The sequence below is a fragment of the Crinia signifera genome, chromosome 19, assembly GCF_055691185.1.
Source record: "Crinia signifera chromosome 19, ASM5569118v1, whole genome shotgun sequence".
Taxonomy (NCBI): Eukaryota; Metazoa; Chordata; class Amphibia; order Anura; family Myobatrachidae; genus Crinia; species Crinia signifera.
The window spans coordinates 105,609,976-106,186,691 of NC_139226.1; the positions used below are offsets into that span (position 1 = coordinate 105,609,976).

Here is a 576,716-nt window from a genome sequence, read left to right on the forward strand (position 1 = left end):
ACTGAAACATACCACAGCGTCCCCTGGTGCCTCGCTGCACTCGCCATGCTTCAGGCACACTATTTTATTTTACCATCCACTACGGAGTAGTGGTAGAATAAAATAGTGTGCCCGAAGCATGGCGAGTGCAGCGAGGCACCAGGGGACGCTGTGGTATGTTTCAGTGTCCATGTTGACTGTGTCGACATTCGGGACAAAAACAAGTGAAAAAAACCCATGTCGACCTTTTGACTGTCGACCTTCCCCATGTTAACCTAATGCATGTCGACATAATGACCCTGTCGACTTAACCTATGTCGACCTTCCTGCATATCGACTTTCAGTCATGTCGACCTAGTGGTTTTGACCTAATGCTTGTCGACCTAGTTGCTGTCTACCCAATGATCCATACCTCAGCACAGGGCACTAATCAGCGTGTGCTAAGCTCAGTAGCGCACGCAGGGGGGGTTTCTGAGCACCCAGAAACCCCCCAAGGAGTCTAAGGGCCCTAGGCTGAAAAATGAGCTGAAAGCTTTCCATGGGTACAAGAAATTTTTAAATCTGCCCTTGGGAACCGGAGATATCTGGCTTCAAATCAGTGGTCCCCATCCAAGCCTGTTAATTGCTTTTCCCAGTCAGATATTTCAGGTTCTGTCTGACTTATGCTGGGTACACACCAGGACGACTAGGGCCCGATCCCCTCAATCTAGATCCAATTCCGACCAATTGGATGTAGATTGTGTGCTGATTGGGCCCTTTCCTGTCCTGGTGTGGACCGATACCGATCCGATGCGCGGTCCCGCGGGTCGGTCGGTCGTTATTGAGATCATACCTGCTGCAGGTAGGATCTCAATGGCGACCATACAGCCGGGTGCAGGTCGCCATTGGATCGGACCCGCTCGCGGTGCACATCGTGAGCGGGTCGTGCCCCCCTGCGTCACCGTGAGCGGGTCGGACGAGACACTGACGACCCGCTCACGATGTGCATCGTGAGCGGGTCGTCCTGGTGTGTACCCTACATTAGAGTTTTTCTGAGGGTATATTCCAAAAGCTGGGACTCTCCCCCTTTGATAGACGCTAGTAGCTTGTCTTTACTGTGCCCAGAACCAGAGATATCAGCCTTCCAGCAGCTGGTTACTGCTCCAGCTTCACACATCTGGCATGTAGTTTTATATTCTCGTTGGCGGATTGCTTTACCTCCTGAATTCCTATCCCCTAGTCCCCAATACCATTTGGTAGGTGGGATTCTCTAGTTTTTAATTCCATTAAAATCTAAGAAATCTATTTCCGGGAACTGGAGTTATCTGCAGTCAAGCAAGCTGTCCTCCCACCAGAAAATTATGAATAATAAGCCCACTCCACTATACACCCCTCCTCTGCATATTAAACATCCTCTACCACCCTGGAAGTTATGTATCAGGGCCCCTTCATTCAGCCCAATGCTCCCTTCTCCCACCCCATCTCCCAACATCTGTGCAGTAATGGGGTAATTAGTGGAAATTACTGATCCAGGCCCTACATGCTGAGCGGTTGATATAATACCCCCTACCACCCGCGGGACAGCAAAGCTTCTCCCACACCTACCGCTGGAGGATCGGTAGGGGCCCCAATACATTGTTATGCCCAGGGGCCTGCTGTTGACCCCCTGTATGTATATATATATATATATATATATATATTATTTTTGTATTATTATTATTATTTATATACATTTGGTCTATCTATAATACTTTAACTGGCCCGGCTTATACTGGGTCACCTAAGTGTCCATCTCCGCGCTTTGCTCCGCCCCACTGGAAACGCCCTTCTGAAAATCCTGCATTTGCCCCTGAAGCTAGGGAGAGAGGCTGTGGTTTGGCGGCAATATGTCATCTCTCTCCCCACTGGCTGACTCCCTGTGATTGGTGATTGGGCCCAGGTCTGCAGACAGCAGGGGTCACTAGCTTTAGGCCGCAGAATTTGAACTTTATTACAAGGATGTAAAATAACCAGTGGTGCAAGTAGAAAAAATGTCTCAGTGGTTCTGTGCTGCGGCAAAAATGGGCGTGGTCAGATGACACAAGGGGGAGTGGCTACATGACAAAACTTTAGAACACAATGACATTTCTGTTTGGGCTTGTGCATTGAATCCTGCACATTACTAATATGCCCCCACAGTGCTAGGTATGTCCCCAGTGCCAGACTTGCCCCCACAGTGCCACACATATGCCCCTACAGTGCTAGGTATGCCCCCAGTCCCAGATATGCCCCCACAGTGCCGCACATAAATGCCCGCACAGTGCCAGAATAAGCCAGCAGCAGTAGCACAACTCATCCTCTGTGTCTGCAGTGCTGGCTGTCTTCTTTTGTCCAGGTGTGGGTGTCCTCTCCCCCTCCAGTCCCCCACTGCCACCGCTTGCTTCTGTGCTTCCCTTTGGCGGGGAGGGGAGCGCATCCCGCATCTCTCCTTCCCCGGCTTCACTAGTGTGTCCCTGGCTGTGACTGTCTGCCAGCCAATCATATCTCGCAGGCTGGCTCCTGATTGACTGCCGGCCCGTGAGCTCTGATTGGCTGACGGGCAGCCCAGTCACAGTGACACAGGGAGGGGAAGGAGAGACACGCGATGCACTCCTCTCCAAATGGAATCAGCTGTGGCGGGGCGGCGGAGGCCACGCCCCCGCCACTTACATATGCGCGCATGCGCAGTAAGAAATTCGGGGGATATTTGTTATGGCGGTACGGGGTACCGGCACAATATGTTTTACCGGTACGCCATACCGCCATACTTGCACCAATGAAAATAACATAATTAATCAGAGTCTTTTTATAAAAGCAATAACATTATCTAGAGCCAGCTTTCCAGAATAACAGTTGGGTGCATCAAAGAAGCTCACGATTCCATGGAATCCATCTTTAACATGGTACCAAGTAACCGGGATTCCATTATCTTCCAGACGTTTCTTATAGAGTAATCCATCGTCACGCAGAACATCATACTCGCATGTTAAGATATACGCTTTTGGTAGAAGACGCATCACGGAGTCCTCAGCCAGAAGCGGAGAGCAGTGAGGTTCAAACACTGATTTGACTTTTTCATAAACATCACTTTTAAAGGCGGCCATCTTGTGGGGTTTGTAGCCTTTGGCCTTAAACTCCTCAGGAATGTTATCAATGCTCAGCCATTTGCTGAATTTGATTCTTATTTCAGGAGGAACATGACTGCCGTGCAGAATTTCTTTACTTAGGTCATCAGAGAAACAACCTAGATAGTGCAGTATGTAAAATGCAGTACGCTCTAGCAGTAATAGAGGGACCTTGCCATTTTGTTGGTATGAAGGCAAATTGAAGTTGACCATCTGGACTCCTGGGTATATCAGCACCTGGGCCAGAGGCTTTGGAAGATCTGTCCTGCTCACCAAGGCTTGGCAAACGGCAGCCGTCAGATTACCCCCGGCGCTATCTCCACATATTGTAATGGAGGATGAGTCCACTCCGTGTTCTTGTGCCGTCTTGAAAAAATGAGTTGTGGTGCTGAGGCAATCGTCAAATGGTGCCGGATACTTGTGTTCTGGTGCCAGGCGGTACCTAAAATACACATTTCCATAGTCATTATTTTTCTGTAGCCCTTTGCTAATGAGTTATTGCAGCTCAAATTATTTTGGTTTATAGTTTGATTTATCTATCTATCTATCTATCTATCTATCTATCTATCTGGCAACAGAGCAGCGGGCAGAGAGAGACACTTACCAGCATTTTACATTCTGCAAAGCGGTTTTCTTCAAAAGCCACTATATTTGGGTTCGCCATCTGCTAAGGCGAAGTTTGAGGCGGCGTTGATTATTATTGTATTCCATTTTACCCTAAGTGGGAGGAGCTTACGCACAGACCGTCAAGGTCATGGCTACTTTTATATAATATAGAAAAAAAGACCTGCCACTACTAAAGAAACCCCACTGAAGGGTTGACCGTTTCTTCAGGAATTAAAAACCTGAGGTTTTTTATATAGTGTGAAGACACTTCCTTATACCTAATCTTGCTGAGATTTTTAGAAAAACTTTTTTGCTATACCCCTGACGAATTCCTGTGCGATGAAACGCGTTGGGTTTTATGAATAAAGGATCACTTATCCTAAAAGGAGTCTCCTTATTTGAAAAAAATGGATGAGAGAACTATTTAATTTCTGATAAGAATATCAGTGAAACCCCCCTTCCTATCTTTGTACACCCCTGGTTCTCACTAACAGGAGAACCTTATCCGATGAGCTGCTGTTTCTTTAGGATCAGCGCACTATGGAGGTTAACCCATTGTGTATATATATATATATATATATATATATATATATATATATATATATATACAAACAATATCCTAATTACACGCTAATAACGCTAATAGTAAAAGTTAGTACAGATATACAACACTTAGGCACCAAATAGAAAGGTTGTAACTTCGTGACCCGTGTAGGTCTGTTTAGGAAAACACAGATAAAATATCACTTGAAGCAATTTATTAAAAAATCTGTAAAAGTATGTAGTAGTTTCACGTCAAATTCCAAATATTCTTCACATTCAAATGGACAGATTCACAGTTGTAGAGGTACCCAACGCGTTTCGTCTCACAAAGATTTCATCGGGGCAAAAACTTGGTTGAAAACATGATGAAATACAACTCATTTGTATGCAAGAGGACATGGCGCCCAGTACATGGTAAAATAATAATTTCCAAGGAGACTGCTTGTGAGAGTGCTCTGGCTTTACTGTGACTGGCAGTATTTCCCATTGGAAGTCCGACCTGCCAGTCACCCAAGGCAGTCCCATTGGGAAGTGTTACCTCCCTCTGGGATGCATCTATATGGGCTGCTGAGTGGCAGCTCATAAAAACTGTGTTCTACGCATGTGCAGTACGAGGACAATACTGCGCATGAGCCAGACCTGGGACCCTGAAAATGCCTCTGTGTGCTGCAAAAGCAGCCCATAGAAGCTGGGGGCCAGAGCCTGGAACAGTACCAAAGAAGCAAAGGCCAGAGGTCGGTAGCAGTAGCGGTGGGGACTGGGACCAGGAGAACGGCGGCAGTAACGGAAGTGGCCGCATCGTGGCTGTCCCCCTCCTCCGCAGAGGTAAGAGCTGCCGCTCTAAACAGCCCCATGCTTTTAATTAATTTAGTTGAAAACGAAATAGTTCTAAAAAATAAATCTTACATACCCAACTGAGATAACTACAGCTCCAGTCTCCGTTGCTATGTATCGGCAGTGGTTGTTATAAAGATCTAAAAAATAAATGAACACATTCAGCAAAACCCCAGAAATGGTGTTTGGTTTCAGCACATGTCAAAGCATTTAGAAAATGACTTGTGCAGGGAGTGCAATGGGTGTGGTTCACTGGCACTCTCTGCCACTGGGACATTTCTCTGAGCAGCTCTCTGTTCCACTCATATGTGGCATCTATACCTCTCTGGCTGCCACTGATGATGTCATCAGCAGGCATCAGGTGGCCCTTCCTGACCAATTAAAACTGTTCTCATGCGGTCAAAGACCAAATTCCTGGGATGCATCATTCAGACTTAACCCGGGTCGCCAACCCAGAAAGAAAGACCCAGTAGAAACGCAGGTCAATTGCAGGGTTTGGCAACGCGGGAACACGTTCAGGTTGGTGCAACACAACAAAATCCCGGGTTGATGCGCATTTATGTGCAATATACTGGGATTTTGGAGGATGCCTGAAAGGGGTATCAGGGGCAAATTTACTAAAGCTTCTAAAAATTAAAAGAGGTGATATTGCTCAAAGCAACCAATCAGAATCTTCATTTTCTAGGATGCAATAGAGAAATCATAGACAAAATCTGATTGGTTGCTATGGGCAACATCCCCTCTTTTAATTCTCAAAAGCGTTAACCCCTTGAGTGGTGGGTTTTGCTAGGGCAGGACAAACCTACCAGGGCAGGTTTGTCCTGCTTTAGAAAATCCCACCACACAGCGGTTGGCCAAACCCCCATCGCTCCCCCTCCTCCTGTTGCTCACCCTCATCCCTGCTCCGGCGATCATACACCGGAGCTCCCGGGCCCTGCCGCTGCCCCAGCCGCTGTTCACACAGGTGGCAGGCAAGGGATATTCGGGTTGGCACGGGAGGACTTGGGCGCCCGAGCTCCCGATTCGCGGCGTACATCCCGAGCCTGCCGCCTGCTCCCTGCAACTAATGGCAGAGGGGGCCGAGGCAGGGGAGCTCCAGCTTACAATCGCCAGAGCGGAGAGGTGAGGGGGAGCAACGGAAGAGGAGGTGGGGGGTGCCTGGACAAGTGATGCTCCAGTGGTGCACAGCTGCAAGCACCACTGGTGCACAACTTCAATATGGTGGTATGCCCGTAAATTTTCCGGGACAGCCCGCTGCGGCAGCGCAGCTGAGCCCAGAAAATTTATGAGCATACAACTCAAGTGGTTAATAATGTACCCCTTAGGGCGGATTTCAATTCAATATGGAGTTATTCAATTAATAAGCAATTTACTTTTACCCATGCAGTTACTATAGGTTAACACACGCTAAGCAATACATTTAGTAGGAAATACGAAATGCATGGGTCTCTCTGTGCGTTATTCCAAGCAGGTGCATTTCTACATGGACTTTTCCTCACAGCAGTTAATGAATACTAATTTAGCTGACATAACGGAAGCCTAGACAGTACACAACAATAAGTGAGAGACAATCATTGACTTCTTTACCAATGCTTCCAAATACGAATCCTCCTCCATGGAAGAACATAACTCCTTTCCTGTTACCAGCCGAGGGCGATCTGGGCCGGTAGACTCTCACAGGCACCCCATCAAATTGCAAGTTTTTTATGAAGAGTTCTGGATCCTCCTCAGTCCGACGCTTAGAAAATCTCATTAAGAATTGTGAAAAGCCAATCTCACTGCATATTCCCAGCTTCTGGCACGTCCTCCCCTATCGATTCGACAAACAAACAAAAAACAATTTGAATGAATCTTTCCGATCATCAAGAGCGACAAATATATAGCATAAAACTACATGAATATATTGATCGAGTTCACTGAGTTGCAACAGGGATGAACACCAAATTGTGTCCCCATACACAAAATACAACAAGATAAGTATTATTTTTGGTAAACATAATAGCAAAGGAGGTCATTCAGACCTGCTCGCTAGGCTGTGCATATGCGCTACCTAGCGAGCAGGTAAATGCCCCGCCGAACGCACTCTCCACCCGCAGTCCGATTCCCTGCACTACCATGAGAGTGGGTGTGTATGCTCGCTCACATGTGGCCGCACATAGGAAAATCATTGGATGGTCGCTCACCATTGGATAGTTTTTTCCTCCCTTCGTAAATAAAAGTCTATACTTACATTTATCCTGCACGGTGATGGCCGAAATGGGGGCGGGCTCTTATGACGTGTGACGTCAGCCTCCCTCCCTGAGCAGGCACATGGGCACACCCAGCGTTTCCCTGGGCGCGCCCACCTTTTTCGTGGGCATGCCTAAAAAATACGGGACGGACCACAGCGACCGTTTCCTGCCTGCCCATCATTTAGTGAACACCCCGGCGATTGTAAAACTCGCCAGAGGCGTTTGCTCCGGGGGGTTGTACATGTGCGAACAGGTATGAATCGGGCCCAAATTACAAAAAGATGAAATAGCAAAGCATATCACACACATAATATAAAACATGAAATAAAAGTTAGTCATTTGACCTTTTTTGCAATTTGTTATATTCTGGGCATAATTGTTGGGAAAGGATGAGGTTGGCAGAAAGCAGAAACATTGGGGGAAATTTACTAAAGGAAATTTGTAAAAAATAGGTGTATTTGTATCCAGAAATACACTCATTTTTGACATTTACTATCCCGAAAAAACGGCAATTTGTATTCGTATTGATAGCACATCAACACGAGTACGAATTGCCGTATTTTCGGGATAGTAAATGTCAAAAATGAGTGTATTTCTGGATAAAAATACACCTATTTTTTTACAAATTTCCTTTAGTAAATTTCCCCCAATAATTCTTTCAGTACTATTAAGGCCCCGCCCCCTATACACTAGTCTAACTTGTCCTAAGGACAAGTCGGACCAGTTTGCCCTTGGGAGCCCCCAGCAGCTCCCCGGGAGGCTTCCTTACGATTTGGCACCTGATGTACATTTATTACATGTAATATCCCCCGGAGAGCTGCAGCAGCAGTGGGGGGAGGGCAGCGGGGTCCGTGGAGCGGGCAGTGGGGTCTGGGCAGCGGCGGCAGTGAGCTTGTAACGCTATTTGCTGGGTGGCAAGGCGGGAAACGCTGCTGAATTTGAAAAGACTGGCTGGATGCTGATTGGCTGATTTCCCCCAGCACGGACCCCGCTGCCTGCCACCAGCCGCATGGAACCCGCTGCCCGTTGCACGGACCCGCTGTCCGCACCTGGACCCTGCTGCATGGACCAGGCTGCCAACTGCAGGACCCGCTGCACAGACCCCGTCGCTGCGCATAGGTGCACACACCTACAGATCAGACCAACACATCACATGTGCTAAAAAGTATCACTGATGGGTACGATCTGACAACTTGAACCTGCAGCAGGTTCAATCTGTAGGGTCCGACCCGATGCGCACAGATCGGGTGAGGTGTCAAACACATCCAATTTGGGCCGATTTCTCGGCCCGATCAGTTAGGACCGGGCGAAATTGGCCCAAATCGGACAAGTGTATGGGGACCCGACCTTCAGTCTTTCTCTGTGCTTTGAATAATCTTGTTCCAAGTTTGTCTCCACATATACTGTACAACTAACACAATGGGTCATATTCAATTACCTCTGATCAATGATATGGGGTAATTGTCTAACCACAAGGCTATTCTATAAACTACGGTAAGCTGGCGAATGACACTTCTTATCAGGGAACTCATTTCACTGGGGAAAACATACAGGTTTCATTTTTTATTTTTTTTCCGGTCATCCAGAAAAAACTGGTGAAACATCGGAAAAATACGCCTGATGATTTTTCGTCGGTAATTGAATATCGGCCAATGTAGTCTGTAACGCAATATCGATGAAAATATAATCAGCAGTGATTTGTCAGATTTTTGGCACGTGATTTAAGGCATTTAAGGATTTTTTTTGGTGTGTTATCCAATTAGCTGTGTTAAATTCCCACAGCTGATGGTTTCGGTAACACTATTCAAATAGACTTGATAATCCGGCACTAAGGGCTTTATTCTAGTTCACTCTTTCTGACAAATTTCTTCTTAGATGGACAAAACCACGTGCACTGCAGGTGGGGCAGATGTAACATGTGCAGAGAGAATTAGATTTGGGTGGGGTTTTACTTCAAAGTGAGATCTATATTGCAGTGTAAAAATAAAGCAGTCAGTATTTACCCTGCACAGAAACAAAATAACTCACCCAAATCCAATTCTCTCTGCACATGTTACATCTGCCCCCCCCCCCCTGCAGTGCACGTGGTTCTGTCCATCTAAGAAGGATTTTGTCAGAAAGAGTGAACTAGAATAAGGCCCTAATCTCAAAAGCATAATCCTCGATATGAAGCTCGCAGATCCGCGATAGAACATGTGTCCAGGAAGTTATCCTGGATCCCATGGCTATCGCCAAAAAATTTGAAACAGAGCCTGTAACATGACCGGTAGAAGCTGATTGGCTGGTGGTTTATCACTCTCCACTGTATCACTTTTCAAGTTTAGTACATCTGGCTGTTACAAACCAGAAAATCATTGGCATATATTCAATGCCGTGGGCGAGCGGTGACTGCGAGCAGGACTTTTTGCTCGCAGTCACCGCTCACCCTGTCAGTATTCAACTGCCCCCCCCCCCCTCATTCGCAAATTCCCCCTCGCTCCGTTTTTTGAGCGAGGGGGAATTTGCGAATGTGCCTCCAAAAGCTGCGAGAGCCGAGGCTAATTACAGCGAGTTTGCTGCACTAGCCGCGGCTCTCGCAGTTTAGGGGAATCCTCGCAGTTCTGTGACTGCGAGGATTCCCCCGGAACATTGCATAGTGCGAGCGGCCGGCGCGGGGGTTAAACTGCGAGGATCACTGGTTTTCTGTGATCCTCGCAGTTTAACCCCCTCGCCGGAAGCTCGCACCGGCATTGAATACTGCACACTGAGTTTGTCATATTGCTGTTTGTTAGAAACATATTATTTAATATTAGCAATAAAATAACACTAAATGACACCGCTACTTTATCTACCACTGGATCAGCAAACACACTCACCAGTATGGACAAAGCAGTTGTTACTGCATGAATTCTCCAAAGAAGTTTAGGATTCGCAATCCCAGGAGGAATCTCCACTTTTGAACATTCATAGTAAGTGACGGCAGCAAACAGTAACACACAACACAAGAGGAAGATGCCAATCACAGTCACCAGCAGGGCAAGTGCTTCACACATCTTTCAGCTGCTAAGATGGTTGCTGTTGTTGCTGAAGGAGTAGGGGAGGGGAATTGTTAAATCTTGTACTTCCTGGATCCTTCCTTTGTGATGCAACTTTATATAAGTTTTACAACTGTGAGAGAGATCTCAACACACACAAATGAATTAAATGTTTGCTGCCTTCCATCCGCTGCTGCAGCCCTGCCCTGATCATGTGCTGCAGGGAGGATAACTGACCACATAATATTTATTTATTTATTAACAGGTTCGGTACTCTTTACTTATCACGGCGCCCACGATTCTGATCGCGGTCATCGCGGGTAAAAAATCGCGGGCATCGCATGCACTAAAAAAACGGGTGCAATGCACACGACGCGATGCCCGCGATTTCCCATAGGGAACAATGTTAAATGTCTCAATTGACCCGTTTTTACTGTTCAATGCCTCAATGGTCCCGATTTTTCCATAGGAAACAATGTTAAATGGGCCACAGAGCCCAAATAGGCACCCTGAAGTGTGAAATGGCCCCCACAATTGTTAACGCCACCCCACGATCAACGTGAACCCGAAGCATGGCGAGCGGCGGCGGTACGCGTCCTCCGACCTTTTCATACCCCCACTATCCACGTCGGCGTGGAGTTGAGAATAGAATAGTGTGGCGAGCGCAGCGAGCCCCCGAGCCCGAAGCGTGGCGAGCGCAGCGAGCCCCGCGAGGGGACGCGGATACCTGTGAAGCCCGCGAAGGGACGCGTTTACCTGTGAAGGTATCCGCTGCGCTCGCCACACAATTCTATTCTCAACTCCACGCCGACGTGGATAGTGGGGGTATGAAAAGGTCGGAGGATGCGTACTGCTGCGCTCGCCACGCTTCGGGTTCACGTTGATCGCGGGGTGGCGTTAACAATTGTGGGGGCCATTTCACACTTCAGGGTGCCTATTTGGCCTCTGTGGGCCATTTAACATTGTTTCCTATGGAAAAATCGGGTCCATTGAGGCATTGAACAGGAAAATCGGGTCAATTGAGACATTTAACATTGTTCCCTATGGGAAATCGCGGGCATCGTGTCGGTCGCATCGCACCCATTTTTTTAGTGCATACGATGCCCGCGATGGGCGCCGTGATAAGTAAAGAGTACCACAGGTTCTTATATAGCGCAGCATATTCAGTTGCACTTTACAGTTGAAAACTGGTAGGAAAGGCCTGCTCGCAATCTTACAATCTATCATGTACTGTATGTAATAAATGTGGTCGATTGACCCCGCGGGGATTGGCAGCACTGGAAATCACCATAAGCCATAACATAAGCCCGCCCCCAGACTCCCATTGGCTAGTTTTATAGGAATCCGGGAACAGCCTTGGAATGGGTGTTTGCTGGGGGAAGGGAGAGTATCGGCAAGTATAATATGAAGCCGTAACTTGTGGTTTCAGCTGTCATTTTACAACAGAAAGCATCGGGGAGAGTGAGTGTTGGATTTTAGAGCTGCTATAGTTGGTTAGAAAGGATGAAAAAGGCAATCGATAGGTACTACACTAGCTGTCATTGTACTGTAGAAATTTTGCAGTTTATTTACAGATCACAGGACCTGATTCTGATTTGCAAAAAAAAAAAAGCAAGCATCGCGACACAACCAAGCTGCACTGCAGGTGGGGCAGATGTAACATGTGCAGAGAGATCTAAATGGGGGGGGGGGGGGTGTCCAAAACTAATTCTAAATTGCAGTGTAAAAATAACCCTGTCTTAACATTTGTGTGCTACATTCAAAAGCAGCCAGTATTTACCCTGCTGGAGCTCCATTCTGTCCTCTGCCGACCGCCACACACACCCCAGTCTCCTTCAAGCTGCTGACCTGCAGGTCCCCCACTGCCCGTCGTTATGTGGCATTGGGGCAGATGTATTAAGCCTTAACAAGAGATAAATGCAAGGGTGATAAAGGGGCAGATGTATTAAGCCTGGTGAAGAGATAAACTGGAGATAAAGTGGAAGGAGATAACGCACCAGCCAATCAGATACCAACTGTCATATTTCAAACACAGCTGATTGGCTGGTGCGTTAACTCTTCCAAGTTATCTCCACTTTATCTCCAGTTTATCTCTTCTCCAGGCTTAATACATCTGCCCCAAAGAGAGAAAAACATCCAGCCAATCAGCTCCTTACTGACTTTTTTCAAACACAGCCTGTAACATGACAGTTGGCAGGTGATTGGCTGGACGTTTATCTCTCTTGATCACCCTTGCATTTATCTCTTGTTAAGGCTTAATACATCTGCCCCATTGTATGTAATAGTCATTATGATGTGCGACATAATATGTAATGTGCATTAGGGTGTGCAGCATTATATGTAATGGGCGTTACGGGGCGTAACAAAATATAATGGGCATTACAGTGTCTGCCTTAATATGTACTGTGCATTACTGTGTTGTATAATATGTAATGGGCATTGTGGTGTGTTGTATAATATGTAATGGGCATTACAGTGTGGCGTATGATATGTAATGTGCATTACAGTGTGGTGTATGATATGTAATGGGCATTACAGTGTGGCGTATGATATGTAATGGGCATTACGGTGTGTTGTCTAATATGTAATGGGCATTGCGGTGTGTGACAAATGTAATGGCAGCCCTGGCTGCTATGACCTCAGACTCCCCTCTGAAGCTTCAGGCGAGACCGTGCAGTGGTCAGTAATACTGCAAAACACAGCACAAGGGGAGGCAGCTATTATATCTGTCTCACTGAGAGGTGTATGGCTTGATGCAGTGTCTGGTGACCTATCCACAAAGTTATCAAGCACGCAACCATGAGCAGCCACCATGAAGGAGAATCTGATGGCGATGAAGAAGGTTAAAATGCAGGGGAATTTGCAGGTTAGAGGCTGCTGGGGCTCTGCAAGGAGGCCACGGGTCTGGCCTACTACCTTCCTGTGGGCAAAACATTACCTGCCATGGGTAGGAAGCAGATAGTGCCCAGCGGGTAGTATGCTGAAAAATAGAGGTTTGATAGCTTTAGTTTGAAATTTCAATGTTTTGACCATGAGTAATAACGTAGAGGAAATAATTCCATATAAACCCCAAGTTATCCTAAAAAAAGGCGAGCTCTCTTAAGAATATTTCAGCTGTAGGTTTACCTCCTGTAGCATACCTCCCAACTGTCCCAATTTTTGTAGGACAGTCTTGATTTTTTGACTGTCCCACTCACAGGCAGTGGTGTCTTGCAGTGGATGGCAGTTGGGAGTCCCCCTTCTCTACTCTACTAGAGTCACAGTACTCTGCCAGGCTGCACCCCCTTTTCAGAAGATAAACCCCTCCCCCTTCGGGAGAGCATGTGCATGTGAGTCCCGATGCATTTTTTCACAAACTTGAGAGGTATGCTTTAGTGTATACCAGTAGGGCATGGCATGGCATGGATCAAAACCTCAAATTATTTTTTTCCATCAGTGTAAAATGTGCCAATATGCCAGCAAGGATAGGGTTAATTTAAGTAATTCTAAGGATATAAATTATTTTAACCCCTTCCCGACACAGCCTGTTTTTGCCTTCCTGACAGAGGCCTTTTTTTCAAATCTGACAGGTATCACTTAAGTGGGGATAACTTTTTTTTGCTTTTACTTATCCCAGTGATTTTGAAATTGTTTTCCCGTGACACATTGTACTTTAAATTAGTGGTAAATTTTGGTCGATACAATTTTTTTTTTTTTGTGAAAAATACCAAAATGTCGTAAAAAAATGGAACATTTTGCTATTTGCAAAATGTTACATTTTCTGCTTGTGAGACAAATAATCATACCACTCAAAATAGTTAATAACTAACAAAGACCATATCTATACTTTATTAAAAAATCATTATTTTAACCTCCTTTAATTTTTTTTGGACACTAGGGGGCAGCAGCGTCTAATTTTTACACTACACGCAGTTTAACGCTGGTTTTGGCTGTTCATGTTTGAACAGCCAATCACAGCGATCGCCCATGACGGGGGGCATAGCTGCCCCCCCTGGGCAATGAGGAAGGATGTCTGCAGTCAGGGACAGCAGACATCATCCCTCTGTCACCGCGTCTCTGGACGCGGTGGCACTTTAAAGTCATGACGTATATATACGTCATGTGTCGGGAAGTACATCCCGGCCATGACGTATATATACGTCAAATGTCGGGAAGGGGTTAAACTAAATAGTTTGATTAATTTCTGAACTTTGCTTTTATCTTAATCAAGAACTGCTGCCATTGGTGCTTAATTACACAAACAGTAACCCATCAACAACTCCTTAATAGCATCAGATAGTAAACAAATATCCCCCGCCTCACATCATCATGTTGCAATTCCACAGAAGCATCCTCAATTTCTATTACAGTATGTGCTAGAGTTAGTTATGCTCATGGTCTCCTTGTTTGGAACATAGGGGGAGGGGCCCTAAACTGCACACCCTGGACATATGAGGTGCTACCTGCTGAGACTTGTAGTGCAGCAAGCAGGAGGAGGAGTTTGCAGGTGCACACTAAATATATATGCTAGACCTTTTAATATCTTGCTATATTGCATTTGAGGTTATTAGCATAGTAATGGCCATTAGTATGGGCTTGTCCACCGCATCCAGGTTACCTCAATAGGACAAGTCCCTAACACTACTCTGGGACAGGTCCAGGGCACAGGGCCCCCCAGGCCAGCCCAGCAGAACCACCCCATGGCATCACATTAGTGTGAAATTAAAGTGATAGTAAAAGGGATAGGGGAAATTATATGTGATAGGACTTACCTAGGTAAGAAGTAATAATAAATGTGAAGGGTGCTACATATATATTAAACAAACTAAAAGGGGGATTGAAAGTATACGATATGATGCCATGGAGCAGCCCAGCAACAGCAGCCCAAAGAGCCCAGCGCCCCAAACACAGTCCCACAGACTAACACTCAGCATATATGTATAGTAGGACTTACCCTCATAGTGCCAAGCTGAGGTGTGCAGTCTTGAATGTTGGGACTCCAACCTAATTAAAATCAATCTGGGACAGGTGGGTGGGGTGCTAGTTAAGGAGGAAGGCGTCTCTAGTTCCTTCCAGTGTGTATGAATACACAATATATAGTACATAGGGGGAGGGGCCCTAAACTGCACACCCTGGACATATGAGGTGCTACCTGCTGAGACTTGTAGTGCAGCAAGCAGGAGGAGGAGTTTGCAGGTGCACACTAAATATAAATGCTAGACCTTTGAATATCATTGCTATATTGCATTTCTGAGGTTATTAGCATAGTAATGGCCATTAGTATGGGCTTGTCCACCGCATCCAGGTTACCTCAATAGGACAAGTCCCTAACACTACTCTGGGACAGGTCCAGGGCACAGGGCCCCCCAGGCCAGCCCAGCAGAACCACCCCATGGCATCACATTAGTGTGAAATTAAAGTGATAGTAAAGGGGATAGGGGAAATTATATGTGATAGGACTTACCTAGGTAAGAAGTAATAATAAATGTGAAGGGTGCTACATATATATTAAAAAGGGGTGATGGAAAGTGTACGATATGATGCCATGGAGCAGCCCAGCAACAGCAGCCCAAAGAGCCCAGCGCCCCAAACACAGTCCCACAGACCAACACTCAGCATATATGTACAGTAGGACTTACCCTCATAGTGCCAAGCTGAGGTGTGCAGTCTTGAATGTTGGGACTCCAACCTAATTAAAATCAATCTGGGACAGGTGGGTGGGGTGCTAGTTAAGGAGGAAGGCGTCTCCTTGTATGGAACAAGACACAACCAGCATGTAATCATACAGTAGCTTCGGGCAATGAAGTGCAAACTTAATTACGAGAACGTCAAATAGCATAGTTACTCAGAGACTTTTGATAAAAGTAATAACATTATCTAGAGCCAGCTTTCTGGAATAACCATTGGGTGCCTCAGAGCTGCTCAAGACTCCATGGAATCTTTAACCTGGTACCAAGTGACCGGGATTCCATTATCTTCCAGGTGTCTCTTATAAAGTAATCCATCTTCAAGCAGAACATCAAACTCGCATGTTAAAATGGACGTTTTTGGTAGAAGTGGCATCGCGGAGTCCTCAGCCAGAAGCGGAGAGAAATGAGATTCAAACACTGGTTTCATTTTCTCATAAATATCACTTTTAAAGGCGGCCATCTTGTGGGGTTTGTAGCCTTTGACCTTAAACTCCTCAGGAATGTTATCAATCCTCAGAAGTTTGTTGATTTTCATTCTTAGGTTGATACTGCCATAAGGTTGACATAAGCTCATGGTCAACATAGGCAAGGTCGACAGTCAAAAGGTCGACATTTTTTTATGATTTTCTTTAATAAAAAGGTGGTTTTTCGTACTTTACTATCAAGTAGGCATAGAGCGGCAGCAGCATGGCGAGAGAAGCTCGATATGCAAGGGGACGCAGTACATATATTGTGTCCATGTTGACGTACGATTACACAGACACCAAAAAAATCATGTAAAACTCATGTCGACCTTGCCTATTTCGAGTTGACCATAAGCTTGTGGCGACCTTTTGGCAGTGTCGACCCAAGGTATATTGACCCTTTTCCTTGTCCACCTAGTCACTGTCGACCATTAGTAGTCAACCTAATGACTGTCGACTAGACCTAGTCTATCATCTATACTGTAACCCATGAAAACACTGGCATAAGGTGAGTATGCAGGGCCGGTTAGGGTCGGGACTGGGAAGAGGGTGTAAGTAGGGGGGACTCAGGTTCACCTGCGGGGGCGGGGGATAGGATTGGTTAGGATTAGGTAGCGGGAAGGGAACTCAAACGACTTCCCAAAGAGTTTGTGCCAGGATAATTCATAAAATGACAAGTGCCATTCTCATTCTCTAGAGTCAATCATGGTGTAATGTGACTGTCTGGAAGGAGACACAGCCAGCATGTAATCGATTAACTGTGTAGAGGAACAATGCTCCTACGTCTGTAGCTTTAAGCTTTATTACAAGGATGTAAAATAACATCATTAATCAGAGTCTTTTTATAAAAGCAATAACATTATCTAGAGCCAGCTTTCCAGAATAACACTTGGGTGCATCAAAGAAGCTCACAGTTCCATGGAATCCATCTTTAACATGGTACCAAGTAACCGGGATTCCATTATCTTCCAGACGTCTCTTATAGAGTAATCCATCGTCACGCAGAACATCATACTCGCATGTTAAAATATATGCTTTTGGTAGAAGACGCATCACGGAGTCCTCAGCCAGAAGCGGAGAGCAGTGAGGTTCAAACACTGGTTTGACTTTTTCATAAACATCACTTTTAAAGGCGGCCATCTTGTGGGGTTTGTAGCCTTTGGCCTTAAACTCCTCAGGAATGTTATCAATGCTCAGCCATTTGCTGAATTTGATTCTTATTTCAGGAGGAACATGACTGCCGTGCAGAATTTCTTTACTTAGGTCATCAGAGAAACAACCTAGATAGTGCAGGATGTAAAATGCAGTACGCTCTAGCAGTAATAGAGGGACCTTGCTATTTTGTTGGTATGAAGGTAAATTGAAGTTGACCATCTGGACTACTGGGTATATCAGCACCTGGGCCAGAGGCTTTGGAAGATCTGTCCTGCTCACCAAGGCTTGGCAAACGGCAGCCGCCAGATTACCCCCGGCGCTATCTCCACATAGTATAATGGAGGATGAGTCCACTCCGTGTTCTTGTGATATCTTGAAAAAGTGAGTTGTGGCGCTAAGGCAATCGTCAAATGGTGCCGGATACTTGTGTTCTGGTGCCAAGCGGTACCTAAAATACACATTTCCATAGTCATTATTTTTCTGTAGCCCTTTGCTTGTGAGTTATTGAAGCCCAAACTGTTTGTATATATTTTTAGCTGTATAGATATAGATAGATAGAGTGAGTATACAGTATACAGTATATATATCAGCGGTTCACAAACTGTATGCCGTGGCACCCTGAGGTGCTTTAGGAGACTTGCAGGGGTGCCCTGGATTGGTGGTCCGTGACCAATTCAAAATAATTGATGGCCAATGTAATAGACAAATTGTGGACAAACAATGGTGAATCCTGCCCATTACCACATAGCTGGCCCTAATGATGACATGTAAACACTTTACTAAATTTTATATTTTTTTTCTGCTTATATTAATGATAAAGTTTTACCTAGGGGTGGTGCGAAAAAAAAAATCCTAATGCTCAGGGGCACCGCGATTCTAAAATGTCTGGGAACCACTGATTATATATATATATATATATATATATATATATATATATATATATAAAGAGCCAGAAATACTGGACGGCACTCGCAATTACAACTCAGGTAGTCAGTCAAATAAGAGTCTACACACGGAGGTGCAATCAAGTAATTGCGAGTGCTGTCCAGTATTTCTGGCTCTTTATGTTTCCCGTTGGGGAGGACAGGACACCGCAAAAGCTGCTACTTGTTTGTGCTGAGTGCCGGGCATCATTTGGATTATATATATATATATATATATATATATATATATATAGAAGGTGGAAGGAGCGGCACTCACAATCTTTCTCTCAATAAACAGCAAGGAGCCGCTGCGGTATTTGCATCGTTTCAAAACTTTATTGTTTTGTCATCAGGATCGACAACAATAAAGTTTTGAAACGTTGATGCAAATACTGCAGCGGCTCCTTGCTGTTTATTGAGAGAAAGATTGTGAGTGCCGCACCTTCCACCTTCTACGTTAAGCATATCCCATGCTGTGAAGGCACCGATCACAAAGGTACATCGTTATTGGGAGTGCCGGACCCATCCTCCCTAATATATATATATATATATATATATATATATATATATATATATATAATAAGGGTTATAGAAGCTATTAACTGTATTTGGTTATTTCATTTTGCACCCTAAATCATAGTGGTGACTACTTTTCTAGGTGGTTGAGAACCTCTAGCGCTCTCTACTCTTTCTCTTTTTATATATATATATATATATATATATATATATATATAAAAATATATATATATATATATATATATATATATATATATATATATGTACACACACACACACACACACAGGGATAAGCAAACAGTGTGTGTGTGTGTGTGTGTGTCACACACACACACACACACTGGTTGCGTATCCATTATCCAAATATTCATTATCCAAATTATTCCAAAAACCATACATTCTAGAAAGTGATTTTTTTTTCTTTCTAAAAACCTACTTGGGAAATCTGTAACAGCACTACTGAGGACCATAGGCGTGCGCACGGGGGGTGCCAGGGGTGCACAGGCACCTTCTAATGACCGCTGGCACCCCCCACACAATGGCACGCAATAAGTGGCTTCCAGCCCCGTAACAGCAGCACCTGGTTACTGGCCGGCGGCGGTCAGGACTTCTTCACCTTCCTGAAGCCGCAGGCAGCAGACCGGATGTTGTGACTGTCGCTGTGGACCTGACTTCATATGTCAGTCCCTGCCTCTATAGACGTCACTGCAGACAGCGTATCGCGGTGACACCAACCACAGCGGGCACACTTCCTCCCGCCCGCACTCCATCCCGCCTCCAGTGCTGAGCGAGGAAGCACACGCCACACTGCCATCGTCAGCACACCGGGCAGGAGCCAGCCTGAGCCACAACAAGTGCGCCTCCTAAGAGGAAGCAAGATACATAGATCATAGTCATGCTTTGCTTGGTGAGAATAAAAAAAATAAGTGAATAAATGTGATAAATGTGACATACTGATTTAACTGTGGTGGGAAGGAGCTGCTGCAGCAGTCACTGAGTGTGTGCTGCAGGCATCTATTAGGGAAGATCGGGCATTATGTGTAATGGTTATTACAGTGTAAGGCACTATGTGTAATGGATATTGCAGTGTAGATTTTTGCTGATTAGGCGGTGATGGGCACACCCATTAGGCGGTGATGGACACGCCCAGTAGGTGGTGATGGCCACGCCCCTAAAAAGGTGCACCCCCTAAGAAAATGGGCTGCGCACGCCAATGCTGAGGACATAATAGGTAATTGGCATTAAGGGCCTTATTCTAGTTCACTCTTTCTGACAAAATCCTTCTTAGATGGACAAAACCATGTGCACTGCAGGTGGGGCAGATGTTACTTGTGCAGAGAGAATTAGATTTGGGTGGGGTTTTACTTCAAAGTGAGATCTATATTGCAGTGTAAAAATAAAGCAGCCAGTATTTACCCTGCACAGAAACAAAATAACTCACCCAAATCTAATTCTCTCTGCACATTTTACATCTGTCCCCCTGCAGTGCACATGGTTTTGTCCATCTAAGAAGGATTTTGTCAGAAAGAGTGAACTAGAATAAGGCCCTAAATATCTACAAGAAAATGATTGCTTAGCATTCAAATTCAGAATCTGAGATAGTACACAAACTTTGTTTCATGTTTTGAAACCTTGTTTTATGCACAAATAAAATATATGTGTGTATTTCATGTGTTTGATGTGTTTATATCCACATCCATTATCCAAAATTATATATTTTTATATATTTTTATATATATAAAATTATATATGGTCAAATGGTGGGTGTGTTAGCGCTGAAGTGTCCGTATGTGCGAATGGATTCCAGTAATACACCTGCACACATGCAAGGTAGATGATTAGAGTCTATAGTCAGACTGCAGCTTCCTTCTCATAAAGGAGGAATCCCGGGTCCAAGGGATTAGGCAAATCTGAGAGGAACAAGAAGAAATGGGAAGGAGCGCTTCCTGGTGTATTAAACGAGATTTTTATTATACATAAAGGAGAAACAGCACTCCACGGTACTTCACAGTAATGCTTGTACCTGTAAAAACAACTCTGTGGACTGGTTACCACACGGCTTGATAAAACCAAATCAGGCAAATACAGCTCACTCGTAAGGTCAGCTCCGTGTCCAGGGCACCTCCGGTAGAACAAGCGCTGGGTTGTGCTGCAGAATCGGGATGATCCGGGGTCAGGAACAACCAACAGGTGAGCAAGGCTGGTGAGCATGGTAGGCCACGAACTGACGCGTTTCGTCACTGGGACTTCGCCCTCTGACGAAGTCCCAGTGATGAAACGCGTTAGAGCGTGGCCTACCAAATTCCAAATGGTAAATGCTTTAGCAATGAGAAGCACAGATAATTCCACCACTGGCATGAGTGCAGTGGTGGAACTTATTGGTGCAGTGGTGGAACTTATGGGTGGTGAGCCCAAGTGCAAAAATATAATTTGGGCCCCCCCGCCTTCACACCAAGTTCACAATATGCAACGTGGCAATGGGTGACAGGGAGAGGCAGGGGAAGGCACAGTGTAACAGAGAAAAACAATGGGTGACAGGGCCAGCAGTGGGCCCATTAGTCCTCAGGAGCCCCAGTGCACTGCACCTGCTACACCAACGGTCAATCCACCTCTGCATTGGTGACAGCCGGTGGTATGTTAAGGATGACTAGGAAAGAACAGTGATTTATGTTACGACAAGGGGCTTTTAAGTTACCATGGGTAGGTCAAAGTCTGTCTGAATGTTCCGATATTAACGAGGCAGTGGCAGATAACAATCAGAGACAGAGATGGATAAGACCTCCCATTAGAATGTTTGGTCCAGACATTGATTCAGCTCCTGAGGAAGGTGTGGACTTGCCACACCAAAACGCGTTAAGCCTTCACAAAGAGTTTGCATTCACCATCCTGTTGCGGACCAGCAAATCTAATAGGAGGTCTTATCTATCACCATTATCTGCCACTGCGAGGCTGCCTTTCTAATATCTGAACAGTCAGACGAACCCCAACCTACTCAGGGTAACTAAACAGCCCCTTGCTTTTAAGTAATTTAGTTGCAACAAAACTAAATAGTTGTGAAAAATAAATCTTACATACCCAACTGAGACAACTACAGCTCCAGTCTCCTTTGCTATGTATCGGCAGTGGTTGTTATAAAGATCTATAAAAATAAATGAACACATTCAGCAAATCCCCAGAAATGGTGTTTGGTTCCAGCACATGTCAATTTCGGTAGAGAAGTCATAGTTCAGAGTATTTATTTATTTATTTATTTCCAGTTTCTTATATAGCACAGCAGATTCCGTTACAGTTTATTATATAGTGCAGCAGATTCCGTTACAGTTTATTATATAGTGCAGCAGATTCCGTTACAGTTTATTATATAGCACAGCAGATTCCGTTACAGTTTATTATATAGTGCAGCAGATTCCGTTACAGTTTATTATATAGTGCAGCAGATTCCGTTACAGTTTATTATATAGTGCAGCAGATTCCGTTGCGCTTTACAATAGTAGACAGTGATAAAACAAACTGGGTAACAACAGACAGACTTGGAGGTAGGAGGGCCCTGCTGCAAGCTTACAATCTATAGGGATATAGGAGGGAAACACAGGGACAGGCACCAGTAATAGCATAGCAGTCCCACCAAGTTATAAGTCCAGAAGGGAATCTATATAATACATAAGAGTAACGCAAAGATGAGTGGTGGGCACACTAAGGGGCCCATTTACTAAGGATATACAATTCAATCTGGGCAGAATATTACAACCCAGGATCACATTGTAATATGCAATCCTATCAGTGCAGTGTATCTTCCTGCAGGTATAGGGAGAGGGGCTCCAAAAGAAGCCCATCCCTGTGATCTGCTCAGCCGAGTGGTGGGGAGTCTGTTGGATGTGTGCAGTACAGTACAGATGGTGTAATGGTTAGCATTACTGCCTCACAGCGCTGAGGTCATGGGTTCGATTCCCACCATGGCCCTAACTGTGCTGTATATATTTCCCGTACTTTCGTGGGTTTCCTCCGGGTACTCTGGTTTCCTTCCACAATCCAAAAATATACTGGTAGGCTAATTGGCTCCCGACAAATTAACCATAGAATGTCTGTGTGTGCGTGTACATGTGGTAGGGAACATAGATTGTAAGCTCCACTGGGGCAGGGACTGATGTGAATGTTTAAATATTCTCTGTAACGCGCTGCGGAATATGTGTGCGCTATATAAGAAACTTTTAATAAATAAATGTGTGGTTAGCGCATTGACTGCATTGCCCCGCCGTCGATGTGATAAATGTGATAGTCCATAGACTACAATGGGCTACAGGTTGAGTATCCCTTATCCAAAATGCTCGTGACCAGAAGTATTTTGGATAATGGATTATTCCACATTTCAGAATTTTTTTATATTTCAATGATGTATCTTGAGGTATCTTGCATTTTCGTTGTATAAACACATGAAATACTTAAAAATATATTTTATTTGTGCATGAAACAAGGTTTCAAAACATGAAACAAAGTTTGTGTACTATCTCATGCACTGACTTTGAATGCCAAGCAATCATTTTCTTGCACATATTTAGTGCCAGTTAAATATCATGTCCTCAGTAGTGCTGTTACAAATGTCCTCAGTAGTGCTGGTACAGATGTCCACAGTAGTGCCAGTTAAATATCATGTCCTCTAGTGCTGGTACAGATGTCCCCAGTAGTGCCAGTTACATATCATGTCCTCAGTAGTGCTGGTACAGATGTCCCCAATAGTGCCAGTTACATATCATGTCCCCAGTAGTGCTATTACATATCATGTCCCCAGTAGTGCTGTTATAGATGTCCCCTGTAGTGCTGTTAAAGATGTCCCCAGTAGTGCTTTTAGCAAGAATTTTTTTCCCTTCACTTTCTGGAATGTATGGTTTTCGAAATAACGGATATTTGGATAAGGGATACTCAACCTGTACCACCCTCTCAGAATGGCTGTAGCTGTGGGACCCAATGCGAAAAGCTCATTATTTGCCTATGACATTTTATTATCTTTCTCCTCTCATAATACCCCAAATATTTTAAAGACTTTGACATTTTATCCCTCTATATCAGGTTAGAAGATAAACTATGCTAAATCTTAAATTTTATCAATACACATTCCACCACAGACTCAGACTTTACTTGCTCATAAGTATAACTTTATATGGCTTAATAGGAAATTAAATATTTAGGTATATTTATTATAGGTAATTATGGGTCTCAGTACAAAGGAAAAAATCATGCTCTTTTTGCACCCATTATTAAACTCACCATCGGGTATCTTTCATGCATGGCACTTCAAAATCAATTAACATTTAAAGAACGGTCAAGGGCAATATAAACACACACACACATACCAAACAGCCGCTGGTGAACAACTCTCCAACTGGCAACCCACCCGTGCAGGTGGTGTAACCCATCTACCATACAGGATGATGGGTTTAATGACATATAACAATGTCGGGAGAGTGCACCCACTATCCACTTGAAACTAACATATAAACAAGGCGACCGTTCTTTACCACTGCCCAACATAGAACATAGGGATGGGAGGGAGGGAAAATGCACAACGAGGGCTGTTAGATCACTTCCTGCCTCCTTCTAACTGCCCACTCTTCCCCTCTTGCACCCCATTGGCCAATGCTCCATCATCAGATCTCACAATAAATAAACACTAGCTACTTAAAGTGACAGCATTTTCAGAACTCTTTAGTGGTTTATGTAACCTCTGTGCTTAGTCCAGTTTGTACAGGTGGTTGATAAATAAAACACGATAAAGTAATAAAATCATGCAAGGTGGAGGATTACCGGATTCTGGTGAAAACTAAAGTAGGCCCAAAAGTTGTTATTGTTGAAACAGGCTCCGGATCGAGCATCTTTGCACTTCTTACCTCCAGAATCCAGATATATACTTCTGTCACCGGCTGCCCATTATTAAATTCTCTTCCACAAGGCTGTGCGGCAGGAGCGCAGCAGCTGTGCTGTTTATGTGATATATATTTGGGTCAAAGGTGTCATCTATTAAAATGCATATTTAATAGATAGAATTTATGCTCTAGAGTCAATAATGGTGTAAGTGCATGTGTGGAAGGAGACACAACCAACCATTAAAGAAATATGAAAAGGAACCTAGCTCTTGGAATGTGCTATGGAATGAACACATAAGTAACAGAACGTAAAGTAGCATAATTACTCAGAGACTTTTTATATAAGCAATAACATTATCTAGAGCCAGCTTTGCAGAATAACAGTTGGGTATTTTAAAGAAGCTCAGGATTCCATGGAATCCATCTTTAACGTGGTACCAAGTGACCGAGATTCCATTATCTTCCAGGCGTCTCTTATAGAGTAATCCATCATCACGCAGAACATCAAACTCGCATGTTAAGATATACGCTTTTGGTAGAAGATGAATCACTGAGTCCTCAGCCAGCAGCGGGGAGATATGAGGTTCAAACACTCGTTTAACTTTTGCATAAACTTCACTTTTGAAGGCGGCCATTTTGTGGGGTTTGTAGCCTTTGGCCTTAAACTCCACAGGGATGTTATCAAGGCTCAGCCATTTGCTGAATTTCATTCTCATTTCAGGAGGAACATGACTGCCATGCAGAATTTCTTTACATAGATCTTTGGAAAAACAACCTACATAGATCAGTCTGTAGGATACAGCATTTGCGCGAGGTAATAGAGGCACCATGCTGTTTTGTTGGTATGAAGGCAAATTGTAGTCAACCATCTGGACTGCTGGGTATATGATCACCTGGGCCAAAGGCTGTGGGAGATCTGTCCTGCTCACCAAGGCTTGGCAAACAGCAGCCGTCAAATTACCCCCAGCGCTATCTCCACATATTATAATGGAGGAAGCGTCTACTCCGTGCTCCTGTGCAGTTTTCAAAAAGTGAGTTGTGGCGCTGAGGCAATCGTCAAATGCTGCCGGATACTTGTGTTTTGGTGCCAGGCGGTATCTAAAATAAACAATTCAATAGACATTTATTTTCTGTAGCTCAAATTTTGGTTTATATTGGCATTACTGGGAATACACATTATAGCTTTTTTTTAACTCTACTAAATGAAATTCATTGTTTTTTCATTTATTCTTTTAGGACCAGTAGGGCTTCATTTTATTATTGTAATTAATCAAATTAAGTTTTCAGTAATTATATTAGACATAAAGGGGCACATATAAATAATATGATTCAGTTGGTAACAAAAACTTTTAGGTACAATATAATCATAGTTTTGGGACCCCCATCCCTCCCAGTAACTATAGGCCAGCCCAAGATTGATTTATACCCCCTGTTTCTCTCCTGCCTTATCCTCTTGCGTGTCCAGCCATATCTCTCCCTTTTTCCCCCGTGTGTCTCTAACACCCTCCCTCCTGTGCCTCTTCACTACCTTACCTGCCCAGGGACATCTTAACATATGGACTAACTGGGCAGCTGCTCAGGGACGATGATTCAAGGGGCCTTCAAGCAGGGGCAGACTGGGCTGGGCTCATTTGTAAATTAAATTTGGGGCACTTTCGATAGTATGTGAACTCTAAGAGTCTGTAATTACATAGACAAGCAGGTTGGACACTTCATGCACATCGTTTGCTATTGCTGTACCACTGCCAGGACCTGCAGATCTACTTGTCTGTGGTCCCGGCGTTCCTCCTGCTGCCAATGAAAAATGCCCCTCACAAAATGGCCACCTCCTTACAGAGCAGACAGTTATTGAGGATGCTAGAGTTACGCCACTGGTCTCATCTCCATTAATTTAGCTGAAATAAAATTAAATATTTGTAAAAACAACGTTACATACCCAACAGAGACAACTACAGCTCCAGACTTCTTCGATATGTACTCGCAGAGACTGTTATGACTATCTATAAGAATAAATAAATACATTAAAAAAAAAAAAAACACCAGAAAGGGTTGGCAATACATGTCAGTGGAGGAGGCATACCGTAGTTTAACCTGTATTAGCACAAGTAATGCAAATATAAATAAAGATAGCAAAGAAAAGTAGTAGACACTAATGGGAGAAGGCATATTCATTTTCATTTCATTCTGTTTTAATGCACTAAGGAATTGATTTACTTACCTGCCAACATTACCAAATTATAGAGGTAAAAATGGGTCTACTCACTGAGGGGTCTAACCAGAACTTTGTGGGCCCCATAGCAAAATGTTGAAATTTTTCTACAGAGAGGTGAGGTACAGGGTGACGCACACACACACACACACACACAGGTTGAGTGGTGGTACAAGACGTCACAAACACACACAAGTATAGAAGGGTACAGGGTGTCACACACATAGTGGTACGGGGTCACACCTGGTGGGGAGGGGAGTACAGGGTGCCATACACACTGGTAGGAGGTACAAGGTGTCACACATAGATGTATAGGGTGCAGGGAACCAAACACAGGGGGGTACAGGGCTCCCCAGGTACTCACCACTCTAAGATTCTCCAATCCACCCTTGGGTGAGCTGCAGCCAGGGTGCCAGTAAGGGAGGCATGCTGGACCCAGAAACAAGCCACAGAGGAGGCCGGCAGCATGAGCACATGGAGCACAGCGGGTGCTGTGCTGTGCAGCTCCATGGAGCCACCTGGCCAGCTGTGAGGTCAAATGCACAGTGAAACTGTTGGAGAACTCCCCAGGAACTGCGCCAGTGACCCAGAGGTTGAGCCCCTCCCTTATGCCACTGTACATCTGCACAAGCCACACCCATTTTGGTAAAAATCACACCAGCTCTTTTCCATTTCTGAGAATCAGAACAGTTCCAAGAAATATTGTGGATGATCGGTATGTGGTGGTAAAAGGATTTCAATTGGTTATGTGAAATCCCGGATAGATTTTTCCTAGGTAAGTATGTAGATGGTTTCTTCTTCTTCAAAGATTACACGTTAGTTTTCAAAGACCGGTTTTCTTTTATTATTCGTTGAACAATGTATTAAACAGACAATATTACAGTGTAATTTTCCTCTCGCAGGAGTAATTACATGAAATACACTACCATTTCAATGCAAATTTTATTAAACTGGAACCTGTCTGTTCTCCACTTGAATTCCTCGGTTGTCAGCCTCTACAATAAACATAACATAGTATCCTACCTTTGATGCTAGAAATAACAAAGGTAAATGCAATCACACTCAGGTACCCTACACTGTAGGTGAAGTATGTAATAAAAACACAGACCAAGATATAGAACTTATTGCGCAATAAGGTATACTTCTATAAAGTTTAGAATTTTCTAACTGTAACTAAACCGTTATATAAAATGTTTCTAAGTTGAATTGTTCCTTTTTCTTATAGGTTGAGCTGCTAGGCACCGACTACAATAGACGTAGAGGTAAGTTGACTGTAATTTCCTGCTCTGACTCTTTCTACTTTAGTCGTTGTAACGCTGTATCTGCTACTCTGAAGATCCTGTTGGAGGCGTCCCCTGGCCCAACGAAAACCGGGTTTAGCCCCTGGTGCTTAACATATAATTTCCTTCCTGTATGCTACGAAGTGTTCCCTGGCTCTAGTAGATATGTTGTGCCTTCCTTGTGTCGGCTAGGGAAACTATAATGTCTTCTTAGGCGTCCCCTGGCTTCTTGCTAGCCGGGTTTAGCCCCTGGTGCTTAACATATAATTTCCTTCCTGTATGCTACGAAGTGTTCCCTGGCTCTAGTAGATATGTTGTGCCTTCCTTGTGTCGGCTAGGGAAACTATAATGTCTTCTTAGGCGTCCCCTGGCTTCTTGCTAGCCGGGTTTAGCCTCTTATGTATATATATGTAGAGGTGAGCAAATCACCAGATAAGTGTCTACTAGTACAAATTTCTCAAGCTTCACTTGTATTGGATGCTTTTCAAGACACAGTTACTATTCCTTAATCAGCAGCTGTATTGTGCAACAGTGTATGGGTGATGCGTTGTCACTGTGAGCTGAACTACTGTGTATCAGCAGCGATAGTCTGCACTGGAGATGTGCTGTCACTCTGAGCTGAATTACTGTGAACCAGTAGCGATAGTCTGCACTGGGGATGTGCTGTCACTCTGAGCTGAACTACTGTGAATCAGCAGCGATAGTCTGCACTGGAGATGTGCTGTCGCTCTGAGCTGAATTACTGTGAACCAGCAGCGATAGTCTGCACTGGAGATGTGCTGTCACTCTGAGCTGAATTACTGTGAACCAGTAGCGATAGTCTGCACTGGGGATGTGCTGTCACTCTGAGCTGAATTACTGTGAATCAGTAGCGATAGTCTGCACTGGAGATGTGCTGTCGCTCTGAGCTGAATTACTGTGAACCAGCAGCGATAGTCTGCACTGGAGATGTGCTGTCACTCTGAGCTGAATTACTGTGAACCAGTAGCGATAGTCTGCACTGGGGATGTGCTGTCACTCTGAGCTGAATTACTGTGAATCAGTAGCGATAGTCTGCACTGGGGATGTGCTGTCACTCTGACTTAGTTAAGCTGCTCTGTGCACTACATGTGTATTTTGCAGGGGCTGGCTGAGGGAGGTATTGCGTTACCAATGGGGCTGGCCGAGGGAGGTGTTGTGTTAAAAATGGGGCTGGAGTATGACACACTCACCGCACCCCTGACACATTGCAGTCTCGCCCCTTTGCTGGCTTACTTCTCTCTCTCTCCGCCCAGCGATGACGCTGCAGACTCCAGCCTCCAACTGATGGACGCCGCCTCCAGAATGACGCGTCGCCTCTTTCTGTCAGTCACCGCCGGAATGCTCTTCTCACACCGCGTCGCTGCCCAGCCTCCGATGTCTAGTGGGTGACGTACTCCGATCAGGCCGGCCTCCTGCTCTGGATGACGCCGCCTCCCGTATGACGCCGCCGGCTTCCGGAAACCTCCTTCTCAGCCGGGCAGAGATCTCCTCAGGTTCCCGCTGTCACCGCTCGTCACCGGGTAAGTATTATCTTTTTTTTACCTCACGCCAGCATCGCTGTCTGCTTCATCTATGCTGCGCAGCTCTGCTTTTACACCTTCCCTCAGGAACTCTCCGCGCCTTAACGGCTGTCCTCCCTTTTTATCACTTTTTGTCCTCGTGCTCAGCACCGTCCCGCTCTGCCCTCGAGCAGAAAAACTTTATTTAGCTGTCCATCAACATGTCCGTTGGTGCTCCCCTGACAGCGGGGATAATGGGACAGTCTTTGTATTAAAGTAGGCTGAGCCTCTGAGCAGAACTCGTCCACTTCCCTCTGAGAGGGGTCTCAGTCCATAATAGTAGTAATAAAAGTCTTTATCGCCTTCTGTGAAGGCACAGCATATATACTGCACAACCCTTAATGTCCCCTATGGGGATGGCATATAACACAAATAGATATGGCATATTCTACTAGGAAGGACTAGCATGGCATCATATGCATGTATAACATCGATATATATATAATCATCACATTTTTCCCCGGTAAAACATTGCATGTCCTCAGGCAATGGACTTTATACATTTTTAAACATCAATATACTACATATATACATTTCTAACATTGCAAATCATCACATGTTTTCGGAGTCAGAAAGTTTACATTTGTATCAGAAATCATGCTTTACTTTAACATTTAAGTTCAGTCTCTGAATCGGAGGGGTTTTACCCCCCGAGTACTTCTAATCGGCCTTCCTGATCTTTGCTCTGGTTCAACTTCCTCATGAAACAAAGCCGGTTCAGGCAGCGGAATGAGTTCTGAGGCTCTATCATCATTTGACTGGTGCGACGTTACCCTGCGAACTCCGCAAGGTGGCACAGAGCCGTTCATAAGAAGTAACAAGTCCATAGGATCACGCAAAAAGTCCTCCAAGTTCGGCTGAAGGTCCTCAGTTCCGTGTTGATCTGCTTCGGAGGAGTCTTGTTCTGTCTGAGCCTTATAGATTTTCAGGTTATTCCGATGGATCATCTTCACATCACCATTTTCCTCTCCCTCTTTTACGATTCCATACACTACAGTCTCTGTTGAAGGTAAAAGAACAACTTGGTATGGAGTACTCTCCCAGATAGGGTCCAATTTACTGTTTCGGTGTTGCTTTTTCTTCAGAACTCGGTCTCCGTCTTTTAGCGGTTCTGCTCTGGCATTCTGATTGTAGTCTCTTTCTTGGCGATAGTGAACTTCCCCCATTCTCCTGACGACAGCTTCAGCAGCAAGATCAATTCTTTGCTTGTGCTCCAACACCCAGTCAGTTTGGGCAGGATTCGAAAGTTCAGTAAGAGCATTGAGCTCCAAGTCCGCTGGTAGTTTGCCTTTTCGCCCAAAGAGCAAGTAATAAGGAGTATGTCCCGTTGAAGCATGCTCAAGATTATTGTACACAAAGGTAAGTTCGGGCAATAAGGTAGGCCAGGTTAACCGTTGAGCTGTGGACAAGCCCCGGATCATCCCCAGTAAAGTCTGGTTTGCTCTCTCGCAAAGCCCATTGCATTGTGGGTGATAGGGCGTAGTTCTGATCTTTCTACACCCATACGTCTTGCATAGTTCTTGGAATAATTGCGCCTCGAATGCTGAACCTTGATCCGTGAGAATCTGTTCTGGAAACCCGTAGGGTCTAACAAAGTTCTTCATAAAGGCCTCCGCCATGGCTTTTGCGGTCAGATCATGGACTGGCACGGTCACCATAAATTTTGTGTAGTGATCCATCATCATTAAGGCATACTGGTAACCGGCATCACTGGGCCCCAACTTGACGTGATCCAAGGTTACTATCTCAAGTGGGAAGGTACTTCGAATGGGCTGTAATGTAGCTTTCTGTCCGGGTTGCACATGGGCCTTAACTGCACAAGCAGGACATTTTTCGATCCACTTCTCAACATAGGTATGAAGCCCTACCCAGAAGAAATGTTTTCTAATGGCACTCTCGGTTTTCTTGACCCCGAAATGTCCAGTTTTGTCATGGTAAGCTTGTAACACTTCAGTCCGCTGTTCCGTGGGGACAAGTATCTGGTTAAGATGGTCATGGGTGCAGGGATCTATATTGCTTTTAACCATGACTCCATTGATGAAGCTTAGTCTGTCTCGGTACCTCAGCAATCGGACCAATTCATTCGGAAGTCTTTGCCGTTCTTCCCGGCTGGGGATTCTTTGTGAAATCAGGAAGTATTTTAACTGTTGGAGAATAGAACATTTACTTTGCAATTCCTTCCAATTTAAATCTTGATGACTGGATGCACCCCCTTGGACGGCTGACAGGATCACTTCTGCCCCACGGAGGACAACCGTTCGTTGTTTAATGGGCTGTGGGCCAAATAAGGGTATCTCGACATCTTCCCATGAATCTTCCTCTTCCGGTTCCACTTCCTGGGGCAATCTTGACAGGGCATCCGCATTTGAATTCTTCTTCCCGCTTCTGAATTTGATCTTATATTGGAAGTTGTCTAAGCGGGAGACCCACCTCTGTTCTAACGCTCCAAGTCGGGCAGTCTGTAGATGTGCCAGAGGATTGTGGTCAGTATAGATGGTGCATGGAGTGGCGGCTAAATAGTCTTTAAATTTTTCTGTCACCGCCCATATTAAAGCCAATAGTTCTAACTTGAACGCGCTGTAGTTTTGATCGTTTCTTTCGGATTTCTTCAGACTCCTGCTGGCGTAGGCTATTACTCTTTCTTTGCCGTTTTGGTCTTGCGCTAGGACAGCACCTAACCCTTGATTGCTGGCATCCGTATACACTTTAAAGGGTGAGTCATAATTTGGATATGCCAGTAAGGGGGCGTCGATGAGAGCCTACTTCAGCTGTTGAAAGGCATCTTCCTGTCGATCGTCCCATCTGACTCGGGTATTTCCTCGGATTTCCTTTCCCGGTATACCCCTTAACAGATCGTGAAGAGGGGCGGCGATTTTTGCAAATCCAGCCACGAATCTCCTGTAATATCCTACAAATCCCAGAAACCGTCGGACATCTTTAACAGTCACCGGGGTGGGCCAGTCTCGCACTGCTCTGATTTTTTCTGGGTCTGCTGTAATTCCTTCGGAACTCACAATGTGGCCTAGATACTGGACGCTGGCCTTAAGGAGATGGCATTTAGAAGGCTTAAGCTTAAACCCATATTTGGCCAGCCGTTGGAAAACTTCTTCTAAATGCTGAAGGTGTTCCTCGTAAGTATGGGAAAACACGATGATGTCGTCTAAATACAACAGTAAGATGTCAAAATTTCTGGATCCTAGACAGTATTCCATCACCCTTTGGAAAGTGGCTGGCGCATTCATGAGTCCGAAGGGCATTTGCAAAAATTCAAATAAACCCATGGGGGTTGTAAAAGCAGTCTTTTCAACATCTTCCTGGGCCACGGGCACCTGCCAGTAACCACTCGTCAGGTCTAAAGTTGAGAAGTACACAGCCGATTTTAGGGCAGCTAAGGATTCCTCTATTCGGGGAAGAGGATAGGCGTCTCGATGAGTCACTGCATTTAATTTTCGATAATCGACGCAAAAACGGAGTTCTCCATTCTTCTTCCGAACTAGGACTATCGGCGCAGCCCACGGGCTGTGACTGTCCCGAATCACCTTAGAAGCTTTCATGTCTTCTATCATCTGCTTCACTGGTTGATATAGAGCAAACGGTATCGGACGATGTCTTTCTTTTATCGGGGAAGCAGTGCCAGTAGGGATGTAATGTTGAACCCCTTCTACTCTACCAAAATCGGCAGCGTGTCTACTGAAAGCCTCCTCATTCTTCAGGACTAGCCGTAGTACTCCCGCTTTCTCTTCTTCTGGGGTATCAGGTTCTCCAATCTGTAAACTTCTCCACCATTCCTCTTGGCCATTGACTTTTGTTTCTTCCTGATCGGTGACAGTCTGTTGGACGGCAATGGTGCTTACATCTAGGATATCTTGGAAATTTGCTTCGTAAATCTGCGCAATGGTTTGAAAGCGGGCCACCTTGACGGGGTAATTGTGCGGATTCAGGAGTCGTACAGGAACTTTTCCTTGCACAACGGTGACCAGGGCCCGGGCTACAACGAATGGCTCAGTCCAAGTGTCCTTATTTCTCTCCACAACAGCATCGTAATCTCGTCCTCGTGGGCCAACTTTGGTCTTGCACCAAATCAGATGCTCTGAATTTGGGGGTAATATGATGTTTCGTCTCTCAGCACTGCGAACAGTTCCTATCTCCCCTCTCTTGTCAGCAAATCTCTGTTGACTCTGAAGGAATCGGATGGTCTGTTGTACCGATCGTCGTTCGGGGAGATTTCGAGTAGACAATTCTTGTTTTAAAGCATCAATCAATTCTTCTGGACAATTCTTTAGGACATTCATGCCAATAACGATGGGGGGTAGCCATTGATCTTTGACGGCTGTAATCAAGCATCCCTGATTGAGAAGTCTGGCTCGTCCTATTTCAATCTCAGCCTCCCAGTATCCACAACATTCGATACTTTGCCCATTGCTGGCCAATAGTGTCAGCCAAGGCGGTGGTGGAGTTATGATGTTGTCTTCTCGCCAGTGTTGAGTAAATTTATCCCATTGGATGGTGGTCACTTGTGACCCAGTATCTAACAACGCGTGTAAGTTGACTCCATTTATTTTAATCTCGATGATGGGACAACACCCCACGAATTTCGGTGTCCATTCTTGCGAGGTGGGACCTTCTATTGAGGAATCTCCCGACGGTTGGTCCCTGCCCTCGGGATTTCTTCGTTTAAAGGGGCGGAGCTACGGCAATTTCTCTCTATATGCCCACTTCTCTGGCAGCGCCGGCAAATAGGTCTTCCTTGCTCGTCGAATTGATCTGTAGGTAGTCGTCTAGAGCTCCACGAAGTTCCTCGCCCTGCAGTACCATAGGGTGGTTCTCTACCCATCCGCCATGATCTCGATGGTGCCTGTGTTTCTTTCAACGTTTTTAACTCTCGACACAGCTCAGTCATCCCTTGAGTTAATTCGGCAATTTGCCCTTTTATTTCCGTGATAGGGTCTTTAGAGGCGGTGGATTGGATTTGCTGAAGGGTGGTTTCAACAGGTACAATTACGTTTCCCTTTTTGGGTTTATCGCCTAGCACTTTTCTGATCAGTCACCGCCGGAATGCTCTTCTCACACCGCGTCGCTGCCCAGCCTCCGATGTCTAGTGGGTGACGTACTCCGATCAGGCCGGCCTCCTGCTCTGGATGACGCCGCCTCCCGTATGACGCCGCCGGCTTCCGGAAACCTCCTTCTCAGCCGGGCAGAGATCTCCTCAGGTTCCCGCTGTCACCGCTCGTCACCGGGTAAGTATTATCTTTTTTTTACCTCACGCCAGCATCGCTGTCTGCTTCATCTATGCTGCGCAGCTCTGCTTTTACACCTTCCCTCAGGAACTCTCCGCGCCTTAACGGCTGTCCTCCCTTTTTATCACTTTTTGTCCTCGTGCTCAGCACCGTCCCGCTCTGCCCTCGAGCAGAAAAACTTTATTTAGCTGTCCATCAACATGTCCGTTGGTGCTCCTCTGACAGTGGGGATAATGGGACAGTCTTTGTATTAAAGTAGGCTGAGCCTCTGAGCAGAACTCGTCCACTTCCCTCTGAGAGGGGTCTCAGTCCATAATAGTAGTAATAAAAGTCTTTATCGCCTTCTGTGAAGGCACAGCATATATACTGCACAACCCTTAATGTCCCCTATGGGGATGGCATATAACACAAATAGATATGGCATATTCTACTAGGAAGGACTAGCATGGCATCATATGCATGTATAACATCGATATATATATATAATCATCACAGTTACAAAATGTTTATTAATGTTTCCTATGTTATAACTGGCACACACATGTAAGTAGGCAATCATTTGACTTCCTGATACTTCCCAATACCATTAGGCTATGGCATATTATGCCAGGACTGGGGCAGGTAGGTGGGTGTCATTGTGAACTCTGGGGAACAAAATGTAGGCATAAAGGTGCCCATATACGTTACAATTATTGTATACAACATCGTATCTCATCACATTTCGGTTTTGCGATGAGATGAGATCCAGTACAAAAAAGTATATGCAGCACATATACTATTGTATACAATAATTGTAACGTGTATGGGCACCTTAAGTCTTATCATGTTGGTTGTGGCTGCAGAGATTAATTAGTTTCCAAAGCCAGTTTTCGGCACACAGCTTGTTTGTATGGCAGTCCTATCTCTGACTCTGATCCAATGCAGACGGGAGCGCGCATGGGATTGGATCAGATGTCAAACACGTCCGATTTGGCCCCTTTTGTATAACCTGGATTACATGCATATGGGCAGTATAAATAGCGAGTCCCCCATACACGTGTTTAGCAGCACTACAAGGGGAGCTGCATGTGTATTAGCCCAGGGCACCTGGAACCTTTAATCAGGCCCTGCTAGTGAACAGCACCCCGAACAGCCATATACAATGCTGTAATTACATTGCATTGCAAGGCAGGATGGCATGGCTACGGTGACACAGATCATGGTTTCAGCCACCTGGCCCGCCCACTGTACTCGGGAAGTGGGTGGCACTCGTGGATACGGTCACTGGGTCACCAAGCATTAGGTCAACACCACTAGGTCGACATGTATGAAGGTCGACATGGGGTTAGTCCAGTAGGGTCATAATGTCGACCTAGCATTAGGTCGACATGGGCAAGATCGAGAGTCAAGAGGTCGACATGGGGTTATTTACTGCTGTTGTGCTGACATGTGCCAACAGGCGGTATTTCATGCCTTACCATACACTAGGGCATGGTGGGAGAATAAAATAGGGTGCCGAGCGTAGCGAGGAACCATGCGAGGGGATGTGATGCTACGTTTCGGTGTCTATATCGACTGTGTCGACATTCGGGTAAAAAAAAATCGTGAAAACCCCTATGTCGACCTTTTGACTGTCGAATTTGCTGTGTCGACCTCATGACCCTGTCGACCTTCATGCATGTTGACCTAGTGGTGTCGACCTAATGCATGTAAACTAAACAGTTGTCTGTCCAATGATCTCATTACGGCACTTGGCAGACATGATGCAGACTGGGGGGGGCCAGCATTTTCCTGGGGGGCCGGCAGCTCACCCAAAATTTGGGAGCCTTGCAGCAATTCCGGTACAGTAGGCCCCAGGGTGAGTTTAGGCAAGCAGCTCTGCTGTGATGTATGTGACAGGATGGGACGACACACTTCCATGCGGCCTGAGGACCAATCAGTATGCTGATATTTATGCAGACATTTAGAATTATTGATAAACAACGGCAATTATTTAATAGATTAGCAAATATAACATATATAAAATGTCCCGCAATTGATGGATTGTAAAATATATTACAGTCCACAGTTCATGGGAATAATAATATAAGTAGGTCATTGGTAATTACCTCTCATCCGTTAGTGAATTGAAAGATCCCATAAGTGCGCTGTAGATAATATAGCCATCCATAAATTCCTATTAGTACCCTGCGTCCCATTGCCACTGTAGGAGAACCAGACGCGGCACAGATGTAGTGGGGAGGTTATGTTCCGGATGAATGTCCTGTCTCCAAGTTGAAAATAATGATAGTGGATAAAATAGCAGGAACGATGTTCAGCAGAAGCAGCGGTGGTTACGTCCTGAGAGTCCAATGTTATATCTGGATGCGGTGGGAAGTGGTAATAGTGTCATTCATTGCAGTCCTAAAGGTGTCCAGCGAGGTGTGAAACGGTTTCCGATGTCACGGTGTTGCAATAGGAGTATATTACTCATCAGTGGATGATATCATGGGAATAGTAAAACTCCCCAAATAGCTAGTGAACAAAAGCTCAGTCTTATCGTGGCCATAAACATGTGGGATTTGACCCTTTACACCCTATTTTGATGAAATTGTGTGAACAGTGTCAAATCAGGTGTGTTTTACCTCAGATTCCGAACCGATGCGGGGTTCCGTGCGCATTGGATCAGAGCGGAAGATCGCTATGGCTGCCACAAAGATTTGTCCTATCCTGTGGCAGTTAATGGTATTGCATAGGATACGTAGTATGCAAAATGATGTATTCATAGGCGTGTGCGCACGGGGATGCCAAGGCACCCCTAATGACCGGAAACACCCCCCACCGCCGCCACCTCCTCCTCCCCCTTCAGGCTGCATCCCACAGGCCGCCTTGCTGTCCACACAGTTTGTAAGGCAACGGCCCTTCCAAAAATGGCAGCCGCCTTGGAGGAGACAGACGCGAGACGTACTGCTGTACCTCTCGTGACTATCAGAGGAGATCAGTGCACCCAGCACTACCCAGAAGTGCGGATTCTGGCAACGAGCATGGACCCCCTCTTCACCATGACAATGAGCATGTAAGACCCCTTGACAATGAGCATGGAAGTCACCTTGGCCACGAGCACGGAAATGAGCATGTAACACCCCCTGGCAATATGTAATGTATGTAATCCCCCGTCAAGTGATTCCCAAACACTTAGGAGTTTATTTAATAAGATGGGAGTTCTATTGAAGATGGGATGTTGCCTAAAATAACCAATCAGATTCTACTTCTTATATATTTATCTCCTTCTCGAAGATAATAGATAGAATCTGATTTGTTGCCCATAGAAACATCTCAACTTCTATAGAACTCCCATTTTGGTAAGTAATCCCCTTACAGTCCAGCTTTTACAGATACCCATGGCCCAGCACAGGTTATTAATATTATTATTTATTTATATGGCGCCACAAGGGTTCCGCATCACCTTACAATATATCATACTTATATATATAGATATATATATATATATATATATATATCTATATAGATATATATATCTATATAGATATATATATATATATATATATATATATATATATATATATAGATAGATAGATACATAGATACATAGATAGAACAAATGGGGGTAGTCCTGTATTTGTGCTTAAAACTGTGGCAGCACTCTATAAAACCTCCCTGTTAGTAGAGGATGAAGTAGATAGAGATAAGATATAGCTTAGTATAGTCCACCACCTTATTAAACAATTTAAGGGTAGACAAAAACAATTAAAAATCATGTATAATGTATTAGTCAATCAGACAGGGATTCCATAATCCAATTCCCACCTCCCCTCCACATATGTTCTGGGGCAGCCAGGGAGACTTTAATCTCCCTGGCTGCCACCGTCCCCCGGCTCCCTGCCAGCTCCCTGTCGTCCGCTGCAGGGGTTAAGACTTGCCAAGAGTGGCGGCGAGTCTTAACCACATTGAATAGTGGGAGCAGGAGTGGCAGCGAGCCCTTCCAAACAGGGCGAGTGCATGGCGAGAGAAAAAATCTTTCGCCATGCACAGAGAATTTTTCTCATTGAATACTGCCCTAAGAGACTATTATCCAAGTGCTCTCACCAGAGACTTATCAGACTGTTCCTAAAGTTTACGCAATCCTAGGGAGGAATCACCAACCTTTGATGAGCACAGTTAGGACTGAGCATACAGACTATCCAACTTATGCTTATGACCAATTTACACAGCTACCATGCTATCCTAAAAGGATGTAAAGATCTCCCAGAGGAACCAACCAAAAATGACTGCACCGGTATCTATACCTTACCATTTAACATTCATTGGATCAGGGAAGTTTGCAATCCCCTGTTTTACCAACTGGTCCCCTGTTTCACCAACTGGCGGCATCAATAGGAGCGGATCACCCTCTCCCCCCCAAAAAAAACATAGATAAAAGTGGCCCCGTGGGCAGTGAGCATTGTTTTTCATTTCTATTTTTTATGAAATTGAATATGTATGTGTACCAATAAATGTCATTTTATTTTTAAATCCTCATTGGTTATAGTGCTACCTTTTTTCTGTATTTTTTTCTCTGTTGTTTTGGGACCCACTCAGTCCCATCGGTAGCAGCTTTACAAAACACCCCTTGTCAGCGCCCATATAGCTACCCAGTAGCTCCAGTCCCTTTGTTCTGATAGATCAGTCTGTAAAATGTGTTAAATGCCCCAGTATATTACTTAATTTTTTTCTAACAAGCACTTGGACAAAATTTAGATCTCTGACACAAAGAACAAGCAGAAGAGCTGACTATATAGACTCAGTGTAGAGGTGAGCCACCGCAGCTTAGTGGCAATGATTAACTTGTATATCCTGCACGACCAGAAGAACAGTGAGCTGTGAATACACCTGCATACTCAGATCCCAAAAGGGAGCTTCCAAGGTGAAATCAAGTGTACACATAATTTGTGTATTGTACTAGTGGTTCCTCCAGCTACAGCAGGAGGGGGACGGTCAGTACTGGCAATCAGTCAGTACTGGCAACGGTAACGCTTCCCTACCTTGCACAAATACAACACTGGACCAATTTGAACCAGTTTTCTAGCAAAATAAACCTGTGCAGTTTGCCTTATTAAGGGTTTTATTTAGTACACATATATATACAGGTCTGGATGGAGTTATTGTAAGCTCTCAAGAGCAGGGCCCTCTCTAGTGTTACCACCTCATCCCTTTAATTCCGGACACATATTAATTACACAGGTTCTTAAAATATACAGTATATTATATATATATATATATATATATATATATATATATATATATATATATATATACATACAGTACATACATACATACATACACACACACACACTTTTAAGCCCAATGGAAGCAAAAGTCTGCTACCATCTGTGTTTCCCTGTGTTTTTGAGACTAAACAGGCACTCATTAGACGGTTTCTTTGCAAATAAAAGTGTGTATTGAAATGGGGACGTTTCGGGGTATCAGCCCCTTCCTCAGCCCACTCTATCTATCTATCTATCTATCTATCTAGCTATCTATCTATAGATAGAGAGACCTACAGTCCGGGCCCCCAGCGGCACAGCTCGATGCTCTGCAGGCTGCACTGTGTATTGTGCATGCCTGGCCACCGGTGGGGGTGGCTGGGTGTGGGTGCGGGGGGTCTGTGGGCAGCTGCCTGGGCCCCTCCGGGGCCCGTGACAGCTGTACCCAGGGCACCCCCCTGTCGGTGGACCTGCCGATATACACACTCGTCGATGCTGGCAGGCAACGATAGACAAGCACAGGCGAAGGAGGGGGTCATTAACAAAGCACAGAAACATTGGCCATCAGGCAGAGCATACACACTAGTCGATATAATGAACAATATTGCTGAGAAGTGCCAAATTCAGCAATATCACTCATTACAGGGGGTATTTAATTTGTGACAATATTTTCAACAGTCAGAAATATTGGCGCAAAATTATGTAATCTTGGACATTTTCGGACATCTTTCTTCAATGCAGATTTGATTTTTTAAGAGGAACCTGCATTGTCGAAAACACCTGCTAGATTGTTGAATCTGCGTCCACGTGACCCCCTGTTTTCCAACTGTTAAAAACGTTTCTCAAGTCGAAAAACAAGTGGATCGTTGAAATACTCATTGATCCACGGGTTTTGATTTTTTTTGTCAAAAACAGATGTAGATTCGACAGACCAATAGCTTTGGTCAAATTGGCCAATGCACTGGGCTACAAGTTTATGTTACAGTGTTTCTGGAAAAAGAACCCAACTGGCCAAAGCGTTTTCTTTTTGCCGGGACAGGTCCTTTCCCCTTGATCTGCACCAGCAGGTATTTGCTATATATACATATGGCAAAATCAACAATGTGACAAACATAGATACTTTTCTGTATACTAATGCAATTTTAACCTAATGGAGCCTGTAGTCATGACAAAACAAAATACTCAGGCCCCTTTCAGACAAAATCAGGGGTGTGGATCGTATTGTCGACCCGACTTAGGTCGACAGCCATTAGGTCGACTGGCAACTAGGTCAACAGGGTTCTAGATCGACAGGTGTCTAGGTCAACATGGGACAAGGTCGACATGGGTTTAGGTCGACAAATGTGTTAGGTCGACAGGTCGCGAGGTCGACGTGGGTTTTTCCACTGTTTTTTTGACAGGAATGTCGACACAGTCGACATGGACACAGTTGGAAGTCAACCGCAGCCCCTCGCTGTGCTCAAAATGCTGCGCTGGGCACACTATTTTGTTCTCCCACCACGCCCTAGTGGATGGTAGGGCATGAAATACCGCCTGTCGGCACATCGGCTCAAAAAACAGTGAAAAAAATCTATGTCGACCTAACCCATGTCGACCTAATGCATTTGTCGACCTAAAACCATGTCGACCTTGTCCCATGTCGACCTAGACCCCTGTCGACCTTTTTGCATGTAGACCCAAGGTTGTCAACCTAATGACTAGTTAGCTGGTTATTATCCGACAACCAGCCAATCAGCGCCTACCATACCCTTCATTTAACAATGCAGTTTGGAGCAGATTGGGGGCGGGATGTATTAAAATACATCGCCGCCCTTCGCGCCCCCCCCCGCCGCGATGCCGCCGCATATGTACTAACATATGCGGCTGGCATCGCGATGCGGTGACGGAGCCCCCCCGCGATACCTGTACTGTGGTCTGCGGGGGGGCTCCGTCACCTCCCAGCCGGCTTCTGCAGTTTTCACGCCGGGGACAGCTAAGCAAGCTGTCCCCGGCGCTTCCTCCTCCCCCTGCAGCCGGAAGGACGTCCGGCTGCGTTGCTAGGGGGAGGAAGGGCTTACCTTCCGGGGTCCAGGAGGACCTGCAAGAAGGTAAGCCCAAGGGAGGGGGGAAAGGGGGGGTCGGCGAGGCGGCGGGTTGCGGCGACGCGGCGGGCGGCGAAAAGAAGCCCATAGGCTTCTATAGGGTATCGCCACCCAAAGGTGGCGATACCCTGCCCTGCGAAACGGCTGCGAACGGGTTTTAGTACATAGGAAAATGCGGTAAAACGGGGGTTTTACCGCATTTTCCCTTTAGTACATCTCGCCCTGGATGCAGTTTTTAACTCTCCATTTTATCACTTTTTGAAGCTTGATACATCTAGCCCATAAGCTGGTTTTTCTAGTTTTTAAGGCGGTGTCACCATTTTAAGGTTACGGTTTGCAGGCACACAATAATGAGGTCTTGCAAAGGTGGGGCCAGCCTATAAATGGACTGAGTGTGATTCACTGGCACCCTCGCTCTCTGCACTGTGTTCCTCTCTATTCTGTGGCGTCTATCCCTCTCTGGCTGCCACTGATTATGTCATCTTGGCCAATTAAAACTGTGAGACGCATCATTCAGACTTAAACCAGGTTGCCAACCTGGGAAGAAAGACCCAATATAAACCCAGGTCAATTGCAGGGTCAGAAACCCATGAACCTGTTCAGGCCTTTCAAACATAACAAAATCCCGGGTTGATGCGCATTTATTTGCAAAGACCTGGGATTTTTGGAAGATGGCTGAAAGGGATATCAATGGCAAAGTTACTAAAACTCCTAAAAATTAAAAGAGGTGATCTTGCACAAAGCAGTCAGAGTCTTCATTTTCTAGGATGCAATATATTAACAATAGACAAAATATAATTGGTTGCTATGGGCAACATCCTCCCTTTTCATTATTTAAAGCTTTAGTAATTTAACCCTTAGGGCGGATTTTATTTCAACAGAGAGATATTCAATTACCGTAATAAGCATTTTACCCATGCGGTAACGATAGGTTGACACACACTAACCGATAAATTTAGTATAAAATATGAAATGTATGGGTCTCTCTGTGTGTTATTCCAAGCAGGTGCATTTCTACATGGACTTTTCCTCACAGCAGTTAATGAATACTAATTTAGCTGACATAACAGAAGCCTAGACAGTACACAACAATAAGTGAGAGACAATCATTGACTTCTTTACCAATGCTTCCAAATACGAATCCTCCTCCATGGAAGAACATAACTCCTTTCCTGTTACCAGCCGAGGGTGATCTGGGCCGGTAGACTCTCACAGGCACCCCTGCAAATTGCAAGTCTTTTATGAAGAGCTCTGGATCCTCCTCAGTCCGACACTTAGAAAATCTCATTAAGAAATGTGAAAAGCCAATCTCACTGCATATTCCAAGCTTCTGACACGTCCTCCCCTATCGATTTGAGAAACAAAAAACTATTTTAATGTATCTTTTCAATCATCAAGAGTGACAAATATATACAGAAGAAAACGATATGAATATATTGATCGAGTTCACTGAGCCGCAACAGGATTGAACACCAAATTGTGTCACCATACACAAAATAATGCAAGATACGCAAAAATTTGGATATTGTCCCCTGTTGTGCTATGTAGAATACTGTTGGTCAATTTAAATGTTATAGTGGTATTCATGACAAAAATTGTCCTTTCTTAGGTAAGAGTATATAGGTTCTCCAAAGTTCTTATACAGGTGATGGAGTTGGTCACATGATATGGCCGAAAAGACAGAATAACACAATAAAGTGTAATAGGTTTGATTTGAAAATGCGAGTTCTGTTAACCTTTTGCAGTCCAAATTTTTTTTTTCAATTCAAATAGTCTGGTTTCTTTAATTGCTTAAATTCTTTTTATTATTTTTTTTTAAATGAAAAATTGTTTAACATTGAATGTTGAACAATGTTAATGTTTTTATTTTAAAGTGGCTCACCATTGGATCAGCTATTATCGCTAAGGCTGTTGAGCCTGACTAGACATTGGACTTGAAAGGGTTAAATGTGTTTGCGAGTTTCCTTTTTGGATCTCCTGGTGAAGGAAATCATCAGAGTGCTTACTTGGAGCTTACATTAAAAAGATACTGTATATGCCTATAAGGGTATCTTTGGCGCTGACCGGTGATGAACTAGATTTGTCCAGCATGCTGGATCTTAATCATCGGACGATAGTGATGTGCAGGGCCGCACATCATTATCACTATGGCCCCTACACACGGAGCGATGTAGGGGCATTTTCTAAGCGATCTAGTGAGATCATTTAGAAGATTTCCTGAAATCGCCCCATGTGTAGGCCCCATTACAGCTATTTTTAATGTACGTTTTGGATTTTATCTATATGTTAAAGCGTTTTTGGCTTTTTATCATCTTGTGGTTTTTCCTTACCATCAAGTACCTGTAAAGAAACCTTTACATAAGGATATGCGACCTGTACAAGGAAACCACCGTGTAAGCTATCAACTTAGCATGTGTTGAACAAATACGGGTGAATAAACGTAAAGATACCCTTATGGGCATATACGGTACCTTTTTAATGTAAGCTTCAAATAAGCATTTGATGATTTCCTTCACCAGGTGTTCCATAAAAAGTCTAGTCTACGGCCATAGGGGAAACCCTTAAAGACCTTTAGAGAACTCGCATATCAAGCATACTACGCTATATTGTGTTTTTCTGTCTTTTCGTCCATATCATGTGACCAACTACGAGGGAGAATACAGGAAAGAAACAAACTCCATCACCTGGATAAGAACTTTGGAAAAACGATATACTCTCACCTAAGAAAGGACTATTGGTGTCACATTGACCAACATTATTATATAGAGCGACAGGGGAGAATATCCTATTTTCTGGTAAACACATACCGTAGCATAGCAGTTTGTCTATAGCTAAATTTGTTATAATAATAAACATACAAAAGATGAAACAGCAAAGCATATCACATACATTATATAAAACATTGGATACATTTTACTTGCCTTTGTGATCAAAATGCAAGGTGGGAAAAGCTGAGGTAGGCAGAAAGCAGAAACATTCTTTCAGTCATATCAGCACTATGCCAAGCTTTGTCTCCCTGTATTGTTCCTTTGTACGGCGCTGCGAAACACTTATAAATAAAATAATAATAATAATAATTACCAGGCTTTATTGCCGGCACTGAGAAAATCGAGTTGATCGCGTCCATTGCATGCCATTATAATGGCATGCGATGCGATCGATGCGATCGACATGGTTTTATATAGGGAACAATGTGAAATGGGCCAATGTGCCCGTTTTTTTATTGTATATGCCCCCTCATGGGTATTAAGTATGGTAAATGGTCCCCCCATTGTTAACGCCAGCCCACTATTGACGCCAACCCGAAGCGTGGCGAGCGCGAGCCTGCGAGGGGCGGCGGTACGCGTCCTACGACCTTTTCATAACCCCACACTTCGGTGTGGAGTTGATTTAATAAATTGTGGCAAGCGCAGCGAGCCACCAAGCCCGGAGCGTGGCGAGCCCCGCGAGGGGACGCATAATATCTGTGAAGTTATGCACGTCCGCTCGCCACGCTTCAGGATCGGTGGCTCGCTGCGCTTGCCACACTTTATAAAGTCAACTCCACGCCGACGTGGATAGTGGGGTTATGAAAAGGTTGTAGGACGCGTACCGCCGCACTCACCACGCTTCGGGTTGGCGTTCATCGTGGGGTGGCGTTAACAATGGGGGACCATTTCAACCATGAGGGGGGGGGTATGCAATTAAAATTGGGGTTTCGGGGGCTTTTAACATTGGGCCCAATGGTAAAATGGTCTCAGGAACCATTTTACATTGAATCCAATGTAAAAATCGACGCAATTTTTTTGGTCCCGATGCTTGAGATAAAAATCGCTGGCGCCGTGCTAGGAAACAAGTACCCCTTATCCAAAAGGCTCAGCACCTCAAACATTTTGGATAAGGGATTTCTGCGGATAAAAAAATATATATATATATATATATATATTTTTTTTTTTTTTTGTTGTTTTGTTTTGTTTTGTTTTTTTTATCCGCAGAAATCCCTTATCCAAAATGTTTGAGGTGCTGAGCCTTTTGGATAAGGGATACTCAACCTGTATATAGTTTTAGAATACAATAACCCTAAATGACACCGCTACTTTATCTACCACTGGATCAGCAAACACACTCACCAGTATGGACAAAGCAGTTGTTACTGCATGAATTCTCCAAAGAAGTTTAGGATTCGCAATCCCAGGAGGAATGTCCGCTTTTGAACATTCATAGTAAGTGACGGCAGCAAACAGTAACACACAACACAAGAGGAAGATGCCAATCACAGTCACCAGCAGGGCAAGTGCTTCACACATCTTTCAGCTGCTAAAATGGTTGTTGTTGTTGCAGACGGTCAGGGAGTAAGGGAAGGGAACTGGTAAACCTTGTACTTCCTGGATTCTTGCTCTGCGATGCAACTGTAGATAAGTTTTACAGCTGAGTCAGAGATCTCAATACATTATTTCAGACATACCTCCCAACTGTTCCGCTAAACGCGGGAATGTTACGTTTTTTGGGGACGTTCCTGCATCCCTCCCGTGGCCGGCAGTGTCCCACTTTGGGGGGGGGGGGGGTGCAGAGTTGGGAGTACCCCCCAATCTGACAGAATAAACGCTGTGCAGTGTCTGAAAACGGGGCACTGCCCTAATTTGCATATGCAGCACCCTCATTTGCATACGCCACGCCCCCTTTTGGGTGAGTGTCCCTATTCTTCCTTTTAAAAAGTTGGGCAGTATGTTTTAGATAATGGGCTGCAATATGCGAAGCAAATAACTGGCAGAATTCTAAACCAACCTCTCATATCTCATGAGTTAATAATATAAAATCAATTAGCAAATTAATTAAATATTTGCTGCATTCCGCTGCAGTGCTGATCATGTGCTGCAGGGGGATAACTGAGCACATATTATTTATTAACAGGTTCTTACACTGTATAGTGCAGCCAGTGCCAGATTAAGCCTTTGGGGGCCCAGGGCACTTTAGACAGGGGGGCCCCCTTGCACTTGTCATTACCGGCCGCAAACTGCATGGGAGAATATTACACTGTCAAGACACAGAGTAAAGGCAGTATAAACTTGGTCAATGGGTAACTGCAAGGGGGAGATATATATAGATAGATATCTGGCTTCTTCATGATCTTTGTACAATTGCCACAAGTGCTACACCTTTGTTGGTTTGGATTCTGCTTTAGTGAAGGCACCGGTTTCTGCATTATTGTTATAGGGAGTGCCAAACCTCTGATTATATTTATATATATATATATATATATATATATATATAATCACATGAAAAGCCTGTGTTTGTCCCTCTGCACCTTACCCTGTAGGACTGTAGGAGACCTCACTGACCCAGTGCTGCCTCTATTTAAAAACCCTCCCATGACTAGGCTGCTGCTGTTGTCCTCCATGGGCCTGAGAAGCATGTAATGAGCTCCACCAATCAAAGATCAGCACACCTCTCAGCCTCTGTCCTCTTGTGCAAAGTGTCATGAAACTTAGTCAACTCCCAGTAATGCACTGCACACTTGTACAGTCAGTGTGCCTTGGCACCTCATCCTCAGCACCATTAATCATTGTCACATTGGCAGATAGGTAAAGTTGCAGCACTACCAAACTCCCATGCACAAAACCTTTAGCTAAAAAAAAGTTAAAATACTGTACATGCCAACCACAGGGGGCCCCTAGCTAGAGAGGGGCCCAGGGGTACTAATCCCTTTTACCCCTGCTTTAATCTGGCCCTGTATAGTGCAGCCAGTGAAAACTGTGATAAAACCAACTGAAAAGTTACGGAAATCAGAATGGTAGTAAAGCCCTACTTGCAAGCTTTCAATCTATCATGTATGAAATATTTGTGGCCGATTGACCCTGCGAGTATTGGCAGCACCAGGAATCAGCATAAACCACAATATAATCTTTCTAAGCCTGCCCCCAGATTCCCATTGCCTAGTTTTATAGGAATCCAAGAGTGGGTTTGGAATTAGTGTTTTATAGGAGATGGGAGAGTATCGGCAAGTATAATATGAAGCCATCACTTGTGGTTGTCTGGACGCCACCCCTCTATCACCATGCCGCCTCCCCATCTCTGCTCCCCGATGTCACTCAAACTGCTGTCGCAACTTCCCTGGATGTGATTGCACCTTGTGCCTTCCCAATGTGCATGCGCAAAACTTCAAAAATTGGCTGATAATGATTCACTTCTGCACCTGATCCTGAAACAGGCCCTATACTTGTACATATGGTTCAAGGTTTAAACTGTCACACAGCACATGCGTCCCACATAGTCTATGCACAGAGAGGAAGCAGAGAATGAGACGCACAGTCTCAGAAATATATTGTAGAGGAATTAGCTGACTGGGAGCTGGCTATTCAGATGTACCGAGATCTACCCTCTTATAGGCGTGTTCTGGGAGTGGTGCAGGAGAGTTACAGGCATAAAGTGAATGCAAATTCAGGGGTAGATATATGTAGCAGTGACAAGAGTAGTGAAGTGAGCCAGTTGTCCATGCCAAACAATCAGCTGCTACATAGAATTTTATAGAATACCAGAGTTGGACTGGCCCACAAGAGAAACCCCTGGGGGGGGCACTACTTGAGGGTCCACCCCCTCCTATGGATCAGGTCCCAGACTATGCAATATGATGTATGCACTATCAGCATTTACAATATAGTGCATGCCCATCCCACGCACTCTCACCCAAAGCATGAGCCCCTACCACCGCACAGTGGGCCCCTCATGCCCCAGTCTGGCACTGTAGAATGCACTTGATAAATTACTTCAAAGCTGATTGGTTGCCATGGGCAACTTCTCCTCGCTCTCACTTATTCATTTTTTTCATTGCTTAATGTATCTTCCCCTTCAGATGCTTAATCGCCGATTCAGAGATGAGTGCAATTGCCCACCCACCAGTAGCATCTGAGCTCCGGCGCTTGTGCAAGATGAGCATCGGTCGATCATGGAACTTCTGAGCAACCCTATGGTTGAGCAGCATGGCTGCCAGAAGTAAGAAACCAGAGCCATGTTTACTGTATAAGGGATCGCACCCTCAAGTTGTGCTACGTCCCCAAAATAGTAAGAAACCACTTGCGTTTGAGTCATGACCACCATCTTTCCACCCACTAACGCTCCATGACTGTCAATCACTTTGTGAATAAACCCTGACTGCAATGTCCATCAATCGCTATAAGGAGGTTTTCGCACCTCTGAGCATGTAGGAATTTTCAATGTTTGGACCATAAAGTAATAACCTAGAGGACATCATTCCAAATAAACCTCATGCTCTCTTAAGAATATTTTAGCTCCATATTTGCTATCTGTAGCATACCTCCCAGCTATACCAATGTTTGCAGGACACCCCCCCCCCCCCCCCCACCAACTATTCCAGGAACTCAAGTTTCTGTTACCTATATTTGTATAATTTATACTGCTTTTATGATCTGTGTTATTAGTGATCACTGTGTTATATTGATAAAAATCAAGCTTGCAACATTATAATAACTTTCCATTTTATTAAACAATACGTAGTAAGACATACTGTACTGTATATGTTACACTTTATTCAGTGAGACTCAACGCTGTTCATTTTTTCTACTCTTCACATTTTAGACGTTCTTACACACTCAGTACAGCAGCTAAGACAGTAAGACAGTGACCGGGATACGTCTCTCTCTCTTGGTTTTGAAAAACGCCCAAAGAGTTTTTGCCAGAATAGTACTGGAACTGACCATGTGCAATTCAAATTAATGAGTAGGGTAACCTCTGCTGGGAGTTAAATCTACATTGAGGACAACTTTAACTATTCTCTTGACTGTGTCTGTATCCCATCTCTAGAGACACTCATGTGCTAGACTAGAGTCACTCAAGCTTATATGGAACAAGACACAACCAGAATGTCAAAAAGAAATGTGAGAAGGAACATGGCTCCTCATACAGTAGCTTCAGGCAATGAAGTGCAACTTCATTACAAGAACGTCAAATAGCATATTTACTCAGAGACTTTTGATAAAAGTAATAACATTCTCTAGAGCCAGCTTTCCAGAATAACAGTTGGGTGCATCAGAGTTGCTCAGGATTCCATGGAATCCATCTTTAACATGGTACCAAGTGACCGGGATTCCATTATCTTCCAGGCGTTTCTTATAAAGTAATCCATCGTCAAGCAGAACGTCAAACTGGCATGTTAAAATGTACGTTTTTGGTAGAAGACGCATCACGGAGTCCTCAGCCAGAAGCGGAGAGAAATGAGATTCAAACACTGGTTTCATTTTCTCATACACATCACTTTTAAAGGCGGCCATCTTGTGGGGTTTGTAGCCTTTGGCCTTAAACTCCTCAGGAATGTTATCAATGCTCAGCCATTTGTTGATTTTTTCTCTTATTTCAGGAGGAACATGACTGCCCTTCACAATTTCTTTACCTAGGTCATCAGAGAAACAATCTAGATAGTGCATTGTGCAGAATATAGCAAACTCCCAGAGTAATGGAGGGACCTTGCCGTTTTGTTGGTATGAGGACAAATGGATGTCGACCATCTGGAGTACTGGGTATATCAGCACCTGGGCCAGAGGCTTTGGAAGATCTGTCCTGCTCACCAAGGCTTGGCAAACGGCAGCCGCCAGATTACCCCCGGCGCTATCTCCACATAGTATAATGGAGGATGAGTCCACTCCGTGCTCCTGTGCAGTCTTGAAAAAGTGAGTTGTGGCGCTGAGGCAATCGTCAAATGGTGCCGGATACTTGTGTTCTGGTGCCAGGCGGTACCTAAAATAAACAATTCCATAGTAATTATTTTCAGTAGCCCTTTTGCTGCATGAGTTTTCAATATACATTTTATATATATTTTTTGTACAGATGTGTAATGATATATATGTCTAGGGCAGTGGTTCCCAAACTTTTTTGAATCACGGCACCCTAGAGCATCAAAACATTTTCACGGGACCCTTAGGGCTATTTCACACGCTCCGGCTCCTGCCGGGCGGCGAAAACCTGTACCGCCAGGAAGCCGTGCAGCACACAGTAGATTATCATGGAGGGGATGGCCACAGCACGGCAGCCGTCCCTTCCAGTGGCGGGATCCGGCTGCAACCTTGCGGCCGGGCCGTGGCCGTCCCTTGTGAATGGACACAATAGTCTAGCAGGAGCCGGAGTGTGTGAAACCGGCCTAAGGCTGGATGTTTTGTTATGGATTAATTCCGAAAAACAATATTAAATTAAGTAATTTGTTTTTATTTCTCATCCTTAGGGTCAGTTTTGCTGTGAGGGACAGGACTTGCTACTGTTTGTCCAAGTATGTTATGATTGGCAGACACAAGCACTGGTTTTGACTGTTAAATTGATCATGAATAATTTGAATTTGTCCTGGACTACCAGCCCAGGGCAACCCTGCAAGTCTCCTGAGACACCCCAGGGAGCCACGGCACACAGTTTGGGAACCACTGGTCTAGGGTCTATATGCAAAGAAGTGGGTGGCATTTCTGCACGCACCTAGTGACATCATAATGCATTCAGTTGCATTGTGTCATATTTAGTGGCAGCATAATCACCAACACACCACGCAGTTGCGGGACGCCGCACTGTGTTGGATCTCATCCTCCGGCAGTTGTGGCAGCTGCTTTCTGAATCTACCATAGTACCATATCCCCCTTTTTAAGCATTATACACAAATTCCTGATGCCAGTTTAATTTAAATGATTGTATTATATTAGACACCATGAGCATCAGTGTATATTTTTATTTATGCTATTATGACATTTACTTGTACATAAGCAACCATTCTTGTGTTTATTTATAACTTTTTAATGATAAAAATAAAAAAAATCGATGAAATACATTTACAGGTAGACTTCCACATTACAAATTCATTGGTAATTTGATACACTCCCCTTTTACCATATAAATCAATAAACAGAGAGCGCAAGGTAGATATCCTTTTTATTAGTGGCAGCATAATGTCTGAGATGCCAGAGAGTGTAATATTACTCTTGTCCACCAGATGTCGCTTTTCCTACACTGCACTGATCATGCGTCCATGAGCCAATGTAGTTTAAATACTGTTCATTTTAATACTCTGCTTTTTTGTTTCCTTTTCCACTGTAGTGTGACAATTTACTGAATACTGTGTAAATATGCTACAGTATAATGTATTCCCTCTCTGAGGTTATTATAAATTCTGTATTTATTTTTTTATTTAAAATTTTCTGATATACACTGAAAAAGAATAATAATATTAATATACAGTTCAGTACTGCAAATCTAATTATTAAGGATTAAGTAAATTTATATCCACATACTGTCTTTATTTAATGTTTTACTTACAGTGAGGGTACAGATGACAGTGGCCCATTACTATCCAAGCAAACTGGCATTTTCATACCTCCCAACTTTGAGGAGGGCGGAGGAGGGACGTTGGTGTGCGTCGGAGGTGAGCTGCCTAGCGGGAATGCGGAGTGGACTATACTTGTAACGCTTCTGGAAGCCCACTGGTATCGTCTATTAAGGGGTGAAGGGGGGGGGCTCCCAATTGCCCCCCCCTTCCCGCTGCAGGACACTGCCAGCCTCAGGCGGAACATGGAGACGTCCCCAAAAAAATGGGATGTTCCCACGGAAAGCAGGACAGTTGGGAGGTATTCATTTTGGTTTTCTGAGTGCAAGGATGTGAGGCAGGCTCAAGGCCGCCACTAGAAATATTGGGGCCCGGGACTGACCTACAGTCCGGGACCGCAGCGGCAGAGCGCCATACCGCCGGCCGCACCCCCCCTCCACGCCTCCGCCTGCCAGCACCCCGCCTTCCCCTACCCAGTCCCCATTACTTACCATCATGTCGCGGCAATGTCCTCCGGCTCCTTCAATTTCCCCTGTCAGGTCCGGAACGCACACTGCACAGTGCAGCCTGCAGAGCGCCGAGCCCCTCTGTGTCCTAGGCTCGGCGCTCTGCAGGCTGCACTGTGTATTGTGCGTGCCTGGTGAGGGAGGCTGGGTGCGTGTGCGGGGCTGTGGGCAGCTGCCCAGGCCCCTCCAGAGCCCGGGACAGCTGTACCCAGGACACCCCCCTGTCGGCAGCCCTGGGCAGGCTAGCTAAGACTTGTAGTCCCACTATCAGGAACATAGCTATTTTTACATGCATTACTGCCTTGGGGTGTGTTGAACAGCCCCAGGCTTCAATCCAGTCCTAGGTTGACCTCTTTATTGTGGAGCCCCTGCCAATGCCATGGCATTACCACATGGCTGGTTGAGCCTAGTGTTGGTCACTGGATATATGGGGGAACCACATTTTTCCCTGAATTTCCAGCACCGGAATGAGCTCAGAGCTCTGGGGCTGGTTTGCTTTTGGGGAGAATGTCACATTTTGTAGTCTATTATCCTGGATGCACACTTATGCATGTGGCCCCTCCCCAGCGTGTTATTATCCTGCAAATGCATCTACATTATAGTATGACGGCTCCTCAAAGGGTGAAACTGCCTCTGAATATTGGCAGAGAAACCGGTAAGGGCTAATATCCTTCTTGTTACCTGCATCTTTAACCACTTCAGTGGTATGCCCAGAAATTTTCCAGGGCTCAGCTGCACTGCCACAGCATACCACCAATATGAAGGTGTGCACCAGTGGTGCCTGCAGCTGTGCACCACTGGCACGTCACCTCTCTAGGCACCCCCCCACACACACAGTGTGAGCACCCCCTCCCCTTCTGTCACCCCCCCTCGCCCCTCCACTCCAGCGATCGTATGCCAGAGCTCCCCTGCCGCTACCCCAGCCTCCATTAGTTGCAGTGAGCAGGCGGCAGGTTCGGGGATGTTGGGCGCGGCTTGGGAGCACTTGGGAGTTCGGGTGCCCAAGTCCTCCCCGAACATCCCTGAGCCTGCCACCTCACTGTCAGAGCCTGCACATCTCTATTGCAGAGGGGATGTTGCTATGGGCAACCAATCAGATATTGGGTCAGATGCACTAAGCTTCAAAAGTGCTAAAATGGAGAGTAATAAACAACCAACCAATCAGCTCCTTTCTGACATTTTTTAAAACACAGACTGTGACATGGCAGGTAGGAGCTGATTGGCTGGCTGTTTATCACTTTCCATTTTATCACTTTTGAAGCTTGCTACATCTGGCCCTCTGTCTATTATTTTCTAGAAGGTTCAAAATAAATAAGAAATCGATTCTGATTGGTTTCTATGGCATACTTGCCTACCCTCCCGGAATGGCTGGGAGGGTCCCGCAAATCGGGTCCCTCTCCCGGTCCCCGGGAAGGGGGGCAAGTCTCCCGCATTTCCCTACAGCCCCGGCTCCCCCTCTCCCCACGGTATAAAAACTATGACTTTCGCGGGTCCGCGGGGAGGGTGCGGGGCTAAATGACGCAATTCGCGGCATTTCGCAGTATTTTTAGCCCCTCCCCCCACCCACGGAACCGCAAATTGAGGCTTCAGCCCGTCATGGGGGCGGGGCTTGATGACATCACCCATGCCCCGCCCCCAAAACGAAGCCTCTACCCGCCCCCTTTCACTCCTCTCCGGGCTTCTCCCGGAAAGGAGTATGCCAAAGTCGGCAAGTATGTTCTATGGGCAATATCCCATCTTCAATAGAACTTCCATCTTAGTAAATTTACCCCTAAGGGCCTGACATGCACAAAGTACCAAACATTGGTACTTTGTGGCATACACAACAACTCCAATACATCTGAGTGAGGGCCTTTGGCCCTACACAAAAAATGTACCACATTGGCCTTTGACAGGACAAGCCACATTTGCTGCACAGGAAAAAAAACAAAAACCACTAAGGCCCTCATTCTGGTTTGCGAGCAGCCCCACGGATGGTGAAGCTCTGCGCATGCGCATATTCTCTTATGTAGGGGCACCTTTGAAGACTTGCATAGTCTCGTTGTCGCTCGCACAGAGAGGGGCAGGTTGGAAGCGGACAGGGCGAACTCAAAAGAATGCTGGATGCGACCAGGAAAATGGCGAATATTTCTATGTGAACGCGGGCGGGTACCTGCCTTCCGGGGGCGGGCGGCTGACTTACAGCTGCCCACCCATTTCTAGGAGCAGGACGCTGCAAATATAAGTCTGCAGAGACTGCCTTAGATTTGCGAGTACTAGAGAAATCATTTGAAGGTCAACAAATGATTTTGGGTCCACATGCTAGCCTGCGAATGGATGTTATGCGAGGGGCAGGCGGCGTTACAAGGCTTGCTAAGCAGCGAACTAAAGCTGCTTAGCGAGCCAACCAGAATGACCTCCTAGATCCCAAAAGAAAAAGAAGCACATCTGTAAACCCCACTGGAAACAAACCCTCCAGAGAGAATAAAAAAAAAAAACATATTAGCCCACACATGGAAATAAAAAACACATTGGCCCTCACAAGAACAAAATAAACCAAACTGACACGCACAAGAAAAAAAAAAAACACATTGGTCTATACTGTATTTAATAGATGTTGGTCTTTCAGGGCTAAAACACACATTTACTAGTATTTAAAAATGAATAAAAATAAATAATTTGTTAGTAAATATGTATTTTTGGCCCAGTTAGCCCAACATTGGTAAAAGATCAATTTTAATCGATCTTTCATTGAGTAAAATCAAATCAAAAGGAACCTTTAGTAAATGTACCCATGAAAGTCGTATCTTTGTTAATTAAGCTGGAAAAATACTAAATATTTGAGAAAAATGAATCTTACATACCCAACTGAGACAACGACCGCTCCAGCCTCCTTTGCTATGTATTGGCAGAGATGGTGATGGCTATCTACAATAATAAATGAACACATTCAGCAAAACACCAGAGTTCTCCAAGACAACTAGATAAGTAAATTTGGTAGAGGGGTCACATTTTGTATAAGAACAAGTTATGCAAAGATGAGTGGTGGGCACTAAGGGAGAGAACCACATTAGATTTCATATTGCTTGGATTTAATAATTCAACTAATGTTTCGGTACTTGTGAGTTATCTGGGCGCCCGATATTGAAATTGTATGCCAGTACTCTAAGCATGCGATTTGATGCGATTTGATGCGATTTCCCTTGAAATTCCCTTGAAGAGAAAATCACGTTGCATTGTATGCTATTGTATTGCATGTGATGCGATTTGATGCGATTTTAATATGTACAGGCACCCAGATGCCTGTTTCATATGTGAAATGGCCCCCCAGACCCCATTTTTAATTGTATACCCATCCTGATGGCTAAATGACCCCCATTGTTAAAGCCACCCCACTATCAACGCCAACCCGAGGCTTGGCGAGCGCAGCGAGCCCGCGAGGGGCGGCGGTACGCATCCTCCGACCTTTTCATACCCCCACTATCCACGTCGGCGTGGAGTTGATTTTATATAGTGTGGTGAGCGCAGCGAGCCACCGAGCCCGAAGCGTGGCGAGCGCAGCGAGCCCCGCGAGGGGGCATGGATACCTTCACAGCTATACGCGTCCCCTCGCGGGCTTCACAGGTATCCACGTCCGCTCGGTGGCTCGCCACACTATATAAAATCAACTCCACGCCGACGTGGATAGTGGGGGTATGAAAAGGTCGGAGGACGCGTACCGCCGCCCCTCGCGGGCTCGCTGCGCTTGCCACGCTTCGGGTTGGCGTTGATAGTGGGGTGGCGTTAACAATGGGGGGCATTTAGCCATCAGGGTGGGTATACAATTAAAAATGGGGTCTGGGGGGCCATTTCACATATGAAACAGGCATCTGGGTGCCTTCACATATTAAAATCGCGTCAAATCGCGTCAAATCGCATCGCATGCAATCTGATTGTATGCGATGCGATTTGATGCGATTTTTAGGTGCGATGAAGAAAATCGGGCGCCCAGATAAGTCACAAGTACCAATGTTTCTTATTTTTACTTTTGATGCACTAAGGAACTAATTTACATACCTGCAGAATGTTACCAAATTTAGTGGAATAAATGTGGCAGGTCGCCAAGTCTGCAAAATCCACACCCATATATGGCCAAGTCACACCCATTCTGGAAGAAGCCACACCTACTGTAGAGCAGTAAACATTTAACCACAAAATCTGCTGATTGGTAGGGTGATCGGATTAAAATTGCATTTTCTGATGGCTGCAATGGTAATCAGAGGCTGCATTCTTTTGCCCCGTACACACGGTGAGATATTGGCTAATGGCCAATTTTGACTAGATGCACAAGAGATTTTGGCTAGATGCACTGGAGATTTTAACTGAGCAATTTTGCCTAACTAATTATAGTCTATGATCTAGTCAAAATTGCTTTGCCTATTTATGCTAGGAGGTACTGACTAAGCATTTGTATCTAAAGGGGTGTACACACGTCAAAATCGCTTAGGTTTGCCTGAATCGTTCTGTGTGTACACATTGTGCGGACCTGCAGCATCGCTATCGCTTGGCCATATAGACAGCGCAAGGCAACAATATTTTTGCTACACTTGGTATTTGTCTGTGGTTGCTGGGCTGGCAGGATGTATTGAGTACTTTCTGATGGCTTAACTACATTGTGATACACACGGGGCTCAGCCGAAACCGCCTGGACCGGGACCTGTGTGCAGATGGCGTAAGCAGGAGAAGCACAGTGAGATTTTGGCTATCTAGTCAATGCAGTCCTAATCGCTACTGTGCGAATTCACAAAGCGGACGATTATAGTCTGCGCGTGCATATAGGACGCAATACGGGTGCACGCCACTGTCCACTGATGAAATACTACTACATTTTTTCTTTGCTAACCATTGATTGACAGGAAGCCAGCTTCTGGGGGTGTCAGGGAAAATGCAGACGTGCCAAAATAAATGCAGGTGCACCTAGGGAAAATACGGGCGCACCCATGCATATTTAGAGTGTGACATCAGTTCCAACCTCAAACAGGCTGATTTCATCCCAGCAGCCAAGTTAGTCTCTGGCTTCTTAATCAGTGGTGACCAGTGGCGTTTTTACTTATGGACTGCAGCCCCTCCCACCAGGTAAAATCCACCACTGTGTGAAGTCAGATGCAGTCTATGAGACTGTCAGTGAGTCCCATTGGGAGGTGTTCCCTCCCTCCAGGCTCCCTCTATGGGATGGCATCAGAATTTGCATCTGTGGACTGCTCCCGAAGCAGCCCAAAAAGGCTGGGGGCCAGCGAATGCACAGTACTGAAGAAGCTACTGTGCAAGCTCCGGTCCCGTGGCGGAGGTCTAGACTGGCATCAGCGGCGGGGAACAGCGGGTGGCAGCACTGCAGCAGTCCCCCTTCTCCACAGAGGTAAGAGCCGCCGCTGGTGGTGATCAGTGGAAAAATCATTAGATGGTGAGCATCTAATGCAGGCATCTCCAACGTTGGCCCTCCAGATGTTTTGAAACTACACATCCCAGCATGCTTTGCAATAGTTTTAGCATTCTCTAATAGCAAAACTGTGGCAAAGCATGCTGGGATGTGTAGTTTCAAAACATCTGGAGGGCCAACGTTGGACATGCCTGATCTAATGGGTTTGGACATGTTCTATTTCTACAGCGTGCACATTCATTTGCCTACCTGATCGCTGGCCACTGAAAATTAGCTGCCGTGCGATCAAGTCTGAATTGGGCCCATACTCTTGGAAAGATCCCAGAGGTGAGGTCCAAAGATCTCGTCAAGGGTGTGTGCAATTTGTGTATTACACTAGTTGTCTTATATAAATTTTGTACTAGTAACCAGTGCCAGCAATAACTGCTGTGCAAGTCCAATTCTGCTAAATGTCATTATATCCACCTTGCACAAACACAAAACTGGGCAAAGATCAGTCTGGCAGATCTCCTCCCCAAATAAAACCTGTGCAGGATGCCTTGTGACTAAGGGGTTCACATAATAGGGCATCTGGAGTTTAGGTCACCAGTAATTAAGCCGGTGATAGTCAATAGGCAGGACACTATTGGTCAACATGCATTAGTTTGACATGGCCAATAAGTTGACATGGCCAAAAGCCCAATATGATAATGGTCAGCACAGCCTATGGTTAACATGAGTTTTTGTGATCTTTATTTCTTGAAGATTTTTTTATACTTTACCATCCATGTAAACTACGATTGGGAACGGTAAAGTAGCAAGCCAAGCTTTCTTCCACATGGCAGGATGTACCAAGCAGCGGCGGTACATTCCACCGCTCATCGTTGCGATGCTCATTGTACTAACATATGCAATAGGCAATGCAAAACGCTGCTCTTCCAATAAGAGCGACCCATTGAGATCACCGCTGCTGTGACCTGGGAGTCACTCTCTGCTGGTGCTGGTGGCTCTGGGTCATTGTGAGAGGGATCGGTGTCAGGTCTCTCACACAGCAGTGCTGTGGAGAGAAGCCCATAGGCCATCTACAGCTTTTTTTAGCTTGGTTTGTCCCAACAGGTATTTGTTATATATAATTATGGCAAAAACCACAATGCATAAAAATGTAGATAATTTTCAATATTCTAACATAGTTTTTACTTGATAAAAACTTAAATCATGCCAATATTATTAGTGATTTGCTGCAACTTCATAAATGTCAATGCAACGGATATAAATGCTGCCCACGAAACAATAGGTGAGCCACAATCATTGACTTCTTTACCAATGCTTCCAAATATGAATCCTCCTCCATGGTAGAACATAACTCCTTTCCTCTCACCAGCCGAGGGTGATCTGGGCCGGTAGACTCTCACAGACACCCCATCAAATTGCAAGTTTTTCATGTAGAGCTCTGGATCCTCCTCAGCCTTAGAAAATCTCAATAACAAACGTAAAACGCCAATCTCACTGCATATTCCAAGCTTCTGACATGTCCTCCCCTATTTATTGAGAAAAAAAAAAACTTTTCAGTGAAATGCATAAACCATTTTTTTTATACTATTGCAAAATATAATAATAATAATAATAATAATAATAATAATGCAGTAAAAAGCTCAAACAGCAAAGCATATCCTAAGAAATAAAACAGAAGATTCATAATGTCATTTTTTAGGGGCATTTTTCCTTTTGTGCCTTTTTTTATATATGTTTTTTTTTGTTCTCTGCATGCTTTGTGATCAAAAGGCAAGATGGGATCGGGATTTTTAAACATGTTTAGTATCAAACAAGTGGCCATTTATTGGGGGGAAAAGTAAGGCAAATCGGGGCAGCCTTGGGTTATCTCAACCCTGCTACGTATGGGAGTGGCCTCGTAATGGGGGGAGGAAATTAGATTGATGCAGGGGACTTAGTTGATTAATGTACATTTGTGTGTGCCAAAGGGGTGTGGTCTCACTACAAGGGTCTCACAGCATAGTGAGTGAAATGGGCAGGTATAAAATAACAACAATAGGCAGTGGTGGTGATCCGTTCTAGGGTACTCCTGATTGCCAGGCATGACCACTATACTGTTGTCTGAATATCTTTTTGCGGATCCCTTCCGCTCGTATAGTCCTCTTCATGACCAGATACTATTTAACTGTACCACTGATGTCTATTTTTTTTTTAAACTCTTTATTTTTACAGTGGCAAACGGCACAGCAAGAAAAATCAAACAACAGCACAGTGCTAAACCCGCCATTCTAGTGAGATCAGATACTGTTATATTTTGCACTAATAAAGGTCAAACTGATGTGTCAACCACTGTCATTTTTTGTTTTTATACTGTGTTTACAAACAATTGGTGAATCAATATTAATGGAGCGTGTAAGAGGGGTAAAGAACAGAGGGGGGAAAGCAAGGAGAGGTAGCAAGATGGGGAAGGGGAGGGGGGGGGGGGGTTTCACTAACATGCCTATGTAACAGATTCCTTTTGTCGGGGGTCAATAACAGAGCGGCGGTCTAGAACCAGCGATCACACCCCACCTGGAATCTGCACCACTGATGTCTATTTTAGTCTTATAATAAGGATTGTCCACATAAAGATTTGTTCTTTGAATCTTTTATTGTATGTACTGTATGAGTGGTTATAGATTTATGCTTTAACTCATCTATAAAAATTATTATAATAAAAAAAAGAATAGGCAGTGGGTGATGGGGAGAGAAAGAGGGTGAAAAGAAGGGAGTGACATGCAGTGGGTGACAGGGAAAAGGTAACAGGGAGAAGCAGTGGCTAACAGGGAGAGGCAGAGGGTTACAGAGAGTGGGTGGAAGGGAGAGGTAAAAAGTGATAGTGGGTAACAGAGAAGCAGAGGGACTACAGTGGGGTAAAGGGAGAAGCAGTGGGTGAGGGGCAGAGGGTGAAGGATAGAGGCAGTGGAATTTTGAGGTATTTATACAAAGGAGTAAAGTGGGTAAATTGGGCTGAAAGGGTTTACTGGGACATGAAGGGAAAGTATGTGTGAGAAAGAGAGGGATGAGGATAGAGAGAAAGAGAGGGGGGGAGAGAAACTGTGTGAAAAGAAAGAGAAAAAGACGGGTTGGTGGCAAGGGGGAGAAAGAAAGGTGGGAAGTGAGAAAGGACAAAGAAAGTGTGTACTTGTGAGAAAGAGTGAGCGGGAGAGAGAGAGAAAGTGAGTAAAGCCCCGTTCACATGGGGCATTCTAGCCAGGATCACCGGGGATATGGTCAAGAGCGACCATATGTCCATGTATACGGGGCAACTGTTGCCGGGAGCGCACTCCGGCGACCAGCCCTGCAATGGTCCTGCGACCAACTGCTTCCCCCGGCAGTGTCTTGTTTTTATCAGTGACCATCACTGATGAAAACGGGACACTCAGCAATTTGGTCGCTGTGTGATATATCGCTCAGCGACCAATCTCTCTGTGTGTACGGAACTTAAAAGAGGGGGAGAGAGAAAGTGAGGGAGAGAGTGAGATAAAGAGGGATGGGTGTGGTATAGGGTTCCGACAGTCGGGATCCCTACAGTCATTAGCCCAACATCGGGATCCCGACTGCCCGGACTCAGACAGCATGGTGAGCGCAACAAAGCCCCTCGCTACACTCACCACCTATTCTATTCTCCCTCTATGGGGGTTGTGGACCCCCACGAGGGAAAATAGCGGGTGGCCGTCGGGCACCTGTCTGTCGGCGTTTTGACAGTCGGCATCCCCACGTCGGGTAAATGACTGTCGGCATCCCGACTGTTGGGACCACGTCCGGCACCCAAGAGAGACAGAAAGGTGGTTGGGTGTAGAGAGAGAGGGAATGGGGAGAGGAAGAGTGTCTGTGTGTGTGTGACATTTTTAAAACCCACCCTGTAACATAACAGTTAGGAGCTGATTGGCGAGAGAGAAAGAGACAGATTATTTATGTATTACCAGTTATTTATATCGCCCACATATTCCGCAGCACTTTACAGAGAATATTTATTTGAACATTCAGTCCCAGTGGATCTTACAATTTACAGTATATTCCCTACCACATGTGCATGCACACACAGGCCTTCTAGAGTTAATTTTGTTGGGAGCCAATCAGAGGTTAAAGGGGGGGGGGGAGAGAAATTGAGTTCCACCACCTCTAATGATGAGGTGGAAATAGTTCAATGTCCACATTGGCCCTGCACAGTAATTCTAACATTAGCATTATACTGTAGTTTGCAGGAGGAGTGCCAAAAACCCTACCACAGGCCCTGCCTAATGGGGGGAAGGGGGAGGGGTAATTAGGTGGCAGAGGGATCTGAGTTCCCCCACCTCTCCTGAACCACTTTAAGCACTGGAGCACTGGAGTACCTGGAGGAAACACACTTAAGTACAGGGAGAATATGCAAACTCCGCACAGTTAGGGCCATGGTGGAAATTGAACCATGACCTCAGTGCTGTCAGGCAGTAATGCTAAGCATAGCATACCGCCACCTGCCGCCCGGCCGAATCCCCTCGGTAGCATGCGAATGGATGTCACATCTAATTGTGCATCAAATGTTTGCCAGAGAAATATCAGATTATTACCTGGTAATATGTTTTCCTCTACTCCACCATGGCAGCCATTACAAATGGGTTCCTCCCCACTGGGTAGTGCTTCAGAAAGGGAAAAAAAGACACCAGCCATTATAAGAAGGCACCTCCTCCTGGCCTCAGTGTCTTTGCATTCTCCAGCTTTAAAACAAAAAACATCATTAATCCGCATAACACATGTTAACAGTCAAAACACATCGGGACGGGAATATATGCTGCCATGGTGGAGTAGAGGAAAACATATTACCAGGTAATAATCTGATATTTCCTCTACCTCCCCCAGGGCAGCCTTTACAAATGGGTAATACCCTAGCAGTTGATATATGGGAGGGCATACTCACGAAACCAGAGTTACTTCACTCCAGACTTCAAATTAAATAATAAGGTACTGCTTTAGCCTCTTTCCTTATATCACCGCACTAAGGACGCTCCTCCCGACCTTAGCATCTGATGACGACATCACATCCACACGATAGTGCCTCGTGAAGGTATGAATGGATGACCACCCGGCTGCTTTGCACAACTCCAATACTGAGGCAGATCCTTTCTCTGCCCAGGAAGATGCAAACGCCCTTGTGGAATGGGCCTTCAGACCCACTGGAGGCTCTCTTTGCCTAATCTGATATGCTCTGCAGATACAGGCCTTGATCCATCTAGCCAATGTGGCTTTTGATGCAGCTTGACCCTTGTTTACTCCTTCCGTTAAAACGAATAAATTCTTCGATTTCCGGATACTTTTCGTATTCTGTACGTAAATCTTCAGCGCTCTCACAACATCTAATCTGTGTAATCGCTCTTCTTTCACATTTGACGGATTGGCACAAAAAGAAGGTAGGATTATATCCTGGTTGATGTGAAAGTCTGATACAACTTTAGGTAAAGGGGGAAATTTACCAATATGAAAAACCTAGTTTTTCGTATTGGTTTTTTCCCTACGGTTGCATACGACTGTTTAAGTCGTATGCAAACTCGTGTTCCGGAGGGGGATTTACAAAGCAGTCAGATACGACTGCTTTGTAACCCTCCGATGGTGTAGCCATCCGTATTAGCAGCCGTATATACGGCTGCTAATACGAATTATTTCTAGCAGTCTGCACGGATCAGTCAGATCCGTGCAGGCTGCAGTGTGTAAAAAAAAATAGAAAAATAAATAAATAAAAAAAAAACGGCGTGGGTTCCCCCCCACAGCCGAAACCAGCACCAGGCTGAAGGAGCCGGGGCCGGTAATTAAAAATCAGGGAACCCGACAAATAGGGGTTCCCCGATTTTTAACAACCAGCCCCAGGCTCCAGGTCCGGGGCTGGTTCCCAAAATACGGGGGACAAAATGACTAGGGGTCCCCCGTATTTCAAGAACCAGTCCCAGGCACAACCAGCCGGCAGGGTAATGCCACAGCCGGGGGACACTTATTATATAAGGTCCCGCGGCCAAAACATTAACCCTACCGACCAGTCAGCCTGGCCAGGGGCCCTGGGGGAGTGGGGACCCCCCCAATGAAGGGGTCCCCCCCCTCCAGGACTTACCTGACCAGGCTGAAGCCTGGTACTGTCCCCGATGCCCCTGGGCGGTGGGCATCGGGCTGATTATGGTGTAAAAATAAGGTTAAACTATTGTTTTTTACTGTGGCACTACAAGTGCCAGCAAGCCTCCCCAGCAAGCTGGGACTTGGAGAACCACAAGTCCCAGCCTGCTGGGCATTAAAGGGCCCGCTGGCACTTGTAGTTCTACAGTTAAAAAAATAGTGCACAAAACACACTGACACACTTTTAAAATAAAACTTTATTACATACAAAGCCCACACATACTAATACTTACCTATCTTCTTTCCGTAGGTAGCCCTGATGTCCTGTGTCGGCGTCTTCTGGTCCTGTGTCGTCTTCTTCCTCCATGTCGACCGTCGCTGTCGCCGTCCGGATCCGACGAAATCCATTTGGGAAGCTGTGGAAGGAACCATACTCACCTGTCCCAGCGCGACGTAGTCCAGGTAAGTGTCTTGGCAAAAAAACAAAACGAACACCCGAATCCAGCCGGACAAGCAGGGAGCCGCACGGTGTTTACATCGTGCGGCTCCGCCTCCCGAATGCCGCTATTGGCCGCCTTGCGGCCTAGCGGCTCCTGATTGGCCGCTAGGCCGCAAGGCGGCCAATAGCGGCATTCGGGAGGCGGAGCCGCACGATGTAAACACTGTGCGGCTCCCTGCTTGTCCGGCTGGATTCGGGTGTTCGTTTTGTTTTTTTGCCAAGACACTTACCTGGACTACGTCGCGCTGGGACAGGTGAGTATGGTTTCCTTCCACAGCTTCCCAAATGGATTTCGTCGGATCCGGACGGCGACAGCGACGGTCGACATGGAGGAAGAAGACGACACAGGACCAGAAGACGCCGACACAGGACATCAGGGCTACCTACGGAAAGAAGATAGGTAAGTATTAGTATGTGTGGGCTTTGTATGTAATAAAGTTTTATTTTAAAAGTGTGTCAGTGTGTTTTGTGCACTATTTTTTTAACTGTAGAACTACAAGTGCAAGCGGGCCCTTTAATGCCCAGCAGGCTGGGACTTGTGGTTCTCCAAGTCCCAGCTTGCTGGGGAGGCTTGCTGGCACTTGTAGTGCCACAGTAAAAAACAATAGTTTAACCTTATTTTTACACCATAATCAGCCCGATGCCCACCGCCCAGGGGCATCGGGGACAGTACCAGGCTTCAGCCTGGTCAGGTAAGTCCTGGAGGGGGGGGACCCCTTCATTGGGGGGGTCCCCACTCCCCCAGGGCCCCTGGCCAGGCTGACTGGTCGGTAGGGTTAATGTTTTGGCCGCGGGACCTTATATAATAAGTGTCCCCCGGCTGTGGCATTACCCTGCCGGCTGGTTGTGCCTGGGACTGGTTCTTGAAATACGGGGGACCCCTAGTCATTTTGTCCCCCGTATTTTGGGAACCAGCCCCGGACCTGGAGCCTGGGGCTGGTTGTTAAAAATCGGGGAACCCCTATTTGTCGGGTTCCCTGATTTTTAATTACCGGCCCCGGCTCCTTCAGCCTGGTGCTGGTTTCGGCTGTGGGGGGGACCCCACGCCGTTTTTTTTTTAATTTATTTATTTTTCTATTTTTTTACACTGCAGCCTGCACGGATCTGACTGATCCGTGCAGGCTAAAACGCAAATAGAACAGGAAAATGGTGTTCTATTTTCCTGTCGTATTAGCGTGGGTGTTTTACACCACTAAGCAGCCGTATTATCAGTACGGCTGCTTAGTAAATCAGAAACAACCATTCTTTTGAATGGTGATTTCTGTCGTATCCTATCGATGGTGTAGGGCATTCGTATTTGTAACTACAAATACGAATGTTCCATCTTTAGGACTACGAATTGTTGTATTTTTGGGATTGTAAATCCCGAAAATACAAATTCGTAAAAAAAAGGTGTATTTCTCCCTACGAATACACCTTTTTTCTACGAATCCATTTTGGTAAATGTCCCCCAAAAATTCAGGGTTAGTTCGCAGCACTACCCTGTCTTCAAAAAAATTCAAAAAGGGCTCCTCCGCCCAAAGTGCCTGCAATTCTGACACCCTCCTTGCGGAGGTTATTGCCACTAAAAAACTGACTTTCCAGGAAAGTAACTTAAGTGTAGCCTCCTGTAGCGGCTCGAACGGTGCTTCCGTCAAAACTCCTTAAACTAAATTTAAGTCCCACGGTGCCACTGGCGACCTAAATCTTGGTTTTATCCTTTTCGCAGCCTGGATAAACCTGCGTATGTATCTGTTCTCTGCCAGATCCCAATCTAACATTGCTCCCAATGCTGATATTTGTACTTTCAAAGTACTTACTGCTAAGTCCAGTTGTAAACCTGCCTGTAGAAATCCAAGTACTGAAGCAACTTTACTCGGTATTTGTTGGTTTGAACTACACCAGGACAAGTATCTCTTCCACACTCGATAATATATTTTGGATGTTGAATGTTTCCTTGCTTTAAGCAGAGTGTTGATCACTGAATCACAGAAACCTTTAGATTTTAATGTAGCGGTTTCAGAAGCCAGGCCGTCAGTTTCCATGCTGGTGGCTGCGGTTGACGTACTTGGCCTTGGACTAGGAGATCGGGCCATTCGGGCAGGAACCATGGTCCGTCCACTGCCATTTGCATCACTGTAGCAAACCACGCCCTCCTTGGCCAATACGGAAGTATCGCTATCACTTCCGTCTCCTCTCTCTGTATCTTTCTCAGTAGGCGCGGAATAACTGGAATCGGCGGGAAGACATATGCTCTGGACATGTTCCACTCCGCTGTCAGGGCATCTACCTGCTCCGCTTGTGGATCTCTGAACCTTGAGAAGTACCTTGGGACTTTTTTGTTGCGACTTGTGGCCATAAGATCCACCTGTGGCCACCCCCATTTCTCTACTATCATGTTGAACAGGCTGTCGTTGAGCGCCCACTCGCCCGGTAGGCACTCTGTTCTGCTTAATGAGTCCGCAACCAGATTGTCTTTCCCTGCCAGGAAGACTGTCGAAATGCTGTGTACATGACACTCTGCCCATTCCAATAACTGGGATGTTATCTCCATGAGACGTCGACTTCTCGTCCCGCCTTGACGGTTTATGTACGAGACTACCGCCCGATTGTCCGATCTTATGTTTAGGTCTCTGGCTATCAGCAGATCCTGGAACTCCTGACATGCCATGACCACGCCTTCATTTCCCTGAGATTGGAATGTGCGGCTTGCCACCTTGGAGACCACCGTCCCTGTGCAATGGACTGACCGCATGTCGCTCCCCAGCCTCCTTGGCTGGCATCTGTTGTTACCGTGACCTGGTTGACTACTGCAAACGATTTTCCTGCTTCTAGTCGTTCCACGTCTGACCACCAGGCCAAATCTGACTTTGCGGCTCTTGTTAATATTATCTTCTGAGTAAGATCTTTGCTGTTCTTGTTCCATTGTGACAGGAAGCAACTTTGGAATTTCCTTGTGTGGAACCTTGCCCATGGTACTGTCTCTAATGCGGCTGCCATCAATCCCAGTATCTCCATGCAGTCTTGGGATGACACGACTGATCTCCTCATAATTAATCTTACTTGGTGTACCAATTTCTCTCTTCTGGTCTCCGTGAGAGACACTCTCATGTTTTGAGTATCTTTTGATACCCCCAAGTATGTAATCTTTTGAACTGGCATCAGTTGACTCTTCTTTACGTTGATCAGCCATCCATGATGTTCCAGACATTTGAGCACTAACTCTGTGTGTTCCCTTACCAGTTCTTCTGAATCTGCAACAATTAAAATATCGTCGAGATAGGGCCAGAGTTTTACTCCCTCCTGTCTCAGCTTTGCTATGATCACAATCAGCACCTTTGAGAAAGTTCGCGGGGAAGTCGACAGGCCGAAGGGAAGAGTCACGAATTGATAAGTGACCCCTTGCAGACGGAACCTTAGAAACTTGTGATGGTTTGCGTATATATGGGTATATGTAGATAGGCGTCTTTTAGATCTATGGACGTCATGCAATCCCCGCGTTTTAAGTCTGGGATTATCGATCTCACTGACTCCATCTTGAACGTTCAGCTTAACACAAACTTGTTCAAGCGCCTTAAGTCTAGGATGGTTCGAAAACCTCCTGACGCCTTTTTTTACCACGAAGAAGCGAGAAAACCATCCCTGCTTCTCTTGCTTCTTCGGAACTACTTCGACAACTCCTTGTCTTAGCATTTCTTCCAGACTTGAAAATAGCGCCTGTCTCTCCTCCATGTCGCTGGGTATTGGAGACTCCACAAAGAGATTTCCTGGAAGTCTCATAAATTCTATTCGATATCCGGACTGAATTATTTCCAGAACCCACCTGTCCGTGGTGGATTCTCGCCAAGCTTGGTAAAACTATTTGAGCCTGGCACCAACTCTCTGTATGACGGCGTCATTGTTGCTCCTTTCGGAAAGGAGCCTTCCCTTCTTTCCCTCTTTGGGCACGAAAGGATGCTCGAGACATCCAGTTTCCTCTCCTATAGGCCCTTCCTGGCCTATAAGCCCTGGAATCTCTATATTCCTGATGCTGAAATCTATTAAATTTCGCTGGAACATCCTTTTTGACAGCCTTATCCTGGGGCAACCAGACTGATTTACCCCCTGAGATTTTAGTAATTAGTTCATCAAGCTGTTTTCCAAACAGATACTCCCCTTGGAATGGTAGGGATAGCAATTTATTTTTCGACTGCACGTCAGCCGCCCATGGTTTCAACCAAAGGGCCCGACGTGTCGCCACTGCAGTGGCTCCTGCTCTAGCTGATAGGCGTATGGAGTCCATGGTTGCCTCACACATAAACTCTACAGCCAATTGAACATCTTGGACTGTTTTAATAAGATCGGACCTCTTAATTCCGTCCAAAATGTCCGCCTCTAATTGCTGGCACCAGCCTTGCATTACACGTGAGGTAACAGCCATAGCAGCCGCTGGCTTAAGGGATGCCCCTGCCGTAAGATACTGCTTTTTCAGACCCAGCTCAATCCTACGCTCCATGGGGTCTTTGAAGATATTTACATCTTCAAAGGGAAGTGTAGTCTTCTTTGACAGTCTAGAGATAGCTGCGTCAACCTTTGGTGCTTCTTCCCATGTCGACACCTGATCCTTGTCGAACGGGTACATTTTTGCTACTCTAGCGGAAACAGCCACCCTCTTATCCGGGTGTTTCCACTCCTCAGCAATGATAGCTTTCAGAGTCTGAGATAAGGGAAAACATTTCCCCTTCCTTTTCTTATCCTTGAACAATAGTTCTTGCAAGTTAAGGTCCTCTTGCTGATCCTCAATATTGAGGGCCCTATGGATAAGCTCTAGCAGGTTGTTAATCATATCTGGATTAAAGTCCTCCGACTTATCCTGAGGTATGTCTTGATCCTCATCTGGATCCTGACCCAGCACCTGAGCACAGGTAATGTCCTCCAAAGAGTCATTTGAGTCGTCACTTAGGACCACATGCTTCCTTTTTCCAGACATTTTACTCAGGTCTTTTTTTGTAACAAAAGTCCCTGCTAATGCTGTTTTCAGCATATCCACTAGGTTCGTCATTTGAGCCATGGGTAGAGGCTGAGGGGCCTTACACTCCTCACAAAGGCTGCCCACATGCTTTTCAGATAAAGCTTTATCGCATGAAATGCATTTAGGAGAGTGCACTCTCTTGTGCTTGGCTTTACTCTCCTTCTCTTTGCTGGCTTCAGACCTGCAACAGCCAAACACCATGTTTCATTAACCTTTCAATCCAATGCACCATCACCTGATCACCACAAGGAAAAATTCCCAAACCAAAAACCAAAACCAAAGTACCAATAACAAAAACCAAAACCAAAGTATCAATAACACAAACCCAAACCAAAACAAAATCACCCCAAAAAAAAATCACACTGTTTGTGGCTTACCCTGACTTTTTGGCTGCCTGCCGATTTTCCTCTTCCATATTATAGCCAGCGGTGCGCACTGACACTAAATTAGAAATAACAATTAAGTCCCCTGCACAGTCAGAGAAAGCCAGCAACCCACAAGAATGAATTGCTGTGCATACCTGCTCCAATAATGACAACACCTGAATGCAATAATAGTAACACCTGGATGACTCCTTGCAAACCAACTCCCTGCACAATAAGAACAACTTAATAAATCAAATTAATTATACAGTGTGGCATGGAACTCAAGGCTGGAACCATGCCACACATAACTTTTAACATATAAAAGCAGTAACAGCTAAAATGAATAAAGCAAGTCCAGGCTCACCAGCTGTATAACGCGTCTCTTTGCAGATACAGGTCTCCAAAACTGTAGCGTGCTCACACCGCCATAGCCCACGCTGCTGCTGCAGTGGAACACACATTCACCGGCTCACTTCCGCCCTTAAGAGGACGGAGAGTGCGTCACAAGCCGGCGCCGCGCACCGCCGCTGACGTCCGCCTGCTTTCATCTTGGATTCACCCAGGCCAGGCGTGCTGCGGCAGCGCTATCCCGCGCCGCCATTGCACCCACGCCTGTGGACACCGCCGCCAGTAGCTTCCCCCGTAGGGGTCCGCATGCGGCCAGGGAGCTTCTCATGCCTCCACAAAGGGCTCGGCCTGCCCTCCCTCACTGCTGGACCGCCGGAGCTGCCGCAGGGGGACACATAAGAGTAATACCCGTTTCCTCTACAGCCCCCAGGGTAAGCCACCTCTCACACACTACCCGAAAGGGAAAAAAAGACACTGAGGCCAGGAGAAGGTGCCTTCTTATAGGGGCTGGTGTCTTTTTTTCCCTTTCTGAAGCACTACCCAGTGGGGAGGAACCCATTTGTAATGGCTGCCATGGGGGAGGTAGAGGAAAGATATAATGCAAATCTGTCTCCACAAATAATTATCAGGATAAGGTCTGTAACATAGATTTATTAAGCTCGGTGAAGTGATATTGTGTCTGGTTTTTTTTTATCACCGGCCAATCAGCAAATAACTGTGAAGTTAAAGGCTTGGTTTGAAATATGACAGGTAGGAGTTGATTGGCCAGTGATAAAAACCAGACTCTTTATCACTTCACTGAGCTTAATAAATCGACCCCACAGTAGGGGAAATGTAAAGAACGGTTATTTTTCCAAATCGACAATCTTCTATGATTTTGACAGATGATTTAAGGCAGCAATTGCTTGTTTTACCTTTAAAGATATTGCCCCTTTGAAACGTAAAGCATAATATTGCAGAAAACCATCAAATCTAACAAACGTGCCACAGCGTGCTAGGAAAACCATATTTGTTTTTTGCTATACAATAAAATGAAATTACTCAACTCATTTATCAATGGTTTAGAACCGTACTCACCAAACTGAATAAAGCAGTTGATAGTAGTTGCATTCTCCAAAGATGTTTAGGTTTCGCAATCCCAGGAGGAATCTCTACTTTTAAACATTTATAGTAAGTGACGGCAGCAAACAGTAACACACAACACAAGAGGAAGATGCCAATCACAGTCACCAGCAGGCCAAGTGCTTCATACATCTTTCAGCTGCAAAGATCTTCGTTGTTCCTGGAGTGAACTGTTAAATCGTGTATAGTACTTCCGGTATTCCTGCCTGGTGATGCAACGGATTTGAAGCTGTGCCAGAAATCTTGCTGAATGCAACATGCAAAACAAAACACTGGGGTAAAACACTGAACCAACTTGTAATATTTGCTTTTGTAATTCATATTTCTGAAATAATCTTGCAAAAATGATTAAGGCAGAGACTTAATAAAGCACCAGTTTTTGTCAGGTTTGAAACCAACACATATCACTGTGCCATCGACTCTCCAAGCGACAGAACTGCCACAAGTACCTGCATGCGGGACATTAAAGGGCCCATAGGGACTTCAAACTAGACAGTAAAACCAATACTTATATAAACAAACACGCACAATGTAGAAAGTAAATGTTTATTTACATACATACATACATGCACACACATACATACATACATACATATACTCACCTATGTTCCCCCATAGATCTGAACTTTTCTCCAGTAGAAATCTATTAGGTAGATGTGAAAACAATAATACTCACCTTGTTCCAGTGTAGATCGCGTCCTCTTCAGTCGAAATAGGCATCCACAGAGTTAAAAAAAATGCAAGCCCGAACCCAAGGACAGAGGAGCAGCATGTGAGTACCAACCAGGTGGTACTTATCTCTCTCCATTTTATCGCTTGCCAATGCTAAGTACATAGACCACTTATCCCTACACACGTGTTGTACCAACAAGTCCCGGTAGACAGTTCTAATGAATTCCCCACTGTCTGAGCTTTCCTGTGAAACATTAAGGGGCATTTATAGGTAACTACATGATACTCCAATGCAGGCGCAGACCTGTGATTGCCCAAGTCAGCCGCAGGTATCTCACAAACTGCTACATCTACCTATAGTAAAAAAAAAACTATGTAATATTATTATAGTCATAGACAGAGCCGTCCCTAACCAATTTGATGCCCTAGGCAAGATTTTGGCTGGTGCCCCCTCCAAAAGGTGCAGCGGCGGGACATGAGGTGGCACTCCAAACTTAAAAAATACTGAAAGCCAAAATTTGGTAGACAACATTTCAGCACCTTTTATGCCATTTTTTTCAAGTCCTATTCTGACTAAAAAAAAAAAAACACCACGTTATGCAACACAATAGTAAACCCCCTTATACTCGCCCCTTACACATTATGCCTTATGGAATGAGCCAAAATTCACACATAATGCCACACAAATTAGGCAAAATCCAGAATGAGCCAAAATTCAGGGTCAAAGAGAGGGACAGAGGGGATGCAGAGGCAGTTATGGTGGGGCCTGGTGTGTCTCCAGGGGCGGCAGGGATGATAGCTGGATGTACCCCACATGGGACTTCAGTGGCAACAGCAAGGGGACCAGCGACAGCCAAACTCCACACAGTTAGGGCCATGTGGATGCCAATGCAGAGCACCGTATATATGTGTGTGTGTGTAATTTGATGCACTAGGCAAGAATTTGTAGCACTGCCACTAATTTTACCTATGACCCAGGACCCCTCTCTCAGCACAGCACAGCGCATTCACCCATCAGCACAGATCCAAGCAGCAGCAAGCAAAACCTATCACCCCTCACACATAGCAATTCTACAATACCCCTCATAAAGAACTAGGGGTGCCATCATAAATTTTGGGCCTGGGATTGACAAAAGCGGCAGGAGATGAGGAAGAGAGGGAGGGAGGAATAGGAGGAATCAGGACAGAGAGGAGAAATAGAGGGAGATTGCAGAGAGACTGAAGGAAAACCAATGGGGCAAATGGCAGAAAGTTAGAGCTGTATCTTATTCACACTATACATGGAGCAGAAGGCAGCAAGATATTTACCAAACTATACAGCTGCCTTGCTTCCTTTGGCTACCAGCGGTCTCTGTAGTAAAGGCCCCCATTCACTATAGCGATTTGGGCCGATTTCACCTGATCCCAATCGGATGCCTTTGATGTCCCCTTGGCCCTTGGGTACGATGCGTGGTCCTGTGCGCATCCAGAGCCGGCCCTAGGCATAAGCAACATAGGCAAATGCCTAGGGTGTTTGGTATGCCTAGGGGCAAGGGAAGTCAAAGTGGGGCGGAGCTAGAAATGGCCCATGAAAGGAGCGGGGCTATATATGCCCTGGGGAAGGGGCGGAGCTCTTGTCCAGCAGCAGCCACCCAGTGGGAGGAATGGTAAGCAATGTTGCTGCACAGTGACTGACAGCACATGCCACACTGACTGCACAGGAAGTGAGAGGCAGGAGGAGCGTTGAAGGCAGTGACAATTGTAAGGCAAGTTTTTGCCCAGAGATATCAGTCAGGCAACAAGGATGAGTTGAGGTCTGTGCAGAGTGAATTGAGGGTGAAGATTAGGGAGGGTAAATTGAGCTATAGAAGGAGGATGTAGGAGCAGCTCCAGCTTAAGAATGTTAGGGCAGTCTGGAGAGATCTAAAAACCATTTCCAGGTTCAAAGATGCGGTATCCCAGCCTAAGGAGGATTTTGAGTGGGTGAATTATTTGAACGTTTTCCTCAACAGATTTGATCAGGCTGTCACCTCACAACTGGTAAACTGTCACCCTCTATCACCAAAGTCTGGGCATAGTTCCAACTCCACCCTGTCCTTTACTACAAATCAGGTGAGGGGAGAATTAAGTAGGTGTAATGTAAGGAAGGCGGAGGGTCCAGATGGTATCAGTTCACGAGTCCTTAAGTCCTGTGCTGGTCAACTGTGTGGGATAGTAGAGGCCATCTTCAATCTAAGCTTGGAGCAAGGGAGGGTACCGATGCTGTGGAAAGCCTTGTGTGTGGTACCTGTGCCAAAGTCATCACATCCTAAGGACTTCAGTGACTACAGGCCGGTGGCGTTAACATCTCAGCTGATGAAGTCCCTGGAGAGACTGGTCCTTGGCTATCTTCGACCTCTAGTGAGATCTTCTATGGACCCATTGCAGTTTGCTTATCAGCCTGGAATTGGTGTGGATGATGCTGTCATACATCTGATGCAGAGGTCCCTGGGTGACATTCTATGCTCTGCGATTTTCTGTTTTTGGCGTTATTTAGACCACAAAATGGCGATATCGCATTTTTCTGCGAAATCGCCAATTTAACGTGATGCGTTAAGGGACAGAAATCGCATATTTTGTGCGTAAAGGTATGCGGAACAAAAGTGCGAGATTAATTCGCACTTTTATCGCATCCAGATGTTTTCCAATGCAAAACTATACAAACCGCTTATTTAATGCTATGCGCATTTGCAAATCGCACTTTTGCGGTGTCTATTTATCGCACTTTTTTCAGACCTGGTTCTGTTTGGCGCATTTGCACACACCTCATTTTGGTCAAGTGCGCACATGGTTAATTTCAACACAGGTGCCTTCATTATCAATCCCAAACCCCCCTACCTTAACCCCAACATTAATAAGGACACCTGTGAGGGTTTAATTCATGTAGATTTGTATGACTATTTTAAAATTGCTTATCTGTGATGTGTCCCAATTGGAGGGCAAACGCAGGAGGGAGGAAGGTGGGCAAAAGATGCTGGTTGCCCCCCCACTACTGGGTACCCCACGTATGTATGGTGCTCACCTGTACCTGGACTACCTGTCGGACCAACAGGTTGTGGGGATGGTTACGCTGAACCCCATTACCCTGTCGGAGTTATATGAGCAGGTGAGAGATGCTTGTGCCCATTTTGTGGGTGCCAACTATGTAGTGTCTGTCCAGCACTAATTAATGTGTGCCCTCTACTATTTGTCCACAGCCTCCACTCAGTCTGTGACCTCATGGGCCTTGGTGCTATCACAGGCCACTTTGTCTAAGAATTGTACTGTACTGTTACTTGCTATAAAGAAGTTGTTGCAGACATACATCAGCAGGCGTAGCTTTTCTGGTAAGCACATGTGGCCTGTACTCCAAAATGTACCAGTGTTGGAAGTGTACTCATTATCAAATTATTGACCAGTACCACCGCTTTCCACCCATATTTAACCTAACACCAGTCCACAACAGATGCACATGGTGGTGCTGACCTATCCCTTGCTGATATCTACCTTCTAAGTACTCTTGGTACATGTAACAATTAAGTTTTCTGTGAAACATGGCTCACTGGTGTTGTGGAACTACATGTTCCAGCATGCCCAGACACACTACAACCATTACAGTCCAAACCATGAGTGTCAGAGCCTGCTGGAAAATGTACATCCACAACCTTTGCCAGCCAAGGAGTTATACCACACTACTTTACTGCAATCCCATAGTCATATACCATTACAATATGTTATAAATCACACATTAATTTATATAGAGAAAAAGACACAAACACAATGGAATGCGGTTTGCAAATTTTACTTGTTTTGCTGTAAACCATTCTGCAATGTAACATGTGCAAAATACAAACTGTGGGGCCATGTAGACAGATATTTGGGCTTTTTTAATGTAGAAACACTGATGTAGCAGCTACCTTCGGCCAGCATCAGGCAGCCCTACACCACTTTTAGAGGCGGAACTAAGCCCACCACGGGTCCTCACACTACGACGGGGTGGGGAAGTGGGGGAGACACTTATTGGGGTGCTGGAGACACTGCTGAGGGTTGAGGTAGTGCCACCTCCCACATTGCCTTCCTGCTGCTGCTGTATTTGTGCCTGCATAGCTAGGAGGGCATTGGTCTGCGCTGTGCATGTGTGGGCTAGGGCTGTAAGAGTTTGGGCCAGGCTCCCAATATGGCTATTCTGCTCACGTATTGCAGAAGTTAGTTCTGCAAAACGGCTGTCAAGACTGTTGGCAATGCGCACTTGAGTGCCTACAGCTACCCTTACACTAAATGCCATTTTGCGCAACTGCAGGAAGGTGTCACGCATGTACCCCTGTATATTTCCGATTTGGAGGCTTTGGGAGGCCATGAATTCAAGCTGCTTCTCCTTGAAATTCACCAAGGAGTTAGCTACTTGGGAAGCAGTAGCTGGTGTATGGGGTTGCTGGGTGGTTGGGGGTGGGTTGGGAGGCACCCCACTTGGGGGAAGATCACTCTGGGATGAGCCCGGCATTTCTTCCTCTGCCGCAAAGGTGTCGACCGGATAAAGAATGATGTCCATTTCGTCTAGCACCAGTATTGAAGAATCTGTTTGGTTTGACCCTAGTTGTATAGCACCTGTGGATACAGATGAAGAGGTAAGTATTGATGCATATATAGGCCACACTGTCCTCTATACTGTTTTACATAGGCCTATAGATGGCTGACGCCCATACCTAGGGGTGTTATGCACTTACACATGTACCCCGATACTGCATGCAACAATGACATTATTAATATGTCACATGCCTAGCTCAGATTACACTCATTTCCGTTGCAATGTAGCAGCAGGAGCAGAATGTAGTGTGAGATATTGTTGATGTGACATGGGTGTGTGTACTGTATGTGTAATGGTGTGTTGTTTAGTCATTTACCTGCTTCCGCAGATTCTGCAGCAACTTCTCTTAGATGCTGCAGCACTTCGGGACGGACAATCTGTACAAGGAAAGATGGCCAGGCATTATGGACCTTGCAATGGATATGCATTTTCAGAAAACATGCAGTGAATTCACAATAATGGACAATACCCAATAGAAAAGGGCAGCATTATATCTGGACCACCCTTTGTTTAGTTTTCAGGCCAATCTTTCATTTCAGACTTAGTAGTAAACTAGTGTACACATGACAACTATAGGATATTCGGTGGTATGTAGGCATGCCAGCAAAACCTCCAGTACACCACAGGGTTTTTGTACACATAGATGGTAGTCTGCTGCAAAGAATGGTACACTCATAATCAATCAGATTAGTTGTGGAACTACAAGGGCCAGCATTATCAGCAATTTCAAAGCAGGAGCAGCCATTTTCTTGTGCATGACCTTGCTGGGCTATGTAGTTCCACAGCAGCACTTTACAAAGCATTACAATACAAGTGCACATTACACATATAATACATTGGCATGTATGTTACAGTTTGCATGGGGTCACACTTACCAGCTCGCGGTGGCGTTTGGGCCCTGTCGGTATCCGCCACATGCATCCCAGGCAGGACCTCAGGGGGGATGATGCGCTTCAGCTTCACCTCATACGCATTGTAGCTGACAGTGGTGGGGCTTCCTCCTCCAGTCCTGGTGGCCTCCTCCATCTCCAGGGCCATTTTATGCTTCAACTGGCGTTTGATATCGTTGAAGCGCTTCTTCACATTGCGCACCAGGCGCTTGTGATTACTCACAGCGTTCACCGCCTGGGTGATGTCCTTCCATATAGCGCGCTTGCGCTGGGCAGTGGTCTTGTAGTTGGTTTTGCCAAGCAGCCTCTCGTACACTGGCATGATAGCCCTCACAAGTGCCACATTTTCCTCATAGGAAAACCTGACCATGCGGCCACTTTTGGTGCGACCAGCTACCACCTCCTCCTCCTCCTCCTCATTTTCTGCACCAGCCATGTCACCCTCCTCCTCCTCCATGGCAGTGTCTTCCTCCTCCTCACCAGCATCTTCCTCCACCTCTGACATGTGGCCCTCCTGCAGCTGGTGTGGGGTATGGTCTAGGGCTTGGCTGCAGGATGGGGATGCCAGCGGATCCTCCACCTCCTCCTGATGGGGCTGGACGGCCAGGGTCTGAGCTGAGGCTGGCCTTGCTGTGGCCATGCTGCCTGCCACACTGCTGCCTCTCCCACTTGTCTGGCTGCTGCCAGTGCTCCCTCTGCCAGTGCTCCCTCTGCCAGTGCTCCCTCTGCCAGTGCTCCCTCTGCCACTGGTTCCTCTGCCACCAACTCCTCTTCCTGCACAAACGCTTCCACTGCTCCTCTCCATGCTCCTTACTTCCTATCAAAGAGTGAAATGGCGCCAATGGCCCTTTATATAGGGGGTGTGATGCATAATGGAGGGGACATAGGTGGGCCAATAGGTTTGGGGGTTCTTAGTCATGCGGAGACAGGTTTGTAAATCGCACTCCGGTTGGTCCAAAACTCGCACATGACCAGCGGAAGAAATGGCGCGTTTTTCGGACTAAAAATCGCACTTTTTTCATACTAAAAATCACACTTTTTTAAGACTAAAATTCGCCGCAAATCGCAACTCTTCGCACTTTTCAGCCTCAAATGCGCATCACATTAAATAATCGAATTTGGACTGAAAAGTGCGAGTTAGAAAAATGCGATTTGCGGCGATATAGTGTGCGAATTAAACATGCGCATTTAGCGCAGAGCATAGAATGTCACCCCCTACCTCATCTGGAGAGAGCTGGGGCCACCGTGAGAGTAAGGTTCTTTGACTTCTCCAGTGCTTTTAATACCATTCAGCCCATGCTCCTGGGGGAGAAACTGGTTGACTTGGGGTTGGATCATCATCTAATCACCTGGATCCTGGATTACCTTACTAACCATCCACAGTATGTGAGGACCAAGGAGTGCCAGTCCGATACTATTATCTGTAGTACAGGGGCTCCACAGGGAACAGTTTTGGCACCATCTCTCTTTACTCTCTATACTGCAGATTTCACATACAATAGATCAACCTGTCATCTACAGAAGTTCTCTGATGACTCTGCTATTGTGGGCCTTATTGTAGATGGGGACGATAAGGAGTACAGAGAACTTGTGCAGAACTTTGCTACTTGGTGTGTGGAGAACCATCTTCAACTTAACACGAGGAAAACTAGGGAGCTGGTAGTTGATTTCAGGAAATGTCAGCATACCCCCCCCAACTCTTGTGAGCATTCAGGGAATGGATATTGAGATCGTAAGAACTTACAAGTATCTGGGTTTTCACCTTAACAATAAACTGGACTGGTCTGATAATTCTGCTGCTCTTTACAGGAAGGGGAAGAGTAGACTTTATCTGCTGAGGAGACTGAGGTCCTTTGGAGTGCAGGGAGCGCTCCTGAAGACCTTCTTCAACTGTGTAGTGGCATCGGCCATATTCGACGGAGTGGTCTGCTGGGGCAGCAGTGTTTCAACAGCCGACAATAAGAGACTAAACAGACTGGTAAGGAAGGCCAGTTCTGTCCTAGGAATGCCTTTGGATTCTGTAGAGATTGTGGGTGAGAGGAGAATGATCAGCAAGATGACATCATTATTGGATAATGCTTCACACCCGCTCAAAAACGTTTTGAAGGATCTGTGTAGCACTTTCGCCCTCGATGCTCAACGGAGAGATATCGCAGATCGTTCCTTCCGGCTGCAATTAGAATGTACAACTGTCATGTTCTGAAGAAGAACTGATTCTTGAGTTATATTGTTTGGATCTTATCTTATTATGTGTGTTCTTATTATTATGCTATTACTCTTATCTGTACTTGAACCTTGCTGTAACGATTGGAAATTTCTCCATTGTGAGACGAATAAAGGAATTCTATTTATCTATTTATTGAAGAGCGTGAATGATGGGAAGTGTGTGGGGGGGGGGGGGGCAGCAGTGTACAGGGAAGTAACCCTCTACCCCTGACTGTGACTTCCTATGACAATTTCATCTTCCCTTTTCATCCCATTCCTGACCATAGTTCTCTCTGACTTCCATATCTTCCCTTTCCACCTAATCCCTGACCATCACTCCCTCTGACATGATCTTCCCTTCACTCCCTCTGACAACCTTGTCCTCCCTGTTCACCTGACCACTATGATAACTGTATCTTACCTAAACCCCCCTTCCTAATTATGACTCCCTCTGACAATCTTATATTGCCAATAAGCCCACCCATCCCTGATTATGCCTCCCTCCAACAACCTCATTTTTCCTATACACCCCATCCAGTTCCCTGACCATGGCTCCCTTTGACAATCTTATTTCGCTACTTCTTCATCTTTGCAGGCCACCGTTTACGCCAGTTAGGTTAACCGCTACGAGAATCACTTCGGGCTCGGTAACTTGCTCCGCTTTGCTCGCCACACCTTTACTAATGGTAATAGATGGTGGTGTGGACACAGGAGGATAGCATGGACCCCAAAAATAACCTTCGCAGCTCGCCATACACTACGTAAGTCTGGTAGCGTTAGTGGTGGCCGCAAAGATGAGGAAGTACCCTATAAACCAGGGCCTAAACTAGGCAGCAATTTGGTTCCATACTGTATGTTGTACTACATCATAACACTACATCCCCACTATACTACATCTGCACTACACTAAATGCCGCTATACACTACACTACATACCCTATATGCTATATTACATCACTACACCACATACCCTATACCAGGGCTGGGCAATTGCAGCCCTCCAGATGTTGATTAACTACACATCCCAGCATGCCTTGCATCAGTTTCAGCATGACCACATAGCAAAACTAATGCAAAGCATCCTGGGATGTGTAGTTCATCAACATCTGGAGGGCCGCAATTGCCCAGCCCTGCCCTATACGATGTATTGCAGCAGTGTATGGGCAGCTGATTCCCCCATGTGATGTATGACGTGTGATCTATCACATGCGCCCCCTGTTCCCTGCCACCAGGAGGAGGTGAGATGCACACTGTGCTGGCCCTAGGCTTGGGGCGCCCCTACGCATCCCAAGCACCCTAGACAAATGCCTAAATTGCCTATGCCTAGGGCCGGCTGTGGTCATAGAAACACAGTATACCTGGGATTCCTTAAACTCGTGTTACAATAGTCACACACTTCACATTCCTTACACTGAGGGTAAATTTGTACAAGAAGTTCTTTGTATAAGTCTCTGTAGAAAAGCTTAAGCCCTTTATAAGAAAAAAAAATTATATGTCGTTTTTTAAATCAATGCATCTCAATGTGCGCTTGTTTGGAGAGGCTCACACGGAGTATACGCAGAAGAAATGTGATTACTTTTGATTTTCGTACAAATTCCAGAATGAGACTGGAAAACTTAACAATGTATAGTCTGTTTCCAAAGCTGTATTAAAATCTTTCACAGGATTTACCATCTCAAACAGGAAACATCCTCAACGGCATTTTAGAAAAATCTGTTTGGTATTATGTTATTTAGATGTCTTAACCACAGACTGATTAATTAAAGGACAGCTAAACATTGCTTTATATACAATTTTAGATCTAATAGAAAATACAATTATACATGCAAGCTTTCAGTGACTTGTCAGAAGCAATATTACTGTGACAGCATTTGCTTTACACACACAAGACCACACGTATTCATTACCGAGAGTGGCGGACTCAGTAACAGGCACTGTAAGGTCCGCAGAAAGATAGGTATCAAGCATGTACTATGGATGCATCATGTGCCGTCTACTGTAGAAAAGTTCAGGTTCACCCTAAGGTACCCCGGGAGGGAGAGAGGGAAGGATTATGTACCAAGGAATAACCCAAAGGCCTGGCACACAGGCCTTTGGCTCACAAAGTTACAGCCAGGGCTATTTTTCTGCAGGCTCCAGCAGGAACTGAGGCCCTTATTCTAGTTCACTCTTTCTGACAAAATATTTCTTAGATGGACAAAACCATGTGCACTGCAGGTAAGGCAGGTGTAAACCCCCACCCAGATCTAATTATCTCTGCACAAGTAACACCTGCCTCACCTGCAGTGCACATGGTTTTGTCCATCTAAGAAATATTTTGTCAGAAAGAGTGAACTAGAATAAGTGCCTCAGTTCCTGCTGGAGCCTGCTGAAAAATAGCCCTGGTTACAGCCAATCAGCTCCCACATGGCAGTTAGGAGCTGATTGGCTGTAACTTTTTCTACGTCCACTTTATCTCTCTCTCAATGACATGGCCACCCAACGCCATATTTGTGGCACTATTTAAAGTAGTTAGGTTTCCACGCCAATTAATGAGGGCAACAATAATTGATAGTTATGCACGGTTACCAGCATGTAAAACATATGATATTGACATAAGCACATGGAAATATTGTCCACAGCAACACGCCAGCCAGGAGCTGTTCTCTGGTCACCAGCACAGCACTTGTTCTGTAGTTTCATACCGTCCATCTCCACAAGCAGCTGACAAACACCTACTGTGGCTGCTCATTTTATCAGAGCATGGTCTGTGCACAAGCGTCATCTAGCATCTCCAGTAATCTGGCCCTCATTGAGAGAGGCATATCCATAAACAGATCGGGCATTGACCTTACAGGGGAAGGTTCCCGGTTGGCGGCTGCACAGTCAAGGCCGCTTTGGTTTGCTGAAATATGGTCCAACAATACAGAGAGCTCATTGCACTCATTACAATGTGTTGTCCCCATTAATTCTATTATTCCATCTAGGCAGTACCAAAAGTCTACCATCTAGTGATGCTGTTATGGTCACATGGCACATTATACCTCTGGTGCTGCCCATGTCGGGCCACTTCTACAAAAAAATTGTCATGGACACCACTTCTACTAATCCGCCCATGGGCACATTGGACACTTGCCAAAAAGGAGCAGCGATCCCTATAAGGTATATGTATACTACAGTCTATGGCAGCAATTTTTAGCCACTGTGCTGCGGCACACTAGTGCGCCTTGAGCTGTTGTCACATGTGCCACCAGAGCTAGAGATGTCCACACAAGTTTACAGCCGCTACCACCACCACCGGTTTAACTGTTATTCACTGGTCTCTTGTTTTCATGTGAGGGCAAATGTATTTTACCTGTGGGGACCAGTGTGATTTATTTTTCATATGAGGGCCAATGTGTTTGTTTTTTTTTTCCTGTGGGGGACAATGAGTTTTTTCCCTGTCCGGGCATGATTGCGGGCCTTGCAATTTTAGAACATGGGGGTTTATTCTAGTTCATTCTTTCTGACAAAATCCTTCTTAGATGGACAAAACCATGTGCACTGCAGGGGGGCAGATGTAACATGTGCAGAGAGAATTAGATTTGGGTGAGTTATTTTGTTTCGGTGCAGGGAAAATACTGACTGCATGATTTTACACTGCAATAAAGATCTCACTTTGAAGAAAAACCCCACCCAAATCTAATTCTCTCTGCACAAGTTACATCTGCCCCACCCACAGTGCACATGGTTTTGTCCATCTAAGAAGGATTTTGTCAGAAAGAATGGACTAGAATAACCCCCATGGTTTGGTGTGCCTTGAGTTGTAAAAGCTTGGAAATGGATGGCAAAATATTGGGCAGACAAGCTTCCCGATTGAAGCCGTATGGATCCTTGCATTAGCCCTAAGGAAACCTGCATTAGCATAAGACAGTAAACTTGACTTCTGCAACACCACATACACACAGAGACACTTCTACAACTGACTCAGAATTAGCCCCAAATGATGCTGTATGTTTATTACTGGTTGGATACTGTGCCATCGGATGCAGAATGGCTGCAGATATTTGGGGACAGGGAGGGGGGGATAAGGCCCTCCATTTCTAAGTAAGCAGCAGTGATGCTCATTCCAACATCATCTAAAATTGCCCCCAATTGTGGGGTCAAGTTACCATTATCGCAACAATGAAATTCCAACACCAATATTCCATTTATCCATAAAAGTTAGGCTGGGCTGTTGAGCAATGCTCGGCTCCCTGGTGATTCTTGTTGGCAGCAGTAAGAGGATTCCTCCTAATGCAAACCAGCCAGTCTTGGGTCTTCTGCACATGTATGAACAGGCCAGCAGAGTGTTACTGAAATTCATTAAAAATAGAAAAAATATGATTGTTTGAATAGTTAAAAAAAAAAAACTTGTACCTCACCTCTACCCTTGCAACGGCAGTAGTGGTCAGGGGATGCAGTGGACATCCCAGAGGTCACTAGGCCTGCATTCAGTATCTGTATACTGACGCCGGCATCCCGACTGCCATCAGAAGACCAATGCCATAACTCCGAAGGGTTTAGGATCCCGGCACCGGAATACCGACAGCTGGGAATCCAATAGACAGGATCCAGATCAGTAAGTATGTGGGTGGGCTAGCATGGGGGGGGGGGGGGGGTGTAGACTTAGGGTTAGGCTGCAGGGGGGAGGTTAGGGTTAGGCTCCGGAGAAGGAGAGAAGGGGGTAAGGTTTAGGCACTATGAAAGGTGGGGTTAGGTATAAGCGGTGGGTTGGGAGGATAGGTTTAGGCACTAGTGGGGAGGGTTAGGGTCAGGCTGCTAGAAAGGAGGGTTGGGGGTTGGCAGGGGGGAGGGTAAGTGTACTTACCTGTCAGATTCCTTCCATAGGGATGCCGGCATCTGTATTCTGACCGCTGGCATCCTGACCACTGGTTATCCATATGTATCTCCTGGCCGGAGGACAACCGTCATCCTTGTACTTGGCTTCAATGACCGCCAGAGATACTGTAGGCATTTAAGAGCTTGTATGATGTATGACCCTTGTATCAGTGTAACCTTTCTACTGTAAAATGTGGAAGAAATCAGGGAAATGATTCAGAGAACTAAGAAAAAACAAAGCGCAGTGCAGACAGGAGTTCTCCTGAAACGTGCAAGTCCCTGGCGTGTAAGCCCCACATCTCTGCCAGTTGGGGGGATGGGGGCGGGGTACGACTGTTGAGTTGAAATGTATTTGTGGCTGGAAATATCCTTTAAGGGATTTTAAAAATCTGGTTTGACAATCGGCGTATACTTTTCAGTATAGATCTGCGCTCTGTCCCTCCTTGGCATACAGAAGACGTTAATGTCAAGACAAAATCCCACTTTGCCCTGGGCCAACCATAACCTTACCCCACCTCTGTTACTTGGCTCTCTAGCCTGCTGCAAGACGAGGATGTCATTCAATCTTCATCTGATTCATTGCAGTGCAGTCAGTAAAAGTCTGTGTAGAAGCCTGGCTGAACTCTCTCACACATGTGCTCAATATGTGCGGAATCCCATTTTGGAGATTAAAATACAGCTACATTGGCGCTGAAGAGTTAGCAGGCCTTCGCTGCACCAGACAAGAAGACGACTGTATAAATCCCTGGCTAGGTGCAATGATTTTTGATTTATGTTATATGTTTAAAGTATCTCTGGCTTCCCTCACTATTCACATATTGTTTTGTTTTATTTTTTCCCAGTGACTTCTGATCATCGCAGCTGTGCGTTTAAGTGAAATACAATCATCCCGATCAGATCCATTTTTTTTTGTTTTGTTTTTAAATTTGTCAGTTCATTTGAATTAGTCATTGGCAGTTGGGGGTAAGTTTACCAATATGTGAGTTTATAGAAATGGGTGAGGTTTCCCATAGCAACCAGATTGTATGTATCACTTATGCAGTACCTTGCTATTAGGCCATGCTAAAACTGTAGCAGGGCATGCTGGGATGTGTAGTTCAACAACAGCTGGAGGGCCAAAGGTTCCCCATCACTGTTCTAGAGGATTATAGCATACCCTCCAACTGTACCTTTTTGGCAGGTACAGTACAATTTTTTAAGATTTGTACCATTTTTTGGGTCTCCAAATGCCCATTGTAAGTATAGAAAATGGGATGTGGCAACGCCCCTTTACCCATAGCCATGCCCCCTTTCTGAATTTGAACCAGTTTTTGCTATTCAGATGTTGGAGGGTATGTAATATATAGAATCTGATTGGTTGCTATGGGCAACATCTTTCAATTTTTTTTAAATCATATTTTTATCCTATTTACAGATCACAGTCTGACACCATGAGGTAAATTTACTAAAACTTCTAAAAATGAAGGTGATGTAAGAGGTGATGTAGCCAATAGCAACTAGATTATAGGGGGTATTCAATCTGTGCCAATATTTCCCAACAGGGGAAATATTGGCACCCACCTACTCAATGCTGCCAATAACAACAGCATTGAAGGGTGTCATCTGTTTTGTTGAAAATGGCCACAGATTCACATCTGGTTTTTCAACCAAAAATGTCCATTTTGGAGACTGCAGACTTTCCGACACTCGGCATACGGAACCTTGAATTCTGGGTGTCAAGGTACTGTCGGACCAATAGAAAATGGCCCAGGATTCTAGCTGTCGGGACATTCCGACATTCAGAATCCAGGGTTGAATACCCCTAAAAAATGATAAACAAGGCAAGGGTTGTATGAAAACCTAGGCTAACCAGCCTTACCCCCGATCTCTCCTGGATATCTCAGGGGAGTGTTAACACCGGAATCTAAATTGCAGTGTACAAATAAAGCTGTTCAGAATTTGTGGGCTACATGCAAAAGCAGCCAGTATTTACACTGTATGCAGGAAAAAAAATAGATTGCATATTGTCACGAACCTGACCAAATTTGTTTTCTCTATTTCCAAGTGTTTCCAGGCTTGCCTATGTCCATGCTGCTTCAGCATTACACTCCTGGCTAATTACTCACCTGTGAGGATTCCTGTCTGCTGAAGTAATCACGGCCTACTTGTTTGCTCCAGTAGGTTACCTGCAAACTCTGACCTGCACACCTGATCTCTGGACCAAGGTGTACACAGGTACTTCCTGGTTCTGATTGCTGCTGCGGCTTGCAGCCAATCAGATCTAAGCAAGGGGAAAGACTCCCAGCATGCCAAATTGCCTTGAACAACTGTTCCGTTCATTGTGTGCTTGTCTCCAGTGTCAGAGTTCCTAGGTTCCAGGCTATCCTGTGCTTCAGCGTTATAACCACCTGTGACCTGCTGCTGCTGCTGCTCCACCCACCACCTGCCAGTTTGCCTCCTGCTTATGTCATCCCAGTGGTTGATTTGCATCCAGCCATCACCAGCAGAGGTCACTTCTGACTCCCAGACCAGCTACCTCTTACTGGCTCCCAGGCCAGCCTTCCATCATTGGCTCCAAGGCCAACTACTTGCTACTGTGATAAGTCAGTGAATAACACCATTTGTGTCCTGATAAACGACAACCATTACATGCTCCTAAGCCGTCAACACCTCTCTCCAGCTCCCAGGCCATTGACAAGCATCTCTGGCTCCCAGGCCGTCGACATCCTTCTCCAGCTCCCAGGCCATCGACAATCATCTCCGACAGCCAGGCCGTCAACATCGCTCTCTGGCTCCCAGCCTGTCGACATCCGTCGCCGACTTCCAGGCCGTCAATACTTACCTCCGGCTCCCGGTCGAAGAGTACACTATTGGTTTCCTGATCGACAGTACCCTCCTGGCTCCCAGGCCAGACAGAATCTCCATTGGCTCCTAGGCCAATGTACCATCCTGGCTCCGAGGCCAGGCAGACTCTCCAGTGGCTCCCAGGCCAACGTACCCTCCAGCTCCCAGGCCATTGACTACCCATCTCCGGCTCCCAGACCGTCCACAATCATCTCTGGCTCCCAGGTCATCTACTGTCATCATCAGCTTCCAGGCCGACGACTATTATCACCCTCAGTTCTCAGACTGATACCCACTAAACTTTGCATATACAGTAGTCTTGTCATTTATCAAGGTCTCCAGTATACAGTATACATTCTTTGGAGAGAAGGGGTTTGAGAGCCGCACAAGGTTCTCCCCGCCGAGTGTGAATTGGGTCAAAGGGGACCCCTTTCACCACTCTGGTGGGGTTCGGCCTGAGTTGCCTGTAACCAACTTTGTAGACGTACTGTCCCTTACGGGATGGGCGGTCTTTGTGTGTTGGTGGTGCTCCCCTGAGTCCAATATGTAATGCAAAATGGGGGAGAGGGGAAAGTGGACTCTTTTTGTGGGGCACTCTTGTTTCTGATAATGAATTAAAACTTAACTTTTAATATTGTTGCTTATGTCCGCCTTATATTAAGCAACAATATTAAAAGTTAAGTTTTAATTCATTATCAGAAACAAGAGTGCCCCACAAAAAGAGTCCACTTTCCCCTCTCCCCCATTTTACAGTATACATTCCCCAGTGTGTGCTCTCACCACCCAGCTAAGTCCAGAGGACCAGGGAAAGGGGCCGCGACCTGCTCGTCGGGTGCAGCTAAGTCCAAAGCTCCTTGCGGGGCTCCCTGGTAAAACCACCGGCAAGTTAGACTCCGTACCCCTGTTCCTGGTCTCCACCTGAACAATAAATATTTCAACGTATTCACTCTAGGTATCCATGCAACATTGCATGTGCTCAAACCACTTGGTGAACCAGTTGTACCAGTCCAAAGCAGGATTCAGTGGCGTAACTATAAATGTTGCTCCCCCCAGCCAAAAAGTTTGTGGCACCCCCCCCCCCCCCCCCCAAGCTCCTCTCAAGCGTGTTTCCTCGGTGTATGACTTGATGAGGTTGATTTGCATCCAGCCATCACCAGCAGAGGTCACTTCTGACTCCCAGACCAGCTACCTCTTACTGGCTCCCAGGCCAGCCTTCCACCATTGGCTCCAAGGCCAACTACTTGCTACTGTGATAAGTCAGTGAATAACACCATTTGTGTCCTGATAGTCGACAACCATTACATGCTCCTAAGCCGTCAACACCTTTCTCCAGCTCCCAGGCCATTGACAAGCATCTCTGGCTCCCAGGCCAGAGATGCTTTATGCTTTATTTTTTGAACAGTTATAAAACAGTTGAAAAACATTGAACAACATCAAACAAGGTAAATACAATACTTATTCCACACTTTCACAATCAATCTCCTCTTTACCTGGTCACCAACAGACAAACCATCACATCATGCTCACCACAATGCTACTTCTCATTTCATTACATGGCATACTTACCAAACTTCAACCATCCTATAATCTCCCTGACACTCACCACTCTGTACACATTGCCTCTTCTATTATTCACTCCCCTTCTAAACACTCATGAGCTCTTTAATTACTTCTCTATTTGTACTTTCACATCCACTTCCCATCACCAATACAAAAAACTGCAAACATCCACCTATCTCTATCTCTCCTTTCTAATCTTATTAGCTGGTGACATATCACCAAACCCAGGCCCCAACCACCTGACCCACCCAGATTTAATGGCTTCTAAGCCAAGAAATTCAGCTAACCTCATAAATATCACATGCCTCCCACCACACACCAAACAACTTACATGTACCCTATTGAATGCACGCTCTGTTTGCAATAAATTAACATCCATCCATGACCTCTTCATCTCCCACAACTTCAATCTGATGGCAATTACAGAAACCTGGCTCACACAATCCGACACGGTCTCGCCTGCAGCACTGTCACATGGTGGTTTCCACTTCACTCACACCTCTAGGCCTGGTAACTGTAAAGGAGGTGGAGTTGGTATATTACTGTCACAAGACTTCACATACTCAGTTCTCCCACCAGTTCCTTCACTCACATTTACATCATTTGAAGTACACTCCATTAGGGTTTTTTCCCCTTTCTCTCTGCGTGTTGCTGCTATCTATCGCCCACCTGGGCTTCCCAAATCTAAATTTCTGGAAGATTTCTCTGCCTGGCTCCCCCATTTCTTATCCTCTGACATCTCCACTATCATCCTGGGTGACTTCAACATTGCTGTCCACCATCTCTGCATGCCTCCAAACTCCTCTCTCTAACCTCCTCTCTTGGCTTCTCCCAGTGGTCCGACGCCGCTACTCATGAGGAAGGCCACTGCCTTGACCTCGTTTTCACCAGGCTGTGCTCAGTCTCTGATTTTACTAACACTCCCTTCCCTCTCTCTGATCACAATCTCATTACTCTCTCACTCTCCTCCATTACCTCAAGCTCACTGACACAGAAATCATGCAAGCCTACTCTAACCCGCAGAAATACTAATGCTATTAATTTTCCACAACTTTCCACCTCCCTGCAACAACAGCTCTCACTAATTTCTACATTTACCTCTCCTGACTCTGCTGTTTCCCACCTCTACCAGACTCTTGAAACAGCCCTTGATGAAGTGGCTCCAGCTACCCATTATACCCCACGTAGGCTTAGATGCCAACCGTGGCACTCCAACAAGACAACTACGAAATCAGTCACGTAAAGTTGAACGCCAATGGCGTAAATCTCGTAATATTACTGATTTCCTCACATATAAGACTAGCTACCACTCCTACTGCAATGCTTTGGACACGGCCAAACAAACATACTACCAATCTCTCATCTCTTCTCATGCCACCAACCCTAGGCGACTTTTTAACACATTTAAGTCTCTTCTGTACCCTCCCCCTCCTCCCCCACCGGCTACCATCAGTGCACAAGAACTTGCCTCCTACTTTAAGGACAAGATTGATAACATCCGAGATGAAATGGTATGCTCCACAATCTCTAACCCTCTTTCTGCTACACCTGAACCCTCTGGCCAGAGGCGTACCTAAATATTCGTAGGCCCCATAGCAAAGGTTTGTAAGGGCCCCCCATTTAGCAACTGATGGTGATAAATGTATGTAAAACACTATTACTTACACAGCAAAGATGGGCCCCCTTCAGCTCTGGGCCCCATAGCAGCTGCACCCCTTACACCTATGGTAGTTACGCCCTTGCCTCTGGCACTTTCTCTTCGTTTGAGCCCACAAATGAAAAGGAAGTATCCGCACTCTTCTTATCCTCCTACTCTACTACCTCTCCTCTTGATCCTATACCTGCACAAGTCATTAAAAATCTATCTCCTGTGCTTATTCCAACCTTAACTAAAATCTGCAATCTCTCTCTTGCTACTGGTACTTTTCCGTCTCTGCTCAAACATGCAGCGATTACTCCCATTCTGAAAAAACACAATTCTGACCCTAACTCTCTCTCTAACTATCGTCCTATCTCTCAGCTCCCATGCCTCTCCAAGCTACTCGAGAGACTTGTCTACTCTCGCCTAACAAACTTTCTTAACTCCAACACCCTATTAGACCCGCTTCAGTCAGGCTTTCGCTCTCAACACTCCACTGAGACAGCACTGACTAAAGTGGTGAATGATCTGGTAACAGCTAAGTCTAAAGGCCATTACTCACTGCTTATTCTTCTAGATCTTTCTGCTGCGTTTGACACTGTGGATCACACTCTTCTTTTACAAACACTACACTCCCTAGGTCTTAATGATACAGCCCTTTCCTGGTTCACATCTTACCTATCTGATCGCTCTTTCACTGTTCGCTTCTCTGACTCTACTTCCTCTTCACTACCTCTGTCAGTCGGAGTTCCGCAAGGCTCAGTCTTAGGTCCTCTGCTTTTCTCAATCTATACCTCCTCGCTTGGCAAACTAATCAGCTCCTTCGGATTTCAGTATCACTTATATGCGGATGATACTCAAATCTATCTATCAACCCCAGAGTTGTCACCAGTGGTTTTGGGCCGAGTCTCTGAATGTCTCTCTGCCATCTCACTTTGGATGTCTTCTCGCCAACTCAAACTCAATATTTCCAAAACTGAATTACTTATATTCCCGCCAACTAAGAACAGTTACCATCCTGATATCTCCATCACTGTTGACAACTCGACAATCTACCCTACCCCACAAGCTCGTTGCTTAGGGGTCACCCTCGACTCTGACCTGTCCTTTGTTCCCCACATTCAATCTGTCTCCAAATCATGTTACATGCATCTAAAAAAACATATCCAAAATACGACCGTATCTCACACAAGACACTACTAAATCTCTTATCCATGCACTCATTATATCCCGCATTGATTATTGCAATAGTCTCCTAACTGGACTTCCCAAGAACAGACTCTCACCACTGCAATCCATTTTAAATGCTGCTGCTAGGCTGATCTTCCTTGCAAGACGCTCATCGTCTGCTGATCCGCTCTGCCAGTCCCTCCATTGGTTGCCTGTATATTACCGTATTCAATATAAAACACTTCTACTTGCATATAAAGCTATTAAACATACTGCACCAGCATATATCTCTGCACTTATCACACAATATCTCCCATCTCGACCACTCCGCTCTGCACAAGATTTGCGTCTCTCATCTGAGCGTATCACTAGCTCCCATTCACTATTACAGGACTTTCATCGGGCTGCTCCCATCCTATGGAATGCCCTTCCATGCACAATTAGACTCTCCGCTAGCCTCCAAACTTTCAAGCGTTCCCTGAAAACTCACCTCTTCAGGCAAGCCTATCATATTTAAGTTCTACACGCATAACCCTCTGAGGCACTTATGTATTATATAGCTACCCTTCTGGACTTGTAACTTGGTGGGACTGCTATGCTATTACTGATGCCTGTCCTTGTGTTTCCCTCCTATATACCTAATAGATTGTAAGCTTGCAGCAGGGTCCTCTAACCACCAAGTCTGTCTGTTACCCAGTTTGTTTTATCACTGTCTACTATTGTAAAGCGCAACGGAATCTGCTGCGCTATATAAGAAACTGCAAATAAATAAATAAATAAATAATGAGGTCACACGCATTATGGAGAAGCTGAAGCAGAGAGACCAGTAGACACTGCTTCTTCCCTTGGCTCCGACGCATACCAGGCGGCCCAGCCTATACACAGTAGCTAATAGCTGGCTCTGTGTTCAGTCAATTGAATCAGTGGGGGATTTGTCGTTTTTGCACTTGATTTGTGGGACAATAAAGAAGTGACAGGAAGCCAGGTCTGAACTGTTCTATAAATGACTAAGCTCTTGGATGCATTCCTGGGCCAGAAAATCCACCACTTTTCTGAACTTGTAGGCAGGTACATTGCTCTGATGAAAAAGGCGAACGCAAGAGCTTGGACTGCGTCTAGAAATGGCTTCCAACACTTGTAGCAGGCATAAGTTGGCAATCCAGTCCTCAGTGACCATGTCAAAGCATAAAAATCTTGTTCAGATTAAGTTTTTGTGGAGTATCAAGCAGATGGACCCCAATGAAATGCCTGTCTCCTTCTCAAACTGGGCCACTGTTACCCTGGTATGCCCCTCTACCAGATTTCGATGGCCGTTTCTCCGACAACGGAATTTCGATTGTCAGGAGCTTGACAGGGGCCAAGTGCATTCAAGTCCCTTGCAAACCCTTGTGGTATCCGGCTGTTTTCTCGGAGTGTCAAAAAAACCGCCTGCTTGCCCAAGAGTTTTACGGAAGTGTGGGGTAGATTTATTATAGCGGCGCTAATTAGCGAGGCCAAGCAGGAGGGGAGAGCGACAAGATGTATTAACATCTTGCCCGCCGAAGTGAAGGAGCGCTTACTCCCCCCTCCGGCGATGCCTCCTCCAGCTGACAGCGCATCAGTTAACACTGACGTGCTGTCTGCTTCTCCCCGAGACACGCTGTCTGCTTCTCCGCGAGATCCCCAGCGCAGCTCAGAGCCAGCAGCAGGGACAGTGCTGTCCCTGCTGTGGGCATAGGGCATTGCTGCCTGCAGCTGTTGCAGTTGATAGCTGCAGGCGGTGGAATGGTCAGCGATGCTGACTATCCATAAATGAGGCAAGCGCGCAGTACGAAATATCGTAGCTGCGCTATGCCTCCTGCCCTGCACTGCCACGCCGCATAGCAGGTGTCCAGGGAAGCGCTATCCCCTGCCTTAACGCACGGATATAGCGCATATTCCCCTGATCAACACATCATAAATCTACCCCTGCGTGTGATGTCAGCGCCAGCCTTGATCATAGAGTTGTAGAAGGGTCAGACTTACTTATGTTTGCACAGACTGGAGAAATCAATCAATGGATGTGACAGGAGAGCGGATAGCGATATTTTTGCCATTTACTTGTAGATTTACAAGCGGTGGGTTTTCTTTCTGTCAGTGCGCCGGCTAACTACTCGCTGTCATCTGTAGATTTGCAGATGAACAATCAGATTTGAATCAGACCCTTAGTGCTTGAGCATATGATCCTTTTGTACATTGCCAAGATTATGTATGTTATCGCTCATAGCATCGGGGTAGAAGCTTTCTGAAATGATTGTATATTTACTTTTCTGAGCCACTTTTAATGCAACTAGATAGAGACATAAAGGATATTTACACTAAGGACAATACATAGGAGTATACATAAAGAAACTGGTTTAACCCAGACAGTTGTTAAATTGTCAAACTACTTTTTTCATTTTAGCTGCTGTACATGAGAAGATTACACTTACACATATGTTAATGCAGTGGCGTAAGTTCATCCTAATTGCCCAGAGTCAAGATAAATATTTGTGCCACCCCTCACACACACATAGACACACACACAGCGTCTTATATAAATATATGCATGCATGTGTGTATGTAGTATGTTATGTACAGTATATTATGTTTAAAATAAAGAAATTGTGACATCTATGGTCCTGCTAGGAGGGGAAGTCAGCTGCTGAAGCGATATCGATGGTGTTGAATTAACTGATTCAAACTTGCAGTAGAGGAGAAGTGCCCCCTTGAGAGCAAAAGCCCAGCTGCATTTAACTCCATTGCCTCTCAGAATTATGCCTCTGCGTCTGTGTAAGGGTTGCCTACTTTTAAAGTCTCCTCTCCGGGGGAGAAGCCCGAAGAGTAGACTGTCAGCAGCACTTCGGGGGGCGGGGCTTGATGTAGATGTCATTAAGCCCCCCCCCAGTACTGCAAATCCCGCAATCTGTGGGGCTTCGAGGAGGGGTTGGGGCTAAACGACAATTTTCATCTTTAGCCCCACCCCTTCACCCGAAATGAATGCTGCCTCGGGGAAGTTGCGAGGGGTGCCAGTATCCAGGAGGGTTGCCCACCTTTCCAGGGGGATCGGAGGGGGACACAATTTTCGGGAGCCTCCCCGCCATTACGGCAACCCTGTTCTGTGTCTATATGTAGTACATTGCTCTGCAAATTGCTGACAGACCACCTAACGGGGTGTATCAATGTTCCGCAAATAGCAGATGATTTATTTCATGAAAACAAGTTCCTGTTTATATTAAAATCAATAAATCTTTGACGAAATCAAGAATTGTCAAAAGATTTTTTTTTTATACCCCTTTCACACCAGAAATGCAGAGACAAACCCGGGAATTACATTCCCGGGACAAGCAGGGACATTCCCGGGTTGGGACCCATTCACACATGCTTTTGAAGCAGGGACAACCCGGGTTGGCACCTTTCATACTGAACCCGGGATGACCCTGCATTTCTATGAGAATAGCATTGAAAATGGCCTTTTTTAGGCTCACATTAGATTATTGATTATTAATAATTAAGACACACAACATTTGTAGTGTTTCAGCCTTTGTTTACTTGTACAAATTAAAAGGCATATGAAAGCATCTTCCCCTCTAATGATTAATTGCTCTCTCACCTCCTCATTTGTCCAAGACATGGCACACATTGCAGGCTTTCAGGGGTTAAAATGAACTTCTGGGGTCTGTGGTGCCACAGAACATTCACACTGTCTCCCTGCACACTGTATGCTGTCTCTGGGTGTGTCTGTGAGTGTGCACCACAACAGGAAGTTGCCCTGCTAGCAAATCAGCACTAGCAGAGGCAACACAGGAAGCAGGGACATGTCCCTGCACCTTTCACACCAGCCAGTAACCCTGGAAGGACCCGGGAGCAACCCTGCTACCTAGCAGGGTTGAATTGCCAGCAAATTAACCCGGGAATTTGTCCCTGGAACCTTTCACACCAGAGCTAGTCCCGGGTTATTCCCGGACTCAACCGGGAATTTAGGCTGGTGTGAAAGGGGTATTAGTCACAGGACAATTCAATAATTGCTTTCGACATCGTTGCAAAAAAAATGTCGCCATGAAAATCTGCTATCGCTATGGCCCCTACATAAGTAGCGATACTGGGGCATTTTCTAAGCGATCTAGACAAATTAAGTCAGATCACTTAGAAAATGAACATGTAGGTTGTTGGCTATATAGCCAAAATCGAGCTGCATGTTCAGCCGACGGGGGTTGTTAACAATGCCTTTCTGAGTGATATCTTTTAAAAAGTCGTCTTGTGTTTATGGGGCTTAAGTTGCTGTCTATAATATGGCCACATGGGGGCTCTGTAATACCAACCGACAAAAAGAGTTAGGAGTCATTTATTATGGAACATGTGTCGGGGTTGAATTATTTAACGTGAATCAAAGAGGAAGCCAGACTATGGAATTTGTTTTGTAATCATATGAGCCTTTGTTGACCTACAGCTCTCATTAATGAACACTGAAGTGTGAGCCGTAATGAAGGACTGTTAACGTTTAGCAATTCTCTTTTGAATTATTCAAATGAGAATGATAGGTTTGAATACAGGATTTAGCATGATAGAATACTGCAAGCCTGTATGTATGTATAAAGATGTATTATTATTCTGTTATTACTATTATTAGTAAAGGCATTCAGCTAATTTGTGAACTATTCTTATACAACAATAACACAGTCATTTTCAGCATCAGCAGAGTCATACATCAATGCAATGATCCCATTATTGCCTCTGTGTTTTATGCAGATCATATACATAGGAATAAGCAGGGCTGCCACTAGTAATGTTGGGGCCGGGACTGACCTTCAGTCCCTGGACCCCCAGCGGCACCCCTCCCTCCCAGCGGCACCCCTCCCTCCCCCCCCCCCCCAGCAGCACACACAACCCCACACACACACACACACACGTGCCGGCACCCTGCCTCCCCCCAAATTACTATTACTTACCAGCAGCGGCGCGGCATCTCTCTCCAGCAGCGGTGTGCGGCATCTCCCTCCTACACGGACGGTCGGGAGTGCACAGTGCAGCCTGCAGAGTGCCGCGCCCCTCTGTATCCTAGGTGGGGATGCATTGTGTGGGTGCGGGGGATGGGGGGGTGGTGCCGTGCCACTGTGGGCAGCTGCCCAGGCCCCTCCAGAGGCCAGGGCCCGGGACAGCTGTACCCACGGCACCCCCCTATCGGCGGCCCTGGGAATAAGGCAGAGGTTGCAAGTCATAACTGCTCGTTAGCCCATAACAACAGAATATGCTTATTTTGCTGGAATACAGCCTCCTTTCTGAGCTGTCAAAAACCATGTGCAATCTGCCTGCTTTTAATTAGACACGTAATCTGAATCATGGAAATGTGTCAGCAACTGAAGGAATGAGTAGGCAACTCTTCTCCTTAACCCTTTGAATGCAAACATCTCTGTGGGAGATTTTTGAAATATCTGCTAGAAATGCCAGCGTCCCTCACATTTGTTATATAAATTCAAATAAAAATGTGTAAAAAATAAACATTATATTTCTTATAAAAGGTAAACGTACTTGTTTCCTAGCACGGCCACCCCAATTTCCATCGGGGTGGTCGTGTCGGAAAAATTGCGTCGATCGCATTGCATGCGATTTGGTCGCATGTGATGCGATCGACGCGACCGACCCGATTTTTTAATTGAATCAAATGTGAATAGGGTCCCTGGGACCCGATTTTACATTGGATTCAATGTAAAATATTCCCTAGACCCCCAAATTTAACCCCGTGAACCCCACCCCACAATAGACGCCAACCCGAAGCGTGGCGAGCGGCGGCGGTGCGCGTCCTCCAACCTTTTCATTCCCCTACTATCCACGTCGGCGTGGAGTTGAGAATATATAGTGTGGCGAAGCGCGGCGAGCGTAGCGAGCCCAGCGAGGGGACGCGTATAACTTCACAGGTATACGCGTCCCCTCGCAGGGCTCGCTGCGCTCGCCACGCTTCGGGCTCGCTGCGCTCGCCACACTATATATTCTCAATTCCACGCCGACGTGGATAGTAGGGGAATGAAAAGGTCGGAGGACGCACACCGCCGCCCCTCGCGGGCTCGCTGCGCTCGCCACGCTTCGGGTTGGCGTCTATCGTGGGGTGACGACGGGGCCATATATAATGTGAAATGGGTCATATTGGCCCATTTCACATTTTTTCCTATGTGAGATGGACTTAATCAAGGCCATCTCATCTTGTGCCATTATAATGGCACAAGACCGACGTGATGCTCCCGATTTCAATGTTAAAAATATTTTAACATTGAAGCCTATGGCAAAATCGGGGGCATCGCGTCGGTCGCGTCGGGACCAATGTTAATGGTCCCGACCGACGCGATGCCCCCGATTTTGTCTTTGCCGGCAAAATGGACCTGATTTCAAAGGAAATCGGGTCCATCGCGGGGATCGTGTACCTTAACTTAAAGGTACACGATCCCAAAGATTGTGGCCGTGCTAGGAAACAAGTACCAAGGTAAACATTACAGGCCATTGTTATGAATACAAATGTTTGCTTGACAATTTTCACACCTATTTGGACTAATACACTTGGCACTCAAAGGGTTAAACGGAACTAACTGCAGGTCATTTCCTGCAACTGTTTAACTGAACTTGGCACCGAAAAGAAAGCAAGGGGTGAATTGTATTGACTGATTATATCATAGGAGTGTTCTAGACTTCTACAGTATTTCAAAATGTGCCTCAGTTTACGTTGCATAAAATTAACCAAGTGCCCACCGGAGGGCTCCACAAAGCTACAGAGAAACCCTCAGGCTTCCAGACGGCTAGTTTTAGGGATCATTCCAAAGTAACTATTGGCTTAATACGGCATGAAAACTGCATTACAGAAAGAGGGCCTCATTTGGATTTGGAAGTAAAGAAAAAAAGAAAGTAATACAGTAAAGTAATAAGCTCCATCTGCAGTTTATACATGCCTACTCTCCCACAAGTTGCAGGAGTCTCAAGATTTGTTGGCCAGTCTCCTGCACTCATGGAAGAGTGACCAGATCTCCTGCACCCTGTCCGCTTCCTATTTATTTATTTATTAAGTTATTAATATAGCGCACACGTATTCCGCAGTGTTCATTCAGATCAGCACCTGCCTCATTGGAGCTTACTATATATATATATATATATATATATATATATATATATATACACCACATGTATACACACACATTCATTCTTGTTCAGGGTTAATTTTGTGAGAACCAAATAACTTACCAATATATTTTTGGATTGTGGGAAGAAACCAGAGAACCCAGAAGAAACCCAATCAAGAATGGAGAATACATAAAAACTCCACGCAGTTAGGGCCCTAGTGGGAAATTAACACATGACCTCAGTGCTCTGAGGCGGTGATGCTAACCATGACACCATCCATGCTGCCCACCTTCCTAATGGAGCTAGCACGAATAGTATATCATATAGGAATTTGTGGTGCCATATAAAGGGGGAGCTAAATTATGCAAGCCCCCCCACAATGGCACTCAGCATCACCTCTTCGTATACAATAGCCTGCGTGTTTTCCGTTGCTATTCCAGTAATTGAGCCTTTACATTTAAAGCGGCAATCATTTAAAAGAAAAAGCCTACCTACTTTGGTCTTTTAAATCATTGTCTCTTAAAATTTCCAACGAACAACCAGACTCTGCTGGAAGCAAATTTGAAATAAACTAAAGTAACTGTGGACTTTAGACATTTGTCTCGTCAGACCACACAAAAATATCTGAAGTTTATTGTCGTAAAATGTGCTATTCCCCCCCCCCCCCCCCCCCCCCCAAAAAAAAGAACAAACATATATGGCTTGCACAAGAACTGTGACCTAACAAAATGCTAACCTTTGGCATATCGACAGACAAAAAACATTTTATATATATTGTGGCAGGGACAGCATCTTTACACATGAAAGTAATGTGGAAAATCCAGTCCAGGTTGTAGAACAGCAGCAGCAAGAAAACTGATGTGATCACGGTTGGGCTGATTAGCAGCACCTGTGGCTTCCTAATAAAAGTGTTTCCTGGGCAGAGGGTCATTGGTCTTGATGGTGGAATAGCTGCTCAAGTGATAGGCCGGGGTGTGGGCTACGGTAGGGACCACTGGAGCATTATGAAGAGTTTGAACTATTCTGTGATTACCTGTGTGCTGCTTGCTGTAATTATACTTACTGTGCCTGTGCTCTGTACCTGGTATGCTGTGACCTGCTCCAAAAATAAAGACCAAGACTTCATCTTGATCCAGTGTATGTGAGTCCATACATATACTAGTGACCCGGCCAGGCTTGGCACGGGAAGCACTAATTATCTATAGCCAGATTACTTCTGGTGGATGGATGGGGGGGGGTCATGTTACGAAGTTTTAGCAGATATGTATAGGTACAGTGCCGATGGTCAATCTGGTTCCGTTGCACAACTTTGGTGCGTTGGTAATAAGCATCACCGGTGATCCAACCTTCACTGTTGATATGTGCGGTGGCATTCCGGGTGGTTCCAATGAATTAAAAAATTCAAACGGGTAATTGACGGCTTGTTCTTCGTCCATTTCGATTTGTATTTGACTGTTTTGACGGGCAGTTTCAATTGAATTTGCTCATTGAGCTTGTTGACATCATCATTTTTTGGTGTCAAAATTGCACATTCGCACAGCCAATCCGGATTTTTGTAGTTGGTTGTTAGATTTGGGAATACATTGTCGACAATGGCTTGAATATTCAGTTGCATTTGACAAAAGTTCGGCGGGAACGAAATCTCATTAGTGGCGCGATCAATTAATTGCCAAACCCCCCCCCCCCACACACAAAAAATTTTGTTGATCCGATCGCTACCAAACTTCACAGGATCACCCGCTGGGCTAATCTGAAGATTGCCTGACAATTTCATCAAAATTGGTCTGGCCGTTTTGGAGTCCATAGGGAACATACACACATACACACATCGATTTATATACACACACACACACACATATATGTACGTGATCATGTAAAGTCATGTCTCATCCAGTCCTCTCCAACCTGTGGCTCTCCTGGGACAACCCCCTGACCTCTCAATGTGGACCTGATTAATTAGCAATACCCAGAGGAGGGCTCACTGTTGTTTTGTTTCCAATTTATCCCTGGGGTACAACTGTGATAAAACCACTACATTAAAGCAACACTTAAAGTTACATTTATCATTAGCAGCAGGAAGCGTTCCCCCTGCTGCAGAGAGATCACAATCCATTTTAATATGTATATTCCATTAGCTCTATTAACAAATACATTAGCACTATCAGGGTTCAAGAGTGCAACATTGATCAACAACCACAAAATCAGGACAAAAGCGCATTGTTCCTCCCTTTAAAGAACTACCATATAATGCATTAATACCGGTTTAGCTTTTAAACAAGGCAGAGCATTAAGGCAGCCTGGATACTCACATTGGTGTCTCTGTAGTAGAGTGTAGTCCGTGTAATGGAAACACTGATGTATACATTAAGGATTAAATGATACATCGTTTTGGCTGAACATGCTGTTTAGCAATGGAAAATTTGACACCTTTGTGCACAAGGCCACATAAACTGCCCAAAAACTAAATAATAAATGAGTTTATGAACGTAGCCACCCGCAAAATTAAATATGATTTAAAAGTCATAAGTTAAATCATTTGGACACAGACTCAAGCTGCATTCATCCTGGCTGATATATCGGCAGGTTAATTAAAGGGCCGATGGTTGGCAATTCTGTGATCACACAGGCAGTGATAGGTGACCAATTATTATATCTGTCATAAGCAGTGTCCCTATGTCTCACTTTACTCATTGAGGTCTTCAGATCTAGAAGTGGTTTAGTTTTCCATTGTAATATAAACACTTGACCCATTTTCTCAATTCAATCTGGCCTTCCGTCTACCGCTCAATAAACTGAATATCTGTTAGATTTTCCCATACAAAAGGGCAAATTCTGGAAACCCAGTACTAAGGCAAACTGGCTGGGCTAGTACCAACAGTAAAAGCTCCCATACACTTGTCCAATTTGTGCCCGATTTCACCGGATTCCAATGGATCGGGTCAAGAAATCAGGTGAAATCAGCCCAAATCAGATGTGTTTGACAGTTGATCTGCTGTCCCATGCGCATTGGATCAGAAGTCGGATGGGCAGACGATAAGATGGGTTGGAATCGGCCTCATCAGCAGTGGTACATAGCGGGTGCTTTTTTTTTTTTTGCATTTCAGCAGATGACCATTCATTTGAATGGGAGTTTTTAAATCTCCCTTCCTCCTGCAGCTACCAAAACTCCCATTCAAATGAATAGGTGGCCGCTGATTGGCTAAGAGAGCTTTCTCAGCCAATCAGCGGCCACCTATTCTTTTGAATGGGAGTTTGAAATCTCCTGGCTGCCTGCCGGATCAGCGAATGCCCATTTATTTGAACATTCAACTTCCCCGGCAGCTCTCTTGGGGGCACGTTTTACATGTGATAAATTGCATACAATTTATTGTATGTAAAAATGGCACATCCAGTGTCAAATCTAATGTGAGACCTCTTGGGAAGCTGCCAGGGAAGCTCAAGGGAAATCATGTCTGACTTTTATGGGGGGCCTTTACTCCTTAACCACAGTCCAACAATATATACTGTCAGAGTTATACTGCAACTATGGACAGACATCAGATGCCAATGATTGGCAACCATCGATGTTCCTTAAATTCAACACCTAAAAGTAGGTCCACAGAAGAGCACCATCAATGTTTTCCTTGCTATGGCTACATACAGTACTATAGCAAAGTATCCTTCATACAGATTCACAGAATGGATTGCAATTATGTATAGCGTTTGCTTCAGAACCTACACAATAGAGCGCTTATTGGCACAAATAACCAAAATCACAAACCATTAAAGCATGGTGGGGTCTATGTCCTAAGCCTTGGTGAGTGATAATGTGGAGAGAGATAAACTACCAACCAACTATTTTTCAATCTTAGCCTGTAACATGTCAGTTACGACTCGGAGTTGAGTGATTGGTAAGTTCCATCCACTTTCTCTCTTTCTAAAGACCAGATGTATCGGTACTTGTGTAGTTTCATGGTGGCAGCCTAAGCTACGTTTGAATCTACATTGTCAGTGTAGCCCAATGGCTGCCTTACTTGTGTAGTATTACGATGGCAGCCTAAGCTACGTTGTCAGCGTAGCCCAGTAAGCCCTGTGTAGTTAGCGTAGTCACCGTACTGTCCCCGAGAGTTGCAGCTCTGTCCCCGGAAAGCCTAGTGAGCGCCTCTCACACAGCGTCGGTAACCGCCTGATCCCCTGCGCTGGTGGACGCCGCCTGATCCCCTGCGCTGGTGGAGGGGATCATGCGGGCGCCGGCGGAGAGGTGCTCCATCTGTCTGAGATGCAGGAGTGGAGGCATGAACAAGTTGGGGGGATGCGTACCGAGTCCCCTCGCGTGGCTCGCCACTTTTCGGGCTGGCGTGGATAGTGGGGGGTTTTCAGGAACACTTTCACACCTGTCATGTCAGGCAGGTTAAAATGGTTAATGGTTCCCACCCGTTGTACTAAGCACTGAAGGACTACACTAACTGCGTAACGCTGACTGACTACACTAACGACTTAAGCAAGCGGCAGGAACCCTACGCTGATTCTTACAGGGACGCTGACTACGGGAACACTACGCTGATTCTGACAGGGACGCTGACTACGCTGGCCGTGGGAACACTACGCTGATTCTGACAGGGACACTACGCTAACTACGTAACCGCCCCGTGAAACTACACAAGTACCGATGTATCAAACTTCAAAAAGTGACGAACAATCAGCTCCTATCTGTCATTTTTCAAACCCAACTTGTAACATGGAATTTAAGAGCTGATTGGCTGGTTGTTGATCACTCTCCACTTTATCACTTTTTGAAGCTTGATACATCTGGCCCCTAGGCTTAATACATAGACCCCATTGTGGTGACACCACAATTTTTGCGTAAATGAAGTTTAATGAATTGTTATTGCACCAAACACTAGCAAATCCATTTACCAAAAGGGAACAGTTTTAATCCCTAAGTATTCCTGCACTTTGGGAACACAAGAGTCACAGTGAGGAATATTTGCTTATAATCAAGCTGTTTTAATTAGGTCAAGGTGTTTTAATGGAATACAAAGTAACGCCCTGAACCATCCATGGCAGGGTTGCTGTCAACAAAAGGCAATGCATTACAATACAGGCTGAGCATGCAGCCTGCAGTGCACAGCCGCCTTCTGTTTATATTAGGTCCCTGCTCCATAATTCCTGCAATGCTTAGTACTATCGGTGACAACATATTTAACCCTCTGCCTGCTGCATCATTGCTCATTAGAAGGGTCCTCACAGACATAAAGCCTTGCTGATGATTTGTTAGCACACCAGTACATTTACTGACCTTGCACTGACAATACTGGTTTAAGTTATTAAGTAGGTCTCTGTAGATATTGACCTAACCCTTTAATGCTGGATTATTCAGTGTGCCATGACCCAACTTGCAGCCACTTCTGATTCCTGAAACATTAAATAACTCCCTCTCAGTCACGTAACCCTTTCAGTTCTTACAAATGGACCCTTTTCAGGTTCCCAAATATCAGACTATTCGGGTCACCTGAAATCAAATCACTGGATGAAAAAAACTCTATACAGCTGCTATGTCCTTGTAGGCGGGCATGTATTCCGGCGCAGACGGTGTAATGGTTAGCACTACTGCCTCACAGCACTGAGATCATGGGTTCGATTCCCACCATGTCTCTAACTGTGCAGAGTTTGTATATTCTCCCCTTGCTTGCGTGGGTTTCCTGCGGGTACTCCGGTTTCCTCCCACAATCCAAAAATATACACTGGTAGGCTAATTGGCTCCCAGCAACAACAAAAAATCCCTAGAATGTCTGTGTGTGCGTGGACATGTGGTAGGGAATATAGATTGTAAGCTCCACTGGGGCAGGGACTGATGTGAGTGTTTGCATATTCTCTGTACAGCACTGCGGAATATGTGTGCGCTATATAAGAAACTGTCCATAACAACCAATCATATACTATTATCTTTTAGAAGATTCTAAATGAATATGTAGAAACTGATTGGTTGCTATGGGCAACATGCCATCTTCAACAGAACTCCCATGTAAGTAAATTTATCCCTCAAAACCGTTTAAAAAAAATAATAATAACCCTTTCAGAGTGCGAAGCAGTCACTTAATTATTTTTATATTAACCCTACTGTTGCCGGTCCACAAACTTCCCAGAGCTGATTTATTAAAACTTGGGAGACTTTTTAGCTATCAGCTGTTTGTCTCAGTGACCACATCAGTTCTATATTACCTGTCAGTGACACCAGCACATACATTACCGGGCTGGCAGGGGGAATGGACACATTGTATGGACACATCCTTACTATACAGGTCTGTGCTTTTACTAAGTGTATATCTATATACACACACACACACACACACTACTGGGTGCAGGGAGCTGTCTATACTATGACCCAGGTATACAAGATGCTATGGGCATAGCAGGTATGGCACTGGCCGTAGCAGGGGAGCATGCTCCAGCAGCCCTGAGGTGGGCTTGTGTAGAGAGAGGGCTGTAACTGCTGGGGTCTGCCGCCTGCATAGGTGCTGTGCAGGGCTGCTGAGTCCCGCCGTCCCCGGTAACAGCTGCTCCCCAGCAAGTCCCTGCATGCAGACAGCCCTGAGGGAGGGTGGAGGCAGTGAGGAAGGAGGGTGCATGTATGTGTGTGTATATATGTGTGTGCTGGGGGGGGGGAGGGGGCCGCTCCTGCACACAGTACTGAGACATCCCTTACACTTTATCCGTCACTCAGGCTTAATGGGGTATAAAAGTCCCCTGCACTGTGCCAGGGAGCGGAGAGGAGCAGCAAGCACTGTATAGGGTTTGGAAAGTACAGTACAGGAGCACTGAGCACCCAGGGAGAGTGCAGGAGCACCAGCACCCAGGGACAGTGCAGGAGCACCAGCACACAGGGACAGTGCAGAGACCTGTGTGCTCCATGTAGCTGCTCTGGGCAATGAGCAGTGGGCAGCAGCCGGGATCTCTTTTCTCAGTGCCCCACTCACACATCTGCTGCTGCTGCTGAGACTTGGGCAGGGGGTCCCGCCTGCCAGCCATCGCAGAGAGCCTGGGGGACAGGAGCGGATGGTGCAGCTCGGAGGGGGCATCCTGCACGGATAAGAGAGGGGTCAGCATGAGCTGGAGGTGCCTGGGCAGGCTGATGCTGCTCCCCCTGCACATGCTGTTCTGTGTGCTGAAGGCAGCCGTCTCCCTGGTATTGCCCACACGGCTGAGAGACCTGAAAGGGGACACTGTGCTCATCACCGGCGGGGGCAGGGGCATCGGGAGGCACCTGGCCAGGGAATTTGCCAAGCAAGGGGCGAAAAAGGTAAGAGCTGCCCACCTTTATCTACCATGCACCAACCCCGTGCCCACCACCTTTCCTCTGTACTATCTACCATGTACCAACCCCGTGCCCACCACCTTTCCTGTCTATTATCTACCATGCACCAACCCAATGCCCACCACCTTTCCTGTATATTATCTACCATGCACCAACCCCATGCCCACCACCTTTCCTGTATATTATCTACCATGCACCACCCTTATGCCCACCACCTTTACTGTATATTATCTACCATGCTCCAACCCCATGCCCACCACCTTTCCTCTGTACTATCTACCATGCACCAACCCCATGCCCACCACCTTTCCTCTGTACTATCTACCATGCTCCAACCCCGAGCCCACCACCTTTCCTGTATATTATCTACCATGCTCCAACCCCATGCCCACCACCATTCCTCTGTACTATCTACTATGCACCAACCCCATGCCCACCACCTTTCCTGTCTATTATCTACCATGCACCAACCCCATGCCCAGCACCTATCCTGTTTACTATCTACCATGCACCAACCCCATGCCCAGCACCTATCCTGTGTACTATCTACCATGTACCATGCCCAGCACCTTTCCTCTGTACTATCTACCATGCACCAACCCCATGCCCACCACCTTTCCGCTGTACTATCTACAATGCACCAACCCCATGCCCACCACCTTTCCTGTATATTATCTACCATGCTCCAACCCCATGCCCACCACCTTTCCTGTATATTATCTACCATGCTCCAACCCCATGCCCAGCACCTTTCCTGTCTATTATCTACCATGCACCAACCCTATGCCCAGCACCTTTCCTGTGTATTATCTTCCATCCACCAACCCCATCCGATGCCTGCTCCCTTGCCTGTAATCAGTGCCACCCTGACATCATCCACAGTGTTAACCCTAGAAATGCTTTGCAGAATGTTGGTGTCTGTATATCTATAGCACAGAGTTGTGCTGATATGGAAAGTGTGCCTATAACCCCTTGTCTGACAGCTAGGAGCACTGCTCATCCCCCTGCCTGGCAGCAAGTGGGTTAATCCTATGCCATGTGTTTTGTGTGTGTGCTATACTGGTAGTCTGACTGGAATCACTTGCAACTGGGTGGCATCAAAGCTTAGGGTGTCTGACAGCTCAGGGCATCTGGCATTGCCCCAGATGATTTAGGGTATGTTGTAAACTTGTCACTCTGCATTGGATGGCATAGCCGAGGGTGAGTCACCCGCAGCACTGTCACTGTTTCTGTCTGTTTGTTGTTGTGTCAGAGAGCTCAGAATACAAGGTCCACACTGAGGACAAGTCCTGCTCCCTATGTCCCAGTGTTTAGGTTGATAGCTGTAGATATCACTGTGTACAGAGCACTGAACCATACGCTGGTGGCAGTCAGGTGGCTCAACCTCATGATCCTCTCCAGAAATAGATCTAGGCGGGTCATAACAGCTTGGCAGAGAAAAAGAACCCAGTATTTAAACTGACAGCGCAGTTAAAGAGTCCACAGTAAATGCCTTCATTCATTCCTTGTGGTCACTTTAGTAAACATGTAATCTGGCCCAACAACTAACAATTTTCTTTCCAACCCTCCAACTAATTGGTAATGATGTATGGGCCAAATGGTAACCAACAATTTCCTCCCAAAAAACTGGAAAAATGGGCAGTCAGATAAATATTCAGTATAGGTGGAAGTGTATGAACGTGAATGTCTCGTTCCTAAAGATGGGCTAGTTCCAGCCGGTATGTGGCTGTTTGGTCAACAGTCATTCTGTTGTCCGCTATTGGTCGACACACAAAAAAGTTATACATGTATTTGGCTGACATGGTGAAAAGGTTGGCATGAGTTTTTTTTTTTTTCACTTTTTTTTCCCAAAGGACTGTGAAGCACGGCGAGTACGGATGGTGTAATGGTTATCATTACTGCCTCACAACGCTGAGGTCATGGGTTCGATTCCCACCATGGCTCTCACTGTGTGGAGTTTGTATATTCTCCCTGTACTCGCGTGGGTTTCCTCCGGGTACTCCGGTTTCCTCCCACAATCCAAAAATATACTGGTAGGCTAATTGGTGCCCAACAAATTAACCCTAGAATGTCTGTGTGTGTGCATGTGGTAGGGACCAACAGTCAGGAGGTGATTGGCTGGTGATTAAGTACCAGGCACTTTATCACTTCAGAGCACCACACATCTGGAAAAATATTAATTTTCAAATTTATTTTCCAAGATTTAATTCTTAAACATATACATAAAAACAAAACACATAACAATTCTTAGAAGAATTGGCTCCTAACAAATTAACCCTAGAATGTCTGTGTGCACACCTACGTGTGGTAGGGAACATAGATTGTAAGCTCATAGACACAAAAAACCTAAAAAAAATAAAATAATGTGAACCTTTTGCTCATGTCCACCTTTTTCTTTATATCACATTGCACATCCTTGGAGTTTTTCACATTTTATTGTATTCTATCTATATGATGAGCCTAGTTTCTCATGATTGTTAAACTCGTGAACTCATACTAGCTTTAGGCTTTAGGCTAAATGCCTCCCCCCCCCCCCTACTGAACAATATCTAGTGTGTGTTGCAACTTGATAACATATGTTGCAAAGTAGAGACCCAAGGCTTTCCCAGCACAATGGGAACCACTTACAGCTGTAGCAGACGTGCTATCAAGATTCAGGGAGGAGCGTATAGCACATATTAGGTGCACAATCAGTATCCCCATACAGTAATATGAAACAGAAGGTAGAGATGACCCCGAGTTTACAATTGTATAGGTATTGCAGTATGAGGTTGCTCCATCTGGTTGTCATCTTTCTCCTGAACTGTATACACAGCGACTCAAGTGGTCAGTGCTCTGTGTTTATATGAAGTCTGCTTTATGAGTTTCAGAAGCTACTGATGAGTAAATTCTTTGATTGTGGCCGGGAATGTAGCTATCCAAAACTGCTTTTGGTGTCTTGGCATAAACTCAGCTGTACGCTGTCCAATTGGGGAGCTTCCAACTGTCTGACGTTATGCAATTGGCTACAGTAGAAGTCGAAAATATTGCCCTTAATGTAGCATAAGTCAGTGTCGAAGTACCGGAGGTGAACTGTGTATTTTCTTCTGCTGAGCCTGGATAAGTTCCATCATATGGCATTATAGGACTTGTGGTTACACAACTGCTTCGGTGTGGGGAATTCACTTAGACGCCAGGGGAGTGACTTGTCGTAATGACAGCGGCGATGGTAGCTGGACTCCTCAATCTCATGTACTGATTTCACCCAGCAATAGTGAATTATTGTACGCAGACCTTGGAGGCTGTGAACGAAGAAGCCGTAAGTCTGGGGGTAGGGGGTAGCATAAGTGCAGCATATAGCTAAAGCTGGGTTCACACTATACAATGTATTGAGCAAGTATAGTGCACGGTCTACCCTCAAATCCACTCAGTTCCTCATTGGATGAATTGAGTGGTCGGATCCTCCAATTGGATGCTCTGCATGTCCAATTGGACAATTCCATTGGTGATGCACAATTATTACATATAGCAAAATATTTAATTCTCAGATATAAATAAACAATATTAGATTTTTCTTCTGTATAGATCGGGGATTACGGCCGCAGATAGAGTAGCAGCTAAACAGCTCATAACTGTCAATTTTCAAACACAGCCTGTAACATACAGGTTCGGTAGCTGTCTAGGGGCTCTAGAATATGAGACGCACCCCTGAGTAGAATCTGATTGGTTGCTATGGGCAACATCCCATCTTCAATAGATCTCTCATCTTAGTAAATTTACCCCTTTACTATCACACATTTAAGGATGACTGAGAGGCATCCTTGTCGAACCTCCTGAAAACTGAGCTTCTAGAACATCACTTTCACCTGAGTTTCTGGGAAGTCAGTATCTGTGTGTGAGTGGTGCTGGGAGCAAAAAGCTGAAGTTTTGCCTAGGGTGCTGAAATACCATGCATCGGCCCTAGTAACACGGCAGTTAGGAGCTGAATGGCTGATACTTTATCTCTCGCCAATGCTTATTAAATAGATCCCCTGATGTGGTTTGTATACATACTTATTGGGGGGTATTCAGGGAAATATCGGCACTTACCTATTCAATGCTGCCGTTAACGACAGCATTGAAAGGTGTCGGATCTGAGTTTTTAAAAAGTCGGATCTATTTTGTAGGAAACGTCCACGAATTGTCATATCCACGGCCGGCTTCCGACAATCCGTGGACATTTTTGCAGATCCACACGTTGAATTCTGGCTTTCAAGTTTCAGTTGGAAGAACTGAAAATTATTCCATAGCATTCCGACTGTCGGGACAGATTGAATACCCCTAAATCTCTTCCTATGTTATGTCAGATCACCAGTAAATCCAGGTTCTGTAGAGAATACTGAAAGCCATGGAACTGTGCTAGGCCTGCAGTCTGGATCAGGCTGCAGTAGACCTAATAGCATAGGGTCTTCTGATACTGTCTTTGGTGGATGTCACATTGGCATGAGTGTTACCAGAAAATGACACAATAGTGGCAGGAGGAAGCTAGCTAGTGTGTGATGTTCCTTTACAAATTGGTTCTATGTGGACAAATGTGTTACCCAAGTGTAGTCACTTATGAGTTACAATATACCACATATGTGTTATGCTGCGGCATCCATCCTTGCATACCTCTCTGTACCCAACAGGTGCCCTGTTCTTACATTATTGTTGGGCTAAGGCCAGCTAGTATTTTTCTCTTGGACACTAGGGCGATGCTCCATTCAAGTCGATGAATTTTAAACTTTTTATGGGCCGAGCGAGATATACAAACATTACAGTACCCACAAGCCGGGGACCCCTGGCATGCTGAACAGTCTAGTTTTAAGTGGCACAACAAGGGTACATAGGTCAGCACTGACCAATATGTAATTTCCATGAATTAGGCCTCTATAGGTTGTAATTTAAAGTACAATTTTTAATTTGATGATGATCATAATTTATAAGGCACCACAAGAGGTTCATAGCACCGTACATGGGCCCTTCAGGTTGACTCGGAAGGGTGCGAATTTGCACTGGGACCAAAGTTTTGCATATTGCAGAAATGAAGCAGCATTTCTGTGCATGTGTATACTCTGGGAGTGTGCAAAATCTAATCGCTGAGTGCACGCTCCTTGCCTTTCGAGCAGGGGGATGGAGAGGAGCGTGGGGTGCTGGCCTGGGCCATTAGCATATGTGAACGCCCATCATTTCTTGGACGTACCCATGAAAACGCTGGGTGTACACATGCTAATGCGTCCAGGACACGCGGGGGGGGGGGGGGGGGCAGCTGACATAACCGGATGTCAACTGCCCGCCCTATTCCCTGGAATTCTACATGCAAATGTACGAGTGATCTGGACCACCCTTACATATGCGTGCACCTTCATTTTATGGTCCGGAAGATGGGGGAGGGTCCCACTGGCATGCGAATAGATGTTTATGTGAAACACCATTCACATGCCAGGCGGTTGAACCCGGCCTGCGAAGGGAGGAGGGCGTACCACCTTTTGCAGGGCAGGTTCTGGTTGACAAGGGTGCGAATTTGCGTCTGAGTGAGCCAACCAGAATAAGGGCCATATGGTACACAGAATTACACCTATCCGTAACAGAAGAACTAAAACAGAGAACATTAGCAGCACAACTCTTAGTACACAATACAGCTGGGATGTAGGGAAGCAGAGGAGGTATCCACATGCTCCCGGGGACAGGTTGTCAGTGGTAGACATTAATGAACAAAAGTGAGAAGAGATGCGGGTATAGATGAATAAAAGGGTTGTGATTGAAATGCAAGAAGGCAGCTGTGAGAACAGGAGGGAAGAGGGCCCTGCTCCAAGGAGCTTACAGTCTAGGTAAAAAATGCAACAATGGTATAAAATGCGGCCTAACCTCCAAAATCGCTGGCACTGGGATGGTATTCAATGCTGGCCGGAATCTCTATACTTGGAAATATCCACCAGGACCTATACAATCCCACCCGTTTTCATCCAGGACTCGCCACTGTATATATTTGTCTATTTGAAAAACCAACTCTGCATATGCGGCAACAGCCACTAAATTTGCGATTTATCGCCCCATTTCCTCGACAAAAGACGTGGATTCGCCGATCCGTGTCTTTTCCGACTTTCGGACTGTTTTGAAAAGTTGAGTGAAAAAAGATAGATAGAATGCAAATTCTACACGAAAACTGATGACCTTTCTGAGGACTGAAAATATCTGCCAGGATTGTATACCCCTGCCCCCTCCAGGGCTCAGAAAACTTTTGTGCCGTCAAACCTCCAATGAGGCAGTGAGCACTTTTGTGCAATTGTGGACGCACCCGCGAGATCATTGAGTATATATCTGAATTGGCCCCTTGGTCTGTTTATTACCCAGTCTTGTTTTGTTCCCAATAGTTCTAAAGTGTTATGGAATAACCTGGCTCTGTAGAAGTCTCTGTCAAATACTAAATAAAAGCTTGTCCTGCAGTAAAGCCCGCACATTGTGTATGGAAATTATATTGTTTTACTAAAATTCCAACGCTAAAGATAAATTTGCTTCAAATGTTGGCTAGTATTTTGTTCTCTAGTAGATTAGCTGGGGAATGTTATGTGCAAAGGCCTGGATTCTATATCACAAGTAGCCAAATGCTCACCCAGGTACGTCCCTAGCATAAAGGGACATTGTTCACGTTGACCGCATGTGTGGAGTCAATTACGTGAAACTGATTTTTTACTTGTGATCTTGAGAATCCAGTGAGATTTCACCCTCACTAATGGATTGTAGAGCAGGCTTTAGTCCAGGTCACTTCACCAGGGCCTAGTGTTACTTCTGACTGTAGCTCTATGAATTGAGACGTGTGAAATCTAACCTGCCAAACTCGTAAATGTACTTTTCACAGTGAGTAGTGAACAGTCTGTCTTCACAGCTACAAATGTTAGTTTAAACTGGTGAACACACGGATGTCACTAAAACAAATCTAGTCTGTGAATTTAGTGCACCACTAAAAATAAATACCAATAATAAAAAATTCAGACTTTTTTTATTTTTTTTGTAGTTTATGCTTCTTTGTTTTATGGTGTTCTTTGGTATGGTGCTATTGCGTTGGCTGTCCTGCTTAACTTCCCCATACCACTCAAACGTTGCTGAATAAGGCATAAATACAAATTGCATAACACTCTCCCCTGCATTAACTTTCAACCTAATGCCATCTGGTGTACAATAATAATTTGCTTCTTCCAGTTATTTTCTGATTGCATTCATCTTGGCTTAACCATCTGGAGTTATACAGATTTTAACTTCACTTATTCAGCTAAGTTTACTGCAATTGGAAAATAAGTATTATTATATAATACTTATTCATAGGTTATATAATAAAAGCTTCAGCGTGAGTGGTCGGAAGAAGGAGGGGCAAAGTAAAGCGGTTAGGTAGATTGGCACTAGTGGTGACTGTCTTTTTATAGTACATTCTCTATTCCACAACAGAGCTCTACTTATACCAGGCACCTCCTGCTGCATTACTATATACAACCTCCTGCTGCTATTCTTACTACAACCAAACCTTAATCCAGCCATGTGTTAGGTGACAATGTAGTGTGCACCACCATGGCCACTTAATAATAATTTGCCCACTAGGTGGAAGTGTTCTGCAGAAAGCCATGGATAATAAATCATCAATATACCAGCACTCACTCATTTATTACTGTCAATAAAAAAAACAAAAGGGAAGAATTTGAGCGATGTACATAATGAGATCCTGACTGATAAATTGTTAAGCAATGTGCCTCATGCCACTATTACTTATCTTGTATGTTGTGCCCAAATGCAGTGAGTTTGGACTCATAAACCCATGTAAAGTAGTGGGCAGACTGCATTTGGGCAATGGGAGTTACGTCCCTGCTGTACTAAAATGCCTTAGTGGGTAAGGGATGTCCAGTTTAACTTGCTATATTTCCCCCCATTTTCCTATACCTAGTGACGCATTTGTGGATGAGTTATAACACTTCCATACCAAGCTTCTGACCAAGGCTATTTCCACATTTGACCATGTATATATCATGGGCAACTCAAATCTTGGTTTGGTGTGAAAGGGTCTACCAGGGTCATCACAAGAGTCAAATCCGGGGCTGACCAGTAGGCTGCAATGTGAAGGTGCAACCCAGGTTATATTCTATCCTTAACGATATTTTTGTGCATATCGTCTAGTAGTGTCTCCGCACTATACCTTAACGCTGCACGCTACCTCGGTCATTATTAACGTTGCTGTCCTCTGTAGGTGCAGCTCAATCCTTACTATAGTAAGTCGCTTCTCGGCCTTTTGGCTAAGATCAAGTGTAGTATCTGTTCTTATCAGTTGGGTCTGGACCGCCCCCTGGCAGAGAATAGAGAAAGCAGTACCGTAGCATCTTGTTACTGGGCCTGAGGGCAGCAAACAACCTCATGTCCTGGGCGAGTGCTAGGAATGGCTTTCTCGATGCCCTGCTAGGGAGGGAATACCATTCTTTACCTGGTAGGGAGGGGAGAAGCATCGGGCTTTGAGATGGGGCTCTTGTTCAGGGGTCTTTGCCTCTGTGGGAGAGTCACTCGAAAAGCCCGGTCTAGTATCCACTCCCAGGAAGAAGGGAAAAGCTGGGACCGAGTAGATTGCTCTCTGGTCCGGGGGTAACATGTCGCCCCCGGCCAGTGAGACAGCGAAAAGCCCAGCCCAGTACTCAATCCCTGGGAGAGGTGAAACGTCGGGACTGAGTAGGTGGTTTCTTCTTCCTCAGGTGGTCTATTTGGGCCTCTGCGGGGGAGACTCACCGAAAAAGCCCGGTGGAGTATCCATTCCCATGCCGGGGGTCGGAAAGGGCCCACTGGCTGAGCGGAGAAACACTTGGTCGGACGCTGACTGGCTGGCTGCTTGGAGTCCGAGGCTGCACTGTGCCCCCGGGGAAACTCGGGGGTGCCGAACATGCACGGGTGATCCCAAAATCACCATGCACTAGTATGGCACTAGCACTGCGCACTTCCCCTCTAGGTTAGCGCTTCACGTCCTTACCTCGTCCTTTTGGATGGGGTAGGACAATTTTTCACACCCCCACCCCGGCCTTCTGGCTGGGGTCCTCTTTATTATTTATTTCTCTTCTTCTTCACGTTCGTGCACTTTTCACGTTTTCTGTTTTCTGTAGTGTGTCACGTTTTTTTGGGTTGTGTGGTCGTCCCTTACGGGCCTTCCATTTCCCCAACGTGCCAAAGCTCTCGCCTTTTGGGGAGAGCTGCGGTCCCCCCGAGGACGACCCCGAGCCGCAAGGCAGAGGGAAGTCCACTGCGGGTCTCTCCAAAGCATGGGCTGCGGAGGACCCACCGTCCTAACCCTTTCGGGGGTTGAGGAATGAGGGTCTCTCTAAGCTTCGGCGAAGAGGACCCACCGTTCCCTATTTTCCCCTCGTCGGCCTTATGGCTGAGAGGGGTTAGGGGAAAAACGGGGCCCGTCTCCTTCGGGAGATAAGCCCACTCGATCGCACGGCCGCTTTTGCACGTGTTTAGGCACAGCACTGGTGGTAGGGAGCACACCTCGGGCTCCTGAGTTTCTTCAAACTCAATCCTTACTATATGGTCATTGAAAGCATGCACCTGGATATGGCCACTGAACGCTATTGTTAATGATATTGTTTGTGTATGCACTGTATCGTTTGTCCAGAAGTTCCAGGCAGCTCAATGGAAATCTTTACTGCACTGTCAGCTAATATGAACCCAGCTATAGTGAGCCAGACTATGTGTTGACTTGACAATATGGCTGTCTTCTCCAATAGATAAACCATGGTGCCCTGCAAGTGGGGTAGATGTATCAGGTGCAGAGAGAGTTAAGCTGACCAAACATCAGAACTACCTGAATACACCATTTTTTGGAGTTCCACACATTAGAGCGTCGCAGAGTCCAGGAACGAGGAGGGGGACCGAGCCGAGGAGGCTGCGCACAGGCCTCTTTCTCTCTTAAAGCGCCTCTGGGCTACAGCTCTGGGAAAATGGGGCAAGGCCTGAACCAGCTGTGTATGCAGAGCCGTGACCGCTGGGGACAGTAGAGAATCTGGGGGGTTGCAACACTGGCCTAAATTCACCTTTGCAGTACCAGGCCAATTTACTAATCTGTCTGGTCCACTTTACCATGGCTGAAAGTGCGATGGTTGTCACCCGGAGCAAGGCAGTAATTATGGGTTTCGTATCAGAACCTTGGGCATGTGACCCTCTAGTTGCAGCCCTGGCTTTAGAATAAACATTTTGGGAATGATGCTGAGTTTAAAAGTATACACCCATTGGCAGAGCGTATAGTGCTCATTTTTGCGTTGTGCATGCTCCGAACGTGAACGACGCAGAGTTGAATCCATTACTAGACATGGCTGAATCTCCCTTTCTTCTCCTCTCATAGTCAGCAGCAGATTGGTAGTCATCACAATTCCCTGATGTCTGAAGTTTGTTCCGCCTCTTAAGAAGTGCATGAAGGGGGTATCAGAAGTAAATAGCATTTGACAATGCATGCTATGTTTTACGCTAACTACCCTTCATTTCCTACCAGCCCCGTTTCTTTCCAGTGGTCATCAATAATTGTTACTGACAGAATGTTCAACAGATATGTCCCTTGAGGTCTTCAAGTTGTTTAACATTTTCTCAGCTTCCTTTATTGTCCTCCTCCTCCTCCTCCTCCTATTACAGACGTTGGAGAATTACAGATAATTGTTCTCAATTTAAGATAACGAGACTGAAAATGAATTCCTTCTGTCCGTCTTCATGTTCATTTTAAAGCCCTATGTGAAAAAAAGAGGAATATTCTCTAGATTTAAAGACTATCTCCTTAAAGACTACTCAGCGTTGCACACAATACTCTACCCCAGGACAGGAGCGTAGTGTCATTTATAAACGTATTGATTTTTTTCTCCCCCACTCGGAACATTGAGTTTGAATTATCAAGTGCTGAAGAGACGATTTGTCTATAAAAATACCATTAAGGATATTGGTCATGAAATTGCTTTCTAACTGCCAATGGAGGCAATTTGAACAAGATTGAACTCTACAGGGTAGCAATATCTCACATCCAGATGGATTTCCGACCTTAGTTTTTTTTTTTTCCAACTATTCTGTAATTTTCTATATCCAGTTTTCTTTCTACCATCTTTGCGCTCCGTGATTTATGCTTTGGCATTCTGTGGAAAGTATATAAATAATTTGGCGCATGTAATTGATCTTCCCTCTCGGGACTTTATTTTACATACTTCAGCAGTATTTTGTTTTATGTCTTAGGTTTTTTTTTATTTAATTACTGAAACTGAAAAGGACTTTCACTCCGTTGAGTTCTTTTCATTTTTAGACCCAAATCTTTCACTTGCTAATTTCATTCTTCCTCCTGAAGAGAACACAAACTTCCTACACAAGGAAATCAGTGGGTGGGTGACGGTCATTCAGTAGAGCAGAGAAAAGAGGCAGGAGAAATGGTCTCTCAGTGGTATGCAACAGAGACTTTCCATAGTCTATATGCAAATCGAAAAATTTTATTGGTCAGAAACTCTCAAGGCTGGTTTATTTAAGACCTCAATGAGCTTTCAGCAGCGGATAGAGTCCTTTGATTAGACTGTTTATAGAACAGATACAGTTGTCTCCATTGAAAGTACAATAAATACTTTTAAAAGCCATTGAAGAGACATGAAAGTTGATCTAGAAGTCTCTAGGTATGATATGTGGTGACCGTTTAGGCTGATTGAAGGTTCCACGGTCATTGTAAACTTTATTTGTCTGAGGACTTATCATCCAAGAAAAATGGCCAATCTGTGTCCAGAGTCATTTCACAGGACTTCAAAAGGTTATCGTGTTTTTGTTAGGTCGGTGTGACCCATAGATTACAGTCTTATCTTATGTGAAGGGTTGACTGGCTGTCTAATAATGAGGCCTTGAACTTTAGCAGCCTTTGATGCTGTGGGAGCTGTGTACTGAACCCAGCTCCTTGTCTCCTAGAGGCTGATTTTAACATTTTTATCGGGCTAAATTCCCTGATGGCACAATTTCTGTAGTTCCCCTGCCTGCTTCGGGTGGGCGTCTGACATCACATGATGTCAGCGCCCGCCTCCAATTCGGCAGCAAGTTCACCTAAAAGTTAGTCCTGGCTTACCTTTTAGAGCAAATATAGGAAAAATCATTCGCTGGTGAGATGCATGCGGATGTGTATGCGCTTGCATCGTACCAAAGTGATCCGGCCATCAGGAAGCAGGGGTGTGCTTTTGGTGGGGACGTGTTTACCTGCTCACTAGGCATCGAATATACGCTGCCTAGCAAGTGGGTCTGAATCGGGCCCTTTGTTAGGACCATGGGACCCCACTATTTCTTGGATTTTGCGTGGTCACAGCACCTACAGCCAGAAGCTCTGCCAGTTACCTGCAATGCTACTGAGATCAGACGCAGCAAGTTGCACTCAAATAAAGCAATGGTCCCGGTCCCAGGGTAACCTAGCTAAATGACCGGCATTCAGCCGGCAGGTGTCTGGGGGACTCATAAGGCTGCGAATTTGGAATAAGGGCCGTTGTATAGCGCCACGCCTCCGGTCTTCATCTTCATTCATTAACAGTATGGCAAGTGACCTGCCAGGTAGATGGATATACGTCCGAAACGGCCCACCCCAGAAGAACTTGTATTCTAGATGGGGGGGCGGGTTAGGGAATGACCATAGGGTGAAATGGGACAGTTTAGTCTGGATAATGGACCATGTGATGGGGCAGTTGGTGACGTAGTGGGGCATGGAACCCATGATGGTAGCAGGCTTTGCCTTGGAGGGACGTACCAGCGGTTGTTGGGACTTCTTCTTAATCATGGTCACCAGGCTGTAACCCTGTGACTTCTACAAATGAGGGAGTTCAGTCGTGCGCTTCTCATTTAATTTCTAGAGATTTCTTGCATATAATTTGCATTCTTAAATTCTATCTCTATGTAAGTAGATCTTAAAATAACCAGTATTGCGGTTTAGGTTTTTGGACCAGTGGAAGTTGAAAGCTGTTGAAAGCTTATAGCTGAAGGCCACAATTTGTACAGTACTCATTCCATTATTTGTATAATAGAATTTTGTACCACGGTTCCAGGAATAATTATACTATTTCTCCAGAGTCGGAAAGAAATGCTGAATTAGAGGCAATTTTGATTTCCCAAAAGGAAGATGAAAGGCCGTTTAGGCCTGGATTTCATTATTAAATGTCTCTGGCTTAATAATAACCGATTACATTTTTATGATAAAGGGATTTATGTGGCAGTTATGAAGACACAACTCCATGCTAAAATGTCTAAATGGTTTTCAAAGGTAGCCTATTCTGTCCTTAATGTTGGTTTCATATCACATCCCTTTTCCAGAGGCAACACTTCCTTCTAGACGACTGGAACTGGCTTCCCTGCTTAGTGCCAGAGGCATCTACTCTAGAAACCGTCTCAAGACTTGCCTGTAGCTGACGCATTTCACTATCCCCCTCCCCCCCTACCTTAGTTTCTACAGGAAAAAAATGCAACCCAAATGTGAAGCTCACTTTTCTGTACATACAGTGTTAATGTATACATTTACGGTGCAATTAGGGAATTAGTGTTTGTTTTTGTTTGTTATACTTGGATGTTTAATTACTTATTGATACCTTTTTTGTTACATAGTGTTAAAGTATCCTACTGTTTGTACCTTGAATGCATTAAGGATTTTTAAGGGGGGCAATTCATGTTTGAATGGAGGTGCGATTTTCTAGGCCACTCTACTGCTAGTGATAGCAAGTGAAGCTGCTGACCAGTAATGACCCGGAGCCATCTCAAATTCATTTAAATTAAGTACACATTCACAGTCTATATTCAAAGACGAAGATCATCGGGTCTAGGGTTGGTTGCGCAGACTGGACACTGCAGTAGCGGCCATGTTTTTCATGTACGAGCTTGCAGCTTATGGCAGATACACACCCATAAAACGGCCATGACGCCCCTACATTTTTCCAGGCACTCCTTGTTAAGTACCACTTCTTCATGAAATCCTCCTTGCAAGCATGATTGCAGCGGTGGCACCTTGGAGCAGCACATGCACAACCAGCTGATAATCTCCCCATTGCTTGAACATCGCCTATAGCGTACAAATCTTAATTAGGCCCATTGTCTGGTGGGAACGAACAACCGTGTACCTAAGAGGAGGCAAAGAGACATCGCTATATCCTAGTGGATTTTCAAGCTGTACCTTGGTTCCACCCACACACAAGTCTCTTCATCCACAGTGTGCAGGTAACGGGCGTATTCCATTTGCTTAATATTCCAGTGCATAATATACAACACTTCCTTCATGGCACCACCCGGCGTAACTTCTGAGAAGCTTAATGTCCTTCCACTGTAGTTTTTATGGCTTCCAAACAACATATCCTGTGTAAAATGGCCAGTGTGCGAGGAATAAGGAATGATGGGCGGAAGGGGGGGGGGGGGGTTGGATCAAAGGATTTCATAGGAACTGCTACTTTTTTGTTGTGCAGCTCAGTGACACTTTAGCCCCTGCGTGAGTCTGCATGTAGCCAGGAGCGAGAGTTGGCACCTTCTCAATTACAGACCGGGGTTCATCAGTGGGTCAGCCAGCTCTTAATGACCTCACTACACTTGTTTACCTCTCATGGAGGAAGTGCAGTCGTGATGGGATCTAGCAATGAGAATCCCTCTACCAGCAATGTAGACGGCAGACGTACAAGCACCTAAGGGGTTACATATCGCATTCAGAATGTTGGCGCCACTCCATAGCAACTTTATAATTGGCATGTGTGCCAGTGGCTGTCATTGTGTATTGCTATATCTTGCCGTTCTATGGAAATGGTGAAGCACCTTCACCCTCGCCATTCTGAGAGGGGTTTATTTACCTAGATGGGAGTTCTATTGGAGATGGGATGTTGCTTTGGGCAACCAATCAGAATCTATTTATCATCTCCTAGGAAATTCTAAATAAATAAGGAATAGAATCTGGCTGGTTGCCCATAGCAACATCCTATCTTCAAGAACGCCCATCTTAGTAAATAAAACCCAGAATGTCACTATTAAATATGTAAATACAGTATGCCGTCATTCTGAAGATGTACACCTAAGGGTAAATTTGCTAAAGCTTCTAAAAACGAAAAGAGGTGATGTTGCCCATAGCGACCAATCACATTCTGTCTCTTTACTAGGATGATCAGCTGCTATTGGCAACACCTTGTATACCAGTCCTCGCAGTTCTCTCTATTGTATAGAACACACATTTGGGTATGATATAACTATTTGATTGTCATAGTGTCGACATGGGAATATCGACATTCAGTATATTGCCTGATTCTGATGTTGTGTTGACATTGTTAGCATGTCGGCATGCCTGTTTTGTATTAATTCTGTTTCTCACCTTAAGCCTTCTGGCAAAGACGACATTATGACAAGGTTGACATTTACAATTCTGAAACTGTCATCCTTGTGCAGGTGTCAATATGGATGAAGTTGACATTTGACCATGTCCACATCAACCTTCTGCTGCTTCTTTGACCTCCTGTCGGCATTCTGACTGCTGACATCATGACTGCATAGAACACACATTAGTGTGACCAATAATGAATACACTATTTTACTGACCACAGCAGAATTCCCCAAAAGGTCGACATGAAATAGGTCACAGGGTTAAAATGTTTACATAAAAAAGTTAGACACATAAAAAAAATTTAGTTTTTCACATTTTTGGGGGGGGGGGGGGGGGGGATCCGTTTCTATTCAGTTTTGTATTTGTTTTATACGTGTCTGTGTCGACATGGGTATCCAATGATAGTGTAACACATACTCGCATGTTTTGCTTCGGACTTGATACCTCGCTACGCTCGCCATGCTCCGTGCTCCGCCCTTGGCACACTATTTTCTCCCTCTCTGCCGACATGGATGGTGAAGTAAGAACATGACGGTTTAAACTAATTCCTACCTTTTTCATGTCGACCTTTTGACCCCTGTCACTGTTTTGACCCCATCGAACTACTGCATGTCAACCTTTTGGCTTTCTATCTAGACAGTGTAGATCTATAAACTGGGACTAAGGGATAATAGAGCCCAGGATAAGTGCCTGGAGCAATTTATTTTATCCTGCAGCAAACTGGTGTACATGCGGTGCAAGACATGGGCAATTTTGGCTATGCCGATTTTGACTTCGCCCATGTCTGATTTTAACTAAGGGCCCATACGGGTGTGGTATAGGGGTCCGACAGTCATTATCCCGACTGCCCGGACTCAGACAGCATGGCAAGCGCAAAAAAGCCCCTTGTGGGCTCACAGCGCTCGCCATGCTGCGAGCCACCTATTCTATTCTCCCTCTAAGGGGGTCGTGGACCCCCACAAGGGAAAATAGCAGGTGGCCGTCTGGAACCCGGCTGTCCGGTGTTTTGACAGGTTTATCCCGATGTCGGGTGAATGCCTGTCGGGACCCCGTCCAGCACCCGGCCCATACACACTGGGTGATTTTGAACTGAACGCAGCTCAGTTTTACCTTTTGAGCTTCCCAGTGTGTTTGGCCGGCCCTGTGATGAACGGTGAGTGCTGATGCACGCGCCTGCAACAACACCTCTGCTCATCTGCTGGTATTACCAGCAGATGAGTGATGGGATGGACGGCTTTCCATAGCGAACTGCTATGGAAAGCCGTCCAACCCTGAAAAAAATCTCTCGGATGAGTGAAAATCGCTCAGTGTGTATCCACTGAGTGATTTTTCAGCCCAGCAATTTTTTCCACCATCGCTGTCCGTACACGCTGGGCAAAAACACGCCACGCGCACCCAGCACATGCACAGAAATGCATATGTGCAATGGGAAAATATCGGCCCCGCATGAACGGACCACAATAAGGTTCATGGTCCGATTCTAGCCAACTTGTTAGGCAATTCTGACTGCCTGGTCAAAATTGCCAAACGGACCGTGAGTACACAGCTTTTCTTTTTTTTATTATTATTTTACTTTAGCAGTGATTATTTATGGCACAGTACATCTTATAAAGAAAACATGAGAAAACCTATTTATGAATATCAGGTCATTGGGACGGGATTACCTATCTGCCAGACTCTAAAGATCTGTTTAACTTTTTACAATTATGTCACCTTTTTAGGATAACTTTCTGAGAGCCTTGATATTGTCAGCAGACTGCACTCTAGTTGACCCTTACCCGGTGCTAATAGGATTGCAAGAGTTGACTTCTACTTGACCCTTTTATTGTAAACGTCCCCCCCACGCCTTCCCTTGTTTTAATATTTTTACAAAAGAATGGGAATGCAATGCTTAATCTACAGTTGTGCATATGCAGGACTGTAACTGGCCCCTTTCACCTTCAAATACTATGATCAGTTAACAATGAGACTCTCTTTACTGAAAAACTAATTGCAAAGTGCTGGCAGATTAGGGGCTATTATCATTTAAATGTTGAACTTCTACAAACACCGTCTTGTGACCGTCATTGTGAAAAGATGGAGAATAACTGGTTTGACAATGCTAAAAAAAAACGCACTTCACTGGGCTTAGCTTTCTCTAATTGGAACACGTGTGGCTGCAAAAGTGGGCGCAGTCCGCCACATTGGAAGATAGTGGAGACATTTAGCGGTAGATTAACTTAAAGTTTATAAAAGGTTATACGTGCAGGTCAATTTTGGCTATGAAGCAAGCTGCATAAGGGGTTGCCCATGGGCGACATCACCAAATGATATCGGTAATGCTATTGCTCACTATATCATTCAACAACGATATCGTGGGAGGGTTCTGGTTTTTGGGGGAGGAGTCCCAATTTGCAGAATTTATTACTTACCGTTTCTTATATAGCGCACACATATTCCGCAGTGCTTTACAGAGAATGTTTGAACATTCACATCAGTCCCTGCCCCAGTGGAGCTTACAATCTATATTCCCTACCACATGTACACGCACACACAGACATTCTAGGTTTAATTTTGTTGGCATCCAATTAACCAACCAGTATATTTTTGGGATTGTGGGAGGAAACGGGAGTACCTGGAGGAAACCCACGCAAGTATGGGGTAGCACGGATGGTGTAATGGTTAGCATTACTGCCTCACAGCACTGAGGTCATGTGTTTAATTCCCACCATGGCTCTAACTGTGCGGAGTTTGTATATTCTCCCTGTACTTGCGTGGGTTTCCTCCGGGTACTCCGGTCGCTCCCACAATCCAAAAATATACTGGTAGGCTAATTGGTGCCCAACAAATTAACCCTAGAATGTCTGTGTGTGCATGTGGTAGGAACCAACCGTCAGGAGCTGATTGGCTGGTGATAAAGTACCAGGCACTTTATCACTTCAGAGCACCACACATCTGTAAAAATATAAATTTTCAAGTTTATTTTCCCAGATTTAATTCTTAAACATAAAATATATATACATAAAAACAAAACACATACAAATTCTTAGAAGAATTATTGGTGCGACATATCAGCTCCTCAATAGACAAATATACTAGCAATTAATATTGTTTAGCTAGACCAGGGGTCTTCAAACTATTTTGCTCTGGGACCCCATCAGACAATAACAATAATTACGGGACCCCAGCAAATTACTGCAGAAGGTCATCACATCACATGTGTAGTCAGCAGACAGCACATTCATGGCAGCATTGTGGAGGCACAACTTGATGGGAGGAGTCTGATATACCATAACCCATCACATCACATGTGTAGTCAGCAGACAGCACATTCATGGCAGCATTGTGGAGGCACAACTTGATGGGAGGAGTCTGATATACCATAACCCATCACATCACATGTGTAGTCAGCAGACAGCACATTCATGGCAGCATTGTGGAGGCACAACTTGATGGGAGGAGTCTGAAATAACTTAACAGATCTTTCAGACTCCTTGAATCACTGACTGAGATTAGAGAAGTCATCAGCCTGATGGTCAGCAACATAGAGTCGTGACCCCATGCTGAGAAGGTCGGGACCCACTTTGGGGTCAGGACCCACAGTTTGAGAACCGCTGAGCTAGACCAACTCCAGAGTGGTATCACACCTTCAAAATTAAATGTTTTTAGAGAAATCTCCAAATATATATATTCATATATATTCACTCATATGAGGCACACCGTTTAGAATATTTAATTGTATATTAATCTTTATTCTTTGAGAAATTTCCAGAATTGCCTCTGGGAGCAGCCTAGAAACTATTATAACCTACTATATCTTAGTTTACATATATATATATATAAATAGTGGAGCAATTACACAATCAATGTGCCTGATTGTTCTGTTGTTACTTTATCACTTCTCCTACTTTATCACTGCTTCATACATCTACCCCTGAGTTATTTAGGCTGCTTCAAGGGAATCAATATCTCTAAAATCTCGTTATAATTTTAACTGTCTGATTTAAGCGCCAGAATATATGTTGTTTATTTTGTTAATTTTAAAATGGTCCTTTCATCTTCATAAAACTAACACTTCCAATTTGTAGTTAACCCATATGCAGCCTGTTGATTCCTGATATAGATAGATGGTACCAGCTCTTACTAAATTGATAAGCTGAGTTGTTGTGATTCAGCCCACAAAAAGACTGCCACCACTTTTGAGTGGTCCACTTTAATATATACTAAATATTCCTATTTTTCTTGTGGCCACACTGTCCTGTTAATCCAAGCGTACAAATAGAAACTGAATTTGGTGCCAATAAAACCTTTCATGCCCAGCCATAAAAAGTAAATTTTCTAATGCCTGTTGAAACCAGCTAGTCACTGTCCTCTGTTACGTAACTCTACCAAATCCGTAATCCAATAAAACCTCAGTATTGTAGTTTCTGCTAATTAAAGGGGGAAGAATCCTGGAATAGCTTCAGGTGGCCTCTAACATCACCTCCGCCTATTAGACTTACATTGTCCATCCCAGGATAATGCTCAGACATTCCACCTGCATTTAGGCCAGCCAACCCCCTGGGGTCAGCGAGAGGTAACATCAGTGCAGGATGTCTTTCAGGACAGTCCTGACTCCACAGGGATTTGCTGCCTCCCTGGGCTGTTGCCCTAGTCAATTTTCTGGTCAGTAATTACTTGAAAGAAGAGTGTTTCTTGTTCAGTAGGGAGGTAATCAAAGACCACAGTGTCTGGGTCCTGTGCCGGAGAGAGGAAACTATCTAGCCATGAACTTCTTTACAAAGTCTGGAAAACTTTTTTTTTTTTTTAACTTATTGCTAATACAGTATGTTATTGAAACGTTCTATGTTCCATATACTGTCTGGATTGAACTTTGCAATTTTATTTCCCCCTGTTTTAAAAAAAGACACAAAAAACATAAATCATGTTCTCCCTGTCAACGGTAATGATTCTTTATAGCTTAGATTTTGTCTGGTCAGTAGATGACAGTGTATTCTGTAAATGTTTATGAGGTCATCCAATGTGTGATGTACACGAAAAACTCTTTGTTCCTTCCTTAATCCTGGAGCAGTACAGACGGTGAACTTTTGCCCCACGCGTTAGAGCACATCTGGTAGTTATAATGAAGACACGGTGACCTTCATGTTCTGCACACAAGAGACGGATATGATCAGACGTGGAAACGATCTTGTGATGGCGCTGATGAGAGCTTTGGCACGTGGATTTATTTCTAAGTCCTTTGTAGGAGGTGTGCCACGTGAAGAGTAGACAGAAGACCGTGGCGGGTCAATTTCGGCTTTTCTGGTCTTCCATATTGATAACGTTTAGGTTCCAGTTATGTGCATGATTATGCTGGGAACTTTCATGAGTGGAAAGTACACCTAATCTTACCATATGCTGTAAACGTCATTGAAATGAAGCTCAGGAGATTTCAGTTGTGCTGGAGTTATTATGGAAAAGATCCCTCAGGTTATTACTGTAGGCCTGGACCTGGCAGAAAGTTGTTGAGTTTTCCCATCAGGCGTCCTTAACTTTTATGGTGACCCAAAAGCATCTCACAATGTAGGCTTTCAGAAACAATGGCTTTAGTAGGAGGAGGCCTCTCGGAGCACTTCCGCTGCCTGTACTCCAGAAAGAGAACTGTACACTGAGCATAGATTAGGGGTTTTAGTGACTGCTTGGGTGTAGCTACACATCTCCAAAGCGTAATGAGCTGGGACCACCTGACAACCTTTGTTTCCTCATGACCACACACATTAAACGCCTCACCTCATCCATAGTATAACATTGAATGTGAAAGCCATTCTGCTATTAGTACAAGTTCAATACTCATGGGCATGCTATGCAGTGACGACGTTTCTTAATGATACCAGAATCTGCCCTACAGTTCCTAAGCAGGAATCGCTGGATCTTCTGTAGCTAGACAGTTCACGTTTTCCAGGTCTCCACACAGATTATCAAGTGAAATAATAAGCTCCACTTGTAAACAATTTAAAATGTGTTAGTGAATAATGAGTACACCTGTGCACCTGTCGGGTTACCTGGAAAACGTGAACTGTTGGGGGTACTTGAGGACCGAGGTTGAGAACCACTGTGCTACATGATAGACAGCACTTGTAATGCTTCTTAAAATTGCAGCTAATCAAACATTAGGATTTCACTAATAAACCACTAAACCATATTCAATTGTGTAAACCTTTATATATACACACAATGTTTTGGTTTATTCTCTTATGTTTTTCCATTTTAAGGTGCTTACACACACTTCAATATGCTACATGAAATCGGTGGTACGGGCGGAGCCCCTCTACTCTTTGCCCGGTAATTGCACGCGCATTACAGTCTCTCGGTGGCTGGGCAGTGGGACCCTGCCCGTCTGCACTTCGGGGAGACGGGCAGGGTTAGGGGGGTGGGGTTTCGGTGCGGCGGTGGGGACCGGCAGTGGCGAAGGCGTCAGATGGCGACAAAGAGCTCCACCGCCATGGGGCGCATGAGCGTCTCGTGCGTGCGCACCCCCTGGCAACGACTGGATTCTATCGCCAGCCCCTGCAAAGATGGAGCGTGCTCCATCTGTACTTATGGGGTTATTCAGACCCGATTCGAATCTTCGAATTCGCAGGCAGGGCGGTTATCCATAAACTGCACATGCGTATGGATTATAGTACGCATGCGCAAGGCTTTCTTGCGATAAAATCCTGCTAATTTTTTTTTTTTTTATTGCTGGCCAAACACCAGCTGATTGACAAAAAGCCAGGGAAAACACAGGTGTGCCCAGGTGTTTGAGGGGGAAGGCGTGTGGCAGCAGCTCCAGCCCCGACTGCTTCTATCACAGAGGCTGAACAAAGGGGCCTACACACAGGGAGATTTTCTGAGCGATACTAGATTGATCAGCACACAGCGCTGCACAGCAATGTGTCAGTGCTGAGCAATCTGTCAGGGCCAGTGTTCTCCGGTGAGAACACTAGCCCTGACTGGCGATCTCATTAGATGTATCCAGCATGCTGGATATTAATCATCGGGCGATATCGGCGTGCATCGCAATTGCTGTGGCCCCTACACACGGAGCTATGTAGGTGCATTTTCTAAGCGATCTGAAATGCCCTGAATTCATCCCATGTGTAGGCCCCATTACATGGAGAAGCTGATCTCCAGGCAACTATCTAGTTACTGGCATCACAATGGGGTTTAGTGGGGTCGTAATGTTTGTGTTTACTAATGTAGGGTCATTGGTTGCTTAAGGCCGTGTCATATAATCTGCAGATTTGTCAGCTGATAAGGCTGTAATGCAGTATTTCCGCAGTCTCTGTTATAGCATTGATGTTTTGTCATCTAATGTTAAAGGGAAAGAACACAGCTATGATCATGAATGAACATCCCGTTTTATCATATTGATGGAAAAAAATTGATTTTTTTTTTTTTTTTCATTTATTTTGAGAAGTAAAAGTCTTACAATGTAAAAATAAGATTGATCATCATCCAGAACAGTGCCACCTAGTGGGTGGATTAGTGGGTGGATTATCAAAAATGGAAACTAGCATTACTGATATTTAAATATAAAATGGCAAATACAATATAGGGAGTTGCCTTGCCATGAAACCCGTAACTACACGCAGCAAGTCTAGCACAGACTGAATTTTTTAGAATTGTAACCAGGATATGTAACAACCACCGCGATTCTTCCTTTGTTTAGAATTATATCGCTTATTATGATTTTTTTTTTTTTTATCTTGCAGATCATTTTATGGGGCCGGACGGAGAAATGCCTCAAGGAAACTGCAGAAGAACTCAGGCAGATGGGGAGTGAATGCCATTATTTTATTTGTGACGTTGGCAATCGAGAGGAAGTTTACCAACAAGCAAAATCCGTCCGGGAAAAGGTAAGACGTATGATGATATTTCCCGGAGACCATTGTTAAGTCGGTGTTAAACCATTCCACTGTCCTATAGTGGACTACATTATTATTATTATTATTATTAACAGTTTCTTTTATAGCACACATATTCTGTAGCGCATTACAGAGAATATTTAAACATTCACATCAGTCCCGGTCCCAGTGGAGCTTCCAATCTATATTCCCTACCACATGTACAGGCACACACAGACATTCTAGGGTTAATTTTTTTAAGGGCCAATTAGCCTACCAGTATATTTTTGGATTGTGGGAGGAAACCGGAGTACCCGGAGGAAACCCACGCAAGTACGAGGAGAATATATAAACTCTGCACGGTTAGGGCCATGGTGGGAATGGAACCCATGACCTCAGCGCTGTGAGGCAGTAATGCTATCCATTACACCATCAGTACAGCCCAAATCTCCCAGCATGGGGACAGTCCAGTGAGTTGAAGTGAACCATTGACCAATCACGGCTGACAGAATCCTCTCGGCATTCCAGGTGCTGAGGCTAATAGGGCGGGGCGATTTCAGAGGATTTCCTAAGCGATCTAACTAGATCTCTTTGAAAATGCCCCTACATCGTTCCGTGTGTAGAGTTCATAGTGATGCGTGGCTGGATAAATCTAGTTAGATCGCCAGTCAGGGCTAGTGTTCTCACCGGAGTCCACTGGCCCAGACAGATCGCTCAGCACACAGCACCGACACATCACTGAGCAGCGCTGTGTGCTGAGCGATCTAGCATTGCTCAGAATGCTCAGAACATCTCTCCATAAGTAAAAGCCTTCTCTGTTCCACCTTGGGAGGACCAATGTTGCACCACCAAAAAGCATAGCAATATATTTTTCTATGAAATAAATGAACGGCATCCCTATACTAAGCTGTGTTTCCCTGCTCTTTCTCTTGCAGGTGGGCGATGTCACCATTTTAGTAAATAATGCTGCAGTTGTTCACGGGAAGAGCTTAATGGACAGTGATGATGACGCTCTCCTGAAATCCCAGCACATAAACACGCTAGGACAGTTTTGGGTACGTTCCGCCTGTCATTGTCATGTGATAAAACCAACCATTGGGAAGCCTCTCTTCCTGGGCACATCACTCTTGCGGTCTTCAAGCAGATTTATTGGCATCTAACATTTCCTAGCTACAAATCCTGTGAGTTGCACTAGGGTAAAAAAAAAAAAGTCAAATAATTCCAGCTTTATCAATATAAGGAAACATGTACATATGTATCTGCAAATATTATTGGAAAGACTTCTATTTGGTATATGGGAATAGAGGCGGTTTGGGATTTCCTGCTCATCCGCCAGAATTCTTAAAGCAGCATTCCTTTAAAAGGCAAAGCCAGGTCAGTGTTGCTTTGTAAATGATTGCTGCTTTAAAAACATGGATGTCATTCACAATAAACCAATCAAACTGTGGCTATCATTTCTGTTGGTCATGGCTGTAATTTATATTTCCCATCATTGTGTAAGTTATCGGTAAATTCCATGAGCCCCTGGTACCGTGGTGGGATTGCAGCATCCTATCATCCTAACAGAGCCTAATTAGACTAGTCGGAGACTGTATAACTTCTACATTTTCATGTTTAAGTGTATAACATACAGCAACTGTAATCGAGCTAGCAATATTTACAGTCTGGTTAACACATATACTAATCTAACGTATGGAAATCTTTGTTTTGCGACAGACCACAAAAGCGTTTCTGCCACGCATGTTGGAACTACAGAACGGGCATATTGTCTGCATAAACTCTGTCCTGGCCTTGTCCGCTATCCCCGGTGCCATCGACTACTGCACTTCTAAAGCATCCTCTTTCGCTTTTATGGAAAGCTTGACGTTAGGACTCTTGGACTGTCCAGGAGTAAATGCCACCACAGTATTACCCTTCCATACCAGCACAGAGATGTTCCAAGGAATGAGAATAAGGTTTGTACTTGGCTCTGTGTATTTTTTTTATCTTTTATGGGTAAGAATTCTTGTATATAGAAGGCTATATGACCAAGGAACGGTTCCCTTATGATGGAGAAAAGAACATCCTTGTATAGCTCCTAAGGACAATACACACTGGGCGACTTTGAGCAGAAAGTCGCTCAAAACAGCCTGTTTGAGCGTCTTTCAGCTCCAAGCCGCCCAGTGTGTATGCCCCAGGGATGAGCGGTGAGCGCTGCTGCACGCTCCCGCAACATCGCCGGGAAAGCCGCTCATCTGCTGGTAATACCAGCAGTTGAGCAGTTTTGAGGATGGCTTTGCATAGCACTGTGAAATACCGAACCTCATTCACCGACGGTAAAAATACAGACACGTTCATAATACCAACATTCCGTATGTCAACATGGTCAAAATACCAATATTAAGATGTCAACAGGTCAAAAAAGTTTTTCATGATTTTTTTGTTAGAAACTGACTCATACACTACCCTATCAGTGGAGGGGTAATGTAATAGTGTGCAACGTGCCCGAAGCATGGCAAGCTCATTGTTACACTTATACGGTGTGGATGTCTACCTGTATCAACATAGACCCCCCCTTCAAAAAAAAATTCAAAAATCATTTCTAATTTTTGACCTTTCAACAGTTTAAATGTTGACATTTTGACCATTGGCCAATGGTGGTTGACTGTAGGTAAATCATACTGAACCCTAGAATACAACCATGAACACAACTGCTCACCAATATGGATTGCCCTCTACATTTGGCATTTATAGGTTTTCTAATGTGGTCGGCATAAGTGTAAGCATACAGCGGGACAATGCATTGTTTCTAAATACTGCATTTTATTATGTAGGTTTCCAAACCTTTTCCCCCCTTTAAAGCCCGAGACTGTGGCCAGAAGGACGGTGGAGGCTGTCCAAAAGAACCATGCTCTCTTACTGCTTCCTTGGACAATGCACATTCTCGTAATCTTGAAAAGGTAAACACATTGCTGATACTTCTCACACAGATCATTTCTATTGTAAATATTGTTAGACTTTAAGAGAAAGATGTCTGAACCTTTGATGCCAGAAGTATGTTCTCATGTTACCCACTACAGTGTTCCTCAAAAAAAGGACCCTCTTTCTCCTTCGCCCTAAAAATATAAAGCTGATTACACACTAGCAGATATATCGTCCATTCCAGCTAACTTCAGATCTATCGAAAGCACGTTGGGTGTGTGCCGCCGATATGTTTGAACGATGTTGCTCATTGCGTAGGCTGTGGCTGATGGCTGTTATGTCTGCAGATATATCGGTGCATCTATCTGTGTACTCATCTGTGCCTGCCTGAACTGAGAATGGCCACCCAGTCAGGCATGGCACATCGGCAGACAATTAGTAAGTAGGTACCCAGATGGAGGCCTTCACAAGGATCTTCTGGCTTACATACTTGGATGAGCCTCTTTTATTCCCTGGGCTCATCCAAAGTATTCCTGGGGGAAAGGAAAGTTGATTCACACACTAATGTGAATAAATAGTTATGTGCCCACAGTAACTGGTCAGCTAACCTATATTTTTTATAATTAAAAATTTGCTGAAATATTAGAAAGATGACGCATAGGGGCAGATTCAATTAGTCACGGACTTACCAACGCGTCTACAGCTCTGACTGGAGCCACTGAGGTATTGCCCCTTACCTCCTGCTAAGCCTGGTGGTCAGGGACGGCTCTATTATTAGGCAATACAACCGATTCGGATGGATCGGGCCGTGAAATAGGTCCAAATCGCCTGTGAACCCATCCCATCCAACACGATGTGCGGTAACCAGATGGGTTAATGTGCATTCGCACATGGAAAATGCTAAATTATTAAATAGCTGCAGGCATTAAACCCAGGAGTTGCAGCGGTGTGGTAAGTCACGTGGCTAATTAAATTTACCCACTTGAATCTAATCGCCATTAGCAACCTGATCACCTATTCTTTATTTTGGAACCGTTTTCAATGAAAGCCCTCCATCGGCCCCATCTACGATGGTGGTGCTCTTCCCTTTTTTGTGGTCTTTTTATTTTATTTTCTAACATCCTGTCTTGCTTTCTGTGTCTGAAAAGTCCCCTGTACTGTGCATCCTGTTTTTTTGCAACCAGTTGTCAGCAGCCGTAAAACAGTAGCACTTCCTTCCCCTTTGTATACATGAAACCACAGGTAGTTTCAGTTTCACATCCTTTCTCCTCCAGACCAAACACGTCTGTTTATTTAGTGTTTTCCCCTCCTTTTTCTCTCCAGCATTCTCCCTCAATCAGCACTTGAAGAAATCCACAGGTTTTCTGGATCGTATACTTGTATGAACACTTTCAAAGGGAGGACATAGACCCAATTGAAAAATAAATGGAACTTTCCATGAAGAGGGGATGGGACCCGCCTTCGCGTAACAAGGCTACGAGGCGTCATCTTCGTACATGGCAAAATGGTTCTTCCAGGTTGACGATTCTGCAGCACAGACTTTGTTATATTGCTGAACTGGAAAAAATCTAGAGGATGTGACCATTTTTTTTCAAGTTCTTTTTTTTTATTTTTCTAACTTTTTATTTTTAAGAGTTTTTTTATTGTTTAAATCAAGCGGTAGCATCAAGATTTAAACATTGTTTTAATAGACTTTGGAACAGACCATGCTACAGTCGCCTTGTGTGTGTAACCTGTTGCCATGTTTATTTCAGAAAATGAGCCAGTGTTGTGATTTGCTGCGGCTCTTGTTCGTCTTTCATTGTTGCCTATTTTTCTCTGTGATTTGTGTGTGTTTTTAGGTTTGTTTGCGTGTTTTTGTTTCTTTTCCCGATAAAGCAATCAGAATGGTAATTTACCTTTTTTAAAATCAAGTATGTTTTTGTCCCTAACCTTGAGGTTGATACTTAGGGAAAGTCGTTTCTAAGGGCTTGAAGAAGAAAATCAGGTTTTGTACAGTTTTTGTTTGTTTTTAAGTCATATTTAAAAAATATAGAAAAAAAAGTTTAGTTTGTTTGTTTGTTTGTTTTTTTGGTGCAGAAATCACAAATTTCAGTAACTATATAAAATGAACATTGTATAAAGGCCATTCATTTTCACCACAAAACAAATAACTGAGGTTTTAGTGACTTTTTTTTTTTAAATAATGCAATTAAAATATTTTAAAAATAATTTAAAAAAATATGGATGATGTGTGTTATTTTTTCTTTGTTCAGGTTGTATCATGTGTCACTTTATTTTGTGTCATAATATGGGGCCTTATTTTGGTTCATTCTTTCTGACAAAATCCTTCTTAGATGGGCAAAACCATGTGCACTGCAGGTGGGGCAGATGTAACATGTGCAGAGAGAATTAGATTTGGGTGGGGTTTTACTTCAAAGTGAGATCTATATTGCAGTGTAAAAATAAATCAGTCAGTATTTTCCCTGCACAGAAACAAAATTACTCACCCAAATCTAATTCTCTCTGCACATGTTACATCTGCCCCCCTGCAGTGCACATGGTTTTGTCCATCTAAGAAGGATTTTGTCAGAAAGAATGAACCAAAATAAGGCCCATGGTGTTCACTGTTTTGTTTACGGTTGACTGGTTTTAATACCTGAAGGGCTGAATTGTAAATCCGCTGTTTAAGGCAACTCTGCATAATGGAATTTTTCCTAAAAACGTACATTTTATTAGATTTTTTGGTACTTGTTTCCTAGTCGTGTCGGAAAAATCGGGTCGATCGCATCGCATGCAATTTGGTCGCATGCGATGCGACCGACCGATTTTAGACCCGATTTTTTCATTGAATGAAATGTAAATCGGGTCCCTGGGACCCGATTTTACATTGGATTCAATGTAAAATATTCCCAACCCCCCCAAATTTGACGGCGTACACCCCACCCCACGATAGACGCCAACCCGAAGCGTGGCGAGCGCAGCGAGCCCGCGAGGGGCGGCGGTGCGCGTCCTCCGACCTTTTCATTCCCCTACTATCCACGTCGGCGTGGAGCTGAGAATAGAATAGTGTGGCGAGCGCGAAGCGTGGCGAGCGCAGCGAGCCCCGCGAGGGGACGCGTATACCTGTGAAGTTATACGCGTCCCCTCGCGGGGCGCGCTGCGCTCGCCACGCTTCGGGCTCGGTGGCTCGCTGCGCTCGCCACACTATTCTATTCTCAACTCCACGCCGACGTGGATAGTAGGGGATTGAAAAGGTCGGAGGACGCGCACCGCCGCCCCTCGCGGGCTCGCTGCGCTCGCCACGCTTCGGGTTGGCGTCTATCGTGGGGTGACGACGGGGACATCTATAATGTGAAATGGGTCATATTGGCCCATTTCACATTTTTCACATTTTTTCAAGATTTCAATGTTAAAAAATATTTTAACATTGAAGCCTATGGAAAAATCGGGGGCATCGCGTCGGGACCAATGTTAATGGTCCCGACCGACGCGATGCCCCCGATATTTTACCTTTCCCGACACGATTTCAATGTTAAAATATTTTTTAACATTGAAGCCTATGGAAATATCGGGGGCATCGCGTCGGTCGCGTCGGGACCATTGTTAATGGTCCCGACCGACGCGATGCCCCCGATATTGTGTCCTAGCCGGCAAAATGGACCTGATTTCAAAGGAAATCGGGTCCATCTTATGGATCGTGTACCTTAACTTAAAGGTACACGATCCATAAGATTGTGGCCGTGCTAGGAAACAAGTACCGATTTTTTTTTTGTGTCCATTGTCAACAGCGCAAAGAAATCCTTGGTACATTTGTATACTCCTCACTTATTCATAATCTAACATTTTCGTGGATACCAGTAAACTAATGGTGGCTGCCGATTGGACTTCCGCAGGACCTAGGGCCCACCTGCAGCTGGTTTCTTCATTGCTGATGGTAATGTTAGGCCAGCGACTATAGTGGCACATTAACGAAAGCCAATGGATTATAATGACAGCAAGAGTGGCCCTTACTGCTGATCTGTAGTCCGTCAGCCTCAATCTTATCTGTTCTGAACACCAAGTGTCAGAGAAGCCTGTGCTGACTCCTGATTGGAGGAGATTATCACATGATCCTTTGCGCCTGTTACAGTGTACGCCCCTATGATTTACCCAGGTTCTGTGGCTAGCTAAATTCAAGCCTTCATTGTTTAAATCCGCCACACAACCTGTGTACATCATAAGTTTAAAGGGATAGTATGGTAAGCCTAAACTTAAAGTGCATACACACTGAGTATTTTTGCCCAGCGTGTATGTGCAGTGATGATGAGGAAATTCGCTGAGCTGAAAATCGCCCAGTGCACACACACACACACACCCACATTGAGCAATTTTTTTTTTGCCCGTTTTTGAGATTTTTCCAGGGGTAGACGACTTTCCATAACAGGACGCTATGGAAAGCCATCCACCCTATCACTGGTAATACCCTCATTCCGAAGTCTTTATCCCCTGATGCTTCATATGCCTCAGGTAGCTGTCAGAGCCACGATAACACATGGGATCGAGTACTTGGGGATCCCATGTGATACCGCGAGACTACTGGTCCATTATCAGATGATTAACATGTCCTCTGTTTGGATACCGCAATAATGACTAGGAACATGCTGTATTCAGCAGCATGATATCACCCGTGACATCACACACAGGATACAAATGACAGAGGATGTTGCTAGCATGCATCGTTAATGGTGCAGTACACATTGTACTTTGCTAACTTTTTTCTTTGGACTGGGGATGGTCACTCCATTACTGACTATTACTCATATTACAGAAATCCTCAGCATTTTAAACATCAGATATCCTCTGATTTGTAAAGTTTTTGCAACACAGGAGAAATAGTTGTAAAATAATCAATCTTAGGATTCCTATACATTTTCTCTGGTCAGAGTACTGTAGCAGTGTCTGGGCAGGTAAGCTAGTCATAGGTATGCACATGGGGGGTGTCCCTACAGGTCAGCCTGCAGCTCCCCCTGCACCCAGTCACAGCCTGGATCCCCCCTTCCCAAGAGCTGCCACCACCACTGATCACATTTACCGTCTTCCGTCTTGCTTGTTCCGCCGAGGCTACTGCAGATGAATGGAGGATATTAGAGTCCCTGCAGCTGCTGGCAAAAGGTAATACCCTTCCTGCCCCCTCTCCTTTTCTACCTAGTATAACAGGGGCAGACCCAGTTACAAGGGGGGGGGGGGCTGTCTAAAGGGACAGTGATCCTGGCCCCAAAGTTTATAGGGGCCCCAAGACTCCGATTCAGACAGGCAGCGGAGTCTGGCTTGGGCAATGCACAACTGGGTAATATTATTCCCATGAGGGTGTGTTGAAGGGTCTTGAGGAGCATGGGCTGAGCTGTGATTGGAGGAGCCCGTCACATGTTCCTCCAATGGAGATATGCAGCAGCATACTTGTGGGAGTGACACACACTGAGGCTGTGACTGATCTGCCGACTGCTGCCTATTGCTGTGGCTCCTGCTGTGAGTACATTGTGCCATTATGTGGGGGCACTAGCATGTAGCGTGATGCAGATTTCTACAGTGGGGTGCTGTACTGTTGCATAATGTGTGGGCATTGCAGTCTGGTATAATGTGTTTGTACTGCAGTGTGGTATAATGTGTAGGCAGCATGGTATTATTTATGTATAATATATTCACATCTTTCTTGGGTTCATTTTCAGCAGAGGGGATATGGGTGGAGGGGCTCCAGAGGTAAAAGTGTACTGGGCCCTAAGATTTCTGTTGTCAGCCATGAACGAGGGCTAAGCCTGGCATAAAATGTACATATACCAATTGTATAATCATACTGGACAAGCCCAGCAGGAGACGCTAGACACACCCAATAATCAGTTTTAGACACGCCCCTCCCGCAGTGCACACCCTTTTAGAATGTGTTGCACATGCCTATGATCCTAGTGCCCACCTCTTCGGCTTTACTGTAAAGTCACATGGGTGGTTCTGGGATCAGTGGAGCCAGATATCAGTCCTGCCACACTCATATCATTGGGTCACCCATCCCTCCCTAGCGGTTTTACAGTGGTCCAATACAGTACATGTTACTAGCAATATCTATACAGAAGGACAGATTAGCTATGGATGGATCGGACATACTAGTTATGAATATAGTTATCCAGTGAATATTCAATTAAAGGGAACAAATGCCTCCTGCCATTTTAATTTAACTATTTAATTGGAGCCTACAACCTCCTCTGCATATATTGGCAATTCCACATAGAGGGAAATGCTTTCCATCACATAAAGTGTTTGAGATCTTGTAGCTGAGGAATCCTCAGAAATAGCCTTTAAGCTTCACATAGACAGCATTCTGGTGTCCTGAGGGCTTGGAGTTTGCACTTTTGTCACCATTGTTGTAGTATAAATTTGCACTGTTACAGGGCAGGACGTTGATGCGGCTCAGTGATATAGGTCCTCAGTCTTGCCAATTTTTCTCAAATTAGTGTCTCGTCACCCTAGAGTAGCAAATCCATGAGTGTACACATACTTTATGCTGTTATTGTATTAGTAGTGCAAAAATGATGCAAATTCCATAAAAAGTGAGGATCCCTACCTTTTTGCTTTTTGGGAATTTTCTCCGATAATGCTGTGGTATGGTTTTCATTTTTGTTGCAAAGTTCACAGCCGTGGGGGGCTTAGCTTGCGTATTCACAGCATGGGTCCATGCATAATGAAAGCCTGATTCCACATGACCAGGTCATGGCTATTGAGCAATACAAGTTCCTAAACTGAGAATGTGTCCTATATGTAGGAGAATTCTGTTTGCACCAGATTACCCCCAATGACTACACAAAAGATGCAGCTGATTCCATTTATCACTTATGTAAATCTGTTTACTGAATATCAGACGCAGGACTTGGCCTTCACTGATGGGATTGTGATGTCCCCCTTTAATGTTATAATCCAGCCGTTCTCGGCCACATTTCCCAACAGGTCATGTTCTGAGGTTTTCTGTCATGGAAGCAGGTGGCATAATAACTGGTCCTGCAAAATAGATATACTCACCTGTGCATGAGTAACGCAATCCAGAAAACATGATCTTTTGGTGTGTATATATATATATATATATATATATATATATATATATATATATATATACACCCTGGGGAATATTGCACCGTTACCTGGTGTTGCAGATTGTACTGGTGGTGTTCAAACTTTCTGTAATTTGTTATGACCCCATACAGCTAATCCATGTTTCCTGGATTTCCTGACTGGAACCGCTGATCGATCAATGATTATTGGGGAATCACAGAAACTCTAAATTTAAAAAAATCACAGATTTACCAATCGCAACCATTTTCGGTCAGGTTATGATTGGTAAAGCTGTGATTTTTCTAAATTTACCAATCATAACCTGACCGAAAATGGTCGCGATTGGTAAAGCTGTGATTTTTCTAAATTTACCAATCGCGACCATGCCCTGCAGTTTCTAGATAAGTTTCTAGATAAAATCCCCTGGTCCTCACTATTCTATCCTCAAACCATGTGTCCTATTTCTCAGTGTTTTTATGGAATTTGCATCATTTCTGCACTACTAATACAATAACAGCATAAAGTATGTGTACACCACTCATGGATATGTTACACTACTAGGGTGACGAGACACTAATTTGAGAAAAAAGGGCAAGACTGAGTGCCTATCACTGAGCTGCATCAACGTCCTGCCCTGTAACAGTGCAAATTTATACTGCAACAATGGTGACAAAAGTGCAAACTTCAAGCCCTCAGGACACCAGAATACTGTCTATGTGCAGCTTATAGGCTATTTCACACACTACGGTTTTGACCGGACGGCAAAACACTGCACAAGCTTTGTCCAATGAAACAGGAGCGATGAACAAGAGTTTTTCCCCGATGTTTCACCAAAGCTCACAGCTTACCAAGCACCTGTGGTGCTGCCCTGCAAACCCCGCCCCCTCCCGCGCCTCCACCATTTCCCCTCCCAACCATGCGAGGGGATGTGTAGCGATGACACATCCCCTCGCATGCCGCTTCTGCAGAAGAGATCATTTGATGCGGCGACCATCGAAAATGATTTCTCCTGCATTCACAAATATGTCAGTCTCAGCTTATATCTGCGGCCACGGGATGAAGACAACGTGGGCAGCTGCATTGCCCGAATACTCTAAGGCTGGGTACACACCTGAATGACATAAGGGGGGATTTCACGTTTCCAGGCTAATTGGAATGACAATAACATGCAATTGTGTGCCAGCAGCCTCGCCAGCCATCAGACTGAGAGAGGTACATTTGGGTCGGGTGTGTTGAGACTGAAATCTAAATTGCAGTGTAAAAATAATGCAGCCAGTATTTACCCTGCACATAAACAAATTAACTCAAACAAATATAACTCTCTCTATACATGTTACATCTGCCCCACCTGCAGTGCACATGGTTTTGCCCATTATGAGAACAAATTTGTACTGCGATCAGATCTGAATAAGGGCCAAAGTCTCTCAACTCCAGGAACTCTTTGCTCTATGTGAGCCAACTACCAGTGAGATCTGCAAATAGTGAGTGTGAGACTGTGTACATTTGAGGGGAATGATATAAGGTCACAGAAGGTTTGAGAACAAATCTCAAAGAGTCTGGTTCGGGACAGTCCTTAGTCCATTGTTGTTGGGGTATCACTTGCTCCGGGGAAATGCGTTGAGCTCATTCCAATTGCTACCACCTTGTATCCATCCATCTAGTGTGACCAGTCCACTCTCCCACTGACGTTCTACGACTCCTGTTTTATCTGGACCTATAATTTCTGGGAAATCCTGCATTATTCCTATTTCCAGCAAAAGGAGAACAATACGCCGAATAGGGAGGCCTGAGCCCTTGCAATTATAGGGCAACCAAGGACAACTGGTGTCACCACTCTCTGGACATATCTATTTCCAAAGATACAAAGGATGGTAATATTTAACAACAATTTTTCAACCCAAATCCATAAGATGGAGATCTCAATTTAACAGTACATATATCCCTTTGATATTATATTATATTGATCAATTTTTTATTTTTTTTATATTTTATATTCATTTATTGTTATGTGATAGATGTATATCAATTGTGTTATTCATTATTAAATAATTATCTTTTGAGAACCGTCTTGTCTACATTATTGGAAACAGCTAGCGCTGGCACACTTTCTGTTCTCATTCCTCTATATTTTTGGGTCTGACAACCCAGTGCCAGCTGCTATTGATAGTGCACCACTCCATTTCTGTCTTTTTTATTGGAGTATCAGTACACCAAGGAGAGGCTGGTCGGTTGGTACAACTGACGCGTTTTGGCAAAGGTAAAAAAAGCCAGTTTAACTGGCAAAACGCATCAGGTGTGTGGTGCCAACCTACCAGCCTTTCCTTGGTGTACAGATACCCCAACAACACTGGACTAAGGATTGTCCCGAACCAAGTTCTTGAGTTGACCCACCAGATCCACCTCTCACTCTACACAGCAGCTCGTACATTCAAACCATTCCAGCACCTGTATCCCCTCAGGGGGGATTTTGGCTATTTTAGATAAATAACACTTTGAGCTGACACCCTTGGCAAGTATCGACAGAGGTTTGGCTTAGTTCTCCACCTTCTCTTCCCAAAGGTTGATTCCACCCTTTAACTCGCTCTTACCACCACCAGTACACTACTTCCTGAACTTTTCGCCAGGGTCCACGGGGCCAGACCAGTCATGTTGGTATGAGCCGCCTCTGTTGGGTCTGTGTTGCTGCAGCCTGACTACTGTGTGTTTAGTCTGTGCACTCACCTGTCACATAATTAGCCCATCAGCACACTGCCTGTGTGTCTGGTTGTCCAACTGCAGTGATTAGAGTCCTTTCTGGTTGTTCTCATTGGGAGTTGCTCCCTATATTACCCAGCCTGCCCTGGACTCAATGTTGGTTATAGAGCCTTGTTACCTGGTCCTGGTCCGTGCTGTTGTTCTGGTATCCTATGCTTCTGTGGGAGTTTTTGGCCACTCTGCCGGTACTGTTTCTTTGCATTCCTGACTCTCTACTAAAGCTAATACCCCTTTTACACCGCCGAAAAATCCGGGTCAGCGGCGGGTCAGACCCGGATCCGCGGCGGTGTAAATGGGGGGTATCCGTTTCCATTTACACGGGTCCTCTACCCAGGTCCTGACCTGGGTAGAACACGGATAGGACCCGTGTAAATGTCGGTGTAAATGGTCCCGCTGCGGGTGCAGGCACCCGCAGCGGGTCCACAGCGTGCAGCGCTGGGGAAGATGTTCCCAGCTGCTGCGGGAGGAGGGGGGTCCCTGCGGCTGCTGAGGAGAGGGGGGTACCTGTCAGCCTGCTGTGCTGGGGGTACGGGGGTGCTAGGGGTGCTGGGGGTACCTGTCCTGCCTGCGGTCGGATCTCAGCGGAGAAGATGATGTGCGCCGCTGCTGTATCACCCCCCCCCCCCGCATCCGGCAGCCGGTCCCTGCGGCGTATGGAGTGTCAGTATCGGCGGTCCCTCCAGCGCATAGGAACTAGTACTAGTTCCCATGCGCCAGAGGGACCCCCGCCACTGACACTCCATACGCCGCACGCCGCAGGGACCGTCTGCCGGGGAGGGGGGGGGGGTGGTACAGCAACGGCGCACATCATCTTCTCCGCTGAGATCCGACCGCAGACAGGACAGGTACCTTCAGCACCCCTTGCACCCCCCAGCACCCCGGTACCCCCAGGTACACCAAGCACAGCAGGCAGGACAGGTACCCTCCGGCACCCCCAGCACCTTAAAAAAACCACTTAACCTGGGTCAGCCCTGATATATATATATATATATATATATATATATATATATATATATATATATATATATATATATATATATATATATATATATATATATATATATTATATTTCTATATATATATATATATATATATATATATATATATACGTTTGTAGATCCGGCACTCCTGCTTCCTGGTGCAGGTGGCCTGGGTGCCTTGCTTTTTCACCTACTGGAGTGCCGTGCGGTGCATTACTCTGCGGAGGACCCACCACAAATCCCTATATATATATATATATATATTTCTATAAATATATATATAAAATATTATTTAAGGCAGGGCTGACCCAGGTTCAGTGTAAATGGTGCAGACCCAGGTCCGACCCAGGTCAAAGTGCTGTGTAAATGGGGTATAAAGCAGGGTCAGACCCTGGATACTCCAGCATTCAAAGACCAGGGTCCGACCAGGGTTTTTGGTGTAAAAGGGGTATAAGATTCCAGGAACTGTTATTGCAAAGGTTCTTCCTGCCTGTCCCTGCTCTATGATCTTGTGACTGGTATCCCGTGCTCTAGCTGTCTCCCGGTTACTTTAGCCGGTGCTTGGTCCTGTGTTACTAGCATTTAAATGAAGTTTATGGGAACTATTATTGTCGCTTTCATTATATATACCATCTGTGCCTTGTTGCACCTGCCTGAATATATATAGCGTTGTAATAATATATATTTGTTGCACCTGCCTGAATATATATAGCGTTGTAATAATATATATTCTTCAATCCATTGTAGCATTTAAAGTACCACTATTACAGGATCGGGGGTAGTAGTGTGTCTTTGTTGTTTGGGTGTTTGCTCTTTTATCCAGTCCAGCTTTTATTACCTTGCAGAGTCTCCAATAGCAGCCTTGTCCGCAGTAAGACCAGGCGGCATCCTGGTAATTGGTGGACCTAATCCAAAGAGGAAAGGCAGCTGTTATTGGAGAAGGGTTAGTTTTCAGGAGGCTAGCGGATCACTGTGCAAGTGTAATAGCGCCACCTAGTTCCACCCTGGTGGCAATAATAGCACATGTCTCCTTACGCCGTCTCTGGTTAAGCTGCAGCCACATCTGGTAACCCCAGCTCTACTTTGGCTGTGACTGCAGATCCATTCTGGGATACTGTGTGATGGCTGATAGTACACTGGCCCTTATTCAGGTCTGATCGCAGTACAAATTTGTTCTCAAAATGGACAAAACCATGTGCACTGCAGGTGGGTCAGATGTAACATGCACAGAGAGAGTTAGATTTGGGTGGGGTCTGTTGAAACTGAAATCTAAATTGCAGTGTAAAAATAATGCAGCAAGTATTTACCCTGAACAGAAACAAAATAACTCACACACATCAAACTCTCTCTGCACATGTTACATCTGCCCCACCTGCAGTGCACATGATTTTGTCCATTTTGAGAAGAAGTTTGCGATCACAACTGACTAAGGGCCACTATCCAGTTGGAGAAGCATGCCTGTGAATACTTAAATATTTAAAAACACTGCTCAACACACATCTCGGATGCATTGCTTGTGCTCCGTGGCCCCATGTGTTTGGGGCTTAAGACAGGCTTGGGGTAGCAGTTAGGGTTAGGCTGCAGGAGGGGATGGATAGGGTTAGACTAGGTGGGTGGGGGAGGTTAGGGTAAGGCTGCTGGAGGTAGCAGTTACGGTTAGGCTACAGAATGGTCTGCATCCTGATTTTCACTGCTGGGATTTTGTACCCAAGCCGTCCGCTGTGATTGGTGGTTTACTATACAATAATTATGTTTATTAGACCCATTTTATAGACGTTTAGTATTTATTTCTTTATTAACATTTCCGTATACAGGACCCAATTCAGGTTGTCTCAGTAAGCTGCAAACACCGCAGCTCATCGAGCACCTGAGACGCCACCCGTCCGAACACCTGCGATTTGCCTCGGTAACATGCGAGGGGGGGGGGGGTGTAACGAGAACACAGCCCCTTGCATGCCTCCGCCGCAGGATAAATCATTCGATGGTCGCAGTGAAAACTGACTTTTATTTGCGTGCGCCTGGACAAAGACGGTGCGGGCAATTGACGTCCTGTGACGCCCCGGCCTGCCTGCATTCGCATGGGGAGGCCCAGCTTTTTCCTGGGCACACTAACAGTTTTTGTGGGCACGCCCAGGAAACTTTAGGCGACCCTATGTGCCTGCCGTCCACTTCCGTCCCGCCCCTATGCTTGCGAATACCTTGGCGACTATACGAGTTGCCGAAGCCATTCGCAAAGGGGAGCTGGATATGCACATAATAGATGCACTCGCAGTCGCCAAAACATTGGGACGGTGCCGAACGTGCTATAATGTGACTCGACAAGAACCACCCCCACAGTGTCAGCATATTGCATTGTGATTCTTCAGTAGGTTATACCATTACCAGAGAGATGAAGGGATAAGAGATCATACACTTTGCGGGTCACCCTGTTGGAGCTCTGATATGTTGTTCCTGCTGGAGATTAAAGTGAGGAATGTCTGAGCCACTGTGATACAGAAAATAACTGTGCAAGCACAAGAGGAATATTATCACATGGAGGAACTTGGAGATTTCAAATATAAATAAATCTCTGGAGTAAAACAAGCTTGTTCTGTCCTTTATTTACCCTGGGTCAGATGGAGGGGGGATCTGTGGCTGACACGAGCCTGCTGGGGGGACAAGAGGACGGGGGTAATGGGGCTGGGTTCAGAGCAGGGTTAGCCAAATACTGGACAAATTAAGCAGGACAAACAGACAGCTCCCCTCTCAGTGAACTCTTCACCCAGCTAACCTGCACTTCACCCTGCACAGGTGGAGTGCAACTGATGCAGAGGCACCCCCCCCCCCCCCCCCTCCCCTCTCCCCCCGGGAGACTTGCACGGCCTCGTTAGCAATTCTCTTTCCCTGATTATTCCTGGAATCGGCTTAAAATATCTTCTGAACGCTGGAATTTTAATGCTACATTAAAATGCAAATGCCCCACCCAGAGACATTTTTCCTCTTATAGGGAGCTAGAGGCGGCTGTGTAAAACATTGAGAATAAAAGTGAGTGTGTTACACAGCATTATTGGCGTAGGGAAGAGGACGTGTTAAGGGCTTCATCGCAGGTTTGACTTTGAGCAGTTCAGTGGAACAATTCCCACTCTGTTAGTGAAACACGGAATTTGTAGTTTTCCCATGTCTATGTTTTCCTGATTTAGGCGGAACCATCTTACATTCTGGTATCCGTTGTTAATGTCAGTAGGTATGAGTAGAGCTGCCACCTGTATAGTATTACACAGGATGATCATGTAATTGACGGGAACATGCTGCTTCCTGCAGAGGTGGAAAAACCATTGGTGCAACAGGCGCAGTGCACCGAGTCCCCTGAGGACTAATTGCCCTACTGCTGCCCCTGACACCCTCTTCCTGTTACTCTTTTTCCCTGTCACACTCCGCCTCTCCCTGTCACCCACTGCTGTGTTGAATATTGTGAACTTGGGTTGGGGTGGAGGAGAGAGACCCAAATTATAATTTTGCACCTGGGCCGACCACACACAAGTTCCGCCACTGACCTCCTGTATTGATTCAATATTGGATGCAGTTTGTCCCGATTCTCAGTCTGGTATCGCTGTCTGTGCCCTACACTGCCTGCCTGGACTAACAGTGGCGCTTTGCCGGCGCCTGGTGATTGGTGTGTCTGTGTGTGAGGCTTCACTTCCAAGTCGCAGAGTGACAGCGCTTTGGGCCTGTACGATGCTCAGCCTCATGGTCTGCGTGCTGCTTCAGGTTGATAAAGTCATATTCTGTGCAGCCACCCATCAGCAACGTGCAGGCTGAGTGCTGGAGGCAGCCAATCGCTTATCCCGAAGAACCACCTTGTGGGAAGTGCAGTGCGGAGAGCCCTGCTTCACATGAGTCCTGCGCCTTGTGCCTTGGTTTTTCACCCTACTAATCTGAATTAAAGCAAAGACTCCTGGCTCCACAGTCATCAGTCCGTCCTCTGCATTCTCAGGCCGCAGTAGGTATAAATGTGTGAGACAGAGGGGGGGGCATGAGCTTGGATTGGCAGGCAACAGGAGTCTGGAAAGACAGGAGGTTGGAGTGACAGGGGCAGGAGTAAGGTTACCACCCATCCAGGATTACTCCGGACAATCCGGTAATTAAGCCCGGTGTCTGAAGTCCGGACGGGTGATGTTCCCGGACTATACAATGTCCGGGAGCAGGCAGTGACCCCCTGATTGCAGCCTATATATGCCAAATAATAAAGCACATCATTACTGGGAGTGTGGGAGGCGGCGCGGTCACGTGACGGCTGCACCAACCAATGGCGGGGAGGCAGACTGTTGCCTCACAGACTGCACGCAGTAGGAGTGCGGCAGCCTGCTGAACTGTCACAGGAGCAGAGGAGAGAGCATAATTACTTACCTGGGGGTCACGATCAGCAGGAGGCACTCCTCATTGGTGTCACTAGTGCACACTGAACCATCTCATGTAAGTGATGCCACTATTTCCTAATTCATTTAAGAATTTCTCATTGATGTCACTAGTGCCCACTGAATTACCTCGTCTAAGTAATGTCACTAGTGCCCACCTAATTGTATCATGAGTCAGTGACATCACTAGTGCTCACTGAATTTCCTCATGTATGAAGTTATGCCGCTGGTGCACACTGAATGGCCTCATCTCAGTGATGTCACTAGTGCCAATGTTGCCTTGTCTCTGTCTAGGACCCACTTTATTAAATCATGCCCCAGAGATTTCACTAGCGCCCACAGAATTTCCTCATGTCCCAATGATGTCGCTGGTACCAACTGAAAGGTTGCATGTCCCATGCACTGAAGTGTCTCATGTAATTGATGTAATTTGTCCAAACTGAATTGCCCCATGTCTAACTGACATTAGTGCCCACTGAATTGCCTAATGTCCCAGTGAAGACAATAGTGCCCAGTGATTTGCCTCATATCCCAGTGATGTTGCTGGTATCTGAATTGCTTCATGTCCCATCACTAATACAAACAGAATCTTTTGAGGTCTCAGTGATATCACTAGTGTCCTCCTGCTGGGCAACGATGAGCATTTGCACTCCCCCTTGGAACCAAGCATTTTCAACTCCCCTGGAAATGAACATGAAGGCCCTGGCATCAAGCATGAAGGCACAGGCAAGGCATTTATATGGCATAACACGTAATAGCCATTACGTTGTGTGGTATATGTAATGGGCATTACACTGTGTGGCATAATGTATAATGGGCAGTACGATGTTTGGGATAACGTAATGGGCATTACGGTGTTTGGTCTAACTTGTAATAAGCATTACAGTGTATGGTATAATGTGTATTGGGCATTATGGTGTTTGGTATAACGTGTAATGGGCATTACGGTGTTTGGCATAACGTGAAATGGGCATTATGGCATGTGGTATACTATGTAGTGGGTAAGTGACGTGTAATCGGCATTACATTGAAAAATTTTGGTGCGTGGTGGTGTGTGGCATAACATGTAATGGCCATTGCGGTTTATGGTGTAACATGTAATGGGCATCACGGTGTGGCATAACGTGTAATGGGCATTACAGTGTGTGATGTAACGTGTGATTGGCATTATGGTGTGCAAAATCAAGAATGGAATTGACGTAAAGGTTAAAAAAAACATGATAAGATGGGCCAAGGGGCGGGGCTGGGGGCGGATCAAGGGGGTGTGCTGTGGGTGTGTCAAGGGGTGGGCCACTGTCCGGGAATCTCTCAACACAAAGGTAGTAACCTTAGGCAGGAGGCTGGAGAGACCCAATGAGGAGGAGGCTGGGTTGTGCACAGGGGCCACGAGGTGGAGCAGACAGGAAGCTGAAGTGATGGGTCAGAATGCTTAGAGAGATACAGGGCAAGAGACTGGATAGTCAGAATGCTGGAGTGATGGGAAAGGAGGCTGGAGAGTGTGCACAATAGGTGACACAGAGCACAATGACATCCAGAGAGAACAAATATTACATAGCATAGGGGAGAATTCAGTGGGCACGTACCCCCAGATCAAACGCCTTTGGGCCCTTCGCAAAATGAGTGACAGGTAGGGGGCGGGCGCTGTTGTTCCCCCAACGTTTCATGGGTGTGCCCACAAAAATGGTGGACACGCTCATGGAAAAGCTGGGCGGAAACCAGGGAATGCAGGCGCGACCCTTCCTGCTTGGGGCGGGTGGAGGACGTAACATGACGTTAGCGCCTGCCCTGATTTAGTCGGAAGCCTCCATCAGAAAGGTAAGTATAGGCTGACTTTTCTTTACGATCAGAGGAGAAATCATTTGATGGTAAATAACCATCAAATGATTTCTCCCCTATACGGACGCATGCGTGCGGGTGTGTAAGCGCACACATCTGCTTGCATCGCAGTGAGGGGATTCAGGTTGCGGAGTGAGTGTGCTTTCAGCGGTGGGGCATTTACTTGCTCGCATGGCAGCGAATATACGTAGCCTAGCGAGCAGGTCTGAATTACCCCGAAGCCAGCCCAAATGATGCCTACACCATGAACCATATTCTGGTTGACTCGCAAGACTACGAATTTGCAGCCTTGCGAGTCCACCAAATGCCGCCCTGTGAATGCCCCCGCATGGGAACACCCACGTCTTTCGATGACCATCTCAGGTCACTTAGATATGTATGCACATTCGGGAGGAAGTGGGCGGGCAGCTGCCCACCTCCGGCACTCACATCACAAGGTAATTTCCATAGGAACGCTGGGTGCTTCCATGGGTGCAACTACCAGCTGCTGCCTCATGCCCCATGCCCGCTGACTTGGTGTGCGTGTACCTGGAGAACAGTCTGTCGGCCGTGGCTGGAGATACAGTACCTTCAATATCTATAAAATGTATTTTTATTACATTTTAATAAATTAGACTTAAATATTATTAAACAGTGTGAGTATTAATTTCTGGGGGATCCAGTAGGATACAGATTAGGGTTATTTAAAAATAAAATTCCATCCGCGGGGGGGCCCACAATTTTCTATTTTCTTTCAATATTGATTGCACTCTCCAGTGGGGCAGGGACTGATGGGAATGTTCAGATATTCTCTGTAAAACGCTACGGAATATGGCTCTGACAGGGACCGATGTAGAAGATCTGTGCATGCGCATGAGCATACTGTATATGAACATGTGCAGGTCTTCTCTGCGATTCCTATTCGCAGCCGTCCGCCCACATGGATGACTGCTGCGGGGAGATGTTGAGAACCAGCGCCCGCCAATCACAGTGGCTGTGGATGTGATGCGTCCACAGTGATTGGCCGGCGTGATGCGGGCCGTAGGGAGGGAGACTGGTCGCGTGGATCAGTGCATGGGCGGGAGCCGCGGAAGCATCCTACAACAGCCGCAGCAGCAGCCATCACGCTGTGCTGCCACAACTAAAACTTTAAGGTAAATGCTGCTCCTCTCACCCTCCCTTCCCCAGTGACTGACAGATCCAGGGGTTGTCATTTACCCCTGGATTCACACCCAAACAGGTTTATGTAATTATGTCTGATTATCATAATCAGACATAATCACATAAATCTGTTTGTGGGTGACACTGCCACTTTTTCCACTTTTTACGAGTAAATGACAACCCCTGGATTAATGTCAGTCCTGGTGTCTCTGGCCACATGTATATGCCGCTGCCCGGTGTATAATGCCCACGTGTATATGCCACTGCCCTGTGTATAATGCCCATGCGTAAATGCCGCTGCCCTGTGTATAATGCCCACACATATATGCCGCTGCCCTGTGTATAATGCCCATGCATATATGCCGCTGCCAGTGTGTATAGTGCCCGGGGGTAACATATAGCAATTTAGGGGGCGCCAAAATGAGATTATATCTTTCCCCCCCCAACCTAAAAACGTTCCAGCGCCCCTGATAGGGGAGCAGCCTGTGGTGTCCTGTTATTGGTTTTTTATTAATACATATTTTTAAACCGCAAAACCTAAATTTAACGATGCGCTGTTACTTATGGGCCAGTGCTCTGGACTTGTCCCCCAGGCTAAAAGTTGCCAGCCCCTGAGCAGGGGGTCGGGCATTCGGTCAAACGGCGGGCGGTGCTGCAAGGCTCACAAAGCAACGAAATCCTGCTGCACTGCGAGCCAACCAGAATGAGGGCCTATGTGTGCGCTATATAAATAACTGCCAATAAATAATAATAAATAATAACATTTTATAGAGTATAAATACATCTGTGACAATAGCAGAATGGGATTTTCTACATGGCCAGAAGTGAATTCTGTAAAATGTTATTTGAACACAAAACTATTCTCTGGCAGCTACAAACTAGAAGAAGCGTCCGGCATTGTATGAAAGGTCCGAATTATAACTTGGCAGAAATAAGGGAATCCATACTGGGATAGTCATTTTATAACAAAATTCTCTAAAATTAATTAGTTTCGGAATTTGTTCATAACTACAGTGACATTCTCTCTGACCTTCGATATCTATCTGAATGAAATGGATTTATTTTTTATTTAATAAATTAGGATTAATTATCATGAAACAGTGTGACTACTATTCCCGGGGGAACAAAGTGGGATTCAGATTAGGTTTATTTAAAAAATAAATAGAAAAGAAAGGCTGTCAGATCCTGAAATTCCAGGATAGGAACAATACTTCATTACACTTTGTGAGCAATAGAATTTGTTTTAAGCAATAGCAGCGTCTTATGGCGTCTATATATATATGATATACTGTATATATATCACTATGGGGCTGATTCGGAGCTGGAGCCTTTGCGTCACATTTTGCAGCTGTAATGCATTATCTAAATCAGCACAATTGCTGGTGTACAGTATGCAAATTAGCAACACTTGCTGGATGTGTGTAGGTGTGCGACTAGCACGTGAGCCAGGGTTGTGTTACACACATCACACACACACACGTTCTGTTATTATACAGAGTTTTATTGTACATTGGTTATAAATAGATTGATAGTGATACTGATATCTATCTAATAGATAGATAGATAGATAGATATGTACAATATTTACAATAATACAAATATACACGTATACATATATACAGAAATGTACAAAGCCGTCCTCCTCACACTACCGGCCTGCAGTAGTGGAGATGTGTAACACCCCAATAAGGGTTAATGTTTATACATAAACTAAAATGTTATATGGTTGTGATACAGTAAATGTAGCAGATATCAAAAGTAATATTAGTAGTTAATTATTTAGGAAAAGTATTAATGTGTTAATACCCCTTATTAATAGAATATTGTGGACTGAACACTGTTTACCCCTTTCCTAAACTGACAATGGACTTGTCCTCATAGCCCATTAGGGTGGACTATACCATATACCCTGCTTTAAAGGGGAGAACTGTGAGGAATATTCCAGAAAGGAAAATATACTCTGACAGTTGGCAGAGCCCCTGCTCATCAGGAAACCCCAGAGCAGGGAATATAGAGGTGCTCAGGGGAAAGAGCGGTAGGTGTGTTGTGGATAGGGGTTGAGGAAAGCTGAAGTGCAGCAGAAAAGACACTGTGTAGCAGTTGTGGAGAGAAAGTTAAGGCAGCAGTGCTGCGCAGCTGGAAAGTGTTTGATGCGTTGCTGTAATTAGGAGAATACTTACCAAAAGGGCTCCGGTGATTTCCCAAGGTCCCCTTGAGCAGCGGTGACAGAGGCTGTGACTGATCCAAGCTGTGATCGATAAAGAAGAGGGTGTGGTGAGTGATTGTCCAGCCCCAAGGCAGCACAGTACAGCCTCCTGCATATCCCACAGATCAGCCCAGAGATAGTCCAGCCGGAGACAGCCTACAGGATGGCCCACAGATAGCTGTAACGCCCCTGCAATAACCTCATAGCCAGCCTAACACCTCTCCCGGCTAAAGAAAGCATTGTGTGTAACATTCACCTCCTCCAGGCAGCAATAAGCAGTACCTACACTGGCATTTGGGGAGAGACTCTAGTAGTTAATACTGCACACAATACCCAAGTCGTCCTTAGCTACAAGTTAGGAGGAAGGGAGTAGTGGCTGCTGAATCAGCCCCAAAGCTACATATTACAGAAGTGGACTGACACTTATAGAGACACTTGTGGCAATTATACTGCTAAGGGAAAATTGCTTATATCATTCTACTCAGGATATTCCAAAAAGATTGCTAGCTTCTGTCATCTATTATCAGATTATTTGATGTTCAAGTTAAAAGTCAGCAGCATTATTACGCAAGACTTACCTTATGTATTCTCTTTACTTTGGATTACAAATACACAGAGAGTTGACCTTGCAGCGTGGGACCTATAAAAGAAAGAGTATTTGTTATAAATAAGCGCTTAAAGAACAGGTGACTGCAGTCATAATAGGGTTAACCCAAGACTATTGTAGACATAAACAATTATTGTGCAATGATAATCTAGTACTGGTAAAACGCTATAACCTGTTTTGATATTGCAAAGGTTTGTTATACATTGCAGGTGAATGGATAGTTGCTTATTTGCTTGTTGCAGAATAGTACAACTTATGCTCTAAGTAATATTGTTATACATCAATATCTCACCAATGTTACGTGGGAAGAATCTCTGATGTTTGTATTTATATATTGATATTTTGTGCATAATAGTATCCTTGATTTCCATCAGTTCCCTTAAGAAAAACGGAGTTCCAGCTTAATAAAAATACTGAGGGTATCACAGATGTGCAGCCAGATTACAATATAGGCTACAATACAGGACAGCATATAAAAGTCATTGTGGTCAATGTCCGGGGACTCCGACTCCCAGTCTTCATGCCGAGTGCCAGGCGCTACTCAGACAATGCAGGACAGCATATAAAAGTCATTGTGGTCAATGTCCGGGGACTCCGACTCCCAGTCTTCATGCCGAGTGCCAGGCGCTACTCCGACAATACGCAATAGCATATAAAAGTCATTGGGGTCAATGTCCAGGGACTCCCAGTCTTCATGCCGAGTGCCAGGCGCTACTCCGACAATACAGGACAGCATATAAAAGTCATTGAGGTCAATGTCCGGGGACTCCGACTCCCAGTCTTCATGCCGAGTGCCAGGCGCTACTCCGACAATGCAGGACAGCATATAAAAGTCATTGTGGTCAATGTCCGGGGACTCCGATTCCCAGTCTTCATGCCGAGTGCCAGGCGCTACTCCGACAATACAGGACAGCATATAAAAGTCATTGAGGTCAATGTCCGGGGACTCCGACTCCCAGTCTTCATGCCGAGTGCCAGGCGCTACTCAGACAATGCAGGAAAGCATATAAAAGTCATTGTGGTCAATGTCCGGGGACTCCGATTCCCAGTCTTCATGCCAAGTGCCAGGCGCTACTCCGACAATACGCAATAGCATATAAAAGTCATTGGGGTAAATGTCCGGGGACTCCGACTCCCAGTCTTCATGCCGAGTGCCAGGCGCTATTTAGACAATGCAGGACAGCATATAAAAGTCATTGTGGTCAATGTCCGGGGACTCCGATTCCCAGTCTTCATGCCAAGTGCCAGGCGCTACTCCGACAATACGCAATAGCATATAAAAGTCATTGGGGTAAATGTCCGGGGACTCCGACTCCCAGTCTTCATGCCGAGTGCCAGGCGCTACTCCGACAATACAGGACAGCATATAAAAGTCATTGAGGTCAATGTCCGGGGACTCCGACTCCCAATCTTCATGCCGAGTGCCAGGCGCTACTTTGACAATACAGGACAGCATAGAAAAGTCATTGGGGTCAATGTCCGGGGACTCCGATTCCCAGTCTTCATGCCGAGTGCCAGGCGCTACTCCGACAATACGCAATAGCATATAAAAGTCATTGGGGTCAATGTCCAGGGACTCCGACTCCCAGTCTTCATGCCGAGTGCCAGGCGCTACTCCGACAATACGCAATAGCATATAAAAGTCATTGGGGTCAATGTCCAGGGACTCCGACTCCCAGTCTTCATGCCGAGTGACAGGCGCTACTCCGACAAGACAGGACAGCATATAAAAGTCATTGAGGTCAATGTCCGGGGACTCCGACTCCCAGTCTTCATGCCGAGTGCCAGGCGCTACTCAGACAATGCAGGACAGCATACAAAAGTCATTGGGGTAAATGTCCAGGGACTCCGACTCCCAGTCTTCATGCCGAGTGACAGGCGCTACTCCGACAATACAGGACAGCATATAAAAGTCATTGAGGTCAATGTCCGGGGACTCCGACTCCCAGTCTTCATGCCGAGTGCCAGGCGCTACTCAGACAATGCACAATAGCATATAAAAGTCATTGGGGTAAATGTCCGGGGACTCCTACTCCCAGTCTTCATGCCGAGTGCCAGGCGCTACTTCGACAATACAGGACAGCATAGAAAAGTCATTGGGGTCAATATCAGCAGACTCTGACTTCATGACCAGTGCCATGCACTATTCCGCCACTCCTTGGGCCAATATAATCTCCTCCTCCTCCTCAGCCACAACCTCCTCAGCAGATGCCTCAGGCTCCTCCTCTTCATCAATGGGGGACAGAATAGGTGTAAACCCATAAGCCTTGAGCCTTTGGTTTCGTCTGCGGCTAAATGCCGGTCGGGACAAAAGGACCTCCAGAACAAATGCTGCCTGATCGTTGTCAAACTGATTCCGGGAACTCGCAGGTTAAGCGCTCTGCACGTCATGGTCACAACATTTGCCTAAGCAGCAGCCCATCTTCACAGAGAACGTCTTCCACCATCCAGTTCTCAGGAAGTATTGAGCCTCAAGCCAAACAGCTCAGATCATGTGACCAGTAATGCGCTGTGACATCATCCCTCTGTGACATCATCAGCATCTATTATATGCAGTGGATGGCTCCAGAGGTGATGGCTGCAGCACAGTCTAATGTCTAACTAGGGAAACCTCACCAACTACCACCAACCTTCCTTCCTACACTGACTCACTGGCAGTTGGTGTGGCTCCCCTCCATGTATCTTGGACTGTGCTGCAGCCCCTCCTCTGGGGCCACCCATGGTTATATGTGATCTGGGTTGATACCCAGAGATTGTAATAAAAATAACTGTCCCCCAATAGTTATCGCCCAGCAATGACCAGTGACAGGATCAGCACCATTACTCAGTGTTGTCTATAATCACTTATCAATCTGCCCCCTTGGAAAGAATAGTACGGACGGTGTAATGGTTAGCATTACTGCCTCACAGCACTGAGGTCATGGGTACGATTCCCAACATGGCCCCAACTGTGCCGAGTTTATTCTCCCTGTGGTTACATGGGTTTCCTCCGGGTACTCCAGTTTCCTCCCACAATCCAAAAATATACTGGTAGGCTAATTGGCTCCAAACAAATTAACCCTAGAATATCTGTGTGTGCGTGTACATGTGGTAGGGAATATAGATTGTAAGCTCCACTGGGGCAGGGACTGATGCGAATGTTCTAATATTCACTGTACAGTGCTGTAGAGTACAGTATGTGTGCCCTATATAAGAAACTGTTACTAAATAATAAATAAAAAAATAACTCACAAAGCCAAATCCCACCGTGATGCTGAATGTGTCCATGTGGGACGGTAAATATATAAAAGATATAACCATTTAATACAATTTGGATGATGTAGCAATAGCATTTATGGATGTATATAACGCCTAGTAAGAGTGGGAAGTTAGGCAGGGAAAGAAGATGGAATGGGGAATGAGTTATGGTTGCCCCATATTTACTAAGACGGATTAGGGGGAGTGATGCAGAGTGTTAAGCATACTCCGGTGTGTCCTTGTATCCCAGCCGGTCACGCCAAATTGTGCTAAAGGCTGAAGATGCCAGGTTGGAAGCGGATGTAACGTCTTCCATGATCACACAGAGGTCCGTCCTCTGGAAGCACTGTGAGATATGGTGTTTGGCACATGTCAGCGGATTCCCGCACCCGCTGCATTCAGGAGGTGTTGGAGTAAGGACTTGTTATAATGTCAGATGGGCGAATCCATTAAATTGAGAATTCAGGAGTAAACATAACTTTTTATTGAAACAATAATTATGACAAAATATCAGACAAAAACTGACAATGAGAAAAACATTGGGGATAAATAACAGCGTGATATTGCTTAGAAATGCACAAGTGTAATAGGAAAGGAGAATTACGCACAATGGAATCACTTGGTTATATACTCAGGACATGGGATCAGTATAGTTCCTGTTCCTCCATCTGCCACTAGAGCGGGTGCGGAGTATGGCAGATCCGGGTGGCCTGGTGCTCACATGCCAAGACTGAGATCACTGTGGGATACATGACGTACAAGCTATTCTCTGTGACCATTGTGTAGCTGTCGTGCTGTTACCAGCAGACCTTCCCTAGGAAAGGAGGTGCTAATGCAAAATGAGGCACAACCCTGTTTTGGGGTTTTACTGCATTTTCAAAAATACTAAGTCCTGGGCGCCGGGGCTCTAAAACGGAGGGTAATGGCAGCCTAATCTGGCAACACCTTATAGAAGAATATGGTCTTCTGTCCTAGCTGATTTGGGCATTTGCCTCCCCCCTCTCTATGTCCAGCATCTGTCCCCTCCATCCATGCCCAGCATCTGTCCTCCTCCTCTCTATGCCTAGCATCTGTCCTTATCCTCTTTATGCCCAGCATCTGCCCCCCTCTCTATGCCCAATATCTGTCTCTTTTCTCTTTGCCTAGCATCTGTCCCCCCATCTCTCTCTGCCCAGCATCTGTCCCCACCATCTAGCTCACTCTGCCCAGCATTTGTCCCCCTCTCTCTGTCCACCATCAGCCCCTCCTCTCTCTGCCCTACATCTGTCCTCCCCCTCTTTCTGCCCAGCATCTGTCCCCACCACCTAGCTCACTCTGCCCAGCATTTGTCCCCCTCTCTCTGTCCACCATCAGCCCCTCCTCTATCTGCCCTACATCTGTCCTTCCCCTCTCTCTGCCCAGCATCTGAGGAATAATAATAACTATATTCCTATTTACTGAAAAATAGATATATCATTATCCACATGGGTAAATTGAAATAAGCAACTCCCAGCTTAATTAGCCATATATCCAATAAACAACAGATATTCTAAATAATATTAGAGAGAGCTTTCAAATTTTAATGATAAACTAAAGTTATTTATATAAAAAAAGTATATACAATATCAACATATATTCATATAAAACCCAATTTGGTTAAAACCATACAGCAACCTGAGGAAACCGCTATATCCAAAAGCGGAGAAACGCGTTGAGAGGTGGTACAGACATACAGCAGCCTGGTTTTTGCAAGCATATCCCAATTGTATGATCTACCCTTTGCCAGGTGCCCTCCCTCCCAAGTCTCTGTATACCAACAGTGACTGTCCCCTGTGCCTCCGGATTCAGCGTGGCTGAGGGTCCATCATTCGGATCCTGCCCCCGCATTCAAACACCTGCTGTGAGTGACAGTCTTTTTGGTAGGATACTGGTGCCGATGAGAGCGATCCGTGACCGGTGGATGGAAGCTCTCCAAACAGTTAAAATTGGTTCATATGGGAAATGCAGCATTTTCGGAGCTTTGCCTGCAAACTTACTTGATGCATCCTACCCTTAGTCTTATTTACCTTTCCTGACAGAATGTCTGCAAGATATTGGCAACTCTACTAGGAAGTGGCACGTTTGCAATGAAGCGGACCATGTAGGGCCTTGATGACATAATATGCAAGGATTTATCACGTCATTGTGACTCCTCCCCCTAGTGAGTAGCGGCATTATATATCAGACAGCAGTGATCGCGGGAGAGAGTTGAGCTAATTGCATACCTCCCAACCGTTCCGATATTCGCGGGAACGTCCCGGTTTTCAGGGACGTTCCCGTGTCCCTCCCGCCACCGGCAGTGTCCCGTGGCGGGGGGGGGACAGTTGGTAGTCAGCCTGTTAGTTGCTGGCGAGCCGCGAGTGGAAAATAGACGCTGTGCACATGCGCACAGCATCTATCCCCCGCATCCAGAGGGGCTGGGGGCTTGGCTAGAGGCTCACAGAGCCTCAGAGCCATGCCCCCACAGTGTAAAATGGGTGTGTGGCCTTTGCGATACGACGCAATTATAGGCTGTGCCCCCTCCCACGGCAAGCCACGCCCCCTAATTTTGTGCACGCAACTGTCCCTCCTCAGTGAAACTACAAATTGGGAGGTATGCCATTGTACCAGCACTGTCTTACCAGACTGGTGGATAGGTAGAGTGAGTAGAGGTCTCAAGAAGGTGACTGCCATCACTGCACAGAAATAGTGGGAATAACAGTGGGACAGTGGGAAAAAGGAGACATGAATGCTGAGCTATGGGAATATCAGATTCAGCCAACCACAGCTGTCCTTCACCATGCCTCATTCTCCTTCCTCATCTGGTTCTGGAGAAGGCTGGTACTTGGTGCTTCATGGGCACTCTTGTGAGTATCTGCCAGCTCAGAGCAGCGGCATGCCCAGTAGCCATTATTTCAGACAAAGGGACCTGTAATACCTCGGTTCTGATCATCATCACCTATAATGTAAGTGTAAGGACCCTCAGTCCTACCCCTTTGCAATAAACAACATTGCTCATATCCCAAATTCAAAATGAATAATCCTATAGGGTGTTTTTAAATTCTTAAATATATATAAAAATCAACAGTTTGACTAGCAGAAAAGATTAAAACAAGTTCTTTAGTTACACCCAATACAGTAAATAATTCTGTATTACACTACTAATACAGGGTTGCCAACCCTCCCGGAATGGCCGGGAGGATCCCGAAAATCGGGTCCCCCTCCCGGCCCCCCGGAAAGGTGGGCCACCCTCCCAGGTTCCGGCAGACCCCCTTCCGCCCCTAACGTACCTGGTTGTAGAAGCTTGAAATTGCCGTGATTCGTGGCTTTTCGGTGGAAGGGGCAGGGCTAAATATGCTAATAATGCATATTTAGCCCCACCTCCTCACCGGAGACCCGCTTATTGCGGGATTTGAATTACTGGGGGCAGGGGCTGATGAGGTCTCCATCAGGCCCCACCCCCAGAAGTGATGCTGACAGTCTCCTCTTAGGGCTTCTCCCGGAGAGGAGACTGTGAAAGTCGGCAACCCTGTACTATAATATTTAAATTCAACATTATGCTAAATGCAGCATTGCATTTTTATTAAACACCCCAAACCATTTCCCAATATAAAAACCCCTTCACATATTTATATTTATATTCACTTACCTTAAACCAAAGGTTCACTATCCCGTAATTCTTTTAACACTGTTCGTTAAACTTATTTTTCTATTTTACCCACACACTGACACTCTAATACCCCTTTTCCACTGACAACCAAAATCCTGCACATGAACCCAGGATTTTTGTCAGTGGAACAACTCAACCTATGAACAGTGACCCGGGAATCCAACCCTGCCAGCGAGCAGGGTTTTTCCAGGAAGGTCCCGCATAAGCCTCCGTGTAAACAGGAAAGCCGAGCCAATGTGTCCCGGGATAAATCTAAGAGCTTATGCTAGGATATGATATAATCTCCAAGCACCGGAGCTACACCTGTGTGCAGTGATGTCATCGATCCGGCAATAAGACGGGTCCTGATGCCTTTCTAAAGGGGTCTCAGCTCTGTCACATCCAGGTTGCAGCCATCTTCAAATATATATACATACATACCACATAAAAAGCCTGTGTTTGTCCCTCTGCACCTTATTCTGTAGGACTGTAGGAGACCTCACAGTCCCAGTGCTGCCTCTGATTAAAAACCCTCCCATGACTAGGTTGCTGCTGCTAACCTACATGGGCCTGAGAAGCATGTAATGAGCTCCACCAAGCAGAGCTCAGCACAAATCTCTCGGCCTCTGCCCTCTTGTGAAAAGAGTCATGGGACTTAGTCAACTCCCAGTAATGCACTGCACATTTGTGCCTTGGCACCCCATGCTCAGCATGGGGTGCCAAGGCACATTGTCACATTGGCAGATAGGTGAAGCTGCAGCACTACCCCACTCCCATGCACAAAACCTTTAGCTAAAAAAAAAAAAATAAAGATTTTTTTTAAAGACATGCCAACCACAGGGGGCCCATAGCTAGAGGGGGGTCCAGGGGTACTGACCCCTTTTGCCCCTGCTTTAATCCGGCCCTGTGCACATGCGCGATAATGTACATGTGCAACCCCCACAGCGAATGCCTTCAGCGAGATTTTCACCTGCTGGAGCCATTTGCAAGATGGCAGCCAGGGAACAGTCGCTGGGGGCCGACCAGCATTTCATGGGCATGCCCATAGCAACGCCAGGTGTAATCCTGCGTTCCAATACCAGCTCGGGGTGGGCGGATGACGTTACATGATGTAAATGCGTCCATCATCACACCTGCCAGTTGTCCTGATTTGGGCAGTGCTGTCCCATAAGGGGAAAGCTAGGAGGTGTGCCACCTACTACCCATGCACCAGTGCTTGCGTGGGTTTCCTCTGGGTTCTCCGGGTTCCTCCCGCAATCCAAAATTACACCGATAGGTTAATTGGTTTCCAACAAAATTAGCCCTAGACTCGTTCTGTGTGTGCGTGTGTACATGTGGTAGGGAATATAGATTGTAAGCTTCACTGGGCAGGGACTGATGGGACTGTTCAAATATACTCTGTACAGTGCTGCGGAATATGGCCCTGATTCTAAACGGTTTGCCCCATTGCGAATTTGGAACAGGGGCCGATGTAGAAGATCTGTGCATGCGTATAAGCATATATTTGCAAGCGCAGGTTTTCTCTGTGAGCATACAGGAGGCTGGCAGGGGGCATTTTCACGCAAAAACACCGGGTGTGCCCAGAAAATCGCTGGGTGTCCCCATGCTAACGGGGGCGGCTACCTGGCTTCCCTGGGTGAGCAGCTGACATAACCACAAAGCAGTGAAATCATGCTGCACTGCGAGCCAACCAGAATGAGGGCCTATGTGTGCGCTATATGAATAACTGCCAATAATAATAATAATAAATAATAACATTTTATAGAGTATAAATACATCTGTGACAATAGCAGAATGGGATTTTCTACATGGCCAGAAGTGAAAGACTGAAGAAGCCAGCTTGTCTGGCTGAAAACAGCATAAACTCACCTGGCTATCGGCAGGAATCCTTAGCTCACACACTGGATCTGGGCCCGGGGGTTCGGCTTGTCTTGATTGACGGGTTGGCTGATTTGAATGACGGTCCAGGATAGGCTGTTTGAGGTTAGAGGTGGAGATTGATGGGGTGATGATCCTGCTTCCAGAAGATTCTGCCTCTTGCTTCAGGAAAAGTTTAGAATTCACTTAAGTCGTTCGCATTATCTGTTTAGTTGTTGTCGGCTTATTTTGTTTTGGCGGAAAGAACGGTAGTTTAAATTAGAGCCAGATTTTCATTTAGCTGGTGGTTGATGTCGAGATGTGGGCATCACCGATCCAGGTGGGCCCACATTTGGACCTTGACAATCATTACTTCGGATAGGGTAAATTGTTGCGGACATTTGTAGGTTAGGGCAGGTGGCCCAATTTTTTTCTGACTCGGGCAGAGTGGTGAGCTCTGCCTTAGTGATATGCGAGGTCAGGGGCAGAGGCAGAAGGTCAACCTGACCTTAAGGGCAAGTGGCCCCTTTGAAAAGTCCGCTTCGAAATTGTGCCGTTGTCATGGACGCTGGCAGGTGGCCGGTCCTAGGCAATTAAGGGCAGGAGGCCCTTAGATCCGGAGTTTGTTATTTTTATTACTTTGTTATTTTTCCAGCAATGTTATTTATCTTGCATGCCGTTCTTTGCCCGCCACCTTAGCTAGAGCAGGGACATAAATTTTAGTTAGATTCAAATAGGCCGCCCCTGCTCAAAATAAATAAGCCGTCCCCTTTCAGCCCAATTCAGTTGTACGCGTCTTTATTTCTTAGATAAGTGGTGTGAGTGTGGATGAATGCCTATGTCTGTGTGGAGTTTATTCTGTAAAAGGTTATTTGAACACAAAATTATTCTCTGGCAGCTACAAACTAGAAGAAGCGTCCGGCATTGTATGAAAGGTCCGAATTATAACTTGGCAGAAATAAGGGAATCCATACTGGGATAGTCCTTTTATAACAAAATTCTCTGAAATTAATTAGTTTCAGAATTTGTTAGTGACTTTCTCTCTGACCTTTGATATCTATCTGAATGAAATGGATTTCTATTTTGTTTTTAATAAATTAGGATTTATTATCATTAAACAGTGTGACTACTATTCCTGGGGGAACAAAGTGGGATTCAGATTAGGTTTATTTAAAAAAATAAGTAGAAAACAAAGGCTGTGTTTTTTTTTCCACAGAAATCATGTAAAACGGTTTGTATGATTTATGCACTATGCTAAATTCATACAGTTTGTTACTTGACTGTAGCAAATTTGTAGATTCTTGTCTCCACTGAATAGCACAATGGAGACAGCCCGGACTGACTACAACTGCCGGACCCGGGTCAGTTCTCTATATCTGGCGTCCCTAGTGGGTAGTAGAACGGAGGGCATGTAATTATGCGCATAATTAATTGTGTATGAAAGATGGCCACCAAAAATTAAACCTGTATTTTATTTTATTGGATTGTGATATATTATAATTTATATAAAAACATTTATTTTTTTATTAAAAAAGTATTTGATAAAATTGTGTCTAGCATTAATTCAGACATACATGCACCTTATTAATATAAGCGCAGATTATTAGGTAAAGTTTTTATATCTAAGGTGGAGACCTACTTACTGTAGGACTACCACCAAATTAGGTGTGATTACACAGTCACACCACTATTCTGAACAACATTATCTATACAAATTGTTTATATATTGATAGCTAACCAGAAGTAATTATATTGAGTGTCCATCAAGGGGGGTAACCTCAAAAAGTGTTAAATTCATACAGTACCTCCTAGGGATGCCAAACCCAGGGCATTTTTTAAATCCTGGGAATCGGGATTGAAAAATGCTCAATCCCGAGATTCCTGGGATTGGCATCCCTAAAAGAAAAATGGCCCATCCCCCACATTCATTTACATGTGGGGTAGGCGGCCTCATTGCGGCAGAGCTGCCAGGAGGAGGCAGGCGGTGGGTGTTACGGTCGGCAAGGGCCGTCATCAGGTGGCAGTCGGCGGGTGTTTTGGGCCGCCGGGAGTGCTGATCGGGAGGCAGAGGGTTCTGGCGGCGGAGATACGACTTGCGCAGCGTGACCTATGACCAAGTCACGCCATGGAGGCCGCACGCTGGGGTCGGGAATAGCCGGGCAGCATCTCAGTGAGTGCTCTGACGCTGCCAGACATTAGATTGCTCATGTGCAGTCAAATCCTCAAATCCTGGGATTGGATACTCCAATCCCAGGATTGAAACTAGCACTGTGACAGAAACAAGTGTGCATGTGCTGGACTCCGCTAAAATGGAGCTGCCTCCATTTTTGCAATGATTTTTCAACTGTGTATGTCCGCCATGCCACATCTCTGGTGATTACGCGAGGTGGGAAGGGCAGATCAATAAACAGGAGAATCTCATAGGTGTGCCACCTGCTACCCATGCACCAGTCAGAGGGAATTTGTAGCGTGGTAGTTAACAGGAAGCATAGGACTTAATTATACAATGCCACCCTCTGTTACTAGACTTCCGTCTATCACCTGCCCTCATCCAAGTTCATTGATAAGAAAGGTATTTCACCATAGGGTATGGAAATCAGTAACAGCATTTGTCCCTCCTAGAATGGGCAAGTTGAGAGGTATGACTTACTGAATGCCACAGACAGCCCAGGGCATGAACATACCTTCCACATGTAGCTGGCATGTGCCCATAGAGTCTGGATTTCTTGGATCTGAAGTGTAGGGAGCAATGCTACACCCCTACATATCTGGAAAGCAGGGACTCATTGGATTTGCAGTGATACATGGTATGGTCCAAGGCCAATCATATCACATTAATGGAAATGACAGCAGCCTCCACTCTTTCCATCTGCATCAGATCCAATTGGGCCTTGTCCCACAATATCGCATGCGATCCCAGCCTGCCGGGCTCAGACGCAATCCAGGAGACTGGCGGTGCTACTCACAGGCTCCGGTGCGATGCACACAGGACCAGGTATCTCATCGGACCTGCTGTCAATAACCTGCAATTTGGGCTCTTTTGATGCAATTGATCTGAGGAACGCTCTGCATATAATGTAAGGAAACTGTTTGGGATAAGGTGCACCCTTCTATAAATTATATAGATATTAGCAGCGGTTGGGAAGATGTGACCGGATCACAGAGCCTTTGCGTCACATTTTGCAGCTGTAACGCTTTATCTAAATCAACACAATTGCTGGCATATGCAAATTAGCAACACTTCCCGGATGTGTGTAGGTGTGCGACTAGCAGTTCTTGGTATATCTATTGGCCAAGAAATATTTGCCCACCAACCAGCTTCACGGTAACCTCATTTCTGGTGGGTCCCTAATACTAAGTTTGGATCTGGGGCGATCCAAACTTAGTATTAGGGACCCACCAGAAATGAGGTTACCGTGAAGCTGGTTGGTGGGCAAATAATTCTTGGCCAATAGATATACCAAGAACCTCTGTTATTGATTGATTGATTGATTGATTGATTAATAATATGGAGTGTGCATCTGCACCACGTGTTTTTCTTTGCAGAACTACAAGTCCCAGCATGATAGCACCTCATGTATATTGGGTGTGCATTCTAAGATCCCCCCCCCCCCATAGGGTAATTCCACCCTAAACTGACATAATCCCATATAAGAATATCGTCTTCTTTCCTAGCTGATCTGTCCTCATTCTCTCTATGCCCAGCATCTGTCCCCCCTCCACTCTATGGGCCTTATTCTGGTTCACTCCTTCTGGCAAATTCCTTCTTAGATGGACAAAACCATGTGCACTGCAGGTGGGATGGATGTAAAATGTGCAGAGAGAATTAGATTTGGGGGAGTTATTTTGTTTCTGTGTAGGGAAAATACTGACTGCTTTAATATAGATATCACTTTGAAGTAAAAACCCCACCCAAATCTAACTCTCTCTGCACAAGTAACATCTGCCCCACCTGCAGTGCACATGGTTTTGTCCATCTAAGAATAAATTTGCCAGAAGGACTGAACCAGAATAAGGCCCTTTGTCCAGCATCTCTCCTCTGTCTCTCTCTGCCCAGCATCTGTCCCCCTCTCTATGCCTAGCATCTGTCCCCCCTTCTCTCTATGCCCAGCATCTGTCCCCCCTTCTCTCTCTGCCTGGCATCTGTACTCCCCCTCTCTCTGCCCGGCATCTGTCCTCCCCTTCTCTCTGCCTAGCATACGTCCCCCCTCCTCTCTCTGCTCAGCATCTGTCCCCCCTTCTCTCTCTGCCCAACATCTGTCCTCCCCTTCTCTCTGCCTAGCATATGTCCCCCCTCCTCTCTCTGCTCAGCATCTGTCTTCCTCTCTCTGCACAGCACCTGCCCCCTCTCTCTGCCCAGCATTGACATCTGCCCAGTATCTGCCCCCCTCTCTCTGCTCAGCATCTATCCTCCTCTTCTCTCTACCCAGCATCTATATCACCCTATCTCCGCCCAGCATATGTCCTCCTCTTCTCTCTGTCCCAATAAGAGCTGCTCTTGGCAGTGCGGGCACTTCCAGTTTTATGACTCTGGAGTCCTATTGCTTTTGTCATATGATGTATGCACTGCATGGGAAACTGATAAGGATCTGAATGGATCCCTCTCTGAGCAAAATGCAAAAAGAAGCTCATAAGTTTCTCTCAGGAAATGCCATCCCCAGATTGCATACCTACTGGGTCAAGGTTGGTTCATGTGGGAAATGCAAAATTTTCAGAGGTTTGTCCGCAAACTTACTTTTGATGCATCCTACCCTTAGTCCTATTTACCTTCCCTATAAGAAAGTAGGATAGTAGAGGTGTATTATGGATTTGACTGTATAACTAAGCAGCTACAATTGCCTCTGAATTTTTATGTGTAGAGTCCAATAAAAGTGATGTTTTAAACAAATAATCTTTTCAAATAATTGATATACAAAAGAGTGCGCCCAAAAAGGCACATTTGTCTTTTAGTTTGCCCTTCGCAAACAAACCCCTTCCTATTCAGTCACAATACTGAATGTGTTGGGCGCACCACCAATCCAAGACTACAAAAACCGTGAGAGGTAGTCCAATATATTGGTTCCATAGATGGATTTTCTGTGAAATGTTCTAATTAATGAGTTAAGTCTGTGCGGATCCAAAAACCCTTGCTTGTATCCTATAAGAAAGTCTGTAAGATATTGGCAACTCTACTAGGAAGTGGCACGTTTGCAATGAAGTGGACCATCTAGGGCAGTGGTTCCCAACCCTGGTCCTCAAGTACCCCCAACAGTACACGTTTTCCAGGTCACTACACAGACTGACAAGTGACATAATTACCTCCACTTGTGGATCTTTTAAATTGTGCCTGAATAATCTGTGCACCTGCTGGGTGACCTGGAAAACACGTACTGTTGGGGGTACTTGAGGACTAGGGTTGGGAACCACTGATCTAGGGCCTTGATGACATAACATGCAACAATTTATCACGTCATTGTGACCCCACTCCCTACTGAGTAGCGGCATTATACTCTATATCAGATAGCAAGGAAGGGATTCACAGGTCCAGAACCCCCCTCACCTCTCACATTGACGTCACCTTCTGAGAAGCTTCGGCAAGTGTGCACATACTTCAACTTAATCAAACAAATAATAAAGGACAACAAAAAAAGTCTGAATTTTTTTTTATTGAATTATAGAATCCGAGTAGAAAGCAGAAGCAATGACCATATCCAGTTTTACATCTGTAACTTGGTAGAGGAGATAACATTTGCTACACCCAGGTTTGAGTTTCATTTGCTGTGATTTGATGTGGATAACCTCAGCGCAATTCTCTACGAGTCAAAGTAATCTTTGTTCTCCCATTTTGGCAATATAACCCTGTCCATAATCAGGAGGGAAAATAAAGCAGTGAATAACAAAAAATGCATTGTAGTTCACCACTAGCAGCAATATTAATCATAGTAATTAAATGAGACAATATGTTCTCTGAGTACTCTAGATACACAGACATCTGTTGTTGGTAAACATGTACAGGCACTTATAAATGCCAGCATATGTGCATGAGATGATGTGTCCTGCAACCCTACATATCACCAGGATACAGCCCCCTGGACCAGTGGTGGCTGCGATTATAACCAGGTGTTTGCTTAATCACTTGTGTAAAATACAGGTCTCTGGATAGAAGGTTGCAGGGAGAATCCAGGCCAACATGCAAAATGGCCACCCTAGGATGCAACATGGTGGCGGTTCTGGTGTCAGAATTTCCTGATTAGATGTCAGCCAGACTCACAGTTGAGGTGATATGGCATCAGCACTGTGCGGAGAAGCATTGGGACACATCTCCTTCTTCCTCACCACTGTGGTATAGAAGATCTACAGTCAATAGGGTCACACAAAGTGGTCAACATGCAGTAGGTTCACAAGTACAAAAGGTTAGAAGGCAGAAGGTTAGGTTGCCCGGACTATGGTCAATAAACAAATATTCGCCACAAGTTTTTTATCAATTTTTTGGGATGAAATCTTGTATGTTCTGTAATATATGACCACCGCCATTAAAAAGGAATACCCTTGCAGGCTGGCTCCATTCACCACACTTCAGGCCAAGTGGCTGGCTCCACTACCACTTTACTCACTTGAAAAAAAACCCACCAAAATCAGGACTGCTGGGATGCTATTGTCCCTCTTTTACTGTACCTAGTTGCATCAGGAGCTGGAGTAGATCCTGCCTTCCATAGGAAGGTATGTCATCAACCTTCTTTAAAGGACAAGTGGCTGTGTTGGCCAAATTAACCAATCATATTCTTTCTATACATTTTATAAACTGTAGCAGATATTTACCATTAATATTAATACTATGTTATTTGGGAAAAAATCCAGAAACTTGGAGCCAAAAACCACAGCCCCACATGAATTCAGGGCTAGTCTATGGACAGTTAATAGTCCTTCATCGACTGATCGCAATAAGCGAGTAAGGAATCAGAAGCTGCTGCAACTACCTCATACCTCGGTTATGTATGGCTATGTAGTGCAAATCTACTGCTGGGAGGCCCAGGTAGAGGGCATTGCAGTAGTCCAAGTGAGGTAATACAAATGCATGCATGAGTTTAGGCAAAGGGAATTAACTGCTTGATTCTGGCTATGTTCCTCACATACAACAATGAAGTACAGCAGTTATGGTCGATGGTCTGTTAGTCTACAACACCGAGATTCCATGTACAGTATGTTCAGTGTTTGAAATTCTGAACCCTCAAGTGTGAGTCCAGTTGGTGGCTATGTTATAGTCTTGTCCTTAGACGATGAGCGTCTATCATAATGTACTCTGTTTCACGATTCAGTAACAGCTTACTTCACTGTGGCTGGCAGTGACCAGGGTTGAACCTGCCTGGCCCCCCCACCTCTAGGGATCAGTATGTTACTTATACCAGGGGACTGTGGTGTACTTCAAGAGTGCATTATTCTTATGAATCAGGTACATTATCATGGTATGCACTCACTAATGGTAATCCAATCTGGTGATTTACCACTCCCCCTCTGGAGACTGGCCACACCTCTAAACATAGGCCCCTTTCAATGTCCTGGGCCCTTCTTGCAACAGTCTGACACTGGCAGTGACTTCCAATCGGAAGTCACAGACACTACATGCAGTTCAAGGGGGAGGTGTCTTCCACTTTTGGGACTGCCAGACCTGGCTGCGATTAGCAAAGAGCGTGCTTCTAAGGGCTGCATCCTGATGAAGGAGTTACATTCCCAAAAACATTGATGCACTTTATGAGACCAATATTCTTTTTAAGCATTGGAAGTCTGGGAGTGCCACCTTTTATTCTTCAGCAGATTATATACATGGATGGTGTAATGGTTAGCCTTACAGCACTGAGGTCATGGGTTCGATTCCCACCATGGCCCTAACTTTGCAGAGTTTGTATATTCTCCCTGTACTTGCGTGGGTTTCCTCCAGGTACTCCGGTTTCCTCCCAGAATCAAAAAATATACTGGGAAGGTTAATTGTCTCCCAACAAATCAGATGGACCATTGCACAAACTAATATAAAATAAGTTAGTTACATGAAGAGATTGCATCTGAGCAGTGATTGCTATCTAGTCCTGTACAAATCACTTTTACCCCTTTCACATCGCACTTTTAAAACGGTATATTGCCGTTTTTTTTCCATTTTAAAACGTTTAAGGCTGCAATATGAAAGTGCCAGAGTTGATTTACCGGTTAAAGTTAACCGGTATTTCAACACGGTTAAAAAGCAGAGTCCTACACGTTTTAAAGCCGTTTTTTTGGCAGTTTGAACAGCTCTTTTTCAATAGCTTGAAACGTGTCCCTTGGGGGTTAAACGGGTTGAATGTTTGAATGGTAGTAAATGGTTTTTAAAACGGTTTTCACCTGCAATGTGAAAGGTCTCAAGGCTCAGACCCGTTTTAAAGTCCCATTTAAGAATACCGTGTCATTACCCATTTCTGCAATGTGAAAGCAGTATTTGTCTAGTGGTGTCTAGGCCCCAGCATGCGCCCTGTTGCTATGTCACCCAGTATTTCTATAGCGGTAGTTATATCAATTTTTCTCTTTTTTTTATGTAGCCAAGAATGTAACTTAAATTCATTTTTGATACACTGTTTCTTACACATTTTGGGAAATGATATATTCTCTCCTTTACGTTTCTGAAAAAAAATATATTTATTTTTTCCATTTTCTACACAATAAATGAAATTAAAAAGTACCGGTATTTTATGTACTGGAGTTTATAACAGTCATTGTACTTCAATATTTATTATTATTGTTTATTAATAAGGATTCCGCTGCGCCTGACAATAGTTATATAGATTATTATCAGGACGCTTTTGTCACCTTTGTTGTATATTTTTGTAACTTTACTAAATGACACAACAACATCACAGTAATGTCAGCGACGGCGGCTGTGCGGGGCCCAAACACAGCAATACTTGAATTTCTCTGTCGGTGCCCCATCTAATGGCTGCATTTCCTCCCATAGCGGTTAGGAACAGCGTTAGCCTTTTATTATATAAGATATGATATATATTTATATTGTCTCAGCAAAAATTCCATTTACAGCTACAGTCTGACAACTGATGTTATTTAGAGGGTTAATAAAATGTTTCTTTAATTCAAATAAATCAAAAGTTTTTTTTTTAATTTAAAATATGTTAGAAAAATAAGAAATAAAGTGGACGTATATTATAAACACACAAAGACTTTGTCTACTGCCTTATAATTTAATGAACCTAAAGTGAGCATATATCATAAAATAAAAGGGTTCGGGGACTTAGAAGACTGCCATAAAATTCAATGAATCCAATTTGTTGTAATTTATTTGTTTTAATATCGCTTTCTAGCCAACCCACTTTTTGTAATAAATGTTCGATTCTCAAATTTATAGGTATGTTCGAGGCCATAAAACCTCAGCGCTCGGCGCTATTCCTGCAAATCATGGAAATGCCGCTACCCCTGCCACCGCCGCTGCAGGAACATTGCATTGCTTTCTACACCAACTGAAATTTATTGCCTCCTCTGTATAGAGTTGGCAATACTTCACCTATATATTCAGCAACAGGGTTGCTGCAATTAAAGGCCTGAAGTAACCTCCACTGTTATTTATTATCACTTTCCGCAGCCATGGAAAATGAACCTTAGAACGTTCTACCCTGATGGCAATAGTGAGATCCAGGATTCAGCAAATCTATTGTATTGTGATGACAGCAAGATTCTGTTACACCACACTTCAGCTGCCAGCTTGCTGCAGCCACTCAATTCATCATGGTGGGCTGTTGGATCACAAGCCAGTGAAATTTAGCCTGGCGTGTTATTTTAGTCTTAGAGGACTGTGAGATAAACGGGGCATGAACTGGCCCCCTGGCAGGGGGTCGACCCCTGGCGCCCTCATTAAAGTGTCAATCAAAAAGAGTAATGAAACAGGGGAAAGAATCCCAGCTCTGCGGACTTCCATTGTTTTCCAACTGTGAGACTTTCACAAGCCAAAATCTAAACAGTTTTTCTCAGGCTCGCAAAGGTTACATTCAATTCCTGCTAGCGGTTCTGTCATTAGGACATCCTACTGTTGCCCGGGTGATAAGGTCCAGGCGTCCAGTGCATCCACCAGTGGGTCTATGTTGGATGTGTCTAAAAAGGTCAAGGCAGGTCAGCGCCATCTTTATTTCAATAAAGATACAGTATACTAAATGTATTAAATACAGTAGGTTAATTCTGATCGTAATATTAGCCCATCTTCCTGTATTTTTATATTAGCCCATCTTCCTGTATTTTTAGTAGGCCCACAACACTCAGAATTCAGAATTAATACCTTCCTACCATCCCAATTTCAGTGGGAACGTCCTGATATGAGGGTACTGTCCTTCCTAGTCAGGACAGGTTGTTCCTGATATGACCGTAAGGTTGCCAGATGTGCCCCCTGTCTCTGCTTCTCTGTGTACGTGTTTGGTGCCCAGTATGTGGCGTTAGGGAAACACATAGGAGCAGGACACGGAGCCAATTCAGATACATTAGTTTGGGTCCCCGATGTTTTGGGTTTGCGCATGCGCAATTATGCTTGCCACGAAAAGACAGCAGAGGTGGCAGCAGGGGAACGTCCACCATTTTATGGGCCTCCCCACAAAAACGATTGGCATTCCCCTAAGAGCGCAGGCCCACCTCAAATTCAGCTGGTGGCGTTTACCTGTTTGCTTGGCTGCGAACACATGCAGGTCTGAATCAGGCCCACTGGAGGGTGCAATATGTCAAAAGTTCTGGGTTCCCCCTGTGAAATGTGACCAAGCCCCTGTAAAGCACGGTCACTTCCATCTTCTAGCTTAAGTAGCTCATGGGAGATTTACCAATTTGGGAGATTATTAGGATTTTCAAGGGAAATAGAATACCCTATATCGCTAAGCAGCACACATCGCAATGTCTGTATGGCCCTTTAGTTCATGTGACCGCCCCATCACCTACCGAGCCGGTGTTACCTAAACAAAACTTTATTTATATGGCGCCATAAGTAAAATAGGGTAAACAATTGTAAGGTGTAGCGGAATATGCTGCGCTATATTAGAAACTGTAACTAAATAAATAAAGGGTACAACATTATATTTAATATTAATACTAATAATAACAATCTACCATTTTTATAGAATTGTTATGTTATTACTGGGCTTGGGTATAAAATGTTGACACTCATAATGTCAGTATTGAAAATGTCAACATGTTAGAATGTCTACACTTGAGCCAGATCTGTGACAAACCTTCTCCTGGCGGCTCCATAGGCATCAACCCAATCCGGGCAGTCATTTGACTGTTCTTTCTGGGTCAGAGCTGTGGTCGTCCAGAGTTAAAGTAAGTATATTTAGCCTATCTCTAACCCTATTCCCTACCCTTAAACCTGTGCCTAATTCTTACCTCTTACCCTCACCGCTGACTAACCCTAATGTACACAGTCTGATAATTTTCGACATCACATCTGGCAACATTCTCAGAATGTGGACAAGTTGAATGCCAACATCTTAACAATGTTGACGACATAACTGTCAAAGTTTTGATGTCGAAATTATGACCGCGGACATTGCATATGTCAAAATGTTGACTGCTATTACTGTACACATATAAATTGGAAGCATCAACATTAATATTGGCCAGCCATTTGCCTGAAGATGGTAGAATACCCCAATTGCTCTAACTAAATGCTTAAGGCCTGAATACAATAAACACAAATAGAAATCTGGAGTATATCTGGAGTATATCAGGCTGCCCTGTTTCAGCCAAAGAACACCCATGCTACACTCCCTGCCTGTAAAATGGTGAATTTTCTTCAAGATTGGATTATTGAGTTTCATAGCACTACATGACCAAATCCAAAGGTACCTGAAGTAGCTTCCGAATCCATACTGCCCCACCCAATCACTGTGATCTGTAGAAGAAGGACCTACAATCTCCCTTAATTCATCTTGGGGTCGAGCTTTTAGCTATGCGGCTCCAACTTTGTGGTGCTCACTTCCCCACATAGTTTGAGAGCCCTCACTATAGGATCCTTCAAAAACAGACTCAAACCTTTCCTGTTTACTCAAGCGTTTCCGTAATTGTCCCGTTAGTATCTCCATGCTCTCTGTAGTCTATGAAAATGTTATATCAATAAAATTATGATTATGACCATAGCCAGCGTTGATAATTTAGCTGATTCTTCTGTAGTGTAGAAACTTCGAAATGTTTCTATGGGACCCACAAAGTTCTGAATATGATTCAGACTGCACACCTCATAGCAAGTGGCAACCCTAAGCACAGGCATCACTATCTGACATAAATCGCAATAAAGCCCCCCCCCCCCCCCCCACAACCCTTTCCTCCGCACGCTGTGGAAAAATCACAAGTTTTACAAATGATGCTGAGTCTGGATCTTGGTTCCACGCTAATAAATAAATTAATTATTTATCACTTCAAATAAAATAAAGATAAAAACTTCAAAATTCTCAGTTCGTTTTTTAATTTCAACAAATTAAAATAGTAACCGGTCTACGGACCTTTACAACAATGCACCAGTCTAAATTTCTGTTAGACACATAAAATACTTTAATTGGGTGCGTGCTAATCTAATAGCATTTATGGGTTATTTGGTTAGAAATATTTCCTTTAGCCGGGCAAAGCTCCCTTTTATTTCAACATGTTCCTCCAAGATTTCCTTGGTCTAGACGTGACTTGTAAATTTAAGAGTGTGAAGAATTTTAATACTACGTTAACAAAAATCTGTATTTCTTATGCCGGGTAAACCACATTCTTAGCGTTTACTGCACCTGAGAAATTCACCCGAAGGTTTAGAAAACACCAAATAATTAATTTATTTTAAATCTCGGCCGGCTGGAAATGTCTCGTTCACAGTTCTTAGTGTTGGCCACTTTACTCAGAACAGTGACGTATACAATAGTTCAAGGGCAAATGCACAGAGGAAGTTGCATTAAATATAAAGTAACAGAACAAATGAAAAGGTTTGTTCACAGGTCTTTATATTGTATTTATAGGGTGTAAAACAACATTACAGGTTATTATTAATGTTTTTTTCTATATATATTTGTCCATTGCGCTCAACAAAGGTGATTATCGGTAGAGTTTGCATACATACAGCCCATAGTACGCATGCACAAGGCCATCCTTTGATAAAATCCTGGTACTTTTCTGATCACTGGCCATTCCCAAGTTGATTGACATAAAGCTGGCATTTATGGGTGGTAACCGGCCGTTTCCTGTTTTCTAGCGGTCAGGGAAAACAGGCGTGTCCAGGAGAAGCCGTGTGACGCCAGCTCTGCCCCGATCCACCTGCTTCTATTGCAGTTGCCAAGTAAGCCCTGAGCTACGCATAGCCTACACACATAGGGGGTTATTCTAGTTCACTCGCAAAGGCACAATCACTCTCTAATGGAAAAAACCATATGCTCTGCAGGTGGGGCTGATGTAACATTTGCAGATAGAGTTAGATTTGGGTGGGGTTTGTACTTTAAACTGATATCTAATTTGCAGTGTAAAAAATAAAGCAGGCAGTATTTACCCTGCACAGAAACAATAAAACACCCAAATCTAATTCTCTCTGCACATGTTACATCAGCCCCACCTGCAGTGCATATGGTTTTGTCCATTAGAGAGTGATTGTGCCTTGCGAGTGAACTAGAATAACCCCCATAGTGAAAAAATCCTTTGATGGTGAGTGAATGGATTTGCAGCTAATCGCAGGGACGTGATATTTTTGAAAGCCGTTCTAAGCAATTTTCAGCCTTGTACAGGGTTGGGATTTAACTCTGGCTAGGTGGCGATTACCTGATCCCAGGGCTCTGCAAATTAGCAGCTTTGTGATCAGGTCTGAGTTAGGCAGGGGGGGGTTTACGTTGTTCGATACTGTGAACGACATTGGCCAGTGTGTATGGTCACTATCGTTCTTTCACAGCACCGCCAATATAGTAACAATATCGGAGGCCGCAGAGATTTTCTAGTGTGTACCCGGCACAATATTCTTAAATAACAGAAAAATAAGAGCAATAAATCACAAACGGACAGAATCAATCAGTTTCCAGTAAAAGGTTGGCTCCCTCGTTTGCATTTGAGTACTCATACCGGCTAGACCATTTGATTAGGGTAGAGTGTGGTAGACCCATAGTTTCCTTCTGAAAAGCATGTTGAATCTCCCTAATAATTTTGGTAAGAGATGGGGGGGGGGGGGGGGGGGGGTGTATCTTTCCAGTTTTGTGCTATTGCAGCTCCAGTGGCAATTAGTATGTGGCCTAATACATAGCAGCTAGTGTTGGATAAGTTATTCGGCTATATATGGAGCAATGTACAACTTTTACTGCTAAGGCAAAAACATTTTTCCAGAGCTGGTGGATCTTGGAACAGGACCAGAACACATGAAAGGTATCTCCTGGCAGGCCACAATTCCTCCAACATAGCTTGGATATTTGTAGGCCAAATATTGTGCAATTTAACGGTTGTGAAATAAAGACCATGTAACAGTTTGAAATGCATTTCCGTGTGATTAGTGCATTTAGACAATATGAGAGGAAGTGTAAATCGATTCCCATTGTTTCTGGGTAAATGAGCATTTTAGATCATATTCCCATTTCAATTGCGAGGGTGATTTACTATCCATTGGGTCCACTTGAGCTATAGTGTACCAGAATCTAATAGAGCCCTTACAATAACCAGAGGAGATCTTGGCCAAAACATTAGGGGGGGGGGAGGAGTATCGGTCCAGAGGACCGTATGGAGCTATTTATCCAATGCACTACATGAGTATATGAAAAGAGTTCTGAGGGGTGGAGGTTAAATTCAGATTGTAGTGAAGTGAATGAAGTGTTTGATGAGCCATCTACAACTTCAGTAATATAATCAATGCCATGGGATTGCCAGGGAGCCAAATGAAGTCTGGGATCATATTGGAAAGGGCCTGTAGGAAGAGTTTTTGAGTAGGCAGAGTAAGTAACTTAGATGAGAGTACAATTTCGTCCCAGGCTTTCAGCGAATCTGAGATGGTTTGAGTGGTATTGCGTGGAAGGGCGTTGGGTTGGGATCCATAATAGATCCGTTAAGGAGACACGGGGGTATAGTTGTCTCTCCAAGTCCACCCATTGGTTCATACCAGGAGGCAAGGACCAATCACTTATTTGGCAGCTAGGTAAGCAAGTTGCTATTTTTTCAAATCTGGAACTTCTAGACCACTGAATTTTTCGGAGCTTAGTCAACCGGGCATAGGCTATTCTTGGGGGGTTTCTTTTTCCACATATATTTTAGTATTATTGAGTGTATCCGGCTAATCATTTTCTGGGGGATAGAGAGCTTTGATAAATTGAGCTTAGTCACCACACAGCTAAACCATCCTTCACACCCTGCGCCCATTACACAGACTGTAGGCACCTGAGGACTAAATATATAAAATATTATTTTTCAATCTTTCACAGTCATTTGTGCAATAGAAATCTCTAGAGAGAAATTATTCAGAATAAAGGTCAGAAGATATACAAATAGAACATCATTGGTTAACCCACAGGTCACCCATTCAGCTGTTGTAGTGGAGGAGACTGTGAAATGAGCGGGCACACAGCCAAGGTAAAGAAATGATACCAGTAAATAGAACGGAATCCTCTCACTAACATCTATCAGAGGAAACAATGATCTTTGACACAGGTTTAAAGTGTATGTTAACTTAAGATAAGCCCTTTAGTAATAATAACATATAGGAGTCCATTGTGAATGTACTTATGTTATTTTTGAAAGTTGCCCGAAATATCTTATGAATTACATTTTAATTATTAACACAGCAGAAAATCAATCTGATCAGCTCCAGAAAGGCAGCATACAGTACGTCACTTTCCCGTAGGAAGAACTAGGAACATGCTTATTTTCTTGTGCGCCACCTAGGGGCTAAAAGTAAATCTGCTGCCATATATTTTTATACTTAACTTTGCTTTTTACAGTTGTGCTCATAAGCAGTGGCATAACTTTGTCCTAGTTCCCCGGAGGCAAGATAAATATTGGTGCCCCCCAAATAGCTCGATCAGTAAGCTGTCTGTCTTCAATAAGACAGGTCATGGGTTCTAATACAGGGTGTGACACTTGCAAAAATGATGTTAGGAGGTGGAGTCAGCCACAGAAGTGATATCGATGGCTTTCAATTAACTGATTCAAATTGGCTGGGGAGGAGAGGTGCCCCCTTGGGACCAGGAGCGCTGCGGCTGATGACTCCATTGTCTCCCAGAGTTACACCTCTGCTCATAAGTTTACATACCCTAGCAGAATTTGTGATTTTCTGCTCATTTTTGTCATGTTGGAACATCCAAGTACGTCCCATGTGCAGCTTCCGGGCTGAGTGCAGCTTCTGGGCTGAGTGCAGTTTCCTCCAGTATTTTCTGATAACACGCTGCATTCATCTTTCTATCAATTTTGACCAAGTTTCCAGTGCCTTTGTAGTTCACACATCCCCAAAACAGCTGCTATCCACCTCTGTGTTTCACAGTAGGGATGGTGTACCTTTTATCATAGGCCTTGTTGACTCCTCTCCAAATGTAACATTTATGGTTGTGACCAATTTTGGTCTCATCACTCCAAATGACTTTGTTCCAGAAGTTTTGAGGCTGGTCTCTGTGCTGTATGGAGTGTTGTAAGCGGGATGATTTGTGGCATTTGCGTAGTAATGGCTTTCTTCTGGCGACCCATGCTGCCCATTTTTCTTCAAATGCCTCCTTATTGTGCATCTTGAAACAAACACACCACTTTTTTTCAGAGAGTCTTGTATTTCAGCTGAAGTTATTTTCTTTGCATCCCGAACAATTTTCCTGGCAGTTGTGGCTGAACTTTTTGTTGGTCTACGTGAACGTGAATTGGTTTCCACAGAATCCCTCATTTTACACTTCTTAATTAGAGTTTGAACACTGCTGATTGGCCTTCTCAATTGCTTGGATATCTTTTTATATCCCTTTCCTGTTTATACAGATCAATTACCTTTTCCCACAGATCTTTTGACAATTCTTTTGCTTTCCCCATGACTCAGAATCCAGATACGTCAGTGCAGCACTGGATGAAAGATACAAGGGTCTTTCAGGAGACCAGAAACTCATTGACCTTTTATATACACACACTAATTACAAACAAACAGATCACAGGTGAGGATGGTTACCTTTAGTAGCCATTCAAACCTGTTTGTGTCAACTTGTGTGCATGTTATCAGGCCAAAATCTCCAGGGTATGTAAACATTTGATCAGGGTCATTTGGGTAGTTTCTGTTATCATTATGATTTAAAAAGAGTAAACACAGTTGTTTGATAATAAATGGCTTCACCCAACCACTCACCATGAGTGAAAGAAAAGTTTGTGAGTTATTATTCATATTCTCTGACAAATGGCCAGAAAATCAAAAATTCTGCTAGGGTATGTAAACTTATGAGCAGAACTGTATTCAATGTAAAGAATGTATAAAAATATATATTAGGAATTAGTATTTTAAAAAGTACTCAATCTGGTTATCAAGATTACAATAATGACCTAGGAGATCTGAACAACATAGTACATAATAATAGATATTTAGGAGAAAATTTGGTACTTCCTCATCTTTGCGGCCACCGCTTACGCTACAGAACTTATATAGCACCATTGTTCTCATGGGCTCATTTCGCTCGCTTCAGGCTTGGTGGCTCGCTCTGTTTGTCACAACTTTAGTAAAGGTAATAGATGGTGTTGTGGACACAGGAGGGTGGCGTGGACACAGGAGGGTGGAGTACTTTGTCGCAGAAAATCCTTACGTAGTGGTTAAATAGCGGCTAATATAACTGGCGTAGCAGTGGCTGCAAGCATGAGGAAGTACCAAAAATGTACTAAAATGGGAGTACTAATGAAGATGGGACATAGCCGATAGCAACCAATCATATTGTATCTATTATATTGTAGTAGGTGCTAAATAAATAAGAAGTAGAACCTGATGAATTGCTATCGGCAACATCCCATCTTAGCAAATTTACCACTTATACTATAAGGCCTTGATTCTTGGTGACACCGCCCGCCGAATCACCGCCCCCCGTCATCTATGTATCCCCTCACAACCAGGGGGAAGAAAATTGTATTCACTAGGAATAGTCAGGCGCCTTGCAATGGGCTGGGTCTCCGATTAGAGCAGCTGCTTAGTTGTGGGGGTAGTCACTCCCCACTCGAGAATACAAGGAAAAGGACGAGAAGACTCACACTAGGTGAGTCAAGCAGCGCTCAAGTCAATGAAAAAATACCAAAAGTTTAAAAAGGTATAACAATTTTTACTATTTCTTTAAAAACACATGTAAATACAATACATAAATAAAAACAATTTATAATGACATAATGAATGAAAGGGGGGAGAATAAAAGTAAACTGGAATGAATGTAAAAAATGCAAATGAATGTATATAAAAAAATGTCCCGCCTCAATGGACACAAGAGAATGTACTGTGTCGACACTTTTTGGAGAAATAACAGGTAAGTGCACGTTACCAACAGTGAGTAGTAGATCCTTTGGATGTGGATAATACTGGGGGTCCTCTCGATGTTTGCGGTAATATTGAATGCCGCTGGATTTAGCCGCTTGATGTAAACCAGACCTTTTATTGTTGGGGTGAGAGACTGATGTGAATGTCTCAATCACCGGAGGTTGTCTGGAGCGAATCCACCCAGATTGTATTTCCAACAGTGGGATAAAGAAGTGGCTTCCGTGCCTTGTAATAGTCCACGCTGGTGTAGATGGTGTTAACCAGTGGTTTACCATGCACGGTGTCCGCCAAATAACGACTATCCAATTAGGATGAGCAATGAGAGTAGTGTCCAGGTCTGACAGGGTGTCACAATTGTGTCCAGAGGTGGGGGGCAATCACCTAACGCGTTTCACTGCGTCCTGCAGCTTTATCAAAGGTGTGGGGGACTGTGAACCTAAACCAGGTATATATACCTTACTTAATGAGGAAATCATTTCACCTGTGAGGTTCAATTAACGATTCTAATTCGAATAATATGCAATACATGAGTATAATGATAGGGAGGCAGACATATATCATAGCAATAAAGATAAATAGTCAATATGAGACCAGAATTTAGCAATAAATACATATAAACATTTTTAATTTGATTTTCAGCTCCGATCACATGACCGGAGAAAAGGTCACGTGATCAGAATGGGATGTATAGATAAACACATCTTTATGTAGAATGAACCCAGACTTATCATTCTTCCTCACAATGGAGGTAACTGGATGGCGAATAGCGATCTGCTGGGGATTGATTTACCAAAAGTATAAGTATAAACAGCAGGCACTTACGTGAATGGAGCGCATATGCGTTCCAGACAGAGGCCAGGTCGAATCGCTTCCGTCTCCACCCCGGAAGTGAAAGCGGGACTTAGTACCAATAGTATTAGTTATTGGTTGGAACGCACGTGCGCTCCATAGTGAAGCCAAGAGGTGCTTCCACTTCCGTATCGGAAGTGAGGTCTATGCAAAGGGATGGGATACGATTAGCTGACCAATCATGGCAGTCGAAGGGCCAGACACATTAGCGCAATACATTGATACAGATAACACAGTCCTACCATTAGACTAATGTGTGTGCGGTCACGTGACCAATGGTTATGTAGGTATATGGAGCGCATTATGCGTTCCAAAAGGTCACGTGATCGCAATACTCTGTGATTGTTTCAGAAATTGATAAAAAGGGACCCATAGTAAAACATATATAGATAGAGAATCGGGTAAGTGAACATCAATTGGAATGTATATTTATAATATTAAAGGATGTTTGAGCCTTTTAGCTTCTTATTATTACTCAGAAAAACTTCAAAGGTAACAACATGAGTGATACGAGGTCTTAAAGAGACAGTATGTTATAATTTAAATAAGTTTATACAGAGATAAAAATAAAAAATATATATAAACATAAAAATAAATATAAATATAGAAAGTAGAAGAAGAGGGAGAACCCTTTATAAAGCAATAAATATACGTAACAGGGAGAAATGTATCCAGTGTTTTATCTTAGTGGGACAAGAAAGGGAACTTGTCACAATGCAACTAACAGTTTTTATTATTATTATTATTGTTATTCTTAGTATCAATTTAAATATAAGTGACATATATTGTTCAAATAATGTTCAAATAAATTATGAAAACCTAAACCAAATTGAATCAATAATTAAAAAAAAAAAAAAAAGAGAGGTTGGAGGAAAGAGGGGGGGGGGGGGGGGGGGGGAGGGGGGGGGAAGGGGGAAGAGAAAAGGGGAATCACAGGACAATGTTTAATTCCATTGCCTCGTTTAAACCCCTGGGAAAAAGGCAATCCATTTTAAAGGTCCAAAATATTTCTTGTTTACAGAGGGTACGGAACCTGTCACCACCCCTTTTGGTGGGTGGCACATGCTCTAATCCTGTTAATTTCAACTGTTTGGGGTTGTTGTCATGATGTTCGGCAAAATGCCTAGAAACACTGTGGAGTAAGGACCCTTTGATGATATTGCGGCGATGCTCAAGGAATCTGGTTCTTAAAGGCCGAGTGGTCCTACCCACATATTTTAAGTTACAGGTACAGGTGAGAAGATAAATAACGAAAGTAGTATTACAGTTGATGAATCCCTTTATTTTTATTTTTTCGGTGGGTGTATTAATTATGTTTAATTTGTTAGTAATAAAATCACAGGTAATGCATTGGTTGCCACCACATTTGTAACAACCCAACGGTTTTGTTGGAAGCCAGTCCAGTGGTGAGGTGGATATTTGAGATAATGTCTCTGGACATTTTAGACAACTTGGAGCTAATAGGTTTTTTAGTGATTTGTTTTTTTGTAAATAAAAGAGGGCTGGGGAGGAAGTATTTCTGATAATAAGGGGTCTTGTTTTAATATTGAATGATTTTTTCTTATAATTTTTTGTATATCTTGATAGTCTCTATTGAAGGTAGAGATAAAAGCAATCCGACTCTCTCTGGTTGAGGAGGGATCTGTGGGGCGTCTGCCACACAGTAGAGCATCCCTATCTCTCTCCCTACTCGATTTTTATGCATTCTGAACCAACTGATCGGGATATCCGCAGTGTTGGAATGCGGTGATGAGGTCTTGGGCTTGATTATCAAAGGTTTTTAAATCAGAGCAATTACGCCTGAGTCGTAACATCTGTCCCTTGGGGATATTTTTTACCCAGGGGGGATAGTGGGCACTCTTAAAATTCAAGTAGGAATTAGTATTTACTGATTTTTGATAATTACTAGTATGTATAGAGCCGTCAACACTCCTCAAAGTGAGATCAAGGAAATTAATAGTAAAAGGGTGATAATCGTGAGTAAAGGTTGAAAGAATTAGAATTTAGGTGGGCAACAAAAGAAGTGATAGACGTGATATCCCCATCCCAAATAAAAAATAAATCATCTATATAACGGCCATAGAGGACCAGGTTCGCCCCAAAGGAGGACCCCCAAATAAGTTGGTCCTCAACCTACCCCATATAGAGGTTGGCATAACTTGGAGCGAACCTGGTCCCCATGGCCGTCCCCATCACCTGTAAATAAAAAGTGTCCTGGAAAAGAAAATAATTGTGTTTAAGAATAAATGAAATGGAATTAGTGATAAAGTGCTGTAGTTCCACCGTCAGATCACCATCCTCTTTTAATCGTTTAGAGATGGTTTTAATACCTAGTTTGTGTGGTATATTTGAATAAAGACTCTCCACGTCGAGAGTAAGGAAGTGATAAGTCTCCTTCCAGACAACATTTTTTATTAAATTTAGAAAGTGGGTTGAGTCTCGGATGTGTGATCTGAGGGTGGTAACACGTGACTGTAAATGAGAATCAACAAATTGTGAAAGGTTGGAGGTAAGTGATTGGACACCAGAAATGATAGGACGACCAGGTGGGGAAGTGAGGTGTTTGTGGATTTTGGGAAGGTGATAGAAAATGGGAACCAAGGGGTGAGGGTTAAATAAAAAGAAATATTCATCTTTAGTGATGACACCGTCCAAAGTGGCTAGTTCAAGGAGTGCCTTCAGCTCTAGAATATATGATTGTGTCGGATTAGTAGTTAGTTTTGTGTAAAAGGACAAGTTGGACAATTTGCGGAGTGCCTCATCCACATAGCAAGCTCGATCCTGTATGACAATTCCTCCTCCCTTGTCGGCCTCTCTGAAGACAATGGAGGTGTCTCCAGTGAGGCCGACAAGGGCTCTCTTCTCCCATTTGGTTAGATTATCTCGGCATTTATATCTGGATTTCCGCCCATCGGAGGAGCAAAGATGTTTAAAATCATCGAGAGTGGTTTTATAAAAAGACTCGATGCTCGTTCCTTTGGCTTTTATCGGATAAAAGTCAGACATGTTTTTCAATTTAGACTTATCTATGTCGAAGATTTTTTTGGGGAGTCATTGCTCTCCGTCCACAGTTCTGCCAATATGTCCAAGGAAGTTTGATCACCACTATCCAATAGGATTGGGGATCCTGGATCATAATCTTTTTTAGATTTCTGGGAAAAGAAATATCTCTGCCTACATAAGGTACGGATATAGCGGTTGAGTTCAATGAATAGTGTGAAAATATTGGCATCTGTGGAAGGAGAGAATTTTAATCCTTTTTGTAATAGTTTTGACTCAACTTCACTGAGTTGTCTGGATGAAATATTAAATATATTGGTAATGGGTTTTTTGGATGCTAGTTTCTTGCGTTGGACCCTCTTTCCTCCTCTAACTCCTCTATGCTTGAGTGTCTTCTTTTCTTTGGTGTGCCCCCTCCTTGATGTCTTCCTATTTCCCTGTATTGGCGGGGGCCTAAAAAATGATCTGAATGGGGTGTTTTTTGAGATCTGTTTACAGAGTCTTTGGGCCTGGCTCCTGATAATTGGTTAGTATACTCATTACTAGGGATATACCCTTGATAAGTCTTTCTGTTGTATGTACTTCTATTATCAGAAGGAGTGTTTTGGGGTTTGTTGAAGTATTTGCCCCTGTGTTGGGGTGAATCATACACTTTGATATCACCCATTTTTTCAGATGTTCTTCTATTATCGTTATATCTATTTCTATTATTGGGGTAATTGTTAGTTCTTAATTGATTCGGATTTCTATGTTTGAGTCTGTAACTTCTGATGTTATTAGATTGATAATCCATTAGATCCCTCTGAAACTTTTTGCATTTATTATCAATAACCTCTTCTTCAAACTTAATTAATCTCTCTATGACTCTCGTATCTTTATCTTTAAATTCTCTCGTTTGATTAAACGGTTCTAATTTAATTTTGATGTTCTCTATTTCTGTCTCCAATTCTTTAACTTTTTTATTTCTATAGTCAATCACCAGATTCATTAACAAGAACGAACAATTGTCAAGAATGGTATCCCACTTGGTCTGAAAATCAGAGTTCTCTTGAAAAATGGAGGGTTTGTGTAGGCGTAGGCCTCGAGTTAGCATCTTTCTGTCAGCATATTTTTGCAAATTGGTGCTATCGAGCCATTGTTTAGTTTCGTCTCTCAACAAATCCTCCAATTTCTCAAAGAGAGTGATACACTCTTCATCATTTTTTCCAATCATGGACTCCTGGGGTTGATCCCATTTGGAGATATATGTCTGCCTCCTATTTTGTCTTTCATTGAAATTGGAGAAGCAGCTCATGCTGGCAGCCTGACGGACTCACAAAAAAGGGGGAAGAAAATTGTATTCACTAGGAATAGTCAGGCGCCTTGCAATGGGCTGGGTCTCCGATTAGAGCAGCTGCTTAGTTGTGGGGGTAGTCACTCCCCACTCGAGAATACAAGCAAAAGGACGAGAAGACTCACACTAGGTGAGTCAAGCAGCGCTCAAGTCAATGAAAAAATACCAAAAGACCAAAACAACCATGCGAGGAGATGTCTCACAAAGACACATTGATGGACCGGGATGATCGCTGCTCATCTTGAATGTCTGTCATGCTGTTATCAAAGGCAGGGCGCCAAACCGACAAGTTGGCAATGAATTTCAGCTGCTGATATGCAGAAAGCAGAGGACACTGTGTTTGAAGTCCCTGACCCACCAGAACCACATGAATTTTGATGGTGGCTCTGAGAGAGATGTTTTGATGGTTCTACATGAAGACATTTTATCCAACTTATGGCAACACCAATCCACAGAAATACATGGACAGTTCCAGCTCCTTATGATGCCCAATATATAATAGGATCTTACCCTGTGTTACTGAATATGGATAGAGTGAACATAAGATGTGTATTTTCCTTTGTTACTATGTTAGCCAAGTGAACACGCTGTTACATCTGTGTCTGGTTATTCTGCCCTAAACATCACATTTGCCTGAGCCTTTTCCAGGTCTGATACGTTAAAATGAATAATAATGAAGTGGAAAAATAATACAGAACTGGTCTTTTCAAAGTGAACCCATATGAAATACATTTGCAGCTCAGGGTTTCCTAGGTTTGGGAGAGAACAATTGGGAATCACTGAATAGCAATGCAGGGAAAGCACATATGGATGGATGGATGGAATTGCACTAGAAATAAAAAAAAATCTTAAAATCAAAAGTGTTTAAGTCATCAAGGCTTTGCGGAAGCGATTCCGTTAGTGTCTCAGGTCGTGGTGCGGCATTCCAGAGACACTCGGTTATGCCTCTTCCTGAAATAACCAGGTTATTTGCATAGGATAGTGCAAAACCCAGTCTTGCAGGGAGTGGATATGTTCCCAGCTGAAATATGATGGCTTGAGCAACATGGGAAGCAAGCGGGGTTGGACCAGGCTCACGGTGCAGTGTAAACAGGTAAATACAACACGGAACCTGAAATAGCCGGCACTGGGAAATGCTCTCCGCTCCAAGTCCGGCTGAGGACCTTCCTCTGTTGATGTCACCTGCCCAGCATTATGCAGGGTAGGGACGCCTTTCTAAAAGGTTCACAAGCCGGACACGAAATGCCGGGTGCAACCTGGCTATTTGGTGTAAAAGTGGTAATAGAGCCAATAGAGGTTCTCTGCAAAAGTGATCACGCAAAGCTGATGGCATGAACTTTTTCTATAGTGGTACAATTGACACCCTGGGTGAAATTTAATAGGATGAGAGATTCAGAAAGTGAGAGATTTGGTAAGAAATCTCCATTTTTTTTTAAAGCGGCAATCATTTACACGGCAAAACCAGTCTGATTTTGCAGTGTAAATGATTGCCGCTTTAAAAAACCTGGAGATTTCTTACCAAATATCTCACTTTCTGAATCTCTCATCGTATTACATTTCCCCCACAATCTTTGTTTTAAAGTCTGCATTATCATCACTATGGGGGCAAGACCAGTGCTCTGTGAGCTGCTGGCCATGCCCTTAGTCCCTCTATCTCCCACAACTCATCATGTCACCTCTGAGTGACAGGTTGCCTCCCAACAGCAGGACACTTCTGCCTGGAGGTTGAACAGTCGTCCCCCCCCCCCCCCAAAAAAAAAAACCAGACTGTCCCACAGACAGTAGGCAGGTACAGTAAGTTTTATTTTTTACATGTTCTTTGGCTCGCATGGACAGGAGCTGCAAACTTCTGGAACTTCCAGATGCAGGACAAAAGTAATTTATAAAGCAATATAAACAATGAAGCACAAATATTTAAGAATAAAAGTATTTATTTTGTAAGGATGGGATGAAGTGGAGAATTATATACACCCATGTCAGTGGTGCTGCGTGAGGTCATGACCCCCTGCAATTAACAAAAAACAACAACAACTGTACTGCACCAGCCACCACCTGTGCATTAAAACTACAGCCCAACACGGAGTAACCCTAAACTAGTTACAGGGTTCCATCTCAGAGATGGGAGTGGATGTGCATGGGACAACAATAGCACACACACCTCATAGATCTGGGCTGAGTAAAGTCTCTGTTGAAACAAACTCCCAACAAAGCTCATCTATGGTTAGTACAATCACTCGCGGGAGATACGACCATATGCAGGAAGGAACTATGCTTGGGACATCACAGCGAGAATACCATCCCTACAGGAGGCATAGGGGTGGCTGCTTACTGCTATTGTGATGCTTCAATGAAGTGGGGACCATAAAGTTCATGACAATAGAGGGGAAAATAGAGCGAAGATCAGGGACATGACAATGACCGCAACAGCCACATTGGGGTGGCTTAGAACCAAGAAGGTTAACTCCCTGGAATGGCCTTATGAGTCCAGATCTCATTCCCACTGAGCAGGTGTAGCAACGACCAGCAGCCAACCTGATGAAGGATAAGCAGTGTTGCATTTCCAGTTTCTGTATGCCCCAAACTGATAGAGGCTTTCCAAAATAGCTGCTGAGCTACAATTGGTGCCAAATTTCATTTTACCAAGGAATAACTCTGAGGGGTGCATTCATCAAAACACGGAGAGAGAGAAAGTGAAGAGAAACAAAGAACCAACCAATCACAGCCTGTAACACGAGTTAGAAGCAGATTGGTTAAATCTCTCTCCACATAATCTTTCTGCATGCCTTGAGAAACTAGTTCAATCACTTATTTTGTTTTTAATTAATGTTGACAAATGCTTAATTGATTTTGTTATGCTATAGCACTATATGTTTCATAGAGGGAATTCATTTAAATTAAATTCATCATGGTTTTCAGCTAATATGACACCGGACGCTGATTATTGTGGAATATACAGTATATGTCAGCCATTAAGTGCCCCCTGGTCCCGGATGACCTCCCAACAGTCGGGATACCAACGATCAGTAAACTAACATCAGAATCCCAACTGTTAAATGCCCAGTAGTGGGGATCCCAACTCACCAACATCAGAATCCCAACTGTTAAATGCCCAGTAGTGGGGATCCCGACTTACACGGGGTCTTCTCCCTCGTGGGAGTCCATGACCACCATAGAGTGAGATAGGAACCTGTGGCAAACGCAGTGAGCCACGGAGCCTGCAGCGCTGCGAGCCCGCAAGGGGCATTCAATGCGCTCACCCCCCCTGTCGGAGTACCAGCAGTCCGGATTCTGATATCGGTATAGGTCGTCCAATCCCGACTGTCGGGCCTAGGTTGGATAACAGATGATCTAGCTCTGCAACGTTACAGTAGCTCACACAACTTATTTTATATTATTGCCCAAAAGAACTTAAAGGTCCCATCATTGAGTTCTCACACTGACCTTCATGAGTACAGATAAAGAAAAATATGTTTTTCTTAAACCCTTTGCCAAAACCATCAGGAATTTGAAGCCTTTGCTGCATTCTGTGGACACTTGGTTTGAAGACGGCCAAAAAAATAAATAAGATTACATGTTTTATTCTTACCGCTGTCCTTTGACTGACCCGTACATTTTTCGAAGGGAAAGAAGCATACTTGCTCTGTGTTTACTTCATACTTTTTATGTGGTGTGTATTTTTTCAAAAGGAAACCAGTATACGAGCGCAGCAGGCTGTGGTTACAGCAGCATGGTAACAATTACATCTGCCAGGAAACAGATTCTAACTGAAAAGCGAAAAAGAAGGCACTTTTTTTTTTAGCTAATGTTATTCAGAGGCTGTTAGTCTTCAATTAATCCAGTGGTCGCCAACCCGTCATTCGCAAGGTAGCGGTAGCTCGCAGCAGCGAATCGGGTGGCTCGACCACTCGCCCGGCCGCCCCTCCATTATATGTCGCCGCTTCCCTCTGAGTGTGAGGGGAGGAGAGCGCATAGCTCATCTCTCCTACCCCTCACTCTGCATTCCTGTGACTGGGCTGCCCGTCCGCCAATCAGAGCTCATGGGCTGGCAGCCAATCAGGAGCCGGCCCGCGAGTTTTGATTAGAGGACGGCCCAGTCACAGGGAAGTGATTGGCCACATCACCCGCCAGCCCCTTACGTCTGTGGAGCGTTCCGCAGGCCCCCCCCCATGGAGCGACGTGGCCGCTGCATTACACAGCCCCCCTCTGGCTGTGCTCTCCTCCGCAAAACAGAGAGCAACAGCAGAGCACTGCAAGGGGACGCCGTATTGTCCTCTCCAGGCGGCGGCAGCAGCAGCAACAACGGTGAATGCTGCTGCTGGGCATACTGTGGGGGCATACCAGTTTCTGTCACTGTGGGGGCATACCAGTTTCTGTCACTGGAGGCATACCAGTTTCTGGCATTGTGCGGGCATACCCGGCACTGTAGGAGCATACGTGTATCTGCCACTATTGGGGGCAATTTGGGGCATATGTGTATCACACCCCCATTTTCTGGCATGTGGCTACACCCGTTTTTTGACGTGCACCTAAGGTGAGTGCACACAGCACCACCAGGGTAATTATTTAGAATGGTACCACAATCAGTCAGGCATTGTTTATCTGGCAGTACTGTGGGGCGTTCTGTTTATGGCATTACTGTGGTTATTGGGGGCATTGTGTAACTAGCACTGCTGGTGGCATGTGTATATATGGCACAGCATCTATTCAAATAGGCTGGGGGCATGGCCAGCAGCTCTCAGAGCGCTGGCCATGACCCCATAGCAGAAAAAATGGGGATGTGGCCTCGCAGGAGTGCCACGATAGTAAGTCATGCCCCCTAATATCGGGCGCATGCCGAGATGTCCCTTCTGCTCTGTCTCCAGTGGTGCGAGGTATGTATGCAGCATATTGGACATTGCAGTGTGTGGCATATTGTGTCTGGGGCATTGCGGTGTGCGGCATAATGTGTCAGGGGCATTACAGTGTGGCATAATGTGTAAAGGGCATTATTTGGATATTATGCATATTTATTTTTATTTTATTAGCTCTTCAGGCAGTTTATTTTGTCTCGAATAGCTCATACCCCCAAAAAGGTTGGAGACCACTGAATTAATCCAAACAGAGATCACTGCCTCTAGCACTAAAATGCATTATGCTGTAATGCAGAGGAAAGGCTCTCTTAGCTGTTGTGGAACTACAAATCCCAGTATGCAGTACTAGGCAGATGGGCAGAGGTTTTCTAACCCTGTTGCAGAAAAAAAAAGAACTTTGATAAAATATCAGTTAGCAGAGTTTCTATAATTACATTGGAATTGAGTGCTTATAGAAATGACAGTTGTCCAGTAAGTAACACAGTTTAATAAATACATACAATTTCCTAGTTTCTGGGTATGGAATGTTCTAATTGCTAATTGCCACCTTTCCCTTGATGTGTTATTGGAACATGGTGATTTTCATTGAGGCCATTGAATGGATTTCTTTACATACCTAGTCATTTAGAACCTGGGGTAGATTTACTAAGATGCGGTTTGTCATCTTTTACGAACTGACAATTTTGGGCAGAACTGAGGTCATGGGTTCGAATCCCACCATTTCCTGAGCTTGAGTGGGTTTCCTCTGGGTGCTCCTGTTTCCTCCGTCAATCCAAAAATATACTGGTAAGTTCATTGGCTCCCAAAAAGAAGTCTGTGTATGTATGTACAGTAGTACATGGGCAGACTATATGGACCAAGTGGTTCTAATTTGCTGTCAAATTCTGTTTCTATGCAGAGCAGGTTTGGCCTGTTTTATGCTGAAACATGGTAGTGTGTGAGAAAGCAACTCCTAATACTTTGGGGGGTATTCAATCCTGGGTCCCGACAGTCGGTACCCTGGCCCGATTTAGTTTTGATCGCCTGTTATTTGGCAGGCGGGATTCAATGTCCCACCTGCCAAACGGCGACTAAGGGGGCATGTCGCAGAAACGGACGTGATCTCTACAATCCACGGCAAAAGTTGGGTCCGTTCTGCCGAGAAGCCTCTTCAATGCGGTCAGGAATGACAGCATTGAATAGGCACCCGCCACTATTTCCCCCATCAGAAATAGCGATGGGGGATTGCATACAGCCCTTAAGTTCTTACCAATTATTATATCTGAGGTTAAACCTATAATCAAAATTAAATTAACCACAAAAGTAGACTTTTATAATTTAATTGAAAATAAAAAAACAAACAAACAAAATAATCATCATTAAGTATTATCAATAAGCAAATACTTAAAGTTGTGATCAAGTTAACTGGAAGCAATATATAAAGTGCATTTCTAGCATACATTTTAACATCAATTGCATACAAACATTAGAGTTTCTCAAAAAAGTTCTCCAAACACAACGGAAGACGCAATTTTGATAAATTAGTCAAGACAATACAACCCCATTAATCATTTAGGAATCAATAGCTAATGTGCATTTTAGCACGTATTGAGATGCAATTAGCACATTTAGGTTGCTTGTCAATGGAGAAACCTTTTTTAGGTTGTCCTTGACCAATGCAAGCAAAAAACAAAATCAAATCCCTTATACAGTAAATAAGCCCTCAGTATTAAAAAAATGATAACACTATATTTGCCTACTTTAGGATCTTTTCCCAGAGGTGAGCCAGGTATGATTCAAAGACGCGTTTCGTGTAATCATTCATCGCATACTCAGACACAATATGCATCAGTACATGTTGACCACTGCAGTAGGATGGTGGCCAAAGAATATGTGAACTGCATGTTTGTGCCATGTTAGGACAACCATATCGCATTAATGTCAGGCACCAGGGAAATGGTCCGACTCTCTCTGGAGCACAGAGATCATCATAGAGGTTTCAGAAAAGTCAACAAGCATGGTTAAATATCGTTCGCAGTGCACAGATGCATCTGCCTTTTCAAATGCCAGACCTACTATTAGTATGCAGGCGCTTGAGGTTCAGAAAGTACCGAGCACTAAGGCATGTCAGCAATACTTTCAATAATGGATTAAGAGTATTGGGTTTAATCACAAAATGGCTGCCTCCTGTAGGAACACAGGACACTAAAGGGTATATTTACTTATTTGTGAGTTTTCAGATGTTTCTCATAGCAACCAGATATTATCTTGTAGAAGGTGCTAGATAACATCTATAACAAGTTCTGAAAACCCACATTTTAGTAAATATACTCCTAAATATTGCGTTTTCGATTTGATTTCAATTAGATTTGGCTTATTCAACCTGTTCTGAAGTTTTTTCTACTTCTTTTTGGATTTTCACTATTTTCCATTCGATTTACTATTCGATGTGCACTATTCAATAAATGTGTTATTCTATTTCAATTTGATCTCATAGGTGTTCCTGATCCTTCAGGCAGGAGATTGAAATCGAATCGAATGCAGCAGTGAACACATTCGATTTGAAATATCTACATTAAGGGGTGTACACGCGCTTTTTTTTTGACAGGTTTTCAATACGATTTTCCTTATAGAATCGAAATCAAACAGTTTTTAAGACACTTTCGATCCGCATTCAATGAGCTCTCCCGTTTTCTCTATATCGAAAAGAAAAATAGATTATGCAGGCAAGGAAATATCTAATTCTATCCAGTAAATCGAATGGGCAGTACAGATTGTTGTAATGGTTAGCATTACTGACTCACAGCACTGAGGTCATGGGTTCGATTCCCACCATGGCTCTAACTGTGCGGAGTTTGTATATTCTCCCCTTGCTTACATTGGTTTTCTCCGGGTACTCTGGTTTCCTCCCACAATCCAAAAATATACTGGAAGGTTAATTGGCTCCCAACAAAATTAACCCTAGAATGTCTGTGTGTATGCATGTGGATGGTAATATAGATTGTAAGCTCCACTGGGGCAGGGACTGAATGTTCAACTATACTCTGTAAAGCACTGCGGAATATGTATGCGCTATATAAGAAACTGTTAATAAATAAATAAATAAATAAATAAATGTGTACACTGTGCCTTGAATGCAAATCGTAATCGATATTAAATGCAAAAGGGCACTTCCATTGTGAAATCCAATGGAAAGCAAAGGCCAAATTGAAAGGGGGTGGAATTGGGGAAATTGAAAGTAAATTGATGCGTGTGTACACACCTTTAAATTTGCACTACTTACTATTAGATTTCCACTTTTTTTTTCTATTCCATTTCCACTACATGGGAGCGTGCATTGGGATCAAATCTGCATCGAATGCTAAAAAAAGCATTTGATTTCTATTCGTCTTTGTTACTATAAGCCAAATCGAATAGAGATATAAGTGAATATCTCACCGTGTGTACCCCCCTTTTAGAGTATTTTCAGACATTTAACTAAAATATGAACATTGTTATTATGCTCTAATCTTGCACATTTTATTCCTCTATGAACATATTAACTGGGATAAGGGGCTAATTCAGGTTGGATTGCTTATGCAGAATTGTTCACAGGGAGGGCCGGGGGCGGAGTCCATTTCTGGAAACGGGAGCATGTCACCCCATTTTCTGGAAGCGTCCGGACCAAGGACTGTTCTGCAAATAGATTATCATTTGCGATCCAAGCTGAATAAGGCCAAATACAATAAAAAAATTCTAGAGCAACATAGAGTATTACATTTACAATAGTTTACTGAATCACTGAACTGCTTAGTAAGTACTGATGTCAAACCTCTCATCACAAAGTGCAAAATAGAGGTCCAGGATAATTTTGCTGTGATTTTACTTTTGCTTCCTGAGAAAACATTGTTTTTAGGAACACGTAACAACAAGACCCATCAGTAAAACATTTTATTTTTAAATACCGTATGTTGTACAGTTACAAAATCATTGGTTTTCAGACCCACAAAGCCAAGTGTTCAAGACTACACTTATAAAGCCAACTAATTATACAAGAATTAGGTATGTAACAGATTTTTAAAAAGTTTATTTTTAAAGTGTACTTGATGCGTTTTTTTTGTGGGCCGATCCATAATTCATGAAGACAGAAAGCCAATTCACCACAATATATTGCTTAGGCAGTTGTATCATCTGAGAAGAGCAGCTTAATTATTTTGGTATATCCTACGCCATAGACATTCAATATACCTGCACGCACGGGCGTTGCGCAATGTGCTGCAGAGACTTAGTGCAATTTCTCACAGCTTAAAGACTATGGTGTAAACAAACCTGACACGTTACACAAATAAGTTTTCATCGTCTCATATATTTACATTAAACAATATTTACATCATAGCAAAATAAAGGTCTTTCTTCAAAATCAGAACTATATATTAATAATTACATATTTCATATTAAATATTAGTAACCCATTATATAAATTATCCCCGATCTTAATGTACTTGAAAGGCAGTAGTGTTTTTTTAATACACCAATTAGTACTGTATTAATATGCATTATATAGATCTATTATATACAAACACGTACGTCAACCCAACATCATAATGTAGAGAAAAACGGCAGGGTGTTGCTTGGGGTCTCTTGTGCTTTTGATTTTAAGAGTTCAATTCTAAACTCTGTTGTTCCTCTGTTTGCTTCAACATCAGCTGTTGCTCGTAATAAAGACTCTTTGCGTAATTTATTTCTTGAGATATTTTTACAGCTAGGGCTTCGGACTTGACGTGCACCTTGAAAAAAAAAAAAAAAAAAAGAAGAGTCACAAAGGTAAAGTAAATTACCCTAGCTGTAGAGTATCTGAACCCAATTTAAGTTAACACCAATAGGGACACTGGAGACGGTTGAGGGGCCCATGTAGTGAAGGGGGCGGTCGCAAATCTGGGGAGCATGGAAGCGCCTCATCTGGAATAAAAGAAAAATATTTTGTGTGGCACTTCATTCGGCAAAGGGGGTCCTTTGTCCCACTTAGCAACTGGCACAGGCCCTTCTAAAATACCAGAACCCGGGTAATTAGTGCTTGCTCCTCCCGCCATCTTGTCACTTCTGAAACCAATAGCAGCAATCAACAGTAATTAGCTTCCACCTTAGTCTTCATAACATCACAAGTTACATTATACCAATGTCATGGGTGCTACAGCAGCGAATATATTTATGTGTACAGGTTGAGTATCCCCTATCCGTGCATCCCCTATCCGAATTATTCCAAAAACCATGGTTTTTGGAATCATTAAAAAAAATTTTTTAACCCCCCTAACCCTCTTTTCATACTTACCAAGTCCCAGGGCGTCCACAGCAGGCCTCCGGCATCTTCTCCAGGGTCTCCAGCGGTCCCAGGAATGCATTGGGCGAGTGCCGGTGACGTCACCGGTGCGCGCGCACACTCGCGCAATGCATTCCTGGGACCGCTGAAGACCAGGAGAAGATGCCGGAGGCCTGCTGTGGACGCCCGGGGACTGCGCGGACGCCGAGGGACCACCGGACACCATCAGGGGACAGGTAAGTATGGCTACAAAAATTTATTCCAAAAACCGGAAAATTCCCCTATCCGGAATGCTCGTGGTCCCGAGCATTTCGGATAGGGGATACTCATCCTTTACTACATTATAGAGGCTTGAAATCAGTGAATCGCATATCATGTACAATTATTTAGATTATTTCATTATAAATTTTCATTAATTTTATTTTTTAATTTTATAAATTTTTATTCTTAATTGATTTTTTGTTCTATTATTTTATTTTACTTTCATCCATTTTATTGTATAACCTACTTCCTTCACTTTTGACTCTACTACAATAACCATTACTCCATAGAGCAGCTTTCTCTACATACCGTAGCGCAGATGAAAGACATTCTTTACTCACAAACCTGCCCTGTCCGTAGGAGTCATATAGTTATAGGAAAATCATAAAACTAAGGCTGAACAGTGCCACCACCCCCAGATGTGTGCCCCAAATCTCAGTCTGAAGCCGGCTTGCTCGTTTAAGCCACTCTCCTGTCAGTACAATGTAGCGTGGTGGAGGACTCACTGAACAGTGACAGCTGTTTCCATTAAAGGCGACTTAAAAATAAGTAGGGGACTCCACAGGTAGAACGACTGGAAGACTATGGGACCTCAATCACTACGGTGAGACACCAGTTTGCTAATAAACTAAAAAAAAAAAATACAGGTTAAAATGGATTTGAGGACGTTGCAGACATCCATGGCCTCCTAACTAGTGTGGGGCCTTGGAGTGGCTTGGCTTGGAGGTTTCCCACACACTAGACTGGAACCCCCAGAATGTAAGGGACTTACCCCAAGATGAGGGTACCTGGACATGGTGGTTAAACCCACAATTGTTGGCAAGATTTAAAAAAAAACAAAAAAAACCCTGTTTATTATAATTAGTAATGATTAAATAGCGCACACCTGCTTTCATTTTCTTTGAGTATTGAATCTGACTACACAAGTAATAAATGGGATGGTTGAGGCATGGTGTAGGGTCATCCGGGTAAGGGCAAAATAAGCCAGGTTGGAGACAGTGAATGTCCATGGTCCACAAGGGACAGACGTCCTGATCTTCCTAAGAAACTTACAGTACACATTGTCTCTGACTTTAGTTCTGTGGTCAGTGCTGTGGTCAGTGCTATGTGAAATCTATAGAACATGCAAGCTTTCACAGAGGTGATAAAAGTTCTTACCATAGGCTTCTGGTGTGAAGGTCCTGGTATAGCTATTCCACTGCTGGAAGTTTCTGCTTTCTTTGTTAGCTGAACGTAGATTTTCCCATGATCCTTTGAGACCAGACAGTGGTATAAATCATCATATTTAATTTCGAGAAAGATGGCATCGCGGTCCACATACTCGCCCCATTTAAGAAAATAGACCGTTTTGGATGAGATTAACACGCAGTAACTGTCTATGTGCTCAACAGCTATAAAACTGTGAAAACAAAGACAAAGAAGAGAGTTTAATAATCAAACATAAATCATATGTGGCTCTAATCAATTTGCACTCAAGTGAAAAGGAAACATAGAAAAACTGCAGAAATTGTAAATCCGCTTAATGCCGTCCAAACTCTATTGTACATCTGCGGTTACCAAAGGCATGTCTGTATCAGTTCTATAGGAAAGTAACACACATACATACATACATATACATACATACATACATATATATATATATATATATACACACACACACATACATACATATATATATATACATACATACATACACACACACATCCATATATTCATACACACACACACAAACATATATACATACATACATACTGTATACACACGCACACACATACACACTCGCAAATATTCATGATACTACAAGCAAGTGGGACACATCCATGCCACAAGCATCTAAACACCCCTGAGGAGGTTCATTTGATAAAACGCGTTGGGTTAATTGCAGGGCTGTGGAGTCGGAGTCGAGGAGTCTGAGTCAATTTCGAGTACCTGGAGTCGGGGCCGGAGTCGGCAAACAATGCACCGACCCGACTATTATAATTAATGACTTCTCTACTGTAAGAATAAAGACCAATGCATGCAGTGCCTCATGTAACCGCAAAACGAACACGTTAAGTGACCGTGAAAAAGCATGCTTTTCATGTGCTTCACTATATGGCACGCAACGCACAATTCGGAGCACCAATACTTATAATGTATTCTCCCTTGTAGTTTACAACTTATTTCCAACGTTCAATAAGGTTTTCAATACCTCGTTGGTAGAAATCACCTGGTGTAGACTCGAAAAATTCATTCAACCAAGCTCTCCCACCATACGCACAACATCTTTTTACGCGGATGAAGATCTTGTTTCATGCGCAGGGTCGTTTGTTTACCTTGGCTAAGCCATTCCTTATGCTGGTTCATATTGATGTACAGGCACCATTTTTCGTCGCCAGTAACGATTCGGTAAAGACATCGTTCCTTGTGTCCATGAATTGAACAGTGACGAGCAAGCAAACCAGCGGAGATTGTGGCTTGTTGATTTTTGTTGTCGTCACAAAGCATGCAGAACTCATGCTCCACACTTCTGAACCTTTCCTATTGTTTTTGTTCCCAAAACAACCAAATAATGTGTTTTTTATCTTTGAACTGGTAAAGTTCCTGTTCCTGATGTTTATGCCTACTGCTACTATCCAGCCATTTAATTAATTAATACAATTTTTTATAAAACTTTGTTTTCATTGTGTTTGTCCTTTGCTTAAACCAGGCATGTCCAACTTTGGCCCTCCAGATGTTGTGAAACTACACATCCCAGCATGCTTTGCCACAGTTTGCTATTAGAGAATGCTAAAACTATTGCAAAGCATGCTGGGATGTGTAGTTTCAAAACATCAGGAGGGCCAACGTTGGACATGCCTGGCTTAAACTGTTCAATACAGTAGACTGTTTGCTTCCCAGCCTCTAGTTTCTGTAGTAATAATATGTATGTTGCCTTTCTATCCTTCAAGGAATGTATCAAATACATTCGCATATTAATACAGAGGAGTCAGAGTCGAAGTCGAGGAGTCGGCGTTAGAAGTACGAGGAGTCGGAGTCGGAACATTTATCTACCAACTCCACAGCCCTGGTTAATTGCAAGGCTGACAACCAGAAGGAACCATTGCGGTCAAGCGCTCAAACCTTAAGAGGGATAGGACAACAAGTGAACATCATCTATCCATATTGTGGCTGGGACTGCATGGAATGTGTGTTCAGGTCTTGTTGTAGGATCCAACAAGTTATGCTATTATCCCGCCCAAAAAAAGTACAAAAGTTGCACTATTTTAATATTGGTGCCCTCCAAAAAATGTGTAGTTGATAGTACCTTTGAATTTTGTAATATAAAAAAAATCACCCCTTGTGCCCAACCAGTATTTTGCAATACCGATAAGGGAAATATTGAACCAACACTACAAAAATTGGACTTCCCAGTGAATGGGTGCCTCTTAGACGGGAGGAGGACGAGGGAGATGGAGATGGAGATTGAGCGAATAGGGCGCAGGAGCACAGAGTGTCTAAGGCGCCGCCACAGACGCAGACCCCGCATGACCCCCAGGCGCTGAGCCACCATCCCGGCCAGCAAGAACCCCGGCCGCTACACCCATACCCCAGAATCTCGGCCCGTGCAGCAGAGGGACTCCTGGACTGTGGGCCCCAGCTGAAATGATCTTCAGTGGTGGACAAGCCCAGCTGCCCCAGATCCAGGGTGAACCCAGCAGCCCCCCCTTGAGATCTTCAGAATCGGCAAGGAGGAGATATGGCTTCAGTACTGGGGGGCAGCGGCTGTGGACCTTGACCCATAGAGGGGTACCCGTACACATCTGTTCACAGCCCTGCAATGGGATTTGTGCGGCAGGGAGGGGAGTGCATTTGCAGGGGTGGCGTTAACCTGATCGCTGGGCTGGGATCGCTGGGCTCCGAATACATGCAGCCTAGCGCGTTTCCCAAGAAAAGGGGGTCGTAATGCTGAGATTTTGTTGCCAACCCATTACTGCCTCATAGTGCCCCTATATTTATCCCCAGATCTGTACTTATGTAAGGTGGATCCTGCACAGATCCAAAACATTGAAGATGTACATAAACATTGGGTTTCTGTGCATTAAGCCTTTTCTCTGAAAGTAAAGCTGTTTATATCAAGTGCAAACGTTATACAGTACATGGCATTTCTGTGTTACATTACAATTACATTACAATTTGGCACACACCTATGTGCAGGGGCAAGTTGGACTAGTGTACGGTCTAGTCCAGTGGTAGCCAACCCTAGCCCTCGAGAGCTACCAACAGTTCACATTTTCCAGACAACCTAGCTGCTGCACAGCTGCACTCATTGATCACTGACACATTTTAAGAGATACACAGATGGAGCTAATTAGCTCACTTGTGATTCTGTGAGGAGACCTGTAAAACATGCACTGTTGGTAGCTCTCGAGGACTAGGGTTGGCTACCCCAGGTCTAGTGACTGTGTATGAGCCTGGGCAAAATTACAGGGCACTATTGCCCAGAACCATACTGATTGCGGGTCCTCGGTGCTGAGCCAATGTGGGGGGGGGGGGGGGTGTCTCGGACTGAGGGCAGGTTGCTTAGTAAAAGACTTACAATTCATCCTGGATGTTGTCTGTCAGTAGGAATAGTTGTTCTTGTCCCCCGGCCTGGGTATCAGAATATCTTGGAAGCAGTCCCTGGGGACTTGTACAACACCGCGGCTTTCTCACTCTCTGAACCTGCATTCTGTAAAATATAAAAAAGAGGAGAGTTTAGACTATTACAAAGTTCCCCAAACAAAACCGGACTTCGGCAAATGTACTTTCACAGCGAAATGCGCCAGTTTGTTGCAAAGCAACCAATTCCCTTATAAAATATTGGAACAAAACTACTTTACACTCACTTATAAGAGGCAATACATTTACAAGAATGAAACATCACATGCTATAACTATGGAACCATTTAAAACAAATAACTGTAGCTGCTCCAACTCTAGCTCTCACCTGGTGACATATTTGGTGACACTGAAGATTGAAAACAAGTGCTACAAAAATGGCCAAACACTGGTTTCAGGAAAATTCTTATAGCCTGCAAAACAGTGTACAGGTCACATGCATGAAGTGCCAAAACAAATGATCTGGAATTCTGTAACGCTAGCTAAACGTGAGGCACTTTAAAGTACAAGGGAACCTTTGGGCATTGACTTTTAAAATACAGGGTTCTAGTGAGAGAACCCTGGAGAACCCTGGAGAATGAGTTACTCAGAAAGGAAGATCTAGAGAGATGACTGCGGCAGGGCACGCTGTTGGATACACCCTGTATATTAGGCCTGATTCAGCATTTATTAATGATGTGTGAATTTGCAGATCAAGTGATTATCGATGGACTGAGCACGCATACGGATATGGTGCAAATGTGCGAGCCCAAACAGCGACGGAAATTGTGTATCAAATGTCATTGCAACCCCCTCGCAATTTGGCGGACAGAAAGCCGGAGTTTGGGGTTGGACACCTTCCGTTTTTAGGCAGCATCTGAAAAAATGTGCCTCATCCGCAACTTTGAAGAAATGGACTTTATGATGCTTTTTGGGCTTGATCTCATCACTGCGGCCATAAATGTACATTGAGACGCCAAGCCAGTTTCTTGCTCAGTGGAAAAGGCTTCCATGGGGTGTACATGACCTCTGACCCTAAGCACCATCTTCAGTCCAAAAGAGGAACAGTTCCAGTAATACAGTTGGGTACTGTATGTTACCGATTACACTGTCCAGGTCTGCAGGAATATTCAGATTCCTACATTTAATTTTTTTGGCCAGGGAGCAGAGCTATAAAACTAAATCCACCCAACACATATTCAATCTCCTCCATAAACGGCCTTTGATTTATGTTACAAATGCACAGCTACAAAGGAAAATGACTTTAATCCTGTGCAAATTGGGGCGACGAGGGTTGGGGTATTCTATTTCAGTGAAATGTACCTCTTTTGCCACGGTATTGATTTAAAAGCAAATGCTATAAAATCATCTTCCTGTATATGGAACGCAGTTCTCTGTGCTCCAGAAAAGTTTTAGTACTAAGTTAAAAGGAATGTACACGGAGGAAGTGGGGAAAAAGGGAACTCGGCCGCGAGAACAAAGATGCTTCTGTACCCAGGACTCCTGGTAGCATAACATTCAACTTGGTAATAGAGTTCGTCACTCAAGGTCTTCAAGTGTAATGAGTTTTTTTCACTTAGAGGCTTTCTCCAAGTGTTAGAACGGACAGGCAGGACTGTCACAATCTATCAGCGTTTCCCAAACCGGTCGGTCGGCCCTGGAAGGCGATCTGCATTCCACACTACCTGATATATATGTATATATCTATTTGTTAAAACTACAGTCTGTTCCGCTGTCTCGAGTTTCTTTCTGTAAATAAGAAACACTGATGAATGTGGAAAAAAAAAAAAAAAGCTGAAAATGTGAAAAGCAGAGCGGACCATAGTGTGGCCCACATCTGTGTTACATTAAACGTGCACTCAATAGATTTTCTGATTCTTTTTTAATGAGCACACAAAGCAATACAAGACAGAAATGCCCCAATGTCTGCTGGTCGCAGCAGGGGAGAGAGTGCGGCTCATTGAAGGCACAAAAGAGACCAGAGATGGTGTCAGAAAGTTCACGCGCGAGCACAGAGCCTTACTGTGAGGCGGCTTCGGGCAGAGACTGACTAGCACAAGTGTTCATACTCCACAGTGGCTCTTACAGAGTCTGGGCTTGGCGGGACCCAGATGAAATAATGACAAACGAACTTTGGGGTTTTAATAAATGGGATACAGTCGTTAGGTCAACACATCACATGTTGACATGCATTGGGCCACTGAAGATTGCCATGGTTTAGGTTGACACATGAAATAGGCCGACATGGCTAAGGTCGACATAAGCATTAGGTGGACAATGGATAGGTCGACATGTGTTTTTCACTTTTTTCTGTAGCCGACATGTGCCGGCAGGCAGTATTTCATGCCCTTCTACCATCTACAGGATAATAGTGTGCCGAGCGCCAGCATATCTGTGGCGCCACCGCAGGACATGTTAAGAGGTGGCTATGTAAGACGCTATATATAGTGTTCATTGTAGCACCATGCAGCTTACAAAACCCATGCAGTTTCTCTTCCCTGCACAAGGGGCGCCAGAGATCTGGACAAGGGGGCGCCAGAGAACTAGATGCTGGACTCCAGAGAAATGGACACAGGGGCGTCAGATAGGTATCCGGACTATTTGTCTACAACAAGAAGATAGACAGCCATTAGTTCGACAACTCAATAGGTCGACATGCTTTTAGGGCGACATACCATTAGGTCAACATACCATTAGGTCGACATGTCATTAGGTCGACACTGCCATTAGGTCGACAGTCAAAAGATCGACAGTCAAAATGTCGACATGGTTTTTTCCACTGTTTTTTGAGCCGACATGTGCTGACAGGCGGTATTTCATGCCCTACCATCCACTAGGGCGTGGAGTTAGATTATAATAGTGTGCCGAGCACAGCGAGGCACCGTGTCCGAAGCATCACGAGCGATGCGAGGGGCTGCGGTTCACTTCAAACTGTGTCCATGTCGACTGTGTCGACATTTGGGTACAAAAACTGTGAAAAAAAACCATGTCGACCTTTTGACTGTCGACCTAGACGCTGTCGACCTAATGGCAGTGTCGACCTAATGGCAGTGTCGACCTAATGGTAAGTCGACCTAAAAGCATGTCGACCTATTGAGTTGTCGAACTAATGGTGTCGACCTAATGGCTGTCTATCTTCTTGTTGTAGACAAATGGTCCCGCATCCGTCAGATAGGACGTTCCTCCCCCATAGTGGCTGCTGAGGTATATATCACAGCCACTGTAAGGCATTTTTGCTATTATTGGTTTGCACAGGGGCAGCAGAAACCTGGACACAGTGGAAGCAGAAATTATGTGGGCTAAACAGAAATTTGCCTCATCAAATAATTAACATATTCCAAAGGTGTTAATCCTGAAGTGGTGCTCCATCACAGTTTGCTTGTAAACCTGCCTTATCGGCTTTCAGTACCTAGTGTAAAAAAAAAGCATGGCCGTTACCAAATATCGCAGGATGGCGATTAGCTGCAAATCCCCTCACAAGCCGCTGGAATGATTTTCTCAGTGTGTGCAGTCTGTGTGTAACCCAGGACGTAACTCGTACGTTGCAATAGAAACAGGCTGACCTCACACACTATGCAAATGGTTAACAATGAAAAAAAGGCACTGGATAGCCTTGTGCATGCGCAGTCAATCATCGCCAGGCATGTGAATTCTCAGCCCAGTGATCAGGGCTTAATAACCCCCATAAGTCAGGATTCTACTGCATATACAGATGACAGAGGGAGCATGCACCGTTAACGGTATAGTGCATACACATTAGCCAATATGCAGAAATATATCATTAGCGATATTGTTATCGATAATTGGCTATTGTGTACGCAGATTAAATGCATGAACTGGTGTAATGCTGCCCATACACTTATGCAATCGGATTCGATGCGACATCGAAGTGCGATGTTGATTGCATTTTGTGGTGCAAAAAGTGCCCCCTTTCAGCACCCGATGTCGCATGCCATCTTGAGATGGGACATTGGGTGCTGGAAGAGGGCAGGCAGAGGGCGCCAGAGTACCGTAGCACTAGAAGTAGCGTAGCGGGCGGTGGGGGTCAGTGGTGGCAGCAGAATTGGTTAAAACACTGGGCAGCCCTCTGATTGCCCTCTGCCTGTCCTCTACCACACCACCAGCGGTCCCTCCAGCCCCCTCTGCCTGTCCTCTGCCACACCACCAGCGGTCCCTCCAGAACCCTCTGCCTGTCCTCTGCCTGTCTTCTACCACACCACCAGCGGTCCCTCCAGCCCCCTCTGCCTGTCTTCTACCACACCACCAGCGGTCCCTCCAGCCCCCTCTGCCTGTCCTCTGCCTGTCTTCTACCACACCACCAGTGGTCCCTCCAGCCTTCTCTGCCTGTCCTCTACCACACCACCAGCGGTCCCTCCAGCCCCCTCTGCCACACCACCAGTGGTCCCTCCAGCCCCCTCTGCCTGTCTTCTACCACACCACCAGCGGTCCCTCCAGCCCCCTCTGCCTGTCTTCTACCACACCACCAGCGGTCCCTCCAGCCCCCTCTGCCTGTCCTCTGCCTGTCTTCTACCACACCACCAGCGGTCCCTCCAGCCCCCTCTGCCTGTCCTCTGCCACACCACCAGCGGTCCCTCCAGCCCCCTCTGCCTGTCTTCTACCACACCACCAGCGGTCCCTCCAGCCCCCTCTCCCCAAACCCCACGCCGTCAAAAGCGTTCCCTCCACTCCCCACACGTGGATTGCATTCCAGTTAAAAACAAAATGGGATCGCTCCTGCAATTTGATAGATTTTATGTGCAGATCATAAGATCTATCAGCATGACATTCAACGGCACGTCCGTGCATCGCATGGAATGTTTCCATACAAATGCATACAATCATTCGATTTATCGGCCAGATGTGGTCAAAATCGAATGATTGCATGCAATATCTCACAAGTGTATGTGCAGCATTAGTCTATCTGCTACTCCACTCCAGGTCTGGCATCCAGCTGATGTCCTCCTTGTGAGTTTTATAGAAGAGCGCGTTCTCCGGAAGATGCAAGCGTCTGGAAACCACACTGCTACAAAACACATTACAATGTAAGATTTATATTGAGTGAAGACTCTTTACAAGACAAATTAGAGGACTGACTGGTCTAACACTATACGGACAGATGGTAGAATGTAAAACAAACGAAGGAACAAATAATATTTTCCAGTGCATGAGCGCCCTCTGTAGGCTTGATGCCATGGCCAAACACCCTCTTCTTTTCTGCCTAAATGCCAACCCTGATGACAGCTGTATTATTTCCAAATATATAAACTACTGTTCAAAAGTTTGGGGTTACTTAGAAATTCCCTTATTTCCAATAGAAAAGCGCTGTTTTTTCCCCCCAATGAAGACAACATAAAATTACTCAGAAATACAGTCTACGCATTGTTAAAGTGGTAAATGACTATACAAGCTGCAACTGTCTGGATTTTAAAGGAATATCTACATAAGTATACAGAGGCCCATTTTCAGCAACCATCCCTCCAGTGTTCTAATGGTAAATTGTGTTTGCTAATCGTGTTAGAAGACTAATGGATGATTAGAAAATCCTTGTGCAATTATGTTAGCACAGCTGAAAATGGGTTTGCTCATCAGAAAAGCTATAAAACTGGCCTTCCTTTGAGCTTGTTGAGTATCTGGAGCATCACATTTGTGGGTTTAATTATACTCTCTAAGGGCGAGATGTATTAAAATACATCACCGCCCTTCGCGCCCCCCCGCCGCGATGCCAGCGCATGCTATATAAGAAACTGTTAATAAATAAATATGTACTAACATATGCGGCTGGCATCGCGGTGCGGTGACTGAGCCCCCCCACGATACCTGTACTCTTGTGTGCGGGGGGTCTCCGTCACCTCCCTGCCCCTGCCGCCTGGCTCTCCCCTCATGCTGGGGACAGCTAAGCAGGCTGTCCCCAGCGCCTCCTCCTCCCCCCTGCAGCCGTAAGGATGTCCGGCTGCTTCACTAGGGGGAGGAGGGGTTTACCTTCCAGGGTCCAGGAGGACCCTTCAGGAAGGTAAGCCAGAGGGGGGGGGGGGGTCGGCAAGGCGGTGGGTTTGCGTCGGTGGCAGCGAAAAGCCCATAGGCTTCTATAGGGTATTGCCACCCAAAGGTGGCTATACCCTTCAATGCGGTATCATTTTCGATACATTGGAAAATGCGGTAAAACCGGGGTTTTACCGCATTTTCCGTTTGATACATCTCACCCCTAAATGGCTGGAAAAAAGAGAACTTTCATGTGAAACTTGACAATCTATTCTTGTTCTTCGAAATGAATGCTATTCCATGCAAGAAATTTATAAGAAACTGAACATTTCCTACAAAGTTGTGTACTACTCCCTTCAGAGAATAGGCTCTAACCAAAGGCGAAAGAGAAGTAGGAGGCCCCGATGCACAACTCAGCAAGAAGACAAGCACATTAGAGTCTCTAGTTTGAGAAATAGACACCTCACGGGTCCTCAACTGGCAGCTTCGATAAATGGTACCTGCAAATTGCCAGTGTCACTGTCTACAGTGAAAACTCTGGGATGCTGGCCTTCTAGGCAGAGTGGCAAAGAAAAAGCCATACCTGAGACTGGCCAATAAAAGGAAAAAATAATATGGGCATAAGAACACAGACATTGGACACACAAAGATTGGAAAAAAGGGTTACGGTCAGACGAACCGAAGTTTGAGGTGTTTGGATCACACAAAAGAACATTTGTGAGAACGGATTCAGTATTGAATCCCGGCGTCGGGATCCCGGCGTTCAGAATCCCGACGCCGGAATCCCGACAGCCGAAATGCCGACAAGGGGGGGGACGTGGATCGCCCCCCCTTGCGGGCTCGCTGCGCTCGCCACGCAGCGGGCCCGGTGCCTCGCTACACTCGGCACGCTAATTTATTCTCCCTCCAGGGGTGTCGTGGACACCCACGGCGGGAGAAAGTGTCGGCATTTCGGCGGTCGGGATTCTGAACGCCGGGATGGTAACTGCATCCCGTGAGAACAGAACAATATGTTGGAAGAGTGCCTGACACCATCTGTCAAGCATGGTGGAGGTAGTTCGATGGTCTGGGGCTGCTTTGGTGCTGGTCAAGTGGGAGATTTGTACAAGGTAAAAGGGGTGCGAATACCTAGAAAGTAGCATTATTGCAGAGCATAGCTGCCTAGAAAATATTCTGTGCCAGAATTAATAAGACATGAAAAGTGATAAAAGTGAATAGAAATAAACTCAGTAGCGCACACGGTGTGGTGGTGTTTGTGTGTGTGTGTGTGTGTGTGTGTGTGTGTGTGTGTGTGTGTGTGTGTGGGGGGGGGCGGGGAGATAGAATAGAGACTTGGCATGGTATCACAACCACTTCTCGCAGCAGAAGATTGCCACAATCTGCAGGTCACTGTGTAGGTTGCAGAGCCAATATGATATTTCCATTAGAATGTTGGCTCCTCCCCCTCACACACCATTTTTTCCACAAAAGGGGCAGGGCTAAGTAATATTTGCATACAATATATATGCCTCCCACACACACACACACACAAAAATAAATAATAATATGCGTTTGACCCTGAAAATACTAACCATCCAGCCCCATAAAGTCATTTTTAAAATACAGCCTGTAATATATCAGTTATGAGCCAATTGGCTGGTACTTTATCACTCTTCACTTAATCTCTCTCTCCAAGGCTTATTACATCTGGCGCTCTAGCTGGTCAATGAATCAAGCTGAACGCGGTGTAGTACTTGGAGAAAGAAGGAATAAATTAATGTCAAATATTCCCTTTTTATTTCTTTGACCTCATTATCATGTTACAGTAAAATGTAGCATGTGGGCCTGTCTAATTGACTCGCCTTTCATTGTTATTCAACCTTTAATGATTAAAAGCAAAAGTGTTGCTTTAAAGAAGGATAAAGTATGTGTCTGTGTGATATGCTTGACAAATTAATGGACGCTTATCTGGAAATTTCCATTTTAACAGCCTTTACAGTCAGCTTGTCACTAATCAGCCGCTCCGCAGAGACCAGAGATTGCAGCTTGGCATCTGCTGCAGTAGAGGAGAGCTCAGCACAAAGGGGTACATTTACTACAGCTTCTGAAAATAGAAAGAGGTGCTGTTGCTCGTAGCAACCAAATCGGATTCGTTGTCCATTTTCTTGGATGCAACAGAAAAATGATAAACAGAATCTGATTGGTTGCTTTGGGCAACATCACCACATCATTTGTAAAAGCTTTATCATTATTATTATAATAGTTTATTTATATGGTGCCACGAGGTTTACGCAGCACCTAACAATACATAAATGAGTGAAAAGACAAGTAAATAAGGCAATTTAGTTCAAGTACCTGATAAATAAATATAGTTGCATCAGGGGGGGAGGATTCTGAAGCAACAAATAGGGTGACAGATTTTTAAAATAACGGGTCCCGCTTCTCCCAAATAACGTGGAGAAGCGGGCACCCATTGCGGCCGAATGTATTACCCCACCCCCAGCCGATAAGTGGAGCCGTTGTGCGCAGCATTAATGGCTCTCCTTATCGGCGGCTCCAGCGTCCCTGTGCATGCGCGATCTCCCTTTTCCCCCGGCCTGCTCTAATGAGCATCTTGCTATTACCGCGAGATCTCCAGTGCAGCCCGGAGCCTCAGCATTGTCGGTGCGGGTTAGGACAGCACTTGCCCTGAGCTGGCGAAAGAGGCTGGGGCGATTTAACGCCTGGGCAGCTGTTAGAACATCGCCCCGGCTGCTAATTACTGGGGGAGATTGCAGGGGACAGCCCCCTGCCCCCTCAGTTAACTCGAATTGAGTACATTTCCGCACTTACTGCTGGTTAATACATCTGCCCCACTGTATCTTCCGTCATCCACATGAAGCGTCCTCATTGACAGCTACACATTTATAGGAAATATTCCAGGGGTCATGTTGTGGGTACAGTAACTGCAAAGGTCAGCAGCATTGTTCTTCACAAAGACTATTGTTCAGGCTGCATGGCTTGTTACTGTATTAAATGGGGATGACAGCACTCTTTCACCTTTATTTGGCCATCTAAAAAGGAATATACAGACAGGAAGGTGATGCTGTCGCCATTGGAGTCGTTACTTGCAGCTTATTCTCCTGAGAGCTGCTACCATGACAACACAGATGACCTTAATCAGGTCCATTCGCAAGCCCATATGCGTTCGCACAGGGGCAATGTTTTTTGAATGCCCATGCTGTTCGCTGGGTGCATGGACCCATCCTTGTGGTCGGAGGGCAGGGGCTTGGGGCAGCGGGCTGTGCCATTAGCATATGGGAATGCCCTGCGTTGGGTGTTTTCATGCTAATACAGCCATGACGGACATGTGGGGGCGCCCGCCCACTTCCTCTCCAAGCGTCCACGCGCAGAGCAACCTTACATATGAGTGCACCTTCCACATCTTTCGACGATCGGCAAAAGATATGGGAAGGTCCCAGTGGCATGCGAATGGGTGTTTATGTGAAACATCCATTCGTATTCTGTGCGATGGAACGCGCCTTGCAAATGGTGGGCCGGCATCCAGGTTAGGAATCAAGTAGATCACCCTCACGCATCGCAACTTCTCCATAATGAAATAGGCAGGATGAAGAGGAACCTGACCCCCATAGTGAGCAGCTGCATCTCCACTAATAGAGGTCTCCTGTATAGGAAAATCCCAAAGATGGCATCTATATTCAATATACAAATATTAATGTAAAACTAAAACCAATAAGTGAGAGGCTAGAACAGATAAGGTACTGAACACATGGAAGGCACAACACACAAGCTATCCAAACCCATAACCACGTCCAAAGAACGATGTTACGGATATTCAATTACTAATCCGATCCCCGACTATTCAATTGTGGATGTTCTTGCCACTATTGAAGGCATTTTTCGGCAATGGTTTTTCACGTCTATTTTTATTTTAGCAAAATAAACGGCGAAAACAACCTCTATTTTGCCAACAAAGTGCCTAAAAACACATGGATTGGCAGTAAATTGCTGATCCAGGTGTTTTTTGCCACTTACTAATTTTTTCCGTAGGAAAAAAAATCGTCCCTCCAATTGAATAGGGCCAATCCCCATTCTCCAGATAAAAAAAGGAGAAAAGTGAATACCCCTATTAGTGTTAACTGCTAAATCCATAAATCACAATTTTTTAAAACCCTAAAAAACTAAGGGTACTTGTGTAGTTTCACGGCGCCACCGTGCACACAGTCTGTGTTTGAAACTTGGCAGCTTGCCAGAATCTGTTTAACTTCGCGTGCCGCTCTAGATGTTCTCAGCGCAGCGCGTGCCTGCTTTACATATGTAATCTACGTTATCAGCGTAGTGCTGGGCTGCAGCAGCGCATGCTGCCCAGCGCTGACAGGTCACTGTGGTACCGTAGATTACATATGTAAAGCAGGCACGTGCTGCGTTGAGAACATCTAGAGCGGCACGCGCACAGTTAAACAGAGTCTGGCAAGCTGACAAGTTTCAAACACAGACTGTGCGCGCGGTGGCGCCGTGAAACTACACAAGTACCAAACTAAGAAACTGGCATAAACTTGGTAGACTATAAAAGTGGTTCCCAAACTGTGCGCCATGGCACCCTGGGGGGCTTGTAAGGGTGCCCTGGATGGGTGGTACTTCACAATTTCAAATTATTTATGGCCAATGTAATAGGCAAATTGTCCATTACTACATATCTGACCCGAAGGATGAGATATAAACACAATTAACTTAATATTTTTTTATGGCTCTCTCAATGAGAAACCTTTGACCTTGGATTGCTGTGAAAATAATTATTATACTCCTGGGCGCCGTGATTCCAAAAAGTTTGCGAACCACTAGGCTATAACATTTTAACATTAAGTTTAACACACTAGGGCAGTGATGGCTAACCTTGACACTCCAGCTGTTATTGAACTACACATCCCAGCATGCCCTTCATCAGTTTTAGCAGGACAAAAAGAAAAACTGAAGCACAGCATGCTGGGATGTGTAGTTCAACAACAGCTGGAGTGTCAAGGTTAGCCATCACTGCACTAGGGGATTGTTCAGAAAGGTCCTTCTGTGCGATATCTTTTACAATATCGACTAGTGTGTGCACTCAATATTGTTAATGATCGCTCTCCTACGCATCATTATTGACCCCCCCCCCCTCCTCTGAATATGTACAGATGAGTGACAACCTTTTTGAACGAGGCCATGCGCCCTTTCTTCCTCCCTCCCTGCCTGCGAATCAGCATCAGCGGGTATTGGCTAGTGTGTATGAGGCTTTATTGGCTATAAAATTATAGGGAGATGCAGGGCTGGTCTGTTGGCCTACAGCTTTGTAGCCTTGTGCAGAAATTGCAGCAAATTGTTACTGTCAGCTGATGATCATTAGCCAATGGTCGTCCCTAAAACGGCCAAGGATTGTCGAATTCACAGCCGGTTTTTGACAATGCACAGCCGTTTTCGTCGATCCACTGACTTTCCGACACTTGGAACATTGAATTCCGACTGTTGAGATATTGTTATGTCAGAGGAAAACTGCCTGGGATTCCAACTGTCGGGACGCTCCAGCAGTTCGAATCGCAGATTGAAAATATATATATATATATATATATATATATATATATATATATATATATATATAGTTCATTCTAGCATCTCCCAACTTTGAGAATCCATGCAGTACCTCTTCCCTTCCTGGGGTGTCGCTGGCTGCTGTGGTGTTTCTAGCACAGGTCTGTTTTGCATATCAGTGCTGATATACAGACCACACTGTGATAAAAACACTACAGCAGACAGCGACACCCCAGCCAGGGAAGAGGAACTGCATGGGTTTTCAAAGATGGCGAGTGATAGAATGAACACTAATATATATATGTGTGTATATAGAAAGCAGCTGACAAGCAAGCAGTGGCACTCGACAGGGTTTTTAACGGTGTCAAAAAGAGTGGTTTATTATTCCGATGTTTCGGGGCTCCAAACTGCCCCTTTTTCAAGGTGTACAAAATGTGTGATATATATATATATATATATATATATATATATATATATATATATATATATATATATATATATATATATATATATATGGGGAAGAAAAAGATGTATGGCGCCACTTGTGTCCTCAGACTGTCCCAATGTAATACAGTTTTTAATGTACACTGGTACCCCTTGTTAAAAAACAAAGGGAAGTCAGCTAGCCTCTAAAAAAGGACACCTTGGTAAGGGGTGTCACAATAGAAATTTACGAAAGGTAGGAATAGAGGAAACAGCGACAATAAATACCTATGTACTAGAAAGCTCTTTATAATAAAAAAGTTTTATTTGATACAAAAAGTGCACAATAGCACCAAAAAAGGGGGAAACAGGCAATAATACAAATACAAGTTCTATAGAAAAAACAGTAGAGAATTAGTAAAATGCGGCAATGTTGCTAAAAAGCCTACACTTGATGAGTGCTAAAAAATGGAGGAGGGGAATTTTTATGCTAAAAAAATTTTTTAAAATTTTTTTTTCCCATAAATAATATACACTTTAAAAAGTCTAAAAAGTGAATAACTTAACTTAGTGGAGGAGTCAGCAGGCACTGCCCAACGCGTTTCGTCTTAGAAGACTTCTTCAAGGGGTGAGGGGGAGATGTGTATGGGGCTCTATTTATACTAGTGTGCCTAGTGCACATGGTGATGAGGTCACATCCTGTAGGATGTGGCCTCCGTTTTCATGATTAAGTGTATCAAACGGAAATTTAACCTCTTAATATAGTTGCTAGGGAGATTATCTGCCCATTTGCTTATAATTACAAAAACCGCGGAATAAACATAAGAAATATAAAAGAAATAAGACATAGTGCTTAATTGGGGGATGCGTGTCCCCACTTCCGGTGGGCGGACGTCACTTCCGCCCCGTTTCCTGTGTGGGAATAGTTCATTTCACTGGGCGTCTTCCGCCCTTCTTCAGCGGATGTGCTGTTCTGCCACACTTCTGGTCTGGAGCGCTGTACACGGGTTGGCTGTGGCGGCTGTCATTCAGATTCGCAGTTGTGATGCACGCTGTTTCAGCTCTGACATAGTTTTTGTCTCTGTTCGGCGGCCATTTTTCCGGGGACTTTTAGGGTTTTTTTGCATTGAGAAGCAGCCATCTTAGTGGGTTCTTTATGCGGACATTTAAGTTCACTGAGTTTTGTTCATACTTTCGTTTTATATCGATTTCGTATGGTACATGAAAATATAAGATGTATAAAGTTAGTATTTGTACTTCGGACATTTGCACAAGTTAATTTCATATGACTTTGTAGCGATATTTATAACCATAATATATACCAATATTAATAGCGGTATATAGCAGCAGCATTGTACACAGAAATTTTTATACATAATTATAACAGTATTTGATGTAAATAAATAGATAAAAAATATATTTATATATATAGCAGCGAGTTAAAATGACAGAGTGTTTAATAAATTATAGTGAGTGATAGAGAGGAGATATTACATATAAATATATATATAATGGGAGGTGCTTATAAATGACTCTGGTGTGAGTGGACCAGGTGATTAAACTTAATTTTAAAGTTTGATAAGTGTCTATATATGACTTTTGTTTTGTAAGATATCTATCCGTGAGAGAGATCGGTGGTTTAGATAATGAGTGACAGGTATAAAGGTGAAATATATAAAGAGGTGAGCAAAAATGTGTGTGAACTGAGCCTTGGTACTTTCATTTTGTCCTTATCTCGAGGTTCCTTATTTCTTTCATTACAGTACCTATTCTTCTCAGGTAGTCTCCTGTCCTGATACTGGACAGGCCCAAACACTGCTTGGCTGCCAAGATCGAACGAGATTGGGCATTGCCAGTGTGGTATGACTGTAATCTCTTTTGATTCTGGAATCCTCTCGGACTTGGGTACCTATTTGCTCAGAGAGTGACCATGGTGTATAGAAGGATGATAAAGAGGAAAAAAGGGGGGGGGGATGGAGTGGGGTGTGGTGTGCGTGTGTGGAAGGGTTAAGGTTCAAGGGAAGGTTACAGAACCTTTACAGGAACGGGGCAATTTCGTATCCCTCATTTAGACCATTGGGGTGTAGTGTCTGGAGCTGAAATATCCAATACATCTCCCTTTGGGAAAGTTTCTTTGCCAGATCGCCTCCTCTTTCTCCCAGCTGGACATGCTCAATCGCTTTGAATGTCATATCTTCCGGGTTGGATTTGTGGGTTGCTAAAAAATGTCTGGGAACAGCATGGTTGTCAAGTTTGTTTTTGATGCTCCTTACGTGCTCTTGAATCCTGATTTTTAGGGGGCGTTTGGTTTTCCCTACGTATTTCTTTCCACACGTACATTCCAGTAGGTATATAACGGAGGTAGAGTTGCAATTCATAAAATCCTTAATCTGGAATTCATTCTTGTCCCCAATGTCTGTGAATTGTTTTCTGTTAGGATGGAGGTATTTGCAGATCACACATTTCCCGCATTTATAGGATCCTTTACATTTGGGTAATTTTGAGGAGGGCTTAGATGTTTTCAGCATACTGGGTGCTAGTAGGTCTTTTAGGTTTTTCGATTTCCTGTAGACAATGTCCGGTCTTGGGGGTAGGATTTCTTTAAGGATTGGGTCCATCAATAGGATCCCCCAATGGTTTTGTATAGATTTTCTGATTGTGTTTTCGTGTCGATTGTAAGTAGTAATGAATGCTACCGATTCTCTCTTGTCCTCTTCCTTGGTTTTGTATGTCAACAGTGACGTGCGGCTCGTGTTCCTTGTCTTTTCTGCTGCTTTTTCTATGAGGCCCGCTGGGTATTCTTTTTCCATGAAACGCTGACCATAAAGGGTAAGTTGTTCTTCCAGATCTTCCTGTTTACTGCAGTTGCGTTTAATTCTGTGGAATTGAGAATATGGGATGTTTTCTTTCCATCTCTTCAAATGATTACTTTTATGGTGTAAGTAACTATTTTTGTCTACACTTTTTACGAAGTTCTTGGTTATAACTTTGTTGTTCTCGTGCGTCAGGATCAGGTCCAGGAATTCTATGGATTCTTGCTGTATATTGGAAGTAAATTTCAAGTTCAAATCGTTGCTGTCCAGCTTTTTAAAAAATTCTTCGAATTGTGCGTTTGTTCCATCCCAAATAATTAGAATATCGTCTATATACCTTTTGTATAGTATTATAGCACTTTTAAAAGCTTGGTTATTGTAGATATAAAGGTTCTCCCAGTGTCCCATAAAAAGATTTGCGAAGCTGGGCGCAAATATAGTCCCCATTGCAGTTCCGCATTGTTGCAAATAAAATTGGTCTTGAAATTTAAAATAATTGTGGTGCAGAATAAAAAACATTACATCGCAGATAAAATTTGTGTGTTCTGGTAAAAGTGAGGCGTCTTCTTCCAAGTATTTTTTGCAGGCTTCCACTCCTTCGTGATGTTCAATACAAGTATACAGTGACTGGACATCTATAGTGACCCATTTGTAGGTCTCCTTCCATTCGAAGTCTTCTATAGTGTTCAGTACTGCTGTTGTGTCCTTTAGATACGAGGGTAGGCATTTCACATGTTTATTTAGAAAAATGTCCACATACTGGGACAAATTGGAGGTTAATGAGTCAATACCAGCCACAATGGGTCTTCCGGGTGGGTTGGTCATGCACTTGTGGACCTTTGGTAAAAAGTAAAAGATTGGGGTAATGGGGTCTGATCTTAATAAATATTGATATTCATCTTTTGTTAAAATGTTGGTCCTGAGTCCTTGTAGCAGAAGAGTGCGTAATTCTTCTATGTATGTGTCTTTTGGGTCGTTCATGAGTCTACTGTATGATTTCTCATCTGACAGGAGCCTCTCAGCCTCTTTTACATAGGCTTCTCTGTCCATTAAGACCATACCCCCCCCCTTTGTCAGCAGGTTTTAGTACTACTTCTTTGTCTTTCTGTAGTTTCTTTAGTGCTTCTCTTTCAGAATTCGTCAGGTTCTTTGTTTTTACTGGTGCTTGTTCTGTGTCACATAGGTCCTTTTTTACCAGATCATAGAAAATGTTGATGTTTGACCCCTTTGACTCGATTGGGTAATATTTCGATGTTGGTTTTAGACCTGATTTCGATCTATTTTCAAAGTTCGATGTTATAGCATCTTCTTTCCTCAGGAAATGCCTCTTTAGTGTTAGTTTTCGAATAAACTTGTTTAGGTCGATGTACGTCTCAAACCTGTTCATGTTACTAGTGGGTGCAAAAGAGAGTCCCTTCCCCAGGAGGGAGACCTCTGGGGCTGTGAGTTCATGTTTTGATAGGTTGAAAATGCCTTTGTTGGTTGCCATTTTTGCGATGTCCTGCTTCGTTATGCCGCTCTTTTTTTGGGATCTCTGCCTCCCGCTGCCTCGTTTTCCTCTTCGTCTGGCAGTCTTCTTTTTAAGGGGGAAGCTTGTTTTACGTTTTCCTCCAAGACCACTCTCCAATCTTCCTTCCTTCTTGTTCCCGTGCTCTGGGACAAAAAAGAAGAAGAAGAAGATGATGATGATGCGGCGTGTATTTCTTGTTCTCCATTTGATCTTAGCCTTTGCAGCGCTGTGAATCTGTTACTGGTCCTTATTGGTACATTATTGGGTGAGTCATAGCTTTTCCGTCTTATTGATGTTTTCTTTTGTACAGTTTGTTTCCATTTGTTTCTGTTGTCGTGAGGTGTTGCGTTTTCATGGTTGTTAAACCTACTCCAGTTCTTGACTTTGCCATGGTCATAGTCTGTCTTATCCCTCAGGAATTTTTTCTCTTTGCCTTTGATGACATCCTCCTCTATTCTCTCTAGTTTCTTGTTTAGGACTTTTTCATTTATTCTATAGTCCTCTGTGTCCTTGTATGTTTCCAACACTCCTTCCTGTGTTTTGATGCTGAGTTCCAATTCTGCCAAGGTTTTCTTCTTCTCTTCAATCAGTAACTGCATCAAACTCAAGGAACATGTATGAAGGGTGGCATCCCATTTCTCCATAAATGGGGAGTCTTGATTTCCAAAGGTGGGTTGTTTTTGGATCCTCAGACCTCTTGGGATCCTATTCACTGAAATATAATGTTGGAGTCCTTGTATATCCCACCAGGTTTTTACCTCCTTTGTGAGTGTTTTTTCTATAGCCCAGAATAAATCATCTAGGTCTTGTGATGGTCCGGTATCGTTTGTCTGTTTACTCTCATTGAAGATTGTTTTGCACAGCATGTCTCTTTTTGTGGTGCGTTCATTATTCCTAAACATATTTATGATGATTTATTCTGGGCTATAGAAAAAACACTCACAAAGGAGGTAAAAACCTGGTGGGATATACAAGGACTCCAACATTATATTTCAGTGAATAGGATCCCAAGAGGTCTGAGGATCCAAAAACAACCCACCTTTGGAAATCAAGACTCCCCATTTATGGAGAAATGGGATGCCACCCTTCATACATGTTCCTTGAGTTTGATGCAGTTACTGATTGAAGAGAAGAAGAAAACCTTGGCAGAATTGGAACTCAGCATCAAAACACAGGAAGGAGTGTTGGAAACATACAAGGACACAGAGGACTATAGAATAAATGAAAAAGTCCTAAACAAGAAACTAGAGAGAATAGAGGAGGATGTCATCAAAGGCAAAGAGAAAAAATTCCTGAGGGATAAGACAGACTATGACCATGGCAAAGTCAAGAACTGGAGTAGGTTTAACAACCATGAAAACGCAACACCTCACGACAACAGAAACAAATGGAAACAAACTGTACAAAAGAAAACATCAATAAGACGGAAAAGCTATGACTCACCCAATAATGTACCAATAAGGACCAGTAACAGATTCACAGCGCTGCAAAGGCTAAGATCAAATGGAGAACAAGAAATACACGCCGCATCATCATCATCTTCTTCTTCTTCTTTTTTGTCCCAGAGCACGGGAACAAGAAGGAAGGAAGATTGGAGAGTGGTCTTGGAGGAAAACGTAAAACAAGCTTCCCCCTTAAAAAGAAGACTGCCAGACGAAGAGGAAAACGAGGCAGCGGGAGGCAGAGATCCCAAAAAAAGAGCGGCATAACGAAGCAGGACATCGCAAAAATGGCAACCAACAAAGGCATTTTCAACCTATCAAAACATGAACTCACAGCCCCAGAGGTCTCCCTCCTGGGGAAGGGACTCTCTTTTGCACCCACTAGTAACATGAACAGGTTTGAGACGTACATCGACCTAAACAAGTTTATTCGAAAACTAACACTAAAGAGGCATTTCCTGAGGAAAGAAGATGCTATAACATCGAACTTTGAAAATAGATCGAAATCAGGTCTAAAACCAACATCGAAATATTACAAAATCGAGTCAAAGGGGTCAAACATCAACATTTTCTATGATCTGGTAAAAAAGAACCTATGTGACACAGAACAAGCACCAGTAAAAACAAAGAACCTGACGAATTCTGAAAGAGAAGCACTAAAGAAACTACAGAAAGACAAAGAAGTAGTACTAAAACCTGCTGACAAAGGGGGGGGGGGTATGGTCTTAATGGACAGAGAAGCCTATGTAAAAGTGGCTGAGAGGCTCCTGTCAGATGAGAAATCATACAGTAGACTCATGAACGACCCAAAAGACACATACATAGAAGAATTACGCACTCTTCTGCTACAAGGACTCAGGACCAACATTTTAACAAAAGATGAATATCAATATTTATTAAGATCAGACCCCATTACCCCAATCTTTTACTTTTTACCAAAGGTCCACAAGTGCATGACCAACCCACCCGGAAGACCCATTGTGGCTGGTATTGACTCATTAACCTCCAATTTGTCCCAGTATGTGGACATTTTTCTAAATAAACATGTGAAATGCCTACCCTCGTATCTAAAGGACACAACAGCAGTACTGAACACTATAGAAGACTTCGAATGGAAGGAGACCTACAAATGGGTCACTATAGATGTCCAGTCACTGTATACTTGTATTGAACATCACAAAGGAGTGGAAGCCTGCAAAAAATACTTGGAAGAAGACGCCTCACTTTTACCAGAACACACAAATTTTATCTGCGATGTAATGTTTTTTATTCTGCACCACAATTATTTTAAATTTCAAGACCAATTTTATTTGCAACAATGCGGAACTGCAATGGGGACTATATTTGCGCCCAGCTTCGCAAATCTTTTTATGGGACACTGGGAGAACCTTTATATCTACAATAACCAAGCTTTTAAAAGTGCTATAATACTATACAAAAGGTATATAGACGATATTCTAATTATTTGGGATGGAACAAACGCACAATTCGAAGAATTTTTTAAAAAGCTGGACAGCAACGATTTGAACTTGAAATTTACTTCCAATATACAGCAAGAATCCATAGAATTCCTGGACCTGATCCTGACGCACGAGAACAACAAAGTTATAACCAAGAACTTCGTAAAAAGTGTAGACAAAAATAGTTACTTACACCATAAAAGTAATCATTTGAAGAGATGGAAAGAAAACATCCCATATTCTCAATTCCACAGAATTAAACGCAACTGCAGTAAACAGGAAGATCTGGAAGAACAACTTACCCTTTATGGTCAGCGTTTCATGGAAAAAGAATACCCAGCGGGCCTCATAGAAAAAGCAGCAGAAAAGACAAGGAACACGAGCCGCACGTCACTGTTGACATACAAAACCAAGGAAGAGGACAAGAGAGAATCGGTAGCATTCATTACTACTTACAATCGACACGAAAACACAATCAGAAAATCCATACAAAACCATTGGGGGATCCTATTGATGGACCCAATCCTTAAAGAAATCCTACCCCCAAGACCGGACATTGTCTACAGGAAATCGAAAAACCTAAAAGACCTACTAGCACCCAGTATGCTGAAAACATCTAAGCCCTCCTCAAAATTACCCAAATGTAAAGGATCCTATAAATGCGGGAAATGTGTGATCTGCAAATACCTCCATCCTAACAGAAAACAATTCACAGACATTGGGGACAAGAATGAATTCCAGATTAAGGATTTTATGAATTGCAACTCTACCTCCGTTATATACCTACTGGAATGTACGTGTGGAAAGAAATACCTAGGGAAAACCAAACGCCCCCTAAAAATCAGGATTCAAGAGCACGTAAGGAGCATCAAAAACAAACTTGACAACCATGCTGTTCCCAGACATTTTTTAGCAACCCACAAATCCAACCCGGAAGATATGACATTCAAAGCGATTGAGCATGTCCAGCTGGGAGAAAGAGGAGGCGATCTGGCAAAGAAACTTTCCCAAAGGGAGATGTATTGGATATTTCAGCTCCAGACACTACACCCCAATGGTCTAAATGAGGGATACGAAATTGCCCCGTTCCTGTAAAGGTTCTGTAACCTTCCCTTGAACCTTAACCCTTCCACACACGCACACCACACCCCACTCCATCCCCCCCCCTTTTTTCCTCTTTATCATCCTTCTATACACCATGGTCACTCTCTGAGCAAATAGGTACCCAAGTCCGAGAGGATTCCAGAATCAAAAGAGATTACAGTCATACCACACTGGCAATGCCCAATCTCGTTCGATCTTGGCAGCCAAGCAGTGTTTGGGCCTGTCCAGTATCAGGACAGGAGACTACCTGAGAAGAATAGGTACTGTAATGAAAGAAATAAGGAACCTCGAGATAAGGACAAAATGAAAGTACCAAGGCTCAGTTCACACACATTTTTGCTCACCTCTTTATATATTTCACCTTTATACCTGTCACTCATTATCTAAACCACCGATCTCTCTCACGGATAGATATCTTACAAAACAAATAGTCATATATAGACACTTATCAAACTTTAAAATTAAGTTTAATCACCTGGTCCACTCACACCAGAGTCATTTATAAGCACCTCCCATTATATATATATTTATATGTAATATCTCCTCTCTATCACTCACTATAATTTATTAAACACTCTGTCATTTTAACTCGCTGCTATATATATAAATATATTTTTTATCTATTTATTTACATCAAATACTGTTATAATTATGTATAAAAATTTCTGTGTACAATGCTGCTGCTATATACCGCTATTAATATTGGTATATATTATGGTTATAAATATCGCTACAAAGTCATATGAAATTAACTTGTGCAAATGTCCGAAGTACAAATACTAACTTTATACATCTTATATTTTCATGTACCATACGAAATCGATATAAAACGAAAGTATGAACAAAACTCAGTGAACTTAAATGTCCGCATAAAGAACCCACTAAGATGGCTGCTTCTCAATGCAAAAAAACCCTAAAAGTCCCCGGAAAAATGGCCGCCGAACAGAGACAAAAACTATGTCAGAGCTGAAACAGCGTGCATCACAACTGCGAATCTGAATGACAGCCGCCACAGCCAATCCGTGTACAGCGCTCCAGACCAGAAGTGTGGCAGAACAGCACATCCGCTGAAGAAGGGCGGAAGACGCCCAGTGAAATGAACTATTCCCACACAGGAAACGGGGCGGAAGTGACGTCCGCCCACCGGAAGTGGGGACACGCATCCCCCAATTAAGCACTATGTCTTATTTCTTTTATATTTCTTATGTTTATTCCGCGGTTTTTGTAATTATAAGCAAATGGGCAGATAATCTCCCTAGCAACTATATTAAGAGGTTAAATTTCCGTTTGATACACTTAATCATGAAAACGGAGGCCACATCCTACAGGATGTGACCTCATCACCATGTGCACTAGGCACACTAGTATAAATAGAGCCCCATACACATCTCCCCCTCACCCCTTGAAGAAGTCTTCTAAGACGAAACGCGTTGGGCAGTGCCTGCTGACTCCTCCACTAAGTTAAGTTATTCACTTTTTAGACTTTTTAAAGTGTATATTATTTATGGGAAAAAAAATTTTTAAAAAATTTTTTTAGCATAAAAATTCCCCTCCTCCATTTTTTAGCACTCATCAAGTGTAGGCTTTTTAGCAACATTGCCGCATTTTACTAATTCTCTACTGTTTTTTCTATAGAACTTGTATTTGTATTATTGCCTGTTTCCCCCTTTTTTGGTGCTATTGTGCACTTTTTGTATCAAATAAAACTTTTTTATTATAAAGAGCTTTCTAGTACATAGGTATTTATTGTCGCTGTTTCCTCTATTCCTACCTTTCATATATATATATATATATATATATATATATATATATATATATATATATATATATATATATATATATATATATATATATATATATATAATAGATTAAATTATCTTGGTTATAATTTCCAGGATGATCAAACAGAATTCTTTTACATAAAAGGAAATAATATGGTGCATCGCAATAAAAGTGCTAAGTGTACAAGATACACAAAGACTTGCGGTTTCTTAACTTTTAATGGGTACTTGTTTCCTATCTGGGCGCCCAGGTTTTCTACGTACGGCACCGTAATGAAATCGGATCGCATCGCATCGTACACATACACGATATTGAACGATGCGATGCGATGCGATCCGATTCGATTTCCCATAGGAAACAATGTGAAATGGCTCAATTTAGCCAAATTCTCATAGGAACAATAGTAAATGGGCCAAAAACCCCCCTGAACATTGAAATGTCCCCCCAAAAGTAGTTTACGCCACCCCGCCATCAACGTGAACCCGAAGCGTGGCGAGCGCAGCGAGCCCGCGAGGGGCGGCGGTACGCGTCCTCCGACCTTTTCATGCCCTACTATCCACGTCGGCGTGGAGTGAGAATAGAATAGTGTGGCGAGCGCAGCGAGCCACCGAGCCCGAAGCGTGGCGAGCGCAGCGAGCCCCGCGAGGGGACGCGGATACCTTCACAGTTATACGCGTCCCCTCGCGGGCGACGCGGACACCTGGGAAGCCCGCGAAGGGACGCGTTTACCTGTGAAGGTATCCGCGTCCCCTCGCGGGGCTCGCTGCGCTCGCCACGCTTCGGGCTCGGTGGCTCGCTGCGCTCGCCACACTATTCTATTCTCACTCCACGCCGACGTGGATAGTAGGGCATGAAAAGGTCGGAGGACGCGTACCGCCGCCCCTCGCGGGCTCGCTGCGCTCGCCACGCTTCGGGTTCACGTTGATGGCGGGGTGGCGTCAACTACTTTTGGGGGGACATTTCAATGTTCAGGGGTGTTTTTGGCCCATTTACTATTGTTCCTATGATAATTTGGCTAAATTGAGCCATTTAACATTGTTTCCTATGGGAAATCGAATCGGATCGCATCGCATCGCATCGTTCAATATCGTGTATGTGTACGATGCGATGCGATCCGATTTCTCTACGGAGAATAGCATGGTGCGCAATTAACTTAGTGGGCGCCCAGATAGGAAACAAGTACCTTTTAATGAAATAAACAGTGAACATTAATCTTGTTTTGTAAAAAAAATAAATAAACCCTATATCATTTCTCCATGCATTTCCCATTAATTGGCCACAAAGAGCAGCACAATCTCCACCTTGTTTGTGGACAGTTGTCAGCAGCAGTCCTGGCTATTGCAGGCATAGTTACACAGTGTTTAGCATACATCTGCGCTCCCTCTCCGCAATACACAGTAAAGTGGTTGATTCACAACGAGCTCCCTAGAGCGTTGAATCTTGTTGCACTTTAATCCACTTGACATGTTTAGCTATTGTTTCTGGCAATTAAACCCTGTTATTCAACAAAGGCACATTTGACCTCTTATCCCTAAGCCTGTTGAGTCATTGAATTTCAGAGGGAGCAAAAGCAGCCTCTCTCAAATAAAAAGAGACTCATGTCTGTTTACAATATGTACATGTTTATTGCCGAGGGGAAATGACAAACTGAGATATTTAAAGCGGAATAGTAAGTAATGTAAAGTAATTTGTTTTTATGCTTTTTAAATCCATGCAAAAGTGCAAACCTTTTTTTTAAATTCTTTGTTATTTATTTATTTATTTTCAGTTTCTTATATAGCGCAGCAGATTCCGTTGAGCTTTACAATAGTAGACAGTGATAAAACAAACTGGGTAACAACAGACAGACTTGGAGGTTAGAGGGCCCTGCTGCAAGCTTACAATCTATAGGGATATAGGAGGGAAACACAAGGACAGGCACCAGTAATAGCATAGCAGTCCCACCAAGTTACAAGTCCAGAAGGGAAGCTATATAATACATAAGTGCCTCAGAGGGTTATGCGTGTGAAACTTAAATATGATAGGCTTGCCTGAAGAGGTGAGTTTTCAGGGAACGCTTGAAAGTTTGGAGGCTAGTGGAGTGTCTTATTGTGCGTGGAAGGGTATTCCATAGGATGGGAGCAGCCCGATGAAAGTCTTGTAATAGTGAATGGGGGCTAGTGATCCGTGCAGAAGAGAGACGTTAAACGTTATGCACTATATTTTGTTTCTCTTTTCTCCATATGTGTAATCTGCTTGACAATATTGGAGGAGGAAAATGACCAATACAATTGCTACTTTACTAACAGAGGCAATCCTTAAAGGACCCCTGCACCGTTGTTTCATTGGATGGATGGTGACTTTAATTTATTACACCTACACATAGGGTGTTAAGACATTCTCTAAAGGGGAACTCTAGAAGCGCTGAACTATCTTGTTTCTTTCACAAATAATGTAAAGTAATGAAATCCCAATTATCAGAGCTTATAGGCAGCGCAGTCTACGCAGCACTCGCGGTGGTGATAAGTGGCGCACGCCTCACAAGGTGGCACAAAAAGCCACATCAGAACTAATCACTATGAAATATAAACCTACAACCAGTGCCATAGCTATACTGGGGGCGGGCCTAGAGGAGAAGAGCGAAACGCGTCACACTACAATGCCTGAAGCAGAGCTGCCTGTCTGACCAGATAAGAGCAGGATTTTGGAAGGTTTATATATAGCGGGGAATCTGGGGGCTGATGAAAGTGCTATGGAAGTTGGGGGTTAAAGTATTTGACAGTGGGGGATCATGACACTGCCATAGGGGATGGGCAGAGACATGGAGGGGTTTAATTAGTAAGATGGGAGTTCTATTGAAGATGGGATGTTGCTATGGGCAACCAATCTGATTCTATTTATTATCTTCTAGAAGATGCTGAATAAATAAGAAGTAGATTCAGATGGGTTGCTATGGGCAACATCCAATCTTCAATCAAACTCCCAACCTTCTACATTACTGCCTTGTTCAGCCAAGTTGGCAATACCGTACATTAAATATACAGCTCAATTTCTAAGCAATCTGACTACATTGCTTAGAATGAAGCAGGGATCGCTCCATGTGTATGGCCCCCCCAACGACAGCGATGCACGGTCTCGCACATCGCTATTGCCGGACTAGATTTTTCAAGCATGCTTTTTTTGGTTCCAACCAGAAAGATCTGACAATTAAATCTTTAGGTGTATGGACAGCTTTAGTCATGATGAAGTGAACACGTTCTATGCAACCTGGCGATCCTTTTAGTTCATCATTTGCATTAAGCCAACGTAATTTCACAAGGGTACATACCTTTTCCTACACTTGTTACCAGTGCACTAAATGTTGCCCGTCTTCCCACCCACTTCCTTCTTTACCCTTTGCTTGGTCTATATGTTATGATTTATTGATAATCAAAGATACTTTACAAAGGTCAAAATTGTAGTTTGACAAACTTTTTTTATTTTTATTTTATAACACAGGTTGAGTATCCCTTTTCCAAATATCCGTTATCCAAATTATTCCGAAAACCATAGTCTCCAAAATGTACTTTTATTTTTTTTTGCTAAAAGCACTACTGTGTACATATGTAAGTGGCACTACTGGGGAAATAACATGTAACAGCACTACTGGGGACATCTGTAACAGCACTACTGGGGAAATAACATGTACAGATGGGGTAGGTCTCATCCTGGCAGGGGATGGCGCTGGCGTCGCCAGCCGCCAGCGCCATGGCGATGGCGAGAAGGGGACGCGCGCGCACGAGAGGCGCGCGCGTCCCCTTCCGACGGCGCTTCCATCCGTTCCCCCGGGTCCCCGCCGGCTTGCCGGTGGTAACCCGGGGTCCCCGCCGCCTGCCCGCACCCCCCCCCCTAACCCTGTCCGTCTCCCTGAGGCGGAGACGGACAGGGTTTCCGTCGCGCTAGCGACGGAGACTGAGACGCGCGTGCGCGTGAGACGCACGCGCATCTCAGTATACTCGCTGGCGAGGCTGCTGGCGGGTCGCCAGAGGGGACGTCCTGGCGACACTCCAGCAAGGATGGGAACTACCCCATCTGTAACAGCACTGGGGACATCTATAACAGCACTACTGGGGACATCTGCACCATCACTACTGAGGATATGATATGTAACTGGCACAAAATATGTGCAAGGACATGATTGTTTGCCATTCAAATTTAGTGCCTGAGCTAGTACACAAATTTTGTTTCATGTTTTAAAACCTTATTTAATGCGCAAATAAAATATATTTGTGTGTTTTGTATGTGTTGTGTTTATACAACATAAATGCAAGATACCGCATTCAAAAATAAAAATATTCCAAAATACGGAATAATCCGTTATCCAAAATTCTTCTGGGGTCGAGCATAAGGGATAATCAACCTGTATTATTTGGTTTTGTATTCAAGTTAATATTATACATGCATGCAAACATATGGGTATCTTTTAGATAGCAGCAGCAATACGGACAGGGGCGCATGTCATTTACTGTTTACCGACCCCGTCATACATGGGGGAGAAACAGTATTGTCCCCTTCCCCATATAACGCAGCATCATACATCTGCCCCATTGAGTTGAATGCAAACGACTGGGGGAGGTCATCATTTGTCATTTGTAGCATACTGTACACACCGGGCTATAGTTGCAAATATATCGCTCAGAAGGGCCAGGATGAGTGATATTATTTTTTTTTAAATCGCCCAGAGTGTGTACCTACCTAAGGAGCCGATTGGCTGGTACAGTACTTTTCCCTCTCCACGGCTTAGTACATCTGCCCAACAATATTAAAGATTTTTTTTAATGAAAGCAAAGCTTATGCGGATGCAGCCTATCAACCCTAGACAAGCTCAAGCGTTCCCCCAGCGCGCTCGTTCCACATCGGAGTCACACTGTGAGACTCATTTGCATGTACATAATGCATAGTTTTCTCCTTCGCGGACAGCTTGTTCTACCTTTCGCAAAGGAATAAGAATAATTATTGCGAGAAGTTTAAATAATTCTAAAAACATGTGTTTCTCAACGCTGGGTCCGTGAAAGCAACAGAATAGAGCAATAAGTTGTTTGGCTTTTCAACAAAACGTTTCTCAATACAACGGAGAGCTAGAGAAAAAAATAAGCACTTGAGACTTGGAAAATGAACACACATGCTTGTCACTGCGCTCAGGGTAATTGTTATTGAAAGATGCCTTTTATGAATAGCTGCAGTGTACATTACATGCTGTGTGAGAGGGTTAAATAGCACAGCCTCAACTCTTTATAAACTTTTGCCCTCTGGATGTGTACTTATTGGCTGCAGTACAAGTTTTGAGCTGTATTACACGCCTTAACGATATGGTTCAACTGCCGGTCAGGCTCAGGGGTTGGCAGCTGGCCAAACCGCAATCAATGTGACCCCCCCCCCCACACACACACACTCTCTTTTCAGATCATCCTCAAGCGAGCCTTCTGCCTTCCTATGTTGTGCCCCCCCAACACACAATTTTTTACATTGAAAAAAACATAATAATAATATAAAAAAAAATCACAAAGCAAATCACGAAAGCTGCAATTTTTGACTGCGGCCGGCCCACGCGGGCCTCCTTTTGTTTAGGAGGTAATGGAGCTCTGCTTCAGTGACTTGCAAGGTTGTTAGTTCAACTTTGCTGTATCTGCACATTTTCGGAAAACTAGAGTTCAATACTAGGGCAAAGGGACACTACAACGCCATCCCAGCAGGCTCTCGCCTAGCGGAAGAAACAAAATGGAACGTCATTACTTTGCATAATAGCTTACAGGTGAACGTATAGGAATGTGCAGTCAAATGTGTCTGCATTTGTGAGATTATCGGTCATTTTCAACTTCCTTTTATTTATAGCAATACCCCTTTTACATCGCAAAATGCATGGTTGTACCGGGACTTTGAAACGGTTCAGTACCGATGTGATCCTGAATTTTGCTCTTTCTGGCTCCTTTAACGACCTAGCAATTTTGCCAGTTCGCTGACATCATGCGGGGCGGGGACATCAAGCGTTATCTGGGGAGGAGGCAGCGCTGCTCCAAGCACTGCCTCCTCCATCAGTGTGAATGGGAACCGAGTCGCTCAACCCGATTTACCTATTCACACTGCACAGAAACCCAACAACAAATCGGTAAGAATCCGGCTTTTTTACCAGTTTGTGATGTCGGATTGATGCTGAATTGCTGGACCTGGTAAGCCCTTTCAGATTGCACCTTTTAGTGGGTTGAACCGACAACAAACCAGCATGAACCCGGTAATTAGGTGCGATCTGAAAGGGGTATTAGTGAGTTTAATAGGCAATATTGGGATTTTTTTGTTTTAGAACTAGCAACTGGATAGATATTCATTGGAATTGGCTTCTAAAAGTCCAGTCCGAGCCAGGTAGTCCAAGCCTCTCCACTTACATAGTTAATATAGGATACATAGGAATGACCGATGTAAGGAGGCTGTGATCAGAATACAGTCACCATCATCCTGAAGGAGGCAATGGGTACTTACCTCCCCCCAATGCCCTGCTAACCCTTCCTTCCAGAAGCCTGACCTTAACCCTCCCTGCCAGTGCCTAAACCTAACTGCCCAGCACCACAGCCTAACTCCAAGCCCCCCCCCCACAATAATGCCTAAAATGAATCCCCCTTCACCTAGCTAGCGCGCTGCCTGAACATTTACAGCTGAGCATCCCACCTCAACATACTCCACAGTGCTTTACTGCACCTACCGGCTGCCTCAGTAATCAGTGCTGGCAATGCCGGCTTGTATTACGTAAATCTTGTACATCCACAGGCACACACAGCATAAGAAAAGACAACGGACTACTCCACCTCGTGCTGATTATATTAATGGTGCGTGACAGTTTAGTTTAATGTGGACATGTTTTAATTGGACTGTTCTAGTTATTTCTTTTTTCAAAACAGGTTACAGTCCAATTGCTCGGAATCAAATCTTTCAATGTGTTCACTGTGAAGACTTCAAAGCGAAATGCGCACGGGGATGGCCTCCAGACATTCAGTAATATTTTGAAATAAAAAATGCTAATCTTCTGACATAAGCATATGTCCACCAGGTTATACAATTATACGATAATTACACGAGACACACGGAATTCATATAATTAGTTGAGGAACAGAAGGAGATTTAACTCCACAATGCCAGTAGCGAGCGAGTAGATGGGAATAACACAATGTGCCTGCCAAAGTCCTATCTGTTCTCTACAGCATCACCCTGTATATGAGGCCAATGTGCTGCAAATACTCGGGCAGAGCCCACCAGACACCCAAACAACTAGATGTTGTTACCAGTGGTTTTGGGCCGGGTCTCTGAATGTCTCTCTGCCATCTCATCTTGGATGTCTTCTCGCCAACTCAAACTCAATATTTCCAAAACGGAATTACTTATATTCCCGCCAACTAAGAACAGTTACCGTCCTGATATCTCCATCGCTGTTGACAACTCAACAATCTACCCTACCCCACACAAGCTCGTTGCTTAGGGGTCATCCTCGACTCTGAACTTTCCTTTCTTCCACACATTCAATCTGTCTCCAAATCACATTACATGCATCTAAAAAAAATATCCAAAATACGTCCCTATCTCACACAAGACACTACCAAATCTCTTATCCATGCACTCATTATATCCCGCATTGATTATTGCAATAGTCTCCGAACTGGTCTTCCCAAGAACAGACTCTCGCCACAGCAATCCATTTTAAATGCTGCTGCTAGGCTTAGGCTGATCTTCCTTGCAAGACGCTCATTGTCTGCTGATCCGCTCTACCAGTCCTTCCATTGGTTGCCTGTATTGTACCGTATTCAATATAAAACACTTCTACTCACATACAAAGCCATTAACCATACTGCACCAGCATATATCTCTCTACTTATCACAAAATATCTCCCATCTCGACCACTCCGCTCTGCACAAGATCTGTGTCTCTCTTCTGCACGGATCCCTAACTCCCATTCACTATTACAGGACTTTCATCAGTCTGCTCCCATCCTATGGAATGCCCTTCCACGCACAGTAAGACTCTCCACTAGCCTCCAAACTTTCAAGCGTTCCCTAAAAACTCCCCTCTTCAGGCAAGCCTATCATATTTAGATACCACACGCATAACCCTCTAAGGCACTTATGTATTATATAGCTTCCCTTCTGGACTTGTAACTTGGTGGGACTGCTATGCTATTACTGGTGCCTGTCCTTGTGTTTCCCTCCTATATCCCTATAGATTGTAAGCTTGCAGCAGGGCCCTCCTACCTCCAAGTCTGTCTGTTGTTACCCAGTTTGTTTTATCACTGCCTACTATTGTAAAGCGCAACAGAATCTTCTGCGCTATATAAGAAACTGGAAATAAATAATAACTAAATAAATAAATAGATGTGCTGTATGCACGACTTAGCTTCATGAGTGAGTTGGCAAGTTGGGTGGGGGCAGATATGTGGGAAGGGCAGCTGTAGTTTGCACAATCTCTGTCCTGGTATGATATGGATTGGCAGAAGTTTGAAAGGATGTTTTTACCTAAAGCAATGTGCAGGGGTAACTCATACTGCACCCCTCTGTTTTAGAAGGGTGAGTTACAATGAGGAATCTGCGATTGGATAACCCTCAGAAGCAGCACATAGTTCATTTTTTCAATTTAGATTTGAATCGTTAATGGAGGCCTACACAAGTAGCAATTTTGTAAGTGATCTGACTTCATTTGACTAGATAGCTTTGAAAATGACCATACATCGCTCTGTGTGTAGGGACCATGGCCCTGCGCACCGCTATCGTGGGGCGGTTTTTATTGTGCATGCATGATAAATCAAGATAGATTGCCAGTGTTCTCACCGGAGAACACTGGCCCTGACAGATCGCTGTGCAGTGCTGTGTGCTGAGCTATCTAGCATCGCTCAGATCACTCTGCAACATCGCCACGCGTGTAGGCCCCTTATGTCACAGCATGGACAATGAGGCCAGATCAGTCAATGCCAGGTAACAATAGAGGAAATTAAAGTCCCATGGGACCAGTAAGCAATCTGAGCCACAGAGAACTATTAAACTACAGGTCCAAGTATGGGTTCTGCATTCTGCAGGATGGATCTTCATATATTATATCCTGCATTGTCCTGCACATATAAATGACAGAATATCGCTAATGACCCTGAACGACTGAACGACTCACTCCCCTCTCTGAACGACTCGCTTCCCTTCATGTATTTGCGACAGAGATCAGTGATGGCTTACCTTGACACCCCAGCTGTCGTTGAACTACACATCCCAGAATGCCCTGCTACAGTTTTACTATTTGACCATGCCGAAACTGATGCAGGGCATGCTGGGATGTGTAGTTCAACAACAGCTGGAGTGTCAAGGTTAGCCATCACTGCCATAGATGATATTCACAAAAATATAGTTAACAATGGTTGTCATAGTGCATATACCGTCTAGTGCAGGGCTGGGCAACACCGGCCTTCCAGATGTTGATGAACTACACATCCCAGCATGCCTTGCCATCAGTTTCAGCATGGCCACATAGCAAAACTAATGCAAAGCATCCTGGGATGTGTAGTTCATTAACATCTGGAGGGCCGATGTTGCCCAGCCCTGGTCTAGTGTGTACACACCTTAAGAGAGAAAGTGGGTGTTAACATACACAAAACATACATGTATATGATGGCTCAAAGATACCAAAAGTACTGACCTTATGGGGTCTACACAGGTAGCGATTTAGGGGCATTTTCTAAGCGAGCGATCTCACTAGGTCACTTAGAAAAAGTCCCGACATCAGTACATGTGTAGGGGTCATAGCTGTTGCCTGGCGATTAAGAACCAGCATACTGGATAAATCACCAGTCAGGGCCAGTGTTCTCACCAAAGAACACTGGCTCTGACAGGTCGCTCAGAACACAGCGCCGACACATCACTGCGCAGCGCTGTTTGCTGAGCGATCTTGCTGAGCGTTCCAGAACACTGTGTGTAGGCCCCATAACTCATCTCTTATTTATCTACCAGAGGAAATAATGTAATCTGTATTTAGCTGCTATTCAATCTGATAAAGATTCCTATTAGCACATTGCTTACGTGGAAATCCACAGAAAGGAATGAGAGCTATGTGGCCTGTAATAAATATATAGTACAAACAGAAATAGGCCTGATTAGTTTAGCATCTTCCCGCTGTTATGTCCTCACTTTATTGCCAAACATAAAACAAAAAAATAGAAGAACATGTTTTCATTAGTGGAAGGTTACTGGGTTAAGGTGATATTTCCGCTGTGAGAGGGAAAACAAACAGCTTGGAATCAGTTTATTTGTAAAACACACACAAAAAAACATTGTACAATATCTCCGGGTATCGAAGGAGACGCCAATTGCAACACTGTGTGTTTATATTTAATACACATTCCTAGAGTGGCCTGACACCACACAATGCGTGGACGTACGAATCTGTGTCCCTCCTACCTACAGCAACGTACCTACTCTTCAAACAGTAGCCAACATGGCAACTTTAATTCTGTTCAGAGGTCTTGTGTGTCTCAGTGCAGGATGGAGATCTATACTTGCCCACTAGCAGGGACCAATGAATGGTAGAAACAGCCATACATTGAAATTATGAATAATAATGTATTGCTAAAATTAAATAATGATATAGCTAGATGTTAATTCACCACCAGTCTGCTACTTGAAATAGAGAAGTACTATAGTCAACATTTATCATGTTGACTTGAGAATATCAAAATGATCATGTCAACAAGCATCATGTTGACATTAATGAAATGTTAACAATATGCGAACATTATGACAGGGATGCCTACCCTCCCAGAATGGCCGGGAGGGTCCCGAAAATTGAGTCCCCCTCCCAACCCTCCCGCATAGCCCTCCATCTCCTGTGACCCACTTCGGCAGGGGTGTTCCATAGGTCAAATGCAATCACGTAATTTTTAGCACCCCCATCCCCCCCCAGTGCAATGCCTGAAATAACGGCATTGCATGGGGTGTGTGGCTAAAATGGCGCATAGCCGTGCCCCCTGCCTCACTCAGCAAGCACGCATTATGACTACATTTTCCATAACCAATGCTATCATTAATTATAATTCTTAAAATTACCAGAGCAAGTATAAATTTGGTGAAATTGCCCAATAAGCGGAAAAAAGCGTCAAGCTTATGATAGTGTTATAGCCCACCGAGATTTGGTGCTTATTGCAGCAGAGCCAACAATTTGCAAAACCATGGGACACGTGCTATCACAAGAGTAATGTAGGGTACACACCAGGACGACCCGCTCTCGATGCACATCGTGAGCGAGTCGTCAGTGTCTCGTCCGACCCGCTCACGGTGACGCGGGGGGGCACGACCCGCTCACGATGTGCACCGTGAGCGGGTCCGATCCGATGGCGACCCGCCCCCGGCTGTATGGTCGTCATTCAGATCCTACCTGCAGCAGGTAGGATCTCAATAACGACCGACCGGCAGGACCGCGCATCGGATCGGTATCGGTCCACCCCAGGACAGAAAAGGGCCCAATCACCACACAATCTACATCCAATTGGTCGGAATTGGATCTAGATTGAGGGGATCGGGCCCTAGTCGTCCTGGTGTGTACCCAGCATAAGACCCTGGGTGCCTCATCTTATGTGATACTCCTGATCTGCCAAACTAAGGCCATCTACGCTAAAAGTACTGTGTCAAAATGAGGAAACTTGATTGGTTTCAATTAGTGAAGCTCATTCTATGAACTACAAACCATTAGAATAACATTTTGTACATAGGAATACTATGCTATTTAACGAGACTGCACCCTGGTGTTTCTGTTCCATCCTTCAAACTGTGAAGTAAACTACCGCTGTACTGTACAATTGATTGGGGTTGGGGGCGCTACTATGATACAGTACATTGCAGGCTCCTCTCTTCCTCCGACTTGCCTTTTGAATCTAAAACGGTGTACACACGGTGCGATTTGGGCTATTGATTTGGACTATATAGTCAAAATCATTAGCAAGTTATTGCAAATTACACCATGTTTTTCGGCATCTGATCAAATCCCGATGCAAGGCCCCAATGCATCAGAATCGAAAGCAGAAATAGACTGTGCAGCACAGTGTATTTCTGCTATCTCGACCTGAGGGCCGTCCCTCCCTCCCTCCCGCCCTGCCAGACGATGCCGGCACCCTGCTGGATCGCACAAGTTTATACCCTAGCACAGTGGTTCCCAAACTGTGTGCCGTGGCTCGCTGGGGTGCCTCGGGACACTTGCAGGGGTGCCACGGGTTGATGGTCCAGGACCAATTCAAATGATATATGAGCAATTATTTATAGACTAGACAGTGCTGGTGGCTGCCAATCATAAAATATGTGTACAAACAGAAGCACATCCTGCCCTTTACCACATCCCTGAACTTAGGAATCTCATTCAGTATAAACACAATCTACTGAATTTTAAAAAATTATTTTTTGGCCTAGGGGGTGGAAATTTTTTTATACTCTAGGGTGCCGTGATTCAAAAAAGATTGGTAACCCCTGTCATAGTATTTATTTAAAATATATATATTATATATATATATATATATATATATATATATATATATATATATATATATATATAAAATAAATTTATAATAGCTACTATAAGTTAGTCACTATTTATTAAAAACGGTTTGTTGGCTACGTAGGCAGTTATCGAAAAACATTGGGGTGTATTCAAAGGCGTGAGCGAGCGGCGACAGCGAGCAGGGCTTCCTGCTCTCTGTCACCACTCACCCTGTCAGTATTCAACTCATCCCCCTCATATACGCCAATTCCCCCTCGCTCCGTTTTTTGAGCGAGGGGGAATTGGCGTATGCAGCTGCAGAAGCAGCGAGACTCGTTGCTAAATACAGTGGGTTTGCTGCATTAGCCGCGGGTCTCACTGTTTGCGGGAATCCTCGCCGTCCTGTGACGACGAGGATTCCCCCTGAACGTTGAATAGGGCGAGCGGATGGCGAGGGGGTTAAACAGCGAGGATCGCTTGTTTTCTGCGATCCTCGCTGTTTAACCCCCTCGCCGGACGCATTCAATACTACCCATTGTATCATATACAATCATAATGGGTAAAAGGCACAATCATTGTCATGGGGGGGGGGGCTGCCAATTCTGTCATTCCTTTTCCGCTCAGGGTATCGGCGACATGTGCGCATTCGTGGGTTTGCATGCGACAATGTTAGATTTAACAAGCTGCAATCAGACCTGGCAATACCGTTTGCAACACCATGCATGCTAATTAAGGACGAAACAGCAACCGTTCCGTTCTCTGCTCCAGTGTGTACCTGCATTCTAGGCTGACGGAAATTCCTTTCAATAGGAGATGCTAGCGATGTTCTAGGGCAGGCATGTCCAAAGTCAGGCTCGAGGGCCAAATGCGGCCCGTGATGTCATTTCAAGCCCCGTGATGTCATTTCAAGCGGCTCGCAGCCTCCCGCTCGAAGCAGGAGGCTGAACATCAGATGTGGGAAGCACAGCACAGGACACTAAAGGTGGGGACCTGGCGAGTGCGCCTTTACCTTGCTGTCTGCTGCAGTGAGGAGGTGCCGGCCGCCACAGTTAGATGTGTTTGGTGTCCTACCCCTGCTGCTGCATCGTATATCACCCTACTCCACAATCGCAGTGTTTGGGGAGGGGGCAGCAAGGGGGAAGCTTGCTCCCAGAACATGCAGAGCGGAGGAGGGCAGGAGTGGGAGCCCAAGCATCTCCTGTCCTTGCAGTGCCTGATTTGCCTCTCCTTCCTCTGGCTCACACAAGGGGCTGGGAAACATACAGAGAAGGGAGGGGGCAGAGTGGGGGATATACAGTGAAGGAGGGTCAGGCTGGGGGACATACAGTGAATGGAGGCAGTGATGGCCAGTCAGAGAATGGGGAGCAGGGGCAGGCTGGGGGCAGAGGTGTACACAGTGAATGGGAGTCATACAGTGAAGGAGGGTCAGGCTTGGGGATATACAATGAATGGAGGCACTGATGGACATTAAGAAAAGGGGACAGGCTGAGGAACAGAGTGAATGGGTGCAGAGTGGGGAACATATAGTGAATGGGGGACATACAGTGAAGGAGGGGCAGGCTGGGGGACATAGAGTGAATGGGGGCACGCTGGGGGAAATACAGTGAAGGGGCAGGCTGGGGGACATAGAGTGAATGGGGCAGAGTGGGGGACCATTCTGATGTGATTAATGATTCAAGGAATTTCAGGCTGAATGGTCGGCCCCCCACATTTTTACCTCACCAAATCTGGCACTCATCGCAAAAAGTTTGGACACCCCTGTTCTAGGGGGTTAAGCAATCCCTGCTGCTATTTCTGACTGGGGAAATAGCCTCGGGCGCCTATTCAATGCCGTCTTGGCCGACAGCATTGAAAAGGCAGATCGACAGAACGTGCCGGACTTTAAAAGCTGTCCGGCTCGTTTTGCCGTTAACGGCCGTGAATTGTCGCGATCATGGCTAAACTCGTCAAACAATGGCCGTTTATGCAGACACGCCCCCTTTTTGACGATCGCCAAGCAGGACATTGAATCCCCCCTGGCGATATGCTGTCGAGCAAAACGAAGACAGGCCAGGGTTATTGCTTTTGGGACGATTCAACAGTTGTGACCCGAGATTTCATTTCTCCATGAAAATGGCCACCGCTCCATTTCCTAGAGATATTCCTATTGCGCATGAATGAGACAACAGGAAAATGGCTGCCGCACCATTTTTTCCAAATGGTTTCTGCAGCGCTGCAGATGCATGACTCCGTATGGTAAGAACTAGAAAAAAAACAGTGCAAGGGTTGCAGTGTGGGATCCCCTTGGACCATGTGTGAACCACACACACTGAACCCATTATAAACACATCAGTGGGTCTGAAAAAAAGACTCCAGGGCAGTGCTGTGAAGTCAGCCATGATATCTAATCGAGGCATGGAACAGATGACACATCTGAAGAAATTGTAAGAATCCTGTGGTAGGAATAGGTATTTATCCTAAATATCAGTAAAATGTAGGGTTGACCATCGATGGCAAAAGTGCAACTGGCCATCGATAGTTTATTGATAGTCAATGGGTGACATCAATGTTTTTACATATCGATAGTCATCCATTTTCTTTGATTAGTTGGCCTGTGGGCCAATCAAAATACGAGGACGGGGCTTCACGGGTGTCAGGGATGGAGCACCGTGTGCAGGCCCCTTGGGGAAACAGCAAAAACTATTGGTTTAAGCTCAACATCGATGGTGGGAAACCACCTGGTTCTCCCCAGTCAATGGCAAAACTATTCGACATCGTCCTTAAACCATCAATGATTTCTAATCACCGATGGTGGATGGCCATCCCTAGTAAAATGGGGAATGCTACAAAGGAAGCAAGGAAGGTGAATCCATGGCGAACATTTAACCTGGTCAAAACGGGATGCAGTAATTTGGTCTACAGCATGATATGATGGTCGACAGTCATTAGGTTGACATGGGTCTAGGTCGTCATGGTTCTAGGTCAAAAGGTCATTAGTTTGACAGATTATTAGTTCTACAGTGTCTAGGTCGACAGTCAAAAGGGCGACATGGGGTTTTTCACTGTTTTTTTGAGCCGACATGAGCTGACATGCGGTATTTCATGCCCTACAATCCACTAGGGCGTGGTGGGAGAATAAAAGAGTGTGCCCGAAGCATTGCAAGCACAGCGAGCGATGCGAGGGGATGCGGTGCACTTTAAACGGTGTCCATGTCGACTGTGTTGACACTCAGGTAAAAAAAAAACAGTGAAAAACCCAGTGTCGACCTTTTGACTGTTGACCTAGACATTGTCGAACTAATGACCTTTCGACCTTTTCCCATGTCGACCTAATGGTGTCGACCTAATGACTGTCGACCATCATGCTTTAGACCAAATGATCCCAACCCGTCAAAACCCAGAGGAAGTGCAGACAGTGGTAGCTGGGCCGCAGGGTCAGAGATGAGGGTAAAGGTTCTAGTGGGTCTGTACTATTGTTTTTATTAATAACTAATGCTAAATACATGGTTATTACTGTTTATTTCACACTTGCAGTAAATGTTTTTATTTATTTATCCCCCTCCAGCACATACAGTATTATGACGTGCTAAAATAATTTAGGTGAGACACATTCCACAGGGCATCAGCAAACAAATCATACTATAATAAATCTCGTTAAACTGGAACAGCAGCGATAAAGAAGAACTAGAAATGGTGTTCAGGAATGTAGTAAACAAACCAATCTAAAGACTCAGACCTGATCGCACAGCTGCGCATACGCACATACGCACAGCATGCAGAGAGATATGGTTCCAACTAATCAGCTCCTGTCATTTTTACAACGGGATACGGTCATTAGGTCTACACCAACTAGGTCAACAAGCATTGGGTTGACACCACTAGGTCAACAGGCAGCAAGGTCGACATGGGTCTAGGTCGACATGGGTCTAGGATCGGCGGTCAAAAGGCCGACATGGGGTTTTCCACTGTTTTGACCCGAATGTCGACACAGTCGACATGGACACAGTTTGAAGTGCACCGCATCACTCGCTATGCTCAGCACACTATTTTATTCTCCCACCACGCCCTAGTGGATGGTAGAGCATGAAATACCGCCTGTCGGCACATGTTGGCTCAAAAAAACAGTGAAAAACCCCATGTCAACCTTTTGACTGTCGACCTAGCCCATGTCGACCTAATGCTTGTCGACCTTATGACCTGTCGACCTAGACACATGTCGACCTTGCTGCCTGTCGACCCAATGCATACCTCCCAACTTCTGACGTCCCCGAGGCGGGACGTAGCTGCTGCGCGCCGGGGGAGTGACCTAATTCCGGGGGCGTGGCCTATACGCGCAGCTCCCCACGCCCCCATTTTGCCACTATGGGGGCATGACCCAGAGGCTCTATGAGCCTCTAGCCATGCCCCCAGCCCCCTGGCTGCGGGAATAGATGCTGTGCGCATGCGCACAGCGTTTATTCCCCGCTGCTTAGCAGCCGACAGGGGGGACTCCCAACAGCCCCCCCTCACCGCGGGATACTGCCGGCCGCGGGAGGGACAGCGGGACAGGTCCTGATAATCGTGACTGTCCCGCTAAAATCGGGACTGTTGGGATGTATGCAATGCTTGTCAACCTAGTTGGTCTAGCCCTAATGACCGTATCCTGTTTGAAAAATATCAGGAGCTGATTAATTGGAACCATATCTCTGCATGCTTAATGTTAATAAGCATAAGTAGTGAACGTTTACATATAATTGGAAATACAGAGTAGAAAAGGAATACAGATATATACAGCTGATTATGTCATTTGAATAGGCAAATCAGTAATCACAAACTATAAAAACATCAATTCGGTATTTATAATTAGGAAATATGTTGTTTAACAAATTCTCTACAGAGAACCCTACATTATAGTACAAAGGTATTTACTCATTCCACGTTCTGTATTATTATTGAGATGATATGGCGCTGTTTTCTGTGTAGCGCTCAGTGTTAATGAGAGATCGGATGTGTCATTCTGTAACAAACTCCGTCCTGCCAGGCTTGTGCTGTGGAGAACGCTCGTGCAGGTATTTTGGCAAATGCAGATCCCGGGAAGGCTGCACCGCCATGTGGGGTTACTGGCTGAACTCTGCCTGAACCTGACCAGCATATCATTTACAGTACACACAATTGTGCTATGATCACCTGCTTCAGACTGAGGGTTCAAAGCAAGTTCGTGTCCCTGCGCACCTTCCCCCCCACAGACAGCACATTTCCTGAAAATATCAAGAACCAGCCCCAGAAAGGAAGCAGACAGGGGGGAAGGCAAGTATATGGACACACTAGAAAAGTTTTATTGTTCCTCAGTGAGAAAAACAAAATAGCAATCTAGCAAATATGATACCTTTTAATGGCTAACAAAAATAAATGTTGTTAAAATGCAAGCTTTCGAGACTTCTTAGGTCTCTTCCTCAGGCATGGTATAACAAGGTGTGTGAAGAACCACATATATATACACAGCAGAGTAGGAACAAGATGTGATAGATGGACATTCTTAAGATCAAAACAAAACAAAATAACAGAATGAGCTTGTAAATTGAGTCCTTAATTGGTTTGTAGATAAGTAGTGTGAAAGTTTTATTGTCTCTAAGTTGATGACAGACCAGAGTTAGAGCTCCGATGCCCTCACTCTCTCTGGGCCAGTCTCCTCAGATGTTGTAGTGGGCCATAAATCCCTCGGATAGATTCAGTCCTGTGTTAAGGGTGTCAAACGTTGTCATTAATTTGTATTCCCAGACCCTCCTGTCTCTTTGTGATTTGAAATTTCCTTTTAGTATAATCACTTTCATATGATCCTGATTGTGTCCTGGGCTGCAGAAATGTTTGGCCACAGGAAAGTGTGTCTTTTTTTCTTTTATTGTGTGGCGATGGGACCTCATCCTTGCCTTAAGTTTTTGTCCTGTTTCTCCAACATACAGACCCCCAATAGGACATTTGGTGCACAGAATCAGGTACACTACATTGGTAGTAGAACATGTGAATGTCCCTGGGATCTTATAGTCCTGTTGTGTGTTGGGGATCCGTACACTGTCTGTAGTGAGGATATGGGCACAGGTTTTGCAGCTCCTTACATTGCAGGGATAGGTTCCTCTTTGTGTAATGGATGGCAGTGAACTTCGGATTATAATATTTTTCAGGTTTGCAGGTTGTCGGTAACATAGTAGTGGAGGGTCTGGGAATATTGTTTTCAGGCGGTCATCTTTGTGTATGATGTGATGTAGTTTTTTTGCAGTTTTTCTTAGCACCTCAAGCTGTGGGTTGTAGGTGACTACCAGGGGTACACGGTTGTTTCTTTCTCTTTCTTTATATTGGAGAAGTTGATTTCTGGGTATCCTGATGGCTCTGATAATCTGATCGTTGATTGATGTGGGATGATATCCCTGATTTAAAAAGGTCCCTTTAAGTTGTTTTAAGTGGACATCTCTATCTGCTGGGCTGGAGCAGATGCGATGATATCTGATGGCCTGGCTGTAGACAATGGATTTTTTGATGTGTTTCGGGTGGAAGCTGTCCCATCTGAGGTATGAAGGCCGATCCATGGGTTTTCGGTATAGGGTTGTCTGTATTGCGTTGTTTTGAATTGTTATAGTGGTGTCAAGGAAGTTTATCTCGGTATATGAGTAATTCATTGTCAGGTTTATTGTTGGATGAAATCTGTTAAATTTTTCATGGAAATGTATGAGTTCTTGTTCAGAATCAGTCCAGATGATCAGGATATCATCGATGTAACGGAAGTAAGCCAAGGGTTTGATTGAGCAGGATGCCAAGAAGTCACTCTCGAGTTTTGCCATGAACAGATTGGCGTATTGCGGTGCCATTTTACTGCCCATGGCGGTCCCGGTGCGCTGTAGAAATATTTCTTTGCCAAAGGAAAAATAATTGTGTGTAAGGATGAATTTTGTAAGCTGTGTTGCAGGACCAGAAGCAATCCCATTGGACTCAAGATATATCTGGCATGCTGTCAGTCCATCTTCATGGGGGATATTGGAATATAGGGATTCCACATCCATGGTGGCAAGGATGGCTCCATTAGGGAGGGGACCTAGGGTTGATAATTTATTCAGTAGGTCCGTGGTATCTTGGAGAAAGCTGGTTGTATGTCTCACCAGTGGTTTCAGGACACCCTCTACCCATCCTGAGATTTTTTCAGTGAGGGTTCCCACGCATGAGATGATTGGCCTCCCAGGGTTGCCGGGCTTATGTATTTTGGGAAGCATGTAGAATATTCCAATTCTGGGACTGTCGGGTATCAAGTCCAAAAGTTCTGTAGACTCTGCTGACAGCCCCCTGACAAGCCTTCTCAACTCCCTTAAATATTTTTGAGTTGGATCTTTGTCTAGTTTGGTATAGTATTGGATATCCATCAGCTGTCTATTTGCTTCCTTAGTATAGTCCGATGTGTCCATGATGACTATGGCCCCACCTTTGTCTGCAGGCTTGATGGTGATTTTCTTGTTGTTTCTTAAGGTGTGAATAGCTCTTCTTTCTTGCACACTGATGTTAAAGTATTCCTTTTTATGTTTTTCCAATATTGTTGACTGGACCACATTTCTAAAAGAGTCAATATATAGGTCCAAAATGGTACTGCGGCCAGGTGGTGGTGTCCAGACAGAACTCTTCTTGTGGACTGGTCTAATTTGTGTTTGGCTATTTGTAGGTTCTGTCTCCTCTCTGTCATGGAAGAACTCCTTCAGTCTTAGTTTCCTAAAATATTCTTCCATGTCACTACATAGTTCTGTTTTGTCGAGAGGCTTGGTCGGACAGAATGTAAGTCCTCTAGATAGCACACTGACTTCTACTTTAGTGGGTTTGTGAGATGACAAATTAATCACACAGTTAAATTTACCTGTGTCTTGCTGGGAGTTCTGTTCTATCCCTCCAGACTTGGGGTGGACTTTCTGTGTGCTTGAATAAAGTCCTGCTTTTATGCGAAGTCTGTGAAGTTTCTTTTTCTTGTTATTGATTAGACACAGCTGTAGTGTTTTATAATATTGTTGTAGTATCTGTATTGAGTCCTTTGTGAGGGAGCGCTTTAAAATTTGTATTTCCATTTGGACATTTCTCTTGGTGCTGTAGAAGACATGAATAAGGTGGTTTCGCAGTCTCTCAGAAGTCCTGTAGCAGAGATGATGTGCATATTGAGTTTTGTAGGTGTGCAGAATGGGGTTCTTAAGGCAAAGTCCTTTGGGGATTAAGTGTTCCTTCTTGCATCTGGTTAGAAAAAATAAGTTGCTGTCCAGTTGAGCCAGTTTCTTCAATAAACCTTTTAGTTCCATGTGTGTGCGGTACATTCTGGTATCCTCCATTTAGTCAAAAGAAAAAAGTTTGGTACCGTGTTAGCCAGTTGATAAGAAAAGTTTTATTGTTCCTCAGTGAGAAAAACAAAATAGCAATCTAGCAAATATGATACCTTTTAATGGCTAACAAAAATAAATGTTGTTAAAATGCAAGCTTTCGAGACTTCTTAGGTCTCTTCCTCAGGCATGGTATAACAAGGTGTGTGAAGAACCACATATATATACACAGCAGAGTAGGAACAAGATGTGATAGATGGACATTCTTAAGATCAAAACAAAACAAAATAACAGAATGAGCTTGTAAATTGAGTCCTTAATTGGTTTGTAGATAAGTAGTGTGAAAGTTTTATTGTCTCTAAGTTGATGACAGACCAGAGTTAGAGCTCCGATGCCCTCACTCTCTCTGGGCCAGTCTCCTCAGATGTTGTAGTGGGCCATAAATCCCTCGGATAGATTCAGTCCTGTGTTAAGGGTGTCAAACGTTGTCATTAATTTGTATTCCCAGACCCTCCTGTCTCTTTGTGATTTGAAATTTCCTTTTAGTATAATCACTTTCATATGATCCTGATTGTGTCCTGGGCTGCAGAAATGTTTGGCCACAGGAAAGTGTGTCTTTTTTTCTTTTATTGTGTGGCGATGGGACCTCATCCTTGCCTTAAGTTTTTGTCCTGTTTCTCCAACATACAGACCCCCAATAGGACATTTGGTGCACAGAATCAGGTACACTACATTGGTAGTAGAACATGTGAATGTCCCTGGGATCTTATAGTCCTGTTGTGTGTTGGGGATCCGTACACTGTCTGTAGTGAGGATATGGGCACAGGTTTTGCAGCTCCTTACATTGCAGGGATAGGTTCCTCTTTGTGTAATGGATGGCAGTGAACTTCGGATTATAATATTTTTCAGGTTTGCAGGTTGTCGGTAACATAGTAGTGGAGGGTCTGGGAATATTGTTTTCAGGCGGTCATCTTTGTGTATGATGTGATGTAGTTTTTTTGCAGTTTTTCTTAGCAACTCAAGCTGTGGGTTGTAGGTGACTACCAGGGGTACACGGTTGTTTCTTTCTCTTTCTTTATATTGGAGAAGTTGATTTCTGGGTATCCTGATGGCTCTGATAATCTGATCGTTGATTGATGTGGGATGATATCCCTGATTTAAAAAGGTCCCTTTAAGTTGTTTTAAGTGGACATCTCTATCTGCTGGGCTGGAGCAGATGCGATGATATCTGATGGCCTGGCTGTAGACAATGGATTTTTTGATGTGTTTCGGGTGGAAGCTGTCCCATCTGAGGTATGAAGGCCGATCCATGGGTTTTCGGTATAGGGTTGTCTGTATTGCGTTGTTTTGAATTGTTATAGTGGTGTCAAGGAAGTTTATCTCGGTATATGAGTAATTCATTGTCAGGTTTATTGTTGGATGAAATCTGTTAAATTTTTCATGGAAATGTATGAGTTCTTGTTCAGAATCAGTCCAGATGATCAGGATATCATCGATGTAACGGAAGTAAGCCAAGGGTTTGATTGAGCAGGATGCCAAGAAGTCACTCTCGAGTTTTGCCATGAACAGATTGGCGTATTGCGGTGCCATTTTACTGCCCATGGCGGTCCCGGTGCGCTGTAGAAATATTTCTTTGCCAAAGGAAAAATAATTGTGTGTAAGGATGAATTTTGTAAGCTGTGTTGCAGGACCAGAAGCAATCCCATTGGACTCAAGATATATCTGGCATGCTGTCAGTCCATCTTCATGGGGGATATTGGAATATAGGGATTCCACATCCATGGTGGCAAGGATGGCTCCATTAGGGAGGGGACCTAGGGTTGATAATTTATTCAGTAGGTCCGTGGTATCTTGGAGAAAGCTGGTTGTATGTCTCACCAGTGGTTTCAGGACACCCTCTACCCATCCTGAGATTTTTTCAGTGAGGGTTCCCACGCATGAGATGATTGGCCTCCCAGGGTTGCCGGGCTTATGTATTTTGGGAAGCATGTAGAATATTCCAATTCTGGGACTGTCGGGTATCAAGTCCAAAAGTTCTGTAGACTCTGCTGACAGCCCCCTGACAAGCCTTCTCAACTCCCTTAAATATTTTTGAGTTGGATCTTTGTCTAGTTTGGTATAGTATTGGATATCCATCAGCTGTCTATTTGCTTCCTTAGTATAGTCCGATGTGTCCATGATGACTATGGCCCCACCTTTGTCTGCAGGCTTGATGGTGATTTTCTTGTTGTTTCTTAAGGTGTGAATAGCTCTTCTTTCTTGCACACTGATGTTAAAGTATTCCTTTTTATGTTTTTCCAATATTGTTGACTGGACCACATTTCTAAAAGAGTCAATATATAGGTCCAAAATGGTACTGCGGCCAGGTGGTGGTGTCCAGACAGAACTCTTCTTGTGGACTGGTCTAATTTGTGTTTGGCTATTTGTAGGTTCTGTCTCCTCTCTGTCATGGAAGAACTCCTTCAGTCTTAGTTTCCTAAAATATTCTTCCATGTCACTACATAGTTCTGTTTTGTCGAGAGGCTTGGTCGGACAGAATGTAAGTCCTCTAGATAGCACACTGACTTCTACTTTAGTGGGTTTGTGAGATGACAAATTAATCACACAGTTAAATTTACCTGTGTCTTGCTGGGAGTTCTGTTCTATCCCTCCAGACTTGGGGTGGACTTTCTGTGTGCTTGAATAAAGTCCTGCTTTTATGCGAAGTCTGTGAAGTTTCTTTTTCTTGTTATTGATTAGACACAGCTGTAGTGTTTTATAATATTGTTGTAGTATCTGTATTGAGTCCTTTGTGAGGGAGCGCTTTAAAATTTGTATTTCCATTTGGACATTTCTCTTGGTGCTGTAGAAGACATGAATAAGGTGGTTTCGCAGTCTCTCAGAAGTCCTGTAGCAGAGATGATGTGCATATTGAGTTTTGTAGGTGTGCAGAATGGGGTTCTTAAGGCAAAGTCCTTTGGGGATTAAGTGTTCCTTCTTGCATCTGGTTAGAAAAAATAAGTTGCTGTCCAGTTGAGCCAGTTTCTTCAATAAACCTTTTAGTTCCATGTGTGTGCGGTACATTCTGGTATCCTCCATTTAGTCAAAAGAAAAAAGTTTGGTACCGTGTTAGCCAGTTGATAAGAAAAGTTTTATTGTTCCTCAGTGAGAAAAACAAAATAGCAATCTAGCAAATATGATACCTTTTAATGGCTAACAAAAATAAATGTTGTTAAAATGCAAGCTTTCACATCTTGTTCCTACTCTGCTGTGTATATATATGTGGTTCTTCACACACCTTGTTATACCATGCCTGAGGAAGAGACCTAAGAAGTCTCGAAAGCTTGCATTTTAACAACATTTATTTTTGTTAGCCATTAAAAGGTATCATATTTGCTAGATTGCTATTTTGTTTTTCTCACTGAGGAACAATAAAACTTTTCTTATCAACTGGCTAACACGGTACCAAACTTTTTTCTTTTGACTAAATGGAGGATACCAGAATGTACCGCACACACATGGAACTAAAAGGTTTATTGAAGAAACTGGCTCAACTGGACAGCAACTTATTTTTTCTAACCAGATGCAAGAAGGAACACTTAATCCCCAAAGGACTTTGCCTTAAGAACCCCATTCTGCACACCTACAAAACTCAATATGCACATCATCTCTGCTACAGGACTTCTGAGAGACTGCGAAACCACCTTATTCATGTCTTCTACAGCACCAAGAGAAATGTCCAAATGGAAATACAAATTTTAAAGCGCTCCCTCACAAAGGACTCAATACAGATACTACAACAATATTATAAAACACTACAGCTGTGTCTAATCAATAACAAGAAAAAGAAACTTCACAGACTTCGCATAAAAGCAGGACTTTATTCAAGCACACAGAAAGTCCACCCCAAGTCTGGAGGGATAGAACAGAACTCCCAGCAAGACACAGGTAAATTTAACTGTGTGATTAATTTGTCATCTCACAAACCCACTAAAGTAGAAGTCAGTGTGCTATCTAGAGGACTTACATTCTGTCCGACCAAGCCTCTCGACAAAACAGAACTATGTAGTGACATGGAAGAATATTTTAGGAAACTAAGACTGAAGGAGTTCTTCCATGACAGAGAGGAGACAGAACCTACAAATAGCCAAACACAAATTAGACCAGTCCACAAGAAGAGTTCTGTCTGGACACCACCACCTGGCCGCAGTACCATTTTGGACCTATATATTGACTCTTTTAGAAATGTGGTCCAGTCAACAATATTGGAAAAACATAAAAAGGAATACTTTAACATCAGTGTGCAAGAAAGAAGAGCTATTCACACCTTAAGAAACAACAAGAAAATCACCATCAAGCCTGCAGACAAAGGTGGGGCCATAGTCATCATGGACACATCGGACTATACTAAGGAAGCAAATAGACAGCTGATGGATATCCAATACTATACCAAACTAGACAAAGATCCAACTCAAAAATATTTAAGGGAGTTGAGAAGGCTTGTCAGGGGGCTGTCAGCAGAGTCTACAGAACTTTTGGACTTGATACCCGACAGTCCCAGAATTGGAATATTCTACATGCTTCCCAAAATACATAAGCCCGGCAACCCTGGGAGGCCAATCATCTCATGCGTGGGAACCCTCACTGAAAAAATCTCAGGATGGGTAGAGGGTGTCCTGAAACCACTGGTGAGACATACAACCAGCTTTCTCCAAGATACCACGGACCTACTGAATAAATTATCAACCCTAGGTCCCCTCCCTAATGGAGCCATCCTTGCCACCATGGATGTGGAATCCCTATATTCCAATATCCCCCATGAAGATGGACTGACAGCATGCCAGATATATCTTGAGTCCAATGGGATTGCTTCTGGTCCTGCAACACAGCTTACAAAATTCATCCTTACACACAATTATTTTTCCTTTGGCAAAGAAATATTTCTACAGCGCACCGGGACCGCCATGGGCAGTAAAATGGCACCGCAATACGCCAATCTGTTCATGGCAAAACTCGAGAGTGACTTCTTGGCATCCTGCTCAATCAAACCCTTGGCTTACTTCCGTTACATCGATGATATCCTGATCATCTGGACTGATTCTGAACAAGAACTCATACATTTCCATGAAAAATTTAACAGATTTCATCCAACAATAAACCTGACAATGAATTACTCATATACCGAGATAAACTTCCTTGACACCACTATAACAATTCAAAACAACGCAATACAGACAACCCTATACCGAAAACCCATGGATCGGCCTTCATACCTCAGATGGGACAGCTTCCACCCGAAACACATCAAAAAATCCATTGTCTACAGCCAGGCCATCAGATATCATCGCATCTGCTCCAGCCCAGCAGATAGAGATGTCCACTTAAAACAACTTAAAGGGACCTTTTTAAATCAGGGATATCATCCCACATCAATCAACGATCAGATTATCAGAGCCATCAGGATACCCAGAAATCAACTTCTCCAATATAAAGAAAGAGAAAGAAACAACCGTGTACCCCTGGTAGTCACCTACAACCCACAGCTTGAGGTGCTAAGAAAAACTGCAAAAAAACTACATCACATCATACACAAAGATGACCGCCTGAAAACAATATTCCCAGACCCTCCACTACTATGTTACCGACAACCTGCAAACCTGAAAAATATTATAATCCGAAGTTCACTGCCATCCATTACACAAAGAGGAACCTATCCCTGCAATGTAAGGAGCTGCAAAACCTGTGCCCATATCCTCACTACAGACAGTGTACGGATCCCCAACACACAACAGGACTATAAGATCCCAGGGACATTCACATGTTCTACTACCAATGTAGTGTACCTGATTCTGTGCACCAAATGTCCTATTGGGGGTCTGTATGTTGGAGAAACAGGACAAAAACTTAAGGCAAGGATGAGGTCCCATCGCCACACAATAAAAGAAAAAAAGACACACTTTCCTGTGGCCAAACATTTCTGCAGCCCAGGACACAATCAGGATCATATGAAAGTGATTATACTAAAAGGAAATTTCAAATCACAAAGAGACAGGAGGGTCTGGGAATACAAATTAATGACAACGTTTGACACCCTTAACACAGGACTGAATCTATCCGAGGGATTTATGGCCCACTACAACATCTGAGGAGACTGGCCCAGAGAGAGTGAGGGCATCGGAGCTCTAACTCTGGTCTGTCATCAACTTAGAGACAATAAAACTTTCACACTACTTATCTACAAACCAATTAAGGACTCAATTTACAAGCTCATTCTGTTATTTTGTTTTGTTTTGATCTTAAGAATGTCCATCTATCACATCTTGTTCCTACTCTGCTGTGTATATATATGTGGTTCTTCACACACCTTGTTATACCATGCCTGAGGAAGAGACCTAAGAAGTCTCGAAAGCTTGCATTTTAACAACATTTATTTTTGTTAGCCATTAAAAGGTATCATATTTGCTAGATTGCTATTTTGTTTTTCTCACTGAGGAACAATAAAACTTTTCTTATCAACTGGCTAACACGGTACCAAACTTTTTTCTTTTGACTAAATGGAGGATACCAGAATGTACCGCACACACATGGAACTAAAAGGTTTATTGAAGAAACTGGCTCAACTGGACAGCAACTTATTTTTTCTAACCAGATGCAAGAAGGAACACTTAATCCCCAAAGGACTTTGCCTTAAGAACCCCATTCTGCACACCTACAAAACTCAATATGCACATCATCTCTGCTACAGGACTTCTGAGAGACTGCGAAACCACCTTATTCATGTCTTCTACAGCACCAAGAGAAATGTCCAAATGGAAATACAAATTTTAAAGCGCTCCCTCACAAAGGACTCAATACAGATACTACAACAATATTATAAAACACTACAGCTGTGTCTAATCAATAACAAGAAAAAGAAACTTCACAGACTTCGCATAAAAGCAGGACTTTATTCAAGCACACAGAAAGTCCACCCCAAGTCTGGAGGGATAGAACAGAACTCCCAGCAAGACACAGGTAAATTTAACTGTGTGATTAATTTGTCATCTCACAAACCCACTAAAGTAGAAGTCAGTGTGCTATCTAGAGGACTTACATTCTGTCCGACCAAGCCTCTCGACAAAACAGAACTATGTAGTGACATGGAAGAATATTTTAGGAAACTAAGACTGAAGGAGTTCTTCCATGACAGAGAGGAGACAGAACCTACAAATAGCCAAACACAAATTAGACCAGTCCACAAGAAGAGTTCTGTCTGGACACCACCACCTGGCCGCAGTACCATTTTGGACCTATATATTGACTCTTTTAGAAATGTGGTCCAGTCAACAATATTGGAAAAACATAAAAAGGAATACTTTAACATCAGTGTGCAAGAAAGAAGAGCTATTCACACCTTAAGAAACAACAAGAAAATCACCATCAAGCCTGCAGACAAAGGTGGGGCCATAGTCATCATGGACACATCGGACTATACTAAGGAAGCAAATAGACAGCTGATGGATATCCAATACTATACCAAACTAGACAAAGATCCAACTCAAAAATATTTAAGGGAGTTGAGAAGGCTTGTCAGGGGGCTGTCAGCAGAGTCTACAGAACTTTTGGACTTGATACCCGACAGTCCCAGAATTGGAATATTCTACATGCTTCCCAAAATACATAAGCCCGGCAACCCTGGGAGGCCAATCATCTCATGCGTGGGAACCCTCACTGAAAAAATCTCAGGATGGGTAGAGGGTGTCCTGAAACCACTGGTGAGACATACAACCAGCTTTCTCCAAGATACCACGGACCTACTGAATAAATTATCAACCCTAGGTCCCCTCCCTAATGGAGCCATCCTTGCCACCATGGATGTGGAATCCCTATATTCCAATATCCCCCATGAAGATGGACTGACAGCATGCCAGATATATCTTGAGTCCAATGGGATTGCTTCTGGTCCTGCAACACAGCTTACAAAATTCATCCTTACACACAATTATTTTTCCTTTGGCAAAGAAATATTTCTACAGCGCACCGGGACCGCCATGGGCAGTAAAATGGCACCGCAATACGCCAATCTGTTCATGGCAAAACTCGAGAGTGACTTCTTGGCATCCTGCTCAATCAAACCCTTGGCTTACTTCCGTTACATCGATGATATCCTGATCATCTGGACTGATTCTGAACAAGAACTCATACATTTCCATGAAAAATTTAACAGATTTCATCCAACAATAAACCTGACAATGAATTACTCATATACCGAGATAAACTTCCTTGACACCACTATAACAATTCAAAACAACGCAATACAGACAACCCTATACCGAAAACCCATGGATCGGCCTTCATACCTCAGATGGGACAGCTTCCACCCGAAACACATCAAAAAATCCATTGTCTACAGCCAGGCCATCAGATATCATCGCATCTGCTCCAGCCCAGCAGATAGAGATGTCCACTTAAAACAACTTAAAGGGACCTTTTTAAATCAGGGATATCATCCCACATCAATCAACGATCAGATTATCAGAGCCATCAGGATACCCAGAAATCAACTTCTCCAATATAAAGAAAGAGAAAGAAACAACCGTGTACCCCTGGTAGTCACCTACAACCCACAGCTTGAGGTGCTAAGAAAAACTGCAAAAAAACTACATCACATCATACACAAAGATGACCGCCTGAAAACAATATTCCCAGACCCTCCACTACTATGTTACCGACAACCTGCAAACCTGAAAAATATTATAATCCGAAGTTCACTGCCATCCATTACACAAAGAGGAACCTATCCCTGCAATGTAAGGAGCTGCAAAACCTGTGCCCATATCCTCACTACAGACAGTGTACGGATCCCCAACACACAACAGGACTATAAGATCCCAGGGACATTCACATGTTCTACTACCAATGTAGTGTACCTGATTCTGTGCACCAAATGTCCTATTGGGGGTCTGTATGTTGGAGAAACAGGACAAAAACTTAAGGCAAGGATGAGGTCCCATCGCCACACAATAAAAGAAAAAAAGACACACTTTCCTGTGGCCAAACATTTCTGCAGCCCAGGACACAATCAGGATCATATGAAAGTGATTATACTAAAAGGAAATTTCAAATCACAAAGAGACAGGAGGGTCTGGGAATACAAATTAATGACAACGTTTGACACCCTTAACACAGGACTGAATCTATCCGAGGGATTTATGGCCCACTACAACATCTGAGGAGACTGGCCCAGAGAGAGTGAGGGCATCGGAGCTCTAACTCTGGTCTGTCATCAACTTAGAGACAATAAAACTTTCACACTACTTATCTACAAACCAATTAAGGACTCAATTTACAAGCTCATTCTGTTATTTTGTTTTGTTTTGATCTTAAGAATGTCCATCTATCACATCTTGTTCCTACTCTGCTGTGTATATATATGTGGTTCTTCACACACCTTGTTATACCATGCCTGAGGAAGAGACCTAAGAAGTCTCGAAAGCTTGCATTTTAACAACATTTATTTTTGTTAGCCATTAAAAGGTATCATATTTGCTAGATTGCTATTTTGTTTTTCTCACTGAGGAACAATAAAACTTTTCTTATCAACTGGCTAACACGGTACCAAACTTTTTTCTTATGGACACACTAGAAAGGTATGTCCATTATCCTATGCAGTCTCAGAAGCAGATATTTAATACACACTGGTGCCATGTCCTTTAGAGTTATCTTTATTTTTGGCTATACTCCACAGTGCCTCGTTCTCAAGGAACCTCATTATCCCAGGAGGCGGCATTTTGTACAGCGTGTTAAGATCTCAGGGTGCAAGCCCGCAAGGGGCTTATTTGCGTTAACCCCCTGTCCCACCAGTCAGTCTATTATGGGAACATGCTTATTTTCACTTATTACATATAGGAGGCGTAGGGAGGGCGGAGCACGAGCTCCGGGCGCCGAGACATCAAAGGGCGCCGGAGCCATGCAGCCCCCTCCCTCCCCCGCCTGCTCCCTGCTCTGCCCGGCTTCGCTGAGCCCTGTCCACCGCTATTAACTCTGTCGCTGGACCGCTTGCCAATAGGCACTTAGGGTCCAGCAGCCAATCAGAAGCAGCATTGATGGCTGCTGAACTGCAAGCGCATTTTGGCTAGTGGTCCAGCGGCAGACTTAAGTGAAAATAGCTGCGGACAGGGCAGGTGGGCGGGGAAGGGGGGGGGGGGGGAGAGAGTCACCCTTGGCAACGAGCAATAGTAGTCCCCCTAGGCAAAGAGCAGTAATAGTACCCCTTGGCAACGAGCAATAATATTCCACCTTAGCAACAAGCAAGATTAGTCCCCCTTGGCAACAAGCAAGATTAGTCCCCCTTGGCAACAAGCAAGATTAGTCCCCCTTGGCAACAAGCAAGATTAGTCCCCCTTGGCAACAAGCAAGATTAGTCCCCCTTGGCACTGAGCAAGATTAGTCCCCCTTGGCAACTAGCAAGATTAGTCCCCCTTTGCAAAGAGCAAGATTATCCCCCCTTGGCAACGAGCAAGATTAGTCCCCCCTGGCAATGAGCAATAATAGTCCCCCTTGGCAATGAGCAATAATAGTCCCCCTTGGCAACGAGCAATAATAGTCCCCCCTTGGCAACGAGCAAGATTAGTCCCCCTTGGCAACAAGCAATATTAGTCTCCCTTGGCAACGAGCAATATCAGTCCCCCTTGGCAACAAGCTATTTCAGTGCCCCTTGGCAACGAGCTATTTCGGTCCCCCTTGGAAACTAGCTACTTCGGTCCCCCTTGGCAACAAGCTATTTCAGTCCCACTTAGCATCAAGCATGGAGCCCCCAGGGAGAACAGAAAGGAGAAAGAACCTTGATCACACACACAGCAGACAATGGAATGGCAGTCAAATAATGAACCCTGATAGATCTTCCAACAATGTTTCAGTTATTAATTAGGCTCGTTTTAGGGCAACAGGTTACCATATCCGACCAACTGCCCAATAGCGTTGAATGTTTGGCCATCCGCACCTCTGTACTATTCTATTTACAGTATTAACACAAATACAGGCCCTTATTCAGATCTGATTGCAGTACAAATTTGTTTGGAAAATGGGCAAAACCATGTGCACTGCAGTTGGGGCAGATGTAACATGTGCAGAGAGAGTTAAATTTGGGTGGGGTGTGTTGAAACTGAAATCTATATTGCAGTGTAAAAATAATGCAGCCAGTATTTAATGTACCCTGCACAGAAACAAAATAACTTACACAAATCTAACACTCTCTGCACGTTACATCTGCCCCACCTGCAGTGCACATGGTTTTGCCCATTTTCCAAACCAATTTGTACTGCGATCAGATCTGAATATAGGCCACATATTGTAGCATTTACCAAAAACATCAAGAGTTAACTACAGTATGTGTTTTATCATAATCTAAAATATCATCATTCTATCTTTAATACCCATTTCCTTTTAATTAGAATGTAATGCAGAGATGTTGTGTCTTGATTTGTTGAAATCTGTTACACAATTTTTGGTGGTTTGTTGAATGCAATAATGATTACAAAAGCAATTATCAATATATAGAAAATTAAATTCATAATAAAAAGTCCCATAATTAATAACCTTTTATCTATATCAAACATCTGTATAACGCTGACCATGAATGTTACAGATTAATTATAAAGTACTAGCTTTTAAAATCTGATTCTGAGGAAATTAAAACACATGGGAAATGAAAGATGAAATGTGTGTTCTGTAATTGAAATGATTTGTAAAGCCAAAATGTTTGTCCTAAAATGTGGAAAAATAGCTTTAGTGTAGATGCCACACAACATTTTATATCTTCCTTTACTTTAGTCTAAGACCCTTTAATATGATTCACCCCTTTGTAATGTTTAAATTGATTTCCGGTTAAATACAGATGCATGTGGGGAGTTTATAAATAAAAGTTCCCAACAAGAACTTAATCGGTTCCACTGAAGAGCAGTGAGAATAAGATTACTAAAAAAAGATGATGCAAGACATTGGGGAAGTCTAACAAAGAAATAAGGGACAGTATTGAGTGCATACAATACAAGGTGTGCCCAAATAAAAAAAGGAGACTATGGTTGTATGTAAAGAATATTTTAATCAAATAATATTTGATGCATCGATCCCAGTGCATAGGAAGGGAGTGGATGGCTTCAGTGTAGAAAATCCTGGTTTGCTGACAAATTCAACATTCCACGGTGTCCAGAACTTCCCTGTCACAGGTGAACCGTTAATAATAATAATAATGATATTTATATAGCACTTTTCTCCCAATAGGACTCAAAGTGCTTCACACATTGTCTTTACAGCTCGAAATACAAAACAAGCTTAACAGTAGATGTCAGTGAAATGCTTGAGTAAATAAATATGTCTTTAGTCTATTTTTAAAGGATTCTATAGTGGGCGCTTCTCGCACTGTGCGAGGAAGAGAGTTCCACAGAGTTGGAGCAGCAAAGTTGAAAGCTCGACCCCCAGATGAATTCAGGGAGATTCTGGGTACTGTTAGTAGCCCTTCTTCAGTGGATCGTAGTAATCAAGTAGGACAGTAAGGGATCAGCAGCTGTTGCAGGTACCTTGGGCCCTGGTCATGTAGGGCCTTGAAAGTGAGTAAGCCAATCTTGAAAACGATTCGCCATTTTACAGGTAGCCAGTGAAGGGCGTAGAGAATGGGAGTTATGTGGCAGGAGCGGGGCTGGTTAGTTAATAGTCTGGCGGCTGCATTTTGTACCAGCTGCAAGCAGTGCAATTCTTTTGCTGGAAGACCCAGGTAGAGAGCATTGCAGTAGTCTAGTCGTGATGATATAAATGCATGTATGACTTTAGGAAGGTCTTCTGAGGGAATTAAATGCTTGATTCTGGCTATGTTTCTCAGATGAAAGAATGAGGATTTGATTGTGGCTGACACCTGATGTTTAAGTGTCAGGCCATTATCCAGGACAACACCAAGATTCCGCACATGATCAGAGTTTTTTAGTGCTGTGCCCCCCAGCTTAAGACCTGTCAGTTGGCTATGCTGCCGTCTTGTCCTGTGATTTATCATCAGGACTTCTGTTTTATCTGGGTTCAGTCTCAGCCAACTGGCACTCATCCACTCCTGGAGCTCAGCTAGGCAGCCATTTAAGGTTGTTATTGTGTTAACGGTGCCTGGAGCAAAGGACAGGTACAGTTGGGTATCATCTGCATAGCAGTGGTAGACCAGGCCGTGACGTCTGATTATGTCACCAAGTGGAAGCATGTATACTGCAAAAAGCATGGGAGATAGTATAGAGCCCTGTGGGACACCACAAGACAACGGCACTGGTGGTGAAGAGTATACTCCCGATGCAACACTCTGTGACCTGCCAGCGAGAAATGATCTGAACCAGCTAAGGACTGTGCCACCCAGGCCACAGAAATTCTTCAGGCGCTCAATTAGAATCCCATGGTCAATGGTGTCAAATGCTGCAGAGAGGTCCAGAAGGATTAGGATTGAACAGTCTCCTCTATCCCTTGCATTTAGAAGATCATTGAGCACACATACCAGAGCTGTTTCTGTGCTATGTCTTCTCCTGAATCCTGACTGGAATGGATCATAAATGTCATGGGTTAACAGGTGGGTCTCTAGTTGAGTTGCAACCACTTTCTCAATAACCTTTCTTAGAAAAGGAAGATTTGATACTGGCCTGTAGTTGGTCATGCAGTCAGGGTCTAAATTAGATTTTTTAAGAAGTGGTCTGACTATTGCTTCCTTTAGTGGTTCGGGAAAAACGCCTGTCTGCAAAGAGCATTGAACTATTTTTGCAAATGCAGGGCCGATTATTTCCATACACCCTAAAAGAAGCTTGGATGGGGCAGGGTCCAGATCACAGGAGGAGGGACGCAACAGTCTGGAAATTCCAGCAATGTATTGTACATCCACTTGGTCAAAGATGTCCCATGAAGGCAAGTGTCTTAAACTGGTAGGCTTGGTCTGTTGGAACTCCTTTGGTGTCACTGTGGGGATTCCAGCCCGGATGATAGATACTTTATCTGCAAAGAATTTAGCAAACTCATTGCATCTTGACTGCGAGAGGGTTACATCAGGCTGCAGGCATGCTGGTTTGCAAAGCATCTCCACTGTACGGAAAAGCTGAGCGGGCCTATTTTTTGCTGTCATGATCTCATTTGAAAGGAACACTGTTTTCTTGCGGGTGATTGTTGATTGGTATATTCCAATGTGTTTGATTAGATTTAATTTATCCTCTGCCAGGTTTGTCTTCCTCCATCGTCTTTCAAGTATACGACCCCTTTTCTTGAGATCACGAATACTGTTGTCAAATCAGGGAGCTTGATGGTGTGGTTTGCAGGGTCGAATACGCAATGGGGCTATAGTATCCAGTGCCTCTGTCACAGCCCTGTTATAAAAATGGACTAGGGAACATGGATCTTTACAGGTCCCCATCACTGCTGAGAGGTTCAAGTTAGCTGCCATGGCCTGAGGAGTCATAGCCCTCCTTGGGCGATATTTGGTCAATTCCATGGGCACAGATCTATTTTGAGGGGTTGCGACTGAGAACCATATTGAGTGGTGGTCTGACCATGTGACTGGGTTTATCTTTAGGTCAGATACTTCTAGTCCAATCTGGAAGACAAGATCAAGAGTGTGGCCACTTTTATGTGTAGCAGAGGGGATGACTTGAGTGAGCCCGAGAGCATTCATTGTGCACATGAGATCTTGGCCAAGGCGTGAAAGCTCATCATCGACCCATGCATTGAAATCCCCGAGGATGAGCCATCTTTGGTGCTCCAGAACTAGCCCAGCAACAATATCTGCAAACTCTTGTAGAAATGTCTTTCCATCTCCAGGGGGGCGATAGATGAGAAGTACTCTGAAACCTAATTGTGCAGAACTCTGGGCAACAATGCACTCAAATGAGTGAGTCATTTCCATTGGGCAGACCCTAAGTTTTAGTTCTTTTTTAAAGCAGATGGCCACCCCGCCTCCCCTGCAGTCCAGTCTGGGGTTGTGAATAACAGAGTAGTTTGTTGGAACTGCAGCTTCCAGGATAGGTGCTGCATTTTCATCCAGCCAAGTCTCAGTAATACAGGCTATATCTGACGATTCGATAAGGTCAGCAATTGTAGCAGTCTTGTTTTTTATAGATCTGGCATTACAAAGGACGGACCTGATGGGACATACCCGAGGGCCTGCAATTTTCTTTAAGTAGTGTGTGTTGGCACCTTGGAAGTCATTCACAGAGTGAGAATTTACAGATCTGTACTTCAAAGCACAGGGTCGTCTGTTGGGTACTGCTTCTATTTGTCTCCTATTTGAAATTGGAGAGACTGATGACCGGTTACTTAGATGGTTACAGTTGATAGGAGGTTTATGGCTTCGATTCCCTCGGCTGCCACGGTGAGTTCTCTTAAAAATGCCCAGTGATTTAAGGATGGAAGCTTGTGCTGGATTAATAGGAACTTGACCGTTGACCTTTCATTGATTTTTTTTTAAGGGGCCAAAGCTATGGGAGTCACATGGGGAGATATCAGGGCTGTATGGAGGATGTTTCAGGACCTCCCATCAAAATTTTGCCAGCAGGTCAAGTATCTTATTGGCCATATATGGCCTAGCATTGTCCTGGAGCAACACAATCCAGCTGCCTCTCTGCTTGTTTTTGTTGGCCTGTTACACACCCTCAGCAACATCTTGCAGTACCATTCAGCATGAACTCTTCCTCCAGTCAATGAGTAGAGGTCGTTCTTTGTCGATAATGAAACCGATCATGACTTTCCCGGGCCATTACAAGTCCATGATGTTTTTGCATCCCGCCTCATACCGCTGACATCACTGGAATATGGTGCACTACGCGAGAAACTGCTGTCAGTACATGCCTTCATCCTGTGATAAATTTCTGAAGCATGCTTGCCTTCTGCACTGATCTGGAGGAATCCATTACGCATCTTTCCAGAAGAAACTGAGGCGAAGCCATTCATTAAACATGCGCAAATGGGGAAAAGTCCACATTAACCCACTGCGGATAGATACAACGCCACTACAGCAAAAGTCTACTTTTTATTTAGGCACACCTTATATATGTCTGCAAAACGGAGCATTTGGGTGAGGAACCACAAAAGGTCTATGCCATCTCTACAGAATTAAAACCTTCTACAGTAGAGGTGGGAAAAAGCCTCCATGAGGAAACCAGCCAAAAACTTCTGAAATCTTTGATTTTCTTTTGTTGACTTCCCATAAATTTACTCGGCAAGAACAAAGCACACTTAGAAATTGTGCGGGTAACCCACAACACAGTCCAGCGGAAAAATCTGCAATCTGAGGAGACCAAGGTTGGAACCATTGACTTTATTGAGAGGCAGTATGGTGGTAACCCTATCCATATGCAGCAACCACGGACCTGTATAGCAAGCATGTAGCATGGTGGAGGGAGCATAATCTTATTGGGATTAGTCTCTTCTTCAGAGACTGGTACATTTGTCAGAATAAAGGGCAAATTAGAACACGTGAGATAAAAACAAACCAGCTGCAGTTAGCAAGAGATCAATGATTCAGGAAAAATGTATATTCCAGCAAAACAATGATCCAAAACATGCAGCAAACAGCCAGATTGGAGTGGTTTAAATATGCTGAAGAATCCAAAGTCCACGCCTCAACAGTATATGGATTGATTTAAAAACTGTTGCTTGCCAGACCCCTTCCAATGTGATGGAGTGTGAGTACAAATGGTTAGACTTTTTATTAAGGATTTTTAAGCGATCTTTCAATAGCACAGAATAGAGCCCCATACACATTAGACTGTTCAACAGATAGCACAAATTTTGCCCCTTCTGAGCGATATCTTTTAAAGAAATCACTTGTTCGATATGCTTAATTATGTTAATGATGTGTGCTTCTGTGCATCCTAAATGCCCCTCCCCCATCCTCTGTGCAGCATGCCCAATGCTGAGTAGATCATTAACGAGACATGATGTCAGTGGGGGCCAGGTGACATCACTGAACGATATTGTTCAGTGTATACACTAAATATCATTTGCCCAGGAATTCAGGAAAACACTGCCGATATTGCCCATGAGCATAGAGGGGCTTAAGGGTTATTGTTTGTCTTTAAAGAAAGTCTATATAACATAATAAAATCAAATACAGATGGGGAGAGATATGAAAAGAAAAGGGGTTGGCTGATATCACAGGGTTTCAGTGAGATAAAAAAAAAAAAGTCCAACTTGCCCAAATATGGATAAAGCAATAGATGAGGTATCAACGCGTTTCGTCCCAAAAGGGAGCAGGAGAATACCCATAGGGACGAAACACATTGCGGCCTCCACCTCACCTATTGCTTTATCCATATTTGGACTGCTATAGAGCAAGTTGGACTTTTTGTGGTTTTTTTTCATCTCACTGAAAAACTTTTTTAAGCTTTGTACTCATTACCCTTTTTTATTATAGCCTATTTTTGTTACACCACAGCTCTATTTTATGTTTCTCTTTGTGTATCTTGTGTACTGTTTTTTTCCACATAAGTCACATGTGGAAGTACACTACTATATTGCTTACAGTATATATTACTATGCATCAGAATTCACAGCTATCTATGTGCAGCCAACCACCAGCATAAAACATCTGTGTCTTCTCCAAACCTCTGTCCTGAAAAGGAAAGAGCAGGGCCCTTCTACTTTTTTAGCGGTCTGTAAATAAATACCCAGTTTGCTGTATCACTGTCTCCAATTGTAAATTGCCACAGAATTTGATGCGCTATATAAGAAACTGTTAAGAAATAGAAAACCTAACCACATCAAGCACAGATACTATATATGCAAATAATATCTTTAGTGCACACGTCTGGAACCTTCACAATTCCTCGATAATGTACTTTCAAAAAGTGTTTGTCCCTGTAATTATATCTTACAAAAACCTCATTTTATACAGTAGTATATATTTTTTTATATAGAGGCACTTAAATACTTAATCAGAGTTAAACCTAAAATGTGTGTGCTGACCTAAGATTTAGATGAAACGCGTTGATGGAGTCATTTGGCATATATTAATTTAATTGTAATGCTATCTGAAGAGATGCCTCTATCAGAAGAGAAATAGTTTACAACAGGAAAAGTATTTGGATTATTAATAGAGATATAATTTTTCAGAGATTATCATCAGCATTACCTTTTCTTTCATCTGCAAATGCAATGTCCTCACTTTTTTTTTTTTTTTGTATGTGGCCTGCACATCTTTATTCGTTCTTCCAAATGCTTTTGGTTATGGATAATGTTATGATGTTGGTACTGAGTGATTTTCAGGAGTGTCTGTGTTTTGGAGTATGGAGTAATAAGTAAGTATTGTATGGGGGGGAATAATAAAAGTATTTGGGTTCTGTAGTTGTATGTGTGTTATACTGGAACTCTCTTTAATCCAGGGGCAGAATGTATTGAGCCTGTAGAAATGCTAAAGTAGAAGGTGACAACGCATCAGCCAATAAGCTCCTAACTGTCAAGTTACAGGCTTGGTTCGAAAAAAAATTACAGGAGCTGATTGGCTATTATCGCCTTCCACTTTATCACTTCTCCAGGCTTAATACATCTGCCCATTAGTCAGTGGTATAACAATAAATGATGAAAATTTCGGTTCCCCCCCCAGTTAAGACCCTGTGGCTGGGACAGATATAGGCAGGGGGAGGCGAGGTGGTACCCCGCACCTGGGCAGCCTGAAGTACCAACACCCGGGTGCTGTGGGTGTGGCGGGAACTGAGGGGTGTGGTGTCTGTAGTGTCCAGGAACTGAAGCGCAGAGAGCGGACACTGCGGATGGACAGTGGCGGCAGAGTTTGAAAATTCAAAAGATAGGCCGCTGCTGTCCGTCCACAGTGTCTGCTCTCAGCTCTTCAGTTCCCGGACACTGCAGTGCTGGCACTTCACGCTGCCCAGGTACGGGGTGCCACCTCCCCCACACTTAGTCAGCGCCTCCCCGATGTCGGCGGCGTTATACTTACGCCACTGCCCCTAGTGACATCACTGTCCCTGTTAATGGGTGTCTGGATACACAAACTGTCATTGCATACCAAGATGATTACCTCAACTGTAGTGTACTTGTACCAATGACAGAGTGGTGACAGAGAAAGTTGAACATATTGCTACTGTTTATTATGGCGCCACAAGGGTTCCTCAGTGCCTGACAATACATAAATGAGTGAAAAACAAGAAAAGAACGAATTACAGTACAATGCAATTTAGGACAAGTACACAGTAAATACAGACAGTTCCATCAGGGGACAGGACACTGATGCAATTATCAGGGTGGCAGAGATATATTCTAAAAAATGCACATGAGAAGAGAGGGTCCTGCTCGCGAGAGCTTACATTCTACATCCCTGTCCTGCCCGTTACTCCACAGAAGTGTTGCATAATGTGATTGGCTGTATATAAATAATTAACGGTAAGGATGATCACAAAGTAGAATATTTTGTAACTTCCACTATGAAGGTGCTCCATGGGCTGTAGAGCAACCCAGCCAAAGGCACGTTACTTGCCTCATTAACTGACCAGTAGCGTAATAATATACTAGAACAAAGACTACCAGTGTCAGGCATGTATGGAGAATACTGGGAACGCCGATATAATCTGGCTACTTTCCACTGGCCAGGGCACTGCTGACAGCAGTGTGTGCCATGACCCAGCGATACCCCTATGCAGAGGAATCCTAAAAAACGATGCTGTCCTCTACGGAATTCATCAATTATTTATGTGCTGTTGAAACCCTGTTTGTTTTATTCTTAGGGTTATGTTTTAAGAACATTCACATTTAAAACATGTGTTGCTTTTTAAAACATTGTCTCTGTCTCAAGAAAAATATCAGTGTTAAAGCAACAACCTTAAACTGTGATGAAATAGCTTGGGATGAGTTACACAGTACTGATGTGTTAAAATATCTAACGGCAACATTCATATCAGCATGTCTTTCAACTGCTCTTAATGAACAAGTCATAAGGCAGCAGCGGATGGCAGGGTAAAGGGTATTGACACATAGCTTACGGTTTGCATGTCTAAAATAAATCTCAATATGGTCGTTTTCATAACCATTCCTTAACAAATTACAGCCTCCCTAAAAACTGTCTTTGTGAGAACAAATGCAGGGGGAATTAACAACAGACTTACATCAAGGCACTTTCATATATTTTTTATGAAAGTTTTTCAGCCATCTACAGACAGTGGAGAAAAGTGCAATGGGCCCAATTCAGAATAAATCGTTCTTTACAAAATAAGCAATCCGGCCAAGTATCGAACAACAATTTGCGAAGGAATTTCCGGTCACATATCGCAGTAGTTTGATTGACAGGAAGCCAGCATTTTTGGGCGGAAACATGGAGTTTTCGGAGTGTTTTTGAAAAAAATGCAGGAATGTCCAGGCGTTTTTTTTGGGGTGGGCCTCTTTTGTCAGCGCTCATACCTCCAGCCCCTGTCATTTGAAGATTAGTGGAAGACCTTCAGTACTCACATTTACCCAGATAAAAAGTATCCTTTTTTTTATGGGAAGTCAACGGCTATTTGTCTGATTAGCAACCCAACCTGAATTAGGCCGGATAGGCTGACACACAACGTTTCGCCGGCCACGTATGAACTCTAGCCTTAGACCCAGAAATGTATAGCTACTGTATAATACAGCAAGAACATCCATTTTCTTAAACCATTTATACAGATGTGTCCTCATACATCTAGCCTTAATACGCCAGAGGGAGCGGATAGGTCCCGAGCAATGGGACTGCCATTGTCCATATCGCGGCTAAGACGCATTTGTGCCAAAGCTATCAGAGTGTGAAGAGGCTGTTTGGTGTGACTGCAGCAATGATGTAATATGACAAATCTGTAGCAACCGCCGCCTTGGCGTAATCGGCATCACACCATTTCCTTTGTACCGGTAATGATTCAGCCCTTAAATGTCTTGCAAAACCTTCACACTTGATCCACCGGATTACTCCACGTTCTCCACAAATAGCAAGCTTCAACTCAAAAAAAAAGCTAAATTATTTTTGCTAAACTTGCTAATGTCATTTAAAAATAACCTGCAAAAGGTGGCCCTAAACGCATTTTTCCATTTCTGTTCCCCTGATTGAAGGCATATACTATTTTGTCCACGGACCGGGTTGAAATACATTCAACAGGTTTTCTACGTTGAGTCCGATTTGCAGAAACTCTACCCTCTTCCCTGTTCCGATGGGGTTCTCGTACTGGAGGCTGAGGTGATGACATCAGAAGATGCTGGCTGTACATACCGTATTATTGTTCATAAATAAGTTTTCAAGACTATAAAAAAAAAAACCTGGTTGAATCATGTTCCCTTAAGACAGTTATTTTATCCAGATTTTTTTTTTTCCACAGGAAACCCGGCTATAATGAGAAATGTATTGTTCTGGGCTTTGGAGGGTTGGGGGATATTTAAGAGTTCAGCCAAACAGAAGGAAAAGTCCTTTCATTAAAAACAAGGCTTTTGAAGCCTAGAAAAAGGCAAAGCTGTAATTCTCGGCAAGACATATCAACATGGTCTGGAGAACTCAATTTACAGCTGCTGTAAAGCGGTTGCCAGCCACTTATATACCATAAATATGTCTTTGTACACAATGTAACAATGGAAGAACAAATTGTAACAGAGAATTGACGATGCTTTGTGGCCCTGAACCTAACTTTTTTGCAGTATAAGTGATTGGTTCTACAAAAGGTATTCCCAACTTAAGTAAAGCGCGAAGATACAAATATTGACTTGTTATCTTAAGTCCACAACTAGATGCAGAGTTAATAGCTCACTGACCTATCAGCGGCCTTGTTGTGACCACAAGTACAAAACCCACTTCGCAACCGTGCAAAACTATTCAGGTGTCAGGTCTGGTATATGACGGGATACTTCTCTCACTTCATGCAGGCTACTTCAATGCAGGTGAAATAAAAGACTACATATATCTACAAAGGCCGCATGTTTCCCAGCTTGCCGATTTCTTAGGAAGCGATTGGATTTGGCATGCTGCGGTCTCCTACCTTTTCAAATCAATACACAGTGGTGAAATTCATGATTCCAATTTGGAATACACATAGGCCGTAAATCAGGCATGTCCAAACTGTGGCCCTCCAGCTGTTGTGAAACTACACATCCCAGCGCGTCTTGCCATAATTTTAGTATTGCCTAATAGCAAAACTGTGGCAAGGCATGATGGGACTTGTAGTTTCATAACAGCTGGAGGGCCATAGTTTGGACATGCCTGCCGTAAATGAAAGGGCTTGTTCATCACCAGTCACCACGGCTCTAAATATTCTTCAGTGGTTTGCTAAAGCACAATTATTGGGCATTTTTTTTAGGGGGTTTATACAGGCTTTTTATGGTTTCTCCCATGCAACATTTTCATGGTTTTGTCTATCTGAAAATTGTGCCAATTGACTTAATTCATATTAATTAATAATTAAAATAATTTCCTGGGGATGTTTTCTTGAAGTTATGCATCATGCAAGCCTATTACACATGCTCTAGACAAGGCCGGTCTCTTCATCACCATGTGTACACGGAATTTTAAGTATTTAAACTGCAATAAAATAACCTAACAAATAACTTTATTCATTCTACACAAAATATGAATAAATGTGCTGTACCATTTGTTCCATTGAAACATAGGGGCATTGATCACATGGTCAACAGTTACCATGTTGCAAAAAAGTTGATTTTAGAAGGGTGACATAGTAAAACGGTCGATTGGACTGTGCCAAGAATGGTCAACTTTTGCCATGTGAAATTGTAGACAGTCTGAGGATAGTTAAGGTTAGGGCCCATAAAGGGTTACGCTGTGGTCAGAGGTTAGACACTATGGGGAGGGTTATGGGTAAGGATTAGGGTTAGGAATAGTGGGAAGATGCTTACAAAACCCGCTGGTCCCTCTGATGTCTGACCCAGAACTGAAACCGCTGGGAGAAGATGAGAGACCATTAAACCACCTTTGATGGCTAGTCAACAGTTAAAAATGTCGACATATCATCTGGGTACAAATGATCACAGTCAACAAATTATACCACAACCATTTCTAGTAGCAGAAGTTAAAAAAGTTTGTGACCCTCTTCATCTATGTGCTAATCTTCAACTCTCTTTCAATATACAATATACCAGTAGAAAGCACTTTTTTTTTTCTTAGACATGTTGTCAGATCCTTTTCTGTACATTCACCACAATTTTTGTTTTCTTTTTTGTTTTGTTATATTTTACTGCTGTGAGGTCTATGCTGCTGGCAATTGCACAACTGTAGAGAATGCACTACATCCAGACACATTTTCCACTGTAAACTTTGTACTCTGTTTGACTCCGCTGTGGAATTTGAAAAGTGGGCTCTCTCTTTCATTCCGCCTGTGTTGGGGACTTAAAATTCTATTTATGTTAAAAATCTTGTGTGACATTTTGTAGGCCCTGTGGGCACTTTATAAATCAAGCTGCTGGAAAACAAAAAAAGGCCTGGCAGAGATGTACTCCTGCGAGGAGAAAAATAAATAAAAATGACCGTGGCTTGACAAACAGCCGTCGGAGCCAGCAAAGAATCATTTTGGAGCAGTAGAAGAATTGGATTCCAAACCACACATAGCTGAGGAATGAAGAAATGCCTGAGGGGATTATTTTGCAGCACTGCCAAGTGAAGTGAACACACTTTGTTGTCCTCCATTTCCCACCTCCTTGCAAGATTCTCTCACTTTTTTTTTTTAACATCTCTTTCCTACTTAGTCAATGTATGTGTGGTAAATATAGTATGTAGCATTTATATATAAGTATTCATTGGAATGGACACAAGGAAACAAAGTGAGAAAGTCCGTAACGTGTACCACCGCCGTCACCTACTCACAATGGAGGACGCCATGTTGTAAACTGAACCAACGGCCAGGATTATGAAGTCCATCAGTTTACCAGTAAATTACTGGAGAGAAACATTCTAGCAAATATTAATTTATCTTTGTACATAAGAAAATGCATTTACCGTTGCAGAGGCAGCATGCTGTTTTGTGCAACAACTCATCCTCGTGAGTCTATGCAGCTACCTACATATTCTCAGAGTCTCAAACACTTCAGTGGTATACTCTATATATACTTTTGAATATTTTTACAATTTATGGTAGGAGAACCAGATAGTTTCCCTCCATCGATGGCATAGTACCACCCAATGGGAGAGAACCAGATGGTTTCCCTCCATCGATGGTACTACCACCCAATGGAAGAGAACCAGATGGGTTTCCCTCCATCCATGGCTTTGCCATCGAATGGAGGAGAAGCAGATGGTTTCCTACCATCGATGGCACAGTACCGCCCAATTGGAGAGAACCAGATGGATTCCCTCTAACGATTGGCACAGTACCACCCAATGGGGGAGAACCAGATGGTTTCCTTAATCTATTGCACAGTACTGCCCAATGTATTTTTTTTTGGGGGGGGGGGGGGGGGAGCTACAAAATGCTGACTTACAAGAGCATAGCTCCACCCCCACTCCCAATTCAGCTGTGAAGCCCCATGCCTAGGCTTTGATTGGCCAGCAGCCCATGACTAAAGAGTTGATGACAACTGATGGGTGAAACCATCAATGGTTCCCCTTGCAGATGGTTTTATACTGTCAAGGTTCACACACTGATGGCCATCCCTATTTGTGAAAATCTGCAGCTCTGCAGGGCCCACTAATAATTATTATGCTTTATTTATATGGCTCCACAAGAAGTCCGCAGCATCGTACAGAAACAGCAGGAATAAAACAAACAAAAAGTGACTTGCAGTACATGTCATGGTCATACATGGATTCTAGTTACTATACAGATGTGTCCACATACATCACTGCTGTAAAAAGACACCCAATGATCAGTGGCCTTGCAAGATGGGTGCGGGTGGTGGGGCCTGCACCGTGGTACCACTCTCGGGGCGGGTGTCACAAAAATGCTGGCTCTACTGCAGTGACAGGAGCCACGTGTGTGCAGTGTGATATGCTCAGGCAGGACACGGCTCCTGTCACAGAGCAATACAGGCAGCTCAGTCTCAGGGGGCAACCAGAATCTCTGGGGATGCTAGGTACGCCCCTTCAGTGACAGAACAGAGTTCTGCTTGGGGCAATTCCCCTTTAAATTAGGCCACACCACCTTTATGGCCCAGTGCGCCTGGGGGAACATTGCGCATCGGGTGTAACCTCACCAGGTGAAGCCGCTGCCAACGCTAGCAGAGTTGAATGGGACTTGGAGGTTCACTTGTACCAGACATCTCGCTCCGCTTGGCATATGGAGGCTAGATATGTATGAGGACCCATCTGTATGGAGATATTGTGCTTCAGTTCCTCCATGGTACACTCAGGGGGCAAACATTATTTGATAAATAGGTCAATATTGTGCCATGGTGGGATTCAGACAAGCCCTAGAACTTTTTCATGTGGAGGTCACAACCTACCACCAGGAGAACTGTGTGGTCGATGAACACCTTTCATTGCTAATACTGGTACTGACCTGTGGCCACTCAGCGTGGCGGTGTCTCTCACTGCTTGGGCTGTCTCCGATGCAAAATCCAGTGCACCTGCCACTGGTTTCGTTACAGTTCCAACCAGACCTTTACCCAAGCCGGAGATGAAGCCACTGAGTCCACCTTCATTTTTCACACCTTCCACCGTGGAGGTGATCACACTTGTCAGCCCACCAATAATTCCTGCAGAGGGGGGGGGGGACAGTTACAATTCACCTGTCACATTATGTGTTAAGCACTCAGCTGTACCTTATATGCTCAATACAAGACATTGAGTAGTGCTGTGATCATATAGTAACATTAAGAAGCCACACATCTCTGTACTGTATTACGTTTATGCCGTTCTAGGCTATGAACGGGTCCTATAAGCCAGAACTAAGGGGCTAATTCAGAGTTTCCACACTTCTGCACATGAGGAGCATGCAACTTAATGGTATATTCAAAGCTTTTTGCGAGCTGTGACAGTGAGCTGTGCCAACTACTCGCTGTCACAGCTCGCACGGTCAGTATCCAACGGACCCCCTGCAGACGCCGGTTCCACCTCGTGGTCTCCAAAACAGCGAGGCTTGTGGCTAAATGCAGCGGGCTCCCTGAATTAGCCAAGAACCTCACTGTTTGGGGGAATCCTTGCCGCCATCTGACAGCGAGGGTTCCCCTGGAACATTGAATACAGTGAGTGGACAGTGCAGGGATTAAAGGGTGAGGGTCGCTTGTTTTCGGTGATCCCCACCGTTTAACCCCCTCACCAGCCACACTGAACACTGCCCAAACTGTGGCCTCCTTGTGACATGCAGCTTAAGTTGCGACGGGGGCCGGTGATGTTACGACACATCATTGAAGTGTTGGCAAGCTGTGGGGTTCCTTGGTATTACTTGGTACCTAAGGCAGTGCAGCATTTCTGCTATCGCCAAGGTCTCTCTTTTTTATGTATAATAATACATTTGGGACGATTTCAGGGCATTTTCTGAGCGATCTCATTAGATCACTTAGAACTAGCCCCTAAATCGCTGAGCGTGTAGGGGCCATAGCAATACACGGCCCTATAGCACAGCTATGATGCTGGATAAATTTAGTTAATAACCGGGCAGGGCTATGTTCTCAGCGGAGAACAGTGGCCCTGACAGATCACTCAGCGATGACACATCACTGTGTGCTGATTGATCTTGCTGAGCGTTCCTAGTGATCTATCATCGCTCAGAACATCTCCCTGTGTGTAGGCCCCATAATGGTGCATTTGTTTAATCATTTTATTTACTCCTGAGCAGGTCCTTCAGCATCATACCGTGAGCGAGTCCGTGAATCCCAGCAACCAGATGCTCCCCGCTCGTAGCTGCATGATAACGAATGTACTCTCGCTCTGTCTGGTGTCTGTTGTCCATCGTCTTTCCTAATCCGTCAGAGAGGGTTCCGGCAAACTGCAACCAGAAAGGACAGTATTGTGTCTCAATGTGAATTCCAGACAGAACGTTTTGGGTCAACATTATTAACAGGATTACTTTTCAGAATGGCGATTACTATAGTATAATAAACGTACAATTTTCCAATGTAAATATGGCTGAACAGATATTACATAGTACATTAGTCTATAGTAAGGAACCGTGGTGAAAAAAAAAAAAAAAGATCTATTTAATCTAAAAGTTATCTGCCGCTCTACCTTTTGTAGCAGTTTCCCAACATCGCAGTCCAGGTTTTAAGGCTACCCATGCATGAGCACAGGTGACTACATTAGTATCTCAGAAAATTTGATTTAACCATCTGAACTCAAGCATGGATAGCCTTAAAACTTGGACTGTAATGCCAGTTTGAGAAACTTTTATAATGATCGCTAATGTCTTTATTTGATTTGCAGCCGCACAAAATAATCTGCCATTGCGCTTACGATCCGCACTCTGTATGATATGCGGCAGGAATGACCCATTGATAAACACTGAACGATATCATTTATGAGAATGTTCAGTGGCGTCACCAGGAGCTGTGCGGAACACGCAGTCTCTGATTGAATCATCAGATTGGACTGCATGGTTATCGATAACAAATCGCAAAAGCGCACATCATTAATGATATAGTGGGTACACGCACAATCATATCGTTATCATGCAGATCAGACTGTGTGTACCCAGCTTTAAAGTCACTTTACTTCTATTGTCACTGTGTTCATAACACATCCACAAGACAAATGGGAACGCTATGTAATGAGGTACTGCTCGCTTCAATAGAACATATGTCCTAAATCCAACATCACTCGGAGCAGGGCGAATTCCGCCCCGTTCCGATGTTTGGGGGTCTGCGCATGCGCGTATTTGCACATGTGCAAAACCTGGCAACGAACAGCTTAGGGGAGTTACATACTCGCCGGGCCGTTCGTTGGGGGGAGGGCTGTGTGTGTGTGGGGGGGGGGGGGGGCAGTGACTTCACTGGACCATGGGAACGCAGGCAGGCTAATGCCTGCTGGGGCGGACAGCTAACACCACATGACATCAGCGGCCCACCCCGTCTTCGTTGTTGCGCTCAAAGTCAGTTTCTTCTATTTGCGAAGGCAGGAGAAATCATTCTTTGGTCAGCGACCATAAAAAGCTATTTCTCCTGCTAGCGGAGGCATGCGAGGGGATGTGTTCTTGTACACATCCCCTCGCATGGTACAGTGGGGATTTGGCAGCGGGGGGATTCGGCCGGGCGGCGTCTCAGTAAGCTGCGATATTCGTAGCTTGCTGAGCCAACCGGAATCAGGACCATAGTCAAGAAAACCAACGTAATTTTCACTTCTGTTTTACATTGATTGGAAAGTTTGGTTTTGTTTTCTAGACATGGCCTCTATTTCAGGTGTTCACAATGTACAGTATGTGTGTCTAGGGAGCTTTCATTGGACAGATGGTGTAACTGGTAACCAAGCTGAATTTGAATATGATCACTCCTCCAATGTTCAAATTAATACTCACTTTCCAGGGCAAACTGAACCAAGGTTACTTCAATGATTATGAGCATAAATGCCTACTTCACCAGCATTTCAGCTCCCTATCTTCAGGGGGTGGTAAACTGAAATGCGCAAATGTGTGGCTAAAGCTGTACATAGTGGGTGAGATTGAATAGGATGAGAGATTCAGGAAGTGAGAGATTTGGTAAGAAATCCCCCCTTTTTTTTTAAAGCGGCAAGTTTAAATGTGTAAAGGATTGCCGCTTTAAAAAAAACTGGAGATTTCTTACCAAATCTCTCACTTTCTGATTCTCTCATCCTACTAAATTTCAACCAAAGAGTGTGATATGCGCAAAAAAAATAGATCAGTTGAATATCGCCCTATGATCACCCATCATTTTAAAAGGGAAATCGGGCCCGATATAAGGGAAATCATCCAAGGTGTGTAAAACAAAGAAAAGAAAATGCATAATTTATGTCACTTGACATGAGTCTAAAGGTGCCCATACACTTATCCTGAGGGATCGGGCCGAGAAATCGTCCCAAATCGGTCCCCCTTGGGTCTGATGTGCGGTCCCGTGCACATCGGACCTGAGCTGGAGGTCAGACCTGCTGCCCGACCGACCTTTGACTTAGCCCCACTCCTGGTGGCGAGGTCGCATGTGAAAAGACTGCATGCGATCCTGCCTTCCCGGGAGGCTCAATGGGGTTGCGCAGCCCATACCCTGCTGCGATACATCGCAGTAGTGTATGGGCACCTTAACTATAGAACAACCGAAACCGGAGAATAACACATTTATTATATTTGATACAGCATTGCTACCTTTTTTTAAATGTTACTTTAAATGAAGCTTTTGTTAGAACGTCTTATTGAATCAGATACACGGGGGAACATAGTGACCTTAGGTTAGTATTCACTAAAGTCCATTAGATCGAATTAATAAAAAGGAATGCCCGATTTTCCAGTAGAAAACCTGAGAATGACCCCGGAATGGTCAGTGGCTGCGTTCCAATAATCTCTTCTCAAGTGGCCACTAGAGAGTAGTGAACGCGGGCAGCAAACAGCAATCTCTTCCCGGAATACGGTTCATCTACAGTGCACATATCAGCCGAAGCCACTAGCCCTATCGTTATTTAATCCTAAAGCTTCAACAGGGCACTGCAAGAACCCGGATCCTGCTAATTGGGGAATGGCTGAGGACAAACATACTGCATCAGGACCTTTCACAAAAGCTTTATGTGATACAACACATTCAGATTAATAATATATAATATCTAAAGCAAAAGGGATTATTTTAATGGCTAAGTTTGAAGTACTTTGCATTGACATGACTTGCACGTGTGCACAGTATATGCTGAACACAATGTAGATTTTACATTCAATAGGCAACAAAATGACATTGCTAGTGTACACTAATCACTGGGGCTGGAACATCTGTGTGCAGCTAATCTAGGTTTAATAAAAATAAAAGGGTTCTTCTGATACAGTTGTCTATGGCTATTCCTTCCACCACGTTCTGGTATCTCATGCCCTACCACCCACTAGGGCATGGAGGGAGAATAGAATAGTGTGCCAAGCACAGTGAGGTTTGGCAGTGAGGTTTGGCCAGCGGATCCGGTACACTTTGACGCTGGTGTCCATGTTTACTAGGACATTCGGGTCCCTAAAAATGAGTGTGAAAACTCATGTCGACCTTCCCACTTTTGACATAATGCTTGTGTCTAACTTAGCCATGTCGACCCATTTAATTTATCGACCTAAGCCATGTCGACCTTCAGTGGGTGACTAAATGACCCATGCCAATTCCCTAATGACAAAAATTACAGGGACAGATGAGATGTACTAAATCTTAAGATGTGATAAAATGGAGAGTGATAAAGTAGCAGGCAATCAGTTCCTAACTACCATACTACAGGCTGTATTTGAAAAAGGACAGTTCGGGGCTGGGTTGTGGGTGCTTTATCTCTTTCCACTTTATCACTTCTCATCTTTAGTACATCTGGCCCACAATCAGTTGTCTCTCACACAATGGTGACTAAGATGCACTGACAGTACGCGGTGCTACCGGTGTTGAAGCGTCTCAGTCGTGCTGAGCATCTCGCTCCATATGGCCTATAGACATTAGGGGGGTATGCAATCTGAGATCACGGCTGTCAATCCCCGCTGACAGCCGTGATCCTGGCCCGTTTGTGGTCAGATCGACCACATAATGACAGATGGGATTCAATGTCCTGCCTGCCGATGGGCGCAAAGGGGGCGTGACCGTGGATTGTCGATCTGCGGCCCGGATAACGACAATCCACGGCTGTTATTGGCACAATGGGCCTGACAGCTTCTGAAGACAGGCCCGTTCTGCCGTGATCCCGCATCAATGCTGTCGTTAATGACAGCATTGAATAAGGAGCTGCCGCTATTTCCCCTGTCGGAAATAGCGGTGGCACATTGCATACCCCCCCCCCCCCCCCCTAGGTGTGTGAGGACAAAACTGTCATTTTATTTAACAAACAAAATATGCCCAATAAGGACTCCCTGGAAAATGCTTTCGACAATAGGCCAGGGCTGCTGGATAATATTACCATTATCTGCATTGCATCAATATCCTCCAGGATCCTGACATAACTCATAACCGTAGATATTTATAAAGCTTTTAGCGGTGAAGTTTCCTCTTTAAATCAGTGTGGATTATTTTGTAATGGAGTGCTCTGGTCTTCAAGTAATCAGCGGGGTTACAGGCAAAGAAAATGATGTATATGTTGCAGTGTCAGCAGCTGATATCAGATAAACATGACGACCCCTGTTTAACCTTCCTGGAAGCTCCTAAGAATATATGTATGTGTAGTGTACATATATTCTGAAAGCTATAAAACAAGCAGCACAAAAGATATAGGTTATGGAACGCAAAACATGACAAGCAGAAAAAAGGGTACTTATGTATTATCTGGGCTCCCATGTTAAATGCACCCCATTTTTTCATACCCCTACTATCCAACTACGCATGGAGTTGATTTTATATAGTGTGGCGAGCGCAGCGACCCACCGTGCCCGAAGCGTGCGAGCGCAGCGAGCCCCGCGATGGGACGCGGTCTCATAAGAAAAACGGGAGCCCAGATATTACATAAGTACCGAAAAAAGGTGTATACTGAACAACATACAATGTACATCTTCCAGCCAGTGAGAGAGAATTCACCAACGTGATCCAAATTGCAAGCGCTTATTTGGGTTTATACTATTGCATCTGAATGTCTTTCTGCAGCCATGCTTCTGGCACGGTGGCTCGCTACGCTAGGCACACTATTTTATTCTCCCACCACCCCCTAGAGCAGGCATGTCCAAACTGTGGCCCTCCAGATGTTGTGAAACTACACATCCCAGTCTTAGCATTCCCTCATAACAAAACTGTGGCAAGGCATGATGGGACTTGTAGTTTCACAACAGCTGGAGGGCCGTAGTTTGGACATGCCTGCCCTAGAAGATGGTAGGGCATGAAATACTGCCTGTCGACACAATAAAAAAAATAAAGGTACTTGTTTCCTAGCACGGCCACAACGATCATGATCATCGGGTGTAAAATCGTGGGCATCGCGGCCATCGCATGCACTAAAAAATCGGGTGCGATGGGCCAGACGCGATGCCCGCGATTTCCCCATAGAGAACAATGTTAAATGCCTCAATTTACCCGCGATGACCACGATTTCCCATAGGAAACAATGTGAAATGGCTCAATTTAACCAAATTATCATAGGAACAATGGTAAATGGGCCAAAAACACCCCTGAACATTGAAATGTCCCCCCAAAAGTAGTTCACGCCACCCCGCGATCAACGTGAACCCGAAGCGTGGCGAGCGCAGCGAGCACGCGAGGGGCGGCGGTACGCGTCCTCCGACCTTTTCATACCCCCACTATCCATGTCGGCGTGGAGTTGAGAATAGAATAGTGTGGCGAGCGCAGCGAGCCCGAAGTGTGGCGAGCCCCGTGAGGGGACGCGGATACCTGTGAAGCCCGCGAAGGGACGCGTTTACCTGTGAAGGTATCCGCGTCCCCTCGCGGGGCTCGCTGCGCTCTCCACACTATTCTATTCTCAACTCCACGCCGACGTGGATAGTGGGGGTATGAAAAAGTCGGAGGACACGTACCGCTGCGCTCGCCACGCTTCGGGTTCACGTTGATCGCGGGGTGGCGTTAAATACTTTTGGGGGGACATGTCAATGTTCAGGGGTGTTTTTTGGGGTTTCTGGCCCATTTACCATTGTTCCCTATGATGATTTGGGTAAATTGACCCATTTAACATTGTTTCCTATGGGAAATCGCGGTCATCGCGGGTAAATTGAGGCATTTAACATTGTTCCCTATGGGGAAATCGCGGCCATCGCGGGTGGACCATTTAAGCATTTTTTGCCGCATACGACCCGACCGACGCGATTTTCACTGTTTTCAATGGAAAAATCGGGGGCATCGCGTCGGTCGCGTCGCAGGCCACTAAAAATTACACCCGATGGCCGCGATTGTGGCCGTGCTAGGAAACAAGTACCAAAATAAAAAAACCATGCCGACCTAATGCTTGTATTGACCTAACCCATGTCGACCTTCAGTCATGTCGACCTAGTGGTATTGACCTAATGCTTGTCGACCTAGTTACTGGAGATCTAGTGACCATATCCCCTTACATTCTATATTCCCTACCACATGTACACACACACACACACACACACACACACACACACACACTGACTCTTGGGTTGATTTTTCTTGGAAGCCAATTAACCTACCAATATATTTTTGCCACCATGGCCCTAACTTCGCAGAGTTAGGGCCATGGAACCCATGACCTCAGCACTGTGAGGCAGTAATGCTAACCATTACATTCCCTGGCTGTTAGGAGGGAGGTGTGCTGACCCCATTAGCAACCTCCTTTTCCCCACAGCCCTAGCATCACAGAGTGAGTCCTGGCTTACTCAGCGTTGCGAGCAGGGGGAAATCATCACCAGGGGAAAAGAAAATAATTTGATGGTGAATGATTTTCTCCTTGCTGCGAATGCGTGCACAAGGGCAGAGGAGTGCAGGGTATGTGTGTGTTCGTCAGGGCGGCGTTTTCCCGCTCACTGGGCTCTGAACACTCGTAGCCCAGCAAGCAGGACTGAATCGGGCCCATTGTGTAGTGTGCACCCTGCTTTAGTCGCGGTTTCCTTGCATTGCTTATTTGTTTATGAAATCTGTAACTGGGCGCTATATAAATAAAGGATAAAATTAACAATCTCCGCTTCACCTGATCGTTGGAATACTAGGAAATGTTACCACTGGAACGGCGGTTTACAAAAAATTCCTGATCGTGGGATTTAAATAATATTTTTGAGAAAAGGAAACATTTTTTTGAAACTTCAATAAGCGTGAAGAAACATTCAAGAGGAACTCTAGTTGACCTCTGGTACAGTGCATCAGCCAAGGTGGAAGCAAACAATTAGGCTATAATATGATCTTATTTTTAATCAAAGCAATAATTGGCTGTAAAAGGATTAGGAAAGGGGCACAGAGGCAAAGTGTTCCCTCTCTAACAAAGTGTGTACACAGGTGTGATTAGCAAGCCTGGTGGAGTCAGGCACCCTGCGGGCTACTGCAGAATTCCTTCAAGCATCTTTCGCCACTTTCCGTTCACTCTTCAAATTGAGGGGAAAGCTGAACATCTGCTAGCTTACACCAAATCCTATTTAATGGCCAGATAAGGATTGCGTTTTCTTTGTAAACTCCGGTTTGAAATATCCATATTGTCTGGGTGAAAAGTTCACCTTCCCAAAGAAATTCACCGCTGACTTAAAGAAATGTATGAGAACACGAGCTCTTGGGTCGAAAGCCGTAGAAAATGTAAAGTATAGAGTGTCCGTTCCATCATCCGGAACATTTGGCTGGAAAATAAACTCACAAGAGGTTTATGTTTAAAGTTCAAGAAGATGCATACGTATTTATAAACCTTCTGCTTAGGACAAACGATCTGCAGAAGTTAACAGCCCGGTCATCGGTACGCATGAAGACAAATATATTTAATTACATTTAGAATATAAATTTTGAAGTGGAAGGGGGGGTGGGGAGCAGAAAAATTGAAGATGACATTCCATATGGATATGAGATCACAAATGTAAGGCAAATGCTAGGTACACACCTGGACAATTTCACTCCGATCCGGCAGACTTTATGATTCTCTCAGTGATGAACTGATCTTTAGGAACCTCTGACCTTGAGTGTATGCTCATTTAATTTATCGTTGTGATCAGAACGATTATATGCCTTACAGCTGATCACAACATTGACATTGATAAATTAACTAAAGATGTGCCAACATATATGTAGACTCAATGGGGTGTATTCAATGCTTTTTGCAAGCTGTGACAGCAAGCAGCGCTGACTGCTCGCTGTCACAGCTCACTTGTTTTCGGCGATCCCCGCCCTTTAACCCCCTTGCCAGCCGCATTCAATATGGCCCACTGTGCGTTAAATAACCCTCCTGGTCATGCACTTTGTAACACCACACGTCTTTTTTGGTGTGACTTTTCCAGCTAAAATATGTGTTAAGCGCAAAGGAAGCACAAGCAGCTTTTGCTGATTGAGATGCCTATGTTCTGTGTGTGACCATGGCTGTATCTGCATATAAAACGCTGTGCTACAGTGTTTTCCAGTAAAACCACTGCATTTTGTATAGTTTGGGGCAAAGAGGGAAGGGTGTGGGGGCATGATAATTTAAACTTTTAAATATATCAAGGGTTTTAACAAGGTGCAGGAGGGAGACATTCTTCAAATGAAGAGAAGTATTAGATCAGGAGGACATGCAATGAAATTGGAGGGAGGTTCAGGGGAAATCTAAGGAAAAATTACTACACAGAATGGGTAGTGGACAAGTGTAATATCCTCCCATCAGAGGTGGCAGAGGCTTAGACAGTAGAGCAATGTAAACATGCATGGGATAGACATAGGGATATCCTTCCCAAGAAGAGAGCAATTTTGAGGGAGATCCCAGGCATCATAAAGTGCGTCAGTGCAGGGCCATCTTATCATCAGCAGGGGCCCCTGGACAAAATAATTCACTGGGCCCCCCACCCCATGGCAGGGCATGCTGGAAGATGTAGTTCAACAGAAGCCTCTCAGCCATTCACATGCCATGTATCGCATTACTCCAATACAACAAAGGGATAGATCTTCTGACCTGTCTGTCTCTACAACCCCTCTCGCTGTGTCCAAATTACATCACGTCATGAGATACGAGCATGACGTTGGCAGCGTGGAAAAGCTGCAAAGATCACCGGCCCCTCTCACGGGGTAAAGTTGATAGCCATATTACCGCTATAGTGACACAGGGGACTTACAGTGACGCAGACACTACAGCCGCCTGCCTTCCCTGCTCTCCAGCGCACGCTCACAGCCTCATGTCCCAAGCTAGCCCTTGAAGGATGCAGGGGGCGGGTGTTGGAAGACGGGGGCTGTCAGTACACACAGAGTGGCGACACCGACAGCAGGCACAGCCACAGAGGCGGTTTGAAAATGGTGCGCAGGAAGGATGCCGGACCCAAGCCTGGAGACTGCTCCCAGCAGCCGCTGCCCGGATCCCCACTGCCCGCCACCACAGCAGCTCCCTGGGGCACGCCGTCTTTCCCATTGGGGTGGGCCCCTAGAAACCTTGGGCCCCTGGGAAACTGCCCATTAAGCCCAATGGGAAAGACGGCACTGCGTCAGTGTCATGCGGATTTGCCAGTTGGATCTGCTCTGCATTAACTGAATTTTCCTGAAAGTGCTTTACATTGAATTTGTAAAACAAAATTCTAAATAATCTTAACAGAAAAAAAGATAACAAAGCATACAGTATGAGTTGTGATTTTAAGAACATTAGTGAAATGATTGGGTGACCAGGAATATCTTGAGTCTGCCCTTTGAAGGATTCTACAGTGAAGACCTCTTGAAATGTGCAAAGAATAAGGTCAATAAAGTCAGAGCTGCAAAGGCAACAGTTCAAACCCCAGGTGAATTCAGGGAGGTTCTAGGTACTGCTAATAGTTCTTCATCTATAGATCACCTTAATTAAGCGGGGCAGTATGGAATCAGAAGCTTTGAAAGTCAGTAAGACAATCTTGTAATGGAATGCGGTCAGCCTTCCGGCTGTCAGAATACCGGCATTCAATATACCCATGCCGCCATCTTAACTGTCTTCAATAAGCGTCAGAAGAATGGCACAGGAATGTGGAATGGATGTGGATGCCGGAATACCAAAAGCCAGCATCCTAACCAGTGAGCATGCGGGGGGAGCTAGAATGTTCTCGGGAAAGGTGGGGGGAGGTGGGTAGGTTTAGGCAATAGTGTGGCGACTTAGGCTGGAGGGAAGAGTTAGGGTTAGGTGGCAGGGTTTAGGCACTAGCCGGGAGGGTTAAGGTCAGGCTGTGGGGAGGAAGGATTGGTTTAGGCTGCTGCATGTGAGGTTTCCCACGTCCGCTCGCCACGCTTTGGGCTCGGTGGCTCGCTGCACTCGCCACACTATCTATAATCAACTCCACGCCGACGTGGATAGTGGGGGTATGAAAAGGTTGGTAGGACGCGTGATGTGTGCGCTTGCCATGCTTCGGGCTGGCGTGGATAGTGGGGGTGTTTCAGGAACACATTCACACCTCCCATATCATGCACCAGAGACAGTAATGACGACATGTGTTAACTTGATTTTACTTAAGTTAAAGCGAATGATTCAAGAAAAAATGATTAAAGAACAATACAATCAATAACAAGAAGGTAAAATACACCAAAAAAAGATAAAAAGTAATTCCTCTGACAGTGTACTGTAAGAGACAGCAGCCGAAGTCGACGCTCCGTCCAAAGGCAATGTAGTTGCCTCTGTAGCGTCGCCTTTGTCTGCCTGGGGGAGCAGGGTCAGCGTGTGCAGAATGCGCTTGAAGGGGTCTTCTGCGCCCAGTGTCTTCCCCCAGATGAACTCCTGGAGATATGAGTCCAGTTGATGGCGTGCAGTACCCCTTTGGTGCTTATTGTGCCACTTGCAGGATCCCCATAGTCTTTCTATATTCTGGGTGTGAACCCCGCTCTCCGGATCCAGGAAGTGGTAGCGGTGGTTCACCCTGGCGTGATGATACCCAGCCTGCTCCAGCTGCTCTGTTTGGTAAGCCCTCCAGCAGTTGGAGTAAATAGTGGTCCCCGGGAGCACGTGCCTCTCGATGGCAGCCATTAGGGTACTGGCGTCACGCCTCTCGACTTCCGTCAAGAAACACTCTCCGGTCTGTCTGGAGATGCCCCCGAAGATCCACTGCTGGGGCAGCATGCGTCCAACATTGGCCTTGCGCTTCACAAAGAGGCTTTCATCAACCTCCACAATAGTGCCTGGGCCGCCAATTTGTGGCTGAGGCTGCGACAGGAGGTCGACAGTGCTGGCCTCCCGCATTAAACTATTATATTGCACAGTGGTGGCCTGGGAGACAGAGAGGTGTTGCTGAAAAAAATCGTACACTAGTCAGCTCCTCAGACCAGCAGAATATAAAGCGGATGAGGGTAACGAAAGTCAGATGACACCCTCTAAACCACTGTGCAGCCCTCAGACTCACCTTTTTTCCACAGGTGCGGATATGGCAGTGACACAGCCGCTCCCTAATACTGAGCCTCATCGGGTACCCATTGGGATAGGTCTGTGTCTCAGGCAAGAAATGTTGCCCCTGAAGGAATTCCACTGCCGCCTCCTCATTCTGGGGCAGAGTAAAAACTGTCAGCCTCTCTGCAGCCATGTCTCCGATACGTGTGCCTCTCAGAGAATACAACAGCTGACTGACTACGTTAACTGTGTACCGCTCAATCTACCAGCTGACTGACTACACAACAGCTGACTGACTACGCTAACAGCGTACCGCTCAATCTACCAGCTGACTGAATTAGACGCGAGAACAATACGCTGTTTCTGACAGGGACGCAACTTCTGACTACGGTGAACTAGACGCTCTTTATGACTACGCTAGAAATAGACGCTGTTTCTGTCTACAGTAGTCGCGGCTACTCACACTACACCGATTTGGACAGGGACGTTTACGCTGACTACGTACTGCCTACGCTTAATACACTACGCTACTTCTGACTGACTACGCTGGTCGCGCGGATCACACTACGCTGCCGCGGGAACACGAGCCCTATTCTGAAAGGGACGCTACGCTAAGTACACAACTGCCGCCGTGAAACTAAACAAGTACCGTATTTTCTTCTAAAAAAGAAAACATCTGCTGCATAATTATAATGCTATTAACAAGATCCCAGAATCTATGGAAGTCAATGAAAAAAAATTACGTCTTAAGACATGGAACATTGCGTGCCCTACTTACCAACTTCCAGTATCACACCAGAGCAAACATCTTACATTTACAAAAAAAAAAAAAAAGAAAAACAGAACAATGTTGTTTTGAGGTTAAGTGACTTTATCACTGATAATTAAACAGAACATTAATTAGCCAACGTCCCATTGTGTTGGGTTCGGTAACGCTGCCAGACAATGGCATGGTGGCTTGGGGTAATCTGCAAAGCCCCTTTGGATAGGCTGTCAGTGTGGATGCCTGATTAGCTGGTGATCCCCATAAGGAAACCCTGCTGCTTTTATCTATGCAGATGCCTGATGAGTTCAGTAGCTTCCCCCCCAATGGACCCCCTGTGAAGCTGTCCCAGCAGGTGCCTGCTGGCAATAGTTTTGTGTTACAGGGCTGAATAAGTGATCCCTGCAGGGGCTGCGGCTGTTTTCACATACACAGAAGGCAGTCAAAAGTCCAAAGCCTGAACTTGGAATGACCCCAACGAGAGAGTCACAGCGGGTTCATGCAGAGGGCAATGTGCTTTATTAAACACAACTAATACTCCAACAGATAACTTACAGGAGAGGAAAATATATTAACTCCTGCTTCTCTTAAGTCACCCTGAGCCGCAGGAATGTATCCCAGCTTCTTATCTCTCTCTCCTTCTGTATAAAGCAGAATATCGTCTTCCGGAGCCACAGGGTATATGCACACCAGCTAAGGGCATTGCTTAGGATGCTGCAATCTGCATTAATAACAGAAAAGCGCAGAAGTGTTCCCAAGTACACCCCCCAACATTTCCCTTCTAGATGCAGGTTTGTCCTCAATCTGATTTATGGGGAATCTACTGCCATGGATCCAGAGTTAAAGGGACATAAGACTTCCTGCAATTAACTCAAGTCAGTCATGGTGGCAGGGAGGAGGCCTGACTGGTAAAATGATGGGAGGTGCTGCTTCCAAACACTCATCAGGTGCTTTGTAGTAAACACTTATTAAATATCTCTATAAAGCCCTGTAAACAACATGATATTGGGCACTGATGGTGCCGCAAAATGGAAAATCTGCGGGTAAACACTGAACATGTGGGCACTGATTTATTTATTAACAGTTTATTATATAGCGCACACATATTCCGTAGCACTTTACAGAGAATATTTGAACATTCACATCAGTCCCTGTCCCTGTGGCGCTTACAATCTATATTCCCTACCACATATATATGCACACACACATACCTCCCAACTGTCACGATTCCGTCGGGACAGTCCCGATTTTCGGGTCCTGTCCCGACGTCCCACCCGCGGCAGGCATTGTCCCGCTGCGGGGGGGTGGCAGTTGGGAGACCCCCCAATGTAGTAGAATAGACGCTGTGCACATGCGCACAGCGTCTATTCTCGTATGAAAATGAGGGTGCGGCTAATTAGCATAAGCCGCGCCCTCATTTGCATACGCCACGCCCCCTTTTCGTATCCCTATTTCTTCCAATGAAAAGTTGGGAGGTATGCACACAGACATTCTAGGGTTAATTTGTTTGGAGCCAATTAGCCTACCAGTATATTTTTGGATTGTGGGAGGAAACCGGAGTACCCGGAGGAAATCCACGCAAATACGGGGAGGATATACAAACCCTGCACAGTTAGGGCCATGGTGGGTATCGAACCCATGAACTCAGCGCTGTGAGGCAGTAATGCTAACCATTACACCATACGTACTGTGCAATGATATAATCAGATTCGACTGCATGTTCAGACAATCAGGGTTATTGGATACTTAACTACCCCCTATACCCCGGAAGGGTGGGTAAGCATTTAGTGGGGCCCCCTGCACCCCCTCCCTCTGCCAGTTAAATACTGGCATTTGTGTCTCTTTTGGGAAGGGACAGGGCTAAAATGATGCAAATCGCATCATTGAGTACCAGCCCCTCCCCAAAGAGCCATGAATCACGGTATTTACAGGTATGGGACGGGGCTTAATGACGGAAAATTGCTTCTCCTGGAGAGGAGACAATTAAGGTAGGCAAGTATAGGTTATTGTTAATGATCCATGAGGGTGCAGAAAAATTATATAGTGTGTACCCAGCTGTAATATTAATTTCGGTACTTGTGTATTATCACGGCGCCCATGATCTTGATTGCGCAATGTTTTAATCGCATCGCATGCCATACACCCAATAGTATGCGATGCGCTTTTAGCCCATTTTGCGATAAAAAATTGTATAAGCACCCTAATGGGTGTTTTTAAGCACCCTAATGGGTGCTTACAATGTTAAATGCACCCCCACGCCAACCCCCACTATAAACGTGAACCCGAAGCGTGGCGAGCGCAGCGAGCCCGCGAGGGGCGGCGGTACGCGTCCTACGACCTTTTCATACCCTCACTATCCACGTCGGCGTGGAGTTGATTTTATAAAGTGTGGCGAGCGCAGTGAGGGGACGCGGACACCTGTGAAGCCCGCGAGGGGACGCGGATACCTGTGAAGCCCGCGAGGGGACGCGGATACCTGTGAAGGTATCCGCGTCCCCTCGCGGGGCTCGCTGCGCTCACCACGCTTCGGGCTCGGTGGCTCGCTGCGCTCGCCACACTTTATAAAATCAACTCCACGCCGACGTGGATAGTGGGGGTATGAAGAGGTTGTAGGACGCGTACCGCCGCCGCTCGCCACGCTTCGGGTTCACGTTTATAGTGGGGGGTGGCGTGGGGGTGCATTCAACATTGTAAGCACCCATTAGGGTGCATTTAACATTGTAAGCACCCATTAGGGTGCTTATACAACTTATAATCGCATCCCATCGCATTGTATGGCATTGTATGCCATATACAATGCCATACAATTTTTAAATTGTATGACATTGTACAATATCGCGCGATATCGCATCGCATACCAACGCATGCCTTATGGTATGCGATGGGCGCCGTGATAATTTATTTCCTCCCTGCTGGCTTTACAGGTGGGAGAACCATGTGCAGGGCATCTGTGTGGGCGCCTTCGGCGACTTGCATAGTCAATGTGGAGCTCACACGGGGGAGGGGAGCGGGATGGAGGAGGGCAGGCAGCGTTTCCTGGGAGTACCCAGGAAAACGCTCTCAATGAATCATTGCTGGACAAACATAAAATGATAACCTATGGATTGAGGTAGCGGCTGTAGCAAATTCAGCTCTCACAGAACAGCCATGATAATGTGTCATGAACCGTGAACAAGGGGCTTACTCCCTAATTAGCCACATTCACAAACGGGATTGGTTACCTTCTGCCAAGCGAAAAATGACATTTTATACATCTCTTTGAACATAATCGAGTGATACATTCCTGCAATGGGACTAATGCTAAATATCTGAACAGATGTTGATTTGCTCTGCATGAAACAGATCAGTTATCTCCTAATCTCCTTAGTCGCACTTCACGCTTTCTACTGTTCATACTGAACCATCTCTACAAGAACTGGACATTACAGGAAATCCTCAAATGAGGTCATAAAAGACGACAATTTACATTCTAATATACATCACAATAATTACATGAAAACTTCAAGGAAACTAACACCGCACAAATAACCTGGGTCGATCCTGAGTTGTTGCTGGGTCGACCAGTGTCGGTGTGCAGTGTGCAAGGGCCATTTGGAAAATCCAGGGTCCAGCAACCCGGCAATCCAACCCATAGTAAACATAAAAAGGTACTTGTGTATTTTGGCGGCGCCCGATTTCAGCATCGTACGATGAACGTATCCGTACCCGATGGCATGCGATGCAATACGATTTTGACCCCCTATGCGATGAAAAATCGTATAAGCACCCTAAAGGGTGCTTTTGAGCACCCTAACGGGTGCTTACAATGTTAAATGCACCCCCACGCCACCCCCCCCCCCACTATAAACGTGAACCCGAATCGTGGCGAGCGCAGCGAGCCCACGAGTGGCGGCGGTACGCGTCCTACGACCTTTTCATACCCCCACTATCCACGTCGGCGTGGAGTTGAGAATAGAAAGTGTGGCGAGCGCAGCAACATTGTAAGCCCCCGTTAGGGTGCTTATACAATTAAACATCGTATAGGGGGCTTATACAATTTTAAATTGCATCGCATCGCAGTGCATCGGGTGTATGCCATGCAATGCGATTATATGTCATGTGACCAAATATCGTGGGCGCCGTGCTTGTATACAAGTACCCAAATCCTAAATAAGTAAAACGCGTGGAGAAAACAAGAAAAGGTGACCATTATACTGCACCAACAAGCTGTTGAGATGCAATGAAAATACTTTATAAAATACATATATAAAACACCGCCAGAATGTCCTCGCTGGCGAGCGTTGGCTAAGAGGAACTCCATCAGACAGACACGCAAAGGTCTCACACGCACGAGCGTCCCGTCACTTGGCAGCTGGACGGCGGAAACCCTGGGGGGGGGGGGGGTGCAGGGAGGCGGTGGGGACCGGCGAATGGTGATGAAAGTCAGCGGACGGCAGAGGGGAGCACCATGGGAACGGGGTGCACGAGCGTGTGGTGCATGCGTGCCCCCTTCCGACAGATGATGGGGCCTGGAGGCTGGCAATTCAATAGCCAGCCCTTGCAAAATTGAGAGGGGCTCCCTCTGTAGATTTCATTTAAGGAGGAAGATGCATTAAGCCTTAAAGAGAAATGAAATGACAGTTACGAGCTGATTGGTTGGTGGTTTTATATCTCTCCACTTTATCACTCTCCAATGCTTAGTACATCTAGCGGTTTAAAAAAAAAAAAAAAAAGCATAATTCCAAATACCATCACTTTTGGCACTCTCTCCACCCACCCCCTCAGGGTGATCCAGGATTGGAGGTGCAAGTAGCAAGGGCAGATGGTAAGTTTATGTGACTCATCATCATGGTCCAGCTGCTCTAGGCAACAAGCATGTGGGAGGGGCTATACTCAATGCTACTCACTGCAAACAACTATTGAAGTAGGTAATATCAGGGAAGATGCAGGCGTATACATTACTTTCCAGTAGAACAAGCAAGTGTGCAATAAGAACAGGTGTAACTGTCAGGCCACATAGCTATAAACCGATTTGCTGCACACTCATCAGAGAACATTGCGCTTAGAACATCCCACCTATAGGACTACTAAATGGCAAATCTATCATAGCTGACCGGGTGTGAACATATAACGGTCCAGAGGAAAGTTTGGTTGGGGCAGTGACACTGCTATTCCCCTGATCGGTGATCATATCCACGGATCGGTGATCATAACCGTGGATATGGATGACTGGTGATCCATGTTGGACTTCCCTCACCCTGGCAGAATGAGGAATTGGGGTAATAAACCACAGACATACTGTAGTGTTGGCACCATTAGGCACATTCTGGTACATGTAGATGAAAAGTTACCCAGGTAATAATGTAAAAACGATATTAAAGAAACCTATAGAAATGCCTTTACTTTGTGACTTTTCAAGTAAGGCTTCTTTATTTAAGGTGGCTCTTAATAGAATTTACTGAATAAATTCATAAGACACAAAAAAAGCCCTCCACGAGAACAAAAACACAAAAAAGGTAATTACGGACAACCGATTCCCATCTGCTTCGTTCCGCCTTTAAAAACAATTTGACACATTTGGAAATGGTAAAATACAGAAGGTTTAATAACTGAACGATGACCCCATGAAGGAAAACAAAGGATTGTATCCCAGAAATGAGTCATCCCAAATTGCGTCCCAATTTTCTTTATTGATTAGAATCCAAGTGGAAAATAGAAAAAAAAACATAGAAAAAATAAAAGTTGAACAGTTGAATAAAAACCTGCCTGGGAGACAACGCACCTAAACCTGAGCGGGGTGAACTCTCGTTGACCCGCCGCTTTGTGCCAGTTGAAAATAGGTTGAGCCCCTTTCACTTAAAAGATGGCATTCTACCCGCTGCGTGCTCTAGAACACATGGAAAAGTCATTTACCGGCAGAAACAGCAGCACTATAAAACTGAAAGTCGTAAAAATGGCCAAACCAGATACTCATAAAGAGCTTATGCTTCCAACACATGCAGTCTTTTTAAAAGACCAGAGGTCTTAAAAGTTAAGAGAATAAAGAGGGAATAAGCGAAACCAGGGTAACCGTACTGAAATCTGCTTTTAATGCTAAAACCCCTTAAAATGAAGGACAATACCATTTACGGCACTTTGGCTTCTTCATCAATAGACGGAGCCTCGAGGTCTTAAAAATGACAGTGCTTTATTTATTAATGCTAGACAAGGCAATCTTATAAGCCTGACAACAGTGGCATTAAGGGCAATAATAAAATGTTGAAAATGGGTCAGGTCTTCTTATAAGCGCATAAAAGGAAAATAAACATCTTTTTAGGGTATTGAATGACATTGAGAATTCTGCAGCTAAACCGCTTTTGAGCTTTAAATGGAAAAACACAAGGAAAAATAAACTCCAAATATATACGACAGCCCTTTAGTGCCCCAAATTTCCAGGATTACTCCAAGGTCTAAAATGCCATACACACTACGCAATATTTTAAACGATATTGCTAATTTTGCCACTTCTGGGTGATATTGTTTATAACATCGCTCCATAAAGTCAAAGTTACCCACTCCCGTGGGTCATTAACAAAAGTCCTCCATGTACAGATGACGCAGCACATCGTTAAAGAGGGCCATGCTGATTGCAGCATGAAACACGCCCCCCCCCCCATTCATTCCACATGATTACAGAAGTCAGTCTTTCACTTAAGGTGCCTAGAAAGTCACCATAAAATATGCAAAAGGAGGCTTTTGCATATATTATTAATCAGGCCCTAAATCTGCAATGTATCCTACTGTTTGATGTTAATATTTAATTTTCTGAGGCATCGTAGCTAAAATTATCTCACCAAACGTACACTAATCAGCCATAATACTAAAACCACTGAGAGATAGTGATTATAAACAAAAATGATTATGGTTTGGTTCTACCCAAATTGTTTAATCGCTTTTGTTTCCAATTGTAAAGCACAACGGAATATGCTGCGCTCTTTAATAATAATTGTATTTATATAGCGCTTTTCTCCCATAGGACTCAAAGTCGCTTAAAATACATCAAAAACATGCTACATTGAACAAAGACAATGCATAAACTTGAAAAACAGAGAGAATTAAGGCTTAACGTAGAGAGCACATTAAGCATACTGCTGGGTTGGTGCAGGCAATTTGGGTAATAACTTCTATGGGTTATATAATCCAACCATAAAAGGTACCAGACGCGGCAGCCGTCTTGGGCGCACAACATAGGATTTCCTTGGGAGGAATATAAGAAACTGTAAATAAATAAATAAATAAATAAATAATGGCACCTGTCAACAGGTGATACACATTAGGCAGCTAGTTTTTAAGTTGAAGCAGGAAAAATCAGCAAGTGTAATGCTGGCCACACATCAGACCAACTTTCCTCCAACCGTCCAACTAGCTGCTTGGATGGAATAAAAATATGGTACTGGATGGGAGCAAATGTAATATTTAATTCAGAAATTTTCTCCCATCCAGTACCATATTTTTCTTCCATCCAAGCAGCTAGTTGGACAGTTGGAGGAAAGTTGGTCTGATGTGTGGCCATCATCAGGATCTGAGAGATGTTGACTATTTTGAGTGACAGTGGGTCAGAGTATGTTCAGAACGGCAGGTCTTGTGGGGTGTTCCCAGTATGCAGTTAGTACCTATCAAAAGTGCTCATGGGTCCCCAATACGATACGTGTGGAGAGCGGTGTGTGTGTGTGACAAACGCTGCCAGTCTGATGCTGGCCTACTTCTTACATCGCAGTAGTTGCCCCCGCATATTAGGACCTGCGCATGTACTGAACACCGGTACTTTGCGCACCAGGAAGCGTATCTAGCAGGATCGGAATGAGGGATATACGGTATCAATCAATTTACTCTAGGGAGTGATTTATCACAGCATTCAGGACTCAGCGGGAGCTTCCTTCAGACACTTCCGTGATGTATTTACTGCAATAAGCCACTAGCACCGCATTTACATATCATGCGCAGAGCACTGTGCATACAGATCAGGTAAGATAACGAACCTAAATCTTTCCTGTGTCTGCGGCAAGCTGTACTATCGGGTAGCCCGGTGAAGGAAATGAGGATTACCGCTAGGAGATCGTTCGTAGTTTAGGTTTCCTGCACTTGCCTTGCCAATGGAATGCATTTGAAACTTAAAAGGAAGAATTTACTTCAAGCAAAGGGATCACTAATCCCTATGCTACATATTAATTTCTATATACACAAGCGTATCAGGAAACAGTCTAGTTCAGGGGTATTACAACATGTGGTTCTCCACCTGTTAGACGTTCAAGCATACTGGAATGTGTAGTCCGGCAATGTTAGGAGGAAGGAATGCATATTGAACACACCTGGTCTAATTTGGTTGTACCTGAAAGTTGGCACAATGATTTTAATATTTGGTATATTCTATATAAATAAAAGGCTAATGCTGGCCATACATATGTGCGATCGGATTCGATGCAACATCGCACTGCGATGTCCATCGAATCCGATTGCATCTTGTGGTGCTAAAGTGTCCGATGTCGCATGCCATCTTGAGATGGCACATCGGGTGCTGGAAGAGGGCGGGCAGAGGGCGGCGTTATGTAGTTATGTAGTCGGGGGTCAGTCAGTGGTGGCGGCAGAATTTTTCAAACACTGGGCAGCCCTCTGATCCCTCCGGCCCCCTCTCCCCATCCCCACGTCAATGAAAAAGTTATCCCTCTACTTCCCACTTGCGGATCGCATTCGAGCATCGCATGTGGTTAAAAACCACATGCGATCGCTCCTGCGATTCGATAGATATTATGTGCAGCACATAAGATCTTGAGACCCGACATTCAACTGGCGTGCCCGCACGTCGCGTCGAATGTCCCCTTAAAAATGCATACAATCATTCGATTTCTCGGCCAGATGCGGTCGAAATCGAAGGATTGTATGCGATATCTCACATATTTATGGGCAGCATAAGGGGGGTATTCAATCTGGGATTCCAACTGTCGGAAGTCCGGGCCATTTTCATTTCTTTCAACTGTAACTCGACAGTCGGAATTCAATGTTCCGGCTGTTGAGCGTCGCATAATGTCCACGGATCGGTGAAAGAGGCAGCAGTTTGTTGAAAAATGGCCGTGACTTTGACAATCCAAGGCCATTTCTGACCAAACAGATCTGACTTAAAAAAAATAAAATAAAATTGTTAATGGCAGCAATGAATAGGTGAGTGGTAATATTTCCCGTCGGGAAATATTGTCACAGACTGAATCCCCCCCTAAAGCTGCACCTCACCTCAAGTGTTTCGCCAACCGCAGCCACTAGATGGAGCCCACCAAACCTAACATTACTGTTAGGCTTTATTTTGATAGGCTGTGAACTAGACACATAACAGATTATTATTACAATTTATAAATAAAGCGCTAATATATTCTGCAGCTCTTGTACAATCAGAGACCTCCTCAGTTTAGTTTACAATGTCGTTATTTAACACAGGCACAGTAACTTTTAGGGTTATTATTTTAAGTCAATTAACCCAACAGTATTTTATGTCTGGGAGAGCTCTAGCAGCACAATTGGATGGTACAGTACTTAGCAATACCGCTACTCAGAGCTGAGGACTTGAGTTCAACTCCTTGACCGGGGTCCTAACAGTGTGCAGATTGCATGTCCTCCCTGTTTTTGTATAGGTTTCCACCCACTCTGTATAAATATACCGGGAGGTTTACTGGTGTGTGTAAGGGAATTTAGCAGCAGATGTACGACGTCTTGGAGAGATAAAAAGTACCAGTCAATCAGCTCCTACTTGCAATGTAAAAGGCTGTGGGCCAGATTTATTAAGCTCGGTGAAGTGATAAAGTGTCTGGTTTTTATCACCATCCAATCAGCTCCTGACTGTGAAGTTACAGGCTTGGTTTGAAAAATGACAGGTAGGAGCTGATTGGCTGGTGATAAAAACCAGACACTTTATCACTTCACCGCGCTTAATTAATCTACCCCTGTGTTTGGAAAACAACAGGAGCTGATTGGTTCCACAATCCAAGGCTTAGTACATCTGCCACCAAAGGTGCTCATACACTAGTGCAATTTTGCCCGATTTTGACGCATCAACGCAATTACCAGCGGCGCCACTGGTCATTGCAGCAGCCAGGTAGGTAACAGCATGAGCAAAGACAACACAGTTACAGCAGAGACTTCAGTTATCACACAGGAGATATGGGGTTACATATGGCTGAGTGCACAGTTCCTAGGCAGCCATTTGTTGATATGTCACGGTAGTGTATGGCCACCTCAATATCTATTAGTTGATGTCGCATGTGATGTCCTTTGAACTCCCCAGGAGTCCTGCAATTACTGTAATATTTTGTACACGATTGCTTATTTTCACTTACAATATACTCACAATATATATATATATACTACCTTAATATTCCCTTTAAATTTAAATAATGGGCTGAACAATCAAGTGGAAATCACTCACTATGTGCCTCGTTTCTACAGCGATCACTATAAATCCTCAATGCAGCAGTGACAATCTGTGGCTACCACATACAACACACAGGACCGAATCGTAAGTAAATGACATATGATTAGACACGATTTTTCGTGATTTATCAGAACGATGCGCTGTAATTCTATCTTCCAGGTTCTGGTTTAGGATGCAGGCCCCTTATATACAGTGATGAAACAGAGTTAGTTCCGGCAGAGAGTGCCATCTTTCTTTGGTCACAACTGTTCTGTAGGGTTAAGAAGGAACCGTCCAGCCTCAGAGAGAGTGCTTTGCAGTCAGATAACAGAACCTGGTTCACGTCAAAGCCAGGAATGGGTCCCTGAGGTGTGTTTGAGAGAAAGAAGGGTGGGCTCTCACAGCCCAACATTCTCTCTCCCCAGTTGGGGTTTACAGATCTTCACAGCCACAGCTGGGAAGTGGGCTAATTGCAGTAGAAGAGATAAAACCTTACTATGTGTGCTGTTCAGGGTGCTGATGTCTGGTAGGGGCCAGTTAGTAGACCGAAGTATTGTAGCACCAGGTACTTGGACTGCCAGTACCTGGAGGCATTGAGTCATGCGAGTAAGAAGCGCTGCATGGATAAATATATTGCTTTGATTGTCTATATAAAGCCTTATTTACTTTAAAGTGGATTTGTAGCTTGTACGAGATTAAACACATGCACATATACTGAAAACTGCCTGCTGGATCCCATCTGAAAGGCGAACCTGGTACAATACTATACAGTGCTCACACTGCCGCAGCTATATGCGATTACTATGCTGTGACTCCAATTACACCATGTCCTCTTGGGGTGATTGTATTGCTGCTTACATTGCATGTACAGGTATATGTCATGGTGACCAACTGTGCCAAGTATTTAATTCAAATAAGTGTCCATCTGGCCCATAATGTGTAATACGACCTGGCAAAACCTCTATGCTTGCACTGTAACGGTTCTGCTGTCTATAGTCCACTAGATTGCAGCCTGGCTTCCGTCTTACTGTTGTTGCTTGTTCTATTATCTAGGTCTGTATTCCAGTGATCACTCTTGCTATCTCGCCATTGTCACAGCACCTACTTCCTTTTCCAATCCACAATAAATGACGACTGAGACCTCACACCTGCTTCCTGTGTGAGACTCCGTTCTGAGGTCCTTTATTATAGCACAGACATACAGAATAGGTTTAGTGAAACATGACAAATGCAGTTATTACAAGCATGTTATTCATCTCAGATAATCATGTGGCCATTGTCTACACACCTATATCTGCGGACTACACTAAGTTTTAGGAGGATCCATGGATTTAAAGCCACTACTGTAGGTCATGGTGATTGCACACAGTTAATTCTAAAGGCCGCACTCATAAGTTCTGCCTCTGCTGTGCAGACCGCCTAGGAAATAAAATGAGGGGAGAACCTGGGGATGTCCACACAGTAATCTTTTCTGCGCAAATGGTCTTTTAAGTCATCATGTGACCTATTCGTGAGAGGGGACTTATTAATATGATGTGCGACCTCTATATATATATATATATATATATATATATATATATATATATATATATATATATATATATATATATATATATATATATATATATATATATATATATATATATATATATATATATCTGTTTGCAACTGAGTATCTGAATTTGTGCACGATGCAGGGGATGCAGATTTTTTCCACACGAAGTTCCATTGTGTTTTGTAAGCACTAAGGCTTATTAGTGTTTAAGATTATTCAATGCCAGATTCTGACTGTCGAGAGGTCCCGACAGTCAGAATGACGGTTGTTTCCGATGGCTTCCAACAGTACATTGACAGTTGGTACATTGAATACCGACTCCCAAGTACCGGAAAGTCCATAAATTGTGGAAAACTGCGGTGGATTATCGGAAAATAGCCGTGAATTTGACAACCCACGTCCGTTTCCGATAAAACAGATCCTACTTTAAAGAAAGTCGGATCTGACAGCCTCCAATGCTGTTGGTAACAGGAGCAATGAATAGTTGGGAAACATCGGCACAGATTGAATACCCCCTTAGTCACCACAGATATACAGGTGTCGCACAAACCGTCGCTCAGGTGTCGCACGGCGTATTTAGGCTAGGTGTAGGAGTAGGGTGGCCAATCCCAGGATCGGCGGGATCCCGGTATTTGGCCCCAAAATTTCTGGGATTTCAATTTCAGGATTAGACTACACATGCTCAGTCTAATGCCAGTCAGCGTCAGACACTGCTCGGCTGTTCCTGACCCAAGCATACAGCCTGCGCAGCGTGATTTGGTCATAGGTAACATTGCACAGGCCGCACTTGAGGCGATCCCAGCGGCCGATTGCGCTCACAGCTCCCAGCGGCCGATTGCCTCCCGGACAAAAAAGGGTACAGTAATCCTTTTGGTGCACACCGGAGCAGCAATATATAACAGGGAATGAAGGTCACCAAACCTTGAGGATCAATGCAAGAATACACTTGAACTAACATCAGGTTGGGAACGCAGTGTGCGACAGGGAAACCTTATCTTTGTATTTCTCTGATTGCCTCCCGGCAACCACTCTCAGCACTCGTAACACCCGCCAACTTCCTCCTCCTCGTGGCTCCGACACAATGCTGCCGCCCGCCCAGCTGCCTAAACTAAGTAAATGTGGGGGGCGGGGCATTTTTTTCTTTTAGGGATGCCAATCCCGGGATTAAGCATTTTTTTCAATCCTGATTCCTGGAATTGAAAAAATGCCTCGGGATTGGCATCCTATATGTAGGAGGCCTTAACTGCACTTTAGTAGTTTACATGATAGCCGACTCATGTCTAAAGGTGTGTACACACTGGGTGATATTTTGAACAATATCAGTCATTTTAGTTATTCTGAGCGATATCATTTAAAATATCGGCCAATGTGTATACAACGAATGATGAACGATGTGGGCTCCCGCAGGTCGTTACGGAAGGTTTCTGTCCTCTGTACATGCAGCTCAATTTTAGCTATGCTATTTACAAAAACCTGCATATTACTAGAATATAGCTAGATCGTTTGTCGTTCATCTTTTGGCATATCGTACAATGTGTATGCACAACATCGTTTGTCTACAACACCAGAAAGTTTAAGGGATATCGTCCAACAATATCGTTCCCTGAACACATCGTCTAGTGTGTATGTGCCTTAACAGTTTAGCTCTCTGGCTTTTCATAGATAACCGTATTCCTTCTCCACTGTGGTTGAACACAGTGGAGTCAGATTTTTTGTGGGCCAGTAATACATTTGTGTGGAGCGGTTGTCTGGCTGGCTCCTACTATTGCCCAGGGGCATTTTAAGAGAAAAGAGGGCCCATGTGCAGCATCCGCTGCGGGCCTCCTCCTCTCTGGCAGCAAGTATTGTAGACTCAGGCATTATACCAGATTCTACTGAGCAGGGCTCCGGGAACATAGTGTTAGCGCCTTGTTCTTGAGGACATGTCCATCACTCGGAAATGGCTGCAGCGGCCATTTTCAAAGTGATTTGTGTCTGCAGTGCAGTGGACTCCGGAGGGGTAAGTATGATATATGGGTGCAGGGTGCATCGTGCTCCCATTATAGAAATGCCTAGGACACAGTCTCTGCTATAGGCCATACAGGAGGGCTGCACAGGAAATAACCTCCATCACCTGGGCACCTAACAAAGGTTATGTTAAGCAACTGATTGCATACAAAGGTCTGATTGGCGTTCGCACAGGGACCGATGTTTCTTTAGTGCGAATGTGCATTTCTGCGCATGTGCATATGCAGGGTGCGTGCACCCATGGTGAAAATTCTGTTTGCTGGGTGCAGGCACCCATCATAGTGGGCGGGGGGGGGGGCGGATAGGGGCGTGGGCCAGCCCCATTACCATATTGTAACGCCCAGCGTTTCATAAGCGTTCTCATGGTAACGAGGCCGTGAAGTGGGGTCAGCTGTCAGCTGCCCGCCTATTTCTGTCCCAGTGTGCAAGCATATGTAAGCGACTTCAAAGTCACCTTCCACATCTTTCAATGGCAGCCAACCATCAAAGTTAAGGGTGTTCTCCACAGCATGCAAATGGATTTGTATGTTAATCATCCATTCACAGCCTGTGCGTGGGGACAAACGCTGTGAGGGGGGGGCGAGGTTTGGTGGACTTGCAAGGTGGACTTGCGAATCAACCAGAATAACCCCCATACACTGCAATAAACACTAGACCGACCAACAAATACCATGTCACCAAGCAACTGTAAATGACCAGTTAATAATCCCATTCATTTGATGCTCCCTATCTGTTATATTACTGCAGTCACTGAAAGCAGCTGCGCCACAATCACCAGGATGTGGAGTCAGGTGTCCTCCATACAGACGTAACACATGAGCGGCAGAAGGAGATCTCACAGATTTCTGAGGACTGACAACGATGTGAGATTTGGCACACACAGTACCATCATACTTTGCTGTATAAGAACTCTATGCCCAAAAACATAGATCAGTAAAGCAGACACATGCTCTGGTGAGCCCCTCCATAAATACATCTCAGACGAGTACCTTTGCAGCAGAGTTGGATACGCCGTGTGTGACATTTCTGATTAAGCCGCCAACATTTCCATACTTTATAAGACCGGATACTCCTTCAGACACATCATTCAACAGGCCCATTGGATTGCCAAGGAAATCAACAGAGCCCAAAATTTTTGCTGCTTGGCTGAGCAACTCCTGTAACATGGAATAAAACAGGGAGGTTATTAAGGCCATTGTAACCCAGCAGCGCCATCATATGTTGCATTGTGTGAAAAGCACAGTTTTCACGTGCAGACTTCATCCGACATGGAAATTCCAGCAGTGAAACGATCTCTAGACATGCACAGCAGACAGCCTGGAGAGGTTCTCTTACTGCACAGTGTAGTGTGTTCTCTTACTGCACACTGTATTGTGGGCTTTACACTGCGCTACTTATGTTTTCCGTTAAATACAGCTGGTCGTATGATGGATTGCTGATTTATCTCTTATTATTGCTGGACTGGTGCTATCAGAACATTTAGGCAGGCAATGGGGAAAAGATTATATATTTATACACACACATATACACGTACACACATATTATGGGCCTGACTTATGGACGCAATGTTATATGATGTGGAGTGAATTTTTTTCCCACGGTGGTCACAGTGAATGCACAATGGTCTTGCTGCGGTGGTCGCAGTGAACGTGCAATAATTTGACTGCGGCAGTCGCAGTAAACGCATTAAATTTTCTTGCTGCAAAGGTCTAAGTGAATGCGGTGTTAATCTTGTTGGGGTGGATGCATTGAACGTGTGATGGTCTTGCTGCATTGGTCACAGGGAATGTTCAAGGATTTTGCTGCGCCAGTCACAGTGAATGCCGTGAGAGTCTTGTTGTGATGGTCGCAGTGAATACGCGATGGTCTTGATGCAGCTGGGGTTTGTGAGGGGCGGGTGGGCAGTGCTGTAAATGCCTGGAAATGTTTGGCAAGAGGCTTAGTTATGGATGGGGAGATCAGAAGTTCAGAAACTTCATGTCTAAACCTAAACTGTTGCTTGCATTATATAAAGCCCTGCACAACTCATACTAACCGCATTGACTAATACCCTTTTGCTTTATTGTGTGAGACTTATTAACTTCTAAGTGGGGGAAACCACTAAGGGCCGTAAGTTCCGGATATATATATCGGTTCAGTCCCGGTTCGACCCTGCGTGTTCATATCGCCTCTGCTAAACGTCAATAATGCTGGTTCGCTGACGTCATGTGGGGGCGCGTCATCGGGGGCGGAGGAGGAGGCAGCGAGCGATTAGCGCTGGCGCTGCTTCAGGCACTGCCTCCTCCGTAGTGAGAACGGTAAACGAGTCGCTCGACCCGTTTAACCCGTTTACACTGCACAGCAACGAACCGGTAAGAACTCTGCTTTCTACCCAGTTCAGATTGCAGTGTTGCTACCGGTAAGCTGCAACCGGTAACCCTTTTCACATCGCAATAATTACCGGGTTGAACCGTCAAGAAACCGGCTTGTACCAGGTAATTAGCTGCGATTTGAAAGGGGCAGCCTGGAACACCAGCTACTAGAACATGGGACTCACCTCCTGAAAATGTTTAAGGGCATCATTGATAATAAACTCCCGGGATTCGTAAGGGTGAACTCTTGTAAATGGATCCAGATCAATAACAGCATCTTCAAATTTGATTAGTGGAAATCCAAGGGTGCTCTTCAAAGCCTGAAAAACAACATAGGAATGAAATTTTCTGCTGGTTAACATTTCTATTCTTCATCATAGTCCTGGCAAAAGTACAGAAAAGTGTCCAAGAACAGTTTCCTGGCCAAAAATGATCATCAGTGCATCCAACAACTGCTCCTTCGTTGGGTCGATTATTAATTACTTGCTCACAATACCATAACAAGAAAAATGGCCTTAAGTATGTCCGATGGGCTAAGCTTGCACAGCCACAATAAATGAATTAAACATCCTCAACCTTATCACTGGATATCTAGTAACCGGGTTTTAAAGGATTGGTACTTGTAAAGTTTCACGGTGGCAGTTACGTACTTAGTGGCCTCGTGTTTCCGCGTCCAGTGTAGTTAGCATAGTCAGTCAGAAGTAGCGTAGCGTCCCTGGCTGCCTTACTTGCGTAGTTTCACGGCGGCAGCGTAAGCTAGGTTATCAGCGTAGGCTGCCGCCGTGAAACTACACAAGTAACTACCGTACTGTTGCCGGGAACTGCATCTCTGTCCCCGGCAAGCCTAGTCAGCACCTCTCTCACAAAGGTGATCACTTGTTTAGTTACGGTAGTTACTTGTTTAGTTTCACAGCGGCAGCCTACGCTGATAACCTAGCTTACGCTGCCGCCGTGAAACTACGCAAGTAAGGCAGCAGTTGGGCTGATCTTCGCGTAGCGCTGCTGCCGTGAAACTAAACAAGTACCAAAGGATTATTCCATGCACCCAATGCTCCTCCACCACCCCAAAGCTTATTGTAATCCAGCAACATTCTCATGGTTGAGAAAAATAACCAAGTAGCGCTGACAATTAGTGTAACGTTTTTAATTAAAAGCACATAAATGAAAATCAGCACATGGCACCCTTAGCACAATGCTATAGATTATATGGAAAACTAATTGGATCCGTTCCTATTGATACCACTAGTTGATAAACCACAATTGCAGTAGCCAGCTCCTGTCACTGAGCAGGAACTGGTATTTTGGTATCACCCCTTCGTGGGTGGCACCTGGGTGCAGCCCATACCGCCCTTGTTATGTCAATGGACCATTGACAACAGGATGCATTTTTAAAGAAAGGTGTGGTGGATCTCTGCAGGAGCTAGGAAAGTATTCACAACATTGGTCCTCAAGGCAGACTTATAGTTCAGGTTTTAGTGATTTCCATGCTTGAACACAGGTGACTTAATTAGCACATCAGATATTTTTATTTAATCATCTGGATATCACTAAAACCTGCAGTGTTATTGTGCCTCGTGGATCACGGGGGCGATTTCAGCACATATCGCTGGCAATATGATCGCTGAGCGACCATATTGCCAGGGATTTGTTTGTGCTGTCGGCGATAAATCGCCAGGTGCACGCTCCCGTGTGCAGCTCCTGATGGTCCTGCGATCAGCTGTTTCCCTGTCTCTTCCCCCAGCAGAGTCTCCTGTTCATCAGCGAGATGAACAGGAGACACTGAGCAATATATCTCCCCCGTGTGTACACAACTTAAGTCTTAGGGGGGTAGTCAATCTCCCACCGCTATTCCTGATGGGGGAAATAGCGGCGGGGTCCTATTCAATGCTGTCTTTCCCGACAGCATTGAACAGGGATCTCGGCAGAATTGGCATGACTTTAGAAGCAGTTGGGCCCGATCCACGGATCTCATGGCCATGCCCCCTTTTCAGTGTTTGGAAGGTAGGACATTGAATCACACCTGGCAATTCTTCGTCGAGCCAGCCGAGAATGGGACAGGGTCACGGCTGATGGGCCAGCCTGACAGTCGTGACGTGGGATTGAATATCCCCCTTAGACATCAGAAGACCCCCCAGGGTCAGAAACCAGAGGGTTCTCTGAACTTGGTATAAAATATAAATAGTGTTCCCGCTAGGCTGTTTTAGCCCGATTTTTAAAGGGCAAAATGCTCCACGCTAAAAAGCCTGCTTCCGACCCCTCCGGTGTGACCGGAGAAGCCCAGCGCCACTGTAGATAGCGATGCCCAGCACTTCAGCGGCAGTGTAGAGCCTTCGGGGTGGCAGGGCCCGCCCCCTTCAGTGATGCCGCCGGCCGGGCCCGCCCCTTTTCTTGACAGCGGCGGCAGGGCCCGGGCACACCCCTTTTGTGACATTGGCGGCCCGTGACCGCACAAAACAGTGACGTCGGCGGGCCCGGTCCACCCCCTTACGCTGCCAGCGTGCAGCGGCGCCCTGCCAGCCCTAGTTCCTAGAAGGACCACTAATAAATATAGTTCAGAGCAAGCGTTTCAAACTGCCATTTCTTTGGTGGGACCATAAAACTTCTAAAGAAGACAGCTCGCACTCCGTTGAATAAACTGAATTTTCTGGTGTTACCATAAACCCTCTTTTTACTTATTAATAAAAAACTATTGACATTTGCAGGTAAAAAAAATAAATAAAATCATATAAGGAATTAAAAGGGTGCAGAAAAGAGTTCAGCACCTGCAGTTTCTATAAAATAAAGAGATATCAATGAAACACGATCGTAAGCTAGAATGCAGGGCTGTGGAGTCGGAGTCGAGGAGGAAATTTCGAGCACCTGGAGTCGGAGTCTGCGTCGGCAAACAATGCACCGACTCCGAAAATTATAATTAATGACTTCTCTACTGTAAGAATAAAGACCAATGCATGCAGTGCCTCACGTAACTGCAAAATGAACACGTTAAGTGACCGTGAAAAAGCATGCAACGGACAATTCGGAGCACCAATACTTATAAATGTATTCTCCCTTGTAGTTTACAACTTATTTCCAATGTTCAATAAGGTTTTCAATACCTCGTTGGTAGAAATCACCTGGTGTAGACTCGAAAAATTCATTCAACCAAGCTCTCACACTATACGCACAACATCTTTTTTACGTGGATGAAGATATTGTTTCATGCGCGGGGTCGTTTGTTTACCTTGGCTAAACCATTCCTTACGCTGGTTCATATTGATGTACAGGCACCATTTTTCGTCGCCAGTAACGATTCGGTAAAGAAATCGTTCCTTGTGTCCATGAATTGAACAGTGACGAGCAAGCAAACCAGCAGAGATTGTGGCTCGTTGATTTTTGTTGTCGTCACAAAGCATGCGGAACTCATGCTCCACACTTCTGAACCTTTCCTATTGTTTTTGTTCCCAAAACAACCAAATAATGTGGTTTTTATCTTTGAACTGGTAAAGTTCCTGTTCCTGATGTTTATGCTTACTGCTACTATCCAGCCATTTAATTAATTAATAAAAAAATTAATAAAACTTTGTTTTCATTGTGTTTGTCCTTTGCTTAAACTGTTCAATACAGTAGACTGTTGGCTTCCCAGCCTCTAGTTTCTGTAGTAATTATATGTATGTTGCCTTTCTTTCCTTCAAGGAATGTATCAAATACATTCGCATATTAATACAGAGGAGTCGGAGTCGAGGAGTTGGCATCAGAAGTACGAGGAGTCGGAGTCGGGGTCGGAGTCGGAACATTTATCTACCGACTCCACAGCCCTGCTAGAATGTCAAGTTTATTCAAGTTTTTGAATATTTGTCGATTTGGAACCTTTCAAGCCATACGAGGCAGCGAGTTACAGAGAGTGGGAGCAGCGAAGCTACAAGCTTCACCTCTCAAATGAAGTATGGGGAGGTTCTGTTAACAGTGGTTCATCTGCAGATGGAAGTAGGCGAGTTGTGATGTAAGGAACCAGAAGCTGTATCATGTACATTTAACTTTTTTCTGTAGGACTTTGAAAGTCATTAAGATAAAACTTGGATTTGCCAACCTACAGGCAGTGGCGAGAACAGAGGACAGGTGTTGAGCTGTTTTAGTTGCTAGCGGTTTCTACAACACAAGACTACGCTTATAGACAACCGAAGAAGCTGGAGCAGGACACAATGAACGGGGCAGCTCTAGAAGGACAAAATCATGAAAGAATGAATGAACCAGACTTGTTGAAAAGGGGACTACGATGAAAGTTGCTGAGCTCTTCAGTCTGACTATTCTACTGCTAATGTCTGACTGTGGAGCCTGCATGGCTGCATATCGGACTTTATGCACCTGTTATCAATGGGTGAGGTTATAATGTCCAAGCACACTGAGATCCTCAGACTTGTAGACCATGTAGGTGTATGTGGTGGATGCCAAAGCCTTCCGTGCCTCATTTAAACTTGCAGTGAGAGAGACCTCTCTGTTCCATCCAGTGAATTCATCATAATATAATTATAGAGGCATGGCTTTTCCCCAAAAAACAGCGAAGAAATGTTACAACTGTTCATAACATTTTCTAGAAATACCGTATAGGTGTAAAATATGCAGATAACTCATTAGAAACAAAGGTTCCGGGAAAGTAGCAAAACAACTTCTCTTGTTTTGTGTATTTCTTCACCTTTAGAATTCTTGGCTTTACTCACAAATAGAACGGAACACGGCGAGCGTAGCAGCTACACTTGGAATTGCCACCTATAAGTAGGGACTTGGGGTTTAATGGAGTAGAAAACGATGAAAGTTAATGATGTGTGTGAAAACCCTCTTCTGGGTCAGTGGAGTTTCACTTTTGAAGAACTGATGCGTGACAAGACCTCAGAACAAAATGCTAACATCTGTACTTATTAATGCAATAAGATAAGATGACAGCGGTGAAATAAGGTCTGTGTGACTAAATCATTAAGAGAGAGGGCACGGGCACAAAGTACAATAGAAGAGCAGCATAAGGGTCTACAGGCCAAGCATTGTCCACCACTGAATAATGTATAAAGGTTTGTGCGGCTAGCTCTTTCCTCTGAGACCCCTCAGAAAGAAGGCTAAACATGCATCCCAGAATTCCAAACATTTTTTAAAAATATACCACACAGAGGGGGCAGCCATGTTGGAGGCTGAATATAAGACGGAGGCCATGTTGGAGGCTGAATATTCCTGCCAAAACAGGCAAATAAATGACAAGGAAGCAATGACATCATTGACGTATAAGGAACAACCCCAGAAAATATTTGGCCTCTATATGCGTAACGAGCACTTTGTAGATCACGGCGTTTCAAATCTTGTGAATTGCTGTGAATGTGACATTAATGAAGCTATTTTATAGCCAAAACATCTTACACAAACACAATACAATGCATAGCAACTAACTTAAGGATCATACACTCTAGACAAGGGGTGGTCAAACAGGTCCTTGAGCTCTACCAACAGTCCACGTTTTCCAAATCACCTAGCTGGTGCACAGCTGTTGTCATTACTAACTGCCACATTTTCAAACCTGCTGCATTCATTCCTCAAGATCTACAGTACCAACAGCTCATGTTTCTCACGCAACCTGTGAATGAGCCTGAGAAGCATGAACTGTTGGTACTGTAGATCTTGAGGACAGGTTTGGCCACCCATGTTCTAGACGATATATTAAACAATTTGCATGATAACGACCATTGTTAAAAATATTTTCATGCATTACATCAAGTGTGTATGCACTATAAGCTGCTGGGTGTCGTTAGTGATGTACTCCATTTTCTGTACATAGGGGAAAATATCACTAGTAAGAGCACTATGGAATGCAGCATGGACCATGTTACCCCCTCACACTCTCGCTGCCGTGTCATTACTGATATTGTGCTGGGTACACATGGACTGATGTGTACCCAGCTTTACATGCACTGGCAGATTTTACCTAAGGGCTGAAGAATTTCCAAGTAAGATTTGCCACCCCCATGGAGTCTATGCGCTGACAGTGGCTTCCCACTGGAAGAGCTACCCGTCAATCACACACATCATAGGCAGCCCTGGGAGGAGGTATTCTCTGCATTGGGACTGCCAGTCTGGGTTGCGATTAACAGAGGCTTCCAATATAAAACGGTGCACTGCCTTACAGTCAAGCCCTACCCGGCTTCTAAAGGCTGCAGCTGATGCAGTCCCAGGAAGATAATTCCTGTGTGCATGAGCCGGTCCCAGAGACTGCCATATTCATAGCACTGGGACTATAGGCTGAAATGTAGGCAGACCCCTCATATGACATGCAAGTCTAATCATATAACTTAGATTTTGTATAGTTGATACACCAGCACATTATATTTTTCAGGTCTTCCCTGCAGAATGGACACTTGTTCAGCAATCACAGCTATAGCAAAGGTTGGAATTACCATGATATGCACACCATGTGCTTCCAAAGAAAAACAAGGCATTGGCATGATGGCTAGTGACCCAGCAAATAAAGGGTACATACACTAGGCCAGACATAGGTCTGGGACTTTCTCTGGAAAGTCACAAGCAGAGTTCTCCCTTACCTTCAGCTCAGGGGGAAGCTTGTTAGAGGTAAACACGCTCAGCTTGATCTGTGGCACGCATATCTTAAGGTTTTCAAAATAATATCTCTTCGGCGTGTTGTTCTCCTCTCCGGATTTTTCATGGACATTTTCATCCCACTTTTCAACTTCTAAGAACAAAACATGGAAAAAGGATTAGAAGAAAATAAAAGGAAATCAGCATAGATTTACCAAAAGCTTCACGAAGTAGAAGCTATATTGATGACATCACAGCAGCCATATTTTGCCTATGTAACTGCAGAACACACTTGTGGCATTTCTTCTGTAATGGAAATCCAAACTTTTGGTACCATGGATTCCGGACCCTTGTGTGCACCAGAAAGGGACATGGCCTCACTAAATATGATGTGTTGCCTCTTGTGAGAAGATGTAGTCTCACAGAACAACTGTTTCTGCATTTTGGGGACTTCCCAGTGCTCCCTGAGCAGAATCTGAGTCCCCTCTCTGCACTGTTTGGATGCCGTGCACATGTATGGGGTTGCACAATATGTGGCAGCCCTTTTGGTTCAAGATGTAAGTTGCAAAACACAGGAACCAGCAAATATCCCATACAATCTCCCTTCCTCCTCAGTGTTGGGTAATGGGTATCAAAGAAGCTTACTAATACCCCTTTCAGACATAACGGCAAATTACCGGGTGAAGTAGTTCTTCCAGTTAATTTGTGTAGTGTAGTAGTAGTGCTTTTTAGTTTTACCAGGGTCGTAGACTTGGGATTTGTGATCCCGGTACACCAGGTATGGGGAACCTTCAGCCCTCCAGAATGCTTTGCTACAGTTTTAGCATGGCCAAATAGCAAAACTGCAGCAGTGCATGCTGGGATGTGTGTAGTTCAGCAAAGGGGGTCAGGCTGCACCCGCACTCAAAATGCTGGTTACTTGCCGGGTCTCATTTCTGAAAGGGGCATAAGTGAGCTTCGGCTTTTAGAAGCTACTGGTTCTGCCCAAAATGTAAGGGAATCATTAGTAAAACACAACACATCGCAGCTTGAGGCTTACGGAGCTAAATAGCCGTACACCCATCAGAGTGTCCCTGCTGACTGTAGACAAGTGTCAGATCTGGACCATGGAGCAATGGAAGTCTGCGGCCTGGTCTCATGTGGACATCTGGGTGATGTGACACCTTAAGTCCAGCCATTCATGCAGAGCTTACAAGTGGTTATGGGTTGATAGTAAAAAGGCCGATCACTATTGTTGACAGTCAAAAGGTCAACATGGTCAAGAGGGATTCTAAAAAATTGGTGTTTATGTCAACATGGATACCATACAAGTGTACAGCTGCGCACACCCTGGCACGGTGCCTCGCACCTCGCTGCGCTCAGCACACTACTGTATTCCCCCTCCACGTCCACCGGGATGGAAAAATATGAGCAAGTCTTTTTTTCGTTAAAGAAAAACCCATGAAAAACTCATTTCGACCATGGCGACCTCATGCATGTTAACCTTATTAATGTGTCCACCTTATGACAGCCAATAAATAGCGGTCGACATTTTTACTGTCAACCCTAATGACCACATCCCTAACAAGCATTCAGATATGTATATAGCGATTTATATGCAAACACGATTACACTATGGGCCTAATTCAGACCATATACTCGCAGCCTAGCGAACAGGTCAGTGCCGTCCGCTGCCCCAAGGAAGAGAGAACCAGAAAGTGAGAGATTTTGGGCCAGATGCACTAAGCTTCAAAAAGTGATAAAATGGAGAGTGATAAACAGCCAGAGAATCAGCTCCTACCTGTCATTTTTAAACACAGCCTGTAACATGACAGGTAGGAGCTGAATGGCTGGCTGTTTATCACTCTCCACTTTATCACTTTATGAAGCTCCATACATCTGGCCCTTCGCTAGAGCTCCCTTTAGTAACATATAATGCAGCCCCTCTGGAAGGCCAGCATACAGTGATCTACAGAGCCCTGGATACTGCAGGTAGCCGGCTGCACATCCCGAGTCACCCGGTCCCATTCCCATTGTGACAAACATATGCGAGCACGTATATTTACAGTAAGTCTCATGTGTAAATATTGCATGGAGCTGCTGAGAGGTGCTATTGGCAGGGCGCTGAGCGAGGCTTTGTCATGTGCTGGCTAATTAAACAACTAAGCTGTTTTTCTTATTCTGAGCAGCTTTCCTCCCAGCCTGCCCTGGGCATTCAATGACAGCATTATGCAATCTGTTCTGCACTCTCGCTATTCAAGTCCTGCCAGGACTCTGGCTTAGCGAAATGTCTGGGCTAAATAACAACTTGTAAGGGCTTCAGTAATGCTTCTATTCCATGATCCGCGGTCCCTTCAGCTTTCTGCTGCACTTTTCACCTTTTTCCATCTATTGTGCGGCGTTACCGTCCGGCGCAGCTCCACAAAGCATGAAACCGCTGCTGTGGCACACAGCTCTAAGTCATTACTGTAATACTCTGCAACCGATTCATGTGCTGTGCGGATGATAACAATTTCTAACAGCTTGGTCTTTTGTTTGGTATGTCGCTGCTAGGTAGACAAGCATTAGTTCGACCGCTGTTTGTCGACACATGAAAAAGGTTGACATGGTCAAAAGTTCGACACAAGCGATACAGATGGAGCCTTCTTCAACTAGCCATCTCTGGATAGCCATGGCTCACCAAGGCTTATTGTTCTCAGCTGTAATACAATACATAGAATAATACAGGAGGGGAATAGAATAGGATTATTGCTAGATACACAACAGAACGATCATGACCATGAGCAGATTGTACGATCTGTTGGAGCACACGATCTGCATACGATACAATCGCGATCTGTATCCAGTTGAATGGATCATTTACAGATCCTGACTGCAGCAGGTAGAATCTCTGGTACTTGTGTAGTTTCATGGCTCCCGATATACATTGGATGCGATATCGGCCGATATATCAGATGTGATGTCAGCCGATATATCGATGCGATCCAAAGCGATTTTTGACCTGTTCATAACCCCACTATCCACTACGCATGGAGTTGATTTTATATAGTGTGACGATCGGGTCTCCTGTATTTCATCAAGTTTCCAGAAAACCAGAGGACCAGGGTTGGATGAAACCAGAGGTCATGTGAGCGTACACACTCTACCAATGTCCGATTAACTGGCAGGTTGGAGATTGGATGAGAATTGGCCAAGTGTATGGACAAGCTTTAGAAGTGACCCGTAAATACATTGCATTGACACAAGCATGGGGTCACCATTAGTAAATACGGTTTGGCAGTTTCATGTGCAATAAGTCCAGCATTCCAGCAACCCCCATAGCCAAACATCAGCAGTAGAATGGGTCACACTGGAGCTCAGTGGCTTTCCTTGTGGCTTGGTCATATTATTGTATAAATGGGTATGACCACAACTTTAAATGAGCAGAACAATGGTCCAGGCAATAGAACATGTTAGAACTTTAATCAACCATAATGGGGGGGTTTCTGCCATATTCAGCGCTTCAGCGTTGAATGATCATTTACACTGCATGATAATTGTTCAGAACTGTAATGCATTCGCTGGATAGGAAAAATCATTATTCAGTGTATAGTCCGTCTGTGTCACCCCAGTCTGTCTGCCCCTCCCCCTGTATCACAAGCAGGGCCCTCTTACCTCATGTGCTTTTCCTGCTCTTACCTAAACTATCTTCTACCTTCAACAGGACCAACTCCCTCAGTTTTCTGCAACGCTGATACTTATTTCAGTATGGTCTGCTGATGCATGTTTATATACACTGTACTTGTCTTACACTGTCTTTAACTGTGAAGGCTATATGCATCAAGCTTCAAAAGGTGATAAAGTGGAGAGTGATAAACAACCAATCAGCTCCTAACTGTCATTTTTCAAAACCAGCCTGTAACATGGCAAGTGGGAGCTGATGTATTTATTTATGAACAGTTTCTTATATAGCGCACACATATTACGCGGCGCTTTACAGAGTATAGTTGAACATTCACATCAGTCCCTGCCCCAGTGGAGCTTACAATCTATATTCCCTACCACATGTACATGCACGCACAGACATTCTAGGGTTAATTTGTTGGGAGCCAATTAGCCTACCAGTATATTTTTGGATTGTGGTAGGAAACCGGAGTACCCGGAAGAAACCCACGCAAGTATGGAAAGAATATACAAACTCCTGACTGGTTGTTTATCGCTCTCCATTTTATCACTTTTTAAAGCTTGATACATCTGGCCCTAAGTCACTGTTTCCTTGCATTGCTTATTTGTAACTGGGCTTTGTGGATCCCTTGTGGCACTCTATAAATAAAGGACAACAGTGGTACTCCTGTGCGTGGTCATTTCCAGACTTTATAGAGAACTAGCTAGAGTTCTGCAGCAGATCTGTCATTATGGGGCCAATTCTGCCCTGATCACAGTGCTGCGAATTCTCAGCCCAGGGGGTTGCATATGCGCACAGTCCGCAGTGTGCCTGCACAAGCCATTTGTGCGACCACAGCCAGCAATGGCCTGTGATCGCAAGCTGTGCGCTGGCTGATTGACACCCAGGCAGCCTTTGTGGGCGGCAACCCAGCGCTATCTGGTAGTGCTGCAGAAAAATGGCGGGCCCGGGCGTTGGGGAGGTGTCATCAGAGACCCGATCTTCCCGTGGAAACTCCAAGTAAGTATTGACTTACATGGCATCTCACAGGGAGGGGGGATCCATACGATGTTGAGTGGATTTCCTCCACTCACCATCGCAAGGCTGCAAAGCCATTCGCAGCAGTTCACAGGGATGGCCCCTCTCTTGCCAACAGCATCCGATCATCTTCTCTCTATCACTAGAGCAGGTTCTAACAGAAGCTGGTTCTCTACCTCAAAAGATTTGATACATCTCCCCTCGTAAGAGAAAGGAAAAAAACAAACTAAAAAACAGGGTTAGGGTGCCTTTAAGCTCTTAACCCCTAAATGTCTTCCTGCTACACTCCAGCAACCTTCTGTTGCTGAAGGAGAAGTCACTGAGGCAGTAGCACATTCAGGTTCCAGCGCTATCACTGGCTAAACACTTGCAGTTACCAGCAATCTCGCTCTGCCACACAAAAGCCGCTCTTATGGTCCGGTGAATAATTGCAACAGTGAGGCAATTGTCTCATTAGATAGATCACCCTTCTCAACTGTCATGGCAAGGCTAATGACCATTTAAAGCCCAGCTTATCTGTAGTAATGATCAGAATCCACTATTTTCCTGGTACGTAATAAAGCAGTGCCTTCACAAAAACCTGGGGAACAGAATCACACTGGCTTTTTTCACAGCATTCATAGGATTTTCTTTTGATAAAGTCTATTATAGTGAAACACTCGCGTTTGATGTTGGAGATTTCTTTCGAACGTCATAGTATTTATATACAATGCCATCAATGGGACTGTATTTCCACTAATGATTAAAGTGCACCCATTTGCTAAACACAGCGGAGGAAGTGATTTGTGAGGGTTACCTGGTGACTCCTGAGAACGCAGCCTGTCCGATCGCTGGGAACCAGTGTCATTATTGGGACACTCGTGAGGCCCCATCTCAAGGAACATTCTAACAATGGCAGCCCACGCTAGGTAATGTATTCATAGCTTTAGCCAATCACAGAACAGTCACATAATACTAGTTGATATCTTCCTGGTAGTTAGGACGTAGTTTCTTTAAAAATAAAATATAAATTGTTTTACAATAAAATTGAATGGTGTCCAATACAGCCATAGCCATAGGTATGCTCAGATGCTCGATGATGTGATTGATGGCCTCTGTAAGCGGCAGATTAAAAATGGTTCATTTTGAGTGCCTTCTGTTCTAAATAATATATATACAGATGTGGCGCCGCTCAATCAGCCGGCAGCTGCCGATAGAATCGCTAGTCACCGGAAGGGGGGCGCGCGTACAAGACACTCGCGTGCCCCATTAAAACGGAGCTCTCTGCCGCCTCCCCGCACTCCACCCCTAACCCTTCCCCTCTCCCTGAAGCAGAGTTTCCGCTCCCCGCCTCCAGATGAATGGGACGCTCGCGTGTCCCAGTCAGATGAGCGTCTCCACCAGTGCTCGCCAGTGGGGGAATTCTGGAGCTGCATGAGAGGTGCTCCATCTGAATATACACATTTCTATCTGTATATCAAGAATACAGTTTTTCAATAAGCTTCACCCCTAGACCCACAGTTCCTAAACCAATTTTCCAGAAAAATAGTACTCTATGGGGGGTATTCAATCTTCGGGTCACGGCAGACGAGCTTGCTCGCCTGCCGTGACCCAGTCCCGTTCTCGGTCAGCTCGACCGAGAACATGCAGGCGGGATTCAATGTCCCGCCTGCAGCGGGACGAGAAGGGGGCGTGGCCGCGAGTTGCGGCCGGGAAGTGACGAGATGCAGCCGGCAGCTCGTCACTTCCCGGCTGTTCTCGGCAGAACGAGCCCGACAGCTAGAGATGTCGGGCTCGTTCTGCCAGGAAACCCTGTTCAATGCTGTCGGGGAAGCATCTCCCCCACGGGATATTGAATATCCCCCTATGTATTTTCTTTTTTATATACAGCTCAACCCTGACTCGGGAGTTAGTGAATCGATTTTTTGAGAAAAATATATATGTGTTGAGCCCCCCCTTTTTTGGTTTGTTTATTTAAGCATGTGGTCGCAGGCCACTGCACCCCCTACCTGGGAATGGCGAGTGCAGTTTGAACCCCATTTCTGGGAATGGCGAGTGCGGCGGTTTCCTCTATGAATGACACCCACTTATATTCGAATGAACCATTAGGAATGGCCAGCTTAACCATCAGTGGTCAATAATTTTGCCATGCGCGCGATGGCCACAGTGCCCGCTAAGCTGCCGTAAGATTGACAGGCTTCTTAGAAGTGGGGCAGCAATTTTCCAAAACGAGGGTGTGTCTGCCCTCGAGGCCGGGGCCTGCTTCATCCATTGGAGATTTCCTTGTCTCGTGAAGATGATACGATGCTGCATCTATGGACCCCGCAACAGATCCGAGGCGCCAAGAGCATATTTTGGCACAGCAGCTATGTCTAAAAATGCAGCATCTGTGTGAACTGCGTTTCCTTGCTGAATCAGGCCCATAATCAAATGGGTAGGGAAATTGTATGGGTGGCGGATTGTTAGGTCGACAGTCAATAAATCAACGCAGCAAAAAAGCCGACACGGTCAAAAGGTCGATACAAGCATAAGATCGACCAGTAAAAAGTCATTATGAGTTTTTTATTTTTGATGTATTATGTCGGCAGATTTCCACATGGACACCTTAGGAGTGTGCCGTGTCCCCGTGCATGTCTCGCTGCACTTGCAATGCTTCGGGCATGGTGCCTCGCTGCGCTCAGCACACTTACCGTATATATTCTTCCTCTATGCCCACTGGCATGGCAAAGTAAGATCAAGTCGGCTTTATAAAAAAAAAAATCATAACGTGTGTCGACTATCCTCCTGTTGACATGTTTCATGATGTGTCACCTATTGTGTGTTCGACCTATCACTGCATACTACCAAATTGTACGAAGCCGATCACACTGCTACCATGCCCAGCCAACTTGGGCGTCACTGAGATGGGCGAGGCTGGATGCACTACCGTACTGTACATGTCATTGCGGCATATCTCCTGCATCGTGCAGATAAGTGAGTGCTTTTTCCGGATATCACCAGAACACTCAGGGAGAGCAGTAACTATGTCCTAAGCATAAAAGGCCAGATGCACTAAGCTTCAAAAGCAATAAAATGGAGAGTGATAAACAACCAACCAATCAGCTCATGTCTGACATTTTTAAAACACAGTCTGTGACATGGCAGCTGGGAGCTGATTGGCTGTCTGTTGATTACTCTCCATTTTACCACTTTTGAAGCTTAGTGCATCTGGCCCAAAGTCGTAAAGAATCGTCTGTGCTGGAACACTGCAAGTGCAAGTTGTTCACAGTCAGGTTACATTTTTTGGTCGCAAAATGCATCGAAAATCCTTCTAAATTTTAAGTCCATAAACAGCACAACACAGTCAGACTCCGATCACCTAAAGTAAGCTGTTAAATGAAAGAAGGGTTTGTTTGTTTCTTGCCTAAAGCAGCAAAGAATGTCAACATAATGCACACTAAGCTTTCCTGCTTCATACTCTGTCTCAGCTAATACAGGGCCTTATTCTGGTTCATTCTTTCTGACAAAGTCCTTCTTAGAAGGACAAAACCATGTGCACTGCAGGGGGGCAGATGTAAAATGTGCAGAGAGAATTAGATTTGGGTGAGTTATTTTGTTTCTGTGCAGGGTAAATACTGGCTGCTTTATTTTCACACTGCAATATAGATCTCACTTTGAAGTAAAACCCCACCCAGATCTAATTCTCTCTGCACAAGTTACATCTGCCCCACCTGCAGTGCACATGGTTTTGTCCATCTAAGAAGGATATGGTCAGAAAGAGTGAACTAGAATAAGGCCCACAGTTACCAACATGAACTCCTTATATTATCAGTCTTGTGGTGTTTGCTGTGTGACTATTTATGCACATATTATTACACAACAGAAGAACAGGTGTTGAGCGCCCTCTTGTGGACTTTTGGGGTTCCTACCAAAAATTATGCAAACACTAGCAATGACTTGGTGCTTCGTTTAAGTATTACAGTGACCTACATAATATTTCTCCTGAGGAATAACAAAAAAAAAAAAACCTCATCAGGGCAGTGTTGTGCTCGACTGATGTACAGTGCACAGCCCCCAGTGATCACCTGTCCACCAAGAATCTGGGGACTGCTGATGGTGACGCCACAATGTGGCTGTGGGATTGGAAGTTTGACAGATGCGAGCCAGCCGTGGATGGCTGTCGCGTGTACTGATGGGAGCCAGCAGGAGTCAAAAAGCACAAAAGGTGAGAGAGATAGAGGATAGAAGATAGAAATTGGACAACTGCTTGTACACTGTAATGTCAAATTGCTCAGAATAAATGGCACCGTATCCTACCTGTTTCTGATGTTCCAAAACCAAAATAACTTAGCAGTTTAAGAAGTAGTTTCTCCTCAATCTGGATAGTGAATTTCTGTGCTGTGATTAGTAGGTGCTGTATAAGAGACAAACAACAAATCAGGTGTTTAGCTGTTAATTTCTCAGAATATACAGTAGGGGTCTATTTACTAAGCCTTGGATGGAGATAAAGTGACGCAGGACTGGATTAAGGGGTGGTGGTGGGGGGTTGAGGCGCCAGGAGGTCAGTACCCCTGGGCCAGCATGTAATAATTTTTTTTTTGCTTCACCTATCTGCCAATGTGACAATGATAAATGGTGCTGAGCATCGGAAGCCAAGGCACACTGACTGCACAAGTGTGCAGTGCATTGCTGGGAGTGGATCCATGAGACTTTGCACAAGAGGTCAGAGGCTGAGAAGCTTGTGCTGAGCTCTGATTGATGGAGCTCATCATATGCTTCTCAGGCCCATCGAGGACAGCAGCGGTAGCCTGGTCATGGGAGGATTTTTAATCAGAGGCAGCGCAGAGCCTGTGAGGTCTCCTACAGATTAATGTACAGAGGGATAAACACAGTATATATATATATATATATATATATATATATATATATATATATATATATATATATATATATATCCCCCACCCTGCAGTTACCCATTGACCAAGTTTATACTGTCTTTACTCTGTGTTTTGACAGTGTAATATTCGGTACTTGTGTAGTTTCACGGCGGCAGACTACGCTACGTTTTCAGCGTAGCCCAACAGCTGCCTAGTGTAGTCAGCGTAGTGTCCCCGCAGCAGCCCTGCGTAGTCAGCGTAGTGTCCCCGGGAGCTGCCGCTCTTTTCCCGGTGTCCCTGGCAAGCCTAGCGAGTGCCTCTCACACAGCGCTGGTGGACGCTGGCGGAGAGGCAATCATGCTGGCGCCGGTAGAGAGGCGCTCCATCTGTCTGAGATGCATGAGCGTCTCAGACGCTTGTGTGTTTCAGTAACTCTTGCGGCAGGGTACGGCAACCCTGCTTGGCCCGCTTCAGGGAGATGGACAGGGTTAGGTAGCACGTGTGTCTCCTGCACAAAGGAGGGGTGCGGTGTGCAAGTGCGTCTCATGCACAATAAAGGACGCCTTTGCCAGTGCTCCATGCCTCAAATGCCTCAATTTCAAACCCCCACTATCCACGCCAGCCCGAAGCATGGCGAGCGTAGCAATCCCTGCGAGGGGACGTGGTACGCGTCCTCCCGACCTGTTCATACCCCCACTATCCATGTCGGCGTGGAGTTGATTCTATAAAGTGTGGCGAGCCCCGCGAGGGGACGCCGATTATTTGACGTGTAATACTTGACATACCCCCACTATCCATGACGACGTGGATAGTGGAGGTATGAACAGGTCGGGAGGACGAGTACAGCGTCCGCTTGCCACACTTCGGGCAGACGTGGATAGTGGGGGTGTTCCAGGAACACATTCACACCTGTCATGTCAGGCAGGTTAAAATGGTCAATGGTTCCCACACAAAGTAATAAGAGCTGACTGACTACGCTAACTACGTAACGCTGACTGACTCCATGAACTACGTAAGCTTAGGCTAGCCGCAAACAGGCGGGAACACTACGCTGATTCTGACAGGGACGCTGACTACACTGGCCGCGGGGAACACTACGCTGACTACGTAACTGCCGCCGTGAAACTACACAAGTACCTAATATTCTCCCATGCAGTTTGCGGCCAGTAATGACAAGTGGGAGGGGGACCCCCTGTCTAAAGTATCCCGAGCCCCCGAAGGCTTAATGCGGCCCTGAAGTGATGGATATATAGTACAAGCCAATCAGCTCCTGTCATTTTGAAAACACTGTCTGTAACATGGCAGTTATCTGTTGATTGCTGGTAATTTATCTCCATTAAAGGCTTAGTAAATAGACTGCATAGAAACCAATGGAGCAACCATCAGCCACACTTTGAAGAACAAACCTTAAGATATACAATGACACAGATCTCATTACTGCTTATTACAGTATTTACCAGGAGCAGCAGACCCGAGTCACTGTGCATTGGTACAAATGTGTGCCTTCGTATCTCCCACAAATCACTCTTTAATTACATCCCATAAGTTAATATACAACACAGAGCATGTTCTGTTGTCTAGCAAATTACAGCAAATCTAAAGCTGGATACGAAGCAATAGGGATCTGTTCCCCGTCAGTCCAGATTGCCTGTACACACTGGAGCGGTGTTAATGAAGGACGAAATGAACACTGTTCCATCCATCATTAACATGCATGGCGCTGATAGCAATATCGAGCACATCAAACCTAGCAGTGTCGCAAGTGATGGCGGGAGCTCGCATGCAGCACATACACATGGGCAGTACGGATGGTGTAATGGTTAGCATTACTGCCTCACAGCGCTGAGGTCATAAGTTCAATTTCAACCATGGCTCTAACTGTGCGGAGTTTGTATATTCTCCCCGTATTTGCGTGGGTTTACTCCGGTTTCCTCCCACAATCCAAAAATATACTGGTAGGTTAATTGGCTCTCACAAAATTAACCCTAGAATGTCTGTGTGTGCGTGTATATGTGGTAGGGAATATAGATTGTAAGCTCCACTGGGGCAGGGACTGATGTGAGTGTTCTAATATTCTCTGTACAGCGCTGCGGAATATGTGTGCGCTATATAAATAACGATTAATAAATAACTAAATAATAAATACACATTTAGTAATATGGGCAATCAGCCAGCCCAATCCACCCGATTTAGAGCACATCTCTCAGTGTGTACCCAGCTTAATGGTGGGGGGCAAAGCTAGGGCACATCTCACTTTTATATTAGAATTGTTAATCCGCTTACAGATCCCCTCAATGAGAAGCAAACCTAAATCCAGATCTTCCCTCCCAGCCGCGCTGCACCTTATACTGTAGCTGCTGGGACGGTGCTCTAGTTTATTGCAAAGGTACAAGGAAAAAATAAAATCCCATCCTGCTTCTTCCCAATGTAACAAGAACATATACACTACAGTACATTGAATATAGACTAGATATTTACTCGTGAAAACAAGCATGGGGTAAATGAATGGGATTGGTATGCTTTCATGAATGCAACCTTTGTTGGATCCCATAAAACCTGCATTTATTCCCCCAGGCAGCAGCTCATATTTTCCATTTAAACAAAATAGTTACTTCAGCGCAGAAGGCCATAGGGAAATCTCTGCAGCACAGATTGCTCTATGGCCTATTTCAGGCCTGGCCAACCCGTGGCTCTCCAGATGTCAAAAACTAAAAATCCCATCATGCCTTGCCACAGTTTTGCTATAAGGGAGTGTTAAAACTGTGGCAAGGCATGCTGGGATTTGTAGTTTCACAACATCTGGAGAGCCACAGGTTGGCCTGTCCTGGCCTATTTCATCTATATATAATTTGTTTCTACTTCAGAGACATCAATGACCCGATTCAGAGATGAGAGCGCAAACCGTTCGATCATCGAACGACCTCGAATGGACTTCAGCTTCTTCTGGTGCCCTTCTTAACTCCTCCTCCACCAAACTGCCTGCCCCCTAATATAGCCAGCTCAATGGGGTGGGGTGATGAAACAGCGAGCCGCGATTGGCTACCCACAACCATTTTGAAAAAAATTCAAAATTGCCAGCTGCAAGGGGTCCCTTGAAGGGAGGAATGGAGAAGAAAGGAGAGGAGGAGAGAGGAGAGAGGAGGTGAGCATCACCAAATTTCAATGGAAACACAGTGCGGTACAGCAGCAGCCGCACTGTGTGAACACTTTCATTGAAATGGATGTGTTCACCTTGAAATGCGGTCGTCCCAATGTCCGGTGCCACTGTATATATATGCAGACTGCCACATAGGAGCTTCTGTGCAGGCTAAACGGGACCCACCAAAATGCAATTAACTATTACAAAATACATTGTGATCAGAACACATGATCAGACTCGACATTGAATACATGCAATTTACAATATATAGGCCGAACCAGCAGAAAACATAAAGATAGGATGTCAGAACATGTGAGAAATATCAAAAAGGGTCTACACTCCCATAGTGTCTCTGCTCACTTTAAAACCACTCATGGATGTGACCCTAAACATCTGTCTCTTTTCTGCGGTATTGAAATAGTAAAAAACATCTGGAGGAAAAATAACCTTGAAGAGTTACTAGAAAAAAAAGAAATGAGAACCATCTTTAATTTCGGTACTCTACAACCGGATGGATTGAACCTAGAGTTCGAACTGAAATGGTTCTTCTAAATTTCCCCTTTAAATATTTATAAGTTCAAGCCTAAACTATTTCAATATGGGTCACTGTAATATCCATTTTTTGTCATATATATATTTGTCTATTATTCATTCTATGTATATCCTTATAGCATAATTCTATCATGTAAAATTCAGTCAAATGTGTGTATTTCCTGCTATGTATATGTTTCTTTAGAAATTATGGTTGACATTCTATGCTATGCGGTAAAATCCGCATGTTTTTTATCGCACCAAATCGCACTTTTGAAAATCGCAAGATTGGCCCGTTTTTCGCATATTTAATGAGATGCGAAAAACGGCCCAAATAGTGTGAATAGGTGCGATTTCTTTAGTCCTGAAAATGTGCGGTCTGAAAATCGCACGTTTGCAGGAAATCGCAATTTAAAAAAAAAAAAAACAAACAGCGCGGGGTCCCCCGCCAGAGCATAACCAGCCCCGATGCTGGTGACATAAAATCAGGGTCCCCGACAAATAGGGGTCCCCTTGATTTAATGAAACCAGCACCAGGCTCAAGGTCCGGCGCTGGTTCCCGAAATACAGGGGACAAAATGACTAGGGGTCCCCCGTATTTTAAGAACCAGCACCAGACCCAACCAGCCAGCAGGGTAATGCCACAGCCGGGGGACACTTATTATATAAGGTCCCGCGGCCAAAGCATTATCCACCTGGCTGGTCAGCATGGGCAGGGGTCCTGGGGAAGTGGGGACCCCCCCAATGAAGGGGTCCCCCCCTCCAGGACTTACCAGACCATGCTGAAAGTCCGGGGCTGTCCCCGATGCCCCTGGGGGGTGGGCATCGGGCTGTAAAGTGCATAGTGTAAAAAAAAGATTAAAAACTATTGTTTTCTACTGTAGAACTATGAGTCCCAGCAAGCCTACCCCGCATGCTGGGACTTGGGAACCCCAAGTCCCAGCATGCGGGGCATTAAAGGGCCCACTGGCACTTGTAGTTCTACAGCACAAAAAATAGTTAAATAAAACACACTGACACCCTGAAAAATAAAAGTTTAATACACACATAACACACACACTGATACTTACCTACCTTGAGCCCGTAGGTAGGTCCCTGGATCCTGGGTCCGGGGCTCCTGGACAGAAGAGTCCGGTTCCGGGGCCTTGGTCCTGGTTCCGGGGCTGGTCCGGGGTCCTGGGCTCCAGGGCTGATGTCTCCGGGGTCCAGGACCCGAAGTAGTCCAAAAGGGGTTCCTAAGGAAGGAATTCCTATTCACCTGGTCCCCGGCGACGACCTGGGCATCCTCTCCGGCAGACGCGCTGCTCCCGGCTGGTACCCACTCACGGACTGGAGAGGCGTAGAGATGCTCATCTTCCGACTTTCTTGGCTCCTGATTGGCCGCTAGGTGGCCAATAGAATCATTCGGAGGAAAGGCGCGGAAGAACATCTCTGCGCCTCTCCAGTCCGTGAGCGGGTACCAGCCGGGAGCAGCGCGTCTGCCGGAGAGGATGCCGAGGTCGTCGCCGGGGACCAGGTGAGTAGGATTTCCTTCCTTAGGAACCCCTTTTGGACTACTTCGGGTCCTGGACCCCGGAGACATCAGCCCTGGAGCCCAGGACCCCGGACCAGACCCGGAACCAGGACCAAGGCCCCGGAACCGGACTCTTCTGTCCAGGAGCCCCGGACCCCGGACCCAGGGACCGACCTACGGGCTCAAGGTAGGTAAGTATCAGTGTGTGTGTTATGTGTGTATTAAACTTTTATTTTTCAGGGTGTCAGTGTGTTTTATTTAACTATTTTTTGTACTGTAGAACTACAAGTGCCAGTGGGCCCTTTAATGCCCCGCATGCTGGGACTTGTGGTTCTCCAAGTCCCAGCATGCGGGGTAGGCTTGCTGGGACTCATAGTTCTACAGTAGAAAACAATAGTTTTTTATCTTTTTTTTACACTTTGCATCAGCCCGATGCCCACCGCCCAGGGGCATCGGGGACAGCCCCGGACTTTCAGCATGGGCTGGTAAGTCCTGGAGGGGGGGACCCCTTCATTGGGGGGGTCCCCACTTCCCCAGGACCCCTGCCCATGCTGACCAGCCAGGGGGATAATGCTTTGGCCGCGGGACCTTATATAATAAGTGTCCCCCGGCTGTGGCATTACCCTGCTGGCTGGTTGGGTCTGGTGCTGGTTCTTAAAATACGGGGGCCCCCTATTCATTTTGTCCCCCGTATTTCGGTAACCAGCGCCGGACCTTGAGCCTGGTGCTGGTTTCATTAAATCAAGGGGACCCCTATTTGTCGGGGACCCTGATTTTATGTCACCAGCATGAGCCCAGGGCTGGTTATGCTCTGGCGGGGCACCCCGCGCTGGTTTTTATTTTATTTTAACTGTTTAAACTTTTTTTTACACCAGAACCCTGCACAGATCATTGCGATCTGTGCAGGGTTCTGGCTAATTCGCCCATCAGAACCTGGTCTGATTTTTGGGCGAATTATAGACACAGTTTATACAAATCGCATACCATTAAATATGCGATTTGTATACTTTTTTATGTGAAAACATCTGGATGCGATGTGCTGCGAAAAGCAGCCATCGCATTTCCAGTGTGTCCAACTTGTTGGCCAAAATCACACTTTTTTCACATTTTCGCACTTCATTAAATATGCGAAAATGGAAAAAAATGCGATTTCGGCCGTTTTTGCGAAATAAATCGCCAAAGTCAGATTATCTCACTCCATAGAATGTCACCCACTGCCTATATAGTTGGTAATTTTCAGCTCCCTGCAATACAATGATATGCTTATACACATTTGTTAAGGCACTTCCGGGGTATTTGGAACGCATTTGCGTTCCATTCAGCTACATCTGCTCACTAGGAACCTTCTGGGTGAGCACGTTTCCCCTTACGCCCTTACCAGTGTTGTGCGCTGAAGCCGGAAGTGAATTTAATACATTACAATAAAACGGACCAGTTACTTCCGGTCCAGCGTCAACACTGAACAGCGGAGGAGTCCGCTTAACATAGATCCCACTGCGGGTTCTACAGAGGCACTAACTAGCCTTTGCATTAAGGTATGAAACCAGCGTCTTTATGCTGGAATTGGCACATAACGCCAGATTACTTATTAAACACACTTCCGGCGGAAGTGATGTGCGTTCCACTTACGTGGAACGCACGCCAGTTATTAAACTATTTTCAGCTATTTTTAGGCATATTTAATGTATACATACCACTGGGATCACAAATCACCATATTCTCTACTGTATAAAATTTATTTCATGTGCATTAACTGCAATTATTAGCTAGATATGTATGTTAGTGTGAAATGCAACCACTCCCCCTAAAGGGTGGTCCCATACCCCTCAGGTATAAATATGAGTTCCAGGCAGACAGACATTGCACCTTGATAAAGACAGACACTGTTGAAACGCGTTGGTATTTTATGGCGTTGGAAAAGGCTGTTTGAGTTGTATTTGTTATCAAACAAGCCCTTCCTTTTATAATCACTTTTTTAAATAAACTTCACCAAGTTTTTAAATTTCTGCCTGGACGTCACTTCTTGGAAGAGAAACCATTACATGAGGATCCACCACGAGGCTAATGTAAGCATACAAGTGAGCATCTGAAAGATACCTTGATATGTTTTGTACCATCTTTATGAATGGAAGCATCATCCATTATTGCCAGCACAGGAGGTGAACCTTTAAAGAATAGTATCACTATCATATGGAGGAAGACCTCATTTTTTCATCCTTGGGAAGATAGTCCTTATAAGAACTGTTGAGAAACATATTACACTATATATGTCCTTGTTTATCTGTTTTTATGTATGAATTACTCATGAAAATCTGATGTGACATACTCCACATCTGGGCCGTACGGAGCATACAAGCACGTAACTATTTTCTTTTTCATATACATTTTGAGCGCCACAAGGATCACATCACATTTCTTGTTTTGTATCTATTGTGTAGAGGGACCGAACTATCCCTTATTGTTGTTTGTGATCTTTATTGCTGCTCTAGGCGCAGTTATTACAGTAGAATTTTTTTTCCTGTTTATCTCGACATTGAATAGGTTGAATGTCAATTTGACTTAATCTTGTTGGAAACAGACGATATTTACGCCTGGTGAAAATATCGTACGGGATTGAATACCACTCTAAGGGCCTTATTTTGGTTCATTCTTTCTGACAAAATCCTTCTTAGATGGGCAAAACCATGTGCACTGCAGGTGGGGGCAGGTGTTACTTGTGCAGAGAGAACTAGATTTGGGTGGGGTTTTACTTCAAAGTGAGATCTATATTGCAGTGTAAAAATAAAGCAGTCACTATTTTCCCTGCACAGAAACAAAATTACTCACCCAAATCTAATTCTCTCTGCACATGTTACATCTGCCCCCCCTGCAGTGCACATGGTTTTGTCCATCTAAGAAGGATTTTGTCAGAAAGAATGAACCAAAATAAGGCCCTAAATCTGTGCATTGCCTGGGTATAACCCATCATTGAAGAACAAGTGCAATAAGAAAAGAGTTCCATCTAACTGATCACTATGGGTTATAAAACCTTTTCCTTGTGCACCAAGAATCATAAATGCCATCAAATAGATTTGCAATCGTTAACACAAATCACAGCATTTTGTTAAAATAGAAAAAAAAAAAGGATTATACAATCAAACAAAATATAAAGCAAAACTAATTGTACTCTGCGGTTGTACCTTGTATAGGTCCGTGAGGGCGTTCTTGCTGGGAACCTTCATTGCATTGATTTGGATGGCTGGTCCGGGCTCAAACACTTCATTTTCAATGCTCTTTGGTGTTACAAAGAGCATAACAGACTGTGTGGTGCCAATTAACTGATTATCAACCTAAACAAAAAGCATGAAATCATCATTTCCACAAAATAAATACTAGGTACTCACAGTATAACCCCAAGTTCCATTTAATATGACATACACAAGTATGAGGTAACTCATTCTTGTAGCTCAATTGATCTGTAAAATATACAACTTCAGGGAATCAACTCATGAACATTCCTACTGCAAGTATGGCAGCGATACCGCCATGTCCTATACATTAGGTCGACCACTATAGATCAACAGGCTAAGATCGACATGGTCGGAAGGTCGACACTTAGCATTAGGCATTAGTCAAAAGGTTGACATGAGTTTTTCACATCTTTTTGTCCCGAATTTCGACGGACACAATGTCAGTGTGCCGCTGTGCTCACCATGCTTCGGGCACGGTACCATGCTGCTCTTGGCACACTATTATATTCTCACTAGCGGATGGTAGGGTATGAAATAGCGCCTGTTGGCACAAGTTGGCTTTTGACTGTTGACATTCCCATTGTCGACCTTCCGACCTTCTTTACCTTAGCCATGTTGCTCTATTTCACGTGTCAAACTAAACCCTGTCGACCGTATCCTCACAGAAGGTAACATTAAACAGCATTCTGTGATGGCCCTAAAGCAACCTGAAAAAGGGACACCAGAAATTCAGATGTTGGAACAAAAGCGCACAGAGCACAGATCCCAAACACCCTCTTCCCTCTCCTATAATGGAGTGAAGATGGCGGGGCGCGCGTGTGTCTTATATAAAATCCAGATCCCGTGAGAATCCGACAGCGCGATGATGAATTTTTGCCTCATTTTCGGTCCGGAATTGGGCGGGAACTCCCGAGTCAGCTCGGATCCGGACTCGGATCGCGATGTTCGGGTGGGTGCGGATCTCAAAGATCCGGACCCGCTCATCTATACTATATAGATTTGTAGGTTTTTCTTAAGTTGTTCATAGGTTTAAAAATATACAGACGTTATAGGGCCTGATTCAAAGATGTATGCAAAAAATATGCAAATGTCGCTGCCGCCTGAATTTGAACAGCTTGGGCGTAAAAAGGCGCTGGAGACATTTGCAAATGCGTATGGGATCGCAGTCACAACCCCAAACATGCTGCTGAACACCCACAACACGTCTGAGTTTTTGCGCCACCCCAGTTACCTTCCCCAAACTGTCACTAACTGTCCATCACTCACAAATTATTCGGTACTTGTTTCCTAGCACGGCCACAATCGCGGCCATCGGGGGTAAATTTTAGTGGCCTGCGACGCGATGCCCCCGATTTTTCCATTGAAAACAGTGAAAAATCGGGTCGGTCGCGTCGTGTGCACCTAAAAATGTTTAAATGGTCCACCCGCGATGGCCGCGATTTCCCCATAGGGAACAATGTTAAATGCTTCAATTTACCCGCGATGACCACGATTTCCCATAGGAAACAATGTTAAATGGATCAATTTACCCAAATCAGCATAGAGAACAATGGTAAATGGGCCAGAAACCCCCAAAAACACCCCTGAACATAAAAATGTCCCCCCAAAAGTATTTGACGCCACCCCGCCATCAACGTGAACCCGAAGCTTGGCGAGCGCAGCGAGCCCGCGAGGGGCGGCGGTACGCGTCCTCCGACCTTTTCATGCCCTACTATCCACTAGGGCGTGGAGTGAGAATAGAATAGTGTGGCGAGCGCAGCGAGCCACCGAGCCCGAAGCGTGGCGAGCGCAGCGAGCCCCGCGAGGGGACGCGGATACCTTCACAGGTAAACGCGTCCCTTCGCGGGCTTCCCAGGTGTCCGCGTCGCCATGGACACCTGGGAAGCCAACGAGGGGACGCGTATAACTGTGAAGGTATCCGCGTCCCCTCGCCACACTATTCTATTCTCACTCCACGCCCTAGTGGATAGTAGGGCATGAAAAGGTCGGAGGACGCGTACCCCCGATGACCGCGATTAAGATCGTTGTGGCCGTGCTAGGAAACAAGTACCAATTATTCTTCACTGTGGCCGCTGATGCAGGACCATCACGGTACATGTTAGGTTGACAGGCATAGGGTCCACCATGGCTTAGGTCGAAAACTGAAAAAGGTCCACAGGGTTGGAAGGTCGACACAAGCATTAGGTTGACAATGGCTAGGTCGACAGTTAAATGTTTTTTTTCCAATGTTGACACAGTTGACATGGAAACCGTCTAACAGTGTACCGCATACTCTTGCCTGGCTCACTGGTTATTCTCCCACCACACCGTAAGGATGCTAGGCCATGAAATACCGCCTGTTGGCACATGTCGGCAAAAATAAAAGTGAAAAAAAAATTACGTCGACCTTTTGACTGTTGATCTAACCATTGTTGACCTAATGCTGGTCAAGCTTCCAACCCGGTTGATCTTAGGCATGTCGACATATTTCATGTGTTGAACTAAGCCACGTTGACCTTCAGTGGTCAACCCAATACATGTCGATACATGACCGTATAACATAAAAACCAATGGTCTTCATTGGGGTATACTATTATAGGCTGTTTCTATCAGCTGAAAAATAAGGGCCAGATGCACTAAACTTCAAAAGTGATAAAATGGAGAGTGATAAACAACCAACCAATCAGCTCCGGCCTGACATTTTTGAAACACAGTCTGTGACATGACAGTTAGGAGCTGATTCACTTTTAAAGATTAGTGCATCTGGCCCTTTGTAAGTTTACCCCTTTATGTTATCTTACATAAGACAATTTATAATTAAATTATTAATAACCATTCCGTTAAACATACTAAAATCATAACAAATGGTACAAACACGTACAGGTATAAGCAAACACAGGTAAAGTAAAATAGTACCTGGACATTCTGCACATTGAGTTCTAGCACCTGATTGGCGGCTAGGTTAGTATAGTGCACATTAATTCCTGTGAAACTTGCAAACACCAGCTCTTCTGGGACTTTATTAATCAGGGAAATACCAATCCCTTCCTGTAGCTTTACTATTACCTGGAACAAAACAAAATCGTTGTCATTTCTATTCAACCTGTGAAGTCTGGAGTACAATCCTCCATTGTAGCCTAATACACACTTCTAACTCCTGCTCTTCATCTGGGCTCTTGAATTTCCTCATCTCCAGCTGTGCAACTTCATCCATTTCACTTGGAAGACGCTCACTTCTGCACTGCCTGAAGTCTGTTATCTGGAAAGCAGATGAATGGACAGGTGGCTTGTACTATATCACTTGGAAGGGTCATGCAAAAGCAACTACACACAGGGGCGCCGGCAGCGCCACCAGGGCCCCGGGAAAAAAGGAGGCGTGGCCAACGGGAGTTAAAAAAAAAAATAAAAAAAGACTTAGCAATGTGCGGGCCATCCGACAGGCAGGTGGGAGGAGGGAGAGAGAGGACAGGCGGAGCATCGTGTGTTGAGCTGGGGAGAGAGAGGCTGTGCTGCCGCGACAGACTGTCATCTCTCTCCCCACTGCCCGGCTCCCTGCAACGGAGTAGGGGGAACGGGACCCAGTCAAAATGTACCCTAAAAGGTGCTCCAATCATACAACTCTATTCTGCTTATGGAAAAAATGGCGCTGAATGGAGAATATGTCTGTACTTATCTTTGTATGGTGGTTCTTCTGGTTGATGGTATTTTTGCTTGAGAATTCGTCTCCGGAGCAATGGAAATATGAAAAGATAAGATTTGAAAAAATAGAGCGATATAATGATCTATCTTCTGACTGAAGGTTTAGTCAAGAGAACATCCAGTGTTAGCAAGGGGGCGTACCTTACTTACACTGGTATGCTGTATAATACACATATAATGGTATCTTTTTTAGATGATAGGTGCGTACCCGTACTCACGGCGTATTGGGCCACAGCTCGAAACGCGTTGGCAGGAGGAGGGTGCCTTTCTATCCGAAAAGTGTTTGAGGTGACGGTTGGAGAGTAGGTAAGATCCCACTATTTGACATCTGGGTGTATACCAGTACTACCCCGCGGATCAGGACCTTATCTCCCTCACGACACCATAGGAGTGAAAGACACATTTTTATAAAGGAAAGATTTTAACTGTAGTGTGTTTTTTATGTAAATAAATTCTTTTTATTACAAAAGAATTGCACACTTTCTTTTTAACGAGGATATCCAAAAAGAAACCTTTTGAGGAGTGGCAACACCCAATACGCCGTGAGTACGGGTACGCACCCATCATCTAAAAAAGATACCATTATATGTGTATTATACAGCATACCAGTGTAAGTAAGGTACGCCCCCTTGCTAACACTGGATGTTCTCTTGACTAAACCTTCAGTCAGAAGATAGATCATTATATCGCTCTATTTTTTCAAATCTTATCTTTTCATATTTCCATTGCTCCGGAGACGAATTCTCAAGCAAAAATACCATCAACCAGAAGAACCACCATACAAAGATAAGTACAGACATATTCTCCATTCAGCGCCATTTTTTCCAGAACCCCACCCCTTCTTTTTTCCCATATGTTCACTGGATCAATAGGGATTGATCCACGGGTTTTGGAAATACAGGCAGCAGAATTATAGGAGCGCCACACTTATTTCCATTTTTCCAGAAAAATCGTGTCCATTCTGCTTATACTTGGTCATCTGCCATAACATAAGCTGTTTAATACAGATGTGTCCTCATTCATCCTTGCTGCAGTCACATCAAACAGCCCCCCATGCTTCTTTTTTCGCCTTAGCGCATCTTAGTCCCAACACAATGCGACTTGGACGCACAAGGAGATAGCAGATTAATTTGATATAGGACACCTGTATATCTGTGTGCTGAGTCTCTGAATGAGTACTACAATGTAGCAGCCGCGGCTTTGTTCCAATGTAAGTTCTGGTCTGTTCCAAATACAGACATTGGGGGAGATGTACTAAGCCTTGTAGAGAGCTAAAGTGGAGATTTATAAAGTACCTGCTTCTTACTAATGTGCTGCCCTGGGCTGACTGGCTTTTCGGGGTTCTGCGTCCAGGACTCAGACTTAGTATTAGGGTTCCACCGGTGATGAGGTCACTCATACGCTGGTTGGTGGGATGATTTTTCTTAGCCAATAAATATCCCAAGAACCTCAATATTTCTCTATGTTATATAACTTTTTATTATCATTATTGTAGAGTGCGCTTCAGAACTATATTTTTCTTTCTTTGTAGGACTACAATTCCCAGCATGATCACACCTCTTACTACATGAATAATTAGGGTTGTATGCTTATGCTATGGATGGATTCAATGTTTTCCCACCACAGTTCCCCAAGTAAAGAGTCAGAAAGAAGATGAATGGTTTCCTACAACTGCTACGGGCCCCACAGCACTACAAGGGGCGACACTGACCTGCAAAACTCTGGTGGGCCCATCTGGGATAACTCTGACAGACAGGACACCCGACCCGGGCCTCATCTTCTGGTTTATAAACTGCTGCTCTTTGGGGACAGAGCACAGATGTTCCAAAGATGCGTCTGGTCCGAGCACCACTTCTGCACCATCGAACAAGCCTGAAACGCCATTTCTCGCCTGAAATCAGCACAGATGGCATCATGGATACAGAATATAACAGAACATAATAGCAAAACAAGACATGGGGGTGGATCAATAAGTACCTATGTTTGAAGAAAGGTGGCATTGCTGAGTAAAGTTGGTATTACGATCGTGTACTACCATCTTTCAACGCCATACAAAATTTCAGATTGATTCATAGGTTGTTTTTTTTTTTCTCACCACAACAATGCACCAACTCCCGGAATTGTTGTGGTCAAATTGCATGAATGCGCTATGATAGTTGCCGCATCCAACGTACTCGCCTGACTTGGCTCCCTGTAACTTCTTTCTGTACCCTAACCTGAAAACGTGGCTCGTGGGATTTTTTTCTAGCTCAAACGAGGAGGTCATCGTCAAGACAGAAGCCTATGTGAGTTTGACAAATCATATTTTTTAGAGGGTTTAAAGAAATAGCAGGGACATTGGGAAAAGTGTATTGCCGTGAATGGAGATTATGTTGAAAAAGAAATAAACATTTTTGTGAAAAATTTACGTCTTCATTCTTAACACAGGTACTTATTGATCCACCCTCCTATAAATACATTAAACAATAAATACGAAAAGGTAACAGTGCTGCATTAAGCCCTTATCTTATAAATGAATGACACAATTACAACAAATTTGCTGATGGGGGCAAACTACAAATGTGTCCTCAGACACTACTGTCGTAGACTCGCCAAATAGCCTTTCTCTGCATGTTTGCTTGAATAGGAGTCTTGGAGGCAATGTGATGGCACAACTGCACAGTGTACATCACCTGCACATCACTATATACAGATTGTTTACTATAGTAATTGTCAAATGTGCGCTCACCTGAACAACCAGTCCATGTAGGCTGCAGCTAAGCTTGCCATCCCGAAAGCACCATGTCTGAGTAGTGCTCCGCCTGCGGTCTGGCTTCCTCAGCATCAGCGGCTCATACCTGGTAAAACGATGAGCACACAGCAGATTATAACAAAAGACTGTATGGCATTGTTATTTTGTTATAGATTTATGGATCCTTGACATGATAGCAGATGACAGTGTGGATTACAAAAGGAGTATCAACTAGTATGAAACAAAAAGCACAGCTTTAATAATTACTGTATAAGCAGATTCAAATAACAATGACAAAGACGTGTATCATGCCAGACAGGTGATCAGACGTGCAAAGGCAGAAGCTGAGGAGAAAATGGAACCATTCAGTGAGTAAAGTGTTCAAAGCTTTAAATATAAAAGCGAAACAAGGAAATCAAATGGAGGAATAAGACTTAAGACAGAGGGAAAGATGTACTAAAGGCCCATACACACTAGACGATTTTCAGCTGAAAATTGCCTAGTGTGTATGGCCCACCGATGGCAGACCAGCGATGATACGCGCCCCCGCATCATCGATAGCATAGTCTCCCATCTGCTGGTTTTACCAGCATGCCAGCGATGGTGGATGATTTATCATTTATAGTCTGTGGGAGGAAAGCAAAATGGAGAACATGAAAGAAACTTTTAAATATATCAAGAGATTTAACAAGGTCCAGGAGGGAGACATTCTTCACAGGAAAATAAATATTATAACATGAGGACATAAACTGAAACCTAGAGTTAGTTTTGGGGAAAATTTACAGAAAAATGACTTCAAAGAAAGGGTAGTGGATAAGTGGAATAGCCTCCCATCAGCGGTGGCAGAGGCAAATACAATAGAGCAATTTAAACATGTATTGGATAGACATAAGAATATCCTTACAAAAGAAGGAACGATAAAATAGGGTTGAGGTAAGCTAAAGGACACAAAAGGGGCCGACTAGACGGGCCAAAATGTTCATATCTGCGGGCAAATTAGGTTTCTATAACAGTTTCTGTATAACAAATGTACAGTATAACCCTGTACAATATGGGGGAAGGAGAGAGGGTGTAACATTACAGAGATATTTATGTAAATGGTGAAAATTTTATTTTCAAATCAGAAAAAGCATCACACCACTGTACCGGTTATTGGTGACCGCTGCAAGTCCAGCAATATCCAGCACTAAGGAAGACTCAAGAGACCGTACGTTGGATGGCTTGTTTGGATTATGGGGAGCTGAGGAGCCCTCATGGCACAGCATACCAGTGCCTGTCATTCGCCAAAGCTGGGACCGCTTGCCTGGCTCCTGCCATTAAACAAATACACAGTGCAATTCAATGAAAACATATCTTCATACATACAAGAATCACAGTTTTTCTATTACAGGTCCATCACAGGAGGGACACTACCGCCACAGACCCTGTACAGGACAATGTCCTGGCTGAAAGTGCTCCACCACCCGCTACCTTTGTAACAGTTACTGCATCAAAGAGTGAAACAATGAGCATTCCTTAAAATATAGGTATACTGTATAGAATATACATTATCTATAGCAGTGGTTCTAAACCTCGGTCCACAGGACCCCCCCAACAGTTCACGTTTTCCAGGTCACCCGGCTGGTGCACAGGTGCACTCATTATTTACCGACATTTTAAACGATCCACAGGTGGGGCTAATTACTTCACTTGTGATTCTGTGTGGAGACCTGGAAAGCATGCACTGTGTGGGGTCATGAGGACCGAGGTTGAGAACCACTGATCTATAGTCTGTAATATGCAGGAAAAATAAACACAATTAACTAAATAGAAACACCAAGATTGCCAACTTCATCCTGAGGAAATAGTGCAATGGAAAATTGCATCCTCTATTACCAAATTTAGGTTCTAATGCATCTGTGGCTGCTCTATTGGTTGGCAGCGGCATCCAATCAGCTCCCAACTTTTCAAACCCATGAAAGGAGCTTATTGGCTGTAGCACAAGTTTTTTTTTAAACTGGTGCCCTGAAATCTCAAGCAAAAACACATATTTTGAAGTGTGCAATCCCTGCACAGATGTAATCCTAAAACAAAGTGATCTTACAGCATCTCAATGGTTAAAAACCTTGCTGTGCATAATGGGGGTATTTCAAGTGTGGTTCCTACTCCTGTTGCAATGATTTTCTGTATGTAATTGCATTTTTATGCTAATATGGCAAGCAGTTAACCCATGCGTTCGCATCATTTGCATATGGTGCTGCATGACTGCTGAAATATCGCTATAGACCCCTCTGTAGACTCCTTATAACAGTCCCCTGTAGTGCCATGCATTATAAGAGAAGCAGAGGTGACCGATCCACAACCACTCTGCAATACCGAAGTACATCACAGAGGGCAGGGAAATTGTGGTTTCGTCCAACATGTACTCTGTACTTGTCACGTTTTCAGGTCCCACGTGTATCCCTTTCCTGTAACTACAGTAATTCAGTGCAAGAAACGTTACCTTCTTCTTCAGAATGACTCTGTGGGTTTTGGGCTGCACATCTAAAACCAGCTCTCCGTACATAACATTCTTTGACTGAGTGACAGGTCGAACATTTCCTTCCTGCTGGCTGTAATGAGGAGACGGGGTATAGTCAGACTCATAATGAATATACAATCTATAACTATATATGGGTACGTTTTTGTCATTGTCTACATGATCAAGAACCGTGTATGCTGCCTACCCAAAATACAAGGAACTTAATAAGAATGTAGACAATCAACGCAATATCTCTAGTCCCTTATAGATGGATAGGTGGCTGACAAAACAATGAGATGCACAAGGCCACCCTTAGTAATACAGGGGGTGATTCTAGTTCTCTTGCTATATTAGGGAGTTCAGCTCCGCCCCGATGTTTTGAGTACTTGCGCATGGCCTATTACGCACATGTGCAGCCCCCTCTGCGAATGGCTTCAGAGACTTGAATAGTCGTAAGCTATTTGCAAACATCAGGGTGGGCTGGTGGCGGATGGCGGCGGGAATGGGTCTCGCACATGGGAAAGGCCAGTGTTTTTTGGCCGTTCCCATAGGTACGCGGGGCAGGCGGCCGCCCCGTCTTCGGCCAGGCACACAAAAAAGGCAAGAGAATTTATTTGATAGCCGGTGACCATGTGTTTTCGTTACACATCCCCTTGCATGGTACCGAGGTGAATCGGCAGGGCGGCGTCTCCGGTGCTTGGTTAACTGTGATTTTCGCAGCTTACCGAAAAACCAGTATCAGGCCCACAGTGCATTGTATGCTAAGGAATTAGTATGGCAAGCACTCTCAGTTCCCGTCCTCAAGTACTGCACCATTACCACGTCATGTTTTCTGTGGAAATAGGTGGGATTGCTACGAAGTAAAATACATTAACTCAGCTATGCACAACTAATGTAATCCGGAAAACATGGCCTGAAGATGTCATGTGGAAAACACCAAAAGAAAGATGTGATTACAGCATGCTGCTATTATATTTTAAGCCAAAGTTTATGGCCCCGCCCAGCCCATGATGGCGAGCTATATAGCGAGCAGCGCCGATAGCTTGCCATCAGAGTATTCAACTGACACCCCCCCCTTTAAGGAAATCCTAGCCGTCCTCTGATGGTGAGGATTTCCACAGAACGTTGAATACGGCGAGTGGCCGGCCACTCTCGCCATACAAACCCCCTTGCCTTGGAATACTGCTCTTTATATGATGATTTGCTATGACACGGTCTCTCTCTGTGGAGTTTGCATGTTCTCACTGAGTTAAGAAATATGGATAAAAAAAACTGAACTAGGATATGTGCAGCAGCCCTATAAAGCTTCTGTGTAATGGGCGGGGGACATGTAGGCACTATATAAATAACACTTAGATTAAGCCACGTAAAGCAGCTCCTCATACCCAGAGAAGGTATAGGTGGCGGCAATGTAGATGAAGTTTTCATAGTACAGTTGTTTGCTGTCCTGGAAGTCGTTCATATTACAGACGATCTCTGAAGAACCTGCCCCTTTGACCGTCAGTGTAATGTAGGACGGCAGAGTCGGCTCATCCCATGCGTAATCCAGAGAATCTGAGGCCCCCACTTCTGTCCGCAGTCGCGGCTCTGCCACTCCGTGCTGCATAAACACCACCGGAACCTGCGCAGACAGAGAGATATGCGGCTAATTGTCATTCTCATTACAAGCAGTGTTGTGGCAGATACAGCTAAACATGATACCCTTAGGTTGGCAGGCTATAGGTCGACACCTATAAAAACTCGACATTGCTTAGGTCGACATGGACTATAGGTCGACACAGTGGATTTTTTTTTTGGGGGGGTGGATGTCTATTACCCCTTTTACACCAAAAATCCCGCATCCGACCCGACATTTGGAAGAAGGATCCAAGCCGGGACAGATCCGGGATTTACACCGTTTACACTGTGGTGCTCACCTGCAGTGTAGACGGAGGCGGCGCTAGGAGATGACATCAAACTGCTGGGCTGCCCCCAGCCGTCGTCCGGGAGGTGAATGGATGCCGCACACAGGCATCCATTCACCTCCTCCGCTGCCACCGCTGCTGTCTACAGCAGACAGCAGCGGAGGCTGTGTGCTCCTCCGTCCAACCTGCGGACGTGGCGGTCCGCAGGATGCACATGCCCCATTGATGTACCCAGGTCCTAGCCATGTTCTACCCAGGTCAGGACCTGGGTAGAAGTCCAGTGTAAAGGGACATGGCGTGTCCCATTTACACTGCCGCTGACCCGGGTCTGACCCGCTGAAGACCTGGGGTTTTGCGGCGGTGTAAAAGGGGTATGAGTCAAACTTTTATAGGTGTTAACCTATGGCCTGTTGAGCTAAGGGTGTCGACCCAATGTATGTCGACCGAATTTGGGTTCTAGAGCTTGCTCAGTGAGAAAACATGGAAGATACACTTCCCACACAGGCACAAGTGTTCATCTATACAATAATTCTCTTTGGCCTGTCCCATCAACTGCATGCATGTTTATTGGGAGGTGGGGCATGTGCTGATCCTTAACAGTCTTGGAGCGGTAATGGGAGAGCAGCAACTGAAATCCAAGTATGTCATGGCGGTCTTTAGGGAATATCACAGAAGGCAAGTGGGGTAGATTGTCCCATGGCTTCTTCTTAAGTGTCTATAACACTACAACAGACAACTGAATAATTTTCATCATATTCAATTTTATTATACGTATTGTGATTTAAGAGTGCAGCACTTTCATATCAATATAAAGGGAATGGAATGATGGAGATAAAAGTGTATTTTGGAATTAGCAGCATTTGCTGGGATACAGATAGAGCTGGCCTTATCTACCCCGGCGCTCCCCAGATCCCTTGCGCTGGCAGCGCCGGCAATAGAGACTGGGACGCACGTGCGTCTCACGCACACGCACGTCCCAGAATCGCGGCGGCTGGGCAGCGTCTCCCAGCCCGTCTCCGCTTTGGGGAGATGCTGCCCAGTTCGGGAGGGGGGGGGGGGGTTGGGGCGGCGAGGGGGACCGGTGGAGATGGCGGGGGAGGCATCAGGGACCCCCGTCGAGCTCCGTTGCCACGGGGCACGCGGGTGTCTCGTGCTCGCGCGCCCCCCCCTGGCAGGAGCCGGCCGCTGTCGTGGTTGGCGGTAGGACAAGGCCGTCCACAGCAAGGACAAGGCCGGCTCCATCTGTATGTTCATAACAGGAGCGGTAAGTGATCACACGTCCCACAGAGTTCTCCACTCACCTTAGAGAAGTTATCCACTCGGAACGGCGGAGGCATCTGATCGGTGTCACTGAATGATATGCGGTATGTTGCACCTTGCAATGTTATTTCTACCCTCAAAAAGTAGCATTTCCCAAAAGTATCCCTATGTGAAAACAGAAATGTTAGGAGACACGATTTAAAACAAAAGAACCAATAAAATAATTAACTAATAAGTACATAAACAGCTAAAAATATACACTTATAAAATGATTATAGAGTTGAGTTCTACATTTGCACTCATGCCCTGTATCATATAAATATAAGGAAATGAATGACACAAAAAGGTAAAAGGCTGTTACCATGACAACTACAGTAAATAACCTTTGTCCTAGAAACTGGAAATACAGCTGTAATCACTGCACACACTAGGCGATATAATGAGCTATATCACTCATTTTGGCACTTCTGAGTGACATCATTTATTATAATTTCCCAGTGTGTATGCCTCCAATGACACAATGCGATTAACCACCCACCCCACCGTCTGTGCATGAAGAGGAGGGAACGGATCCAGCATTGCCCCTTCCCCCCTAAGGCACCATGCCCAGTCCCCACGGCCGCTGATATTGGTCGTTGCTGGGATTGCAAGGTGTGTACGCTCCTTTACTGATGAGAGCAAGCGATACACTTGGAATGTACAGTATGCAGTGTCCAATCATCCAAATTCCAAGAAACAGTCCCGGTTTTTAAATATTTGTCCCTATAAATGTCACTATTTCCCCCTTTGCTAGCCAGGAGACATCTTCACAGAAAGAAGAGAATAACCATTGCAAGGTATTGAAAACATTTTACATTTTAGCAAATTTTAAGGCTAGGCTTTTGATAAAAGATCCCTCACCAAATCAGAGGGTAGGGACCACAAAGGCCCTACTACCAGGATTTGTACTAGAAGTGGGTAATCTGAAGCTATCAGAGTCACCAATGTCCTCTCTCCTTCTGCCCTTCCTCCATAAGTTGGGAAGCTTAGTGATTACCAGGGAGAGCTTCAGTATCCAGAGTAAAGCTTCTTCATAACATCAGCAAGACATCTGAGCCATCGTCACATCAATAAGACATGCGTGCATATCTGAGCCATCGTCACATCAATAAGACATGCGTGCATATCTGAGCTATCGTCACATCAATAAGACACGCGTGCATAACTGAGCTATCGTCACATCAATAAGACATGCGTGTGGGCCACTGGGCAAAATACTGTATTGGGGAAAAGCCTTGAGTAAACCTTTCCAGCCATACACTAAGACAGGCATGTCCAAACTATGGCTCTCCAGCTGTTGTGAAACTAAAAGTCCCATCATGCCTTGTCACAGTTTTGTTATTAGGGAATGCTAAAACTATGTCAAGGCATGCTGGGATGTGTAGTTTCACAACAGCTGGAGGGCCACAGTTTGGACATGCCTGCTCTAAGATGAGTAAACACTTTTGGGTAGAGTCATCCCTGCTGAAATTGCTGAGCAATATTTCACACCTTGAAACATCCTCTACCCAAGTCCATGATCTTTGGAGATTTGCAACAGAAAGACATTCTACCACTGTACCACCTCCAAACTAAGTGATAGTAGGATTGTTTTTTTTTATTCCACCCACTAAAGGACAAGAAAAGGCATCTCGGGCAAGGACCAGCTGAAAACCTTCTCGAGGAGACCATGAATTACCATCTTTCAGAAGTTGCCTGAGAATCTTCTAACATTGGGCATATTTTTGCTTCTTTTCTGCCAGAAATACTATACGACTAGGACACTTCAGGACACTTGTATAACCATATACAACGTTTGTATTTACCTCATGTTAATATGAAAGGAGTTATTTTTATTGACTACAAAGCCACCAGACCAAATACAGTTGGAAACATCCATTAGACGCACACAGAGCAATTGGTCATAGTCATTTCTAGGCCAATGAAATACCACGCTGGAGCCAGTGAGTGTGGAGATATAGCCATCAGGATTGTTGGAGCCCTAAGAAAAACATAGGTTCATCAAACATATTCCAGGTCTACATGATCATCTAAAGAACTGAATGTGCTTACAGGATATGCACTTACCTGACCTCTAGCAAATTCTCTTTGTGCAAACGCAAGTTTGTGAGCGGATTTGTTGATCAATAGATATCGCGGAGCAAAAGTGACCATGCATGTATCTATATACCGCCCTCTGCCTTTCTTGACATCGATACCTAGGAAACAGGTGGTCGTAAGGAGGTGTAACGGTGGTTGGGACAGCACGTAATAATGCAGGACCGAGTGAGGGGGCAGAAGGGAAGGGAGTGGGTGGCAGGAGAAAAAAGATGGGAAAAGAAAGGATTGGAAAATAATCCAAACAATAAAGATAGTGAAATATGACAAAGTAAAAACGTTGAGAATAACAGAGTTTATAAAGATGTTTGATCATTATCCCGTATAGGAAAACAGGTTTTGATATGAATTGGTCCCAGCTATTGAGAATGCGATTCTATATTGTACTGATAATTTCAGTATTGATAACACCTGGTGAATCTATGGCTGCGCTCTTTCTTTCGGGAGTCTTGTATATTGAAGGTCAGCCAGTGTCTAATTAGGCTGAAGACTCATTAAATGATTAGAGTACTGTAGCAGCTAGTTCATAAAAAAAAGTACAGACATAGCCGTGCCACAGATCACAACATTAACCTCTTACAGTAAATGCCCCCTTACACTAGTGAGATTTGTCTTAATTTCGAAGGATCGGGACAATAAATCGGACCAAAGCTCATGTGTTCACATCACATCCAACCCAATGCGCAGTCCCATGCGCATCGGATCGGAGTCGGAAAGGTCGGACGTACTGCACATAAGGAAAGGAGGGGTAGTGACCATAGGCCACACAAAAGCACTGGTATAATTAGGACCGTTAATTCATATACATGGGTATCAGGTACTCAATAATAATAATTAATATTTAACTTTGGGTATAGCTGCAGCCCCCTACCAAAGGTATTGTAAACCTTTGTAAAACTGAACAACCTGGGAAGTGATAGAGAACTACCACAAGGTGGCGCTGCCTTACCACAAAGCACAATTTTAAAACATATTTCTTGTGTGATATCACTTGTTTTAATAAAAAAGCATATAATACATTTCATATACACTCAAATAGACAAACAAGACAAACAACATTAAACATATATTGCATGCAACTTATTTTGTGCAGAGCAATACATTTTAAATGAGGATTTAAGCTGTACTTTTAGGCATATTTTGAGGCATTTATAAAGCGGCAATAGTTACCACTCCCGTATCAAAAGATTTTTATCCTGTAGGATCCTTTTTTGGATCATGGAGATCCCAGTCCACTTTTCCTATATCCGAGCAGTCTTATGTTGTTGTTTATTGACCAGCTCCAGGTGACAAGTGTCCAGGGGATTAGGGCTCCTTTGAGAATGTAAATCAGGATAGCTCACCAAACTTCAGCGGTGAACAGGCGCTGTTAAATACAGCGTAACGGGATGTTGGTACCGGGCTGTAACAGGCTTCCAGGACGCGTTTCTCCGCCTTGTATGTACTCGGCGGCTTCCTCAGCTGAGGAGCCCTAATCCCCTGGACACTTGTCACCTGGAGCTGGTCAATAAACAACAACATAAGACTGCTCGGATATAGGAAAAGTGTACTGTGATCTCCATGATCCAAAAAAGGATCCTACAGGATAAAAATCTTTTGATACGGGAGTGGTAACTATTGCCGCTTTATAAATGCCTCAAAATATGCCTAAAAGTACAGCTTAAAGCCTCATTTAAAATGTATCGCTCTGCACAAAATAAGTTGCATGCAATATATGTTTAATGTTGTTTGTCTTGTTTGTCTATTTGAGTGTATATGAAATGTATAATATGCTTTTTTATTAAAACAAGTGATATCACACAAGAAATGTTTTAAAATTGTGCTTTGTGGTAAGGCAGCGCCACCTTGTGGTAGTTCTCTATCACTTCCCAGGTTGTACTGCACATAAGATTTGATAAATCTTATGTTCAGCCTGGAGCCGGCCGGGCGGATGCAGAGAGGCGGCAAGTGGGGGACGCAGAGAAGTGGCAGATGGGACGCCGGGCAGTGGGCGAATTTAAAAAATAAATAAAAAAACCCATACAAATGAATGGGAAGCCACTGATTGGCTAAGAGCTTTCTCAGCCAATCAGCAGCCTCCCATTTGGGCTCTCAGCTAATCACTGGCTGCCAAACCTCTTGGGATGCACTCCTTTAAGTCTGCAGCTTAGGTCTCTGCCTGCAGCATCCCGGGAGTTGCATATGATAAATCTCATGCAAAACATGGCAGATCAGGTGCCTAATCATATTCCAGCCCTCCAGGGGAGCTTCTGGGGTATTTTGACAACGAAGAGGAAAAGGCTGTATAGGGGAACGCACTGAAAGTTAAAACGTAACTTTTATTGATTATATATTAAGAATGCCTTATATCATAGTATGGAGCGGCATATAAACAGCAAAAAATATTGGAAAAAATAAAAATACATACAAGTTACACACAAGATAAGTGATAAGACAAAAAGATAAAGAAATAAGTGTTCTAAAATACACAGATGTTGGTTAGGGAGGAGAACTGCAATATAACGAAGATTGAGTCTCTATTAAGTTGTAGCTCCTAGTCTTGTGTGTCTAAATGTTCTGAGAGAGATACCACTGGGAGTATGATATTCAATTTTATGGATACAGGATAGTGTTTTTATTATTCTCAGTATTGGAAGTGATATATGGGTCTTGTGATTAGTACATTATAATCCGTGGTACCATACATCGTCCCGTTGCATTGGGTATTCCTCTCTCATTGGTTCCCCAATGCCAACTGATCGATGTTGGTGTAGACTAGATTCTGCACACACTGTATAATATTATGTGGAAATACCACTCACACTGTGGATATGGGGGGTCCTTTCTCACAAGTTCAGCCGTGGCACTTGGACCGGTGTTTGATGTATGTTTAATACAGTAAATATATTTCTGGGGAATATTCGCAATGGGTTTTCCACTCTCATTGGTTCCCTATTTGCGGTATGGTTTCCAGGTTATCTTCATATTCACATAATAGTGTCTTTTGATGGGTTATATATTTATTCCCATGTTCCAATAATACACCTGGTTATTGCCACAGTTGATGGTGAGGCACAGTTCTAAGATTGTTTCTACACAGTGTGTGATACTTCAAATGTAGGGCCTTGAAAAAGCTTAAACAGCGAAACGCTGCGTTGGTACAGTTAGGTTAGGGAGGACTCCTTGTAGCATAATATAATGCTGTGATTTGATTAACATAATGATTGTATAACAGGAGACTAAGAGAGAGAGGACTGGGAGATAGAAATGATAGTGGATTGGAAAGGCAATACAGTGTATTGTTGCAAGATTGACATAACTGCAATTTTGGTAACTGACCACAGGAGGGCAGTCAAAGCTCATAACTGTATTGCTCTTATATGATATTTGCAGCAATAAGAAACACTGGTGTTCTAATCCAATTTATTGGTATTATATAACCAATTACTGCTTATGGATACTGTTTGAATTGTTTGGAGTAACAATTATGTGGATTAATGAGAAGTGTAAATAAAATCCAAAGTAGTAAATACATCTAGTGTAAACCAATAAATCACACTATAAATAGGTAACCAGTGAGAGTGGAATACCTATTATGTGAATAAACAGACCGATCATATGAGGGCAGTTAAAGTTCTTAACTGACCATATATCACTATTGGTATACAAAAATAATAAATACAAAAGAATACCCTACATTTGAAGTATCACACACTGTGTAGAGACAATCTTAGAACTGTGCCTCACCATCAACTGTGGCAATAACCAGGTGTATTATTGGAACATGGGAATAAATATAAAACCCATCAAAAGACACTATTATGTGAATATGAAGATAACCTGGAAACCATACCGCAAATAGGGAACCAATGAGAGTGGAAAACCCATTGCGAGTATTCCCCAGAAATATATTTACTGTATTAAACATACATCAAACACCGGTTCAAGTGCCACGGCTGAACTTGTGAGAAAGGACCACCCATATCCACAGTGTGAGTGGTATTTCCACATAATATTATACAGTGTGTGCAGAATCTAGTCTACACCAACATCGATCAGTTGGCATTGGGGAACCAGTGAGAGAGGAATACCCAATGCAACGGGACGATGTATGGTACCACGGATTATAATGTACTAATCACAAGAGCCATATATCACTTCCAATACTGAGAATAATAAAAACACTATCCTGTATCCATAAAATTGAATATCATACTCCCAGTGGTATCTCTCTCAGAACATTTAGACACACAAGACTAGGAGCTACAACTTAATAGAGACTATATCTTCGTTATATTGCAGTTCTCCTCCCTAACCAACATCTGTGTATTTTAGAACACTTATTTCTTTATCTTTTTGTCTTATCACTTATCTTGTGTGTAACTTGTATGTATTTTTAATTTTTCCAATATTTTTTGCTGTTTATATGCCGCTCCATACTATGATATAAGGCATTCTTAATATATAATCAATAAAAGTTACGTTTTAACTTTCAGTGCGTTCCCCTATACAGCCTTTTCCTCTTCGTTGTCAAAATATTGTACTTCTGTTGGGAACAGCACCCCCCTCGGTATAGATATAAATTTGGGGGTCTCTTTTGCTATTTTTTCTCAATAAGGTTGTGCAGGTATATACTCAACCCTGTAAGGGGTTAATCCAAATTTGAGCTTCTGGGGTAATCAGGTCAGCCTTATGTATAGGGGCCTTAAAACCCCCCAACAATACTCTCAATCTCCATCCTCAGGAGGGTTTAAGTTGTGAAAACAGAATAGATTATGAATAAAATGTATAGTTAAGTGTCTGAGATAAGATGATTGATGGGTGCGGGACAAGAAGACAGTATGGAATAAAGACAGCAAGCTAGCATAGAGAGAAGTGACTAAACGGAATGCTACAGAGTAATCCCTCACTTACCGATATTATAGATGAGTCCTGGACGGTTCCCTTGCTGGATTACTTTCAGAGCTCGCACTCCACTGCCTCCGTCCAAGGAAAAGGCCTGGCACCAGCCTGGGATGCCATCTGGATGAATACCTTTCCCAATTCTCATTGTACAACTGTAGTTTAGAAAAATAAAAGACTGTCTCATATACAGGTATACTGTAGAAGATACAGCAAAAGTATATCCCTGCCATATTGTTACTATTGTACTATTGTAATCTACTGTAATATCCCACAGCTATTTACGCACTCTCCTTCCTCTGGTGGACAACCGTAAACAATTTAATGTTGTGCCTATTGTCCATTCTTTGTTCTTGAATGGAGTGATCAATTTCTAACTGCGCCCTAATCACCACTGGGTGGTTGGGATGAAGCTCATCTGTAGCCTGTGGTGTCTATGCAGTGTGATCAGTCATCTCGTGTTCCTTCTAACACCATGCCCGCCCTTTCAAAACCCGTGCACTTCCTCTTCCTTGCGTCGCTTTCTGCTGTGGTGTTCTAACACAGGCTGGTCTGTATCTCAATACAGACCAGACTGTACTAGAAGTACCCAAGCAGACAGCGACACCCTATTAGGAAAGAGGAACTGCAGTAGTTTTGACAGGGGCCAAACTAAACTGAACTGTAACCAATGACATTATCAAGAGACATAAGGTGCAAAGATTTAAAAACATATCTGTGATAAACATAGGCATCGCCTGAGACTAAAGGAGAGGCACTTTCACTTGACGGGACAAAAATAGATCAAAGTGACCCAAATGGGCACTGTAATATATTGTACGATCCACTTACAGGGTGGGCAGCTCCTTGTCGGCATAACAGAACAGGAGAGGACTGAGACTTCTTGCAAGTTCATGCTCTTCAAACTGAGCGGCGGCATCTGTTTTTGCATTGTCCTGACGAAAGATCAGAGGAAGACCTGGAAGGGAACAGCGACTTTAGGTGCCTCACAGTTGTCAACCAAATGAACGAATTATTATTATTGTTGAAGATTAATTTACAGCACACACATTGTAATATGCATGTTCTTTGTAATAGTTATGTTTTATATATATATCCAAAGGTCGACAGGAAAAAAATGTTGACATGAAAAAAGGTCGACATTACATTTTTACAAAATTTTGAACCGACATGTGCCGACAGGAGGTATTTCATACGCTACCATCCACTAAGGCTTGGAGGGACAATAAAATAGTGTTCAGAGTGCAGCGAGGCACCGAGCCTGAAGCATGGCGCGGTACACTTAGGGTGTAGGGTGCATGCCAACCTATGTCGACCTTTGGACCATGTCGACCATTAGTGGTCGACCATTTGACTGCAAGACTAGACATTGTAGATCTAAAATACCGTAACTGACTGGGGGCATGCCCCCACGGTGAAAAGGTCACTCCACGTTTTTACGCTACATTGGTACAGTAGGTACAACCAATAGACCTAGAATATGAAAAGTGTGACCTCTTTCTGACCGCAGAGAAATCCAAACATAGAGGTTTCTCTGCTGTTACGTAGCTGCAGTCCACTAACACAGTCTATTTATCAGAGCATTAGAGAATAACTGATTTATAGTACACCTACTACTAACCTGTTTTGTTAATCAGCCAATAAGGGGCAGAAATATATATTTTCAAGGAGCCCTCGGCCCGGCACATGATGCGAATGGTGAGGTTCAGCTGCCTCTTGTTTGCGTCATAGAGTCGCATCCGCACCATATAGTTCTGAGTTCCGGGTGGGATCAGCAGCTCTTTGCAGTGTTGAAAATTTTCAAGAGCGATTCCTGTTACAACAGAAAGCACGAAAACATGTTTAGGGCTAAAAGCAAGATAATAGTGCATAAAAAGTGGGAATTAGATGGTGAGGCAATAAGAACAGTGTGCTCTGATTTGATCAGTCACATGCCCTCAGCTGTGCTAGGCAGCAGGAAGTAACACACTGAAATCAACAGACAAGTAAAGGAGCTTACACACGGAACCATTCAGCAAACGATCCAATCTGGTTAACAATTTCCTCAAAACTCACGGACAAACAATTTGGTGTCAAAGGAGTGAGCGATTGTACAAGCGATTACACCTGAACGATCGATCTTTAACGATTGTGGGGGGGAGTGGGAGCCAGTCAATCAGCTTTACCAAATCGTTCATTGTGCATACACATGGAGCCCCTCTCAACTATCTTCCTTAGGTCGCGGCTAGCCATGGCTATCCTATTGTTCTCAGCAGCAATACAATACATAGAACAATACAGTAGGGGATTAGCAAAGTAATCCTATTACTCACTTTTTTTTTTTTTTTAATTGAGTGATTTTTATTGAAGTTTTAGATAGTACAAAACAAAAACTAAGGCAGCAAGACAGAGCATGTATAGTAGTACATATATGATATACTAGGTGAAGATGACACACAATAAATATATAACAGTATAATATAGTAGGTATCTCCTACATATATAAACGGAGTTTGTAACGTAAAACAATAGCCCGCATGCAGGATGGACAATGCAATATATAAACTCGAAGGCGCCATTCGAGTAAGCTATTGGCAGGGGTATTGTTCAAATGTTACAGTAGAGCATTTAAAGTATAGGTGCAGCCACTCCACTACATATACACACTCATAGAGGAGAAGAAAAAGGAAAACAAGAAAAAGAGGAAAGGGGGTAGTGAATTTGCAAGCAAATGAAAAGCTCGCCTTGCCACATACTACATCCTAAACATAGAATCAAATCTCCGTTACAACCCACTAAGCCCAAATTAAACCTCCCCATATCCCCCGACCCTGTATGACCTAACCCCAACTCTAGGTATACCTGGATCCCCACCAACTAGCTACGCTACCTAACACTAATCGTTACCCCACTAACTACAATATATTGTAGGGGGGGTAAATCAGTGGCCTTTAGCTAACACAAAGTTAAGCTAATCCTTGCCAAAAACTCTAATTTACCCCAACCACCTATCCACCCACCCAACTAACTAACTAATGCGGATTACAGATCGGAGAACTGACAGGGGCTATGTCAATGGCCCTAAAATGACCAGGATCATCCTGTCTAGCGTATATGGGGACATTATCACAGTGTTACAATAAAGATAACCGCAATATGGATTTGCCAGGTCAAATACACACTTCTGTGTTGAGCAAGAAACTATATTGACAGGAGAAATTGGACAGAGGCGCTGTAATCATTAATCAGGCCAAGTCTGCGTCTACTTTCAAAGCTCTAATCTGGCCAGTTTTCAGATCCCTGGGAAAGCATGGTTGGCCTAAAGGGGCCATCACCAAGGAGATCAGGAAAACAACTGTCATAGGCATATAAAAATACGCAAATACATGTTGTCAAATTCCAGTGTCGTATCGCAGGTACCATCAGCAAGAAAGGAGCCTGAGGGGAAGCGGTAACACAGTCAATGTTCAAAGGAGTATTATAGTACGCATTCTTCAATTTGGGCACTCCCACAGCGGTATACTCGTTCAGTTCAGGATCCGGTGTAGAAATAGACAGGGGCTTCATGGCAGGGGGTGTAGCATTAACATCCTCAGCAGGGGTATCACAACGTTCAGGATTAGCTGGAGAGTATGAGATACCTTCCCGAGTCTTATCCAGCTGAAGGAGGAGTCTGGCAGAGGAGGCATGTATTGCATTCAGGATAGCTTGTACAGAAGATTCCATAATCACGTGTAAAATACCCAGATAAACAAATTAGTGGTAATAGATTAACCACACAATATGATGGTGGTGGCTAGCACACCACCAACTATAATCGTGCACCACAAATGCAGCACACGTATAAAAGAGTATATGGAGTTAAAGTACCGTCACTTAACAGGCAGCTAAAGCCTGCATACAGGATGGGGTCGCTTTCCAGATGTTAGGCTGGAGTCTCGGTGTTGGAGGAGCAGCGACGGCAGAAGTGTCACAGTGCACTTGACGCTACCGGATCACAAAACAGCAGCAGGATGCGGTCCTCACCTCCTTCATACAGAGCTGATGCTCGGGAGAAGGCAGAGCAGGAGCTCAGTCACCAGGGTCTCCGGAGCTCGTCGTCCACGGAAGTCAGGAGCCGCACCAAGATGGCGCCGGCACCCGGCGTCCACGCAGGTATGTCGAGCGCAGGCCGCAGAAACGGATCTCCAGCGCGGCGAGAGGCGCAGTCACTGCAGAAGGCTCTCAGCAGCACGCCCATCTACAGGCGCAGTCGGCGGTCAGGGCCTCCCACGGAACAGCCGTAGGAGAGGAAGTCAAGATGGAGCCCGGCAGCCAAGGATGAAAGGGCCCAAGTAGCTAGTTCAAGTCTCTCAGGTCGCGCAGGAGGGCCACGGAGGGCACAGGGGAGGCAGGGCAGGCTCCGGAGGGTAAGTGTAAGGGAGTGGGATATCCACCGTCCATAATACAGGATATATCGCAGGATAATATTGGAGCCCACGCCAAACACGTCTGCTCCTGCACTCGATCAAACCACGCCCCAATCCTATTACTCACTTAATCCTATTAAAAGGCTAAATAAGGAGGGCTCCATCTGTACACATGAAATGATTTAAACGCATTGCAAAAGATTGGTCTGCATGCATGACAGATTATAGACCTCTCTTAACGAGCGGCGGGTACGCGCATCAGCATTGATACCGGAAAGCCCACAGTGTATGCCAAATCATTCCATGTGTACGCACCTTTAGAGACACATTTTTTTAAAGGCAATGTGGGAGTGCTGTGTGCTTGTCAGTCTGGGAGGGGGAGGAGCCTACAGAATGTAAGGTCTGTTACTTTGGTAAGCTGCAATGAGATGCATGTTTCGATCTTACAGCTTGTGGTTTCCTGATCAATACAACAAGAATGTATACTTGATAAAAGTTGGCATCAATAAAATATCACTCACGTAAATACAATGGGGTATGTTAAATGGTTTTCGCGAGCTGTGACTGCTTGCTGTCACAGCGGGTATGGATCATTGGATAGACAACTGTGGACCTAACCCATGTCGACCTTCAATCATGTCGACCTTAATGCTTGTCGACCTAGTGATCCTATCCTATTACAGCTTGCACAGTCAGTATTCAACTGACCCCCTGCACACACCATTTTCACATCTCTGGGTTATTGCAGCGCTGGGGAAACTGCGTGTGCGGCCACTAAAACAGCGAGACCAGTGGCTAAATATCACGGGATCCTGCATTAGCTGCGAGCCTCGCTGTTTGGGGGAATCCTTGCCATCCTCTGACAGCGAGGGTTCCCACGGAACATTGAATAGGGTGAGAGGCCGGCGCGGGGGTTAAAGGGCAAGGGTCGCTTGTTTTCAGCAATCCCCTCTGTTTAACCCCCTCGCCGGCCGCTGAGATCCCCGGGCAACGACCAAAATACCACTGAAGGTAAAATGAGTAAAAATGGATACCCCTACTATTTTCAAGCGAAAATAAAATAAAATATATATATATCCTTTGGCAACTTTCACTATTTAATACATACATACTAATATAAACTGCCACAGGAGTGTGCGGTCATACAAGAACTCACCAAGCTCAAAGTTCTGACTTGTATCAGCGGTGTGCAGAGCCAGTTCTTTGCCAGACTTCAAGGTTCCTTTAAGCAGTGACCCTTTGACATAAAAGTTGAGCTCACAGGGTAACAGGTTGCAGATGACCACGGTGGGCAAAAGGAAGACGGTGTGACCCGGCTGCCTGTAGATTTGTTTTGCACTGTCTGAAAAAATATGGGATGGCATGTAATCCGGATAGCTTTCTTTCTTCAGAGCCACACAGAACCTAAAGATTGTAAGTACAGAATAATAAAAATATTACACCGATTAACCAAGGACATAGAACATGGACAGGTTGAGTATCCCTTATCCAAATATCCGTTATCCAAAGTATTCCGAAAACCATAATCTGCAACTGGCACTACTGGGGAAATAACATGTAACTGGCACTACTGAGGACATGATATGTAACTGGCACTAAATATGTACAAGGACATGATTGCTTGGTATTCAAATTCAGTGTTTGAGATTGCACACGAACTTTGTTTCTGGTCCCGAGCATTTTGGATAAGGTATACTCAACCTGTACTACAAGAAATGAAAGATTTCAATATAAAACTATTATCACTACTTTGGTTTTGCCTTTTAAATCATTGCCAATTAAACATATGTGCACATTTCTGGACCTGTTCCCATGCATGCATTTTGCAGACTATTCCATAAGACCAAGCACTATCTAAAATAACCGTTACCCATAGGCGTGCGCAGACCATTTTGTTAGGGGGTGCACCATTGGAGGAGCATGTCCATCACCGCCTACTGGGCGTGTCCATCACCGCCTACTGGGCGTGTCTATCAATGCCTATTGGGCATCAATGCAAACTAAATAGAAGGTGACTTATTTATGTCAGGGGGGGAGGTGAGAGCAGGTGCGGTGCTGGGGGTAGTGGGGGGACAGGGGTGTGTGAGGTGACGGGGGTGAGAGCGGTTGTGGTGACAGGGCGAGAGGGGGTCAGTTGATGGCGAGCGAAAGGTGGTGAGGTTATGGCGGGTGAGAGGGGATGAGTTGATGTGGGGTGAGAGGGGGAAGAGGAGAGGCTAGAGAGGAGGCAGGACTCTTACTTTTACTAACATTTTCTCCCAGCATCCCTGCAAGTCTCCATATCCCTCTCCCCTCCGCCCACCGCTGTTCAGCAGAGCGTGTCCCCGGGGACACACTCATTTTGTAAAAGTGGGTCCCTGGTCTGTAACTTAAAGTAAAATAGGCGCTAAATCGCGCATGCGTGATCGTTGGGCTCCGGTGTATGCAGAGGACGGGCATTGTACTTGTCTGTAATGACACACACAGGCGGAACATGCTTCTCTCACCCCCACCCGATATTACTGTGTCCCCTACATGACATCTGCCACACCAGCCTGGCTGAGATGCACATTTATTTTAAAAGATGTGCATCTCAGCCAGGCTGGTGTGGCAGATGTCATGGCTTTGAAATTTGAACACTCCCACTCTTTGCACCCATGCCACACTGACCTTCTTTGTATGCTGCCTGCCCTGCATCACCTGCTCTAGCAGCCGGCCAGCCGCAGGCAGGGGACACAGATTCATCAGTGTTCTGCAGAGAGCGGCTGCTGATGCTGAGATCACGTTCCCCGGACCGCCCCCTCCGTACAGCAGCCATCCCCTACTGTGTGGATCACATCATCTCTCTAAGGCATACTTGCCTACTTTTGAAAACCATTTTCAGGGAGTTTTTAGCTGGTAGTAGAAAGTACTGCAGTGCTGAGAGGGCGTGACATGCTCCACCCTAAGGGTGTGTCTAACACCACCTATGGGCGTACCTATAGTTACTAAGGGGTGTGTCCTGCAGTGGCAGGTTAAAACTTTGGAACACTCTAGGCCTGATTCAGAGGTAGACGGTGCTCTAGCTCCTGGTGCTGGAATCACGGGATTCCTACTTTCTGTGCCACTACATGCTGAAAACCCACCCAGTGCCCTATAACGTCCACCTTTGGCAGGTGCAGTAGTGTCTCAGTGGCAACATGGGGTCAGGGGAGGAAAAGCATGTGTTTAATACCACCAGGAGAGAGGAGGGGGACAGTGAGACAGGGCTGGGGAGAGAACCAGACAGATGATTGGGAGAGAGAGAGGATGGTAAGACAGTGACAGAGTAGGGGAGAGACAGGAGAGAGAGAGATGCCTGACTCCAAGTAGGCAAACTTGTCTTACATACATATATGCATACATTTACCTTATATACATTCCTAACACTAACCCCACTCCCCCACATACACCCCTTAAATATCTTAAAATCATGAGGCACACAATATGAACCTACTTTTTGGGCTGACTGGGAATGGGAGGGTGGAGCCAGGTTTAGCATTTCTATTGCAGGCACATTCCCTCTCCTGTGAGGTCTGTCTGGGCTCTCTTCTTGAGACCTCTGTCTGCTGCACGGCCAGATCGATGAGAGGATGGTGGGGATAGCAGCCAACAGCTGCTTTAAGTTAACTGGCCTGTGGGGGCAGATGTCACCCTGCTCAGCCCACTACTGCTTGCCACAGGCACTGAAGAGCAGGTAGCCTCCGATAATCAATACACAGCAGAGAGTCAGGACGCTGGCAGGCATTGTTAGTGCAGCTGATAGCAGTGCACCCCGGCAGCAGACAGGCCCTGATTAATGCAGAATCGGATCGCGCTGGGGCTGGACGGCATCTAGTGACTTCACATGTGGTCACATGTACCGAGCAGGCCCCGCCCCTCGGCACTTCCGGAACTCGCGCATGCGCAATCGGTATTTTTGCGCCATTACGTTACTGATTACCTTCAAAAACCGGGAGGAATACCAAGGTTTGCGAGGCAGCGGGAGGGCCCGGTAAAACCCGGGAGACTCCCGCTGAATCCGGGAGGGTAGGCAAATCTGCTCTAAGGTAGTAGTGGGCAGTCGGCACAGTTGTGGCTTCCAGCTTCTCGGCTCTCAGGAGAAGCGGGAGCCGGCGGTGGACCTGACCGCGCACAGGAAGCACTAGCAGGCTGCAGGAGCCGAGACCCCCTGTCTCGGCTCTAGATAGCACTTCCTGTGCGCGGTCAGACTGGTGTCAGAGCAAGTGCTTTCAGCACTCCTGGCGCTATAAAAATAAATAAAATGCACTGCTTGACCGGTCATTAGGAGGTGCCTGTGCACCCCCGGCAACCCCTGTGCGCACGCCTATGCCGTTACCTTAAATGTATCAGGTTCTCCTTAACTATTCAACACAGGGAGTAAATGACATCAGTTTATTCGGATTTATTTATCCATTTAGTTTTCTTACCTGCACTTTGCCCAACATTTCTGCCTGGGCTTAACCTTCGCTACTTCTTCCTGTATTTGTTCCTTTTAAACTTATCACTTTTCCCGTTTTATTATCAGCATATTTCTTCGCTCTGCGCAATACCCCTCCTCACCCTTCCCCTCATCTCCCTCCCAGAATCAATCCATCCCCACACCAGCCACCCTACCTATCTTATCCATATCTCCCCATTTCTCTTTCTGCCTTACTCCGATGCCCACTGAAACTCAAAATCCATCTGTACCAAATTGCCCACTATCCATTATTTCCTCACCTCAAACTCTCCTGCCAGACTACTCCACTATAATGTTAGGACCATACTCCAAGTATTAGGACACTGCAACTACACTTTGGCATGTATTCAATGCTTTTTGCGAGTCAGGCTCACTGTTCGCTCCTGCATGTCACCGTGACCTCGCTGAAGCACTCACCACTTTTAATCATCTCCTCCTTTCTGTCTGTCTCCTTATTCAACGCTTCTGCAGCTCACCATCCCTTTTTGCGAACTCTGCCTAATTATGCGAGGGGAAAAGGGTGAGCTGTAGCAGTAGAGATCAGGTTTCTCCTGCTCTCCACGTGAGGTGTGCAGACTTGTGTTTGAGCAGTGTGTTCGGGGGATCTGTGGATTTTGGCTTCTGAACAGGTTTAAGGTTAGTGTTTTGTGCATTGTTTTTATTACAACACATGGCTGTGTGACAATTTTAATTGGGTTTGTGGCTGCAGACTGGTGCTGTGTATTTTGTCCTCATTTATTCTTATTATTGTGTTGTGCTTTGGCCTTTCAGTGCTCTGGGTTTTTATTTTATTTATTTAGTAATTGTTAGCATTTTTAAATGCCTTTTTGGGGGCTTTGGTTTAGTTTTTCTTTTTTAATACACCCCTAAATTGTGGTTTTATGTTAGGTGGGGTCTCCCTGAGCTTCCCTGCCTGCTGCATGCTGTTTTATGTTAGGGGGGTCTAACTAGGAGCATTACTGATTTCTTATTGGATACCATTAAAATAACTTATTAAATTCCAAATAAATTAATATAGAAGTACAGCATTATGGCACTTGCAATAAATACATTAGAGTACATTTTTTTTAATTTATAAGCCATAAAAAACAAAAAAAATAACAACTTTAACAAAGATAGTCCTACAGTTCACCTAAAAAAGATGCCGAGGGAAAAATGGTGAACTGCTGTAAAAAAAGAAACCAGCAGGACTCGCAATTTGTGCATTGAATACACTTTTGGAGAGAGACACTAAAATCCCCATTGAACAGAAATGGTGAGAAGTGAAGGGTGAACTGAGTTAGCTTCGCAAAATATTTTTGGAGAAGCAACAGAGCTGAATAGAGGGAAGCACAAAATAGGAGAGAAAAGTTCACCACTCTCCAAAAAACATGCACTCTCACTGTTTTTTACGGCGACATAGGAGCATTGAATACATGCCTTTGTGTCATCTCTTCTAGGTGTGACCTATTTTAACCATGGTAATCTTGCATAGCGGGCCCAAGATGGCTGCCTCGTACCTAAGAGGTTATTCTGGTTGCTGCATATGCTGGGTGCGAGCAGGCACAGTGAACTGCTAGGTCGCTGTCCCGTTCGCACCCAACAGTGTGGGCAAGGGGCAGTGGCGAAGGGCTGAGCCCATGGGAATGCCCAGCGTTTCATGGGTGTCCCCATGAAACCGCTGGGCATTCCCATGGAAATTAGGCAGTGACGCGGCTGCCGGATGCGGGCACCTGACATCACCAGATGTCAGATTCCCGCCCTCTTCCAGTACAGCAGAGAGTGTCTTAGTTTTACGTGTACCTTCCAAATTATTTGATTGTCGGCGACCATCGAATGATTTGACCCCAGGTTGCAGAGCGAGGGGGGAGGCAGGCATCTGAGCGAGTGGCGGTGTTTAATCCACACACACACACACACACACACACACACACACACACCACTGCTAAGAAGAGGACTCTTCACCATTAGAGCAGTAAAATTCTGGAACTCATTGCCGGTGGGGGTGGTTACAGCAACTACTGTTAATGAATTTAAATCTTTTTGGCCACTAAGGGAATCCTATAGATGTGACTTACTCGATTCAGTAGTTACAAGTCAGATAGGTTGAACTCGATGGACTAACGTCTTTTTGTCAGCCTCTATGTTACTATGTAAACTTGCAGCGTTGTGTGTGGATCAGGATAACTCCCTTATGTATTACCCAAAATGACTGCACCAACCCTGCATTATGCAAATTGTTCTCTCTAAGCTTTTTTTCTCTCTGTCTGTCGTTTTCTACTTGGTGTAATATTAAATACTCTGTACTATGTTATTTGTAGGTCTATACCTCCATGAACAGCTTCCTTACATAAAACTGAGAATTATATTTTACCTCAAAAATTAAAATTCCACTAACAGGCCAGAGGTACTGCGAAGTAAAACAACCACTCAGTTACAGAAGCTCTCCAACCGGCAGCCATGTTTTCACTAGTAACGTATGTTTCCTACAAGTCCTCACCTGAAATATCTGCTGTTCTCGGCATCCATGGAGTGGCACTCGCGTTTACTGCTGGAAACCTCTCCTGTCTTGGTGACGTTCGTCCAGTGGATGGGCGTTTTACAGAAGAACACACCCATCCCTCGGGGTCGAGCCTGCAGTCTCCAGGACGTGAGGTGCAAAGGAACCGCAAATGACTCTCCAGGCATAACGGCAGGGAGGATCACTGGCTCTGCCGATACATCACAACAACTCAGAACATGTACAGGTAATGGGGCATTCTGAAGGCTGGCAGATAAAGACCACTTATATGCTTGTGGCAATATAGGCACAATGCCAATCAAACTAAACCAAAGACAGACCAGGAGGCAGCCAGGAGCTCCCCCACCCCCAAAACACGGACATCCTATCAGCCCTGGGACCAGAGGCCACAGTATGAATAGCACGTAGTATAGAAACTATGAAATATCATAAGAGTCAGAAGGGTAGATGTATGAAGCAGTGATAAGGAGGAGAAGTGATAAAGTTACTGGTACTTTATCACCAGCCAATCAGCTCTTGACTGTTAAGTTACAGGCTGGGTTTTAAAAGGGACAGTCAGGAGCTGATTGGCCGGTGATAAAGTACCAGGCACTTTATCACTTCTCCTCTCTTATCACCGCTTCATACATCTACCCCATGATGAGAGACAGAACTCAGGCTCTAACAGAAAGTAAGACCAATCAGCCACATACAGTACATGTAATATAAGAGTAGGTCATAGACATGGCCAACTTACTGTCCGGGGCTGAAGGGCTGTCCAGGCGAAGCTCCATAGGGATTTCTAGCTTGTTTTTTACAATCAGAGAGGAACGGACAGTTATAACTTTGCGAGCACTGCCTTCCATGGTTACAGCGAACACTACTCGCACTGGAGGAAGGGCTGAAAACTGGTGATATGAACACAAAGTAGTTATATATCTCAAATCCCAGCAACACCTATAATATATACTAGTTATACGGATTCCGGACATCAACTCTCTTAATATTAACAGCTTTAAAGTGGCTTCACATTTAGTAGTGTAATTGGTGATATGGACACTATACCTCTCACCAGAGAAGAGGGTGATAAAATGATTATAAAGAAGACCATGTCGTGGGTCTTTGTTAATCTATGTGATCTACCCCGTGGCTTCTCAAACTTGGCCCTCACACCCCCAAACAGTTTGTGTTTTTCAGATCTCCTCATAGAATCACAAGTGAAACAAATATCTCCACCTGCGGAGGTTTTGAAATGTGTCAGTAACGCTGGTCACACATCCGGCCAACTTCCATCCAACTTGTTAGTTGGATGGAATAAAAATCTGGTACTGGGTGAGCAAATGTCACACACAATGTTTCCAGAAAAGTGGACAAAAACATTCAATGAAATTATTGAAATCTAACATATACAACTACATTACTTTGTCTGACCGACAAGTTTTGTCCGTTTCCAGATGTTTGGAGCAAATTACTGAATTCCAAATCACATTTGCTCCCATCCAGTACCAGATTTTTATTCCATCCAACCAACTAGTTGGATGGTTGGATGAAAGTTGGTCTGATGCGTGGCCAGCATAAGTAATGAAAACACCTCTGCACCAGCTGGGTGACCTGGAAAACATTAGTAGTAGTAGTAGGTTTATTTATAAGGCGCCGCAAAGTGTCCGCAGCGCCGTACATAGCAAAAAAAAACAAATGACAAGGTAACGTACAGGGTGTGTTGAAAAATACAGTATAAATAGGGGTATAGCTGGTAGAAATAAAATCAGCATCAGTTCAGAAGTAGGTGTCAAAATTGTCGAGGAGACTGAAGATGAAGTAGAGGAAGGGAAGAACAGGACAGGAGCACAGGTGAGGTAAAGAGGTAGGGTGAGTACGTGAGGCAGGAGGACCCTACTCATAAGAGTTAACATACTAAAAATAGGTGGGTGGACAAACGAAAAACAACAGGATAAGTAGGAACGGATGGGAACGGAGGCAGGATAGGAGGATCAAAAGAGGTTAGGAGGAGGGATAGGCTAGTCGAAAAAAGTGGGTTTTGAGGGAGCGCTTGAAGGAGGTAAGGGAATCAGAAAGCCTGATGGGTGGCGGGTTTTAGGTACTGAGGACTTTGTTGATGAACTACTGATCTACTGGTTTATAAATTTAATGTTAACACCTGGAGCCTGATTCACAGCTGATCGCTAAATATTCGGAGCCCAAAAGATCAGCAAGCCGCCACCTTGCCAAAGGGAAAACCCGCCCTTGTGCATGGCTGCAAATGCGATCGTGCAAAGAGGGGGAAATTAATTCAAAATAACCCACCATCGAATGAATCCCCCCCCCCCCCCCCCCCACCTCCTCCTCGCGTGTAGCAGCAGAGCAAGTCTAGACTGAGTTGGCGACTGTGAAGGTCGCGGGAAGATAGAGTCTGTTTCAGACGTCAGCGTCCCTCCCTACCAATGGCCGGGAAAGGTCTGTGTTTTCTGGGGTACTCCCAGAAAACGCTGGCGTTCCGCCGCCAAATGACCGGTCGAACAACTTGCAAATGGCCAGCAATGGCTACGAACCGTGCGCATGAGCGGGTGGGTCTGAATTGGGGCCCTGGTTTCTTTCCTCAACCAGTGACCACACACTCACTCCACCTCCTTTCAATGCAGCAACACATAACATGACAAGTCTCAGTACAGCAGGTAAGGGATATGAATGACGGAAGGGTCATTATCCCACGATGGATGTATCAGAATTGAGTGTATAAATCAGACCTCCTCTAATCTACATGATCCCTTCTAGAAATATCAGGAAATTAGGAAGCGGTCCACATACTTACATAGACATGTGGATGTATTATGTTAGTTCTACTAATGGGACTTCCGACCTGAAAAATAAAAGTCATTTGTCATATCAGATGGGCGTCATTTACAATCAGCATATTTGCCAGGCAAATAGCAGAATACTGAGAAATCCTACAACGGACAACAAAGCAGAAGTATATGATGTATGACATAGATAAATGAAATAAGAGCTTCAGAAATGGGATTTGCTAGAATTACACATTACAGCACACTGTAACAACATCATTAGGCCCAGAGGAGCACAAGAATCTGGTGCTTACAGAGGACGAAGAGGTGTTCTTGTCCGGAGCCGCATAACGAAAAAATATCCCAACCTTGTCCACAGACACGGGACTAATCTGCTCCCAGCCGCTGACGCGCACCTGCAGCTGGTGTATCCGCAGGTCATGAGTGTGTCTGCAAAGGTGAGACAGGACTGTCAGGCACAGGAATCAATAGAACATTACCATCTGAAGGTCTTTATTCCCAGAGATCGCTGCCTGTCCCTGAGCAAATAGACCCCATACAGGAACAACTGACAAAAGAGAACATGTGATGGTCACCATACAAATTGTATATAAAAAGGACAGTGACATTCTTACATAGTAAGACCATCAACAACATTGCTGTATTTCTGCAATGGCCATTTTTCTATATAAAATCGCAGGCATCATGGCCGCCTATAAATGTTACACAAAGACTAAAAAATTGCTTAGAGTAGTTCTGAATCCATTCTGTATACTGCACAGACTGTATGTCTTGTATTTCACACCAGGAAAAGGGGATTTTTGTAAGAACTTACCGTTCGAACCCCTTTCTCTGAGTCCAGTCCGGTGACACAGCTTCACATTGGGATGTAGAGGGGTCCGCCAGGAGCCAGGCACCTATGCTTCAATTCTTTGGAAGCAGGCTCCTCCCTTCTGCATCCCACAATGCTTCAGTTCAACTTCAAGAGCACACTAGGATACATAACTCAGAACAATGCCTGAACATCTTTTTTATATATATATATATATGCATATATCGTTTAAGGCAACATAACATTAACCATAACATGGCAACACATGAACGGTACACTTAACTGAGCGTAAGGGAGTGATCGCTGTGTCACCGGACTGGACTCAGAGAAAGGGGTTCGAACGGTAAGTTCTTGCAAAAATCCCCTTTTCTCTTTCGTCCAGTCCGGTGACACAGCTTCACATTGGGACGTTCACAAGCCGGTCCTTTGGGAGGGTACGCTCAGACCAGCAGTTCTCATCACTGCCCGTCCAAATGAAGCGTCCTCTGACGCGAACTCATGGAACCTGTAAAATTTGGTAAAGGTATGAACAGAGGACCAGGTGGCAGCCCTACACAACTGCTCCGCCGCAGCCCCATGGCGCACCGCCCAGGAAGAAGCAACGACCTGGTAGTGTGTGCATTAATTCGAGATGGAACAGGTCTACCCGCTTTACAGTAGGCAAAGGCAATAGTAGATCTCAACCAACGTGCGATGGTCTGCTTTGAAGCAGGCCACCCAATCTTATGCACATCATATAGCACCAAGAGTAAATCCGATTTGCGAATGTCCTTTACCCTCTCAATGTATATCCGCAAGGCGAGAACAACATCCAATCTCTTCATTTTGTCCCTATTTTTAACCCCTTCTGGGGGAACAAAAACTGGAAGTACAATATCCTGATTTAAATGAAAAGACGTCACTACCTTAGGTAGAAATTTTGGGACTGTGCGCAACACAGCCCTGTCATCATGAAAAATTAAAAACGGTGACTTACATGACAAAGCACCCAACTCTGACACACGTCTGGCCGATGCAATAGCCAATAAAAAAGTAAGTTTCCACGTCACATACTTCAATTCCGCAGATCTAAGCGGTTCAAAAGGAGGATTCTGTAGCATGGATAGAACCAAAGACAGATCCCAAGGTGCCACCGGCTGCTTATAAGGTGGTTTGAGTCTAGCAACTCCTTGCAAGAACGTCTGAACCTCCGGCAACAAAGCTACCCTTTTTTTAAAAAATATGGATAATGCCGACAGCTGTACCTTTAATGATTGCAGGCTAAGGCCTGATGAAAAACCATCCTGCAAAAAATTCAAAAGTCTAGATAATTTGAATCTGGACGTGTGCAGCTTCTGTCTCTCACACCATCTAATGTAAATCTTCCAGACCCTATGGTAGTTAGCCGCAGACACTGGCTTGCGGGCCCTCAACATGGTCTGTATAACTTCATCAGAAAACCCCTTTTTCTTCAATAAGGAGGTTTCATAAGCCACGCCGTCAAACTTAGACGAGCTGGGTCCTCGTGAAGGAACGGACCTTGCAACAACAGGTCCTGCCGTAGAGGCAGTTTCCAGGACTCCTTCGACAACCTCAGTACAGTGGAGTACCAAGACCTCCTGGGCCAGTCTGGAGCAATCAGAATTGCTCGTACCTGTTGGTCCTTTATCTTCCTCAAGACTCTCGGCAGCATGGGAAATGGTGGAAAGATGTACACCATCTGGAAATCCCAAGTAACTGTCATGGCGTCCACCGCCCAAGCAGTAGGATCCCTTACTCGGGAGCAAAACGTCTGAACCTGACGGTTCGATCTCGTTGCCATAAGGTCTATGTCTGGGAGACCCCAACGACTCACAATCTCCTGAAAGATTTCTTGATGAAGGGACCATTCTCCCTCCTGAAGGGATTCCCTGCTAAGGAAGTCCGCTTCCACATTCCTGACAAGTTCTGTGTAGGTGTCAACTGGGATTTTGGTAGATTTAAAATCCAGCCCTGACTTTTCAAAACTGTGTCGCCACTTCCCGGTGAACCTGTAACAATTCTGCCGACTCTGCTTTGAAAAGCAGATCGTCCCGATAAGGAATAACAATTATCCCCTTTAACCTGAGAGCTGCAGCCATGATGGACATCACCTTGGTAAATACTCTCGGAGCCGTTGCAAGTCCAAACGGAAGTGCTTGGAACTGCCAATGTCTTCCCCCGATTGCAAAGCGGAGTAAAGACTGGAAATCTGTGTGGATCGGGACATGGAGATATGCATCTCGAATATCCACTGACGCTTGATCCACCCACAGATGAGCATTTAAAGATTTCAAATTTAGAATGGGCCTGAAAGACCCGTCTGGTTTTGGAACTAAGAAAAGTATCGAATAGAAGCCTTTTCTCCTTTCCTCTCGAGGGACAGGTATAACTACCCCTTTCTCCTCTAGAGATAAAGCAGCACCCAGAAGTGAAGCTCTGAGAGATGCGGTTTTCGGTAAGGGAGTGGGGAGGAATCTGTGAGGGGATTGACCCCTGAGTTTTATTCGATATCCCTCTGAAACAATCGAGAGTACCCACGGATCCTCCGTGGTCACCCTCCAACTGTCCTGAAAGTGTAGGAGGCGACCCCCTACTCTGATTTCAGAACAGGGAGTCTCCGCCCCGTCATGCAGAGGGCTTATCTTCCCCCTTGGCGGTATGCTTCTTAGCAAAGGTGCCAATCTTGGACTTAGACGCTTTACCCCTGCTGTCTTGGAAACGTCCACGACCTGACTGACCTCTGCCAGTAGCTCCCCCTCTAAAGGAGGGACGAAAGGACTGCTTAAACACTCCAAACTTTGATCCAGTCGCCTTTGAGGTAGTGGGGAGAAAAGTGCTCTTACCCCCGGTAGCCTGTTTGATAATCTCATCCAGCTCTGAGCCAAACAAAAACTCTCCTTTCAAAGGAATAATTTCCAGAGACTTTTTAGACTCACTGTCAGCCTCCCAGGCTTTCAACCAGAGAGCTCTCCTAGCCGTAACAGACGTGACCGAAACTTTGGACGCCATCTTGGCACCCTCTTGGCTAGCCTCACATATGTACTCAGCAGCACATCGTAGCTTTCCTGAAAGAGAAAAAACCTCTGCATCATGTTGGAGAAGACTCCCCAAAGTCTCTGCCCACTTGATCATGGCCTTCGCCACCCAAGCCGAAGCAATGATAGGTCGCATGGTGAAACCAACACCTTCACAAACTGCCTTGAGACAGCCTTCAACCTTTTTGTCCACTGGATCTTTAAAGGCCGCCCCACCCTGCACTGGCAGAGCCGTGGCCTTAGATAACCTTGCCACCGAGGAATCCACTAATGGAACTTTCTCCCAATCTTAACATGGTCCTCAGGCATAGGATACATGTTAGCATACCTCTTTGCCATTACCAGCCTTTACTCCGGAGACTTGCCAGCCTCGTCTAATAAGGCAATCATGCCTTTATCAGAGGGAAAAGATACAGGATCTTTACGGCTCCTTTTAAACACACACTGTGCAGCAGCCTTTTCCTCCGCAGGCAAATCCAGAGTCTGTTTAACAGCCAAAATGAGGTCTTCAATACCAGAGGTAGAAGAATCTATATCCTCCCCCTGTGACCAACATAAATCATCTTCATCAACTCCATCATCTGTCTGCAATTAACGGAGGTGCCATAGAAGAACTCTGTCTAAACATGACATCATCAGATACTTTTGTGAACTGCTCTAAAAGAGAAGACATTTTATGCACACCCTGTGCCGTGTTCTGCATAGCTTGCAGCCATATAGGGTCTCCCTGTGAAAGGGTAAAGATCCCTGAGATGAAGGTATAGGACCCGGTGATCCCACCAAAGATCCCCTCTGCTTATTTACAGCCTCTGTCAAAGCCTTGACAGACTGTCCCAAAGCTACAGCCCACTCAGGCTCAGCTCCACCTGGGCTATGAGTCCGTGACTCAGAGGGTACAGCTTCACAGGAAGGGCACAATTCCCCCTGGTCCAACTGTTCACAAGATAAATTTACATTACATTTTTTGCAATGATAAAACATCTCCAGCGCTCCCCCCCAGCAACAGAACTGTACTCGTCCGCCATGTTAATATCAGAATATAACAATACTGTTTAACGTTCAGGCAAAGTCACAGAGTAATGCACACAGTGTACTTATCTGTATCTGTTGCCAGTATTCAGCGGGGGAAGCGTTTTCCAGAGAGACTTCTCAGCAGGTCTGTCTATTTCAGCTCCGCAGCACGCACGGGAAATGGCGCCAGGATCAAAGGGAGAAGCCAAGTCTCCCTTCAGTGAGGGTAACCGCCGTCTTTTGGCGCCAAACTCACACACAGGCGCTCCCACTGTGTCTCTCTACCTCCAGTAACTCCCCCTCTAGGGACCACTTGGAGTTGCCCAGAAACGCTGGGCGTCCTGTAAGAAGCTTCAACTCCCCTGGGGGATTTCAGCTTCTAAACTCTTAAAGATGGCGGCCGCCATCGCTGGGGGACCTGTCCCCAAGATCCCCTTCTATGCAAGGCGCTGGATGGGGTCCCCCGGAGCCCAGGACAGGTCTCCGCTTGAGCGGAGCTCAGCGCTGTGCAGAGCGCACATTCCTCAGTGAATGTCCCTCTCTGCACACAGAACACTGACAGGACGCGCTTTTGTCAGCGTCCTGTTGCGCTCTCAGCGTGTACTGACTTCAACAGAAGTCACACGCTGGCAAAACCTGCATCTAAGCTAACTGTTAATAAAAAAATAAAAGCCTTTCTGACTAAAAAGCCACTCAGCATTGCACCCACTCCTGTGGGCACCTAAACGAAACTGAAGCATGATGGGATGCAGAAGGGAGGAGCCTGCTTCCAAAGAATTGAAGCATAGGTGCCTGGCTCCTGGCGGACCCCTCTACATCCCAATGTGAAGCTGTGTCACCGGACTGGACGAAAGAGAAAACCTATTGTAATGGTCATGGGCTGATCTTACTATGTCACAGTATGAAACAGGGATAGGAAAGGCGGTAACCCTAGATCACTGTAAGATGTACAAGCAGGAGACAGTCGTACAGGAGACAGTTGTACAGGAGACAGTCGGACAGGAGACAGTCCTTGGCTTATCCTGATGTCTTACATTCAAAACCAAAGTGTATTGCATTATCTTATAAACAGTATTGTGCTTTTATACCAGCTATCCTCTCCCAGCAAATACACTGGTTGTTGTGACAATCAAACCACCATGAACTGGTTGCTTTTTATCAGATTAATTGACTAATAGGGAAAATCAGGTAGATCAACATTTATGGTCTATAAATAACTCAAGAAAACATGGGCTGAATCCTACAAGTCACTGGACCGGGCACCACCATGTACCAGTGATGGTCTTAGGTTATTATACGTAAACTAGGTTGTGTGAAGCAATGAACACAAACAAGATCAGCTATTACGGTTAACCTGTATCAACGAGAGTAATAGGGCGTATGCACGGTTACATTTTATCTTTTTTTATTCGATTTTGCTTATATAAGGATGGATATATATATAATGAAAATCGAACACATTACATTTCGATTCAAAATCGAATGTATACAAGGCGCCGTGCGATTCGATCCCAATTCTATTGGGATCGAATCGGGATTGAATGGAAAGTACATCATACCATCTGTACACCCCTTAAATTAAACAGAAAACCTTGTCCATTTGGTTGTTCGAAGAAGGTCACTGCTTCCAGTGAGCACCATTATTCATCTATTACATATTACCATATACAGTCATTTTCCCAGCAAGCATTGGAAGCAGCCATTGGGTAAAGAAAAAAGGGGTATCTTTATTTCTGATTACCGGTGTCTGAGTTTTTCTCTGGTTTCAAATTCAAATGGAATTTCTTCTCCTGGCAGCACTTCCCGCCACTGACTCACATTGTGCGCATCATCCAGGAAGTTTCGGTCACCGTCTGAGACCACCTCTGGGCTGCCACTATGGGACAATGCGGCACTGCAACACAATCCAGGCATGTTACTTGCACACCATAGTAAGAACAGACACTGAAACAGCAGATAGGTTTAAAAAGTCTAAAGTCACATTCAAAAAATATGCTGGAATTACAAAGGGACAGGTATGGCAGGGAATTGGTATAACAGTAAGATATTTTAAGCGAAGCATACATTCCATCTATTTAACAGAAATAAGCACAGCTTATTAAATCATGGTCAAGTTAGTTCCAATCAGTCTTTTGATAACCAATCAGCTGTGCAGGATTTAAAAAAGATTCCCATGGTGCTGGTGGTTCTTTGGCTCTTTGACTTATGTTGATTGGATGTTTGTGGGTTGTAATCAGTCCAATCCTGTCTTCTCCTGATACATGCCTGGATTCCTGCTCTGAGCTGCTTAGCGAAGTTCATCCGCTTGTATTATTTAGAAGTGTGTAACCTGATGATATTGATGATCTACAATGAAACCTGCCTAGATCCTGTGAAAGATCTGCTAAATATTTCGCTACAGTGACATTTAATTATAGTTAATTTAATGTGGAGTATTCTGAAGATCAGTAGCTTTGCTGATGTGCAAATGATGTGCAAATGACCTCTACCCGTTACTGTAGGTCAGAGAATCATATAACTAAAACAACATATACTGTAGTTAAAAAATAACTTTTCAGTTGAGAGACACAAAAGAACAGGACAAACATCTTAAAGGAAAGAACCTTGCAGAACAAGGTTCAGGTGCCCTGAAGATAAAAGCGAACAGAAAAAAACCTAACAAGGGGGGTACTTATGAAAAAAAAAGTGGACGAGAGAAAATAGCGCGTGGCCATCGGGAACCCGGCTGTCGGTGTTTTGACAGTCAAGATCCCGACATCAGGTAAATGCCTGTCGGGATCCCGACTGTCGGGACCCCGTCCGACACCCGATTTAAAATACAAAATAAGTAAATCTACCTGAAGTGGTTAAAGTCATGGGGCTGGGTTACATCCTTTAACATGGGTGTAAGAACTATACACTGAGTGCTGAAAGTCGCGGAACAGCAGTATGTGAAGGTAATGGTAAGTGGCACCACCAAACGGACAGCTTCAAAATGGCCAGACCTGCATCAGTTGTGATTGATGAACACCAGTAAAGTGGCTCATGGCATGGTGACGTGAATTATCAAAGCTCGCAAAAAAATGCCAACTACTACATGCAGAGGACTTAAAACTGAACTTTACCGAGTAGGAGTTGTAGTTAAGGTAGCAAACCACAGAGTGCAGCCTGTGTGGTTCCGCAGAGCAAATGGGACAAATGGCTGCCTGCGCTTTGGAGTCTTCATTTCGACTATAGGGAGGAAAGAGAAAGAATGAATTGCCACGTAAAACACTTCTGCCTAACACAAATACAACAGAGAGAGGAAAAATACGAACAAAAAATAACAAAACAAAAAAAATACATTTCTACATAAAAATAAACAAAAACAGAGAAAAGTTGGAGATATTGAACCAAACAATCCAGAAGGAGCAATAAAGGTTCTATCTTTAGTGTAGTTCATAGGGGACATATATAAAAGTCAAATTAAAAGTTAGCCAAGGTGGCTTTTTCCATGTACAGAAAGCAGGAACCTGTGCAGCCAAGCTAAATCCAACTCTCTATCGGGTCAGTAGTGTTACCAAATCTGGACTTTTTTGGGGTACACACTAATTCAATTTGGCCGACATGTCTCCACTTGGCAGATAACAGATTAGAAGAATTGCTTATACCAGGGATGGGGAACCTTCGGCCCTCCAGCTGTTGTTGAACTACAATTCCCAGCATGCCCTGCAACAGTTTTAGCATGGCCAAATAGCAAAACTGTAGCAGGGCATGCTGGTATGTGTAGATCAACAACAGCTGGAGGGCCGAAGGTTCCCCATCCCTGGCTTATACACTGATATTCACAAGTGTCCTCAATAAATTACCAAAGGAAAACAATTACATGAAATAATAACTGTAACCTGTATAATAGCTGCTCAGAACACGGACCATTGGAGACACAAAAGTAACAGAAAGCGTGGCCCTTTTTATATATACCCCCTTATGTTTTTAGTACTGTACCTCTAGCATAGACCTGGTGCTCTAGGTTAGTCAGACTGGCTGTGCTCCTAGTTCTAAGGTAGGATAGAGGAAGGCCTGACAGACAGGAAAGGAAAAAGTCAGCGAGTACATAACAGTGGGAGTTAGAAGCACATGTAGGAAGGAATTCTGCATTTACGTTGTAGGCGCAGCGGAACAAAGGAAAGCACAACAAAAGCAAGACATAGCTAGAAAGGATTAACCCATTCACATAAAGTCCATAAGCCAGCATGCAACCCACTTGGTCCAATATAGGGAGGGTCAACAGAGGAGCCCATCCATTCCTCAGCAGTCTCCACTGTAGCCTCCTTCTCCTGCTTACAGTAATCCGCCATCCAGGACTCCTTAGTGTTCACATATTGCTCTAGGAGATGCAGAGACAAAGAGTTGCTACAAAGTGCATACAAATATTTGACAGGGTAACTATATTTTGTAACAACTTCTTTTGTGTTCCCTAACTTGGCAATAAGTTAAAATCAGGGCTGAGACAGCCCTATCCTATAAACAGTGCCCTGTTCCTCAGAGCACCAAGGAAAAAACTGTTCTCTGAGGACAGGAAGCGGTATAGGGGGGAGGAGCCACAGGTTTCAGTTCCTGAAAGTTTGTCTCCTTCGTGCCCGGGTTCTCTAGCCGGTACTTGTGTATTATAGCGACGCCCCCGATGAACGTATCGCATCACATGCCATGTACCCGATGGCATGCGATGCGACGCGATTTTGACCCCCTATACGATAAAAAATCGTATAAGCACCCTAAAGGGGGCTTTTGAGCACCCTAATGGGTGCTTACAATGTTAAATGCACCCCCACGCCACCCCCCACTATAAACGTGAACCCGAAGCGTTGTGAGCGCAGCAAGCCCGCGAGGGGCGGCGGTACGCGTCCTATGACCTTTTCATCCCCCCACTATCCACGTCGGCGTGGAGTTGAGAATAGAATAGTGTGGCGAGCGCAGCGAGCCACCAAGCCCGAAGCGTGGCGAGCGCAGCGAGCCCCGCGCGGGGATGCGGATACCTTCACAGGTAAACGCGTCCCGGCGCGGGCTTCACAGGTATCCGCGTGCGCTCGCCACGCTTCGGGCTCGGTGGCTTGCTGCGCTCGCCACACTATTCTATTCTCAATTCCACGCCGACGTGGATAGTGGGGGTATGAAAAGGTCGTAGGACGCGTACCGCCGCCGCTCGCCACGCTTCGGGTTCACGTTTATAGTGGGGGGGGGGGGGGGGTGGCGTGGGGGTGCATTTAACATTGTAAGCACCCATTAGGGTGCTTAACATTGTATAAGCACCCATTAGGGTGCTTATACAATGTTAAATCGCATCGTATGGCATTGTATGCCATGTACAATGGCATACAATTTGAAAATGGTATGCCATCGTACACTATCGAACGATATCGCGTCGCATCGCATACAATCGTATGCGTTATGGTATGCGATGGGCGCCGCCAAAATACACAAGTACCCTCTAGCCCCTTAATATCCACATGTCAGACATTTAATACAATTAGTCAGCATAGAAATCCAAGTGCATAGCAATTAGATAGTAAAATATAGACATTTCTGTAATATTAGGCACCACCTGTGGTGATCTGGAAAACATGAACTGTTAAAAACAAAGAAGACCAGGTCTGGCCACAAAGGTCCTAGACAATACTGTTGATTATAACGTTTTATGTCTCGACTTATTTCCAGTAGGATGTGGAGGTATACTTTGACATTTATAATTAATATAGTAAGGCTCTATTCCCTTCATAACCATAAGAATGTCCTCCAAGAACTGACAGACATTGGACATGTGACCTAGGCATATCATAAGCGCATTTTATTCACCTATTAACATAGAGGTAATATTTATGTCCAATCGTTGTTTGGCCTTCAGATCAAGCTTTAGACGAGACGGGTGAAGGCGGCTGGCTTCCTGTTGCTGCCAGGATATTGAACAAGGCCATGGCTCAATAAATGGCTCCCATCCTTGAATAAAAAATAGTCCATATTAATAAATCAGACATGTGTGAGTTGTGAATCTTGTAAAAGGCGATTTTGAAGCCAAACTGCAACCAATCGAAGGACTGTTAAAATCACAAAAAGATACAATGTTTACGTAAACCCTATAGATCTATAAAGCCGCATAAATGGCAAGCCAAACCTAACTTTCTTCCATCTGAAAAGTATTGCCTTACAAGAAGATGGATTTACATGAATAGAGAAAGAGGGCATAACGACATGGTACTTTACAAGCAAAATTAACATAAGACTTAAACAATTGACAGCTGTCAATCAAATCTGTGTGAATTAATTGATCTGTTGCCTACGTCATCAAGACACATCTATTCCATCTGTACCTACAGAATGTAATCCAAAAGTAGCATAATACCTGAGAGCTCACGGTTGTAGTAGTCGCCAGAGAAGGTGAATTCGGCAGAGCCATCAGGATTGGACACCAAATGTTGGAAAAAATTGAGGCCTTAAATAAAATAACAAAAATGAAGTTAAGGGGAAATTCAGTAATTTACGATAGTGGTTAAGGATAAAGAAACCTACAACATCTGCCCGGGTGTGGTATATCACACTGACAGTCGGGATCCCGACTGCACGGACTCAGACAGCGGGGGGAGCGCAATGAAGCCCCTTGCAGGCACGCTGCGCTCGCCACGCTGCGGGCACAGTGGCTCGCTCTGCTCGCCACATATTCTATTCTCCCTCTATGGGGATCGTGGACCCCCACGAGGGAGAATAGCCGGTGACCATCGGGATCCCGAGTGTCAGGGTTTTTAACCCCTTCCCGACATTTGACGTACATTTACGTCATGGCCGGGAGGTACTTCCCGACACATGGCATAAATGTACGTCATGAGTTTAAACTGTCACTGCGTCTCGAGACGCAGTGACAGAGGGACGATGTCTGCTGTCCCTGACAGCAGACATGTCCCTGCATGCCCAGGGGGGGCTGCGATGCCGCCCCCCCGTCGGCGATCGCTGTGATTGGCTGTTCAGTGTGAACAGCCATTCACAGCGTTTTCCTGTGTTACCAGCGAATCGGACGCTCGGTAACACAGGTGTCAATCACCGCCGGGCGTCAGGGGGCATGAGGGGGTCATCGGTGACGATGACACCTCACCCCACCCTCACCCCACCTGCCCCCAAGGCTGTGATTGGTCCGTGGGACCCACGGACCAATCACAGCCAAGGCGCGACATTTAAACTGACGGTGACTGCGCTGCAGACGCCATTCCGGTCTGGAATAGCGTGCAGAACGGTCACCGTGCCTGCCTGCCGTGAATACCGACCTGATCCTTGCTAATACTTACCTGATCCTTGCAAATACCTTACCTGATCACCTTATCACTGCTTGTAGCGTGCTGGACGCTTCCTGGATCTGACTTCCTGAGACTTTCTGCTGCTGCTGCAGTGTGATAGATAGATAGAGAGATAGAGAGAGAGAGATAGAGAGAGATAGAGAGAGATAGAGAGAGATAGTGACAGAGAGAGCTATATTTTGTGTCTGCTACCCCCCCTTTTTGGGGGTGCAGGGGTTTTCTATATATAAATAACTGTCAGTGCTGCTGCTGCAGTGTCATACAGTGATAGATAGTGATAGATAGTGATAGATAGTGAGAGGTAGAGAGATAGAGAGATTTGTGTCTGCTACCCCCCCTTTTTGGGGGTGCAGGGGTTTTATTTTATATATATAACTGTCAGTGCTGCTGCTGCAGTGTCATAGAGTGATAGATAGTGAGAGATAGTGAGAGATAGAGAGAGATAGTGACAGAGAGTGATAGAGAGTGTATATTTTGTGTCTGCTACCCCCCCTTTTGTGCTGATCAGTATATCTGTGCTGATCAGCAACTTTTTGGGGGCGCAGAGGTTTTTTTTTTATATATATACCTGTCAGTTGCTGCCAGTTGCACTGTCAGTTGCACCAAAGGTTGTGCACCTGCTGTCCCTCACTGGTAATCAGTGTCGCATCACTGATCACCTTTTTTTTTTTTGTGAGTGCTGTGGGGTCTTTTTTTAATTTTTTTTTTACACACACTGATTTTGTGGGTGTCCTGTGGCCACTGTGCGCCGATCAGTGACGTACATCACTGATCAGCTTTTTCGGCACAGGGTTGATCTATTATTTTTTTTTTTTTGATCAGATTCCTGTTGCCTTTGAGCGCTGTTCAGTGACAGACGTTACTGACCAACATCTGTGCTCAATTTTTGGCGCAGGACCTTTTTTTTTTTTTTTTAACCCCTTCAATTTTTTTATTTTTAACCCCTTCATTTTTTTTTTTTTTTATTGGTATAAAGTATTTTTTTTTTCTGCACTACATACACACTACACACTACATACCCCCCGGGTTGAAATAAAGTTTGTACCCCCCCCTACACTATACACGTGTTGAAACATTTCACTACCAGTAACACAAAAATAAAAATGGCATCCCAAATGTCCTCCCAAATGTCCTCCCAAATGTCCTCCCAGTCATCCAGGAGAATGTATTCAGTGGAGGAGGCATATGCCATGCTTGCCTCTGACTCTGACACAGGCAGTGATGCAAGCGGGGAATTTGAAGGATTCGTCTTAAGCTCCTCTTCCTCCTCTGGTGATGAGGGACCCCCTCAAAGACGCCCCCGTAGATCAGCTGAGATTCCCCCCCCAATAATTGATCTAGTATGGACCCCACCACCAGACAATTTTGAGCCCCAGGTTCCTGAGTTTTTGGCCATGCCAGGAATCCAATTTGATTCCACAGGTCTCAGAGAAATTGACTTTTTCAAATTATTTTTCTCTGATGATTTTATAAATTTAATGGTGGACCAAACTAATTTATATGCCCAGCAGTTTATTGCTCAAAACCCCACGTCATCATTTGCTAGGTGGACCCCTGTAGATGCAGTAGAGATGATGACGTTTTGGGGTCTGGTGTTTCATATGGGCATAGTAAAAAAGCCAGAAATTAGGCAATATTGGAGTACAGATGTTCTGTACAGTACTCCATTTTACCGTATGGCCATGCCCCGGACTCGATTTGAGACAATTCTTAAATTTATACATTACACCGATAATGCACAGTGCCCACCCAGAGATGATCCCACCTTTGACCGGCTATTCAAAGTCAGGCCGGTCATTGATCATTTCAGTGCCAAATTTGAAGAGGTGTACATCCCTGAAAAATTTATTTGTATCGACGAGTCCCTTATACATTTTAAAGGAAGGGTTAAATTCCGCCAGTACCTTCCCAGTAAGAGGGCAAGGTATGGCATAAAAATGTATAAACTGTGTGAAAGCACCTCAGGGTACACCCACAGGTTTAGGGTTTATGAAGGGAAGGATTCAAGAATTCAACCGCCAGAATGCCCCCCCTCCCTCGTAGGTGTTAGTGGGAAAATTGTCTGGGATTTAGTGCACCCCTTCCTGGATAAAGGTTATCACCTCTATGTGGATAACTTTTACACTAGCATCCCCCTGTTTAAGGCCCTTGGTTCAAGAGGTACAGCAGCTTGCGGTACTGTGCGCAAGAACCAAAGAGGCCTCCCAAAAACGCACATTGCCCAAGTAATGAGAAGGGGTGAAAGCAGGGGAATATGCAACGAAAATATGTTGTTGGTCAAATATAAGGACAAGAGGGATGTCCTTATACTGACAACAATTCACGGAGACAGTACCACCTCCGTCCCTGTACGAGGTACCAGTACCCACACCTCAAAACCTAATTGTATCCTGGATTACAATAGGTACATGGGCGGAGTGGATCTTTCAGATCAGGTACTGAAGCCGTACAGTGCCCTGCGGAAAACAAAAATCTGGTACAAGAAGGTGGCCGTGTATATCATCCAGATGGCACTGTATAACGCTTACGTGCTATTCCGTTCTACCGGCCAGAGGGGGACATTTATGCACTTTCAAGAGGAAGTCATAAAGGGCCTAATATTTGGGAACCAGCAGGCAGAGGGCCCCAGTACTTCTAGTACTGGCCCCCGTATTGTACCAGGGCAGCATTTTCCTGATGAAATCCCCTCCACTGGAAAAAAGGGCAGGACACAAAAAAGGTGCAAAGTTTGCTATAAAAAGGGAATAAGAAAGCAAACTATTTTCCAGTGTGACACTTGCCCCGACAAACCCGGCCTATGTATAAAGGAGTGTTTTAAAATATACCACACATCTATGGAATATTAGGTTCATAATTTCACCGTGCTTCGGGGGTCTTGCTAATGCCACATAGCACCCACCATTCATTCCACCAGAATCTGAGCCGCAAAATCCAAAAATCACTCCTTCCCTTCTGAGTCCTGCCATGCACCCAACTGGTATTTTTTGGTCACATGTGAGGCATTGCCGTACTCGGGAGAAATTGGGGCACAGATTTTGGGGTGCTTTTTCTCCTTCATACCTTCTGAAAATGAAAAATTTTGAGCCAGAACTGCATTTTTGTGTAAAAAATGTAATTTTTCATTTTCACTGCCCACTTGTATCAAAATTGGTGAAACCCCTGGGGGTTTTAAATGTACACTATACCCCTAGATGAATTCCCCGAGGGGTGTAGTTTGCAAAATGGGGTCACTTGTGGGGGGGTTCCACTGTATTGGTGCTTGGGGGGTCTTGCTAATGCGACATAGCACCCACCAAAATTCCACCAGAATCTGAGCTGCAAAATCCAAAAATCACTCCTTCCCTTTTGAGTCCTGCCATGCACCCAACTGGTATTTTTTGGTCACATGTGAGGCATTGCCGTACTCGGGAGAAATTGGGGCACAGATTTTGGGGTGCTTTTTCTCCTTCATACCTTCTGAAAATGAAAAATTTTGAGCCAGAACTGCATTTTTGTGTAAAAAATGTAATTTTTCATGTTCACTGCCCACTTGTATCAAAATTGGTGAAACCCCTGGGGGTTTGAAATGTACACTATACCCCTAGATGAATTCCCTGAGGGGTGTAGTTTGCAAAATGGGGTCACTTGTGGGGGGGTTCCACTGTATTGGTGCTTGGGGGGTCTTGCTAATGCGACATAGCACCCACCAAAATTCCACCAGAATCTGAGCTGCAAAATCCAAAAATCACTCCTTCCCTTCTGAGTCCTGCCATGCACCCAAATGGTATTTTTTGGTCACATGTGAGGCATTGCCGTACTCGGGAGAAATTGGGGCACAGATTTTGGGGTGCTTTGTCTCCTTCATACCTTCTGAAAATGAAAAATTTTGAGCCAGAACTGCATTTTTGTGTAAAAAAATGTAATTTTTCATTTTCACTGCCCACTTGTATCAAAATTGGTGAAACCCCTGGGGGTTTGAAATGTACACTATACCCCTAGATGAATTCCCTGAGGGGTGTACTTTGCAAAATGGGGTGACTTGTGGGGGGGTTCCACTGTATTGGTGCAACATAGCACCCACCATTCATTCCACCAAAATCTGTGCTGCAAAATCCAAAAATCACTCCTTCCGTTCTGAGTCCTGCCATGCACCCAACTGGTATTTTTTATCACATGTGAGGCATTGCCGTACTCGGGAGAAATTGGGGCACAGATTTTGGGGTGCTTTTTCTCCTTCATACCTTCTGAAAATGAAAAATTTCGAGCCAGAACTGCATTTTTGTGTAAAAAAATGTAATTTTTCATTTTCACTGCCCACTTGTATCAAAATTGGTGAAACCCCTGGGGGTTTGAAATGTACACTATACCCCTAGATGAATTCCCTGAGGGGTGTAGTTTTCAAAATGGGGTGACTTGTGGGGGGGTTCCACTGTATTGGTGCTTGGGGGGTCTTGCTAATGCGACATAGCACCCACCAAAATTCCACCAGAATCTGAGCCGCAAAATCCAAAAATCACTCCTTCCGTTCTGAGTCCTGCCATGCACCCAACTGGTATTTTTTGGTCACATGTGAGGCATTTCCGTACTCGGGAGAAATTGGGGCACATATTTTGGGGTGCTTTTTCTCCTTCATACCTTCTGAAAATGAAAAATTTTGAGCCAGAACTGCATTTTTGTGTAAAAAAATGTAATTTTTCATTTTCACTGCCCACTTGTATCAAAATTGGTGAAACCCCTGGGGGTTTGAAATGTACACTATACCCCTAGATGAATTCCCTGAGGGGTGTACTTTGCAAAATGGGGTGACTTGTGGGGGGGTTCCACTGTATTGGTGCAACATAGCACCCACCATTCATTCCACCAGAATCTGTGCTGCAAAATCCAAAAATCACTCCTTCCCTTCTGAGTCCTGCCATGCACCCAACTGGTATTTTTTGGTCACATGTGAGGCATTGCCGTACTCGGGAGAAATTGGGGCACAGATTTTGGGGTGCTTTTTCTCCTTCATACCTTGTGAAAATGAAAAATTTTGAGCCAGAACTGCATTTTTGTGTAAAAAAATGTAATTTTTCATTTTCACTGCCCACTTGTATCAAAATTGGTGAAACCCCTGGGGGTTTGAAATGTACACTATACCCCTAGATGAATTCCCTGAGGGGTGTACTTTGCAAAATGGGGTCACTTGTGGGGGGGTTCCACTGTATTGGTGCTTTGGGGGTCTTGCTAATGCGACATAGCACCCACCAAAATTCCACCAGAATCTGAGCTGCAAAATCCAAAAATCACTCCTTCCCTTCTGAGTCCTGCCATGCACCCAACTGGTATTTTTTGGTCACATGTGAGGCATTGCCGTACTCGGGAGAAATTGGGGCACAGATTTTGGGGTGCTTTGTCTCCTTCATACCTTCTGAAAATGACAAATTTGGAGCCAGAACTGCATTTTTGTGTAAAAAAAATAATTTTTCATTTTCACTGCCCAGTTGTACCACAATTGGTGAAACCCCTGGGGGTTTGAAATGTACACTATACCCCTAGATGAATTCCCTGAGGGGTGTAGTTTGCAAAATGGGGTCACTTGTGGGGGGGTTCCTAACTTTTAGCATCTTATGGTGCCTAGAAACCTACATGGTGCCTAAAAAATAATCTCATAAAAAGGAGGCTCCAAGACTTCCGGTTCCGGGTCTGATGGGTGAGGACGCAGCGTGCTGAGCTCCCCAGCCGCCCCAGCCAGCCAGCCGCCCGCCAGCGCTCCACTCCACGCACGAAACCCGGGCACCTGCCGGCAGACGCTCCCAAGAACGCCCTGCACCTAATGAAGAGATTTCTCTCCCCCACGCCAGCTGGAAAGCCCAGACGCCAGCCTTCTCTCCCACCGCGAGTCCAGCCCAAGATGGCCGCCGGCTCACACACACAAGCGCAGCCAGCGCAGTCAGCGTTACAGCAACAACCCCAAATGCTGCCACAGCCACAGCGCAGTCAAGTAAGTGGGGAAGAGACATTTATACCTCAAACCCAGCCTGACTTGTTCACCTCCTCTCCTCCCTTACCCCAGGCTGCAGCTCTAACATATACAGACATGGTGCGGGCTATACAAGATACTATTAACCCCATCCTGGACGCCCACGCTGCTAAGCTGCAGCAGTCTGTCCAAGACATTAAATCACAGCTAAAGCAGATCACTAAAAAGGTCAACATAAACGAGGCACATTTGGGAGAAGCCTTCCAGGACATTCACACACTAAAGGCCACCACTGAGTCCCTACAGAAGTCTGCCTATACAGTACAAAACAAGCTCGACGATTTGGAAAATCGTTCGAGAAGGAACAATTTACGTATCATTGGCCTCCCTGAAACGATCAAAGGTCCAGAATTATACTCCTTTATCACACATACCCTGCCAGAATTGCTACAGGTGGTAGATTCATGCGCGGGCATGATAGTAGAAAGAGCCCATAGGCTGGGACCGATCAGGGAAGACCATTCCAACAGACCTCGGGCAGTAATATTTAAATGCCTCAATTACCAACACAAGGAGGCGCTGTGGTCAGCCTTTAAACAAAATAGGACCCTGCAATGGAATGGGAACAAGTTGCTTATCTTTCAAGATTTCTCGGCAGAGGTGACTCGAGCGAGAAAAGAGTTTTCCCCATTATGCACCAGATTGGTAAAAAATCAAACTAAATTTGCTCTGCTTTACCCCGCAAAACTGCGAATTTTTGCTGGCTCCTCCTACAAAGAATTTAGCACTGTGCATGATGCAGAGGACTTCCTAATGGAACAAGCACAGGCCTCCTTTTCCACAGCCCCCCCAGATGAATAGTTCAAAAAGCATATCCCAGATCTCTGACAGGACTTTGCTGAACTTGCACTATTACTGCTTAATTACAGCACTTGCCTTATTTCCCACGGAATATATTGGGTAGGGGGAGGTGAGACCGAGACTTTCACATTTGCTGGGGGAGTTCTCCCATACATCTTCGCCTGTATCAACAGGAATGGGTCCTCATGCTGCCTGACTTTATCCCAACCCTTCCCCCCCCCCACCCCCCACCCCGGATAGCAGAATTCAACGTACCCCATTGTGGGGAAACCGAGCCCTAAGAATTCCTCTCAGCTATGTCTCTTATGTGGCGAGAAAACCAGACCAAGTGAAGTAAATAACTGGGTTGGAAGAGTGTGACCCCCCCAGCGGGATATAATTGCTCCCAAGCTACTGGGACTTGACTGCCGTAAATGTATACCCCACTCTGGAATTTTTTGGATTCTATTTTGAAGAACTGAGACTGAGTCCGTACAGATTGTGGAAAAGAGTCTACAGCTATCCCTGTCTGAAGCGATAGGTTTGAATCCTCATACCGGATAACTCCTGACCCGATATCCTGCCCCCCCCTGAAACCCTGAAATTAAATACCCTGGGGTGGTCGCTGATGGCGGCCTTCCCATACAATTCAAAATCCAGAGGGGTAGCTATCCTAGTAAAGAAGCAGGCAATCACACAAATTCATTCTACGCTCACAGACCCTGATGGGAGATGGGTGCTAGTGGACGCCACCGTACAGTCAACAAGGTATACTTTTTGTAATGTCTACGCCCCCAATGTATTTTCTAAGCCCTTTTTCCGTAAACTAGTAACGATATTAACCCCCTATATTGATACTTCAATTGTGCTAGCTGGTGATTTTAATACTGTGATATCTAATGTGCTTGATAGAGAATCTTCAGCCCCATCCAGGAGACCCCCCTCGAAACGAGGACTACAATACCTAATGTCTAGCCTCCACCTGACTGATGTGTGGAGGGCTTGTAACCCAATGGATAGAGAATTTACCTGTTTATCTGCTGCACACAACATATTATCACGCATTGATTATGTCCTTCTGTCTACTAGAGCCTTCCCCTTGGTATGCGGCGCAGAAATTGAGACGATATCGGTCTCCGATCATGCGGCAAGCTGGATTGCCCTACACACTACCCTAGATAGAGGCCCATACATCAACTGGCGATTCCCCAGCCACTTGGCAAATTCCTCTAAATTTCAGGCCCTCCTGGAGTCCACATGGATGGATTATAAGCATAACAATCTTACAGCTGAGGCAGACTCTCCCCACCTGTTTTGGCAGGCATCCAAACCGGTCCTCAGTGGAGCCATTATATCGTATTATTCCCATCTCCGTAAGGACCGAGCTAAATTGTATCTTGAAGCCCAAACCACACTTTCAGATAAATACCAGACATACAAGTCTTCCCCCACCTCGATACACAGAGAAGCTTACAACCAAGCTAAAATTGTCTTTGATACCCTTCTGTCCAAAATAGAAACCAAGATGTCATTCCAATCCCAGAGTAAATACCACAGATTTGGAGGAAAATCCAATAGACTAATGACCAATCTGCTTAATGGCCAACACCCCCCGGCTATAGTTACCTCATTGGCGGACGACAATGGTACCCTCCAACACCGTGGCCAAGAGATAGCATCTACCTTTCATAAATTTTATACAAACCTATATACCTCAGTCCCACCAGACCAACAACGCAAAAACACATTCTGGTCCACACTCTCACTCCCAGCTCTAGACCCGGAACATACAGACTCATTACTAGCGGATATCACTGAAGAAGACGTAACTAGAGCCATTGGCCAACTCAAGCCAGGTAAAGCTCCAGGACCAGATGGACTGACCAGTGAATATTACAAGCTTTTAGCCCCAAAACTTGCCCCCCCCTTAGCCGCCTTATTTAATTCTCTACTAAAAGGTGCCCCTCCCCCCCCTTATTTTAATTCAGCCCTTCTAAAGGTTATCCCAAAACCTGGACGCGATCCCACTCAACCTGCCTCTTACCGTCCTATCTCCCTTTTGAATACTGATTATAAACTTTATACTAAGATTATTGCTGACAGGTTGAAATTATTCCTCCCATCCATAATCCACAAAGACCAGACGGGTTTTATCTGGGGCCGTCACTCAGTGTTAAATGTTAGGAAACTGCTCACTGTAATGCAGTGGACTCAGTCTACAAAATCTCCCGACCCTTGTGCCATTCTATCCTTAGATGCCGAAAAGGCCTTCGATATGATCTCATGGGACCACCTGTTTACAACCTTACAGAAATTCAACTTTCCAAGACCATTCATAGACGCCATTAGTAACCTATACGCAAACTCCAATACACAAATACTCACAAATAATTACCTATCCGCGCCCTTCCAGATCCAGCGTGGCACTCGTCAAGGCTGCCCCCTTTCCCCACTCCTTTTTGCCCTAGCCCTGGAACCCTTAGCAGTCCAACTTAGATCCTCCTCCTCATTCACGGGTATTAAAATACGTCATCTGGAAGTCAAACTAAGTATGTTTGCAGACGATATGCTTCTTTTTATTTCAAACCCGCCCAGATCTATACCTGCAGCAATGACAATTATAGAGCACTTTGGATCATTCTCAGGATTTAAAATAAACCAAGACAAATCACATCTCCTCCCTCTGGCGTGGCCTCCCCTATATGCCAAAACACACCCCAGCATGCAACAATTTACAATATGTACTACCCCAATGAAATACTTAGGAATCATGATTCCGCTACATCTAGACTCCTTATATGTTGCCAATTTTAAGACAATCTTACAAAATATTGAGAAACTATTAGACAGATGGATAACCCTTCCCCTTTCATTATATGGGAGGATAACGATTGTTAAAAGTGTCATTTTCCCAAAGATTTCATATATTTTCCAAATGATCCCCTTGGCCCTTTCCAAAAAAGACCTCGCACACTATAATAAAATGGTCACAAAGTTTATTTGGGCAGCGAAAAAACCCAGGATGCCTATGTCCAGACTAGTACTTCCAAAACAAGACGGAGGATTTGCACTCCCAAATGCCCAAGCTTTCTCTCAAGCAGCCCACTTTCGCTACACAACTGACTGGCTTCTTAATAAATCCATATACACAAATGATAACCTGGAAAAGGAACTTTTCCACCCATTCTCACCAGCCGCACTGCTCCATGTATCAAGTAAGGACATCCCCATTGACATCAAAAACAACCTATTATTCAAAGAAACGTATAAAATGTGGATATCAATCCATAAAGGTTTTGGCAGGAACCCAGCTTGCACCCCACATATTACCTTCTGGGGCAATCCCAATTTTGCACCAGGTCTGGAGAATCCGCTGTACTTGGAATGGCGCCAGAAGGGAATATCAGCCACATGCAACGTCTTCGACCCAGGAGGCACAATCTTATCGTTTGCAGATCTAGCAACTAAATTCCAACTCCCTAACACACAATTTTTTATGTACTTGCAGGCACGACATTATGCGCAATCTATTCCCAAGGCTTATGTGACACCTGTTCACCCTGACCCAGTGCTTTCGCTCATAGCCCAACATAATATTCTGGGATACAGGATTAGAAACTTATACCAAGAGCTAATAGTAATTCCGAAAGATAAACTACTCCAAAACCTGGAAAATAGATGGAAAATAGACATCCCTACCATTCCGCCCCTATCAACAATATTCAAAAAACTCCCCACCTCCCTTAAATACCTACAATCAGCCTCTCTCCAGGAGACACACCTCAAATTTCTTAACAGGGCCTATATCTCACAACAACAACGAAGTCACTTTATCCCGGGAGATCTAGGACTATGCCCAAAGTGCAAAATGAGGGGTGCAGACTATTTTCACAACTTCTGGGGATGTGGACATATAAAAATATTTTGGAGAAAACTAGTTACATTCTTAAACACAACTTTCACACTGCAGCTAACATACGACCCACTACCACTCCTCTTTCTCTACTTCAATAACTGGAACTTGGGGCCCAACAAAAAAAAGATTATCTCTCTTATTACCTTAATTCTGGTATTAGCCAAAAAACTAATTCTGACTCATTGGATAGTAAAAACTTCCCCCTCTTTAGCGGAGTTGAAAAACTCCATTCTCAAGACTCTATTCTTTGAGCGTCAAGCAACATTAACTGATATAGAAAAGGGAGTCAGGCGCTTCTATGCCAAATGGGAAACCTATATCCTTACCCTCAATACCGAGGTTCAGACGTCCATACAAAAAGTCTTTGAGAACACTACATGGTTTTTGTTACGACAGATCACTTAGAATATTGAATTATAGGCTATTATGGTAAATTTTTGTTGTCCTGTCGCCCCCTGTCTTGTTTGCCTACCCCTTCCCTTCCTTCCCACCCATATTAAACCCAGATAAGAATTGTATTGTAAGTTGTTTTAATACTATGAGGCTTGAACAAGTAGAAATTTATATTGCTGTATAAAAATTTGACTGACTTGCAGGTATCTCTGCGCTGGTCGTGGATACCTTCTCCTATTAAACCCTAAATGCTAAGTGGCTCGGGAGAATGATATAGAATTTACCCGCTTTGCCGCTAATTCCCAAAACCACACAACTCAATATTGAAATACTTTGAAATTAATGTGATAGTACAATGTAAAGACTAGAACTGAAAAGTAGGAAAAAAAAAAAAAAAAAAAAAAAACTGAAAGAAAACACCAAGTCAGCCAGATGTGATATTCAATGTTTCTTGCCTTTATTTGATTTGTTGTAACATACATTGTTTTGAAATACTTTCAAATAAAATGTGTTTAAAAAAAAAAAAAAAAAAAAGGAGGCTCCAAAATCAAGTAGGTGCTCCTTCTATTATGAAGCCTGTGGTTTGGTCACCGTGCACATTAGGGCCACATATAGGATATTTATGAAAACAAAAGAATTGGGGGAATCAATTTTTAGTCACATTTCTCTAGTAAAATGTACTGTGTTCCTTAGAAAAATGTATTAAAATTGCAAATCTGCAAAAAAAAAGAAATTTTGAAATTTCACCTACACTTTGTTTTAATTCCTGTGAAACACCTAAAGGGTTAACAAACTTCCAAAATGCTGTTTTGAATACTGTGAGGGGTGCAGTTTTTGAAATGGCATCATTTATGGGGGTGTCTCACATACAAGTCCCTCAAAGTCACATCAGAACTGAACTGGTCCCTAAAAAAATCAGTGTTTGAAATTTTCTTGAAAATTTGAGAATTTGCTATTCATATTGTAAGCCTCCTAGTGTCCCAAAAAATTAAAAGGAAGTTGAAATAATGATGTCAACATAAAGTAGACATATGGTCTATGTTAGTTATTCACTATTTTGAGTGGTAAGATTATTTGTCTCACAAGCAGAAAATTTAACATTTTGCAAATCGCTAAATTTTCAATTTTTTCACGATATTTTGGTATTTTTCACAAAAAAACACAGACTGTATCGACCCAAATTTACCACTAATTTGAAGTACAATGTGTCACGAAAAAACAATCTCAAAATCACTGGGATAAGTAAAAGCAAAAAAAAGTTATCCCCACTTAAGTGAGACATGTCAGATTTGAAAAAAAGGGCTCTGTCAGGAACGCAAAAACTGGCTCTGTCAGGAAGGGGTTAATAGTCGGGATTCGGACGTCTGTGTAATGACTTTCGGAATCCCGACTGTCAGCCATCCAGCACCCCATCTGCCCTGCTTTTAGTTTTACAAACACATTTTAACTTCCCTGTTTATGCTGATCCCATGTATTTAACTTCCACTTCTAAACTATTTTGCTTCTTGTTTCAGATATTTCATGCACATAACTTCATCAATAAACCACAATTTCCACGAGCAGACCTCGTTGAGATGTTGGCTCCGGACAGGGAGGTCTGGGGGCGGTAGCAGGAGGAATGCCTAGCTTTTTATGGGCGTCCCCATAAAGACACCGGGCATTTCCGTGGGAACGCAGACATGTCGATGCTTGCTCGGGGCGGGCGGCTGACATCACATGACGACAGCGTCTGCCCACTTTTCGGCGATCTGCAGCCGGAATGATAGTCAGTTCAGACAGACTTTTATTGCCGAAGGGGAGAGAACTAATTTGTTGGTGTGCGATTATCCTGTTCGGACGCATGCAAAGGAATTTATTACTTTTTCTCAGCAGCAGTAGGAATGTGCGCACACTATACATATTACTTGGAGCACAGAGAGCCTAGCTGCCAGGTCAAGAGGTTTATGTTTTAGCAGCCATCAAAGCTGTACAAAGGGCTACACATTTCTAGGTCTGCCATGGAAAACAAAGGGGTTCCAAAGAGCAGGCCTTCCAAATGTGAGGATCAATTTCAGTTCTCTCATCACATAAGTATAAAAAAAACTTTTTTTTGAACCATACATGGCTGACCATATTCCAAGACACGGTTTACAATAAACCTATTACAAATAATGTAAATCTTTTAAGAACAAACACAAACTAAAATCACACATTTATAGAGACACAATGTGCAGCAAATCTACTCACGTAAAAAGGTGACCTCTGCTAAGGGGACATCGCAGTCCATGCAGTCGTCAATGAAACAGATACAAACATTTTCCGCCTTCAGCTCCACTCCAGAGATCCAGCGCAAAGCCCCAGTGCTATTATTGTGCTTACTTGGCTTCAGGGGCTCGGCATTCTTAAATAACCACGTAGCCGCTTTGTTGAGTTGACCTTAGAAAAAGGAGGAAACTGTGAAATGTATGACAAATATACTGAATCCATACTTAATGTAGATTTAAAAAGGTAAATAATGGGATTTATGGTCTTACCCTGTTCAGTGTTCATTCTAGCACCCGCTATCTTTGAAAACCCATGCAGTTCCTCTTCCCTGCCTGGGGTGTCGCTGTCTGCTGTAGTGCTTCTAGCACAGTGTGGTCTGTACATCAGCACTGATATGCAAACCAGACCTCTGCTAGAAACACCACAGCAGACAGCGACACCCCAGGCATGAAACAGGAACTGCATGAGTTTTCAAAAATAGCGGGTGCTAGAATGAACACTACTTGTTAAATCCTTTTCTTCACATACATGGGGGCACAGGGAACACTGGGTATAGTTTGGTGAGGAGTGACTGGGCACCAAATAGTTACAACTTTTTTCCCAGCTTGTTTGGTCTTCCTCTCCAGCATATCCCACCCCTCAGCCAATGGCCAGAAGTTAAGAAGCAAGCCCATGGCAAAAGCAAGAAGATGGAAAACAGGCCCACAGGCACACAATCAAAAGCAAGTAACACAGAGTGGGAACATACAGTAGGAACTAGTGCCAGGTACTTGTGTCAGGGTGGGTGTCTTGTGTCCCCTACGAATGTGAAAAAAATGTATTTAACACAGTAAGACCATCATTTCCAATTTATTCCCCCATCCACTAGGGGGCACAGGGAACACTGGGATGTCCCAAAGCACTCTCTTCATGGGCAAGGATGTTCCTGAGCTGTGCTGAGAACAGTACACCGAAGGCTGCGAAAAGTATCAAATGCATAAAAATGTATATAAGTGTGAGCAGATGACCATAGAGCCACTTTGTAGAGTTGTTCCAGATACACCATGCTGAGCTGCCCAAGATGACCCCACTAAGCAAGGGGAATGAGCATACACCACTGCCATAGAGTAAGTAAAGCCAACTGACCAAAATCTGTTTTAGAACCTGGCCAACTGCACCTAGGAATCTCATAGAGGACAAAGCAAATCCAACATTCAAACATCTTAGGTCCTGTCTACAAAAGTGCAGAGTTTGATCGACATCCAAGTGGCTATCCCATCAAAGCAAGCTATTCCAGATTTGGAAAGAAGCACTGTCTCTGAGACAGAAGATCTGGCTGCAGGGGAAGGTGCAGGAAACCATCAATGGAAAGACCCATATCAGCCTAACAGGCCCATCGAGGCCAATCCAGGGCCACCAGGATTATTGTGCCTCCCTCCAGTTTGAACTTGCAAAGAACTTAGGGTTTATTTAGATGGGAGGAAATGTCCATGAGCTTCCCAAAGAGTCCACAAGGAGATCTCCTGGATCCCTGGTTCATGAGCAGTAACTTGGCAGCTGAAGTTATCATATAGATGTCCAGACGACCCCAGCACCTGACCAGCAACTGAAACAATGAACATCCTGATGATGGAATGGACACCCTAATGTCTGAGGAAGTCCCCTATCAGTTTTAGATGCCTAGAATAACCAACACCAACAGAGCTGGAAGATGGCACTCTGTCCAGCATAGGATGGAAGTGGCTTCTTTCATGGTGCCGTGGCGGAGTGCGCTGCCCTGGTGGCACAAGAGGTTGAGCCAAGGCAAAGGGCCCTTATTCAAGGATATTGAAAGTAAGCTGACCACCGACACTAAAATGTCCTCTAACAAGACACTGACCCCCCCCCACCCCCCCCCCCCCTCCCCCAGACTTGACTCTGAGCATCAAGATCAAGTCCTGGATCCAGACTGGTGTAGCCACCGCATGAGGGAGTGCTGAACAGCCGGGGATAGGAATGGACAGAGACCCTGCAAAGTGCCAGGAAGGAATGAATTTTGGATTAAAAGGCCTCGGATTTTGTCCTGTCCTTCCAGAGTGTCTCAGTGGAGGTTACCAACCAGGACGCCAGTGCTGCCAACTCCCCCGGTGCCGAGTGCTGGAGCATCTGTGTAGAAGTTCTATAGGATGCCCAAACAAACCACACGATGTACAAAATAAAAGAATAAAATACTAAAAGTAACTTTTAGGACTCAGAGCAACCCACCAAAATGGTGTCTGGTCCTGCAAACAGCAATTGCTGTCTCTGTTGAAGAGGGAGCCTGAGCATGCTGGGGGAAAAAAAATTGTAACTGTTGGTGCTCAGGCTTTCACTAGCCTAAACCCAGTGTTCTGTGCCCCCACATGGACATAAGAAGAAATACAAGTGCCTCAGCACCTTTCACTACAAAATATATAACAAACAACTCTGCAAAAGTAACAATAGAACGAATGTAATTTATGCATATTTGAAGGATATAATGAATTAACAAAACAGAAAACGATGCAAAAGCCGAGTGGTGGAATATAGGCAAATTTTCGGCGTGAGTTACCTTGACAAGCCAGAAGGGCTTTGCGACAGTCTTCTAAAGTAAATCCCAGCTCCTGTAATCGGGCAAGATTATTTTCTGGAAGATAATGAAAACACAATAAAATGCTGAAACCCTTCGACAGTCTGCAATGCTCAAGTGTTCAATGTGTATGCCTAAAATATAATCATGGTTCGCACAAGCCTTAACGATGGTGGGAATGGTGAAGAGATTTATATATCGGTGTGAACAAACTGCTCCTCCTTATCCGTGCACACATGCACCCAGCCTGATCTTTCATTCCTCTGCTCAGACTGGAAGAACGCCAGAATCTAGAATGTCTTACCCAGAATAGGATCCATCACATGCCTGTGTGCATCTTTTGCAGGTAAACTTTCAGTTTCCTTGAGGCTACCAAGAGCATTGCTAGAGGCCAGGTCAGCATTAGAGACCTCAGGCTGTGGTACACTGGGGCTGGTCTGCTCAGGAATGGATTTCGCAATAGCCAAGAACAACTGCACATCATTGTATGACAGTCTGATGTCCAGTGTCTGTAACTGGATCTAAGGACAAACAAAAGTAAATTTAAAGAGGACTCCATACACTAATAAGACCAAGAGCATCTGCTTAATGCAGGTAAACATGTGTATAGAATTTGACTGTAAGCTTCATTGGGGGCAGGGATTGATGCAAACAATTCAATATTCTCTATATGGTTCACTATATATACTTTATACTTTAGGGTTCGACAAATCCGGGGGGCCAGGTCACCATGGAAACCAGATTCTGCTTCCTGGAGACCAGATTTTGCGGGAGGGAGGAAGCAGATCCTGCTCGTGGCCAGGCAGAGTGGTGAGCTTGCAGTAAAGTCAACAGCGGGCAGAGCGGTGGAGAACCACTCGGCTGTATCAGCTGTATCCTTTCAAAACTCAAGCCGGCTCGCAGGCCAATCAGAGCTCGCGGTTCGGCAGCCAAGTTCAGGAGTGGCAGTAGCAACTCCCGATTGGCTGTTGGCCAGCGAGCTCCAATTGGCTCGCGAGCGGCCTCGAGTTTTGAAATAGACGCAGTCCTGCTCGGATGCTGTTACAACACATGGTAACGGTGGGGAAGGAGGGAAGAGGAGGAGGGGGTAATCCCCCATGGCAATGAGCATGTACCTTTGGCAAAGAGCATGCAACTCGCAGAAATGAGCAAGAAACCCATAGAAATGAGCAAGAAACCAGAGCATATAGGTAAGCGGTACTTATGTGTCTGGCTCCTAGTTTTTAAAAAAAAAATTGTCAAGCCATGTAGTCAAGATCACCAGAGAACACTAGATTAGCACAGATTGCCCATACACACTACACGTGTATAGGAGATATAGCTGCTGGGAAGCACAGGGGCGATTTCTCTAGCCTGCATCGCTCAGCATATCCAATGTGTGCGGGGCTTAACAGTCTCTCTTGATGGGGCGGCACTCAGAAAGCACAGATTTTCACTGCTAGTGGGAGAACACACTAAGGGGGGTATGCAATGTGCCGCCGCTATTTCTGACACGGGAAATAGTGGCGGCTTTCTTTTTAATGCTGTCATTAACGACCGCATTGATGCAGGATCACGGCAGAATGGAAAGGAACTGATAACCAAAGCAATCAGGAAGGGGCGCAGATTCTAGAGCTGCAGTACAAACAAAAGGGGGTGTCACTCCCCAACAATGAAATGCAAAAAGGAAACGGATAGACTGCGCTAGCTTTACAGATGGAATCACGGTAGAACGGGCCTGACTTCAGAAGCTGTCGGGCCTGTTCTGCCGATAACATCGGTGGATTGTCGTTATCCGGGCCGCAGATCGACAAGCCAAGGCTGTTTTCACGGCCACGCCCCCTTTGCACCCATCGTCAGGCGGGACATTCAATCCCGTCTGTCGTTATGCGGTCGATCTGACCGCAAACGGGCCAGGATCCCGGCTGTCAGTGGGGATCGACAGCCGTGATCCCAGATTGCATACCCCCCTAAGTGCTATGGTAAAAAAAATGAATACAGTACAGGGCTTGGTAAGGGAACAAGTGGAGGAGTTGCTCATAGAACCAGACAAATTATAGCTAGAATATCATTGGTCGCCATCAGCAACACCTCCACTTAAGCTCTTTAACAGGTTTGATAAATCTCCCAATATGTCAGGACCGGGTGGACTTTGGATTTCCAGGTGTGCCAGGACTTGGCAAAACCTGCAGTAGAAGAGCCTACGATGCACACAGACGTACAATAAACCTTCAATGCATTCAGAGTCTGGGAAATACAAATCTGCCAGCTAATGACCAACGTAATGAGAGCTAGAATAGTTCCCTAGGCACAAATATACATGAAAACAGCTTTTCCGGTTATACCTCAAGTATTGGTGGGAAATCCTCAGTGTTAAACGCATCCATAAGGCCGGAACTATTTTGGTAATTCGAGTTTCCAACAAGCTCCATCTGCACATGAACTGGGTCAATGATAGACAGAGCCGTGTCCTGTTCATTACCCAAGCGGCAGGAAAACACCTAAGTACCAATAGACAACATTGGGTCACATAATAAGGAGTCAGCTTCAGTAATAAGAGACATTTATCTATTCAAGACCTAGGACCAGATGCAATAACTTTTAAAAAGTGATAAAGTGGGGTTTGATAAACCACAAACCAATCCGCTTTTAACTGTCATTTTCAAAACCCAGCCTGTAACTTCACAGTTAGGAGCTGATTGGCTGGTAGTTCACTACTCTCCACTGTATCAATTGTTGAAGCTTAGTGCATCTGGTCCCTAATCTGATTTACACATTATATTTTTCCCATTCTGCAATGGCTTCAGCAGGAAATGATCATCATGGTGGTTACTGATTTCCTGCTGTTAATAAGCCTGCTCTGCTCTGTGCACATATCCACCTGAAATGACAAATAAAACTTCTTACCTCAATCCCAAACAAACTGCCCGAAAATGGCCGATCCACCAGTTTGGGCTTATAGGTGAGAACGGTTGTTCCTTTCAGAATTATGGCGTTTGTGTCAAGACAAGATGCGTCTTCCACCACCACAAACTCCGTTCCTGTAAATAATTTCACATAGTGTTTTTATTTCATTAAACAGACTCACGTCACATAAATGTACAGAGAACAAAACGCTTATAATGACACAATGCAGAGAGAATAGTCAGAGGAGTTTCCCCAAAAGACACTGCTGCATGAGGCTACATTGCACAGTGTCCCACTGCTGCAGGTAGCCTCACTGCCAAGCTACAGAGATCTGAGCCACATCTAATCAGCTGGAGTGCATTATCACCAGAGTCTGAGAGCATCATCATCTTCCTCTGATAATAACCTTGGGGAGTAAAATAAAATGTCTTCCAAATATATACACCAGAGGTAGAAAGGGACTGGAGACATCACTGATTTACATATATATATATATATACATATTCAAATCAATCTAACCCGAAGGTTCTTAATCTCAGTCCTCAGGACCGCACGCAGTTCATGTTTTCCGGGTCACCTGTGGATTTTAAAAATGTGACAGTTGGTCGTACACAGTGTAAAGGTCGCACTGGGGGACCTGGGATATCAAACATGTAAAATTACCGATTTCACCTGCAGCAATTGCAGAATCTGGACTTTTACATGCTTAATATGCATGATCCTCTGACAGATCGCTAATTATTGTATCTGTTAAGCGGAGCGGCGGTGCCAGTGTGTCCTGGGATTGGAGGAGCGTCACCACTGGTGTATGGGCCCCTAAACTACATGGAGGCCTGGTAAAAGTGATCTGCAAGGGGTCCTAAAAACTGAGTTTGAGAACCACTGATCTACCCAACAAAATGGCAGCATTTATTTATTTATTTTTACCCAGCACCTTGTTCTTGCTGAAAGTTCGGGTTGTAAACAGAGTAACATTTTCGATCTCATTACAAGACATGTATCACACTGGTTATAATCACTTTATTATAGTGTAGCAGTGTTTAACTCTTACTTAATACATGGCTTATTTCCATCTTCAGCCATTCATGCTTTAGTTTATATAAATGTCTATAATAAAAGGACATTAATATATATGCATGTCAGAACACACAAAACTGTATTAATACCACAGATTTCTCACCAGTCACATTAATCTTTAGTTCCAGCTTCTTTTCGGGAGTGATCTGTATAGAAGACCTCTTGGTCACTACACCAGATTTCACCGTTTTAGGCATCACAGGAGAGGAAGTGCTGCCTCTTTCTTCTTGGACACGGTGACCAGGGTGGAATTTTTTGGCTTCGCTGGGCGTTTGCAGAAACCTGTGCACTAGCACCCACCAGTCGAATATTAAAAAGACGCGCAGGTTGTTGAGAACAACGGTGAAGCAGGATGTGTCCTTTGTGGATCTGCGGAACACGACAAATCATTAGGGCTAACATTTAATAAAAAGGAGGTTAGGACATCTTGAGGAAGTCTTGAAGAGTGGGTTAGGATTGACCCCTTCAGTGGCACTCCGAGAATTTTCCAGGTTATGCTCCAGTGCGCAGACTGGCAAACCCGGAAAATTCCACTGCCTGCGCTCCCTCCTGTCTGGAAGCGCAGTTGAGCTGAGCGCTGATACTCCTGCTGCCCGGCCCTGCCTCCTTCCCCTGGCTGTGTGCGGCGTGACCTTGTAACATCATGCCGTACACAGCCGGGTTGCCAGGGGCAGGGCTGGGCAGCGGCTGATGGACTGTTCAGCTGCGCTGCCCAGACCCAGGGTTACAGCGGTGGGGTTTTTATGTGGAGCACTTCCCAGAAAAAACTCGCCCAGTGGGGAGGGCTCCCTAAAAAAAAAAAAAAACACCACTGAAGGGATTAAAGCAGACTTAGATTTGGGCAGGATGTTTAGCTTTAGGTAATATACACAAATTGTATAAAGTCAACTGAACAATAGGAGTTCTGGAATTGATGGTGAAAGCACAGAACTAAAAAGTACAAATATTTTGGTAGATAAGATGGCCAAGACTGAGCACGATATATGGATAGGTTGCTCAGGATTGGAAAGGTTCCGAGATTTGTGTAAATAATGACAGTGTACTGGCTCAGACGCTTACAGAATTCATATACAAGAACAAGTTGTACAGAACACCTACAGTATATTTGCTTGTACCTGAAGACGTAGGCAGAAAATGATAGTTGTATAGAACGTCTAGAGACACAGACTAATAATAGGTAAAACACCACCATAGGCGGCAAGTAGAAATCAGTTAGTGTAGGCCTGGCCAATCGGTGGCTCTTCAGCTGCATTGAAACTACAGGCCAGGCCCAAGTTAGAGGAAGGTAAGGGACAAAGCTGAAGAAACTTGTGTCTCCCCGTAGATTTGAGCCGGTTCTGAAATGCACTGCAAGACTACAATGGAATTTTAAATACAGGCAGACTTCACCAGTTCTAAAACATTCCAAAGACAATGGTAATATAGGATTCTTGTGTACAATGCAGATGACAATAAATATCATAGATACAGGATAATATTCACACCATCAAAATATAATACATATTCAAAAATGTCTAGAGTAAAACATAATGAAGATGATTGTTAGAGAATGTCTCTAGCGGATGTACGCAGTTACACTTACCGGTGATGTAACTCAATCTGTAAGGATCCGGGGTTGCTATTGCTCTTCGATGGTTGCAGGATGCAGTTGAAAACATTGGGTTTGTGGGCAACGGGTGGCTTTTGTCCAGCAAAACGAGTGTCAAAGGCCATTATAGAGTGGGAAACGAGGTTAACGGATGTAGTCTGGTTTGAGAAGCTCTCAAACAGCAGTTTAGACTTTTTAAAGTCAAACCTAAAGGTTATTAAAGAAAACCGTTCATTTGAAAAGAGCAACATAATTTGTCTATGAATAGAACACTGTAGGGCTTTTGCCTTGACTTCAAAATTTCTGTTATATATGAAAGAGTCCTAAGAACTATTTGGTACTTATGTAATATCTGGGCTCCCATTTTTCTTATGAGACCGCGTCCGCTCGCCACACTATATAAAATCAACCCCATGCGTAGTTGCTTAGTAGGGGTATGAAAAAATGGGGTGCATTTAACATGGGAGCCCAGATAATACATAAGTACCAACTATTTTAATGGCATAAACATAACAGCGGGGGTTATTCAGAGCTGACCGCTGCTGGGTGAATTCGCACAGCAATCTGTTATTGAATGGCTCCACATGCATACAAAAATCAGTGATTTTTTTAATTTTTATTAGCAATCCACTCACAACTTGAGTGACAGGAAGCCCACATTTGGGGGCTGGTAACCGGCTATTTTCTGGGCGTGTCCGAAAAACCGCTAGCGTGCACAGGCGTTTTCAGTGAGGGAGTGTGACATCTGGCCTCGATCAGCCCGTTTCTATTGCACAGTTGTGGAGAGGTCAAGGTTATACACACACTGGACAAAATCACTGCATGGTGAGTGAATTGCGTAAGGATTTGCAGCTGCGAGGCACTTTTTTCACAAGTCACGGGGTAGGGTTCCACTCTGTCTGGGCAACGACTATCTGATGGCAGGGCTCTGCAATTTTGCACAGCAGCGCTCTGATCTGGATAACCCACAGTATTTGAAGTAGTAAGCATGTTAAGTTATCCTATGATCAGCGGTAATTCGCAAAATGGCAAACATTTACATTTACAAATTTAGTTGCAAAGGGCTATCCAATTATAACCCATTTTTACCATGAGGTAAATTACCCCGAATCTCACAGAAACCCATTGGCACTGATCACAGCTTTTGAGAAGAAATATCGGAGATAAGTGATGGCATCCAGGGTTTGTTAATAAGCCATGGCTAAATATCATACTGTTCTGACTGGTACTTATTCCCTGTAGTAAGCAGAACGAATGTCATAGGGACGACAATCTATAATATAACTAATAACATAACTCATGTGATAATACCTCCTGTGAATCCGGGCCAATAAAAAAAAGAAAACCATCTAACGTCATCAAAAGAGAAAAAAAAAAATCTAACTTGCCTATTTGTGGATTATAATACAACTGCTGCACTGTTACAACGTTATGTCTCATATCCTATAACAAATCTGAACTCAATTCGGCATATTTTTCGGTGGACTGGATTCTTTATATTTGTAAACAAAATGTCTTACCGAGCCAATGAATGGTGTACTCCGTCTTTGCCTTTGTCTTCCAGAAGTTCCAAGCTGACATTGACCATGTCGATGAGGAAAGACACGCTTGTGTAGACCTCTCCACTTAGAACAGTCTGCAGATAAAAGGGAATACAAACAAGCTTATTTGTCACCTGGCTGGGAGGCCACTAGTATATCTCCATCTGTACAGACAGGTCTATCATCAAATATTCCGACAATAGTTGTCTTTGTCTTTTGTTGGCCGATGTTCAATGACACGTCCCATTGGATGCGCTGGACGTCCAGTGGGACGAATCTATGGCCAATAAGATGTAGATAGATACAGTGCATTCAGTGATTACTGATCAGCAAAGAAAGCCCTGTGCTTCTACTGCACGATAACGTATAATTTACCACACTTACAGAAGGTGGGTAAATCCTATTATTTACAAAGAATTTTTTATTATTTTTTCTTAATTTTAGTTAAAAATAGTGAAAAACCCATGTCGATCTTTTGACTGTCAATCTAGATATTGTCGACCTAATGCTTATGTGGACCTTCCAACCAAGTTCACCTTAAGCATGTCAACCTACAGTATTTCAGGTGTCCACCTAACCCTTGTCATTAAAATGAATGAATCGACCTTTTTTCTGTCTACCTAATGACCATACACTGCGAAAATACATAACTGCAAAAAACTGCAGACCTATGTATTTAAGTTGCACTTTTCATGGGAAAAAGGCCACTTTTCGTGTATCTGGTTTCACCTTGCCAAAATCCCCATAAGCTCTGGCATTGGGGCTATTGTACACCTACTGCATGCCTTTCCATATGCTGTATGGGGATGCGGTCAATATGCCGACGGTCGGAATCCCGGCGGTCGAAATACCGGCGCCTGAATCCTAACCGCCGCAATGCCGGCACTTTGTCCCTCTATGGGACCCATAGAGGGAGAATAAAATAGTGTGCCGACGCACAAATAGAGTGATGCTGGAATCCCGACCACCGCAATGCCCCCCCTTGTCGGCATTGCGGCATTTTTTCGACCGCCGGCATATCATACTGGACCCGCTGTATGCTATCACTGGGAAATGGCCTGTTCTAATGCTACACAGAATATTCCAAGAAGAAATACTTTGTTAAGCTCAAGTCCTAAGCATGCACTACTACAGTATTTCCTCAAGATTTCCATAAGACAAATATCAGAAGACAAAGTCGTTTCTTACATGAATCCGTGGATCTTGCAAGTCATACGGCCGCATAAAATCATCAATAGGTTCTCCCAGGTTATTCTCCAATAAACCCCGGATTAATTTATATTTACTCAAATCCAGTGAACAGTGAACAGAGGATAAATTGCCGTGAATGGACATATCAGGAACAAAGTGGTTTATTTCTCTGGTGGAAAAAAAACAACAAAGAAACTTTTTTAAGTTTTAAAAGATAGAAAAAAAATCCTGTATACAGTATACGTAAATATTTTATTTATGTTGGGAGGGAGGGCAGCTGACTTCATTAGTGGCCGCCTGATCACCACCGCCATCACAGCACAGAGTAAGTCCTGGCTTACTTGGGCGCTGCAAACAGGGGAAATCCATTCGATGGCAAATGGATTTCTTCCTGTGTGCATGGCTGCAAATGTATACGCAGGCGTGCACAGGGGCAGGAATTAGCGCGTGTGGGGTGGCGTTTACCTGATCGCTGGGATCTGAAGATTCGCAGCCCAGTGATCAGGTCTGAATAAGGACCTGAGTCATACAAGTCTACTTCCCTGGAATATCCAGGGGATCAGACATTATTGGAGAGTTCCACAGACTGTTGGAAGATGTGCCACAAGAGGTGGGGCCTAAAGATGAGAAGCACCTGGCCCACCCCACAAGAACTCTCCTAATTAGCAAGTATGGAGTAAGCACTACAGAATATTCAATGGAAATGTCCTGCTCACGTACTATCAAATACTGAGCAAATAAAATGCAAATTAATCCAATATGTTCTACTTACTTATCTAAATTCCTCTCTAGCTGCAGTTTGAGTCTACACTGTTCTGTTAGGAGACTCCCACCCATCTGTCTCACGCAGTACGAAGGGAAGGACAGGTCTGTTCGGGGATCATCGGTATCCCTGGGATGTCTCTCTGCAGCAAATATGTCCATGTCCTGCAGGTCCACCACAATGCAGTCCAATAGGCAGGTGTGCTCATCTACAGACAGAGAACAATGTGTTATTTAGCCGATTGGATGTCTGGTTGCGGAATGTGACTCCTGGAGAGACTGTTGCTTTATTCATTTTTATATGTTATGATATAAAACAAGACAAAACAAGTTACTGTAAGATAGAGAGCAGACAAAGAATCACCATAATATACAGTATTAATCACAAAGTTCTGCAGGTTGCTGGGCTCTCATATGTTGCATAGAGATATGTTATTACTTATAATATCCTTATAATCTGTTCAATATAATACAAAGACAATATCTACAGAAACCAACACATTAATGATATTCATTATAAAATTAAACCATTCAAATTATGAACTGGTGCCTATGGACTATGCATGATAATGTAGAACTTCCAATACAATATACTGCTTTGTGACACTCTGGGCCCGGTATAGACTCGATCGCCGGGCTGTGAATTTACAGCCCGAGTGATTATTGAACCGCTGCGCATATGCACGGATTGCAGCGCATGCATGACGTCTCCCTGCGATAAACTGACTGGCGTCTGGCGTTTGGGGGTGGCACCCGGCAGTTTTAATGGAGTGACAAGGGAAAACGCAGAACAGTGCCAGCCGATTGCAGGGAGGACCTATGACGTCGGTGCTGGCCCCGATCGGTCAGTTTATTCACAGCCGCCGAGTAAGTCCGCCGCTGCACACACTACAGAAATCATTCGATGGCGAGTGTGATGTAAATGGATATGCAGACATTTGCATTGGCTGTGATGCCATGGGCAGGATTTCAGGGGCAGCGGCTAAATGATCGCTAGATTTTGAAGATTAGCAGCCCAGCAATCAGGCCTGAATTACCCCCATGTACCTGTAACAAGGAGGTGATGTCGGATTTCACAACAAGCTAATGAAAGAAGTGTGACAGTGTAAAATAGAAGACTCATAAACATGACAATATGCACAAACTCCACAAAAAAAAGGTGCAAAAATGAATCAGAACCGATTGAATGACACCCGAGGTGGCCGAAGGTGCAGGGTCTTTAATGTTTTTTTTTTTTTTTTTTTTTTTTAAAGAGGCAATAATTTACAAGGAAAAACCATGCCTTGCAAATGGTCCCAGCACAGCGGGGAAACCGCAGCACCTCCGGCCAACTTTTGCGTCCTAACATACGGCCCATATTCTCTACTGCAAAATATATTTGTGGTTTCAGTTCTTACCGGGGCTCCCGGGACGGTCCGTTCCATTACAATCTTTTGTCTCTTTTCTAGACTTCATGCTTGATGCCATAACCAAACCTTCCAGGGAATCACAACCCACGTTTGTCTTGACGTCAGTCCTCCTAGAACTGACTTTGTGCTCTGGGGTAATGATGGGAGATGAAGACTGACCTAAACTCTGATAGAATGGGGAAAAACCAGCACAAGATCAGCTGCATATATATATAGCTAACAGCCACAAAGCACGTACAATTGTCTTATATCACTATAGCACGGAGAAAAATGTACAGCCTTTTATTTATTTTTTACAGACATTTTTTGCATAATAATATTTGTACAATATATATTTCTGTATTAAGATGTGAGTTTTCACAATATACTGTATTTGTATACCGCCACCCAGAACACCCATACAGATGGCAGTTATCGCTAACGCCCTCTTGCCGAGTCCCAGGCACGCCTTCAGGCTAATAAAATGCAAATATACAGAAATGTTTGCTACTCTACCCCACTCAGCTAAGCTTACTGACGCCAAGCATCTTGCACCACATGGCCTATTGTGCCTAGGTATATGGGGGCACATTTGTACAATGATTAACATCATTTAGCATTTTTACTGTGGCTTGATGACTGCTGCCCTTGTCTCCACACTTTCCATGCATTGTAGCAGCAGTTTAGGGACCAATGCCTTACTTTATACTTGTGGTCTAGCCAAATTACCATAGACACCTGATTCGTTCATCAATATACTCAACTGGTTTACGATAGAGATCAAGCAGCAACTACCGAAGTCCAGCTATAACTTATCAGAAGGACACGGTTACCCACAAATACCTCCTCCGGCCCCGGGAGCCAGGCTGGTGCTACTTCTATGGTCTACCAATGTGGGGATTGGATAAGCAGGTTCTGCTGTGATTATAGACCAGATGTACTAAGCTTCAAAAGAGTGATCAGAGAGATATAATCTACCAGCCAACCAGTCATTTTTCAAACACAGCCTGTAGCATGATAGTTAGGAGCTGATTGGCTGGTAGTTTATCACTCCATGGTTTTTTTTTTTTTTTACTTTTTGAAGCTTAGTACATCTGGCCCTATGTCTGAGTGGACAGAGATTCATCAGCCCCTGTGTTCGACTCACAGCAACATTTGTACCTTCTCTTCAACTCTGTCCACATTACATGAGTATTCACTACTGTTACAGAGCAGGTGGTGGCTCCCAAATAGCGGAGGGTAAGGGCAACATTGTATTTCTCAGTTAATAGGTCCTTAAAAGTCTATATACTTAAAAGAAATGTGCTTATCACTTGAAGAACATGCAATAAAATAAAAAAATCACCAACAACCCATGCAGTACACAGAATTAATAATAAGCAGAGAATACAGCACACTCCCAAAACCTGGCTGCGGCAACCCTGCCCAAAGGCAGCCGATCTGTTACTAGGTTGATATAAAAATATATTGGTTCTTCTTTCACATTGATCAGCAAAGAATGTTTGATTAACGGTCATAGCTCAGAGAGAGGGAGACTACCCCAGTAAGTCTCTACTAAATTCCTACTCTGGCAGAAAGCGATTAGGTTTAGCCGCTGCGCACATCGCTCATTTTGGTCCTTCCCTGAGACTTCATTATCACCTAGCAAGGCCGACGATTATCTGGTTTCCAGGACTTATTTTCTGAGACATCTCAGCCTAAGCGGTATTATTTACTAAGCAATGGCTGCAAAAATCATGTCAGATTCTATCACCCATATTTAAAAAGGGCAGTACTATAAAAATACAGACTCCATCTTATTTTGCATCAAATATTATTGACCTTTGAAATCTGGCAGACCAAATTTGCAAAACTCAGAATATACACTAAATATACCCATTCATCTCACAAACTAGGCTTAGACATGAACACAAACCACTATTGATGGCCAACAATGAAATCTCCGACACTGACCTCATGGTCTATGGTTCACCTCTTTCCTGTTATAACTGCCGACAGAGAAAGCCCATAAGAATGTGTCATGATATGCATTGTCACATTGAAGTTCTTCTGGGTGTACGCCAGATAGGTCTACACACAAGTCGACATACAAAATGTCAACATGAGGTTTTTTTTCATTCTTTACCATCAATAAGGACTCAGATTGGGAATGCTAAAGTGTACCAAGTGCACGAAACGATCCATGTGAGGATACGCGCTTTATTTATTGGGGTCCATCTTGAAAGGTGTCACAAAAAATTTAAAAAATCCCATGTTGACCTTTCCAGGTGTGGACTTTTCCACGCCTGGTCCTCTGCAGCTTCCCATTATGGAAACCTATTCCGGTCTGCGTACTGCTCACCCTGCCCAGGTGACAACGCTCACTCCTTTCAGTCCAGGCATTTCCGTTAAGATGACAAATTTACACGTGGTTGCAATTCTTGCTTTGTATTTTGCTTTTGGAAATTAAGTCATGTAATCTCATCTGCTGCATCAGGGACTGCAGCTAACACCACACAGAGGGGTAGATGTATGAAGCAGTGATAAGGGAGGAGCAGTGACCCATGGCAACCAATCAGCACTGAAGTTACATCTATAATTTGTATGGGTGCCGGACGACTCACCGACAGTCGGGATTCTGACAGTCGGGATTCCGACGTCGGAATCCCGACTGCTCCCTCGTGGGGGTCCACAACCCCCATAGAGGGAGAATAAAATAGGTGGCAAGCGCAGCTCACCACCGTGCCCGCAGCGTGGCGAGCCCAGTGAGCCCGCAAGAGGCTTCATTGCGCTCCCCCCGCTGTGCAGTCGGGATTCCGATGTTGGGGTAATGACTGTCGGAATCCCGACTGTCGGTGTGTTATACCACACACGTTTGTATAATATAAAATTATGCAGAGCAGCTGATTGGTTGCCATGGGCTCTTTCTCCTCCCCTATCACTGCTTCATACATCTACCCCAGAGTCCACATGCACCAAGGTACATAGACATACCAGGCCATCACACAGGAAATGGAGCTGCAAATACTTTCAGCCAGCACTTATGGAATTGTGTGGAATATGAATAGAACCTCATGCATATTTGTATGAGACTATACATCGTAATGATGCAAGGTACAACTGATATAATGTTGGAGAACAGAACATGTTGTCCAGTCATACAATGATTGAACAGGTTTGCTTTAGATAAAAGTGCAAATTAAACTACCGTATCACGAGGACAATCCAGCAGAATTCCATAAAGTTTAGACACTCAAACTACAGAACCCTTCCAAACAACGCTATACCTTTAATAACACCGGATCCTTGTAGGAAGACCCGCGTAAAATTAAGTCCTTTAGAACAAATACAAAATCAGATATATGAGCGATCGATCAGTCGGCAAAAGCCTTCAACATATGCATGTAACACGTAGAGCCGACATAGGTAGATTAACAGCTGGGATACTATTCTGTAGTGGCTTAAGGTGGACAATGGGGCATTCCACCTATATGTCACAGCTTCCACCATTGGATTGCATTTCAGCGTTTGTCCATGTCAGTAGCGAAAAACGTTTCTCATTGAAGTTGCTGGATCCAAAGATTTACCCCTAGTTCCTAAATCTTTCAGATCTGTAAAGACCCATACACCCATAAACACTGTAAAGTCGTCCACCCCTGGGGAAAGTCGTCTGGACCAGCGGAAATTGCTCAGTGTGTGTGCACAGAGCTATTTTCAGCCCAGCGATTTCCCCCATCTTCACTGTGCATACACGCTGGACAAACTGGCCCGGTGTGTATGGACCGTAACACTGCTACATATATGGCAATCTCACAAGTCCTGCTATTATAAGTATGGTCCCTGTCTTACCGATTTCCACATGCACTACAGATGTGATGATGAACCTGCTATTTGACCTCACTTCCTCTAAAATATATCAGCAAATCATATACAGGGATTAATTCAGAGTCGCACAAATTTGCAGATATTTGTGCAAATGGCGTTCTATTGAAGATGAGATGTCGCTATGGACAACCAATCAGATTCTATTCTCTTATAGAAGGTGCAAAATAAATAAATAAAACAGATAATCTGATTGGTTGCTCTGGGCAACGTCCAATCTTCATTAGAATGCCCATCTTAGTAAATAAAGTATGAAGTGTCTAAAAAGTCTCATAGAATGTGTATCCCATGGTGTTTTACACAATGGAGCAGCTACGATTGAGATAAATGGTCTCAGAAATGTACTGGGTGTTCCTGGGCAATCACCGGGAAATGGCTATAGCACGGGGAAGGTTTGTGTTATGGCATGTGCTGAGAGTATCATGGGTGAGTGGGTTGCAGACTGAGACAATTAATTGCTCCTGTCATTTTAACCCCTTCCCGACATTTGACGTACATTTACGTCATGGTCGGGATGTACTTCCCGACACATGGCATAAATGTACGTCATGCCTTTGAAGTGCCACCGCGTCTATAGACGCGGTGACAGAGGGACGATGTCTGATGCCCCCCGTCATGGGCGATCGCTGCGATTGGCTGTTCAAACGTGAACAGCCAAAAGCAGCGTTAAACTGTGTGATGTGTAAAATTTAGACTCTGCTGCCCCCTAGTGTCCAAAAAAATTAAAGGAGGTTGAAATAATGATTTAAAAATAAAGTTAAGATATGGTCTATGTTAGTTATTAACTATTTTGAGTGGTATGATTATTTGTCTCACAAGCAGAAAATTTTACATTTTGCAAATAGCAAAATGTACAATTTTTTTACGACATTTTGGTATTTTTCACAACAAAAAAAAAACTGTATCGACCAAAATTTACCACTAATTTAAAGTACAATGTGTCACGAGAAAACAATCTCAAAATCACTGGGATAAGTAAAAGCAAAAAAAAGTTATCCCCACTTAAGTGATACATGTCAGATTTGAAAAAAAGGGCTCGGTCAGGAAGGCAAAAACATGCTGCGTCGGTAAGGGGTTAACAACAGAGTAAGTACGAGTGCCCCTACACACCCATTTATGGGAACCAATTAAAGTCATGACATGCCTGCGATTCTCCGCTGTCTCTACTCCTGCCTCCATACAGTGAATGGCTGTCAGCCCTCTGATTTGTGGATACCTTCTGCCATCCGCCAATCAGCACGCAGTCAGCCATTCACTGTCTGGCTGCAGGTTGGAGGGCAGATCAGAATGCTGCCTGGCTGCTCTGACTGTTTGACCACCACTAGCCCATGCTTGAAAGCCTCTAGAATTGTCCGGCCCATAGCAGCTTCCCAGTGTGTCTATTAAGGTGCTCTTACACTGTGCGATGATTGCACCCGTTATGGGTTGGATCGCATCACAACACATGCGATTTGCGTGCGATGCGATCGGGGGCAGTACAAAAAGTATGTGCAGCACACACTTTTTGTACAGTGCGAGGAGATGCCCGCAGGAGCACGCATCGCGTCGCACAGAGCAAACGCACGTGTATGGGCACCTTAAGTTAAGATGCACCTGGCTCTGACTCATAGGAGGCCACACTCTGATGCAGACATCTATCCTTTGTGTGCTACATTACACATGCACTCTCTGTGATTCGGTAGTGCTGAGCATCTTTGCATGCAACTTTTTACATTATCCGCAAAACAGCCGCACAAGCAGCTACTGCTGATTAATGCTATATGCTGCATGCCTATATTCAGTGTGTGACTGCAGGTGGTTTCCGGGAAAACGCTGTAACATAGTATTTTGTATGCAGATACAGCCATTGCATTGGGACAATCCCCCTATCACCTGACAGTGGCGCTTGAGGATCAGGGATATTAAACAGGTTTAAAAATCCCGTTACCTGCGTCTCAGTGGTTATAGGGACTATGCTTATTTCTCTTATCTCGACAGATCGCCAATAATGATTGGCTGCCAAGCAGCACATCCAGTCAGTAAAGTGACCAATTCCCTTACAGTGCTGCAGTAAAGTGACTGACTTACCACAGGTTCAGCACTTTACCTCTTGCTGTGGATGTGTGATAGAGACTACAATTGACATACACAAAGAAGCAGCAAAGTAAACCAGAGAACAGAACATGGTATAACAGAACAAAACGTTTCACACCCTAAGGGGCGATCAATGTAGAGAAATCTGACCATTCTAATAATCTCTAGTAGGTCAGTGTCAGCAGCCACCATGGAGAAACTGCTCCTGTGCAGGTTGATGGTCATCCTTGCACACATCTATTATATCAGAAGAATGTTGGGAGTGTCACCTATGAATCGTGGCTATCACAGTGCACACAGCAACATTGAATCGGTGTCTGACTGCATAAGGTGGGCAGCACCGATGAAGTCATTTTATAACGCTACATTTACATACTGTAGCTTACAAACTTTAAAGTAAACACCGTGTGTAAGTACAGTTGTGACCTCACACATCGGAGTGCCTTTAAGTCACATGGTGAAACATAATTGGTGCCACATTGATGCTCCATCATGGGTAGCGCAGTGTACGTTTTCCTAAATACTGCATCTTAGTCGCATCACAGCTACATACTTTATAAAGCGGATGCTAAGTTACAACTTATGATGCAAAGGAATTGGTACAACCTCTGTACAAAGTCACAGATTAAGCATAATGGAATGTGGCAGGAGGAACTGCCACGTACGCTCGAATCCGAGATTAGAAACTTGGTCCCACACAGAAGTACAAGTACCACAAGCCCCAGTGGTCAGTCTAAGCTTGCAGTGAAGTTTTGTTGCTTCTTGTTGTTTTAGCTGTGTGAATAAAATGCAAATTTTGATAAAAAAAAAACAAACAAACAAAAAAGGTGCTTGCACAGCTAAGCCGCACGGACCATGGCGCTGGGTTGTTTGGTATGTCTGAACAAAGGTGAATGAGGTCAAATATGTATTTAAATGTCATAGTACCTTGTCTTTTAGGCAGAATGTTCCAGGTGCTCCTGAAAACAGAAAGCGGTTCTTGACTTTTAGTTTCCCAAGGTTGGCGACCAGTAAGTTGTTAGATCTGGAACTCTCTGGTATGAGGAGCACAGGGGCTCCAGCTTCGATGTCCAGCAGGATACGGGAGGCCCGCTGAGCCTGGTCTCTAACCTAAATAAAAAGAGAACAAATAGGAGTGAAGAACCATGGTTCTCTTTATTTAAGTCCTGCAACAAGATTCCGATTTCCGCCCACTTACAGCTTGTCCTTGAATGGCTGCCCTCTGCCGGCCAAGGACATCTTGTAGCTGAGTAAAGTGCTGGATGAAGGCCACCACCTCGGACTGGAAACGCTGAGTGTGGACATACTGCACAGAGGCCATCCTCAGGCTTAAACGCATGTCATAGTCTCTTATTAACTGGGGATCCGGAAGACCGTATCTGTGGAAGATTTAAAATGATATTAGTTTGAAGAACTGAAGATGACACATGATGAAGGAAACATCTGCTGATCCCCAGTTCATGAGTGGTATATAATCTGGGACATAATATATCCACAAATAACCTGTCTTATTTCAGTTCATAGCAGCAAACAATAAGAAATCCAAACAGATGAAAGGAAAAATGCCAAGCCTGATATAAAGATCCTACAAGAGATAACAAGAACAGAGAATTACATTTAAAAATACATTAATCTTACTTGATAACGTGGAATATCAGAGCTTCATCTCCGCTGGTGGTGAAGCGCTCGGTGTACAGCTCACCGTGTAGAGTCAGGTCGCTGAGTGACAGGCTGCCGATGCTCCCCTGTAACGCTAAATCCCCCTCTGCAGGGCGGTAAAGAGCAGAATCTGATTATTCACTGCATTACACCCCTACAATCACCCTTTTATCCATTCATGGAGACTTATTTAGCAATAACTGCAGCTTTGAGCTTGCAAATTCCTATAAAGGAAGAAAAGCTAATAGACTCAAATAAGGAATCCCGATAATGATCCTACAGCGGCAATGTATATTCCCATTGATACGTACCGTTGCCACTTTTCTTTTAATTAATTTGACATTTCTTTTCAAATAATAAATCACACATGTATATTAAACCATACCTCCCAACTTTGGCAGCTCACCAGGCGGGACGCTGCTGCTGCTGACAGCGTTTATTCCCCGCTGCTTAGCAGCTGACAGGGGGGACTCCCAACAGCCCCCCCACACCGCGGGACACTGCCACCCGCGGGTGGGACAGCGGGACAGGCCCTGACAATCGGGACTGTCCCGTTAAAATCGGGACTGTTGGGAGGTATGATTAAACCGTGCATTATTAATATGAGAGTGATGGAACTATATGAATGAATCAGGAACTAATGATGAAATAAAAACATTGGGTTCTATTGATAAAAAAAAAACCTCACACTGAAGAGAATACAATGTACAGTATAGTTCTGTTCCGGCAGCAGGAGCAGTTTTGGCGCCAATAGATACAGTCAGTAGGGGCTCCAGAGGAGGTGCTGCAGCACAGTCCAAAATATAAATGGGGGAACAACACCAGCTGTCAGTGAGTCAGTTTGCAATGGCAGTTGGTGTTTCTTCCCTGTTTGAATTTTGAATTGTTCCACAGCCCCCTCTCTGGAGTTACCAATGGATACAGTGAACCGGTAATCCATCTAAACACTGTGTATTAAGATTTATAGCATACAATTTGCACATCCCAATCGAAAGTTTAGAAACTATTCCCTAGCGCAAAATGAAACATTACATATAGGGGTTGATTCATAGGCCAAGAATAAATGCTGTGACTATACTCACCAATAATTTCAAGGTGGGAAGTCAGCTTGGACACCATCGCTTTGGCCAGCTCACTGGATGTATTTTTTAAGACCAAAGACAGAGAGTGAACCTTAATAGAAAAACAGATGGATTACGTCACTTCGGTCTTCTGTCTATCTAGGAATCTAATGGAGAACGGCTTTATGTAAGGAATTCTACAACTACTGCCAAAGAAACACTTGCCAAGTAATTACTAGTACAGCTGTATATCACACATTCATTTGGCGACAAGGAAACACCTTTGCCAAAAAGAGAGAGTGATGTGGATATAATATTGTCAATTGAGTATATCAAGAACCACTTTAAGATCATTATAAAGCACCACATTTTTTTTTTATCCCTATTGCATCATAAATGTAACTAGCATTAGTGCCATTTTCACATGTGTAACGCTAATTACAGGGTATATCAGTAAATGTAATGTTACTTATAGGATTTCTATATTTCAGTTAAATCCTTTTTTCTAAATCCGTTTGGCAGACACTACCGTGGGGTATACAAGGCACAGTGCTAAAATGGGTACGTGTGTACTAGCATGGCGCCCACGATATTTGGTCGCACACCATATAATCGCATGCCATACACCCGATGCACTGCGATACGATGCTATGCGATTTAAAATTGTATAAGCCCTCTATACAATATTTAATTGTATAAGCACCCTAATGGGGGCTTACAATGTTAAATGCACCCCTAAATGCACCCCCACACCACCCCCAGTAGGAACGTGAACCCGAAGCGTGGCGAGCGTAGCGAGCCCGCGTGGGTCAGCGGTACGCGTCCTCCGACCTTTTCATACCCCCACTATCCACGTCGGCGTGTAGTTGATTTTATATAGTGTGGCAAGCGCAGCGAGCCACCTAGCTCGAAGCGTGGCGAGCGCAGCGCGTCCCGCGAGAGGACGCGTATTACTTTACATGTATTCTGCGTCCTGGTGGGGGTATGAAAAGGTCGTAGGACGCGTACCGCCACCCCTCGAGGGCTCGCTGCGCTCGCCATGCTTCGGGTTCACGTTCATAGTGGGGGTGCATTTAACATTGTAAGCCCCCATTAGGGTGCTTATACAATATAAAATCGCATCGCATTGTATGGCATTGTATGCCATATACAATGCTATGCAATTTTAACATTGTATGACATTGGAGGACATCTCGTCCCATCGCATGCCTTATGGTCTGCGATGCGATGGGCGCCGTGATAGTACACAAGTACCCTAAAATGTATTCGTTAAGCATGCAGGAAAATGAGATTTTACTTAACATTCTCAAAACTGTATAGAAGGGGGGGGGGGGGGCTAAATTATGCAAATAGCGGCATTTTGCTAAGACAGGGGTGGGGCTTAACAACAACCGCTTACATAGGAGGCCATACTCGGATGGAGAACCTCAACCTATCAGGACTGGTGAAAGTTTTAATAGTGTGACTAACAACACCCCATTATTTTCATTATTCTTATTATCATCATTATTTGTATGGCGCCACAAAGGTTCCGCAGCACCTAACAATACATACATGAGTAAAAACAAGCAAACAATTAAATAACTAATTACAGTACAATGCAATTATAGATGTGAACATGGTAAATAAAAAGCAGTTGCATCAGGGCACAGGACACTGAAACAATGATCAGGGTGGCAGAGATATATACAGGATACTGAAACAAAACCTGCAATGCTCCCCTATACCCCAAAATGACCCCAAAAAAGAAAGTAAAAACAAGTTTGGCACCAGAACTTCCTCCTCTTTATTTCTCTTGTCATTTCCATACCTTGAGATCCATCTTTATGTTGGTATGTTCTTGGACGGAAGAGCTTGCATTGCTGTTTACCTCTGATCTCACCGCCTGCCGCGTGTCTGCCGGCTCTGGCTTCATAGCGTGATTGTCGGCTGTTGACCCAATTCCAAAAAAGTCTAAAATCACAACCCACGTCTGCAATGTGATTAATACATCAAGGCAGTTAAAATCCACATTCACACTCCGATTGACACAGTTGTACTTAGAAGAAAATTCTGGATGCTTTCTGTCCACCAAGAACACGCTTATGTGAACCAAGGAGTCATCAAAACTGTCTTTCCCACAAGAAGACTTTGATCTCTCGGAGGTAGGAGAGGGCGGTGGTGTTAATGGATACTCTGAGTCTAGATCTTCACTCTGCTTCTTACGAGAATTACATGTTGGTCTTTGGTACAACTGGAATACATTTGTGGCTTCTTCCATGTGGGAAGGAAGGGACCGTGGCATATCAGGATATTCCACATGAGACACTAAGGGACAAGACTGGGACAGATATTCCTTATGGGCCAAGCTTGTGGATTTTGGTGCTCCTCGTGATACCATCAAGTTCTTGTACTTTGAATCTGGATTTTTTTCAAGCAGGTCTTCCATGAGAAGGGAGCGTAACGCAATCTGTATAGCTAGAGTGTGTGGGTGATCTTTGCTGAACTCTATGTCAAAGTCTTGAAATTTTAAACTTACTAGGCCTTGAGCGCCGAGAGTGAGATCGCCACTCAACTGAATTTGTAATTCAGAGATGCAAAAATTAGCTTGAATTTGAGTAAACTGTTTTGACTCCGGAGTAGAAACAGACTTGTTTGATATGGACCGAAGGCTTGGGGTATTGAACAAGCGGTTCTCCTTCTGTTCGATCAAGATTTCAGCACCTTTGAAAACAGACTTGTCCGGCGTCACTGGACTGGAAGGGGTAGTGGGGCTTTGTGGCAATTTGTTCATATCTTCACTGTAAACCAGGTTATCAAGCGTCTGCAACACCTGCTCATAAACATGTTTTGCTAGGACCACCTAAATAAAAACACAAAGATCAAACACATGTTCAGAAACAACAATCTATAACGTACGTAGCAACAGACAATTCAACTGTATTTACAGCTTAAAAAAATTAAATGAAAAAAAATCCTGGGTTTTTACAGCTATACTAATAAACGTTAGTTACCTGAACGGGATTAACAAAATTTCCCTCGATCTTCAATATACTTCCCACCTCTATGGAATCCTCAAAGAATGGAAATGTCAATTCGCAGTCTCTCTCTAAAGCAAACTTCTCCATTTTAAATTGTATTGTAGTATTATGTAATATATGGAAAGCTGAAAATGAAGACACAGTATGAAACATTTGTAAGGAAACCAGTACAACATAACTATTAAACATGCTGCATACATTTTTAATATGTGCTTTTATGCTGAACTTTTACTGGTCAAGGAAAATAAGAGTTGCCAAGATCATGGCAGTACTGAGGTCTGGTTTGGGAACTGCTGCCTTAGAGGAATAATCCCCGCAGGATCTAGAGTAGTGGATGGAATCACCAGACTAGTGCCTCCTTAGTCCATTCCAATTTTCAGACAGGTTGTCCAGTCCAGCACAACCATGATACAAAGTGCTGAAAATTAGATATAAGCATAACCAGGTTCCCAGTAAGGTGGATAAAATTAGCACAAACATATTGAACATTTTAAATACCAAAGTCCTAATGGAGGCTCTATATGCTTCAGTGTACCTCAAATGGATGAATCATAAAATACGAATATTTATGAGACTACAGTAGCACAGATATTGTAAAGAGTTGCCAGAGAGCCCCCGCTCCATCCTTCCTACTTGTCAGAGCTGGCACAACCCCCCATTCATGCCCCAGCACCACTGCCGTGCCAACCTCATAACCCCCATTAGCCCTTCCAATAGGGGGAGGGAGCATAAATCAGAAAGAAGTGGAGATGGGGTGAGGGACAGAGATGAGAGATGAGGATGTCAGATGACAGTAGGGAAACAAAGATGAAAAATTAGGCTGAGAGACACGGAGGGGCACGAGGCGGCAGAGACACGGAGGGGCACGAGGCGGCAGAGACACGGAGGGGCACGAGGCGGCAGAGACACGGAGGGGCACGAGGCGGCAGAGACACGGAGGGGCACGAGGCGGCAGAGACACGCAGGGGCACGAGGCGGCAGAGACACGCAGGGGCACGAGGCGGCAGAGACACAGAGGGGCACGAGGCGGCAGAGACACAGAGGGGCACGAGGCGGCAGAGACACAGAGGGGCACGAGGCGGCAGAGACACAGAGGGGCACGAGGCGGCAGAGACACAGAGGGGCACGAGGCGGCAGAGACACGCAGGGGCACGAGGCGGCAGAGACACGGAGTGGCACGAGGCGGCAGAGACACGGAGGGGCACGAGGCGGCAGAGAAACGGAGGGGCACGAGGCGGCAGAGACACGGAGGGGCACGAGGCGGCAGAGACACGGAGGGGCACGAGGCGGCAGAGACACGGAGGGGCACGAGGCGGCAGAGACACGGAGGGGCACGAGGCGGCAGAGACACGGAGGGGCACGAGGCGGCAGAGACACGGAGGGGCACGAGGCGGCAGAGACACGGAGGGGCACGAGGCGGCAGAGACACGGAGTGGCACGAGGCGGCAGAGACACGGAGGGGCACGAGGCGGCAGAGACACGGAGGGGCACGAGGCGGCAGAGACACGGAGGGGCACGAGGCGGCAGAGACACGGAGGGGCACGAGGCGGCAGAGACACGGAGGGGCACGAGGCTATATCCAGCTACTCAAGACTTGGAATTAAGTAATAGATACATGCATTTCCATGCTTGTATGATGAGGAATAATGTTCCACTGACAGAATAAAACCATAAGAAATTATATGTAAAAAAAAATTACATGTCACCAAGCTTTACATGACATTAAAAGGTTGGCTGATTTTATATAAAAACCCAGTTCATAAGAAGCGAATACATAACTCCATGTGAATATGATACATATTTAAAACCTCACCTTGATTTTTTTGCAGTGATTCAAAGAAATCATTTCGGGTAAACTGCGTTTCTTCCTGGCTGCTCACACTTGCTGATCCCGATACCGGGTGCGATGATTCAGATTCTGAACATCGGAATTCCTTGTGTCCAGCAAGAACACTGCTGTTTAAGGAGTAGAGCTTGATGTCTTTAATTTCTACCTGTAAACGGTCACTTCTTGATTGGTCATCATCTGACACAAAGTTCTGAATAAATATTTGTCCTAAATGTCCAACTAGAAGTTCTGGGCTACCGGGACTGCGAGGTATTGACACAACTGGAGACTCTATGTTAATATTTAAAATAAGTTTAACAGTATCAATTTTAGAACTCAAAGGACGAACCCCATCATATTCATCTGCCTCATAATGCAGAGAGTCCCGGTGTTTTCGCGGAGGTTCAAATAAAGAAACTATTTCACTGTACTCAGCTGTTTTGGTGGCCAAAACATAAGACACCTTGGAGGCTGCGCTCTTCAGCATGTTCCGGAAATTGTCTTCTAGCTCATCCATTGATAAGGTCAACTCTTTCAGAAACTTGGCAGAATGGTTGTAATGCAAAGATGCCATTTTCAGATTGAGGGCAAATTCTTCTTTGGACTGCTCAATAAAGGTAAAGCTTAGAGCCTCCATTGGGATATAGTGGTTGTCTCTTGTGACGAAAATACTTTCAAAAGTTTCTGAGTCATTTCCTTGGCTTTCATAAGCGGCAATGTTGCCTATACTTATCACATATTTGTTTTTTGAGGACTCTTGCGCTAGGTCCATCAGCTGGAGGCAACCAAGAGAGCCGTTGACCGCAAACCTGCTTCCTAAAGACACATTCACCTTTGTTCCACCAATACTAGCTGTTGCAATTTTCCTTCCACAGCTTATTCCATCAGGCATGGCGATGGTCCTGAAGAGAAGAATGTTTAGTCTGTGGATGTCGATGGCTACTTGGAAGTTCTGCTCATACGTAGACTGGAAAAACTCCTGGTCACTGAAGCTGCTTTCATAGTCTGCTTTCAAAGGCTGAGGGCTGAGATCGTCATTGTCACGGGGGAAACACTTCTGAAGAAAAGTCAAAAGCTCTACCATTGTTTCTGGATTAAGAATGATGTCTAGATTATTGACCTGCACACTCATCACTTGCAATGAGCTGTCCAAATTCATCGAAGGGCATTCGGAACTCACAAACTGGTATTCAAGCTTTATGAGAGATTCCTGATCCTTTAAGGTGAGGTTTTCTGATGAATTGTATTTATTTTTTGCTAAGCAAGGATTTGACGGTGAAAGGTCTTTGGTGTCAGAGACCGGAGATTGTGCTCTGCTTTCACGTAGGCTTCCGGTTGGGGCATCTAAGCACAAGTTTTTGTGTGACGCCATTAGAAGGTCAAAGTCGGAGCCATAAGTTTGCATAGTGTCCACCATGAGAAGACCGTGGACCGTTAGGGAGACTTCTGCGTCATATGGTCTCTTTACAAAATGGGCATTAGTACCAAACACTTTGAGAAGTGAAATATAACGGCCGCAGCTTTCAACACCCAGCTGCATGTAGTTAATTTTAAACTCGCATAAGAGAAGCTTTGACTCCACAAGAACTTCTCGGGTGTGCTGCTCTAAAGTGATGATGCTCTGGGTAAGGTTCATAACAGAGTCCTGCATTCTTAAATGATTCTCGGTATCAATGAATATTTTTTCTTTCCGAAGAAGCATATTATCTGCCGCTCTGCTTTCAGAGTTGGTCAAGCTTGTGAAGCACTTTTTTAAAGCAAATATTTTATCCTCATTTATATGGATTTTTAAGTCTGGCAGAGTACCAGAAAGCACTGCACCAGGATACTGCGGGTCAGAGGTGTACATCAACCTACGCTCTAACTCTAAGTGGACATTGAACTTCTCCACGACATGAGTAGGCCCAACCTCATTGTCCTGAATGTGTTTCCAGTTGTCTTTTACATGTCCAACCATGATCTGCAAATCCTTAAAAGACAGCGAATATTTCTCATACATTTTATTGCTCAATAAATAAGCTTCCAGTTGTTCTTCGCTTAGCTCGCTCCCGCTGTAACTAGACACGTCCATCTCAGCCCCGGTGGCGACCTCCGGTGGAGGGCTACTGGTAGGAGTCGCTAGAGGGGTTTTGTACTCTTCATCACTTAGATCACTTTTTTCAGCCGATAACAGATCAAAAGCCTTACGTTTGCAATGATCTGATGGGAAGGGAGAAAAATGATGTTAATCTTTCATTCTGACCTATCAAGTGTGAATCAAGTATTATGCTTTAAATATATATTTATGGTCTAAAAGCTTTTTAACATTTCATCCTACTAATGTTGCCCATAGCAACCAAACCCATTCTATTTCTTATATATTTAGCACCTTCTATAAGATAATAGATAGAATCTGATTGGTTGCTATGGGCAACATCCCATTTTCAATAGAACTCCAATCTTCGTAAATGTACCCCATACTTTCTAAACATGAGCATCGATTCTGACACTTTTAACTACAAGCATTAAGCTATTTGATTTGATGATGAAAGTGCTCTACAAAATAATTCATACACAGTTTTTACTGACAATCATAGGGCATAATTCGATTAGCCGTGTTAAATTACGCATTATCAGGTACAATTGAATACCCTTCATTATCACTATTGGTCATGTGATGCATACATTTTCAACAGTACATGGGCAACTGCATTAAAAATACTGCCCATATGGATGACTGAATAATAGAGTTCAAAAAGTTCCTCTGCAGACTTTGGCCCTTATTCAGATCTGATCGCAGTACAAATTTGTTCTCAAAATGGGGAAAACCATGCTGCACTGCAGGTGGGGCAGATCCCCTCTACTCTTTTTTATAAACTTTAGTAAACTTATACCTAAGTGATGTCCCTCTATGGCCTCCCACATCTGCAGAGGAGATTTGCAGCCAGAGACAGAGCTCACTGCGGAGGGACTTTCTAAACTCCATGAAGTGACAGATTCACATTTTGAAAAATGGAAGTGTCTGACAAACAGGGTGTGGATTCTCATTGTGGAATGCCTGTCTAAAGGAACGTACACAATGTACACTTTTGCAAACAGACGATTTGGTCTATGCGATTTCCCTTGAACTCCCTGGAACCCAGAACCACCTATTTCACTATATTTCTGTGCAATTTTTACTCTGTAAGATTCTGACTATACTAGAAACTAGATTGTACACACATGGACAAAACTGACCTGCCTGCACAGTCTATTTTACTTGCAATACTGACCATGCAGGGGTGAGCATCGTCATCACAAGCTATATAGACACGTGCAAAATGATCTAACTATTCATCCGAGTTTGACTATATAGTCAAAATTGGAAGCCAAATTGCACCGTGTGTATGGCCCTTTAGGGTGGACGGTCAATAGAGAGGACACGGCTACATAAGGCAGGGCCAATATCATCCTGTGGGAAGGAGAATGGAGGCAAGGGGGAGGCTACACACAAGTAACAGAATGAGCCACACTATACAGTACTGGTGTCAGACTTCCTTTCTGCTAACTCAAGAAGATTCTGGGGTCACTAACACCCCTGTATGAAAAAAACATCCTGCACCCAAACTGTTACCTTGAGAATTGGTAAGTAAAATCCTCCCAAGATCCACGACTACTAGTACTGGATCCTTGCACAAAAAGTCATCAGGGAAAATGACCTGAGGAGCAGAGATATCAAGACGCAGCGTCCAGCGCCTACTGTTTTCCTGTGAAGGGACAAAAACAGATCTGGTCAATAACCTTACACACTTATTATACCATTCTTCTGGATACAGACAACTACACAAGAAGACTAGCCAAATTATACCGATGGTATATCAGGCGCAAATTATAAAAATTAAGTTAAATTAAATAGACAGTATATAATTTTAAATGTACCACAGCATTAATTGGTTACGGTGCTGCTCCCAACAATTAAACCAACATAACCAAAATTCAATTTAAAAGAGAGAGCGCACTTAATATATCAATATATTTAATTAATAAAAAGACACATTTTAAAACAATTCATTTGTGAATAGATATAACATGATAAATAAAATAAGAATCAACTTTAAATATCGCTCAAAATTTATCCAGAGGTCAAATGTCATCTATCTATAGCGCCAATGCTCTTACCCACTTAAGTCCTTGTATTGAAGGAGGAATGTGTATGTGGGGAGCCTCCACTGTGTAATTTATAACAATTGTGTCCAGAGATAAATTGTACCAATTTCTGCCTCAAATTGGTACAATATATTTTGAGCGATATTTAAAGTTGATTCTTATTTTATTTATCATGTTATATCTATTCACAAATGAATTGTTTTAAAATGTGTCTTTGGTACTTATGTAGTATCTGGGCTGCCGATTTTGAAATCGGGTCCATCGCATCGCATACGACCATATCGCATGCGATGCGATGGACCCGATTTTTCCATAGGATTCAATGTTAAAATGGACTGAGACGCTCGCCACAGGTTTATATCCAACTCCATGCCCACTTGGATAGTAGGGGTATGAAAAGGACCCCTTTTTCCCATTGAATTCCATGTTAAAATGGACTCAGTCCATTTTAACATTGAATCCTATGGAAAAATCGGGTCATCGCATCGCGTCGCATGCGATGCGATATCACATCGCACTGATTGTATGCCTTAAGTTAAGGCATACAATCAAAAAATCAGCAGCCCAGATAATAAAAAGACACGGTACTTATGTATTAATTAAATATATTGATATATTAAGTGCGCTCTCTCTTTTTAGTTGAACTACACAAGAAACATCTATGGACTTCTTTTGCCAATAAATACTGCTAAGCGGAAGTGCTGTTTTTTAAGAAGAATGGTTTTATATTATATATGCACATAAACACACAAAACAAACAACGGTATGGGGTCTTTCGGCAGACCGTGTCTAGGTTGACCACTATTGGTTGACAGCCAATTGGTTTACACATTAAAAAGGTTGACAGGCATTAGTCGACATGGAAAAAGTTCGTCAAAAGTTTTCATGATTATTTTTTTTAAATCGACTTTACATCCCAGTCGGCATAGAGGGAGAATATAACAGTGTCCATGTCGACAGACACAACAGAACTGTGAAAAACTAATTTTCATGTTGATCTATTGACAATGTCAATCTTTTTCATGTGTCGACCTTTTGACTGTTAACCAATAGTGGTCAACTTTTTGACCCAGACAGTCGACCCAATGACCCATAGCCCACATAATATAGGTGTATGTTTCTGCAATCAAACTTCTTGCTATTCACTAGAACGGATTCGGCATGAAAAGCCGGCGGTCGGGATCCCGGCGTTCAAAATCCCGAACGCCGAAATCCCGACAAGGGGGGACGTGGATCGCCCCCCCCCCCCCCCCCCCTTGCGGGCTCGCTGCACTCGCCACGCAGCGGGCCCGGTGCCTCGCTACGCTCGGCACACTAATTTATTCTCCCTCCGAGGGTGTCGTGGACACCCACGGGGGGAGAAAGTGTTGGGATTTCGGCGTTCGGGATTTTGAACGCCGGGATCCCGACCGCCGGGATTTAAACTGCATCCCCACTAGAACAAATAGTTTGTGTATATATACAAATAAGATCACATGTAAACAAACTTGTTTATTGAAAGTCCAAAATAATTAGCACTACCCCAAAATACAGGATAGTATAATACAGACTGTTGCGCAACAGTGGTGAAAAAAAAGTCCGTCCCCCATAAAAAACTGAGGGATAAACGTATGAAGCTTGGAAAAGTGGTATTTATCCCCATAAAGAACATTATGTGCAATGTGATAATGCTCCAGCCAATCGGCTTCTAAATGCCAATATACATATTGGAGCTGATTGGCTGGTGCATTATCACCTTTCACATAAAGTTCTGGGGATAGATACCACTTCTCCAAGTTCATACATGTACCCCTAATAACTTATGTTATAAAAACTGTGTTGTTAAAGAAAACAGCCTTGCACTATATAGGGGTGTTTTTTTCCTGATCTTTGGTCAACATCCAATTGATGAAGGAAATTGCCAAATTACATCGTAAAAGGAATATTCTTCCTGTTCAGACATATCAGTTTGTCTACATACAGTAGCAAAATAATAAAAAATAAACTAAAAGATAAACAAATGAGAGTTTATTAATTATTTGGTAGAAAGCAACTTGAATTATTATATGTTGAAAAGTGTAAATACAGATGGAGCGCCTCTCAGACAGCGCCGGGGTTTGCCAGAATCCTCCCGCAGACAATCTGGCGCTCCATCTGACTAGGACCGGGGGACACGAACTCTGCCCGTCTCCGCTTCAGGGAAATGGCCAGTGTTAGGGGGGTGCGGGAGGTGGGGGCGATTGACCGGGAGGCGTAGGGGACGCGCGAGCGTCTTGTGCGCGAGTGTCCCCTTCCGGCGGCTGACGATCTGACTGCCAGACTCCCGCTGGATAAGACCAGCTCCATTTATACTCCTTTAATAAATTTATGTTATTTCATAGTTAACACTAAATTTATTACATCAATATGAAATCTGTACTACATACAATAAGCTATTTTTTACTAACAGTTGACCATCACAAACATTGGGGCAGATTTATTAAGCCTGAAGTAGAGATAAACTGGAGATAAGGTAAAAGAAGAAAAAGCACTAGCCAATCAACTCCCAACTGTCATTTTCAAACACAGTTCATTGGCTGGCACTTTATCTCCTTTTGCCTTATCTCCAGTTTATCTCTTCTCCAAGCTTAATAAATCTGCCCCAGATTTTCTAGCATCTAAAAACCAAAAAATCTGTGTCACCAATTTGATACAGACACATTAAGATAAATAAAAAAAAACTTACAATAAATTCTCCAACCAATAACCGATCAATAGTCTGTCGAATTTCAGCTTTCGTTTGCATTTTTAGTTTATTGTATTGTCTTCTAGCAGCTTCTGCCACTCTTAGCTCAAGCTCTGACTGATATCCAAATCCTGAAATAACAAAAACCACAAAAATAATAGATCTGTACAAAAATAAAAAATCCAAAAACTTATACCGGTCTCATTGGTGAGGTGGAATTCATGTGAAAAAGATTAAAAACATGAACTACTCGGGGCACTTGGAAATAGAGATGAGCAGTTCGGAATTAATTGGTTCTTATCGCCAAAATTAGCGCAAGTCTGTCACATGTTTTGGATAGCCAATGAGATCCTGCTTTGAGATCCGAGTAAATCCACGTAAAACCAAACCTGCACATCTCTACTTGTAACCTAGGCTAGAACAATAATTAAAAAAATTAAAAAAAACACAGCAACAACTATGGACTCAAAAACCTTTAACCTAAAAAAACAGGTGTATATTTTAAAAAGGCAATCAATTTATATATTTCAAAGATTACAAATTAAATTTACTAATAGTACTAATAAATCTAGAACACAAATGTCATATGCAAAGAAAGGACACAGAACATCCACATTTACTTTCCTGTACACATAAAAAATACACCTTTTACATCTGAGATCTAAATGCAAGTCTGTCAGGAGCAACCTGGCATTTGCAATATGAAGCTCCCCTCAGCGACACGGCAATAACCTGGGCCGCTGATGGCACACAGGTGCGGGGGAGGAGTCACACAAGAGGTGTATCATCAGGGGGCGGGGAAGGAGCTGATGCTGCATCCTCCCTATAATGTAAACGGGAACTGGGTCGCTTGACCCTGGTTACCGTGCCCAGCAACCCGGGTAAAACCCTTCTTTTAACCCAGGTTGGCATGCTGGGTTACTGCATCCGGGTTTTCCCTTGTGGTGCTTTCACAACACACAGAGACACGGGTGGGCACAGCAACAACCCGGGTCAGACCTGGGTTATTTGTGCGGTGTGATAGGGGTATAAATATAACACATTCTGGGGGGGTATGCAATCCCAGATCACGGCTGTCGGGAGGGATCGACAGGCCCGTTTACGTTTTGCACGACAGCAAATTGGCAGGCAGGATTCAATGTCCCACCTGTCGATCGGTGAAAAGTGGGTGTGTCCGCATAAACGGCTGTGGACTGTCAATCTGCAGCCAGGATCACGTCAATCCACGTTCGTTATCTGTAGAACGGGCCTGACAGCTTCTAAAGTCGGGCCCTCTGCCGTGATCCCTCTTCAATGCTGTCGGTGAAGACAGCATTCAATAGGGATCCGCCGCTATTTCCCCCATCGGGAATAGTGGCGGAGCAGTGCATAACACCCATCCTGTTTAGTATTCCTTTGAAGTGAAATATAAAGCACAAGAGATGTAACGCCCTTTTAGTGCATATATAGCAGCTGATAAGTATAAACATGGCCTCAGCACAGTAACATCAATGCTATCTACTGTGCCACAGTGGCATCTTATAAACATCCTGTTCCTCTGTACAAATGAGACCCCCAAGGAGAAAGGAAAAGAGCACATCTGGGTGTGTTGGTCTGGGTACTCTCAGGGTTGCCGACCCTCCCGCATTTAGCGGTAGTATCCCGTTTTTTGTTCTTTCCTCCCGGTCTCCCGGGAATGTGTGGGATCCTCCCGTTTTTTTAGCCTGCCTGGTAAAAAAAAAAAAGTGACTTCACATGCGCAAGTCACGAAGTCCCGGGCAGACGTCTCGGCTGTCCAGCCGGGGATCTGTTGGCAGTGGCTATAGCGGCAGCGCAGCAGGGGGCAGCCATGGGAGCAGGAGCAGCAGAGGTAGCGGCACAAGCAGCAGAAGGCAGCGCCGCAGATAAGATGGTATGATAGCGGCTAGCTGCTTCCTGCTTCTCTCCCTCTGCTCCCCACTATTTTTTCTTTAATAGGGTTCCTTTAAAAAGTGCTACGGTACTAGATAAAAATGTAATTCCCATAGCTCCGCCCATGGCCACGTCCATTTTTTAAATGCCGCAAATGGGGTGGGGTCATGGGCGGAGCTATCCAAATTACATTTGAGAAGCTCCCACGCCCCCTAATTAGCTGCCTTCTCCCTGGTCTCCCGCAAAGTGAAGATGAAAAGTGGGTAAGTATGGTACTCCTACAGCCTCAAAGAAAGACATTTTACTGTAAGCATAAAAATGTTCTTTCCTTATTAAGGAGGACACCATTGATTTCACAAAGCCACTTTCAGCTCTATGGAGATCCAACAATGGCAATTCCATGCCATAGGGAGGGGGGAAGACATAGCACAGACCAAGGAGCGATGCAGTGGGAAGCCGGGGGAAACCAGAGGTGAGTATCCATGAGCTGGGCAGATGGGAGATCACTGTAGGCAGTAAGTGGTGAAGATAGGATGCTGCAGCCAGTGAGCCACAAGAAATGCGTCATACTGTAGCCCTGACACACCCCTAGTTCTGTCCCTAACTTGGTCAGACATGGATCCATAAATGAGACACAATGGAGATATAACCGACAACCACAACAGGTGTGAGAGAAAGGGTGGGTAGGGATATAACAAGACTTTGCACCTTACCTGAACTGTGAACTTTCCCTTTGTAAAAGAAGTCTGCCACCTTGGTAATTGCTTGCGGATTATAGATTATATTCAGTGGCCTTGTGCTCACTTCTAGTCGTCTCTCAAACACACTGTGAACTGGATTTCTCTCATATAACATTTTAAATACAGGGTCATCTCCTGCGGTAGCTGTAAGCATTGCATAACAAACAACAAAGAATGAATGAATGAATGTAATGTAATGTAATATGTAACACTGTAATCTGCAGGAAATCCCTGCTCCTCAGCACTATGGGCCAGGTTCAGCAAAGCAAAAAAGATTTAGTAAAGGAGGAGTCAATTTGAATAAAGATGAGAGTTCTATTGAAGAGGGGATGTTGCCCATAGCAACCAATCAGATTCTATCTATTATCGTCTTGAAGGTGCTAAGTAAATAAGAAGTGGAATCGGATTGCATAACATCACATTTTCAATAGAACTCCCATTTTTAGTAATACCCCTTTTACACCTACAAGCCGGGTCACACCCAGGATTTTGTACCCGGCTCCAAACCGGGTACATACCCCTTTCGCACAAGTGTCCCCATCCGGCATAATGTCGGGTGGCTGACATCACCGGATGCTATTGCATTGCAGTGAACAGGTCCCGGGTTACCCATTTACACAGTGTTCAACCCTGCTCGCTACCTGGTTTGAAATGCCGGGTCTCACTACCCAGGTCATTTCAAATGGGAGCGTTTTCACCTCCTGCAAACCCATGTTTTTGTGCGCTCCCATGCAAAAACCCAGGTTATTTAGGCTGGTGTAAAAGGGGCATAACTGTACCCCTTTGTGTCTGGAATAAACCATGTTGCCATGCAAAAGGAGCCTATACATTCATACTGTTTCTCTGCAGGATAAATGCTATAGCACTTAACACAAAATATATTAGCTTTATATTTACACTGCAATTTACATTTCCGTTTGAACACGCCCCACCCAAATCTAACTCTCTCTGCACGTTACATCTCCGTCACATGATGATGTGACCGATGCTTCTGTTGTGGCGTCATTGCAGGCAAGCACTGGCTCATGACATTTTCCTAACTTCTCAGATCCGCTGCCTAGATGCAGCAATGATCAGATTTGAGGCCACCACTGAATCAGACACACAGCCTAAATCAGAATGAAGTCTGAACTGAAACAGGAAACTTACATTCGCTGGGACTTAGCAGGTCTGGTGTCCCCGAGTGTACACTGGATGGTGGGGTTACACAGGCCACTTCCTTTTGCTGAAATAGAAGAACAAATTCTTTAATCACTCTGATGGCGGCAGTAATACACTACAGTTATGCGCATTGTATTTCCTGGGGGGGGGAATCAACATTTTCTTACTGCTAGAATATTTTTGTCAGACCTCTTTGTAAAACAACATATCTAAGAAATAATTGTGTCTTTTCACAGTGCAGTAGTGAGGATAAAATTAGCACCAGCATTAAATTAATCTAGCTTCAGACGTTAGGCGGATGTCATTGCTACAAATTGGGTTATAGAATCTATTTATGAGACACCTGACAAAACCAACAGATTATCTTTGGGCAGACACATCAGGGGGAAATGTAACCGGGTGCGAGAATCAGAAAGTGAAAGATTTTTGAGACCGTTCTCCTAGTTTTTTTTTTTAAAGCAGTAATCATGTACATGGCAAAATCAACCTGGTTTTGCAGTGTAAATGATTGCCATGGGAGAACGGTCTCTAAAGCCCTGCATACTCGTGCTGAGCAAGGCGCTTAAGTACACATCACGGCACACATGCGATGCACCCGCGATGTATGCTGAGCAATCTGTGCTGAGCATAGGCAAAACACTGCGATCTAAGCAGGATAGACAGAGCATATAGGGTGTACACATGGAGCGGTCCATGCTTCATTTCTAAGCGATCTAGTCAGATCCCTTAGAAATGGGGCTTAAATTACCCCATGTGTGTATGCCCCTTAAGTCTCTCACTTCCTGATCCTCACAATCCGGAATCTAATTTAAAAAAAAAAAGAAAAACATTTTTTTCAAAGCACTGTCTAGATTCAAAAGGGTAATACTAACACATACAAACAAAAGCAACCTTGTTTTGCATGTATTACTGTTGCCCTTTTAAATCCAGCCCACAAAAGCGGTGTCACTTATGGCCTCACCAATACTAACAATATATTCTAACTATTAGTCAATATCTTTGAGGAGAAATTCAATTGTCTGTGATGTTGGATAGAGCTAGGGTTAAGTCCCTGGAGATACTTCATTGTCCACATTGTGGCTGAGTCAGGACAAAGGGTTTACCATGGCTAATGTCAGGTTGTTGTCAAGGTAAACGGCATCTTATGTCTTAAGGGCCGGATTCGATGGCGCTCTCGCAAGTGGGTTTCAGCCACACATTTCATTGAATTCCCTCTTAAATGTACTGTAGGCCTTCCACGTTGTGCAGTACTGTTATGGACAAATGTAACCGCATATCGTACAAATGGTACTGATAGCATCCACGATATACCACCATGTTGCCTGAAGATATCACTCTATAACATTATATCTGCTGCAAAGAAACATGTTGCAGTTTGCCACATCAACCAATCAGGTCGATTAAATGAATGCAGAGGCTGAATGGAGTGATTGCTATTCACATCATCGATCCCTTTATTTTGTACCAGATTCACGCAAATATATAAAGTCAGTATAATATATTACATTGTCTCTATGGCAGATTATGATTACAATAAATCTAATCTCCAATTAAATTTACAAGAACAATATTCCATTTACTTATAACAAAGCACAAAAAAATAAAATAAAACCATCTATAAATCTGTAGAACTGTATCACAGCCGCATTCACCACCTATACACGGAGAACAGGAAGAACGAGAAGATACCAAATACATGTTTAATAGCTTCCTCCAGAAAGACAAACACCAAATTACCTACAGCATTAGGGTAGACCAAATCAGGAAAAATAGTCCCTTGTGTGGCCAGATCTCTGAGGAATAATCCGCCCAGTTGAACCAGCAGCAGAGAGGAATCAGTCCGAGGCAAAGACTCCACTCTCACCGTCATTCCTTAAATAATAGAACACAAAGCATCACAAAAACATATTCTCTTAATAGAGTACAAAAAAACTGTTAATCTTACAAAGCAGGTAAAAAGGCAATGGAACACAACCTAGTAATTAGATCACTACACGGCAGTACGGATGGTGTAATGGTTAGCATTACTGCCTCACAGCCCTGAGGTGATGGGTTCGATCCCCACCATGGCTCTAACTGTGCAGAGTTTGTATATTCTCCCCGTACTTGCGTGGGTTTCCTCCGGGTACTCTGGTTTCCTCCCACAATCTAAAAATATACTGGTAAGCTAATTGGTTCCCAACAAAATTAACCCTAGAATGTCTGTGTGCATGTACATGTGGTAGGGAATATAGATTGTAAGCTCCTCTGGGGCAGGGACTGATGTGAATGTTCAAATATTCTCTGTAAAGCGCAGCGGAATACGTGTGGCTATATAAGAAACTGTTAATAACTACTCTGTACTGTACATCAGAATTAACAGCCGTTTTAAAAACAGAACCATGCAGTAAGTTAGTACAGTGGCTGCTGTGTGCAGCCTCATTTTCCCTGAAGCTCGGTGGTTGGTCTCAAAATTAATACTTAAAACCCGGCTGTGATGCTTTTTTGAACCAAAATTATATAAATATCGGTACTTGTTTCCTAGCACGGCGCCACCGATTTTCATCTTATGGTATCGGGTCTATAAGATCGGGTCACATCGCATTGCATGTGACCAGATCGCATGCGATGCGATGCAATTAGACCCAATTTTTAATTACAGCCACCCTGATGGGTAATTAGTGTGTCAAATGCCCCCCCATTGTTAACGCCCCCCGAGAATGAACGGCAACCTGAAGCATGGCGAGCGCAGCAAGCCCGCGAGGGGCTGCGGTACGCGTCCTCCGACCTTTTCATACCCCACTAGTCACGTCAGCGTGGAGTTGATTTTATATAGTGTGGCGAGCGCACGCGGATTACTTCACATGTATTCCGCATCCCCTCGCGGGCCTCGCTGCGCTCGCCACGCTTCGGGCTCGGTGGCTCGCTGCTCTCGCCACACTATATAATATAAACTCCATGCCGAAGTGGATAGTGGGGGTATGAAAATGTCGGAGGACACCTACCGCCGCCGCTCGCCATGCTTTGGGTTGGCGTTCATACTGGGGTGGCGTTAACAATGGGGGGCATTTCACATAGTAATTACCCATCAGGGTGGGTGAACAATTAAAAATCGGGTCTGGGGGTGCATTTAACATAGGAATCAATGGGAAATCGGCTAAAATCGCATCGCATCGCATGCCATTGTAATGGAATGCGATGTGACGCAATGTAAAAATTGTACAATCATCTGTAAAAACCATAATATCGAGTCAGATCGGGTCCCATCGCATACCTTAAGTAATGGTATGCGATGGGACCCGACGGGCACCGTGCTAGGAAACAAGTACCTAAATATCTTTTAAAAAAATCATCATACATTGGGCCCAATTCAGGGGTGATTGCTGTTCAGTGAATTCACAAATGGAACGATTACCAAATCATTGTAAATGCATATCATACGCAAGCCCAAAAAGTGACAGAAAATGCTAATGAATTGTAAAAACAGGTTGACTGACAGGAAGTCGGTGTTTGTGGGTAGTAACCGGCCGCTTTCTGTAGGTGTGCCCAGAAGTTTTCAGGGAGGGTCTTTAACATCAGCATTTGAATAGACTGGAAAAATCATCCGAAAATCCCAAGGGGGTAATATAATAGAGGGGTAGATGTAAGAAGCACACATAAGGGAGATGAGGAGAAATGGCCCATGGCAACCTATCAACTGCTCTGTATAATTTTGATATTATGCAAATTATATATGTTTCTTAAATGCTGATTGGTTGCCATGGGCCACTTTTCTCCTTTGGCTCACTACTCCTCCCTTATCACTGCTTCATAAATCTACCCCATAGTGTGAGAACCTCAAAGTGCAGAAGTTTGACCGCATTATTACATCTGGCACTTCCTGGTCACACTCTATTACGTTATCCCCAAACTGTTAACATTTCATTATAAAATCCCCCATTAAAAAGAAAAGCACCTCTGCTAATGAATCCTGTACTCATTATAGGACCGTCGGCAAATAATATGTGAATATAGTACATACCGGAGAACTCCAGCTGCATGAAGGCAGTCTCCCTGGCCACAGTGCTGCTCTTCTCCTTGTGCAGAAGGGTAATTGTGCCGCCCTCCAGTCGGAAGTTGAGTTTTGCAAACACATGATCTCTTTTAGTAAATGTATTCAAGTTTGCAGTATCAGAGGTGGGATCAAAGAACTCATCAGTTGCTTTATAGCAAAAGAGAAATAATGGGATCATTTTTAATTTCATGATTAAAGTAACTGTTTTGCTTAAACTGAAACAAGAACCCCTGTGACTTTCTATAGATATCACACTTTATACAATAATAACTGCTTGAATAATTGCTAACTAATAAAAAACAAATGAAAAAAACAAGTAATTACCATATTTTCTCAGTGTCTAGTGTCTGCCCTAAAGCTGCCCATTGGGAGGATACGTGCACAGAGGTGCCCTGCATAACATATGCCCATGATTGGTGCATTGATTCAGACCAGCTTGCTAGGCAGCGCATAGTCGCTGCTTAGCGAGCCGGTAAACAACCCCCCCAGCGCAAATCCCCATGCTAGCATGTGGGTGGATGCGTTCGCTTTTCAAAACATGACATATAACATGACATGACATTTAAGAGCCGATTGGCTGGACGTTTATCACTCTTTGTTTCTCTTTTAAGGCTTAATACATCTTCCCCATTGTTTGTTAAATAAACTGTGTAAACGGCGTCATCATATTGTCAAGCTGATAAGGCCAACATGGACCAAAGCACTAGAACAATACAAAGCTTTGACCTAGGAAGCTACATTCTATTTCCATTTGTCTTTGAGCAGCATTTAACCATCCTTGAACCTAGAGAAAATGGTGCACACTCATTTTAGAACGGAAACTCACCCAAAATATCCTCTGGATTCCAAGTCTTCCCTTCTTGTCGCTGATCTTGAGTAAGCCTCTCCAGATCTTCACGTGCTTCCTGGGGGTTCCCATACCAACCTCCCCAGCCTGGAAACCAGGACTGAAGGTACTGCAGCATTCCAGTGCTCTGGCTGCCTGTGGGGCTTGGCACCGGGGATCCGCTAGCAGGGTCTGATATAGGTTCCCTAAGACTCTACAGAGAGACAATGAAGTTTATCAGTGACAATGTATTCATTTTGTCGAAGCCAGAGAGCCTTGACGTTCGTGGAAGTGAAAGGAAAAACCAACCTTATTGCTCTGTGCATTGGTGCCTAATCAAAATGAGACCTTATAATGCTTACGCTGCACATTACTATGTAATATCTATGCACACCAAGAGAACTGCCCCACAGTTACTTATATATGAGTTATTATATTAACCAAACATTAGCCAAACTCTGAGTTGAAAGCAGGTCCACCTGCGACCGCATTCGCTATGCGCACTGAATGCTACTGCACCTACATCTTAATCTGTACGCATCGCCCCACTGTTTCTGTGCATGCACCTCTTCTTCACAGCAACAGTGCAGCACCGCCCCCTCCCCCCCCCCCCCACCCGTAGTTTCGAACCTCTGCAAGGTCATGCTGCTTTTTCAATCGGTCATGCACTTGCTGCTGTAGAATTTTCAGTTCCTCGAAGGTCTGTTCTGCCTCAATTCGGTCCAGCTCAACCTAAAAGTAACAAAAAGAAAGGGGGGGGGGGGTGAACAATCGCACTGGCAGTATTTATAAGGTAACCCCTTGTTTTCAATCAGTATTCATAGACTTTATTATGTGGGGTGTGCTGTCACTTCGACAGTAATTTGAGCAAAAAAAAAGGGAAGAGAAGAAAGTCTGTTATGTGCATGACGCACTGTTAGGACAAGAAAAATTAATCAAATTTAACCTTTAATTGTTTATTTTAAGATTTGCGACATATAAAAACAATTACCAAAGAGGCAAAGAGGAAGAAACAAAGTGTTTTTAAAAGAGGGGATATAGATCCTCTCAAATTGAACCCCAATGTCCTGTTCCCAGTATAATTGCTAGATTAGGTGCGTGTTGCTGTAAATCTTACAGTGTGTACCCACACATAAAATGAACAGATCTGTTACAATTTTCACTTAAATAAGTTACTTTTGTTTAATATTAGTTTATAACACAGATTGCTCCCAAGAACTGTGCAGATTAATTAGGACAGCGAAGTAAATATGTCTGTTAGGTCCTTTTAAACACCAGAGAATGGGATGCCGCCTAGTATCTGCACAGATATTGCGCAGTGTGTAGCACAGTCTTAAATAATCACAGACTAGGGGGCCGGCTGGTAGTACACATGCCGGTACTTATGTAGTATCTGGGCGTCCGATTTAGAAATCGGATCGGATCGCATCGCATCATATCGCATCGCATGCGACCAAATCGTATGCGATGCGATGGTCAAGATTTTTCCAAAGGATTCAATGTTAAAATGGTCTGAGTCCATTTTAACATAGAATTCAATGGAAAAAAGGGGTCCTTTTCCTTTCCCCACTATCCAAGTGGGCATGGAGTTGGATATAAACCTGTGGCGAGCGTAGCGAGCCACCGAGCCCGAAGCGTGGCGAGCGTAGCGAGCCCCGCGAGGGGACACAGAATACTTTTTAAGAAATATGAGTTCGCTCGCCACGCTTCGGGCTAGGTGGCTCGCTGCGCTCGCCACGCTATATAAAATCAACTCTATGCCCACTTGGATAGTGGGGAAATGAACAGGACCTTCTTAACATTGAATCCTATGCAAAATCGCATCGAATCGCATCGCATCGCATCTGATTGTATGCCTTAAGGTAAGGCATACAATCACAAAATCGGCAGCCCAGATACTACATAAGTACCCACATGCCGTGTTTCACATCTAAAGTGTACCCGTTAGATCTGATATTGGGAACACAAATCGGCTGTTAGTGTTCTACGCCGTTTGTGTAGTTCCTCTCCACAGGGAAAGTGGCTTGTACGTATGCCACTGTTCCCGGCTGTGCTGGTAACGCGTCGGTGACTGCGGGGAGATCACAGTCAATGGTGGGGCTGTGATTTTCCAACTCGCAAACCCACGTCACGCTCCGTCACTGACACTGCGCCTAACAGAGGGACGCACCGGCCGGGTGCTGTATTTGCACTGGTGTGCTGTAATCACATCTGAGTCTTGGGAGACCGTGACCAGGTTCTGACCCCACGGTTCCTATCAGATGCACCCTCTGTGAATGGATACTCTAACGCCCTATACATCAATCAAAATACATTTCATGGGGGAAAGGGACATGGGGATATTTCACACACTAAGTGTGTCTGGTCAACGCGCGTGTCGCCACCAGCTTCATCCGGACCAACCAGGTGAGTGCCCGGAAGTCCCTTATATACCTACCCCCTCCTGCATGTTCATGAGTCAGGTGGGGGTGTGTCCTCAATTTTGCAGCCCTTAATTGGTCTTTAATTGGTCTCATGCATTGCTGCCAGCATTACTGCAGCCCTTAATTAGTCTTTAATTGGTCTCCTGCATTACTGCCTGTGTCAATATCATTAACTGGTATATCTTAACTACATAAATAATTTGACCTTAAACGAAAAAAGGCGATCATTGAGTATGAATATGTATCAAGATATTTGTGTTTCTAAAAAGAGCTAAATAGAAAGATATTGAGAACATATTAAAAACTGAGGAGAGAGAAAAAAGAAAAGAAAAAGGGGTTTTCCCTTTTATTCATGGTACATTCTTTCTATGTATTTCATTAGACCGTCTTATTTTGACGGGTCAGGCCGGGGTAATGGTCTCTGATATTTGCACGAAAAACAGACCATTTAATGATATCTAGCTAGGATATGTTATATCCATTGATTGTATGCTTGGGTAGATTCCATTATTCTGTTGTTGTTTGCGTGCAAACTGCATGCTGGATTACTATTTGGAACCAATGGTAAGGGAAGTGCTGAAGATATGGCAGGAATTGGGGACTGCAATCTTTTGTTTTTTTGTGTTTTTTGATACTGGCTCTTCCACGTTAGTAGTTTTTGTTTTTTAGTAGTTTTTAGTAGTTTGCTGTTGTGTCGACATTTGCATGAAAGTAAGTAGATACAGTACAGGAGAAAGTGGCTTATTGTGTTACTAGTAAGCACGCTCGAAGCAAATGCTTCGAAAGCTAGTATGCTACCTTGTGAATGCCTCTGTGTTTGTGCAAGAGAGAGCGAGCGCGAGCGAGAGAGAGAGAGAGCGAGAGAGCGAGAGAGCGAGAGAGAGAGAGAGCGAGAGAGAGAGAGAGCGAGAGAGAGAGTTTTACTCGCTGCCAAAAGATGGCAGTGTTTGGAAGACACCTAATCGGACACTAGACATGGCGAATGGCTACTCACAAGTAAAAATATAGACAACACATATTTACTGGATTACTAAATCAGTTATAAATGAGATAGCAGTGATGTATCGATACACATAAACTAATAGGGCCTACTCACATGCCGATATTGAGGCATTTTCTAAGCAACTTTGCTTATCAAAGTCACTTAGAAAATGCCCCTACATCATTAAAAAAAAGGGTACTCTTTACCTAGAAGGGCGCCCATCGTGGCCACTAAAAAAATCGGGTGCGATGCGACCGACGCGATGCCCGCGATTTCCCATAGGGAACAATGTTAAATGTCCCAATTGACCTGATTTTCCTGTTCAATGTCTCAATTGACCCGATTTTTCCATAGGAAACAATGTTAAATGGGCCACAGAGGCCAAATAGGCACCCTGAAGTGTGAAATGGCCCCCACAATTGTTAACGCCACCCCACAATCAACGTCAACCCGAAGCGAGGGGCGGCGGTACGCATCCTATGACCTTTTCATACCCCCACTATCCACGTCGGCGAAAGTGTGGCGAGCGCAGCGAGACACCATGCCCGAAGCGTGGTATACGCGTCCCCTCGCGGGCTTCACAGCTGTCCGCGTCCCCTCGCCACACTTTCTATTCTCAACTCTACGCCGACGTGGATAGTGGGGGTATGAAAAGGTCGTAGGATGCGTACCGCTGCGCTCGCCACGCTTCGGGTTCACGTTGATCGTGGGGTGGCGTTAACAATTGTGGGGGCCATTTCACACTTCAGGGTGCCTATTTGGCCTCTGTGGGCCATTTAACATTGTTTCCTATGGAAAAATCGGGTCAATTGAGACATTGAACAGGAAAATCGGGTCAATTGGGACATTTAACATTGTTCCTTATGGGAAATCGCGGGCATCGCGTCGGTCGCATCGCATGCGATTTTTTACTAACGATGCCCACGATCAAAATCGTGGGCGCCCTTCTAGGTAAAGAGTACCAAAAAAAGATATTTGTCATAGTTAAATATCTCAGAAAATAAAGAGTTTATTTTTAAAAACCCAAACTCCCAGCAGAACAATCTTTATTGTTTTGAGGCCTTTATCTAAACCAGTGGTCACCAACCGGTCGCTCGCGAGCTACTGGTAGCTTGCGGCAACAATCCAGGTGGCTCAACTACTCTGCGCCCGCTGATCCAACATTCTGCGCCCGCTGTTGCCACTGATCCAACACTCTGCACCCGCTGCTGAGAGGAGAGTAGGACAGCAGAGCGCAGCACCGCAAGCTTCCCCCACCCCTCTGGCCGCTCTCGGTGATTGGCTGCTGGGCCGCAAGCTTTGATTGGCTCACAAGTGGCGCCATATGTGAAATGGCCGGCAGAAGTTGCCGCTGCATGGTGCTCTCTCTCCCTCCTGTTCTCTAACACAGAACGGCTGTTCTACCGAACTAGCACCGAGAGTGCTGTGTGGGTGCCGCCTAACTGACAGATCACAAGATGCTCCTGCTGGATAAGTGCGGGGACGGGCCCGTGATGTCACTCTACCTGTCCCACGCATTATTCACCCCCTGCCCATTTTCAATAACAGTTATGTCATCCTGATATAAAGGTAAAAAAATAAGTCAGTGTTGCAATACAGGGTTCTACGCTTACGTCCTGGAGGGAGAGGTGAGCAGGTGTGCTCTGCTTCTGTGCTATGGCTTGTTCTGTTTGCATAACCAATTTACTTGAATGCTGAAAACATTTTTTCCCCAATTACCTCTCCAGTCTGCAATTGTTATGTAGATCTATTTTGGCATCTAAATCCCATTGGGGACGTCACGCTCCATTGACTTTGCTTTAGCGTTGTGCTTTCAGTGCGCTAGTCATAAAGTTCAGCCCAAGTGCAGTTATTGATATATAGGTGGGGAACATATTGTATATTCATTGTATTTAATATCGCTGGGAGACTGAACTATTCTTTGGTATATATGTCTGAAGCGAGTGTGGGTTTTTTTGTTTTGTGTTTTTATTTTATTTTTGTCTGCTGGGAACCAGCACAATTACATTTTTTGAAAATTTTTGGGATTCTTTCCTCAGTAGAGCACTTGTAAGACCTCTAAATTATCCTCTGGCGTGCGCCTCCTAACTGACTGATCACAAGATGCTTCTGCTGGATTGGGCGGGGCTGTGATGTCACTCTACCTGACCCATGCATTATTCTCCCCACCCCCTGCCCATACCCAGCCTCCCATCTCTTCTGGCCTATACCCAGCCTCAAATCTCCTGCTTATACCCAGCCTTCCATCTCCTCCTGCTCATACCCAGCCTCCCATATCCTCCTGCCCATGCCCAGCCTTCCATTTCCTGTCCATACCCAGCTGCCCATCTCCTCCTACCCTGCCCCTCCCAAACCCCCCTACCCATCTCATCCTGCACACACCCAGCTTCCCATCTCTTGCCCATACCCAGCCTCCCCTCTCCTCCTGCCCATACCCAGCCTCCCATCTCCTCCTACCTTGCCCCTTCCCAACCCAACTACCCATCTCATCCTGCACATACCCAGCCTTACTCACTCAAGTCACACCTAGCAGCGAGTAATTAGAAACCTTGCTGTAATGCCTAATATTTAATAGTCATTGGGGTATGTGGCATAATGTGTAATGTGCATTAGGGAGTGGCATAACGTGTAATGGACATTACAGTGTGTGGCATAATGTGTAATGAACATGAAGGTGTGTGGCATAACGTGTAAGGGGCATTTTTGAGTTATTAGGCAGATTTAAAAAAATATATATTTTAGTAGCTCTTCAGGCAGTTTATTTTGTCTCGAGTAGCTCACACTTCAAAAAAGACCACTGATCTAAACTGTTACATTGTATTTACATGTTCAAATACATTTCCTAATAAAAATCTTTTGCAACCAAGGACAAAGAGATCACTACCTCATCTTCGGCAGATAACAGAATCCCTTGTAGAAGGTGATAGCGTTTATCACAATAAAACACGGCATCTCGAGCTCGGTGCAGCAGAAACTCCAACGTTAAACGGCGCCTGTGCTCCCGGATCTCGCAGAGGTTTGCGTTTAGTGCGAAAAGCCACCATTCTCTGCAGCTGTTATAGGAGTGACAAAATAATAAAACACTTCCAGCATATCCGGTTCTCCAAAGTACAGAAATGCATTAACACGGTCAACATATAGCCGCTACTGTACTTCTTACTAATGGTACACCTTTTAACACTGATTTGGGGCAGTTGACTTGTGATGCCTTGGGGGTTCATGTGTTCTGGACTCGAACCTTAGGAATGTTAGGGACCCACCAAATAAATTCACCTGGTCGCGGTTGGCCTAAATTGTACTAAGCACCTCAATATTACTCTGTTATACTGCAGAGATTTTTATAATTATTCTCCTTAGCAGTGTTAAGTCCTAGAATGCTAAGATTTGTAGTTGACCAACAGAAGGAAGGATGGCCGCCTTGCTAACCTCACGCTATAGTCTGTCATTTACTTACTTATTTGATACTGGCACCTTTGGTTTCCACTTTCTGTACTTCATCTGTCTTTCTTTTCTGTCAAATTCATCAACAAATTCAACAATTTGCTGATATTGTGCCTAAAAAAAGTGAGATATATACAATAAGTCACCACAATAAAAAGGGCAGATATAGAAGAGAAGACACACAAGGCGATTGTCCAAATTGTTTAGAAATTAAGCACACATCGTCCCATGTGTATGCCGCATAGTGGTGGCGATGCGCGGTCCCGAAAGTCGCTCAGATCTTTAGCACATGCAGTCAAGATCTAGATAGACCGCCTGCATGTGCAAATAGAACAATGAGTTAGCACAGATCGCCCAAACACACATCGCTACATGTGTATGGGCGATCTAGCCACCGGGGAGATCTCCTGCCCTACATCGCTTAGTACATTAAGCAGAATCGCCTCATATATGGGGCTTTACCCTATCAAAATATAAAGCATTTCAGGTTCTTAGGAAGCAGATAGATTATTATTATTATAATTTTATTTATAAGGCGCCACAAGTGTTTCGCAGCGCCGTACAAAGGAACAATACAGGGAGACAAAGCTTGGCATAACATTGAATAAATAACAAAAATACAGTACAAATAAAGAGCGCCACAGATCAATACACATTACAGCTTAAATGTAAGTAGTGAGGACTCAATCAACATACAACCAGAGGCTTGAGGCCAATGATGGAGATGAGTATGCGGACAAAGATGGTCACTGAGTGTTGGAGTATAGGAGAGCTGTGAGTGACATATGAAGAGAAGTGGGCTTTGACAACAGGAGGGAAGAGGGCCCTGCTCAGAGGAGCTTACAATGTAGTAGGAAGGGGAGACAGACAGATTGGCCTTAAAGACACAAAAAAGGCAGCTATATATGTAGTATTAGGACTAATTAGTGGGCATTTTAAATACAGGTTACAAACTGTATTTTCATACTGGAAAAATCTCAATTTGAAAAGTTCTGTCCACATAAAAGCAAGTCTTCTTTTGAAGGTTATGGAAATTTACCAATGTACTCCATGCAACATACTTGTCAGTCACTGTGCTAAACCAGTGCATGCAATGGCCACATTTATGTTTAAAATAGGGTTGCAGTAGAATCAATGGCTATCTTGTCTTATACTGTACATGGACAATTTATAAATACCCCACATGATGCATCATCGCTCTTTGCCTCTAAACACTGAGGGGTAGATGTATGTAGCAGTGATAAGGGTGAAGAAGTGAGACAGAGGAGAAGTGGCCCATGACAACCAATCAGCTGCTCTGTATAATTCTGTATTATGCTAATTATATATGTTACTTTAGTGTTGATTGGTCGCCATGGACCACTTCTCCTCCCTTATCACTGCTTCATGCATCTACCCCTGTGATTGGAAATACACACCATGATATTCCAAAACCCCTTCATATTAGATGAAGGTAGATTTTTGTATAGGGACCCTGCCACAGCAATTCATGTCCTACTGCAACAATGTCTCCAATTGGCATATATGTACCTTTGAGAAAAGGTTTACCTGAGATAGTGTGAGTGGTATGGTCTTGAGACATATGTCGCACTCAATTCGTGGGCGATGCCGGGATCTAAGCGGCTCTTTGGAACAGTTCCTCTTCAGAAGCGCCGAAGTGCACACCGGCTCCAGGATGTACTGATGCTCTCGGCCCTCCATGCTTTTGTCCATTGCCTCCTAAGGTTTTAAAATATAAAGAAATCATTGTTATTAAAAAAAAAAAAAAAACTTGCTGATAAGTACTATTCTCTGAGGCCAAGGGAGGACATATGACTAGCAACGGTAGTACTCCTTGTAGGCAGGGCACTCTTATGCCGGGTACACCCTAGACAACAGGCAAAAATTAGGTCACATCGTCCCTTGAACTCTTGGTCAAATGATATGGGGCCCGATTCAGACCTGATCGCTGCTGTGTGAATTTGCAAAGCCCTGCGATCAGATAGTCAGAGTGAAATCCCACCCTGCGCAGGACTGCGAGTGACTTGTTCGATGATCGGGTTGCAAAAGCGCACAACAGCGATCGGCTCTGAATAACCCCTATTCACTCACACTGTGCGATCCTGCAGAATATATCTTCAGTGGCCACATCCAGTATAGCTATCCTCAACAAGATCCTCAGATTGAGCGGCATGAACGTGCAACAGAGGACGCCGCTAGTGACACGTTGGAGTGCGCCTCACTAGCGATACGGTGCGTATATACTGTATGGTCATAATCTGCAAATCCTTTTAAAATTATATCTAGTGTGTACCCGGTTTTAAAGAGAAAAGTTTGATGCTACTTCAGACCCTACCATCACAAGAGAGACCCAGGACAAAATAAATTAAAAATGAGTAGGAAAAACAAATGGACAATGAAAAAACATAAAAAAGTAATAACCAGGTTCACATAAAATGAAAGTAAAAGAAACCACTAACTAAAAGAGAGAACAATAACATCAAAAACAATAGGCAACAAAGTATACGGTCTCATCTGGGTGACACCGCCTTACTAATAGGAGGGTTAAGGAGACAAACATTTCAGTTGGGAAGTGGCACCTCCAACCGGACAATGAACTGAAGACTACCTCACAAAAATAGAGAGTAGAGACCAAGACGTGATTTTGGGAAGGTGCTCAACCAGACAGGGGAAAAGTTTGCAACCTATTCACAAAGCAGACCCAAGGACAGCAGGACCGGCTGGAGCTAGCCGTTCCTTTCTTCAAGCTCTTATGGGCATTATTAAAAAAAAAAAATTTGCAGGAAAAGACAAAGGCCTATTAAAGCAGATTATACAGGGCAAAATACTGTTGGGTAATGGCAGAGAGAGGGTAAAATCATGTTCCAATCAAAACATGTCAGACCATGTGGAGTTCCGCCCACTGTGAGGATTCAGAGCTTCTGTTGCTAAATCAGGACTGGAAAGTAGACATTCTGGGTTTCTATAGAAAGGCCATAAAGTCGCCTAATGAAAGGGTGGTGGTCTGTACAAATTCCATTCTGAAGAGTTAGGAATACCAGGGCCTTCAGCTACAAGCTAAAATAAATGTTTTATATTTCTTTGGTACCAATAATGAGGCTCGGAACAGACACAAAGAAGGGACCAGCAGCAGAAATCTTCTTCTTAGGTTGAACTGTATATACCTGCAGCTCCCCAGGGGGCAAGTCACCCAATAAAGTGCTGGTAACATCCCAGTAAATGCTGAAGTCTTCAACTTCCAGCTGTTTCTTTCTCATTAACTTCTCAACCTGCATAACGGAAACAAGCAAACATTTTAATATATAGTTCATGCAAAGCATTTTCTACACACACACACACACAACAAAAAATATTTAAAAATAATACAGAGTCAATAAAATGTTATATAAGGTCTCCAATATTGTGCTTAGAAAAAAAATGAACAAAGCAATTACACAAACAATAATTTAGGACAAAAAAAGGAATGAAATGCAATTTAAAAAATTTAAAAAAAATTCTACTCAGTGTTCCGGAAAACAAATGTTAGCGGTTTCAGAGGAGTTAATTATAATAGGCAAGATGTGTCACACGTCCAAGACGAGAAGAATGCATGCTAGTCTTCCCTTCTAGAAACAGACTGCACCACTGTCAAAAATACTGTTCCTCTTACCTACGCGTGGCTCCCACTTTCCTACTCGTGTGCTGCTCTGCTAAACCTACCACCATGCACTGTTAAGCATCAAGTAGTTTATAAAGGGTGAGCACTGACAGCAGACGTGACACCGAGGAGTCTCATCTCCTGTTCACTGCACTGTCAAACAGGAGAAAGCAGACTCTGTATTTCCCAATTATCATTGTTGGAATTTGGATAAATCTAGATCTCTTCCCTTCTGCGTACAAAGGGGGGCATGCAATGTGCCGCCGCTATTTCCGACGTGGGAAATAGCGGCAGCTCGCTATTCAATGCTGTCATTAACGGCAGCATTGATGCGGGATCACGGCAGAACGGGTACGACATCAGAAGCGGTCGTGCTCGTTCTGCCGATAACGGCCGTGGATTGTCGTTATCCGGGCCGCAGATCGACAATCCACGGCCGTTTTCGTGGCCACGCCCCCTTTGCGCCCATCGGCAGATGGGACATTGAATCCCGTCTGTCGTTATGCGGTCAACAGCTGAATAGAAGAGTATACTTGGATTGTTTCTCCACAACAGAGGGTACAGCAAAGGCTTTGATGCATGACCTATTGATTTGCTAGCTATTACAGAAATAGGATAAGCCGGTGTATTGAAGATGAAAAAAGATAAAATGCAAATATTCCTTCTTCCAGAATTACACATGGTCCCTTACCGGCTCACGGCTGGCATTCTGAACGGAAACATTTTTGATGCACACTCCAAACGCAAACGGTTGTAAAGGATTTGTAGTTCCATCTTCAAACCTCAAATGGACGTCCTGAATTTTCAGCTGACATCAAACAAAGCAAATAAATGAGAAATTGTAAAAATATATTTTTTTGTGAATGAAAGGTAGTATAACTGCACAAAGTAAGCAGTTTTTCTCTGACACCATAGAGAAACTCATTGCTGAGCCAGGAATTGAGATGAGAAACCAACCTAAAAGTCGCTGTAGCATCCACCCGGCAATAGATTTAATACAGCACACACACACACACACAGAGAAAGCGTTGACATGATTTTTTACAATGGATCATTTTGCAGAATGTGTCTACACATGAGCGACTCAGCACATCTGTACTGGCATCTGAAGGGTGTAACGCTGGGATATAATTCACATTTAGACTGAATACAGAAAGTGCCTGTTAACAGGGTTATGCCGAGACTTGTACAGATATTCCCCTTATATACCTAGCCCCATACACAGAGGACGGTAATCAATCTTGGACGCTATTTCCAACAGGAGAAATTACGCCCGCCGTCTATCGAAAGCGGCTGTTTCCGACAGCATTGAAGGCGGATTTCGACTAAACAGATCCGACCTTTAAAACCAGTCGGATTTGTTTCATCGGAAACGGCCGTGGATTGCTGAATTCACGTCCGTTTATCGACAATCCACCGCAGTTTTCAACATTAGACGGATGGAACATTGATACAATACAATAATCCCCTTAATGGATTTGGCTGCTATATAAGTAATATTTACAAAGATGTAAACCAATTGTTGACGTTCTTACTTCAATGTTGTCCACAATTCTGGTTAGGATAGACGCAGTCATAGAATACCAGTAGGATTCCCCCTTCTGCTGCTGTTCATTCTGCAGCAAGTAAAACAAGGAAAAAAAGCAAAGCAAAATAAAATGACCATACACAGGGCGGTGTAGACAACAGAGGTGTACAGACAACAGAGGTGACCGTTACACCAGCACTTCCAAGTTAGAGAAGCCGCAACGTGCCAAAGGTACATGGTCATCAGGTTGACCACTGAAGGTCAACATAACTCAACTCGACACATGAAATAGGTCAACATGGCTAAGGTGGACAGGGTTGGAGCATCAAGACAAGCATTAGGCCGACAGTCAAAAGGTCGTCATTAGTTTTTTTTACCTTTTTTGAGCCGACAGGCGGTATTTCGTGCCCTACCATCCAATAGGGTGTGGAGGGAGAATAGAATAGTGTGCCGAGCATAGGAAGGCATTGTACTTGAAGAATGGGGACAGCAGCGAGCCATGAGAGGGGACGCGGTACACTTTGACGGTGTGCCTATCAACTATGTCGACATTCGGGATAAAAAACTTTTTGACTGTTAACCTTTCCATTGCCGACCTAATGCTTGTGTCGATCTTAGCCACGTTGACCTTCAGTGGATGACCCAATGCATGTTGGCCTAATTAATATGGGTCGACTTAATTGACCCGTACCCTCACCATAGATGTCAGGTTTAGGTTACTATTGGCAAGAGCAGCATTTCTCCAACCAATAATGCTTTATTACTCTTCGCATCCGCACAGTACTGTAGACAAAGCCAGAGGATGGAGATATAGCCTTATACAGCTCTGGACAAGCTCGGAAGATCGGTTATAGGCCCAAGGGAATGGGATCATTGGTTGAGATACATTAGGTCTCCAAGTAATAGGTTGATCAATGAAGGTCGACAGGTTATTAGGTCAACATGAAGAAAGTCAACATGGGGTTTTTCACTGTTTTTGTCCCCAATGTCTAAATGGACACTAAAAAAGTGCACCGAGTCCCCTCGTATGGCTTGCTACGCTCGCCATGCTTCAGGCACACTATTTTATTCTCCCACCACCCACTAGTGGATGGTAGGGCATGTAATACCGCCTGTTGGCACACGCCGGCTCAAAAAAAGTGAAAAACCCCATGTCGACCTCTTGACTGTCGACGTTCTCCATGTCGACCCAATGCTTGTGTTGACCTAATGACCTGTTGACCTAACCCCTGTTGACCTTCAGTGGTGGATCTAGTGACCGTATCCAAGCCCAATACATCTGCAATGAATTAAGGCCCTGACAATGGGGAATTGGTGCTTGTTTCCTAGCACGGCGCCCACGATTTTGATCTTACTGCATCTTATACATCTCATCGCATACAATATAGTGGCATGCGATGCGATGCACCAGATGGGTGCTTACAATGTTAAATGCACCCTCATTGTCAACGCCACCCCCACTATCAACGCCAACCCGAAGTGTGGTGAGCGTAGCGAGCCCGCGAGGGACGGCAGTACGTGTCCCCGACCTTTTCATAACCCCACTATCCACGTCGGCATGGAGGTGATTTTAGATAGTGTGGCGAGCGCAGCGAGCCACAGAGCCCAAAGCGTGGCGAGCCCCTTGAGGGGACGTGGTTGACTTAACATGTATTCCGCGTCCCCTCGCCACGTTTCGCCGACGTGAATAGTGGGGGTATCAAAAGGTTGGAGGACGCGTACCGGCTGCGCTCGCCACGCTTAGGGTTGGCGTTGATAGTGGGGGTGGCGTGGACAATGGGGGTGCATTTAACATTGTAAGCACCCATCAGGGTTGTACAATTAAAAATCGCATTGCATGCCATTTGCTGGCATGCGATGCTGTGCGATATTTAATTGTACAATCCGGGTCATTTACCCGATTATCGCATCGCATCCCATCGCATACCTTATGTAATGGTATGCGATGGAAACAAGTACCGGGGAATTCCTGCCATTCCTCACAAAAAAAAAAAAAAAAACAATTACTGGGATTGGCAAATGGGTATATCCCCATTACATGATGGATTGGTGGTAACCGATGGCCACCAATCTGAGTTTCTGATTGGATCAGGGAATTGCAGCACAGATACCTGGCCTGCATGACGCAGACATAGTTAGATGATTTAGGGGACTTGCCTTCCAGTTTTCTTCCAGCGCCTTCAGCAGAGCTTTTTTGTGAGCTTTTTCCAACAACTTTTCCCTCAACTCATCAAAATCTTCTTGCTTATCAGGAGATCCAACCAAGTGAAGTTTGGAGATGGAAATAACCCAAGGGTCCAAATGCGGCCGGTAAAACGGGATCTGGATCCTTATTTTTCCTATGAAACCTAGAGGGGAAATAGAAGCACAGTGTGTAGAAGTGTAAGCACAAATATAGATGCAGCATTTCCGTAACTGAGGGCCTTATTCAGAGATTGATGGAAATTCAGATCATCTGCACCCTCCTCTTTAGCTATGTCCAAGGTCAGAATGACTAATGAGCTTGAAATGTTTTCCATTTATTAATACCTGCTTTCACTTCAAAAGGCAGCTCCAATTCTTTCAGAGCATCTTTCTTTAATGGCAGATTCTCCAACTCCACCGCACCTATAAACATTAATAGAACCATTATAGAACAAGTCTAAAAATAAGCCTCTTCTTGCATAACTACATCGCTATGCACTTTGGAAGGTTAAATAAATACACAAACAATTAAATACAATAAGATGTTCTCAATAGCATAACAAAATATATAATAATTATACAATGGAAACTTCTTACTATAAAATAGGTTTTACTACAATCTAAGAAATAACAGTAAAGATGTTAAAAAAAATACCAGACCTAACAGTCGTAGGCTGTTTACAGAAAAGACAAGAAAACACTGTGGGAGGAATTCAATGGTTTATTTTTTATTTTTTTGGTCACCCAGTGTCCGACATAGGTATTCAATTGTTGTGCAGATCGGGTGCGAGTGCCCTTATTTCTACTTGCACCTTCCTGAGATGGCAGACAGAAATAATGGGTGCAGCTTTTCACACATTTTTAGGTGATGAGCCCAATAGTTTAGACGTGTTTACATTACCTGTCTACACCTGTTGCATTTGGATGCAGCATGCTTGAAAAGTAATGGGTGCCAAGTTACTGATTGCCTAAATTATTGAATATATCACCCGATGGAAGATTGTGCACAAGAACAATTGAATTCCTCCCATTAATAAAAATGAGAATTTCCAGATTATGTAATGGATGCAATAATAAATGAAAGACTGGTACTTATATGTAAGTTGGGCGCCCACTAAGCTATTTGCTTAGTTTTCCGCGTCCGCTCGCCATGCTCCGGGCTCGGTGGCTCGCTACACTATATAAAATCAACTCCATGCCAACATGGATAGTGGGGTAAGAGCGTACTATAATAACTATAGTGGGCGCCCAACTAACATTTAAGTACTGAAAGACTAGACAGATATCTAATTTGTTCCAAAAATCTTTATTATACTACCAAAAAATCCAGCACATAAAGCACAATTTTTGTTTAACAAAAATTAACAAATTAAATGTAATCATTTTCAACCTAAACAGCCCTAAACCCTGTGTCTGTCATGTGTATGATAATTGCAATGAAAAAAAAAAACTCCCTTTATTCTACAGTATCTACAGTGTCCAGGCCTATCTGAGCTTCGAAAGGCTAGACCTGCAGTTGGAGTGGTTGCCTGGATGCTGCTTTCTCCATTGCAGTCCATACAAAGCACCTGGGAAAAGTCCATTAATTTCCATGCAAACACCACTACCTGTTTACAACAGCCATTATATCTGCATGTTGGCAGGTAGGTTCCTCAGCCAATGAAATTGAGTTGTGCACTACACGTAGGAAGCCCACAGAAACTGAGACCGCGCCACCGCCATTGGGTAGAATTTAAATGGTATAAAAGCAGCCATCTCCAGAAACACCCCCTAAAAGCAAACTTTGATTAAGGAAGGACCCAGCCAACTATATCCTTGAACCCTTTATGCATTAATCATGTGGACTAGACAGAAGATACTGTAGAGTGCAATAAAACATTTAAATCTCCCCATTGTGCACCAAAGACGTCAGCATGTTCACTTCCTTCACAAACTCGTTTTGGAGCTCAAGAGGCCACTGGAGAGCTGAAATCTTCTACAACCACAAGTGTGGTCTGTGACAGAAGGAGCCTTTTGACCGACTGAGTTGCTTTTGGGGAAAAAGCACCGTTCTGAACAAATATGTTTCCTTGGTTTTCAGAAATTTAACCGGAGATGGTACCTGGAAGACTAGGAATGAGGCAGCAGACAGGTGTCCTCCATCACCAAGGACAATGTTTTTGACCTGTGAGGTGGATGCCAGGTTTACCATGACCCAGTTTGAAAAGGATATAGGCATTTCATCGGGATCTAAGCAATTGATACACCACAAAAAGGTTGGCCTGGGCAAGGTTTCTGCACGCTTGGTGTCCCATCAGCTGAGCAGAAGGTGACTCAAATTACTTGGCCAGGTTTGACGGCAGCCACTCAACTGCAATCAGGGAAATGATCAGTGGCGATGAATCCTGGATCTTCAGTTTTTATCCTGGAACCAAACAACAGTTGACCCAGTGGACTTGTTTTTAGTCACCAGAAGCTGCAGTGGAGACCTTTATCCAACACACAGACACATACCTGCTGCCGATTGGTACAGCTGCTTAGTAAAGCATTCAGCCAACCATCCAATACTCCCTATCACTCAGGGCAGGACACAGTAAGCATGATGTTTAGACTAATAAGAGTTTATGAAAAAGGTTCCAAGATAACAAGACAAAAAGTCTGTGCAAAGGGCAGTATTCCAAAACATGTGCCGAGTACGCTCTCATAAAAGTTTAGGAAGCTTTACCAAAGGAACATAAAAACATAATATTAGAATGTCTGTGATAAGGTGCTCACACACTGTTAGATTTTATAAATCCAACCTGTTTCGCAATTTCCCTTGAAATCCAGAACACTTTTGGCCAAACGATATCATGCACTTACACGATTGAGTAACAATCAGAGAATTAAGATGGGTCATTTAACGAATGCAAGTCATATACACATCACTGCTACATCGTTCATTGTGACTACACACAGAATGATGTGTGCCAAATTGCTCGTGACAGGACTTTTATCGTCTTCCTGTATGTTGAAGGGTTCAGCGAGCCAGATGAACGACCAACGGGTATGTGCATCGGATCATTAGCATGCCCACACAAGGACATTTTGTAAACGATCGGTCATTTCAATTGGTCGAAAAATGGTCATATCATTTGAAACATCTTCGCTTTAGGCACACCAACATCTTCAGAATGAAAGCAGCAAGGGGGGGGGGGGGGGATGGATTAATGCAGTGTAACGCACATTATATCAGTACAATCTGAGCATAAGCATCACTGTCACAATGAGCATCCTTCTGGATTACCTTTCAGCAGCGCTACAGAGAGCTGGTCTGTGTTGAGGTTGTTGACATATTTTCCCAAGTATGTGTTGAGAACCCATGCGACCAAGCCCTCCAACATGGCTGCTGCTAAGTAGGTGAATGCGATTCAGGACTTCCCTTCACTCATGCACTTGCCTAAAGGAGAAGGAGAAGCAGGCGTCAAACACAAATATAGATGTCTATATCATATCAGATTCATCTGCTCTTCCGATGCAGCCTATGGTCACATTACATCATATAACCCCCAGAGTGACCGAGTTTTACACTCACCAGGGCGTTCGCACACCGATGGGTGGGCTGGGGGCGGATGCAGATAACAGCCCAGCCTTTTGGAAACGCTGGGTGTACCCTGCAAATGTAGTCGTGTCCATGACAGCTTGTGGCGGGCTGCCCATGTCACAAGGTATCAGCACCCGCCCCCCATTTCGGCCATCTCTGTCAAGGATAAAAGTATAGACTTACTTTTATCCACAAAGGGATTAATAATCATTTGTTGGTTCACCAACATCTATTGATTTTTCACGACCACCGAATCCGCTCGCGTGCAATTGTGTGGGGGGGGGGGGGGGGGGGCATGCGTTCGGTTGGCCGGTATTTACCCGCCCACTAGGCAGTAAATATACGCAGCCTAGCGAACAGTTGTGAATTAGGCCAGTTATTACTGGGTTGTTGCTTTCACGCTGCACCTGCGTCTGCCCTGCATGGCCCTCCATGGAGGTGGGCCTCTGCATACACAGCCAATCAGCAGCTTTAAAGTGTAAACTGAGTTGCATGCTGCAAATTATGAATAACTCTGGGCCTTATTTTGGTTCATTCTTTCTGACAAAATCCTTCTTAGATGGGCAAAACCATGTGCACTGCAGGTGGGGCAGGTGTTACTTGTGCAGAGAGAATTAGATTTGGGTGGGGTTTTACTTCAAAGTGAGATCTATATTGCACTGTAAAAATAAAGCAGTCAGTATTTTCCCTGCACAGAAACAAAATAACTCACCCAAATCTAATTCTCTCTGCACATGTTACATCTGCCCCCCTGCAGTGCACATGGTTTTGTCCATTTAAGAAGGATTTTGTCAGAAAGAATGAACCAAAATAAGGCCCTTTGTTCTTGACCAAACTAGGGTTGATCCTTTCACACAGTCAGGTCAGTGGTTCAGTGTGAAATGAGTATTATGTAGTGTTCATTTTTTGCACCTTACATCTTTCAAGACCTGTGCAGTTTCCTCTCCCATCTTTGCTATGGTGTTTCTATCACAGTGTGGTCTGTATATCAGCACTGCTAAGCAGATCCAACCTGTGCTAGAAGCACCACAGCAGAGAGGGAAACCCCAGGCAGGGAAGAGGAAATGCATGGGTTTTTAAAAATGCAACGTTCTAGGATGAACGCCCGTTATGTTGAGGCTTTGTAACTGCAACAAGATGTCCCTGAGTACCTGTGATTTAGTGAACAAGCACTAAACAATTTAAATGTAGTGCAGACTATGTGGTAAGTAAGGACATGCCAGTTTTGGGTCTTCTTATACTCCATCCAGAAGAAGTTTTCTTTCAGAAATACGAAAATCTCAGGATTATAAACAACCATGTGCAAAAACCCAGGATTTTCGTGTATGTGTGATACCCTTTTTCAATGTGTCTAACATCCCAGGTTTTTGCACGTACAAATGGATCAACCCGGGATTTAGGTTAGTGGAAAAGCAAACAACCCAGGACCCGAGTCTACGACTAGTGACCAGATATCAGGTGTTAGGTTTTTTTTTTTACCCGGCCAGGACATGGTGCTTTGAAAAACCTGTACTTACATCATACGGACACACACACTAAGGAGACAATGTTTACCGGTCATAACTACCAAAATACAATTTTTAATCAGGTAATAAAGGCATCAAGTCCATCTGATAGAGATATATATATAGGGCCCAAAGTGTAGGGAAATCTACATATGGCGGAATGTGTCATGCCATAGGAGGAATGAGGACACATCTATATCTGTCCATACAAGTATATCTGCTCCCAGAATGGTGCGTACCCACGGTAAGATATAGTGCAAAATCTAGCACACTATCTAGCTAGTTTCGAATAGCATGCTAGATAGTGCACTATATCTTACCGTGTGTACGCACTATCCGACGTACGATGCGCGCTCCCGCCGGTCGTCTGGGAGGGACCTGTTTGGGTGAGCATGCAACTCAATCTGGCTAGAAAGCATAAGATAGTATAGTGTAGTACAGCTGTGATGTCATATCGTATGTGATATCTTATGCACATTGTACGTTATTTTAAGCACAAATCTTATGCTTTTGACCACTGGGACTTTCCTGGGAAATCTTATACAATATCATATGGAACATAAATCGTACCGTGGGTACGCACCTTTAGTAGTGACAATGTTGAGTAGGGAAATTCACAGCAAACTGCTACTTTGTACAGAACAGAATGGCTGAGTCTTCCTTTAACCCTTTGAGTGCCAAGGGAATTTGACAAAATATGCCCTGAGGAAGAGGCTATTGCCTCAAAAGCGCTCGGCGCGAATACAGCTGCTTTTGAAAATTTTTATAAATTTATATATTTATATAGCTAGATAGATATTCCTTACGTCTATGAGGTGAAGTACCACCAGTGACCACTAGAGGCCGCTCAAAGGGCCAAATTACTCCTCTGTGTACTAACAGATGTCATTACAGAAAGCTGTAAAACTGTTCTGTTTCAAACTTGCTGTACATACAGATGGGGCCGGTTTTATCTTTGCTGGCGAACCGCCAGCAACACGGCGCTCCATCTGAATGAGACGCGCGTGCGTCCCCCAAGCACGCGCGTCTCAGTATCCGGGCGGCGAGGCGGACGCAATACTGTCCACCTCCCGCTCGATAGTGCTGTAGGGGACCCGAGGAGGCTGTGGGGGGGTGCGGTCGCCCGGTGTGGGCACCGGGCGACCGAGGGCAGCACCGTCAGAAGGGGACGCGCCCGCACCTCGTGCGGGCGCGTCCCCTTCCGGCATACAGATGGCAGCAGGGCAGGGGATGGCGACGCCATCGCCATCACCTGCAAAGATGAATCCCGCTACATCTGTATGTGGAGAGAGGGAGCTGTGAAGACAGATATTGGAGATAGGTTCAGAAAGGGATTGGGGGTGAGGTGGAAAGATTATGGGCTTAAAACAGTCGCAGCTCAAAATGAAAGTAAAAACTGTCAAAGCAGAAAGTGAAAGTACATTGCAGAAGCCATTATTTTGATGGGCTTTTAAGTGCAACAATGTTAACTCTTTGAGTGCCAACATTGCTGTGTGCGATCCTCACAAAAAAATGCCAGCATCGCTCATACCACTTTCTCACTGCCTAAACCGGTATTTTAAAATGGTATTTAAAACGGGTCTGAGCCTTCACTTTGCAGTAGATTACCGTTTTAAATACCGTTTAAGTACCATTCACATCAGTCAACCCGTTTAATCCCCTGAACACGTTTCAAGGCAGAATGCAGCGGCCAGCCTATTACAGGTCTGTAATCTGTTGTTTTTACTAAATACCGTTTCAGAGCCATTCTCATTGCATAAAAAATGGCTCTGAAACGTGTAGGACTCTGCTTTTTAAACGTTTTGAAATACCGGTTATCTTTAACCGGTAAATGAACTCTGGCGCTTTCTCACTGCAGCCTTAAACATTTTGAAATGGAAAAAAAAACTATTCTGATGTTCTTTTAGTATAAATAAATGCATATACAGTCAATAAACTGAAGCTTAGTTAAATACTGCACCCAAAAAAAAGGACAGTCGCTGTGAGTAGCGCTAGCAATTTTACCTGATATTTTGAAGATCTCTCACAGCAACATTGGCACTCAAAGGGTTAATAAAAAAAAGGTTTGCTTGAAATCTTCACCCCTATTTTGTCAAATTCCCTTGGCACTTAAAGGGTTAAAGGAAGACTCAGCCATTCTGTTCTGTACAAAGTAGCAGTTTGCGGTGAATTTCCCTACTCAACATTGTCACTACTAACAACCATTCTGGGAGCAGATATACTTGTATGGATAGATATAGATGTGCCCTCATTCATCCTATGGCATAACACATTCCGCCATATGTAGATTTCCCTACACTTTGGGCCTCATTCAGCATGGATCGCTTATAAGCTGCTCACAGAAGCTTAGCATATGTGATCCTTAGGAATTCAAATGCAGGAGGAGGTGAACACTGCAATGAGATCATTGGTCACAATGCCCTTCTGCGACAGTCAGCCCGAGTGGCAGGGTGGATAGCAAGGCTGGAGCAACACACCCCCATTTCTGGCAATGCCAGATACGCCATCACCACCCCGTCCCTCTGCGAACTGCCCAACAAGTTAGCAACTTGCTGCAGCCGTTCGCATTTGGGGTTTGCACATGCGCAGTAATGCGCAAACTCCGAACATCTGGGCAGGGGCCGAATTCAGATCACTGTGTGTGATCCAGAATAGGACCCATAATGTCAGAGTGATAGCAGCAATCCAATAAGAATCAGCCCAAATCTTTTAAGCTATTGCTGGGGATCCCGTCTGGTCGCGTGTCCACAAACAACCTACTGTAGGGTAACCAAAACAATACAAGGAGCACTCCTATTGGACCTTTAGATTTAGCCATTTTTGCACATACAAGCTAAATGAAATACCATGGTCAGTATCCAGGGTACCCCTGCATTGTACTTTTGTTGCATTAGTGATGCAAATAAGATACATATTCTGTGTCTCTAGCAATAAGCATGGTGCAGCTTAGTAACAAACTCTATGGTGTATATTGGTAGATAGTGGCGCTCAACTCTATGGTGTGCCATGGGGTGCGATTGGAGGATTGGTGTGCGGAGGTGATGTGGTTAGCATCCTGGGGGACAGGATGCCGGCAGTCACAACACTGACACTATGACTAACGCCAGAATGCCGACATTGCTGTAATCCCACCCGTAGCATCACCTGGGGGGAAAGGACTTTAATGTTAAACTGCAGATGGGGGTTAAAGTTAGGCTGCGGGGAGAGAGAGTTAGCCACTTAGAAGGGAATGGTAGGGTTAGGATGCAGGGGGGAGCTTTAGATAGAAATGCAAAAAAAAAAAACCCTCCACTGTGTTTGACATAACATTGCGTTTACCCAAGGGCTAGACGTCTCATGAGGTTACCTGAGGGGATAACTGTCTGAGGAGAAGTGGGTGACAGGTCGCAGACAGGGAGAATATGAAAACAATGTTGAGTATGAAGAGGGAAATTGGAAGCCAGAGTGAAGCTTCATCTGATAACACTGCTGCTGGCTGCTGCTATAATTATCTGCCTATGAGAGACACATCCGGTCCTGACACTGCAGTCTATAAACATTTACCTGAATATAAATAAATATTTTGAGAACTGTTGCCCCAGATCTTACATAAGGAAACCAGGGGAAAGGAAATTCGAGCGGAGCAATTGGGGCACACAGCACACATACACATAATGAAAGTAAAAGTACATTGCTGCCACTGGTAAGGCTGCTGCAATGTCATTGCAGGGTAACCACACTTACATAGTCAGCCCAGCAGTGACACCCCACGGGTGCCCACCACCAGCAGTTCTGACACCTGCACCCCAGCACTAGTTCATGATAACCTGACAGGTCAGGAAGGGTCCCTCCTACACCCACCAGTAGGCGTGCCCTAATACGCCCTCCTTCCCTCCTCCAATACACCTGTCAGTGGCCACTACTCACCCAGCAGGGGCTACTGTACACCTGCCGCCATGGCTACCAGGGCCGTGTAAGGCGTAGTATCCCGACCCAGCAACAAGAGATGCGCACTCACACCTCCATGTTGGTACTCCTCTGAAGCACAGCAGCAGCAGCCAGGCACTGCCGGGTATACTCCTCCTCCAGTGACTGGAAGGGTGCCCCATTTCCGCCTGCGCTGCGGGGCCGGCCCGGAAATGGGGAATGCGTGTCCTGTCAGCAGGCACTGCCAAGTGCACGGGCTGGAGATGTCAGCGCGCCCCCTGGCGGCATATGTGGGTGTACCGCTGTATCTGTAACTAGTCTAGGGTAGTCAGTCACAGTTACTTTAAAGAATCAAGAAAGAATAATTTGTCGCACTACTTCGTAGAAATGAAGTGACAGGAAAGTAATGTTATGTATTAGCAGCACATGGTTAGAGAATGGCAGCATTCTCCCAGCAATAAAAATAGCATTACTGGCATTTTATTGGTTTTCCCATATAGTAACAGTGGATTTAACAGTAACATCTAGTAACTTGGATTTTGTAAGGTAGACAATTATCGATTGACTGCACGTCCGTACGGATCATATCGCGCATGCGTGAGACCATTCAGCAATATCAGACTCTTTAAATCATAAATTATGAGGGAAGTCCAGAAACAGAGCATTGTGTCCCTCCTGTAGAGGGTCATGTTGGGAGGTATGACATCACGATGTGCAGCTGCACAACATGTTTTCTGAGCACAACTGTCACTCAGAAAGGGATGAAATGCTCATGTGCCTTTTAATCCCTAAATCCCGGGATTGGAGGGTGAGGGGAGCACTGCAGGGACCGGCACAGAGTGTGCATGCAGTGGGAGCAGAGGCCACAGGGGGAACGGGGTGAATGTATGTAGTGCATACTTGCCTACCTGACCATCTTCATGAGAGAGAAAATGCTCTCTTCCTGGACTTCCCTGGTAATGCAGGATTGCCATCACCTGTGGGGAGCTAGGTAATTGAAATGAAAAGAAAGGGGTTTCACCACAGGTGATGGCAATTCTACATTACCAGGGATGCCCAGGAGAAGAGGATTTTATCCCTCACGGAGAGGGTCAGGTAGGCAAGTATGATATAGTGACAGCATAAACTCACCATCGGTAACCTTTTTGCCACACACTTTAACCAAAGTTATGCCCCTTTCAGACCGCACTTTTAAAACGGTAAATTGCCGTTTTTTTACCGTTTTAAAACGGTAATGTGTGCGGTCTGAAAGGTCCAGTCCCACTTAACCGGTTAGAAAATGCCGTTTTTTCTAACCGGTTAAAATGCAGGGTCCTACCCGTTTCTGAACCGGTATTTTAGCGCAAAAATCGGCTCAGAAACGGTATTTAGGACCCAGCCAATGAGCTGGGTCCTAAATTCAGCACAGTGAATACTTAATGAGCGCTCATTAAGTATTCACAGCACTGGAGCCCCCCCCCCGCGCGTGTCGACACCCCCCGCGCGCGTGTCGACGCCCCCCCGCGTGTCGACCCCCCCGCGCGTGTCGGCACCCCCCCGTGTCGACTTACCCCGTGCCGGTATCTCCGTTGTGGTTCCCGTCACTGCAGCTCAGTATGCTCGGAAAGCACTTATGAAAAAAGTGTCTTTCAGAAAATGGCTGCCCCCCATACGGAAGACAGTTTTTTTAAACAGGGTTTCCTATGGGGCAGCCATTTTCTGGAAGACACTTTTTCCATAAGTGCTTTCCGAGCATACTGAGCTGCAGTCCACAACGGAGGTACCGGCACGGGGTAAGTCGACACGGGGGGGGGCGCCGACACGCGGGGTGGGGTGGGGGGGCGTCGACATGCGCGGGGGGGCGTCGACATGCGCGGGGGGCGTCGACATGCTCTCGGTCGACACGCGAGGGGGGGGGGGGAGCTGCACGGAGGGGAGGGCTGAAGGCTGCACTGGCTTTGACCCTGTATTTGGAAAGTTTCCAAAAACGGGTCTGCCAGTGTCAAAAAATCGGCACTTAAACGGTAATATACCGTTTAAGTGCTGCGGTGTGAAAGGGGTTTTATCTGGCAGACCCGTTTTTGGAAACGTTTCCAAATACAGGGTCAAAGCCAGTTATGCGGTCTGAAAGCAGCATTATTAACACTTACATATAAACTTATCACTAAAGTAACGAGACAGACACAAGTGCTGGCGTTTCAAATAGAATGTCAAATTTATTAATTGACAGCTATATCTGACTATAAACGGTGGCGGCCCTAAAGAACGGTCATAGAAAGGAGGGGGTTAAGATCACACACACCATTCAAACATCGTTGGTGTTCAACTCTCCCATCACACCCACCCGTGTGGATGGTGCAGCCCATCCCCTGTCCAGGGGCATGTGCTAACGACATATCAATGCCGGGAGAGCGCACCCCACTATCCTCATACGATTTTCATATATACAAGACTGTTCTTTACCGCCGCCTAGAAATAGAGAAATACGGATGGGACGGTGGGGAAAGCTGGATCAGAGAGGAAGGTCACCTTAACTTCCTACCTACTCTAGGCACAAGCAGCTCCACCCTTGATCCCTGATTGGCTAACCCATTCCTAGTCAGACCCTACAAATTGCTACTTTAAATGTCAGCAACTCAGGTCCTTTTGGTGGTTTATGCCACCTCATGCTTATACAGCCCTCGGTTTTCTGGAACAGTAGGGTAGGTGTGTGTGGATAGGGAGCAAAGTTATTGTTATGACTGTTTGCGGAGTCACAGAGGCAATAAAATGCAAATGCTAGTTTAAGCCTTCCCCTTATATTCTAGCATGTACTGACTATGCAACCCCTGAGATGCTCACTTTCCGTGCCCATGTACAGGGCAACTCTGCCAGTGGTCCTGAACCCTCTACCATTAATCATAGTTGCCTACCGTCCTGCATTCTGCCCACATTACACTGTTACATTTTGGGGGGGGGAAAGGAATGAGAGATAGATACATTTACATTGATTCATCAGCACCATTTCCCAGCACTTTACCAAGTATAGTAACTCTTACTAACTGCTTTGGGGCTCATCTACATTTAGATAGAAGTAATTTTAAAAGATTCTTCTCAGATCTATCAGTACACACCAACGCTTCTAGGTTCCACGTTCACAATCTCTTTATATATGGAACTAGTCACGCCCTTTGGGTGGAGCATGACACGCCCTCTCAATGGGGCGCTGTGCAAGTATGCCATTAATGTACCATCACATTTTGTATGTTTTATGAATTACTGTGCATTTAGCCAGACAACTGGTCTAACTTCTCTTTTGAGGAGATATTTTTAGTGCCTGCTTATTAGTAAATTGAGTATTGACAGTGCTATCTTTCAGCAGTACCCAGCATAGGGTTACTACCCGTCCAGGATTACTCCGGACAGTCCGGTAATTAATAGTGTCTACACACCGTACAATTTGCCTTCCGATGTTGACGATATAGTGGACATCGGATCGGAATCGGATGCAGATCGCAAGGGTTAACCTTGTCTGCCTTGACTATATAGTGCAGGTCTGCACTATATAGTCAGACTTGTATGCAAATCGGCTGTGCCTTGCGATCCGATCCCGATCTGATCGGATCGTGGATCGCATCTTAAGGCACAGCTGACCGTGTGTACACACCATAAGCCAGATGTCCGGACGGGTGGTGTTCCCGGACTATACATTGTCCCGGAACTGCGCCACCACTGGGTGAAAGGCTGCCATAGGAGAGCAGACGCGCTGGGACTAATAAGAGAGGAGAAGATGCCACAGCGCTTGACCTGCCTGTCAGACCTGGAATTTCAAACCTTGCGTCTGATTGGTTGCCCAGACCGCAAGCTCCGATTGTCTCATGAGATTTGAAATGTCAGGTCCCACTCTGTGGCTATCTCTCCTGGACATTGAAGTGACCCCCACCCGGCGCCGCTCAATGCTCCTGTATTTTTTTTTTAAGAGAGGCGACAGGGAATGGGCAGTGAGGAGCGGCTGGCAGACAGGGGAATCAGCGGCCGTTGATTCACTGAGAGAGCCATCTGTGATGGCTCTCAGCCAATCAGCGGTTCCCCCTGTGCCATGTCACTATGTTTTCAAAGCAAGCTCGCTGGCGCCGCTCCACAGACCCCTTTCACTAATGTGTGGTCGCTGACTTTTTCAGCAGAGCCGGATGGGGGACCCGACTCTGCATCCTGCCCACTAAAAGCTGCAAGGGCGCCATCCCCCACTGCCTGATGGATCAAATACAGCGCTCCTGGGCCCCACTGGCTCCTCGTCCGGAGACACGCACAGGCACCACACCACTGAGGTATTTATCTTGGGGGAGGAGGGATCTGAGGGATTGCATAATTCTGTATTCTGAACTGTATGTGTGTCAGCAGGGCCGGCGCTACCCACTCAGCAGCTCCTGCAAAGCAGGGAGGCGCCATGCTGAAAAGGCGCTGTCTCCCTCCCTGCTTTGCTAAAGCTGCCTCAGCCCTCACTGTCACTGCCTCCTGCACGCCGTGCGCAGCGCCTGTCTGACAGCGGGTGGCAGTATGGAGAGGCTGAGCAGCCTCTCCAGCGGGCGGCAGTATGGAGAGGCTGAGCAGCTCTCTGCACCGCTCACACACTGTCCTCCTCCTGCAAGCCACCCGCAGCCCCTGTCTGACAGCGGGCAGGTGGCAGTATAAAGAGCTGCTCCCTGCACCGCACACACACACTGTCCTCCTCCTGCAACCTGCCCCCTCTTCCTCACAGACACTTGCGCTGTCTGTGAATGCCTGGATGAATGTCACTTTCCGCATCTACCCCCTACCCATTGCTCCCTGCGCCTGTCAGCTGTCAAACAAATGATGAACAGGCAGCAGTGCCACCTCCCCTTCCTTCCGTCTTCTCAGTGTGCTGTGCCAGTGCCACTGCCAGTCCTCAACACTCCGCCCCTCTATCTCCTCTCATGTTCTTCCATCTCCTCCTTCTCTCCCCTCCTTTCCCACTCAGTCACAAGAGGGGTGTAATGGTGTCCTCAGCGTCCTGCCTATAAGATAGAAGAGGAGGAACTGCACAAGAGTTAAACAGCAAAATAACAGTGAGTCTTTTATTATACATGTTTATAACAAATTTTTTACTAATTGTAGATTTTTTTTATATTAATTTAGACACTTTCTAAATAATGGGTTGGGTTATGTGCCTAAAGGTGGCCATACACGCTGCAATAGCAGCGTGCGATGCGATGTGCGCACCTGCGAGCATCCCACAGTACAAAAAGTATGTGCTGCATACTTTTTTTAGTATTACAGTATTTACATTGTTTAGAATTTAACACTTGTCCACTAGTAGGCAACAGAACAAATAAGGCCCATACACACTGGGCAACTTTGAGCAGAAAGTCGCTCAAAACAGCAGGTTTGAGCGGCTTTCAGCTCAAAGCCGCCCAGTGTGTATGCCCAGTTAAACAGCAAAAAAACAGTGAGTCTTTTATTATACATGTTTATAACAAATTTTTTACTAATTGTAGATTTTTTTTATATTAATTTAGACACTTTCTAAATAATGGCCTGTTATGTGGGGGGTTATGTGCCTAAAGGTGGCCATACATACTGCAATAGCAGCATGCGATGCAATGTGCGCACCTGCGGGCATCCCACAGTACAAAAAGTATGTGCTGCGCATACTTTTTGTACTGCTTTCAGATCGCATCGCACACACATTGCATGCATGCCGTGCAATGCGATCTAGCCATTGATTCTCGCAGCGTGTATGGGCACCTTTAGTGCCTACAACATTTTGCGGACACAGCACTGAGATGGTGTATGCATACAGGTACATGCACCCGAGTTCCTCCATAGGATTGCATATTGCATACGCTCCCACAATCGGGCTGCAGCTTGTTGCAATGGCAATGTGAAAGGGCGCAAAATTTATGGTTTGCAGGAGGGCACCGGACACCCTAGCACCGGCCCTGTGTGTCAGCATGCCCCTGGTCCCTATACAATGTGTGTGTCAGTGTGCCCCTGGTCCCTATACAATGTGTGTTAGTGTGCCCCATGTCATTATACAATGTGTGTGTCAGTGTGCCTCTGGTCCCTATACAATGTGTGTGTCAGTGAGCCCCTGGTCCCTGCACAATGTGTATCAGTGTGCCCCTGGTCCCTATACCATGTGTGTGTGTGTGTATCTCAGGGTGCCCCTGGTCTCTATACAATGTGTGTGTGTCTGCGTGCCCCTGGTCATTATACAATGTGTGTGACTTGTTGGGGAATTTTTGTAAGCTTTCACCTGTCACCCTGTGTATGCCCCCGTCACCCTGTGTATGCATCTCTGTCACCCCGTGTGTGTGTGTGTGTACGTATGTATGTATGTATGTATGTATGTATGTATATATATATATATATATATATATATATATATATATATACACACACACACACACACACACCACTGTCCCTCTCACTTACTGTCCCTTCATACATATATTGTACATAGTGCATAATATGTAATGGGGCCCCTTGATCCGCGCCCCAATTGACCCGCGGAACAAGGGGCGGGTCAGTTGGTGGGCTGGAGGTGTGTCAAGGGGTGGGGCAATGTCTGGGAATCTCACAACACAAAGTTGGTAACCCTAACCCAGCAGGAACTCAGTTCCTGAACCTCTAATTAAATATGACATCATCAGGGGGTTCCTGAACCTGTTCTGGGACAAAATGTAGTCCTCTCTCTCCTTTCTCATCTCTCTTCTCTCTCTCCTCTCTTCTCCCTCTTCTCTCTCTCTCTCTCTCTCTCGTCATGAGACAATATCAATGGGGGAGTCCCCTGCAATTAATCTCATTGTATACCATTGAGTGTGTTCAAAGGAGTTATGTAGCTTCACTCTTACCTCGAGAGATAATGTTGTAATATAACTCTCCCATGTATTAAAGAATTTTGCTACTCCCTCAGTGGTGTAACTATAAAATCTGCTCCCCCAAGCCAAAAAAGTTTTCTGCGCGCGGTTCTCAAACTGTGGGTCCTGACCTTCACAGCATGGGGTCGCGAATCCATGTTGCTGACCATACGGCTGATGACTTTTCTAATTTCAGTCCGTGATACAAGGAGTCTAATAGATCTGTTGCATTGGGGCAGATGTATTATAGCGGCACTTATCGCGCCGCTATAATACTTCCTGCTTTGCCTCATTAGCGAGGCGAAGCAGGAAGGGACATCGACAAGATGTATTAACATCTTGTCTGCCGAATCGGGGGAGCGCTAACTCTCCCTCCGGCAATGTCCCCTCCCGCATCAGTTTACTTTTTTTATACTTCAAATCTTTATTTTCTTTTTCCATATACAAAAAACAATTGACATAGACATACCATACATGATTCAAAAGACAGTTGACATGGACATAACATACATAAATCAAAATTACATACAGAAGGTCATTCACAAATTACCTAATGCTGCTATTAAGTCGCTGCGTCCGTTAGATGCACAATTCATAGTATATCATCATTTTTAGCTTTCCAGGTTTAGGGGGGGGGAGTTGACTTTTTATACTTAGTGTTCATAGCGTTTTAACAGTATTATTTTTCTTTGCCACATAGTTCACAGCCATATTAATGAACCTGGGGATATTCAGTTATAGGATAACATTTACGAAAATTTTTGTGTACTTTGTGTAAACAGGAGGAGTAACAAAGTTAATTACCGTATTTTGTGTGTAAGTGGTTTACAATTGGACTACTATTTTGCCAACCAATTCATGAGACCATAATGAATGGGTTGTGTTGTTTAAACTAAATACCCTAATGGAGTATTTGTGATATATAGAGAGGTGATAAAAAAAAAAAGAAATCGGTACACATACGTAAAGGGGGCGTGGCCATGACTAGAGGAGGCGTGGTCACGCCCCCTTTACGAATGTATGCTTCCCATTTTTTCAGATATATATATTTAAAATTAACATTATGCAATATAACGATATCAGCAATGCTCAGCATACTGAGCAGCCTCGCCTCCGCTTAGCACCTCCCCGCTGCCCCATGTGCCGGCCATAACACAGCAGCATGATAATGGCACATGGCGCGAGCACACACACTAGTATTCATGCCTAGTATTCTCCCCCAGCCCCCGCACAGTCCTCTCCCCAGCCCGGCTGCCACCCTTCTCCTCATCCCGTGCTGCTGTCGCCAGTGACTGCGGTAACATTAGCAGCCGCCGAGCCAGATGATGCGCTCAGCGCTGACGGCGCCTCTTCCGCTGTCCATCTCAGCCATGTGAGTCCTATGATTGGCGGGGCATGGGTCACGTGTGGCGCCGGCGGCGGACAGCGGTCGGTGCAGCTGCCTGCTCCCCGCTTCGCTGTCCGGGCTTCCTCGCTCGACCTCCTTTCCCGCCACAGCATGGGAGACAAGGTGAGCCTGTGCCCGTGATCGCCAAAAACCGGTACATTCGGTAGACTTTGATTTAGCCGGTACAGACCGTAAAAAAACGGTACTGTACCGGCTAAATCGGTACAGTTGGAGGGTATGTTAATAGACGCACAACATCTATTCACCCAACTGCTGCACCCCCTTCTGCGGGACACTTACAGCTCTGTGCAGGACAGGCAAAATGTGTTTTGGCTAAATGATTAGAGGCTTGAGAAATAGGCCTTGAATAATTTAACAATTTGCAGTGTGATAGGAAATAGCTTTATGTACGTGGCTACCTCCTGACCCCTGGATCAGATGACGCCTTCTATGTAAAAATGTCAGTGATGTGCTTATTACATTATTCTATTAATTCTTCTCCTTACAGAAGGCCATCACCGACTGGCTGTAACAGTACAGTATTTATTATTCCCATGTGCTTTGTGTGAAGTGCATTGCACTAACACTAAGCGGCCACTAGGGTGCGCTGTCGCCAATGCATTACACCCTCACTGTAGAGGGGATAGATAAGTGCTGCCGGGTGAAAGGAATGCAAAGCAGAGACACTTCCTTCCTGGTAATGGCGGCGCCCTGTGTCCTGCAGGAGCCGGGGCTGTGAGTAGGGCAGGTTGCTATCCCGGTGTCCCTCTCTGACAATTTGTATATGATAACCCCTGATACAGCGCGGCTGGTGTGTGGTATATTGCGGAGCCTTTCAGTCGCTGTCTCTGTAAGGACATCCAGGACACTGCGCCATGGTTCATCTCAGTAAGTGTCAGGGGTCATCATTCAGCATGGGCTGCTAACCTTCCCAGCTGCTGCGGAGGAACCACACGTCTCGTTGTACTCTGCTAGGAGCTGGCGTCCATAATTCTGACTGCCAATGTAATAACATATATATATATATATATATATTATTAAACATTGTCTCTTACTGCCATGGTAGAGACTAGATCCCCTTCTGTCATGGGCTAGAGGCAGAGCTCCATATGTATTCCTCAGCAGATTGGATAACTACTGTACCCATACTGGGCTATTACTATAAACACCTGGAAAAATCACAGCCATTCTCTCCATGGCTGGTATTCTCAGCAAATGAGCAAGGAGGTGGAAGTCTTCCCTTTAGTGTACTGTGCTAACGCAGGACACATACTACCTGACCCTCTCCATGAGGGGAAATATGCTCTGTTCCTGGACTTCCCTGGTCATGTAGGGTTGCCATCACCTGTAGGGAACTAGGTAATTGATAAGAAAGGTGTTTCACCACAGGTGATGGCAATCATACATTACCAGGGAAGTCCAGGTACAAAGCATTTTCTCCCTCATGGAGAGGGTCAGGTAGGCAAGTTTGCCCTAACATGGGGCATTTAGAGGAATACAAGCCTTCTCAAGAGTGGAGAAGGTGCCCTCCGGGTACTCCAGTTTCCTTCCACAATCCAAAAATATACAGGTAGGTTAATTGGCTTTCAACAAAATTAACTATAGAATGTCTGTGTGTGCATGTACATGTGGTAGGGAATATAGATTGTAAACTCCACTGGGGCAGGGACTGATGTGAATGTTCAAATATTCTCTGTACAGCGCTGCGGAATATGTGTGCGCTATAAGAAACTGTTAACAAATAAATAATATTTAAAAATATATGGTGGAAGCTACCCATGACAAAGCTGGTTTTGTTTGATAAAGCTACAATGTCTAGGTTAGCACATGAAAAGGAGACCCTGAGCAATATATCTTCTCTCCCCCCCCCCCCCCCCCGTGTGTACGCACCTTAGGTGGCGCTGTACAACACATACTATTAACACAATATTGATAAAGATAAGCATAAAATTATACATAAAATCAAATAATATATTGTGCTATTATAGCTCCTGGGAATTATATATTATTTACATATTCTATATAGAGTGTGCTCTGTGTCTCCATACTATAGTGGATTAACGTAGATTAAGCTCTATCCACTATAGTATGGAGATGCAGAGCACCAATTTCTACAATGAATGAGTCTCCTACTGAACTCTCTATATAGAATATGTAAATCATTTATGGTAAATGTTTATGTATATACATTTTAACAAATTCTTCTTGTCACATTGAGGTACTTAGTTACGCTGCTGAAATAAAGTTTCTTAAAAAAAACAACCGGTCACCTGTTCCCCGATGATTAGGAGGATGTCCGAGCCTGAGATTTAGCACTGGGATTGGTCCATTTTCAACCACAATTAAAACACTGAAGTCCAAATGGAATCAGATGCAGAGGATTAGGTATTAAGTACCTGCCTTATGGATACTCAGTACTCCAGCCTTTTTGAAAAAGCCGCCCTGTGAGTGGTGAAATGCGTCAATCTACATGTGAGACCTTGGAGCCCACTGCCTGCCACCTGACAGTTCAATTGATCCAATCCAGCTGTGCTGGCAAGCTGCTCCTGCACTTGACGTAGCTTGCTCTCTGCCGCCGGCCGGTCTTCTCACCAACTTCTTAGCTGAGTAAGCCATTGCAGTAAACAACGGAACCTGCTCTCTGCCACCGCCGGCTTCTACCACCAGCTGCCGTGCTGAACAAGCCGCTACAGAACACAATGTAGCCAGCTCACAGCTATCTGCAGGCTTACTCGTCAGTTGCGGTTCACACAGGCTGTGGATACGACCACATTTAAAAAGCCTCCAGTATACTAAAGAGACACTGTTGCATATTGACAATTGTTTTATATATTTGAAGAAAAACTGGAATGAATATCTATCCATATAGGCCATATGTATCCTGTGAAAATGGTCTCTTGACACAACCAGTTAACATATAGTTAATACAGTGTGAATCTGTGGGAACTAATTGCCCCCCGCCCCTCCCTCCTGGTGAGCAATAATATCCTCTAACCCACAGGTCTTCAACCTGTGGCTCTCCAGATGTTGTGGAACTACATGTCCCAGCATGCCCTGACAGTTTTGGCAGTTTTTTATATAATTCCCGGGAGCTGTCATAGTACATTATCTTACCTCCCAACATGACCCTCTACAGGAGGGATGCAATGCTCTGCTCCTGGACTTCCCTCTTAATGCATGATTACCCTCATCTGTGTTGAACAGATTAATTGAGTAAAAAAAAAAAAAAATGGCAATCATACATTAAGAGGAAAGTCCAGGAGCAGAGCAATGTGTCCCTCCTGGAGAGGGTCATGTTGGGAGGTATGCAATATACTATTTGTGTGTTTTTATGTATAATTTTATGCTTCTCTTTATCTATAGTGTTTTTTTTATACTGTGTTAATAAATTCAACTACTTTTGAAATTTGTGTGTGTGTTGTCCAGCACCACAGAATATGTTTCTCTTTTTTTTTTTTTTTTCTGGAGGTTGGCATACTTCCACTATTGTGGCAGTTGATCGCACATCCAATTGTCCTAGCGCCCACAACATATGGGTATGGATCATTGGATAGACACCAACTAGGTCAGTGATGGCTAACCTTGACAGCTGTTGTTGAACTACACATCCCAGCATGCCCTGCTACAGTTTTACTGTTTGGCCATGCTTAAACTGATGCAGGGCATGCTGGTATGTGTAGTTCAACAACAGCTGGAGTGTCAAGGTTAGCCATTCCTGAACTAGGTCAACATGGGAAAGATCATCATGGGGTTTTAATTTTTTTTTTTTTTCTTTGACCCAAATGTCGACATGGACACAAACATGTTCTATCAATTGTGATTTTATGTTGTGTGCTACCGGCCGGTGGATTCATCTTTTTTTATATGAATAAATGTCTAAAAAGGACTGTATTTTATGTTTTGGTCCAAAAGCACTGTTTAAATCGCAAACCAGCTCAGATAATGAACTATCCTTAAAAATAGATGAACTCACGTGGCTAGATATGATTAAAGAAATCCACGAAACATGACCTATTGGTGGTACTTGTGGATGGAAGTTGTAAACCATTGGTTTGTAGGATGAATAGTTTTCTTGAATTCCGGCTAATTGATAGTAGCTGTATCCCATTCAGTCATTGACAGCGAAACTGAATCTCTCACAACTCACCAGTTTAATATTGCAGTAACTGGTTAGTTGTGACATCTCTTCCCTGCTGTGGACCTTATTATAACTCTGTATTAGAGATGACCAATATCCGGTAATGTTGTATGAAACGGTGATGTTCCATGCCTCAGGTACAGGCTTCTTCCGCTCTGGTTATGTATAATGTTATCTTATCGAGTAGTATAACGGTGTTTGTTCTGTTTTCCAGCATCCCAGCTCTTGAAGCGGTACCATGAAGGCTACGTAGTAATTAGGATGGCACTTGGAGGCTGCGCTAACAGGAAATTCTTTCGCATTGTTGCCGCTCATAACAAGCGCGCCCGAGATGGGAAGCACTTGGATAAACTCGGCACATATGACCCATTGCCTAATGTGTTCAATGAGAAACTCGTAAGCCTCAACATAGAGAGAATCAAATACTGGATTGCTTGCGGAGCGCATGTCACCAAACCAGCGGCAAAGTTGCTAGGTAATTTCAGCCCTAACTAATCAATATTCATTGTTGATCCAGCTTTTTTTACAATAATGGCCACAATTAACGCAATCTGGTCTACCTATAGAATTGAGAGAATTTATTTCCATCCTGCATGTTACTCTCCAAACAATCTGGCCCCCATGGACTAATTACTTCCACGCTGAGGCCCAGCTAACTATATCTTATTGCAGCAGTCAGAGGTTTTATATGCTATAATTTAGTAATGCTTGGAGTGAATCTAAAGCTGGCAAGTAAAAATACATTTCACTTCCTATAGGTGTTCTCAGTAACTACAAGGAAGCCATGCGTTACTTCTGATGCACAGATGTACTATTGCTTTAGTCACACTAAATGGTGCTTTTTCTGCACCAGATCCAGTGGGACTCGGCTTGCACCGAGCTTTTTTTGCATTCTTTTTTAAATGAAAAATATTCAAACTGGCTGCTTCATAAGACTACACTGATGAATTTGATGTGCGACTGAGTCTGAATCTGTATAGGAAATGCTATGCAGTAAAAGTTCGTAATTTTTATTTTAAGCAATTTTGCAGTGGGAAATTTTTTCAGGGTTTTCAAAACGGCAAAAACCATGTGGGTTTTGGCTACATGAGATTTTGGTGCAAAATCACCATCTTCTCTCTACAGTCTTGGGGTGTGCTGTGAGTTAAGACTTTTTCGCTCCAGTGGGGGGGGGGGTTTGGCTTTGTCCTGTCTGACCACCAGTGAGAGGAAAGAGGGAAAGGAAAGGGGTGTGGCCTCCCTTTAGTTCTACTGAGCTGTACTAGAAGGATGAGTGTAGCATTAAAAAAAGGAAAAAAAAGCACATTATTAAATGCGTTTTAAGATAGATGCTGCAATGGGGTTATTGTAGATGCCTTTATGATTGTGTTACTGATAATCACACGTATACATCTATGAATGGGGCAGACTAGATGGGCCAAATGGTTATTTTCTGCCACCAGTCTGTTTCTATGAGTAGAGATTGACTGTACAAAGTATATACTGTACATTTGCCCAATTGACAGCAAATTTTGGTCTGTGGCCACAAAAATATAGTAAATGGCACAATAGTGGAGTTGGATCAGAAGGATGATGGTGGTCGTCCCCTTGGGGTCATCCGCACCAAAGGCACCGCCTAGCTCCAGGCATACAGTACAGCTTCGGTGTCTCCAGTCAGCATTTCCACACCAGACGCATTGGGGGTTATTCTAATCCATTCTTTCTGACAAAATCCTTCTTAGATGGACAAAACCATGTGCACTGCGGGTGGGGCAGATGTAACTTGTGCAGAGAGAATTAGATTTGGGTGGGGTTTTTCTTCAAAGTGAGATCTATATTGAAGTGTAAAATCATGCAGTCAGTATTTTCCCTGCACAGAAACAAAATAACTCACCCAAATCTAATTCTCTCTGCACATGTTACATCTACCCCCCTGCAGTGCACATGGTTTTGTCCATCTAAGAAGGATTTTGTCAGAAAGAATGAACTAGAATAAACCCCCTTGTCACTGGCTACATGTGTCTGCTTATTGCAATAGACAACAAAGCCTGGAGCCAGAGTCACACTTTGTACCAGCAAGTGTCACGACCTTCCACCACTCTTCATTAGTAACACTCCTACCTGTCACTATAATTACTGTGTTGTGTAACTAAGTGTGCTGATAATGGTCGCCTTCCACCCATTTGTTTGCTGCATCCACATTGTTAATGAAGGAATTTGAAAGGTAATCTTTACATAACCTAGTGAATGTTCCACTGCACCCAAAACAGCCAATGGCAATGAGTCATGAGCGGTGTGCACGCAACACACGCAGGGGCAGATGTATTAAGCCTTAACAAGAGATAAATCCAAGGGTGATAAAGAGAGATAAACGTCTCTCTATGTTCTAATTAATTTTGTCCCTTCTTTCTAGGACTTGCTGGTTTTTTTCCTCTGCACCCAATGACCATTACAGAAGGGGAACGGCTAATAAAGGCCAAAGCAATGGAAGCGGAACAGCCTAAAGAAATCCTAAAGGAGGGGGAAGAAGTTGAGCGGGCCTAAGTCCTGCAGCCACTTAGCATTTTGTGCATAGCACAATGGACATTGGTATGTTCCGGGGATGTCCAGGAATCCTCAGAAATTTGTGCAGATCTATAGTCTTAAACCTTTGAGTGCCGACGTTGCTGTGAGTGATCAGCTGAAAATGCCAGCGGCGCTCGCAGCGACTGTTCTTTTAGTATAAATACAAGTACAGCCGAGTCCGTTCATTGGCGTTTAGTTAAATATTGAACCCGAGCGGCGCCGGCATCTTTAACAGATATTTTGAGGCTCTCTCACAGCAACGTTGGCAATCAAAGGGTTAATAAAAAAGGTTTCCTTGGCAAATTCGACACCTATTCTGACATTTTCTTGGCACTCAAAGGGTTTAAGAGTTTTATTATGTTCATTGTTTGTCTTTCTAAAAAATAAAAGTGATCGAAAAACTATATTTTATTTTTTAAATCTTTTTTGTTTATTTTGTCATCAAAATATTTTTTTTTTATTCTAAATGGACGATATTGTGCTGCTTGAAGAAACTTGTTTGGTTTCCGATATACAGGTAGATTGAGAACAATGATTACTGAATGCTGTGTTCTGAAGTAGTGAAAGAACAAGGCCACCCTAAGGTGGTCAAATGGGCACTGATATGGGTGTGTGGGCAAAAAAGCTGCTACTTAAGGGACTGAGTAGGTCCCTAAGTAGAAAAAGACAAAGGAAAATGAAGTAGCGCTTGCAAATGAGGAATTTTTGAATAAAAAAAAAAAAAGGTACTTATGTATTATCTGGGCTCCCATGTTAAATGCACCCCATTTTTTCATACCCCTACTATCCAACTACGCATGGAGTTGACTTTATATAGTGTGGCGAGCGCAGCGAGCCACCGTGCCCGAAGCGTGGCGAGCGGACGCGGTCTCATAAGAAAAATGGGAGCCCAGATATTACATAAGTACCAAAAAAAAATTACAATTTATTATACATAATCAATGCAATAAAAAACATGAAATATACGAATATATAAGCAATAAATGAAAAAAAGGGGTAACGTTTAAAAGAGAAATCTCTATCAGAGCCCTCTGGTTGCCACGGTTCTGAATGGTTTAAGGATCCGCTCCTATATAAACCGCCTGGATGATAGAACAATATGAAGGAAACTTTTCAAGTTGGTGAATTGAATGGTACTTTCCACTGGATTCAAACAATTGGAGGTAGGTATAGTTACCACTGCGGGTCACCATGGAGTCCTGTATCCATTTAAGATTGCCTTTGTAGCTGTTATCTCCTTGTGGTGATGAAGAAGAAACTCTCTCCGCTTAGGAATCACAATGTTGTGGAAAAGAGTCCTGGGGTTCCCAGAAAAAAAGTTCTCCAATATCAAAGATGGAATTGGGCGGCTTGTTGGATCCAAAACATGCACAATGCATAGGTGGCAGTTAGGGGCCTGAAGGATGGTTTTTTATTGCATTGATTATGTATAATAAATTGTGATTTTTTTTTATTTTTTTTTTATTCAAAAATTCCTCATTTGCAAGCGCTACTTCATTTTCCTGTGTCCTAAAGTATGTGCTTTCATTATGGGATGTTCAGGTTCCTTCATGGAAATTATTATTTCTTGGGAATACTCACCAACGATATTGTTACGTTGCATATCGTCTGCCGTTATCACATAGTGTGTGCCTCCCACTCCGCACCAGGCCCTGACGAATGCCACAATGGATTCATCCTGCTCAGGAGCTTAAGATTTTTTCTTTTCAGAAATGCACAGGTTAAAAATGAAAAATTCATACAGACTCTCAGCATTATACTGGTAGAAAATAAAACTTGATATTCACTAGCTTCACCACTAGATGGCAGCATTATGAAAGCATAGAAAAAGGAGTAGTATGTAAGTACCTTGGGCCTAATTCAGGACTTTATGCAACCCTGATTGTTTATGTAAATCTCTGATAGTGTGAGACATGCGCAGACGCTGTGCGTGGGCAGATCTCGTTCTGCGAGACCACACGAAGTGTGCCTAAGCTGCAGCATGATTGGCAAAGTGCAGACGTTTTGGGGTGCCAATGAGAAGCATTCTCGAAAATAGGGTGTGTTGGACCCGTTCTCGAGGCGTGCCAGCAGAGGGGAATACATCGGCCAGCCTGAGGGTTCCTTGGATGACTGATGCTCCCACTTCTTCAGATGCAGCAGCGGATTACAAAGGCTGGCAGTGGGCAGTTACAGTGTACAAAGATACATTCTCTCTGCATTACCGTCCAGTCTGAATCTATCTGTTATATCATACAGAAATGCATGTATCATTACCAGTGTTCTGCACCAGTTAGAAGTCTCATGTCACTTGTTTCTGCTGTTGTCATATTTTAGCACCTGTCCACACTGCAATCCCAAAATTACGCACTATGGGGAGGGTTAGGGTTACTTTTAGAATCAGTTAGATGTTTTAGATGAGATTATGGCAGTCGGAATGACGGCATCAGTAATTTTACCGCTGCTTCATATCTGCCGGTATCCCATAACCCCCTGCTCTGATTTAACTATCCTTTCTTATGCTGGCCGCACATCAGACCAACTTTCCTCCAACCATCCAACTAGTTGGTTGGTTGGTTGGACTGAAAATCTGGTACTGTATGGGTACAAAGGCCAAAGAGGAATTTGCTCACAAACTTAGGAGAATGGAAAAAAAAGTGAAATAGTTTAACTCCAACTACAGTACATTGTCTGAGTGACAGTTGTTGTCCATTTTCCGATTTGGGAAAAAAATGACTTAATTAAAAATTACATTTGCTCTTATACAGTACCAGGTTTTTATTCCATCCAACCAACTAGTTGGAGGAAAGTTGGTCTGATGTGTGGCCAGCATAAGTGTATGGCTCCATGCTTCTTTTAATTACCCTCCTCACAATCACATTTTAACACTGTGCCTGGTTTGGATTTGACGCCTCCTACCTGCTTCCCTGATTCATTGGTACATCTCAAGAGGTACCTTCAGATCACACTGTGTGATCATCGATCATCTGAGTAACCTCCATTGATCGGCCCTTAAATCAAACAGAATATATATTGGCCAGTGTGTACACACCTTTATTTGCTCTTCAAGATATTCTAGACCAGGGGTGCTCAAACTCGGTCCTCAGGACCCAACACAGTTCACGTTTTCCAGGTCACCCGACAGGTACACTCATTACTTACTGACATATTTTAAAAGATCCACAGGGGGAGCTAATTATTTCACTTGATTCTGTGAGGAGACCTGCAAAACATGAGGACCAACTTTGAGAACCTGTGTTCCAGACAAACCAGGAATAAAGAATATATAAGAAAAGCTTTTCTGAAACCATAAATATAGGAAGGTTACACAAAGGCAGGCCTAGCCAACCTGTGCCCCTCCAGCTGTTGTGAAACCACACATCTGACCTAGTATGCCTTGCCACGGGTTTAGCATTCCCGAATAGCAAACTGATGCAAGGCATGCTGGGACTCACAACAGCTGGAGAGCCACAGGTTACCCAGGTCTGCCCTAAGGCTTCATGTGCTAAGAAGCTGTATTTTGTGTTAGCTAACAACTCTTTTAGTACTAAAGTACATTTGTGACTATAACAGAAGGAATACAGGCAACAGCTTGATGAGATGGCTGCTTACAGCATCTAAATGACATATATCCCGTTCATGTGTTTGACTTAAATTGGGGCTCAACTTGATGAGTGACAATATGGTTATCTGTGTGCAAAGTGCTTTAACAGGAATATCGGGCCTGTCACATACAATGTCCATGATCCCGTAGTTGAACAACTGTACACAGAAAGCTTAGAAAACCCCTATGACACACAGGTGCTGTTACGATTGGCTCAGATGGTCTCAGAAATGGTGTTGCAAAAGTGATGAGTGTTCCTGGACAGTGACTAGGTGGTGATAGTGGGTGTTGCAGCAGGGTTACCACCTATAGAAACATACAATTTGACGGCAGATAAGAACCACTTGGCCCATCTAGTCTGCCCCTTTTTTTAAACATATTATGGGGGAAATTTACTAAAGGAAATGTGTAAAAAATAGGTGTAAAAATAGGTGTATTTGTATCCAGAAATACACTTATTTTTGACATTTTCTATCCCGAAAATACAGCAATTCGTATTGATGTGCTATCAATACGAATTGCCATATTTTCGGGATAGAAAATGTAAAAAATAAGTGTATTTCTGGGTACAAATACACCTATTTTTACACCTATTTTTTACACATTTCCTTTAGTAAATTTCCCCCATTACCTCAAACCATATTTGATCCTTATTTTTTTGTAAGAATATCAATATGCTTATCCCAAGCATGTTTAAATTGTACTACTGTATTTGCGTCTACCACCTCTGATGGTAGGCTATTCCACTTATCTACTACTCTTTCTGTGAAGTAATTCTTCCTCACATTTCCCCTGAATCTTCCTCCCTCTAGTTTCAGTGCATGTCCTCGTGTTCTGTTGCTCCTCTTCCTGTGAAGAATGTCTCCCACCTGTACCCTGTTAAAACCCTTGATATATTTGAAAGTTTCTATCATGTCCCCCCTTTCCCTTCTCTGCTCTAAAGTATACATATTAAGATATTTTAGTCTTTCCTGGTATGTTTTGTGATGTAGGCCATGCACCATTTTAGTTGCTCTTCTATGTACAGTCTCTAATGTAATTATATCCTTCTGGAGATATGGCCTCCAGAACTGAACACGATACTCTAGGTGAGGTCGTACCAATGACCTATACAGTGGCATTATTACTTTTTTCTTTCTACTGCTGAAACTTCTCACTATGCAACCAAACATCTGACGTGCCTTCTTCATTGCTTTGTTACATTGCCTACCTGCTTTTAAGTCCCCTGAAATAGTGACACCTAGATCCCTCTCTTCCTCAGTAGTTTCCATTATAGTGCCATTTATACTATATTTAGTCTTTGGATTTCTGAGACCCAAGTGCATGATTTTGTATTTTTTGGCATTAAACTGTAGTTGCCATTCTCTTGACCATTTCTCTAATCTACCTAGATCCTCAATCATTTGTTTTACCCCTCCTGGTGTGTCTACCCTGTTGCATACCTTTGTGTCATCTGCAAAAAGGCACATTTTACCCTCAATTCCATTTGCAATATCACCAATAAAGGTATTAAAAAGTACCGGTCCAAGTACAGATCCCTGGGGTACTCCACTTGTAACCTTTCCCTCCTTTGACTGTACTCCGTTTACTACAACTCTCTGTTTTCTGTCCTGCAACCACGCTCTTATCCATTCAACTATCTTAGAATCCAGTCCCAAGCTTTCAAGTTTATTTAACAGTCTGCGATGTGGGACAGTGTCAAAAGCTTTACTAAAGTCTAGATAAGCTACATCTACAGCCCCACCTTGATCTTTTACTTTAGTCACCCAGTCAAAAAAGTCAATAAGATTTGTTTGACATGATCTTCCCCCAGTAAACCCATGCTGTTTTGGATCCTGTAAATTGCTGGTTTTGAAACATTCTACAAGTCTTTGTTTTAAGAGTGTTTCCATCAATTTCCCTACTACTGATGTAAGGCTTACTGGTCGATCGTTGCTTACCTCTTCCTTGCTTCCACTGTTGTGCAGTGGGACTACATTCGCTGTTTTCCAGTCCTCTGGGATTACTCCAGTAGCTAGTGACTGGTTGAATAATTCTGTAATTGGTTTTACCAGCTCCCCTTTAAGCTCTTTTAGTATCCTTGGACGTATCCCATCTGGCCCCATTGATTTATCCACTTTCAGTTTTGAGAGTTCTGTGAGGACGTTCTCCTCTGTAAATGTACTTGTCTCTCCCTCAGTTTTCTGACTATACTTGCAACTTAACTGTGGCCCCTTCCTCTCTCTTTCAGCAGTGAATACTGAGCAGAAATAATTATTAATATTATCTGCTATTACATTGTCCCCCTCAAGAAAACTTCCACTCTCTGTCTTCAGTCTAATTATTCCACTTTTTATTTTTGTCCTTTCACTTATATACCTAAAAAAAGTTTTCCCCCCTTTACCCACTGACTGGGCCATTTTCTCTTCAGCCTGTGCTTTTGCACATCTGATTACCTTCTTAGCCTCCTTCTGTCTAACAAGATACACCTCTTTGTCCTCATTCTTCTGCGTCTGCTTAAATTTCTTAAAGGCCAACTTTTTTGCTTTCACAATACTTGCTACTTCTTTTGCAAACCACAATGGCTTTCTTTTTCTTGTGTTTTTCCTAACTCTTTTGACACAAAGTTCTGTTGCTTTTAGAATTGCACTTTTTAATTGTTCCCACTTATCCTGCACTCCTTCCAAGTTCTTCCACTCTGCCAAAGAATCCCTTACAGAGTTTCCCATCTCTACAAAATCTGCCTTCCTAAAATCTAACACCTTTGTTATTGTGTGCGATGACCTCATCCCTTTAATTCTGGACACATAGCTGGGGGAAACAATCTCTTGTTTTTCTTACACACATTAATAACACAGGTTCTGTGGCTGATTAAAACCAGGTGAAATGGAATCTTGAAGTCAGCCAGCCAGCCACAGAACCTGTGTAATTAATATGTGTCCAGAATTGCAGGTAAGCCAAGGAGAATGCGATCAGATGGAGAATCTGCCCCTGCCAAAAGGCTGGTCAAGGTTCTGATGGTGCAACCAATGGTGGTGTACAAGAACGCACCAGTCAGTATAACAGAGTGCACAGGTGCTACAAATGGGCGTCTTAGGGGCCCACTTATGAAGGATCGCATTAACGATGCGATCTGGGCGGAATATTACCGCCCAGGATCGCACTGCAAAATGCGATCCTATCACCTGAATGTATCACCCCCACAGGGACAGGGCTCATAAAAGAGCCAGTCCCTACGATGAGCTTAGTTGGAAGCCAGGGGGTCTGCACGTGTGCAGTTAGCGCTGACCCCTCCCGCTGACCGCACTGCCCCATAGGCTACAATGGCCTACCGCCATCTCAGAATGGCGGTAGCTCAGGGATGCGAAGCGCCGCTGCTTGCTGATACATTGGCCAGCTTTGCGTCCCCCATAGAAACCTATGGGGGAGGCAGCCAGCAGCGATGCAGGGGGGATCACAGCAGGGATCAGAGATTCCTGCTGCGGTCCCTCCGGAAACATTTGGGTGATACTTAATATTTGCTGCTAAAGTTTTCGGGGATTTATCCACAAATGTTGATTGATAAATGCGGCCCTTGAGCTGCACTTGATCTGCATTCAGCTGCACGAATGTACACAAGAGCTTGTAGCACCATCTGCAGGAACTCCCAGGCGCTATTGCGTGCAACTGTAAGGTTGTGATACTTTAGTAAAAAAAAATCTGTATAATGCAATGCTCTGCGTTATCTTACAGCTACATTGTTGCGTGTTTCCTTTGCTGTTGCTGTCTTTATGTCTCAAGAATTTGTGGTCAGTTTTTAGAATGCAAAGGCCCCATTTTGGGTAAAATGGGTCTCTCCCTGACAACAGGGGTTTTACTTGATAGCAAAGACACCAGCTTTAACCAATACAGGCGACAAGGAAGGTGGATCATCCTGTATAACAAGTATTATGGCTGTACTGTCCTATCCGACATACTGTATCACCTGCTGCCACTACAATTATATCATTAGTAGACATTGTGATATCTTCTGCTGCTTGTCTTTGTTCTAAAAATGTACGAGAGCCAGAGAGGTGAATGGATGTGATTATTGCACCATGTGCATTTTGTTCGCCCTATGTTCCCATTGGTAACTGCAAGTGACCCAAATCATTATCTTCCCATTGTTTGTTTGATACAAGAACCAATTGTTCTGTTTTGCAAAGGATCCCCTGCAGGCTGAAAGCGATGTAGCTTGACTACAGACTGTAATCAGAATAATTTTTATCTTACTAATTGTTTCTTGCCCTCAAAGTATCCCACACCCCACCCCAGAAAATTACTCACCCTGGTATATGCAACCTGTGGCCAAGTAATGTTATTTACACTTGATATAGTGTTGCAAAACAGAGAGCAAACAAATCATTTGTAATGTGGGTATTGGTACATGCACCTTGTCAGGGAGCATCCTGGGCTGAATGTTCCTACCAAGCATTAGCTCGCTATCTCTGGAGTATCGGCCGATCAGAGTATGCTGGGATCTTCCTTAAATCCCACAAAGTGAAGAGCGCTATTAAACTGGGGGCGATACTCTGAGTTTAGGCGTTCCTCTTTGTCTAGATACCCAAATGATTATTTAAAAGAGGAGAGATACTTCCCTTGATAATTTTTCAGTGTAGCAATGCTCCTCTTTCAAAAGACTTCTTCCTAATAGATGGTTCCCACATGGTACAATTCCTCAGGATAAAGGATGCCAATCCCGGGGCATTTCTTCAATCCCGGAATTCGGGATTGAAAGATGCCCAATCCCGGGATTGGCTTCCCTAATTAAAAAACACACCTTGGCCGCCCCGCATATTTACTTACTGATGTGTGGTGCGTCGGGAGCCGGGTGGGTGGGCGGGCGAGCAGGGGAGATGGAGCCAGGGTGGGAGGAGGAGCTGGGTTTGATGGGGAGCGGGCTGGTCCACCACTGGTCAGCCTGGTCCGCTGTTGGGCACCGGCTGTCTGGTCTGTTGCTGGGTGGGAGTTCGGGACGGGCGCCGGGGACAGCATGGAGGCAGCGTGACCTCTGACGTCGGCGCGCTGCGCAAAGCCTGGGACAGGAGAAGCCAGGCAGCTGCTGAGCACCCGCTAAGACGCTGCCCGGCATTAGAAATCCCGGCGTTTTGGGGGCCAAATCCTGGGATCCCGCCGATCCCGATCCTGGGATTGGCCACCCTACTCAGGATACTGAGGAAGAGATTGTTCTTGAAACATGTTGATCTACAGTAGCTTCAGTGTATCCATATTGACAGCAGACTCGGGGAGTGGATATGAGGCAAGTCTACACAGGACCGGATCCCGCTCTCTGATTGCGTGTTTAGAAACCTAATTTACCCAGGGATGGCCATCGATGGTTACCATCGATGGCATTTAAGACAGGAACCATCGATGGCTATAAACCATTCTATCACCGGCCATCGATGGTTCCCGCCATTGCTTACTCACGAATGCCGGGAGGTGCGAGCATGCGCAGTAGAACTTTACCAAGCTACCGTGCTAGATAAGGTTTTCTTCACATACGGTATGTGATTGTGTACCAATGCCCCTTCCAATTTCCCATCCAGTTACAGCCCTGGCACGTCCATCAATCATTCTGTGTCAGCAGCAATGTTATGCAGTGCAGGGCAGTCAGTGCAGGCACAGAACTGTCAAGTGGTGTCTTGTTTCCGGGGGAGTGGTGCACGCAGCCAGCCCAGTGTGCAGCGCATGCTCACACAGCAAGGCCACGCAGTCCAGTCCCAGTGCCGCATGACCACATCATCGCTGGCCTTACAGTCATCTCAGTGAGTGAGTCAGACAGTCTGAGGAGGACTGGAGATGACGGGTGGCAGTATAGCCGGGTAGCAGGCCAGCAGGGGGGGGGGGAAATTGGCATCGGATGCCATCCATCGATGGCATAAAACTATTCGACCCTAGCCTATCAATGCCCAAAACATCGAGCACTAGGTCCCGTCCATTGATATTTTGGGAACATCAATAGTCGATGGCCATCCCTATATTTACCATGAACCCACCACAGGGACTTAAGCTGTTTTTATATTTTAAATTTAATATTTTATAAATGTTACGGTACCCCAATAATTTTCATGAAGATAAAGATACCTTGATGGATGGTTTACTCCAATATCAGTTGTGAGTATGGGTATGCATTTTAAGAAGTCAAAGATACCTTTTATATGTCTATATTTGCCAATTGTCCTAAGAGTTTGGTACGCTATTGGTCCACTCACCATTTTTCCTGTCACAGATCCAGTCTGTTCTTCACATTTGTATATTTTTATTTTATATACAACGAATTTGTGAGTAATTGTACCATCTGGGAACCGTGTATTAGGAAATATTACCCAATAAATCTTTTGAAAGAGAATTGCTCGACTGAAAAATGATTGTGCAGTTTATATGTTCTCTCCATGTGTGCGTGGATTTCCTTAGAGTGCTCAAATGGACAAAACCATGTGCACTGCAGGTGGGGCAGATGTAACATGTGCAGAGAGTTAGATTTGGGGAAGTTATTTTGTTTCTGTGCAGGGTAAATACTGGCTGCTTTATTCTTACACTGCAATATAGATCTCCGTTTAAACTCCCCTCCCATCTGGCCCTTTAGCTGTTATGGTCCTAAGAAGGGGCTTTCTGTATTTATTAGTATGATCATTATGTATTCCCCTGAATTGGCAATGTGCTCTGTGAAATCAGAATCACTTTATTGCCAAGTATATGAATGTACAGCATACATAATACACAGGGAATTTGTTTATGATAACCACTACACCCACACAGTGTACATACATAACAGACCAATACAAAACAGGATCATTTCAAGGGGAGGGCATCAGGGTTGTATTTAGAGTCATGTGTTGAGCGCAATGGGGTGGAATCTCTGACCTTCGACATTTGAGTTTATTATGGAAGTTGCTTGGAGAAAAAAACTGTTTCTCTGTCTGGCCGTCCTCGCCAGTTGAGAGCTGTATCGCCTTCCAGCCTTCTGAACAAGTCATGAGCAGGGTGGGAGTGGTCACTGATAATTCTTTCAGCACGTTTTGTAACCATTAGATGAATGGAACCTCTGGCAAGACTGATAGAGCAGGGTTGCCGACCCTCCCGGAATTTCCGGGAGTCTCCCGAAAATCGGGTACCCCCTCCCGGCCCCCGGAAGGGTGGGCAACCCTCCCGGATTCAGGGGGGACCCCCGCTGACCCCCGGATCGCGGCATTAAAATGCCGCAATCCTCGGGTCTCAGAGGAGGGGGCGGAGCTAAAACGGCACAATCGCGTCATTTTAGCCCCGCCCCCTCCATGGAGATCCCTGAATTCGATGCTTTTAACAGTATGGGGGCGGGGCTTAGTGATGTCACTCGTAAGCCCCGCCCCCTGAGCGGCTGCTGAAACTCTCCTCTCCGGGCTTCTCCTGGAGAGGAGAATGTTAAAGTCGGCAACCCTGTGATAGAGGTGTTAGCAGAACAGGAAGTTCTGACCACGTATGATGGCGTCGGGCAGCTTGCCATAGTCATGGTAAAATGTTATTATAGTCAGAGACGGTGGTGTTTGCACAGGCGGAGGGAGATGTATCTTGTAGGTACAGCAACATCTATCATGCCACGCAGAGACAGCAACAAAGGCTCGTCCGCTTGATAGATAACATATATATATATATATATAACAACAAGAAAAGAAAAAAGAGTGGAGAGCGCCAGAGGTTTACCAACCACCTTAATGATATGCACAGTGCAAAAAACAAAGAATACAATATAAAATAATTTATATTAAAAATAGATGATCACATCAGGATTTCATCTCTAGAATGCAGTTTGCATTCTAGAGATGAAATCCTGATGTGATCATCTATTTTTAATAAAAATTATTTTATATTGTATTCTTTGTTTTTTGCACTGTGCATATCATTAAGGTGGTTGGTAAACCTCTGGCGCTCTCCACTCTTTTTTCTTTTCTTGTTGTTGCATTACATCTCCCACTAACAGGGGAGATCTGTGAAGTAGCTGCCATACCAAATTGGGCGCACCTTTGGGTCACTCTTTGCCCATATATATATATATATATATATATATATATATATATATATATGACAAGAATGTCCTCTGCTGATTCAACAACTGAAACATTATACAAACTGTATAGAAAGTTCTGGAACACGATGAAGGAGAGATGAAGGACTATTTCCTCTTGGAGGGATATAATGTCTCCAGCAATCAATGAGAGCTAATTATCTCTGCTATTTACATAGGGATTTAGAGTAAGTTGAGTAAGTTGAGCCAATGTTTGCAGTTACAGCATAAACCAAGCTGTGTTTTGTCTATGGAAGAATTATAGTTTCCTCCTAGAATAAATAGATCAATTGTAAACTGATGTAACAATGGAATAATCTGGAAGACGACCACATTTCTCTGGTATAGAAATTCATCCGAGCACAATTTGTTCCCAAACGTCCATCACTGCATGGACCTGTCTTCTGGGTCACCGACCTTAGGTCTGTCCATGGAAACTAATGACAAGAACCAATTTATACCTGGATGGAAAGGCGATAAGGAGGGGTATGGGTCATTGGGTTGACCAATGAAGATCAACATGGCCGTCAACAGTCAAAAGGTCAATAAAAATTTTTTGTCCTGAATGTCAACATAGTGTGCGTTTGGTTCACTACGCTATTCTTTCTCTATGCCTTAGTGGATGGTAGGGCATGAGTTACCACCTACGTGACAGTAAAGTATGAAATAGATCCAAAAACAAAGTAAAAAAACCTTAAGTCAACCTTTTCACTTATCGATCTTTTACTTGTGTCGACCATTTCTCAATGTCGACCTTGTGCAAGCCAATCTTTTGGTGTTGAAATATTGACTGACGACCAGGACATTGTCTGTCAACCAACTGGAAACCATACCTCCCAACTGTCCCGCTAAACGCGGGAACGTCACGATTTTTTGGGGATGTTCCCGCGTCCCTCCCGCGGCCGGCAGTGTCCCGCTGCGGGGGGGCAGTTGGGAGTCCCCCCCCCAATCTCACAGAATAGACGCTGTGCGAATGCGCACAGCGTCTATCTGTGGCCGAAAACGAGGGCAAGACCTAATTTGCATAAGCCACACCCTCATTTGCATACACCACGCCCCTTTTTGGGAGCTGTGGAAACTGTGAGTGGCAGTGGGATGTTTGCACTTAGACAAAGGAAGATGCTGCACAATTCCGTGTCATTAAAAGTCACATGTAGTAGGAGTCGCCTGTAGGAGATAGACACTTCCTGTTAGTGTTGGCGGGATCTGTGTATTGCAAGCCCTGGATCACCATCACAACCTTTTGTCACAATTTGCTCTATCAGGTACTGGCCAGCCTGCCTAAGCTGAATCTTACTCAGGCTGGCCGTAGGACACGCACACTTCCTGTAGACACCGGGCTACAGGAAGTCTGCATCATATGAAGCAGATCCTGTACCCATCATGCCTTCAAATTAATGAAGCCAATATCTTGTATAACCACGATGACTCCTGTGTTTTAGGCTCTAAGTCCATATTTTCATGGAATTGGGCAAAATAGTTTAGAACCCCCCCCCCCCCCAAAAAAAATGTTTATAAATAAAAAAAATTTAATAAATAAAAAACAAATATAAAAAGTTAGATGCAATGCAGATTTACGTAAATTTGATACAGTCGCACCAGGAGCTGCAATAATAGGACTAATGTAGTTTGCATTTATTTTGTATAACCACATGAAATGCACACAAATATATTTTATTTGTGCATGAAACAAGGTTCCAAACATGAAACAAAGTTTGTGTACAATCTCAGCTACTGAATTTAAATGCCAAACAATAATTTTCTTGCGGCACATTTTTAGTTACATATCTTGTCCCCAGTAGTCCCAGTTACAGATGTCCCCAGTAGTGCCAGTTACAGATCATCTCCCCTGTAGTCCCAGTTACAGATGTCCCCTGTAGTCCCAGTTACAGATGTCCCCAGTAGTGCCAGTTACATATCATTTCCCCAGTAGTGCCAGTTACATATCATGTCCCCAGTAGTGCCAGTTACATATCATGTCCCCAATAGTGCCAGTTACATATCATGTCCCCAATAGTGCCAGTTACATATCATGTCCCCAGTAGTGCCAGTTACATATCATGTCCCCAGGAGTGCCAGTTACATATCATGTCCACAGCAGTGCCAGTTACAGATGTCCCCAGTAGTGCCAATTACATATCATGTCCCCAATAGTGCCATTTACATACAGTATGTCCTCAGTAGTGCCAGTTACATATCATGTCCCCAGTAGTGCCAGTTACAGATGTCCCCAGTAATGCCAGTTACATATCATGTCCCCAGTAGTGCCAGTTACATATCATGTCCCCAGTAGTGCCAGTTACAGATGTGCCCAGTAGTGCCAGTTACATATCATGTGCCCAGTAGTGCCAGTTACATATCATGTCCCCAGTAGTGCAAGTTACATATCATGTCCCCAGTAGTGCCAGTTACATATCATGTCTCCAGTAGTGCCAGTTACAGATGTCCCCAGTAGTGCCAGTTACAGATGTCCCCAGTAGTGCCAGTTACATATCATGTCCCCAGTAGTGCCAGTTACATATCATGTCCCCAGTAGTGCCAGTTACATATCATGTCCCCAGTAGTGCCAGTTACATATCATGTCCCCAGTAGTGCCAGTTACATATCATGTCCCCAGTAGTGCCAGTTACAGATGTCCCCAGTAGTGCCAGTTACAGATGTCCCCAGTAGTGCCAGTTACATATCATGTCCCCAGTAGCGCCAGTTATATATTATGTCCCCAGTAGTGCCAGTTACATATCATGTCCCCAGTAGTGCCAGTTACATATCATGTCCCCAGTAGCGCCAGTTAAATATTATGTCCCCAGTAGTGCCAGTTACATATCATGTCCCCAGTAGTGCCTTTAGAAAAAAAAATTACAGTCTGGAAACTATGGATAAGGGATACTCAACCTGTATTGTAGTGGTCAGTTATCATGATACCTTCTAAGAACATAACATATCACCTGGCACAGAACTACTTAGTAAAATGGATGCTGAAATGGTTCCTGGAGAGTCATTGACTTCTGTTATGTGCTCATACACGTGCAGCAATATAAAATAAAACTGCTATGAAACGAAAACAAGCTGCCTTGTAAAGATACCATATTTTTACTGAGTTTCTGTGCTCAGGGCTAACCACCTGTTCTAAAGCAAACAGTACAGCAGTAGAGATGAACAGCCTCTACTGCTATACTGTTTCACTTGGTGGTCATCTTTAATTTCTGTTCCTTAAGTCTTCCTAATTATACTCCGAGTCCAACCACAGCGCAAACCAAAATGAAATGGTATCTGCTCATTGATGAAAGGTGTGGGTTACACATATAGCACAGAACGGTGAGGCAAAGTGGCACATGGTATTACCAGAACTCTGCGCTTACATCAACTGGTCTACACAATGCAATATTTGATTAAGTGCTACACCAATTAGGCTCATAATTAGTACACAGTAAAGAGCACACAGTCCATCTAAAATAATGGGCAAGTTGATGAATATCCTGATGCACATGTAACACAATTATACCTAGATTTATTTATGGGGGATGCCGCCGGCGGCGGTGCAGGGGGGGGGGGATCGCAGCAGGGATCGGAGATTCCTGCTGCTGTCCCCCTTTGGTACATTAAGGCAGCGGTTCTCAAACTGTGGGTCCTGACCCCAAAGTGGGTCCCGACCACCTCAGCATGGGGTCATGACTCTATGTTGCTGATCATCAGGCTAATGTGTCTGTGGAGGGGGAACAAGGTATAACGAATTAAGTAAATACCCACTGCTTCCCTCTTCCCCCCTGTTTCCTTTTTTCCACCCCCCCCCCCCCCATTACCCACTGTCACAAAAGCATTCACTTCACTGACCACACATGTGGCGGCCATTCAGTAGTAACTTGCTGGGGTCCTGTAATCATTTTTATTATCTGGCGGGGACCCTGAGCAAAATAGTTTGAGCACCCCTGCATTAGGGTATTAGGGTGACACTTAATATTTTTTAGCCGCAAATATTGTTTGATAAATGAGGCCTTAAGTCTTTTACACACCTGCCGCAATCTGTTCCCTGGCTGTCCTGGGATGAAGGCAGCATCCTGATTCTACACTTTGCCTACTACCCTACTATGCAGTCCTGATCCTAATGTAATCAGTAAGCAGGAACCTTCTACATGCCCATAGCCCAGATGTCCTGGGTGTGGATCATATTGTCTACAACAAGTAGGTCAACATGCATTGGGTTGACACTACTAGGCTTTAGGAATCCCCCCCCCCCCTCTCCCTTCCTACATTTGCCGGTAATGCAATACAATAAAATGCTGAAGTCTTGCCTGAGTCACATCTTTTACAAACAGTTTTGGTTTCCCCCGTTACTTCTGTCCTTTGTAAAGGTTCTGTTTGCTTATTCTTAGTTGTTATTTAGCTACTGAGTACAAGTAAGATACTAATACCTGCAGACTACTGTGAAATATGTATGTATTGTGAAAGTATAATGGTACCTGCCCTATATTGTTATACAGTGTTGCAATGTTAATCCTCTAGTTGATCGAAATGTGTTTTAGGAGTGTCTATGGCGAAACACTGAATCTTACAGAACTTTTTAAATTAAATTATATTCCATTATAGTAGCGTAAAACAATATTAATAACCAAATATGCCAAAAAATGGTCTTAATTTGACTTGACTTAAAAAGCTGCAGTTTAGCAGCGAAACGCGCCAGTGCAATGACCACAGGACTACAACTGCTACAATACACTGTTCTCTGGATCTGATTAAACCACCAATCTCCATCAGCATTTAAAGGCTCAGCGCTTCTACCTTAGTCCACTGAAGACTCCACCACCTTCGTCCAACCAGCCTACAATCCATCGATCTTGCTCCAGCGGTCTGCAATAGGTGACATGCCATTGTCTCCCCCACCGTACCATATCGCGGACCACTGGACAATTGCATGCTATCCATCTATCTGGAACTGTCTCTTGTGGTGAGAAACCATTGTGAACGTATTGAGCTCAATACCATATGCTGCCCTAAAATTAAGATCAATGGAGAAATTATCCTATTCTAATACTGGAGAAGGATTTTTACCCCATTGTACCTGTGGTTACAACCTGGCCAACTTCAAGGCCAACTTCAAGGCTTCTCTGATTCTGGCGGTCCCTACACTATATGATAACAGTACCCACTCTGGGCCATATAAGGCTCTATTTAAGGCTATTTAAGGCTATATGCCTTACAGTAGGCAATGTGGTATATACAAAAAAACAAGAAGGACTAGAGGTCACCCTAAAGGGGTGAAGTTCTAGAAGGGGGGCGCTTTGACACAAGTGGCTTCTAAGCAGCTGCTGAGAACAGGTTAGTTACTCCTGTGAGAATGTAGTGCAACAAGGAAAAAGAAAAAGGGTAGCAGCGCTGGGGAAATTAAAAACAGTAAATTGGATGATCTTTACATATGAAAATATTTTACTAGAAAGATGTGACACAACATACAGTTAAAACAGCACATCTGAGTGTGCATAAATATAAAACACAATTGCAAGGCGTAGGGAACCTCAATACCACAATAGGGGGATAATGTGAAGAGTCCGGTCCTAGTATGCCCAGAGTTGGGGAAATAATGGATAGTTACCACTCCAGTTAGAAATTGCGACGGATCAATTGGTAGGTGAAGAATGTCCAAATGTCCTTGTATCCTGGTGGTCGGCCCAAGTTGGCACAAATAACCGGTACCACTGGAGATGTTTGAAGGACAATTATTTGGTCACCTTTTCGTTTGAATGAATGAGGCAATGATCCTGGAGTGAGTAAACGTCTCGGTGGTGTAGTAGTTGAGAAGAAAGCTAAGTCTTCCACTGGGCTGGTTCGGACTCCAATTCACAAATCAAGGTGGTTAATGAGGTTAGGAGCACTTCCTGACGCGTTTCGCCGGTCCTGCCAGCTTTATCACAGGAATAGTGCTCATGGTATCAGAACTGGATATATATACCTTCCATAATGTGGTCACATGACCAATCAATTAGACCTAGATCATCCAATTATAAAATCAGTATATAATAACAGTGTATTGAGATAGGAGGCAGACCTTAAAAGCATACAGCAATTAACTGGTTAAGAAAAAAATAAAATATTGTTTATTATAGACATAGATAAATAACGCTGTGCATCAAAATAATGGGATTACACAACACCGCCGCTGGAGGTGTAGGTCACGTGACGCGCGATCCTGGCTACATGGGTAATGTAGTTTGTCAACAGGAATCGCGGTCACGGGGTCTGCCCTCACGCAAACTAGGAAGTTCCCTAGTCGCCTATCAGATTAGCTATGTGCTCGGCTGCAACACTAAGGCAGCTTTACTAACACCGTGCATTGAGATGCGGTCACGTGACACGCGACCCTGGCTACATGGGTAATGTAGTCTTCTAAACAGGAATCGCGGTCACGTGACCTGCTTTTATGTGAACCAGGAAACTCTCCATGCCGCTGCTACTAGTGATTGGCTGCGATTGCCCGCAAACCGGAAGTAATCCCATTATTTTGATGCACAGCGTTATTTATCTATGTCTATAATAAACAATATTTTATTTTTTTCTTAACCAGTTAATTGCTGTATGCTTTTAAGGTCTGCCTCCTATCTCAATACACTGTTATTATATACTGATTTTATAATTGGATGATCTAGGTCTAATTGATTGGTCATGTGACCACATTATGGAAGGTATATATATCCAGTTCTGATACCATGAGCACTATTTGATAAAGCTGGCAGGACCGGCGAAACGCGTCAGGAAGTGCTCCTAACCTCATTAACCACCTTGATTTGTGAATTGGAGTCCGAACCAGCCCAGTGGAAGACTTAGCTTTCTTCTCAACTACTACACCACCGAGACGTTTACTCACTCCAGGATCATTGCCTCATTCATTAAAACGAAAAGGTGACCAAATAACTGTCCTTCAAACATCTCCAGTGGTACCGGTTATTTGTGCCAACTTGGGCCGACCACCAGGATACAAGGACATTTGGACATTCTTCACCTACCAATTGATCCGTCGCAATTTCTAACTGGAGTGGTAACTATCCATTATTTCCCCAACTCTGGGCATACTAGGACCGGACTCTTCACATTATCCCCCTATTGTGGTATTGAGGTTCCCTACGCCTTGCAATTGTGTTTTATATTTATGCACACTCAGATGTGCTGTTTTAACTGTATGTTGTGTCACATCTTTCTAGTAAAATATTTTCATATGTAAAGATCATCCAATTTACTGTTTTTAATTTCCCCAGCGCTGCTACCCTTTTTCTTTTTCAATGTGGTATATACAGTTGTGGCTCCAGAGGTGGGGCTGCAGCATAGTTCAAAATTCAAATAGGGGAGGCACAGTAACTGCCATTCCAAACAGACTCACTGACAGTTGGTGCAGCTCCCCTTTTTGAACTTTGGACTGTCCTGCAGCCCCTCCCCTTGAGCTGCCAATAGGTATATATCATAGCGACTTTGTTGATCATGCGGGATACTGGCTGTGACATTTAATTCAGTAACATTTTTAGAAAGTGACAAAGACTAAGGGGGGCATTGAATCCGGGATTCTGACTGTCCGAACGTCCCAACAGTTGGAATCCTGGGCCATTTTCGTTTGATCCGACAGTAACTTGAAAGTTGAAAACAGCCGCGGATTTCGAAAAACAGCCATATATTCGATAATCTGCGTCTGTTTCCGACAAAACAGATCTAACTTTAAAAAAAGTCGGATCTGGCAGCAGCATTGAATAGGTGAGTGCCGCTATTTCACCTGTCGGGAAATATTAGCATTAGCACAGATTAAATACCCCCCTATTGTAGTATTGTAGTATAGTATTGTAGGCCATGCACCATTTTAGTTGTACAGTCTCTAATATATTTATATCCTTCTGGAGATATGGCCTCCAGAACTAAACAGAGTACTCTAGATGAGGTCATACAACGACCTATACAGTGGCATTATTACTTTGTTCTTTCTACTGCTGATACCTCTCCCTATGCAACCAAGCATCTGACTTGCCTTCTTCATTGCTTTGTTACATTGCCTCCCTGCCTTTAAGTCCCCTGAAATAGTGACACCTAGATCCCTCTCTTCCTCAGTAGTTTCCATTATAGTGCCATTTATACTATATTTAGGGGTGGGGGTATTCAATGTGTAGGTCACGGCAGTCGAGCTTGCTCGACCGCCGTGACCATGTCCCGTTCTCGGACAGCTTGACCGAGAACATGCAGGCGGGATTCAATGTCCCGCCTGCAGTTGTCTGAAAAGGGGGTGTGGCGCAGAGTTGCGGCCGGGAAGAGGCGAGCTGCAGCCGGCAGCTCGTCACTTCCCGGCCGTTCCTGGCAGAACGAGCCCGACAGCTTGTTTAGTCGGGCTCGTTCTGATGAGAAACCCTGCTCAATGCTGTCGGGGAAGACCGCATTGAATAGGGCCCTGCGGCTATCTCCCCCATGGGGAGATGGACGCCGGTGATTGAATATCCCCCTAATATTTCATTGTAAATCCTTGTCAAAATTAATACTAGATGTTCCACACCAAAATTCGGCTTAGGCAATCAGTTTAAAAAATTTTGCCCGTCTCAAGTGAATCAGTGAAACAGAACAGATAATTGTATAAGCAATGTATATAATTTGTTGCTATGCGCAGTACACATATAAACATTATGATTCATAACCCATTAAAAAGATTGCACATGGTAAAGAATGTAAAGTAAAGTAACTGGTATCTAGTAACATAGCGTTTAGAACTTTATGTGACTAAGCAATGGGGTAATATACCAGAGTCAACATACTGTACTCATGTAAAAATTCATATAAAATATAATACACACAATTTAATACAGGATATATACAGTATATTTCATGTGCGGTTTCTTTGTTCAGACAAATTTCTTATCTATTTTCTTGTTGATGTTAGCATGCAAGTTCTGGCCATGACAAGTGTCTTAAGAACTGGTTATGGGCAGCGGTTGAAGTGGGACTGGGCAAAAATTGAAGGATTTAGGGGAAAATTCAATTATTGGAGAAGAAACATCGATTTATCCTAATGTTTCTCCAGTATTGTTATTCGGGCTAGCCCATTATGTTGCCTGGAAGAAAAGAAAATAAGGTTCAAGCAAAAACGGGGCTGTTTTTGGGGACTTGTTTCTCCTGCTACAGGATTATCATGAATAATTGTATAGGCCACTAATTTGCATACCACCCATTGGGAGAAATTTACTAAGATGGGAGTTCTACTGTATTTTACATGGGATGTTGCTACGGGCAACCAATCAGAATCTACTTCTAGAAGACAATAGATAGTATCTGATTGGTTTGCCCGTAGCAACATCCCATGCGAGATAGAATTCCCTTCTTTGTAAATTTCCCCCATAATGTTTACAGCCAAAAAGGGAACATGTTCTTAAAACACACCCTTTTCATCAGTGTTGGGGCTCATACACCCAAATATTGCCTCAAATACATCCAGAGGCACAGTGCAATTAGTTTCTCATCCTAAATACTGTATTGTGACAACCCTGACCCAATACTAGCTACATCTATACAATATGTACGACACATGGCATTTGCAAACACACCAACGTCGGATTCTACCGTCTGATAGGAACGGGGCAGCTGCTACCCATGCCAGAGAGGAGAGAGCCAGCCCTGACCAGCCAGGTCCCGGCACCTGTGCAATGGCTCATTCACACAGGAGACAGGAGAACTGCAAAGCACTGGCTTCTATGGACTGCATCAGTTGCAGCCCTTAGAGGCTGGCTGAGGCCTACAGGCAGTGCAATCACTGCTAGAAAGTCCCTGCCAGTCACTGTGGGCCTAATTCAGACCTGATCGCAGGAAAAATTTGTTCTCAGAATGGGCAAAACCATGTAGCACTGCAGATGAGGCAGATAATGGGCCTTATTCTGGTTTTTTGCGGCCGGGCCGTACGTGTACGTTCCGGGATTTTTTATGATCTGCGCATGCGTACATTCGCTAATGCGCAGGCCCGAACACAACACAACGCTTACGGACGGGTCTCTACGTGCGAAAAAACCTGTACGCGAGTGTACGGGCATTGGGGGCGGCATAGGGGCGTGATGAGGGGAGCGGCCGAAATAATGAGGGAAAATGGGCGTAAATATGGGCGTACACGGGGGTGTGCACCAAAAATGAGCGGTGCTACTACCGCACGATCGCCTAAAGCACCGTTCATTTCGGACACAAAACAGGCGGCCGCCAACCGCCAGCTCAGACCACCCCTACAGATACCGCATGCCTGCGTGCGCCTGGGTTTGCTAATTTACGCTGATTACTACTCAACCACATACACCTGAATGTAATAAGCAATGCTGCAGTCTATTAAGTCCAAACCATGATTTTACTACCTGCAAGCCACACACAGCACTCAAACACATTGGAAGCTTATCTTTCTATACTTCTCTACATTTAAAGGTTTGTTTAATTTAAGGTAAGAATCTTTTTAAGACCTGCTTATATATGCTAAGGTAGGTATTTGTTAAACAGTTAGACACATTCACTACGTGCTTTCATAGACTTTACACAGTAGCACACTCAATCTACACAAGTCGACATGTGTCAACGTGTTCACTCTAATACAAACATAGGTTTTGTATTTATGATACAATAACATAAACCACATCTTACACCTACAAAGGATGTTTCAGCAATGTTTTAAGCCCATGCCCACTATTTTGCACATTAATTAATTCAATCAATTAATTAATTTTCATAATTATAGTTGAAAGGCAAGATTTGCAGGTCCATATATGTGAAGGGTATGCCAGCGTACACGGACGTACGCTCACTCTCACGAGCGGTGACATAAGCTGAGTTTTCTATTGAAAACAATAGGGACCCGTCCGTGCAAGCTGGCGTACGCTCAGATACCCGCAAGAAGTCGGTGGGAAGACGGACAAGAGACGTCCGTAAACGGTGGCGTACGCTCTGTTGTACGCCAGTTGTCAGAGTGTAAGGGCTGGGCCGTCCGTGTACGTTGGCGTACGCTCAATTGTACGCCACTCCCCTTTGACGTTGTTTCTGGCCGTACGTATGCGGCTGAGTTGTGGGTGGACTTAACCCCAATGGCCGCGTACGGAGAGCGTACGTTATTTTGGAACGTACGCACGTTTGGCCGCTACGATCAGAATAACCTCCAATATGTGCAGAGGGAGTTGTATACAGTATTACCATAAAAATCTTTTAAAGCAGATGCAGGCTTTTGAACATGCAGTGCTTTTAAGTGAACCCCCGTTACCCACAGACTGTACCTGGGGTCTTAAAGGTGGAAGAGAATAGTGGTGACAGTGTTGATGGATCCAAACCTTCAGAACTGCTGTAGGTCTGCATACAGTATTCAATTCAGCTGCTGAATGAATTGGTCCAAGTGGGTGTAGCACTTATTATATACCCTTATTTCTCAGCCAACACTGATATCACTTTATCAACTGTTAGTGCAGGTAGCAATCTTGTATCTGTGGGATTCCCTTGGAGAGACCCCTACCAAAATGGTACATACTGAGAGATGTCCAGAAAAATCCAAAACAGGCAACCCCTTACCCCTTTTATACCTCCACAATAAACTGTCATTGCAGCATGGACCCATGTCAGCTGTTGGTGTAAAGGGCACAAAACCCCCCAAAAAACGGGTCCATGTTCCTGTTCACGCCGGATTGGTTTGTAGCTGTCACATATAAACTTGAAGTAGTTAAATCCACCCTGGAGTAAACTTATTAATGTTTTATGGATACCAAGGCTGCTGAACTGGCCTGACACCTTCCTTTCTCAGGACAGATGCACACTGGGGATGTCACACTGCCAGGTCATAGTGATGCTACAGTGTTTTAAGTGGGGAGAGGGCCCTCTAAGCTCCTCCCACCCGCTCTGGCTGCAGACTGGATGGCCAGGTGCGGCCGCGTCATGCAAATGACACGGGCGGTGGTGCAGCGCACAGTGAAGCCCAGGACTGGGCTCAGAGTTATTGCAGAAAGTTCTCACTTTCTGCACAAAATCGTCCCACAAGGTCATCGGCCCTTCTTTCATTTGCCAGAAGTGCCAGATGGCCAGTGCGGCCCTGATTATCCATCTGTTCCATCGATAGCATCTGTTCCATCGACAGCAAGGACATTGATCCCTCTCTGCTTGTTACGCCACAATTTATGTCAGTATACATATCTGACCTTTACGGCTTTGCATTGTCAGCCTTTGATCTATATGAAGTGCTCTGTTACTGACTAAAAACAAATATACAGACATCTACTCTACATTAGACATGACCCATGTCTGTGGGTTGTATTGTTATATAAATGGAGGCTTTTGTCTAATACTGGGAAACTTACAACTCACTTGTATTGGAATACAACAGTTTTCTTTCACTGCTGTGTATTTGTGTTCTGCATTGTGTATGCATGACACTGATTTATATATCACTAGCGCAGATCTTTAGTATTACATAGGGCAATTATCTTTGTATTTACTCTATGGAACTGTAAAATGTGAAACATCCATCCCACTCAACCTCTCCCAAATTGCCCATTGAAGTTCTCACTAATAACCCGTTCTCAATGCAGGCAAATTCCGAGGTCTAGCATGTCGACCCGGAAATTTGCCTTGGTACTTGTTTCCTAGCACGGCGCCAACATGTGCCGACAGCCGGTATTTCATGCCCTACCATCCACTAGGACGTGGTGGGAGAATAAAATAGTGTGCCGAGCGCAGCGAGGCACCAGGCCCGAAGCATGGCGAGTGAATCGAGCCATCTGAGGGGATGCAGTGGTACCTTTTAGTGTTTATGTTGACTGTCGACATAAGGGTAAAAAGGGTAAAAAAAAAAAGTGCCGCGTTCTGTACATCTAAATGTTTTTAAGCATTATCAGAACTCTTATCTTGTTATAAACATAGCGTTTTTGCTCCCAGTCCCTATATGTATTCAAATAAGCTTAAAATATATCCCTACTTTAGGTTAAAACAGTACTAGCCGAGTATGACTAGTTAATTACAGGAAGTGATGTCACCAAGTATCTGAGCAGGTACATAGGTATAAATACCAGCCCGGTCTCATTTGTCTCCTACCCCTTGAAGTCACTTAGACGAAACGCGTTGAGAAATCCTTCCTACTTCCAAGATAAGCACCTTTCTTCTATTTTATTTAGAATCCTGTCTTTTTACTTAAAAATTTGATATCCAAAATTTTTTTTAGAAAAAGGTTTTTAAGTGATCATTGTTTACCTTTTTTCTTTTTGTACCGAACTTGTCAACTAATAAAATAATTTTTTATATTTACAATCCGCTTTTATATATATATTTTTATATTTTAGCTCTTTCACAATAATTAGTCGGAAAACACTTTGGTACACATGCAACAGCACATGAGTGTGCAGAAGGCATCATGTATTGCTCCACTCTGGGAAAGAGCAACTGCCTGTATGTCAGGGATGCTTGTGGTGTTTATCACCACTCTCACATCTGCTATCACAAATTCCTTCCATTTTTAAACCTTTCATATATTTGTTGGGTACGGGGGAAAACCCCACTGCCCGAGGCCCTGACCCCTTCTTATAATGTCAGGTTCCAAACTGTACACTCAAAATATACATTGTTACTCTATTGGAGGGTCAGTTACATTGTTTCTAATGGCTGGCTAAGCTTCTGTGTAGGCTGGTTACACCCTCTGTGAAAACTGGCTACAAAGCTGAGGAATGGGCACCTACCACTGCATTCCTTCGGTGGACCCTTCATGCCTCCGTCCTGGATTGCGTGACTGACATATATCATAGAATGCAGAGCACTCCCTCAACTACACGGCAGTGCAATACTGCAACATACAGTGCTGTACCTCCCAACTTTCCCCGATGGTGAAGCAGGACCTGCCAAGTGGATGGGTAAAAATGGGGTGGGGCCTCTGGAGGGGGGGGGGGGGTGTATTGGGTGGAGGGCATGGCCTAGCACTGCCCTGTTTTCACCATTTTGGGGATTGCCCAGTGCTCCCCAGGCAGCTGAGCAGCCCCCAGCTCCTCTCCCTGAACTAATAGATGCCATGTCCATCTTTCTATAGGAGAGTGGTAGCAATTGCCAGGTACCCCAACCAGCCCCCCTGCCTGCAGGACACTGTGACCCACAGGTGGGACAACGGGACAGTGTCCAATTAGCAGGACTGTTTTGCTGTAATTGGGATATGTATGCTGCAATCTAGAAGTTGTAGTAATCCCCAGGACAAACTGCAATTAAAAGGTGTATACAGGGCCGGACTAGGCCATCTGGAACTTCTGGCAAATGCCAGAAGGGCCAATGGCCTTGTGGTCCCAGCGCTGCGCCAGTGTCAGGTCTCAGTATAGCTGTGGCCATGTCCCACCGCTGTGCTGGAGCTTGGAGGCCGGTCTCAGTATAGCCGCGACCGTGTACTGCGCTGGAGGCAGTTATCTGCTTTACACTGCCACAGCCAGGTCCCAGCCGCAGCCAGGTCACATCGCTGACGTGCATCCGGCTCTTGTGCTTGCCACTGCTGGGGGATCAGACGGTTTGTACCTGTTTTCAATACCTGCTGCTGGAGCCATACAAGAGAGCCCATCAAGACTGGTATGATTTAACATTAAATCAGAGAATGTGTCCTGTCCCCTCCTGCACTCCCTCTCACACTGCATCCTCTCGCACCCTGAACCCCTCTCATCCTCTACTCCACCTTCTAAACCTGCGTTCTACCCCACCCTGCACCTCCCTTTCACACTGCATTTTCTCCACCATGCATTCTTTCCCATCCTGTACCCACCTTCTCACAATGTGTCCTCGCCCACCCTGCATACCCTATTACCCTAATACTGGAGGGGCTGTTATGTGGGCAATGTTTAAGGTGCACTACTTGGGGGAATTATGTGTAAGGGACATTACTAGGGGCATAATATGGGCATTACTTGTGTTTCATAATATGTAATGGGCAATACAGGGTGCAGCAATGTGTAATGGGCATAACGGTGTATTCCATAATGTGTATTGGGCATTACAATGTGTTTCATAATGTTTAATGCCTCTTTTTTGTGATGCCATGCCTCCTTCCCATGAGGCCGTGCGCCCCCTTTTTTAAGGGTCCCAGTGTCGGTTTCTGGTCCCAGTCCGGCCCTGGGTGTATATGAGTCATTAAGGGGGACTAACATGTCTCTCACCAAACATGAGTAGACAGCTATATCAACAGTGGTGTAACTATAGCGCCGCAGCCCCCATGATGGCAGGGAGACGCCGGGGGGGTCTGCTGGTGCTATTGTTACTCCCCCAGCTCCCCCCTCCTTGTGGGTGCAGTGGGGAGTGGGCAGGGGGTTCGTGCGGCACGGGGGTACCTACGGTCATAGAAAGGTCCCTGAGTATTACTTTGGCAGTGACCTGGAAATAACGCACTATCCGCCGGGCGGCGGCGCGGGAAGAGCTTCTTACTTTGAAAACACTGGCCGCACGCTGATTGGCTGTAATCCAAAATCTCCCACTCTGCATTGGAGTAAGAATGGGAATCTGGGGTAATGGTAAAAGCCTTAAAAATGTTATACACTGGATACTGTATGAAATAGAGTATTATATTTAACAGCACAGATGGTCTATAGTATAGGCTGTTTCAAACATTTAAATAAGATAAGTGGTCAGAAAAAGGTTAAACATAGCATAATAAATAAATGCACAAACATAATATAACCAGTACTGGACTTTCTAAGCTCAGAATCTCCCACTTCATGGTAAGGCTCCAATCTCTTCCTCCTGGCAGCTGCTCTCTGGTCCAATGCAATGCTTGAGGCTCAGTACCCCAGGAGCCTCCCAGTCATTCCGGGAGGGTAGGCAACTCTGCTGTTTTTGCTGCTGTATATGAGATGACATATGACAAAAAGCAGCCTGCCAAATATTGACTCTGAAATCAGTTTATCTGTTGCATCAGATGGATGTATATACTCTGTGTTGCTATGCCGTGTTGTGTACTGTTGCTGCACAATACACATGTAAACACGATTGAGCAAAACTGTTGAGGAGTGTTAAGCAAACATTCATATAAAGGATATAAACCAAAGTAATTGGCATTTAATAATGTATCAAAGTGTTTCCTAAACTATTGCGGCGCAATGCCCTAGAACAGTGCTTCCCAGCTCCGGTCCTCAAGTACACGAGTTCACATTTTCCAGGTCACATGTAGATTTTTAAAATGTGACAGTTGGTGATACACAGTGCACTGGTTGGGCAACTTGGAAAACCTGGACTGTTAGGAGTACTTGAGGACCGAGGTTGGGAACCACTGCCCTAGATTTTTTTTTTTCACAGCAGTTTATCCACATAGTTTATGATTGGCAGCCACATGCACTGGTTTTGTCTATCACAATGACCATAAATAATTTGAGTTGTCATTGTTCGACTAATTAAACACTACCACCTTAGCTTCTTTCGGGCGTGTTATAGGAGTTTCCTTGGCATGTTGCATCACTAGTTGTCAACTCAGAAGCTTAATCACTTACATTGGTGACCTCACTCTGAGGGGGAATCTGCATGGGGCAGTTACAAATTGCAACCTTGCATCCAATGGTTGTGTCCAAAAGGGATTGTTGCCTCTATAGATGGGCAGAGTGAGTGTCCAAGTCTTTACACCTTCAGCTGCATGGCCAGGGCTGGAATTAAGGCCTGTGGGGGCAGTAGAAGATATTGGGGACATTCAATGTCGGGTGCTATTTCTGACAGCATTGAAGGCTGATTTCAATAAAACAGATCTGACTTTAAAACATCGGATCTGTTTTTTTTGGAAATGGCTGTGGATTGTGGAATTCACGGGCGTTTCTCGACAATCCACGGCCATTTTCACCGACATGCCTCTTTTTCGGCACTCGGCAGGTAGAACATTGAACTCCGTCTGTTGAGAAACTGTCGAGCTGGATGAAAATGGCCACGATTCCGACAGTCAGAATCCAATGTTGAATACCCCCATAGTATTTTTTGGAAAACCAAATGCAAATAACACTGTACAACATGCAGGGGTGGATTGGCCCACCGGGAAACCGTGCCATTTACCGGTGGGCCGGTCCAGTCAGACTGACTGGGCCGCCGACCGTGCCAGGGCCGGTGCTATCAGCCCTGCGGTGCTGCAGCCATATTTGTTCTGGGCTATCCCGCCCTTCGTTTATGCCTAGGCTGCGGCCACTTGGTGTCACCCGTGAGCCACCTTCAGCCTGGTAAGTAACACCCCCCCCTGGGCAGAACCCCTCTGTCCCCCGTGCAGTAACGCACGCCCGCCGCCCACCCTTACCCCGGGCAGTATCATTAGTAGATAGGTACTAGGCTGGGACTCCAGGCACCTGCTGCCTGCACCACAGCTCAAAGCCCACTGCCAGTCAGTCACACACTACCGGCCCAACTGAGGAAGAAGCTGAGTGAAATGCCGCCGCCTCACTCTCAGCTCCTGGACGTCTCAAAAATCCCAAGGGCAGTGACTGTGAAATCCCACGAGTGGCTGACAGCGACTTGGCACATCTCAACGGCATAGGCGAATCTAAAGGGTGGTGCCTGGGTGCACCTTACCACCCATTAAACCGCCGCCCATCCCGACCATTAAGCAATTTAAAGCAATGACAGCTGGTCAGAGAGAGAGAGCTGTGCGCTGCCCGGCTGTATACTCAAAGCAGGTCCCCCACTATATTCAACTCTCCCGCTGGACCGGGAATGTTGGCTTCTGATTGGCTGCTGGACTGCAAGCTCCTATTGGTGTTACATATTGCTAGTCAACCACCATAAAGTTGGTAACCGGTGGTGGGTGCTTTGCGTGTGTGTGTAGGGGCCAAAAAACCTTGCACCAACCCTGAAGATGGCAATACACAAAAGCAAGTCAACAATTTATCAAATAGAACGCTCATTAAACTCCAATCACTACTCAGTGGTGCTTTCTGGAGACATCAATGTCATTGGAATCTCACAACCTTTAACATTAAACTGTGTATCCCGATCCTTCGCATCTCCATTTCTCACTGCTACTATAAATACGATTTTCATGAAATATCATCACCTATTACTGTCTGCAGGTATGGCCCACAGGATAGACAGTGTCTAGGTCTTTAGTCAAAAGGTTGACAATGAGAAAAGGTCGACCCAAACAAAATGGTGACACAGGTTTGTCATTTTTTCCATTATCTGCGTTTATATCTAAACACGTTGACCCCCAATTTGTGTAGTACATACCCCCCCCCCCCCCGCTTCACTCGCCATGGCTCAAGCCTGGTGCCTTGCTCCACTACCGCTGTGCTTGGAGTCCATGTGGAGGTTATAATATGAAAAAGTACCGTAACAAAGAAAAGAATTGTGAAAAATGCATGTCAACCTTTCACGTGTCAATCATTGTCACAGCAACCCTTTACTTGTGTCGATATTTTGTCAATGTCCGCCTAGTGCAAGTTGTCTTTTGGTATTGACCTATTACCCGTCGACCAGTACATTATCACCCGGTTCCCACTGTCATAGACCGTACAGAATTTAGGGAGAGGTAAATCATATGTTTGACATAACGTTCACTGACATACAGTACATTCATTTTTAATTATTTTTTAAGTAAGAAGTCAGTTCTCCAACAAAGACAATATGTCCAAATACTTCTGAAATTCTCAGTGTTTGAGTCACACTAGTAAAGCAGCAATTGTACCACAAACCTTATCTGATGAAGCCCTACCCGTGCAGTTCACAGAAATGATTCAGAGAGAGGGAATTAGTGATCAGCAGCACCGTCCACAGTTCTATTTCATGTGGGATGTTGCTATGGGCAATCAATCAGATACTATCTATTATCTTCCAAAAGGTGCTAAATAAAGTAGATTCTGAAAAAGATTCATGGAAATTGATGAGCACCCACCCGCTCAGCAGCAACCCACTCGCCCGTGTCCCACTGCACTCCCCCTCCCTCGTCGCTGGCACAGGTACTGTGGGTATTTTTGTACCTGTACTGTGTGGGCATTTATGTATTTGGCACTGTGAGGGGGGATTTTTGTACCTGCACTGTGGGGGCATTTATGTATTTGGCACTGTTGCCATAATTTAAATATTGGAGACAACTGTGCTGCGTAATATAAATCACTATTATTTTGTGGCCACGCCCCTTTCCCATGAAGCCACTCCCTTATAATTTTGGCTTGAGCACCCACCAGCAAAAACATAAATCTGCACCTATGGTGGTAACCCTAATTAAAAGTAGAAATACACACCAACCAAAGTAGGACTCAGACGGGAGCTGATGATCAAGAAAGCAGCTGCTATAAACGAAAGGGTAGTCAGCCTTCACAACAATAAACAAAACAAAATAACGATAAGATCAAGTGAATGTTAAAAAACAATACTTTACTGGCATCAGAAAAACATGTACAGACACACAATAAAAATAAAAATAGGCTTTATTATATCCAGGTTCCACACTTTCAGGATTAGTAGGGCTCTAGGCATTAGGACATATATTTGCAGTTAAGTTCATACGTGTAAGTGCACTTTACCACTTGTTATCACCGCTGGAGGAGAAGACCTGGAGCTGCATTCAATTGTCCTCTCTAGCAAAAACGGCAGATGGAGTAGGCCGCTGGAGGAAGGTATCTGGGGCAGTAACCCAATGAATCCTCTCTAGTTTTGCAGTGTTTGAATAATGATATAAAGAATATCCAAAGTGGCTGAGGTCGCTTGGAGCAATAAGTAGTCCATTTAGATGGAATGGAAGAGTCCTGGAAAGTGGGAGCCTGCATCACCGACACATTTCTCTACCAACCTTTAGCTTTATCAGAGGGCATCTACTGACAACCTGCCTACTTCCTCCACCCCTTCCATTGTTAATATCTGTACAACATTCATGAACTTAACTTGAGAGTTCTTCGTTATTCAGTCACACTGTCCTTTGATACATTTCAAGTTGCTGACATAAAAGGGATTTGAACCCATCGCCTGTGACATTGTAGTCAGACACTCCATTCATGAGCTATCTGACCCTGTTTAAAAAAGCTAGAGAATAAAAAAAAAAAAAAAAAAAAGCATTGCTGCTAATCTCATCTATGAAGTGTGTAGCTGCATGGGCTTGAATGGGTGGCTGCATGGTACATAGATCTACTTAACTGCAATGTTTATTATTTTTTACAATGTACAAGTAGCTTCATACAGTATATTAGAAATATCATAGTTTTTATGCAGGATTAAATAGTTTAATGAGTAGGGTGTTTAACTCTAATGCAATATCTTATGGGTTTGAATCCTGGGCATGGCAGTATATTGAAATGTGTTATTTAATAAAGGGTATTGTAAGTGAATAGCTCAAAGAACTGAACTTGGCCTAAATTGGATCCATCCAACCCCAGTGTCAAACCCAAGAATTCTAGAGGGGGGATTCCAAATGTAAATCATTCTCCAATTCTGCAGCGCATTGGAGTAAGTACAGGAGTCTGGGGAGTGGTAACGCCCTGAAATGTTTCTGCTAGAGAAACATTTCTAAAAAGGTATACCCCTAGCGCAGAGTGTACACCGTAAGGTGAACCCCCCCCCCCCCCCCCGCCCTGAAATGTTGTCTTTTTATACCTGGATACAGTATGGAATACAGTATTAATAATTAACAGTACAGATGGTCTATAGTATAGGTTGTTTCAAACATTTAAATAATATAAGTGGTCAGGAAAAGGTTAAACATTCAAGAATAAATAAATACACAGACATAATAGAACAAGTACTGCACTTTCTAAGCTCACATTCTCCCACCTCATGATAAGGCTCCTGTCTCTTCTTCCTGGCAGCTACTCTCTGGTCTATTGCTACAGAGCCGGCCCTAGCCTAAATGATGCCCTAGGCAAGATTTTGGCTGGTGCCCCCTAGCACCACCACTAGTTCCACCTCTGACCCTGCTCCCCTTTCCCAGCACCATCAACCCTCATCATAGCAGTCATCATTTTGGTGCTCCTACCCGCAATATTTTAAATAGAAACAGTGCACACATTCGGTGCGCAGCCCAAACAGGGGTGTGTTCTTGCTGGAAAGGGGCATAGCCACCCAATAGTACCCCCAATTCAAATTATGCCACACAGTAGTACCACTTTACCTTAAATACCTTACTCCTCACATTATTCACATTATACCCTTAGAAAAAAATCCTGAGAAAATATTGTATTTTAAGCACCTACATGGCCACACTGCAACCCAGCACAAAGCAGTGTGTGCTGGGCAGAGGAGAAGAGCTGCAGCTGCTGCTGTCACTTAAGGGGAGGGGGCCCGGGGGCCCCACTGGCCCCTTCCATCAGACTTTGGCCTGGGTAATTTGTACCCCCTACCCCTTTCTCTTGGCACCCCTGATAATACCACACAGTAATGCCCCTTACACATGACACACATTATTAATGTCCTTATAACCATAATGCCCCTTACACATTATGCCAACCTTTATTAATAACCTTCATACACATAATAACACACATAGGAGGTTATTCTGATCGGTGCGGCCAAACGTGCGTACGTACGCTGTTAACGTACGCTAGCCGTACGCGGCCGTTGGGGTTAAGTCCACCCACAAATCAGCCGCTTACGTATGGGCAAAAACAACGTAGAAGGGGAGTGGCGTACAAATGAGCGTACGGCAACGTACGCGGCCGGCCCAGCCCTTACACTCCGACAACTGGCGTACAACTGAGCGTACGGCAACGTACGCGGACGTCTTTCGTCCGTCTTCCCACCGACTTCTTGCGGAGATCTGAGCGTACGCCAGCTTGCACGGACGGGTCCCTATTGTTTTCAATGGAAAACACAGGTTATGTCGCCGCTCGTGAGAGTGAGCGTACGTCCGTGTACGCTGCCATACCCTTCACATATATGGACCTGCAAATCTTGCCTTTCAACTACAAATCTGACAATTGATTAATTAATCTATTTGTTATTCAATTATTGTTTTCTATTAACTCAATTGTCTACCTTAATAAAGACCTAATAAAACTACATTAGAACCCTCATTACATGTATATTTGTTATGTTCTAATGTGGCATTTTAATCACTATCTATGTGTCCCCATATTGCTGTTACTTTTACATCAAGTGATGTTGGTGTTTCTGTATATGTACTAAATTATGTCCATAATTACTTTGTCCACAATGTGTAACATGTATACCTACCCTGATGTTATGTGTGATGTTTTAATCTAACAACATTAAACATGCATGCATTTTCACTATGTGTTATTTTACTCAAAAACACACACATTCACACATCAATCATTACCCCTCACCTCAAATTACAAGTATAACGAACAGTACCCATCTGTATGTACCTACCCTTACAAGCCCTCTAACATATTTATTAGTAAAAACACAGGCAATTTCGAACTGTACATAAACGTTTATTTTGGGCACAAATAATAAGGGGGGGGGATAAAAAAAAATTAAATCCTGGCCTCCAACAGTCCAAATAGTATCTGGAGGTACAGGAGGGTCAGTAGTATCTCCCTCATGAGGGCTGCCACCTCCTCCTGCTGCTGTTCAGTGTCTGTAGTGAAGGGATAAAAAAAAAAATTAATATATAACATACACAAATGTTTGTTGTATTTGTACATACTAAAAAGTTCAGAGTTATGTGTGAAGGCCACATACATTTTTAAACTACATTGAAGATGGGTCTGCTGTAAACACAGTACTAAAAAATAATATGTTAACACACACATACTGTACATAGTAAATAACATTAATTCAATTACTCCTTCATGGATGAATGTATGCTGTATCCCAATTGGTACTTTGGTTTTGGGGGACTGTCCTCTAACCTCACAATTAGGCTGTGCTATTTAAGGGTTATGACATTGTTTTGGCTTAAGCACTCCTTACTATTTTAAATTTAGGACATTGCTGTACAAATTATAGGCCTACACCTATGTTTGTAAAGCATGCATCCGCATGGCCTCACACACTATTAACAAAACAATCTCTACATTTATGTTGCACCAGTGCCAGATTAAGCCTTTGGGGGGCCCGGGGTACTTTAGACCGGGGGGCCCCCTTGCACTTGTCATTACTGTCCGCACACTGCATGGGAGAATATTATACTGTCAAAACACAGAGTAAACTTAGTTAATGGTTAACTGCAGGGGATATATATATATATATATATATATATACACACACACACACACACACACACACACACACACCACATGAAAAGCCTGTGTTTGTCCCTCTGCCCCTTACTCTGGAGGAGACCTCACAGTCCTAGTGCTGCCTCTGATTACAAACCCTCCCATGACTAAGCTGCTGCTGCTGTTCTCCATGGACCTGAGAAGCATGTAATGAGCTCCACCAATCAGAGCTCAGCACAAACTTCTCAGCCTCTGTCCTCTGGTGCAAAGTGTCAGGGGACTTAGTCAAGTCCCAGAAATGCACTGCACACTTGTGCAATCAGTGTGCCTTGGCTCCCGATGTTCAGCACCATAAATCATTGTCACATTGGCAGATAGGTGAAGCTGCAGCACTACCCCACCCATGGACAAAACCTTTAGCTCCAAAAAATAAATAAAAAAATAATCAATTATTTATTTACAAAATACATGCCAACCACAGGGGGCCCCTAACTAGAGGGGGGCCCAGGGGCACTGACCCCTTGTGCCTCCATTATAATCCGGCCCTGTGTTGCACATCATGCTGGGAACTGGAGTTACCCAACACCTGGAGCCACATAACTATCACACCACTAATGTCGGATATCTCATTGGATGTACTGTTATGTCAATTATTCAAGGGGTGAGGCATGGCCACACTCAAAAAACCCACCAAGGGGACCCTTGTTCCTGGAGAAGGACAGGACACACCTCATGGTCGCCCTGCAGTGATATGTTGCAACTAATGTTGATGTTGGATACACATATGTGGTTGTTGTGATTGTTGATGTGTAGAAATGTGTAGGTCAACATTATACACATTATTTACTTACGGCTACTTGAGCCATCCTGGTCGCCGCTGGTTGGCTGTGCGGTGGTTGGGGGGGTCAGGAGCAAGGGGGCTGGTCCTGGAGTTTGGGTTGAGGAAGTGGGTGTGAGTGGGTATTGGAGAGGTTTGGGGGTGGGTGGTGGAGAGGTGTAGGGGGGTTCGAAATGGGGTGGGGAGGGGGGTGGGGGTGGGGGAGGGGGTTGGGGAGGGGGTGGGGGTTGGGGAGGGGGTGGATTAAGGGGATGGGGAAATTGTATGGGCCCAAGCTTGAGCCATTGTCTCGGCCTCCTCTTCCTCCTCCTCTTCCTCCTTCTCCTCTTCCTCCTCCTCTTCCTCCTTCTCCTCTTCCTCCTCCTCTTCTTCCTCCTCCTCCTCCTCCTCTTCCTCCTTCTCCTCTTCCTCCTCCTCTTCTTCCTCCTCCTCCTCTTCCTCCTCCTCTTCCTCCTTCTCCTCTTCCTCCTCCTCTTCTTCCTCCTTCTCCTCTTCCTCCTCCTCTTCTTCCTCCTCCTCCTCTTCCTCCTCCAGGGCTGCCTGCTCCTGGGCTGCCTGGTCCCGGGCTGCCTGCTCCCGGGCTTCCATGCGTGCCCTTGCCCGTGCTGAAATGTTCATGTTGATGACATCGAAATCGAAGATTGGGTTGCATAAAAAAGGGGGAAAGAAAAATTCACATTAGTCATGCTCATAACCTTCCAAATTATCATTGCTGTTATATTTCAGACATTTATCATGCAAACTAATTGATATGCTACACCCAAAAACTGAGCAACTACTTAAACCCCCCCTATACACCCCCTATACACCCCCCATACACCCCCTATACACCCCATATACACCCCCTATACACCCCATATACACCCCATATACACCCCCTATACACCCCATATACACCCCATATACACCCCATATACACCCCCATATACCCCCATATACCCCCCATATACACCCATATACACCCCCATATACACCCATATACCCCCCATATACACCCATATACACCCCCATATACACCCATATACCCCCCATATACACCCATATACACCCCCATATACACCCCCATACTCAGGAACATAGTTATAAAAAGTACACAAAACATTGCTAAAAAACGCTGACATACTAGTAATCAAAACTTACATCGGGCAATATGGCGGCGAAGGGTGCTCAGCAAAACTGGCTGCCGCCGGCGCAGGTCTGACCAGCGCCGCTCAACCTGCCCCAGGCTTCTGCGGACGCCGGTCGTGGAGAAGATCAGGCGGCGGGCAGCAGTATACGCCCGCCGCTTGTCCGCATTGCTAACATATGGGCCCCTGGGCCCCAGGTGACGGTCCATAACGTCGACCAGGGCCAAAAGCTCAGAGGTGGAAAAGGGCCTAGCTCGAGGACAAGTCATAGTGGCAATGGCGCAGTTATTAATTGCAGGTACATATATCACTTTTGGTGCTTGCTGATTGGTCGAAAAAATTGTTTGTTTGGTATTAACTTTATTAATCCCTCTTACATTAACAAACTGGATGCGAATAGAAACTTACGCGGACCGTTCCGATATACACACACCACAACCAACAGCATGCATTCAATGTAGAGATGAACTGTATATACAGTGTGCGGAAAATAATACACGCAACCATCAACTTATAACCACGCTGCTTAAAGGGGGCACGATACACCGATTTCCATGGAAAGGAGTACTGTATTTACAGTGTGCGGAAAATAATACACGCAACCCTCTACTTATAACTACGCTGCTTAAAGGGCCACAATGCGACATGTTGCTGTATGACAATTTCATACACATTACATATGTAAGGAAAGCATTGTAACGTGATGTTTTGAAATGTGACTCACAAAGCATACACGAACTCCAACAGATACCAGCTGACAACACTCATCATTGGAATGACAGGTGCACACATTTCACGATGTAGCCCACAATGCTCCACAACCTGTGTATGTGCATATACAGGTGATTGATCAGGTGCGTTGAGACCTGCGTAATGTAAGCGGGAATTATCGGCGGGAAATATCGGCGTAAATTTGCATCTACATTGCGTGGAAAAATATACGCCCCCTTGTTCATGGCGGGAGATTAACATATAAATATTCAGTCAGATGCAGCCCACAATTGCTGCAAACATGTCTGACTCAGACGATTCCGCAGCTGAGGACGCTCTGCAGAGAGCTACAGCACAATCCCTGCTTGATGCACTGAACAAGAGGGAACAGGAGCGGAGAAGGAGGGCCCAAGAGAGGAGTAGCCTGCAAGATCAAGCGGGCCCCTCAGTAACAGGCCCTGTTGAACCTCCACCAGCTCCACAAGGGCCAAGCAACCAGCCAGAACAAGAGGTTGCATCTTTCCAAACAGGTGTGACCCAGCAGGTGCATGGTGAGAGAACTGGGGCCACCAGAAAACGTGCTGCAACATCTAGGGTGAGGACTGAGCAGGATACCACCACCAGAAAGAGAAACCCTGCATTTGTAGAGGCCGAAATGCGAATTCTAGTGCCCAGGGCACGCGAATGGATTGAATTGGCAACCAGGAAGCCTAGTGCCAGTGCAAGGAGAAACCTTTGAGAGAAGATCACAGAGGAAGTGAACAAGGTGGCACCAGTGGTCAGAAATTGGGACGCGGTGAAGAAAAGGTTAGTGTGTTTGTCAGGGCAATTTTTCAGCAGTCTCCAGCAGGAACTGAGGCCCTTATTCTAGTTCACTCTTTCTGCCCAAATATTTCTTAGATGGACAAAACCATGTGCACTGCAGGTGAGGCAGGTGTTACTTGTGCAGAGATAATCAGATTTGGGTGGGGTTTTACACCTGCCTCACCTGCAGTGCACATGGTTTTGTCCATCAAAGAAATATTTGGGCAGAAAGAGTGAACTAGAATAAGGGCCTCAGTTCCTGCTGGAGACTGCTGAAAAATTGCCCTGGTCTTTGTCCCCCTGATGTCATATGTGTGTACATATGTTACATGTATGTTTTGAGACTAATAGAAAGGTGTGTTTGTAGATAGTGCTACACTTCAATGTCCCATGTGAACACAACCATGTCTAATAACCCACATTGATATATGAAACATGCACCATTGGTGTGATGTGAGGTTATGGGCACAGTTCTGCTCATGTGAAGTATGTGATGGGACAAGAGAAAGTGTGTTTTTGAAAGAGTTGTTGTAACATGTTCCATATGATGCTACTGAAACAAGAATGACCAAACTGTGCACATGTAGCTGGTGAGAAACTACACATCCCAGTATGCCATTCCATAGTTAAATTACTCCATAATAACCACATTGTCAAGCTATGGTGGAATGTGTAGTTTCACACCACAGATTGCACACCTCCACAGATTGCACCTCCACAGATTGTGTACCTCCACAGATTGCACACCCTGCCAGCACTGACCTATGCAGTGCACCAAGCTGGTTGCCTCAGATGGTTTCTCTGCGGGCAGGATGTGGGTCACGTGGATGTTGCTGTGCAGGGTTTATCATACTATTACAGAAGTATTTGCTTTCCAATATATGCATTGGGTCCTTGTATGGCTCGCCCCTTACAGTGTAACCTTCGTAGTGCGCCCACCATGGCTGCCTCATCTGGTGCACTTGTGAATGGGATGAAAAATACATGGACCTGAGTATACATTGAAATCATCCATTTTGGGTAATTTCTTTTAGGGGTATGCTATTTCACCCTGGGTAATCCTACGCAGAGCGCCTAAAATGGCTGCCGCACTTGGTACCTTGTCAGGGTGGAGTACACAACCCATGGAAGTTATTAGCCAAAATGCTGCACCACTCCTGCATTATGCTTACTGTGTGCTCAGGGGTTTCTTTTGTCTGTGACATGTCTGTTACTGTACCACCAACATCCTCTGTATTATGTGCATTGTTTTTTAATGTCTGTAAGCGCCTTGAGTCCTGCTGGATAAAGTGCGCTATATAAATTATACTTACTTACTTACTTACTTACACCAGGTGGAGGTGCCTAAATTGGCCATGGATGATGTCATTTCTGCATAGTGATGTATGTATGTGCATTTAGTGGCCTAATGAATGAGATGAGACACTGAAATGCCTCCTAATTTAGACATGAATGTGTGTGTGGGACACATATGGCAAAAAAACATAAGAGCACCCACACTAGGAAATGTCACGTAGCTAGGGGTACCACATAGTCCCTTTAATTCTGGACACATATTAATTACACAGGTTCTGTGGCTGGCTGACTTCAAGACTCCACTTCACCTAATTTTAAACTGCCACAGAACCTGTGTAATTAACATGTGTCCGGAATTTAAGGGACTAGGTGGTAACCCTACACGTAGCACAGTGGTGCACATATCTCATGGTGATATTTGTATTTTTAAACTTGTAGGTGGACTGACTTCAAAAGTACACTGAAGAGAAAGATGACTGACCGGTACAACCACAGCATGTCCACCGGGAGAGGTCCTATGCCTGACCATTTGGAGTATACCCCCCTGGAGCAGGACTCCTTGGACGTGATTGATGTGGGGGAGATCAGGGGGATCTCCAATATGGACAGTGAGCTCCCGGCGGAGGTCTTTGATGCTGCTTTTGATGGTAAGTCACAGTAATGCATTGTATTTAGAAAGATATTTTTTATTGCGTATGTGATGGTGACATTGTTTTCAATTCTTATCCTAGCAGAAGCAGAAACCCAGGATGTACCGGCAGCATCTTCCTCTGCAGAGCCACAGGTGAAGCAAGTGGTCCAGCCTCCGCCAAGACGTCGCCCCCAGCCCCAGCCACAGGAGACATGGGATGAGAGCCTGTTGGTGACGCTGGAGAGGATCGAGCAGCAAGGGGTGGATGCTGCGATCGGTCAGCAGCAGGTGGCGGATTTTCTGGCGGAGTGGAAGGCCACAAACAGGCTGCAGGTTGAGGGCTTGAACCGCATTAATGAAACTCTGGCGGCTGGCATAGTAAGCATTGGCCAACACCTCAGCCGCCAGAATGAACTTCTTGCGGAGCAGCTGTCCACCGCCAGGTCCCTAAGGGACAATCCCCCATCTGCTGCCCCACCCCAAGCTGCTCCCCAACCTTCCACGTCTGCTGACCCTCCTGTGTCGACTAGGGGAAGACGCCGAAAGCCAGCTGAGCCAAAGGCCCCTGTCCCCAAGGCCCCATCTAAAAGGGGCAAAAAAGGGCCCAAATGAGACCTGGTTCACTTCCTCTGTGGTTGGAGCCCAAAGGTTTAAATTGCACTGGACATCCGCTTCCTGAGTTGGCCATCGATCCATTTGCGTGCCATGGGCATGAAAGTTCGTATTTTGACCTCTACAAATGCAGGATATTTTTTTTGGGTGGTGTGTATCTTGCTTAGTATTCACCCTGGTTGTTGCAGTACGTATTCTGGTGTCCCCATTTCTTTCACCATTGCATTTGCAGGGTAACACATGTTTGGAGATATGCAACCTCTTGTTCTGGCAGTTTTTTTATTTTTGTGTCTATTTTATTTGTTTATTTGATTTCTTACATTAAAGTGTGAAATAAGCTGTGATGCTGAACAGCAAATAAATTTCTTTTCCCAATTAAATCAAAATTGTGGTCTGTGTAATTTCTTGTGTGAAACAAATACTAGATTTATGTGTACTTACTGACCAGGGTATTTTTGAACATTTGATGAAGTGTGGTAGAAGTTTCCCATGTGTAACCCTCTCCATGGCCATTACCATGTTCCTATCCAACTTTTCCCAGCGAATTAGTTTGTGTCAGCACATGTGCAGAGCAACTTCATAGGTGAGAAAGCAGTTTGTGTGCAGGTGAGGTAGCTCCTACAGTAGTAGGTAAAAGCAGGTCCAGAACAATATAAGCAGGTCTTAAAAAGATTCTTACCTTAAATTAAACAAACGTTTAAATGTGGAGAAGTATAGAAAGAGAAGCTTCCAATGTGTTTGCGTGCTGTGTGTGTGGCTTGCAGGTAGTGAAATCATGCTTTGGACTTAATAGACTGCAGCATTGCTTATTACATTCAGGTGTATGTGTTTGAGTAGTAATCAGCGTTAATTAGCAATCCCAGGCGCACGCTGGCATGCGGTATCTGTAGGGGTGGTCTGAGCTGGCGGTTGCCGGGCGCCTGTCTGGTGTCCGAAATGAACGGTGCTTTAGGCGATCGTGCGGTAGTAGCACCGCTCATTTTTGGTGCACACCCCCGTGTACGCCCATATTTACGCCCATTTTCCCTCATTATTTCGGCCGCTCCCATCAACACGCCCCTATGCCGCCCCCATTACCCGTACACTCGCGTACAGGTTTTTTCGCACGTTGAGACCCGGCCGTAAGCGTTGTGGAGTGTTCGCGCCGGCGCATTAGCGTATCTGCACATGCGCAGATCATGAAAACCACCGGGACGTACGCGTACGGCCCGGCTGCTCCAACCAGAATAAGGCCCATAATGCCCCTTACACATATGTTGCACATTATTAATGCCCTTATTATACACATGACACACATAATGCCGGTTATACATATGTCGCACATTATTAATGCATTTATACATGACACACATAATGCCCCTTACACATATGCTGAACACTATTGCACAACCAACCCACCCACAGACAGCACTCGCACAGCCGGTAACACTGTGACCTCTGCCTCTGCTTGGATACAGATGTTTTCTCATACATCTTGCCTCGATAGGCCATGCAGCTATTGGCCAGTTCTGTTAACGTTTGGTGCATTTTTTGCTGAAAATTCCTCTTATTTGCATTGTTATGTGACCAGCACACACATGGAGCTTCCGATAATTCAAATGATATGCAGCATGCCTATATTCTGTGTGCGACTGTGGCTGTACCTGCATAAAGAATGCTATGTTACAGTGATTTCCATGATTACACTATTTCATATGCAGATACAGCCTCACTCACACACAGAATATAGGCATGCTGCATATCATTTTAATCAGCAGAAGCTGCTGATGCCCCTAGGCATTCCAAATGCCCTAGGCAATTGCCTAGTTTGCCTATGCCTAAGGCCGGCACTGTATTGCTATGTTTGAGGGCCCAGATACACACACACACACACACACACACCAAACTTGGTAGAAGAAGCTGATCCCACAGGGCATGTGCAGCAGCTCTGCTTTGTCCCTTACACTAACTTGGTGGCAGCACTATTGATTACCAGTTGTCATAATTTAAGGCACTTGCCAAGAGGACGAGGGTTTCTGTGCAGTGTTTGCCTATGAACCTCAGGACCCTATCTAGCTCTTTGCTGGATCCAGCTCCTGATGAAGGCGTGTGAACATGCTGAAACGCGTTGAGCTACAGTATCCCTGCTCCAGCATTCAATTAGAGTGCATTCCATCTCACACCTTCTTCAGCCAAAATCCTTGGAATTCTAAATCAGACTTCATCCGGACCAGTTTTCACCACTAACATCTTGGATCCACAGTTGAGATTTTCTCTGCAGCCACAAAAATCAGGTATTGCCATACCATAAGGACTGCATCATTCCACCATTGCGTGATGTTTGGGAATCCACCACTGGGAAATCACCGGGACTTTGTTTACTTCTTCTTTTCAAACCAGGATATCCATATTATATGGTAAATATATGCCAATTGGTGTTGATTTGGACACAAAATTAATCCTCCATAATATTGAATGCTAGCTGGAAAATCTATATTTCATCAGTAATTACTGACTTTCCACAATTTTTTTTCTTTATTTTAAGAGAATTCTCATATAAAATTTATTATGTGTGATATTTTTATCTATATTTTTAACAGTACAAATCTGCCGGCACTCAAATTACCAACTTTGCAGCTAGCCCCGGTGCCAGAAGGTAGAAGTCCATATATCAATCCAAGAAAGAACAGCACTCAAGAGGCAATAAGAAGTGAAGCAAAAGTGGTGTATTAAATCATAATGACAAGCTTTCGGGGTATCAGCCCCTTCATCAGGTCAAACACCTACAGCAACTATAACACAGTGCAGGACATACCTTTATACTGCCCCAGTCTCCCGCCAATCACGCCACGCTGTGCATGCCGCTACCCCCGCCGGCCGGAAGCAGGAAGAAGACACACTTTCGGACAGAAGCTAGAACTGGTTGCTACGCAACCGTCTTGCGAGCTGTTGCGGGAGGCGCAACTTTCATACTCTCCGCTGATCTGGTACATAGGCCAGTGCATCGGGGCGGAAGGGGATAAGGGGATATAATATATATATATATATATATATATATACCAGTTGCGGTGGCACACGGGTCGTAATCAACAGAGAACTGAGGCAAAGATATAGCAATATCCATGCCTCAGTTCTCCGTTGATTACGACCCATGTGCCACCGCAACTGGAATATTTGTGGAGCTCCGATAATCGGACCTCACCTGGCTGGCACCGGTTACCTTTGAAGGTGATTATACGGCTATGCTGCCCATTCTGGGGAATTATCTGGGAGAGAGTGTCGATACCTTGGAAGTGTGTATATATTTACATACACACAAATACAGGGGGCCCAGCACTCACCATAATAAACTAACTCTCCTTAACATACAAATAATCAATTCAATAAATAATAGGTTTTAGTTCATGAATTGATCAATGCATTTAAGCTTGCAGCCCATCGCGTAATGCATTGATCAATTCATAAACTAAAACCCCATTATTTATTGAATTGATTATTTGTATGTTAAGGTGACTTCGTTTATTATGATAAATGCTGGGCCCCCTGTATTTGTATTTACTAGAGTGTGTGGTCACAGGCCACTGCACCCCAACCTGGGAAGTGTGGGTGCTGTTTGCACCCCATTCTTAGGAATGGAGAGTGCGGTGGTACATCTGTATCTATCTATCTATCTATCTATATATATATATATATATATATATATATATATATATATATACATATATATATAGCTTGCCAAGGACGGTGGCACTCGGGATAAATAAAAACACGAAGACCAGTCTGGTGTAGTCAACGTTTCAATAGGAAACACCTATTTTCATCAGGACATAAAACATACAATAAAACACTCACCCTTTTATGTGCTCACCGCCCTTCACCACCCAGCGTGTGCGACGTGCGGGCGTCCTCCCGCTATGGCGCTCACACATGACGTCACCCCGTGTACCGTCACCAATACAATGAACATCAACAAATGTAGCAGCTGTCAAAAATAACAACAATTGTAAAGATACAAACACAAAGTATCCAACATTACACTATACAGAAGACCAGAATGAAATGCATAAAAAAGTACAAATATTCATAAAAAGCAATTAAGACCAAGAGTCTCATTAAACCCTTTTGGGCTCAAACTGTCTAGGGTAAAGATCCATTTTGCCTCCCTTTGGAGGAGCAATTTAGATCTATTACCACCCCTGTTTAACGGTGGAATATGATCTATGATTTTATGTTTTAAAGCTGTAGGTGAATGCCCCATAGTGGCATAATGGCGTGCTACGGGCTGTTCGCTAGTGCCTTTAAGTACTGCCGCCCTGATTGCCTGTCTATGTTGCGCCATTCTGACCTTAAATTGACAGTCAGTCTTTCCTACATAAAACTTGTCACATGGGCAAACCAAAACATAGATAACAAACTGAGTAGAACATGTCAACCGATAATTGATTTTAAAAGATTGATTTTTAAAGGGATGTTTAATGGTGTCACCCACCCACATGTACCCACATGTGGTACAACCTGTACACTTGACACATCCTAATCTGGGGGTACCCAGGAAGGTTTTAGCTGTTTCTTTTTCAAAATTGGTCACATCGCTGTGTACCAGGTAATCCTTCAAATTGCGGCCTCTGGAATAACTGGTAACCAACCTCTTGTTTGCTAAACCCGGCAAATCCTTGTCAGAGGTGACAATAGGCCAGTATGATTTAATGGCCGACCTCGCCACATCACTAGCTGTGTTGTAACGATTTGGCCAGAAGATGCGATTATTACTTTGTTTCTTGGATTTGCTTTTAAGGGTTTTATGGCGAGGTATTGACAATACCTTTTCTTTAGTAGCAAGTAGGGATCTATAATCATAGCCTCTCTCCACAAATTTTGACATCATTTTATCTAATTGTACCACAAGGTCAATATCATCGTTACAGATCCGCCTCACCCGCAGCATCTGTGAGTAAGGCAACCCCCTGATGACTGCAGGCGGATGGAAACTGGACGGTGATAGGAGCATATTTCTATCAGTGGTTTTAACAAATAGCGATGTTTTAAGTGCTCCTTGTGTAAGAGAAATGCGGACGTCAAGAAAATCTATCTGTGTGTCAGAGATGGTACAAGTCACTGGCGTAACTACCGTCCCGCAGCCCCCGCCGTGGCGGGGAGGCGCTGAGGGTATGTGGGCGCCGGGGGGCTGCGGGACGACAGTCACTGTCTGCCTGCCTGTCTGTGTGTGTGCACCGTCCGGGTCCCAGCTCTCCCGGCTATTGCCGCAGCGCTGCTCTCTCACTGATACAAAAAGTGACACTTGGAAAATGGCTGCCCCCATACCGCAGACAGTTTTTCGTCTGCTGTATGGGGGCAGCCATTTTCCAAGTGTCACTTTCGTTAGCAGCAGTAGCCGGGAGAGCCGGGACCCGGCGCGGACGGATGCGGCCCAAGGTAAAACACACACGCACACAAACACACACATACATACACACACGCTCTCTCCCCTCAATCCCCTTCCCTCCCTCTCCCCCCCCCCCGCGCGCCACGGCTCCACGCTGCTTGTTTTTTTTGTTTTGTTTTTTTTTTTAGGGGGGGGGGCGCCCCCCTGCATTTTCGGCAGGGGGGCGCACAATTATTAGTTACGCCACTGGTACAAGTCAAGATACTACTTCATTACTGTTAGCCCTGGATAATTTAACTGATATACCATCAGGATGTCTATTATGCAGCATCGATGTTAATGCATTATACACGAGCATTCCACACGCTCAAGGCATTTCTGCAACTCGTATGCTTATCTCCAATAGTCCACAGTACCAAGGGCCTGACGTCAGATTTTTCTGTGATTTGTTAGAGATGGTATTGACTAAAAATTATTTTTTTTATGATGGGAAGTTTTATTTACAGGTCTCTGGGTGTGCGATGGGGTCTTCAGTGGCCCCATCGTACGCTAATGCCTTCATGATGGCAGTTGAGCATGAAATTTTCTTTTTTGATCCCACCATCTTTGAAAATATCGTCTATTATGCTCGATATATCGACGATATGATCTTGTTATGGAGGGGATCGGCTGATGCCCTCTCTGCAATCATAGAACGTCAAAATTTAAGTAATAGTCCTATCAAATTGACTTGTACCATCTCTGACACACAGATAGATTTTCTTGACGTCCGCATTTCTCTTACACAAGGAGCACTTAAAACATCGCTATTTGTTAAAACCACTGATAGAAATATGCTCCTATCACCGTCCAGTTTCCATCCGCCTGCAGTCATCAGGGGTTGCCTTACTCACAGATGCTGCGGGTGAGGCGGATCTGTAACGATGATATTGACCTTGTGGTACAATTAGATAAAATGATGTCAAAATTTGTGGAGAGAGGCTATGATTATAGATCCCTACTTGCTACTAAAGAAAAGGTATTGTCAATACCTCGCCATAAAACCCTTAAAAGCAAATCCAAGAAACAAAGTAATAATCGCATCTTCTGGCCAAATCGTTACAACACAGCTAGTGATGTGGCGAGGTCGGCCATTAAATCATACTGGCCTATTGTCACCTCTGACAAGGATTTGCCGGGTTTAGCAAACAAGAGGTTGGTTACCAGTTATTCCAGAGGCCGCAATTTGAAGGATTACCTGGTACACAGCGATGTGACCAATTTTGAAAAAGAAACAGCTAAAACCTTCCTGGGTACCCCCAGATTAGGATGTGTCAAGTGTACAGGTTGTACCACATGTGGGTACATGTGGGTGGGTGACACCATTAAACATCCCTTTAAAAATCAATCTTTTAAAATCAATTATCGGTTGACATGTTCTACTCAGTTTGTTATCTATGTTTTGGTTTGCCCATGTGACAAGTTTTATGTAGGAAAGACTGACTGTCAATTTAAGGTCAGAATGGCGCAACATAGACAGGCAATCAGGGCGGCAGTACTTAAAGGCACTAGCGAACAGCCCGTAGCACGCCATTATGCCACTATGGGGCATTCACCTACAGCTTTAAAACATAAAATCATAGATCATATTCCACCGTTAAACAGGGGTGGTAATAGATCTAAATTGCTCCTCCAAAGGGAGGCAAAATGGATCTTTACCCTAGACAGTTTGAGCCCAAAAGGGTTAAATGAGACTCTTGGTCTTAATTGCTTTTTATGAATATTTGTACTTTTTTATGCATTTCATTCTGGTCTTCTGTATAGTGTAATGTTGGATACTTTGTGTTTGTATCTTTACAATTGTTGTTATTTTTGACAGCTGCTACATTTGTTGATGTTCATTGTATTGGTGACGGTACACGGGGTGACGTCATGTGTGAGCGCCATAGCGGGAGGACGCCCGCACGTCGCACACGCTGGGTGGTGAAGGGCGGTGAGCACATAAAAGGGTGAGTGTTTTATTGTATGTTTTATGTCCTGATGAAAATAGGTGTTTCCTATTGAAACGTTGACTACACCAGACTGGTCTTCGTGTTTTTATTTATCCCGAGTGCCACCGTCCTTGGCAAGCTACATTGAGGTTCCTTTACCCCTAATTCGACGGACGGCAACGGGAGCAGTATTGAATTTTGGAGAGTGCCGGTATCCACGCTATATTGGATTTACAAATCACCCACACAGGTGTATTTCATCTATACAAGGCACCCTGGACTTTTGTCTATTTTTATTGTTCAGCAATCTTCATCGCCACAAGCAACGTGGTTAAGGTAACAGATTTTACCTATATTTTACATCGGCATTTTGTATGCACCAAGTGACTGTCAGTATCTCTCCGTTATAAAGTATATTCCGGATTGAGATTAATTATGGATACACCTTTTGAAAGAGTTGTCCTGGAAACAGGTAGTGTCCACTCTTACTCTGAATCAGAGGCCGACAATATTATTTGTAAAGACAAAGTATTTTCTTCTGCTGTCAACATTTCTGCGATTGATCTCTTTCATGAATTGATGCGATTAAAACGCCGTGAGGTAGACTTTTATTATCATGCTGCTACCCTCTCAGAATATTTTACTGAAAAAAATGATCCCCAGGGGGTTTAGGGTGAGCAACATACCGACAATTGGTCGACACAGCGTACCCTTCTGTAAGAAGTGGTGCGCTATCCTTAATAAGTGTTCTCTGGACTTATTACTCCTCGTGATAGAAGAGTCCACGAGAGAATTAAATGTCACTAAGGATAAAATTGCTACATTTGAAACCCAACATAAACAGACCCTGGTTGATGATAATTCTGAGAAATGGATGGACAAAATCCAAGCACAAGTTGAGAACTATAAGCGGGACATTCTCAAATATAAAAAGGAGAAATTCCTTAAAGTAAAAACCGACTATGAGACACACAATGTCTATAGTTGGCTCACTGGCAATCCACAAAACAGCGGGCGCTTTAAGAACAGACGCCGCTTCAGACGCGCTCAATATACAGATTCGTCTAATGAAACAGGTAACTCTGCAAGTGATACTGATCAACGTAATAAACGATCACAGAGAAACCGTTTCATCCCTTTAGCGGTGAAAACCCGCGCACAGCGGGCAGGAATAGAAGATGTAACCGCAGAGGGGGTCAGTGGAAACGCCTTAAAGGGAAAGAAACCGCCGACACAGAAAAAGTAGTATTCAACCTGTCGTCTACTCCCCTGTCGACCGTGGAGTATCAAGTCCTGGAAAAAGGGTTGAGCTTTGTACCAACCACACGTCATGATCCCTTTGTATGGAAGACAGAGACATTTAAGCTAAATAGACAATTGAAGCTACAAGAGTTCTTTGGCTCCAAAACCTCTTTGCAAACTGACGAGACATTACCATCGGAATTGTTTAAATTGGCACCAAAGTCGTCCTTTGATCCATCTTCTACAAATGCGTCTATCAAATCTTTTGTTAGACTTATGGACTCTTCAATCGACAATGTGGACCAAGTTAAAAGAACTGTACATCGTAACCTAAATAAAACACAATTTGACGCATTAACTGCTCTGAGTGCTAGACGTGATATAGTAATACGCGCTGCCGATAAAGGCGGCGCGATTGTTATTCAAAATTTAAATGATTATAAAAATGAAATCCAGCGTCAGCTGGTCGACACGTCTACTTACCAACTATTAGCAGCAGATCCAACCAATGCATTCAAATGTGAATTAGATGGGTACATTAATGCAGCAGTTGATAGTGGCATCATTAATAATAAGATTAAGAAGTTACTGACTTGTGATTTCCCTAAGAAGCCATTATTGTACACATTGCCGAAGATACACAAACGTTTGGACAATCCCCCTGGCAGACCAATAATCTCTGCCAGGGGGTCTATTTTTCAAACGGTATCTGCATATTTGGATGTCTATTTGCAACCTGTAGTACAAAGTTCCAAGTACACTTTAAAAGATACTACTTCATTACTGTTAGCCCTGGATAATTTAACTGATATACCATCAGGATGTCTATTATGCAGCATCGATGTTAATGCATTATACACGAGCATTCCACACGCTCAAGGCATTTCTGCAACTCGTATGCTTATCTCCAATAGTCCACAGTACCAAGGGCCTGACGTCAGATTTTTCTGTGATTTGTTAGAGATGGTATTGACTAAAAATTATTTTTTTTTTATGATGGGAAGTTTTATTTACAGGTCTCTGGGTGTGCGATGGGGTCTTCAGTGGCCCCATCGTACGCTAATGCCTTCATGATGGCAGTTGAGCATGAAATTTTCTTTTTTGATCCCGCCATCTTTGAAAATATCGTCTATTATGCTCGATATATCGACGATATGATCTTGTTATGGAGGGGATCGGCTGATGCCCTCTCTGCAATCATAGAACGTCAAAATTTAAGTAATAGTCCCATCAAATTGACTTGTACCATCTCTGACACACAGATAGATTTTCTTGACGTCCGCATTTCTCTTACACAAGGAGCACTTAAAACATCGCTATTTGTTAAAACCACTGATAGAAATATGCTCCTATCACCGTCCAGTTTCCATCCGCCTGCAGTCATCAGGGGGTTGCCTTACTCACAGATGCTGCGGGTGAGGCGGATCTGTAACGATGATATTGACCTTGTGGTACAATTAGATAAAATGATGTCAAAATTTGTGGAGAGAGGCTATGATTATAGATCCCTACTTGCTACTAAAGAAAAGGTATTGTCAATACCTCGCCATAAAACCCTTAAAAGCAAATCCAAGAAACAAAGTAATAATCGCATCTTCTGGCCAAATCGTTACAACACAGCTAGTGATGTGGCGAGGTCGGCCATTAAATCATACTGGCCTATTGTCACCTCTGACAAGGATTTGCCGGGTTTAGCAAACAAGAGGTTGGTTACCAGTTATTCCAGAGGCCGCAATTTGAAGGATTACCTGGTACACAGCGATGTGACCAATTTTGAAAAAGAAACAGCTAAAACCTTCCTGGGTACCCCCAGATTAGGATGTGTCAAGTGTACAGGTTGTACCACATGTGGGTACATGTGGGTGGGTGACACCATTAAACATCCCTTTAAAAATCAATCTTTTAAAATCAATTATCGGTTGACATGTTCTACTCAGTTTGTTATCTATGTTTTGGTTTGCCCATGTGACAAGTTTTATGTAGGAAAGACTGACTGTCAATTTAAGGTCAGAATGGCGCAACATAGACAGGCAATCAGGGCGGCAGTACTTAAAGGCACTAGCGAACAGCCCGTAGCACGCCATTATGCCACTATGGGGCATTCACCTACAGCTTTAAAACATAAAATCATAGATCATATTCCACCGTTAAACAGGGGTGGTAATAGATCTAAATTGCTCCTCCAAAGGGAGGCAAAATGGATCTTTACCCTAGACAGTTTGAGCCCAAAAGGGTTAAATGAGACTCTTGGTCTTAATTGCTTTTTATGAATATTTGTACTTTTTTATGCATTTCATTCTGGTCTTCTGTATAGTGTAATGTTGGATACTTTGTGTTTGTATCTTTACAATTGTTGTTATTTTTGACAGCTGCTACATTTGTTGATGTTCATTGTATTGGTGACGGTACACGGGGTGACGTCATGTGTGAGCGCCATAGCGGGAGGACGCCCGCACGTCGCACACGCTGGGTGGTGAAGGGCGGTGAGCACATAAAAGGGTGAGTGTTTTATTGTATGTTTTATGTCCTGATGAAAATAGGTGTTTCCTATTGAAACGTTGACTACACCAGACTGGTCTTCGTGTTTTTATTTATCCCGAGTGCCACCGTCCTTGGCAAGCTACATTGAGGTTCCTTTACCCCTAATTCGACGGACGGCAACGGGAGCAGTATTGAATTTTGGAGAGTGCCGGTATCCACGCTATATTATATATATATATATATATATATATATATTACAGTATGTACACACATCCTTAGAGACACCCAGGCTAAGGTCCAGAACAGGTAATTCCAGATTTATTGCACTGCCAATCACTTGCCTCAGGTTATCTGTAGATAAACAGTGGTTATTGTATTATAAAACAATGATTACATATGTATATGACTAGCAGGTAATGGTGGTTTATTTCTCCATGACACCTACGTGTGTGTATTATCGTTGGATCAAACACCCGGTTGCAGCTTAGTCTATCTCCCCTCAGGCTCCTATGAGTGAATGGTAAACACGTATCCTGGCACACACAGCGTGGAAAGCACAGGTGCAGCAGGTGTAGCAGGGCACTCACTGATGAATCAGATGTGCACCAGGATATCTCATGGAGAGACAGATGTATCAAGCTTCAAAGAGTGATAACATGGAGAGTGATAAACAGCCGACCAATCATCTCCTACCTGCCATGTTACAGGCTGGGTGTAAAAAATGACAGGTAGTAGCTATGTGGCTGGTTGTTTATCATTCTCCACTTTATCACATTTTGAAGCTTGATACATCTGGCCCTTAGATGATATAATGGGCGGGATATATCAAGTCTTGGGGCAGATGTATTAAGCCTGGTGAAGAGATACAGGAGGTCATTCTGGTTGACACGCAAATCTGCAAAACTCGCAGCTTTTAGTGTCCATTAAATGCCGCGCGCACCGCGAATGTTCCTGCACGCATGTGAATGGATGTTTTGCATAAACATCCATTTGCAGCTTGCATACAGGGAGGAAATCATTCAATGGTCGCCCACCATCAAATTACTACAGTGCATGCAGATCTAAGAGACTCTATGGTGTCTTAAGCTGGTTTCACATTGCAAAAACCTGCTTTCAACCAGTTTTTGTAAACGTGTCTTAAAACGGGTCAAAAGCCAGTTAAACCCCTTTCATATTGCATGTTGTAAAGGTATATTGTAGCTTCAATACCGTTTTTGTACCTTCAGATTCAACCCGTTTCACCCATAGAAAGCCATACAATGTCATTTTAAATGTTCAAGTGTGGTTATCATTTGTAGCAAATACCGTTTCTGAGCTGTTCAGACTGCAGGGAAAACGGCTCAGAAACGTGTAGGATCCTACTTTTAACACGTTTCAAAATACCGGTATTTTGTAACTGGTAAATTGATTGTGGAGCTTTTATATTGCAGCTGCTACCGTTTTAAAGCAGTTAAAAATCGGCAAAATACCATGTCAAAACTGCAATGTGAAAGGGGCTTATGATCTGCGGGCTCCCTGTACAGGAAGAGGGCGGGCAGCTGACATCAGTGACATCAGCTGCCCCCCCGGCAAATAACCAATGGAACGCCCATGAAATGCTGGGCGTTCCCATGGATGCGATGATGGCCCGACGCTCCACGCCCTTAGCCCGCAGTGCTGTGTGCGAGTGGCCGGCGAATAAGCGATTGTCCTTGGCCCGCTCGCACCAAATGGCTGCACATGCACATAAATCTTTATGCGCATATGCAGTTGCAAAACATCGCTCACCGCTGCGATTTCGCAACTTTGTGTGATAACCGGAATTACCTCCAAAGTGGAAATAAAGTAGAAGCTATCATGCACCAGCCAATTACCTATGTTTGAAAAATGACAGTTAGAAGTTGATTGGCCGGTGCGTTATCATCTTCCTCTTTATCTCCACTTCACCAGGCGTAATTTATCAGTCCCTATGAATGCAATACATTCCCACAACTTACTGCGTACATAGAGGCATTTATTACTGCAATATGCATGAAAATCTAATATTAGGGTATGGGTTGGCACTTGGGTTACTTTTTGACACTTTAAAATGTCAAATCCATTGTGCTGGTTGACATAAATATTATGTATTATTCAAAAGTGTTAGTTAAGCGCTCTCCTTTGTTGTATAAAGTATGCGAAAATGAGTGACCAGATGCTAATGGTATGAAATCAGAATGTTTTTATTGTCTCATAAAAGGTGCATACAGATGTACATATGAAAATAACGTAAATGGTGAAAGTAGGTAGGAAACCTAGGATGAGCCCCGTGGGGGGAATTAGGGTGCCAGCAGGCCCCTTTTTACCATACGCCTGACAGGCTTATGTCTAATGCAGGTTTGGGTGGTGTGGATGCTGCCAGGTATAAGCCCTTTCAGGTGTAAGGGGTCAGCAGAACCCTTTAACCATAAGCCAGAGGGCTTATGTCTTATACCGGCAGATAAGAGTGTTGGAGGGGGAAGGGGTATGCCTGGGGGGCGGGTGGGTATTTTGCGGCAGTCCAGAAAAACACTGGGGGCTGGTGGCAAAGTCAATGGATGGCTGGGTGGGCTGTGCTGGGTGGCGGCGTCCCGCTCCCAGAGTTCTTAACCAGTCAGTCCTTTTGCAGAGTGTTTCGCAGCGGTGCTGTACTGGATTACCGGGCTGCCTGTGCCAGTCCGAGGTGAGGGATGCTCACCCAGCTGGCTGAGATGTTGAAGCCGCTCCGCTGGAGGTGAATGCGGCTTGCACGAGTGATGCGACCCGGACGCTACTTCCGGGTTAGCGCAATGACGTCACCGGGGGACTGTGCGCTCGACTCCGGCTGGGAGGAGACTTTGTGCTTGTCGGAGATGCTGTAAGAGGTTCTTGCAGTGTGTTGCTTACGTGTCCAACGCGTTTCAGCCACTGGGGCCTTTGTCAAGGATGGTGCAGATCAGGGTGCAGCTTGATTTATGCTGAAGGGGCGTGTCTGTAAACGTAATCCTGGGATTTGATTGGTCTGGGTTGTTGGTCTCTGATAGGGTGTTAGGCGGTGTCAATCAAAAATGAGATGCGTTCTGTGTATGTGGGACGAGGGGCTGTTAACCCTGTGAGGGCTGGATGTCAGTACTTATGTGGTGGATGGTGCAGGTAGTTGGCAGGTGATATCTTAGTTTCTTAATGTTGGAGATGAGGCAGTGGGAGACGTGACAGTTTACTGTGTGTTAGTGGGTGGTTGCAGGATGGATATTTGAAAATCACAGTGTCTGTCTACATTTTACATTTTTAAACTCTTTTAAACTTTTAAACAATGGGGTGAGGACTATAGGGTTTAGCCCAAGTGGCTATTATGGAAATCGATGTTGAGTCCTTTGGGGTTAAGTGTTTTGATTGTGTAAATCCAGAAAAGCTCTTGTTTGTTGAGAGTGTCTATATGATTACCCCCTCTCCAATTTTTGAGGGGGGTCTCTATTCCCATAAAGAATAGATCCTTGGGGTCGCTGTTGTGCCGGTTCTTATAATGTAGGGATACGCTGTGATTTTCATATCCTATGCGGATGTTCCTAATGTGTTCGTATATGCGCTGTTTGAGTGTGCTTGTGGTCCTTCCTATGTATTCTAGACCACAGGGGCATCTAAGAAGATATATCACCCCTGTGTGTTCACATGATGTCTGTTGTGTAATTTTGAAAGTTTTGCCTGTTGTTGTGGATGTCCAAGCCTGGATTTTCTTAGTGGATTTATTGGTCATGTTCTTGCAGCCTGTGCATCTTCCACAGTAGTGGAAGCCTGTAGTGTGGTCGATGGTTGTCTGGGTCAAGGTTTTAGGTTTTATGTGGTTGTGTACCAGTCTTTGTCTGATGTCAGGGGCTTTGCGGTAGGTGATTTTTGGTTTGTCAGGTATTGAAGGTGTGAGGTCAGGGTCCTGTTGTAAGATGTGCCAGTGTCTCCTTAGTATGTTGTGGAATTGTTGTGCTGATTTGTTGTAGGTGGGTATGAATGTGACCTCATTGTTCTCTATTTGATTGGGTTTGGGTCTGGTTTGTAGTGTGGTGGATCTATCTAGTGCTGTGACTTCATTAAGTGCAGTTTCAACTATATTATGTAGACATGTACTGTACTTTGTCGACATGGAGTGCCTGTCAACATTGTGGAGTCTACATTCTGACTGTTGCCAGAAACCCTTAATTTCAGAAGGTGCTGGAACATCTAGTATGAGGTATCCTAAAGACATCTGGAGACATGACGCAGGGGGGAGGAGGACTGATCAGGGGAGGAGAGATATATTTGGGTGTCATCAGTGTACAGGCGACATTAGAGGGCAATGTAACTGATGACCATCTATTTAGGTGTAGATGAAGAACAGAACAGGAACAAGTTCAGATCATTCAGGGGATTTAAGTGTCGTTGGGCTCAAAGAATAAACAGACAGGGTCTTGCTTGCCCCCTGCTTTGACGTTCCTGAATAAAAGGAGCTCTGCATACCCTTGTAAATATATGTCGGCTTGATCAACTTGATGTGTACAGTTCTGCTCATAAGTTTACATACCCTAGCAGAATTTGTGAATTTCTGGCCATTTGTCAGAGAATATGAATGATAACTCACAAACTTTTCTTTCACTCATGGTTAGTGGTTGGGTGAAGCCATTTATTGTCAAACAACTGTGTTTACTCTTTTTAAATCATAATGACAACAGAAACTACCCAAATGACCCTGATAAAAAGTTTACATACCCTGGAGATTTTGGCCTGATAACATACACACAAGTTGACACAAACGGGGTTGAATGGCTACTAAGGGTAACTATCCTCACCTGTGATCTGTTTGTTTGTAATCAGTGTGTGTGTATAAAAGGTCATTGAGTTTCTGGTCTCCTGAAAGACCCTTGCATCTTTCATCAAGTGCTGCACGGACGTGTCTGGATTCTGAGTCATGGGGAAAGCAAAAGAATTGTCAAAGGATCTGCGGGAAAGGGTAATTGAATTGTACAAAACAGAAAAGGGATATAAAAAATATCCAAGCAATTGAGAATGCCAATCAGCAGTGTTCAAACTTTAATAGGAAGTGGTAAATCAGGGATTCTGTGGAAACAAAATCACGGTCAGGTGGAATTTCAGCCACAACTGCCAGGAAAATTGTTTGGGATGCAAAGAAAAATCCACAAATAACTTCAGCTGAAATACAGGACTCTCTGAAAAAAGTGGTGTGGCTGTTTCAAGATGCACAATAAGGAGGCATTTCAAGAAAAATGGGCAGCATGGTCGAGTCACCAGAAGAAAGCCATTACTACGCAAATGCCACAAAGCATCCCGCTTACAATACTCCAAACAGCACAGAGACCAGCCTCAATACTTCTGGAACCAAGTCATTTGGAGTGATGAGACCAAAATTGCCAAGAAGAATGGGCAGTTTTACCATCTGAAAAAATAAAGAGCCTCATCCACAACTACCACAAAAGACTTCAAGCTGTTATTGATGTTAAAGGGGGCAATACACAGTATTAAGAACTGGGGTATGTAAACTTTTGATCAGGGTCATTTGGGTAGTTTCTGTTGTCATTTAAAAAGAGTAAACACAGTTGATTGACAATAAATGGCTTTCATATTCATACTCTTTGACAAATGGCCAAAAAAATCACAAATTCTGCTAGGATACGTAAACTTATGAGCACAACTGTATATTCGTATACATGTATACCTGTACATGCCGGTGAATTTTGGCTATGTAGCCAATAATCTTCATCAGGAGTGGGGGCAGGTGACGGCACTGGATGATATTGGTAACCAGTGTGTTACCAGCGGCAGTAGTAGTAGGTGACAGATGGTGAGAATAAATCCATGTCTGACAAAGTAAGCCATCTGTTCATAAGGACCAGTGAATCAGGTGGCAGAGTAATCCCATCAATTCACCAGGGCTGGCAACAGAAATCTCGGTGCCCGGTACACTGATATATCTTGGGGGCCCACTACCCCGCCCCCTTGAGCAGTACATTTTTAGTACACTGCATATTGAACGTGTTTTTTTATTATTACAAAAGAAACATAATTAATATTCACTAATACCGGAGGGGGTTCCAGGCAAGTACCCTTACAGGAATCCAGGCACGTGCCTTTGTAAACCATTGCTAGGCAGTGCACTGCCGCAGCCATGCTTACAGCCCATGACCCCTTACAGCCCAGACCCCTTGGGGCCCCTCACAAGCTTGGTGCCCGGTACAGGTGTCCCCCTTGACCCCCCCTGACGCCAGCCCTGCAATTCACAGATGCAGGGCATTCCCCTGCTGCACCCACCTTGCAGAATGCCCTAACTCACACAACAGTACTCCCACCTCTAATCTTCAGGTATTATCTGAATACTCACCCCTTTCAACAAGCTTATCAAATTTCATGATCCACCCATTTAAACTCGCTAAACTATACTACTTACAAAAACTCTACACAGTTCAAACAAAGGTTACATGTGTTCTCGTTCTATCCACAAACAACACTATGACCCCAGGTGAACAGTGCTGGCAATAATTAAGAGTGGGTTATATAGCCCAATTACCACCCTGCTAGAGTCTCCAGGAACATGGTGCCCATGCCATGTTTCTGTGATTTCTGAACAACACGTGCAAATCTCTAGAAAATAGGGTATATATACAGCATTCTGGAAGGAACATGGTATGCTCTGTGGCCCCCCAGACCCAGGGGCCAGGGTTCAGGAACACCCTGCACCCATTCTATATATATATATATATATATATATATGCCACTGTCCATTAGATTGTAAACTCACCTCTCAGCCTTTTGTTACTACAGGCTGAATCTCCCATATCCAAAATACTGAGCGTGACTGAAATACAGTATTGACACCTTGGTTTCAGATAGTTCAATGGCCCTCATTCTATTTGAATCGGTCCCCAGGATGTTTGCACGGTTGACCGATGTTTAAGTTCTATGCATGCGCATATTCTCATTCGCTTGCCTGACAGGCAACTAAAGTTAGTAAACTCTATCCCACAAAGAAAATACTTTACTAAGGTTTCCCTGTGGGTGATGCTTTTCTCTCTTATACCCAGGCGAAAACCAGGAGGTAGAGTGTGAGCAGGAGGACCAATCACATACTTTAACTGCACCTTGTGTTTGATGCATTCCTCCCACTTCCTCCAATTATAGATGACCAACCTAACGTAGTTATAGGTGCTGTATACAAAGCGGGTAGAGCCAGAAAAAATTATTGCATGTAACGGGTTCCTGCTATTGAAATGAACACGACAGAAACATATTTAACTCAGATGGTTCTTAATAAGTAGTGCTGTCATCTTCTCATGATGTTGTGACAACCTGAAATTCAGTAGCTGTTAGCTCATATCGCCTACAGGCAAATATGGATTTAATTTCCATATTTCTGAGGAACTGCTCAGCTCTGACATGTAAGGGATATGGGGCAGATATACTATGTATAGCTGTGCACTGGAACAGTTTTGCTGGTTTTGGTATAAAATTGTCATCCGGTTTTGGTTTTGAATGCAGTTTAGGTTTTTTACAGTTACCATTTAACAGTATTGTTCACCAACATAGGCCAAAGGCTGGCTGGCTAACCTAAGCAACAGAGCAGCAGCACAAACACAGGGCAGTTATATGCAGTACAGGTTGAGTATCCCTTATCCAAAATGCTCGGGACCAGCAAAATTTTGGATAACGGATTATTCCGTATTTTGGAATATTTTAATATTTCAATTATGTATTTTGAAGTATCTTGCATTTATGCTGTATAAACACATCAACCACATGAAATGCACACAAACATATTTTATTTGTTCAAAAAACAAGGTTTCAAAACATGAAACAAAATTTGTGTACTATCTCAGGCACTGAATTTGAATGCCAAGAAATCATTGTCTTGCACATATATAGTGCCAGTTACATATCATTCCCTCAGTAGTGCTGTTACAGTTGTCCCCAGTAAGTTTTAACAAAAAAAAAAATAATAATTCCACTTTCTGGAATGTATGGTTTTTGGAATAATTTGGATAACGGATACTCGGATATGGGATACTCAACCTGTACCATTTGTCTGGAAAAATAGGTCCAGGAACTGAGTTACTGCTGGTTCCTGCTGAAAAATAGCACTGATTATAAGTGGTTTAAAAATGTTTAGTAATTAGTTACATATTAGCAATAACCAATTGAACCAAATCACAAGTAGAGTCATTGGAAAACAATACGACACAGAAATTTACGGAAATGGTCTGTGGGATATCATTGATGTAAAGTAGTAGTTTACAAACAGCTAAGAAAAAAACTAAACTTTGTGTAAAATTGCAACACTAGATGTCCCCCTACACAGGTGCACATACCCCCAGCACATGTCTTTTCTCAAAGACCAATCTGTACCCCCCTCATGGGCCTGGGTCACTGATGAATGGTACTCTGTGTTCATGTAAAGCCCCAATCAATCAGCTTTCTTGTTGAGCAAAAAAAGCTAGAAACAGGACCAATCGCACCGGAAAGTATCTTGTATAAATGAGAGGCCCCTCAAATTATAATGAGCATACAATATACTATTTTCTGGAGGGTGTGCTGCCACTGGACACAGCAGAAAAAACACAGAAAGAATGTCTCTGTGTGGCGCACCAAAAGGAATGTGAACAATAAAAATTAACTTTTATTAGGTTTTATTAAAAGGCAGCAAAATAAAAAAAACAAAATATTAACATGATGTGATTAAAGATTTAGTGAATGAGAGACTCCGGGAGAGTGTGCGGCTTAGCTGTGGTAGCAGGACCGCTGTGCAACGGATCTTGGAGCACTCCTACAGGATTTACTGATCATGCATATTCATGAGCGGCATAGCTACTTAACCGGCTTCCAAGCTACCCCCCAGGTTGGTCCTGACGAAGCTCCCCACCTTGTGTGTGCCCCCCTGTCCCCTTCCCGAATTAATGCATTTTGATCTGTTTAGATAGGATACATTGATCTGTACAGTGGCATGCCGGTCCCTGTGTATGTAGACAGAGGCGCGGCACATGACGTCTGTGACCGCAACCTCTGTGTGAGCGCAACACAGCCTAGCACGCGGCGGCAAGCTACTGCCGTTCACGGGCCTTTCCGGCCACAAGACGGATATACGCAGGCTTGACTAGCAGTGCACCGGCTTGCTGCACGGCACATTGGAGACAGATCGCAGTCTGTTCCAATATCCATGGCACAGCGGTCCTGCTACCACAGCTAAGCCACACACCCGCCCGGAGTCTCTCATTCACTAAATCCCATAATTTAACCTATCATCAGTGGTGTAGCTAGGTGCCACGGCGCCCGAAGCAAGGGCATGTTTCGCGCCCCCCCAATTTGTAGTAGGTGAGGCTCCTGCGCAGGGAACGTGGACATGGACCAACATTATACCACACACCGTACACGTTTTAGTGAACTTTGTAATTCCAATTACACAAAAGCCCACACATGATGCCCATTGCATACTATACAACACTCCGCAATGCCCAAGACATACTATATAACACTCCGCAATGCCCATGACATACTATATAACACTCCGCAATGCCCATGACATACTATATAACACTCCGCAATGCCCATGACATACTATATAACACTCCGCAATGCCCATGACATACTATATAACACACCATAATGCCCATTACACATTTGACACAAAAGTGCCACTTACCTACATGCTCAATGCCAAGGGGCTTCATGCTCGATGCCAAGGGGCTTCATGCTCGATGCCAAGGGGCTTCATGCTGGATGCCAAGGGGCTTCATGCTGGATGCCAAGGGGCTTCATGCTCAATGCCAAGGGGGACTGAATTTGCTCATTGCCAAGGGGGACAGAACTGTGCAGCGGCCCACTCCCTGCCGCTATTTTCAATTCAATGCACCGCCAGTAGTGTGCAGCAGGGAGGGAGGGAGCGGTAGTGTGCAGCAGGGAGGGAGGGTGGGAGCGGTAGTGTGCAGCAGGGAGGGAGGGTGGGAGCGGTAGTGCGCAGCAGGGTGGGTGGGTGCAGCAGGGTGGGTGCAGTAGGGTGCAGCAGGGTGGGGGCAGTAGGGTGCAGCAGGGTGGGGGGGGGGTGATGGCAGTAGGGTGTGGGAGGGTGGGTGCAGTAGTGTGCAGCAGGGTGGGTGCAGGAGGGTGGGTGCAGTAGTGTGCAGCAGGGTGGACTGCAGTAGTGTGCAGCAGTGTGGGTGGGTGCAGTATTGCAGTAGGGTGGGTGCAGTAGGGAGGGTGGGTGCAGTTGCAGTAAGGAGGGTGGGTGACTGCAGTAGGGTGGGTGGGTGGGTGACTGCAGGAGGATGGGTGACTGCAGTAGGGTGGGAGGGTGGGTGACTGCAGGAGGGTGGGTGGGTGGGTGACTGCAGGTGGGTTTGACTGCAGGAGGGTGGGTTTGACTGCGGGTGGGTGGGTGACTGAAGGTGGGTGGCTGCAGGTGGGTTTGACTGCAGGAGGGTGGGAGACTGCAGGAGGGTGGGTGACTGCAGGAGGGTGGGTGGGTGACTGCAGGAGGGTGGGTGCAGTTGCAGTAGGGAGGGAGGGATAGGCAGGGGCTCCGCCGTCGCTATGCCTCTGCCTATCATAGGAATACTTGGTAATACCAGGCTGCATGCGCTTCGAGATAGATTTATAGCGCAGTTTGCATCCCGGTATCAGTAGCTGTTTTAGCTCCACGGGGTTTATTATTATCTTTATCATAAATTCAAACCAAGCGCTTTCCACTGATCAATTTATTATTCAAACATAAACAAGTATAAACACAATCCTATCAGATCATCACACGAATAACTGTAAAATTCACGGGACATCGGGGCCCCACGTTGTAGGGATAGTATCCCACTTTTATCACAAGTCTGTGTTTCATGTTAATGTTTTGTGTTTTTTATTTCACTGCCTTTTAATAAAACCTAATAAAAGTTATTTTTTATTGTTCAAATTCCTTTTGGTGAGCAGTTCCTATAAATCTTCAAAACCATAAACACAATGTTCTGCACCTGTAGATTGGATACAGTGTGGATCAGATTCAGTGCAGGTTGGAGAAAAATTTGCCCTGTTTTATGGCGAATTTGTGCTTTTTTCGCCTTGGACGGAGCATTTTGCTCTCCAAAAGCGAGCAACCCTATTCAATGTGAAATATTCGCCGTCTTTCTAAGTGATTTTTGGTTGTACTAATGACCTATATAGTGGCATTATTATTACTTCTTTCTTTCTACTGCTGATACCTCTCCCAATACAACCAAGCATCTGACTTGCCTTCTTCATTGCTTTGTTACATTGCCTACCTGCCTTTAAGTCCTCTGAAATAGTGACACCTAGATCCCTCTCTTCCTCAGTACTTTCCATTATAGTGCCATTTACAGTATGCTATATATCTTTGGATTTTTGAGACCCAAGTGCATGATTTAGCATTTTTTGGAATTAAACTGTAGTTGCCATGCTCTTGACCATTCCTCTAATCTACCAAGATCATCAATCATTTGTTTTACCCTTCCTGGTGTGTCTACCCTGTTGCATACCTTTGTGTCATCTGCAAAAAGGCACATTTTACCCTCAATTCCAGTTGCAATATCACCAATAAAGATATTAAAAAGCACTGGTCCAAGTACAGACCCCTGAGGTACTTCACTTGTAACCTTTCCCTGCTTTGACTGTACTCCATTTACTACATCTCTCTGTTTTCTGTCCTGCAACCAAGATCTTATTCATTCAACTACCTTAGAATCCAATCCCAAGCTTTCAAGTATATTTAACAGTCTGCAATGTGGGACAGTGTCAAAAGCCTTACTAAAACCTAGATAAGTTACATCTACAGCCGCACCTTGATCTATTACTTTAGTCACCCAGTCAAAAAAGTCGGTACTTGTGTATTATTTGGGCGCTCGATTTTTTTCATCTGGTCGGGAAAATATAGTGGGGCGAGCGCAGAGTTCCACCGAGCCCGAAGCGTGGCGAGCGGACACGCCGACATGGATAGTGGGGGTATGAAAAGGTCGGAGGACGCGTACTGCCGCCCTTTACGGGCTCGCTGCGCTCGCCACACTTCGGGTTGGCGTTGATGGTGGGGTGGCGTTAACAATGTGGGGGCATTTGGGCTAATACACCTAATGGGGGGCCCTAGGGGGCATTTGACATTGCCCCTAATGTGAAATCGGGTGTCAGGGACCATTTGGAACAATTTAACATTGATTCCTATGGAAAAATCGAATTGATCGCGTCAATCGCATCGCATGCGCAATTTGGTCGCATGCGATCAACGCGATTTTACCACAAAATTGCGTCGGTCGCATCGCATTGCATGCCTTAAGTTAAGGCATGCAATTTTCAACATCGGGATAATAATACACAAGTACCAAAAAGTCAATAGGATTTGTTTGACATGATCTTCCCCCAGTAAACCCATGCTGTTTCAGATCCTGTAAATTGCTGGTTTTGAGATATTCTACAACTCTTTGTTTTAAGAGTGTTTCCATCAATTTCCCTACTACTGATGTACCTCTTCCTTGCTTCCACTTTTGTGCAGTGAGACTACATTTGCTGTTTTCCAGTCCTCTGGGATTACTCCAGTAGCTAGTGACTGGTTGAATAATTCTGTTAATGGTTTTACCAGCATCCTTTAAAGCTCTTTTAGTATCCTTGGGTGTATCCCATCTGGCCCCATTGATTTATCCACTTTCAGTTTTGAAAGTTCTGTGAGGACTTTCTCCTCACAGAACTTGCAAATGTACTTGTTTCTCCCTCATTTTTTTGACTATACTTGCAACTTAACTGTGGCCCCTCTTTTTCAGCAGTGAATAATGAGCAGAAACAATTATTAATAGGATCAGCTATTACATTGTCCCCCTCAAAAAGACTTCCACTCTCTGTCTTTAGTCTTATTACTCTACTTTTTGTTTTTCTCCTTTCACTTATATGCCTTAAAACAGTTTCCCCCCCTTTACCCACTGACTGGGCCATTTTCTCTTCAGCCTGTGCTTTTGCACATCTGATTACCTTCTTAGCCTCCTTCTGTCTAACAAGATACACCACTTTGTCCTCATTATTCTGAGTCTGCTTACATTTCTTAAAGGTCAACTTTTTTGCTTTCATAATACTTGCTACTTCTTTCGCAAATCCTTTTCCTTGTGTTTTTTCTAACTCCATTTGACACAAAGTTCTGTTGCTTTTAGTATTGCACTTTTTCCTACTTCTCCTACACTTCTTCCAAGTTCCTCCACTCTGCCAAAGAATGCCTTACAGAGTTCCCCATCATTACAAAATCAGCCTTCCTAAAATCTAACACCTTTGTTTTTGTGTGCGATGCGTCGGTCTCTGTCTTTATTTTGAAACATACTACTTGATGGTCACTGGATCCCAGGTTTTCACCCACATTTACATCAAATATTCTGTCACCATTTGTAAGTATTAAGTCTAATATTGCCTCCTTACGAGTGGGCTCCCTCACCAATTGCTGGAGGGAGGCTCCTTGCAAGGAACTCAGAATGTCCCTACTTCTGTGGGTTAGATACAGTACAGGTTGGATACAGTGCAGGGGGAAAACTTTGCAGGATACAGTGCAGGGCAGATACATTGCCGGATACAGTGCAGGGTGGATACATTGCGGAATACAGTGCAGGGTGGATACATTGAGGGATACAGTGCAGGTTGGATACAGTGCAGGGTGGATACGTTCACTCCTCCTCAGCAGCATCAATCTCCCCCCTGACAGGCCCGGGCCCAGGTAAAATGTACGCGTCCTGCCCCGTCCCCCTCTCGGCGGCCCTGCTGAGAGGTGGTCTGCAGGTCTCTCCAAACTGCACTGGCCAAAGGGCAGGTGCAAGTGTGGATGGTGTACTGATAGTGGCATGCAGAGGTGTCACTTGCTCCTATGAACCGCCACTCTGCATGTGCCATGGAAAAGTTGTGCGTAGGGGGCATGACTTTACTGCTGGGGCATGGCCTCACGACCTGAACCCCCATTATTCATCACTGCGGGTGTTCGGGAGTACTGTGAGTGCAGTGCTGTAGGGGGGGGTGCCGTGTATCGCGGGAGGGGGGGTCGCGGGGGGCCCTTTTAATGCCGGGAGGGGGGGTCGTAGGGGTCCCGCGTTTCGCGGGAGGGGGTGGTAGAGGAGGTCCAGCGAATCGCGGGAGGGGGTGGTCACGGGGGTCCCGCGAATCGCGGGAGGGGGGTCGAGGCGGTCACGCGAATCGCGGGAGGGGGGGGTCGCGGGGGTCCCGCGAATCACGGGAGGGGGGGTCGCGGGGGTCCCGCGACTTGCGGGAGGGGGGAAAGCGGGGGTCCCGCGAATCGCGGGAGTGCGGGGTCCCGCGAATCGCGGGAGGGGGGGTCACGGGGGTTCCGCAAATCGCGGGAGGGGGGGGTCGCGGGGGTCCCGCGAATCGCGGGAGGGGTTGGTCGCGGGGGTCCCGCGAATTGCGGGAGGGGGGGGTCGCTGGGGTCCTGGCAGAGGGTAGGGATGTGCAGGAGTAATGGTGGATGGTGGCTGTGGAGTAATGGTGGATGGTGGGCGTGTACTGTAGCCCTGGCTGGGCGGGGGGAGGTGATGTCAAGGGGGTGGAACGTTAGACACATGAAACTGTTCTACACAGGAACGTTCTCCACAGGGGTTAAATGACAGATCTGGCTAAATATATAAGATACTAGGTGATTCATCGCGCCCTACGGGCGCTCTTCACACCGGCGTAAGGGGCTACGCCCCTTAATTTGTGAACATTTGTATTGTGAGAAATATGGTTAGAATTGTATGAAAGATGCCCTGTATTGCAGCTTCTGGCAGTGGGTGAGGGTCCAGCGTGGCAGCACAGGAGTACCGGAAGGTGGCCCTGAGTCAGTGTCTCCTCCTACTGGGTGGGAGTTAGGGTGCATGAGAGCAGGAGGCTGGGATATGAGGCATGATAGGGGCATGTGGGCAACACAGCGTCAGCGATTACCCAGTGGTGGAAGTTACGGTTCAGGAGAGCAGGAAGCTGGGTAGTGATAGGGGTGTGTGGGCATACGGGGGACTAAAGAGGGTGGTGGACACTGTGCAGCTTCTGCCAGTGGGTGAGGGTCCAGCGTGGCAGCACAGAAATACAGGAGTCGGTGTCTCCTCCGACTGGGTGGGAGTTAGGGTGCATGAGAGCAGGAGGCTGGGCGGTAAAGCATGATAGGGGAATGTGGGCAACACAGGGTGAGCGGGTCTCCACTGGCGGAAGTTACGGGGCAGGAGAACAGGAGGCAGGGCAGTGTCCTCCCACATTGATGGCAGTGGTGGTCCGCTGGGGGGTGGAATTGCCGGAAGGGGGCCTGGGGGGTCTGCAAAAATGCGGGAGGGGGGGTGGTGTGTGGGGATCCGCAGTTAGCGGGAGGGGGCGGGGGTCCGCAAATCGTGGGCGGGGGGGCTTGAATCGTGGGAAGGGGGGTCCGCAAATTGCGGGAGGGGGGTTGTCGGGGTTAGTGAATTGCGGGAGGGGGGGTTGCGGAGGTTCGTGAATTGCAGGAGGGGCGCATGGGGTGCCGTGAGTCAAGGGGGGGTGGTGCGGGGGTCCGTGAATCACGGGAGCGGTCATGAATCGCAGGAGGCGGGGGTCGTGGGGGGGCTGCGAATCGCAGGAGGGGGGGGTGTGGGGGGTTGCCGTGAATTGCATGAGGGGGGCGTGAATCAAGGGAGGGTGGGCGCAGGGGGGTGGTGCGGGGGTCCGTGAATTGCGGGAGGGGGTATGAATCGCGGGAGGGGGGGTCGTGGGGGGTTCCGAATCGCAGGAAGGGGGGTATGGGGGTGCCGTGAATTGCGTGAGGGGGGCATGAATCGCGGGAGGGGGGGCCCCCGAATGTGTGAATTACGGGGCGGTCGCAAATCGCGAGAGGTGCCGAGGGGGCCGGCAAATCGCGGGAGGGGGGTGCTACGGGGGGTTTCGTGAATCGTGGGAGGGGGGGTCGTGGGGGGTTGCGAATCGCAGGAAGGGGGGTGTGGGGGGTGCCGTGAATTGCGTGAGGGGGGCATGAATCGCGGGAGGGGGGGCCCCCGAATGTGTGAATTACGGGGCGGTCGCAAATCGCGAGAGGTGCCGAGGGGGCCGGCAAATCGCGGGAGGGGGGTGCTACGGGGGGTTTCGTGAATCGTGGGAGGGGGGGTCGTGGGGGGTTGCGAATCGCAGGAAGGGGGGTGTGGGGGGTGCCGTGAATTGCGTGAGGGGGGCATGAATCGCAGGAGGTGGGGTCCCCGAATGTGTGAATTAGGGGGCGGTCGCAAATTGCAAGAAGTGCCGAGGGGTCCCGCAAATTGCGGGAGGGGGGTGCTACGGGGGGTTCCGTGAATCGCGGGAGGGGGCGGCGCGAATTGCGGGAGGGGGGTCGCAAATCACAGTAGTGGGGGGGGGTGCCGTGAATCGCGGGAGGGGGGGTCGTGGGGGGCCCTTTTAATGCCGGGAGGGGGGGTCCCGCGAATCGCGGGAGGGGAGGATGCAGGGGTCCTGCGAATCGCGGGAGGGGGCTCGCGTTAGGGAGGGGTCGCTGGGGTCCCGCGATTTGCGGGAGGGTCGCGGGGGTCCAGCGAATCGCGGGAGGGGGTGGTCGGGTCTGGGACAGATATTAGACAGCACTTACATCGACAGCCATTACATCGACATAATTAGTTTGACAGCTCAATAGGTCGACATGGTTTTAGGTCGACATACCATTAGGTCGACATGTCATTATGTCGACAGCTCATTAGGTCGACATGTGTTTAGGTCGACACTGCCATTAGGTCGACAGAGTCTATGTCGACAGTCAAAAGGTCGACATGGGTTTTTCACTGTTTTTTGGCCGAAATGTCGACACAGTCGACATGGACACAGTTTGAAGTGTACCGCAGCCGCTCGCTATGCTTCGGGCACGGTGCCTCGCCGCGCTCGGCAAACTATTTTATTCTCCCACCACGCCCTAGTGTGGATAGTAGGGCATGAAATACCGCCTGTCGGCACGTCGGCTCAATAAACATTGAAAAAAGCCATGTCGACCTTTTGACTGTCGACATAGACACTGTCGATCTAATGGCAGTGTCGACCTAAAAACATGTCGACCTAATGAGCTGTCGACCTAATGAGCTGTCAACATAATGACATGTCGACCTAATGGTATGTCGACCTAAAACCATGTCGACCTATTGAGCTGTCGAACTAATGGTGTCGATGTAATGGCTGTCGATGTAAGTGCTGTCTAACAATAGTCCGGATACCGGGGTGGTCGCGGGGGTCCCGCGAATCGCGGGAGGGGGGTCGCGGGGGTCCCGCGACTCGCGGGAGGGTGGAAAGCGGGGGTCCCGCGAATCGCGGGGGTGGGGGGGGGTGTGTGGGGTCCCGCGAATGGCGGGAGGGGGGGTCACGGGGGTTCCGCAAATCGCGGGAGGGGGGGTCGCGGGGGTCCCGCGAATCGCGGGAGGGGGGGTCGCGGGGGTCCCGCGAATCGCGGAGGGGGGTCGCAGGGGTCCCGCGATTCGCGTAGGGGGGAAAGCGGGGGTCCCACGAATCGCGGGAGGGGGGTCGCGGTGGTCCCGCGATTCGCGGGAGGGGGGAAAGCGGGGGTTCCGCAAATCGCGGGAGGGGGGCTTGCGGGGGTCCCGAGAATCGCGGGAGGGGAGGTCGCGGGGGTCCCGCGAATGGCGGGAGGGGGGGTCACGGGGGTTCCGCAAATCGCGGGAGGGGGGGTCGCGGGGGTCCCGCGAATCGCGGGAGGGGGGGTCGCGGGGGTCCCGCGATTCGCGGGAGGGGGGGTCGCGGGGGTCCCGCGATTCGTGGGAGGGGGGGGTCGCGGGGGGTCCCGCGAATGGCGGGAGGGGGGGTCGCGGGGGTCCTGGCTGAGGGTAGGGATGTGCAGGAGTAATGGTGGATGGTGGCTGTGGAGTAATGGTGGATGGTGGGCTTGTACTGTAGCCCTGGCTGGGCGGGGGGAGGTGATGTCAAGGGGGTGGAACGTCAGACACATGAAAGTGAAACTGTTTTACACAGGAACGTTCTCCACAGGGGTTGAGTGACAGATCTGGCTAAATATATAAGAGATATATATATATGTATATATATATATATATATATATATACCCATTGACCAAGTTTATACTGCCTTTACTCTGTTTGACATTGTAATATTCTCCCATGCAGTTTGAATAATATATATATATACATGTATTTGCCTAGGTGGAAGCTTTGTATACAAAAGTATAATATTTTTATTGAGGGATTATGACACTGTAGCTGCATATAACAATGTCTCTGAGAAGAATGTTTGTGTTTCAGAATAGAGTTACACAGCTAAAGTGTTTGTTCCTGTCAGCCTTGCCTGTGAGCATAAAGCGCTAATAAATTCTTTGTTTACAGGAACTGTCATGACACAATACAAACAGTATTATCTGAGCGTTCAGACTCATGTAGCTATGTGTGTCAGGTCTGCCATAAACCTCCTGTGGCTGACGCAGAGCTTAAGGCTTAAGCTCATTTGCAGAGTATTTCGGTACCTGATTCAGACATAGCGAACAGGTGAGCGCCGCCCGCCACCCCACCGACCGCACGGGAACACATCCCCTCACATGCCATCCAATGACCATCTAATTATTTTTCGGTAATGAAAGTTACTTTAAACTCATTTTTAATTTCACCACAGATAGTCAACAACATGGCGGGCACTGACGTCATGGGACTTAGCCAGCCCGGCCCGAGCAAGCATCGAACTGCCTGCGTTCCCAGGGGAAAGTCCAGTGTTTTCATGAGGATTCCCATAATACGCTGGGCATTCCCCTGCTCCAGGCCCCCTGTCCGCCCCCTCTGGAGCGAACGGCCCAGTGAGTGTGAAACTCGCCGAACATGTTTGCTCCTGGAGTTTGCACATGTGCATAAAAGCACATGCGCAAACCACAAACATCAGGGAAGGGGCCGAATTCAGACCATTATGAGCGGGTCCAAACAAGATTTTATAATTGCCAAGGCACACCATCAGACCCCCACAGGGAAAAACATATTGACCCCCACAGGAAAAAAAAACATCAAACCCATTGGCCCCCATAGGAAAAAAAACAACCACACTGGTCCCCACAGGTAACAAAAATAAAATACAATTACATTAAAACAAGAGACCAGAGAATAGTAGTTGAACTGGTGGTGGTGGTGGTGTTAAACTGGTGTGAACATCTCTAGCACTGGGGTCACGCTTGAGAGCAGCTGAAGGCACACTAGTGTGCCACCGCACCGTGAAAAACACTGATGTACTGCATACTGCAGGAGACACCCAATTTTTGAAGTAGATCAGATTACCGTAAGAGTGGGCACTCCTAGTGAAGTGGACAGAATGGGGAGTTTATTGTAGATAATCTCATGATACTGTGCTGGCATATCAAACCTAATCGGATATACATGGGCAAGGCAATTGCCTGGAATTGTTGATCACGGGTAAATGGATGCTGCCCAAAGTCAACAGGAAAAATTATGATATTGACAAAATGCTGATATGTTCAAAATGTTGACATACTAAATATTAGCAGGTGCATAATGTCTACACCCAATTTTCAACTCTTAAGGTGCCCACACACGCACCATTCCCGGCGTGCGTTGTGGGCTTAACTAGCACACATAGCATCGCATCGTATGCCTTGTGCATACGATGTGCATATGATTGCGATGCTATGCTAGAAAAAGCTAGTACAAAAAGTATGTTCAGCACATACTTTTTGTACTGTACGATGAGGTGCCGCGGGAGCGCGCACCCTATCGTACAGCATCGCACCGCCGGGATCGGTGCGTGTGTGGGCACCTTTACCTCTAACCGAATCCAATAACCCAACACAATAACCTTGACTCTAAAATGTATATTGTAAACAGTGGATTGTGTAGATACTTAATTTTAAATATGTCTACATTTTGTCTGTTAGCATTATAACCTTGTCTATTATGACATTCCATATATCGTGTCAACCTTTTCCCTGTCAACAATGTTATTATCAACATAATGACTTTATGTCAGGAGGAGGGGGGGGGGTTATTTAATAGGAGCAGGTGTTCTAGCGCCTGTTGCTCTATATAAATAAAACTTTATTAATTACTTACTTAAGCCAGACATGTCCAAACGATGGCCCTCCAGCTGTTGCGAAACTACAAGTCTCATCATACCCTGCCACAGTTTTGCTATTAGGGAATGATAAAACTATAGCAAGGCATGCTGGAATTTGTAGTTTCTCAACAGGGCCACAGTTTAGTCATGCCTGTACTAAGCCTTGTACAGTGATAAGTTGGATATAAACTACAGTACCAACCGATCTGCTCCTGTCAATTTTCATACACAGGGCCAGATGTATGAAGTGTCGTTATGGGGGAGAAGCGGTGTCAGCGCACGTTATGTACACTGATACTGCTTCTCCCCACATGTATGAAGGAGTCAGTGTGCGCTAAATGACAGGGGCGCATGTCTAAATGATAGCAGGACGATTTGCAGGGCAAATGTATGAACATTCAGCAGCGCTGAACGATCCACCCCCTGCCTCTATCCATTTCGCCAGCTGCAGGTTGAAGAAGCCCTATCCCCACACGGGATGCGGTCATTTGGTCTACTGCATTATGGTCGACAGTCATTAGGTCGACATGCTAAAAGGTCGACATGACTCTAGGTCGACATGGGAAAAGGTCGTCATGATTCTAGTTCGAAAGGTCATTAGTTCGACAGGTCATTAGTTCGACAAGGTCATTAGTTCGACATTGTTCACAAGGTCGACATGGAGTTTTTCACTGTTTTTGAGCCAACATGTGCCGACAGGCGGTATTTCATGCCCTACCATCCACTAGGGCGTGGTGGGAGAATAAAATAGTGTGCCGAGCGTAGCGAGGCACCGTGCCCGACGCATAGCGAGCGCAGCGAGCGATGCGAGGGGATGCAGTGCACTTTAAACTGTGTCCATGTCGACTGTGTTGACATTCAGGTAAAAAAACAGTGAAAAACCCCATGTCGACCTTGTGAATGTCGACATAGACAATGTCGAACTAATGACCTTGTCGAACTAATGACCCTGTCGAACTAATGACCTTTCGACCTAGAATCATGTCGACCTTTTCCCATGTCGACCTAGAGTCATGTCGACCTTTTAGCATGTCGACCTAATGGATTCGACCTAATGACTTTCGACCATAATGCAATAGACCAAATGATCCCAACCCCCCCACACAGGGACAGCGCTATCCCAGCTGCTGGCTTTGGGCTGCGCTGGAGATCTCGCGTGAGTAGTGTGTCTCATTTTCAATTTGTATTTTCTGCTGAATTCACGGATGAATTCAGCAGTAATGAATGATAGCAAATTCTGATCTAGTAGAACTCTATGGCCGTATGCAGCTGAATTCTATCGATAGTGTACTCATTTGTACACCTGAATTCAGCTGAGCTTGCTATACATAAATCAGAGTTGCCGACTTTTTAAATCCCAGAGAGGAGACTTTCAGCAGGCGTTCGGGGGCGGGGCTTGTGTGTGACATCATTAAGCCCTGCCCCAATGACCCATTTTGCCGATTGTTGCCGAGGGGGCGGGCTAAAATTACGCGATTCTGCCACTTTAGCCCCACCCCCTTACCAGAGATCGGCCAATCCAGTTATTTAAACACTGTGGGGGTCCCCCAGAAACTGGGAGGGTTTCCCACCTTTCCGGGAGGCCGGGAGGGGGACCTTATTTTCGGGACCCTCCCAACCATTCAGGGAGGGTAGGCAACCCTGACATAAATACGGCAAATCAGAGGAGGGTGTCTTAGCCGTAATTAAGATCAAATGGGTGCATTAGTTTATACCCATTCGCTCTTAATAAATTCCCCCCATAGTGTTTTGTATATTTTAGGTAGCCTGAAATTTAGAGCTTTGCTTCAACTAGCGAATGCACATATTGATCTCTCAATGCACAGTTTGATGGACTATGGATAATTTTTGATGTAGCTATTTATTATGCTCAGAGTTCTGTAAGTTTGACATTTCCAATAAGATAGGAGTTCTTAGCAAATATTATGTAAGTACGTTATCAAGGTCAGTAGGTTAATTCAGATACAGTAACTAGTTATCTTTTGATTGTTTTAGTTTATGGTAGTGATTCAGTTAATTGAAATTGTTAAATAACCAGCTATTTTAATTGAGCCATTATTATTATTATTCATTATTTTTTTGTGACTCATATGTGATCATGTACTGGTGTTATTTGCAAAATATATAAAATTTAGCCTGCACTACTTGTGGATTAGTTCTAGCAGATTCATTTTCCATAACAGATTATATTCTAATGAGGTGATGCACATTCCTTTACCAGGGCTACTGTATATTCCAAACAGGCTCAACTGGCAGTGTACCAGCAGTGCTCAAAGGCCCAGGACAGAACCACGGTTCACAAGGTACCGATAGAGTCACTGAGGGATATTGGATCCCACTCATCCCCCAGAGAAAGGGGGTGAACAGCTCCAAGACCTTCACGTGGACTGTGCCAAACATCTCAGCAGGACAGGTGAGGAGAAAAGGCAGATGCCAACTTCGGTACACCGCAAGGCTCAAAGCAAAATACAATGTTTAAAGTCGGGCTGACTATAGAATGCTGTGACCTACATTTTAGGATGCAAGAAGTGAATTTACCAAGGTAAATGATGGAACCGGGTGCTGGTATGGGGTGCTTTCAATTCATTTAAGATAAGCTGCCAATAAGTGGTTATAGTGGGCCACTGAGAGATACTAAACAAAACAACTGAATTTAGGCACATGTAAGGTATTGACTGTTAATAAATCATTTATTAATAACACAATACTAAAACAATCGACATATAATAAAATTATGAATATTAAAGAGATCATTTCTGGTCAATGGGGGGATTTGTTTAAGATGGTCAGTCCTCCTTCTAAGTAAACAAGTTGGAACAGTTTATGGCAGTTTGTTTTGGCAAATGAAAGTCTCACCACTTTGAATATGAGATTATTTCCGGGCTTGGGTCCGTGGTCCTCACTATTCTGCGGAGATATGGATGTTGTAGACAAAGCCGCTGGAGGAATTTTAAGGACCCTGTGGAGCTTCCTAATGAGTGGTGTTCCTTAACAGGATAGGATGTGTTGCTGATTGCCAGTAAAGTTGCCAGTAGATGTTTTTTTCCATAAGGGAGGACGCCAAGATGAAATGAATGTAAAAGTCCTTTTAGTGTCAGAGAAGGGTGTAGAGTCACCTAACGCGTTTCGCTGAGTATATCAGCTTTTCAAGGTGATACATTTTAGGACCTGAAGGTTGAACTGCCAAGCTTGAATTGCTAAGGGGGCTGTTTGACATCAGCAATAGGGCAGCATACAACAAGGTTCAAATGTCTACCTCTCACAGTACTCTCCCTTTCACAAATGATGATAGGGATGTCCTCCATGATATGTCCATCAATGACAACTCCCTGACATCATCTTCTGGTGTATACTCTTATGTGACTAGTCTAACTGGTCTTGCAGGTTAATTTGCAGATAGCACAATATGACTCTCCACTGGAGTTGATTGTGTAATTATAGGGGGGTGTTGGTGGTATCATCAAGATCGTATAGGCATACAGTATATAACAGTTATCAATTGCATTGTTGACAGCATTTTACTACTCTGTTCTACCTATATTAAGTTTCTCCGAAGTGCCGCAAGACAGACCACTTGAAGCCAAGTAGGACATCCTTGTACCTTAGGTATTGACACCATTCTTGCATTTTCCACTTGGAAGTTCAGAATAGAAAACCAACTTCGACAACCTTAAGTCATTGATCTGCATTAGGTGTCCTCACCATCTCAACTGGCCCCTCATTAACAAGCACTCTATGCTTTTCACTTTGGCCTGACGAAGAATCTTGATTCACGGCTTGACGGAATTCTATAAAAGACGATGGGTCTTACATTTTTTTATGCTGTTGCCAGATTCTCAAGCAGGTTTAGTAGTAGTACGTTTATTTATAAGGGTCTGTCTCCCTGGCTGCCAGCGTTCAGCACATCATCCAAGATTTCAGGCCATTGTGCAAGAACAGTTGTTTGGTTTTACCACAGAAGTAGACTGAGAATATCTGCTTACACCTGGGTCCAAAGACACTTCAAAGAACTTTCAATACTGGACTCATCAAATCATTTCTTTATGGTCCTTTCTTTGTACACTGGGGCACAATCATGTTAGATTAGAAAGGCCCTTCCCAAACTGTTACGACAAATTTGGAAGTATAGCTTTTTTCAAAATGTCTTGGTATGGAAGCATTAAGATTGCCCTTCTCTGTAGATAAGGGGCATAGACCACACCTTGAAAAACAGCTCAAACCATTATCCCTCCCCCACCAAACTTCACAGCTGGCATATTGCAGACAGGCAGGTAACGCTCTCCCAGCATCCACCAAACCCAGACTTGCTTAACTTACTTGGTCTGCTTTATATGACTCCGTTCGATGCTTGCCATTGGACATTGGGATGTCACTCTTGCATGGAACTGCTTGGACATGTTAATCCATTCCGTTAAGCTTCAGCTGCACAGTGTTTGTGCTAACATTAATGCCAGTGAAATTTTGGAATTATTCAGCTATGGAATCAGCAGAGTGTTGGCGACTTTTATACATCATTACATGCCAACTCTGTGATTTTACTTTGTCTTCTGCTTCATGGGGGAGTTGGTGTTGCTTCTAAATGCTTCCACTTTCTGATAACATCACTTAAAGTTAAGCATGGGATATCCAGCAGAGATAGAATTTCACAAACCGTATTATTGCAAAGTTGGCACCTTATCACAGTACCATACAACGGTGGCATCCTATCAAGGTACCACACAGTAGTGGCATCCTATCACAGTCCCACACAATGGTGGCATCCTATCACAGTACCACACAGCAGTGGCATCCTATCACAGTACCACAGAGCGGTGGCATCCTATCACAGTACCACACAGCGGTGGCATCCTATCACAGTACCACAGAGCGGTAGCATCCTATCACAGTCCCACACAATGGTGGCATCCTATCCCAGTACCACACAATGGTGGCATCCTATTACAGTACCACAGAGCGGTGGCATCCTATCACAGTCCCACACAATGGTGGCATCCTATCCCAGTACCACACAATGGTGGCATCCTATCACAGTACCACAGAGCGGTAGCATCCTATCACAGTCCCACACAATGGTGGCATCCTATCCCAGTACCACACAATGGTGGCATCCTATCACAGTACCATACAATGGTGGCATCCTATCACAGTCCCACACAATGGTGGCATCCTATCCCAGTACCACACAATGGTGGCATCCTATTACAGTACCACAGAGCGGTGGCATCCTATCACAGCCCCACACAATGGTGGCATCCTATCCCAGTACCACACAATGGTGGCATCCTATTACAGTACCACAGAGCGGTGGCATCCTATCAAAGTCCCACACAATGGTGGCATCCTATCCCAGTACCACACAATAGTGGCATCCTATCACAGTACCACAGAGCGGTGGCATCCTATCACAGTCCCACACAATGGTGACATCCTATCCCAGTACCACACAATGGTGGCATCCTATCACAGTACCCAGAGCGGTGGCATCCTATCCCAGTCCCACACAATGGTGGCATCCTATCCCAGTCCCACACAATGGTGGCATCCTATCACAGTACCACACAGTGGTGGCATCCTATCACAGTACCACATAATGTGGCATCCTATTCCAGTACCACACAGCGGTGGCATCCAATCACAGTACCACACAGCGGTGGCATCCATTCACCGTACCACACAGCGGTGGCTTCCTATAACAGTACCACATAAAGGTGGCATCCTATCCCAGTACCACACAACGGTGGCATCCTATCCCAGTACCACACAATGGTGGCATCATATCCCAGTACCACACTTGAAGTCACTGAGCTCTTCAGAACCCATTTTGTTTCACAAATGGCTAAGTGCTTGATTTTTTTTACACAATGGGCCTGACCGAAACACTTGAATCCAAAAAGTAAAAGGTGTGGCCAAATACTTTTGTCCATTGGGTGTACCTTTATGTGAATGCTTGAAAGAAATGTAATGCATTTGCATTTGTTATTCATTTGCATGAGATTAATCGGTTTGATCTGTGCAGCAGTGATACAAAGAAGCTTCTATGCGTAGAATAATTCAAATGTACAGTCTAATTGCTTGAGAGACAAAGGAAAAAGGAAATTAAACTGCATTCAATACATTTTACTTATTGGGATACAATGGAGTAACAAGTTGAAAGAGTATAAGTTATTTTGTAACATTGTCTGGTTGCTTTCAATTTGTATTTCATTATGTACTAAGAGGAAGGAACGTTATTTTGTTATTAGTTTACCAGCTGATGAGTGTTTGGTAAAGCACAAGGTTTAATATTTCCATTTGATGTAGAAATTGCAGCAGTGCCTGTTCTCAGAATCTCCTCTTGGACATAGGCGAATCTAGAATTATGGTAATGGGTGGTCCCAGATCTAGACATAATAGCAGGGGGACCTTTGGGGGACATATCACAGTACCACAGAGCATAATAGCATAATAGCAGGGGGATCATGCAGGGGGATCATGGGGGACATAATAGCAGGGGGATCATGCAGAGACACGTAGCCGCGTGCCAAAAAGGGGGCATGGCCTCACATGAAGGAGGCGTGGCATCACAAAAAGGGGTGTGGTATTACACTTTAGACCATACACATTAATGGCCATTACACATTTTAGCAAACTCCGTAATACCCATTACACATAAAGCTGCACGCTATAATGCCAATTACACATAAGGCCACACACCATAATGCCCATTACACATTGTGCCACACATCATGATGCCCATTACATACTATATAACAAACCATAATGCCCATTACATATTTGCCACATAAGTGCTGCTTACCTACGTGCTCATTGCTAGGGGGTTCTTGCTTGATGGCACCATAGTATCCATTACACAGGATGCCGCACACCATAGTACCCATTACACATGATGCCGCGCACCATAGTACCCATTACACATGATGCTGCACACATAATGTCCCTTACACATGATGCTGCACACATAATGCCCCTTACACATGATGCTGCACACATAATGCCCCTTACACATGATGCTGCACACCGTAATACCCCTTACACATTAAGCCACATATTATGCGTAATGCCCCCACATACCGCCACTTGTAGCATCCCTTAAGCAATGCCCCAAAAGTGCCACTTACTGTAAATTTTTATATGAGCCTTCGCTGCTGCTGCAGGGAGAGATGGAGAGCGGTGCAGTTGCTTCTATGGGGAGAGGAGCAGAGCAGAGTGCAGTGCAGAGCACGCTCCCACTCCCCTCCTGGTGTCACCTCTAGCCGAGTGGACATTTGAAATATTGTGCACGCTGTTGCTGTCGTTGACATCGGGGGAGCACGCCGGGCGCCGGCACCACATGATTAAAGGGGGGGGGGGCGGGCTGAGGTGAAAGCGGAGAGAAGAATTGGAGCGGAAGCTGCAGGGGTGACAGTCATTGACAGCTGGGCAGAGAGCAGGGGGCTGCCCGACTGTATTCAGAGCACTGCAGGTCATTGCTGTTTGAAATAATACCGCTTTCACAACAAAAAATGCAGGGATTTACCCGGGAATATGGTCCCAGGTTCATGCAGAGACATTCCCAGGCTGACCCCTTATACACCAGCCTAGTCCCTGCATTTTCTGGTGTGAGGGGGAGAGACAACCACTCTCCTCTCCCTACACCCCTTTAACCAACCAGTTATATCTTCGGAACCAACTGACCCATTTACATGAGACCAGTATCATATTGAAGAACGTTTGAGTTGGCTTCGAATGATTTTGGTCCCGTGAAATTGGGCTGTTTGGTTCCAGAGAAATCTGCCCTCAAAGAACATAAACAGTCATGAAATTACATTTAAGAAAAAAAAAAACAGTTTAACCTCAATATCCCTGAAACCAATTAACCCATATGGATCCAACCTGGTATCAGATTGAAGGCCCAGTGATTTGGGTTCGACTGAGATCAACCTCGAGCTTCAGTGATGCCGAAGGGGTAACTGGCAGCCGTTGAACTGGGTGGGGGTCGGAATTAGTGGGTCCCATGTTATCCTACAGGGAAAACGTTCCAGTTTTGCCTGGCAGTATCTCCGGTTCCCAGGGGGCTAGAGACACGGGTCTGGAATCGTTGGAACGCCCCATCCCTCAGCTACAAAATGGGCTAATGGGTGGTCCGGTGCACCCCCGGACCACCCCCTAGATTCGCCTATGCTCTTGGAGTCTATATAAGTCTGTGAGGGTACCATTAAACAGCTCACAAACTGTTGGTCTTTGAATGATAGAGAGTATCCTATTATGCTGACTACCAGACCCTAGATCTGTGGATCTCTACAAAGCCAAGAGCCCTTGTCCCAGGAAATCTGGTAACTATATCCACCAGTGCCAGAATAAACATTTTCCTTGACCTCTCTGTATACATAAAGGACCTACAATGTATATGATATGGTCCCTCTGAAAAGGGCAAGGGGGAAAGCCGCTCAGTGTGTATGGACTGAGCGACTTTCTCCCCAGCGATGACAGCGGTCATAGCTGTCCATACATGCTGGGCATAATTGCCCAGTGTGTATGGACCTTAACATGACTGTTAAAGAGTAATACGAGAGTTATACAAAGACATTTGCGTTAAGGTCCAGACACACTGTGTGATTTTTTCCAGCATGTATGGACAGCGATGATGGGGAAAATCGCTAGGCTTAAAATCAGCCAGTGCATACACACTGAGAGATTTTCGCCCTTCCAAACGATTTTCCCGGGGTTAAAAACTGAGCTACTTTCAGCTCAAAGTCATCCAGTCTGTATGGGCCTGTCATGCAGTTTTTACATTTATTATGTTTGAGGACTTATCAGTTACTCGTCATGAATTTGAATTTCTTGCAAGAAGTCTTAGTCATGAATGGAAAGTTTACTGAAATGAACAAAGCATGTTAAACAATGAATTAAAAGGCCATACAGAACATACAGTATACTACTATCTATAGACAACACAAATGTTTGAGTGTGCGATCATCACTCAGAGCAAAAATTCCTTTTGAATCACTGAAGCCTGGTTGCTATGCTATGATACTATAACTACTGTATACACATTGGTTTTATCTGCTATGTAACACAGCAAGTATGCTGATTAAAATGACTGCTATACATCTATATACATAGATTATGCACACCTTTACTGTATGGATGAATGGGAGATGATATCTCATGAAGAGTTTTCATCACCGTAATGTAAATGACCATTATCAAATTATTGACAAAAGTTGAAAACCATAGAGTACGGGTGAAATGTAATAGGATGAGAGATTCAGAAAGTGAGAGATTTGGTAAGAAATCTCCAGTTTTTTTAAAGCGGCAATTATTTAAACTGCAAAACCAGTTTGATTTTGCAGTACAAATGATTGCCGCTTTAAAAAAACTGGAGATTTCGGTACTTATGTAGTATCTGGGCTGCCGATTTTTTGATTGTATGCCTTAAGTTAAGGCATACAATCAGATGCGATGCGATGCGATATCGCATCGCATCGCATACGATGCGATGCGATGCGATGACCCGATTTTTCCATAGGATTCAATGTTAAAATGGACTGAGTCCATTTTAACATGGAATTCAATGGGAAAAAGGGGTCCTTTTCATACCCCTACTATCCAAGTAGGCATGGAGTTGGATATAAACCTGTGGCGAGCGTAGCGAGCCACCGAGCCCGAAGCGTGGCAAAAGAAGCGAGCCCCGCGAGGGGACGGTATTCTGTGTCCCCTCGCGGGGCTCGCTACGCTCGCCACGCTTCGGGCTCGGTGGCTCGCTACGCTCGCCACAGGTTTATATCCAACTCCATGCCCACTTGGATAGTAGGGGTATGAAAAGGACCCCTTTTCCCATTGAATTCCATGTTGAAATGGACTCAGTCCATTTTAACATTGAATCCTATGGAAAAATCGGGTCCATCGCATCGCATCGCATCGCATGCGATATGGTCGGGTGCGATGCGATGCGATGGACCCGATTTCAAAATCGGCAGCCCAGTTACTACATAAGTACCGAGATTTCTTATCAAATCTCTCACTTTCTGAATCACTCATCCTATTAAATTTCACCCTACATGTCTATTGTCATCTCACATTCAGAATTGTGCGTATGCTTACTCTTATAGGGAAACACATGGATCAACCGCCTACGATGGTGTTCTTGCGGGTGTGTAGACACTTGGACAGAGTTGGGAGGGCCGAGGGCAGTCTATGAAACCTTGTGATTGGATGCATGGGGATATCCACCTTATTGGTTCAAGGGATTGCCTCAATGCGGAAGCCATAGGAAAGATACGGATTATCCAACACTTAAGGTCTAATTCTTATACTGTGGAGCAGTGCATTTTTAGGGGTACTTTGACTTGATGACCTGTTATATAGGTAACTTTAAATAACTGTTCCTGCCAAATAAGTGGGTGCACAATTGTCTGCAAAGAAATGGCATGGGTCTGCAGGTTTCAGTTTGTTCCATTAGTACGGCTCTAGTCAATCTGGTTATGAAGCTATACTTTTCCATTTATATATATTTTCAAACTGTATTAGGGTGAGGGTTAGGCTATGGGAGATGGGGAGGTTAGGGTTAGGCTACGAGATGGAAGAGATAGGGTAAAGTTGGCCATACACTTATCCGATTTGTCCACTTTTCAACTGATGAATTTGGCTGAGAAATTGAGTGAAAAGTGTTTGGCATCTGATCCGATTCTGATCCAATGCCTGGTCCCATGTGCATCGGATCGGAGCTGGAAATCGGACCTGCTTCCCGGGAGTGAGGAATTGGATCGGTACTTATGTATTATCATGGCGCCCGGTTGGATTGATTGTATGCCTTAACTTAAGGCATACAATCAGATGCGATGGATGTGATTTTGCGGTAAAATCACGTCGATCGCATCGCATGCGAACAAATCGCGCATTCGATGCGATCGACGCGATCAACACGATTTCCCCATAGGAATCAATGTTAAATGGTTCCAAATGGTCCCTGACACCCGATTTCACTTTAGTGGCATTGTTAAATGCCCCCCAGGGCCCCCCCATTAGGTGTATTAGCCCAAATGCCCCCTGCATTGTTAATGCTACCCCACCATCAACGCCAACCCGAAGCATGGCGAGCGCAGCGAGCCCGCGAGGGGCGGCGGTGTGCGTCCTCCGACCTTTTCATACCCCCACTATCCACGTCGGCGTGGAGTTGATATTATATAGTGTGGCGTGCGCAGCGAGCCACCGAGCCCGAAGTGTGGCGAGCCCCGCGAGGGGACGCGAAATACATGTTAAGTAATCCACGTCCCCTCGTGGGGCTCGCTGCGCTTGCGACGCTTCGGGCTCGTATTCTGCGTCTGCTCTCCACGCTTCGGGCTCGGTGGCTTGCTGCGTTCGCCACATTTTATAAAATCAACTCTATGCCGACGTGGATAGTGAGGGTATGAAAAGGTCGGAGGACGAGTACCGCCGCCCCTCACGGGCTCACTGCGGTCGTCACGCTTCGGGTTGGCATTGATGGTGGGGTGGCGTTAATAATGTAATAATACGATTCTGCTGCCAGGCAAGCTCCTGGGCAGCTCAAGGGGGATAGGCTGCAACTTCTCCGGGGGAGAAGTCACAGGTTATGGTTAGGCTGCAGGAGGGGAAGGTTTAGATTAGGCTGCAGCAAGAGTAGGTTAAGCTTAGGCTGCAGGAGGGGAAGGTTATGGTTAGGCTGCGGGAGGGGAAGGTTATGGTTAGGCTGCAGGAGGGGAAGGTTAGGATTATGCTGCAGCAGGAGTAGGTAAGGTTTAGGCTGCAGGAGGGGAAGGTTAGGGTTAGGCTGCAGAAGGGGGAGGTTATGGTTAGGCTGCAGGAGGGGAAGGTTATGGTTAGGCTGCAGGAGGGGAAGGTTAGGATTATGCTGCAGCAGGAGTAGGTTAGGGTTAGGCTGCAGGAGGGGAAGGTTATGGTTAGGCTGCGGGAAGGGAGGTTATGGTTAGCCTGCAGGAGGGGAAGGTTAGGCTGCAGGGGGGGAAGGTTATGGTTAGGCTGCGGGAAGCGAGGTTAGGGTTAGGCTGCAAGGAACGGAGGTTAAAGTAAGGCTGTGGGAGAGGAAGGTTAGGCTGCGGGATGGGAGAGATAAAGTAATTCTGCAGAAGGGGGAGTTTAGGGTTAGGCTGTGGGAGGGGAGGGTTAGGCTGCAGGAGAGGAAGGTTAGAGTTACGCTGCAGAGGGTGGAGCTTAGGGTTAGGCTGCGGGAAGGGAGGTTATGGTTAGGCTGCAGGAGGGGAAGGTTAGGCTGCAGGAGGGGAAGGTTATGGTTAGGCTGCCGGAAGCGAGGTTAGGGTTAGGCTGCAAGGAATGGATGTTAAAGTAAGGCTGTGGGAGAGGAAGGTTAGGCTGCGGGATGGGAGAGCTAAGGTAATTCTGGAGAATGGGAGGTTAGGGTTAGGTTGTGGGAGGGGAGGGTAAGGCTGTGAGATGGGAGAGTTAAGGTAAGGCTGCAGAGAGGGGAGGTTAGGGTTAGGCTGCAGGAACGGAGGGTTAGGGTAAGGCTGCGGGATGGGAGAGTTAGGCTAAGGCTGCAGAAAGGGAAGGTCAGGGTTAGGCTGTGGGAGGGGTGGGTTAGGCTGCGGGTTGGGAGAGCTAAGGTAATTCTGGAGTAGGGGGAGGTTAGGGTTAGGCTGTGGGAGGGGAGGGTTAGGCTGCAGGATGGGAGAGTTAGGGTAAGGCTGCAGAAGGGGGAGGTTAGGGTAAGGCTGCCAGAGGGGAAAGTTAGGGTTAGGCTGCAGGAAGGGAGGGTTAGGGTAAGGCTGCGGGATGAGAGAGTTAGGGTAAGGCTGCAGGAAAGGAGGGTTATGGTAAGACTGCGGGATGGGAGAGTTAGGGTAAGGTTGCAGAAAGGGGGGGTTAGGCTGTGGGAGGGGAAGGATAGGTTGCCGAATGGGAGAGTTACGGTTAGGCTGCAGAAGGGGGAGGTTAGGGTTAGGCTGCAGGATGGGAGAGTTAGGGTAAGGCTGCAGAAGGGGGAGGTCAGGGTTAGGCTGTGGGATGGGAGAGTTAGGCTGCAGAATGGGAGGTTTAGGCCAAGGCTGCAGAAGGGGAAGGGTAGGGTTAGGCTGTGGGAAGGGAGGGTTAGGCTGCAGGATGGGAGGGTTAGGCTAAGGCTGCAGAAAGGGGAGGTCAGGGTTAGGCTGTGGGAGGGGAGGGTTAGGCTGCGGGTTGGGAGAGCTAAGGTAATTCTGGATAAGGGGGAGGTTAGGGTTAGGCTGTGGGAAGGGAGGGTTAGGCTGCAGGATGGGAGAGTTAGGGTAAGGCTGCAGAAGGGGGAGGTTAGTGTTAGGCTGTGAAAGGGGAGGGTTAGGGTAAGGCTGCAGAAGGGGGAGGTTAGTGTTAGGCTGTGGAAGGGGAGGGTTATGGTTAGACTTGCACAACCTTTTTGACCTGTATATCGCTATTGCCTCTTACTGTAGTTCTAGAAAAAATAAATAAAAGTGCTATCGATGCCTGTTATCCTGAATTTGACAAACAGTGACCTATGCCACATAATATGAGGTAATAATGTCAACAACAGGGTATACAACAACAATAGAAACACTAAATATCTAAAAAAAATCTATAATTGGGTCACATAGATAAATAAATAGGAAGTTAATAGCACTAAGTAGTGCTTATCAATAGTAAGGTTGTGTGTATAGGTGGATACCTGTTATTTATCAGATAGATATGAGTTTCACATTGGTGCTGCTATTGCTGATGAGTCATTAGTCAGTACTGAAGCACAATATTGTCTTGTGAGGCTACATGGTCACTCATGTAGTCTCATGTTTTGATATTGGGGCAGATTGCTCTAACGTCTGTGGCCCCACTTCACCATCATTCGCTGGCTACTGCATCCAAAATAATCGCATATGCGCTACCATATATGATTATTAATGCAAAGGACAGCACTTGCAATAAGAGCCGCTGTTTGCAATGCAGAGCCCTCCATGGACTTACGGGTCTGATACCAGGGAGTCCCTCTGTGCATGACCAGAGTTACGGTGGCGGCCGCGGGGCATGCTGGGAGTGATCCATGATAAATCTCTCACACACGCTGCGGACAGAAGCCCATAGGCTTCTATAGGGTATCGCCAGCTTTTTCTGGTGATAACCCCTGCAACAGTACCCCGGTTTTAGTGCATACAAAAATACGGTAAAAAAAACGAAACCAGGGTTTCGACCTATTGCCTGTCAACCAACAGTAGTCATCTTATTGACTGTCAACCTAATTACTATGAAGCTAATGCTTCACACCCACACAGTCATCTGGCTGCTATGCAAACATGCGCTGATGAACAGTAAGTGGCTCTAGCAGTGCATGTTCCGGTGCATTGTTCCAGTGATGCCACCTACTAACATAATAGTAACAGAATAATTATCCCAGTAGCCAATCAGACACGTCCTTCTATTGGTCTAGATTGCACTATGAGGATGAGTAAAGTAATTATCGTTATCTCACTTCTGAGTCAAAGGCAAAGCCTCCTTGCCGGAGTTGCTATCCTGACTATCAGTATGCTCGCCTGAGTTCTCACACCCTAGTCCTCACCCAGTGGCGTAAGTTTGTTCCAGTTGCCTGGAGGCAAGATAAATATTGTTGCCCCCCCACCCCCCCCCCCCCACACACACACACATAGCACCTTGTATAAATATATTTATGTATGTATGTATGTTATGAATATTATGTTTAAAATAAAGAGAGTTTGACATCTATGGTGCGTCTAGGAGAGGTAGTCAGCCACAGAAGTGATCAAAGACTTTCATACTGCTTTCACATTGCAGAAACGGGTATTGACCCTGTATTCTTAAATAAGACTTTAAAACGGGTCTGAACCTTAAGACCTTTCACATTGCAGGTGAAAACCGTTTTAAAAAGCATTTAATACCATTCACACATTCAACCTGTTTAACCCCCAAGGGACACGTTTCAAGCCATATAAATAGAGCCATTCACACTGCCTAAAAAACGGCTTTGAAACGTGTAGGACTCTGCTTTTTAAACGTGTTGAAATACCAGTTAACTTTAACCGGTAAATCAACTCTGGCACCTTTACACTGCAGCCTTAAACGTTTTAAAATGGAAAAAAAAGGCAATATACCGTTTTAAAAGTGCAGTGTGAAAGGGGTATTAATGACCTGATTCAACCTTGCAGGGACGGAGGGTGCCCCCTTGGGAGCAGGAGCCTGGCAGCAGGTGACTCCATTGCCTCCCAGAGTTACGTCTAACCAGTACACAGGTTTGATCAGTTTTCATTGATTTCATATAATTGTTAGATCTTATGAATAATTACATTTTATATCAGTTAAATAAGTATGTAATTACATCAGCTTGTAGGGGAGTACCAGTTTCCATATACCTTTCTGAGGGATACGGTCCCTAGATCGACATACATTAGTTTGAACACTAAATGTCGACAGGGCTAAAGGTGGACACTTGAAATAGGTCAACATGGCTATGGTGAACAGGGTCCAAAGAGTGACACAAGCATTAGGCTAACAATGGGAAACAGTGGCGTAAGTTTGTCACAGTTGCCCGGAGGCAAGATATATATTGGTGCCCCCCCCCCCCCCCCCCAACCTTATATAATATAATAGTGTATGTGTCTGTTCTGAAATATGTGTATTATACACACACACACACACACACATATATATCGAGAGGGAGAACACATACAGTATATATTTCAGAAATCAGCTACAGAAGGGATAGCAATGGCTTTCAATTAACTGATTCAAACTGGCAGGGGAGAAGAGGTGCCCCCTTGGGAGCAGGAGCTCGGCGGCAGATGACTCCATTGCCTCCCAGAGTTCTGCCCCTGATGGGAAAGTTGACAGTCAAAGGTCAACATGAATGTTTCAGGTTTTTTTGAGCCGCCTTGTGCCGACAGGTGATATTTCATACCCTAACCTCCCCTAGGGCATGGAGGGAGAATATAATAGTGTGCTGGGAGTAGCAAGGCACCGTGCCTGAAGCATGGTGAGCGCACGAGCCACGCTAGGGGACATGGCACATTTATACGTGTCCATGTCAACTTACGGCAATATTTGTGACATAAAATGTGAAAAACTCATGTCAACCTTTTGACTGTCAATTTAATATATGTCGACCTTCATACAGTCAACCCTATGAGCCATACCCCCTTTCTATAAGAACAAATGCACTGTCTATCATATAGCACTTTACACAGTATGCTTGACTTTGTTTCTGCATTTGTCACAGCAATGACAAGGGCTGATAAGGACCTGAAAGCAAAGAGGAAGTTGGAATAATACAATGTGAAATCCCTTCTGCCTACAGGTGCAGTTACTGTGCTGTGATCATACATCGCTACAAGGCATGTATCTTTTAGTTCCTGATACCTCTATACGCATTCTATAAATGTCTCCTTTGCAGTGGCGTATAAATAATGTGCAGCCCACAATCCACCCATTGAATTATAACTTACCTCTCTGGAGTACGGTACTTCGCCTACAGTATCACTGGGAAAATGGTGCGGCAGCCATTTTCTCAAAGTCCTGTGCATGCGCATTTTCACAGAGACCTGTGAGAAGGGGAACTCGGGCGGACACTTCCTCTTAATGCACCCCTGTTCTCCGGTCATAAACCTGGAAGTCTTCACAATACATTAGCAGCTCTTATAGGAATAGAATTGCTAATGAATGGAATAGTAATTATGATGTTTGAATCAATCATTTTTCTCCCATGCGTAAGGAACAGAACTATGAGCAACATCACCTCTTTTCATTTCTAGAAGTTTTATTAAATTTACCACTAAACGCCAGAAGCGCTAAGCTTTAAACGTGATAAAATGAAGAGTGATAAACTGCGAGCCAATCAGTTCCTTACTTCCATGTAGGGTGGCCAATCCCGGGATCGGGGGGATCCCGGGATTTAGCCCCAAAATGTCCGGGATTTCAATCCCGGGATTGGAAAATCCAATCCCGGGATTTCGGGATTAGACTGCGCATGCACAGTCTAATGCCGGGCAGCGTCTGAGCACCCTCTCAGACACTGCCCGGCTGTTCCCGACCCGGCATGCGGCCTGCACAGTGTGTTTAGGTCATAGGTCACGCTGCGCAGGCCGCAGCGCCGCACCTCCAGCGCCGGAACCCTCTCACCGCCTGACCTTTCCTGGCAGTATGCAGGGTCCCAAGTGCCTCCGGCCACCGCCGTCATACCCGCTGCCTCAGCACCACTGCCGCCCCTGTCATACCCGCTGCCACCCCCTCCCCTAATGTAAGTAAATGTGGGGCTCAGGGGCAGTTTTCTTTTAGGGATGCCAATCCCAGGAACCCGGGAACCCCGGGATTGAGCATTTTTCAATCCCGATTCCCGGGATTGAAAAAATGCCCCGGGATTGGCATCCCTACTTCCATGTCACAGGCTGTGTTTGAAAAATGACAGGTAAAAGCTGATTGGTTGGTGGTTTATCAAACTCCAATGTATCACTTTTCAAGGCCCCCATACATTAGGCCGACTTGTCCGAAGGACAAGTCGGACCTAATCTATTGACAACTCCCCGGGGAGGGTCACACACAATTTGGCACTTGATGTGCCAAGTTTTGCATGTGATGAATCGCATGCGAATCATCACATGCAGTTCCCGGGGAGCTGCTGTCAGAGGGAGCCGGGAGCTAAGCAAAGCGGGGCGGCGGGGGGGCTGAAAGCCCAGAGCCAGGACACAGAGGCAGTGAGGTTACTTACTGGGCGGCGAGGGGACCAGATTGCCGGGTAGCGTAGGGGAAGACGGGCAGCAGCGGGCGCACATAGTAAAAAAACACACAGAAATGAATGGACAGCCAGTGATTGGCTGAGAGCTCTCTGACTGAGAGACTTCTCAGCCAATCATTGACTGTCCATTCATTTCTATGTGTGCCCGCTGCTGTCCGGCTTCCCCCACGCTACAGGGTCTCTGCTACCCATCATTGCGTTCACCGCCCCGGACCACCGGCTCCATGCTTGCGGCGATAACCGCCCAAGTCAGTGCGCCTCCCCTGCCCGGCTCCTTGAATCAGCCCGCCCCGCTCAGCTCCCTATACCCCGCGTCCTCTGCCCGCCTCCAGGCTGCACATAAGATTTACCAAATCTTATGTTCAGCCCGTCCGACCTCCCGACCCCGACCCGATGCGCACAGGGCCGCGCATCGGGTCGGAGGGGATGTCTCCATATGAGATTTGGGACGATTTCACGGCCTGATTCATCTGAATCGGGCAAAATTGTGCCCAAATTGCATAATGTATGGGGGCCTTTAGTACATCTCACAAGATTTACAGACTCTTTTTTTCCCCCTGTGCCCCAGCTCCAGTAAGAATACAGTAGCATGGCATGATTTCACATGTGTTAAAACAAAGAGATCAAATGATTTTTGGGTACTTGTTTCCTATCTGGGCGCCCATCGCGGGCATCGCGGGCATCGCGGGTAAATTGAGGCATTTAACATTGTTCTCTATGGGAAAATCGCGGGCATCGCGTCTGGCACATCGCACCCGATTTTTTATCGGCCGCGATGCCCGCGATGGCCCCGATTTTACCCCCGATGCCCGCAATTAAAATCGTGGGCGCCCAGATAGGAAACAAGTACCGATTTTTGTCCTCAACTCCTCACCATAACAATAGGTTAAAGCTTCTGGCAACCAGAACAATCCACAACAAAATCAATATATTACCAGGGAGGATTGCTGGCATTAAACCAGTTTCACTCGGTAGACAACATGCAGCTAGGATAAAGATCTCTGCAGTTACATAATATACAGACTATTGTGTCCGTTAATTAGATGTAACTTCTTTGTTATCCATTGTGTGCGATCTTAATTTCCTGTGCTTATAGTAAACTTTGATTCATACAAATATCTAATTGAAAAATTAAAATGAAGAGAGCTGTTTTCCAAGAGTCAAATCATCTACAAGTGGCAACAACAAACACAGTGCAGACACAATACAGACAAACCTGGATCATGTACGTTGCTGTTAATCAGCCACACAATACATGGTTTTGTTTATTGCTCCCTCTAAGTCTGCTTTCTGGTTCGGAAAATATTTACTGTCATAACAAGTCTTTGCTTTTTGTGATCGAGAGAAATGGAAAATGAGTTATCCAACGCGTGTATGCACAGCGATGACGGGGAAAAATCGCTGAGCTGAATATCGCTCAGTGCATACACACTGGGCGATTTTCACCCATCTAAGCGATTTTCCCAGGGGTGGACGGGTTCCCATAGCAGGACGCTATGAAAAGCCTTCCTCCCTGTCTCTCATCTGCTGATAATACCAGCAGATGAGGGGTGGCGGGGGGGATGATGCAGAAGTGCACATCAGCCCATCACCGCTCATCGCTGCACCATACACACTAGGTAGCTTTTGAACTGAAAGCAGCTGAAACTGCAAAACTGAGCAGGGTTTCAGCTCAAAATCACCCAGTGTGTATGGGCCTTTAGTTTCTATGTTGGGCCTTGTGTGTAGAAACAGGAGCACCATGGGAGGGAGGAAACTGTCTACCTGGGTCCAGATGCACCTGAAGGTGGCCCAGACTTGCCATGGAAAAGGTGGAATACCCTCCTACTAGGTATATGCCTCTACAAGGTTGACTCCGCTATGTATGACAATAACAATGTTATGATAAAAAACAGTAGCTATTTAATAAGTTAAGAAATTTAAAACATGATTATAGCTGTGATTCAGTGAAGACCAGTCAAAAATTAGTTATTTAGAGCTCAGTCTTGGAATAAGATGAAATAGTCCAATGACCTGTTGAGTTCTTGTGTCCGTTCCAGATGTTGGTATTCCTGGAATTCCTCCAGCGGCTATTTACCACCAGTGCACACCCGCAACATAGAGAGGACGATTGGATTTATTTGGAAAAACCCAACCATTTCAACTGTGGTGAGATCACTAACCAAGTATGCCCATAATACAGCCTTGATAAGAGGACTTTTCTAGCTAGTTTTTTAATAAATGTGTTTCATTTTAATACATAATCCATTGAATTTAGTGTTTAAATTTAAGCACTGCTTCCACCTTTGTTGTTTTTCCGTTCCAGATGTTACCGCTGGGGGAGGGCTGGCTCACCTTGATAAAGTTGCAGATGCAATGAAATGCGTCGGGTTTTGTACCAGCTCTCCAGTGGCCAGTATAGCCCAAAGATACCAACCCAGGTGACCGGACCAACGTCTTGATACCAGCAGCACTCCCCCAGGTGACGTCTCGGGAGGAGCCATCCTTACCCCACAGTGGAGCAACGTTCTACAGCCTTCCAAATTTAAAACATCTAAGGAGTCAGCCCACTCCATAAACACGCAAGAAGCACACTTTCCATACTGCTCCCAGGGGACTGCAACCGTCCAGAGGTAACATCTGTAACGGACACAAGAACTCAACAGGTCATTGGACCAAGGGGTGACTATATCATCTTAGTCCAAGAATGAGCTCTAAATCCCTAATTTTTGACTGGTCTTCACTGAATCACAGCTATAATAATGTTTTACATTTCTTAACATAATTTTAAATAGTTACTATTTTTATCATAATAATACATAGTAATACATAGTAATACATAGCGCAGTGAACCTCTTTGCTTATATCTGTTAACCTACACGGAAATTACACCCCCGTTTCACTTATACTGCAGCTTGGCACAGCGACTCGCCACCAGTGCCCCATTAGATACTTGTTATCTATTCTATTCATCCACATGCCTCTACGAAGCAAAGTATTTAATGAGAGGTTGTTGCCACACCTCCAATTTTGCTCTAGTACCCAGATCCCACTGTATGTCTTGGTGGCCCTCTGCAGGAAGATCAAATTCTCTAACCATTGTGTATACAAACTGTACAAAAAAAAAAAAGTACAAACAGAATGTATACAGTCATTGTACTTTAGTGACTTGCAAAAATCTATTGCTTACTATTAGAAATGTACTGAAAAAATGTATATCCTAATGATACAATTTCAAGAATTTATTGCTTTACCTAACTTTAAAGTTAAGTATTCTAAATCTGTTGCAGTTTCACAGCCCACTCTCATTATGTGGCTTTGTTGATAAAATAATTGATATTTACTTGGCATGCCTCTAGTCCCAAATACCTTGGAGTGGTTCTTGATAAGGACCTTTCCAACGTATTTACAGTAATTACAGGCCCCTGCTTCAGACTTTGAGAACGCAACTAAAAAATTGGGCCTCTAACCTTATCCTGGTCTGGATGGGTGATGGTAAAAATGAATGTTATGTTTAGAGTATATTTATTGCAGACTTTACCCATCCATATTCCTAAACATACAATACTATATAGATATTTAGACGTAACACCATGGGGGGAATCCAACTTCCACACATTTCCACTTTATATACCACTTTGCTAAGTCACGTAATGGATTAGCTGCGACATGGTGACACTAAACAATGGATTCAATTGGAGAACATCTCTGCTGATCTCTCCATTCAGATCCAAAGTGCCGGTTCTGTCTCATCCCATTATAAGGCCACCATTAGACAGATGGAACAAGTTAAGGAAGTACCCTTGGCTTTCTTCCTCTTTCTCACCCTTGACCCCATTATTTCATAATACTGACTTCCCTCCAGGTTACAATTACACTATCTTCAGTAACTGGATAAAGCACGTGTTTTTGGGGTCTGCCAGCTAGTGGATTCTGGTCAGTTGTTGCCTACTGTCTCTCTTCAGGCTTAATGGACTCCGTCCGATTGGCCTATAGTCAACTGCTGACCTTATTTAAAGGCACGTGTCTGACTATAGCCAGATTAAGGGTGGGCACAGGGGATACTGTATCCTGGGGTCCCCCTGGAGTATAATAATATCACTAGCTCTCCCGATTCCTATCCCAATATTGTTTTTGTTCCACTTCAAGGAAACTTTATGAAATAATTGTCTCACTTAGGTGGAGCTATAAACAGTATCTATGCATTAATAAACAATTAGTTTAAATCTAATATAATCCAATGGTTTAAATGTAATATGCACAAGCCGTATCTGAAATCATGACCCATTCCAGTAGGGATAAATGCCCTCTACCTGTACTTCCTTCTTCATTTCTGATTACAATCTCCTTTGTTGAATTTTCTTTATTATAAGATAAATAGTTAAACACAAATGACGCCAATCGTAACCTTACTGGAATGGGTCATGTTGTGAGATATGGCTTGTGTATATTAAATTTAAACCACCCACCAGGGATACTGGGGATTCAAGAAGGGGAAAGGGGGCCCTGCCTATTTTGTCAGTCCCGGGCCCCACCATTTCTGATGGCAGCCCATCCTAGAAGCAAGTTGGACTTTGGTGCCCCCTCGTAAAGAAAAAAGTGAAAACAAATATTGTGTGAATGGTACCAGGCAGAAGTTGTCTTGCCCCCTATTTCAGGTGTTAACAGGGCTCCTGGGACAGAGCCGATTGGCTACATTATGCTGCAACAGCAGTTGTGTCGCAGAGCTCCGTTGGAAGAGCAGCGGTCACACTTAGAACCACGCAGGTGCTGCTGTATATGAAGGTGCCCTTTCAGGGCTTGGAGCCCAGAGGTTATTACCTCCATTGTCTCTGGGATTTACGACCCTGGTCCCAAGTAGCTGGAGTGCCACAGATTGTTATTAGTGCCTTATCTGTTGATTTGATTTCCTGATATTGAAAGCACGTTTCTGTTTCAATTTCATGCTGTGCCCTTGAATTCTCCTCAAATTGTTCATGTTCATTGTCTATGAAAAGAAAAAAGAATGAGTCAGTGGGGAATTCACTGTTTGCAACACATTCACACTTACAGTATGGGAACAGAGCATTTTGTCCTTGACAGAAGGGATCAAGTTGTAGATTGTGTATAAAGTTGGTACCTAGCCCATATTCTACTATTGTAAAGGTGACACTTAAACCAAGTTGCTTTCAGGCTGTGTATGATCCATATAACTCATACATTTAACCCTTTGCAAAAATGTTTACAAGTTTTAGACATTTCACAATTAAAATTTGCTATGTGTGTCTTTTCATTTATATCTTTCGTTCAACTTCTTTTGGTAGACTCACCAATTCTTCTAAATTTCACTGACACATTGCAATCAGAACAATTGTATATGTTGGGGTCTGGGATGGTGCCATTGCAATGGTCACGCCCCCTCACAAGGCTTGGCTATTAAGCTCCACCTCCAGTTCCACCCCTTTCACAACACGCCCACTGCCCCGCCTCCTCTAGCTGGCTGCCCTTTCCCCAAGAGGACAGTCTAAAAGTACTCAACCCTGATTGAGGAACAGTCCTTGGCAAGGCAGTCTAGGAACTTGCCTAGTTTGACCTCAGTGGCGGAACTTGTGAGTAGTTGTCCCAGGTGGTTGGCCCCTCCTCCACGCCAACCCATGTCCATAATATGCCCCACAGTTGTGAGTGGCAGCAATGGGCCCCTTAGTCTTTAGGGCCCCTGATGTAATGCACCTGTTGCACCAATGCTAGTTCCACCTCTGGGTGACCTAGCTACAGAGGGGGAACCATACATCCATGATTACTACGGACAGTCTGGAAATGCGCCTGTTTTTCTGAATTCTGGACACATATAGAATATTTCCCTGGAGACACATCGGTGGAAGGTGTTGGGACCAGACTGACTGAGGAGGCGCTTTTTAAAATTAGTCACCAGCCACAACCCAAACTCATCTTGAGGACCTATGCCCACTCAAGAGCAGCTGAGGTGAGCGAATAAGGGCTTAGGGTGACATTTAATGAGATGCGAAGATGTGATTTGTGTGATTTTTAGGTAAAAAATGTCACACACAGTGATTTGTATACTTAACAATGCGAAAACCTGGATGCGAGTTCCGGCGATACCAAAAATCGCACAGCCGAAATCGCACGTTTTTCCGAATTTGCATATTTAATGAGATGCGAAAAACGGCAAAACCCGTGTTTTTTGCCATTTTTCGCATCTCATTAAATATCCGAATTCAGAAAAACGTGCGATTTCGGCTGTGCGATTTTTGGTATCGCCGGAACTCGCATCCAGATTTTCGCATTGTTAAGTATACAAATCGCATATTTAATGAGATGTGAAAACGGGGCGGGTGAGCTGGCTCTGGAGAAGGTAGGGCAGCGCTGGACCCTGGGTTGGTAAGCATATTGGTGTAAAAGTGAAGTGTGTGTTTGTGTATGTAATAAAGTTCTACTTTTCTGTGTGTGTCTTTTATTTTAACATTCTTTTTACAGGTGGACTACAAGTCCCAGCGGGTCCATTAATGCCCCGCATGCTGGGACTTGTGGTTTGCCAAGTCCCAGCATGCAGGGGAGGCCTGCTGGCACTTGTAGTTCACCTGTATAAAGCAAAGTTATGAATGAGTGTTTCAACCCTATCAGGCCGGTGTCCCAAGCCCTGGGACGCCGGTGACAGCCCCGGGTTTCAGCCCTGGAGGGGACCCCTTTATTGGGGGGGTCACCACTCCCCCAGGTACGCCGTCCAAGGCTGATCGGCCTGGTGCTCATGGTTCGGCCGGGGGACCTTATGTAAAAATTGTCCCCCGGCTGTGGCATGACACCGCTGGGACCCCCAGATTTTTTGTCCCCCGTATTTTTAGAACCAGGACCGGTCCAAGAGTCCTGGACTGGTTTCTGAAATACGGGGGACCCCTACACTTTTTGTCCCCTGTATTTTTGGAACCAGGTCTGGCTCAATGAGCCGGGGCTGGTTATGCTCAGGAGGGGTGACCCCACGCCATTTTTTACCCCAAAATTTACTGTTACACATTTTTTAAGACGGGACCATGCACAGATCTCAATGATCTGTGATTGGTTCTGGAAAATTCGCCGTTCAGAACCTGGTCTGATGGTCACTCATCAAGGCCAAATTCGGTAACGTCATCCAACATGTTGTGGACACGCACATTAAATGCAGGGCGGTCCCCTGTGTCCATCCCCTGCCCTCCCATCATGGAGTGAATGACCCCAGCATGCGCAAACCCTTAACATCAGACGGGGGAGCGAATTCAGGCAGCACTGAGCGTGTCTGAATCTCCCCCTTTATCAGAGTGTTGAGAGGGGGGCTCTTAGCAAAAGCTGGAGAACCAAGCAGATGCAACTAACAGAATAGTGAGTCCTGTACAAAAAATAAATATACATCCCAGTGGCGTAGCTACGTTAGGGGGGGGGCGCCCCCCCCCCCGCCGCCGCCCCGCCAAGCACCCCTACCCCCCCGCCCCGCCGCCCATGCAAACCCCCCCCCCCAATCCCCCACAGCCTTACCTATCGCGCTGGTCCCGGCGGCTCCGTTCTACTGCTGAGGACCACCACAAAATGGCCGCCCCCATACAGCAGACAGTTTCAGAGAACTGTGTGCTATATGGGGGCGGCCATTTTGTGGTGGTCCTCAGCAGAAGAACGGAGCCGCCGGGACCAGCGAGATAGGTAAGTCTGCAGGGGATTGGGGGGGGGGGTTTAACTATAGCACCGCAGCCCCCGGCGCCCCCACATGCACAGCGCCCCCCCGCGGTGGCGGGGGCTGTGGTGCTATAGTTACGCCGCTGATACAACCAAGGAATGCAGCGCTAGTGAAGTGGTAACAATGAATTACCTTTACAACGATATTTGATAGATTGTAAAAAGACAATATTTAATTAAAAATAAAAAAAAAAATAGTGTGCACTGGTACCATTGAACATAAATGTATCTATGGAATAATAAGAAATAAAAAAAGGTACTTGTGTAGTTTCACGGCGGCAGCCTAAGCTACGTTTGAATCTATGTTGTCAGTGTAGAACTGCGTAGCCCAATGGCTGCCTTACTTGTGTAGTTTCACGGCGGCAGCCTAAGCTACGTTGTCAGCGTAGCCCAACGGCTGCCTAGCGTAGTAAGTCTGTCTCTGTGGCAACCCTGCGTAGTTAGCGTAGTCACTGTACCGTCCCCAGGAGCTGCAGCTCTGTCCCTGGCATCCCAGGCAAGCATAGTGAGCGCCTCTCACACAGTGCCGGTAACCGCCAGATCCCCTGCGCTGGCTGACGCCGGCAGAGAGGGGATCATGCGGGCACCGGCGGAGAGGTGCTCCACCTGTATGAAACGCTTGTGCATCTCAGACACTTGTGCATCTCAGTTAGTAATGTGGCAGGGTACGGCAACCCTGCCAACAGGGTTAGGGGGTCGGTAGCGCGTGCGTCTTCTGCACAAAGTGGGGGTGTGGTGCGCAAATGTGTCTCATGCACAATAAAGGATACATTTCCCAGTGCTCCCTATTACATACTGGCAAATGCCTCCTTTTCAAACCCCCACTATCCATGCCAGCCCGAAGCGTGGCGAGCGCAGCGTTACATGTCCTCCCGACCTTTTCATACCCCCACTATCCACGTCGGCGTGGAGTTGATTTTATAAAGTGTGGCGAGCGCAGCGAGCCACCGAGCTCAAAGCGTGGCGAGCGGACGTGGATTACTTTACATGTAATCCGCTTCCGCTCGCCACGCTTCGGGCTCGCCACACTTTATAAAATGAACTCCACGCCGACGTGGATAATGGGGGTATGAAAAGTTTAGGAGGAAACGTAACGCATCCCCTCACGGGGCTCGCTGCGCTCGCCACGCTTCGGGCTGACGTGGATAGTGGGGGTGTTTCAGGAACACATTCACACCTGCCATATCATACATGTGAGACAGTAATGACGACATGTGTTAACTGGTAACTGGATTTTAGTTAATTATAAAGAAGAAGAAAGCAACTTAAAGTACAATAATATCGAAATTATCAAGAAGTAAGAAAAAAAGCAAACAGTTATTCCTCTGATTCTGCATTGACAGAAACTGCAGCAGAAGTGGGTGCAGTTGTGTCTGCATCTGTGTCGTCTGCTTTGTCAGCCTTTGGGAGCAGAGTTAAGGCATAAAGAATACGCTGGAAAGTATTTTCTGCACCAACAGTCTTTAGCCAAATAAATTCCTGTAGGTAGGAGTCCTGATTCTGGCGCGCAGTGCCCCTTTGCTTTTGTTGTGCCACTTACACAATCCCCAAAGGCGTTCAATATTTTGGGTGTGAACCCCAGTGTCCGGATCAACAAAATTGTAGCGGTGGTTCACGGGTGCATGGTGGTACCATGCCTGCTCCAGCTGCTCGGTGTTATATGCACGCCAGCAATCCGAATTTATAGTCGTCTCCGGTTCGATGTGTTTGTTGATGGCGGCCATCAGGGTGCTGGCGTCACGTCTATCCACAGGTGTCACAAAGCACTCACCGGTGTCTCTGGAAATGCCTCCGAACAGCCACTGTTGAGGCAGCATGCGTTCCACATGACTTTTCCGAGACTCTCATCCACTTCAACTTTTTTCCCGGGACCGCCAATCCGGCGTTGGGGCTGCGACATTAGGTCCACGGTGCAGGCCTCCCGCATAAGGTTGTTAAACTGCACAGTGTTTTTTTTAGAAATGGAGAGATGACGATCACAAAACATGATGCTGGTTAGCTCCTCCGCCCAACAAAACACGAACCGTATGAGCGTCATGAACGTGAGATGTCATCCACGAAACCACTAACCTTTTTGCCGCAGCTTCTTATATGGCAGCGCCACATCTGCTCCTTCACATTGAGTCGCATTGGTTGGCCATTAGGACACGTCTTGGTCTCAGGTAGAAAGTGGTGAAGCTGCAAGAACTTCACCGACTCATCCTCCGTCTGCAGCAGGTTAAATATTGTTAACTTTTCAGCAGCCATAACTGACAATGTGACTCCGCTAACTACATACCGCTGACTGACTACGCTGATCTCGGAAACAGTACGCTGGCTCTGACAGAGACGCTGGGTACGCTAAGAGGCTGCGGGAACACTACGCTGATTCTGACAGTGACACTCGTGGGAACACTACGCTACTTCTGACTCACTATGCTAACTACACTGGCCGCGGGAACACTACGCTGATTCTGACAGTGACACTCGCGGGAACACTACGCTACTTCTGACTCACTATGCTAACTACACTAGCCACGGGAACACTATGCTGATTCTGACAGGGACGCTACACTGACAACATAACTGCTGCCATGAAACTACACAAGTACCAAAAAAAATAATACCAATTGCGCCAATAAAAAGTCCCCTATATATAGAATAAAAGTCTGTTCCTATTACACCCCTTGGACAGTTGGTAAATTGAAAGTCTGATTGAGCACAGGAGAATAATTACCAACCAATGGCGGAGGAGTTTGGAATCTAGCTAGCTGAAGTCTCAAGGTAGGAAGTATCCTAATTCCAGATCAGAAGTAGACACCATAGTGGAAGTTCTCCAAGTCACCTAGTGGTGCAAATTAAATTGGTGTTTCTGGAGCTGGTTCAGACCAATAAAGTCGCAAGTCTGGGTGATATTGGTGCAAAACGTGGGATACTGATGCACTTCGCTGCATCTACACAGGCAGCTTTATCAAACCTTTCCTTTTTCAGGAGAGGTTTCTTGGTACGTGGAAACTCCTTCTGAGTGTGCTACTGCTGTCTGGAGTAAGTTGGCTGCATGTGCTACTGCTGTCCGGAGTTTCCAATCCTGGGATTTTCGGATTGGACTTGGCCCGGCTTCTCCTGTCCTCGGTTATGCGGCTCTGCACAACATGATGGGGTCAAAGGTCTCACTGCACAGGCTGCCCCCAGCCGCAACGGCTGACAGTATCACTGTTCCCTCCCGACTCCCAGCTGCCTGCCCAGCTAAGTGCTGCCCACTCACCAGGCTCTAGGTCACACCTGCCCCGGCTCGAGGTCGCTTCCAGCCATGCAGGTAAATATGTGGGGTGCCTGCGGCATTTTTTTTAATTAAGGAAGTGAATTCTGGGATTGGCTTCCATAGTCAGGAGTCAATAGTTGCTGGTGATAATGGTGTCGGGAATGTTCTCTTGGTACACATTTTACAAAGTATTGATATATAGCATTATTTAAATGCCATAGCCTATCTGAGTATTATTTCTAACCATGTGATTCGCTCATGGCAACAGTCTACCATGCTGGCTTTTTCATGATCTCAATCTGGTTCCATGAGCAGGACAATGACTCCGACATCCCCCCAAGAAGGTACGAGGAACGATTGACTATGGGCGCCACTGGCTGAGCTGACCCAGGCAGCAGTGAGTGCTGAGCTGGTCGCGCCCTGTACATATCTAATGAGCGGGGACCCAGTGCAGTGCATATTGAATGAGCGGGTCCCCGCCCCGTATATATATAACGGCGGATGTTTTTTTTGGCAGGGGGGATAAAATTTCGGGCTACGTAACATACTGATAACTGCATGATGCTATTGTCAGGATCCAGGACAAGGACTAGAGGAATATTTTGAACTTTTACCTATTATTTATTTATTTGCCTTTTTTTGTCATTCGCTATATATAGGACTTGCAAAGTGTTTTTTTATTTTACAGTAAATAGTGAAAGACGTTCCACCTCAATGTGAGCTGGTCTGGTTGGTATTTTTATGATGTGTCTGAGGATTTATGTAGAATACAAATAGACTCCTCATTGCAAAGGTCTTGATGAAAAGTGGATAAACAGGTTATTAATTGAATATTGACACTGCTCTATCAGATTAAACCAATTCGCCCCTGGGCCATTAATACAGATGGAGCCCCTCTCTTTCATTGCTGGGACGCGTGAGCATCTAACAAGCATGCACATCCCAGTCAGCAGGTGGCTGGGCGGCGGGACCCTGCTGTCTCTGCTTCAGGGAGACAGGCAGGGTTACCGGGGTTTGGGGAGGCGGTGGGTACCGGCGATGGGGAACGGGGAGGCTGTGGACGGCAGCAGGGAGGAGTCTCGTGTGCACATGCCCCTTTCCGACGGCTGGCGGCCGGTGGGGGTTGGCGATTCTATCGCCAGCCCCTGCAAGCATGAAAGGGGCTCCATATGTAACTCTCAATGCTGTAGAGCAGTGGTTCCCAAACTTAGGGGGTGATACATGTTGGTTTGCAAAAGCAAACTCCTTCTTTAATCATACCTCCCAACGTGACCCTCTCCGGGAGGTACACAATGCTCTGCTACTGGACTTTTCTCTTAATTCATGATTGCTATCACCTGTGGGGAAACACCTTTCTTATTAGTAAACCTGTTCAATACAGGTGGGTGATGGCAATCAGACATTAAGAGGAAAGAGCAGAGTAGCTTGTGCCTCCTGGCATGGGTCATGTTAGGAGGCATGATTTAATGGACAAAACCATGTGCACTGCAGGTGGGGCAGATGTAACATGTGCAGAGAGAGTTACATTTGGGTGAGTTATTTTGTTCCTGTGCAGAGTCAATATTGGGTGCTTTATTTTTTACACTGCAATTTAGATTTCATTTTCAACACACCCTACCCAAATGTAACTCTATCTACACATGTTACATCTACCCCACCTGCAGTGCACATGGTTTTGTCATCCTTGCCTACATGACCCTCTCCTTGAGGGAGAAAATGCTCTGTTCCAGGACTTCCCTGGTCATGTAGGATTGCCATCACCTGTGGTGAAACACCTTTCTTATCAATTACCTAGCTCCCCACAGGTAATGGCAATCATACATTACCAGGGAAGTCCAGAAACAGAGCATTTTCTCCCTGAAGGAGAGGGTCAGGTAGGCAACCCTGATACATGCTTACCTACCTGACCCCCTCCATGAGGGAGAAAATGCTCTGTTCCTGGACTTCCCTGGTAATGTATGATTGGCATCACCTGTGGGGAGCTAGGTAATTGATAAGAAAGGTGTTTCACCACAGGTGCTGGCAATCATACATTACCAGGGAAGCCCAGGAACTGAGTATTTTCTCCCTGATGGAGAGGGTCATGGGTCTAATGCCAGTTCCTAGGAAAGCACAGGTAATCAAGGGAAAGCTACAGTGACTGCCCTTGCACTATGTACACAGTGGCTCAGCACAGTGAATCAATTTTTCATTATTTACAAACATTGTTAAGCAATTTGTGATATCTTGTCATAAAATATTGAATGCACACGTGTGAAGGCAGGAGGTGATTTCAACTGAGGCTAAGTTGACTGTGAATGTGACTTGTGCGTCCAATTATTCTTATTATTTTGTTTTTGCTGTAGAGTTAAGGATGGCAACAGGAGTTTTAAAGAGAATCCAGGGCCGCCGGGCTCCAATAAATAAGGGGCATGGCCAACGGGAGGGGGCATAGCCGTGTCCATGTAAAAAAAAATTAGGGCACCTGCTCAGGGAGAGCAGGCTGCTGCTACAGCTGTCACTCTGCCTAACTTAGTACTACACTAACAGTAGTTTGTGCTGAGCTGGGATGGGGAGAGGCTGTGCTGTGGTCCGTCATCCCCCTTCCCACTGCCCGGCTAATTAGTACCCGCCCCCCCCCCCCTCTCTACGCCACTGTCTGTATGGGTTGTTAGATTCAGAATGTGCTCCACAAGGTGTCTGCCTAAATACAATACCTTTACAGTCAACCCTTAGGAATGTATGGGAGAAGGTGGTATGTATAGCTGGCGCTACCTTGGAGAATATATAGATGCATACATAAGGACAAGGATAAAATAAGATAAATATTTTAATAAAAAATATATATATATATAAACCCTCCTGGGCGTCCAATTGTCTCCTCATGTGGATCCTTGTGTCAACCAATTTCTCAGTATGTAGATTTTTGGCTTCAACCTATTGTACAAAATACCAGCTTTTACTTAAGAGACACCACAGACTTTATTACCAAGCTTAAAAATTTGGGTACTGTACCAGCCTCTTCATTACTTGTCACACTGGATGTGACAAGTTTGTACACCAATATTAGACATGTTGATGGACTTGATGCTGTCAGGAGTCTAGTTACCACCAGTCCTCATTATGTTGGGCCTAATGTCAATTTTTTGTTATTATTAATGGAAATAGTTTTAACAAAGAATTATTTTTTGTTTGAAAGTTCTTTTTTTCTGCAATTACAAGGCACGGCCATGGGGTCAAACATGGCCCCAGCCTATGCCAACCTCTATATGCATTTATACGAGAACCAACACATTATGGCCAATAGTTTATTTTCCAGACATATACATTTTTATGTTAGGTATATAGACGATTTATTTTTGATTTGGACTGGTGGTGCTAGACTCCTGATTGAGTTTTTGGATTATTTGAACTCTTTGGCTACCACTATAAGATTTACTATGTCTTTTAGTGAGGCGACGCTGAATTTTCTTGATGTATGCATCATCAATAAGGATGGTGCATTGAGTACCCAGATATATAGGAAACCCACCGATAAAAATACTCTGCTCTATTGTGATAGTTTTCACCCTAAGCCTTTAAAAGCAGGTCTTCCATTGTCACAGTTATTGCGAGTAGTGAGGATAACGTCTGAGGTTGATAAATTGTATGATGCTTTACGACTGATGGGTGACAAATTTATTGAGAGGGGTTACCCTGCCAGTGAAATAGATGAAGCCATCGGTAAATGTATGAATATGTCACAACAGACATCGTTGGTTCAAAAATCTCATAAAACATCCATACAGGAGCGACTACCATTTATTACTACCTATTCTATTGCTTCAAACAAAATCCGAGATGTGATACTTAAAAATTGGCATATACTCCAAACAGATGGCATCATGAAGGAATTCTGCAAGGAGGCTCCCTTGTTTTGCTACAAAAAGAGTCAAAATGTAAAGGACATTGTGGCTAAATCAGACCTAGAACCCATTAAGAGATCCACTTGGCTATCCCTCAAAAAAGGTAGCTTTAAGTGTGCCCACTGCGTTAACTGCCAATTCATCAAAACTGGTACCCACTTCACGGATCCTACAACTCTACAGCAATATGAAATAAAACATCACCTGGACTGTGATAGTCGCTATGTCATCTATGCTATTGTCTGCCCCTGCCCTTATGTTTACATCGGTAAAACAATCCGGACTCTGAAAGAAAGAATATGTATGCATCGCTCCTCAATAAAAAAAGCCTATAACACCATTGACTCAAACACTCCGCCTGTTGCTAGGCATTTTGTCCAGTGTCAACATCGATTAAGAGACTTCAGCTTTATCCCTTTAGATCACATACCCCCATTGCGACGGGGAGGGGATAGAGGGAGACTCTTGCTACAAAAGGAGAGTTTTTGGATCCATCAATTGAACTGTCTCTCACCTCAAGGACTGAATGAGGATTTGTCTTTTCATTGCTTTCTATGATAATTTTTTCTTATTTTTTTTGCTTGTATTTTTCTGAATAAATTTTTTATATTTTTTATTTTTTTATTTTTTCATTATTATCTGTAATGCTTTAAATTACTTATATGATATGATTGATCACATTTATTGCTGATAACACCCACTGTTGTATACATAATGTACCCCTGGTGGTAGCCAACATGGAGTTTAGTTCACTAGTTATTCAGCCAGTTCATTCCCCCGCCATGGCGATCGGTGCCGGCTGGGAGGGGACTGTACCCTGGGAGCAGGGCTGACCTCTATTTCCCTGTCCGACACCGGATGGTAGTTAAGCGCTGATCTGTGGATCGCCCCTGGATCTCTATTTGGGGGTGATGACAGGAGAAGCGCTACGCTATCTGGCATTGCCTAGGTGATGGACGCGGTGTCAGGCTTCTGCCGTGACCCGCGTCGCGTCACTTCCGGCGAAGCTGCCAGTAGTTTCCAAGGTGACGGACGCTTGCCTAGGCTTGTTGCCGTGGCTGCGCCTCGTCACTTCCGGAACTTGCGGCAAGAGGAAGGCTGTGATGGCGGTTAGCGCGCCAATGAAAACTCACGTGTGTTCAGACAGGTGAGATTGTTTGTCTCTAATGTTGGTTGCTATAAAGGGGTGCAATGTGTGCCAGTTCAGTGTGCTCCTGACGACGGTGATACCTGCACCGAAACAGCTGTTGAGCTCGAACATGGCGTCCTTGCAGTCTTTTTTTGCACATGTAAAGTATGGATTTTTGCACATGTAAAGCCTGGATTTAAAACTCTGCAAATGTACTCTGTTACAAAGATTTGCTGTACTGCAAGTATGGACTGATGCCTTTTTTTTATATAAAGTTTTTCTCATCTTCTACTAAACTGGTGTGCTTGCTTCTAATTGCTCCTTATATATATATATATATATATATATATATATATATATATATATATATATATATATATATATATATATATATATATATATATATAAATAAATATATATAAAAATAAAAAGTAAAAAAGTACTTTTTTCTGAAGGTACTTCGTACGTTCTGGGGTTATTTTCTCCAGATATTCCCGAGGTGAAGTGTACATACAGTATAGACCAAGCAACCTGACTCATGTAATATTTTTTGGATAATGGCTTCTATAAATTTGGGTATGAGATTGTCCCACTATTGGGCGCTATAACCCAGGTTTCTGCAGGTGCTGGATCACCATTTTTAAGAAATGCTCATTTAAATTAATATTTTTAGTTATTGAACACTCCAGGTGATCAAGGATAAGAATACAGAATAATGTATTAATAATTAATTAATTTACAAGTCTTCACGTTGATCAGGAAACTCATTGGTTGCATAAGTTGAAACCTCACATTTCACTAGATAAGAAAGAACTCATTACATTTAAAAAAAAAAAAGCAAGAATGTTAAAAGGCTAAAGCTGGCCATACATCAGAAAGATCGGTCTTAGAATCACGATTGTGTCCAATTTCCCTTCAACTCCCCGGCAGTCCTTGGTGGTTTTTGGACACACAATGTACTTACAATCTGTCATACAATCAATCATACAATCTATCTGCTGCATGATTGTATGATTGAAGCTTCATTTAAATAGGGGGCTGGCCTATTAGGATCAAAAGGATAGGAGTACCAAAAATACATTTTTTTTTAATTTACAGGTTGCCAGCAACTACCTATCTGCTCACATCTGCTGTGTTATGTCATTATTAAATAGCCCGAATGCAGCAATCCTCTGGAAACTGTTTTCAGAGTAGTGACAGAATTGTGTAAATGGACGTCCACTGCTCTCTTCAGCCGCCCACCCGTCTGCCGCTTGGAAACTTCTGCGGCTCCTAAAATCTTCACTGCCACGGGCCACCCGGAAGCTGCACCTCTCTTCTCTGCTAGTCAGGGAGGGAGTGTCACATGACTCTGGTTGTATGAGCCATCTAATGACAAATTGCATGTGCTTAAAAGCACATGCAATCTGCTCCCAATCCCAACTGATCTGACGTGCAGGACGTCAGATCAGAGGACCAATCCTCCAATCTCCCGGGGCCGGCGGAATTGTATGATTGTGTGCACACGAGGTAGGCAACCCTGTACTAAAGTATATACTGTACATCGGTAGAAAAACAGATGGTATAGTTGGCACTACTTACAGTATTTGCCCCTCTGCAAGCTCCTATTAGCAACTTCCTGGATACAGCTCTTTGTGCTAATCAGTGTATTTCTCTTTTAATTCAATAGTCTCAATTAATTACTGTCATTTCCCAGAACCACTTAGATTTTTTTTTCTTGTTTTCACTGCTACGAATTTTCTTGTTAATAAAGGTTGTGTTCCCTTTGAATGCCAAAAGGTTTCCTATTGTAATGAAATAATTGTAGTCTCACATTTCACTATAAAGTTGTCAGAGATTAAATATTGTATGTAATTCCTTAGCAGTGCGATTCAGAGCCATTGTAAGACCCAGGTGCATGGGACAAGGTAGGAGAAGGTGGGGAGTGGCCCAGCAGCTTTGTCACAAAGGGTTGGCAAATGCTTGGGATAGTTCGCTAAGTTTACAAGCTGCCAAATCCCCCTCCGCACAGCTCATGAGTGCGGTTCTGTTTCACAGGACATTAATCCTATGCACCACATTGACGTAATCCTCCCAGGACCCACCTGCATTTTTCTTTGTGTGGCTGTATCAAAATGAATCCATCGTTTCATTATAGAAATACTGAAAGCATTGTCAGTCGTTGATATGTAAGAATGATAAACTACCAATCTTCTTTGACGACACATAAGAAAAGCATACGTAAACTAGTCTTTATGGCAGGCTGCCTACAGTTTGTATAATACCTTTCATTATATCCATGGACTAGGGGACTTTAAGAGAGGAGAGGGCCCGTTTGCAGACTCAGTTGCAGGCCCCCTTCTTTTTGGCAGCAAGGAAAAGCTGGCATTATGCTCGGGTCTCCGGGAACATGGCTGCCACACCCTGTTCCCGTGGACATCACAAGTGCAGATGCGCAAATCACGGAAAAGACCTAACACTAATACATTTAACCTATTAGAGAAAATGCATTATAATAATTTATAATAATAATAATAATAATAATAATTATTATTAATTATTAATATTATTATTATTCCTAACTCCAAACACTTATACTATAACCAATATAACCTATAACCAATACTCTAACCCTTAATCCTAATACCCCAACACTAATACTGTAACCCTCACACTTATGTGCCTGGAGTCCTATTAGAGAAAATGCACTAAATAAATAGAATAATAATAATAATAATTATTATCATTAGTTATTATTCCTAACTTAAAACATTAAGGAGGGTATACAATCCAGGATCACCTCTGTCGATCCCTCCCGACAGCCGTGATCCTGGCCCGTTTGTGGTCTGATCGACTGCAGGACGACAGGCGGGATTCAATGTCCCACTTGCCGATTGGCGCAAAGGGGGTGTGGCCGCTAAAATAGCTGTGGATTGGTGATCTGCGGCCAGGATCGCGACAATCCATGTCCAGTATTGGCAGAATGGGCCCGTCAGCTTCTAAAGTCGGGCCCATTCTGCCGTGATCCCGCATCAATGCTGTCGCTAAAGACAGCATTGAATAGGGAGCCGCCGCTATTTCCCCCATCGGAAATAGTGACGGCACATTGCATAACCCCCCTACTGCTCAAACCAATACTCCGAACACAATAAACACAAAAATTACAATAATCCTAAACCCAGACACTAATATCCTATTACCCCAACATTAACACCCCAACCTTTAACCTTAATCTGAACCCTGAGCCTAATACATTTATAGGCTAACCAAACCCCTAGCCCAAACTCCTAATCTCACTCTAACTAACCTATAACCTTAATAAATTGCTAATAGGATCTGTCACCAATATGCGATTTGTCCTTGGGTTGCATTGTGATTGTTCGAGTATTGGTTTATGACCATCAGATGAGCCCAGCCGCCATGGCAGTCACCTTCCACTGTTGTCTGCTACAGCTCTGAGGTCCATCACGGCTTCAGTACACCCCGCCTGCAAGTAATGCTTCCATTGCCTGTTATACACTAGGACTGTGGGTTACCGCTCCTTTTTGTGATCGAATTTCTTAACCGGAATAGCGAGGAGAGAGAACAAATTAATTTATAGATGAATTGGTGTTGGCTGCATGTGTCAGTGGAAGGACATGAGCAGATGTACTAAGCCTTAAAAAATTATAGAGTAAAGAGTGATCAAGTACCAGCCACTCAGATCTTAATTGAAATAAAATGCGAAAAACTGGTATTTTCTCTTTCGAGGCTTAATACGTCAGTCCCAATGGGAAAAAAAGGGGTTTTCATGAAGCCACAGACTGAGAGTTATATTGTAGAAGGACAGAGACACCCAGCAGCGTAGCACATATCAGGTGATACAGTAAGTTATGTGTTAGTGAAAGGGAAAGTGGGAGTAAGAATACAAGATTCCAGACTATTGTTGATTGATTTCCCATATAGCCCAACAGTTCATCTGTCCTATGTATAGGGTGAAGATCACAGTGACAGCCCCTGATTCCACTGTCACTTGTCAGGGGAAATGTCCTTTTGCCTATGAGTGTTACACGAGCTGGTGCTCTTACCATCTTTCCAATTAGGACCCTACAATGCAGCAGGCGGTGAGGGTCCAGATGTATGATATAGTAATATATTCTTGATGACAGACTGATCTAGTCTTATGTCTGTATTTTATTGATATTAAGGTCTACAACGAAGTTTAACAATAGTCTAGGAAATGAATGATGCAGTAAAAAAGTCAGCACATTTCTCAGTGGTACCAAGCAGCTGGAGTATTGTACTCCAGGATTCAGGTGGATTCGTCCTTTAAGCTTATCATGCTTGGCTTCTATTTCTCGATAGACTGTGATGATGTCACATTAACAACAAGGAAACAGTAGGAAATTATTAATATCTCATAGCCAACATTCACACACAGTGAAGGACAAGGGGTTAGTGGTGATATGCAAATGTACCTAAACTTGTAACACACCGCTTCTATAGTCCTGTGACAATGGCCTACAGATGGCCTTACTCCACGAACCCCTCTTAAGTACCTGCATATATTATTATTATTATTACCCTATATTATGTAACATTTAGTCCACACCCTGACCACTCAAGGATATCACTGTGCCTGGATCAATAGTGAGATTATACTGGCACCAACAATGAAACCACTGCCCAATACCGATGTATGTACACTGGCACTTTACCAGCGACAGACCTCTCCCTTCTTACAGTTTTGATTACTTGCAGAACCTAGCACTGATTGGGGAATAGTTCCAGTATGTATAATAGGGTGTTTCAATCTGCCTGTGGAGAGAGAGGTCAATCTTAGGTTTGGCAACTGGCTCTGCCAAATTCACAGAAGCACAAACCTCTTTGGCAAACAAATGGCTTTTATAGAATGGTCATAGGGTAGCTCGAAATACAAGTTTATGTTTATATTGGGAGCAGTCTGCACATAAACATGTATAGGAAGCAACAAAGAAAAAACAATTTCACCACTGGCGCTGTAATCTTGATGCAGCAAAGAACTCAGACGATGGTCACCGGACCATCAAACATACAATAGAAAGAAAAACTCAGTCCATATATGCGCTTGAAGATAATGTTCCAAACCAAATTCTTCCACTTTTTCTTTCCACCTCAAATGACTCGGGGATATAGAAAGAAGAAGAGAATATACAATTGTAATCGGATGACAACACTGAAAAGAATTTCCTCCAAAATCGTGTGGGGGGATATTCTAATAGAAGGTGCTCCCAGAGTTCCCCGTAGATCCAAAGGTCATCAGTATTGGGTCACCACACTCTTGTGCATATGAGCAAATGCTTACATGTATGCTTACATGAATATACTTAGGACAACACCTATAAAGGTATCTTTATGGGGTATAGATTCTCACAAACTTCTCCAGATAAAAAGGTTTTATTCCATTAAAACAAGGCACAGGGCACACTCTTTGACAGCAGAAATCACCACACTAGTTGGAACCCGGGTAACATGTGAGTAATACTGTACTGTATCGAATATGGTCCTGCACCAAATGAACTATAAAATAGACACTGGTTGCTACCAGTGTCTATTTTATAGTTCATTTGGTGCAGGACCATATTCGATACAGTACAGTATTACTCACATGTTACCCGGGTTCCAACTAGTGTGGTGATTTCTGCTGTCAAAGAGTGTGCCCTGTGCCTTGTTTTAATGGAATAAAACCTTTTTATCTGGAGAAGTTTGTGAGAATCTATACCCCATAAAGATACCTTTATAGGTGTTGTCCTAAGTATATTCATGTAAGCATACATGTAAGCATTTGCTCATATGCACAAGAGTGTGGTGACCCAATACTGATGACCTTTGGATCTACGGGGAACTCTGGGAGCACCTTCTATTAGAATATCCCCCCACACGATTTTGGAGGAAATTCTTTTCAGTGTTGTCATCCGATTACAATTGTATATTCTCTTCTTCTTTCTATATCCCCGAGTCATTTGAGGTGGAAAGAAAAAGTGGAAGAATTTGGTTTGGAACATTATCTTCAAGCGCATATATGGACTGAGTTTTTCTTTCTAATGTATAGGAAGCAGACAATACAAAGGGCAGTTTTGTGGAAATAGATAAATTGCTGTTTTCTAGAAAGTGACAAGAACAAATGACAAGTAATGCAATTTAGGTAGGGCCCAAACATAGATAGACATAAGGTCTAACCACAATCTTATGCACTACTATCTATCCCTGAATGTACAGTATATACTACTGTCCATTGCCAATGTTATACACTTCTATCTATTCATTCCCAACCCTATGTATTATTGTTTATTTACAACCTTATGCACTACTCATTAATCCCCACTTTATGCACTACTGTCTATTCCCAATCCTATGCACTACTGTATATCCCTGAATGTATACACTACTGTCCATTGCCAATGTTATACACTTCTATCTATTCATTCCCAATCCTATGCATTATTGTCTATTTACAACCTTATGCACTACTCACTATTCCCCACCTTATACACTACTGTCTATTCCCAATCCAATGCATTACTGTACATTCCCAACCGTATGCTTTTCCTTCTATTATCTACCATATGCACTACTCTATAGTCTAACCTAATGCGTAATTGTCTATTCCCTACCTTATGCACTACTGTATATTCCCAACTGTATGCACTACTGTATATTCCACACCTTATGTACTACTGTCTATTCCTAATGTTGTACACTATTGTCTATTCCCAACCTTATGCACTACTGTCTATTCCCAATCTTATACCCTACTATCTAGTCCAAACCCTATGCATTACTGTATATTCCTAACCTTATTCATTACTGCCTATTCCCAATCTTATACACATCTGTCTATTCTCCACCTTATGCACTATTGTCTATTCCCAACCTTATGCACTACTGTATATTTCCCCCCTTATTTACTACTGTCTACTCTCAACCTTATGCACTACCGTATATTCCACACCTTATTTACTACTGTCTATTACCAATCTTATACACATCTGTCTATTCTCCACCATATGAACTACTGTCTATTTCCAACCATATACACTGCTGTCTATTCTCCACCTTATGCACTACGGTATATTCCACACCTTATTTACTACTGTCTATTCCAAATCTTGTACACTACTATCTATTCCCAACCCTATGCATTACTGTCTATTCCCAATCTTATACACTTCTGTCTATTCTCCACGGTATGAACTACTGTATATTCCCAACCATATACACTACTGTCTATTCTTTACCATATGCACTACTGTGTATTCCCAACCTTATGCACTACTGTCTATTCCCAACTTTATGCACTACTGTCTATTCCCAATCTTATATAATTCTGTCTATTCTCCACCGTATGAACTACTGTATATTCCCAACCATATACACTACTGTCTATTCTTTACCATATGCACTACTGTGTATTCCCAACCTTATGCACTACTGTCTATTCCCAACTTTATGCACTACTGTCTATTCCCAATCTTATAAAATTCTGTCTATTCCCCACCTTATGCACTACTGTCTATTACCAATCCTATGCACTACTGTATATCCCCAGCCTTATGCACTACTGTCTATCCCCAACCATACACACTACTGTCTATCCCCAACCATACACACTACTGTCTATCCCCAACCTTACGCACTACTGTCTATCTCTGACCTTGTGCACTGCTGTCTGTTACCAGTCTTATACACTTCTTTTCTCCACCTTATGGACTACTTTCAATTTCCAAACTCTTTTACTATTGTCTATCCTCGACCATATGCACTACTGTTTACTTCCATTCGTATACACTTCTATTCTCCACCTTACGCATAACTGTCTATTTCCAAACTCATGTACTACTATCTATTCCTGACCATATACACTACTGTATATTCCCAACCTAATGCACTACTGTCTATCCCTGACCTTATGCACTGTTGTCTGTTACCAATCTTATGCACTATTGTGTATTCCCAACCTTATGCACTACTGTCTAATCTAAACCTTCCCAAGGTTATGCACTTCCGTCCATTCCCAACCTTATTAACTATTGTATATCCCCAAACATATTCACTACTGTCTATTCTTTCCATTCTTATACACTTTTTTCTCCACATTATGCACTGCTGTCTATTCCCAACCTTATGCACTACTGTCTTTTCCCAACCGTATGCACTAATGTCTTTTCCCAATCTTATGCACTACTTTCTATCCACAATCCTATGCACTACTGTCTATCCCTTATTTTATGCACTACTGTCTATTCCCAACCTCATGCAATACTGTCTATCCCCAACCTTATTCACTACTGTATATCCCCAACCTTATGCACTACTGTCTCTCCCCAACCTTACGCACTACTGTTTATCCCCAACCTTACGCCTTACTGTCTATCCCCAAACATATGCACTACTGTCTATCCCAAATCTTATGCGCTAATAAGTGGTTCAATGCTTTTGCACCTGCTTGTTTGACCCAGTATCTTTACGTGCTTTGTTGATTGGAAAGTTGAATGGTTGTGAATTCAAGATGTATCAGGGTAAACTTGCAGCAGTATTTTGGTCTGTGTTAATCACATCTTCTACTGACTGGTCCATATTTTCTGTTTGACCTGTGCCTGAATGCAATCCAACTCTTCCACCAGTTAAAGATCCACCTTTGTCCAGACAGCAAGTCAAAATAGCTGTCACTGGAAACTCTATGAATTATACTACCAAACTGACATTATGAATAATTAGTTTTTTTGTTAATTCTTTATTCTTTCATCAGGTACTAATAGTTAAAAAAAAGTCTCTTGAATACCCCCAAGCCAGAGTGAATGCTGAAAATCACAGATCTGGTGTCTACAGGTTGATAAATAAAGACATATAGGAAATCGCAACCAAGCAAAACATTTGCATAGAGAATAATAGAACTGAGGGAAAAATCCTTAAGATTCAATA

The 576,716-nt window shown here is 44.6% G+C and overlaps 6 protein-coding genes, 1 long non-coding RNA gene and 3 pseudogenes across 10 annotated transcripts; 5 read left to right on the forward strand and 5 right to left on the reverse strand.

Annotated features, from left to right (window-relative positions):
* Positions 1-302: 302 nt before the first annotated feature.
* LOC146042831 (arylacetamide deacetylase-like 4) lies at positions 303-10,523 on the reverse strand. Its single transcript, XM_083163087.1, has 4 exons — positions 10,171-10,523; positions 6,672-6,894; positions 5,161-5,224; positions 303-3,543 (listed from the first exon to the last, which is right to left on the reverse strand). Exons 1-4 carry the CDS (start codon positions 10,345-10,347, stop codon positions 2,772-2,774), a joined length of 1,236 nt encoding a protein of 411 aa, XP_083019213.1. The 5' UTR covers positions 10,348-10,523; the 3' UTR covers positions 303-2,771.
* Positions 10,524-17,260: 6,737 nt separating this feature from the next.
* Positions 17,261-46,847, reverse strand: LOC146042830 (arylacetamide deacetylase-like 4). Of its 2 annotated transcripts, none has more exons than XM_083163085.1 (4): positions 46,633-46,847; positions 43,646-43,868; positions 22,132-22,195; positions 17,261-18,065 (listed from the first exon to the last, which is right to left on the reverse strand). In XM_083163085.1, the coding sequence occupies exons 1-4, from the start codon at positions 46,807-46,809 to the stop codon at positions 17,294-17,296; spliced, it is 1,236 nt and encodes a 411-aa protein (XP_083019211.1). In that variant the 5' UTR covers positions 46,810-46,847; the 3' UTR covers positions 17,261-17,293. The 2 variants fall into 2 exon arrangements, with proteins under 2 accessions (XP_083019211.1, XP_083019212.1); XM_083163086.1 differs by lacking the exons at positions 17,261-18,065; positions 22,132-22,195 and adding exons at positions 22,248-26,012; positions 26,851-26,914.
* A 3,137-nt stretch (positions 46,848-49,984) lies between these two features.
* On the reverse strand, positions 49,985-87,426 carry LOC146042833 (arylacetamide deacetylase-like 3). Its single transcript, XM_083163088.1, has 5 exons — positions 87,329-87,426; positions 72,082-72,372; positions 60,013-60,229; positions 56,161-56,224; positions 49,985-51,250 (listed from the first exon to the last, which is right to left on the reverse strand). Exons 2-5 carry the CDS (start codon positions 72,256-72,258, stop codon positions 50,479-50,481), a joined length of 1,230 nt encoding a protein of 409 aa, XP_083019214.1. The 5' UTR covers positions 72,259-72,372; positions 87,329-87,426; the 3' UTR covers positions 49,985-50,478.
* An 18,828-nt stretch (positions 87,427-106,254) lies between these two features.
* DHRS3 (dehydrogenase/reductase 3) lies at positions 106,255-135,175 on the forward strand. The gene is made up of 6 exons (XM_083163089.1): positions 106,255-106,886; positions 129,966-130,109; positions 131,033-131,152; positions 131,814-132,052; positions 132,911-133,036; positions 134,322-135,175. Exons 1-6 carry the CDS (start codon positions 106,692-106,694, stop codon positions 134,404-134,406), a joined length of 909 nt encoding a protein of 302 aa, XP_083019215.1. The 5' UTR covers positions 106,255-106,691; the 3' UTR covers positions 134,407-135,175.
* Positions 115,158-115,297, forward strand: LOC146044463 (U2 spliceosomal RNA; annotated as a pseudogene).
* A 59,918-nt stretch (positions 135,176-195,093) lies between the features above and the next one.
* Positions 195,094-447,638, reverse strand: VPS13D (vacuolar protein sorting 13 homolog D). Of its 2 annotated transcripts, XM_083163090.1 has the most exons (70): positions 447,483-447,638; positions 441,775-441,927; positions 438,855-438,932; positions 438,483-438,673; positions 436,333-436,413; positions 435,489-435,605; positions 434,325-434,429; positions 432,709-432,879; positions 431,174-431,274; positions 430,604-430,772; positions 424,945-425,046; positions 424,315-424,528; positions 423,456-423,635; positions 421,197-421,327; positions 419,444-419,519; positions 418,268-418,438; positions 415,665-415,795; positions 412,428-412,560; positions 408,821-411,034; positions 406,981-407,132; positions 405,798-406,829; positions 404,009-404,099; positions 402,906-403,032; positions 402,466-402,646; positions 402,195-402,377; positions 395,343-395,520; positions 393,956-394,154; positions 393,181-393,352; positions 391,972-392,087; positions 390,446-390,658; positions 388,967-389,232; positions 387,787-387,920; positions 387,225-387,380; positions 385,205-385,421; positions 384,883-384,957; positions 382,317-382,505; positions 368,061-368,150; positions 367,517-367,657; positions 365,928-366,050; positions 365,669-365,743; positions 364,810-364,915; positions 363,447-363,599; positions 357,142-357,277; positions 356,857-356,904; positions 354,805-354,955; positions 354,048-354,258; positions 348,266-348,513; positions 344,343-344,534; positions 343,553-343,679; positions 342,734-342,876; positions 337,811-337,941; positions 337,549-337,724; positions 335,746-335,869; positions 333,926-334,161; positions 332,523-332,631; positions 331,187-331,350; positions 330,038-330,146; positions 329,021-329,200; positions 326,759-326,869; positions 326,527-326,676; positions 323,581-323,730; positions 314,659-314,755; positions 305,729-305,877; positions 299,360-299,494; positions 297,813-297,980; positions 270,892-271,024; positions 269,597-269,792; positions 201,292-201,423; positions 197,892-198,132; positions 195,094-195,942 (listed from the first exon to the last, which is right to left on the reverse strand). In XM_083163090.1, the coding sequence occupies exons 2-70, from the start codon at positions 441,869-441,871 to the stop codon at positions 195,811-195,813; spliced, it is 13,110 nt and encodes a 4,369-aa protein (XP_083019216.1). In that variant the 5' UTR covers positions 441,872-441,927; positions 447,483-447,638; the 3' UTR covers positions 195,094-195,810. The 2 variants fall into 2 exon arrangements, with proteins under 2 accessions (XP_083019216.1, XP_083019217.1); XM_083163091.1 differs by lacking the exon at positions 365,669-365,743.
* On the reverse strand, positions 215,029-215,148 carry LOC146044356 (5S ribosomal RNA; annotated as a pseudogene).
* On the forward strand, positions 221,756-221,875 carry LOC146044357 (5S ribosomal RNA; annotated as a pseudogene).
* Positions 447,639-447,705: 67 nt separating the features above from the next.
* Positions 447,706-452,527, forward strand: LOC146042836 (uncharacterized). 2 transcript variants are annotated; one of them, XR_014464033.1, is made up of 3 exons: positions 447,706-447,772; positions 451,625-451,768; positions 452,440-452,527. It is a non-coding gene; the product is annotated as an uncharacterized LOC146042836 (long non-coding RNA). The 2 variants fall into 2 exon arrangements; XR_014464032.1 differs by having other exon boundaries at positions 447,717-447,772; positions 451,622-451,768.
* Positions 452,528-456,364: 3,837 nt separating this feature from the next.
* Positions 456,365-462,794, forward strand: MRPS16 (mitochondrial ribosomal protein S16). The gene is made up of 3 exons (XM_083163092.1): positions 456,365-456,596; positions 460,061-460,321; positions 462,239-462,794. The coding sequence occupies exons 1-3, from the start codon at positions 456,584-456,586 to the stop codon at positions 462,367-462,369; spliced, it is 405 nt and encodes a 134-aa protein (XP_083019218.1). The 5' UTR covers positions 456,365-456,583; the 3' UTR covers positions 462,370-462,794.
* Positions 462,795-576,716: the final 113,922 nt, after the last annotated feature.

What these genes read in the sequence shown, in the direction of transcription:
- DHRS3 (XM_083163089.1), top strand. Translation starts at nt 106,692, where the DNA reads ATGAGCTGGAGGTGCCTGGGCAGGCTGATGCTGCTCCCCCTGCACATG. An exon ending in ACACGCTAGGACAGTTTTGG is followed by an intron (nt 131,153 to 131,813) that starts GTACGTTCCGCC and finishes GTTTTGCGACAG; the next exon opens with ACCACAAAAGCGTTTCTGCC. An exon ending in ATTCTCGTAATCTTGAAAAG is followed by an intron (nt 133,037 to 134,321) that starts GTAAACACATTG and finishes TTTTCTCTCCAG; the next exon opens with CATTCTCCCTCAATCAGCAC.
- LOC146042833 (XM_083163088.1), bottom strand. Translation starts at nt 72,258, where the DNA reads ATGTATGAAGCACTTGGCCTGCTGGTGACTGTGATTGGCATCTTCCTC. An exon ending in CAACTGCTTTATTCAGTTTG is followed by an intron (nt 60,230 to 72,081) that starts GTGAGTACGGTT and finishes CTCAATAAATAG; the next exon opens with GGGAGGACATGTCAGAAGCT. An exon ending in GCGGTCGTTGTCTCAGTTGG is followed by an intron (nt 51,251 to 56,160) that starts GTATGTAAGATT and finishes TGTTTATTTTAG; the next exon opens with GTACCGCCTGGCACCAGAAC.
- LOC146042830 (XM_083163085.1), bottom strand. Translation starts at nt 46,809, where the DNA reads ATGTGTGAAGCACTTGCCCTGCTGGTGACTGTGATTGGCATCTTCCTC. An exon ending in CAACTGCTTTGTCCATACTG is followed by an intron (nt 43,869 to 46,632) that starts GTGAGTGTGTTT and finishes TCAAATCGATAG; the next exon opens with GGGAGGACGTGTCAGAAGCT. An exon ending in ATTCGTATTTGGAAGCATTG is followed by an intron (nt 22,196 to 43,645) that starts GTAAAGAAGTCA and finishes TTATTTTTATAG; the next exon opens with ATCTTTATAACAACCACTGC.
- VPS13D (XM_083163090.1), bottom strand. Translation starts at nt 441,871, where the DNA reads ATGTTGGAGGGCTTGGTCGCATGGGTTCTCAACACATACTTGGGAAAA. An exon ending in CTCTGTAGCGCTGCTGAAAG is followed by an intron (nt 438,933 to 441,774) that starts GTAATCCAGAAG and finishes TAATGTTTATAG; the next exon opens with GTGCGGTGGAGTTGGAGAAT. An exon ending in GACAAGGAGCTGCCCACCCT is followed by an intron (nt 342,877 to 343,552) that starts GTAAGTGGATCG and finishes TCTAAACTACAG; the next exon opens with TTGTACAATGAGAATTGGGA.
- MRPS16 (XM_083163092.1), top strand. An exon ending in ACCAGCGGCAAAGTTGCTAG is followed by an intron (nt 460,322 to 462,238) that starts GTAATTTCAGCC and finishes CCTTCTTTCTAG; the next exon opens with GACTTGCTGGTTTTTTTCCT.
- LOC146042831 (XM_083163087.1), bottom strand. Translation starts at nt 10,347, where the DNA reads ATGTGTGAAGCACTTGCCCTGCTGGTGACTGTGATTGGCATCTTCCTC. An exon ending in ATTCGTATTTGGAAGCATTG is followed by an intron (nt 5,225 to 6,671) that starts GTAAAGAAGTCA and finishes TTTATTTTTTAG; the next exon opens with ATCTTTATAACAACCACTGC. An exon ending in GCTGTAGTTATCTCAGTTGG is followed by an intron (nt 3,544 to 5,160) that starts GTATGTAAGATT and finishes TGTGTATTTTAG; the next exon opens with GTACCGCCTGGCACCAGAAC.